Source organism: Dermacentor andersoni, chromosome 2, assembly GCF_023375885.2.
Source record: "Dermacentor andersoni chromosome 2, qqDerAnde1_hic_scaffold, whole genome shotgun sequence".
Taxonomy (NCBI): domain Eukaryota; kingdom Metazoa; phylum Arthropoda; class Arachnida; order Ixodida; family Ixodidae; genus Dermacentor; species Dermacentor andersoni.
The window spans coordinates 142,671,261-143,154,825 of record NC_092815.1 but is presented as its reverse complement, the minus strand read 5'-3'; the positions used below and the strand labels follow the sequence as shown (position 1 = coordinate 143,154,825).

Sequence of the window (483,565 nt, the reverse complement as noted above, 5' to 3'; positions counted from 1 at the left end):
GCCACGTGTCTTCAAGTGTGCGTGTGTGTGTGTGTGCATGTTGGTGCCCACGCTTGTCAAAGCGCGGCAGCCGGGGAGAGGCGCTCCCCAAGTGTGAAGCGAGGAGGTCTGACCGGCGCCGGCCTGGCGGATGCGTCACTACACTCGTCCCAACGTGTCTCTCAGCCTGTCCGTGCCGCGCGTCACGTGCGCCTCTATCAGGCGTTCCCTCTTGCCCTCGACTCCGAGACTATAAAAGCAGCTGCCCCCGGACGCCAAGAGAGAGGCTCCTATTTCTTCCGTTGAGTTACGTGCTCTCCCGTCTCCACTTCGGTCGACCTGACCTCCCGCTCTTTTGCGATGCTAGAATAAACAAGTTGTTCTGTTACCAGTCGACTCATGCTTTGCCGGGACCTTCGGATGCTTGTTGTGCCCCAGGCCGCCAGGCCAACGCTACCCTTGGGGCTTGCGACCCATTTGCAACAACGGGTGTCAGCGCTGAGATTCCAACAACGGCTGGGGTGTTGCGCCACTAAGCACGAAGTTTCGGGATCAAACCCGGGCCGCGGCGGCCGCATTTCGATAGGGGCGAAATGCAAAAACGCCCGTGTCACGTGCATTGGGGGCACGTTCAAGATCCGCTGGTGGTAAAAATTAATCCGGAGTACCACACTGTGGCGTGCCTGATAATCAAATCGTGGATTTGCCGCGTAGGTGCCGGAATTCAATTGGATCTCTCAGAAGCAGCTTGTTTCTGACTGCAATGGAAAATATGCTGAAATAAAGTTTGTTTGCTTGATGGTTGCTACAACATCCGCCCTGGGCACGGCAAGCCCTTTGCTACGCTGACTCACTGACCCGAAGTTAGCTGACGTTACTTAACGGCGTGCAGCGTGAGACGGATCAGCTAATAGACATGGGCACGCAGATTGGATACTATAGAAATAATTCAGGTAAAGCGCTGCCTTTGTCGTAGACTACTACCTTGAGCTGAAAAGTTGTACAATAAGATCCTCCTCTGTGTTGCAGTGGATGCTGCTTTGCTGCAACCTGCCAGCAAATTAATATTTCGAACGAACGGAGAAGTAAGCATTTGTTACTATAGCGGATCGATGTTCTCGTACTACATTTTGGGTAACGATGAAAGCGAGAGTAACTGAATGAACAGTTAGCCATAAATTAGTCCCTCAAGGGACTAACTGCAAGAATGTGCGTGCCATGTGCAAATTTTGGAGGGTAAGTGTACTGGCCGGAAAGAGAACAACGGGAGGATGAATGGCAGCAATTATACTCCGCTGTTTTTTCTCGTGTCATTGAGTCGGATGGCGGTAACGGCATTGTCTGTATAAATACAAGGAACGTAAATAATTTCAGCCTGTCTTTTCAACTACATGCACTTTACCTCTTCTTGAAGAAAAAAAAAACGCGTAATATTTTAAACGTGGAATATGACGAGCGATACACTTTATGCGCACACTATAAGTGAACGATACTCATTAAACGCGTAAGTCATGGATGGACTGGCAAAAGTCCTTGGTCAATGGTACCTAACTTGCCTCCGTTCCAAGGAGATTGCAACCGCTCAAATGGAACACACTAAACGACAGAAAGTTTGTTTTCTCTGTCACTTAAATAGACAAGACTAACTTCACTATAGAACGACAATGACAGAACGACAATCTTCTCTGTGGTTCCGCGTGCCCCGTTTGCCCTGCACGTACTTCAATTAATACGCCTCAGATTTCGCGCTAACAATAATCGGGTAGCTTTCTTTTTGCAGTCGCATAAGGTTGTAATCACACGCAACGCTGGACTCTCCCCGCATAGAACACAGAAAGTGCCGGGTCTCTGTTGCATTGCCGCACCTGCGTTGAGATGTTTGACATACTCCCAGTATTATGTCTCGTCAACAGACCATAGGTAACTGTTTCATAGACTGTAAACATGCTAAATAGGTGGGGGGGGGGGGGGGGGGGGCATCCCACAACGGATTCTTAGAAAAGATATTCACATCACGCCATACTCAATTAGGTTTTTACCGTTTAAAAGATACTGGCGGCGCGTCGTAGGACAGGGTTATAGTACTGGGTCTATCCAGCATACGGAGATGTGCACTGTGAGACGTCCATGCTGAAAGCTCGCGATCTGCATGATTTTTCTTTCAGGAAAATTCAGCTTATGTGAGAATTGTGTGCGCTGCGCAAGCTGTGCCAACAAACTTGATGCCCTTCACGGACGCATATGTGTATTTACCGGAGTTTTGAATTTGTAATGATGTTTGCTCTGTAGTATATTTTCAGTTTTGTTTTCCGTACGTAATAAAGAAAAAAAAGAAAAGCACTTTCGTGAAGTAGCGGTTAGAGTACTTGACTCGTGAAGCTGAAGACATGACTGCCAATCATACTGCTTTCTTTTCTTCACTTCATATCAATATTTATTTATCATTGTATAAACGGCTAATCTCGTTAACTGCTTCTTCGAGCGGCATTGGAAAGAATGACCATTGCTGCCTTGAGAAGCATCGGAAAGGCGCAATAATTATTGTTTGAAGGAGTAAACGCATGGGGAGTAACATTTCATTCCCCCGCAGTGACATTCTTTAAAAAGTATGCGCTCTTTGGGCCTTATTTTGTCCCACAACAATAATCGCCATCTATATTGCCCCCATTTCCTCTCTTTAACGCGGCGAGCCCCGTACTTCCCGGTCACGAATGGTGAAGAACACGGACGATACACGGAGGTGGCTGGGACAAGACAACGTTTATTGCTCTGATGGCGTGTTAATATAGGCTTTGGGCAAGACGGTTAGAGAGTTAGGCGTGACCTCATACAGATATAGCAAATGACATGCGCATTATCACCGTGACATAGCATTCTCGGCCGGAAGGTAGCGAGACCAGAGATTTCAAGAAAGGAAATGCAAGGCTGCTGACGATTACTATTGTGGGTTAGACAGGATAGATAAACTTTAGAGAATAATCAGAACAGTGGCTATTGGTCGGGGTCCTTAGTCCAGGGCTCCGCTGGCCCTTGCCATCTTCTCAGCTCTCTGGATCAGCTTGAGCTGGTCGTCGAGAGCCGACCTGGACAGCAGTGCCTTCCATTGCGCCCTCGTCATGTTCATGCCGGGGTGTTCTATGTTGTGTAGCGTGCACTCCCGTGTAATGCGGCATATAATTGGTGTGGCCCCGCACCGCGGGCATTTTCCCTTGTAGTCTGCGGGGTGTATGCGATGTAATATGCGTAGGTTCGTGTGACTGTCTGGAGCCTATGCCAGGCAGCGGCATCCTCTGTCTTTAGATTTCGATGGGGTGGTGGATATCGAAAGCGACTTCCTCTGTGGTAGTTATCGATGGCTGAATACTCGAGGACGACGGGGTCCGGGTATTCTGCAGCCGGCGTGATGAGTGCTCGGTTATGCGCGAATCCTCGAGCTGCTCTGTCGTCGTGCAGGTTGCCCGTGATGCCAGTGTGGCCCGGTATCTAGATGATGCTTGGGTGGTGATTGAGTGTCGAAAGCTCAATCACCACCCATCAAATATAGCTGTTAGACGCTCAAGGTGAGTGTCGAACGTGGGCGAGAAGACGATGACGTCGTCGAGGTAGCTGGGGCATGAGGACCATTTGAAACCTTGGAGGAAGGAGTCCATCATACGCCCAAAGGTGGCAGGGGCGCTGCATAATCTAAACAGCATTACTTTAAATTGGTATATAGGCCATCAGGTGTGATGAACGCGGTTTTTTCGCTGTCCATATAGTCAACAGCAATCTGCCAGTGTCCAGAGCGAAGATCAATAGAAGAGAAATAGCTGGAACCGTGGAGGCAGTCAAGGGCATCGTCTATACGTGGGAGCGGGTAGACATCCTTCTTAGTAATGTTGTTCAGATGACGGTAGCCTATACAGAAGCGCCATGTGCCGTCCTTCTCCTTAACCAACACCACAGGTGACGCCCTGGGACTCCAAGAAGGCTCAATGATGTTTTTATCTAGTATTTCGTTCACTTCACGTTGAATTACTCGGCGTTCCGACGCAGAAACTCGATACGGTCGTCGGTGAATAGTCGTAGCATCGCCAGTAAGAATCCGGTGCTTGACCGCGAGCGTCCGGCCTAAAGGGCGATCGTCGAAGCCGAAAATATCTCCGTAGGACGATAATACTTGGCAAAGGTCTTCAGCCTGCGCAGAGGACAGGTCCGTCGCAACCATTTTCTTTATGTTGCTATCGGCGCCCGAGGCTGGCGCGGGGGGCCTGTGTAGCTCGCAAGAAGCATCGGTTGATAATGCTGCCACATGCTGGTCGCCGAGACAGTCAACGTTGGCAAGGCAAACACCTTGCAGTAGAATTTGCTTTGCATATCCAAAGTTAAAGATAGGGAGGTGCGGTTCGCAGTAATAGTAAGTATAGTGTGAGGCATGATAACGTCATAATGTAGTGGAATGTCGGGCAGAGGAGTGACGAGGTACCTGCCATCAGGAACTGGTGGGGAAGACGACAGTTCAATATAGGCTGTTGACTTTGGTGGCAGGCGAAGACAGCCGGTGGGGCGTATAAGCGGCACTGGGGTGCGTCAGAAGGTTTTGCGGGAATCGGCAACTCAACGCGAAGGGTACTGGCAGAGCAGTCAATAAGGGCAGAATGCGCGGAGAGAAAGTCGAGGCCGAGAATTAGGTCGTGGGGGCAATGGGCAATCACGGTGAAGAGGACAGGAGTGTGGCGGCCGGCGATGCTGACACGTGCCGTACACATGCCGATGATAGGCACAGTACCGCCATCCGCAACGCGGACGGCGCGTGCCGACGCTAGGGTGAGGAGCTCTTTGAGTCGTCGTCGGAAAGCAGGACTCATAATAGAAAGATGTGCGCCTGTATCGATGAGTGCAGTGAAAGGATAGCCGTCAACGTCAACGTCAAGAAGGTTTTGGTTCGTAGGTAGCGTGAGCAGAGGATTTGAGGGCAGGGTCTACAGTGCAGCTTCACCTCCCGAAGCTGCAGTGCCTAATTTTCCGGCTATTTCCGAGAGGCGATAGGCGGCGAAGAGAAGCGGTGGGGTTGGGGCGAACGAGACTGATGGCGTCGAGGTGACAGCGAGCGGCTGTAGCGAAGGTTCGGAGCAGGAGCATCAGTGGCAGTGGGTTAATGGCGGGTGGCATAGGGAACAGAAGGTCCAAAGGTGCCGGAATAAGTGGCGGCGTATGTCCGACGAGGTGGTGGCCATCGGTTACGGAAGTGACGAGCGACGTGGCCGATGCGACAGCAGTGGAAGCAGATCGGTCTGTCATCAGGGGTACGCCGTTCGGACGGGTTGCAGCGAGATGTGGCAGAAAAGTACTGCCGGGGACGAGGAGTGCTGCTAGAGAACTGGGGAACCGTGGGTGGAGACGTTGAACACACGGAGTTAAGCCCCATGTTCTCAAATTCATGTCTGACGACGGCCTGAATCATTGCAATCGTGGTTGCTGGCGGATCGGGAGGCGTCGCGGAGAAAGCTGGCGAACAGGCAGCTTCGAGCTCGCGGTATGCAATACGGGTGACGTCGTCACAGGTGGTCGCCTGACGCGGTCGACCCTTACATGTCGACGTAGCAGCAGTGTTGGGTAGCCGCGTGATGTGGTGTGTGGCATGGCGGCTCTTATCTTGTTCAAGGCGACGGCATTCTTTAATGATGGCGTCGATTGTCGAGACGTTGTCGAAAACAAGCAAATTGAAAGTGTCGTCGGCGAAGCCTTTTAGAACATGTGACACTTTATCGGCTTCAGACATAGCATCATCAGGTTCGCGGCATAGAGCCAAGACGTCGAGGATGTACGAAACGTACGGCTCTCTAGATGTCTGAACACGAGACACAAGAGCCTTTCTCGCGGCAACCTTGCGGCCGATGGGGTCACCGAGCAGTTCCCGTAGCTTTTCTTTGAAACTCTCCCAACTGGTTATCTCGTCGTCATGCGTCTGGTGCCACACGCGTGGGGTGCCGCCGAGATAAAAGATGACATTGGCGAGCATAATTGTTAGGTCCCACCTGTTATTAGCAGTGGCATGTTCATAGAGCTTGATCCAGTCGTCAACGTCCTGTCCCTCCAGGCCAGAGAACACACCAGGGTCGCGATGTTGGGCAACCGTGACGATTGGAGCAGTTGGACAAGCCGAAGCCGTTGCAGAGGTGGTCTCGTCACCGGGAGGCATGGTGACAAGCTCGATGTACCGACCACTCGATGTACCGACCACTTTGGAGTTCCGTGGTGAGGACGGGGATCGCTAACCTCCACCAGAATGTTACGTGTAGAAAGACACAGACGAAAGAGGATATTTACAGGCAATTTACACCGGAACCAGACAGCCAGGCCGACACTCGCCCGCGCCAAGGCACAGACCAAGTTCGTCATTCTCGCGGCGTCTCGTCTCTTGAGTATCTCCCGATAATATCGTAATACTATATATATATATATACAGAGAGAGAGAGAGAGAGAGAGAGATGGCTCGCCTCCGCCCTCGAAAATAGTAGGTACGCCACTGCCTGTGCGTTATTTCGCTCAGGAACTGGTGCGCCTCTGCATAACAGCCGCGACTCACCAGCAACAAAATCATTCGAAACAGTCCGCACTTGCATCGGACATGCCCTTCTTGACTATTCAAAGTGCTATTATGCGTTTAATTCGAGCAGAAATGGCTATTCTATCATATCTAATAGTGAATTGCGGAATCGCATACGATCTGAATAGCAAATAGCCTTCCATGAGACTTGTATGCTTCTACTTCATTTCAGATGCTGGCACATTGAAAAAGAGTGCCAGACCAGTGATGGAGATTACCATGGTCTTTGCTTCCCAGTCGCCTCGATTCAGCCGAAGTATAAGTAACAGAGTGGACAACTGGGCTAGCTGGTTTACTGGCATCTTGAAACCGTGAAAGCGCTCAAAGACGAGATCAAAAAGAGAAGACAGGACGAGGCGCTCACTCACATCGGGAAAAAATTATTGAAAGGAAACAAACACATGCACACAAAAAACGGAGTAGGCAGGTTGCGCATGCGTGTCAAGGATCACGGGTTAAATATTTCGAAGGCAACGTTATAAATTCAAAAAGCTCGAACTATCAAGAAAGTTAAATTCGTCGTGATGTAGCAAGACCGGGAGGTGGCTGACGCAGTTTCTAGATACTTTTCTCACAGTTACACTTTCTTCAATCTATAACGTCGGCTTTGAAAGCTTTAACCCGTGGTCCTTGACACGCATGCACAACCTTCCCGCCCCGTTTTTTTGCTTGCATATATTTGTTTCTTTTAACCGGCAGGTAGACAAAGATAGATAGATAGATAGATAGATAGATAGATAGATAGATAGATAGATAGATAGATAGATAGATAGACAGATAGACAGATAGATAGATAGATAGATAGATAGATAGATAGATAGATAGATAGATAGATAGATAGATAGATAGATAGATAGATAGGCTCAAAACAGCTGAGGTATGAAAAAATGCTATTCGCATTAAAAAGCATTCAAAGGTAGTAAGCGAACATACTATGGTAAGATCACCTTCATACACCTAAAGAAAGCGAGAAATACGCATTGCATGAAGGTTTCTTTCCAGGCGTTCAAGAAATGCTGCAAAACACAAACGTTTGTTTCAGGCTTGGAAAAAACCTTTACGTAGCGTGCGTATAATGCAGCAGGAAGATAGGTCGGAAGATTTTCATGGTGGCCTACAAATTTCTGATTTACAATTTTGGTCGTATCGTAGTATCTGAGAGGTTAATTAATAAATAGTAACTAATAATGTGATCAGGCGAAAAAGAAAAAAAAATATTATCTGACTTGCTTGACACGAAGGCAAACAAATTACCTTGGTGGTGTTCAGCTACGTGGCACTCAAATATATATTTTTTAACTTTTGGCAGAAGTTACTTAGGATACCGCGTATTTTCCACGTTGCCTCGATGTCAGCGCCACCTCCCGCTGTACCATAGCGTTCTCAGCCTACGTGCGCTTCCGTTTCTACCGAGTCGCCGAAGGCCACATGCCCCCGTCAAGCCGCTTCACACGCTGTTCACCTGCGTCCTCACCATCCCTATATTGCTGTGAAGAACGATGGTGTCGGGCTCTCTGGCGGTGGTGGAAAGGAATTTGTATTTGTACGCAGCCTGCCGGCGGCGTGTTGTTTGTTGTTTGTGCGGCGCGTTTGACGTGTTCCTTGTACCCCAAATTCAGAGAGCACACACACACGTACCGCCTTCTCCGCTCCCAGTCAGCGCTGTCGTCGAAAATAAACGAGCGAGTCGTTTTTCACATCTGCATGCGGCCCCTGTTGTCTGCACGGTTTGGGGTCTCCCTGATGAGCGTATTCTCGGCATACGATTGCTTTGCTAATTTGAGGCGCCTACAGGGCTCAACCATTTCCGTCGGATTAGCGCAACGACGCACCGTCGCTGACCAAGGTCAAGCGAGTGGGTACAATTATTGCCGACTAGAGGGGTCGCCAGCAAACCTTTCTCGGTGCGCGCGCGTTTTTTTCTATAGCTACCCCCACACCTACCCGACTGTCCTCCGGTCGGGCCCTTTCACCACGGATTCCGCAAATCGGACTCGACGGCTTTGGCTTTGTCCAGTTTCCGACGCGCACACTCCGTGTTTTAGTCGTCTTGGTGTGCCGTCCTTTCTGCCTCTTCGCCGGCACCACTGAGGTTGTGTAGAATAAAGGATAGCAATGGCCGCAAGGTGACACAAGGCATGTCAATGGAGATGCTGGTTTTTGTACTCGTGACAGCGGATCAGAGAGCGTGATTGTAAAGAGGAAGAGGCACGAAGAACTTCTCGGAGCATTCAGAGAGAGAGAGAGAGAGAGCTCTCCTTCCGAAAGCAGAGTGATTAGCCGACCTATGCACCTACGTATGCTACTCTGTAGTAAATGGGACGGAGGTGAAGAAAGGCTCTAGCCTAGAAGAAGAGCAGCAGAAAGACAGACAGAAAGAAATAAAAAGAAAAAAAAAGGCGCAGGTATAGGTATTTTATCGGAAACGGCCGAGTATGCGTCCTGGGCGATGAAGGAAGATATAATCTTTTATCTCGATGACTCCTGCTTTCTCCGACTCGCCCAACTTTCCGTCTCACTGCAGTTCGATCACTATCGCGGTGTCAATAATTTTCAACTGTTTGGTGAGTTTTGTCAAGTTTACAGAATGTGGACTCCATGCGAAAACTGACACGGCAACATAAAATACGAGAACATAAACTATTTCATCTTTTGAAAAGCTTGAAAGGCATTTATCCAACCACTTGAAAACAATGAAAGAAGGGAACTCGCTACATGCAACATGCCGACACCAAGTAACGACACCGAACCGTCTACCTTCCCAATATTTTTTCTGAAACATTCTGCATGTTATTAAAAATTTCAGCACAATTCCAATCATAGGTGCTCCAAGATGTATGCGACACACATTATATACCGTTACTTTCATCAGTGCTGTTGATGCACTATCTTGCTGTACACAATTGTGTAGACAGCGTCTGAAAGGGTTAAAGTTAGAAATAACAGAAGAGAAGTATTTTAACATTTCCAAGACATATATATTTGTGCGATGGATGGATGGATGCAAAACTTTAATGAAGGTCCTGAGGTACGCGACTCAGCGCACTGCGGGCCGCTCTCACGTTGGGATAGTCAGGCCATGCCCGACCGCCGCATCGTGGGCCCTCTGGACAGCCCTTAGTTGCGCCCCGCCATCGGGGCTCTTGATAGCGGAGATCCACTTGTCCTCATTGATTTGTTCTGTGCCTCGTAACGAGGGGCAGCGCCAGAGCATATGGTCTAGGCTAGCGAAGTCTTTGCAGTGCCTGCAAGAACTAGTGGCCTAGGTGTCGGGATAAACCTTGTGGGATAAAGCCGGGCTGGGATACGATCCTGTTTGCAATAATCTGAGGGTCAATGCCGGCGCTCTATTTAACTTCTTGTGAGGAAGGGGAAAGTCTCTCCTGCCGAGATAAAAGTGCTGCGTAATTTCATTGTATATGTTCGGTTGATCTTTGTTCACCACAACTGCGGGTAGGCAGTGGAGTTCTCCATGGTCGCGGAAAGCGAGACCTCGCGCCTTGAGTGGGCCAGCTCGTTGAGGTTTGTCGATCCTACCATGATGGATCCCATGTGAGCGGGGAACCACGTGAGAGTGTCGGTGACGATGCTTTTGCCATCGAGGATGCGACAGGCTTCCTTACACGCGGCGCCAACGCTGAGGCCGTGGATGGCTGCCCTGAAGTCGCTGAGATATTGGCATGTTTGTCATCCAGGAGGGCCAAGGCAATGGCCACTTGCTCGGCCGCACGCGACGACGTGCTTCGTACCGAAGTGGCGTTAACGGTCGAAGCCCTGTGGTTGATCGATACTACCGTGAAATTGTTGATGTTGCCATACTGGGCCGCGTCAACGAAGCAGCTGTCGTAAAGAAATAATGACGGGGGTTAGATGAGTTTTGACCTTCTCTTTATTGTGATGTACGGAACTTCCTTTCTGTATGGCATAGCAATGCATGTTGAGAAATTAGACATGCGAACATGGACGGACTTTAGCACCCTAAGGCAATCCCGGTGCCACTGGCACTTGCGGAGAGGCCGGACGTGTGCGTGCATGCGCGAGAAAGAGCGGGTGCAAGAGAAGAAATGTGGGGACTTTTGCTCCTTGAATATATGACTCTGCCCAGGCACTACGGAGGAGTTTCTTAGCGCGTGTTGTACGCTTTTGTCCCTAGGCGTGCCGGCAGAAGTCGCGGGTCTTGGAGGCTGGACGTAATTATATTTGTTCAATCGTGTTTTTTTACTAATTGAAATAACGTGTCAATATTTCGCACTATTGGCGGCGCCTCCAAGACACCAAAGCGGTTACGGGGACACCAAAGCTAGAACCCAGACTGGTCCCTGGGTTGGGGCTTGCCGATGCCTGCACGTTCTGGAGGTGTTTGAGATCGGATGGTAAGACAGCCAATTTTTTATGCGACCACCCCAAGCATGCTTCGGCCCCAGCGGCCCCTACCCACCGGCCACCCTGCTTCTTTCTAGCTTTGATACTCCAGCTACCCCTTGGGTGCCCTGGAGATCCTGCGCCGCCTGCTTTATTATAACCTCAGGTGCTCTCCTGAGGCCTCCGTTTGCCCCTTACATGTGCCCTACTGGGGCAGTGCTTGTAAAGAATGCAACCTATCGTCGCGACGAAGAAAGCGACCCGCGACTTATACAACACCAGTCAGAATCTTGCCCCTTCAGACACAGCGATCACGTAATGCGGCGTCCGTGCCCACTGACTCACCACGCGGGCAACCAGCCGCGGAGCGTATTCAAACTCGACCGCACTCAGCAATGCCGGCATGTCTAGGGGACAAACGCATACAACACGTGCTAAGAAACCTACTCCGTAGTGCTAGGCAGAGTCACATATTCAAGGAGCAAAGGCCCCCAGATTTTCTCTATTGCACCCACTCTTACTCACGCCTGCGTAGAAACGTCGAGCGCCGCTAGAAACACCCCGTCCCGCTGTGCCTCCTAGCAATTGTAAAAATGCCTCTACACGCATATTCTTTTTGTTAAACTTCCTTGCTTTGTAGGACCTTTTGTTCGCAGCTTTTCGGCCTAAGGCCAGCGGTAATATGTATTTTTTTGTGTGTAGTTCGCGGCAGTTTAACATTTTCCTAGTTAAATATATTTGATTCAGATAATTCAGTGCACCAAGATTACTTTTGTTTGTTTTTTTGTGAAACTCACATTTTGCTGTTTTCCATCGTTCACTAGGACAACATCCAAGCACCTACCTGCCCGACGTGACTGCAGCGTGGCCCACATATACGAAGCATCATCAGACCACTTTTCAATTAAGCTTTTTTTGTGTGTGTGAATCACCACTTAGGACGCATGTGAGAAGGAAGTCGATAGGTCGGGCTTCATACACTTAAGGTTCGATTACTCACTTTGGCGATCCGGCTGGGGACCTACAAATAGTCTCAGAAGTCAAAACTTCTACTACGAGTCATGTCGCCAGCGAAATGATGTAGTGTCACCTACGAGATTTCAGTCGCTTTCATTTTCTCTGTGCGCTTCTTGTACTACTCTATAGGGCACTTGGCGGCACCTGCGAATAGCGTGAGCTGCAGTGCAAACTATACGTGACGCTGGCACTGCAGCGTCACTGTTGACATTGACGTTCTCCAGGCTCTCGACATTGTTTTGCGCGAAAAAAAAAATGCTTATTCTCGGCCTACCCTCCATTGTGAGCGCGTGCCATGTTTCAGGCTTATCATCACCATTGTGACGAACGCCTCCTTTGTGCTGCTGACGCTGTTTTCAGAAGCTTGACAACTAATAATCGCACTCAAGCGCACTGTTATCTTTTCAAGAAGAATTTCTACTCGACGCACGTTATGCAAATGCACTACAGTGTTGTTGGTTCAGGCCTCCAAAATAAATGCGCAGACGTCACTGCTCTCAGAGCCTAGGTGGACCGCAACACCATGCCCTAATTTCCCAGTTCCATTGTTGCTCGAATATTTTTAATGAGTTTTGAATTAGAGGATTTACCGCAGTCGCTTCGCAAAAAAGAAACATAGTGATAATACCTCAAAGTACTGGCAAAGAAAAACTACGTTCTCTTGTGGGTTATAACCGTAACCCACAAGACCATAACCATTACATTGTCCAACGTTAACTACACAAAATTGCACAAAATTGTGCAAAAATTTTGGCATATTATTTGCAAGCAGCGATTTCGATTCTCATTGGTCCTCATCAAACATGCGGTATAAAAGGCCATCCCATGGAAACTATCATACACCTCACCCGTAAAGTTCTTGAGTACTGTTCCACTTCTTATGAGCAAGTTGCAATGCTTCAGGTTGACCTCGCAGAAGGATTTGTTCGGGTCCGGCATTCCTTTTTCTTTTCTCTTCTAGAACTCGCCAATGATGGTTCCACAGTAGTTAATGGCGTTTGACTTTGTTATAGTCATTGCGCAACTTACTTCGCTGTCAACGGTAGCCTCTCAAACTCCGTCCACATCCGTTCTTCTGCGAACCAAGGATGTCGTAGGCCCCCCTCCTCTTCGCCCTGTACTTAGAACCACTGTGTTTGAGCATTTTGAACTGCCGCAATGTCCATGGTTTTAATTTTCTGAGTAATGATGCCGAAGTGTTTGCATATGCTGATAGTATCGCATTCTTCTGCAATGACAAGCCCAGCATCCATAAACCTTTTTCTGTAGTAGATGAGCTTGGCACCATCACCGGTGCATAAATGAATAACGGTAAGAGCTCCAGGTTGTGGTTTGGACCTTCGGCCATTACACCATCACATTATGCCGGATTGAATGGTCTTGTGTGCCACCTACATATTTAAGAGTTCCACTGAATGCTTACAACTTAAGTGCGCACTACTGGAGAGACTGCGTTCCAGCCCTCCAGGGCAACACAGGTACCTTTGTCTCGCATCGCTGTTCAACGTATAAAAAGAGCAGAAGCCTGAAACATGTTTACAGCAACCAAAGTTTTCTATGCCTTTCAAGTTCTTCACTGCGCAAGGTTTAACATTAAATGTTTTTACATACTTTTTTTCCAACATTTATACGGTCTTTCAGTTTTGAACTTATGAGCCATGATAACATATTAACGCGATAGCGTTAAGGATCTCGCGTCGGAGAAAATCCGGCGTTGGCGTAGGGTTCCTCCGACCGGCGTCGGACGTCGTTTCGGCAAAAATATTTTCGAACCACACATACCCAGGTCCTCCATGTGACGCAAGGAATTTATTGAACTCAATTTTTGAAGCCAATATACGTGGAAAAATCGTAAACTACAACTCGCACGCAACCTACAAACATGATAGCTGTCGGGTTGTAATTTGACTATACGAGAAAACATAATTTTGTTACGCGAAAACTCAAACAAACCCCTTTACCAGCATTTCTCCAATTCACAGACGTTCCGTGGTGCCCGCCATTTGCGCGCGCTGGCGCGCGGGTGCCTTGGGAGCCACGGAGTGGCGCGCCTGGTTCCTTGCAATACCTCCAGCTGGCGATCGCCTCCGCCGCATCGCGGCCCACGCAAGAGGCCGCGTTTCTACCACAAAGCCCGCCTTCGTGCACAGCGTTCGCGGCCAGCGTATCCCAGTAAACATTACGGTTACATACGCTCCAGTTGGCGGGAAGCGTGAGAAGCACTCAGGAATCGCTGAATGCTATCGCTTTCCACTCTTAAGAGGAAGCTTTAGCTCGGGCCCAACTCCGACGCGGCCTATTCAAATACATGTGAAACGCAGAAACGCTTTTCTGAGATAACCCTTGGACCGATTTTAATGAAATTTGTGACATTTGTGAGAGGAAGTAAAATTGTTGTAACTGTTTGAGGGGAATTTTGATTTAGGGCTTGAATGTTAAAAAAGTTTTAGAATTTTGGCAGTTCGCAAGAATTGAAGCACCAAGTTTACTAATTAGTAGCTCTGCAACAAGAACAGATATCGCTGTTCTGTAAACGGCAACCATTAGATCACTCAAAGTGGAGAAATTCGATATGTCAGTATGTATCTTACGTGAATTTGTTACGTTGTGTATAAAGGTTCTGCAAAAGTAGTATATTCATGTTAGTAAATTTCTTGAGATTCATGAATAACATATTACTTTTGTCCGCTTTAGATTTACTATAAGGTGCAATTCACATACTCGTGATATCATTTTTCATTGCTGAGTTACAGAGTTATAAACATTTATAGTTTTATTTTTAAATATTTGCTAACTTGCCAATTAAAAAATATTCTGAGCCTAAATCTACAATTTGAAACCAACAGCCACCAGATTTTAGGTTTTTCTTCTAAATGCAAGTAACCTCGTCAAATTTCGTTCAGTGGTTGTCGAGAAAAACGCAAACGCATTCTCCTTTTACATGTATTTAGATAGGAACACCCGCGCTAAAGCTTCCTCTTAAAGGCGAAGCTCAAGCGTCCTCCAAATTTTTTCGACCAGTGGGTGCTGGACGGTAAGGGTTGGTGCATTTTTATGCGTGGCACTCACTCAAAATGGACAAATTCGATGTGTCAATATATATCTTACGTGAATGTGTTACGCTGTGTATAAAGGTTCTGCAAAAGCAGTATATTCATGCTACTAAATTACTTGAGATTTAGGAATAACATATTACTTTTGTTCGCTTTAGATGTACTATATTGTGCAATTCACATAAATAGACTTGCGGTTAGTCGCTCGCGATAGCTCGCATCCGATATTACGAGCCTTCTCGTAGGTTAACATCGTCGATTTCGTGGTGTCTTCTAATTTCCTTTCTAGACCTTCTTTATGGGGGTTTATGCATGAGGTTTATCTTTCTGTTGCTTTTCTGACTGTTCGTTTTCTAGCGATTATTTGTTCACTGTGTCACGGAAGAAATCTTTGCCAAAATTTAATATCGATGCTGTTCGATCTTATCGATCAATATACAACAGATAACCAGGACATGATGTACTTGCAATAGTACACAAAATTCCAGTTCCAAGCGCATTTCTGCCGTCCGCGTCGTCATGAGGTTCCGTATAAGAAAGTCCAAGGGCAGTAAAATCGTCGCCGTGCGTCGCATACTGTATGTGCGAGTGAAAGCGTGCGAGGCTTAGCTGGCGATCGTGGCACGCCGTCTTCCGTCACGAGAGGCTCCGGAGGGAGTGTATGGAGGAGGAGGAGGAGGGGGCGCAGTTCTACTTCTGGCGGACCGGGCTGCCATGCGCGTAGGCCCGGGCCGCTGTATCTTGAAAGTCATCTGCGACGGGGACAGTCCGCCACGCGCTGTGTTTCCGCCGCTTAGTTGGCGTTGATGCGAGAGGCAGCTAGCACAAAGGTTAATTTGCTCGCTGCTGCTGCCGCACTTCCTCGTTCGAGCGTTTTGACGTTGGTGAGATGTCGGTCATCGAGTGAGATGTGTCCATGTTTCATGTTCATGTTCAAGCCTGTGTGCGCATGACACCAAGCTTCTTAATTTAGTTAGTATGCCTATGTTTACAAGTTTATATGACCGATAAAACTACTATCCTTACATCGTATAGCTGTCCAGTAATTTGCTATCGCAATCGATGCTTTGCCCCTCGGGCGAACTGCGACGTTTCTTTTTTTACAAATTACACACTGAAACCTTGCCAGTTAGAACATGGCTTCAGGAAAAGAACGTTTTAATTTCATCAATTAACAGTCGCCTTTGTAACGTACCCGAAACTATAGCACAGTATTTCATTGATGGTAAAGGTGCCATTTTATTCTGGGATGCTCTCCATAGAAATTTGCAGAGATATATTGATCTAGATTCTCACAGTATCCGATGTCTTGTTGTTCCGTGTGATGGCGTACCGTTCGATATGTTTTTCTGATAGGCCAGCACAGCCTATGGAAAGCTCGTACGCAAGACCGAAATGCAGAAAGAACAATTTGCTCAAGACCACATTTCTCTCAAATGATACGCACTTGCAGATCAAAATGAATGTCAGCCAGATTAATATACACTTTTGTTTAGGTGTTTAACTTCTCCTTTCAAGTTTTTGTTCTCCTGAAAAGTGTTGCTTTGTGTGAGGTTTTCTTTGTATGTATTGCTCGTTGTCCTGTCATTTGTTATGACCACCTCTTCCTCATTAAAGCAAAAAACTCAGTGCCCTACCGCTCTGTGAAGAAAGATGACCAGCGAAGTTGTGTATGTGGGCCCCTTAATGGCGAATTGAACCTCCACCTCGGGTCGGCCCGGCATTGGACTATCTTTGGTATCGGCGCAAGTATGGGAAGTGCTTAACGCCTGCTTCACCTCCGCCGCGGGGCCGGCCCGGTACTGCACCATCTTCAGAATCGGCCCATGTTTTGTGTGTACACACGGACACGATTCTGGGGGAAGTGGCGCTGTAACAGCGAAGCTGTAATATTGTAAATAGTTCCTGTACATACATCATTTCATTACTTGTAAGAATATCACGTAGACAAAAAAGAACAGATCCCTTATTAGCGTACACGACTCTCAAATTCCCTTTGCTTCAATGACGTGGCTTCAGATCCCTGTGGAGGTGGTTGTGGAGAAGTTTTATTTTTGTTCGTGCTCTTACAATGGCGAAGCCGGATACTACAAGGTCATAGAGACGAGGTGGCCTTACGAAAAAATACAAAAACATACATCGTTCTGCTTCGTCGTCAGCGTAAAAGAATGGACGGACACGACGGGCAAGGCAAACCAAGTTTCGAGTCCAATAACTGCTGCCGCAGTAAAGTGCAGTTTCGCCCGAAGGGCGAGGCATTGACATATGCGAGGTTTAGTGCTCGCGCTTGGACTCCTTGGAGAGCGTTCTAACCATACGCGGATTTGACATGCTGGCTCGGCGCAGCATGAACAGCGGGCGCTACCAGGCGTCTCACAACGCTGGAGTAATGAGCGCCGCCAGTGGGGTTGCAGGCGCGTCGCGAACCAATGGTTCATGGGTTGCATATAGTTTCTAAATAAATCTATGATTGGATGAGACCGACGGAGAAACCATCAGCATTATTAATTAACGTCCAGTGAAATATTCGCTAATGTTAGTTCGACGTTTACTGCTCAGACCGGAGCAAATACGCAGCAGCTCAGATCGAAGGCTCGTACGCTTAAAGTCTGCATGCGCACAATGATCATGGCTCGGCCCATTACCGCTACTCTATTACACTATACAGTGCCCGGCCCTTGCACCGCTACTACAACAGTTCAGTGTGGCGTTGACGCTGCATCCATTTGGCTTTGTCGTATTTGAAGCAAAACGCACTCCGCGTCTTCGGAGACCCCCCCCCCCCCCCCGCCCCCTCCCCTCGACCCAACGCGAGCGAGTGGCGCATGCAGCGTCAGCGGGACATAGAGACAAGAGCGTCAGTTTACCTTCATGATCGCAATGAAAAGAAAACACACGTTGACAAAAGGGACACGTGAACATAGTTAATTCTACAATTAAGGCTCGATTAAGGCCTGTGGCGCATAATGTCCACGTAGAGTTTGGAATAGGTGCACCACAGGAAGTTTAGCGTTTGCGTCGGTGACGCTATTCCACGGAAACAAAGCTCCGACCCTAACTAGAAGCAAAAGCATATCGTCAACGAACCTGGCGCCATCCATTGAAACGAAGGTTCTCTCCTTGTGCCACATTCGGCTCCATTCCTCATTAAATGTAATCCATCAAAAACAATGAACGATGTCGTATGCTTTCGCTTTCACTCATTTCATGGCAAAAAAAAAAAAAAAAGAAATCCAAGGATGAAACAAGGGGTAAAGGGACACTAAAGGCAAATACTAAGTCGACGTGGACTGTTTAAATACCGTTGCAGAAACCCCGCAACCTTGTTTCGTGCAATGAAAAGACTAAGCTTGAGCGAAAATTGTATATGAAGGGTCCGAATACCTTTATAGCAATTAAAATCCCCACCACGCAACCGAGGGAGTGGTGACGTTGCATACGCCATCGCCGCCCTGTGCTGCCGTCGGTGAGTAAAACGGCGCCCGACAGACGCCGGCACCGAGCCAGTACAGAGCGGCGTATTCGCCCACTGTAGATTCTTTTTGGTCAAGTGCCGTAGACCATTCGGGCATCCTGCGGCATCATATGGAAGTTGAATTCTCTGCCACTTGCAGTTGGTGCGAGTTTCGCGAGCCAGCAAGACCGGTACAGCACTACGCGATCAGGAAAGTACTCAAACGCGAAAGCGTGGGCGGCGCATAGTCGAGTGAAAACGAAACATTTCGACCGCTCGCGTCATTGTCAACGGTAATTTCAACGAGCTCTTTTTTCTAACCATGAAATGGAAGTGGACAAGTAGCATTATATTTCATCTTATAATACAATATGAGGATGTATTTTGCAACGAGTAGTCGAGTACTATTGACAGAATTTATCTGAGGAGTGCTTTCGTCATCGGGCAAGTGCTTAAATGTCCCGGGGAACTCTCTAATCATGTCCTGCATTTACCTAGATTTCTCAATTATTGAGGCCCCGTTCGCGATAATATTGACGCTTTAGAGATTCTCGAGCACTAATCTATCACTTCAGGTTGACTTAGTATTTCCCTTTAGTGTCGCTTTAAGCAAGCAAGCAAGCATTATTATTTCGTAAATCGTTAGCCAAAGTTGAAAGCCGCCAGGCATAACACAAACACATCTCGTTGCTACGAGAGATCCCTCTCGTTGGTACAGGTCGGTTGAGGTTGAATTCAGAGTTTAATAGGGCAAAATTTATTACGACCGCTGCACATTAGTACTCAGACGCTGCTATTGATGAAAGACGTGTCGAAAGAACAATTATTTTGCTGGGTTTTAGGTTACGTTTTGTTATTTGAAGCTTCATTTTCGCCCGTCGAAGGCCGTATGGCATGGTATGAAGAACTTTATTTAGGTCCTGAGGTATCAGTCTAGGACTGATGCGGGCCACTCCCCCGTCGCTACAGAGAGGCCGAGCCCCTCTGCCGTCACACGGGCCCTCTGGACAGCCCTGAGTTGGTCCGCTCGCACTTCACTGTGCAGCATCCGCTGCCACCACTGTTCACCTCGAGAACTATCAGCGGCCAACGCCAAGCAGCGCCAAAGCATGCGTTCGAAATCGAGCAAACCCCCACGCTTACTACAATAGACTGAAACCCCGCAGTCTGGAATAATTTTATTCATGATGATCGGGTTAGGGTACGTTCGTGTCTGCAGAAGCAATAATGTAACCGCCTGTGGCCTATTTAATTTACAATGTGGCAGGGGGAATGTCCTGCGCCCTAAGTAATAGTGCTTGGTGATTTCGTTGTAGGTTAACAGTTGGTCACTGTACTCATGAGCGGGAGATCCAGCCCCTTCAGAGAGTACACGGCACACTAATCCTCGTGCCTCCCTGTGCGCCACCTCCTTGAGCTTACGCGGGGCTCCCTCCACTGTCCCCATGTGCACCGTGAACCAAGTAACTGTGTGCGAAGTGATATCCCTACCCTGCAGCAGTCTGTCAGCCGGTTCCGCAACAAGACCTCGAGAAGCCTTTAATCGCAGATCGCGAGTCACTAAACACCAAAACTCTTCTTGAATCAATTAGTGCTAGAGCAATAGCCACCTGGTCGGCAACCCCCGGATCTTTGGTATAAATGGAAGCGTCATTTCTAACGCTCCCTTTGCCATCTACCACCACCACCGAATAAGCATTTTTACCATTAATCCATGCGGCGTCAACAAACGCAGACTCCTCCTCCTGATCCTTTGCCTCTCGCAACAAAGCCGCAGCTCTCGCGACCTGCCTCCCTACATTGTGCACGGGGTGCACATTCTGCGGAAACGGACGAACCATGATATTTGCCCTAAGGTTCACGTTCAACTCGTGTAGGGGCGCCCTATCGTGCGACACAGCCACCGATTCTTCAATTGACTCTAAAATATACCTACCCGCTGGTATACCTAGGAACCGCTCCCTCTGTGCAGTGCGCTGAGCCTCGGCAATTTCATCTAAAGTATTATGCAAACCCAGTGGTAACAACATATAGTTTGACGTATTCATAGGCAGACCAAGCGCAGCCTTTACGGCTGTTCTGATTATTGCTTCCAATTTATTTTTCTCCCCCCTATTCCAATTTAGCATAGCTGCCACATACGAGAAATGACACATAATAAATGCGTGAACTAAGCGCATCGCACCTTCTTCTCCTAAACCCCTACGCCTATTAGAGATCCTTCTTATAAATCTTATGGCCTCCTCCGACTTCTTGGTAGTACGTTGAATGGTTCTAATGTTCGATCCATTCGCGTCAAGTACAACACCCAGGACCCTGATTGCTTGAACTTTCGGTATCAACGATCCTTCACTAGTATGGATTCTAATGCAAGGCTCAACTTCCGGTACCAAACCCTTCGGCCTACGACCTAGCTTCTGAGACTTGAATATCAACAACTCCGACTTTTTAGTGGAGCACTTGAGCCCTATAAGACCCAAATATTTTTCCGTAAGCGTTACCACCTTCTGCAGCCTAGCCTCAAGCTCTCCATCACTACCATCGACACTCCATATAGTAATGTCATCCGCATAGATAGAATAGCCAATATTCTGGACAGTGTCCAGTGTATTAGCCAACTTTGACATCGCCAGATTGAATAACATAGGCGAGAGTACGGATCCCTGCGGAGTACCACAGCAACTCAATTTAAAGACTTGCGACTTTATCTTCCCAAATTTGAGACATGCCCTTCTATCCATAAGGAAAGCTTTGACAAACTGGAAAAGCCGCTGACCCATATTGAAGTCCGATAACACCCGTAGAATGAAAGAATGTCGGATTTTATCGAAAGCTTTTTCCACATCAAGTCCAATTAGTGCCTTAGTATCCCTTGTCCGCCGATCAAGGAGCTGATGCTTAATCCTGATCATAGCATCCTGAGTCGAGAGGCCGGGCCGAAATCCTATCGTCGAGCGCGAAAAGACCCCATTGCCCTCAACATAATGCGTTAGCCTATTTAAAATGACATGCTCAACGACTTTCCCCAAACACGATGTCAAGGAAATGGGTCTGAAATGTTCAAGCCCTATGGCCTTCTCTGGTTTGGGTATCAGATCAGAAGTTGCAAGTTTGCACTCTTCCTGGAAAGAGCCTTCCTTCCATCGGCAATTGATCTCCCGCGTAAGGAATTCAATTGACCCGTCGTCTAAATTCCGTAACATTTTATTCGTAATGTCATCCGGCCCTGATGCCGTTCGACCATTAAGATTCTGCAGCGCCATCCTTACATCACTTTAAGTAAATTCCTCATCCATAGCTGCATTTTCGTCCCCACTATATTCCAAAATCACGTCAGGTGTATCGTGCTAGGTCTTTAACGGAAGGTATCTCTCAGCCAAATCTTTCAGCAACTCCTGCTCCGTGGAATCCCGACACGCCTGATAGACCAGCTTACCTATCACAGTCCTCTGATTAGATTTAGTGCTTGTCTCATCTAGTAAATGTCTGAGCAAACTCCAGGCGCCTCCCCTCTTAATGCGACCATCAATAGAATTGCATACTTCATCCCATTGCTGCTTGCACAGTACCCGACAATGGTCTTCAACTTCCTGATAAATCACTGCTATACGCTTTCTAAGCCTTCTATTCAATCTCTGACCCTTCCATCTCGCTAACATCGACTGCTTCGCTTCCAACAAATGCGCCAGGCGACTATCCATGTGTTCCGTGTCAATATCAGTCTGAACCTCTTTAGTGGACTCCTCAACGTCACTTTTAAGCTGACTAGTCCACTGTTCCAAGGTCAACTCATTTCCCTCATCTTCGATTCTCTGCGCTCTTCGTTTCCTAAAGGCACCCCAGTCAACTATCCTGAATGTGCGCTCCTTTTTATTAGCCACTACCAAAGTAATCATAAGTATGTAATGATCACTACCAAAATCTGTATTAGAATTGGACCAGGACGAATCCACCACCCCCCGAACAAAAGTGAGATCAGGTGTCGAATCTCTACATGTCGACGTGCCACATCTGGTGGGATATGAAGGGTCTGTAATCAGAGTTTAATTCAAGTCTAGCACCTGCTGCCATAGTCTCTCCCCCTTAATAGTGCTATAAACATACTTCCACACATGATATGGTGCATTAAAGGCCCCTCCAATAAGCAACGGTGCATGCTTAGCCAGACTGGTTGCCTTGGTCAAGAGAGATTTGAAACTCTGCTTCGTGTCCCGGGGGCTTGAGGTTTCACATAACTTAACTGAGGTTTCACACCATGCGTTCTAAGAAACTGCTGCAGAGACGCCTTCTTATGATTGAACCCCCTACAATTCCACTGCCAAATACTAAATGAACTATTTAATAGAGCCATCTTGACCACGGAAATTTGGTGAACTAGTTTTGAGCTCAAGTCCACTCGGCGACTTACCCTGCTGGGCTAGCGGCCGAGTGCACTCCCGCTCCATAACAGGGACCACCGTCTCGTTTAGATATATTTCTATTTTGCCTAATCTCTGATCCGTGATATTTTCCCGTTCTTCTATCCGCTCCAGTCTACTAATGATCTGATTTACACTTTCTTGCAATGTCGCCATCATTGCTTTAAGCTCAGAACCGACTTTGCCCTGAATCCGCACGGTCGAGGATAGGGCCCTCTTTTTCGGAGCAGGCGTCTCCTCGTCCGCCATGTTCTCTTCTGCGACCTCCAGACCTTGGTACCTCAACCGAGTCATCATGTTTCCTAGCCTGTCCTAAGCTATCGCTGTTACCGGAAGGTAAACCGGTCGAAGTCCGTGTGCGGAAAGATATTTAATGCAGCAAAGCGAAGCGACGGCCATTCGAAAACTCTCAAATAACGCTTTTATCGCACGCAAAGGTAAAACAGCGTTCTCTCAAAGGTTCGAGAACACCTCGAAGTTCAAGGCGCGCGTGTCAGCGGATGTTCAACGGGCACCGAAATCCTCCACACCAGCCGGTGACAAAAATTGCTGACTGAACGCAAGATGGCTTCCCTGGAAGGATCGTCTCTCAGTGTTGCGCACGAGCGTGGAAGCCCGCTATCTGCGAAATGGCCGTGAGATCTGGGAGGTTTCCAATTGCAGCAGCGTGCTCCGACCGCCAAGATATCTCCCACGAAAGGACGAATCACTCCCGCGACAGACAGCTATACGCTCTGTCCCGCTTAAGTTGCATGCACTGTAGTCGAGGGTACAGACATATATACTTAGTTCAGCGCAAAAAAGCACGAAAGAATAGTAGCGCAGTGCAACTGATATGTCCACACTATGCCAATTTTCTGAGCACTGACCGATGTACGTCATACCAAACATGCTTCGGGAGAGCTGCGGGAATTAACTAGCCAACATGCCCACCTGCGTAGTACCATGTCCTTGACGAGCAATTATTTACCTCTTTATTTATTATCCGACAAGCGCTCACACCCCTGCCCTTCTAAAACGCAAACGCAGGCAGACATATGTGTTATGCAGGGTGACGTTCTATACTCTTGCGAACAATACTGTGACTCCGAGAGCGCCCACACTGTGGACGACAGTTCATCAGTTTCAGTGAGTCCCGTAATAGCGATCTCATAGCGGCAATTTGTGTCGTAATTTGCCTAACATATCCAAATGTTATCAGAAATCATTCTTGACGACAAGGTAGAGTTCGATAAAAGTCAAATTACGAGTTCGGTTATTACCTCAATCTGATGATTCTGATCAGACGCTGACAGGAAGCCTATTTCCTGCCCTACACGGTGTCGAGAGCAGGCAATCATCACAAGTTTATTTTCTTTCCTCGCTGCACGCAAGGGCAATCCTCGCCATCTTGCGCGTTCGCATCGGTAACGTTGCACGCAACTAAATGGAGGGACGGGACCCTCCTCCATCCGGAGGCACACGCGCAGAAGACCCTCCGCGATTCTCCGACGCACACGCGGAGACGGCCACGGGAGCAAGGGAGTGCGTTCTGTGAGCGGCGAGCCAATTGCACAGAACCGCGCGTAGTGAACGAGGACCACACAGCTGGACTACATCGAGAACGTGAGTTCCAGCTTTTGTACACTTTCTTCGCGCTGACTCCGTTTACGACTTCGGGCACGCCGGTGTCACAGTCCAAATTCGGGGCAGTTGCCTTTCGAGAAACGCAGTTTGTCGCCTCGGGCGCTAGCTTGGTTCGCACTATGCGCAGCTCACGCCACAGAAAGGCCTCATTGTACCGTCGCGAGCACCGTGACGAACGGCCACTCTCGAGAAAGGGCGAGTTAAGCCCGAGAAAAGCGCGCGGACGGCACCGCTAATTACTCCCGCGTTCTTAATGACACTCTCTCGGTGATGCTGTACACACCGCGCGCGAAATGACAAATGGAGGTTCAGAACACCCCGCCCTTTGCGCACGCCGACCTTTCGAGGTCACATCTCTCAGCGCGAAGGCAACGAAGGCAAGGCTCCGAATTCCGGCCTTGAATGGGCCTGCGACGATAACACCCGTGTCACCCAATGAAAAGATTCGTATTCGATTTTACACTTTCGAAACTTGAATGTTTGTGTACGCTTCGACGCATCGGCTGCATGGCCGAGTGTTAGAGCCGGAGTGCGCGGTTGTCCGAGTGCCTTCTGACGGCATTCACGGGCGGGAAGTCGACGAAGTTATTCCCCTCAGCCGCGTCGGGCTGAATGGCCTCTAGCCTCACCACGATGTTGTGCGCGGATACAGAGAATAAATACCGATTCGTACATTTAATTCGGTATTCTTCTAATTAACCTTCATTACGCGGCGCATTCTTTAGCACTCTCCCATAAAATGCAGGTGCCACGCTTTCCCAGGTCATCACCTCCATCAACATGGTGAGGCCCATAGCCTCTAATGGTCATATCCGAGGTTAAGGTGGTGTGCACAAGATGTCTTAGCAGTGTGAACAAAGGTGTTTCAGCGCAAAACGGCCGTTTTAATTTTGTTTTCGTCCTATTTGCGCTGAAATACCATGGTTATTGATGAACCGATCAGCATATACTCCAAGATTCTACCGCGAGAAGAAAACCTAAATAGTAATGAAAATACGCGTGAGTGACCAGTAACTAGCTAGCCCAATGGGCTTTTTACTTCTTTTATATTTTATATTCTTTTCCTCTTAAATTGTTACAACATTATAGTCACCGCCAACGCACATTGGTCACCTGCATGGTTTGAATTTATCTCGTAGCAGCTGCACCCACGAGAAGCACTGCCACGGTCGAGCATCACTTCCAGAGTATTTTGGAGAAAAGCGCACCACTGTTCTAACTTGTGTTCTATTCGAGTGCAGAGGGAAAAGGAGCAGATAAAAGGCAGAAAAAGAACAGATATATGTCCAGTGAAGCACTATAGTGAACTGCACAGTTAGCAATTTTAGCTTTATATAAATGTGGCAATATAAGCTCAACGAAGCACAGAGTAAGCCCGTCAGTTGCTTCGCCATAGGCGAGCATGGATTAATTTGTGTTTATAAATTTAGATATTACGAATTCAATATAGAAAGAAAAATAGTGGGGCGCTGGTTTTATCGATGTGACAAAATGCACCCGTAGCGCACGTGTGCCTGCACGAAATTATCTGCGTGTCGATTCGATCTCGTGAAAGCGCGTCCCAGTGCAGTGCGGGTGCTTATAGAAAGTAACGTCTCGCATTAGGGCTACAGTTAGCATTAATATTTTCAATTATTATCATACAGACGCAAACTCAAACGCAAGAGAATGTCACTTCCGAATGTGGACCCGACCACGAGCTGCACGGGATACGCGTGTCGCTGCTCCTTACGCGGTGTCGAATCCGTATGCGTACGACGAAGCGAATGGCGTGCGCGTCAATGCGCGTGGCACAATGCGGCTAGATCACCGTCGGCGGAACCTTTGGTCTCTGTTCGAGGAACGCTTACTCGGAACTTCATTGCGCTACTTTTTTTATATTTTGCTTATCAGTGTGATATGTACTATAGTGTTTTCAAACTGAGAGATGCAAGGTTTGTATGCACACATTCTAATAACCGAAACCAACTTGTTTCAGCATTCATGCCGGCCACGTGATATTGCCGCACAATTTGCAACTTCCGGCGCGTACACTCCATGGGCTCTATTCTCGACACGCGTGGCTGCTGCACGAGCGCCATTATCCGCCATGTTGACTCTCTGATTGGCTGTCGAGAGGTCACGTGTTTAAAACTTGTGCCACATGACGAAATGACGAAATGAGACGTGAACTGCAAGTCGCATCGACAAATTTTTTTTCTGGTGCTTGGCAGCCATACTGCAACGTTAGCGCTTCAGAAAGAAAGTGAACGGTATCATGCAGACTCCCGTGCAATGCACTTGCGATTTCGCGAATATGTGGTGGCAGTCCAAGATAACCGCCATGTCAGCTGATACTCCGAAGGCGTATACTGTGAAGAGCGTCACAGGAAGCGCCGTTTCGTAAAGGTCAATTCGACGTTCCGTGATCTTGCGCTGGGCCGCCATTGCAGATATTTTCCGCCATAATTTATGGTAATGAGCGGTCATATGCAATGGCAGCCGACAGGCATGCGTATCGCCTCATTTTTTCCTTCGTTTGGGGCCATAAAGATATATTGTTCATGAGGAGCGCTCACAGAATTTGCACCAGTCTCGGGTGGTGTGGGGAATTGTGTTTTAGTCCATCACATTTAACAAAAACAAAGCGTTCATTCGAAATAATATTGGTTTAGCAAGAAATGTACGCAAGGTGGCCCCTTGAAGTTTCCTCACGCAGTGTGAATAAGCAGCGAAATGAACAAGATATGGCCGATATGGCAGCGCCGGCGCTTGATTCGCTAAAGCGGCTACCTGTGGCGCGCTCAACGCTATATCGGGGATATTCGGCCGCTTCTCAGCCAGTTGCGTCTGGGCGAGTCACTTGCGTCTCACGAGATAGCGATAACGTGGCCAAGAACGCTCATCATCACTGGTTGGACGCGTATACGCTGTCTCAAGGCAGAAAACAGGCGCGCTGGCGCTAATACACGCCGACTCATTCTGGCTAAGGAAGCACACAACGGCGTGCACACAGCAGACAAGGGAAGCGCTTTCGGCGGAATAATCGTTCACTATGCGCCAGCTGCTTAATTTTTAGTGCGGAAGAAAACTGTTTTGCTTTATCAAGAGCGCTAGGTCTAGCGCCGCCATTTCAGTTTCTTAGGCAAAATGCCAAGTTTGCGTCCCGTTACAAAAGCAAAAAACGGGGTCATCAACGCCATTTTGTATGCATCGCGCCTACGTCGTGCCTCGAAGAAAATGGCGGGATGTCCAGATAGAGTCATATCTGGCACGGGCCACCCGCGCGTCTTTCCTCGCTATAGGCGCGTTAGCGCAGCGCAGGCGCATACGGCCTCGCAGACGCGTAGCAAAGCGTTTACGATGAGCCCCTCATGGCAAACCTTTAAATGGATCCTGAAACAAATTTCACGATTTCGTACAAACGTAACGAGTCGTTAGGGTAGGTCCTTCTGGTCATTAAATGACAGATTTAAGCGCTCCGTGTAAAGCTTAATTTATTAAAATGAGTTTTTTAAATATGCACCACTACTGATCACAGCGGCACCGCTCCGCTCAGTTTTCAGCCGCCTCGTTACAATCTACGTAGTTGGCGTTTATAGGTTATGCCCCATAGGCGACCTACCAGATTTTGTATACCCAGGTAGCGTGATTGGTAATTTTTGCGACTCTACGGAGAACGAATATTGTTAGTTATATTTGGAATGTTGGTTAACTTGTTTTTACAAAAAAAATAACAGAAAGAGCATACGCAACGACAATTTATTTCTACACTGAAGCATTTCCGGCAGAGCAAGTGTCGTCTGCTTGTGTAACAACATGCTCCGTGTTGACGCAAGCTGCACAGTCTGTGTCAGTCTCGAGCTTTCTTTTCGCGAGGACCACGAGTCGCACTTGTTGTGTTGTGGGCTGGAAACGTAGTGATTGGCGACATGTCAAGCTGCGACACCGTGTCCCTCCCCAAGGCAACATGCGAGCGGAGGGGCTTGGGGCACATCGGGCACTCAGTATTATATCGGCGCCAGGACCTGCGCGCTTGCCGACGTCACTCCACGTCAGAAGAATAGTGTTGTCGTAATACTCCGGCGTGAAGCGACGCCCGCAAATGCGTAGATCGTGGTGCCGATCGGATACCGGTAGCCCGATGCGCTTAGCTGCAGCGATTTTTTTCCCTTGTTATTGCGCATAGCTGAAAATATGACGCAAGGAGGACATCAGGCCAGATTTGTTTATCCAGCATTTATTTACGCATCACTTATTTACACGCAACCTTACTGAACAGCATGGAAAACGAAAAACGAACGTAATTCTGAACGTCGAACTAGACAAAAATATATCTTGTGAAATGCGTGATCACGAGGAGCACACCGCGTATTTGAGAATCATGCAACTGCCTTATTGTTGAGAGCTTCTTTTTTTGTTACTTAGATTTGTTGTCAGCGTCAAAGGCTGTCATTCGCGCTATAAGGAAAGTTGTTTACCGATATGTTCCCGCTGCGCCATATTACATGCCTCGTCACGGCTTCGCTTGTGTTTCCGTCTTCACGTACATGCGTAGAAATCGCAAAACTCTTCGGCGGCAAGCTGTTATGAGCTTAGGTTCGTCGCAAGTTGCCACTGATTTCATACTTTGAATAATATCTGCGTCTCGGACACCTGCTGCACAGCAGTTCAGCAGTCGTTCACAGTATCTACGAAACACATCACGGGAAACACAAGACCACTCGCTCGAGTTCTTTTACAAGCTCGTGGTGTTGCTGCGCGACAGAAACATTCACCTGCTTATCCAGTGTCAGCAGCGCCCTACATTTGGTGCAGTTCAGTTGTTTTAATATTGCATAGGTTGCATAGCCGACTACGTATACAAGAACGGGAATAATTTCTTTATTTTTTGACATTTTTGCGGCAGTAAATACTCTATTCCAGTCTTGATGACTCTGATTGATTCCGAAGGTACTCCCGTCTCTCATCCCTTGCACTGCCATTGCCTCAGCTGCAAGCTGTTGGGATCACGGGCAAATTACTCTGCAGCCTCAATTTATTTTGAAAATCGTAAGCCTAAAAGAAGCGTTTGAAATTCTGTAAGTAAAACAGCGAGTTGCAAAACGGCGCCTTAAATTTTTACCATACGTTTTCTTAAGACATTACTTAGATATATGTCGAAAAAGTTTTATTCATCATAAATTTCATAAATTCACCAAATTATCTTCGATAATTCCAGCGCGCACGCAAACACGCACACATGGACAAGAACACACCCAGGAGGCGCGCAGCAATCACGACTTTTGTTGCACGCATAGCACAAATTACTAGCGCAATATCAACGCTTGTAAGCGCCCGCACAAAAAGGAGCAAGTGAAGGCTTTCACAAGCGTCAGATGTCCGAGCAATGCACATAGCGTGGCGTAGCGGCGGTCACATCCGCGTGGCGTAGTGATGACGTCGCTGCGGAGCACTCAGGCCTTCCCTAAGGGCCCAACCACTGGCACGCGCGGGCACGCGCCTACGCGTCAAATGCGTCAGAAACGTCAGTCGCGAGCAGGCTGACGCGTCGAGACGCGATTTTGTCTGCTACAGATGCCAAAATATTGTTCGAAGCGTCGCCGGCGTCCACCAGTCAGAGGCCGCGACACTTCGGCTGTTGCTTCCTGCTGCTATACTTCATGGCCGCCGATGCGAAAACGCCGACACCAACGACCGTCCGAGTTCCTCGGACGCACGACACGCGCGACAGTGTTTCTGAAAGACGGTGTTGTGGTACTAGGCCGGCAACGACACGACCGACGACCGTGGGTAGTGGCAGTGCGACGAGAATTCGTAACTGGCGAGCGAACGAGCCCAGCTGAGGAACTCTGTTGAAGGAAATTAATTTCCAATTGGTTTGCGATGCAGCGATTAGAAATATGGCACTCCTGACTTCGTTTGGTGTGTGGTGTGATGAACCGTGTGGAACTTTCTGTGGTGTACCGCGGCGTGCTCCGTGTGTGATTTATGAGGTCTCAGGTGACTCACGCTTGACGGGTTACCTCTGCGCTGTTTTCAGCTGCAAAAATAAGTTTCGAAAGCGAAATACACAAGTAGCCGAACAATAGGAAGTACATCTTCAACCATGCCGTCTGTTTAAGCTTACAGTGTGTTTTTCAACTCGACATGTGAAACCCAGTTCAGTACAAGTTCACAGTACTCCTTGATTCAATTCTTTCAATTGCAGGCGTCTTATGGACTAGTTGGTGATAAATCACAGGGGTAGCACTGAAGAACACTGACGCACTGAAGGAAACATGACGCAGCACGTTCATGTTTGAGTTTGTGTGTCCTAGTACTTAGGCGCTGAAAAAAAAACATTTGTTTGCAATATGTGTACCATGTCAAACACATAGGAAGACCTGCATCCCACCAGACATATATGCATGCAGCTACGTGTACCAGAATTGCGTCGATGCCTGTGTGAATAGCAGCACATACTGAATCAATGAAACTGTTTTTGGCCTTTCATCTCTTTTTTCTTTCGTTTATTGAAAGAGCGGATGGTGTGAGTGCATGTGCAGGGAAAGAAACATGTGTCATGAGTACTTTAAATGCGCAGTCAGTATGTTTGAACTGTCCAAGGCTCCTCAGCTTCAACTAAAATGTTTCTCTCTGTGACATGTATATAAACTACAGTCAAGGAAAAGATCAAGTCAAAATCAAGTTGATAATGCATTTTCGCAGATTGCATGTGTTTAATTATTGAGTTAACACTTCCACTGTAACATTTTGATGATATACAGCATAGACGCTTGAAATAAATATGTTGTGTAAACGGTGAAGTGCACACGGCTGCAAAGTCAGTGAGAAAGGAAAAGAGGGCTGCGAGGCCGAAGTAAAGCAAGCATCCGGAGGAATGGCCACTTGTCTGCTTCTCTCTCTTACGATGGTGAAGTAAACAGGATACGCAAGGAGACATGCCCTGTTCCGTCGGAGCCACATCCTCGCAGTTCAGTGCAGTCGTTGGCCGAATGCGCAGACATTCACCCTCTACTGAGTGACGTCTCACTGAATGCAACAAATGCGAGCAACGTGGCTAATGTAAATATTATCAGCGACCTGCCCACGCAGCCCAAGTTTTCCTATAATACGCGCAAAATATGACGGGCTTCTTCAGTGCAAATGCAAACTTCCCCCTGCTTAGAGCAAGGAAAATATCACGCCAGCTTATCACCAGTCTGTGGGCATGTAGTCCCTGATTGACGTCCTAGCTTCTGCTCCACATTTGGACATTGATGGCTTAGCAGCTCGCGACATTTTGTCGAGCTCGGGTGGCTTGAACGTGACAAATAGCAGTTGTTTGTCCGCGGAAATGTTGCGAAGATGCATGCAGCGGCTGAGAAGACTGTTTGCATGGCACGTGAGTTCTGCCTGCCAATGTTCAGTGCCCAGGATCTTCTGCACTGCTGTTCCAACTGCGAACAGAGTGCAACACTCAGTGGCGACCAGCAGAGAAGCTATCTGTGCGCCATATGCCTCACCGGCGACAACCCGACTTCTATGGATTGTTCGAGCATGGTTTATATCCCCAATTATTTTACTGAAGTTGTGGCCAAGTTGTTGCGCATCAAGTTTCAAGCCGTGCCCAAAACTTGCTGCGTGGCCGAATGTAAAGGATGTAAATGCAGCGCGGGCAATGATAAGAGAAGATAGGAAGACGAGGCAGAAGGAAAGCAAGCATCTTTATGTTCACCTCTTACTGCAAATAGTGGCTCGCATATTTCACGTACATTTTATTGTCTAGAATTCCCTCACTTAACACTAATTAGATTGGTATGGGTACCTGGTCACAGAGGATTAGTTACAAATGAATTAGCAGACACCTTGGCGAGAGCTGCCCTTAGTGGTCCAATTGTCCAGATCATTCCTGTATCAGCTTTCATAACTGCTACTAGGTTCAGGAGACGGGTAGTCATGTGAGACTCTCGGAGCCTATCATTAACAAATTTAACTGATCACCGACACCTCCTACTCTCCTGGAGTAGAAATTTCTGCCGCAATACAAAAGTTGAAGTCCGGTTTACCAAATTCGGATGTCGAATACTTGTGTTAAACTATAATTTGCGTCGATCTGGTGTGGCGCCCTACCTCTGTGTGCTCATACTGTGGTGAGGACGAAACAATAGAACACTTCTTCCTGTCATATCGCCGTTTTTGATCATTAGGAAAACATACTTTAGAAGGAAAATTTCATGGCACCCGAGTGAATATAACGATTCCCAATATTCTATATTTCGGAGCCTCTTCTCTGGGACATTATTATAGAGATCTTGGTGCAGTTGTCATGAGATATATAATTGAATCAGGACGATTTCCTTGCTAAATTCTTATATTTTATCTAAATGTATTCTTTGCAGTTATCCAAAATTTCTTTATGGTGCTTATATTAAGATTATTTATAATCATTTCTCACAAATCACCCAGTTTTCGGCCAATCCACCATAGTGGGTATGGCCCACTCTCGAAGGCAAGCGATCAAGCAATCGGCGGAATGGCCTCTTGTCTGGTGGTGGTAACAACTTTATTGAGACTCTGCTCAGTTATGATCTGGCAGGCCCGAGTCCTAGAATGGCCCCTCCTGCTTCTCTTTCTTACGGCTGAAACATAAGTGCTAATACAGAAAAAATAATTTTTCTTGTCATGGAGCTAAACACATTGCACGTTTCCCAGCAGTCCCCGTATCAAACTCGCTTCGCTGACGAACTCGAGAATGCTCAGCGCCGGTCAGCACGCATTCTCTACTCCTGGCTTTACGGTGGCTGCTACCTCGTGCCAACCTAGGCGGATCGCCTCAGCGCCCTCAAGTGGAACACCATGCAACACTGGCGTGATGTTGTACGAGTCAGTGTACTCTGCAGGGTGCCTGACGGCTCTCTGGACAGCACTAATCTTTCTTCTTTAGTCTGTCTGAACAAGCTGTCAGGACCGCCTTAGTCCCGTCACGTCAGCACTGCCCGACAGAGAAACGCCATGCTTATATCTGGCATACAGAACTTTCTCCCCCCACCCCCCCCCCCCCCAACTCGGGGCCATTCGGACTCCATCCGACCAGACTGAACTGGCGCTCCTAGCGCGCGCCATCTCACGCCCTGGGAACACTAAATCAGCGCACTGTGCGGCCGTCGACTGCCCCGTTCTTGCCTTGTATGTCTGTGTAACGTGCTACGCGAGTGGGCAAGTGTGTGTGTGTGTGCGCGCGCATGTGCGTGCGTGCGTGCGTGCGTGCGTGCGCGCGCGCGCGTGTGTGTGTCTTGCACTTTGCAAACTTTTGCTCTATATCGCTGGCTATCAGACTCTAGCATACTGGTGTCAGCCGTCTCGTTTAGCCTAGCGAGCTGTCTAAAGGGACAAGTTCTCACTATTATTATTATTATTATTATTATTATTATTATTATTATTATTATTATTATCGCAGAGGAATTTCAATAAATGAACAAAAACTCTCATATCTGTTGTGTGTGCCGCCCTTCTCTGATCCTTTCTCTGTTTCAGCACTTTTGTTTTGTATTCTTTTCGTGTACACATATTATGCTCTGTTAAAATCGGTATTCGCGAAACTTACTTAAAGTGGTGTACAAACAATACCCTACGATTAAATGCTTCCAAAATTAGAGTATTAAGTTATACGCGGCAAATACACCATGTGCAATTTTCACACACCCTTCGAGATGCTCCACTGCGCAGGGTCAATAAAATGAAAGAAAGATCTTGGTGCATACTTCGACAAAACGCTAAGCATCTTTTTCCGCTATTAATATACGCAAAAACGTGTCCTTCACGCTCTTGGAATCGTTTGTCGTATATTACAGGACTTCCAATCGCTTGTTCCTTCTCTGAATTTGGGTTCTGCTGTGTGCGTTTCCCGACTAAAGTATGCCTCAGAAGTTTGGGGTGCAACGTGCAGATATAACTTCGACCTCTTCGAGTGCGTCCAGAATAAATTGATATTTATTTTCAAGCCCCATTTTTCCCGTTCTGGCGATCACCGTCCAACCCTCTGCAGTATACTTCAACTCCCACATCTAAAATGAAGACTGATTAAGTCATGCCTTTTGTTCCTCTATAAGGTGGTCTATGGCATTATACAGTGCTCAAAGCTTAAGTCTCGATTATGTGCGATTTTTCGTGCCGCAAAAGTAAAGCTAGCAACATTCCACAAGCTCCGCCTGACCTTGTTGCATTAAAGACTGTCCTACACACGGCTCGACTCCCAAAACATGTAATACGTATTTTACCTGTACTTACGTAACTCATGGTTAATTTCCTGTGTTTTACTTATATGTAGATAATAATGTTGTACGATCAACTCTATTTTACGCTTCCTTGTTTTCTGTTTCCCCATTTGTTCCTCTATCTCACATAGTTTTGCCTACCATATTTGTCTTCTCTGCACATTCTTTCCGCGCATGTTACTCTTCAAGTCCACCTGGGCACTATAATAAACATTTTATTGAATTATTATTATTATTATTATTATTATTATTATTATTATTAATATTATTATTATTATTATTATTGCAATGGAGTTTTTTCAATATGGGTAATTGTATATTTTTATGGTACAGTAGCTTTCGAGCAACATTGTTATTACGTGAAAATGTTCTAAAGCATAAATTAATAAAGTGCAATAAAACGCTATGTGATTAATAGTATGCATTGTGGTATTATATTTTTCTGAGGTTTTATAAAGGTTGGCTACCATCTCCCGTGCTGTGCAATCAAGTTATATGGCAGATCAATTATTCCGTACCTCGAAGAACAAATTGAATGTCTTCCTCAATCAAAACATCATAGTAGGCTAAAAACAATGAACAAAGTGGCATTTTTTATTATATGTTTTTATGTGTGTGGTGACTTCAAATGAGTGAATTCGGAAAATAACCGGTTTATATTTGTTTTTGATATTATGCAAACGAGCTGCCCTTTACATTTGAACAAGTGATTCAATAGTACGACTTGGCAAAGGGCAACCAATTATTATTAAAACCCTCGGATTCACAAGGTTGCAGTATTTTTGTAGTACAAAAAGTTACAATAGAACATGGCTTTCACAAAGTAAAAACTTGTCTAGCCATACACCAGCTGCTCAAAGTGAAGGCCTCCCGATTCAGTGCTCATGCGTCAAAGCAACCTGTAGGTGCCCCATAGGCGAGGTTACACACACACACACACACACACACACACACACACACACACACACACACACACGCACGCACACGCACACGCACACACGCGCACGCACGCACGCACGCACGCACGCACACGCACGCACGCACGCACGCACACGCACACACGCGCGCACGCGCACGCGCACACGCGCACGCGCACACGCACACGCGCACACGCACACGCGCACACGCACACGCGCACACGCGCACACGCACACACGCGCACACGCACACGCGCACACGCGCACACGCGCACGCGCACACGCACACACGCGCACACGCGCACACGCACACGCGCACACGCGCACACGCGCACACGCACACGCGCACACGCGCACACGCGCACGCGCACACGCACACGCGCACACGCACACACGCGCACACGCACACGCGCACACGCGCACACGCACACACGCGCACACGCACACGCGCACACGCGCACACGCACACGCGCACACGCGCACACGCACACACGCGCACACGCACACGCGCACACGCTCACACGCGCACGCGCACACGCACACGCGCACACGCACACGCGCACACGCGTACACGCACACACGCGCACACGCGCACGCGCACACGCGCACGCGCACACGCGCACGCGCACACGCACACGCGCACACGCACACGCGCACACGCACACACGCGCACCACGCACACGCGCACACACGCGCACACGCGCACACGCACACACACGCGCACGCACACACACACACACACACACACACACACGCGCGCACGTGCACGCACACACACACACACGCACATGCACACGCGCACACGCACGCACACGCGCACACGCACACGCACGCACACGCGCACACGCGCACACGCACACAAAAGAAAGGAATTAGGAAGGTACAAGCTATGATTGTAGTAACGTTTAGCTGTTCTAGACGTTTTTTGTGCGCCACAGGCGTCTCAATTTCTTTGCCTGATTTTCAGAGAGCCTACTTTTTCGCGTGTCGTTTCTATACCAACAAGTATAATTATATTTCGAACAAAGATTTTTCAATTGCACTTTGCACACTTAATTTTTGCATAGTTGGTTGCGCAATGATCCACCAAAGATGAAATGATACGACAGCTTTTGATAAGGCATGACACGGTCGTGCAGGTGTAGCAAAGCGATCTTGTGGACAGACGACGACGCGGGCACCGAATGCAAGCACGAGCGCTGATGTCGATATCTGGTGCACCAGTGTTACATCAAAGGCAAAAAAAAAATACTGTTACGGCAGGCTTACATTCATTAGTCAAACATGCCTTCTATATCTAAAAGAGCACAGAGATCACTAACCTATTGCTTCCAGCCCAGTCTACAGTAGGCTGTTTTTGACCGGACTTGGATGGTTGAATACAAAATGGTCAAAGAACACTGCGCCCCCGCCGAGGATCCAGCGTCGGCGCACGTCTGAGCTTGTGTCCTGTGTACGGTGTAATACATTCTCTACATATTGTTCTTACACCCTGGTCATATAGTTGCGTGCCCTTTCCTCCAACTGACGCGAAGCGACGCATTGGCTTCGCGTCGCATGCCAGTCTATAAAAAGTGCTGTTGGCTCCTGGCCCGAATACCCCTCCCCTCTCCCCGCTTCCGCCCCTCCGCTTGAAAGAACGCCCCCTTTTCCTTAGCTGGTTTCTTCGCCTTCCCTCTCCCAAGTTCGACCTGAAAATATAAACGCAAGATTGGTTCTGCTGGAGCATGTTATTGGAGGGACGGAAGACTTTTTTTCTACATTTCGCAGAAAACAGACAGACATGAGGAGACAATATGGAAGAAGTCTGCATTAGTCACTGTTTAGCTGACGGATTTTATTTTATGCGCTCGCTTTGTTACGCCTATTTCCAAAAAGGGAAGCCCAAGGCCCTAAAACGTAAAACTATTCCAATATGTTTTTATTCCAATCTCCTGACGTCAAATTTGCGTAACCGCCGACGCAAGCATCAGGCGGTCACCTGCAGGGTTGTCTGAACAGACCAATCAAACGCTCTCCTCGTTCATTGGAGTTCACTTTTGTTTGCTTGAAAAACGAATAACATTTCCTGCACCGAGCCGCTTGCCTTATCCAACAGGCTTACAAGAGGCGAAGAGCACGCTCAAGTGGAGAGGGATTCGATAGGGCCGAGCCACAGCACTGAAAGTTCATAACCGGATGAAAAGGGTGGTGCCGGCATCTGCGGTTGGTCCACTTTCCCTTACTTAGTTTGCGGTGGCTCGTCGACAATCGCGGCAGCATGCAACGGAAGCTTAAGAATGACGCTAAAACGAATCCTCAGCAAATAAGAGTTGGCAGAACGAGGTCGTAAACGTGCCGAAAGTGCTCGAAAACATTACACGGCCACGCAAAATGTTTTATTACACGCAAATAAACCCATGCTCTCCGGCAGGTTCGAGTAGCCGGCGCCTGATCGATCGGCGGCAGCCATCATTTATTCCTTTCAGAACGGGGCAGCGTGCGGTTATTCAGATGAAAATTCAGTTTTGTTCGGCATATTAATGCATCTTTATCACGTACACGTCAGTTTGACGCGGTGAGTTTTTGCGGTTTTGTGACGTCGCGTGAGAGGCTAGTGAAGTGGGCGCAGCCCTAAAACTTTTGACCAATAGCCGAGGGCTAATGACGAAGAGGCGTCGAATCAGAAATAACTATTTTTCTTTTGCGCGCTCAAATCATGAATGATCCGTGCGAACACATTATATCAGATGGGGAGCTATCGCGGTTTTCGTTACGTCGCGTGACGGATAGGTGAAGTGGGGGTGGTCCAAAAAAGTTTTTGACCAATCGCGGAGGGCTGATTGCAGAATTGGAATAGAAAAGTTTGGAATAGTTTTACGTTATCATCAGCCTTGTTAGGCCCACTGCAGGGCAAAGGCCTCTCCCATACTTCTCCAACTACCCCGGTCATGTACTAATTGTGGCCACGTCGTCCCTGTAAACTTCTTAATCTCATCCGCCCACCGAACTTTCTGCCGGCCCCTGCTACGCTTCCCTTCCCTTGGAATCCAGTCCGTACGTAACCCTTAATGACCATCGGTTATCTTCCCTCCTCATTACATGTCCTGCCCATGCCCATTTCTTTTTCTTGATTTCAACTAAGATACCATTAACTCGGGTTTGTTCCCTCAGCCAATCTGCTCTTTTCTTATCCCTTAACGTTACACCCATCATTCTTCTTTCCATAACTCATTGCATCATCAATTTAAGTAGGACACTTTTCGTAAGCCTCCAGGTTTCTGCCCCGTACGTGAGTTCTGGTAAGACACAGCTGTTATACACTTTTCTCTTGAGGGATAATGGCAACCTGCTGTTTATGATCTGAGAATGTCTGCCAAACGCACCCCAGCCCAATCTTATTCTTCTGATTATTTGTCTCATGATCCGGATCCGCGGTCACCACCTGCCATAAGTAGATGTATTACCTTACCACTTCCAGTGCCTCGCTACCTATCGTAAACTGCTGTTCTCTACCGAGACTGTTAAACATTACTTTAGTTTTCTGCAGATTAATTTTTAGACCCACCCTTCTGCTTTGCCTCTCCAGATCAGTGAGCATGCATTGCAATTGGTCCCCTGAGTTATAAAGCAAGGCAATATCATCAGCGAATCGCAAGTTACTAAGGTATTCTCCATTAACTCTTATCCCCAATTCTTCCCAATCCAGGTCTCTGAATACTTCCTGTAAACACGTTATACGTTACACGTTTACACGTTTACGTTACAGCACCCCTAAATTCCTGCCCGCGTTATCACGAACCATATGCTTCGAAACTAGCAATGAATAGAATTAGGATGACTCCACAAAACAAGGGTGCAAACAGCAGCTGTGCGCGCATATAGCTACGCTGTAGAGGGAGTAGTTTCGTTTTCTCCTGCCTTAGACGGGATGGCGTATGACACTTTTCTGTAAGTCGATAGATGGTGCTCGACAATTCAAATATTCCTTACTGCTATATTATTACGCCATCGATAATATCGTAAGGACACGTCTGCATACACGACGAAGAAGACAGCAAACGATAATAACTATTTATACAGTGCAAGCAGGTTAGCGGTGCAAAACTTCAAGAGACCAGCGTCTTGCTGATCAGGCGCGGTCCCAGAACAGCACACAGCGGAAGCCCAATGGCGGCGAATGTCCAGTCGCAAGAAAACGTGGGTTGGCTTCGCTAAATTGTTGATCCGGTTGATGTACTAATCCCATTGTCCTAGTCGCAGACTCTGTCAGGACCCTCCTCCTGCATCCGTTGTGCTTTCTTACACTTCCCTCAGCATTTGTTATCCGAGCTGTAAGCCATCTAGGTGCAGTACTGTAGCGCTTTCCTTTTCCATCAGCGCTGTCTACTGTGGTCTCAGGATGTGTCCGCGCCTGTAGCTTTTTCTTGCCGCGGCTGATGGGTGTGCTTGTGCACAGGTAACGTTGCATGTTCAAGTGTCGCTTGCCGACGAGCAGGCTGCCATGTGACTCGATCCCCACTAAGTAGACGCGTAGCGAACGACGCTTGCTTCGTGTCTTTTCACAGCCCCCCTTCCTCTTGTTGCCGCTTTCATTGGCACTGGCCCGGGGTGTAGACTGGCGGCAACTTCCTGTCTGGTTCCAGAAGGCGTTCGACTCATTGCGAGAGGACGTAATGGTCGGTGATTGGCAGCTCGTGGACCTGTGCTTGCGGCCGCCGAATTTGTCGTAGGAATTTCTTCCCTTTATTCCCATGACCTTCTTATTATCGCCGTCACTTCTGAACAAGGACTCACAAATCGCTCGACGTCGCTTTCTGGGATTTCGCCATCTCACTGTGCCTGATGAATTGCGACGAAGAGCCCTTGCGTTGGCCTCACTTTTGGACGCGGTTAGTACGTCCCCTGTCGGTGAACCGCCGGTCCTCCTGGCTCGGGGCATCCGAACGCTAGGCCCGTTCGGTGACGCTAGCCTGGCGGTCACATTCAGGTTGAGCTGCCTCGAAGCGAATCTTTTTGCCTGACTCCGAATGAGCATACGCGAGGTAGACGGCACGCTCACCTGCGTCGGCGTCTTGAGTCGTCTCGGCGGCATCTTCCCGATTCACTTTGCGGGTAGCGTCTTGACGGCCTTCTACACCTGGATGCCGACGGACGACCTCCGCAACAGTTCTACCCAGGCTACGCGACAGGGTCCACGCTGTGCTTTCTTCAACCACGGGGATGTCGTGCTGGTCTCCGATGAATACTGGGCGTACGCTCGTCCGTGAATGTGGGGCCGTTCGAGCAGCGTCCGCCAGCGCCCGTGCCAAAAGTGTTGCGAGGTGGGAGGCGCTCGTTTAAAAGTCTCGGCTTTAATTCACTGGACCAGGTGAGGCCGCCGGACCAGGAAGCGAAGTCCTACTCTTCTTCTTCTTCTTTCTCCGCTTCTTCTCCCTTTCTTCGTGTGTAGAGAAGCGCCGTTACAATATTAAACGTCAGGTATCATCATTGTTGCCCACTGAGAAAGTATGCCGAAATTTCTCGTGCTACGCTTCTTTAATATAATTATTAGTGTTGTACGCTTGATATTTGAAGATTTCAGTTTGTTTGGCCTTCAAGAGTGCGGAAAATGCCGGCGCTGTCGCTTAGAGCACCTCCTCGAACAAGTGAAGCTATTTTTAGCCCTGGAGGTCGTTCATAGCATATAGTAGAAAAATGAAGTTGATTGTTTGATTGCTCGAGAAGATCGCATCTCAAAACAATCGAAAGGCTTATTGATGTTCACAAGCACACACACAAAAAAACACACCAATGGACGTCACACGAACCCATGAATAAGTACGATCGGCCTGTTTCACAGCTAGATAAGACTGTTCGAAGTTCTGAATACACGATCGTCACGAACACACCTCGTCATTACCGCATTCGGCTCTGCCACATCTTGCGGAAAGTTGTTCAGGCATGCCGTATGCTGTATCAGTGACGCATTTGTTGTCGCAGTTATTGTGCGGTGCGTTACAACAGTAAAATGTGCCTATTCGACCTGCTGTCTGGCATCATTTTATTGCTCATAGATGAATGTTTTACGAGTAACTACATGGCATCGAATAAATGCGTTTAAATGCAGCATAAACGTACGATTGCATTGTTATCATTATTTGTAATAGACCATGATGTGAATCTACTCGCGCGTAACAAGGTCGAGATAGTGCGACGATTTAGTTCATATGCTATTCCTTTTGGGGATTCATCAGCGTTCCTAGACGCGCTCCGACGAAGTTATCACCGCGTTAAGCCAGTCGGGAATGACAAGAAAGGAAGAGAATCGAAAAAAAAAAACGAATCGTTACAGTACACCGGCCGAGATTTATCCTCTCGTTTAACGTCATGTTGCAAAAGCAAATATCTGAAGCATATTGGATGCAGTAGGAGGGGTAATTAGGCAGTGCTTTAGTATAGTACTGTCTAATTAACCAGACGAAGCCATACCACTGTTGTTACACTAATAAATTTCGCAGATGTCTTCTAGTGCAAGCCTCGAATCTACAAAACTTTTTTGTTATATGATGAACACATCAAGTGAAGCTGTGCATTTGATCCAATCATCTATCAAGAACAATAAGAAAGCAAGAATTTGGCTGATTAGGTTCCGGTAGAAAATACCTCGGGTGCAGTCGAACAAGAATTCTGTAGTTTGAGGCTTGCTATTACGGCTCGACCACGCAACTAACATTCATTCCAGAAAAAAAAAAAAAAAAATTGCGCGAACAAGTCCGCGGTAATCACAGCATAGCTAAAGAACCGTATATTTAATGTTCTCGCCGCCCCAAATACCTTTACATATGCATAACAGCCGTTAACATAGCAGGAAAGCTGGTGCAGCCCATCCTGACGCGAGAAAGCACTTAGTTTCCCCCTACATGTGCAGGTTTGAACTGCGAACTTCATTACTTATGTTTGTAACCGAAGGGTCACTCGCACAATAGAGCCTTATCTAATTTTTTTATATAAATTACCGTTGCCTCTTTCGTGACACTTCGTACATAGCACAAAGGAGAATAACAGCAGCAAATAGCACTAATCAGGCGGCGTCTGTAGTGCTGAACACGAGCAACCCTTTCTATGCGTTGAATAAAAATTTTCAATGGACTTCTAATTTGAAATTATTTGATTGTGCAAATGTGTTAACTTAGGCAGCACCTCGAATATGTCTGTGTAATACATGAAGGTTTCACGGTCCTATCCGTCTTGCAGCCTGGCATGTTATGTAATACTATGTAATCAGAAGCTTATACTCTTTACACGGTCTAAGTAACGTCAGGAGTTTCTAGTTGTAGGACGTTGGCTTACAGTACCTTCCATAGCACAGACATTGATGGAATGCCAGAACACTGGCGCGGACATTTGCTCCCAACGCCTCGCCAATCCCCATTCTGCGCAACTATGCATTTTGGTCCACAGCTGGTGACCGTTTTAAAGTGAAGCTTTGCTTCCCTACCCTTCCCCATTTTAGCGTGACTGCTACTGCTGTGCCATCGTTATCTCAGACTGAGGGAGGGCTTTTTTACGCACGTCGCAGCAAACAAACAGACACATCGGGACGGGATGGAAAACGTATGCGTTAATCACTGTTTCCCAGGCGGATTTCATTTGATGCGCAGATTTTGTTTACCTTATATTCCCCTCCCCTTGAAAAATCCACCGAAGTTGACGATACTCCCTGATGCGATCATTTCGGGATATATTGGCTCTGGCGTGGAGAACCTGCCTCGTGCGTTACCGTGCAAACGGACCGATGTGTGGCGTGACTGCTTCGCTTATGAGGATATCGCGGTAGGGGGCGCGTGGGTGATGCGTCGGTTAGTGTTCCTGTATATGCTCCCGCAGGGAGCAGAGTTGCGCATACCTTTTCCGGCGCCGCTCGCACCGCTATTGGCCGAGCGCGAAAAATGACGTCAAATGATCCGCGCCGCTGCGAAGCCAACTTTACGGGCGCATCGCCGACTCATGCGAACTCGTCGTTTCCGTCAGTACCATCGCCATTGCAATCAGTGGACCGTCGATCGTGCGTTCAGAGGAGCAGCTAGAAGCTCTTGCATCTTGAATCTCTTTCTATTTGCAGATTTGCTGCTACTAAATATTAAGCACTACTAAATAGTAAGTACTACTAAATAGTAAGAGTAAATAAAAGTAAGCTTTGCTTAAAATGTGCACATGTCAACATTTGAAATGCGCTTAAATCTGTGTCTGCACCGCATGTATCGAAAACGTGCAGATGTTGTGAACGATGGTTAGTGATAAATGGCGCTCTGTTAACGGTCACTGACATAACTGCAGGCACGATAGCTCTCTTGGCGACGGTCATTAATCGGCTGGTTTCGGCAGCCAAAATGCTCTAAGTGTCCTCTTTAAAACATTTCTTGCTTTCTAGCCATGAAAAGACAACTTCATATGCATGCTGAAAATCATTGCACCGCTGTTTGTGGCAACGTACTGCGCGTTTGCGAGCGAACTTTGGAGCTGTTCGAGCCACGGGAGTATATTATTTTGGGGAATCGAAGGCGGTCCCACCCCATATTTGTACGTTCGTGTGTGTGTTTGTTATGCGTGTTTACATAGGTACATACAAAGTTTCGGTTGGTTGGAAGCCCACCCCCTCCGGCTGCACGAATGACTCGTTCGAGCGTAGCCTGTATTAACAAATGCCCTTTGCTAAGCGCCTGCGAACAATTAGCGCTTGTAGCTCGCGACCACCAGAGAAAAAGGCGGAACACCGCGCAGCATTTGGCTCCTGCGCGCGCGAGGAGTGGCTTCGCTGCAGAGCTGGATCACGGCGGCGGAACTATGCGCAACTCTGCTCCCTGCGGGAGCATATACAGGAACACTACGCAATATGACTGCACCCATGAAAAAACGATCTATGCTTTTGTAGCATGGAAAATTGCACATGATAAAGAAGCTTTATGCAATCTAAAATGTCATGGATCAACTTATCGAGGAACAATGCATGTTATTTAGTACGTCTTGATATTAGAGGTGTGAGTTGTATATTTGCGAGGGCTGGGCTATGGTCGATAGAATGGCAAAAGCGGTGCTGGAATATAAATAACTTATTTTGGGCTCGTTCATCAGCTCAGAATTATATTTGCACATTCTGCCCCAACCTGCAGACGCACACTCTAGTAGGGGGAAGCACACAGCAGAATGCAATTTCAGAAAGACAACAGGTGCCTTACTTGGGTCAAAGTAAAAAACGCCTAATTATCCTCTACTATGTACAACGTTGGAAGCATGCGTAATAATAATTATAATTATAATTATAATATTTATTGTTGCCTTCTTACAATCTTCGCACATCAGAATGCAGGCCCGTCAAAGACAACGATGTGGCTTGCGGGTCTTGGCCCGGAATGTCGGCGAACATAAACAAAATGACATCTATAGCAATGAAAAGCTGGTGAAGTCCATCACAAGAAAATGAAGTTTAAATAACACAGAAACTCAGCTGAAATCAGTGACAACATAACGAAATGCGAAAACACCCGTGTACTTAGATTTAGGTGCACGTTAAAGAACCCCAGGTGGTCGAAATTTCCGAAGTCCCCCACTACGGCGTGCCTCATAATCAGAAAGTGGTTTTGGCACGTAAAACCCTATAATTAAAAAAAAAGTGACAACACAAAGGCAAGAAAGAATAAAACGAGAAAAAAAGACAGCAGTATTTAGTGTTACACATAGCTTATAGTGCCTTCAGCAATTTTTTCAAGTTTCGTTTCGTGGTTGTAGTAAAAATATGATCAGGTTATGTCATTGAATATTCTTGGGACATAAGCACAGCTACCTGCTTTACCAACTCTTGTGTTGGAGTGGAGTACTATAGAACGAAATGTTTTCCCTAGGGTAGATGGAGCAATATATTCCTGTTTGAAATCGGGGTTCCAAAAATGTCTTGCTACAACCGTTTGAGTGAACAATGTTTTAAATGAGGGAAGGCCCAGACGTATAAAGAAGTTCACATTGCCAGCCGAGGAAGATGTATTACGCAATTGACTTCAACATACTTTTTCACAATTCTGTAAATTCAGGACTGCCATCGAGAAGAGCAAAAACCGAAAAATATGATGCCATGATGTAAGACACTATGCTAAGGCGTGCCTGACAGCGATTTTTACAGGTATGGGAACAATGTATTTAATGTGCGCCTCAAAAAAGACAAGAGTGCGTTTCACTCACGTCTTGATGACGCAGAAGATCGATCTCGAAGAAACAATCTGATCTTTTATGGAATACCGGACACCGCAGGCGAAACTTCATCAGAATCAGAAAACAAGATACTAAACCTGCTGACTAATACATTGAAGGTTGACATCACAGGTTCTGACATATGCCGGGCGCATAGAATTGGTCGCTTTGATTGAGCGAAAACTCGACCACTAATAACTAAATTTGAAACCGATAAAACCAGGGAGCTCGTCTCTTCAAAGCGAGGTTTGTTAAAAAACACGGACACAGCAATGAGTGAAGATTTCTGCCAAGCAACTCGTAACATAAGGAAAAAAATTAATAGAATATGGCAAATGGAAAAGCACGTTTTTCAAACTACGATATAAAAAACTAATGTTGGATGGGAAATTCTACGCATATGACGAAGCCAATGACAGTATTTATGAAATGCGCCGAACGCATACACGCCGGACAACTCTTCGTTCTCGCCGTACGTTACCGCCAAGTTATGGCCATCCGAGGGGAGGTGCCTTAAAAGATTGCGGGTGTTCAGTTATTTTTACTAACATTCGTAGTTTTTTTTCCTAAGGAAGATGAATTATGTGCTATTGTTAACGACGGTAATGCTGACATTATTGTACTCACAGAAACATAGTTAAATAGCAAAATAACAAACCCCGAACTCTTTGAGTGTGAGAACCAATATGTTGTTTACCGAAGTGACCGAACAGGTAGAACTGGTGGTGGCGTTCTGCTCGCCATTAAAGAATGTATTAATTGTTTTTGTGTGACCATTGATACAAATTTAGAGCTAATTTCGTGTTGTGCAACTATTAGTTTAAAAAAATAATACTAGGTGTGTGCTACCCATCCCCATCAAGCGACTCATCCTTTTGCAATGACTTATATGATTGTTTAAATAAGATTACCATACGTTTCCTTGGAACTGAAATTATACTCTTAGGCGATCTTAATTTTCCCAACATTATTTGGTCAGATGCCAATCCCTCTTCTAATCCTATGTCGGCCGAGGCCAATCGGTTCACTTCCATTTACTCCGATTTCGGCTTATCGCAGATCGTCAGACTTCCAACACGTGTAGCTCAAAACACATCATCCCTCCTGGACCTCATTCTAACGTCGTCGCCCGATAACTTTTCTGCGGTGACGCACATGCCCGGACTAAGTGATCATGATATCTTTCATTTTACACTTACAACACAACAAAAAACATACCTACAGCGGAAAAAGTTCCGAGATTATAAAAAATCTAAGTATCAAGCCATCGACAGAGAACTGTGCACATTTCTAGACACTTTCCTACCACTTCATCTGCAACGCTCCGTAGAAATTAACTGGTCTATTTTCAAAAATAATATCAGTGAGCTAATCACCAAACACGTTCCCCTTCGATATAAAACACCATGGTATAGCACATATCTGAATCGGTTATCGAACAAGAAAAAATTTTTTATTCCGTACAGCGAAACATTCCTCAAAACAGACACATTTGCTAGCATATAAAAACGCAGCAATTTCATTTCTTAGGACCCCAAGGTCAGCCAAATTCTCATTCTTTAATTGTACACTTCCAAATTTATTGAAGACTAATCCAGAGCGCTTCTGGGAAACCATACGAGGAAACAGCTATACAACTGGAATATCAGTGCTGACAAGTTCTGGGGACCCAGTACCTGGCCTATTGTGTTCTCTGTGATTAACAATACCTTCAGTCAGTCATTCTCATCACCTCAGATCCCTGATCCGATGCCTGAGATATATTCAACTAACTACCACTTCATGGATCCCATCGTTTTCGACTCAGCCGGTATCAAAGCCATAATACAGAAATTAAAACCTAAAGCATCATGTTGGGTAGACGAAATAAATACTAAATTCTTACAAAACACAGTTTAATACTGTTCAATCATGCTAGAATGTATTTACTTGCAATCTTGCAACTCTGACACCTTACCGTATGATTGGAAAATTGGCAAAGTAATCCCCGTCCACAAAACTCGACCAACCCATGATCCACAGAACTATAGACCTATTTCACTTACATCTGTACCATGTAACGTTATGGAGCATATATTATACACGCATCTAGTTAATTTTCTTGAAAATAGCAACTTCTTCACAGTTATGCAGCATGGATTCCGTAAAAACAACACTCCTGTGACACTCAGCGTATCCTCCTCACTAATGGCCTACATGCCAACTTATATACTGGTTTTTTAACAGACTGTATATTTCCTGAGTTTTCTAAAGCGTTTAACAAAGTGAACCATGTATTGCTTCTTCATAAATTAAACGTTCTAAACATAGACCCTTCCGTAATTGATTGGATTCGCGCGTTTCTGACATCACGTGTTCAATTTGTAGCCAATAATGACGCTAGCTCACCTTTAGCTCCAGTTCACTCCGGTGTCCCGCAAGGGTCCGTGCTCGGTGCTTTATTATCCCTAATTTATATTAATGACTTGCCCACTCACGTTTCCTCGAGCATTTGTCTATTTGCGGATGACTGCGCCTTGTATCGTAAAGTAACTAATTCCTCAGATATTCTAGCAATTCAGGGGGATCTCTATAACATAAATGAGTGGTGTCGTACGTGGCGCATGGAATTAAGCATTAAAAAGTGTAAGACTATGAGGATTTCTTGTACTAACGTGATCTGCCCCACCTATACGCTAAATAACATCCAACTAGAATACGTAACGTCATACGGATACTTGTGAGTTCACATTGCCCGCAATCTATCCTGGAAAACTCATATTGATCACATAACCTATAAGGCCACTGGTACACTGGGATACTTTCATCGGAAATTTTCTCTAGCACCATCATCGCTATAACTCTTATTGTACACAACTTACATTCGTCCATAGCTTGAGTACGGATCATCAGTATAGGACCCTGTTCATGACACCATCATACAGTCTCTAGAGGCAATACGGAATCGCTCAGCCTGTTTGATTGTCACCAACTACCAAAGAACTGCGAGTGTCACTAACATGAAAGCTCCCCTACACCTCCCGCTTTTATCAATCCACAGAAAACTACCTCCGCTTATGTCTTTGTCATAAAATCTACTACCACAACGCATATTTACGCTCTATCTTTGTTCAACCTTCACCATACATTTCATCTCGCGTTGACCACCGCCAAAAGGTAAACATTCCGCACTGCAACACCGTCGGCTTTTCGTATTCATTTCTTCCCCAAACGAGCAAAGATTGGAATAACTTACGCGCATTACTTACAAGCACGACTGACAGCAATAACTTTATTACCACACTTCAAAGTTTCATGTCATAAATTAATATTGCGTTTGCTTGTTCTGCATAATCACTGCTCTTATGCGAGAATTTTAAGTTATGGCTTGTATTTTTATGTAGTATGTTCCTTTTTTTTTCCTTTCTTTTTTTCATGCTATGTATTTTTGCCACGCTTTCCAAGTTTCTATTTACTATTCTTATTATTTTGTATACCATGTTTCGCAGTGTTTTTGCCATGTTGTTGCCTTCCTTCCTTATCTTTCCTTATTTTTTTATTAATTATTGAATTCCACGTATCTACCTTTGACGCTTTCTTCGAAAGTTCTTGCTTCTTTGTACTTGTAATCTTTTTTTCTATAATCAACTATTGTGGGATTTTCCTCTGTATTTACCTAATAAATAAATAAATAAATACATCAATAAATAAAAAATGTTAGAAAGTAGCGATGAAACACTTCTGAACCTGCCGCAAATATATGTCATCTGATTACTCCATGAGAGGTCACTGTCAAAGAAAATACCTAGGTATTTAATAGAGTTTACATGTTCTACGGGAGCACACTGACGTGATGGGCAATTAGGACAGTGCAGAAACTGATAAATTGATAACAGTTCTTTTAAGTGGATTTCTAAAATAAAAATTTTGTGTATTGACAAACAGTTCTTAGCAAACCAGGTTATTGCATCGTATACACTCTCTCTTGAAGTAATGCAACTGTTCTTGAGTAACAGACATGTTTTGTTAAAAGGACAGTATCATCTGCATACTGAAATATCAACCACTTCGATACAGTTGACGAAAAGCCGTTTATAAGTAGGTGAATGTGAAATATCTGAAACTAGTTATTCATTATTAATGAATAACTAGTTATCTGAAGCTATCACCTGCGAGCGGCCATACAAATATTCTTTTAGGAACGGGTAAAATGTCCCCCTGAAACTGAGCAGGTATTGTTTCTCAAGCATGAGTTCATGGTTCACAGTACCGAATGCTTTAGAAGTATCGAGAAACAATGCACATGCAAACATGTTTTGTTCTAAAGCTGTGTTTAATTCGTCTGAATATTCTTCGAACAGAGCAATGGGTCCCCTTCCCGTGACGAAAGCAAACTGACGGCTTGATGTGATTGACGCTTATCTAGAAATGAAGTCATGGTTTCTAAGAAACTTTTTTTCTATTATTTCTGGCATGATAGGCAAGATAGAAACAGGCCGGCGGTCTCCACACTACGTTTCTTTCCTCCTTTAAATAATGGCGTAACCATGGCCGTTTTTAATTTCGCCGGCAGTGTAGCTGTCTCTAGGAGTCCATTAAGTTTGACAAGAATACCGGATAGCGCGTCGAAGTTTCGTTGGAGCCAAGATACCGATACATCCTCCTTAACAGTTGGCGTATGTTGTCTAAACCCAGCAACTATTCTAGTGAGTACGTCAAACGTTATCGTCTGTAAAAACGCAGGACCTGATATCATTCTTACTTTTTCAGAGAGGCCAGATGGCGCCGTTGAGGTTGCTCCCGAAACGCCTCTGAAATGTTGATTGAAGACTGCGGCTTTATGCGCAAGATCAAATCAAAAAGCGCCGGCTAGCTTTGCATTGGCGGTGTCTTTAACGCGTAGGTGGTCTATCAGTGACCATGTTTTCGCCGTATTTCGAACAGACAATCGAAACTGACGTCGAAAGTAGCGTCGTTTTGCGCATCGGATAAGGGCGACACTTTATTCCTTGCGATTCTGTAGCAAGCGGGAGGCTCAGCATTGCTTTGGAGTTAAACCGTTTCTACTGCAAATCTCGGTAGGCGATTGCATTGATGATTCCCCCATTCAGCCAGTTGGAATTTCTTCTTTGTTTAGTTATAACAATTCGAGCACGGGCTTCATGAAAACTGCGTATTTGCGAACATTGTTCGTAAATCAACACGGGCGCCCCGGAAACAATCAGTGAAGACCAATCGAACTTGTCAATCATCTCGTCCAATTTGCATTGATCAACAAAGGCAACTGACTTATTTGACATATTTACTTTACAACCGCGAGGTGTGCTAAATGGGCCTCTCAAGCTAGAACGACACAGTGAAGCAGTGGTCTGGTAACGACTGCGTAATCACGCATGAATATAGGTCGTGGTTAGACGCCCATACAGCGTTCTGGTGTAAGCACGAATCCGTTGTTCGGCCATTCACAATTTGACGTGTGAAGGTGGATGACCGCGCTTCCTCGGCCAAAAGCAAAGAGGGCAGATAAGTAACATAATGCTTAAATTTTGCCTGGTCATAATATGTCAATATTTAGATCGCCAGTGAGGCAAAACACCTCATCATGAGTCAAACGCTTCGAAACAGTTTCCAATTCTAACATGAAGCGACTGACACTGTTTGCAGGAGGCCGGTAGATCGATAACAAAGTATGAGTAGTCTGAAAAAAGCATATCTTTAAACACAGGCATTCCGCATGAGTCAAATCTACATCAGCGCATGATACTATGTATTTTTCGATTACAATATCTGAAATTCCACCCCTTCGACGGTCCGAACGAGCCACAAATTTCGCACCGCAACCTTTTATTACAAATAACTATGCGCTTAATTCGGTAATATTTATTTCGGTAAGAACAAGTACATCTACAAAATTCTCATCCCAGTATTTGCACAGACTGTGTATGTTTATATTGACCACAATAAAGCTTAATTCAGAATTCGGACCAAAGCTGTCTTTAAAAGCTCGAAAAATCAAGTAAAATGGACGCATTCATATTCAGTCCATTTTTTCAACATGCGCTTCATCCCTAATACCAATGAGAGGAGAGTGTTCGTCCGTCTTAGCGAAGGTTTTGCCTCCTCTCACCCAAGCTAATTTGTACTTGTGTTGCTTGCCCGCGGCCCTGGCAAGCCAGAGCAGATGCCGATTTGCCTTGGTTATATTGTCATTGAAGTAGACCTTCGGGAGCAGTTTGGACTCGCAAAGCTGTCAAACTTTTCCACGAGCTTTGATCCAGTATCCCTACATGCTTATCGTTGCGAAACGAACCAAGACCGTCGCGATAGTATCTGTCTTCCCAGAAAGGTGCTTGAGAGCAACGACGTCATCATCAAGAGAAAATTCAGGTAAATCAATGTTCGCAGCAGGGTCCTTTAGTATTTTTTTTTTCAAATCTTCCTTATTCGCAACCGGCAAACCATCGATTTCCAAATTTGCCCTTCTGCTGTACTGTTCATTTTGCTCACGCTTCAATCGTTGCAATATATCAGCCTGAGCACGTGCAGTCTCATTTAGTTTCTGAATTTCTTTGTCTGTGGCCCTTGCGGCATCTTCAGACAACTTGAGGTGTTCGCGTGTGGCCTCGTACTGTTTTGACAAGAAAGTGACGGTGTCTTCAAGGTCAGAAACGGTACTCGTCAGGTTCAAGAAGTCTGCTTTCAGCAGCAACAGCGAGTCAAGTTTAACATGCAGTGCCGGTGGTACTTCTGAGCTTTTTCTTTTGCATTCTTGATTTCTGCAACAAGAGCTAAAATAGAGTCATTATTGCCTGCCGCCTGCGCTGAATCCTAAAGGAATGAAGAAGCGGGTTTTTAGTTAGCTCTGCGGGTCTTGCAGACCCAACCGTAATGTTTCGCCTGTCCCATTGTATTAAATGCGTTAGGAGCAATACCCGAGCAATTCTGTCCTAGATGATATGAATATTTGCATTCGCAACACGTCATTATCCGCCCATCACTAGGTAGACCTTTTTTGACAGGCGGTACAAAAGCTGTCTTCCGACATCTCGACAGGTTATGAAACCAACGCTTTGCAGTCGGCAGAACTTGACATACAATCAGAACTAGAAGATTGCAAGGGAAAATATATCTCTAAATGTACAGGCGATTAGTCTAACAGGCCAATGTATCACTGCCGACTGACGACTGCGAAGCGGTCCGGGTTGAGTGGGCGTTTTACGCCCAAGCGCCGGGCCAGCATTGCCAGAAGAGCAAGATCCAGGCAACAAAATTAGCCTAGCAGTGTCGGCAGGCGTCGAAGAGCGCAGTTCTGAAAATCCAGCGGGAGAAGCCTTCAGCAACCCAGGGGATCTGTGAATGTACATGCGATCAGTTTAACAGGCCAATGTATCACTGCCGAGTGCGAAGCGGTCCGGGTTGAGTGGGCGTTTTATGCGGAAGCGCCGCGCCAGCATTGCAAGAAGAGCAGGATCCAGGCAACAAAATCAGCCTGGCAGTGTCGGCATGCGTCGAAGAGCGCAGTTCTTAAAATCCAACCAGAACAGCCTTCAGCAACCCAGGGGATCTGTGAACGTACATGCGATCAGTTTAACAGGCCAATGTATCACTGCCGAGTGCGAAGTGGTCTGGGTTGAGCGGGCGTTTTATGCGGAAGCGCCGGGACAGCATTGCCAGAAGAGCAGGATCCAGGCAACAAAATCAGCCTAGCAGTGTCGGCATGCGTCGAAGAGCGCAGTTCTGAAAATCCAACCGGAACAGCCTTCAGCAACCCAGGGTATCTGTGAACGTACATGCGATCAGTTTAACAGGCCAATGTATCACTGCCGAGCGTGAAGTGGTCTGGGTTGAGCGGGCGTTTTATGCGGAAGCGCCGGGACAGCATTGCCAGAAGAGCAGGATCCAGGCAACAAAATCAGCCTGGCAGTGTCGGCATGCGTCGAAGAGCGCAGTTCTGAAAATCCAACCGGAACAGCCTTCAGCAACCCAGGGTATCTGTGAACGTACATGCGATCAGTTTAACAGGCCAATGTATCACTGCCGAGTGCGAAGCGGTCCGGGTTGAGTGGGCGTTTTATGCGGAAGCGCCGCGCCAGCATTGCAAGAAGAGCAGGATCCAGGCAACAAAATCAGCCTGGCAGTGTCGGCATGCGTCGAAGAGCGCAGTTCTTAAAATCCAACCAGAACAGCCTTCAGCAACCCAGGGGATCTGTGAACGTACATGCGATCAGTTTAACAGGCCAATGTATCACTGCCGAGTGCGAAGCGGTCCGGGTTGAGTGGGCGTTTTATGCGGAAGCGCCGGGCCAGCGTTGCCAGAAGAGTAAGATCCAGACGACGAAATCTGGTCAGGTATTCTGTAATAGTCCACCTAGTGTACATGTCCATTTAGTCCGCTCCTGAAATGCTGATTTTGTGACGCCTCGCTGCTGCGGGCGCGTGGCCCAGCCCAGCCAATCAGAAGAGCAGATGAAATGATCATGTACGCTAGGTGGACTCTTACACAATACCTTCCCAGCCTAGCAGTGTAGGCAGGCGTCAAAGAGCGCAGTTCTGCCAATCCAGCGGGAAAAGCTTTCAGCAGCCTAAGGGGTCTGGCAAAGTACAGGCGATCACTTTAACAGGCCAAGGTATCGCTGCTTACTGCATTTTGCAGATGCCAAGGAATCCTTGAATAATAATAGCAGTAACAACAACAACAATAATAATAATAATAATAATAATAATAATGATAAAACCTCCCGAGCACTCCGTCCAGATGGTTAACCAGTGAAGCTGAAACGTACGGCCTCGGTGTTTATCACTGCGTTAATGCCGACGGGGCGTTAAAATCTTCTTTAATTATTGGTTACGTGTTTGTGCGTCTTAATGAGGTTACACGCACGTTCGGCTGCGACGGAGAGATCGACGTTAGTGATGGCATGCCCGCAGTCCGCCGTTGTCGCTTGCGTTCGATGTGTCGAGCTTGATCGGCGACGTGGTTACCAGCATCCACCCGCGTTTGAAACTTGCGATTCTTCAAAATGAAATTGCTTCAAAATTATATCTGTCCCTTACGTAAGACAATCAATGGCTGATACCCCCTTAAGCAGGCATACTCCCGTAGACGCGGCCTTAAGCAGCATACTCCCGTAGACGCGGCCTCCCCGTTATGACGACAGAAGGGAATGTCGCGGCTATGGGGGCGTTAGGGCAAGGAATCCATCAAGCCCATCGACTGCTACGTCAGGTTGCAGAAAATGAAGGAAAAGGATTTATTAGCTTAGTTACACGGCTCCAGTATGAAAGCCCACTCCATGCAGCCGCACGTTAAACGTCCGAGTTCCTATCAGGAGCTTTTGTCCCCTGCCCGAAAAGTCTCAGCTATTATTATGCCGTCGTCTTGCCTAGGCGAGTCGACTAGGGAATTTGAATACTGTCCAGCAGCAAATAACACTCTTCGATTCCGTTGCGATACCACTCCCATGCTTGCAACAACCCGCAGTTGTCGCGGGTTGTTGCGAAGAGACCAAAGAGACTGGTTTGGAATACGTGGCAAGAAAGCAACCTGCGACCCCCAGGTCGTCGACGTTGTTCCCCTCCTTTTCATCCTTCGCTCAGGCCAGGGTGGGGTGAGGGTATTTTGTGGGACCCGTTAAGAGTCGGGTTTCCACGTGGCGTTGACGTCTGGATAGACACTGATGGATTGGTTGTGGTTTGAGTCGTTGTAAACGGCCAATTAACGCCTTTGTTGTGTTGAGACGTAACGAGAAGTGAAATTCAAGGCTTGAATGATGAGCGGGAACGGAGCTAGCTGTGGAAGAAGACGACACGCTCAAGCCATTGCTGATGATGACAGTGTTTGGTATACAGGCTCGGACAGATGCATTTTCGTTTGGCCTAGCCATATAAAGCTTGGCTTTATATGGCTAGGCCTAAAGACATAAAAATACATAAACGGAAATGCAGCACGATCATTTTCGACATACGACATTGCGAAACCATAGTAATACCTGACGTGCAATATTGTGACAGCGCCTCTGTACACTCGAAGAAAAGGAGAAGCTGAGGAAGAAACGAGCTACGAGAATTTTAATTTGATCCGGCGGCATCGCCCCATCCAAAGCTTTAACGTCGAGCCTTTTAGATAACTGCCTTCCTTCTTGTAGGATTTTTTGCAAACGCCCTATTGGAAGCTGCACAAAAGGCCACGCATCCATGGACGAGCGGACGCCCAGCGTTCTTCGGAGACCAGCCAGATAGGCCCGTCGGTTGACGAAAGCACAGTGTGTAGCCTCTCTCGTAGCCTGGATGGAACAGTTGCAGAGGTCATCCATCGGCAACTAGCAGTGGAATGCCTTCAAGGCGTTAACCGCAAAGCGAATCGAGATGATGCGGCCAAGATCACTGAAGACGCCAACGCAGGTGAGCGTGCCAACCACATCACGTGAGCTCACTCTGAGTGAGGCGAAGAGAATCGCGTCGAGTGAGCCCAGTTTGAGTGTAACCGCCAAGCTAACGTCCCCGAGCAGGCCTAGCGTTCGAATGCTCCGAGTCAGGAGGACCGGCGGTTCTTCTACACGAGACACTCACCGCGTCCAAGATTGATGCCAGCATAAGGGTACTTCGCCGCAATTTGTCAAGCACGGAGAAGGGAGCAAAATCCCAGAAAGCAGCATCAATCCATTCCTGAGACCTCGGCTAGTAGTGACGACGTAACTAAGAAGGTTACGGATATAAAGGAACGAAAATCCAACTAGAACTTCGGTGGGCGCGAACGTAGGTCCATGAGTTACAAGTAGCCGACCATTGCGAACTGCCGGCAGAAGACCGATGGGTTTTGGGCACAGAGGGAGCGCAACCACCCAGGCCACGGCGTACGAAAGTGGCAGCAGAAAAGAAGGCTATCAAAGGTCTGAATGCAAGTGTTGTTCACTACGCGCCGACCTGGTTGGGATCGAGTCACATGGCAGCCTATTGTTTGGCAAGCGAAACTCGAACGTGCGACATTTCTTGTGCACAAGCATAAGCATCAGCCATAACGAGGAAATGCCACAGGGCCGGACACATCGCGATATCCCAGTGGACAGCACAGGTGTAAAAGAAAAGCACGATAATCCTGCATCTGGATGGGCTACCACGTCGCGTACAAGAGCAGCGACAACAGGAAGAAAGCACAAAAGATGCAGGAGGAGGATCCTAACAGAGCCTACGACTAACTAATACCATGAAATTAGTACAACAACCAATTCCACAGATTCCGAAGCCAATCCATCTTCTGCTATGACTGGACATTCGCATTCTTCGACCTCCCGCAGTGTGTAGTTGAAGGACCGTTCACAAATAGCGCGACACTTGTTTTCGCAAGTTTTGCTGCGAAAATTATCAACCTTGTGAATAAACTCATGACTGATTCTTCTCCTTCGTGCGTACAGACGCGTCGTTACAATATTATACATGCCGTAATAATACAACAATAACGAATATTCTAATGCGACGCGTCCTCTGTGTATACTTGCTGCGAAGCGCCATCGTGTCTAAGGCATGGGAAAACGACTGCTCGCTCGACAGCCTAGCAACACGCATAGATGCTGCCTTCACCCTTGTTCGAGGTGTCCGCCCAATGCTGTTCGCTGCTATATGCGAAACAGGGGGCACACAACAATTCAGGCTTAAGGCTGTTTCACATGCTGCGAGTGGAACGATAAAAATCGGTGCAGTCGCACGCGTCGCAATGCGATTTTTAGAGGTCCCATTTCACATGATTGCGATTTGAACAATACAACTGGCGCGACGCCCACGGCTGCTTACTGCCAAGTTTCGTGACACACGCTGCACAATTCCTTTAATGTAATGAGTAACACATTTGCTTTATAATATTGTTGGCTTTTCTTTATGGGGAGCAAATAATATGCGTGTTTTGTTATTTAAAAACATGTTGAAGTTAAGATTTGTTTGGGAGTGCGCAACAGCGGTTTTTGTAGTTCAGTGCGATGAGACACAGCGCACGTAAACAGCTGTTCACAGCTGGTTGTTCAAGGCTGTGTGTTATCTCATCTGCCTTCTATGACCGTGTTGTTCAGCCTGCGCTACAATAATCTACGAGATTACCTATCAACAAGTTCATATAGATACCCTCACCGCACGTGCAGTATTCGAAATTCGGCTGCCACGAAGTCGTGTCAGCCGAACGAAGTCCTCGCGCTACCCGTGCGTCAGCTCCTGGAGAAATGATTTGTGTATATTGCTCGTGATTGCGAATATGCGGTGCATGCTCCTAGCCATATTCGTGCACCGAACGCAACAACAAGCACCAACCCGAAAGCCCGCGTGTGCCTTGTGAACGAAGCCGCAAATGACCCGTGTGATTACTGAACGTGGAATGGAAATTCTGTTGTGAAATTCGACCTTAGCGCTAGCCTGGTTCGTCCATCGCGGTGCGTGTGCTGTGAACATATATATATATATATATATATATATATATATATATATATATATATATATACATATATATATATATATATATATATATATATATATATATATATATATATATATATATATATATATATATAAATATATATATATATATATATATATATATATATATATATATATATATATGGGAGTCCTCCCTGAATATTTCAAAAGGCGCAAACGCCGACGCCTCAAATTTTTTTTATTTTTTAGCAGTTACCGTCACTTTTGTACACACATGTGCGTTGTACCCCAGCATTCTAAAACACAGACACACTTCTCGTACACCTTGTTGCCCTGTGTCTCGCGCTGGTAGTATACCCTGAACTTTTGACATTATATCAATACGCGCTATCCATAATGCAGAAACGTAGGCCCACGGCAGGCGTACTTGCCGTAGTGTTCCTCACCTTTCTACTCAGCCTCGCACGCCACTCACTGTCAGCCTATATTGTGGAAATAAATATCACTAATAATGTTATTATATATTGTAGTTCCTTCATTGTAATTTATAGCAATCATCCAGATTTCTTAAGCTAGTCATACATTTAATCTGTATTAGATCAACATCGTTACATGTTTATAGGAGCCATTTCAAGCTATAGATTGCTCAGCCAGAGAAAGTATGAATGAAAGCATCAACGTTTATTCCTATCTGGTATTTCTAAACAGATTATATTTGCAGAATTTTATGCCTGCTTGCATTTCCTGCAATTCAGTGCTCAAAGCTGGAAAAACTGATTCCTTTCCTTGCTGTCGAAAGGCTGCTTCAATGTCGATAGCAAGCTATAATTATTCATTTCGAAAGTGTTAAGTAATGACTATACCTCTAAGCTTATCAATGCGATTTGTTCCACGACCACAATTAAGTTTTCTTTCTCCCTCTCATTAACAGCCATGGAATGAAATTGTTCACTTTCAAAAGTATCAGGATGCAAACATTCTGGAGTTTCTCCTGAGCATTTGTTCGCATCCGATAGTGTGCGTGTTTGTATCATGTTCTGGTGTTGCAGTCGCAGTTATGTACGCATTTTTTTAAATAGGTGCAAGAAATTAATTTATTGAACTTTGTTTTTAAAGCTACAAGATGTGGCCATGCAGTAACGACCACATTAATAAGCAAAAAAAGCTGCAGATTCAGTGCACGTGTTGGAATCTTTCCGAAGTGAAGTTTTTGTCAGAAGGTCAATTGAATGCTGTTAAAATAACTGCGATATATACAACTAGTCTTATCTTCAACAATCCAACATGTCGTCTTTTGCAAGGTTTGTTTATGCACCGCATAGGTCACATCCTTAATGTCATGTAACGTTTATGCACTACACTGTTCACAAACTATACCAAAATGCAAACAGCAGTTAATGTAGATGCACACTGCGAGACATCAACACAGAGACGTTTGCTGAGGAAGGAATGGTGCGAGGTGTATGCAGATGAATGAATGACATGTGCTTATGTGCTTATTTATTGATATACCACGCATGCTGCATGGTTGGAGTATTAGGTGAGGGGGAATAAAAAGTAGTTACAAAAGGAAGAAGGGCACAACATTAAGAAAAAACCAGCACATAAACGCACCAACGCACCAACTAGCCCAACGTGTTTTATTGGCACAACATAATACAATACTTAACAATAACATAAAAAATACCACCCATGTGCCCTGTACAGATGGTAAACCAGCGAAGCTGAAAGGTGCGGCCCCGGTGTTTATCACTGGGTTAATTCCGACGGTTTATTAAGGTCTTTCTGAATTATTGGTTATGTCTGTGTTTCTTAATGAGGTTACGCACACGTCTGGCTTGTGTTTATCACAGTGTTTATTTGAAATGCCACACGTCGAGCTTCGAACATCACCATCACGGAGGATGCAATGTGTAAGTGGTTCATTGTGTTAATCCAGCGGGTCTATCAAAGTATTTCTGAATTATGTTATGTATTTGTGTTTCATAATGCGTTAATCATAATATTTACGACTCGGTTACGCGCTGCAGTTACCTAGTGAAAGACGGGGTCTGCAAATTTCATTGAATTAAATGCAGGGACGCATTTTTGAACCTATTGCGAAGTCGGAGAGACTGCTGCACACGCGCTCTGCTGCGAGAGAGAAACGACCTTACTATCGGCGTAGTCAATGGCCCGCCACACCTTTGCTGTAAGATAATTATGTAATCATGATTTTGTCTTAGCCCCGTCCTGCTCTGTGTCCCTTCCCTGCAATAATACGCAGATAAATCCCTATGTTTTAAAAGCATAAGCATTTCTATGCCTACCCAACCAGAAATTTGTCCGTCCGTCGCGTAAGATGAATGCAATGGCTCATACCCCCCTAAACAATGGCTCATATCCCTGCAGTAAGGTTTCTGTGGTCGGACCACGAGCGTTTTGCCTAGGCATATGCAGTTTCACTGTAAAAAGAATGAACACCCTTCTGCTGGACACCAAGGCAATCATAAGGCACACTAACAAATGAAAGTTTATTGAACATGCCGTGTAAATGCTGGTTTCCAAGGAATAAATCGAAGTTACACAAAAAGGAGAAGCAAGAACTGATATGTGTCCATACAGATCCCAACAAGAAACGCATCCTTCTCTGAAAGTGTAAGAGACCATGCTCACATAAGATTCTCCCAGTGTCTTTGCATCAAATACCTTCCGTAATTTCTCTAGCCAGCCGGTCTCCACAAAATGCTAGCTTCTTCCTCTACAATGCACTCTTGACATCTGAGCGTGCATTATAGAGGAAGAATCAAGCATTCTGTGGAGATTGGCTGCCTAGAGAAATTATGGAAGCTATGGATCTAAAAACGCAGGGAGAATCTTGACAGCATGGCCTCCGTTAGAAATGGATACAGTTCCTGTCAGGAAACACACATTAATTTTTTGTGTATCCTTTCTGTATTCTCGGTTTATTGTTTGTCAGCCAGCATTTACTCAGCGTATACATTAAACTTCTGGTTGTTAGATTATTTCAACTTTCTTGCTCGTCCTATGTGTTCTCTTGTGCCGTTTGCAGCCAGGCTATTTTTTATTTTTTGACACTGCAACAAGTCGCTTTAACGGCCCTTATGATACTTCTGTGTACCTTATATAATTTATTATTTGGGCAATGTTGCAAAGCGTACAGTGTGAAGCAGTAAGAACAGGGTACGCTAACTTTCAATTAAAAGGTTTATTGTGAAAATGCAGTGATTTATAAAGGTTACTAGAAAGTAGTACAGCAAGAAAGCCTGATAAACACTAGTACTTGATGAAACCATACGTAATCAAAAACAGGAAAGAGAGAGAAAATACAAATAAATACACAAGTCCATGGAAAAGAAACATTGTGATCACCAAGTGCACATGCGGCTACCTTCTAGAAAACGCTTTTGTTTTTTCCCAGTGGCATGAAACTGGAAGAGTGCTTGCATAAGGAAGCTGTCAGTCTGTCTATCGGAATAAGAAAAGTGTTTCTGGAAAGGTGCTGGCGTGCACGATTGGCTATTGTAATTATTTTTTTCTTCTACTTGGAATTTTTCTTTCTGTAGCATTTTTTATTTGTTTGGTTGCATCAAGCGCCAATTTTTATCTACCCTTCAAAGCTGTCTTTCTTTTCTGGTAAACTGTATAAATCGCCACATTATTGCAACGAACCTTAGTTCGAAGTAAGCCCTCATCTGTCTCTAGTGTCATCCAGTTTATACTGCTTCATGCTATGCACCTTGCAACATATATGTATGTGTATGTGTGTGCATGCACACACATAGATTTGTATGTGAAATCGGGGACTTGGGCGGGGGTATTATTCTTCTCCTGTGCAGCCTCATGAATTCATTAACTATTGTGCAACAGCAATACAATGGACAAGAACGAAGTCAAGACAAAGAGCGCTTCGTTCTTGACCATTGTCTATTTGTTGCGCTTTAGTTAATAATGAATACACACCAACTCATCCAGTCTTCAGTTCCTGTGTCGTGCTCATAAGCCTGCTTGTGTCCTGGAATATCTGCATGGCTATGTATCCTGTAATTTAATTTTTGGCCATGTGCTTGCAAGTCGCATGTCAATATCCTGATTTTCCTGACAATCTTGTGTGATGTGCAGGCTCAGACAGTTTCTGGTGAATCCATGCAGGCGTGCAGGATGTTGTAGTCTCCAAATTTGCACTGAAAGTGCTGCTTTGATTGCTTTCAGTTTAGCTTTTCTAGGTGTAGGATAACCTGGAATGGTACTCACTTGTATGGGGTTTAATTTTATGTAGTGTCCTACTACTGTTACACTGTAATTGCCACATTAGTGTACGATATGTGCCTGGTGTTTGCTTGCACCTTCATCATTAGCAACCTCCTCTGTATATTTGGCAGTCGCATATAGTCTCCTGGCCTAATATTTGCCCCATATTGCATGGTATGGGCCTGTTGTGTTTCAAGTTCAGGTGCTGCTGAGGTTGTTTCTGAAGAGAGGGGTAGTCATCTTTGCATCTCATATGCTAGCTGGCATAGTATCTTGGGACCAGGTTCTGCGCTCTTGAGGCAAAGAATTTGTGCTGCAGGCGGAAACTCTACTCTGTCTAGGTGCTTGTTCGTTTGCTCTTTCTCATAGAGGTCTTCAAGCATGGTAAAGTTGTAAAAACCTGTCATTATCCGATGCTTGTATTCGATGAGTTGCCTTTTTTGGGAGCTGCTGGTAATTCATACCGTACAATACCTTGCACACAACTACAGCATCTGCTATATTCTGCAGTATCCACTCGTCCACCCCCATGATTTCAAGATTATTCTTTTCACCAGGTGTAGAATAATGAATAGCTGTTATCACTCTTAATATAAAACGATCTTGACATTTCAATATTCTTAAATTTAGCAAGTTTCTGTAATTAGATAGTACGTTATGAAGCGTTGTTTACTAAAAGCACAAATGGAGCATCAGGAGAAAACCAGCAGTTTCTTACGCACATGGCTCTTCAGAGAGTGCGAGTGGTCACGGTACAGCCTGTAAAGTATGACGTAGCCACCTTCACTGCGCAACCTTTCATGTGTTCTGTCTTTATTATGCCCGCGGGGGTGAAAATTTACCATACATCTGCTCCAAATTTTATTTTTATTTGGGCACAAATCACGCTTTAAAATATTCGAAAAGTATTAGAAAAATATTCGCATTTACGAATAGTGAATGAATTAATTCTGGGGTTTTACGCGCCAAAACCACGACTTGATTATGAGGCACGCTGTTGTGGGAGACTCCAGTTCAATTTTGACCGCTAGGGGATCTTTAACGTGTCCCCAATGGGCGGGACACGGGCGTTTTTGCATTTCGCACAAATCGAAATGCGCCCGCTGCGGCCAGGTTTTTATCCCACCACCTAGTGCTTAGCGTAATAATAAATTGTTTCGTTAAATGCGTAAACGCTGACGCAAGAAAAGTCCTACTCCATTTTCAACTTCTCACTCAATGAAAATGTAGCTCGCCTATACTGTCACGTTCTAGTGATGTGAAGAACAAGGCAGTTTCAAAAAAAGGAGCCACGAGTCTAACTTATTATTAGGCGACGTTGCTCAGAAGAATAAGTAACACTCAAAGTACAGCCATGTCTGCATGCAAAGCCGCCCGTCGTCGAAATCTGATCTACAGGTCAAGGCATCGGTTCATCAGATTACAATGCTCGTACATTGCAGCGCAATTGCTGGGGCTCGCGTGGGATCGCGAATGGAACAACGGGCGGCCGTTTTCCCACGCGCTTTCTCGTTGTAGCTAATACTGAGCGCGATAGTATGCCAGCGTTCGCTTCACGCGCGCAGTCTAATTAGATAACGCTCTTTCGCTATTGAATCGGTGAAAACATTCTGCAAACTTCAAATATATGCAGGCGCATCTTAAGCCAAGCGGAACCATTAGGCGGAGAGCGGAGAAGGCGGGTATGGCAACAGCGGGAGAAGAAAAGAGTAGTGCAGCGCTCTGCTGAGAAGATGGCTACGACATGTCGCCAGAGTAGCGCGCATCGTCTGTATGGAAAAAAAGCGCTGCATGAGCAAGTTTAGAAAATTATCCACAGCAGCCGTCTGCGGCGGCTGCTGTGGATCGCACCGACGCTAGTGTTCCTGTATATGCTCCCGCAGGGAGCAGAGTTGCGCATAGTTCCGCCGCCGTGATCCAGCTCTGCAGCGAAGCCACTCCTCGCGCGCGCAGGAGCCAAATGCCGCGCGGTGTTCCGCCTTTTTCTCTGGTGGTCGCGAGCTACAAGCGCTAATTGTTCGCAGGCGCTTAGCAAAGGGCATTTGTTAATACAGGCTACGCTCGAACGAGTCATTCGTGCAGCCGGAGGGGGTGGGCTTCCAACCAACCGAAACTTTGTATGTACCTATGTAAACACGCATAACAAACACACACACGAACGTACAAATATGGGGTGGGACCGCCTTCGATTCCCCAAAATAATATACTCCCGTGGCTCGAACAGCTCCAAAGTTCGCTCGCAAACGCGCAGTACGTTGCCACAAACAGCGGTGCAATGATTTTCAGCATGCATATGAAGTTGTCTTTTCATGGCTAGAAAGCAAGAAATGTTTTAAAGAGTGTTTAAAACTTCACACACGTAAGGTGGACACTTAGAGCATTTTGGCTGCCGAAACCAGCCGATTAATGACCGTCGCCAAGAGAGCTATCGTGCCTGCAGTTATGTCAGTGACCGTTAACAGAGCGCCATTTATCACTAACCATCGTTCACAACATCTGCACGTTTTCGATACATGCGGTGCAGACACAGATTTAAGCGCATTTCAAATGTTGACATGTGCACATTTTAAGCAAAGCTTACTTTTATTTACTCTTACTATTTAGTAGTACTTACTATTTAGTAGTGCTTAATATTTAGTAGCAGCAAATCTGCAAATAGAAAGAGATTCAAGATGCAAGAGCTTCTAGCTGCTCCTCTGAACGCACGATCGACGGTCCACTGATTGCAATGGCGATGGTACTGACGGAAACGACGAGTTCGCATGAGTCGGCGATGCGCCCGTAAAGTTGGCTTCGCAGCGGCGCGGATCATTTGACGTCATTTTTCGCGCTCGGCCAATAGCGGTGCGAGCGGCGCCGGAAAAGGTATGCGCAACTCTGCTCCCTGCGGGAGCATATACAGGAACACTAATATTGCGTAGGCAGTGGCGCCATCTATGGCCAGTCGGCATGCTGGCTTGGGCGAGCGCTCCGTGTCGTATGCTATGGTATACGCTCGGCGCCACTTTCTTGTGTGTTTTTTTAGTGGCAAGAGCACCGAGTGACATTCTTGTTTCTTGCGCAACACTTCTCGCTCACCTCTTAAGACGACCGGGGATGAAATTCAAAAACAACAAGAAAACATAGAAAAAAATAGTACAGTACAATATTCATGGTTTTCATTATAGATACGGCATCGAGCATAAGATTAGTTATGAGTTACTGAAGTGTCTGGAATAATTAGAATTAATTAGAAGTCACTGAATGGCGCAAACCAAAGCACAGAATCGTAGACGTCCGGAACTCGGAGTCGCTCGCTTGCTCCTGCGAGTTCGCTTCGTGCGCTGGGTTCGCCTAAATTTAACTTAAAGAACACCAACGCCGAGGTGCGAATGCCACTAGGAGACAACTAAGTCAAAGATTAAGGTCGCCTGCAATTTTTCTTTGTCGTGTCGCGCGGTCTACTAGCATGAAATGGCGTCTTCTACTTCGTAAACAGTTCTACAAAACGTTAAGTCGGCAGGGCCGGAGTTTCTGCTGGCGTTGAGGCTGGCGTCCACCGCGAAGTGTGCTGGTTGCTTGATGTGTTTCATAGGGGGGGGGGGGGGGGGGGGGGTGTGTGATGCGTTTAAGCCTACAATCAGCCTCCGAGATCGGTTAAGTGTTTCTGAAAAGTTACTACACGAACGTATCCTTACTACACACTGTAGTAGTAAGCTGTGCTTTATCATTTAATGAGTAATTACAAAACACATGACAATTGTAGCAGCGTGTTCACCATTCTGCTGCTGAATAGGCTGTGCTGCTTACCTTACGCGTGTTAAAGTTGTTATACGTAGATACATTGCGTGACTACCTTGTTTGCTTGGCGAGATTTCCGCCCACAAATGAAATACTTTCGGTTACTAATAACCGTAATAATAACGCACAGTGTGCGTGACACATGTCGAGTGGTCGAGCGACCGGCCGCAGATTGCGCGAGAGTCCCAGCCAGTGGTAGATGCTGTCCAAGATCGTGCCTGACCATGCGAGGCCTTATTGGGGTGTTAGTCAGTGTTAAAATATTCATCTTAAGAGAAAGTTTCACCCACAGCAAGGTTAGAACCCCGGTCCCCGTAATCACGAGCCTGACGCTTTTCCTCAGCGCCATCAAACCAAACTTAAAGTTGGGCTTTTATACAGGTTCTGCATCGGCGGCGGTTACCCGCTTATATTGTGTTATGGCTGTAGTGGAGGCCCCCCTCACTGTAATCAGTTACAAGATGGAATTATTGGGCCATAAAGTTCACTACTATTACTAGAGGGAGCCCTTGTGCGGCGATCGTTCTGTCACCATGGGGATGATGGGGAGTATACATAGATTAATCTGATCGTCATGCTTGGGGCTTCAGACGTACTTGTGGCTTCGTTCATTACGCTTTATCTGCACCTAAACTGGCCAAATTCCAAAGCAATTTAGTCTTCTTTTTTAATGCAGAAGGTAACAGGACTCTGCAAACCCGCATAATTGCAGCTAATTGCAGTGGTTCCGCTTCTCCGTGCGTCCATGGTGGAATGGTTTCAATATCGAGCTTCTGTGCTAGAGGTCCTGTGTTGGAATCCCGCCATAGGAGAATTTTAATAATGCTTATTTAATTATTTATACCGCAGTACGTTGCTTAAAATGATCAGTTTGCAAAGTCGCGAACGCATGCAAAGCCCGAAGGTTGAACTTTGGCAAATGTATGTACTACCCATTATTCACATTCTGGTTGGACCACCGTACTAGCAGCTCCCGTAAAGATCAGCCCCGTATTTGCCTCTGGTAATTACATTAAGCTCATTGGGCTAGGCGCGGGTCTTTATTACGCGACAAGGATATGGGCTGCTGTGTCAATAATGTAAAGCTTCAGAGGGAAAACCCCACTGATTTCGAGGGCGGTCATACACAAAGTGTTAGTACACTTTGTATATACACAAATTCATATTAACGCATCCCGGAGCAGTGGAAGAGGTCCAAGGCTATCCTCATACCCAAGCAAGGAAAGCCATTGAGTTTGAAGAACCTACGCCCAATCTCTCTCACGTCGTGCGTGGGTAAGGTCTTGGAATACGCCTTCCTGAACCACATCAACAGCCATCTAGAAGAGACGGAAGCCTACCCCCACACCATGATAGGCTTCCGATCCCGCCTGTCCACGCAGGACGTCATGTTACAACTAAAGAACCAGATCCTTGACGACAAGACAAGAAACACCAGAGCCATCCTAGGACTAGACCTGGAGAAAGCATTCGACAACGTCGCTCACGAGTCGATCCTTAAACAAGTGTCTAATCTGAACCTGGGGGAAAAGGCCTATAACTACGTGAGGGACTTTCTGAACGATCGCAAAGCCACCCTGACGGTTGGCGACCTCGAGTCCGAAGTACGAACCCAGGGAAGTGCAGGTACCCCCCAGGGCTCAGTTATATCTCCGCTCCTTTTCAACTTAGCCATGCTGGGTCTCCCCAGCAAACTACGGGAAATCGAAGGAATCCACCACGCTATATACGTAGACGATATAACGATTTGAGCGGACCACTGCAGTGACGATCAAATTGAACACGCACTACGAACGGCCGTTCACAAAGTCGAAGAGTAACTCCAAGGAACGGGCCTCAAATGCTCCCTGAGCAAGTCCGAACAATTCCTTTACCAGCCCACGCGCAGAGGCATGCCAACAAAGAGCTACACAGGACCCCGGGAGTACGAGGAAATCGGCCTGTACACCCAAGACGGAAACGCAATCCCCAAAGTAAACAAGATCAAAATCCTCGGAATGATCATTGAGGCCAACGGAGCTCACGGCGAAACCGTGAGGAAGACCGAGGGCAAAGTCACCAGCGCCAGGAGACTCATAAAGATAATAACCAATAGCTACGCGGGCATGAAGGAAGAAAACGTCATTCGACTGATCCACTCATTCGTTGTCAGCCACATCGCCTAACGTAGCCGCCTACCACGACTGGTACGTCGCGGAAAAGAACAAGATCAACACGCTCCTAAGGAAAACGTACAAGATAGCCGTGGGCCTCCCGGAATCGACGAGCACCGAGCTCCTGGCTCATCTGGGCATATACAACACCCTGGAAGAAATAGCCGAAGCACAACGCATCTCGCAGCTCGAACGCCTGTCGACCACCACGACGTGCAGGTACATTATGAAGACGCTCGGCATAACGTATCAGAACCAGCACGGCCAAAAAATGCAAATCCCCAACAAAATCAGAGACACCATTACGGTGGCAAACATCCCAAGAAACGTGCACCTCGATTACAACCGAGGTAGAAGAAAGGCAAGAGCCGAGACTCTCCTTCGTTCATTCGGCAGGGAGAGAAACGCGCGCTTTGTCGACGCAGCCGAATATCCGAACGGCCAAAAATACACCGCCGTAGTGATGGATGCAGAGTCCAAAATCAGAACCGCATGCAGTGTACGTATCAAACACTCGGAAAAGCAGAGGAAGTAGCGATTGCACTGGCCCTCACAGAACAGGAATGCGAAGTCCTACTAAGTGACTCGCAAACGGCAGTAAAGAATAACGCCAAAGGTCGAATTTCCAAGGAAGCCCTGTCCATTCTGGCTAAAGCGGGCAGACCCCTAACCGCGAGCTCGAGGATCATATGGTTCCCCGCGCACGTCACCACGGAAGGCGATGCGCTCTCGAACCTAAACGAGACGGCGCACCGGACGGCGCGAGACATGACCCGCCGCGCCGAACAGGGAAACACCTCTCCCACGATAGCGAACGCTTCTCGAGCAGAACGGGACAGGCTCACCAGATACAACAACATAACCAGTGCATATTTGAACGCCAGAAGGATATACCAACCGCCAAGTCCCAAATTGAACAGGATGCAGGCCGTCGCCTGGAAACAACTCCAGACGAACACCTTCCCTAATCCATTCCGTCTGAAACGTATCTTCCCAGATAAGCATCAGGACGACACGTGCAAATTGTGCCAGGAAGGACCAGCAACACTGAACCACATGCTGTGGGATTGCAATGTAGTTATAGGAGGGATAGCAGTTACTCCGGAGACCCTGTCGTCGAGGTGGGCCGCCGCTCTGCGCAGCTCAGACCTCGGAATTCAGACGTGGGCAGTCCAGCAAGCCCGTGAGGCGGCGTTGAGGCAGGGCCTTGACGTTCCCCCGTGGGACACCTGAGCCCGCGTCGCGTTACACCTTGCCGAACGTACAAGAAAGTTGTATCCATCCATCCATCTAATCGAATAACAATATATAACAATTTATTGCACTGTAAGAGAAAGCTTTGAACAATGAAATGAAACGATTTTTGAATGCCATAACTTACGGTACTGCATTGCAATTAGCAGATACAGAAGAAAAATGCGTTATCATTATTATTTATTTTTATTATTATTTATGTAGGGTAGAAATGTTTAAAACATAATTTTATTTATCTGCGCAGTTGCTTCTTAAAACTGTGTGCAGACACCGACAAGACTGATTACTGGACGCGACGGCAGTCTCGGATGAAATGCATCAATGCCCCACTCCGTTCCCCGTGACTCCGTTTGTTTGCACAAGGAGGCGCCATTTTCCAACACGGGATAGCTAAAAAAGAAGTAATAAATTATTCTATTACGCAAGGAAAAGCAAGCAGACGCACATAAAATACAATTTCACACAACACAATATTGTATGCAAGTAAAATGGCACAACCTGCACGGATTTTCGGTTACCTGACGTAATACGAATTCGTTTTACTGTTTCACCGTCAAGCAATGCCACACGTCATTTTTGCACCACTATCAGAGCCAAATTAAAGATAAATTACACGCAGAATTTCCCCGTGGGAGTTCTCTAGGTCATGCGCAAGCGTTTGCTAATAATCACCTGCTGTTTCGTCGTCTTATGCTCCTGCATTTGCTGCAATTGCGAGAAACACGGCGGAAGAATAGTGAAACGGAGAACCGCAGTTGCAACACCGAAGTGTCAACTGAGACTAGCATTAGACGGCAAAGAAGAGTAGTATAAATGTTCACTCATGTAATACATGTGTGATGGTGCCTTTGGATAATAGCGCTGATTCGTGGAAAATGAGCACTTGGCGATGCGTGCTGTAGTACGTCAGGTAATTGAAGCGTGTCATGCTTGGTAGACCTCGTACATAAACGTGGCCGATGACGCTGCCTCCTCTCGACGTGAACCATTATCGACCGTACTCCGGTGGCAGCTGCGTATGGCGCGGCTGCGTGGGCTCTATCTTGAAAGCGATCTGTGATGGGGACAGAGTGCGCCGAGTGATGATAGCTCCGTGTGCGCTGTGTTCTCCCCGAGTAGCTTGCGTTCAAGCGAGAGGCAGCACGAAGGTCGATTCACTCGCTGCTGCGGGCCTTTTCACGAAAGCGATGGTTTTCCCTGACGGATAGATGGAAGGATGGACGGACGGACAGGTTTCCTCATTGGGTAGGCAGAGAAATGCTTATGCATTTAAAATATAATTTTGTGTTTAAAGGGCCCCTGAAACTGTTCGGACAAATTATGTATACGCGTAGGGTACATCTAAAGTTAATGGTTCGCATCACAATTTGTGTGAAACGTCTCATATTAAGAGAGCTACGGAGGATTACAAGATGCCCTCCTTCATAGTCATGCATTTTCTCCTCAACTCGTTCGCCGAGTGGTCGGGGCTAAGCTCGGCCTTCACTGGCTCTGCGTCATGATGGCACGTCGTGTCGTCGACTTCCGGTTCTCTAGGAGCGAGCGCGCGAAACCTATGCAAACTGTCCGCCAGCTGCTTGTCAGTCGACCTTAAGCGGAAGCTATCGAAGCAGCCTGCGTTACGAGCATTCTGCCAAATCTACGAACGTGTCTGGTATTGCGGTAACCACAGGCGAGCTGGGGGTTTCGACGAAACGGTGGAGGCATAAATACAAGCTGATGAATGAACTTTAGCGTAGGCGTACGTGAGCTGCCTGATCGGTCTCCACGGTCCAGCCACCCGTTGGCGCAGAGCTTAACCAGCCAAACAAAAAGCTAATATTGCTCTAACCAAGTGTAAAGCATTTTCAACATTTACAAAAACAACGTGTTAACGATTACACTCCTGCGAAAAATTTACACCAGCATTAAAGAATAATACATTTCTTTACTGATGCTGTGCATGTGTGAGCTCTGTGCCACCAGGTGGCTGCACCGTGCAGACCATTCACATTTGCGCTCCTGTTCATCCCGTAAAACGACACAGTCAAACGGCCAGGCCCTGTCCCCTTGCGCTTGCGTTTACCCTAATACCGGACTCTCGAAGCGCTTATGCGTTAGTAGTCTTCCGGTGTAAAGTGACGGCCGCAAACGCGCAAATATTGACGCCGATCGGATAGTGGCAGTCCGATGCGCTGCAGCCAGTCCGCTCGTTTGATGCCTTACAGAGGGACACGACGTCGCAGCTTGACATATTGCGAGTCGCTACGTTTGGAGTCAACAACGCAACAAAGTCGAAGCATAGTGCTCGCGAAAAGATTGAAACCGACTCTGACCGCGGAGCTTTCGTCAAATTGGAGCACGTTGTAACACAAGCAGACGACGCTTGCTGTGTGCCGGAAATGCTTAACTGAAGTGAGAAATTGTTCTTGTGCATTCTTTTTCTGTTACTTTCTTTTTATAGAAACAAATGACCTAACATTCCAACTATTACGAACATCATTCGTTCACCATAAAGAAGAAAAAAATTATCGATGACGCAATCGGATAGCTCGCTCTACTGACGTCAATTGGGTGATTTACGTCATATGGGTAGGGGCGGCTGAAAATTCCGCCGAGGAGTGTGCTCTGATCGGCAGAGATCTACATTTTTAAAACCTTATAATAAATTAGACGCTTTACGCGGAGCACTGAGATCCGTCAGTTAATGATCAGAAGTACCTACTCTAACGACTCAATACGTTTGTACAAAATCGTCAAAATCGCTTTAGGGTTCCTTTAAGGAATACCGACGTGCTCGTGACGGTGTAGAATAAGACACGGTCAAAAGCTTGACTTCAAAACGGTAAATCTTTATTGTGCGAACATGTGCCCAGATAAACAAGTAGTTCACAAAGCACAACAGCGGCGGGTACAGTCAGCGATTGTCTAAATGTTCTCTACGGGTCAGACATGGCGGCTATTTATGAATGACTCGTTGGCGGTTCCAGCGTAATCGCTGGTGCTCGCGTACTTCCCAGAAAGTAAAACACTATGCGTGTCGCACATGCTCATTGCGCAAGGTTCGGTGACAACATAGACAACGGATAGAATCCGCTTCAAAAATCGAGAATGTTCTTAGACATGCAGGCGCGTCTTGCACCGGGTGATAACTGTTAACGTTTGTTAGCCGGAAAACCATAAAAATGAACGCGTTTCAATGCGACACACAATATTCTCATTCCCACCACAATCCGAGGCATGTTGCGAGCGGTAGGCTTTCCCTTTCAATTAAGAGAGAAGTACTTTGGGACGTATGGCTCGCTGTAGGCTTCCTGGGTTACTGGGTTTTGATAGGGTAAAGTTAAGGGCATTTATTTTAAAATGACAACGAAGAACCACGCGACGTAATATTATAGCTGCTCCATAAGTAGAACTACTGACTATGAATGACTATGCATTGCGTAGAACGTATTAGAGAGAATGTACCGAACTAATTGTGGTGTTCAGCAATTGCATTATGGAATGTTCACTGTGCAGTGCCCGTCCTTATATTACCTGCACAGCAGAATGTTATAAATTATTATTCAGTTTAATGTGTGCCATGGTCTCATTCAATGAAAGCTGAATTTGTTCCTTTGCATATGTTTTCATTATATTCTCCTGTTCTTAATGCATTTAGTTTAAGTGATTTACTATCACATCAAGAATGTCATTGTGGTGTAGTCGCGCTGCACTTGTATTTTCTTCCACAGGATTTTGTATTCCCACGCGCACTGCTTCTTATGGCAAACAGTGTTCATGCACAACCTGATGCATACGTTCGCAAAACTGCAACTTCGAATGACACGCATGCATATTTGGTTACCATTTATTGTCTCCCAAAGTCACTGCTGCTGTTACAACATACTAAAGAGGGCCTTAATCTATTGGCTACTTTCTCATTTACTTCAGGATTGTAGACAATGCGCTTGCGTGTGAATGCAGTGCGACAGATGCCAGGTAAATTCAGCCTATTATTTTCACTCGAGTGCGCAGAAGAGATTCCTTTGTTCGACCACTGCTGACCACCACACAGCGGCCTATAGTAGACCATGATGCTAACAGCGCGTGCATTCCACGCCGAGTGTGGGGAACGCATACCAGTGCAACTTCTATGGCTTTTGACCTTGAAGTCGCGGCTCCGTGCAAAGCGTTCGGCTAGCGAAGAAGCCGCCGGGTTAACGAGGGACTGTTGGCTTGCATAGGTGAGCACTGATTTGGTCAAGCGCACTCGAACATCGAAGTAGCGCTTGGGCATTTCGCCACAAGGGTAAACTGTATGAGCTGCGGGAAGCTGAAGCAGGGACGGCAGCGAACTTCGTGGGGTACGTCGATTTGGGTGCGCATAGAGAACCCCAAGGCAGTCGAAAGTATTCCGCAGTCACTCACTGCAGCGTGCCGCATAATGATATCGTGGCTCTCGCTCGTGAAACACCATACCCAATTTTTCTTTAAAGTTTGGTGTCGAATTTCTTGGGGCCTCTGGTGAAATACTGAATGCCACCATATTGTTGTTGAATTAAGGCGAAACAGCACTTCAGCCGATAAATAGAAAAAAAGCAAGAAAAAAGGAAACTGGCCGACGGACCGATCAAATGCCTGCGCCCTGTTTGGCGGGCCGAAGCGCGTGCATAGCTATTCAAACATTCCAGAAGCTGTAATGATGGCGGTCTTTGAAATGTCCCAATGTTGCACTGATGATCGGGTTTCACTGCGCCTATTTGCTGAAGACTATGCAGCCGTTAAAACGATCAATTCTTTGTGTGCGGTAACGGACAGCAGACCGGTGTCGTGACCTTGTTGAGAGCAGGGCGATCTTCTCAAAACTTCATTGTTTGTTGGCTTTGGAACCATGGGAAGAGGCGACGACTAAGAACCAGATCCTAGCTCCAGCAAGTTCTCGAATTCCTGCCGTGTAAATTGTATCGGCCAGCCGGAAGACACTTAGAACGAGCAACAACGGAACGAGCGACAATCGTATCAGCGTGTGCGCATGACTTTGTGACACATCGTTTTTAAGAAGCTCGGCGAATTCCTCGGGATAGACGACCACGGAGCCGAAGCTTTGATGTGAACCCGGAGGAGACGCAGCGGTGGCAAGGTCCATGTCCCGCCTTCATCTGTTAAGTGAGTCTCCCACTTCATGAGATCGACAAGCTTGGAGCGCCAGATGTCTTCACCGGTGACGGACCCTCCTCATCGGCAATTAAGAAAAGCCAGCGAAAAAGAGAGACGATTTTAGCCATGACATCGAGTCCGCATGCTGCTTATTATGACCAGCGCTGTGTTCACTATTGCGAAAAGATATTAACCAGGAGAGACACAGAGAACAGGCAGTGACAGTACAAACCTGGGGCACTGTTTTTTAAAAATGCAAATAATTTCTTATCCTTTCCATATTACCTGTCGCGTAGAGCAGCCGATTTCCTCTTAAAGGTTGGGCGGCGGCGTCTGGGGGAATCACGAACTGCAAGAATGCGAAAAGAAATCCAAGGCTGCGAAATACGGTCAAAGCTTTTTTTTCAGGAGCAGCGTGTTTACAGCTGTTTAGGACTTTCCAGTACAAATAGCACGGCCCAAGATAGATGTAATTTATGCCGTGACGGCAGTGAAGTCTCTGATGCTCGTTTTCTTGCGAAGCGATTAATTCATGCCGTACATGTCCTCGACCGAAAGCAGGGTCAAACGAAGATATCACATTTAGATATTGCACTCTATTGCAGAAATGGAGTTGCCATGCTCATGTTACGATAACGATCCAGACGCAAGGCCATAGCCACTTCGCACGCGTCTGCTCTACAGTTGTAATAAATGAAAGCAGCCCGATAACGGGGCCAGCGACCCGAAGTTTCAATGCAAAGTGCCGCTGGGGTGCTCACACATGGTTTCACGGTGCACGCACGAGGCAATGGAAAAGGGGCGACACAATCTATGGAAATGAACCATGCAACTGCACCTAGTCATCCCGTTTTGATTCATGTGAGAACGGCGCTGCGGGCCCCTTCCAATCCGTCGAGAGATAAGGGACTTATGCAACAGTTCTATGTGAAACTTGCGTGCTGTCAAGAAAGAAGATACTCACTAGAAACCAACAGGGGAAGATCTTTGTTGCGTCATATAGCTCTTTTGATAAGGATAGGGCTTGTTTCTTCATAACGACTGCAGAAAAATCACCACCCAAACACTCCGTACAGATGGTTAACCAGCAAAGCAGAAACTTGCGGCCCCGGTGTTTATTACTGAGTTATTCCCGACGGTTCATAAACGACGGCTTATTAGGCGGTCGGATCCTCGGTACGCAGTTGCTGCATGCGCTCGGCTGCAAGAGGCTGTTCTTGTGTCCGGGCTGCAGCATCGGCACGGCGTAGCTCGCGGCGTTGCTGATAGAGACTTGCCGGCTCCTCAGGAGCACTTATGACACGTGGTCTACGCATTTCAGAGCTGGAGAGAAACTGCTGCACGCGCGCTCCGTTGCAACGACGTCAATACTAACGCAGCTTATTCACTACTACCAAGATAGCACAAGGCCTTTTCACTCCGGTCCATGACGTCATGTTACCTGGGCCGACTACCACAAAATCTAATGCGGATGCGCCCGAGTAGGCAGCAGTGATTCTGACGTCACCGCTCTCATCACGCCAGCCTTGTCATTGAAAATATTGAGCCAGGTAGCGTGACGTAATAGATTGGAGTAAACAGGCCTTGTTCTACCTAGGTGGCGTTGGCTAATCGTGCGCCCTTCTCTCTCTTTTTCGCGTGCGCGCATGGGATTGCGCCGGAGGAGTATTCGGCACACAGGTGACCGACAGAAGGACGGACGGATGAATCGGCGAGGCATATGCAGCTTCGCTGTAAAAAATGTATTCGAATCGAGAAGGTTCTTCTCTCATGATGTGCGCTCGTTCGAAACGCGTATAGTCTGAGAACCTTCGCAGCTTTTTCGCAATGCGTGCTGCTGTGAGCTATGTGCGACTTTCTCTTTCTGGTTGTGTAATTAAGGGTACGCGACTGCGGTTAAGTGGGAGGTAGTTGTTCCTATTGACACACGTAAATTGCTTATCTTTCGCCCATAACGATTACAGTCATTTGTCAGTAGGGGCAGGAGGCATGTTCACGACTGGTCGGATTAATGCGCAGGCGTATAATGAGCAGAAAAGTAATCCAAAAGCTATGTTTGGGATGTGAGGGACGCAGCAGTGGAGAGTGGGGGATTAATTTCTACCGTCTCATATTCTTTAATCCTTCTACTGGCAAAAAATATCTGATGGTCTGCAAATTATTACTTAATTGGTTAGGATTCCTTGCTTCACTTGTCTCGAATAGAGAGAGAGAGAGAAATGGAGAGGGAAAGGTAGAGAGGTTAACCAGGGACGTGCCCGGTTGGCTACCCTACACTTGGAGAAGGGGAAAAGGGAAGAACAGATAAGGACAAAAAATAGTAGTCAGTAATTCACAGGAATCTTCCCTATCACAAGCGTTCATGCAGTCCAGTGTCTCAAGAAACGCAGAACGGCTTTTGTGGTCTTTCGCATACACGAACGCATATATGCCATGGCCCAAGGATCTTTTCTTCTGAGGACGTTCTGTTCTCTAGCAGGTTGAGTTTCGCTTGTAAACTACGTCGTTGAGTGTCAAAGGATGTGCAGCGACACAGAAGGTGCTCTAGAGTCTCATCGCACCCGCACAAATTGCACGCCGCACTGTTCGCCATTCCTATTACGAATGAATAGGAATTTGTAAATGCGATGCCCGACCATATGCAACACAGTAAAGTTGTTTGTCTCGAATGGATATTAACAAAGCGAAGGCTGAAATCATTTACAAGCAGAACTAGAAAAACGCAGAAGGTCGACAATTCTGCGGTTAGAGCAAGGTTTAAGGAAGAGAAATTTGAGAGCAGGCTTCCGATACATAGATGTGGTTACAGGCACAGGTTTCGCCGACCACAAAGGAATATGCGAGTTACGCGAAGGAGACTTTCCAATCAAACATCTTTCCCTCCAAGACGCGGCTAATGTGGAAAATGACGAAAGAAACACAAAGACCACTAATTCTTAGGGCAGCACAATCGTCCAGCACATTACCAAAGAAATTCAAGCGGCTAAAATTCAAACAAAATTACGTGATTATATTTCACTGTGTTTAAAGCTATACCTCTTTTTTCGTTTCCCCATAACCTGCTTTTAGTTTTTCTAATGCCTGCGTTGCGATGCATAGCGCTGCTTTTTACAAAGTGTCTTGTTATCTTGTTGCAGTGTTTATTTAGAAAAATTAAGATCTCTGCCTGTGTGCTGTACTACCAAGTTGATAAAGGGGGCAGGACCTTTTTCAAGCTTCCGAGCTTTTAGTCTCGTCTCCTTCTCTGTCTAAGAGAAAATAAAGACTGAATTGAATTGGATCCCATGTCTAAGAGAAAATAATATTCAGCCACACGGGGGCACTACTTCATCTATTCATGTTTGTGAGGTGCTCCGAGGTATGTGGAAATGTGTAATGGTTCCAGGACCTACTTTTGGGAATGCGGTTGTTTGCTTTAAATCAGGGGTACAATCAGGACTCGATGAGAACCAAAGGTCAGTGGGTCGCCTCGCATTTGGCGCTCACGGGAAGACTACACATGAAGCTGCGCAGGGTGATATGGGCTGGACCAGTTTTGAAGTGAGGGACGCTCGCAGTAAAATTGAGTATGAAGGACGACTGAGAAATTTGGAAGAAAGTAAATGGAATGAGAGTGTTGAGGTATCTGTACAGGAAAAACATTGATTTACAGTGGAGCAAAGGAACCAGCAAGCTTACCAGCAAGTATTCGGCCTGTAGGGTGGGCAACACAGCAACATAAAACGTCAAGCGGAAAGTCAGAGAGGCTTAAATAATCTCATGGGTGGCGGCAATGGAAAAGAAACCTGTCATGAGTCTGCTTAAGAGGAAAAAAAAACGAAATCAAGAAAGAAACAATTTGTGATAACTCAAAGGGAAGCTCACTACTTTGCGAAGCGATATCAGGATGCCTTAGAACACGCACTTATAAAGTGAAATATAACAGGGAAGAAGAAGCATGTGTTTGCTGCGGTAAAGCTAGGGAAACGATGGATCATGTTTTAATAGAATGTGAACACATCTGCCTAGCGGTCGATTTAGGAATCACTGGCCTCCTTGAGGCCCTTGGGTCCAGCAGGAAAGAGCAGGAGAAAAGTAAACGCCCGCAATAGAGATTAGTAAGAGGCGATTGGAAGAATAGTGGAAGAAAAGTAGGAAAACGACAAAAAACGGAGACGTACAAAAGCACAGTTCGCAATAGGGGATCCGAAAATTTGGTTGTGGGAGTTCATAGTGTTTTTTTTTTTCTTGTTTAACCTAGGTGGGACATTGGTCAGTATTGAAGCAAGAGCTTGGTGGCGCAACCCACCGCCCGGTTCAAAAGGGGACGCTCATAACAACCATCCATCCATCCATGTTAAGGAATTTATGCCGCAACATTTTCGAGGGTCTAAGAAATGTAGAAGCGTCAGTTAAAGGATATCATAATTAACCCAGATTTGTTGGCTTGACTTGTGTAATAATGGTTAATGAAAAAGAAAAACAATTGCATTGTGTTCCTTGAGATGCATTACATGCGCGGCTGACTTGAATTGTTTACAACAGCAAGTGATTGCCGCGGTATGTATGAAGTACCGACTCTTTTTCGGTCACTTACTTCCGCATTATCTTTCTCGCTTTCCTCGTTCGCTCTTAATGGTATTATTTACACTTGAGAAGCGAGTCCTACGTAGGTACTCGTTTACACTGCCAGTGTAGTACACAGCGCAATTACACTTGCACATGGTACTTCGTTATGCATCGTATGAGCTGATTTCCGTAGGAGTTATTAAGGATATTTTTATTTCAAATGATTATTTCATAAGGACAAGTGCCTTCTTTCATTGACTGAAGCTTGCGGAATTTCTCTGCGAAGTGTGCCATTGGCATGCCGAGCCCCTCCGAGAACCCGGGCCTTGTGGCCGGGCCATGTGGCAGGTCTGCCTGCGCCAAAGTGACCACCTCACGCACCTAGTATATAAGAAAGCGTCGGATACTTTCAAAGCCAAGTCTTCTATAAGGTATAACAAAGGTCAGGTTAACGACAAGAAAACAGACAAGAACATCTACGATGCCATGATTTTCACCAGCAATGATGTTTCACTAACTAGCCTCCGTCGCCGAATTACTAGTTGGCTCCTTTAGGTTCATTAATTTTCTTGTAATAGTAGTCACTGCTTGCACCAGTGAAGGAAGACGTCCTATGCTATAGTCTACGCAAATTTGATTGCAGAGTTAAGCTGAGCCCTTCATTCAAGGACCATATGTTGAGGTAACCTGCTATCCTGCGGGACTGCAAGAGGTTATTAATTTTTTTGTCATGACTTAAGGTGTGAGCATTAAATATCATTATATAGCCGCAGTTTGGCTACTTTTTTGGCTACATTTATGGAGCATGGTGCAACTTCGATACATTTCTGGCCACTTTTTGAGAGTTCGTGGCTACTTCCTACCGGCAACCCTGTGCCTGCCAGAGGCCACCAAGCTCAATTGTTGCTCGACCATGGCATAGTAAATGCGCAGCCCTTCGCTGCTCTGTTTGCATTCTATCTCTTGGAGCCCCGTGTGGCTGGCTGGATCGAAATCCATGGCCTTGAGTCCACATACTGGGGCACGACGTAGGGCTTGAACCTTAAGAGTTTCATGCTCTACGGACTGCTTCAGTAACGTTATGAAAACTCCGCCACAGCGCTCAGGCACAGTTCTTTTCACGCCTGCAGCGACTTTCAAACAGCTGCGCATATTATTTTTATCAGGGATCTACCAATGCTTAGATGTCCGAGCTCTCGAGATTTATTTCCTCTGTCTTGAAACACTGATACGCAGCTTCCGGGGTGTAATACCGCTTGCTGCAATCAGTGCGGCATAATAAAACGGTTCGTTTGTTATCGAAGCAGCACACTTACATTAAATTTGAAACCTTATTTCGCATTTTCTTTTTTACACCAAAAGAAAATGCAAGGGTAGGAACAAAAAACTGCACAATCGCAGCTTGACGGGGTTCCTGTCCCCTGTCTTTGACGAACAGTTGCAGCATATTCACAAAGAGAATCTGTTACATATGTACAAAACAATTTCATATTATACAGACATTGATATTCACATCAGAACATTTATAACATCTATATACATATATTCACATGCGTATCTACACCAACCCAGCATCTATACATATTTGCATCTGTACATGTAGGCATACATCTGTATCCAGAAAAAGTGGAGGAAGAAAGATAATGTACAAATAATAAGCAACACCTGGAAAAATACACTTTAAAGATACCAACAATTCTACTCAGAATGTAACGGCAATGTTCAGCGGAACAAAAAAAAAAAAGAAATGCCGAACGATGGAAAACAGAGATTTGAAACATGTTAACAAATAACATGAATCAAGAAATAAATAAATAGAAAAGAAATTTCAGATGTTATCTTTTATAAAGTTTGACCATAATTAATTTAATTTAATTTCAGTGCCTTTCTCGTAGTAGCATTTAGTTCGGTATGGGAAGCATGTATCTCGTTTAATATTCTGAGCACCTGGTACTGCAATCGGTTAAAACCATAATTAGTTCTTGTGAAAGGTAACACCCACTGGCTCTGTTTTCTGAATTGATATAACGCTTCCCTTGATTTGACTAAGTTGCACAAGTTTATGAAAACGTTGTTACAGCGAAAATATTTTTTTAATTTTTAAGACTAGGTTATAATAATAAAAATATTCAATAGGAAGCATATTAAGAGCACGAAATATCTCGAGTGTATGTGCATCAAACGGTGCGTTGACAACATGTCGGACAGTTTTCTTCGGTAATGTTTTTAAGCTTCGTATGTTTGCTTGCGATGTCGTACCCCACACTAGATTACAATAGCTAACATGTGAAAGGAAGAGACTGTTATATCATATCAGTTTTACCTTAGAGGGCAGTATATATCGTAATCGACAGATTACTCCACATGCTCTCGCCAAAGTGGACATAATGCGCTCAATGAGTGTATCCCAAAATATATGTTTGTTAAAAATTATGCCTAACGTTTTGACATTATCAACTAATTTTATCCTTTCTGTGCCGAGGTAAACAACAGTATTGCACTTTACTTGTTTTTGTGGTGGCGTAAACAACACAGCCTTAGTTTTATTCGCATTAATTGCTAATGAGTTTAGATTACTCCACTTTTGCAATAAGTTTAAAGCTTTATTTGCCATATTTGTAACGCGCAATATCAAGTGATCTGAAAAAAAAGGCTAGTATCATCGGCATAGACTATGAAATGTGCATGTTCACTAATATTTGTTATGTCATTAATATAAGTGTTAAATAAAATGGGTCCGATTACACTTCCTTGTGGAACGCCTTGTGTTAGTTCTCTTGCTGATGAAAGTTTTGATGCAATTGCGACGCACTGCCTTCTGTGCTCAATATATGATTTCAAAAGTTTAAGGGGGATCCCGCGAAAGCCATAATGGTTTAATTTTGAAGATAGGGTTTCATAGCTAACCGAATAGAAAGCCTTGGAAAAGTCAACGAATACACCTAGAGTTAACATTTGTTCTCGAAGTTATTTAAAATTATTTCTTTTTGCGTCAGCAAGGCAAGCTCTGTAGACATTTCCTGCAGGAAACCAAACTGCATATCTGTTAGGATGCTATGCTTATCAAAAAATGACTTAATTCTCGCGCAAATGATCTTTTCGAGACCTTTGGAAATTACAGGAAGTATAGATATTGGCCTATAATTTGTTAACTCGTTTTTGTTTCCGGACTTAAATATAACAATCACTTTCGCATGTTGCATTTTCTCAGGGAAGACGCCGTTTAATAAGCAAATGTTAAAAATATGAGTAAGCACATGTAACAAAACATCAAGCGCAAATTTAATGGGTTTAATCTGTAATCCATCTATATCGTGCGATGTGCTGTTTTTTAAGGACACAAATGCCGAGTATACTTCTTCTGGTGTAACAGGTTAAAAAAAACGCAGTGTAAGCATTGGGAGTACCCAGAAAGGAAGTCGCATTTATGTTATGCGTGCTTGGGGTTAAAGACGTAAAGTGCTTGTTAAATGTGTCAGCTAATTCTTCACCACTAACTGCTTTGTTATCATTTGGCAGCTCTAATTTCTGCTTATTATGAGGTTCCGGAAGTAGAAGTTTATTTACTTCACGCCAAATGACATCGCTCCTAGTTCCCGCTCTATTAAATATGTTTTCAAAATGTCTGTTCTTGGCATTACACATCTTACACATCTTACACGTACGCGTACACACAGAAAGGACATACATATCGTGGCTCACCAATTAGCCCATCAGTATCGTTTAAGATTTGTTTGTTTCACAAATAATAAGTGCACATACCGGGGTTGCTCTCGTGTACTACATTGTAAAAAGACAATTGCAGCAAAACAAAGGAGGGAAGAACCGGACAAATGTCTATGAATCACAGGCATGTGCAGAAGCACGAGTAAAAGAAAAAAAATGCCGACAGAAAGACAAAGCTGATGTGAGCATTACGAAGAAAGGAGATCATTATAAAGAAAAACCTAAAACAAAGCACGCACACTGAAGAATCCACGAGCAGACGGCCAGAACGGCTAGGCCCGCATTTCATGCAAGCACAAATTGAGTAGGATGTGATTTGTGCCGCGCATGTGTAGACAACAGCGCACTTGGTGCTGAGTGGTGTTGCGAGTCCGCAGAGGAGCCGCAGTGCGCCGTTCCTATACAAGCCCTATATATGCGGCGTGCCGGAATTTCTCATAGAGATTTGTAGGATGCTGCGAATCTTACTCCATATACGCACCACCTGCCAGATGACGCAGCTCCCAGCAAGAGCGACCGTTTATTTTGGAAGAATGGAGCCACGTCAGGCTCTTAAGTTAAAAAGAATAAAAAAATCCGAGTCGCGGTCAGTTAAACGGCATATTTTGCCAGCGCAGCCTATGGAGGAAAAACGCACGGCGAGCCGGATAATGATGATAAGAGACGCAAAAAAGCACCAGCACATGTAGCGGGAGGCATAATGAAGTCGAAATGGCTACAGGGGGCCAGCAGGGATATACATCGGTGCAGTTTGCAGGGAATGGGAGATTGCGCAAGGGAGCGACAAACGACCAAGCATGAGGCATTGCACAGGCGAAGGCCTACTTTTAATGTACATGTACTCGTCAACGAAAGGAAAGCTTGCATTGGAATAGACGCGCACACAAATTGCGTCACATGCGATGCGTAATAACGAGTCGCCCGCCGGAAGGTATGCTATAATAGGTACAGGTCCGAGCGAAACAAAAGGAAATACAGATGAGAGACCCTCGAATGTACGCATCGCTTTGCCAATTAGCTCGTCACGGTGGTGGCAGGAAGACTACCGGTGAACGTTGCGCAATTCAAAAGCCCCACCTCCGCGCTTCGCTGGCTTTCTTAGCGTCATCGTCAACTTTATTTTTTTTCTTCGCAACAGCGCGCCGCGAACTCACGTAGTGGAGAATTCACTTATGACGCATTGCGACACACCCTTTGTTCTCTTCGTGGCGCGTTCGTGCCACGCACATTGAGCTGGACCCGTTTGTGCGTCATTTGCCTCGATCCAAGCGCTCGCGCGTCTGCACAAAGTCTGCACACGGTCCCGGCTGGGGTGGGGCACGCAGGAGCTCGTGCACATCGCTGGAGGTTCTATTCTTCTCGAGCCATTCGACGTGGGATCGCTCATTGTCACGACGGTGAGTCTTCCTGGTCTGAATGAATGTGTGCACGGATGGATGATTTGCATATAACGACGACTCGTCGCGGCTTGTCGGTAGCGCCACGGCCTTTAACGTCCCTTCCACTTCTTGGCAGACGCCAAAAGTACACATTAGCGGCCGAACACCGTATGCGTGGATTGAAATGTCGCTCAAACGATGACGTAACCGTGGCGTTTCGTCGCAGATATCGCGGCACCAAGTCGCGCTCCAATACAGGTGCTTGATACGGGTACTTGATGCCGAAATATAAAATTTGTTTCTGACTAAATAAGTGTTTGCCTTGCGGAACACTCGAGACGAGACGCGAAAGCTTATATGAAATGGCGCCCGCATTTCATACGGCGCACGGCCAGTGTCGTGTGAACTTTCTCAAGCTGTCTGCTGAGGCTGCACTGGAAATATCTTTGCAACCAGCAGTGTACCCCCCCCCCCCTCTTCCTTCCAGAGGTCGGCTGACCTCTGCAGAGAGGAGGGTTACAGCCTCCAAACCATCGCTCCTTGTCGGCACGCCGTTAGCGGCGCTGTATTTTCGCAACTAAAACGGAACAAGTGCGACATTATTCTATACACAAGCGTACTTCCTTCAACTCTTGGGGCACAGGTCGCTTGTTTCCGGAAGGACTCTGCACCAGAATGCCTCAGTCGCAGTGCCACATTAGCGCTGAGCAGTGCAATTACGCACGCAGATGGACGAGTTTGTTCTCGTTTATTGTCAACCGTATTATTCGGTGCACACTACGGTGACTAAACGAGTATAGCAAGCTCTAGCCTGGCGTTACCACCGCATGGCGTTGTGTCCTCGTTCTTCACCCGTCTTGAGCTCTGAGTTATTTCTTGCTAATGCCTTACGCATTCTTCAAATGCACATTGATAACAAATCTAGCCATAACTCTGCCAGAAACGTTCGTCACTGCCGTTATATTTTACACTTATGCTCACTACCAATACAGCCGCTTTGACAAATAAAGTCCGACAGATACTTTTTTGATACACTGAGTTTTCATATCATAACATTGTTATTTAGAAGTAACCTAACGTAAAGACTACAGGAATGTACATGATACGATGGAGCAAAATTTATCTTGAGGATAGTTCAGAAAAACAACGAATAAATAAATGTTTTATGCTAATTATTGTCTGCTGTCGAAAACAATGTATTGCTTTTTTTTTTGCTACGAACGTGCACTCCATGGCCGGAAACAAAGATCATCATCATCAACAACAGCAGCATCATCATCAACGTCGTCGTCGTCGTTGTCGTCATCCCCATCTTATTTTTATGCCTATTTTAACAAGGTGTAACAATTTTCCTTGATGTATAGAACGGTGCTCGGGATTCTGTGGAGTCGAAGCGCTTTTGGTGTATTGCGCGCGTGAGGACTTTGCATTGTCGATGACACGTGCCCCTCTAACGCATTAATTTTTATTTCTTCTTGTTTTTTCATACGTCGCTGGTAAAAAAAATCTGTCAGCCGTTTTATAATCAAAGATGCTCACCCGAAGGAAACGAAACGAAAAGTCAAAACAGATATTGATGCGCAGGCTATTTCATATGACTCGCCGTAAAGGGTCTAGTTCCAATTCAGGTAAAGCTTGCAATAAAGAGAGTTGCACGAAGACAGTATCGAAGTCGAGGACCATGCAGACGACCTGGCTGTTCAAATAGGCTGTTCAAACTGGCCACTTAAATAATATAAAAGAATATGGGGTTTTAAGGGGCAATGCCACGATTTAGCTATGAGTCACTTCGTAGTTAATTTTGATTATCTGAGGGTTCTCCAAGCGCACGTCATGAATGGTACACGCGCGTTTCTGCATTTCGCCCACAATAAACTTTGACCACCGAGGCTCGCGATTGAACCCGGGGCCTCATGCATGGCAGCGCAACGCCATGTTCACTAATCCACCACGGCTTTCCTTTTACTTCTTTTCTTTATTAGACTAAGCCACCACGGCGAGTCGTGAACTGGCCATGACTGCTCTTCAACTTCATTTTTATTTCGCTTCTGTTTTTTGCAAACTATCGATACTTGCAGAGCTATATGCTTTTTTTATATCGCACAACGCGCCTACTTGAACTTTCTGCGAAGAGTTCATGAAGGCTATTCTACTGGTATTGTCATGTTATTGCTCTTTGTTGGTCTCTTTGAGCGGGTTCAATTTTTATATGTGCTGTTTGACTGAGCGAGAAGTCACCGGCATCACGCATGATGTCAAATTCTTCAGCGCGTTTATATATAACACGATGTCACGTCCTCACGCTTTTTTATGCACCTAAAGAAAGCCATGTTGTGTTTTTCACAGACTGTCACGCGCAATGTGGTGACATTTTGCCTTAATATTTGTTTTTCATAGTTTTATTTTGCGGACGCGGCTGCACATGGTGCGTCCGCGCCCTTCCTATCTTGGAGACAACTTGTGCTGGGTTCGAAGGTTAGCCGGTGAGGGAAAGCTCATCGCTTCGTGTGCACCGCGTTCTCGAGCGCCTGGTTGGCCTTGAAGCGAAGGGCAGCACGAAGGGCAATTCGCTCGCGGCTGCTGCCTCTCGTCATCCCGCCAGCGTTCTGACAGCTCACCGAGTAAGATCATTTCATGTCTGCCTGTGCGCGCGACACGGTGCTTGTTAATTTAGTTTGTAAGCGAATGTTTGCAGCAGATTATGCAGCTAACAAAACTACTAACCTTACGGCTCATAGCTGTCTGATAATTTGCTGTCGCAGTCAATGCTTCGCGTCTCGGGCGAAACTGCGACATTTTTATGTTAGCAACGCCCATAGGGTATTTCCTTCTAATAGCACATACGTTTTCGATACTTGGCGCTTAATGCTTCGTTATAGCAGTCTTTTGTCAGGACTGAAACATTCGTGTAACGCAGCAAGAAGTGCCGACGTAAATGCGTATGTTAGCAGAAGAAAGTATCCTAGCGACGTTGGTAAAGCCCAGCCAATCTTTTGAAATGCAAGTTTTAGAAAATGTTTACCACTGAATTATGCTGGTGCACTGCGGTGAAGTTGAACAGATTGCCGAAGAGACAATGTCCAAATTTCCTGGACGTGTGACCACTATACTTATTCACGCACTCCATCTTCGGAATTAGCACTTTTGATAACATTGCAGCTTTTGTAAGCCACAATTAATTTGTTCACAAACTGAAGCGTCGGCATTTTTTAGAACGCGCATATTTTTATCCGTTACAATTTTTATCTCCAAGGTTCTACACATTTGAACAAATAGGATGACGGCCTGAGGTGTTGTGGTGAATAAATTAAAGAAAGGAAAATACCATGTCAATAAACACAGCAGTAAATTTCTGTTGTCAATTCAGAAATGTCTGCTGTACACAAGAGCGCACTCATAACGCCGCATGACAATGTGAAGGGATGTGAAGGGGCTGCATTCTGTTGGTGACCACCGACAGAATGCAGACGGTAAGCTCAGCAGCATTGGGCTCGGTCAGTACTAGGGAGGGAGGACGCAGATGTCAGAGCGGCCAGTTTGTGCATGCTGAAATAAAGATGAACGCCGTAAAGACGATGGAATTTATTTAGTTCGATTTATTGCGCACAATCATGTACAGTATGGCCCACTTGTAAAGGGTACACGTACGAATGGAAACAGACCCTGTCAACCTTTAACAGCTGAACTCTGTCGAGTGAGGCTAGCTTACCAGGACTCTTTGAGGAACTATCAGACGTTGTTTGGGATATGGTCGGCCTTGCTAAATAACGGCCATGTCCTCTGCTGTAGAGGTCTCCCTGATAAGAAGCAATACGGGGTAGGATTCCTAATTCATAAGGATATAGCGGGCAACATTGACGAATTCTACAGCATTAATGAGAGGGTAGCAGTAGTCGTAATCAAACTTAATAAGAGGTATAGATGAAAGGCAGTAAAAACCTACGCTCCAACATCTAGTCACGACGAGGTAGAAGTAGATCAGTTTTATGAAGATGTTAAATTAGCCATGAGGAAAGTGCAAACTCGGTATACAGTATTATTGAGTGACTTCAATGCAAAAGTGGGAAAAAAGCAGGCGGATGAACAGGCAATTGGCAACTAAGGCGTCGATTCTAGAAACGCTAGAGGAGAGATGCTGGTAGAATTCGCAGAAAGGAATAAGCTGAGAATAATGAACACCTTTTTCAGGAAACGTAGCAAAGGAAAGTGGACCAAGAAAAGCCCTAATGGTGAAACAAGAAATGAAATTGATTTCATACTTTCTGCCGATCCCAGCATAGTACAGCATGTAGAAGTGATAGGTAGGGTAAAGTGCAGAGATCATAGGTTAGTGAGGGCTAGAACTCACCTCAATTTGTACAGAGAAAAAGTAAAATTGGTCAAGAAGAAACAGGTCCAGTTAGAGGCAGTACGGATAAAAGCATACAAATTTAGCCTGGTACTTGCTAACAAATATGAAGCCGCAGAACAGAGAGATGATGATGATTACGTAGAGGTAATGAATGAAACCGTAACGAGGCTGGCTTCATAGGCAGCAACTGAAGTGGGAGGCAAGGCTCCAGGACAACCAATAGGCAATCTGTCCCAGTAACAAAGGACCTAATAAAGAAACGACAAAGAATGAAAGTGTCATACTCAAGAGATAAGACGAAATTCTCGGAACTGTCAGAACTAATCATCAAGGCGAAAATAAGTGATATTCGAAATTATAATGCGAGAAAGACTGAAGAAGCCGTATGAAAATGAACGCAGCCTGAAATCAGTTAGAAGGAAACTTGGCATAGGACAAACCAAAATGTATGCACTGAAAGATAGGCAGGGTAATATAGTATCGTAATGATATCATCAGCAATCTCGAAGGTATAATAAAAGCATCGGAAAAATTCTATACTGACCTGTACAGTAGCAAGAAGACTCAGGAGTACTCCATTCGAAACAATAATGAACAGGATACACAAACTCCTCCTATACCTAGAGATGAGGTCAGAAGGGCCTTGCAAGACATGAAACGGGGAAAAGCGGCAGGACAAGATAGAATAACAGTCGATTTAGTCAAAGATGGAGGAGAGATAATGCTAGAAAAACTGGCGGCTCTCTATACAAAGTATCTATCGACTGCAAGGGTCCCAGGAAACTGAAAGAATGCAAACATGATACTATTCCACAAAAAGGGAGACGTTAAAGAACTGAAACATTATAGGCCCATTAGCTTACTTCCAGTATTATATTAAATATTTACCAAAATAATCTCCAATATAATAAGGGCCACACTGGACTCTAGTAAACAAAAGTAACAGGCTGTCTTCAGGAATGGATACTCTACAATGGATTACATCCATGTCATGGATAAGGTTATCGAGAAATCCGCAGAATGCAGTAAGCCTCTCTATATGGCTTTCATAGATTACGAAAAAGCAGTTGGTTCAGTAGAGATACCAGCAGTCATAGAGGCATTGCGTAATAAAGGAGTACACACCGCTTACGTAAATACCCTGGAAGATATCTACAGAGATTCCACAGCCACACTAATTCTACACAAGAAAAGTAGTAATATACCTGTAAAGAAAGGCGTCAGAAGGAGACACAATCTCTCCAATGCTATTCATTGCGTGGTTGGAAGAAGTATTCAAGCTATTAAAGTGGGAAGGTTTAGGAGTAAGGATCGACGGCGAATACCCCAGCATCCTTCGGTTTGCCGATGACATTGTTCTATTCAGCAACACAGCAGACGAGCTGCAACAACTGATTGGGGACCTTAACAGAGAGTGTAAGAGTGGGGTTGAATATTAATATGCAGAAGACAAAGATAATGATGAATAACCGGGCAAGAGAACCAGTTTTCAAGATCGCCAGTCAGCCTCTAGAGTTTGTGATGGAGTATGTTTGCCTAGGAGAATTGATCACAGGGAACCCTGATCATGAGAAGGAGATTCACAGAAGAATACGAATAGGTTGGATCACATACGGCTGGCATCATGAGCTCCTGACCGGAAGCTTACCATTATCATTGAAAAGGAAGGTATACAATCAGTGCATTTTACCTGTGCTGACTTATGAGGCAAAGCCTTGGAGACTGACAAAGAAGCTTGAGGACAAGTTAAGGACCGCGCAAAGAGCTATAGATCGAAAAATGCTAGGCATAACTTTAAGAGAAAGAAAGAGAGCGGTTTGGATCAGAGCGCAAACGGGTATAGACGATATTCTAATTTACATTAAGAGAAAAAAATGGCACTGGGAAGGTCATATAATGCGCAGATTAGATAACCGTTGGACCATTAGGGTGACAGAATGGGTAACAAGAGAAGGGAAGCGCAGTAGAGGACGGCAGAAGACTAGGTGGTGCAACAAAATTAGGACATTTGCGGGTGCTAGTTGGAATCGGTTGGCGCAGGACAGGGGTAATTGGAGATCGCAGGGAGAGGCCTTCGTCCTGCAGTGGACATAAAATAGGTTGTCGTTGATGACGATGATGATGAAACAGTATTTACTTCCACGTAATTGGAAAGTTTGTTAGCTTTTAAAGCGAAGCTTTCTTTGCTTCTTCCTTCGACTTTCCCACTCCCAGTGCTGCTGCGGCTGACTGGCCCACCTCGTCGGGGGGTGGTTCAAAGCGTGTGTATGCATTACAGTAGGCCGACAGAGCTGAAAGGCGATGCGACAAACTCGTTTGGACCTGTGCACTCCGTCGGATGTGCGCAATGGCCTCTGGAGCTACTTGGGCGTCGAAATATTACCTTATTGACAGCTGCAATTATCTGTGTTCCCCGCAAATGCGTTGCAGAAACTGCAGCGCTTACCTCTCTGCAAACCCGCAAGTCCAGAGGAAAGCTAGATATAATGGAAGAAAGGAGAGAGGAGAGGTGACAGAGAATGGGTAGAACCGATGGAGTCGCGAAATGAGTTAATAACATCCTTGCCACTGTTCGCTCGGAGTTCCCATACAAGGGGTGGTGGTGAGGGTGACGCTAGAAGGCAAGGAACGCCACTCCTATAGACACGACAGCCATGACGGGGAGACAGGATAAATTTAGGTTCAAGGTACGGGACGGCACGTTTCTGATATTTCTGAAAAGTAAACGCCATGCAAATTTGTCAAACGGACAACTTACGCAGGGCGTGCAGATGCAGAGCCGCATTAAAGCATTAAAGGGTCCAGGCGACACTACGGAAGCGGTCGCACGCCATATGAACATCTCTGTGCCAGCCGCGGTAGCTTTGCGGCTGTGGCATTGATCGAGGTAACGGGTTTGATCCCGCCCGCGGCAGCTGCATTTCGACGGAGGCGATAAAAAAGAAAACGCTCATGCACTTAGATTTAGGGAATAAGGGTAGGTACAGCGCAACAATCTTAAGAGAAGGAAATGGAGAGACAGGAAAAAGCACTGACCTTCAACTAAGCTTTTTGAAGAAATTCCGACAGCTGTTTATTAATTAAGTAATTAATTAGTTAACTAATATATAATTAATTAATTATTTAGGTCATTAAGTAATTAATAATCAATTCGTTCATTAATTTTGGCGCACGCTTAAGTACATTTAGAAGGGTGATGGTTTGGGCTAGTTGGTTTTCCATTTTAGATTTTAGAGTCCTCCTTTTCTTGCGTCCCTCCTCCATGATTCGCGCTGTACCACACAAGGTAATGTACACCACAGTGTCAAAATTAATCCGGAGTCCGCCACTACGGCGTGCCTCATTATCCGACTGTGGTTTTGGCACGTACAACCCCAAAATTCAATTAAAGTATAATACTCCTGCCGCTGCCGCGATGCGATGTGCCATGTGAGGCAACGAATGTGCCCAACCCTCTCAGAGGTTATGAATGGCGCACAACAATGCCTCAAACAAACACTTGCCCTCTGTGTTCTGTGTATGTCTCTTAAGAAGCGAACCATGTTGTAAAAATAGTTGGACCTCTTGAATATATGTTTATTTTTATATGATGTTCAGGTGCAGCAGAGCTATTGGGCTATAGCAGAAGTGGGGAGACAAACAAACATTGAAAACTTTTTTGAGGCAGAATATACCTGAACCAAATCAGACAATGAGAAACAAGGCATCTGTATAGGTTCCTGTGTGGCCCCTGTGTTATGCAAGATATTTCTGTCTAAGTTTGACACAAGGCTAATGGAGATCACAGTTAACGACGAGAGTGCTTCGCCCGTTACGATAGGTCGACGATTCTTTGATCATTTTAAAGTTGGTGCCCTGGGAATGTTTGAATGATGTGGCCGAAGAAATTTTAGCGCATTTCAAAAGTTCTTCTGACACTTTGAATTTTGCCATTGCACTCTTTAAGGAAAAAAAATTATTATTTTTTTAGATATAACACTAACTTATCCAGGCGAGCCACATTTGCAGGATTTACTCACCTAGAACCGAGAAGGCTTTGCTTCCGTTTGAATCAAGCCATTCTAAGTTGGTAAAAAGAAGTATAGCCACTTTATGTTTCCGGTGTGCGCTACAGAAAGACTGTTGTCACGCCTTCCAGAAAGCCTTGACCGTCAAGTTCAAGGGCTAACTACAGCGGGTTTTCCTGCATAAGTGGCTAAGGCGGGTAGCCGAGAGCCTACGTGTAAAGCTTAAAAGACAAGACAAAAGTGGCCAGAAATACGACAAAACAAAGAAAAAAGAAACGTTCATGTGGTGCCTTATATTAATAAAGTGTCGCACAACATCAAGGGAGTCGCGGGAACACGCGGTGTACACGCAATTAGTGGTTTCCGCTCCTTGTAAGCTGTCAGGACTGTGCACGCGCATTGAAAATGCTGGAAAGAAAAAAAAGTAGCCGGCAAAACGAAGCATGGGAACAAATATTTTAAGTGCGCGGCGCATGTTGTCTACAAAATTCTGTTGGAGTGTGGTAATGTCTATATTAACAAAGCAGCTGGTCTCAAGGAGCAGGTCACCTGGCATTTCACTGTCGTCACTGTCGTCAGTGCGGCTGGGCACCACTGTTTCACATTGTGACTGTTCATGGCAGGCGCAGGACAATAACCGAAGCAGAAACACTTGAGGCGTTTTATGTCAGTGTACAAGAGGAAGGAAAATGCATCAGTGCTCCTCTTATCTCTCTGAGCGATAATGACATAACTTTTCTAAAAGGCTGAGCTTTAAAGATAAGGAAGTAGAAAGTAGAAATAGACAAAGCAAAATGGTGCGCTCATCAACTTAAATAATATTGTACCTTGCTAAGAGCACTGCGCATGCGTCGGCGATTTGATGTTCGAGGGTTGGTGCGTTATATTTTTTTTTTTTTCAGATACATGTCAGTTGGTAGACAGTTTGTGGGGTCTCTTCTTTCCATCGTGTTTGCGTCTCAGTTTTTTCGGTGGTTTTCTCAAGTTTGAGAATGAAAACGCATTATTATTTGTATGTATTATTTGTATTATTATGTATTATTTGTATTAATGTATTATTTGATACATTGCTTTTATAAGGTGTATACCTTATAAAAGCAATGTATCAAATAGTACAGCTATTCCTAAAATCCAACGCAAACGAAAGACGGGAAGCGTCAAAGGCGTTAATAATCGCTAATTTTTTTTCAATAAAGTTGAGCAATGGCAAGGAAGGTGTGGAACTAGATAATGACTTTAAAAAAATTGTGAGGACGTTTGGGCTTCCCCTATAAGAGTGGAATGTGATAGCATTCCAAGATTTCTGACTGCTTCTCACGCTTCCAGGCAACTGCAGTTTATGTAACCGTAATCTTTACTGGCAAAGGCGGGCGGCGGACGCTGCGCACGAAGTCGAGCTTTCTATAGTCGGATACAACTTAAATCTGCAGTGAAGCCCCGCTCACGCGCTCATAACCGCCAGCCACTGTTCGCCGCGAGGCTGTAAATAGTTCGTACTTCAAGCTTTTCGTGTTACCTAAATAAGGCGGTAACCACAAAAATAAAATTATAAGCGCGTAATTTTATATGTTTTCACTCGTCTATTCCTGTGAAACGGCGAAAGCCCATTTCTTTTTTGAACTGAAATGAAACGCTAGCTTTGCTGCAATTATGTCAAGTTTCACTTCAGTAGGCAGTGAGGTTTCACGAGTAAAACGGGCTCAGCAATGAAATGAAATGTACCGAGGACTTTTGAAGAGTGAAAGGCTCAGAATCCATACACTTTGTCAATGTCCGTTGCACACCTCGTCGCTTCCACCGATGAAAAGACATCTCGAGAACAGCAGACGCTGCGGCGGTATTGAGTACGACGCCATTTTGAAAACGTCGCATGACGACGACTTTGTTTGCTTCTGTGATTGGCTAGCGCCGTAGCACCACGCCGCGCTGTCCGTGTGCTTGGTTGCCAACTGCTGCTTTTTTTAAAGCTGCATACTATAGTAGAAACACTGCCTCTCGGGTGGGCCGCAGCGGATGGATCGATGGATGTTATGAGCGTCCCCTTTGGAACGGGGCGGTGGGTTGCGACACCAAGTTCTTGCTATTTTACTGCTCAATGTCCTACCTGGGTTAAAAAGAAAAAAAAAAAAGAAAACAGCCTCACGATGAATTCCCATAACGAAAAAGCGATGGATGGATGGATGGGTGGATTGATGTTATGAGCGTCTCCTTTGGAACGGGGTGGTGGGTGGCGCCACCTAGTTCTTGCTATTATACTGCCTAATGTCCTACCTAAATTAAAAAACAGAAAAAAAAACAAGGTGAACTCCCACAACCAAATTTTCTGACCCCTATTGCGAACTTTGCTTTTGTAAGTCTCCGTTTTTTGTCGTTTACCTACTTTTCTTCCACCAGTCTTCCAATCGCATCTTACTAATCTCTATTGCAGACATGTTTACTTTTCCCGTGCTCTCGCTGAACCCAAGGGTTTCAAGGAGGCCAGTGGTACCTATACCGACCGCTGGGCAGCGATGCGGTGGAGACGAGCGCCATCTACAGGTGTTTGCAAGGAACAGGACGCCCCGCTTTATGGCCTCTGAGATTTGCGGGCGTCGGCGCGCGCAAATCTCGGTGGCCATGGCTGCTCTATGAATGGCAGAAATGCTGGAAAAGGGGTTCGCATTTGTGTTTCCGCGTAACAGTATTCAAATTCTTCAAATTATAATACGACGCTATCCTGTCTGTAAGTTGTGTTTAGGTTGTATTTTACGATTTTTCTGACGCATGTTACTTTGAGGAATCGAGTTAGTTCAGTAACGTCTCAGCGCCACGCGGACGGCCTGGGTAGTTGTGGTGAGGAATGACTTTTTACCAAGGGAAGTCCGACGCCGACATAGGATTTTTTTGCGACGCGGGGCCCTTAACGCTATCGCGTTAATATTATCGGAGGAAAAAAAACTATTTGAAGATATTCATCATCATCATCATCATCATCATCATCATCAGCCTAGTTACGCCCACTGCAGGGCAAAGCCCTCTCCCATACTTCTCCAACTACCCCGGTCATGTACTAATTGTGGCCATGTTGTCCCTGCAAACGTCTTAATGTCATCCGCCCACCTAACTTTCTGCCGCCCCCTACTACGCTTCCCTTCCCTTGGAATCCAGTCCGTAACCCTTAATGACCATCGGTTATCTTCCCTCCTCATTACATGTCCGGAGGAGCGCTGTTAAGGTCGTGATTGCGACGAGTAGATTAATTGTTTGCAATACTGATGAGAGGGGAAGCTTTATTAATAATTGAATGTAATAATTCTAAAGAGTTGACATGCCGGCGGAAGGAAAGCGGTCCAGAGTTTACAGATTCGAGAACTGAGGTTCGCGAAAAATTGCGGTCTTACCAAGGGAAGACGAAATGAATTGCTTTTTTTGTATACCTTCTATCATATTGATTTCAAGGTCCTTATAAAGGTTCCAAACCATCGGGCCATATTCTAAAATCGGGCGGACTAACGATTTATAAATCGCAGTTTAGTTTCTTTAGGTGTGGAAAATAATTGGCAATTTTTTAGAGCTGTAGAGCAAACCTGGCCTATGTGTTTGCGCCACGAAATGTTAGATGTGAAGAAGACACCTACGTACTTTAATTTTGATAAACTATATGTACAACCGTCAATACAGAAATAAAGAATACATGATGGAGTTAGTTTGGCGGCGAATGATATTAAAACTTGCTAGGGTTTGTATTCATCTTCCATGTGCCACACCATGTACAGGAATGAGCCATGCAAATGAGTGGGGAAAGAGCCATTGAGACGGCGATCACCCGTTGTACTTCTAATTACGTTACAAAAAACGCACTCACCGGCGTATAACCGGTGTTGGATATCGCACCGCTGGCACGAGTTGTTGGAACCTCAGTGCTGACGCCCGTTATTGCAAATGGGTTGCAAGCCCCGAGGGTAGCGTTGGCCTGGCGGCCTGGGGCACTGGAAGCATCCGAAGGTCCCGGCAAAGCATGAGTCAACTGGTAACAGAACAACTTGTTTATTCTAACATCGCAAAAGAGCGGCCGGTCAGGTCGACCGAAGTGGAGAGACGGGAGTGCACGTTGCTCAACAGAAGAAATCGGAGCCTCTCTCTCGGCGTCCGGGGGCAGCTGCTCTTATACTCTCGGAGTTGAGGGCAAGAAGGAACGTCTCGGGATGAGACCACGTGACTCTGGGCCCGGACAGGCTGAGAGACATGTTGAGACGAGTGTAGTGACGCATCGCCGAGCCGGCGCCAATCAGACCTCCTCGATTCACACTTGGGGAGCTCCTCTCCCCGGCTGCCGCGCTTTGACAAGCGTGGGCACACACACACACACGCACACACGAAGACACGTGGCACTGAAACACGCCTGGACGCGCTTGGCGGGGAGGCTTTGCGGCAGCTCCGAACGGGCCAAAATGTCCGCCGCTTTGAACGAAGCCCCGGCGTCCGTTGCATCCGCGCCGGCTATACGCGCGCCGTAGGCGAAACGTAACAGACCGCCCCGCCGGGGTAAGGAGATCCCGATGGTCAGGGGACTGCATCCGCTGTCCGGAGGGATGTGGCTTGATGATGCTCATAACCGAAGTCGGTCGTCCTTCGGCGTTTCTTGAGCGCAGCGCACAGAGAAGGCCTCGTTCTCTCGTTCAGGCTCACACAGGACACTGCAAAGTGACTTCGGGAGAGTTGACATTTTTGTTCTCGTTCCCGGCAAGCGTTAGAACTACGCCGAAGCTCAACCGCTCAGTCAGCAAGCACGGCACAACCCTCACTAAGCCCTGCCAGGCTCTTTCCCCTTTTATACTACTGCCTAGTTCCTTACAGTAGTTTAGCAGCACTCAGAACGCGTCCACAAATCGGAAAATTGCACTAGAAAGCACATCATCACTTTGAAACACTACACAAAAGCAATATGTTAAAAATCCTGCCTCAGGAAGAAAAACATCAGTAACAAATAACTTTGAGGCTGATTCCTACGTTAGGGCTTCGACATAAGCCATCGGCGTTACCGTTGAGACTCCCCTTTTTGTAACGCACCTCAAAGGAATGTTGTTGCAAAGCGAGGCTCCAGCGCAGGAGGCGGCCATTTGTGGAAGAGATAGTCTGCAGCCATTGGAGAGGGCAGTGATCCGTCTCGAAGCATGCGAAGCGGAGATCGCAGCGAGCGACCGGACACTAGCTCAGCTGGCGAAAACCCCGTAGCCGCATGCGGCGCGGTCTTTAATGCCAACGTCACCCCAGGCAGACACAGCTCCCAGTCAGTTTGTTGTTCAAACCACAATGCTCTCAACACGCGCTTCATGACGGAGTGGAGCTTCTCAACGGAATTCGACTGGGGGTGGTGCACTGAGCTGTGTAACAGCTTTACCCCGCACCTTTCGAGAAAGGCTGTCGTCAAAGCGCTAGTAAACACTGTGCCCTGATCTGATTGGATTTCCGCAGGAAAACCAACTCGCGCAAATATGGACAGTAGTGCATTGACTATCTCAACTGAGCTGAGTTCCTTAAGCGGTACTGCTTCAGGGAACTTTGTCGCTGGGCAGATCACAGTCAAAATGTGTCTGTACCCCGTGGTTGTTACCGGCAGAGGTCCCACTGTATCAATAACGAGCCGTCTAAAAGGCTCCGTAATGATAGGTACCAACTTCAACGGCGCCCTCGATTTGTCCCCTGGTTTGCCCACCCGCTGACAGGTGTCACATGTCTTCACAAAGTGGTCTGCGTCCCGAAAACACCCTGGCCAATAGTACTCTTGCAAGAGACGGTCCTTAGTTTTCTTAACTCCTAGGTGTCCGGACCACGAACCCCCATGCGACAAGCGCAACAGATCCTGACGGTAGCACTGAGGCACGATCAGCTGATCGAACTCCACTCCCCTGCGGTCTAGATACTTCCGGTACAGGACCCCACCTCTTTCCACAAAGCGAGCATTTTTCTTGGCGATACCTTCCTTGACAATGCAGCGGATGTTTTCTAGGCTGCCATCCTTCTTTTGCTCGGCTATCAAAGCCGACCGGCTGACTTTTAGCAACCTATTAAGTCCATCTGACGTAGGCGCGATGAGCAAATCTGCAGATAGCTCTTCTAACTTTCCCGTGTCGGGCATTTCCTCTCCAGTATCTGGTGCCTTTAACGCTACAGGCTCAATTTTATTCAGTTCGGGCGTGCTCTGAATATCAGCTTGCTGCGCCTCTGACCCTTTCTCATTGTTCGACAACGTCGGCCCCGCAACTACCGCCTTTGCAGCGAGCTCCCGAACCTTCGATCTGGTTAAGGCCTGAACGCTAGCCTCACCAAACAAAAGCCCCTTCTCGCGCAGGAGGTGATCGGACCTGTTCGAGAATAGGTACGGGTACTGGGGGGGCAGCATAGATGACACTGCCGCCTCCGTCTCAAGTGCTCCGAAAGGTCCTTCAATAAGCACTTTTGCTACGGGCAGACACACGCTATGAGCTTCCACGGCTTGCTTGATCCATGCGCACTCGCCCGTGAACATATCGGGTTCTACGTAGGAGGGGTGAACTACATCCATCGTAGCTGCGGAATTGCGAAGCACTCGGCACTCTTTCCCGTTCACGAGGAGGTCTCGCATGTAAGGCTCGAGAAGCTTCATGTTCTCGTCAGTGCTGCATAAAGACAAAAACACGACTTTTTTTTTTGTTTCTGGACACTGCGCCGAAAAGTGACCCGGCTTCTGACACGTATAACACACGCGCACTTGCCTCGTCTCGAACCGCTTTCTGCGTTCGGCTTCGGCTGCCGCCGTCTCCTTACGTTCGGTCGGACACTGCGCCGAAAAGTGACCCGGCTTCTGGCACGTATAACACACGCGCGCTTGCCTCGTCTCGAACCGCTTTCTCATGGGCGTGAACTTCGGCCTCTCAAACTTCGAGCCAAATTCACCCTTTTGACCGTCCTTAGCTCCGCGAGCCCGACGCGTCACAAACTCCTCGGCTAGCTCGGCGGCTCTAGCCACCGTACTAACGTCTGGCCTATCCAAGACCCAGTACCGCACGTTCTCAGGTAACCGACTATAAAACTGTTCCAGCCCGAAGCACTGCAGAACTTTCTCGTGGTCACCAAACGCTTTCTCTTCTTTGAGCCACTCCTGCATGTTTGACATAAGCCTGTACGCAAACTCTGTATATGACTCACTTCTGCCTTTCTCGTTTTCCCGAAACTTCCGACGGAAAGCCTCCGCTGACAGCCTGTACTTTTTTAGCAGACTCGATTTCACTTGGTCGAAATCCTCTGCCTCCTCTCTCTTCAAGCGAGCGACTACGTCGGCCGCCTCGCCGGGTAACAAAGTGAGCAAGCGCTGTGGCCACGTTTCCCGAGAGAACCCCTGCTTCTCGCACGTTCGCTCAAAGTTAACCAGGAACAAACCAATGTCCTCTCCAAGCTTAAACGGCCGCATCAGGTTAGTCATTTTGAACAATACTCGTTCTCCTGCACCGTGTGCCTGACTTCCATTACGAGCGCGTTCCATCTCTACCTCGAGACGCTTCATTTCCAAAGCGTGGTCGCGCTCTTCTTTTTCTTTCTGCTCTTTTCGTTCACGCTCCTGTCTCTCTTTTTGCTCTTTAAGTTCGCGCTCCTGTTTCTCTTTTTGCTCTTTAAGTTCGCGCTCCTGTCTTTTTGCCCGCTCCTCAATGGTCTCAAGGCATTCCGACAGCTCGTCATCCTCAGCTTCTAACTCAAGAATAGCCCTTAGCAGTTCTGGTTTTCTGAGTTTGTCTGAGACATCCAGACCCAACTCTCTTGCAAGCTCCAGCAATTTCGGTTTGCGCAACGACTTCAAATCCATGGCTGCTCTGAACGCTGCTTTCTCTACTGCCTACTATTGTCTTGCCGCAAACTAACCCGGCAGCAACGACAACCACAATTACCAGCTCTGTTTCTGACACTAACAAAAGCCTGGCAAAGCTCAGAAGAAGAAAGTCCCGCACTCACCAAACCTCGCAGCCAAGAATTCAGCGCAGTCGTTCCGCTGCAGGCAACCAGTCATCACACAGGGCTCGTTGCACTGCTCCCGGATGGTCGTTGTGCTGCTCAGCATACAGTCAACCGCATATCTTCGCTGCTGGCCTCCGTTGTCGCGATCTCACCGCTGGCAACCAGCTGTTGTATATCGCACCGCTGGCACGAGTTGTTGGAACCTCAGTGCTGACGCCCGTTATTGCAAATGGGTTGCAAGCCCCGAGGGTAGCGTTGGCCTGGCGGCCTGGGGCACTGGAAGCATCCGAAGGTCCCGGCAAAGCATGAGTCAACTGGTAACAGAACAACTTGTTTATTCTAACATCGCAAAAGAGCGGCCGGTCAGGTCGACCGAAGTGGAGAGACGGGAGTGCACGTTGCTCAACAGAAGAAATCGGAGCCTCTCTCTCGGCGTCCGGGGGCAGCTGCTCTTATACTCTCGGAGTTGAGGGCAAGAAGGAACGTCTCGGGATGAGACCACGTGACTCTGGGCCCGGACAGGCTGAGAGACATGTTGAGACGAGTGTAGTGACGCATCGCCGAGCCGGCGCCGATCAGACCTCCTCGCTTCACACTTGGGGAGCTCCTCTCCCCGGCTGCCGCGCTTTGACAAGCGTGGGCACACACACACACACGCACACACGAAGACACGTGGCACTGAAACACGCCTGGACGCGCTTGGCGGGGAGGCTTTGCGGCAGCTCCGAACGGGCCAAAATGTCCGCCGCTTTGAACGAAGCCCCGGCGTCCGTTGCATCCGCGCCGGCTATACCGCGCGCCGTAGGCGAAACGTAACACCGGATATTCGACGTGATATTCTGTGGGTGGTCGTAATCATCAATTAAAGAAACGCAGCAGCCCGAACGGGTTGTAATCTACGTACAGCAAAGCTGTGTGTGAACGTATGAAGAGTCGAAACACGAGTTTGTGTTTATTGAATGTCTGCACAAAGCGACAAGGAAGGCATTGTAGAGAGGCTAATGCCACGCCGCCGCCACTTCCGCGGACGCGCGGAGTCAAGCGCCTACTGGAGGGGCTGCGAGGAACCCTTCGACGTACTCCGCTGTGATTGGTTTGGCTATTCGGCAAATGAACAGCCAGGCCGTAGCACTCGCGGTCACGAGACTGAGCGAGGTTCGCAAAGAAAAGCTTTGATTTTAATAGTACCTTCTGCTATTGGCAGAAAAGTGCCACGAACTTAGCATCTGCGGCCCCTCAAAATGAAGTATAAAGAAAAGAAGCATCAAGTAACGAATGAATGAGGACGCGCGCTTTTCGGTGACAATATAAGTTCTTTGGCGACAAGTATAGGTTGTGTATTCAAAGGCGATGGCGCCTGGAACGACTCCATGCTTTTTAACGTCGTTCCTTGCTGATCGCAGGGATCCAATATGTGGAGCCTGTCGGTCATCGTTCTATGCTGCGTCTGCGTGGCTGCAACTGCTCAAAGTAAGTCTGATTCCACTATGTGCTCCTTTATATACTCAATATTCTTAAATGTAGCAAGAACATTATGAACTTGAGGCAGAGCACATGGCGCTCTCGCATCGGGCGTCATGTGGCACAGGGACAAGCGTTTGGGCCAATCATTGGACTGATCGCGTGCTCTATAGACTCTCCGACGATGGGTGTAACAGCGTACCCACCAGGACCTTAAATGACGGTAGGCAGGGTTTCCCGCATATCTCGCTTACCCGAACTATGAAGGCAACGTTCCCACCAGTAACAGCACTAGTACAAGCCGACATATGTGTTGCGAAAGCTTGGGCGGTATGAGGAAAGGAGTGCGACCTGATTGGTAACATTTTAATTACGATTCCATGCCGAGGGCTGCCATTTTGGGTTGGTGAAGTAAGGTTTGTTGAAAGCGCACATGCTTATTTGTTTTCTCTTTTTCTTTTTTTGCTTTTTTGTTTCTTTCTTTAAATAATTCAAGCTATAGTTCTGGCCGTTTCATTGCACACGACAGCACCAAAACGGAGGCAAAAAATAATGAAGCTAACTTGGCTTGTACATTCATTCTCGACTTTTGTCATCCGATATGACCGACAAAAAACGATACGTATAATAAAATAAAAAGTCGTAACTAAAGCCGGAACTCCAAACTTCGAGTCTGAACTGGAGTACCTCTGCCGTCACCAGCACGATCAGTGTAGTCACCATGGCGCCAAGGAACAAAATTTTAAAAGAATATAAAAGACAGCAAGTACCACCGACTCAAACACGGATCTTGGCGTCCCAGCGGGCCCCACATGTACTTCGTCATTACGCCTGTGATGGTAGACGAAGAAAAAAAAAACATAGGCAGAAGTACGCTGAAATGAATGGGTCCTGTCTACCCTGATGTTGTTGTCACGTAAAACTGAGGTAGCTTGGGCTGGCTGGTAATCAGATGCGACAGATATCGTCGCACGGTATGTGCTTCACGCTATATACCTCCCCAACAACTGCTTCAATTCTTTTATTTTATTGGGCTTAGCAACAACAAAATAAAGCATTAGTGTGCTCTGTCCGTGCCCATGTGCGTGTCTGCGTGTGTATGCACCCTAAAGTCCCCCTAGCATAATTGTGAATATTCGTGCACCCATACTAAACAGCAAATTATGGCCATTTACGGACAGATTAAAGGTGGCGCAGTTAACAATAAAGCGATTGCGTGCGAAGGCCTAAGACGCCATTCATAAGCAGTGAATTTGGTTCCTCCCACACGACCTGCACGACCCAAGAGTGGCTGGTGGTCAAGTTCAGCAGCCCAGTCCACCCTTATCGCGGCGTCCCAGTTCTACATGTTTAAACCTGGTACACTGCTACTTATGGGAAGCATCACTGAGAGGGAGACTAACAGCCACACAATGCTAAGAACTCCCCAAAGCAAGCTAGTGCTGAAGCACTGGTTAACATCAACAAGGGCAATCTGATTTGAGCACATAGCAGTTATCGAAGACGAATACCATTATTCATAGTGACGGTAGTTTTGTTTAATAACATCTAAAAACAGCGGTAAGAGAAAGATCGTAAATACGGTGAGTAAATACGTCTCACGTTTGCCTAAGATTTGACATATTCATTGCTATTCCCGGATTTGTCACCACGTTTTCACATTCCTCGCGGATATCTGCGGCTGAAATTGTGCGGCGCGTTTCAGGCAGCCTCTACCCGTCTCTGGAAGGCGTGACCGAGGCGACCCCTGCGCCGGGACTGTACGCCGCCGTGGTCAACTACCTGTTCGACCAGGTGCTCAAGGCCATCAGCCAGTCAGGCGCCATCGACCCGCTGACGGTGCCCAACACCACGCGGAGCTTCGAGACCAAGTTCATCGTCAAGGTGCAGGCCGAGGCGGGACTCTACTCGGGACGCCTCACCGGCCTATCCACCATGCACAGGTGGGGCGGCACGTGCAGTGTTACATTGCTTGCTCCATTGACGCAAGAAAGCAGAATACTTTAAGGAGATTTATAAAAAAAAATAAAGAGGGCTCGTTTTCAGTGCGACATAGTCAGCGCGTCACCGAGTTGCTGGTTATGCACGCGGAGCATTCTGGGTAACTCATGCGTTGGAGTGTGGCGCGAGATAGAACATGCTCTACCGCGACGTCGGCGCCACCGGCGCCCTCTAACGTACGGCCTTTTACGACAGCCACGATGACGTTCACCTCTCCCCAGCGTAACGCAGCGTCGTGGACGTCACGCAGAACTATGAAGTAGTATTTAGTGCGCAGCCTTCCGTCACAGCTCTCTAGAGCGCTGAATACTCGCGCTGCGGTGCATACATTTGCATCGTACAGTGGTGAAATCCCGGATTTGAGACAGAGTGCTCATGGTGTTTCTGAGTGTGCCCTAGGGAAGTATAGACCCTCTGCGCTGCCACAAAGGTTGTGTTCGCCATTGCCACGGCAGCAAAACGAACGTGGCATTTTATCTTAGAATAGTTATCCGTACAAGCCGCCGCCACTGCGAGGCAAGAGCCGCAACTGTCAATGGCTTGTCTATTTGGCAGCGGTGATAGAAAAAAAAGCACTTGTCAACTTGATGACACCTGATGACGCAGGCTAACACTTATGTACACAGCTTCCGCGCTCTGAACCACCATGAAGGGGGCGTGGCGTCAGCGAACAGGTCAAGCTGATGGAGTACTGGCTCAAAAGGCTCGCAGAAGAAGAAAAACGCAGCTAACAGGCAACGTCCTCGCCGTGCTGTCCTTTTAGCGCAAGTATTATTTTGGCTATCATGCAGAAAATAGTCAACCAAGTTCTTATTACCACCATTCAGTAGGGAGCAAGCTCAAGGTGTCGCACCGTTAAGCATTATGTCCTCTCGGGCGAATACAAGTAGCCGGTATCAACACGCTGCAATTGACAAGGCGCCATTCTGAGAATCAAGCGGGCTAATATTTCAACCTCTGATTTGTCAGTTGAAAGTTGAAATGTAATTACCGAATTAGACTTAGTCTCTCTACATGAAATTATGACAGCTGCTACTTTGCTGTCATGTGTATGAAATGAATAATAATAATAATAATAATAATAATAATAATAATAATAATAATAATAATAATAATAATAATAAAGCCGCAGTATCGCGCGAGAGGCGTAGCGTTGTTCGCGATAGCAAATTAATAAACAGCAATACGAAGTAGGGATAGTTTTATCAGCTGTATATACTTGTACGCATTCGCTCACTAACTAAATTAACAAGCAAGGTGTCACACGCGCTCAAGCAAACGTCAACACGTCCCACTCGATGATAGCGGAAACTCGCTGTCAAAACGCTAGAGTAAGGAAGCGCAACAGCAGCAGCGACCGAACTGACCTTCGTGCTGCATCTCGCTTCAACGCGAACTAAGCGGCGTAAACACAGCGCATAGAAAGCTATCAACACTCGGCGCACTCTGTACCCATCGCAGATCGCTTTCACGATAAGTTCCGCGCACCCACGCCATACATCGCAGCTGCCGGAGTAGCACGCCTTTTTCTTTCCCCTCCCGCCGGTGCCTTGCGCGCGACGTAAGACGGCTCACTTCCTCCCCGCTTTCCTGCCTTGCGCGCGTGAGACTGAGCCGCCATCGTCGGCTTACCCTCGCACGTTTTCACTCGTACTTACAAGATACAGCACGCGGCAACGATGTTATTGCTCTTCGACTTTATACGGAAATTCACGGCGACGCGACGCCAACAACGACGGCAGAAATGCGCTTGGAGTGTCCATATAATTGTTATAGCAATGATAATAGCAATAATAACACGAAGAACAAGAAGTAGTAGAAGAAGAAATTCATACATGAGCACACAAAGCTTTGAAACCCTGGCGTGACTTTTCATTCATTCATTCATTCATTCATTCATTCATTCATTTGAACGACGTTTATGCTTGTCTTGGTAATTTCTGCGTCTTTTTGAACTCAAGTCAACAAGCACAATGAACACGCGGTCACCTGCCAAACGAAGAGAACGCATAAAGATGGCTTCTCCTCACAAGAAGTGTTGTTCCAGAGAAGCCAGTAATTGGTAGGCGGGCGTTTTATTTCTTGCGGGTGACTGCTTTCGCCGAAATATCACTGAATATCATTGAATATCACTGAATATCACGAAATATCATTGAATAGCTTACGAGCAAGACGCGCGAATGATTGGTTCATAACTTCGCGAGCATTGTTATCATTTCTGTAGCGTAAAAGTTCTGGCAGTACTTATGCAAATGCCCCCTTCCACTCGCACTTGCACAGCATACCTACTTTATTCAACTTTTATCATCGTCATCAGCCTGATTACGTCCACTGCAGGGCAAAGGCCTCTCCCATACTTCTCCAACTACCCCGGTCATGTACTAATTGTGGCCATGTTGACCCTCCAAACTTCCTAATCTCATCTGCCCACCTAACTTTCTGTCGCCCCCTGCTACGCTTCCCTTGCCTCGGAATCAAGTTCGTAACCCTTAATGACCATCGGTTATCTTCCCTCCTCATTACATTTCCTGCCCATGCCCATTTCTTTTTCTTGATTTCAACTAAGATGTCATTAATGCGCGTTTGTTCCCTCACCCAATCTGCTCTTTTCTTATCCCTTAACGTTACACCTATCATTCTTCTTTTTATAGCTCGTTGCGTCGTCCTCAATTTAAGTAGAACCCTTTTCGTTAGCCTCCAGGTTTCTGACTCGTACGTGAGTACCGGTAAGACACAGCTGTTATACACTTTTCTCTTGAGGGATAATGGCAACCTGCTGTTCATGATCTGCGAATGCCTGCCAAACGCACCCCAGCCCATTCTTATTCTTCTGATTATTTCACTCTCATGATCCGGATCAGCAGTCACTACCTGTCCTAAGTAGATGTATTCTCTTACCACTTCCAGTGCCTCGCTACCTATCGTAAACTGTTGTTCCTTTCCTAGACTGTTAAACATTACTTTAGTTTTCTGCAGATTAATTTTTAGTCCCACCCTTCTGCTATGCCTCTCCAGATCAGTGAGCATGCATTGCAGTTCGTCCCCTGAGTTACTAAGCAAGGCAATATCATCAGCGAAGCGCAAGTTACTAAGGTATTCTCCATTTACTCTTATCCCCAATTCTTCCCAATCCAGGTCTCTGAATACCTCCTGTAAACACGCTGTGAATAGCATTGGAGAGATCGTATCTCCCTGCCTGACGCCTTTCTTTATTGGGATTTTGTTGCTTTCTTTATGGAGGACTACAGTGGCTGTGGAGCCGCGATAGATATCTTTCAGTATTTTTACATACGGCTCGTCTACACCCTGATTCCGCAATGCCTCTATGACCGCTAAGGTTTCGACTGAATCAAACGCTTTCTCGTAATCAATGAAAGCTATATATAATGGTTGGTTATATTCCGCACATTTCTCTATCACCTGATTGATAGTGTGAATATGATCTATTGTTGAGTAGCCTTTCCGGAATCCTGCCTGGTCCTTTGGTTGATGGAAGTCTAAGGTGTTCCGGATTCTATTTGCAATTACCTTAGTAAATACTTTGTAGGCAACGGACAGTAAGCTGATCGGTCTATAATTTTTCAAGTCTTTGGCGTCGCCTTTCTTATGGATTAGGATTATGTTAGCGTTCTTCCAAGATTCCGGTACGCTTGAGGTCTTGAGGCATTGAGTATACAAGGTGGCTAGTTTTTCTAGAACAATCTGCCCACCATCCTTCAACAAATCTGCTGTTACCTGATCCTCCCCAGCTGCCTTCCCCCCTTGCATAGCTCCCAAGGCTTTCTTTACTTCTTCCGGTGTTACTGGTGGGATATCGAGTTCCTCTAGACAATTCTCTCTTCCATTATCATCGTGGGTGCCACTCGTACTGTATAAATCTCTATAGAACTCCTCAGCCACTTGAACTATCTCATCCATGTTAGTAATGATATTGCCGGCTTTGTCTCTTAACGCATACATCTGATTATTGCCAATTCCTAGTTTCTTCTTCACTGCTTTTAGGCTTCCTCCGTTCCTGAGAGCTTGTTCAATTCTATCCATATTATACTTCCTTGTGTCAGCTGTCTTACGCTTGTTGATTAACTTCGAAAGTTCTGCCAGTTCTATTCTAGCTGTAGGGTTAGAGGCTTTCATACATTGGCGTTTCTTGATCAAATCTTTCGTCTCCTGCGATAGCTTGCTGGTATCCTGTCTAACGGAGTTACCACCGACTTCTATTGCACACTCCTTAATGATGCCCACAAGATTGTCGTTCATTGTTTCAACACTAAGGTCCTCTTCGTGACTTAAAGCCGAATACCTGTTCTCTAGCTTGATTTGGAATTCCTCTATTTTCCCTCTTACCGCTAACTCATTGATCGGCTTCTTATGTACCAGTTTCTTCCGTCCCCTCCTCAGGTCTAGGCTAATTGGAGTTCTTAGCATCCTGTGGTCACTGCAGCGCACCTTACCGAGCACGTCCACATCTTGTATGATGCCAGGGTTAGCGCAGAGTATGAAGTCTATTTCATTTCTAGTCTCGCCGTTCGGGCTCCTCCATGTCCACTTTCGGCTATTCCGCTTGCGGAAGAAGGTATTCATTATCCGTATATTATTCTGTTCCGCAAACTCTACTAATAACTCTCCCCTGCTATTCCTAGTGCCTATGCCATATTCCCCCACTGCCTTGTCTCCAGCCTGCTTTTTGCCTACCTTGGCAATGAAATCGCCCATCAGTATAGTGTATTTTGTTTTCACTGTACCCATTGCCAATTCGACGTCTTCATAGAAGCTTTCGACTTCCTGGTCATCATGACTGGATGTAGGGGCGTAGATGGATGTAGGATGTAGGGGCGTTATTCAACTTTAATTACAGCCAATTGAACGGAGCGCGATAGTGCGTCCGTTTGGCTTCATCGCTTTTGCAGCTAAGCTCAGAACGAGTTTCTGGAGACCTAATGCATTCTAACCTTCTAAGAAGAGGCTCTCACATTTAAGATAACAGTGTTCGCTTTTGCGTCGGCACCATTTTTCCTTCTTGGAATAAAGCGTCATCTCGACCGCGGTATTTCAAGCGGTATAGGCGCTTTAAGACCCCTTCGACCTCAATCCGCTTCAATATCTCGCCTGGAGTAACGTTCGGAACGCCGCTGGCGCCAAGAGGCCGCCATGTCTAAAGACCAGCCCGCAGCGTCCACCAGCTCGGTTCAAGTGCCGGCCACCCCCACTCCTAGCCTTGCCAACAACCGGTATCGCGATCCTGAAATCTTCTCTGGCTTGCCTGGTGAGGACATTGAAGACTGGCTCGACAACTACGATTGTGTCACCGAGTACAACAACTGGAACGAGACATCGATGTTAAACAACGTACCATTTTACGTCTCTAAAGTAGCCAAGACATGATTCCTGAATCACGAGAGAGACTTCCGTGTTTGGTCGTCTTTCAGGGAGCAGCTACGGCGGACTTTTGGCACACCCATGGTTCCTTCGGAAGTTGCGAAAAAGAGGCTGTCTTAGCGCGTCCAGCATTATGGCGAGTCGTATACCTCGTACATTGAGGACATCCTCGCGCTTTGCCACCGTGTGGACAGTGCCATGCCAGAAACTGACCGCTTGCCACACCTTCTTAAGTGTATAGAATCTACTGCCTTCAGCTCAATCGCCGCTCAAGACCTTTTCGACGGTGTTGGACGTCGTCTCCGTCTGTCAGCGTTTCAACGCCCTGCAATCAATTCGCTTGCAACCGGACTTTTCCGACAACCCCCTGGCAAACATTATTGAGCTCCGCTGTATCATTCGAGCCATAATTCGTGAGGAAATGCAAGCGTATGGCTCACCCTCTTGCAGCAACGCTCACGTCCAACCTGTTTCTACTGACCTGCGCCGCATTATTAAAGAGGAATTGGCTTCCCTGTAGAACGCCCACCATGTCAACGCTTGCCCATTCATTTGCGACCAGTTTGTGTCTCGTCTTGCGCAATGTCGTCGTCGCGCCCGTATGAACACTGAAGCAAGCCAAGACTATCGCAAACATCAGTACAATGCCTGTCACCGCGTCATTTTCTACCGCCCTGGCGACGATGAGCTCCTATGGACACCTGCACGAACACCCGGTTTATGTGAGAAGCTTGAGTCTCGATATATTGGCCCCTACAAAGTCATAGAGCAGATCTCACCGGTGAACTATCGCGTTACACTTGTTGATGCCCCAACTGACAGACGCTGCCGCGGAACAGTGATCGTGCACGTTTCCCGCCTGAAGCCCTTTCATCTCCGTTCCACTGTCTAATGTGCGGCCAGGCTGGCCGCTTCCGTCCACGGGGAAATTAGTATAAGCATTTATGCGGACTTCATCGTCATCTCTACAAATATATATATATATATATATATCTGCCTGCAAAAGCGACAAAGCCAAGTGGACGCAACGGGATGCTCCGCGCGATCGCCTCGTTGGCGGAGCCAGGGCACCGTTCTGCTTTCCGCTGCTGGCATGAGCGTTGTGCGCGCATGCACTATCGTTCCTATTGAGCCGACCCGCCGTGATGGCGTAGAGGGTTTGGCGCTGCCCTGCTAAGCGCGAGATCATATCGCGGCCATGGCGGCTGCATTTCGATGGGCGCGAAATGCAAAAAAAAAAAAAAAAGAACTTGGGGGCGACTTAGCAATGCTTATGCTGTGTAAATGTGAGAGCATTAGTTGTTGCTGAGTCAGCCTAAGTGTGTAGCTGAGTTATGTCGCTGAGAGTAGTGTTGCGGCAAAATGTGCAGAGTTTAGCCGCTGCAGCTGACCGTGCTCGCTCCGCAGCCGCTCTCTCTACCTTTCGCGTTGTCGGGGATTCGGGTGGTGAACGTTGTTCACTGCAACAGCTGGCTTCGCACGTTTTGCTGCGTTGCGATGGTCTTGTACTTCGTCGGCAGTGAACTGGTGCCTCCTGCCACACTTTACTGTCTCGCCTGGTGATGTAGACGCGAGCGACTCAACTTCGGACGATGAAGACTCCATAGCTCCGACATTAGATGATGATGGTGGTTATTGGTTTGATCCTCTTTGAAACGGCGCGGTGGTTTGTGCCACCACACTGTAGTCTACCGTTGAAGTGCTTATGCTGTTTCAATGTCAAATGTTTCTCATTACTACGTTTTTATGTATATAACTGTTCTATTCTGCGGTTACATACATATTCTTATTCCACGACCCTCTCTCTACTTTTGCGCCACCAATCCTCCAATCATCTCTTACTTACCTTTACCGCGCCATTGTTTATCTCTTCGGTACCGCCTTTTAACCCCAAAGCTTCCTGAAGATTGACTCCATTTCCATTTAATAGCGGACGTACACCCTGGAATACCAAAAAACATATGTGTAATGGTCTCTAACTTTTTCCGCATGCCACTCACAAGTCATTTTCTTGGGTAAATCTCCTGTCATAACTTCGCCTTTTCAGACAGCCACAATCCAGCCTCAAAAAGAAGTGCATTCCCTCTCGAGTTATCATAGCAGATTTCCTTCCTGGTCTATTTATTCCCTAGTCTACAGTAGGCCATTGATTTATTTTTCTCCATCTTCTCTTACCAATGCTCGCACTCCACCTATATAGGTTTAAGTTTTATATTCTTTCCTTTTGTCTCCCAAATTCTGTGGCCTATATACTTTACCGCCAGCTTCCTGTTTTTTTTTTACGCCACTGGGAGTTCACATTTTGTCTACAGAAGTACTTAAATACTCTATTTGCCTATGTACTGTCCTCCACGTGTCTCAGTCTATCCTCGCAAGATAAAAAAAAAAAGCGCCCGTGTATCGTGCGCTAGGTGCACGATACTAGTGCACAAAACTAGTCCGGAGTTCCTATACGGCGCGCCTGATAATCGTATCGTCATTCTGGCAAGCAAAACCCCAGAATTTATTTTAATTCTATTTTTTCTTCTGGTGACAAGTCATGTGCCTACTTGGCTGACGTTCTCGCGTGCCTCTGCAGGACCGGCGACTGTCACGTGAAGGTGGGCAGCGGCGGCGTCGAGATGCGCGTGGACCTTGGCGCCGGGCCCGTTCGCGCCACCTACCGGGGAGCGATTAAGGTCATGGCGTTCAGCCAGGACGTCACCATCGAGTGCGACGTCAACAACATGCAGATCATCGTCGAAGCCATACAGTGAGGGCACCCTGTCTACGCTTTCACGATCAGAAGTGATAAATTTATCCAGCAAGTTCGTGATTACAATCGAGCCCGAATATAAGGAACCCGGTTATAGCAAATTATGCTCTACATCGAACGTACGAAATTTACTGACCGATGTTCGTGTAAAATGATTTCCTTCTAATGAACTGTACATTGGAGATGTCGAACTCAGGGTGTCCGCTCCGCTACCTGGGGCATCGACCAACACATTTTTGCGGTTACTGTGATGCGCCGGTAGTGTGCAGACATTGAGCGAAGTAGGCTGGAGCTGGTGTACGCTATCTCCCACATCGAGAATGCCATTCTCAGTGATGCTGAGAAAGATTTCGAGGCGCAGACAAATTCTACTGCCTATACTACGTGTAGTTCCGTTTTAAATTAATGGATTATTTCTTTGCTCCTTTCCGCCATTGTAGATAACAAATTCGTACATGACAACCGCATCACAAAAGTAATTTCAGGTCCGTTATAAATTATAGGCGAGTTTGGCATACACCTAATATACCGAAGCATTTCTTGTGCGCAAGCCTGTTCGTTATAACCGGGTTTGACTGTATTGAAAATGGCACAAAAGAGCGGAAAATGACCGGACTACCTGAATGCGAAATAACCCAGTGCCTGGTGACTCCTGTTTTGTTTTCTTTTTGAACGTGCTCGAAGTGAGCGTGTTCCTGTGTACCACAAAGCTCACTTTACCCATTGCGAAGTGCGTTCTGCTCCGATCAGCTAAGGTGCGCGAAGTGTCTGTTAGGACTGCTGAGAGACGGCTGTCCGATGGTGGTGGTACAGGAGCGAAAGAGTATGTATACGGTCTCGTTACTAAGGGATAAAACTCGGCATATCTCGCAAAACTGCGTAGGCCACTTCCCTCATAGCGACGTCATTTGTAAGGTAGCCCAACCGGGCGCGTTCTTGGTTAACCTCCCTACCTTTCCCACTTTGTTTCTCTCTCTCTTTCAGTACACGTAGAGCGGAACAAGGCGTGCTTTTGTAAAGTTTGTCGCTCCGAAGCCCTTGCAGAGGAGGATCAGTGTTATTTTTCACTACGCAGATGAAAAGTGAAAAGCGTAACTTCATGTGATCCTCTTGTTGAAGGACTAGCCGATAACACCGCTACGAAATTAGTTTTTACAAACAAATGTAAAGCATTCTCAAGTCCTGCTTTTGTAAGCACCGGGTGTGGTCCACTTCTGTAGCCCGCACCCGCCCTCTCCCGCTTCACCATCTTTGCCAGTCTCACAGCCGACGGCTTCTTCGCAGGGCGCCCAACGCCAAGCCCGAGCTGAAGCGGTTCTCGGTGCAAAAGCTGCAAGGGGTGCGCGTCGCGATCCAGGGCCTCGGGGCGCTGAGCGGCGTGGCCAACGCGCTCTCCGTGGTGCTCACCAGCGTCTTCGAGGAGGAGATCCGGCGCGCCGTCGAGGACAGCGTGCGGAAACTCTTCTCCGAGAAGCTGGCCGAATTGGGGGGCACCATACCCGCCGCACTCGTCGCACTCGGATAACCATCCCCTTTCTGGTGACGCTGCACACGGGCGCTGGCGACGTTTAAAAAACTGCGCGCGGCGCGTATAGCGGTGACACGCTGAATACTCATCGAAAAGCCGTTCAAATCTTTTGTATAAGCGAACCCGATATAAGTCAAACGAAGCCTACCGTTCCTGGAGTGGTTTAGGGTGACAGCGCAGATCACACTGCGCACCTGGAATAAAACACGTGCTTCCATCCGCTGCATTTGTCTCCTTTCTCGTGTGTTTGAAATCGGGCGCCAGCGTCTTCGTATCATCGTTCAAGTCACCTCCTCGTGACCCATTGCGACGGCGTCAATCTAGAAAGATAATAAAGGAGCTGAAAAATGTTCCAGGTACAGTGAGTATGCGTACTGCCTCAGAATGAGGTACAAAGACAAGTGAAGAAGAGGCATGGGCTCCTACGGGCAAGAAGGGAACGGACAAAGAAGCTCTATAGCCAATGAAGAAGGGTAGCGAAAAGCTAAACGCACTGCTAGGGGAGATACAACATGTGGTGCTTGCCAGGCTTGTGAGCTTAACAAAACAGGATTTCAGGAGGCTGCTGTCGTTGTGAAAATAGAAAAAAAGGAAAGAAGCAAATAATTTTAAAAGTTCAGACAGATACGTCAGATGCGTAAACGCAAGCGTGTGACCCGGTGAATCGTCATTGAAACCCTCTAGAAACCACACTCTAACAAAAGTGCCGGGAAAAACGGGAGTAACTGCACAGTTACCCTTAAGAAGGGTTCTTTCGTTCATGGAAGCGACTAACTGCCGGAGTGTGCGTACCATGCGGAAATTTGGGAGAGTAAATGCTTAGTCCCTGGTCGGGAAGAGAGCAACGGGAAGATGGACGGCAGTTACTCCCCATGCAGTACGGCGCTTTCCCGCCGTGTAGTCGAGCGATGCGACGGAAACGGTATTGTCTACAAATCGCAAAGAATTTGAAGCTCGTGCATTGTCTATTAAACTACACGCAGGGCATATCCTTGCTTCTTCGAGAAAAAATGCGTGAAATATGAAAGGTGAAATGTGAAGAGCCATGCACTTCATGTGTACAATATAAGCTATTAATACACATCAAACACGCAAGCTATTGATGGACGTTCTTGGTCAATGGTACCATTAAAGTTGCTTCCGTTCCAAGGAGACTAAAACAACTCAAATGGGACACACTAAGGGACAGAGAAGTTGTTCTTTCTTTGCACTTGCGCTACACGTACTTCACTTAATGTGTCTCAGGTTAACTCATCCTAAGAATAATCGGGCATCTTTCTTTTTGCAGTGGCATGTGGTTGTAAACACATGAAACGCTGGACTTTCCCCGCATAGCATGCAGAAAGGGCCGGATATCCTTTCAGCGTTACGATTCTTAACCTGCTCTCAGTTATTTTACCTTGCTAACCTAGCTGCGGTGATGTATTGGGCTGAAACTACCAGGTTGGGTAAAGCACTGACTAAATCAAGTTGTATGAATGATCATAATATTGAGTGTGAAACAACACGAAAAAAAAAGGATAAGAAATATTCTGAGTGTCCTTGTTTGTAGGGTTTTATGCATGAAGCATACTTCGCTTCGAATTCCTCTTGGTTCAGTTTTCGACTGAATATTTCTACACAGTGTCCAGAAGCCTCCCCCCCCCCCCCCCCCCACCGACTGTATAAATATTTAATATTAACGATTTTCACCACCTGCCTTTTACCGCTCTAAATTCTCCTGTCTGCAAGCGCATGACGTACTTCGGCAAATCCGCTAGATGCTGTTATACCCATGTACAGAACATTTGCTTTAATTTACACAGTGAAACGCTACATATGAAAACTTAGCTGAAAAGAAAATGAATTTTTGTATCTGCTGTGAATTGTCGCCTTTGCAATGGACCCGAAACTATACAGCATTGCTTCATTGTTTGTAAAGCTGCAATATTATTTTGGGATGTGTTTAAAAACCCTTAAGAAATACTTCATTTTGAATCGGAACAGCATCCGATTCTTGATTGCAGCCCACAAACTTGTGCCATTTGGTATGCTTTTCTTAATAAATGAACTAAATAACTTATGGAAAATACGAATGTTGGACCGAAGCGCTGAAGCCATTGTTTCGTCAAAATTTCTGTATGTTCAAATGATTCCCCACATGAAGGACGTGTGACCTAACAGAGTTTCAACCGCACTAGTACAACATCTTGATAAGTTGCCTCTCGTTGCCACTTTTTAAAATGAAAACTACTTGTAGTTTTTCGGTAGTGCACGTTTCAGACACCGTGCTTTATAGGCAGTTTTTAGGCCTTCGTTATATGATTTGTTGGCTAGTACTTGTACGTTTCTCACATACTCCGGTAGTACTGCACAGGACGCAATAAAAACCATGTAAAACATACTGCCGTGATGTACAGGCTAGAAATGCTGACTCGTGAATATAAAAATACGAGTTCCAATCCTGCTTTGAGACACTTTTTGTAGCTGAACATTCCTATACCAGCGTATGAATGGCTATGCTAATTTGAGTGGCATAGGAAAGATTGACGTTTACTCCCTTGAGGAGCATCGGACTATAACAACTGCTATTCCTTGAAGGAGTAACCACATAGGGAGTAACCGTTCCACTCATCGCAGTTACACCTCAAAAGAACGAATGGTTGTGACAGCTCAGTTACTCCCCCAAAAGGAGTAACCTCGATAGCCCATTTCCTACTTTCTTTTTAGGGTATACCTTCGTCTACGTCTTTCGTTAATTTCCGTGGCTGACAGTCTGCATGATTATGCGTATAAGCATTGCTAAATATATCCGACATATATGACATCTTTATTGACAGAGAACCCCGTCCTTTAGGCCCCGTTCGCTTCGTGGCGTTGCCTAGCCACAATGTTTATTTTCTTTTTGGTAAGTAGATCATCTGGGCCACTTAAGACAAGATTCCTTGATGGCATTGTGATCTTTGTTCTGTTAAAATCGGCAAGTGTTACCGCTGCACCGTTCAGACAATTTGTTGGTTCTAGATACTCTATTCTTACAAGGTGGTTCACAAATGCCACTGTGCATTACAAGGTGCTTGTGGGTGCAGTGTAACGTAACGTAGACATGTGAAAATGCGCAAAAACAACCTATATGAACCTCCTACATAATAACATCAGCGCACTAAATTCATGCGGAAGTTCATGCAAGCTTCCGCAAGAATGTAATTTAACAGTCATGCAGAAGTTCGCATGAATTTTGTTAATCTATACCCTTTTGTCCTTGTTTTCATGCATTCACTCCTACCATGACTGCCAAAAGATATAGTCAAGATAGTACCTTTCAGAAAGAATCAATTACGCGACTTCGTACAGCCCTTGGTCACTTAATGAGTGGACGTAGTACATGCGCCCAGTCGGGTTCAAAATAAATAAATTCATGCATCGTAGTCATGATGAATATAATCATAGCAGTACTGCGGTAGTCAGACGCATTGCCCTCCCCCCCCCCCCTCCTCCCTTCTCGACATCAAAACGACTGGTGGCATAAACGTCCTTTGGAGTAAGCCCTTGCATCTTGCCCTCATGCTGATTTATTTGCACAGATAGTTTTGCCTGCGCCAGCTTTCCAACCACAATGACCTATGGGCCCCTTCAGTCGACTCGAAAGTTCTGCTTTATGACTCTAATACAGTTGGACACCGATCTCACGAAGCTTGGAAACACATTAAATCACGTGCATGCCTTGCAAGCCATGATGGCGAGTCCTCGCCACTTTTCTGTTAAGCTTTGTGTCCAGTACAAATGAACAAAGCGCTTAGCCTGAACTCGGTAATGCAAATTTGAAGCTGTTACAAATATTGGGAATCCACAAATATTTTGCATCTACAAAGGGGGTCACAAGATCTAATTACCATTAATAGGACTTCCGATTCAAGTAGAGTACAGATCATAAAACAGCAAAAGGAAGACAGGTTAGGTTACAAAATTGTTGCAAGTGAATTATTTTGGCAGTGTCTATTAATGCGATTAGCCTTCTTTACCTACTTAGGCATATTGAACATAGAATCGATTCAGTCCCTTACGACGACCCAGTTACCCAAGTTGTCTACCAACTCGGGACATTGGATATTTGCTCGTGGAGGTGATGCTGTCGTGGTCGTTCCATGCTGTCATTCCAGCGCCTGGTCTGACTCTCGCCATGGCGTCGTCATCCCGCCTCCTACAGCGACCCAAGTTGTCTAATAGTATGGACAAGTAGGTACGTGCACAAGGTCATGATGCAAACGTGGTCGTTGCATGGTCGTCGTTCCACTTTTGTCATCCGACTCATATCATGCCGTCGTCATCACGCCCTTGTGGTACAGTCGTCGGGCATTCGTTGTCATACCATCTTGGGGATGCCATCGCGATCTTTCTCTGACTGTCACTGCAGCTTTGTCATCCGATTCTCTTCGTGCCGTTGTCGTCATACAGCCTTCGTGATACAGTAGAATCCTCGTACACTTGCTGTCACCCGATTGTATTCATACCATTGTCTCGTGATCGTCGTCATACAGTACTCGTCATGCATTCTTATACCGTTGTCATGATGCCGTCGTGGTCATTCCATCAACGTCATTCTGAATTCGTCATTTCACTTTCGTCATGCCGTCGTCGTTGCCACACATTCGTCGTCAAATCACTGTCATCATGTCATTGTTGTCAGCCTGCAGTCGTTTCACCATCTTATTCACATCGAAACGTAATCCCATTGTCGCTATGCCGTCGTCGTTACCCTGCCATAGTCCTTAAATCGACGTCAATCCTTCTCCGTCATTCCAGCCTCATCATGCTGTCGTCATTCAATTGTGATCATACCGCCGTTGTCATGCCATCGTCGTCACTGCGTCATTGTCAGAAAGTCACTGTCACGCATGCGTTGTCATACCGTCGTCGCCATGCTGTCATGGCTGCCTTTGTCGTCATGCAGTCATCAAGCATTCCTAGTGATGCCGTCTTGACCGTTCTATCACTATCGTTTCAGTTTCCTCATTCGACTATTGTCATGTCATCGTCGTCACACCGTCCACGGCATGCCATTGTCGTCATACTGTCTTCGTGGTTTTGTGGTAGTCACACTATCGTATCATACATTCGTAGTCATCCCGTTGTTCTAATACCGACGTCATGGCGTCGTCGTCCAGCATTCATTCTAACACATTGTCGTTCCATGTTCATCTTAACTTCGTCATCCTACATTCGTCATGCCGTCGTCATCATACTTTGTATTCAGGCCATCGTCATCAAGCATTTTCAGCACACTTCAAAAACGTTATCCCATTGTCATCCTGCCGTCGTCGTCATACGGCCTTCGTCGTTGCAGTGACGTCATTCCTTCTCCGTCAATCTAACGCGATCATACTGTTGTCATTCAATCTTGATTATGCCGTCGTTATCATGCGGTCGCCGTCATAGCGTTGTCGTCAGTCAGTCGCTTCATGCATCCGCTGTCAAGTCGTCGCAGTCGTCACGGCGTCGTGGCCGCATCATCATCTTAATTTCAGCTTTCTCATCTGGTTGTCCCCATACAAGCGTCGCCACCCCACTGTCAAACCGTCGGTGTCACGCTGTCGTCGTTATATCATCTTCATCATTTTACGATATTCACCTCAATTTCTTCGTACAGACTTTGTGGTACCGCCTTTGTCGTTCCATCGACACCATTTCTTGCTCATTTCATCATTATCACTGCGTCGTCATCATACTGTCGTCATCGTGTCTTCATGCTCATAAGCGAACTTGACAAGCAAGTGCAACACCAAATTTGGCCGATACCGAAAAAATGTCTATGTTGCATTTACATCCGAAGCAACGGAGGTCTTATAATGACCACTACAGATTTTCAGTAAACGTGACTTCAGCGATATGGTGTGTCGCTACAGTGCTTTAATGCTAATCGCGTTACCGTCGAAAGTCGTTGTGAGATTGGTTTTGCCGTAATTTTTTGTTTGATACGTCGGAAGGCATGAGAAAAAAAACGAGAAGACGAATAAATCCTCCGATACCATTGCCCGAGTAAAGAGAACAAAATTAACAGAAAAAAATCCCAGATGTGCCCCCAGTTCGCGGAAAAAAAATCACATTCCTTCGATCCCTAGATCCATGAAAGCAGAAACGCCAATCCAAGAAATCAGGACGCTGTCGGGTACCTTGTCATTAAAGCCTGAGATTGTCATCTCCGCAACGAGGTGTTGCCGGTTTCTGTGAAGGTTATTTCGCAGCTCTTGCTCGCACTCGGCGGCGTCTACGCGCACAACGCCGAGCACCAGATGACTCGGTGGCGTTAAACGCGCGGCGACTTTCAACTACGACCTCGAATGAACACTCTTGGACTTAATAAGGCACCATAACCGATTTACTCAGGGTGTTGAACGTCTCTAAAGACGTACGCAAAGCTTCAAATAGGCATTGCAAAGGCGTTCGTTGACAAGTATAATTTATTTTTCCGATCGAGGGAGCGCTAGAAGATCTTCGAAGGCACTGTCGAAACTCCTCAGTTTTCCCCAACAGCTGTAACGTCGATATTTTTCTAGCACGGCTCTCGGTACACACGCATGATTGCTATGAAGCAGAAAAAGTTGATCCATTTGGTACATTCGCAAATAGTAAATCTTTCAGTCACCCGATAAGAATACAGAAGAAGCACACTAAACACGAATGCGATAGTTTCTTGCATTGAGCCTGAAGCACCCAAAATGGTAACATTTCTGTAACAAGCTTCCTGCAAGATAAACAAGCTTTATCTTGATTCGTCATGCGCTCTTCAAACGACGAATTGTTGATATCATTACGAACATGGAGGAGTAATCAACATAGCTTTGGTAATTTCTGACGACACCAGGACATGCATGTCGTTGCCCACATACTGTCCTCGATTTATGCCCGCACCAAAGGAACTCGGTTACTGTTGCACAACATCTGGAGGGGACGTTTTTCACCTTATTAAGCCGCAAATAAGCATGACTCTAATAAAAAAGAAGGAAAAGGCCTATTAACCCTGCATAACATCTTATTAAGACTGCTGAGCGTTATACTTGCTCAAGAAGAAACCGGTGTTTATTTAGAACAGCCATATCCCGGTCAGCACTCTATAGGCTGATCTATTGGGTGGTCTAACGTGGTCACCACAAGTCCCGCGCAACTCCCCAAAAAGAAAAAAAAACAACAACAAAAGAAATGAAGAAAGAAAGGCGAATCCGCGTCGAGAGTCTCTGGTATTGCTATAAGGCATCGGAATATTCTTCCCTTCAGGGCCTCTGCATCTATTTAGCTGCAGGTACGTCTTGATTGCGATTTGTAAATACTTGTGTGAAACAAGAACATAGTGCCAATTTCCTGAGGTAGTATTATACTTAAAGGAAACTGCCAGTATTACATTAAATTATTGGAATACCTCAAAATTTGCTCTTTTTAATGGTAAATCATGTTTTCCTTTAAAAAAAATTTTGTGTCTGTATCAAATTAGCCTGCTTCAATAGTATTTTGTGCGTGTCACGTTATCACGTCTCAATTCCTATTTTAAGTTTTCTCTCACCCATCTCCCTTTAACCGCCGGCTTCTTGGCTAATCCCTCGTAGTGGATAAGCTATGGGATGAGAAGCAAGCAAGCAGGCAAGGAAACGGTGAAGAAGAAGCCTTGTTTTTTTTTCTGCACTGCCGTCGTTCTCTAAAAGCAGCCCTTGTTATTAAACGAAGCTTTCTCATCGAACGTGTAAAGAAATTTCCTGGCCGCGACTTGCCAAATAGTCTTGTCTTTCGTGCCTTGCCAAATAGACGCGTGGCTCACGTCATGTGACACGTGCGCGAGGGACCGCGTTCACGCGAGAAAATGGGCGCGCGCGCGCCGCTTTCCATTAGGCCATGGAGGCAGGCATACAACCGGAAGAATGATAATCAGATTTACCCCTGCCTACTGCGTCGTTACTCTCTCAGCATACATCTGTTCTCAACGTTCTGATGTAAGAACTAGATCTGCGCGTTGCCCTCCCATCTACGGAAGCCTACTCTAGTAGTGGAAGGCACACAGAACAATACAATTTCAGAAACAGAACAGGTGAGTGGAAATCACGCAATATACCACACACAGTTCCAACAGCGTCAAGGGCACATACTTAACGTCTGAAGACAAGCTTAACGTTTCGTAAAAGTAGATATTATGATCATTCATTTCATGGACAGGGGCAGGGGAGCATCCCGAAGTGTGTCAAAATTGTACATGGTGTGTTTTCAGCCTAAAACACATTGCCATAGTTTTGGAAGCACTTAAGAGTACATTATTGTTTCTGCACCAGCTTGAGTGAAAAAAAATTCTTTTTGGGGTCAATTCAGCCCTGAGCACTGTTGACAGTCTTAAATAGCTCTAAATCGTCGGCATAGAAAGCCATGCTCTTCATATATTAAAATGTTCTTAGCACTAACAGAAAGCAGGGAATGCAATATCCATTCAAACACTTAATGTAGCGCAGAGGATAGATAGGCCGGCAGTTGTAGGCAGGATAGGTCGGCAGTAAGTAACTGCATGTCTAGTACCCGATTTGTGCAAGGGCAATATCCGTAACCTTCCAAGTGCTAGAAAACGCACTAGACTTTAGGGAACTATTGAAGATGGTTGTGAGAACAAGGACAAGTATACTTTCATACGTCTTAACCCTTTCAGATGCCACTGAATCCCTTTGATTGAAAACTTGGTTACACCACATTTCTTGCCCCTTCATATCATAGAATGTAGAGCTGCAGAAAAGATGAAGTTTCAATCGCTTGGCAATAATTTGAACTCCACGCAAAAACTAACTACAGGGACATCATATCTGATAAGCTAAACTATTTTATATTTAGAAAAGTTTGAAAAGCACTTATCTAGCCACTTGAAAGGTATGCCTCGTGCATGACCTTGCGAAAAACAATGAAAGAAGTGAACCAGCTACATACAACATACTGACACCGAGTAAAGACACCCTACCGTCTACCTTCCGCCTTCCGCTTATTTTGCATAAATCATTCCGCACGTTATTTAATATTGCAGCACAATTCCAATCATAAGTGTAGATTTAGGTGCACGATAACGAACCCCAGGTGGTAGAAATATCCGGAGTCATCCACTTCAACGTTCCTCATAATCAGATCGTTGTTTTGGCACGTGAAACCTCATTATTTAAAAAAATTATCATTTCTTTTAACATATATGCAACACATCCTAAATATCGTTACTTTTATAAGAGGTATTGCTGTTGATGCACTATCTTGCTGTACACAATTGTGTACCACCAGAACCACAAGAAAGGGAAGTTTTGAGGCAGTACATACGCTTTAAAACAGGTCTTCATTGACTCATAGCATACACAACATGCCTGACTGAGAAAGGTTATTTGAAGCATCTTTTACACAATATACGGTACAGAAATTACAGAAGTACAGAAGGCATCAGAAGTGTTCGAGACAACACCACCATTTTCATCAAGAAGACATACATGTTCGGCACTCTCTTTAGAAGAGTGAGAGCGCACGAAGCTCCATAATTATTTTCAATTATGTACCATGGTGGCTTCAACACAGTAAATGTCGTCGTAGTGATCATTCTAATAAATATAATCACAATCTTGGCCGAAACCTGGCACTCTAGAGAGCTCGCAAGGCTAAAGAAATGGCTGTAACTCGTAGAGAGCGTTTATACACAGCCGTATAGAGCAGGAGTTTCCAGGGTGCAGAAGACATCCACACCAGTGTTACATACAAAATGAGACGGGCCCGATCAGTATTCATAGGGGTGCTTCCGACGAAGAAGGTTGCACACGCAGCAGTTTTGTTGCGGCTGATGCGCATGGCAGCACTTTTTCCAGTGCCAATGCAAAGTTTGTTATTTGCAGGCCCAGTCGTTCCCCTTTCCAGAACGTATTTATTTCAAGCGCATATGCTGCATATCGGCATAATGTTTCAGTGGAAGTGTTAACTTGCTAATCGGATACGTTCTGCCAAGATGCATTAGGAACTTCGTTTTTAATCAACCTTCCTCCTGGCTATGGCTCGTAGCATCGACGCGAGAAACATTTTAGTGGAAGCTTGATGAAGACATTTGGGCAGCTTAAGAATACCAACTGCACAAAGCCCTGATGACACCTTCTCCCCTTCCCCGAAATGCACTCACACCGTCTGCTCTGTTAAAAAAAAATATAGATCAAAATAAATGACAGTTGCGTCGACTCAGTAGGCACTGCTTCTCAGGCAGGCATCAAAGCAATTCTGGTATACGCGGCTGCATGCACAGGTCTTGTATAATGTGGGTCCTCCTATGCATTCCAAGCAGATCATTTCGTTTTGCACTGCTCGAGTATGGGGACACAAAAACTAAAACATGAGCGTCGTGTCAACTTTCCTTCAGTGCGTCAGCCTACTTCAGTGGCGCACGGCCGATTTGTCCCCAACTAACCAATACGACGCCTGCACTTGAAAAAAGTGAGCGACTACACATTTGATCTTAGCCAAAAAGCTGAGAACCGAAGTGAGCGAAGGAGTACTGTGAGCTTGTACTGATTTCACATGTCGGACAGAAAAGCGCTTTGTCAACTGAAATGGATGGCATGGCTGATTGACACAGTTTCAATTAGTGGTATTTATTAAACCGCTATTTTGCAAGTCACCGTGCAGCCCTGGAGCCCCTTCGAACAGGAACACGGGTGTTGCAAGTCACATTGCGGGTGACTGTACATCCCATTCTTCGGCTCGCAGTGTCTTTCGCTTTCGAACGTTATCTTTGCTGCTGGAAACAGCGTAAATCTCATCCGTTAAACTTCAGTCATCTGAGGCCAGATAATTCACACACGAAACACGCCGCGGTTCACTACCCGAAGTTCCACACGATTCATGCACCCCATCACAAACCACACGATATCAGGAGTGCCATATTTTAATTGGCTGCAAGGCCAAATGGACCTGAAAATGAATTTCTTTCGACAGAGTTTCTCATCTGGGCTCGTTCAGTCGGTGGATGCGCTAGGCCTACGCGTAAGGTAAACAACATCGGCGGCCGGCGACTGCTGACTTTCCAGACTTCGCAGTTGGAAGCATGTTTCCATTCGTTTCGAGCACAAGAAAAGGCGAACGGGGAGCAGTCACAAGCATTCAGCAAAGGAGAGCAACCACGAGCGCGTGCCGGTGGCGATCCTGCTGACGCACAGGCTACTCTTCTTCGTTACAATACACACACAAAGCACAGACATTGCGCTATCGTGATTCCGTTGGATGTTTCAGCAGACAATCGCATTGCAACCGGCGGAACCCAGTCGGCAGGTTGGATTTCTCGGCGTGGTTCAAACTTGGCTCGGATCCACGTCGCACTGCCACATCCCACGGTCGTCGGTCGTGTAGTTGTCAGCCTAGTGCCACAACACTGTCTTTCGGGAACACTGTCGCGCGCGTCATGGGTCCAAAGATCTCGGACGATCGTTGATGGCCGCGTTTTCGCATCGGCACCCGTTATAGGCATAGCAACCGCAGGCCTATCAGCCTCTGAGTGGTGGGCGCTGGCGACGAGTCCGGCCTCTGATTCGTGCACGCCCGCACTGCGTCGCCACGCGTCGCCGATCTTCTAGCATCGGTAGTCAGCAAAATCTCTGTCTATCACCACGCATCACCTTGTTCGCGACCGACGCTTCTGACACATTTGACGTATTGGCGCTTGCCGAAGCGTACCGACGCATGTCAGTCGTTGGTGCTTTGAGGCCCAACCACCAGGATGCGTCGGCACGCTTCGGCACGCGCCGACAAGCGAACACGTTGCTTCGCGTCGCTTGGAAGTAAGGGATGATGATGGCGATCTAAAGAAAGGAAAGACGCTTGATTCTGCAGAAGAAAAAGGCACGCAGCCATTGGAAGCAAGCTCTGACGCGCGCCCACGCTCGCCCTAGAGCTCAGCTGCGGCACACAGTTGCTTGACCACTTTGTCTTCAACCGTCCAAGCCCGGTCTAAAACAGCCTGTGTAAACTGATCTCGAAACAATAAGTTAGTGATCCGTATGCTCTCTTAAGTAATAAGCATTGTAACGGTGCGTCTGTGCGCACGAGGAAAAGAAGAACCAATCATAAGTTTATTCGGAAAGTGCGATAATTTTCGCAGCAAAACTTGAGAAAATAAATGTTGCGCTGTTCGTGAACTGTCCTTCAACAACACAAAGCGGGAGGTCGAAGGCTGGGAATGTCCAATCGCAGCAGAAGATGGATCGGCTTCGCAAACTGTGTAATTTGTTGTTGTGCCAATGTCGTGGTGTCGCTCCTTCCTGTTGTCGCTCCTCTTATACTCGACATGGTAGCCCATCCTGATGTAGTATTATCGCACTTTTGTTTTACACCTGTGCTGGCAACTGTGATATCGCGATGTGTCCTGACCTGTGGTGTTTCCTCGTTATGACTGATGGGTATGCTTGTGCACAAGAAACGTCGCATGTTCACGTTTCGCTTCCCAAAGAATAGGATGCCATGCGACTCGATCCCTACTAGGTCGGTGCATAGTGAACGACACTTGCATTCAGCCTTTTCATTGCATTCTGTCCTGTTCCCGCTTCCAGATGCCGGAGCCTGAGCTGTCGACTGCCGATGGCGCCCTCTCTCTGCCTAGAACACATCGGTCTCGTGCCAGGAGGTCGTACTGCTCAGCGATTTGGCGCGCGTGGACCTACATTTGCGCCCACAGAATTTGTAGTAGGGGTTTCTTCCCTTTGTATCTGTAATCTTAGTTACGGCGTCGATGGTGGCCGAGGACTCACGAATGGATTGATGTCGCTTTCTGGGATTTTGCCCCCTCTCTTTGCTTGACCAATTGCGATGAGCTGCCCTTGTGTTGACCTGAATCTTGGACGGTGTAAGTGCATCCCGTGTAGAAGAACCGCCGGTCTTCCTGACTCGGGGCATCCGAACGCTACGCCTGCTCGGGGACGTGGCGGTAACACTCAAGCTGGGATCTCTCGAGTAGATTCTCTTTGCTTGACTCAGTGTGGGCAGACACGAGGCGGGCGGCAAGCACACCTGCCATGCAGTCTTCAGTTGTCTCGGCGGCATCATCTCGATTCGCTTTGCGGGTATGGCCTTGTAGACGTTCCACTCGTAGATGCCGAAGGACAACCTCTGAAACTGTCCCACCCAGGCTACGTAACACGGAACACGCTGTGCTTGGCCGTTTGTGCAGCTTCTACTATCGCCTATGCCGGAAATCCTACAAGGGATCGAGGCGTTTATCTAAGACTCGACGCCAAAACTATGGATGAAGCGGTGCCAATAGACGAAATATAACATCTAGATGTATATGTAGACCCTTATGATCCTGGTAACTCTTTTCTTCTTCAGCTTCTTCTCCTTTTCTTTCAGTGCACAGACGCGTTGTCACAACATTGGACATCAGCTATTACCATAGTTGCGCAATGTCGTAGGTCGAAAATTCTCTAGCTGCACTTCCATTTAATTTATTATTATTATTATTAATATTATTAAAGATCACCGTCCAAGCACGTCTTATACATGGTTAGCCAGCGAAGCTAAAACGTGCGGCCCCGGTGTTTATCACTGGGTTATTCCCGATGGTTCTTTAAACGACGGCTTGGTAGGCTGCCGGATCCTCGTTATCCATTCGCTGCTTGCGTTCGCCTGCACGAGCCTGTTGTTGTGCGCGGGCAGCAGCATCGGCACGGCGTAGACGAGCTCGTTCCCGGTTCTGCTCGCGGCGTTGCTGATCGAAAGCTGCCTGCTGCTCAGGAGTACGTATGACGCGTGTCCTACCTATTTCAGAGCTGGAGAGAAACTGCTGCGCGCGCGCTCTGCGGCGTCGGAGAGCAACTACATCAATATTTGCGCAAATAATCCAACACCACCTAGATAACAGAAGGCCTTTTCACTCCGGTTCGTGATGTCATGTTGCCTAGCCCGACTGCCATAGAATTCAATGGGGATGCTCCCGAGTAGGTAACCGTGATTTTGACGTCACCACTTTCATCACGCCAGCCTTGTCAATGGATATTTCGGGCCAGCTAGCGTGACGTCATGGATCGGAGTAAACAGGCCTTGTGCTATCTAGGTGGCGTTGTCAAATATCGCGCCTCTCCTTCTCGCTCTTTCTTTCGCGCATGCGCATGGAGTTGCGCCAGAAGAGTTTTCGTAACAATAGTGTAAAAATATGGACATCAGCACCTGCGCTCGCGTCGCCGTCTCTCTACAAGACCGTTTTGCGAACACCTGAACTACCACGCCATATCATATCAAAAGGTGGCGTATGATTTTAGTTTTGGTAGCTCATTGCAGAGCCAACTATGTAAGAATTAGGTGTGCACGATATCAATGAAAATCTGTATTTGAAGTATTGTCGCATAGTAGTGACGGCGAAGAGTGTTGGGTCAAAACGGGGAGTTACAAATTTAACTCTTTATTGGGCGAACTTTGTGCCCAATAACAGGAACAAGTAACACTAAATCGCAACGAAAGCGGGGAGCAAAGTGTGCGATCGTCAAAAATCTGACCTGCGGGTCGACAGCGACGGCTTTTAAACATCACTAGTCGGAAATTCCAGCGTATTGCGTGCTACCCGCGCTCCTACCTGAAACTACTACACAATTCGTGTCGCGTAGGCAATCAAATTGTACAGGGCTCGTCGACAACAGACAATGGATAGAACAATCGATACCATTCGCGGAGCTTCCGATACATGCAGGCGCGTCCAGCGCTGAGCAGTAACGTTGAACATTTGTTAGCCAGTGAAATACGGTCACAGGATACAGACACTATGCGTGTCACTATAATTATGCTCGTTGGTGTATGAAAGAAACACAATAAAGGGGGTGCTTTGAAAATCAGCGTAACAATTAAAACGCCTGTAGCACTCACAAAAAAAAAAAGTGTAGAGCAGCTGAAATTTACCTAACTCGTAGCTTGTTTTCTCCCGACTCTTGTTTCTGTCAAATCTTGTCCACGGAGCACATAACTTAATTTTCTAGCTTGGTTTGAAACATCAACACCACATTGGGAGAGCTTCACATTGAGCGACATTGAGCGTATTGCTTGAAAAGTGTAAAGACAATCTACGATTGCAACTGGTTTCAGCATGTTAAGTCTGTCTTTCTCGACATTCATGAAAGGACATACAATGCGGCACTACAAACTTGAGAATCGGAGGGTTATAGTAGGTGTCTTTCTTTGCCCTTTGCCAAGTCGTACTGCTGGAGCACTTATTCAAATGTATGGGGCAGCTCATTTGTATATTGTAAGAAATATGTATGTATATAAACAGGTTATTTTCACAATTTATACACTTCAAGTCAGCAGAAAAAAATACCACTTTGTGTACTGTTTTCAGCCTACTATGACGTTTTGACTGAGAAAGACATTCAACTTGTTCTGCGAAGCACGAAATAATTGCTGTGGCATAATATTTTCTTTTTCGCGCGGCACTGGATGCGCTAGCCAACCGTTATTAAACCTCAGAAGAGATTAATAGCACAATGCATGTGATAAAAAATAGTGTTTTATTTGAAATTCTTAATTCATGCATATTCTTTTTAAAACTTGTCACACAATAACAACATTGCAGAAAAGCTACTGCACTTATATAATGTGTTAGTATATATTAAATAAATACGATGTATACTACAATATACAATCAATAAATCAATTAATCAAATATTAACTATAGTGCCCTGGAACAGCTAGAGAGCCTTCGCGCCAGTGCACTTAAAAAGCAATGTGCAAGTCAATATGCACAGGAAGCACAAATGCGGTAGATAAAACAGTGCGATATAAACAAATACAGAAAAAGAAAACCAGGAAGCGTAAAAGGGAGTTAATCTCACAACATGAATATCTACACATATACAAAACACAGGAAATGAGCTCTGAAATACTTCAATACACGCACAATTCCTATTACATCTTTTTTTGGAGTTGATCTATATATGGGACAGTGTTTTATAAAACAAGGCCAGACAGAGAATGCGGAATGCTGCTTGGTTCAATGTAGCAGCAAGAAAGATTGCATATGATCAAGAAGCTCTGGGGAATGTATAATGCCATGGATCACCATATACAGGAACAAAAATTCTGATTAATAAATTCTTGAGTGTAAAGGTGCGAGTTGAATCCTATTTGAGAGGTCTGGATTATGGTCACCAGAATGGCAGGAGTGGTGCTTGAACATGGATATCAATTTATTCTGGACGCGTCCAATGAGGTCATAATTTGACTTGTACTTTGCACCCCCACCTAAAGAGGCATACTTTGGTAGTGGAAGGCACACAGCAGAATACAATTTCATGAACAGAACAGGTGAGTGGAAATCATGCAGTATACAACATGCAATTCCAAGAGTGTGGAGGGCACATTGGGCAGCTTTAGCGTGTGAAGAGGTGCTTGGCGTTTTGTCAAAGTACACACCCAGATCTATCTTTTCATTAGCCTTGGGCAGTGGAGCATCACGAATGGTGTATGAGAATTGCACATGGTGTGTTTTGCACGTATAAGTTAATGCCGTATTTTTGGAAGCATTTAAGCGTACCTTATTGTTTCTGCACCAATTTGAGAGTGAAAATAGTGTCTTTTTTGAGGTCAGTGCAGCGGTTACCACTGATGACTGTCTTAAATAGCTTTAAGCCGTAGGCATACAAAGCCATGGTCTTGGTTTCTTTAAATGTTCACAGCACTAAGAGAAAGCAAGGAATGTAATACCGATTAAAACACTTTTGATACAGCGTAGAGGATAGATATAATCCGGCAGTCAGTAACTGCACGTCTAGCATCCGATTGGTGCACGGTCAATATCCATACTACCTTTCCAGGTGATAGTAAACGTACTAGACATTAGGGAACTAGTGAAGATGTGAGACAAGGGACAAGTATGCTTCCACACGTCTGAAGCAGTGCAAGAGGAGAACTATCAGCCCCACAAGAAAGGGAAGGTTTGAGGCAGTTCACACCCTTTAAAACAAGGTCTTCATTGACTCATAGCATACACAACATGCCTGAGCGAGAAATGTTATTTGAAGCATCTTTACGCCACATACAGAACAGACATCTTCTACAAAGGCGTCAGCAGTGTTCAAGACAACATCACCAATTTCATCAAGAAGACATGCATCGGCAGCGCTCTCTTTAGAAGAGTGAGAGCGCACGAAGCTCGAGAAATGTTTTGAATTACGTGTCATCCCGGCTTCGACACGTTCTATGTGGTCGTCGTGATCCTTCTAATAATATTATTATTGATATTAATAATAATGATAATAATAATCTTAGCGGTAGCATGTCGCTCTAGACAGCTTGCAAAGCAAAATAGGCCGAGGCCCGTACGCTAGAGCGTGATGGAGTGATGGCCGTGATGTGCGTGATGGGGCTCAGGCGTAGCGACGGCGTGAGATGAGTGCTGTCCAGGGAGCCGGCAAGCACTCTGCAGAGTAGACAGGATAGTGAAATCTTGCGCTGGTATTGCAGGGTCTGCCACTTGTGGGCTTTCAGGCGATCCTCGTAGGCTGGCATGAGCTAACGATGACCGTAGAGACAGGAGTAGAGGGTGCGTGTTGCCTGGCACTGAACAAGCTGAAGTTTGTCCCCGAGGTGAGTTTGGTAAGGGGAGTATACTGATGAGCAGTAGTCAAGTCGTGGAAAAATGATAGAAGGGCAGAGTGCCCTGAAAACCTTAGGTCCCCAGGGAAGGGAGACACAGGACACAAACCCAAGAATGTGACGAGCCTTAGATACAGTGATGGTGACATCTGCGGAAAAGTAGAGAGTAGGCCTGAATGTTACACCCAGAATGGAAAGGGCCCGAACACCGAGCAGTCGTCATAGGGGCGCCTCCGAGGAAGTAGGCTGGACACACAGCAGTGCTGTTGTTGCTGATACGCATGGCAACACTTTTTTCAGTACTAGTGCAAAGTTTCTCATTTGCAGACGCGGTCATTGACCTTTACAGAAGGTGTTTATTTCAGGAGCATCTGCTGCATATCGGCAAAATGTTGCAGTGGAAGTATTAACTTGTTAAACGAACACGCTCTGCAAAGCTGCATTAGGAACTTGGTTTTGAATTATTCTTTTTCCTGGCTACAGTTTATGGTATCGCAGCGAGAAGCATTTTAGTAGGAGCTGAAGGGACTTGGGCAGTTTAAGCATACCGACTGCACAAAGCACTGATGACACCTTTTCCTCTTCCCCGCAATGCACTCCCACCATCTGCTGTTTCCATAAACACAAAGGAGGTCAAAATAAATTACAGTTTCATTGACTCAGTACGTGCTGGTTCTCAAGCACGCATCGAAGCAATCCTTCTATACGCGGCTGCATGTATGATGCAAGATGCGGTCTTGTATGATGCAGGGCCTCTTATGCATTGCACACGGTGCGCATATTGCAAACAGATAATTTCTTTTTGCAGTGCTTAAATATAATGACACAGAGACTCAAACATGAAAGCGTTGTGTCATGTTTGCTTCAGTGCGTCAGCGTTCTCGAGTTCTGCACGAGCGATTTATCCACAACTAGCCCATAAGAAGCCTGCACCTGAAAGAAGTGGGTGAAGGAGCACTGTGAACTTATACTTAACTGTATTGAGGTGCCGTATACAAGAGCGCACTGCCAGCTTCAATGGTCGGCATGTCTGCAGCCGTACGTACTTCACATTGTTCAGCTGCTAGTGTTTTTCGCTTTCGAAACTCATATTTGCCACTGGAAATAGCGCAGAGCTCACCCGTTAAACTTCAGTCGCCTGAGACACACTAAACACGCCACGGTTCACCACCCGAAGTTCCACACGGTTCCTTCACCCCACCACAAACCGCACGAAGTCAGCAGTGCCATATTTTAAATCACTGCAGCGCCAAACGGAACTCAAAATTTATTTCCTTCGTCAGAGTTTCGCAGCTGGCCTCGTTCACTCGCCAGTTACGAACTCGACGGACGCGCTAGGCCTACGCGTAGCGTAAACAACATCAGCGGTAGGCGAGTGCTGATTATGCTGACTTCGTAATTCGGAAGCACTTTTCCATTCCTTTGGAGCACAACAAAATACACATACAACAAGCACAGACGTTACAGCAATCGTGATTCATTTGGATGTTTTAGCAGACGATCGCATTGAAACCGGCGAAACCCAGTGGGCAGGTTGGATTTGTTGGCAAGGTTCGAACTTGGCTCGGATCCACGTCGCGCTGCCACAAGCCACGCTCATCGGTCGTGTCGTTGTGACAGCATTACAACACTGTCTTTTGGGAACACTGTCGCGTGCTATGTGCGTCCAAAGAACTCCGACGATCGTTGGTGTCCGTGTATTCGCATCGGTGGCCATCATAGGAAAACAGGGTGCCTACCAAGTTGACATTTCGAAATTCCCTGAGCTTTCCAGGTTTTCCCTAAGTGCCTTTCCAATATTCCCTGACTGACACAGAACATTGTTGTATGTCAAGACGGGCTGACACCATGTCGCCCAACGCTGTCACACTCTAGTAGGCATGTTAAAAAAGAAAAAAAAAACCTAATCCCGTTTGAATGGTAAGGCGTAGTGTTTGTTTTATTAAAAAAAAAAAAAGAAGGGACCGGTTCGTAAAATGCACGAGTAAAATATATTGAAAGAAATGGTACAACCTATTACATACAGAGTCGAACATTCTCAAACACGGATAAAAAGGAGATGTCTACAGAATCAAATGTTTTCGAATATGAGCTAGTTCTATCAACTCATAGCAAGCACGTTGGTGCGAGGGGCGAACTCTGTCACAAGTAAGGTTCTGCCTCGAGGGCTTGTAAGTCAACCTCAACTGTCCTGACATACTCTAAGCCCTCACAAGACGCCCCAGTGTTGCGTATGCCTGTTTTAAAACATCATTTTGGTTTGAATGAGGGACACATGCATCTGGGCGTCAGCTAACAACTTTTTTTTTTGAGCTCAAGCTCCTTTAAAGAAGCGGCGCTACGCTTCCTTTCCCGTTCATTTCTCAATGCGTAGGTCCTTTGTTAATCTTGTCCTTCTGTCGCGCGTTCCCCCTAAGGGCCATTAGAACCATCCTCTTGGTCAGTTGTACAGTCAACGTCCTATTTTTTGGACTCCCAGGGGCCACAAGAACGTCCGAAAAATCGGGTAGTTCGAAAGAATAAATGCATGCATTTTACTTCCGTGAAGGGCTCAAATTACCGCAGGCACATTCGAAAAATTTCTAAAGGCATGGTACACCTATTAGGCATATCAGTTCTCTATGCTGCGACAGGAAATGGCTGGTGCACGCGCCTATGATTAACGAATATATGCTGTGTCCGGTAACAGTTGCCTCTTCCCACGCTTGTTACACTTGACTGCAATACTTTCGCGTATGCTTCACCGCGTATCGCGCCTGTAAAAAAGCGAAGCTAACTTTTGGGGACCGGCATTATGCAATGCGTCGTGATTTTCAAGCTTCGAAGACAATCACGAGGACCACGAAGGCGGAGTTGGTGCCATTGCTCACAGCTGCGAATTCTTTCAATGAAAAATACGGCACAGAAGAGCAGGAAGGTTAATAGATAATGTCGAAGCAGCAAGGCCCAGCGTTGCCGCGGTGGTGGCGGCTGCCAGCGGATCTGCGGTCGAGAGCGCCGGTTCGAAGGGGTGAGTTAATCGAAATGACGGCGGTGGTAGCTTTGATTAATGCCATTTTCGATCTGCGGTCAGGGCGAGAAATCCGGATATCAAATGGCAAAGGGTTAGTGCGTCTGAAATTTCTACGTTCTTACAAGTTGACTCTATAGGGTGCATGGCGGTGCCACGGAGCCGTCCAAATTATTGGGCGGCCGTAAGGTCGGTCATTCACGGTACAATGGCAACTCCTCCAGTCCTTTCTGTTACTCTCTGTTTCGCGATGCAGCATTACCGCGACTTTCGTTCCTTTCAATAAAATTAGAGCGAATTTTCCCTGACAGAAGCACAAGTTCCCCGAGTTTTCCCGGGGTATTTCCAGACTAGTAAAAATTCATTGAGAGTTCCCGGTTTTCACAGTTGGTCGACATCCTGTGCATAGCAACCAGAGGCCCCATAACCTCTGATTGGTAGGCGCCGGCGACGCGTCCAGCCTGTGATTGGTGCACGTCGGTGGTGCGTCGCCACCTGTCGCGGATCTTCTTGCATCGGTAGTCGGCAAAATCTCTGCGCGTAACCACGCGTCACCCTGCTCACGACCGACGCTTCTGAAACATTTGACGTATTGGTGCGTGCCGGAGCGGGCCGACGCATGCCAGTCGTTGGGGATTTAAGGCGCATCCACTGGCATGCGTCATCACACTTCGGCAGGTGCCGACAAGCGAACGCGTCGGTTGGATCAAATAAAGGGCACATAACTACTGGACACAAACTCTGACGCGCGCCGCTGCTTGCATCTCGGCTTGGGCGCATGGTTGCTTGACCATTTTTTCGACTGTCCACGTCCGGCATAACACAGTCTGCTGGAAACTGAGCTCGAAAAAATAAGTTTGCGAAACAATCCGTATGCTCTCCTAGAAATTAAATATTGTAGCGACGCGTCTGTACGCACGAACAAAAGAACCAAGCACGTTTATTCTCAAGGTGCGATAATCTTCGCAGCAATATATGGGAAAACAAATGTAGCGCTGTTCGTAACCAGTCCAACAACGCACAGCGGGATGTCGAAGGCTGCGAATAGCCACTCACAGCAGAAAATGGATCGGCGTCAGAAGCTGTGGAATGGGTTGTTGTACTAATGTTATGGCCTTAGTTAGGCGTAGGCTCTGACAGGATTCTCCTCCTGCATCCTTTGTGCTTCCTTCCTGTTGTCGCTGCACTTGTACTCGACGTGGTAGCCCATCCAGATGCAGTATTATCGTGTTTTTCGTTTACATCTGTGCTGTAGACTGTGATATCGCGATGTGTTCTGGCCTGTGGCGTTTCCTCGTTATGACTGATGGGTGTGCTTGTGCACAGGAAACGTCGCATGTTCGAGTTTCGCTTGCCAAAGAATAGGCTGCCATGTGACTCGATCTCTACCAGGTCGGCGCATAGTGAACGACACTTGCATTCAGCCTTTTCATGGCCTTCCTTCCTGTTGCCGCTTTCATAGGCCGGTGCCTGGCCTGTAGATTGGCGATGGCGTCCTCTCTGTGCCCAGAACACATCGATCTCGTGCCTAGAGGTCGTAATAGTCAGCGACTTGAAGCTCATCTGCGCCACGTCTGCGCCCACAGAAGTTGTAGTAGGAGTTTCTTTCGTTTATATTGGTAATCTTCCTAGTGACGTCGTCACTGCTGGCCACGAATGGATTGATTTCACTATCTGGAGTTTTGCCCCCTCTCTGTACTTTATGAATATCGACGAAGTGCTTTTGTGTTGAACTCGATCTTAGACGGGGTAAGTGCGTCTCGTGTAGAAGAACCACCGGTCGTCCTGATTCGGGGCATCCACCGGCTTTCCGCCGCCCGTTTCCGCCCGTTTCCGCCGGCCACCCGTTTCCGCCGGCCGGCGCCGAGGAACCGCCGCCAGAGTCCGAGACTTTGCCTGCCTCGCGCTAGGACGAGGACGACGCACCGCTCTTGTTCTTGTCTTCGCCACCCGACGAGCGGTTCTTCCGAGCCGTTTTCTTCGACAGCTTGTCATTGCGTGCCTTGACGGCTCCCTTACCGTCAACTGTCCAGTCGTCGCTCTTCGACGTCACCGAGTCACTGGACGCAGCCGCGCCGCGGGGTTTCGAGACACACGTGGTCTGCGTGCATCGACAACCTGTCGCGTTGATGTAGTACTGCACCGCGTTGATGCAGTAGCCAAGCTTGGCGGTCCCTTCTCCAACGGTGGCGCTGGGAGCTACAGCAGCGCGTAGGAGACAGCTCTGCCTCCGTGTCCCATGCCAGACCCGATGACGGTGACAAAGGAGGAGCCTGCGGAAACGCTCTTCAGCGAAAGCCAGAGCTGCAGCTCGCACTGCGGAGATGGTCACGCAGAAGGCCAGGCAGGCGTCGTTACTGGCTGTGGAACGGGCGCCGCCCGCCTTCCCCGCGATCATGGTCCGTCCCGTAAAGCAGCCGGAGCCCCACGTGACTGGCGCCAGTGCGGAGCGGCGCGGTCCCTCAGTCCACGCCAGCATGCCCCAGTACTGGCCGGTCGCGTACAAGAGCGCCCAGCCGAGCCTTGAACCACTGCTCGCGCTCACGAGACACTTCGTCCTCCCCTTCTTCGACTGCTGATTCCGATGCCGGAGTTCCGATGATGACCTTGACTCTGATGGTGATGATGGCGGAGTTCCAATAATGTAGATGTACATCTTTGTGATCCTGGTAACACTTCTTCAACTTCTCCTTTTCTTTGAGTGTACATACGCGTTGTCACAATATTGGACATGAAGTATGACCATGGTTGCGCATGTCATATCTCGAAAACTCTCTTGCTGCATTTCCATTTTATTTATTATGAACAATAATGTTATTATTATTATGAAAAACTCGCAGTGCCGCTCGAAAGGCGAAGCACCGATTGTTATAGCAAATTAGAAGACAGCTGTACGAAGTAAGGATAGCAGTTTTATCGGCCATATAAACTTGTAAACATTCGCTTACTAACTACATTAACAATGATACAATGTGTAAGCGTGACTCGACGAAGACGTAGAAAGAAACTGACACACAGACACAGTACTGTGTTTGTGTGTGTGCGCCTTTCACGTCCTCGTTCAGTCGCGTTTACGCATTCTATCACGGATTCAAACCAGTTAGCCCGTCAATGTGTTCTAAATTACCCAGCACGGTGTCACGCGCGCCCACGTAAACATGAACACATCTCGCTCGATGAGCGCGGACACTCGCTGTCGAAATGCTGGAGTGAGGAATCGCGGCAGCAGCAAGCAAATTGACCTTCATGCATGTCTCGCTTCAGCGTGAACGAAACGTCGAAAGCGCAGCGCATATGAAGCTACCGGCACTACGCGCACTCTACAACCGATATCGATTTGAAGATGAGGCCTGCGCAGGTACGCACTTTATCCGCGTCGCAGATCGCTTTCAAGACGAGCGGCGTTGACGCGTGCCTACGGCGTCCGTGATTACTACTACGGCTTCCTACTAAGGCGTCCTACTACGGCGTCCGTGATTCGCGCGGCTAACGCCGTAGCAGACGCCCCGGATGTCCACTATTACGGGGCGGCGGGCCAGGAGGACAACGAGGCACCGTAGCAACCGTCGGAGAACAATGCCCCTCGTTCCTCGCCTCAGGCCCATGCCTCGCGCGCCACGTGGAGAGGGCACGCATCCTGGCCGCTTTCCTCACTCACGCACGCGAGATTAAACCGCGTTCGCCGGCTCAACTTCCCACGCTTTCACTCATGCGGAGCCTCAAGGCGAGGGGAACGGAAGAAATGCGCCAGGAGTATCCATAATATTGCTGTCGCAATAAAGATAGCCAGCAAAGCTGAAATGTGCGGCACCGGTGTTTAACACTTGGTTAATCTCGACCGTTCATTAAACGACGGCTTGGTGGACTGCCAGATCCTCGGTACCCATTTGCTGCTTGCGCTCGGCTGCAGAAGCCTGTTTTTGTGTCCGTGCTGCAGCATCCGCACGGTGTAGACGAGCTCATTCCCGGTTGTGCTCTGCGGCGTTGCTGATCTAAAGCTGCCTGCTGCTCAGGAGTACGTATGACACGTGGCCTACCCATTTTGGAGCTGGAGAGTGTTGCAGTCTCACCGCTGGCGCCAGTTGTTGCATCTGGGTAGCAAGCCCCAAGGGTAGCGTTGGCCTGGCGGCCTGGGGCACAACTGGAAGCATCCGCAGGTCCCGGCAAAGCATGAGTCGACTGCTAACAGAACAACTTGTTTATTCTAGCATCGCAAAAGAGCGGGCGGTCAGGTCGACCGAAGTGGAGAGACGGGAGAGCACGTTACTCGACAGAAGAAATCGGAGCCTCTCTCCTGGCGTCTGGGGGCAGCTGCTTTTATACTCTCGGAGTCGCGGACAAGAAGGAACGTCTCTGGATGAGGCCACGTGACGGCGGCGCTCGGGCACGTTGAGACTAGAAGGTGACGCATCCGCCGGGCCGGCGCCGGTCAGACCTCCTCGCTTCACACTTGGGGAGCTCCTCTCCCCGGCTGCCGCGCCTTGACATGCGTGGGCACCAACATGCACACACACACACACGAATACACATGGCATTGAAACATGCCTGGACGCGCTTGGCGGGGAGGCGTTGCGGCAGCGCTGAACGGGCCAAAATGTCCGCCGCTTTGAACGAAGCCCCGGCGTCCGTTGCATCCGCGCCGGCTATACCGCGCGTCGTAGGCGAAACGTAACAAGAGGAACTGCTGCGCGTGCACACGGCTGCGACGGAGAGCAACGGCTTCAATAGTGGCGCAGCTAATCGAACACCACTTAGATAACAGAAGGCCTTTTCACTCCGACCTGTGACGTCATGTCACATAGCCCGACTGCCACCGAATCTAATGGGTAGCGCAATAACCCTTGTACTACAAGACGAACTTCCACCAACTAGCCCAACTAACCATTCTAATGCTCCCGAGTAGGCAACATTGATTTTCACGTCACCACTTTCATCAAGCCAGGCTTGTCACTGGAAATTTCGAGCTGGCGTGACGTCATGTATCGCAGTAAACAGGCCTTACGCTACGTTGGTGGTGTCCATTAATCGTGCGCCTCTCTTTCTATTTCTATGTTCCGCCCATGCGCATGAGGTTGGGCCGGAGGAGTTTTCAGCATACAGGAGACCGACAGATGGACGGACCGACGGATGAATTGGCTAGCCATATACAGCTTCGTTGTAAAATTAGTTTCTTTATTGAATGTACGCTTGCCGCAACAGTTTACCTTTGGAGTAACAATAGTGCACAAAATATCGACATTAGCGCTTGCGCTCACGTCGTCGTCTGTCTACAAGATCACTTTGCAAACACCTGGACTACCACGCCATATCATATCAAAAGGTGTCGATTGATTTCAGTTTTGGTAGCTCATTGCACCGCCAACTATGTAAGAATTAGGCACTCAAAGTATCACGGAAAAATCTGTATGTGAAATATTGTCACGTAGTAGCGATGATGAAGAATGTTGGCTGAAAACTGAGACTTTAAAATTTAACTCTTCATTGGGCGAACTTTATGCCCAGAGGAACAAGTAACACTAAATAGCAACGAAAGCAGCGAGGAGAAGAACTTAAACACGTATAGCACTCGAAAAAAACCCATCTAGAACAGCTAAAATTTACTTAATTCGTAGCTTGTCTCCTCCCGATTCTTGTTTCCGTCGAATATTGGCCATGGAGCGCCTAATTCAATTTTGAAGCTTGCTGACCATGCGGTGTTGAAGAATCAACACCGCATCGGGAAGTCTTCACATTCAGTGATATTGAGTGTATTGCTAGAAAAGTTTAAAGGGAATCTACTATTGCAACTGGTTTGAGCAGGTCAATTCTGTCTTTCTCGAGATTGATGAAAGGACATACCGTGGGCCACTACAAACTTGATAATCGGAGGGTTAAATAGGTGTTTTTCTTTGCCCTTTGCAAAGTCGTACTATTTCAGCACTTATACATATGTATATCGGCCGCTCATTTGCATATTACATATATATATATATATATATATTATGCACTTCAATTATGCACTTCAATTTATGCTCTTCATGTCACCAGAAGCCGCTATGTGTACTGTTTTCAGCCCACTATGGCGGTTGGACTCAGAAACACACTCAGTTTGTTCTGCGATGCACATGATAATTGCTGTGGCATATTATTTGTTTGCACAGCCCTGGATACGCTAGCCAACCGTTATTAAACGTCACAAGAAATTAATAGCACAATGCATGTGATCAGATACGTAGTGTTTTATTGCATTTTGTGAATTCTTGTATGTTAAAGAAAAACAAGTTGTTAGACTATACCAATGTTACACAATATCTACTACTCGAAAATAATATACTAGTACATAGTTAGAAAATCACGAATTTATACCACAATAATAATAGATCAATCAATTAAATGTTTACTATAGTGCCCAGGAACCGCTAGAGAGCCTTCGCACCGGTGCACTTAAAAGCAATATGCAAGCCAGAATGTACAAGGACGACAAATGTGGTAGACAAAACGATAGGCTGTAGAGAAACAAATGGGGAAACAGGAAGAAATGAAATGTAAAAGGGAGTTAATCATACAGACTATCTAGATATATACAAAACACAGGAAATGAACGTCGCAGCTCGACCTCCTGCTCACAGAATTTGTTGAGGGATCGAATACATGAATAATAAATGCATTGCCAAAGATGCTGCAAACGAATTTTTGAGTGCTACGCACTGTCAAGACGCGTAAAATATGCATTCTTTTTCTTAAAAGAATATACTCATATATCCGAAAAATTGTGACCAAAATAGCTGATGTCAATGCTTCCATGTTTTTTGTCTTGTAGTGCGAAATACGGGCGCCAGCAGAAGACGAAGATGAAGAAGACTGTCGTTGGTGGTGGTGCTCGCGCTCGCCCCGTTCGGCCGTTGTCTCTTTCTGTGCATTCATTTCGACCGCCGAGCGCATATAACCTTAAACGCGTGCTATCAGTCTGTTTCATAAGCAAAGAAAATATGACATGAACTTCAGAACTCGATGAGTTCGAAACTAGCAAAGTAGTGCATGTAAAAACGTAAAGACTATGAAATGAACAAATTGAGGACAAATAGGTTAATGAAACTTTGTCACTAAAGAACCTTTTATTTTACATTTTTGTACATATGCAACGGCCAGTTAAAAATCTCAATGACGCTGTCATTTGTTCCAATGTACTACGCAGGAGCAGCTGTCACCAGTCGTGTATTGTGAGTACTTGCACCGAAATTATAGCCGCATCAGAGAGAACGTATAAAAATCAGGAGTTCTGCAAAATATACAAGGGCGAGTCAAATGAAAGTGAGCCAACGCGAATTTATGACAAACGGGGTACTTTATTTAAGAATAGTCTCCATGAGCATTTAGACATTTGTTCCACTGACTAACTAGTCGCGTGATTCCTGTCTGATAAAACTCCTTGAGTTGCTGCTTCTAAAAGTATGTAACTGACTTTTTCACGTCATCGTCCGACACGAATCTGGTTCCCAGCTTTTTTAAGTGCTCCAAAAGGAGGAAGTCACAAGGCGACCGTTCTGGGCTCTATGGCGGATGTTGAAGCGTTTCCCACTTGAACTTTGCCAGTTTTGTATTACCCACATCAGCTACGTCGGGACGGGCATTGTCGTGGATCAAGATGACCCCATTCGTCAATTTTCCACGTCGTTTGTTCTTGATTACGACACGCAGACGATCCGGCGTTTCACAATATCGGAAGCAATTCATAGTCTCCAGAAATTTAGAAAATTCGATCCGCAATGGCTCCTGACGATCGAAAAAAAAGTCAACAGCATCTTTCCGGCGGGAATGAAGGTCATTGCTTTCTTTGGGGTGGTGAATTTGAATGTTTCCACTGTAAGCTTTGCCTTCGTATTTCAGGCTCGTAGTAGTGGCACCATGATTCCTGCCCGGTCACAATTGCCGACAAGATGTTGTCATTCTCATTGTGATACCGGATCAGATGAGTCAAGGCAGCGCCGAGCCTCTCCGTCTTCTGGCAGTGGTTCAAAATCTTGGGCACCCATTGCGCACACAAGAGCCGATAACCGAGATGTTCATGAATTATGGCGTGAACCAAACCGTGACTGATGTTCACATGCTCTGCCAGTTCATCGAAGCTTATCCTCCCTTCTTGTCTAATCAGCTCATCAACCTTTGCAGTTGTGTTGGGGGTGATTGCACGGTGGCTTTGGCCCGGTCTTGGATCATCTGCAACTTTCACGTTCTTCTTTCAACCTTTTGCTCCAACACTTCACAGTGGCCGATGAAATGCAATGTTCAACGTACACGGCAGCCACATGGCGACTTTTTGAGAAACACCTTCAGCTGTGGAAAAACCTCACGACACCACGCTGTTCAACTTTTGAAGCATTCATTATGTCACGCAACCATGTTCAACCCAATGTATGAGAGCAATAAAGAACATCTATCCAGACACTTGCTTGTCACTCTTGCAAAAGAGAGATGCCTGTGCGCTGCGCGCATGCCTCGCAGATAACTAACGGAACCATCATTGCGCGGGGTTCGTTGACTCACTTTCATTTGACTCGTCCTCGTACACTAGGAAGGCGAAGATACAATGGAATATACAAATGCGAAGATACAGCTTCACAAAGGGCAAAAAAGTGTCCCTGGAAACAAAGTTCCCTGCACGTATACACAAGACCTCGCCACAGCATATTTAAATATACGTATAAGTATCCAATAAGTCTACATATCTATCAAAAGGTCACTGCATATAATGAGTCAAACAAGGCAAATAAACATGTTGCGCAATCACATACTCACAGGTCACAGAATTCTAGAGCCCGTCCTTCATTCCATCCACTTCCCCCGATGTTTCGCGCACGACGGAAGGCGGCGCGCTTCCTCCCCGCTTTTCTCTTTTGCGCACACAAAACTGAGCCACCATTGTCGGCTAATCGATGCCACCGACCCCTCCCCCCCCCCCCCCCCTCACCACGCTTTCACTCACACATACAGCATGCGACGCGCGGTCACGATGTTATCGCCCTTGGACTTTATACGGAACATGAGGGTGACGGCAGGAATGCGCATTGGGTGTCCATATAAGTGCTATCGCAATAATATATTACGGGTATCCGGCAAATGAAGCGTACCGTGACCCATGACTTTTCGCAAAAGAAGTAACAAAATCGAACTTTCACCATGCGACAATTCGCAGCGCCACAACAATGTCTTCTTTTTTTCTGTTGTGGGGAGGGGACACCGAAATGAAAAAAAAAAAAAACGCGAAGGAGAGCATGTTGGCCCCGATCGAATGCCTAGCCTAATTTGGGCGCCTTATGCGGCTACCGAAGTAATATCGAAGAAAACGTAAGACGCTTGGTCCACAGAGAACCATACGCACACTGCTCGGTGTCCTACAGCAGCGAGACAAGACTTCCCGGAGAGGTTGCGCTCGAACGAACGCGTCACAATCCGTCGAGTCCGCACAGGGATGGCGGCGAGCGACCATTGTTTCTTATTCTTGTCTGCAAGCAAGGAAGTGTCCAAAACTCTGCCAGGAAAAATTCACTCGGCAAGAGAAAACCGAAGGCGCACCCAAGTGCGCCGCGCGGTGGTCGGGGTAACATGAGAAAAACGCATGAGCTCTGGCTGGTTCCGGCAGCGCGCGAGTAGGTTAGCGAAAAAGAACGAAAAAATAGGCTCAACGTGTCCTGCGAGTAAAAGTTAAAGCAGAAAAATAAATAAGAACGTAGTTAGCTTTGCTGGCTTTGTGTCTTGACATGGATGCGTTAGCGCAGGGTTAAAATGATATTCGTTTTGTGACATGACGGCACAAATGATCCACCACAACGCTTCGTCTCAACGGACCTCGCTGCGTGCTTCGTCAACTTGTTTGATAGTGTGTTGATTAGGCTTGTCTCGTATGTTGCGATGTACGACTTTAGAAAAGTCAATGCACCTTTGGCGTCAAATGTTTATTACATCAAACCCACCAAGTTCCGGAATTGAAAATCTAAAGCACAACTTTGGAAATGTCAATGCACCTTTCCCATCAAAAGTTTATGATAACTTTATAGCCATAAAGTTTCGAAATTGACATCCATGCACTCCGTAGATTCCGTAGATCCGTAGAATGATGTCACAACGAGCCTGTTCGCCATCGAAACGCTTTGACGCTTTGCGCTCCGATGGGGCTCCCCGTTATATGACTCCTGGTGCATGGGCGTTGCCGCGAAATCCAGCCCGAGTTCGTAATGTTCGCGGTGAAATGTCTTTGCGAGCGTGAAAAAGACATTCTAGACAAAATCCATAATGATTGGTGGCGCCGGAGATTGCTTTGGGCGGCGGTGCATAGACAGCACGAAAACATTTCGGGAGGGGGGCAGGGCTGAAGCCACATAAGCCTCCCCCCCCCCTCCCGTGGCTACGCCCCTGAGACAGGCAGTTGGGAACTGCATGTCTGTCTAGCACCTGATTTGTGCACGGGCAATGTCCATACTGCTTTCCCAAGTGCTACAAAACGTACTAAACTTTAGGGAACTAGTGAATTGCTTGTGACAACAGGGAGGAGTATACTTGTATACGTCATAAACGTTTAAGATGTATGCGACACATTTTAAATATCATTAATTTCATCAGTGCTTTTGGCTGTCGATGCACTATCCTGCTGCACACAGCGTCTGGTAGGGTTAAGCACTGCAGGAGGAATAGCACGCGCAGCACAAGAAGGGGAACGTTTGAGGCGCTTCATACACATGAAAACAAGGTCTTAATTGACTGATAGCATACACACCATGTCAGGTTGCGAAGGAAGGTTATTTGAAACTTATTCTGCACTATATACAGAACAGAAATGGTCTGCAAAGGCGTCAGGAGTGTTCGAGAGAAGATCACGAATTCTACATACATACACCTTCAGCACTCTGTTTGGAAGAATTAGAGCGCAAGAAGACGCAGCAATATTCTGAATTGCGTGTCACAAATTCAGTGTGGTCGTAGTGATCATTCTGAACACAACAACAACAACAGCAACAACAAGAACAACAACAACAATAACAACAACAACAACAACATAATAATAATAATAATAATAATAATAATAATAATAATAATAATAATAATAATAATAATAATCTTAGCAGCAGCATGACCCTCTAGACAGCCTGCAGAGCTGAACAATAGGCTGATGCCCCTAAGGTAGCAAGCCATCCAGAGCAGGAATTTTCGAGTGCAGGACACACACACAGGGCAAGAACTGGGCAGTCGACGGGCGCACAACGCGCAGGAGCGCCGATTCAGTCCGGTTGCAAGGAAGGGGAGTCCGAATGGTCAGGCGGATGGAGAGAAAGCTCTGTATGCCAGAAATAAGCATGGAGTTGCGGTGTCGGACCGTACAGGCGTGATGGGGCGAAGGCGTACTGAAGAGGAAAGATGAGTGTTGTCCAGAGAGCTGTCAAACACCCTGCAGAATAGACAGAATAGTGCAATCTTGCACTGGTATTGCAGGATGTACCACTTGTGGGCTTTGAGGCGATCCTCTTAAGTTGGCACGAGCTTGCGACGACCGAAGGTACAGAAGTAGAGGGTGCGTGTTTCCTGGTACTGAGCAAGCTGAACTTTGACAGCGAGGTGACTTTGGTATGGGGACTGTACTGATGAGCAGTACTCAAGTCATGGCACAATTACAGAAGTGTAGAGTGCTCTGGAAACCTCAGGTCCACAGGAAAGTGAGACGCGGTACACAAGCCCAAGAATGTGACGAGCCTTAAATACAGTGCTGTTGACATATACGGAAAAGTCGAGAGAAGGCCTGAATGTTACACTCAGGATGGGAAGGGCCCCAACAGCGTTTATAGGGGTGCCTCCGAGGCAATAGGTTGGACATGCAGCAGTTTTGTTTTGGCTGATACGCAAGGCAGCACATTCTTCAGTGCTACTGCAAAGTTTGTTGTTTGCAGGCCCAGTCGTACTCCTTTACAGGAAGTATTTATTTCAAGCGCGTATGGGGCAAATCTGCATTATTCTGCTGTGGAAGTGTTAACTTTCTAATGAAACATATTCTGCGAAGATGCGTTAGGAACTTGGTTTTGAGTTAACGCTTTCCCTGATACAGTTATAGTATTGCAGCAAGAAACATTTTAGTGGAAGTTGAGTAGATTTGGGCAGGTAAGCACACCGATTGCGCAAAGCACTGATGACACCTTTTCCCCTTCCCCACAGCGCGCTTACACCATCTGCTTTTTCCATAGGCAAAAAAAAAGAGATCAAGGGCCAATTACAGCTTCATATAGTGAGTACGTGCTGCTTCTGAGGCAGGCGTCAAGCCTGGTATACGGGGCTGCATGCATAGGTCTTTTATGATGCAGGTCCTAATATACGTTGCACCAGCTGCACATATTGCAAACAGATCACTTTGCAATGCTTAAGTATAAGGACACACAGACGCAAACATGATAACGCTGTGTAAGGTTTCCTTCAATGCGTCACAGTTCTTGAGTGGTGCACGAGTGATTTATCCCCATCTAGCTGACAGGACGCCTGCAGTTGAAAGAAGTTAGTAATGAAATGTCGAGAACTTCTACTAATCTGAATTCACATGCCGAATAGAAGAGCGCACTGTTAGCTGAAACAGACGGCATGGCTGATGATGCACTTGCCATTGTTGCGCTTCTAGCGTCTTTCACTTTTGAAAGTTGTCGTTGCCGCTGGAAGCAGCGCAGAGCTCGGCCGTCAAACTTCAGTCAGCTGAGACCACATATTTCATACACGAAACACGCCGCGGTTCCCCACCCCAAGTTTCACACGGTTCATTCACCACATCACATACCACACGAAGCCAGGACTGCCATATTTTAAAACGACGCAGCGTCAAACGGAACTTAACATTCATTTCCTTCGACAGAGTTTCTCAGATGGCTTCGTTCACTTGCCAGTTACGAACTCGAAGGGCGCGCTAGGCCTACGCGTAATGCGCACAACAGGAAAGTGGTGATTATCCACACTTCGTAGTTCGGAAGCTTGTTTCCATTCGTTTCGAGCACAACAATATATACGCACACCAAGCACAGACGTTGCGGCAATCTTGATTCCATTTGATGTGTTAACAGACAAACGCATTGAGACCGGCTGAACCCAGCGGCAGCTTGGATTTGTCGGAGTCGTTCGAACTTTGCTCGGGTCCACGTCGCACTGCCAGAGCCCACTGTCGTCGGTCGTGTAGTTGTCGGCCTAGTTTCACAAGACTGTCTTTCGGGAACACTGTCGCACGTGTCACGAAGCTAAAGAACTCGGACGATCGTTGGTGTCTGCGTCATCGCATCGGTGGCAATCACAGATAGGCATAGGAACCGGAGGCCTCGCAGCCTCTGATTGGTGGACGCCGGTGACGCGTCTAGCCTTTGATTGGTGCACGCCGGCGTTACGTCGCCACGCATCGCCGACTTTCTAGCCTCGGTAGTCAGAAAAATCTTGGCGCGTCGCGACTGTCACCCTGTTCGCGACCGACGCTTATGACACATTTACGTATTGGCGCGTGCTGAAGTGTGCCGACCACGGAGGAAGGAAAAAGATAGGAGGAATCCTTAGGTCACGTAGCCAGCCTTGGTAAGCGAACGCTCCGTGAAGCGGCAGTGTTGGCGCAATACATGACCTCTTGCGTCGAAATCACGCAGCAAATCGATATTTGCCGAGAGGTTTGGTTACCGGTAATATTTATTCGGTGCGCGCTCGGCCGGCAGCTGCTAGCTGCTCACATGGAGGTCTCCATGGCTGCTCAGATCTCTGGTCACATTTTCCTCTGAATGCTTGTCCCCGCTTCGGTCATTTCCTGCAAAGCACGTGTTCCGCACTTTGGGCAAGTTTCGAGAAGTTTACAATCCAACGTCAGCGCACTTAGGCTACAGTCAGTCAGTGGCATACTTCTGCAATGTGTACAGGGCGAAGTCGTGATAGCGAAAGCCACCTCAGGTTGCATACACGATGTCTGTGGGTGTACAAAAACGCTTTCTGCTAAAGTCGGGCTGGGCAGGACGCATTTGTCGGTCAGGTAAGAACTCAGCTGCCAACAAACATTGTCACTGCTGAAAGACACATACACATAAAGAAGTGTTGTGCATGTGACAATCTCGCCTGCTCTTTCTTCGCTCGGTAAACCTCTTGTATGTAACTCGTTTCACCGTATTCAAGTCAATTGAGTCATCATAGTCTTTGTCTACTTTAACTCTTCTGCCTTCACACACCATATATATCAGCCTTGCGATGAGCACACGTATGTTGAATGAGCTCTTTCTCGGGTAGCAAGTGGGGCAACTTGTCAGGATATCGCTTGAATAATATGCTTATGTTTATTTACACAATAACTCAACGTAACGGAGCAATAAGGTTGCAGTGCACACTTAAGCAGTAGAACACCATGTATGCAGAAATAAAAAGAATACATACAGCATACAGAACACCAGGAAGCCGCGTGTTTTATTCTTGCAAGGGGGCGAAAATATAGCTATCAAAATAAAATAAAAATAAAATAGAAAATAAAGCTATCACATATTTCGTAAAACATTATTAAACACTAAGATAGAATGATGCTTTGATAAACCAAATTACAAACATTATAACATACCAGACAGTAACAACCATTGTTAGCTTCTATAAGAGGGCCCAAAGACACAATTTAGTGTCCAGGTATATTACTGGGCACCAAGTGATGTAAGCATGCCTGATTATATCGCAATGTAATTTGTCAACCAATCTGTTGACTAGATCAATTGGAACTTTGTCATATTCAAGGTTGTTTTCTAGGCTGTTCTTTGCAAACGCCAATAATAACGGATAGCAAAGTTCATCAATATATACATAAACAAACGTTGGGCCAGTGTGTCACTGCTCTGGGTGTAAAAATAGCAAAATTGTTGCACACTTGACAAGCATAGGTAAGGTGACTTCGAAAAACTTACAATATATCGGTGTGAGGCTATAGTTACAGATAGTTGTTATACACATGTTACACGCATAATTATACACAGTCACTGACCTTTGAATTGTTGTGAGTTTAGTATGCTTTTGCCGCACCCTTTCTTGGTGAAGACGGTCTGTTGTCGACCTGGCCGTGCCCCGGACATAGAGGTCAAAGTGCAGCTCTCGCCATCTAGTAGCAATGGAAAGTACGCTGCCCGAGAAAATTCGTCGATGCACGCGAGTTGCACCAGCGTCCCAAACGCGATTACTTCTCAGTTGGAATTCGTTTTTCCAAGTTATCGGCTGCCAAGTTGCAAGAGCGGCCCAAATGCAGGTGCAGGCCTTTATTCGAGATTATATCGCATGTCCCATACAAATTATATTGTCGCTAACTTACAGAAAATTCCGTATCGCGACCGTTGTTTTGCTTTCCCATTTAATATATGGTTAGCATTTTTGGTATACTTCATATACTTTCTGATTTTATTTGTGTCTGTGTTCTAACCGTTTTCCCGCAAACATGGGACACTTGTAAGTCTACGGTCTAAAGGGTGGAGCGTCGGCCTGCTGTGCTGAGGGAACCACGTTCGATACCAGCCATTGGACCAACTTTCGTCAGTGAGTATATGACAGTGGCTATGTGCAACTCTTCACTGAGTCTCTTTCACCTCATGTTGGCGACTGGGTATGTACCATTGGTTATGTGCCATCCTTTAACGCACAAAGAGAAATCCATTAAAATTTATCGGGTGCTGGTGGAATCGAACCTGCGTCCTATATTCCGTCAATATCGTCTTAATATATTGAAACCTTTGGCAGCGATCCAATTGCCGCTGCCATGTTTGATCACGTGGTGACGCGTCCATTGTTTGCCTCAACTGCCTCCGTTTTCTCCGCGTTTACAATGGGTGTGTACGATGCCGATGCGGCTTAGCAAAACTCTGTTTCGGGAGATATATATCATAGACGGTGACTGGGTAGACGATACGTAGCTTTGGCCACAGCTTCAGAGAACACATGCAAAAGCGCTTCAGAAGCTGATTAAGCTGTGTCCAAGCGGCGCGAGCAGCTTATATGGTGCTTGTTTTAAAAGCGAGGCTAATTATGTATTCCAGGCTTTCCACACTTTTTGTTTATGAATCGAATCAGGATTAGAGCGTATTACTCTTCATTCTTTATTTGGCAAATACTTTGAATCAGCGGCTTGGAACGTTTCTGACTCAGTAAAGTTCATTGGTGCTTTCACTATCTGGTTATTTTTGCCTAATCGCTCGCGGGTGCACCCAGTTCCGATAGATTTGTTCTTGCTGCGCGCAAGGCTTGAAACGTAGCTGTTTTGTATATAGTAATATCTTGTAACAAAGATGTATTATCACTAGTACCTCACTTACCCTAGTGGAGCGTCACGAAACATTCAGCTTCAGCCGTTCGTGCGCTATCGGTGTAACCCGTCATTTATTGTGCGCACATGGTGTGCATATATTCAAGTGTGCGCCCATTCACTTACTGATACGTTGGCGATAAAGTGAGTGTAGGATTCTGTGCCACTTTGGGCAGATGTGTGCAGATACTGCACGCGAGACATACAATGACCGGAAACAGCGCTGCTTCTTTTGTTGTTGCTTAACGAGCTGTACTCACTCTTGCCGGCGTTCCGGGGCTGAAGCACTTTTTTTTTATTGACGGTTAGCGATACAACGCCAGCGGATGAGAAAATTTCTGTATCCTCGAAGAAAGTCGTACATCTCGAACTGCCGGTAACACGTACGGACTGTCGCAGCAACGGTCCATGAACTTGGCTACACAGATTCATTGCATTCCCTAATATGCTAGTCACTATTTTTGCAGCCAACTACTTGACACGTCTTCAATCCACATGATTGGATCCGGCATGATTGGAGCACAGTGCGTCAGCGAAAACTCAGTTGCATTTTCAACACCTAATCGCACAGAAGCAAGGTGGAAGCGCTAATGGTTTCGTATTCGTGCGATGTCGCCGAGGCGACGTGCGGTGCGTCGCCGAAAGCGTCATCTTGTTTCTCTAGAACAAACTGTTCCGCGAAAAGCGTCAATATGCAGACATGCGCCACTCGCGGACTCCGCATGCCATTGCAAGATGGCGCAGCGTGTCCATAGGGAACTTCTACAGAAAAGGGCGGCTGCCGTACACGCCTCATACATGTGTTTCGGCCGAGGCAATGCGGTGTGCCACTAGGTTGCTCGATTGCTCTTAATGCGATTGCATTAAGTCGACATTCATCATGAGCTTGCTTGGTTCAGCAGGAATTCCTCTTTATTTTCATCACCTCCAGCATGCCCAAACTAATAGAGGGTATGAGCCATGATTGCAGGCCACAACAAGAACAGCAACCCGTCCAGGATCCAGCAGGAGCTCGACGCTTTTCCGAGGCAAGGATTTCTTTGTCTAACCTCGAGCACGTCCCCTGTAACTGAATTTCTTGCGCCGTTTGGGACATTTCTTAGAAGATGAAAACAACCGCAGCGTGACGGTTGCTAGCGAAAGTCGTCTGACATAACTGCTGCAAAATGGCAGCCAGATAAAGCGTGGTTCTGCTACTCGCGTTCTGTGCGTTCACTTCGGCTTCATCGTGTCGTTCTGGCAGCCTTTCCAGCAAGATATCGCTACCCTCGTTTTGAGGGAACGGTTATTTATAACTAGATCTCTCTGCGTCGTACAGTAATAAAGGGATTACTGATCCAACCGTGCTGCACAACGTCCCAGCAGATTTTCTCATCACCGCCTGCACTTGTTTACCCCACGTGGTCCTGTCTAAATATACGGGAACGCAGAAACCGTTTTTTTCTGTATCCATTGCACCAATTTAAATGTGGGTCATGGCGTTAACATTAATAATAGAATCTACCAACTATTGCCATCACTTGTTCACAAGGACATTCCGAGGGCCTAGTTGATGGATATTTGGCGTAATTAAAGAGTGCGAAAAAAGATTCCTCAAGAACACTTCAGACTGCTTACGTGTGCGAATGCGAAAGCGTTACAGTAGGTTTGGTTAAATCTTCTGAATTAAGCAAGTGACGTACGGGAAGTAGCACGCAAATTTTACACACTCGGGAATTGGGGCCACCTCCCCATAGGCTGCGCCGTCACGTGCCCGATTACGCGTGCACTAGGCCACACCTTTAGTCAGCCAGATGGAGCTACGTGACGTGTGGAATGACGCAAGCACTAGGCACAACTTTAGTAAGCCGCAACCGTGGAGTTACCGTGGCGTCTGGGAAGCGTGCTCGTCCTCGCAGGCCCAGGTACAACTGCCACGCAGACCACAACTTAAGAATCTTTCTTTTCCAAGCCGTAAATTTACTTTCTTTACAGGAACCTCGCTGACAAATTCGACGTATATCCGAGCACTTATGACGTGTTTTTTACTCTTGCGCCGTCGGATATTTTGCTACCGTTGCTCGGTCACGCCGACGACGACGGGAGATTTTCGCGTAGTAGAGCGTGTAATGATTTTGCATTAAAAACAGGCAATACACAGTGCTTGTCCCATTTTTACCCTTTCGTTTTGTGGTACGTCTGTATCTGCGCTCTTTATTTACCACGTTTGTTTTTCTTAACGCGGTGATAATTTTTTTACAACAAAATTCGGAAATTGCGAAATTTAGGAAAACGTCAAGGGTGGAGTCGACAACTTTGTAACTCAGCAATAAAAGACGCTATCATGATTCCGTATGTTGCAACTATGACACATCTAAAGTGAATAAAAGTGGGGAGACGCTTAATCTTCCTCTTTAAGAATGGAACACAATAGCAGTGAAGGGTCCCTACCTGCTCCTCACGCTTCCTGGCAACTGTAGCCTATGCAACCGTAATCTTTACTGGGAAACGCTTAGACCGAAAGCTGTGCACGAAGGCGAGCTTTCTGGTTCTTTTATCTTCACCCGCACGGTCAGCGCTGCCGCTGCCACCGATGCGCGGAGGTGAACGCCATCTGGTAGTGCTGTAAGGAACCGAGCGGAGCACGGGGCGCGAGCCGCGCTGTGACTGGCGGAAAATTTCCGCTCACGGACAGCGCACGGCCAACGCCGGCGACGCCGTGTTTTCTGCGTGACTGGCCCCTGAGGCTATCGCTTTAAAATTGCTGTATTATTCTCCTCTCCGAAACATACCATAAGTCTATAAGTAGAGCTTTTGCAGAATCCTTCTAAGCATTGCAAAAAATCACGTTATCTGTAAATTTAATAGAAAAATTGACCGCTTTACATGTTCCATCAGACGCAGTTAACAAAACTGCAATATATGTATTTGGTGCACAGCTGCCGATTTGTGTAGTTTGTGCTTGTGCTATGTTCAACCCACCGATTAGCTGCCACGCGCAGTGGCTGAGCGGTTATGGCGGTGAGGCTACTAAGCTCGAGGTCACGGGTTCGATCCTGACTGCCATAGCCACATTTTTCGTAGCACAGCAATGCAAAAAAAAAAAAAAAAGCCCTCGTCTGCTTAGATTTAAACAGACGTTAGAAAAAAAAAAAAAAACAGGCAGTCAAACTTCATCCGGTGTCCCCTACTGCAACGCACCTCATAATCATGTCGTGGTTCTGGCACATACAGCCATATAATATTATTTAGATATTAAACAGCGATTTTCGGTGACTTCTAAAATAAAAAAAAAACGTTTTGCGGCTGAAACTGCAATTCCTCTTGCTAAAGTCAATGGAAATCTGATCTATCTCTTGAATGCAACAAATTGAATTAAAGTCGGTTAAGCAATTGTCGAATAAGAGCATTTCTGCGGTTTACGTATATTTGAATGCGTGGAATCGGAGTTGGCCATAAGGTAGAGATTTCTCTCAAAAACTTATGTAAGTTCCATGTTAACGGCTTGCACGCTTCCACGGAAAGTGTTTAATTTTCTGTTTCTTGCTGAAATTACCACAATAGGATCACAAAGTAAAGCCTCTGATAAAATCATTCAAGAACCAAACCGACGACGATCGGCAAAAAAAGAGAGGCCAAGAAGCAGTTTAATTGCATAACGACATAAGTGAGTCAGTTAGCCTCTATGTTTTATAGCTATGCTAAATATATAGAAAAGCTATATTCCTTGCTAGAGAACAGCAAAATTCATATATTCGGGCTTGAGTGAATTCGTTTTCTTGCCATTTCAGGAGCCTTAGACCGCCATGAATGTCCCACAGGAGCCACCGACCAAGGAGAGCAGTGAAAAGAAGGAATTGACTGGACAGAAGGCCTCGAGCGAGACCCTTAGCCTGCCTCCGCCTCCAAGGTTAGAGCGCATATGGCCCTCCTCACTACTCTTCGATCTGCAGTGTCTGTGAATTGCCCTTATTTCTTAATTGATGCGAAATCGCAAAACGGCCCATTGGGGAAAAAGGCCGGCGTCTGTAGTCTGTGGCCATTAAACGACAGCTAAAGTCCCATTAGCTGCGACGCCGCGTCAGGTGCACGTTTCGACAGCGCAGAGGGATGAAAAGGGAACAACTGCTGCAGCAATAGCGCGCCAGGTATTGCGTCAGGGGAGAGGGCATCGCCGCGTCGCCATGCCACCCTCGCTCTCACTCTCGCTAGCCTGCGTTGCCCACGCGGTCCCAGTCCGCGCAAGCCCTCGCCCGCGTTCGAACTGCAGCTCGGTAAGGCCAAATCAAAACGCGCCAAGCGCCTCAACGCGCTCGCTTTCCCGCGAAGAGTTCATATCTAGAAGGACCACTCAGCGGGGTTCAATAGGACATTAATGTTTTCGCATTCACAACTCATCAAAAGTGCTTAGGTGTCCTCGGATTTATTTATTTGTTTAATTATTTATTTATTTACATTTATTTCCGTAAGTTTCAAAGACAATATGAAGTTGCAGAAAGGAGCAGGCATTGCATAATTGATATGTGTTAACACGTATGGCACAGAGTTGCCTGAGAAACTGCAAAGAATATTTAGCACACACGAAAAGCAAGGACTGCATCACAAACCATAAGAAAAAGCACCTTGCACACATAAAAAGCAATACAACCGCGTGCGAATGTTAATACATAGAGCTGCTTCTTCAGGTGGTTTATTTCAGGGTATTAAGATGGTTCTTGAATAAAGTAGTTCCTCCTAAATAAAATAAAATAAAAGTAAGTTTGACATTGTAAGAATGTAAGCGTTTCTGTCGTTCCATTTCTTGCCGTAAAGTGGAATGAAGGAATTAGAGAGAGAGTGAACTTTAATGAGCACCAGCAATTCAGTCGGCTGGGCCTAGGCCTCCGACGATGGGACGTCGAGGTCTTGCCTCTTCGCAGCTTCGTAGGCCTGCTGGGTCGCCCAGAGTTGCTCGTCGAGATGGGAGCTGCGCAGGGTGGCGTGCCATCTCGACGAGAGGGTCACGGGATTAAGGTCTGGGTATTGATGTTTGCACTCCCATAGCATGTGGGGGACTGTTGCTGATTCAGTTTTACAGACCTTACACGTCTGGCTCGGGTAGATGTCGGGGTATATGGTGTGATAGCGTGGGAGGGAGGGGTATGTATTCGTCTGTAACAGGCGAAGGGTGGTTGCCTGTGCTCTGTTTAACTTGCGGTGAGGGGCGGGGAACGTTCTCCTTGCGAGGTAAAATGACTTCACAAGGTCGTTGTATCTTGTAAGGCGGTCGCGTCCTGCGGGTGAACCTGCACCGTCTCCGGCACGGTTGACTAGTCCTCGTGCTACGGAGTGTGTAGCCTCGTTGAGGTTGGTGAGGTGCGGCTGGACAACGCCGGCGTGTGCTGTGCTGATGCGGGGCTTGTTGTAAGATACGGAGTGATTGCTGAGAAATACGACCCTTGATGTAGTTGTTGATTGCTGCGCGAGAATCGCTCAGTATGGTGTGTCAGGCTGGGTCAAGAGTGGCCAGGGACATGGCCACTTCCTCGGCCGTCTCGGCATGTTGGGTAACGATGCTGGCAGCATGTCGGAGCAAGCCGCCTGCTGTGGTAACCACCGCAAAGCGCCGTCCATCTTGGTACTCAGCTGCGTCGACGAAGGTGACGCCCACGGTGTTGGCATAAGCTTTGGGGAGGTAGCTCGTACCTTCCTGCGTTCTTTGTTGTGGTCTGGGTGCATGTTTTTCGGAATAGGGTCGGCGTGTATCCATTGCTGAATGTCGCGTGGTATTGGGTGTTTGTCTCGATGTTGACGGTGGTAGGTGATATTAAGCTTGGTTAGAATGCTGCGGCCCGTATCCGTGAGGGTAAGCAGCTCTAGTTGAGATCGACGTTGGGCTTTGATTAACTCGTCTAGCGTGTTGTGGATACCTAATTATAGTAGAAGTTCCGTGCTGGTGTGGTAGGGTAGTCCTAAGGCTTGCTTATAGGCTCCTCTGTTGATGATGTCCAGTTTTGTCTTTTCTACTTTGTACCAGTTGAGAAAGGGCGCAAGGTAAGTAATGTGACAGATGATAAAAGATTGGACAAGGCGAATGAGGCTTTCTTCCTTCATACCCCCTCGTCGGTTGGTCACTCGTTTCAGCAGTCTGGGTGTATGAGCGGTCTGTCGAAGGATCTTGGAGACAGCCATAGAGTTAGCTACGTTGGCTTCTATGGTCATACCAAGAACGCGGATGCTAGGGACCACGGGTATGGCTCTGCCATCCCTCAGGTTGAGCTCTATTTCCTCGTATTGGCGTTTATTCGTGGAGCGCCGTGGGTGGCGTCCACGGAGTGTGGGGTGGTATAGGAGAAGCTCCAACTTTTCAGGGGAGCAGCGGAGTTCCGTGCCTTCAAGATAATTTTCTACGACGTCAATGGCGTTTCGTAGGGCAGTTTCGATTTGGCCGTCACCGCCCTTTGCAGCCAAGATTGTAATGTCGTCGGCGTATATGGTGTGTTCAATGCCGTCGAGTTTTTGTAGTTCTTGGGCTAATCCGAGCATAACCAGATTAAACAGTATTGGGGAAATGACAGAGCCTTGCGGTGTGCCCGTGCTGCTGAGGGAGAGTTCCTCCGATCGTATGTATCCGACCGACAGGAAGGCCTTCCGATTGGATAGAAAGTCTCTTACGTAGTTGTAAGTGCGTTCTCCAAGGTTGAGCAAGGAGATGCGTTCGAGGATGGTGCAGTGCCTTGTGCTATCGAAGGCACGCTCAAGGTCGAGGCCGAAGATCGCCTTCGTGTGACGGAATTTGCCATCTAGGATTTGATGCTGAAGTTGGAGCATAGCGTCGTGGGTGGAAAGATGCTGTCTAAAGCCAATTATCGAGTCGGGGTAAGCACATGTGTCTTCGAGGTGAGTGTTTACACGGGTTAGGAGTGCGTGCTCCATGACCTTGCCTACACATGAAGTTAGCGATATGGGCCGGAGATTGGCGAGGCTAGATGGCTTACTGGGTTTGGGGATGAGAATTACTTTGGCCGTTTTCCATGTCGGAGGAATGGATCCCTGGCGCCAGCAGTTGTTGATGTTTTCGGTGAGTTGTTGCACCGAGGGGTCATCTAGATTTCTTAGTGTTTTATTCGTAACACCATCTGGGCCTGACGCCGAACGGCTGTTCAGCTTGTGCAGGGCAGCATGAATCTCTGCCACGCTGAAATTTTCATCAAGGGCAGGGTTGGAGGTCCCTGTGTATGGCCCGTGAGGTTGAGTGGGCCCAGATGGGATGTACTTTTGACATAAGCTATTCTTAACGTGGTCCTGGCCATGCGTCTTGCTTTCTGTGAATAAAAGCTTGGTGAGGCGATCTTGTTGATATGAGCGGGTGGTGGTGCTATCAATCAAATGTTTGAGGATTTTCCACGAGCGGGCGTGGTGGAGTTGCCCGTCAAGGGAGTGACAGAGCTCTGTCCATTGCTGTTGACTTAGAACGTGGCAGTGTGCTTCAATGACCTTGTTGAGAAGTGCGACGTTCCGTCTGAGTCTTCTATTGAGCCGTTGTCCCTTCCATCTAGAGAGGATGAATGATTTGGCCTCGATAAGGTGGGCGAGTCTACTGTCCATGCGCTCAGTCGGGGCATCTGTTGTGATAATGCGGGTGGCCGATTTAGTATCAGACTTTAGATCGCATGACCATGATTCTATGTCGGTAATGGAAGTGTCCGTCGTTGCTGTTACACGGCGTTTAGGGAAAACATCCCAGTCCGTCCAAGTAAAGTCCCTTGTTCTTCTCATACCGGCTGTTAGGTGTGGGAGAGTAATTTCGATGATAGAGTGATCACTCCCGAGGTCGTGTTGGGTGTTGCGCCAATGGGCGTTGTTTGCTTTTTTGGTGAAAGTGAAGTCTGGTGTCGTGGCTCGTTCAGTAGAAGTGCCGAGGCGAGTGGGGAAAGCTGGGTCAGTAATGAGTGTAAGCCCAAGATAATGGGATTCTTGCCATAAGTTACGACCTGCAGCAGAGCTGTGTCTGTAACCCCATCCTGTGTGCGGGTGATTGAAGTCACCTCCGATGATAAGGGGGCTGCTGCCTGCGATGTTAAGGACCTTTTTGAAGAGGGTTAGAAATCGGCTATGGCGTTGAGATGGAGTATTGTACATATTCAGCATAAATATTCCTTCCTTTCGTTTTCTGTGCGGGATGAGCTCAATGAAGAGGTGTTCGATGCGCCGACCGTTGAGATCGTGTTCGATTGCGGTAATTCTTCTGAACTGATTTGTTTTCCTCAAAGGAGCATGAACTTGGTCGCGATGATCAGTACACAATGCAGGACGGCTCAGAGGAAACGTTAGATGATGAATATTCACTGTTAGGGTGAACTTTATGGACAGACTAAAACAGCGTGCCTCCGAATTTAAGATTTTCTGACAACTGTATTATAAGCGCCGGACTGGGGATTAAACACATGCGTCAAGCTCCTTGGTGGGTACTGGGGACGAAAAATTAGTGACACAGTGCTTGTATATAGTTACCTAAATTGTAGAACTGGCACGTACCCGGGATTCTTTTTCGGGGGGGGGGTAACCCAATGTAACTTTTCTATGCAAGTGAGGGGGGGTACCTTTACTAGTACAAATGTGAATAATGCCCACCATTCACTGTAAAGACACGTAAACCCGCAAAAGAGAATTGTACGCCTGTGAGATACACCTCTCCTTTACTTCGCAAACAAGGAACCACATAAAATGGACTCGCACATGGGAGAAGCGCAGGAAGAACACTGTCAAAAACAAGTAAGCAAGCAAAAGTGAATAAATAAAGATTTCTAGTAGCATTTCTTTTATAAGCCCTGGAAGAACTATACAGCAATATATATATGAGAACGCGTCGCAGTTCTTGGAATGCGTCGTCGCACGCCGAGGACCAGGCTGATAGGTCAGAACTGCCGGTGAGAAGCTTCGTCAAGGGGGCAATGATAGAGGCAAAGTTACGGATGAAGCGTCGGAAATATGAGCACAGGCCGATGAAGCTGCGAAGCTCTTTCATGATGGTTGGTTTAGGGAACTCGGATACGGCGCTAAGTTTTGTGGGGTCCGGAAGGATACCGTCTTTTGACACTACATGGCCGAGAATAGTAAGCGTACGAGCGCCGAAGTGGCATTTCTTCAAGTTTAGTTGCAGTCCTGCAGTGGAGAGGCACGCAAGTACTTGCTCGAGGCGGTTGAGGTGCGACGCAAAGTCGGTGGAAAAAACCACAATGTCATCCAAATAGCAGAGGCACGTTTTCCACTTCAGCCCTCGAAGAATGGCGTCCATCATTCGCTCGAAAGTGGCAGGCGCGTTGCAGAGGCCGAACGGCATGACAGTAAATTCATATAGCCCATCAGGCGTTACGAAGGCTGTCTTTTGACGATCGGCCTCTGCCATTGGCACTTGCCAGTACCCGGAGCGCAAATCCAGCGAGGAAATGAATTCTGCTCCCTGCAGACAGTCCAAGGCATCGTCGATGCGCGGCAGAGGATAGACATCTTTGCGCGTTATTCGGTTAAGGCGGCGATAGTCGACGCAGAACCGAATGGAGCCATCTTTATTTTTAACGAGGACAACCGGAGATGCCCAGGGACTGTTAGAGGGCTGGATGATGCCACGCTCCAACATGTCGTCAACGTGCTGGTCGATGATACGGCGTTCAGCAGCCGACACACGATACGGACGCTGGCGCAATGGTGTTTGTAGACCGGTGTCGATACGGTGAACGACTGCGGACGCTCGGCCCAAGGATGGTTGGTCAATGTGAAATGAGGAACGAAAGCGTTGGAGGAGCTTGATAATTTCTGTGTGCTGCGCAGGTGTGAGTTCTGCGTCGACGGCACGAGCGAAGACGTCTACAGGGGCATCAGTCGCGGCGGGAGGATTGACGGAACAAATCGGAAGTGATGCCGTATCACCAAACGTGGTGGCCAGGAGAACGCTATCGAAAGCTTCAGCGGTACCCAGGCACTCGCCGCGGAGTAGGGATGATGGGCAGGCGGACGGATTGCACACGTAAAGGGCAGCAGAACCGTCGCAAAAAGTGACGACAGCAAACGGAAGCAGAAAGTTACGGCGGCGCGCACAAGTGGCCGACGGTGTAAACAGAACAGATGAGTTTGCAGCAGAGTTACATGACACAGGAACCAGAGCGGCGGAGAAAGGTGCGATATCGATGTCAGAGGCGGCAACAACTTTAGGAGAAGAATGGTCGTCAGGGTCGAAGCACGGCACTGATAATGTAAGTTCGGCACGAGCGCAGTCGATAAGTGCTTGATTGACAGATAGGAAATTCCATCCAAGAATAACGTCGTGTGACGAACGAGATAGGACGACAAATTCTATAACATACATAACGTTTTGAATGACAACTCGGGCTGTGCACGACGCTGAAGGCTGAATGCGATGCGAGGTAGCCGTACGCAGAGAAAGAGAGGTAAGGGGAATGGTCACTTTGTTCAAATTGCGGCAAAGCTTCTCACTAATAATAGAAACGGCGGCTCCGGTGTCGATAAGTGCGTGTACGGTGACGCCGTCTACGGACAGTTCAATTTCGTTCGCCGGGTTAGAATGAGGCCTTGAAATGTTCGAAGTCAACGCAGTTCTTGCCTCTGGAACTGCGACTGTTAGTTTTCCTCTCGGGCTGGGCTGGGTCGGCGAACCATCGGGGAAATGGATCGGTGACGTGGGGAAGGTGACCGACGGGCATCGAAAGGGAGGCGACTGTAAGATGAGTCCGGAGGAAGGCTAGATGGGTCCTGACGCGGAAGTCGAGCAGGCCTGTAGCTTGAGGCGCCCCCACTCTCAGGTAAACGGGGGCTGCGATGGCGGCAGAATCGTGCTACGTGGCCCGGAAGATGGCAGAAATAGCATATTGGCCGGTTGTCAGATGTACGCCACGGGTTGACGACAGGGGCTCCAGCGGCCGAGTAAGGGACGACCATCGGGCGTGAAGGTGGCGGCGGCACATGGAAGGTACCAGTGGCCCGGTAGGCATCAGCAGCCGGAGGAGCGTAAGGCCGGGCGACAACGTCAGCGTACGTTAGCGGCCCAGCTGCAGGCTGCGGAGGAGGGGCAGATGGCAGCGCCGCGGCAACTTGGGTCTGAATGACGTGGCAAAGTGAAGGAGCCAAGGTTGTCGACGGCTCGGGTGCGCTGTTCGCCAGAGAGAGTTGGCGGGCAACTTCCTGACGGATAAACTGCTTTATCTCCGGCATTAAAGCAGAGATGTCGGCAGCGTCGCGGCCGAAATCCAACGGAGATAGATCCGTGGTGTCCTGCTGAGCAGCGCGTGTTGATGCACGCTGCTTGCGCAGCTCGTCGTACTGCTGACATAGCTGTATGACTTCGGCAATCGTCCGCGGACTCTTCGCGACGAGCATCTGGAAGGCATGGTCATCGATGCCTTTCATGACGTGCTTGATCTTGTCAGCTTCGTCCATAGATGAGTTCACGCGCTTGCATAGCGAGAGGACGTCTTCAATATAACTGGTGAAGGTGTCGTCCTGGCGTTGAGCTCGACCACGCAAGCGCTGCTCAGCGCGAAGCCGGCGAACGGCGAGACGGCCGAAGACCTCTGCCAAAGTCGCCGTGAAAGCCGACCAGGTGGTAAAATCGGCTTCATGATTGCGGAACCATAGGTTTGCCACGTCAGTCAAGTAAAAGATGACATTTGTGAGCTTGGCGCGCTCGTCCCACTTATTATAGGCGCTTACACGGTCATATTCGGCGAGCCAGTCTTCCACGTCGTGGTCGTCTGTGCCGCTAAATATAGCCGGATCGCGCTGCCGGATCAGGCCAGAACAGACGATGGTGGGGGGCACGGGAGCAGCAGCCTGGGACGGTCCTGGTTCATCCATTGCAACAGCTGGTGGTAGCGTTCGGCTGCGGAGTTCCAGGATGTAGAAGAGAAACCCAGCACCTCCACCAAATGCAACGGGGGTGTTTACCTAGCAGAAGGGTCACTAGTTATAGGTTGTAGCGCTAGGCATAAAACAGGTCGGCGCTATATCGTAACAGGGAAGCAAGCACTTCTCGTCGTCTTCTTCTTTTGCCCAAGCTTACCAGCACCATGCCCACTGCCCAGTGCCTTCAGTACAATATATATATATATATATATATATATATATATATATACATATATATATATATATATATATATATATATATATATATATATATATATATATATATATATATATGATATTATTGGGTGCAGGATCACTCCAGAAGGAGGCAGAAGCAGCGCGCAGAAGCACAAACACACATCAGACTTGTATTCACGCACGTAACATAGAAAACGGCACACACATGCGACAGTTCCCCAAAACACCTCAGACGACCTACAGCTATACATATGTATCGGTCAATTATAATAGGCCTACAGTTCAGGCGGAAGCGCGTGTCGCCGTGTCGGAGACCTCGTGGAAGCGATGTCGGCCAGCGGGGTCGGACAGCAGTGTCGGCCAGCAGGATCGGACAGCCGTGTCGGACGGCCGGGTCGGACAGCAGGGTCGGACAGCAGGGTCGGACAGCAGGGTCAGACAATAGGGTCGGACAACAGGGTCGGACAGCAGGGTCGGACCGCCTCGCGGAGCTCAGGTGGCCCTGCGCATAGGCCGATATACTGGAGCCTTCGCGTGCCCGGTTTCCCTCCGGCGGGGTTTGCGCTCGGGATCCCACGGCCGCAGCCACGGGGTCACGTCCAGAGCTGGCCGGTAGTCCTGTGGCCGCTCACCCGCACGCTCGATCACCCCGGTTCAGGACCGCCAGCCCTCCTGCACCAGCTGCCCAGCGAATGAGCGGGGCGAGGTAGCCTCTCAGCCGGCGACGCGTTGATTCGGGTGCGGCGTACTGACGCGGGCGGCGATAGCTCCTATGGGCCGGACGCCCAGCGAGGAAGCTCTTTTCCCTCGAACGCCCAATCTCACCACGCTCCACACTCTCTCGCGCCACGCTTTTTGAGACGCCACTGCCGACGCACCCAAATCGGTGTCGATGATGATGATGGTCCTCTTCGCCACTGCACGGCGCACTGTCTTCATATGTTTAGGCTTCCAAGTCCCGCGTACCATATATTATCACTGTATATATATATATATATATATATATATATATATATATATATATATATATATATTTATTTATTTGCGGGACCATCACAGTTCTTTTGAATCCCTAGATTACTGCTCTAACAATTTAAGTGCCAAAACCGACTCGTGTTTCATACCGGAAGTTACGTAATGATGCATGGTCACCAGTTCCGTACACGTTCATTTATTACGCATACTTTGTTGAAAATGGCAGGCTTATGAAGCCGTTTGAGGCCACACGGACGAAAGTTTAGGCAAATCCATGTACTACCCATCATTACCATGCTGGCTGAACCGTCCAGCTTGCCGCTTCCACAGCTCCAAAGTTCCGTCAAGTCATAAACTAGAGTTAAGGTATAGGCTCCCTTTCGGGAGCACGAGTTGCGCCACTGCTGTCCGAGAGCCGCTAGCACCACCTCCACGATTCTAGCGCCGCTATGCGCTGAACGCCATCACGTGGTCACAACTGGCTCCACCGCGCTGCAGAGACGCCAACAAACCACAAGTGAGGTCAACACTCCGCAGGAACCCGGCCGACCAAACCCAATTGACATCGGCACTCTTATTATTCTTGCTGCTTGTTCCTCGGTGCTTCTGGTCGGAAGATACATGTTCGCAGGTGTTATCTGGTTAAAATTTTGAAATCAATGCCACACGACGTGCTGTCAGCTCTTGCAGTATGACGAGGTGTGCAAAAACAACAACAGAAACACATTCTTCTTTCTTTAAATCCAAACACGGCGCTGCAGGAATTTCACATTTAGGTGTACCCACGTGAAATTAACTCTTATAACAAACACGTAACGCATGCAGTCTTAGTTAGCGCGTGTGTCTGCTACATATGAGTCCCGTAACACGGCTAAACTTGTCTTTGACGTAAAACGACGTAAAACGACATGTAAAAGACGACGAGGATATGGTGTCATTGTTAGAATCAACATAGTATTGCAGGGGTGAGTGCAAAAAATGTACGAGTGCATGCAATTCCTCGCGTAATTCAGCTGAATCGCATTTAGCTGCTCTACACACAAGGAATATTGGACGTGACAGCGCCTTTTTTTTTTAATAGGCGCATTCACACCTTTCAGCTGTCGTGGGGCGTGGTCGACATGCATGCCTGATAAGAATTATAACATCTTTATATCCGATTGTTTGCATAGAAATTGGAAAGGCTCAGAGACGTTGCCACCAAGCGCATTAGGTAATAAGGCGCTTCGCAATATCCATGCTCCTAATGATGAGGTGATAGATCGACTTGCCCTAGAAAAATAAAGTTCAAGGGTGATTACCCTACTCCCTAACGCGAAATTCGACTGCAAATCCACACGTGTTTTCGATTCGCGATATATTGAGCAAATAATTTGAAAGAGACACGCCGCCGAGTCCGCGATCGTCAGAAACCTTAGGGCGCTTCTAAAGCTTTTACTGAAGTACTCTGCCTCCGCTTTGTCGTTATTTGCGCAGTCGCCACCATGGCAAATCAGTTGTGCTGAATCATGCAAGGTTATGGGAGGTTCGTGAAAGAGAGAAATGGTCATCCACCCGGCTGTAGCACTATCACCACAAAGGGAACCCGTGCGGATTTCCCTGAAAGAAAGCTTCAAAGATGAAAAAAAAAAAAGTGGTCCGGGTTCGGGTAGCGGACCCGGGACCAACTCTTTTCCGGAGCAGTCGTGCTATCATCTGAGCTAACCAGCAGACTAGCACATTGCTGCGTTTGTTTCGTGTTTTCGATCCATTCGGCCTCGCGCTATAATCTGCCAGCCTCATGATTAGCTCAGATATTACCGGGAATTTCAGCGAACACTTTCCAGAAAAATTTTTTTTTCATTTAATGTGACAGACAGCACAATTCCAGTCCATGAGATGTTCTGCTTGGAGAGGCAGACTTTACTTGCACAAAGAATTGAAATGCGTAAACGACTACATAAGAAAACTTTAATTATGTATTTTTTGTTATTTAGACGACTATACATTTCAATTGTTTGTGCAATAATATCTGGCTCTTCGAGTAGTCCAGCTCACGGGCTAGAATTGTGCTTGACTAGGCAATTAAAAAAAAAAAATTGAAAGTGTTCGCTGAAACACCCTTGATATAGAGCGACCACGCCAGGAAGCGGTTGGTCTCGAGGGTTTGATCCGGGGACCGGGACGCATTTTTTTTTTTAAACTACGAGTTTTTCTTGATGAGAAACCCATATAAGTAAGTGTCTTTTACTCTCGAGTGTCTGACAATTTTTCTGTTCCACATCCTCACCATGCGCAAGTGACTGGCCTGAGCACAGTGTGCAGGCGTTGCCTGCATGCCCGATCCTTGACGTTCTCCGTATCTTGCCTCCCACAGCAAACACGGGACCGTAATATGCCTGCTAGGTCTCGCTGCGGTGACTACCTTGTGCGCGGTTGGCGCGGTCCTTGTGATCGCATTGAACAAGGGTAGCGACGACGTGGCGATCATCGACTACAAGCCGTCAGTTTCGAAGCTGGGCAATTACAGCCATTGGGCGGCAGTCACCGACGCAAATGCTTGTGTAAATGCTTCCAGGTGAGGGCGAGTTGTCGTTGTTTTGCACATCATCTTCAGAAACAAGACGTTAAAAGTGCCTCGAACAATTTTTTTATAGATGTCGAGAAAATGCACTTCAAGTTAAAATAGATTATTTCAGAAATACTTTCTGACAAAAAGTACTTCACTGTGTTCAGCAGAAGCGGATAGTTTAGGAATAAAAGGTCACCTGTGATTCCCTTCGTGGTGATCCCGCTCCTTCTTAAATGCCTTGCACTGCAAAAGGCTATGGCGGACCGGGGCGTGCCCACAACGCTCCGTCTATAGTGTACGTTATGGGGACCCACAGTTCAAATTTGATTTTGTATGTTCGGGTATATGCCGCTATTTACTATGTTGGCTAGGGAGCCTACATGCAGGGCTCGCTAATGTTGGCGCCTACGACGCCCCAGACGTGGTTGTCATCAGCGAGCCGCAGTGGCGTAGATACCCCGACGGCCGCTGTGTCTACGCTCATAGCACATGGCCTCCGAGTTCAGATGGCACCTGATCTCGAAAACCATGCATAACAGACCGCAGCTACGTGGAAATGTAGCGCGCATGCAAAGCGTTTGCTTTGCATACGACAGGTCATGAGGGCGCGCTCGCGCTCATATGCTCCTCTACGGCCATGCTCCTCGGTGCGGACTGGCTTTGTCCAGCACCAGCTTGAGCGACGGATAGTAGCTACATCCAAATTTCGCATTTTGAAGCCCTGTCAATAGCTCAATATGAAGCGAAGTCTTCCTAGGCATCTAACCGGGAGCGCAGGGGCGTAGCCAGGGGAGGGGGGCGCTTATGGGGCTTCAGCCCCCCCCCCCCCCCAAAAAAAATTTTTTCGTGCTGTCCATGCACCTTCCATCCAAGCAATCCCCGGTGCCGGAAATCATTATGAATTTTCTCTATAATACCGTTTTCACGCTCGGAAAGACATTTCAGCGCGAACGTTGCCAACTCGGGCTGGATTTCGCGGCAGCGCCCATGCACCGGGAGTCACGTAACGCCAAGCAGCCCCATCCGAGCACAAAGTTTCAAGGGCGTTTTGATGGCGAACGGGCTCGCCACGGAATCTTGCGTAGGCCGCTGAATCTACACAGCGCATGGATGTCCATTCCGAAATTTATGGGTATAAAGTTCTCATGAAGTTTTGATGTGAAAGGTGCATTGACAATCCCAAAGTTGTGCTTTACATTTTCGATTGCGGAACTTTGTGGGTTTGATGTTACTGTAAATATTGGACGCCAAAGGTGCATTGACGTTTCTAATGTCTTGCATCGGACAATACAACGAGACAATCCAAATATACACACTATCAGACAAGTTGACAAAGCCAGCAGCGAGGTCGGATGAGATGAAGCGTTGTGGTGGTTCATTCGTGCCGTCATGACACATAAAAAATACCAACATTTCTTTTTCGCCTACGCCAAAGCATCCATGTCAAACTCTATAAAGTGAGCCAAGGTAACTACGCTGTTATTTATTTTTTCTACTTCGACTTTTATTCGCGAGGACACATTGAGCCTCTTCAATTTTTTTGTCCTCGCTACCCTATCCGCGGGCTGCCAGATGCAGCCAGAGCGCATGAGTTTTTCTGGTGTTACCACAGAACACCTATACAAACTGGTGTTACCCCGACCACCGCGCGGAGCACTTCGGTGCGCGTTCGCTTTTCTCTGGCCGAGTGGATTTTCGCCTGGCAGAGTTTTGGGCACTTTCTGGCTAGCAGACGAGAAAAAGAAACTGTCGTCGCTCACCGCCATCACTGTGTGGACTCGACGCACCGCGTTCGCTTGAGCGCAACCTCTCCGGAAAGTCTTGTCTCGGCAGTGTAGGATACCAAGCAGTACGCGTATGGTTCTCGGTGGACCGAGCGTCTCACGTTTTCTTCGATATTCTTTTGGTAGCTACATTAAGTGCCCAAAGTAGGCATTTGATTGTGGCCAACATACTTTGCGCTTTATTCATTTCGGTGCCCCGGCCCCACAAAAGAAAAAAAAAAGACATTGTTGTAGCGCAGCGAATTGTCGTACGGTGAAAGTTCGATATTGTTACTTCTTCTTTTGCGGACAGTAATGGGCCACGGGACGCTTCAGTTGCCGGATGGTCTTATTATGTAGTATTGCGATAGCAATTATATGGACACTCCAGGCGCATTCCTGCCGTCACTGTCGCCCTCATGTTTCGTATAAAGTCCAAGGACGATAACATCGTGACCGCGTGCCGCATGCTGTATGTGCGAGTGAAAGCGTAGGGAGGGGCATGGAGGCTCAGCCTTGTGTGCGCAAAATAGCAAAGCGGGGAGCAAGCGCGCCGCCTTCCGTCGCGCCCGATACACTAGGGGAGTGGATGGAATGGGGGTGGGATCTAGGGTTCTGCGAATCTCTGATTGCGCAGCATGTTTATTTGCCTTGTTTGACGCATTGTATACAGTGAGTTTTTTTACATACGTAGATTTATTGGAGACTTAGACGTATATTTATATATCTTGTTGCGGGGTTTTGTGTATACGTGCAGTGAACTTTGTTTCCAGTGAAACGTTTTTCCCTTTTATCAAGCTGTATCTTCGCATTTGTATATTCCATTCTATCTTCGCATTTCTAATGTACGAAGGCGAGTAACATGAAAGGGACCCAACCCACCCCGCGCAATAATTGTTCGGTCCATTAGCTGCGAGGCATGCACGTTACACAGAGGCATCTCTCTATTACAAAAGTGACACGCAGGTGTGAGTATCAAGGTTGTTTAATGCACTCATGCACTAGGTTGAACATGGTTGCGTGACATAATGGACGCTCTAGAAGTTGAGCGGCGTGGCGCCCTGAGGTTTTTAAGAGCTTAAGGTATTTCCCCAAAAGAAATTAGTCGCCGTACGGCTGCCGTGTAAGTTGAACATTGCATTAATTGGCCACTGTGAAGCGTTCGAACAAACGATTCAAAGAAGGATGTGAAAGTTGCAATGACGATCCAAGACCGGGCCAAAGCCATCGTGCAATCACACCTAACAAAGCTGCAAAGGTTGATGAGCTGATGAGACAAGAACGGAAGATAAGCATTGATGAAATGGCAGAGCGTGTGAACATCAGTCACGGTTCGGTTCACGCCATAATTCATGAACATCTCGGTTTTCCGCTCTTGTGTGCGCAATGGTTGCCCAAGATATTGATCTACGGCCAGAAGACGGAGAAGTTCCGCGCTGCCTTGACTCATCTGATCCGGTATCACAATAAGGGGGACGACTTCTTGTTTTCAGTGGTGATCGGGGACGAACCATGGTGCCACTTCTACGAACCCTAAACACGACAGCAAAACTTACAGTGGAAACATTCGAATTCCCCACCTCCAAGAAAGGAAAGGCCGTCATTTCCGCCGGAAAGGTGTTCTTCCCCTTTTTTTTCATCAGGGGCCATTACTGATAGAATTTGCTAAATCTTGAGAGACTATCAATTTGTTTCGTTATTGTAAAATGCCAGACCGGCTGCGTGTCACAATCAAGAACAAGCTACGTGGAAAGCTGACGAATGGGGTCATCTTGTTCCACGACAATGCCGTCCCCACGTCGCTTATGTGATTAATACAAAACTGTCAATGTTCAAGTGGGAAACGCTGCAACATCCGCCATACAGTTCAGACCTGTCGCCTTGCGACATCCACTTTTTGGAGCAATTGAAAAAACAGCTCAAGCAAACCAGATTCGTGTCGGATGACGACGCGAAACAGTCAGTTGCAGAATTTTTGAAGCAGCAACCCAAGAAGTTTAATGAGAGGGGAATCACGCGACTCCTTAGTCAATGGGACAAATGTCTAAATGCTCATGGAGACTACTTTTAAATGAAGTACCCCGTTTGTCATATATTCGCATTGGTTCTCTTTCATTTGACTCACCCTCGTTTATATTGCAGAACTCCTGCTTTTTATATGTGCTCTCTGTTGTGGGTATAATCTCGGTGCAATTACTCACGCTACGCGACCGGTGACAGCTGCTCCTGCGTAATACATTGGAACAAATGATAGCATCATTGAGATTTTTCCCTGGCCGTTGCATATGTACAAGAATCTAAACAAGGTTCTTGAATGACAAAGGTTCATTACAATATTTCTCCTCAGCTTGTTAATTTCATGGCCTTTACATTTTTCATATCAGCGGCATGCACTGCCTTGCTGGTTTCGCACTGATATAGTTCTAAAGTTCATGTGATATTTTATTTACTTATTAAATAGAGAGAAAACATGGAAGCATTGATATCGTTTATTTTGGGCACAATTTTTGGCACACACAAGTATATTCTTTTATGAAAAAATACATATTGTACTTGTTTTGACAGTGCGTAGCGTTCAAGAATTCGTTTGCAGCATCTTTAGCAATGACAATGCAGTTATTATTCATGTATTTGATCCCCAGACAAATTGTTCAAGCGGAAGCTTCAGCTCGCGCCCAACTCCGACGCGGCTTATTCAAATACATGTAAAACGCAGAAACGCTTTTCTGTGATAACCCCCGGATCGATTTTAATGAAATTTGCTGCATTTGAGAGAGAAGGTAAATTCTAGTGTCTGTTGAAAGTGGAATTTCGATTTAGGGCCTGAACATTGTTTAAATATATTGAAAACTCGAAAGTTCCCCCCCCCCCCCCGCCAAGATAGAAGCACGACGTTTATACATCCTAATAGCTCTGCATCAAGCTCACATATCGCGCTGTTCAGGAAACGGCATCTATTATAACAGTCAAAGGGGACAAATTTGGTGTGTCAATTCGTATCCTACGTGAATTGGTTACGTTGTGTACAAGGATTCTGCGAAAGCCGTATTTCCATAATGCGAAATTTCTTGAGATTCACGTGTAACATAGAAATTTTGTCCGCATTAGATGCACTATTAGGTGCAATTCACAGAACTGCGATACCATTTTTCATTGCTGAGTTACATAGTACAAAACTTGATAGTCTAGATTTCTGAAAATTTGTTGTTTTGGTGAATTTTTAATAAAGATTTGACAATGTAAATGAAAAATTCGAAACCAACAGTCACTAGAATTATGTTTTTCTCTTAAATGCAACAAACCTCGTCAAATTTGGTGCATTGGTTGCCGAGAAAAACAAGTTCTCCATTTCCATGTATTTAGATACGAGCACCCGAGCTAAAGCTTCCTCTTAAGGAGGAGACCGAGCTGCAATGTGAGCCCCCCCCGAACGAAATTTCTGGCTACGCCACAGCGGGAGCGGCCAGGAGTGAACGCGCGGCGGCAAGCGTACGTGTGGTCTGACCTTAAAGTTTCGCAAGCTTAGAGACTATTTGAGTGTTCAAAACTAATCAAACTTAGCATGACTCGGCGTCTACGATACCAATAAGCAGTCTGGGCAAAGTTCAGTTCCGTTGAGGAGCGTGGGCAGATGATAATCGGCTTCTTCTGGAAGTACGTGATCCAAACAAAAATTTGGGAGGGGGGGAGGAAGCAGATCTTCGCTTACCACTGCCTATTTATTAACTGCGTTAATTGATATACACGGTAGCAGTATGAAGAAGCGCACTGGCCCAAACACTCTTCTTGATTGAAATGAGCTGTTGACTAATAGCAGCCGCGTATGGAAATATGCTTCATTACGAAGTGCAGCGTTCAGATAAGAATGAGGAGCAGGCTTCTGTTGAAAAGAGAGCGTTCAGAAAGAGGTAACTTCGCGCTCCGCTTGCGAGCTCCACGCGCCGCGCACGACAAATGCCACCGTTGCACGCAGTTCCAATTTCAATTTGAATCTTAACGTCGACGCCACGACTTCACCTTTCGCGCTAACGGCGCGCTAAACATGAGCCAAACGCGGCGCGTGCGTCTATTTGCCGTACAAAAATCCCTCACGTGACCTGATCCTAGGTGCCTAGGGACAGCATCATTTAGGGATTTTTTAAAAGGCGCGATGCTGGCGCCGAGCGACGCCGTGGCGAGTTCGTCCTTGGCGTGATCGTTCTCTGGACCGCGCGTTGTTCAACATTGCTCATGTAATTTCTTTATTCTATGATGTAATCGTGCATGCGTTGCTTGTGTGTGGGTTGTAGGTTCTGTGTTACTTGGCGGAAAGCCGTGAGTAGTGGCGGTGCGGCAGTGCGGCTTTGGCCTCGATGAGTTCTGGCACTACAGAATCTACATTGTGTGACCCGTGCTTTCTTGAGAACCCGGCGGTGGTGACAATTGAAATATCGAAGTGGCCTAGCGCCTGGGCAGCGAAGTTCTGCGAACCGCGATGTGGCGTCGCCGTGTCCGACTTTGCTTAACGGACATCGAGGTATGTGCTGCTCGCTGCAAGTCATGTAAATGCAACTGCGTCGACCGCCCACTGTTCAGCGCTGAATGTGTGAAAATTCCTAAATGATGCTGTCCCTAGGCACCTAGGATCAGGTCACGTGAGGGATTTTTGTACGACAAATAGACGCACGCAAACGCGGCTGGCCTCAGCGAGACGCAGTGCGCTTAGCCAGTGGACTCGTGGCGGCACCTCGCGGCGGCCGCGTTATCTACGCCATGTAGCCGACCGCAGCTTGATGTCAGCTATCGACCAATTGCGTGCGTCTATTTGTCGTACAAAAATCCCTCACGTGACCTGATCCTAGGTGCCTAGGGACAGCATCATTTAGGGATTTTTGAGAAGGCGCGATGCTGGAGCCGAGCGACGCCGTGGCGTGTTCGTCCTCGGCGTGATCGTTCTCTGGACCGCGCGTTGTTCAACATTGCTCATGTAATCGTGCGTGCGTTGCTTGTGTGTTGATTGTAGGTTCTGTGTTACTTGGCGGAAAGCCGTGAGTAGTGGCGGTCCGGCAATGCGGCTTTGGCCTCGATGAGCTCTGGCACTACAGAATCTGCGTTGTGTGACCCGTGCTTTCTTGAGAACCCGGCGGTGGTGACAATTGAAATATCGAAGTTATCTAGCCACCATATCGAAGTGGCCTAGCGCCTCGGCAGCGAAGTTCTGCGAACCGCGATGTGGCGTCGCCGTGTCCGACTTTGCTTAACGGACATCGAGGCATGTGCTGCTCGCTGCAAGTCATGTAAATGCAACTGCGTCGACCGCCCACTGCTCAGCGCTGAATGTGTGTTTGGTGTGCTGTGCATGAAACGATTGATGCAGCCGTGCAGCGGGGGTGGCGGAGGAGCAGAGTGGCTTAGGGTTTGCGCGTTCACAGACATGTGCTCCCGTCTTGGTCTCATTAGTGGCTGTCGCGGGATTGTGGTGTGCTAGCTCCTTGCCTAGTATGAAGTTTACGACGCTAACACACAGCATGTTCACGTTTTTCCGCGCTATATGTCATTTGCATGACGGCCGAGTTGAACACGAGACATATAATGTTCTTTGCGTTTGTGTGTTGTAAATTACTTTCTATTGTGGAAGTTCTGGGAGTCTTATTACGCAAGGAGTGCGAACGTAAACATAAACACATATGTGTGTCTGAAATTTTGAATTACCCATAATTCCCTTTACGACTGATAAGTGGGCTACACGGCCTGTGTGAATCAGCTACCGTATGTTGCGACGCTCTTTCGTGTGGTAGAGTGATGCATCGTGCGCGTTTATTTCTGTACTGTTGTAAAAACCATTTGTTTATTCACTCAATACAAGTGTACGGCCTCTTCGCCGCAGTACAGCTTAGTTGTGCGGCGAAGCATACTAAAAGTATGAGGGGGCCGCTATCAGCCAGCATAGTATGTCCACTTAGGCGACCTCAGAGGCGGCGGGTGCGCGAGTGTATAATTTAAGAAGTCTTATTATGTCCAGTGACAGTGGAGATCATTAACTGTAGCACCAAAGTAGTGGACCACTACCAGAACAAAGGCATGTAGTATGCCCATCTCAATTCCTGTGCTTATGCCAGTCTTCTTTTTTACAGCAATAGCTGCTATGGGCTAACTCCCCTGGTTGTTCCGATGTCTACTGGTGTTGTCACTGGAATTCCCGAATTTCTTGCTAGAATATTGCAAATAAAGTTCTCATGGTGCTGCGAGGATTCAAACATACGATCAAAAGAGTGGCACTCCACAATTCTACATTTCAGCCACTCTGCTGAAGGTACAATCGTGGTGAATACTGATACCGGAGAGCGTGATATAGCCAACAGGTGCCTAGATTGGCTAACACCTGCTCAATGTCTGCGTACTGTATATAGAGCTGGCATCCACACCTTCAAGTTCTTACACATGACCTTCCCACTTGTGAAGGCAGTCCTATGTTAAGTTTTCTTCTTGCATGTGATGACAATGATTGAGTGCATCTGCTTCATTAATCTTCTTCTAGTGCTTGGCTTCTCAGATTTACTGGATGGAGCTGTTGGTGTCTTGTTTTCCTCAAGCAAAGTGAGAGGCCTAGCAATGGGTAGCCGAAATATAGATTTGAGAAAACCAAAACGAATTCAGCAGTAAGAAGCTAAAGGGTTGTTTTGGTGTGGATCAGTGGCTAAGTCCGGATATGAAAGAGGAGGAAGAAAAGCCAAGTATTTCCACTTCAACACTGAGGCACAACTCCCACAAATAAATACGACTCTTACTTATTTTACTTTTTTAAGGAGATTACCGACTTGCATTGGCAAGTGTTCACTTCAACAAACACTGCATGAAGTAAGCTTCCTGCGCATATTTCACCAGCTGCTGCATCATTTTTTCACATTATGAGTGAAACTGCAATTTTCTTTATGCCACAACTTGCCCAATTTTGTGTTTTGCAGTAGGATGTTAGCAGTGCTATTAAGACATTTAAATACTCATGAATAGTAGTACAGAGAGAATAAATTAAGAAAGCAGTGGCTTTTTGTGCGTAGACTATGCATACACCTGGTGTTCTTATGGTCATTTCTTCCCTATCCGCTAAACCATTCTAAACAAGAAAAGTTTATACACAATTAGTTTATACACAGACCACAACTAAACCACGGGTATCGTTGGTAAGCAAAGTATATTTATTCGGTGACATTTTCTGCAGCCCTGCTATTGGGCTTTCCTTCCTTCCTTTTCAGCTGTGCAGGTTCATTAAGAAGTGATGATACAGTTTGACAATTTTAATCGTTGAAAGACTTAGCGAAACCTTTTTCGGGTTGTTTTTTCTTGGTTTCAGACTCTTCACATTGCATTTTAAGGCGTGCTTTCTGTTTGTTGCTTTTTCTTTACGGGTAGGGCATGTCAACATATTTTACACCATTTCAAGTATGTGGTACCATAGACTGTTCTTAGATGGAGTCTTGCCCTTTCATTGTGTACAATATGATGTCGGTTTTTTGTGTCCAAGGCCGTTTTACAGCGTGATTGTAGCATTTTGCTAAGTTTTGCCTCTGTCATCCAAGCTTGAAAGATTGCTACCCACTGGTGGTGGCATGACACATGTCGCGTTTCTTCTTCAATAAAAGGAAGTCTATCACTTATCTTGTGCACTGGTTGTCTTTTCTGTCTTTGAATTGCAATTTGTTGCCTATATTTGCACTTTTGTTGCATTTCAGATTAGGAATGGCTATCATAATTGACATTTAACCATAGTGCACACAATGTGGATATGTAATTGCAATATATGGCCACCATAAATATAATAGAAGTTAATAATTCAAGAATAGTGCCTTTGCATGGTGGTGCAGCCATGAATCGTGGCTATAAGGTACCAGCGCTGCAGATAGCACTGCTTGTGCAGAATGTAGTTCAACTCTACTACTTTCAAACATCATTGTTTTTATCTGCATTTGTATAGCTCCAGTTTCTGTGAACAACACACATCTGGTGGAAGAGTGGCTTGCACCTGCAGTTGGGTCCAATAAATAGCCAAATTTCTGCCTGTTTTCATGTTATTAGCATATTAGTAAAGGCAGTCGTTTTTATAGTAGCCTGTTTGCCCAGTGTAGAAGCCGCTGCAGGGTGTCAGGATCTCATACACATCTTCAGCTTTGCAGGGGACACAGCATCTGGCACATAGTTTGTCACAGGCCATGTATTCGGGGCAAGTTGAGTTCACTCACTAGCAAAGGGAGAACCAAGCTTCTCGGATATGAAGTAAACCGCCTGTATACTCAGTGGCCTTCATTTCGTGTGACATATGTGGTTATAGCAACCCTTGTTTTAAGCACTTCTTGTCCAGCAGCGGTCGTTTGCTTTTGAAACACTCAGGATAGCTTTCAGCAAGCTGGACAGGAATAACACTGAAAAACCAGCAGATGTTAATTGTCGCACTTATCATGCGAAGCTTCCTACAGTATGATGAGGGCGTAAATAAATGAGGGTGTTCCTCAAGGCCTTGTAGCACATGTCACGAGTTTGGAGCAACATGATGTATAGCACTTTTTTGATCGCATGCTATAGGTTTAGCCGGTGTGGCCATGGTTGAAGTGCAGTGCAAGGTCAAGAAACCAGATATCTATGAGCAGCACCCTGGTAAAGGAGACTCTGGGAAAACTAGTGGGAAGCCTGTTGAACATCTGGTTGACCCACTTGCTGGCTCCATCAGGCAAAGTATGCTAAAGAAAAGGGAGTCATCAACACATCAGAAGGTTTTTACATATAAACACTGCTAAGGTCATAACATGCCAACAAGTCTTAGTGCGCAGGCTATGCACGACCAACTACATATGCCTTCTGTTCGGACATTGCTCATTGTAACTAACAAGGATGGAGTGGACAAAAAAAAAACAGCAGCTCCATTAATTTGGTTTCACTGGTATCAACAGTTTTTTGTAAGTGTACATTGCCATACTCCCCAATGCCTTCTTGGGTGACATCAGCAAGGACCAGCTTGAGGCAAGGGGTTAATAGACGTCTTTACAAGCTAAAAATGCATGCATGCATGGAGAGCACATTGTGTCCAAAAAGTAGGCACTTCACAGGGGCACTGGAGAAGGAACAGGTTATTAACAGTGGGCAAAGACAAGCTACTAAACACCCAACACTGTTGCCATGTAACAACCTCTGAAACAATCCCTCTTAAAGAGGAAATCATCTTTGTGTATCCATAAAGAGGGCAGATGGGCAAAGCCCCTTCAGTAATGCTACCAGCTTCAAAAGCCGATTTTGCACATCCTGAATGCTTCCTTCTTAAGACTTTGCTGGGTGCAAGCATTCTACTGTCCAAAAGCTCTCATTGAGAGCACTGTTGGTTTGGTGGCAATAAAGTTCAGAAGCAATTGCAACAAACCTCCCTTCTTAGTTGGCCTGGATGCTCACGGTGCTTATGAAGCAGCACCATGAGGCAAGCAAGGTGAACCGATGCCTCCAAGCCCTTGTTCGTTTATCACACTGTTCTGTTAGTAACAACCATGAGACTTTAAACCAACAAGCTCAAGCTCAGCACTCGCATGGTTACTGCGGAGGATCCATAAAAAGCACAAAAACAGAAAGGAAACTCAAGGGAAAGGATAAAGCACCATTTAACACTTAGTATTGCTACAGCCCACCCCCATTTATTTTGTCTGGTCGTGCTATATCTTTTTACTATATTTAGGCATGAACTTAGGTGATATTCCCAATCAGTGTCCAATTTTTATATACACTATGTGCTGGTTCAAAGAGGTTCGAAACACTACAATGGAAGCTTCAAGTAGAAAAGGTGCCTGGAAGAAAAAAAAAAAGCTGTGCTGCAACCATCTCGGCAACATCTTGTCCCTTTAATAAAAATTGTGCTTCCATATTAACTTGAGCCCTCCAGTTTAGAGTAAAGTACCAGTGCACTTATGAACAATGAATCAATTCTCAATGAGCATGTGCAGTCCAGCCAAAAGCAGGGGCAAGAATCCGCATTGTGCTCCTGCATTGAAGGTGAATAACACGTACCGTAATGGCGAATGTGCTTTAGTAAGCTTCCCTGCAATATGAATTTGTGATGTACAAAGAATTGTCAATGAAGCTTACCACGAGCACAGATGCACTTGCAAATTAGGTCACAATTGAAAATAATGAGCACAGTGTAAACCTATGTGCCCTTTCCACTCTTAGTATGCTTTACTGCATGACGCTAATTTTCACCCCTGTATTGCGGTGTAGCAAGCTACAATAGAAATTTTGCATAATTAGGCTTTTTAGGATTATCTTTCTCGCAATACACTAATATTTCGCGGTGAAGCCTAAGCAATGTACGGTGAAGCATACTAAAAGTGAAAAGGGGCCACTGTCACTGGACATAATAAGAGTTCTTTAATCATACGCTCGCTAACCCGCCGCCTCTCAGGTCGCCTAAGTGGACATACTATGCTGGCTGATAGTGGCCCCTCCCACTTTTAGTATGCTTCACCGCGTAACTAAAATGTACTGCGGCGAAGAAGCCGTACATTTGTATTGAGTGAATAAACAAATGGTTTTTACAACAGTACAGAAAAAAACGCGCACCATGCATCAGTCTACCAGACGGAAGAGTGTCGCAACATACGGTAGCTGATTCACACAGGCCGTGTAGCCCACTTATCAGTCGTAAAGGGTACTATAGGTAATTCAAAATTTTAGACACACATATATGTGTTTATGTTTACGTTCGCACTCCTTGCGTAATAAGACTTCCAGAACTTCCACAATAGAAAGTAATTTTATATGTCTCGTTTTCAACTCGGCCGTCATGCAAATGACATATAGCGCGGAAAAACGTGAACATGCTGTGTGTTAGCGTCGTAAACTTCATACTAGGCAAGGAGCTAGCACACGACAGTCCCGCAACAGGCGCTAATGAGACCAAGACGCGACATGTCTGTGAACGCGCAAACAGAGCCCCTAAGCCACTCTGCTCCTCTGCCACCCCCGCTGCACGGCTGCACCACTCGTTTCAAGCACAGCACACCAAACACACATTCAGCGCTGAACAGTGGGCGGTCGACGCAGTTGCATTTACATGACTTGCAGCGAGCAGCACATCCCTCGATGTCCGTTAAGCAAAGTCGGACACGGCGACGCCACATCGCGGTTCGCAGGACTTCGCTGCCGAGGCGCTAGGCCACTTCGATATTTCAATTGTCACCACCGCCGGGTTCTCAAGAAAGCACGGGTCACCCAACGTAGATTCTGTAGTGCCAGAGCTCATCGAGGCCAAAGCCGCACTGCCGCACCGCCACTACTCACGGCTTTCCGCCAAGTAACACAGAACCTACAACCAACACACAAGCAACGCATGCACGATTACATGAGCAATGTTGAACAACGCGCGGTCCAGAGAACGATCACGCCGAGGACGAACTCGCCACGGCGTCGCTCGGCGCCAGCATCGCGCCTTCTCAAAAATCCCTAAATGATGCTATCCCTAGGCACCTAGGATCAGGTCACGTGAGGGATTTTTGTACGACAAATAGACGCACGCCGACCAATTGCAGCTGTCTAAGGGGAAAACGAGATAGTGCGTCTAGAAGAGAGTGAGGACCGGGCCTTCCGTTGAAAGGAGAGCGTTTGAGAGAAAGGTGACTTCCCGATCCGCTTGTGAGCTCCATGCAGCGCGTACGACTGCAATACATGGCTGAGATGTTCACAGCAGCGTATTCTATCTGTGGACTGTGTTTCTTCACCAAACCTAATGGGTGGTACACGACCCCTTTAAGAAGAAGCTTTAGGTTCCTCTTAATATATTGTATATCAAGTAGCAACGGTTGAACCAACGCTTTATTTTAAAAGCATGAGCTAACGCGCGGAAGATGAAGATGCGACGGAATTGTCATGACGTCAAGGTGAGGTAAATTACGTCCGTAATATAAAACTTCACACTAATCGCCCCCGTAGATGGAAGCGGTCAGCCTGGCCGCAAATTATGCTAGCGTGGAATGGCGATGGAATGGTTTGAGGCGGGAAACATGCATGATCTCTTCCCCGCGGCAGCGTCGGTCAGTCGGTGGATCAAAAGGTATAACGCGGTAGTTCGCTGGGGAGGTCTGTTCTATTACATTGTAAGGGCCGATCTACCGAGACTGAAGCTTTTCACGTAAACCAGGCATTCGCACAAATGTCAAAAACAGTACATGGTCGCCAGAGTGGTAGACAACGACACCGTGAGTGGCATCGTAATGATTTATACGACCTTCTTGGCTCACCTCAGTGTTTATGCGAGCATATTGGGGATATTGATCAATACGGGACGCAAACTGGTCAGAAATTTATTTACTTTATTTATTTATTTATTTCCTCAAAGGTCTCTTGTTCAGACATTACACGAGGGAGATGAAGATAGGACGCGATGGTTAAGCTTTTACAAAACCGGAAATAGAAGGAAAGGTCGAGGGCAGAGGTTGGACGTCGGCCGTGGACGAGAAAAAATAGAAAATAGCCTGTGGTTCACTGGACAGTGGTGTTGTAGGCAAATGGTAGGGAGCGGAGAATGGCATCCCAGTTACGGTGGTCAAGTTGGATATACATAGACAGCATATCACTGAGCCTGCGATGAATTATCTCTGCCAGTCAATTGGTTATGAGGTGATAGCCTGCGGTTGTCTTGAGCACGGTGTTGCAGGCTCGGAGAACTTCATGAAGCGTTTTCGAGAGAAATGTCTTGCCGCGGTTACTGAAAAGGACGCAAGGCGCTCTAAGGTGTAAGTAGACAGCTTGAAGAAAAAGACAGCCACTTCAGAAGCAGTCCTTGTGCTGACAGAGGAAGTTTCCACGTACCGCGTCAAGTGATTCATCAGTGACTATTCGTCGGTGGCCGTCAGCATTCCCGGGAGAGGGCCTCAAAGGTCAGTGCCGGCGACAGTGAATGAAGACACTACATGCTGGCACATGTAGTGGCTGCAGAATCCCGGTGGGTGGAGTGCTAGGTCGCGTGCGGCATTGTCAAAGAGTGCATGAGGCGATGTGTGGAGCTATGCTGTTTGAAAGACCTGAACGGAAGGATCGGCTGCGTATTCGCACACGGGTTTTGTGCTAACTCAAGTGGCCACACGTCAGGTTGTCGTGAGAAGCCTAAAATACTTCAGCATGGAGAGAGCTCGGAACCAGGGGAATCCATCGATGGCCCTACGGGTGAAAAATGTTGCGGTAGAGAAGAACGTGCTCTAACTTGAACAGCTTTAGCTGTCTTTGAAGCCCGGTGTTAGGTCAGATTGAAACAAAGCTGAGGCGATCCATGATGCGGTGGCAATAAGGATCAGTGTGTAAGTGACCGGAAAACACAGAAGGGCGGTTGGATGGCAACTGAATCATGGAAGCATTAGGTAAAGCTGAGGACGCGACATTCGCGGGGTCAAGTTGACAAGGTGACGTAACGTGTTCGAAAGATGGCGGCAGCGGGCAAGAGGGAAATTGCTTCGGAGTCTTGATGCTTCCTTCTGGACTTATACACGACATCAAAATCATATACTTGTAATCAGAGGATCCAGCGACCAAGGCGTCCTGGCAAGTTTTTCACCGTTGATAACCACCATCAGGCACGATGATCGGTAACAACAACGAAATGCCGACCGTGTAGGTATGGGTGAAATTTCGACCCGGACCATACAACAGCCAGGCACTCTTGTTAGGTGACTGTGTACTTCTTTACCGTGGAAGTAAAAATGGGGTTGCCTATGCAACGACTTTCTCGCGAGAAGTGCAGTCACGCTGCAGCACCACGGCGTCCATTCCTTGGCCTCTAACGTCAGTAAGCAGTAGAGGAGGGAGGGGGGATTAAGCTCATGAAAGGCGCGCTTAAGTTCATGAAAAGCGACTTCGCACCCATCGCACCACTGGGAGGAACTGGCACATGGAAGAAGTCCATAGAGGGGCGCGGCAATAGTGGCGAAGTCCCGGATAAAGCATTGGAAGAATGGCGCGAGACCGACAACATTACGCAGTTCTTTTGCACGAAGTGGGCGTGGAAGGTTGATCACTGCGGAAATCTTATCCGGATCAGGTTTAATGCCACATTTGTTCACAAGATGGCCCAGAACGTTGATCGTTGCGCTAGCGAAGCGGCCCTTCTTGGTATTTAGTTGAAGACCATCATTTGGAAGGCACGTGAGCACTTCGCCAAGACGCTTCAAATGCTCAGGGCATTGTATTGGCATTGTATTGAACTCGTAAAGACCGACAGGAGTAGCAAAGACGATATTTGCTTTATCAGCTTCATGCATTAAAATCTGCGAATATCCCGAACGAAGATCTATGCTGGAGAAGTATTTCGCCCCTTGCACAGAATCAAGCGCGTGATAAATACGCGACAGTACTGATCCATTTTTCTTCTGTACAGAAACGACAGGCGATGACCAAGAACTGGCAGAGGGACGCATGGTGTTCTTTTTAAACATGTCAGCGACGTTCTCCTCGATTATTTGGTGCTCGGCTAGTAGACGGTTGGCCCTACATATGGATGCGGTATTTACGTCCAACTTGATACGGCGAATATCATGGCGCCTCATAGGGGCCGGAACCAATACAGGCCCCCAGCTTATTCTGGATACGCTGGTGTCCTGTGCCACCTACGAAGCGCTTGCGCACAGACTGACGAAACAACGCGTCCAGAAGCTGGGGGTCCTGTACAACCAGACTCCGCGTTGTCACCGGCGTTATGATCGACCTGTCAAGTATGAGAGACATTCAGGCGTGCTTCCCATAACAAGCTGATTTGCCTCGTCCGAGAAAAAGCTGTTACGATAAGCCTGGACATCGACCTGTCAAGTGTGAGAAGCGTTCAAGTGGGCGTCCCCATGTCGACATAAATGCCCTCTTCTCCGAAACAGCGCCTCCTCTTTTATTCCCTGAGCTGACTCAAAGGGAAGGACGAAGGAAAGAAAACTCAAAGGGCAGGTGCTCGCCGACAGCAGAACCTAATAAAAGCCCTAATACTTCCGCAGACTCCCCAAGAAGACAGCGACGACCACCAGACCGTAAGGGGTTATTTAAGGCCGTCCTGGCTCCCGTGTTAATCAGAACTGCTCGAGACTCGGATGAGTCACTACCCTCTACCAATGAAGTGAATACAATCTTTTCAACTTTTTTTCATCATCGCGATGCCCAGCTTTGCCATCGTTTCCTGATTCTTGCGGTGAAGACCCACCTCACCCTTCAAGATGATATCACCGGGCTGCCGTGCCACGCACGACTGGATGATCTGCGACGCTATGCGCAGTTGCCGCCACTACAACACATTACAAAACATCGACGCTATGTAGACCAGCTCCGACACCACTCAACTCACCAGGGCTGCTCTCTTGGCGAAGCCCTGGACTCGAAGTTGGAGCCCGCACCACGCCACCGTGGGACACACATTCGCAACTAGTCTACTCGCGACCTCTGTCGAAGCGCATGGACCCGCGCCGCCACCTAGAGACAGGAGGTGCTACACAAATCGGTATATGGAGAGCCCAGTCAGCTCTTGTGCCACTCCCTTTTACGTGGACGCTGCCTTCCGCATGACGCCCGACGGCATGCGAGCCGCAGTTGGAAAACACCGCTTCGATGCTGGAACCACGGGTGTCCACGAGTACTATCTTTAACGCGACAACGTTAAGGACCCCGTGTCGCAAAAAATCCGGCGTCCGCGACGGCGTCCGCGGCAGAGAAAATAATCCCGAACCACGCATCCCGAGCTACGCAGGCCCTCCGTGAGGCGCTAGGCGTTGTTGAATTAATTAATTTCTCAAAGTAAGATACGTCAGAAAATTTGTAAAGTATGACTTACACAGAAGCTACAGACGTGATAGCGTCGGATGTTAGTTGAATATACGAGAAAACAGAATTCTGTTACGCGGAATCTCGAACACAAACCTCTTTTCCAGCTGCCGTTTGAAGTCTGTTTTAGGAGCGGCGTGACCATCCCAGTTCCTTGCAACACCACAAAAAAAAGGGAAGGGGGGGAGCTCGCTTTCGTGCATAACGTTTGCCACCAGCGTTTCAGGAAGCACATTACAGTTACATAAGCTGCAGTCGCTGGGAAGAGTCAAAAGCAGTTAGGGATATTTGTGTGCTATCGCGTTCCACTATTAAAGGTGAAGCGCAAGCGTCCTCCCACATTTTTTTTTGCTAATCAAGAACCACCAGACGTACACACCATCGAACTTGGCTGTCCGGGACGCGCTGCACGAAACCCTTGAAGAATCTCCAGGTACCTCACAAATGACAATACATAGCGACAGTCAGTCAGGCGGCGGCGCGCGTATTACGCGCCCACTTACATCGAGTCCATCGCAAGGAAGATAGCACACGCAAGCAGGAGGCTGCCACGGTGCGCACAGTTGAAACGGGTGTGGTGGGTTCCCGGCCACTGCGACGTACCAGGGGACGAAGCAGCTCACGCAGCTGTCAGCGTGACACTACGAGAACTCCGTCAACACTGACAACATACGCCGAAGGAGATCCACTGCCTGCAGGCTTATCGCGAGTGTGTTAAGTACTCATGCACAAGACCACACTTAACTTGCGCCGGATGCACTTGCACGCTAGCGTGCACACAAGGACAGAAGACATCTTCCTGACAACACGGTGGAAGAGCTACCACCCACACAAAGAGGTTGCGCAGCATGCGAGACGGCAGCTGTGCCAAATATGAGGCACTTGTTGCCGGAGTGCCCAAAGTATGCAGCGCTCCGGCGAAACCGCCGGGGGCAAGTGACCACCTTCGAGGAGTGGATCCGTCCCTCAGCGAAGGCCGAAAGTCTCCAGCGAGCACTGTTCGCCTTTGCTACGGGATGGGGCATTCTCCGAGTGGTGTAACCGTCCGGGGAAGCATTACTCGGTTGCTGGCCCTGTCCTCTTCTCTCAATTCCCCGACTTCATTACCCTTATCACGCGGATGAGCCATCCCCCTTTTAATAAATCTTTATCATCATCATCATCATTCCAGCAACATGAGCTATCGCGCCGATGATGAAGACGCGAAGTGATGATAATGGTTATGTACAGATGAGAAAGACGACGTCCGTAATATAGATGCTCACAATATATACGACCATACGGCATATCTATATCACAATTTCAACCACAGCTAAAATTAGCTCTAGTATTTTCCTAGGCGTCATTGCCTGTTGGCTTTATGTGGTCGCGATTAACCCAAAAAATCTGCCTCCATTCTACCCTGTGAAAGTTGACGTTAGACGCTGTGAAAGGTGCGGACGTTAGACAAGCACGACTGATGTTAGACGACGTTACACAAGCACCACCACCACAGACGACGTACGTCATGCACACACGCAGGTGCGCGGGAGTACAGCATACATCCCGATTCTTCTAAGTCCTCAGAATTTCCTTATTGAACAATATTAACGTTTAAAAGTAAATTGCATCAGAGAATGCGAAAAGTACAACTTACACACAAGCCGCAGACATCATAGCTTCGGACTGTAGTACCAATACGCAAGAAGACATGATTCTGTTACGCGGAAACTCATAAAGCCCTTTTCCAGCTACCTGTCAAGGTATGCCTGAGTGGCCGCGGCCCGTAGGTGGCGGTCTTGTTGTTGGACAGTGTTTGCGATATTACCGATTACGGTCGGAGCACACTCTTTGCGACAGATGCAACGGGCAGAGCGCCCAGGCATCAAGGACAGATGCATGGTGTCCACACGTTCGTCACGCGCGAACGCACGCGCGCGGAAGTACTTCCATCGTTTCTTTGAGTTGTCTTCAACTTATTCTCAGGTTTCATTGTTAACCTCGAAGTTTCTGCCCCATATGGTAAAACAGTATGGAATGTTTGTAGACTATCTATTTCAATATCCGCGGTGAGCTCTCAGTCGTGATATGGAAATGTCGGCCGTATGCGTTCCGACGCATTTTCATTCTTCTGTAACTTTCATTCTCATGATCAAGGCACCCTGTTAGTAAGTGACCCAGATAAACTTAATTCTGCACACCCTCTTGAGGACTGCGATAAGAATTTCTTGTTCGCTTGACAGATTATTCAACATGATCTTTGTCTTCTGCAGAGTAATCTACTTTCTCAGTTAAGGTCCTCAATCGCTTGTTACAATGTGTCCTCGGTGTTGTTCAACAGGACAAATGTCATCGGCAAGCTGAAGGTTGTTGAAATATTCGCCATTGAATGCTGCTCCTAATCCTTCCCACTGTGACATGAATATTTCTTCTCACCATGCAGTTAATATCATTGCTGAGATTGTGTCTCCTTGCCTGACCGCTTCCTCGATAAGTAATTTTCCACTTGCGTATAATTAAAACATGTGGAGCCGCAACTATCACTGAGGGAGAGTAGAAGCCTGAGTATTGCGGATATGTGTGCTGTGGCTGAACGTAAGTATGGAGCTTACGCATAAATAATATAATTTTCTTGCGATAGGAACTACATGAGCACTCCAGGTGCATTTCTGTCGTCGGCGTCGCCGTCGCCGTGAGGTGCCGTGTCAAGTCCAACGGCAATAACATCGTCGCCGCGCGCCGTATGCTGTATGTGCGAGTGAAAGCGTGCGAGGGTGAACCGGCGAACGCGCTTCAACCTCGCGTGTGCGAGCGAGGAAGGCGCGCCGCTAGCGCACCCTCTCCTCTCGCGCGCGAGGCACGGGGGTAAGTCGAGTGAGGGGGGGGGGGGGGGGAGTGGCATTGTTCTTCGGCGGCTGCTTCTTACGGCGCGGCTGCGGGTGCAGTATCATAAAGAACGTCAGCAAGAGCAGCCACTCCCACAGAGCCCAGCGGCCGAATTGACTGTGCCGCTCCAAGGTGCCGGTATTAATACCTGAACCACTTCCTGTTTTGGTTTTGGGCGCGCGTGCTTTCAACACTAGCTCGAATATGGTACGCCGGCTGCGCTGATCGGCGCATTTTTTTTTTACGGAACTGCGTTACACGCTTGAGCTGTTTCTTCGTTAATTGCGTCACAACGCCTATCCTATGACCGCATTATGCTTCAAAAGTACCCAAAGAAAGAATGAAATTAGTTACAATAATGTTGGCGGTCAGAGAAAGAGCCAGAATTTGTCCCAGTAATTCAGTACACGTGAAACTAACTGCGTCACACGGCCGAACTTCTTTTCGCTTACTGTGTAACAGCGCCAGGCGCGGCGAGCGGGCCCAAATACTACCGAAATTAGTTACAATAATGTGAGACCCAGGGAAAGCGTCGCAGACATCTTCCAGTACGACTCGTTAACTCAGATTAACTGCGCCGGTTTGGCTGAGCTGTTTATCACTAACTATGTCACAAGTCTAGGTTCCGTGCCGTAATCCTAATCAATTGCTTGAAATGCGTCGCAGACGGTCAAGCAAAATTTCTCACCTTGCCGTAGTCTAAAAGTGCAGTGGTGCTGTGTCGAAGTGCAGAAGGAACTCAAGAATAAGCCGGGAACCCAACAAACCAGCTACATCAAAAATACACAAACAGGTCACCGAACAGGCAACCGCTCACATGCGCAATCGTTTCGGTGGCATACGTGTCTGGCGCATGACGCATGCATCTGGCGCGTCTGGCGTGCTGTTACCTTGTTGGTAGGTAACGCAAAGAAAATAATTCGGAAAATATAAGTTCATTCATATGCAAAACATCTTAGTTTTAGCAGGAAAGAATAGAAAATAATAAAACAATGTCTTAACTCCATTTCGCATTCTTATTTTCTGATGCTCGCGGCAGCTAACGGACGGCATCTATACTAGCGTGACGTATTTCCTGTTGCCAATTTTCGCCGAGTGTCCCCTCTTGTTGAATTTCTTTTTCTATTGCCTGAACTTAAAAGCGATCTGCGATCTGCCGAAGTGCGCATCTGCATGGGCTTCATCTTCGCAGCAATCTGCGATCTGTGTGCGTAGTACCGGTACGTGGAAGTTCGTTCGCGTTGAAAGGAGAGATGCACGAAGGTCAATTCCATCGCTCCTGCTGCTGTGATTCCTCACTCCAGCATTTTGACAGCGAATTTCCGCGCTCATCTAGCGAGGTGTGTTCATGTGTACCTGTGTGCGCGTGACACCGTGTTTGTTAATTTAGTTAAAACACTTTGGTGGGCTAGATGGTTTGAATCCATCATAAAACGTGTAAGCGTGACTGAACGAGGACGTACAAAGAAACAGACACACAGAGATAGTGCTGTCTCTGTATGTCTGTTTCTTTCTGCGTCCTCGTTCAGTCGCGCTTACACATTATATCATTTTTATTTTACACTCTAAGAAAAATCCCGGGGAAAAGGGGAGTAACGAGGCCGTTAGTCCTAAAAGGGCGCTTTCGTCCCTCAGACTACTAACTGCATGAACGTGCGTGCCGTGTGCAAATTTCGGAGAGTAATTGTTTAGTCCCTGGTCAGTAAGAAAGCAACGGGAGGAGGAACGGCAACAGTTACTCCGCATGCACTTCGCTGTTTTCGTCCCTGTCATGGATCGATGCGGAGAAAACGGTATTGTCGATAAATCGTGAATATTTCGAAGTTTGTTCACTGTCACCGGAACTACATGCAAAGCAGAACCTTACCTCTTCGTGAGAAAATTGCGTGAAACTTAAAAGATGGAATGTGTCGAGCCGTGCTATTCGTGCGCACATAAGGGCACTTATGGTGTGCGCACCATAGCGATGTGTAGCTCAAACGGGACACGCTAAGCGACAGAGAAATTGGCCTTCTCTGTCGTCATGGGTGCCCCGTTTGAGCTCGCTATATACACGTATACATGGCGTAGTGCCTCAGTTTAAATCACCCTAAGAATACTCGGGCTGATTTCTTTTCGCAGTCGCTTATCATTGCAAGTACACTCAACGTTAGACTCTCACTGCATAGCATGCACATAATGCCAAGTCACTTTTATATTGCTGCACTTGCATTCCTATGCTTAACCTTGTCTCAATATTCGGCCTGTCAACCGACCACCGTGGTGAAGTGGTTAGAGTATTCCTTCGTCGGCTCTCCTGCGCGTCGGACGCTTGGATCACGTGCTCTTTCCGAGCAGTGTCAGCGGCCGCGGGCCGTGGTTCTATTGTATACGCTGAGGACTACAAGGTTATTCTGCGCCAACTGCCAACTGGAAACGCTTCCCTGAACGCTGTTTTTCTTTATATGTCTGCCAGGCCATACCAAATCAACGATTTCGAAGAAGAAATTGAGCGCCTACAAGTATAGTCAAGGATGTAGCGTCGATTGGTGCCTACCAGATATCTGGGCGCTAAGGACGTATTCCATGGCCGCAAAGCAAGTGCTCGTAGAAACAAAGGAACTGCGCATCAAAGGTAAAAGATGCCTTGTCATCGATCCCAGCGACAGTCAGGTGAGAGTCAAACTTCATTGGCTTTTTTACCATATCAGTGACTACGCCGTACGAAAAGCGTTGGAACCATATTGGAAAATTGAAGAAATGAGTAGGGAAACATGGCTGACCGGAAAACTTAAGGGAGCGCAAACCTCATCTAGGTCAGTGATTCAGAGACGGAAGCACGGATTTACTGTCGAATCGCTCCCGCATCAAATTCGTATTCAGGGCAGCAACACTTTTGTAATTGTGCCTGGACGACCACCCCTGCGCCTGAGATGTAAAAAATCGGGCCATATAAGAAAGGACTGTCGTAACCCACAGTGTTGTGCATGCTGCAAATTTGGTCACGAAGCTGACGACTGCAGGAAAACTTACGCTACCATGACACGGGAAGATGGCGAGAACGACGACACAGATGCGCTCATGGACGAGGATGAAGCTGTAGAAACATTGCAGCCTCGTAACATTAATCTTTCCTCGTGGGTGCCAGAGCCTGAAGCACCAACCACGCAAAAAAAAAAAAAAAAAAAAAAAATAAGGAGGCCGACTCTCCAGTGAAGGCTGTGGTAGATATATCGCGTGTTGTCTCTGAAACAACGGATGAAATCTCGGGGGAGCCGGAAGACGATTGCACTGTAGTGTTTCAGGTCTCGTTCCCTTCAGTGCTGGTGGAGTCGCCGACGACGTCTGAAGTGATCTACCCAGGAGAACTAGAACGCCCGGAGACGCCCGTGGCGTCTGACGACGCAACCTCTGCGATGGAAGCAGAAGTTGTAGACTTAGGAGCGGACCGTCCCAAGACGCCAGCGGCGTCTGAAGCCCCGAACCTTCTGATGGAAGCGGAGACGCCAGAGGCGTACCATTCCCTGGACACTGAGCCGGAGGACGGAAGCAATAGGGTTACAAGGATGCTTGGGCTTAGTTCGGACGAGGATGAAGGCACGTCAGGGAGCGTTATAGAGATGAGAAGCACGGTGCAAAAAGTAAAATCGAAAGCGGCCATGAAGAGGAGCCGTGGTGGAGAAACGTCACAAGCGTTCCTTGTGACCTGTAAAGATAACGCCTCAAAGGTATGCATCATTGGCCGGAGTAACGGCAGTTTTATCACTGTGGCTTACTTAAAGCTAGCAGCCTTTAACTGCGTGAGCTTGATACGAACTCTCAAAAATCTAATCGAAGCCGAAAACTGTCACCCGGGTACCCTCACAGAAGATATCAAAGAGTGCAAAGGCCAGCTGCTGTCAATCTTGGAGACGGAATATAAAGGCGCTATGATCCGATCTAGGACGGAATCACAGCAGAGAGATGAGGAACCACTCAAGATTTTCAAGACAAAAGAACGGCAGCGTGGCAGGAAAAACAGAATAGAAGCAATACAGAGCGCGGACATCATCCTCAAATCACAAAACGACATCGAGGCTGCTTTTACTCAAGTATACAATGATCTCTTCGAATACGGAAGTAACACATGCGACCGTGAACTCTTGCAAAAGTATGCTTCAACGTTAAACTGCATTGATGATGAAACAAAACAGCAAACGGATGAGTGAATATGAGAGAGCGAAATAGAATGGGCCATACAGAAGCTAAAACCTAGAAAGTCGCCAGGAGTAGATGTAGTCAGCACTGTCTTTTACAAGTTTCACTGTAATTAGTCCCAATATTACGCGACGTGTACGATGCCACTTTGAAACGAGGATTGCTGCCGCCATCTATGCGACGAGGTCTTACTGTCTTACTGCCAAAGAAGCAATCAAGGCAAGTGCCGACAGTGAGTGATTTCCGCCCCATTAGTCTTTTAACGACCGATTACAAAATTTTTGCTAAAATTATAGCTAGACGGCTAGACTTTGCCCTCGGATCAGTTATAGGGAACCATCAATGTTATGGCATCAAAGGACGTCGCATCAGAGATAACCTGCATGCCATGAGGATACTGTGCGAAGCTACCTCCGTTGATGGATCCAGGGCAGCGGTTTTGCAAGTGGATCTGAGCTAGGCTTTCGATGGAGTAACACATGACTTTCTCTTCAAGTTGCTTAAGGCCTGCAACATTGGGGACCGGGTTCTAAAATATTGTTACGGGAAGGAAGAAGCGTGCGTCTATTTACAGGTGGCTTTTAATGGCTGAGCCAATAATCGTAGAGCAGCGATAATAATACACGCTTCTTCGTCGTCTCCAAGGCCACCAACATCGTCCTCTTCTTCACACATTACCGTCTGTGACATCACCCCCGTCGGAAAAAGCACCTTAATGGCGCGGGTCATCGGTATGAGAAAGGTAAGGTTTGAGACGGCTGACGTGGATGATGTCACAGAGAGGTGAAGGCACCGTGGCATCCAGCGGAGACACTTCACATGTGACAGGGGTCACCTGGCGAAGGATGCGGTAAGGGCCATAGTATCGCGAGAGGAATTTCTCCGAAAGACCAACACGCCGAGTTGCATACCACACTAGCACAAGAGCACCGGGTTCGTAGTGCACGTCGTGATGGCGCTGGTCGTAACGGCACTTCTGGCGTGTCTGTGAAGCAGAAAGACGAATGCGGGCAATCTGGCCTGCTTGGGTCGCTGCGGCTATGACATCTCGAGTGTACTCTGTCGGCAAGCCGAGTGTGGTCGAAAGGAGTCTCGAAAGGCAAAGTCGGCTCACGGCCAAAGAGGAGATGGAAGGGTGAATAGCCAGCGGTGTCGTGGCGCGAGAAATTGTAGGCGAACGTGACAAATGGTAGAGCAATGTCCCAATCGGGATGATCGGAGGAAACATACTTGCTAGCATGCCAGTTAATCTGCGGTTGAGGCGTTCGGTAAGACTGTTAGTTTGAGGGTGGTAAGCGGTAGTAAGTTTGTGTTTAGTAGCACATGATCGAAGTGGGTCGTCTATGACTTTGGCAAGAAAGTATCTGCCGCGATCGGTGAGAAGTTGACGAGGTGCACCGTGGTGCAAGATAACGTCGTGAAGCCAGAAATCAGCGACGTCTGTAGCGCAGCTGGTTGGTAGGGCTCTAGTAATGGCATATCGAGTTGTATAGTCCGTAGCGACGGCAATACAGCTATTTCCATCATTTGATATAGGGAAAGGTCCGAGAAGGTCAACGCCAACGCCAAAAAAAGGGTCGGCTTGTATATCCAAAGGCTGCAGCAGTCCGGCAGGAGGCACAGCTGGTCTTTTCCGGCGTTGACACGACCTACACGCGGCAACATAGCGCCGGACGGAGCGGGTGAGACGGGGCCAGGAAAACCGTTGCCGCATTCGGTCATAGGTCCGCGTGACGCCAAGGTGTCCAGCGGTGGGAACGTCGTGCAGTTGCTGCAGTACAATCTGTCGCAGATGAGACGGAATGACGGTTAGCAGCTCGGGCCCGCAGGGGTGCATGTTGCGGTGATACAGGATGTCATTTTGTAGTACGAACGTGTGAAGGGATGGGTCAGACGGATCAGAGAGCAGGCGTTCGATAATGGGGCGTAACGACTCATCGCGTCGTTGTTCAGCGCCAATGTCTTGCAAAGCAGAGAGCGAAAGAACGCAGATCGGTGCGACATCCACTAAGCCGTCCGGTACATCGACGGGATGACGAGACAGGCAGTCGGCGTCCTGATGTAGGCGACCCGACTTGTAGACCACAGTGTATGAGTACTCCTGCAGCCGTAGGGCCCAGCGACCGAGGCGTTCGGCGGGACTCTTGAGGGAGGAAAGCCAACAAAGGGCGTGGTGGTCGGTTGTAACTGTAAATGGTCGACCATATGTGTAGGGTCGGAACTTGCCCACCACCCAAATGTGGGCGAGACACTCGCGCCCAGTAATTGAGTAATTGCGCTCTGCGGGAGAGAGGAGGCGGCTGGCGTAAGCGATGACGCGGTCGTGACAACCTTGGCGTTGAGCTAAAACTGCGCCGATGCCGTAGCCACTGGCGTCAGTGCGGATTTCTGTCGGAGCGTAGGCGTCAAAATGGGCAAGAACAGGAGGTGTGTTGAGCAGCGTGATGAGCTGCGAGAATGCAGACGCTTGTTCAGGGCCCCAACAGACAGGAACGTCTTTCTTCAGGAGGTCAGTCAGGGAACGGGCAACATGGGCGAAATTTTCCACAAACCTGCGGAATCTGCGAACATCTTTGGCACAAGTTGGTACAGGGAAATTCTGCACAGCATGAACTTTAGCGGGGTCGGGGTGAATGCCTGACTAATCGACGAGGTGTCCGAGCATGGTTATTTGTCTGGGACCGAAGTGGCACTTGGATGAGCTGATCTGTAAGCCAGCAGTGCGAAACACAGAAAGAACAGATGAAAGTCTTTCAAGATGAGTCGCAAAAGTTGAAGAGAATACGATGGCGTCATCCAAGTAGCACAAACAGACGGACCATTTCAAACCACGCAAGAGCATGTCCATCATCCGTTTAAAGGTCGCCGGGGCATTGCACAAGCGAAAAGGCATTACCCGGAACTGACATAGGCCGTCTGGTGTGACGAATACGGTCTTTTCACGGTCCATTTCATCCACGACAATTTGCCAATATCGAGAGCGAAGGTCTATAGAAGAAAAAGAAGTGGCACCGTGGAGACAATCCAGAGCATCGTCAATGCGGGGAAGTGGATATACATCTTTCTTGGTGATCATGTTTAGATGACGATAGTCAACGCAGAATCGCGAGCTGTTATCCTTCTTTTTGAAGAGAACAACAGGGGACGCCCACGGGCTGGAAGAGTTCAATAATCCCTTTCGCAAGCATCTTATCAACCTCGCTCTGGATAACTTGTCGCTCAGAGGGCGACACCCGGTATGGGCGTCGGCGAACAAGTGCTGCATCACCGCTATTTATACGATGCTTCACGACCGTAGTTTGCCACAAAGGGCGATCGTTCAGGTCGAAAATGTGGGAGTAGGACTCGAGGAGGCCACGGAGCTTCGCGGCTTGTTGGGTTGAGAGGTCCGGTGCAATCATCTTTGTAAAGTCGTCGGTCGGGGCTGATGCAGAAGGCGCGGAATGAGCATTGGTCGAAGACGGCGCGTCAGATAGAGCGGAAATGTGGCACTCGTACGTCGATGACAATGTAGCAAGAGACATGCCTCGAGGAAGTACTTGTGGGCACTGTCCGAAATTTAGGATGGGAAGGCATGTCTGATTGTCCGCAACAGAAACGATGGTGTGCGGGAAGGAGACATGGTGAGAAAGCAGGTCTGAAATCGCGGGAGTAAGGACATAGTCTCCGTCAGGTACAGGTGGGCAGGCTAAGACAGGGATGCAGGTTGCTGCATGAGATGGAAGGCGTATAAAATCCGCGGAATAAAGTTGAGTTGGAGATTGAGCAGGAAGGACAACGGGGACAAGTAGGGGTAGGTCGAGTTGCACAACACCGGCGGAACAATCATTCAGAGCAGAATGGGCGGCTAGAAAGTTGAGTCAGACGATCACATTGTGAGGGCAACGTTCGAGCACACTAAACAAAACGGACGTGTGGCGACCGGCGACACTGACACGAGCAGTACACATTCCAAGCACAGCCGGAGTTCCACCGTCGGCGACCTGGAGCAGTCGAGTCGGAGCGGGAGTAAGTACTTCCTTCAAGCGCGTTCGAAGCTCAGCACTCATGATGGAAATTTGGGCTCCAGTGTCGATGAGTGCTGTAATGGGCAAACCATCCATTTTCACCTTCAGAAGGTTCCGATTAGTAGGCGGGGTCAGCAGAGGAATTTCAGGCCGGGGTTCTAGAGCAGCGTCACATCCAGGAGCTGCCCCAGTTAGTTTCCCGTCGGAGAGCGGCGACGGTAAGCTGGGGATGGAGAGCGACGCAGCTGGGGCGAACGGGAGCGGCGACTATGTGGTGATGGCGAGCGGCTGGTCGCGGTGGCTGGAGCGTTGTCAGGAGTGTCTTCAACCTCGGTGGAGAGTGATGGCGGGCGAGGATTCAGTGGGGAACGGCGGTAGGCGGGTAAGCTTCGTCGTGAGTGGGCTGGCCAGGAACTTCGACAGTGGCGAGAGATGTGGCCCACACGTCCACAGCAAAAGCAGATGGGTCTATCATCATGGGTGCGCCATTCGGCCTTGTTGCGATAGCTCGGATATGGACCGTATTGGCTCCGGTGAACAGGGGCAGAGGCAGCAGACGAAGCAAAGTCAGGACGGCTGGTGGAGCAGAGGGATGGAAGACCTACATTGGCAAGTTATTTGCGAATGATCGACTGAATGAGTAACACAAGCGGCCGGGAATCGTCACAGCACTGCGTCACAGGCGTGGCAGGAGACGCTGCTTCGATTTCTCGCCGAACGATACGTACGACGTTCTCGGAGGAGGTGCGCTCACGCGGTGGACAAATGTCTTCGCACGTCGATGAAGCTGCGGTATTAGGTAGACGCGTAAACTGTCGAACTATGCGGCGACTCTTCGCGTCTTCAAAGCGGCGACATTCGTTAATGATCTCATTGACCATTGTTATGTTCTTGTAAACAAGCAGGTTCAACGCGTCGTCCACGATGCCTTTTAAAACGTGGCTGACCTTGTCTGCCTCTGCCATATTGTTATCCACTTTGCGGCAAAGGGCGAGGACGTCCTGGATATACGCAACGTTAGATTCAGTGGACATCTGTACACGGGTCCTAAGGTCCTTCTTCGCAGCACGTTGGCGGCCGACGGGCTTGCCGAACAAATATCTAAGCTTCTGTTTGCACTGGTCCCAACTCGTAATCTCTTCTTCGTGTGTTTCAAACCAGACCCGTGCTGTTTTCTTGAGGTAGAATATTATATTGGCCAACATAAGCGTGTTATCCCACCTGTTGTGTGCACTGACCCGTTCGTAATTCTGCAACCAGTCATCGACGTCAACGTTGTCGATCCCGGAAAACATGCCAGGGTCGCGAGGCTGGGCCAGGATGACCGTCGGTGGCCACGACGGGGCCGTGGTTGAACTCTCTCCTTCGGATGACATGGCGGTCAGGCTACGTCCGCTGCGGAGCTCCGTCTTGCGCAAGTGATTACCTCGCACGTCCGCCAATGATGTTACGGGAAGGAAGAAGCGTGCGTCTATTTACAGGTGGCTTTTAATGTGAGCCAACAAGCGTAGAGCAGCGATAATAATACACTCTTCTTCGTCGTCTCCAAGGCCACCATCATCGTCCTCTTCTTCCCACATTACCGTCTGTGACAATATATAGGTGTCTGCTACAGACAAGTGACGACGCGACTGGTAATCAACGGGCAAACAAATCCGTCAATAGAGCTCAACAGGTCCGTTAGGCAACAATGCCCCATGTCACCAGTTCTTTTTGCTCTGTACTTGGAACCCCTGTGCCGAACAATTCTGGACGACAGCGACATAACATGCTTCAATTTCGCAGGTACTCCTCTGAAAGTGCTCGCCATGCCGACGACCTTACGCTTGTAGGTGCCTCTAGAGAGGAAATCCGCCAAGGAGTGCATCATGTAATGGACTTCTGTAAAGTCTCTGGTGCTAAAGTGAATCGAGAAAAGTGCGCGGGTGTATAACTAGGTGCATCGGACTTAAAACTAACCACCTTCCTAGACGTGAAGTAGACGTCTGAAATCAGCAGCTACCTCGTTGTGTGTTTTGATACTGCCAACCTACAGAATGCAGAAAGTACAATTAGAAGTGCTACTCTCGCGTCAAAAAGTGCTACAGTGGCACGGGAGAACGGTCCCGCTTATGAACAGAGCCTTTGTGTGTAACACTGTGTTTTTTCCAGCCATATGGTACTCAGCGCAGGTGATGCCCTGTTTGCCGGCTCAGGTCAATCGAGTACATCGATTTTGTGCAACATATATTTGGGAGCCACGGTTTTAGCGCATGAGGCGCAGTAATTTACTTTTAGGTAACGCAAAAGGAAGCCTAGGGCTGGTAAACGTAGAGGTAAAACTCAAAGTTCACCGGTACCTTTTATTCAAATACCAAACCCATCATATTATACGTCATTCTTTCAAACAATTAGGAGGGGGTACCTAGGCGAGTGGATCGATGGTGCCCAGGGAGTCCCACGAGCCCGCACCCTAAGATTCTACAGGGAGGTGGAGCAGGCAGTTCGCTTCTTCGTGCAGCGTTTTTTTCAAGAGTACCTAAAAAATGTAAAACGGAAGAGCCTCTACTGGATCACTATAAATATGCTTTTCCCACTATATCGGTCTCGAGCTGGAAGCCAGCTGGAGTCTGACGTTTTCAAGCGTCTAACAAAATATCCTGTAAAAACAGCGATTAAGGATTTCTTTGTTAGGTTTCATCTCGAAGTTTTACCTGTAAATAATGGCTACGTAACAAGGGTTTTTTCGTGCCGTGGTCAACGAACTGGCCCCTTCGCCCCTATCCTGAATCGTTGCCGCGCGTATTTTTGTTTTGTACAAACGCAGTACACTTTTGGCACAACATACGAATTGTGTTTGACGTGCAGATATACCCAAAGTGGGACAACGTAAAATTTCTGACACTGGAAGATGACAAAAATAACAGTGTTGAAACCCTGGAATTGCTAGGTTTGTATGCAATTTGTAGATCACGAACTGACTACGTCCTAGCTCTAGAAAACGCGATACCTGCGTGGATGCACTTTTGTGATTCTTTTGCGTATACAAGCTCGCTGCTGGGCGGCGAAGATGAGCTTAGCAAGAGATGGCAGGTGTGCCAGAAGCGCCTGCAGCAAGGACGAGTACTTATATAGATGTGTGATTCTCTGTGTGTGTGTGCGTGACTGCGTGCGTGTGCGTGCGTGCGTGCGTGTGCGTGCGTGCGTGCGTGTGCGTGCGTGCGTGCGTGTGTGCGTGCGTACGTGTGTGCGTGCGTACGTGTGTGCGTGCGTGCGTGCGTGTGTGCGTGCGTGCGTGCGTGCGTGCGTGTGCGTGTGCGTGTGCGTGCGTGTGCGTGCGTGTGCGTGCGTGTGTGCGTGCGTGCGTGCGCGTGCGTGCGTGTACGTGTGTGTGTGTGTGTGTTATAAAAGCTGTAAAAGAAGAACGCTTCAGTGCATGGTACCTGCTATGTTTTAAAAAGAGAAAGGAAAAAAGGAAGTCGCAGAATAAAAAAAAAGGCAAAAAGGTGAAGTGGTTAGAGTACCTGACTTGTGAGTGAGAGGACGTGAGTTCGAATCCTACTTTCGGGCACGTTTTTTTTTTTCAGCTCAGTAATGTTTTATTAGGGTATAAAGGTCATATTTCATTAATTCCACCTTTGCAGAGCATCGGAAAGAATTACGGTTACTCCCTTAAGGAGCATCGGAAAAGGGCAACTATTAGTCCTAGAAGGAGTAAGCGCATGGGGAGTAACAGTTCATCACAGGTCAGTTAGTCCCCAGAAGGACTAATGGCTGTGGCACATCAGTTAGTCCCGAAAAGGACTAACCTCCCTACCCCTCTTAGTCCTTTTTTTCTTAAAGTGATATTAAGCGAATGTTTACAAGTTTACGCGGCCTATAAAACTACTACCCTTACTTCGCATAGCTATCTAATAATTTACTATCGCAATCGGTGCTTCGCCTTTCGGCCGAAACCGCGCCTTATTTTTTTAAGTTTTCAGCCGAATGCTGTAATTACCAGGCCCTTGATTTGAAGTTCGTTGAGTCCTACAGTACAATCCATGCGATATGCACTTGCACCGCGAATTACGCGCAAATGTAGCTTCGTCCAAGGGTGCTGAACGAAGTGATCGAACTGTGCGCCGCCGGCAGTGCAGACAAGGCAGCATAATATTATGTTGAATTCCAATGGTGGAGTCGGAGCAAGTTTTCCTGCTCGTTTCGGAGCAAGTTTGTTCCAATGGCAGAGTGAGGGCGGGAGTAAGGTATTCCAATGAGAGAGTCGGGGTGGATTCAGAGTGAGAGTCCGTGGAGCAGAAAAAGATGCTCCGCCAAAATCGGCGGAGTGGACCGGAACTCTGCGTGCCGTATTTCCTATACCACGTTTGTCTGCTGGGAGGCGCCACCGGTCACGACTCGCGAGGAAGCAAAAGCTGCTGCACGCTTGGCGAGATATCCATTCCGTAATGCAAAAGGATAGACAGTTGGGCGAGTTGGTACGGTAACATGATGATTGGAAGTATTAAGCTGGATTAAGGTGGATGAAGGAGAATTAAGGTGGATTAGGCTGGACTAAGGTGCATTAGAGTTCATTGAAAATTAAGACCGATTAGTCCACCATCATTAATCCACATTAAGCACGTTAATCCACAGAATCCGCTTTCGTCGACCATAATCCTCCTTCATTCACTTTAATCCACCATTATCCACGAAAGTCCTCCTTAATGCACCCAGTCCACCTTCATCGACCTTAATCTACTTTAACCCTCCTTAATGCACTTTAATCCTCCTTAATCAACCCCAATCCTTCCTCATTCACTTTAATCTACCTAATCTACTATAATCGTCCGTAATTCACCCTAATCCACCCGAATCCACATTCATCTACCTTAGTCCACCCTAATCCTCGTTAATCCACCCTAAGACTCCTTCATTCACTTTAATTCACCCTAGCCCACCACAATCCTCCTTAATGCACCTTCGTCCTTCTTAATCCACCCTTATCCTTCTTCATGCACTTTAATCCACCTTAATCCACTATAATCGCCCTTAATGCACATCAACGCACCTTCATCCACCATAATTCACCTTCATCGACATTAATCCAACCTAGTCCTCCTTTATGAACCTTCATTCACCCTAATACACTTTTATCGACCTTAATCCGCCTTAATCCTCATTAATACACCCGAATTCATCTTAATCCAATCACTAATCAATCATTACTCTGCTAATCATTAATCGTCTCTTATACGCGGCTCCACATGCTTTAGTTCGCTTCCCGCCTTCCTTCGGTCCCGTGATATTTTTGGAAGCTCACAACGGGACCTTGAAACAGAGGTCTAAGGCTTTCGCTTATTAAGCCACACACAAAAGGATATGTCACAAGCAATACTAGATCAGACGCACGAAGTAAAGCATCTGATCATGTGGAAGAAAAATTGTCTGGAGTATAGAACTTGCCTCAAAGCTCCCTTTATATCGGTATGCCCCGTTCATATGGCTTTCAGAAAAAAACAACCTCCCCACAAACGTTGCCTCCGGCATTATCAACGCTGTTATTAGTATTTCTCAAAATTTTCAACCCCACTGGGGCGCGCAACTGGCCCAAAATAATACGCCTCCATAGAATCCTGTGGCCCGTTCGCGGGAGCCCAGGAGGAAAAGCGGGCCGTTCGCAGCCAGCGGGCGAGGAGAATCGAGGAGGAAAGCGCCGTGAGGAGAAGAGTGTCGCTACTTTCAAATTATCAAGGGGTTTTAGGTTGAAAAGGCAACGAGCGCCGCCTCACGGAATTTATGTTGAACTAAGGGAACCGCCGCTACAATGGGAAAGCGTGCAACGCGGCGGGCATCGAGTAAAGGAGGCATTGCCGCATCTTCACCTTCACACACTTTAACTTTCATCGCAAGGACCCATGATGCAGTCGTTCGGCGACGAACGTGTCCGTAACTCGGTTTCGGAAGAGCACGCACGCTTTTTTTTTTTTTGTATCGCAAATTCACCAGGCGACCGCCAACGACGAACACCAACAAAAGAGGCAAACAAAGCTATTCGCTCTAAAGAAGGCTATCAAGGCAGACAGTCGCTTTCCTAGGATGAGTTTTCACGCTCGAGCGTGAAATTTTCTCAAAGGGACTGGGCTGTATCTTAACATTTTCGCAATCAGGATTTTGTACGCTGCGCCTCTCGTGCTTAAATGCTGTGGGACGGCGATGCCATCTAGGACATAGAGAAAGTCTAGGAGCGATGGCTCGCAGAACTTCGCCCACAGCAGATGAACGTAGAGCGGGGAATTGGGGCTGCGCATGCGGGTCGTTGGTCGCTTGTACAAAGGGCGCGAAGGAGAACCGCGATGAGACGAGACAGAGGGCACTGGAGGAGACGGCCTAGTTGCACGAGCTGCGCATGCGTTGTCCCACCTGGCAACTGCATGGAAAAGCCGCATCTGCGCCTCCAAGGAGATTTCGGTACCCCGAAGAAATGGCCCAGAAAGGTGTGCTCCTACTTCATCGTCAAGACACCAACGTGACCACCACGAACACATGTGATGAAACGTTTACAGTACGTATATCGTTTCGTTCACAAGACATTGTGTATTTGCTCTATAAGACACCTGAATAAAGCGATAAGTTTCACTTTCCACTCACACTAAATAAACTCAAACACGTTTCAGTACTCCTTTCGCATATATGGAAAACTTCGCTGTATATAGATTCCAGCAGAGCACGTTGGATCTGTTGCATTTTTCTTGTTTTGCCGAATGTCTTACCTATATTACATCCTTAGCATGCAGAACGCTGCCAGCGCAGCCAAGCGCAAGTCATCAGCTGCAATACCATGTGATTGTCCGCTTGCCAGACAATAAATTCGCCCGTCCTCTACCCTCGTGTGTTCCCTTAAACAGCGAGCTATATACACCTTACTTACGTACAGAGCCATTCGCACGTACTGAGTTACAGGAGCATTCAGCGAAATTGCACCGCCTTTCACAACGCAGATGGATGTACCACAAAGGCGGCAATGCGATCGACGCAGCTGTGGCGACGCTGCTCTGCCACACAGTAGCTTTGCCCGTCTCAAACGGCATCGGCGGAGGCTTCGTGGCGACTATCTACTGGGCGTAAGTAGTTGCGCTCCCTTGTGGAACGCTTCAGCTTTATGGTGCAAAATGCAATTGTAGACATTTTGTAGGCGTAAGCCAACCACGACCTGAACGTTTGTGAACTTTCATGCATTTTGATGTCCTGTAGCTGACCTCATATGTGAACGAACGAGTTGAGCAAGTACTTGTGTAACTGGATCGGCGGACTGTAGGGAGGACTATGTCTTCACCGTGTGGCTATGTGGGATCTCTAATGGTCTCATGAGTATATAGCTTAGGCAGAGTTCGGGCAAAACCAGATGTTAGGTCTTTGCGGGCATTTTCTTCTTTATCCTTGTAACCTGTGGAGTCGTGGAGGCAATTTCACTCTCAAAGGTAATTTTGTAAGAAAGTGATGGTGTAAAATGACCATATTATACAGGAATGCACACCTGATACTTCCGACTCATTTTCTTGCGTTAAATTATGACACTGTATCACGAAACTCATAAAAATATACTGACAATTATGTCACCGTCCTAAATAATTTGCCGCTGTCAGCTCAGGTTTCGTATCCCGGAAAGCGTATGTGTCATGATGTCGTGACGCAGAGGTGGTGACGTGAGAGCAGAATTCTACGCGAAGGTATCGCATGCAAAGGAGCACATCACCACCATAAAACACGAGACATCCGAGCCTCACTAGTCTTCTACAAAACCGATTGAATTTTCCAGCCGCAACCAAGACTTCTAATGGTAACTCTGTTTATTCATTTGTGAGCATAGAGCATTCCTTTCCGATAAAACACCACACAGAGGTCCGCCAGATGCAGTAAAGAAACAGCAAGATCGCGCACATTGTACGTGCGCACCGGAAGTAGAGGAAGGAAAACGTTAACATGTTTTCTCCACATTGCATGCCTGTTTCCGTTACGAATATCGAAGTGTGGATTTACAACCTTATGGATTAGGCGACATATTTTCAACCACAAATTTGTTGCATGCGTGTATTCGCTACTTCAGTGCTTAGTAAAACAGAATCGTGACTACGTTCCTGAGGCTCATCAAGACACCACCGCGGCAGTCGTAAAGGGTTTGAAAAGCCTGTTGATGCTGATAGGACTTGACACGGAGCATCTACCACGCATTGCAGTTGACAGCGCTTCGATGGACGCCGAAATCAACAACGGTGTCTTCAAAGCGATGAAGCAGGATAGGCAGTTCCCGAAGTTGCTTAACATCAGCGGTGTCACGCTAATCAGGGAACCTTCCCTGGTAATGTGGACTCTTGGCGGGCGAAGTCAACGTACACTTTGCTCATTCAACGAAGCGCAAGTATATTTGAGCCTTTGCAATGGGGAAGACTCACAACCTATTCAGAGAATATGCCATATGAGATGAACTTCTTTCATGCTGGTGGTCGTCTGTCTTGAACCGATGGGTGCTGTTGCTCAAACGCTTTGAACAGGTAATTTCTAAATAAAGATGCTACAGTGGAAAACTTTCATATAATACATGCTTTCATGCAATAAAAATAGATCTACTTCTTCTACCTTCGGCCCGTCTTGCGAGAATTTGGGCGCAAAAGCAATGCCTGCACGAAGAACGATGCGGATTACGCTAATCTTTTTGGAGACATTGCGCTTCCCATCTAAGCTGCATGATGTAACTTGGCGAATATTGACGCGCTTCACCGCCACGTAGATGGTCACTTACATGTGAAGCTGTACCTCGAATACAAGTTTCAGAAGCTCACGAACACAACGCCCTCTGCTCTAGAACTCGACATTGTACGCCATTGCTGCAGCTGCACGGCAGTGCCGTGACGCTATTCAAGTTCGCCTTGCCGGCGTCTGCTTTGTTATTTGAAGTGCTTGCACGAATGTTACTGGGCACGAGCCCAGCAAATATTCGATGAAATCATCGTGGTGTTGCTTGAACTTCCTGGTACCCATAAAAAATTGATTTCGCAGATGTCCAGTAGAAGGAGCTATCCCTAGTTAGCTTACCGATGTGCTGACCTTGCTGCACTAGACGTCCTTCGAGGAAAGAGTATTTAGCCAACTCGGCGCCGTAAAGACAGAGCGCAGCAATCGTCTGAGCAGCGCGAGCAACAACCACCTAAGTCCTACAGCTAAGTTCCCCGTCATGGGAAATTGCTTCTACTATGGCCTTCTTGTCACCGTGGCAAAAAAACGTGCTGGAAGCCTACAGGCATTCTCTGCAGCATTCGCTCCTGCATGCGGTCAAAGTAAGTGCGCAGGAAGAGCAACGCAATATCTGAGGATGCGATGCAGCGCTCTGCCTTGAGTTTTACGATGACGCGACCTTGTGAGCCACACTTCCTTGTGCACTTCGGGGTCTTGCATGAATATTGATAGTGTCCTATAAAAGGATCACACGTTCTATTGTCATTTCTTATGATTGACCAAGTTTCTTGTGTCGCTCCTTTTTCATTTCATCGTGTTCACGCTGTCATCATTAAACTGTGATTATGGCGCTGTTGTAATGCTACCGTCGTCATGGGTCATCGTTGTGCATTCGTTGTCGTACTATTTTTGGGGTCTCGTGGTCATTCCATCGTCGTTATTCCAGGTCGTGCCGTTGTTGTCACACCATCGTCGTTACGCACCCGTCGTCATGCCATTGTCATCATTTCGTCGTCGTCACGCTATCGTCAATTTACGATACTCAGAATTTCGGAATCGTCGTCCCATTGCCGTGATGCCGTCGTCGTTATCCCGCTTTCGCCTGCGCCAGAGTACGCCTAGAAAGCCGGCCAGCGCTCGAGAATCGGCTAGGGGCGTGGTAATTTAAGCGAGAACTCTGTAAAATATATTTTGCACTGAAATATCATAAAAAACGGATAGCGTTATGACCCTCAAGTGATTTGGCAAGCTCGAGAGCAAAAATTTCTGGCTCTCCCGTAATCGAGAGTACGTACTGTAAGCATGAAATGGCAATCGGCAAAGGAGATTGGTTGGATATGATACTAGCCAATATTTTGAAATGGCTGCACATGTAGTGAACGTCGGCAACGGCACACTCCGCCACACCACACCGCACCATGCCAGACTGCGCACTGGTCCACATGGACGCGGCCCAGCTAGAAGAAAATCGGCTGAAGGCCACACGACAGGCAGCGAAAGACGCCAGGGAGGCAGAGTGCACTACCTAGGTAGAATAAGAATGAACTGAATTGTGTTGTTTTACGTGCCATAACCACAATTTGATATTGAGGCACACCGTAGTGGCAGACTGCGGATTAATTTTGACCCCCAGGGGATCTTTAACGTGCCCCCAATGCACGGGACACGGGCATTTTTACATTTTGCCTACATGTAAATGCGGCCGGCGCGGCCGGGCTTTGATCCCGTGGCATCGTACTTAGCAGAGCAATACCATAACGCTAAGGTAACGCGGCAGGGGAAGCGCATGAAGGAGGCGCCACGAAGCGTGGCGCCATCTCTCGAGATGACACAAAACCCACGCCGCGGAACTCGCGGACAGTTGGCGTTAAGCGCTCGACGCCAAAAGATGACAACCAAGTGTATAGTGCCCTGTATCTGCTTTTTGAATGTCGCTATTGGAAATGACAAATAAAACTGCAGTGTTCAGAAGTTACAGCTTGAGTGATATATGGAACAAACATTATGAATAACTCGGAAGCAATATTTTTGTAACTTGTTGGGGCAGTAACTAGCCTATGTAATACGGTTCTGTACAAAGAGTTGAGACCCTGACACCGCATTTTTCTAAGTTTTCACTGGCTGCCCGGATGATCTCGTTTTGTCCTCGCGAGCTTGTCCGGATGTTCTCATTTGAGTGCCCGGATAACGGCTCTGGCTCTTTGTCAAGGTGACTGGAAGGTGGCCGACACAGGCAGCTAAAATAATTTGATGTTTAAAAACGTCTAGTCCACACTACTCCTGCAGCTCAAACACTCACGTCACACATTAACTGTCCTGTGAGTTGTTATCGGGTTTCCAAGAAAGCGCGGAGTCTTTTAAAACCCAACGGACTACGATTGTTGTATCTGTTATGGCGGTTTATCATGTAGACAACAACATGCGTGGTGCACTGTCAACAGTGCCATTGGTTCCTCGCTGTATTTAGAAAAATGAGAAAGCGCGAGCTCACTGCCAGAATTTTTGTGCTTACGTTGGTATTTTACACAAGTTGAGGAATTCAGCGCGGTACTGACACAAACAACAGGAAGGATGAAGTACGCATAGACGCACAACCATCGTCATTTGCATGCAGCGTCATATATACGTAAAAAATGGGTAAAACATCTTTTAGCGAAGATCAAAAATATTTTTGAAGGCTTTGTTTGTGCTGCCATTGCCACGCTTTCAGCCTTGCAACGTTCTAGCCAAGCAGAGAATGTCCCATTTCTGCATTCCCGTGGTGTTATTAAGAGACTCGTGTAGACAGAGGTAGATTCTCATGTAAGTAACAGTGCTACATAAACCAACGTTTCTAAACCAAGGAGTTGAAGATGCGCATGCGTCGGAGGTTATGTGCGGCAATGTGGATTTCAATAAATTATAGTTGAAAGTCCAGCGCCCGTCGGTGTCTAACGCATTTTCCTTGATCAAAAATGAGGTACAGCGCGAAGGAGAAGCACTGAGAGAGACGACATACACAGCGCTCTGTATGTCGTCTCTCGCAGTCCTTGTCCTTCGCGCTGTACGTTATTTTTGATCATGAATTACCAACTAGCCCAAGAAACCACCCTAGCCTCTTCCTTGTGTGTGCGTCCCCCACCCCCCTTTGTGGTTCGCTGGTGCCCCTTTTTTCAAGTTCATCATGCACCAACTGGCCCAAGAGCTTGCGCTAATAAACCAATACTTTTCCATGGCTTGTGTGGACACAAAGTGACACATACATTTGCTATTTTTCCGACCTTAGGAAAGAGCAGAAAGTGTACACACTTATCGCACGGGAAACTGCTCCTGCTGCGGCTACGCAAGACATGTTTGTTAACAAACCGGGAGCTTCTCTGAGAGGTGAGTGTTCCGGAATGCGTTTGCGGCGTTAAAGCACGAACGTACAAGTCAACGGCTTAACTTAATTGTGGACAAGCTTCTTCGTCTAATCATATCGAGAGAAGTTAAAGACGAGAACGTGGATAATGAAAAAACTCAGTGCCCTTCCACTCTGTGAACAAGGATGAGAAGCAGTGCATGTGAGCCCCTTAATGGCGAACTTCACCTCCGCCGCGGGTCAGCCCGGCATAGGACATGGCATGATGTAGGTTGTGAAAGATAAACAGGTATGCAGTGAAAGATGCCCCACGTTGACAAAGTGTCGTATCGCCTAAAAAAGTTCTTGAGAAAGCCCGTATCAAACATGCATTTACGGTAGGGAAAAAGCTAGGGTCCCTATGTAAGCCCGTAAACTAAGATTTCACTTCAAGCTCGGGCTGTAAGAAGAAACAATCACGAAAGTGTGTGTAGTTTACTATGGGAATTGTCTGCCGCATTAATTTACTGTGTAGTCACTGCGTTGGTTAGAGAAGGCGATCTATTAACGACCGCCTGAGAGAGTGCCCCAACCTGATGCGTGGGTTTACAGGCGCCCATGCATCTGGCAAGTTATATCTCTGTCACACGGGAAGACTTAATGTCATTCGAATCGAATGCCATTCGCATATAATCCCATTAATCGGGATTTACACGGGAAAATGTAATGTCAGTCGAATGGAATGACATTTGCCATCGAATGAGTTAGGGAAACTCAATCGCATTCGATTTCGAATCGTATGTATAATCTTGACCTCAGATAGACAACAGCGCCACGCAACGCGAAAAAATAATGCGTGCATCAGCAAAGTCTGAAGATATTTTTTTAGACTTATAATAAGGAATACTTATTTTCGCCGCGATGATATTTTCATCACGGGCTGTGATCAAGCGCTATTGCTCTTCCATCAGGAGTCTGTTGCAGCGGTCAGACATATTGGATGTGCTGGTCGAAGTGCTTTTAGTTGTGGACAATTGGCGTCAAAACGTTTTCGTACGTTTTAAAAGTACTCGCAAAAGTTCTTAAACGCGTTTAATAGGCACAAACTTTCTTTGATTTTCACAAATATTGTTCCTCATCGTCATTGCTATCATTTGCGAAGTTCATTATATTTTCTGTCTAGCACCGCAAGAGACCGAATGATATTAAATCTTCCAGTGTGACAGGGGTATTGTTCTCCCAATTGCAAGTACACCCCCAGTTTTGACGATTGCTAAGTTGTGGCCAATTACAGTGACAAAAAGGCGCATGAAATTTATGACGCCTTTCTCATTCGCAGTGCAGGTGAAAAGAAATCTGTGAGTGCGCCTTCTATTAACGTAATAGATAATTAATCTGAGTATCTTTTCAAATGATGCGTGTTTTTGCACATGTGCCTAGGCAGTTCATTCACACCCTCCTATTCCTCCCCCGCCCTCTCCGTTTCTACTTATAGTTCCGCCATCTGTATAATAAATTTGGTTGTTGATGCGCGCTCTATCCCCCTGTCGCCTTCTTCCATCCTTCCTTCCTTCTGCGTTTTGCGCGCTAAAAAGGAATTTTCCTTGTATGCCCTAGGGCAGAGTTTCTCAGGATCATGTAAATAAAGTTCTCTGTCTGTCTTTTGTATGAAGAACGTCAGATACAAGCTTCTTCGCCAATGTTTTTCTTTTATTTTGCAATTTGCATGACATGGTATGAAACTTTGTATGAAACTGTTCCACAGAAAGAGAGCCATAAGTACTACTTCAGATGTATAACAGCCAAATCCAATCTTAAAGCTTGATATATTACAAAAATATCCATAGTATTTATTTCTGACTCTGTAGTAGCTTTGTTTACTTGTATCATTATTGACTCACGAAATATACTGAATACAGCTAGGAGAGAGGCTTACTGCAAACTTGTTTTTTTTTTTATTGAAATCTGCTTGGATGGATTTGGCTTACATTGGCAAAAAGTCATCGACGACTACGATACTCCTTAATGCGAAATTTGAGCGCAGTTATATACGCGGTTTCGCTTCGCGATATATGGGGTGGCGCGAACAATCTGTCTCGTGCGGCACGTTGCAAACGGAGCGAAGTGTGGCGCGACTGTCTCGCTAATCGGGAGATCACGAGAGGCGGCGCGCGGGTGACACGTGTGCACTATTCACAGAAGCCGCCGCAGACAGACCTCCACTAAAGCAGCGCTTTGTTTCCGTACAGATGACGGGCGCTACTCCGGCGCCATCTCGTAGCCATCGTCTCCGCAAAGCCGGTCTTGCGCGGCACTACACTTTTTTTTTCTCATGCTTTCGCCATATCCTCCTCCTCCGCTTTCTGCCTCATGGTTTCGCTGCACCTTCCTTCTCCGCTTTCCTCGCGTTGTCTTCGCTATCACCGGCTTTCATGTTCCGCGGCGCTCCGCGTTACCTTTCATCCTTCGCTGTGTTCGTTCGCTCGGTTACGAGGGACCCGCCTACCCTCACTGCAGGAACGGGCGCCTAAGAGCTACGATCTAAAGGACATCTTCACGTACTAATAAATACACCCCTCCAGATAGCGACCGGTAGCCAACGGCCTATAGCAGCTATGACAAACCCGCACATGTAGGCAAAGCAAGCTTCGCTTTACAAAAGAAATATGCGGATCCAACGCCTATGTTGCAGTTTACGTGTAGCGAAAATATTGTGACGCGGTTAAAGAAATGATGAAGAACTAATGCCCATATATAGAATTATCTTTGTTTTCATCCGTGCAACGTGAAACGTGCAATCTGTTGCAATGATCGTTTATGCGTTGCAAATGCCACAACTTCTATATCGCATTTGCCATATGTGTAAATGCGTAAAAGGCTTCTATATCCCTTTTGTCACAGTGGCCATAATTATGGAGCAATAAATAAACCATACACCAAGAGGCATATTCCGCATGGCTAAATCATAGAAAATCAAGCAAATTAATGTAGCCACTGAATAAAATGCGCTATTTTCTTAATAGGTCGGTGTGATTTAAAGGTACCTGTGAGCGGACATTATATCTTCCGGTTTCATGTAAGATTTGCGCAACAAAGGTGTAAGTTATGGGACCAAGGTGCGCTTACGCGCACTACGTCGGCCATTCATGTGAAGGTTTATATATATCAGCCTTTAAATCCGGGGCCGAGGCAAGGACGTTTTGTTTTAGAAGCAAGTAATAATAAGAACTTCTAAATGGTTTCTTGTGCGATTTCTATATTAAGTCTTGTGCTTTTACTCCTCAACAGGTATATACCATCACGCTATGTTAGGAGGCCCATTTTTTTTTCAGAAGGAATAGCGGCACATAATAAGCATAAAAGTGTTGTCACTTCTTAAGCTAAGAACGTCTTCAAGGTTTAAAAAAGCTTCCGCCAAGAACTTGTCGATTATTAACAACCATGCCGAGAATCAGATCTAACGGAACACATTCACTGAAATCTCGCTTGAATTAATTAAATTGTGTCGTTTTACGTGCCAAAACCACGATCTGATAATGAAGAACTCCGCAGCGAGAGGCTCTGGACGACATGGGGTTCTCAACTCTGCAGCTATGTCTGAACACACAGGTGTTATCGATTTCGCGCCCACCGAAACGCGGACGCCGTGGCCGGGATTCGATACCGGGACCTCGTGCTTAGCAGCCCAACACCACAGCCACTAAGCAACTACTTCGAGACGAAACTGGTTGCAAAAACTTTGTTCCACAGACTACGGGTGCAGTCGACGGTTTAGCATCTATACAACTGGCCGTCAAGGTTTGCGATAAAGGAAACGCCGGCCCTATTTCAGCACCCCACTGTTAATCATTCATCGCCTCGTTGATAAGTTGAGTTACTGTTGGAATATAGATCTGCGGGGGCACTTTTTGTATCTTTATTGCATTTAGTACTCTTTGGAAACTTCACCCGGTTTGCGGTATGTCTGCATATTTGTGCCTATCTAACCTCTTTAATGCCAACTTAGGTTGATGGGTAGTCCATGGTTGAATCGGTATTGCATTGGGTGCCGTGGTGAGGGAACCGGGTTCCAAACCAGCCGCTGGACCAACTTGGATCCCCGGGTAAGTGCCGCTTTTTATGAACCTCTTTGATACCACATTGTCCACGGTAACACAGGTTATGCAAAACACGGTAACCCAGATGATAGAGACTGGGTTCCAATCTCTCAAGAGCGAAATGGAGAACCAGATTCAGGCCCTACAGAAAAAAATCACAAAATCGGGAGAAAACTTCAGTCAACGCATCCACATGCTAGAAGAAAGAGATCATACTCCCAAGAAGCCTAAGTACCCTGCGAGAGAAGCCAAGATCATGAAGACCCTAAGCGAACAAGATGGCGAGGCTAACTGAAGAGAAAGATGACTACAAGCAACACCCACGGCTCAAAATTTGGCAATGGAACTGTCATTCTATCCGAAGTAAGAGAAACAACCTTGTACAATTCTGCACGCAGTTTGACCCAGATATTATAGCCTTACAAGAAACCGAAGCTGAATACTTCAAGGTCAGTGGGTACCTCGCTCACGTCACCGACGGTAAGACGAGGACAGCAAGCCTGACCAAAAAGGCCATCAACGCTCAACGACACGACATCCAACACCGCATCGAACACACCCTCGTCGAAATTGTACACGAGAAAAAACAGCAGCAGAACCTCTTTGTGTTAAACGTGTACAGCCCGCCAAAGGACCACCTAAAGGATCTAGACAAGCTAATGCGAGAAGTGAAGAAGCTGAGCAAGGGTAACGGTCTGATAGTCGTTGGTGATTTTAATGCTCCCCATGCGGTCTGGGGATGTGCGACCTCAAAGAAAAAAGGAGAAGATGTGCACAACGTAGCCCAACAACACCTCCTCACGCTACTCAACGACCCGCACCTACCCACGCGCATCGGCAACAGTGTATCTAGAAACGCCAGCCCAGACCTCGCATTCGTACATGGACTCGAACAGTATGAGTGGAGCTGCATGGACGAGAATCTGGGTAGCGACCCTTATATAGTGCAAACGATCATCCCGCACCACAAAGCGACGATGAAGATTGGAAAAGCCAAGATCACAGACTGGCAGGCCTTTCGCACAGACGACAGCGTTATTAATGCGACGATAGACAACATAGGAATATGAATAAGAGGAGTCATGGAAAGAGCCGAGAGGCATACGAGGACAATCCAACTGTAGCAAGACACCGCCGTGGTCGACCCCCACTTACTCCACCTGTGGGAGGCGCGGAGGGGACTCACGAAAAGCTGGCAGCGTAACAAGTGCAACCGGAAACTCCAAATTTGAATCTCCAAGCTGATCAAGGAAACGCAAGAGTACTCTGAACAACTTGGAAGAAAGAACTGGCGCGAAACATGTAACAAGCTTCAAGAGACTCTAAACAGCAAGCGCACTTGGGCGGTACTCAAGACTCTCCTATCAAAGAGGGAGAGCAAGAACGCCGCGAAACAGAAAGTGCAGAGACTCGTACACAACCACCCGGGGAAAGAGGAAGACATTATCAAAGAAGTGAAGGAGAAGTTGCTCGGTACGGAGCGGAACATAACTGTATATCGGCACTTCGACGAGTATCGAGGCAAACCAAATATAAAACTGGATCGGCTCTTCACAGAAGTAGAAATCGAAAGGGCCTTGAGCAAGCTCTTCCGCAACATGGCGCCGGGGTACGACAGAATAAACGACAAGACACTTCGGAACCTTGACGGACCCTGTGTAGACGTGCCCTTAAAACACATCAATGAGTGCTGGGAACGCGGTAAGGTACCACCTGAATGTAAACATGCCGAGGTGACCACGATACCTAAACCCAACAAACCCATGAGCGTGCAGAACATTCGACCTATATTCCTCACCTCGTGTGCTGGAAAACTCTATGAGCACATGGTGCACAACCGCATGGTCGAACATCTCGAAGACAACGGACACGTCCCAAACACCATGTTTGGATTTAGAGCTCACCTGTCCAAGCAGGACGTGTAACTGCAGATCAAAGAAAAAGTCATAGACAAACTGGACACGCACAGCAAGAGAGCCATCCTCGCATTTGACGTGAGAGGGGCTTTCGACAACGTGCCTCACGAAGCCATATTCCAACATCTCAACGTATATAACTGCGGAAAATATATATATAATTACATCAGATCTTTTCTGAAAGAACGGACAGCCACAGTGGGGATAGGCAACTTACGCTCTGAGAAATTCGACATACCGCGAAAGGGAATGCCACAAGGCTCCGTCATTTCGCCGATGCTATTCAATCTGGCGATGAGCTCGCTACCCAAACAACTGAAGCAAATAGAAGGGATTGGTCACAAATATAAGATGACGACCTCACCATCTGGACTACGGGAGGGTCGACAGGTAGACAGCAAGACGAAAGACGCTCTGCAAGAAGCGGTTGACACAACGTAGACGTACCTGGAAGCATGTGAACTGACGTGCGCACCAGAAAAGTCAGAGCTCTTGGTGCTAAGAAAGCGCACAAGAGGCCGACAACCGCAGCAGATACCAGACCCGGAAGTAAAGGTGGGAGGCATCATGATTCCGCAGGTAACGATGCTCCGCATCCTCGGACTCCTGATTCAATAGGATGGGGCGGGGTAGCAGAGTTGGAAAAAATTCAGAGAACAGTACAACAAATAACACACCTTATCAAAAGAGTGTCGAGCAAAAGGCACGGACTTAAGGAGGAAGACTGCACGAGAATAATACAAGCGCTGCTCACGAGCATCGTCACCTAAGGGACCCCATACCTTGTCATGAATAACAGTCAACGAGACAAAGTAAACGCCCTCATCAGCAAATCCTACAAAATTGCGTTGGGCCTGTCCCCCTCCACGTCCACAGTGAAACTATTCAAAATGGGAGTTCACAACACGTGGGAAGAGCTCGTGGAAGCGCACAACGTCAACCAAGTGGAGAGACTAAAGCTAACAAAAACGGGAAGAGCCCTGCTCTAAGATCTGGGCTACCAAGTCGAGGATGAGACGCACCTACCTCAGCGTATCCTACACGAGATCAGAGACAAGCTACACATAAGTACCTTTCCCAGAAACATGCATCCCGAGTACGACAAGGAAAGGAGACAGGCGAGAATACAGGCAAGGTTAATAACAACGCACTCGAGACAAGGACAACAGAAGGAATAAAACTACGACACGGCGCTATTTCCTTCTGTTGTCCTTGTCTTGGGTGCGCTGTTGCAAACCTTACCAAGAATCCCAACCAACTGGCCGAACTCGCCGTTCTGATGAGAATACAGGCGCTCAAGCACATAGTGGAATGCACCAACAGCAAAGAAGAGAATGTGAGATGCACGGACGCAGCTGCGTACAGAACAAACGACCGATTTTGCAATCAACGTGGTCGACGAGAAGGGCTAAGAACATACGTGCCAAGGGCGCGAGCACAGCGGAAGATCTGGGCATAGCCCTGGCCATCGCAACGTGCAAGAAGACACTGGTTACCGTGGTGACGTACTCGCAAGAAGCATGCAGAAGGTATGTGAACGGAAGGATCGGAAAGGCAGCACTTCAGGTCTTGACCGACACCGAGATAGAAACAGCAGTAATCCTCTGAACGCCGGGACACTAATCTCTCGCGGGGAACTAGGCGGCGCACGCCGCGGCTCGACATCATGCACGCCGAGCCATCTCCGACGCGCAGAGAACACAGACCAATGACTGTGACGGGGATGATGAACGGATATTCAAGAAGTACTCGGATATCCTGGCGCACTACAGGAAGCGGAGGCGTCGCTAGCCGCCCATGCATAAGACGATGAGTAGGGAACAAGCGGTAACCTGGAGAGGACTACAGGCTGGAACCTGGTATCTGCATGGAACACTGCTGCACGCCATGTATCCGGGCACCTACGGGCGAGACTGCAAGTTCTGCCCGCCGGACACGCCCAACACCTTGCGCCATATGGTGTTGGAGTGCAGGAATAACCGCGAAGTACCACCGTCATCATCACTACCAGGCGATAACATGTGTGGGATTCTCATCCGTGCTAATGGGGCAAAGGAACGACAACACAGTAGTGCAAATAATCACAAGGGCTTTTATTGCACCTTTCATAGATCAATGCCTGCTAGCCGAGTTGCTATCCACAAAACATGCCGATGGGCGCGCGTGAAATCTAAGTCCGACTCACCGAGACCGGATAACGAGCGAATATGTTCGCCCCATGCTGGATCCCAATGCCTTGTTGTTCGCACGTACGGTCACGAGAATGGTGGCGTGTTCCGCCTCACGAGGCGGTCTCGCAGAAGCATGCATCGGCGCACTCGCGGAACGTCCGAGCAGCTTGCCGATTCCGAACGAAAGTGGAAGCGCCTTCTCCTTTCCGCGCCCAAGTAACCCCGCCGTGAGGCAGCGTTAGCAGCGCAACACTCGCCCCATCTCTCGTACTGCGCTCAACCACAACGACAATGCGGGCCCCAGGCAACGCGGCGAAGCCGGATTACAGGGGACGAGAGGTATGCTGGAAAACAACGCATCAGGGAACGCGTGAGAGTCGCGCATCCCCACATCCCCCTAACCTTAAATCACTATATATTCCGGCAAAGCATGTCACACGGTATAACATCAACGTGTGCTTCGCGAACAAGGTAGTACATGCAACAGTGGCCGCGCCGATGAAATGTCCCCACGCTGTCCATAACATGCGAGCCGACATTGTCCTTGGGGTACACCGCTGGCGTCCACTGGTCACAGCAGCAGCTCTGCAGACTCGACGGCACGATTCCAGGCCAAGACTCCGGAAACGGCGACGCAGTAGTCGGCACGAGCAAGCGTCACTCGAGCGTTGGCGAGAGCCGCAGTAGCTGTTGGTGACCGCCGGCTCTTTTCTCCGCCGCTGAGGGTTGCGAGCAGTATACAGGCGGCCACCGAAGTCCCTGCGCCGAACCGGCCACAGCATCACCATTGCCCGGGGTGGCTCGATCGTAGTCCGGGGCAGCAGCGCAGACGATGTGCAGGTGACGGCAAAGCAGGGGTGACTCCGCTCACGCTGCGTACACTCAACACACTCGGCAAACACTAAAGTAGTGCAAGGGAGAGGAATTCTGCATGCGCATCGCCCACGTGGTACGATGTTCAACTCGGCTGGCAAAAGGTCGGGCGGCTACTCAGATGCTAAGTTCACGTGAACGAAGCTCACTTCCTTGATTCGAACAAGTAATTTCAATTCGTGCGAGCCTATCTAGAATGAGGGAAGAAAAGTGCAACACCTCAACGCCACGGTCCACCAGGTTGTGTACCTCCACGTGCGACAGGCAGCTTCGTAAAGCCTTAGGACTGAAGCGTCGCTACCCTAGCAACCGGCATCAAAAAAAAAAAAAAAAACACCCAGAATGGGCGCAGAACAGGCAGCCGCGAGGAGAGGTCAGCTCTTTTAGGTGGTCCTACCCCGCTTAGCCGCTTAGCCTGCGTTTACGCGACGGTAATCTACGTAAGGACGCGGACCGCTCTCACAACGCTCGATCACTTCTGGAGTGAACCTTTTTTCTACCTCCGCATTCATGATCTCATGTTGGTGCGGCGACACTCAATGGTGCTAGTGGTGCTTTTGTTTAAAATTTTTATTTAGGTCGTCAATTGTTTTATTAAAAATTGGCAGAATTCGAAAATTTCATAATACGAAACTATCAAGTTTACAACTCTAACTCCGCAAGAAAAATGCTATCAATTCTGCGAACTGCATATAATAGTACACAAATTCACGTAAGATATGAAATGACATATCAAATTTGTCCGTTTTCAGTTACCTAATGTATGCCGCTGACAGAACCACGATATCTGCTCTTGATGCAGAACTATTAATTTCTAAACTTCGTGCTTCAATTTTGTTTCAAACTTTCGAATTGTTGAAAATCTTTTTATCAAAATTCAGGCTCTAAATGGAAATTCCGCTTGTATCAGTCACTAAAATTGAACTTTCTCTTTCAGATGCAACAAGTTTCATTAAAATCGGTCCAAGGGTTATCTCAGAAAAGCGTTCTTGCGTTTTACACGTATTTGAATAGGCGCGTCGGACTTGGGCCCGAGCTAAAGCTTCCTCTTAATGCAGCCACGAGTTACGAGCTGGCACCATTTGTTAAACAGACGGGGTTTAGGTGACCTTCAACAGCGTCTGCTCGGAGTTCGAGCCAAAATTAATTAAATGTGGGGTTTTACGTGCCAAAACCACTTTCTGATTATGAGGCACGCCGTAGTGGAGGACTCCGGAAATTTCGACCACCTGGGGTTCTTTAACGTGCACCTAAATCTAAGCCCACGGGTGTTTTCGCATTTCGCCCCCATCGAAATGCGGCCGCCGTGGCCGGGATTCGATCCCGCGACCTCGTGCTCAGCAGCCCAACACCATAGCCACTGAGCAACCACGGCGGGTGAGTTCGAGCCAGATTGACCGTCGGAGAGGGTGTGGCAGAGAAGACGAGGTGATGTAAAAACAATTACAGAAGTTTAAAGGGGTAGAGACGTGAAAATTTTCGTTCACACGTCCTTCAATTCAAGCATTGAGCACTGCTTCAGGAAGCACGATACACACCGTGGGATTCATATATACCCGATAAATAATTTAATAAAACATTATTATACCCAGCGATTTCGGTTTCGCTTTCTGGGCTCCGGGTGATGCTATGACGTCGTAGGAGAGGAAACGCAACACGGCTTGGTCACGTTGGCCACAAGAATAGCGACGTAAAACTATGCTGCGTCGTCTGTTCGCGCATACGCGTGCTCTGACAGCAGAGGTAAACAACTGGCGGGCCGAAGTGCATGTCACGATTGTTATAATTACTGTGAAGAGCGACAACAATGATAAGAAAATATTGCGGCTTGTGAGAGTCGGTGATTCATTCCGAAGCGCCGTAAGCTTTAGCTTTGGAGTGAACCGTCAAAGGCCTAGCGTCGATATCGACGCCACCGAACGATCAGCGGCGGTGAGGCTGCCGTCGGTGCCAGAGCGACCACTCCTCGCTCGCTGATTGGCCGCTTCGCCGTACGGCTGCCGCACAAATGGGTCCCGGGCCCATCCTCTCTACGGCAAGGAAATCTCGCCGTTCGCGAGCAAAACCGCCGTAGCACGAGGGCCTGCGAACGGCAAACGGCATGCGGCGAGTTTCCGTGCCGGTAACTGGACGGGCCTTTACACATTGAGAAACGGCAAGCGAACGAGATACCGGTCCGAGCTGCCGATATGTATACGTTAACTGCTCTCCGCGACAGCACTGTGCATGTCTCGGTTAGCCAGGGTCCAGGGTTAGCTCGGTTACAGTGTTCTAGAAGCCTGTAGCATAGAGGAAGGATGTTTAGAATGACAGGAAACTGAGCTAGTTGGTAAGGATTCGTAATGCAAAGTAGGGGCAAGGCGTTCAGACACGAACACAAGAACAGAGAAGTGGGCAACACGAACGCCGCATATCTTGGTCCCTTTCGGAGCCGGCAGGCTAGTGTTACACTCAACATGTAAAGGCCAGTCCACGTTAGCGGCACGTCAACTCGCCACACGCAGTTTGCCGTTCGCGGGCCGCCGTGCAGCGTTCATGTTGTCCACTTCTTTCATCTTGTGTCTGTGTCTGCACGCCTTACCCCATCTTTGCATTAAGAAAGGATTTCTATATGCCTGTAGCTCGGTCAGAGTAGAGGCTATGTCGGTCGCTCGGCTCAGCAGGCTCCGTAAACGGCATTTCATCGCTACTCATCATACGTCACGTTTTTGTGCTAGTGTGCTATGACGTCAATATTTTCGTTCCTCCACTGTGACGTCATAACTGCCGCGCTAGCGATGGGTCTCGACCACAAGGAGCTTTCAATGACTTTTTGGAGCTGAATTAAAATTATTTTGAAATGTTTGCAGTGTCCAATACCTCGTTGTGGGTGTCCTCGCATACGGAAGCAGCCTACAACATGCTTTTATAGCCTCAAAATTTGGTGTCGCAACCCCTTTAACACATCATTAAGGGTGAGCAGTGCGCTTCAAAGCAAAAAGTACAGAAACGCTCGGCGCGCCTGCTCCGGCCCGCAAGGTAGAGAAGATTAATCTGTGACGTCTCGCTGGCCTTGCTAGACGCTACACCATCCGGGACACCTCATTCTCTCTTGCTCCCTTGTCAGAACACTGATAAGCCAACACAGAAAAATACAGAGAAAAACCACCCCACGGCGTGTGTTAAAAATTTAGCGTGTGTGTCTGGGGGGGGGGGGGGGGGGGGGCACGTAGGGAAAAGTAGGATTTGCACTGGTGCACAATGCCACCGCACACACGCGATGGACAAGTCTTTTCATGTTGACCAGCGTGACGACTAGGCACGTCGAGTCTCAGGCGCTTGGCATACCTCCATCGCCGCACACAGTGAACCGTAACAAGGGCGGGTGTTTCGTCGTACTTTTCTCACCAAAACAGTCTCCTAACTCCAGCAATGGTAACGTTGTGTTTTGTTGTCAACTTATTTTCATTCTTTCACGGTAGTTCGCTTCGCTCGTCCTATTAGTTTCTGCGTGTATTACAATCTTGTCTACTCTCAAGAACACATGGACAGGAAGGTCAGTTGGCTTTCCATTTGCAACAAAGAGTAGTATTTATCTTAGACCATTTGTGTTCGAGATGTGATGAGCTACCACTACTTTAACGCAGCACTTCCATCACTCGTGGAAATCTTGGGTACATGTTGATGTATTACTTCAGGTCCTGAATAGTTTATTCCACCAATGTATTAGTTGCTGGATGGTACGGGGCAGTGAACCTGAGTGTTAGACCACGTCGTTCTGCCCACTTCTCTTGTTTATGGCCTCGAAAGGCTGAACAATTAATGGATACCACGACTTTCACATTTTCAAGAATTCTGCGGCAGAGTAGCAAGATCGCGCCCTTGGCGTCCTCTCTTCCTGGCCTGATCTGCCACCATTCTTGTGCATTCCTCCAGGCATTCAAGGAAAGCTTGCATTTTTTCGACACCTACAGACATCTTTGTGAGCTCATCTTGACTGCAGTCAAGATGAAGCGGCCAACTTCAAATGGTCTCCATGAGTGTTTTGACAATATCATTCGTTGTCTTTTTCATTTTTCAATTTCACCTTATTCAGGTGATGTTTGTGGCTTGACTGCACGTGCATTTTTCGTGTCCTTTCATATAGGGGTCATGTAAAGGCTTCATCAGCTTTATATATGTTTTTCAAAATCCGTTGTTTTCCTTGGAATTAGGGATGTTATGGTAGAGGTCCAAGATTTTCGATACCATGGTCGGAGGCACCGTAACTTTCCACTCCACCGTGGCTTGAGTGTTTCAGTTCCTCCTCAAAGTTTAACGCTACTTATCCTTACTTTGTGAACTACAACAGGCGTGACCGCCAACCTCGACATACCGTCTGCATCTTTAATTGAAGCCACTGGGCGATGGCTGCCTTCACAGGGATATTGCTGAAGCTCGTTCACCCAGTGTGCTATATTTCCATTAGGTTTCGCCAAGGTCAAAAGGTGTGTGAGTGCTTTGTAATCAGTTAAAACTTGAATTTCGTTCTAAGTATGAGCGGAAGACCCGAACGGCCTTTAGGACTGCCAAAGCGGCTTTCTCAGTTGTTGTATAGTTAGCTTCCGCCCCCTTAAAAGAAAGAGAGAGGAAGCTCTTTATTGAAAATGCAGAGTGTTTACCCAGTGTATTTTAGCCTACATTCTGCTCTGCAGTGAATGGGACGAAGAAGAACTGCCCTGAAAGGAAGTGGGCGGAAGAAAAGTAAAAAAAAAATGCAGATCGTGTGACGTTACCAATAGTAGGGTAAGTGTCCGATGCAACGAATGTAGGAGGTAAATGTAAAATAAAATAAAATCACACTCTTGATGAGACCACATGCGCAAGTCATAGTTTAGACAGCAAACGAATTGACTCAATGTAGAGGATGCCCCACGTCATTTGAGCCAAACATTATCGATATGCAAATGCCACGTAGCTGGAAAGAACCATGGTAACGTTGTTTGCCGTCGCTTGGAGATACTCAAATTAATTGTTTCATTACGCCGAATTAGATAATCAGTCTGAATTAATTAATCAACTTCCCAAATATTTTAACTATATAAAAAATGTCAATAAGAAAATTGTAGAGCAATATGAAAAACTCCCGATACAGTGACAGTGGCAAGAACTTTATTAGAACTTTACTTTTTATCCTGAGGAACCCGATTGCTTGGAATAGCTTTCCGTTTGCTCAACACATGCTCCGCAAGAACGCTTTTCCGAGCGTGAAAGAAGCCCACAAATGCAATCAAAATGGCTGCGCGACTGGACGCTCGAGGCATCTGCCTGTTATACCGCAATTTCTTGAAGGTACTGAAATGCTATCATATATCCACCGTTAGATCCCAAGTCGTGTAGGTATACTACATCCTGGATAAAAATGTAATTGCTTGATATAGTGCTTTTCGTGCAAAGGCTTTGCAATGGTGCTTGTGAATCTGTGAAGATGGTACATTGTTGTTGAAGTTGTATGTATTTTAGCGCCTGTTACATCGGCTACAGCTCAGACAATGTTGATGACGTTACTCGCTCTAAACGCCATGGAACTGTCTAGTCTGTGAAAGGATCAAGAATACTACAGTATGTTCAGTAAACAACTACTGTGAAGCGTGTTGGTTGGGTGTTCGGGTGAAGTCTCGCTCATAGAGGACCACTCCCGTTCCATAATGGCACACATCCCTGTTAAATTCAAACGGAAGGAAATATCTAGAAGACAAAGGAAAGGGTAATCACGTACAGCTCAGAAAACGTTGATGACGTTACACGCTCAAAACGCCATGGAACTGTCTGGTCTGTGCAAGGATCGAAAATATCACAGTATGTCCAGTAAACAACCGCTGCGAAGCGTGTTGGTTGGGTGTCCGGGTGAAGTCTCGCTCATACAGAACCACTCCCGTTCCATAATGAGACACATCTTCGTTGAGTTCAAACGGAAGAGAAAAATTCAAAAGGAAAGGGTCAGAAAAAATATGCACCAGCTCCTCGTACGCGTTATCGCATTCCTGAGTCCACCTGAACGGTGCGTCTGTTTTAGGCAGTCTTGTTAAGTGCAGTGTCTTCATAGCGTAGTCTCGAATAAACGCTCTAAAATATCCAGCTAGTCCAAAACACACGCGAAGCGGGTTGGCGTTAGGTGATATTACAAGCTTAGTTATGCGCACCAAGGACTCTTTTTGGTATTCTTCGCGGTACCATCTAATATTCGACCCCAAAAAATTGGTTTATTTTTAAAAAGCTCATTATTTTTTAATCTTATCTTGAGCATCGATTCAAATAGGGCAGCGAGAATATACACAAGATGTTTTTTTATGCTTTTTCTCTCCTACAGTGCACGATGATGTCGCCTGCATACGCATAGCAGAAGCGACCATGAAATGGGTTCAGAACAGTATTCGTGAGCTTCTGAAGCCAGTTCTCATCAGTGAAGACGATTCTCATAATTGTCAAATGGTGTGAAAAGGACGGTGTATTGCTCGGTTTCTTGGAGTGGCATTTCCCAGATGCACTTTGGACAGATCTATTCTCGAAAACCAGGTGCATTCAACCGTCTTCTGAATGATGGTGTCTGTTCGAGGCGGATGGGATCAGCTGCGTCTGGCTCTTAATCGTCCTGTAGTCTGCACATTCTTAGGCTGCCGTCTTCTTTTGCAGTATTGGTGATTGGTGATGCCAAAAGCAACACAGATCTGCGAATGATACCTGCGTCTAACTTGTGCTGCAGCTAGTCTTTCAGCCGTGTCGTTTCTTTCGATAGATTCTAGGGCTTTTCCCGTACTTCAGCAGTACCGTGTAATTCAAAGTATACTTCGAATTCGGTGATACCAGGAGGATAGCCTCCCATGCAAAACAATTCTGAATAGATTGCCTACTGTGTCTCTTTTTGGGCAAACGAGTAAGTTTTGCAACAGCCACATATTTGTAGTTATCTTCATCGGAACTTACAGACACAGCGTCGTCCCACTTAATGTTTATTCTCAACGATTTCATATCTGGGGCTAGTGAGAAGAAAGCCATATTGGACGCCTTCTACCACCAAGGCAAGAACTTCCACGCACTGCAACTAGTATATTAGACTTAAGCTCAGCAATTCATAGTGCCTCTTTTTCACGTCCATCGTAGGGTCGTTCAAGAACTAGTCTGCCTGAGCATATTTCTTCTCTATTTGCTTTGCCTCTCTTTAGTATTGATATTGACGTTGATCTTGAGCTAGCAGCGCCTGTTCATTCAGTTCGCCTTCTATGGGGAGTAAACATGAAGAAATGAGTAGCATGACCTCGTTTCCACTCTGAGGTAGACATTGGGATTCCAGTTGTATTTGTGTCTCTGCCTTGTTGAGCAATGCCGGTGATTGCAAGGCATCATCGGGTTCTCAGTCTGTCACTCAAAGTCTAGTAGTTACACTTTCTGTTAGTTGGAGTGTCATTACGCCCGGGTTTCTGGAGTGAGAATGTGACTATCCCTGAAGGTCTTGACAAGACTTGCAGGTTCGTTCAGACTACTAGTGAGGAAAGGCTTATAGCAGCTCTAGTAGTGCTTTGAGACGTTTGGGCCCTTTTATTTGGGCATCTAGTTGCAAACTTCCAGGCAGGAAAATACGAGCGCTAAGACTGATCCTAATAGCAACTCTGATTGAGCAAGGCTAATAAGTCGTTGCTTCTCAGGGAAGCATTAAATTGGAGAACCAGACCGAAAACGTTAGAATAGCGCCTGGTCCCTTCGTTCGACATAATTTCTCCTGAGTGTAGACAGGAAGATGAATTTCCACGTACACTAGGTTCGCAAACACGCCTTAGTAAGTGCAATTCACGCCATTTTCTTCCCTACACTATTGAGAATTCGTGCCATTTTTACCACACCTTCATGGTGGGATAGCTATCCATTCTATTTTTCTGCTTCTTCATGTAAAGTGACCAATTCTTCTGGCTCATCAGAAGACCCGTCAAACGTTTCTGGTCATAAAATTTCAATTGGGCGCCTCCTCCTAGGATGGAAGGCAGAAAGGAGCTTGCGTCATTGTGTTCTATTCCGAAAGTTGTTGCTGTGTTTCGTCGCAATTGATGACCTGAAGAATTGTCGATCTCTCGCCATACGGCGCTGCACGTTCGAACAGTCGTTTGAGTACCAGCTGGCAGCAGCTTGAGTACGAGCATAAGGCTACTGGGTCATTTATTTTCTCAGAACTTCGTTTAACAAGTTCCGCGGAAGACACGACAGCCTGATCTAGAACAAGATCCAGGACGCCCCCATTGTCGTGTCCACAAGGAGGTCAACTGAAGAATCATGTTGAACTTGATAGCTCTTGCATACCACTTGGACGTTGCAAATTTGCACAAAAAATGTTACCCATATTCGTTCACTTGTCAGCTTTGCCAAATTATGCAATTAGCCCGCAGACATATAATCAATGAAGCAATGGTCATGTCACCACTGCAATTTTTTATTCTTCACTTTTATACTGCTCTTCCTTCTCTCCCCACTCCAGCTGGCGTTCTTTAGGTGACCTTCTTCTTCTTCAGCTTTCGCTTCATTCAGGTGGTAGGCATCTATTTCAGTCACCGGAGGGGGGCAGTTTTGGACATGTTCCACTAAGTGGAAATTGTAGCCAGTTCTAAGAACAGGTGACCGCTGGTGTAAGGGATACCGTCAACCAGAAGCGTCCTAAGCACAACTTCCTTCATCCTAGGAAGGTAGCTGGAGACGTAGCCAATATATGTTGGAACGAAAGCGCGTGTATTCAGCCGGGGACAATTTTCGCGGACGCCACGCACAGTTCGTGCCGTGCTGTTTGTATCATCGCGGGGAATTTCGGATAGTGCACCTAAGTTTAGGAGTGAAGAATAACTAGGTGCTGGGCATGACAGCTGAGCGATAAGACCAATTAGATGACAGGAATTTCGTAGGCACGTTATCATAGAAGTAGGCCTATTTTCACTGTTCTGCGATACTGCGCTAAAATCGTTACTTTTAATTTTGTGCATGGTGTGCAGGTGGACTGTCAGTAGGTGTCCCGGGAGAACTTCGCGGTTATGAGGCTCTCATCACGAATTTCAGCACAAAGACGCTCAAGGAACATTTTAATTACTCTATAAAGCTTGCCAGGGAAGGCATAAAAGTTACAAATTATTTAGCCAAGGCCATACAACTTGAGTACAAGCACCTCAAGGACACTCCAGCCTTAAAGTAAGTATCTCAGGTATTCTAATTTGTTTTAGCTCAGATTCGCTGATGGGAAGTCGTGAATGCTTGACAGGTGGGGAAAGAGACGCTGCAAGTTTCCTGCCTTCTTTGTAGATAGATGAATAAATTTCGGGAGCACTAAGACTGAGAAAGACATGATTTCGCAAATTAAAAAGAATTATGTGAAGGTATTTCGAATCACAGCGTAAAGAAGTAAATACGCGTTCCCCCTGAGCCCAAACGTGAACAAAACGTTACTGTTAAACCAGTCAAATTCTAGGTAAATTTATTTATAGAATAACATTTTTGCTGCTTCTGAATAGCGTCAGAAATGGCCATTTCTATTTTAAGGATTACTGACCTAATATTTTCGACCTTTTGTTTTTAGCTTTAAATAAGCTTCTACGACCCCTAAACTCTTAAAAAAAAATCTGAAAAACGTCAGAACGTCCTAAATAATTTGCTCTAACAGCCGTCATACAACCAGTCTAGATTTCCTTTATCGGGAGGTGTCGGGACAGCATGGCACACTGGATGCTCACGTGGTCACAAGCAGCGCTTTTTCACTCGCTCCAGCTCCTCGGTCGTCCTGTGTGCAACTGCTGCGCAGCGAGCAGCAGCATACATACACACAGCGAGACACAGTGGGTGACACAGCATCCGGATGTTCTGCTCGCACGGGACCACCTTCTGTGTCACATAGAGTTTCCTGCAACTATGTGCTGTGTCGTGTCCCCTACAGAGAAAGGAAACACGAAGATGGTTGTAGAAAAACCATTTGAGTGGATGATTTAGGGTTTGACAGAAGTTTATCCAATGTTCCGGAGCTGTTGTGTATTCAGTGCCACTTTCACGCAGCCGAATGCACATCGGACGAAGCGGGAGATTCTTGAAGGGCACGGTAACACAACATGCTCATAAAGTTTTGAGAGCTGTGAACGGACAGCTTGCATTCATTACAGACTTTTGGTGGAGCGTAAGACGCTTGCGTTAGCGTTAGCGTGCGACGCAACACTAACGCTAAGGAAGGCTGCACTGCGTGGCGCAAGCTAGTCTTGGAATAGCGGAAAAGAGCAAAACGCTGACGCAAACATATACGGCGCCATCTAGACCTAAAAACACCAAGTATGCTGGAAAGCAATATCCCTACGAAATGTCGAGCTAATCCAATGCCGAATCGCCAAGTGCCTCACTAAGTCAGGCGAATGAACGAAAGACAGGCTTTGGCGCCGTCTCGACGCGGTTACAGAAAGCGTCAGCAAACTCTCTCTCGTTAAGCCTACTGCACCGCTACTTGAGAACGTATCTCGGAAGCAACGCCCATTTGATTCCAGTATAGACCGCTGTCTAAGCATCATCACACAAATTTAAAGCAAATTTAAAGCATTAGTGGGGGACGAGTGAGCCGAACAGTGCAGGTCGACATCTCGACAGATCCGAAGCGGGCAGCTCTCGCTTCGACTTGCGCCGCCATGTTGCCGTACGTAAGGGTCACCCCTTGCGTGCGTTAGCGTTCAACGCTAGATCCTGAAAACAGCTTACGTACGTAAGAGCCCCAGCTTCGTTTACGTACAGCGCATGCGCAGTGTGGGACACTCAACGCTAACGCTAACTCACTGCGTTTGCAGCTGCACGATGTGCTGAAGCTGCATATTTTCGTGATTTCGGTTGCCGGTCACTGTTTGAAAAATGTACTATCGTCAGCAAAGAGCGCAGGCCGAATCATGCGTCAGATAATAGAAACCTCCAAAATTGCGCACGTGAGCAGCATGTGTCTAAGAATGCCTTAGGTTTTCTTGACGCAGAAATAAATTCATTTCCTCACGTTCTGATGAAGTTTATGCAGTCTTGTCCTGTCGGCCTTTCTGCTGTACCATGTGGTGCCAGGGGTTCACGTGATATGACACGCTATAGGCGGTGATGGGCAATCTGGCTTTTCTTCACGGTCTGTGCTTGCTATTCCCATATTAAATAAAAAAATTATGGGTTTTTACGTGCCAAAACCACTTTCTCATTATGACGTCCGCCGTAGTGGAGGACTCCGGAAATTTCGTCCGCCTGGGGTTCTTTAACGTGCACTTAAGTCTAAGTACACGGGTGTTTTCGCATTTCGCCCCCATTGTAATGCGGCCGCCATGGCCGGGATTCGATCCCGCAACCTCGTGCTTAGAAGCCTCTATTCCCATATTCCACGGGTCTTCTTTGTTTTAAACCTTAGAGCGCTTCCCAGAACGTTCTCCTTCCGAGCGTTCTCCACTTTTGATGAGACCACCATGGCCTAATAATTGTTATTCGTTTGAGTAAAATCAATTTTCTTTCTGTTCATCTCAGGGACATGTACTCCAAAAGGGGCACTGACAATCCTCTCACCGAAGGAGACACGCTGATAAATCCTGACCTTGCAAAGACTTACAAGGAACTAATGGACAAGGGTGTTGACTACTTTTATAAAGGAGCTTTGGCAGACAAGATCGTAGACGCGGTCCGTAAATCACGTGAGTGGACTCTGCATCGTGATTGCCGCAGCGCTCTGTGGCAATATTTTACTTATTGCACTGCTTTGTTAAGGAAACATTCGAACTTCACATTTATGAAGATTGGAAAAATGTCGAATATATATATAAAAAAAGCAAGTAGTCATTTCATTAGTATTGCTAGCTGGGCGTCACTGGCTGAAGATAAATCTTATTGCTGAGAAGAAACGAAAAAAGAAGAGTCTAGTCCTACGAATCTACGGGGGAAACCCGCGGTAACATGACCAATCTCATAAAAAGATGCACAAATGCTTAGTTTCTCTGTCAAATTAATGTTTGATCAAATATCACAGAGTTACCTATATCCTAGTGATCCAAATAGTCGTCTGCACTAACCATCGTTTGGGATTGATAGCACGCAGGTACTCAACCGAACCACATGGCAGTCGGCTGAAAAGGCTTTAGTGAAGATATTATTTTCTGAAGCAGCTAGTTACTTCCTATGAGTTGTGAACACGAAAGCACTAACGTCCAATTGAACGCCACCGAGCGATTCTTCTAGTTTTGCGCTGCGAGTAATGTTTGCGTTTATGTTCGTTCCGGCCGCCATGAATAAGAATAGCGATGTGGGCGAGTTGGTTTAAGTCCATGGTGCAAAATTTTGCAGCCTGAAGCACTGAAGTGCAGAAAACAACGTCAAGAGGGCAGTCGTACGTCCTTTTTGACCTTTCTTTCCGCACTTACGTGCCGCGCGCTGCAAAAATTTAACATTGTTCGCCCGTCATGCATTGGGAGAGCTGGCAACGAAGGTGGATTTTGCTGCCTGCCTCTTCGCTTGTTTTACTGCGTGCTCCCGCTCCCTTGTTTCGTCTGCGGTGTACCGGCGTGGACGGTCACGTTGCACTACTGCCAAGGTTGCGGCCGCCGGCGACGTAGATGCTCCACACTACATGGATAGCGGTACGTGTTGCCTGGGCCCGCAAGTTCGAGCCAGCGTCACTAGCGCACGCTTCCGAATTCCGAACCATGCAAACCCAGCCACGAAAACCTTCTCTATAGCGCAAAGAAGTTACTGAACTGATTTCTCTAAGTAATATACTTCAGAAAAATTGTAAAGTACAGTTGACATACAACCTACAGACATGATGGCTTTGGATTGTGATTTGAAGATACGACAAAACATAATTCTGTTACGCGGAGACTGAAAACACAAAACCTTTTTCCAACGAGGGTAGCGATGTATGCTTGTTGGTTGGTCATCATTGAAAGGTATCTGTACAGCAACAAAATGACACTGACACAAGAAGAAACCAAAACGAAGAGAAGCGCTAACTATCAACAACGAAAATTTTACTTCCGAGATCGGTCATACTTAAACCCCCAAACAACCACGTGCACACTATATCAACCATGAGGATACACATACGTACATGACGGCATGAAAACAACCTAAAACCAACAGAACGGGAAAGCACAAGACAATCTAAATGACATATGGAAAATTCAGTTCAGCCTTTATGCCATGCGTAAATATTCCAACTCTCCCGCGAACAATGACAGGGAAGGTTTGGTGATGCACTGGTCAGCAGTCGAGAGGATCTGCTCCGTTCCTATTATTAGTCTTATGCGTTCGCCCTTATCCCCATTTATAATAGTGGTATCTTCTAGAAGTGGGCGACATGGACACGTTTTACAATGGAAAGCAAGAAAACCGTTGCCTGATACACTGTGACACTTATTTCTCTGCTCTCTTAAGCGCTCGTTGTTGCATCTTCTGGTTTAGCCTAGTAACATTTAGCACATGACAGCGGAATGCGATAGATCACCCCCACCGCGCTTCCTACGAGCGGCTCTTGGTGATTCTTATCATACACCGGCCTTTTCGTCCTCATTGGGTTCGTGGTTTTGCACAAGGTATCCAGCTTATTTGGAGCTGAAAGAACTACCCGTACGTTGGCACAAGTTCTAATTTTAACGCGACAGCGTTAAGGAACTCGTGTCGCAGAAAAGCCGGTGTCGTCGGCGTCGGCAGCGTTGGCTGTGAGTGAAAATGGCAGAAAGACATTCATAAATAAAAACAACTTGCAAGATCGGCTGGTTGGGAATCGAACCAGGGTCTCCGGAGTGTGAGACGGAGATGCTACCACTCAGCCATGAGTTCGATGTTTCAAAGCGGGACAAAAGCGCCTCTAGTGAATGCGGTGTTGCCTTAGGAAATAGCCACAGAAAGTTACACTGTAGTGTATATCTGTAATTACGAGCATGCAAATTGCAGAAGTCGCAGTTAGACGAGTAGCGGAGTACGTTTCCGCTTGATTTCTTCTGCGCTTGGCGCACACGCAGAGCCGTCTTGTGGCAAACACAGAAGACCCCCCTCCTCGCAATGTACGGCGCTGCCCCGATAGGTGGCGCGCCACTCGCCGGCGTCTCCCCTTCTTCGCGTTTGAGCGCATTGGGGCCGTGCGGGGACTGATGCGAGGATGCCCCAATAGCCTTGCGTTTAATAAGTTTTCTCACTCTCTCCCCTTCAACTTCCAGCGTGCGTCACTCGAACCTTGGTGTTTAGGCGACGCCACTCTTCTTTCCGCTCACAGCGCGATTCCTAGGTGCAGCGTCCGATGCGGGACGCCTCTAACGTGATCACTGCGCCGTAGCGCGTCTGGTGGAAAGCGTCCCCTGCGATGTGTGCCGTGCTGCTGGCGAGGAGTCATGCGTCTGCGTGGTGCTCCCAAGCGAGATACAGGACGATCCGATCTAATTGGCAGCCCCATGATCGCGTCCGCCTTGATGGCGCGTCGCGGCCCGCCTCTCCGTGCCGATCACGACGTTTGGCTCGCGTAGATCATTTCTCCCTCTGAGACACCGAGTTTATTGGTTCGTTCCGCTTGCTCAGGCGCACCTTTCGTCTTTGTGTGACTCAAGAGCATGCCGAGCGAATGAGTGGGCGGTGTGAACAGGGTGCGATAATGCTATCACGTTCCACTCTTGAAGGCGAAGCTTAAGCTTCCTCTAATTTTTTTCTGGCCATGTGATACGTGGTGTACGTACGAAATGGCAGCGGTTTTCACCTGCTCACGACTGCTAGCTCTGGCATTCTCACAGGGGCAATCTCTCGAGTGTTCCTGTTTTAGCAACCTCTCCGCCACCGACACCAACACATGGTTAGGATAACGTGCCTCCTTAAGACGCGCAGACTACTGCTGGAGACTGGATTTGCTAATGCTAAGATGCACAAGGCAGATGTTCCTTTTCGAGTTATGATTTCCGAAAGGGTAACCTGGCAGAAGCAAGCTGTCATGTACCTGCTTTCAAAGCTGAACGTTCTCGGGATTGATGACCCGTTTCTCGTGAAAGGGTCTGACGAAGTCCTTGATTTTCTTAGGTGTCACGCGGAAAAAGGCTTCAAGGCCTTCTCCGCTGACCGTTAAATATTATATTACTCTATCCCGCACAATGAGCTTATTCAATATGTCGAGGACTGCATTGACAAATATGGCGCCACCAGGTTTTCACAGGGAGCACGTGTTTCAGTAGAAAGGTTTTAGAATTTTTACATTTGTACCTGTCGGCAACTTCTGTACAGTGGAACAATAGGTCACATCTGCAGAAGGAAGGCATTTGTATAGGGTCGTGTCTAGCTCCCGTCCTTAGCAACCTCTCTTAGCACATATAGATAGGCACATGTATGTACGCCTCACAGGGCTACCAGGTTTTCAGGGAGCTTTTAGATTTGTCGACGATATTTTAGTGCTCTTAAATTGCCCTGGTAAATGTTTCCAAGAAAAATGTGCCAATGCCTTCACGATTTTTCGCGAGTGTTTGTGACCTCTTGACGTGACTTTTGAAGTGCCTGTCAACAGACAATAAGCTTCGGTTTCTTCACGTTCAATTAACCTTTACTTATAGTAAGACCTGCTCGGCTTATAGCCCACGAGCTAAAAAACCTGTTCTCCAATTTCATTCAGACCATTCGAAGTTGAAGTGGGATATAACTAACATGTGTTTCAAAAACTCCCTTATATAATTATGCCTACGTCTAAAAAAAAAAGAACAGTCTCCAGCAGCAGTCTACGCGTCTTAAGGAGGCTGGTTATCCTAGCCATGTGTTGGTGTCGGTGGATGAGAGGTTGCTAAAACAGGAACGTTCGAGAGATTGCCCCGGTGGGAATTCCAGAGCTAGCAGTCGTGAGCAGGTGAAAATCGCTGTGATTCCGTACGTACACCAGGTATCACGTAGCCAGAAAAAAAATTTGAAGTCGCGCTAACGTACGGGTTGATTCTTCAGCTCCAAATAAGCTGGGTACCTTGTGCAAAACCACGAACCCAATGAGGACGAAAAGGCTGGTGTGTGATAAGAATCACAAAGATCCATTCGTAGGATGCGCGGTGGGGGTGATCCATCGCATTCCGCTGTCATGTGGCTAATGCTACACAGGCCAAACTGGAGTATGCATCAGTAAGCGCTTAAGAGAGCACGGAAATAAGAGTCACAGTGTATCAGGCGATGGTTTTCTTGCTTTTCATTGTAAAACGTGACCATGCCGGCCATCCGACATGGTCATAGAAGATACCACAATTATAGATAGGGATAAGCGCGAACGCGAAAGACTAATAATAGAAACGGAGCAGATCCTCTCGGCCGCTGACCAATGCATCAGCAAATCGTCTCTGTCATAGTCCGCGAGAAAGTTTGATTATTTGCGCCCTGCATAAAGGCAGAACTTAATTTTCCATATGTCATTTAGATTTTCTTGTATTTTCCTGTTGTATCGGTTTCAGACTGTTTTCATACCGTCATGTACGTAAGTGCATTCGGATGGTTGATATCATAGTGTGCACGTGGTTGTTTGGGGGTATAAGTATGACCGATCCTGGAAGTAACTTTCCTTGTTGATAGTTACCGCTTGTCTTCGTCTTCGTTTCTTCTTGTGTTCTTGTTTTGTTGCACTATACAGTCACCTTTTCCAACGTTTGTACCATTCATACTAAGGCCATGGCCTCCGAGATTTCCGCGTGCCGGCGCGCGCAAATCTCAAAGCGCGCGCAAATCTTAAAGGCCATAAAGCTGTGCGCCCGGTTCCTTGCAACACCTACATATGGCGCTCGCCTCCGCCACATCGCGGTCCATGCAAGAGGCCGTTTTTCTACCAGAAAGCTCGCTTTTGTGTATAGCATTCGCCGCCAGCGCTTCCCGGTAAACATTACGGTTACATAAGCTGCAGTTGCCGGGAAGCGTGAGAAGCAGTCAGAGACCTTTGAATGCTATCGCGTTCCACTCTTAAAGGCGAAGCTTAAGGATCCTCCAAATTCTCGCTCAATAGGCCATTTGACGACTTCACATCAAAAGTTTCCCAAAACTTCAGTCTCCAAATCATATGCCTCCGTGAGAAGTTTCTCTTATTTCTTAAGTGATTGAACGACACAATGTGAGTATAGAAATTAGGCTGTGAGTTTCTGCTTTCATATCAACGACATTCGGTTTTGAAGCACGAAGCCTCAATTCAAATTTCTTAAGTAGCCATCCCGCTACCTCATACGGCTTGCCCTTCGAAAAAACACGCCTTGGTTACTTAGTGGCTGCGGTGTTGAACTGCTAAGCATGAGGTCGCGGTATCGAACCCCGGCCACGACGGCCGCATTTCGATGGGGGCGAAATGCGAAAACATCCGTGTACTTAGATTTAGGTGCATGTTAATAAATCCCAGCTGGTCAAAATTTTCCGGAGTCCGCCACTACGGCATGCCTTGTGGTTATATCGGGGTTCTGGCACATAGAACCCCATAATTTCTTGCCTTTTGAAATAACAACAATTACTTTTTCTATTAAGTCGGCTCACTCGGCACATGAAGGGTGCGTGAACATCAAGAAGCAATACGCAAAAACAAGAGAGAACCGGCAAGATCATTTACAAAGAAAGAAAAGCTTTCGAAGAGGTATTAAACAAAACAGTGAGCTGCAGGTGTAAAATGGCATATAAGTCCGTGTTCTGCTAGCTGCAAATGCTGCTGCTAAATGAAAGCCGGAGCCGAGCTTGCGTTCCTCAATACGAAAAAGAGACCTACCCCCCCCCCCCCCCCCCCCACCTGCGAAAAAAGACAAACAAAAGAGAAAAATATTTCTGTCATTTAGGACAAAAAGTACTTAGCTGCTGTCAAAGTAATGCAGTTGCCCAACCCTTTCTCCCAATGTTTGAAAGAACTATGGAGCCATTCAAGCTTAATGCTGTCAATTGAGTGGTCCCTGCTGTGCTCACCTCGTGCACAGTGATAAATCTCCTTACTTTATTAAATCTTATTGTTTGAACATAAAGTACAATATCACACGGAGCTCGATCTGATGGATATTGTTATGTCTGGAACGCCGGTTCGTCTCCGAGAGGATATAAATACCATGACATAGTGAAAGCAGGGTGAGTTGCGGTGCTGTCATGATGTAGAAACCAAAAACCCGCCTTCCACTTTTCTACGTGCTTTCCTTGCACGTTCTATTTCAATCGCCTTATATGTCCAAGTAAAATTGCTAATTGACAGTTTCTTTAGGAAGAAGCAGTTCCCAGTGCACATTCCCATAAAAGCCAAAGAAGGAAAATATACATGACCACCGTCTTCACACAAGCGCACTTGTCACGTTTCTTTCGGTTTTTATGAAGAAAGCGGCCACAATTAGCTCGAAACTTGCTTGGTTTCGGGGTCTCATGGCCATAGCACGAATTTTAGGCACCCGGGATGATCTTCGATAAGAGGTAAAGGTGACTTTCGATGTTTTTTTTTTAATCCTTGCACAAAATGAAGAAAGTAATTAATAAAGGGAAAATCAGACATGCACCCGTTCGTAGCAATTGCTATGAACGGGTGAAGCTCTTGCCTTTGCTTCGTACTGTCGACAAATTCGACTTCGCCCTGCCATCAGCTAGCCGCCTGGTTAGCTCAGATGGTAGAGCGGCTTGCCCGAAAAGGCGGTGGTCCCAGGTTCGAGTCCTGGACAAGGACGCCTTTTTCTTCAACTGTAAGGCTTTTCTTTCGAGGAACCGGTATGGGTTCCCTTTGTAGCAAATGCTGCGAACGAGTGGATGTCTGATTTTCCCTTTATTAATTACTTCTCTCCACCTTGCGAGTTTCCGCAGAACTATTACGTCTAAATGAAGCAAGTGTTCTTTGTTTTGCTTTTTGTCCTGGGTGAGAAGGCGGGGAACAAACATCGTGGCACCGCGTCAGGCGCCTACTTTTCCACATCTGCACTCGCTCAGAAGCGCTCCAACTCATGCCATCAGCCTCTGAAATTTTGTCGATTGTGTACCAGCGGCTGTCGTTGGTTCCTTCTGTTGAATGTTTTCGACAATCACATAAGAACGACTGGTTGAAGGCCGGCCGAAAATAGCCGTTAACGCTCATTTCTCCTCTTCAGATTAACCCAAACTACTCAAAACCTCGTGCACGCCTCAACGCCTCCTATATAAGCGTCTCTTGGATCATTTCAAGTGTCAATTGGTCGCTTTTTTTTTTTTTTTTTCAAAGACGAATAAGAACCTCAAGGAGATTTGCTGTACGCGTGAAGAACAAACGCCGTGATTTCGCAAGAGTAGCGCGGCAACGGTTGGGAAAACTGTCCGCACAACCCTATAAGACATTCTTGAGTGATCTAGGCTTGGTTACTGACGTGTGAAGTGTCCGCGTCCACCGGCCTAGCGGGAAAACACCGAAGTGCCATTACAAAGTGCTCCATGAAGCCAGACGGTTCCCTATCCTTCTCTATTTTTTTAGGGGGGGGGGGGTCCTCTTGCATGTTTTAGCTGTCCGGAAGTGGCAGGGTGATATGACTAAGAGATCAGACGCGACAATGTCAGCGCAAGCTTGGAGTTCAAAAGGGTACTACTGATACTTGTCAGCTTGGAAGGGAAATTTCGCCCAGCTGATGCTATCAGTGTGGGCAAACCACTAGGTTCGTTCTGTAAACTATTGACAAAGCTGAGTGAGTTGCCATCATTGCTAGTGATGAAGCAATTTCTGTAAAACAGGTGAGCACATGACCACACAAGCAGAAGAGGACGAGAGCAAGCTATGAAGAAAAATGGTGGTGAAGGCGGCAATAGCTGCGCGAGTACGCACTAAGGAAATTTTCACTCCCAAAGGGCTCCTCGCCAGGCCGCATAGCAAGTTTGGTTATACGCTGAACGTTAATACGTACCCTATAGGGAGCGTTCTACCGCAAGAATTGTTCAAATTGGTTCATTAACAGCCGAGGTAGAAATATTTCAGTGCCACGAACCTATGAATTCAAGAGGCGAGCGTCACGTCAAAATGGACACTCTCTCTACTTACCCCCGTGAAGTCTCCACAAGCGAAATTACTTCCCTGCGTTCTCCATACCGGAGATGAAGGATCGCGTGAAGCGTACGTCGCGGGCCTCTCCCTTTCTTTCTTCCTCTCGCTTTTCTCAGCGCGGCGAATTCCCGCTGATGGCGTCGCGCGCGAGCTGGTGCGTTTGTCGCGTTTCGCGCAGCGCACAATTGTGCGCGCGCTGTGCACGAAAACACCTGACTAGCGGTAATAAGTCAGTGCTACACGAACACTGAGGCAGACGCAAGCGGATCACAGAACGTGATCGCGCGCTGGAACACGGTAGAAAATGGCATAGTTTCGCTCTCCGCGCGCGCGATTGCACGACAGGGGAACAAGCAGACGAAACGGGAGTACATCTCTCTTGTTACGGTACGAAGTAAAACAAAGACACGTAGACATTCGGTTTGTAGGTTAGATTATTTCTGTAAACTTTAACTCGTCTATTGAAGCAACAGATCAAACAAATAACTGCTGTTGCCATGCATCATTCTCAAAGGGCCCATTGGGAATGACGTAGAGTACGGCGAACTAGGTAGGCGCACTTGCACGATTGACGTCGATTCTCTATTTGGGAGCGTGGCGTCCGCAATGAAAAGGTTGCAGGGCGTTTGGTTTGGAATTTCAGCTCTTTTCGCGGCGATCGGCGGTGTAATAATTTGCAGGCGCAATCGTTAGTGCGCGTTGTATGCACTGTACTTGTCAGTTCGAAATGGCCAAACCTGTTGAGGGATCCTTTCTTGTGTCTATATTTCAGCCCCTTACATATATAGGAAAGGGTGTTCAACTAGCACACCCATAAGAAAAAATCTGCGGATCCCACGCACTGTGACAATCCATCTAAGTGAAGCTTCGTATGCTATTTGCTTTGATTGGCAATAATTAGCGGTATTGATGGCGGTGAATGTGCAATCCCTTCAGCGTTTATTTCAATAGCAGGGTGGTGAATTGATGTTAAACATTGCCTTGCGTGCATCACTGCTGTTTGTCTGCGTAGTCCACAGAACACACAGGGAAACTTGTTTGAGGCGTTGTTGCGCATCGTTGTTCATAATCTCTGAGAGGGTTGAACATTATCATTGCCTCACATGGCATATCCCATCGTGGCAGAAGTGTTTTTATTCAATTGAGTTATGATGCTGTAAGTAGCTCAATTAATCATAATTTTATGTATACATCTTATACATACATTCGCGTTCTGCACCCCGTTTCGCAGCGTAGCGAACTTATGTTAAAAAGAAAAAAAAAGTAAAGCAAAAAAAAAACGCCATGAATTCTCATAATCAAAGTTTCTGAACCCCTATTCTCAACTTTGTTTTTATACGCCTCCGTTTGTCGATTCCCTACTTTTCATTCACCAATCTTCCAATCGCCTCTTACTAACCTCTATTGTGGACGTGCTTATTTTCCTCCTGCTCTCGCTGGGCCTGAGGGGCTCAAGGAGGTCAGTGATTGCTAAATCGACTGCTGGGCAGATACCTTCACATCCTATTCAACATGCTCCATAGTTTTCCTAGCTTTATTTCGCTTTATAAGTGCGTGTTCTAAGGCATCCTGACCTCGCTTCGAAAAGCAACTTCCCTTTGAGTTATCATAAATTGTTTCTTCCTTGATTTCGTCGTTTTTCTCTTAAGCAGTTACTCATGGCAGGGTTATTTTCCGTTGCCGCCACCCAAGAGATATATCAGCCTCTCTGACTTTCTGCTTGACGTTATTTGTTGCTTTGTGTCTCACAATACAGGCCGCATACTTGCTAGTAAGTTTCCTAGTTCTTCTCTTCCACAGTGAATCAATGTTATTCCTGTACAAATACCTGAACACCCTCCCAGCCCATTTACTTTCTTACACATTCCTCATTCGTTCTTCATAATATTACCGTACGCTTCCCTCACTTCAAAACTAGTCCAGCCCATATCACCCTGCACAGCTTCATTTGTAGTCTTCCCCAGAGCCTCCAATGCGAGGCCACCCACTGACCTTTGGTTCCCGTCGAGTCCTGATTGGACCCCTGATTTAAAGCAAACAACCGCATTTCCAAAAGTAAGTCCTGGAACCATTACACCTTTCCACATACCTCGGAGGTCCTTGTACCTATTGTATCTCCATAGCGCGCTGTCCTTCACTATGGATGCATTTCTCTTCCCCTTTACTGTTATGGTTTTTTCCTGTGTTTCCATATATCGTTTGGCTTCGTTTATCCATATACCAAGGTATTTATATTCTGTTAACCGAGGTATTTCTTCGCCCTGTATCTCCACTGTCTGCTCGCTGTTTTCATTGAATACCATAACACCTGATTTTCTAACACTAATTTTCAACCCTAAATTGTCCTTCCTGTCCACAGATATTAGCCAGACGTTGCAAATCACTTTGCTTGTTAGTTAGCAACACAATGTCGTCCGCATAACATAAACCTGGGAATTGCTGCTCTATTACTGTACCCGCCCGTTCGTATGAGAGATTAAACTCGATATTACTTCCTTCTAGCGCCATCTCCATCCTCACCATGCGCGTCATAAGCAGCAGCGGGGATAAAGGGCACCCCTACCTCAGTCCCTTGTTGATATGAACTTTCTCCTCGCTCCTCATCCCTTCCCATTCAACGCAAACGGTATTTTCTAGGTAAATCTCTCTCAAAAGCTGTAGACAATCGTTACCTAAGCCTTCCCCTTCCAGAATATCCCACAAAATGTTACGGTCTACGTTGTCGTAGGCTCCTGCAATGTCTAAAAAGCCACATACAACGGTCTGCTTTTTTTCAATACATGAGTAAGAACAAACAAGTTATCATCCAAACGCCTATTTATTCTGAAGCTATGTAGAAGCTCTCCCAAAATGCCATTATTCTCTGCCCATGCTTGAAGCTTTAATTTGACTGCCTGCATTGCTAGCCTGTATAGTACCGATGTAATAGTCAACGGTATATACGAGTGAATTCCGTCTTTCTCCCCCTTACCCTTATAAATTAAATTCATTCTGCTTTATCGCCAACTGTCAGGTATTCGTCTATCTTTTAAAGTTTCTCCCACTGCTTTCACCAGAGCTTCCTTACTTTTTGGTTCTAGTTAATTTATCAGCCTAACGGGAACCTCGTCTAGCCCTGTGGCTGTGCGCTTAGGAATTTTCTCTTCCGCTTTCTTCCAGTTTCAATTTGTCAGCAACAGCTCCTTTTCCACTTGGGTCTTTTTCATGCTCTCTTTTTCTTCAAATACAACCTCGTCATTGCCTTGGAAAGATTCGGTTGTTACATTTAGGATGTAATTTATTGCCGCTTCTTCTTCCAGTCTGTTTTCTTCTTCGTCTAGGATATGTTGTATTGTTGTTGACTTCCTGCCTAATAATTTTATGTGGTTCCAAAATATTCTAGGTGCGGCCTTCTTTTTCTCAAGTATTTCTGACGCGCAACGTTCACTTTCACCTTTTAATTTTGCTTGCACCAGTATTTGAACCATAGACTTTTTCTCCCGGTACATTTCCCATTTACTGGTTACTTCATCCCGCGGCAACTCCGCCTTCTTTGCCTGCCTGTGCTCTCGAGATGCTTTCTGTCGTTCGGCGATCGCTTCTCGTATCTCCTTGTTCCACCAGCTTTTCGGTTTCTTTTTTCCTTTCCAACGAACATGTTGTTTCTCTTTCCGTATTTCTGTCGTTATTACACTTAGAAGCTCACCATATTCCCACTCTTTACTTGGCCATTTGCCAAGTTATTCCTCAACTCTAGTGACTATATTTGCTATTTGTTCAGCGTTCAAATTTGGGTTGGCCATTTTGCTCTCCTTGCTCTCTTTCCCAACTACATATCCCATATTCAAGATGATGCGTTTATGGTCACCCCCTATGCTGCTAAACCCTTCCTCATCGATGACCATTTCTGTCAACTTTTCATGAATTCCTTCTGTCATCAGACAGTAATCAATGGTCGATTGCCGGTCCCCCACTTCCCACGTGATCTGCACTTCACACTTAGGCCCTGTATTCACGATAACGAGGTCACGTTGCTCACAAAGGTTTAGCATTGACTTCCCGTTATTGTCGGTGTAGCCATCTAAATCCTGTATGTGGGCATTCATGTCACCTGATAGGACAATTTCAGTACCATTCCCGAAACCCTTAATATCAGCGCTTATGCATTCCACTAGCTCTTTATTCTTCTCTGTGCAATTTTTTCCGGTCCACAAATACGTAACGCCCAGCCAAGTTTCTTTCCAGCTCATTGTACCTGATAACCAAAGATGCTCTTGACATTGTGAATTTACTCTTTTCCATTTGGCTCCCTGATGGATGAACATTCCAACTCCCCCTCCCTTTCTTTCCGACTTAGCTCTGTTGCACCCTTCCCAAACATAATTCTCAATAACTGGCGGCTCTTCTGTGTCTCTAAGGTGCGTTTCTGTAACCGCATACCCCCTATTTGTTCTCTATGTAACTGCTCCTCAATCTCTGCCCACTTTTCTTTTCTTCTGCCGCCCTGTATGTTTATGTAGCCTATTGCATGGCGAGCTCTTTTTCTTGCTTTCCTCATTTTTCTATTATCGACGGCGATGCTCTTCTCATGTTCCCCTAGGGGACCTTCTTCATTACTATCTACTCTGACATCCTGAGCGCCCGCGGGCCCTCTAAAAAAGCAACAGCGCGACCACCAAGTCGCCAGCCCACTTCTCGTGCCAGCTAGTAATTGAAGTGGATCCCATCTCGTTTAAAATCACCACAACTTCTCACTTCCCTGTTTACTTCGACAACCTTGAAGCCTTTCTCTCGGCTCATTTTCCATATTGCCTCATTAGCAGCCACTACGGCTCTTTGAACGTGACTGTCTCGTACAGGCACCTCCGGCACCGTGCGCACCACGATCGGCACCTGAGGGGATAGCTCGCGCAAGTCGTCCACCCCCTTCGCCAAGCGCTGGGCTAGTCCTGGCCCTTTCCTGTTTAGGGCGTCATTTATCCCACCTGCTATTATGACAAGGTTGCGCACGTGGGCATTTCCCGCAAGCTTTCCTTTTGCTCGCTCCATGACAGAACCCAGTGTCCGCCCTGGAAATGTCCTTACCGCCACTCTTCTGTCACCTTTCACCCTCTCCACAATTGCTTTTGAGCACCCAGCCAGGTTTGAGTCGCCAGCGATAATCACCCTTTCACTCTCTCCTACCTCACCCTGCTTCCCTTTGCCCTTTTCTGCGTGATTCGTACTCGCCAAGGGGCATTGTCCCCTGGGCTCGTGCTTTTTCCGCGTGGCGGCCTCAAGGTAGGTGCTGCTCTTTCCAGCTAACCCTTCATCACCTTGCATGCATTCCACGTATTTCGCTGACCCTCCCTCGCCTGTTGTGTCGGGGGTCTGCCTTCCGTTGTCACGCACATTCTCGTTCACAATGGCAGCCCTGTTCAGCTTTTCCTCGGCTGATTGAAGTCTCTTTTCAACTACCTTCCGTGCATCACGCTCCCTGTTTAGCTCATTTTCGCGCTCTTGCCCCTGTTTGAGAAGCTCTTCGTGGAAAGCCTCCATTTTCTGCAGCCTAGTATTGACATCACATTGTGTGCCGGTTGATTGGATGCCCTCTCTGTTCGCATCCGTCTCCTCATCTGCCTTGAAGGCCCCCCCGCGCAATGCTTGCTTTGCCGTCTTTCTCGCCATGTATTCCACGGCTTTTTGCAAGTACTACAATACTATAATAATGCTACTATTCATGCAAATACTATAATACTATAATACGATATCAATGCAGAGCGCGTGCCTTTCAGCAAAGACCGATACGCACAGGATCCAAGTCCTCAAAATGTCGCATAGCAACTCTCACCACTGTTTCAAAAACAATACCGCGGAGACCGAAGGTATGACATGTTTTCGCACGCGCTCAACCACGCGGCCACGCTCTCCTTTCCTACCAAAACCCGCACAGTAAAACCACTAATAGCTATTTGTCTTGCCACTTCCAAGCTTCCATTTAAAGACTGCAAACACTCAACGTCCCACTTGGCTGCATGTGTTGAAGCACGTGGCACGAAAGGGCGCTTTAACCATCCTGCAAAACAGTGTACACGAAGCACACCCGCGCACCCGAAATACGCAACCCAAGCGCTTCAAGGAGGCTAGTGGTGCCTAAATCGACCGCTGGGTAGACGTCTGGCTAGACGTCAAAGGATGCGCGGAAGCCAGCGCCATCTGGTGGCGTTTCAAGAAACCCAGCGGCGCGCGCAAGCAACACCACAACAGCAGCAGCAGCGCCCGGAAAGTCTGGAGGAGAGGCAAAGAAAGATGCGCTTTAAAAATGATTATTTCTAATTTTCCCCGTTCTCACGATAGGTGTTTCGCCAAAATCCACGCTACGTTTTCTGTTTGCAGTGAAATCTTTTATATTCTATCACTACGCTAATATTTCTAACGTCTGCCGAAGTAATACCGAAATGCTCTCCGATTTCTTAATGCAGAAATAAAGCGAAGAAAATTAAACGCCACGCACCGCTCCTCCTGGATTCGAAATGTGAACCTGCAGATTGCCAGTCGGAAGCTTTACCTCTCCGCCGACACTACCACAAGGAATGATGCCACGCTTAAAGAGAGCGGTGGAGCCTCTAGCTACCACGATGGGCTGACGCCCCGCCATATAGTGTGTCGATAAACCAGCACCGAGGTGAAACAATTCAGGCGAAGCTAACACTGCGATCTGAAATGAAGGAAGGAGAGAGGCGAACAAAACAAATCGTCTCCCTTCTTTTTCACCCGAGAGCGCCCCCTCCGCAATAAATGCTTCGATTTCATCGGTAGTAAACTGCTCCTCTTGCTGCTGCGAATCTTTATTCCAACTAATAATGTGCAAAACAGTGCAAGTCTGACTGTGCATAATATTGCACCGGCGCCGATGCTACATTAGAAAGAACATGCTCCTGAAGAAATACGATTGGCTGACGAGCTAGGATTCACTGATGCAAGGCAGCTGTTATATATAAATAAACACTGAGCTGAAATAACTTAAACAAGGCCAGTGGTAAAAAAAAAAAAAAACGTAAACATCCTTGGTGTGTAGCCGTAATTAAATTCCTTAAAAAAATTACACCCTTTGGGGCTTATCTTATCCTGCAACAATAACCTTCATCTGTCTTGCCCGCATTTCCTTTCTTCAACGCTGCGAGCCCGGTACTTCAAAATCATGAACGTCATGCGCGTTATCACCTTGATATAGCATTCTCGACAGGAAAGCCGCGAGCGCTGAGTTTTCAAGAAAGAAAACGCAAACAATGAAGATGACAATTATAGCTGCGGAGAAAAAGTTACACCCAAAAAGAGTTACACCCCAAAGCTTTTAATTTTGTAGCATTACTGTATGTATTTCTTTTTTAGTAGCGTATACAGTAACTCTAGCCTTCATAACACCCCCCATAGACGCATTGAGATGAACCGGCAAAGAATGGCAAACCAGAGTGAGTGACTCGAAGGATGCAAGGAATGTCGATACCTAAAGCACTTTTTTTAGCATCATTCCCGCAATTTAGTGTCCGTCTTATTTCCGAACTTCTATCGACTGCGCAGGTGCACTCTGACGTCATATGTGTTCTTATATCGGCTTATATAGTGACTAATTCAGACCACATCTCCTGGATCCTTAATTTTCATAGATGTCTGATCATTCCCAGTCGACTGTGGCATTTTGACTAAAGGTTGTGCACTACATGGTTTCCTTGTTCACCACGTCATTTATGACACATGCGCATAGTAGGAAATCAAAAGCGTTGAAATGGTCAGCACGGGGTCTTTCAGCAGTATCAAGATCAGATGCGTTTCGGAAATAACCGGTAGAAGTTATTCTCAACTACTAACAAATCAAAAGCGGTGGCTGACGTCATCAGCCTTAGACAAAACAGGCTTAAGAAGATTCTCTCTCTCATCTCTGAATGGCGCTCCCTAGGACGATCCACACGGCTGTGGAACAACAAGAAACGTCCAAGACGTTAAACATGTTGTAATGAGAAAAATGAAGAGATGTGTGCACGGTACATACCATACGTCAGTGTTTCAGTGAACCGTTCTCCAAAACCAAGAAAGCTTCGCTACATGGGCAGCGATATGTCATATATCAGCGATATGTTACATACCAGCTATATGTTCTGCCTAATGTTTTCTAGAGCGCAACTCTTAGGCGCGCGTTCTTGCGGCGAGCGTCGGCGGCGTAACCGAGGGAACGAGGACAGCGAAAGATGCAAAAGCGAACGCGCAGCGGGAGATGAAAAACGCGAGCCGTGAATGGTGGAGAGCAACCCCCCGCCCCTCAGTGACGTACACGCGAGAAACTTGTGTGATGTGAGCCCGCCCCGCCGCTCGATGCGTACTCTTATGTGGCCTCAGCAGGACCGCTCGTTTCGTAATATCGTCTGCTCTCCTCAGCTTTCGCTCGCGCTTGTTTGGTTTACTTGGTTTGGTCTCGTTCGCGCTTATTTCAATTGTCCTGGCTTGCGATTGTTTTGTAATCTGATTGTATGGACAACAAGAACTGTGTAGTACTTTCTGGAAACCACGCAGCACCAACGATTACACTGGAATGTTCGACGAGTTATGTATAAAAGCCGACGCGCTTGACCCACAGATCAAATTTTCGACGATCACCAGCTCTGCTGCAACTCTCTCTCCAATTTTTTGCCTCAATATATCGCGAAATGAAAGCACGTATAGAGCTGGCCTCAAATATTGCATTAGGCAGTATCGTATTTCTAGGTGAATCTTTTTTTATACATCTGCAATCCTATTTACTGTTAGGAATCACGGAAAAAAAACTGCGCATACGTACGGGGCGTCGTCACACTAAGGCGGATACACAACCGTTCCTGTCAGAGCAGACAGATTCGATAACCTACGGCTTTTGCAGAAAGCATATATTGGCATGTCGAAAATTATACCTCGTCCACGGAATTAAGACAAAAGTAATTTGATTGGTGTCATAGTATTCAGTCGCAGCGAGCGGCTCGCATGGAGGTCACTAAAGGGTATTAGTTCCTACTTGTCATTACGAATGCGTTTCAGCTTGTTAACACCTTACACAACCTCGGGCATTTAGCACGTAACAAGCATGACGCTTGTCACTCCACAGTTGCCGGCGTGCTTCACGTCGAAAATCAAGTTAGCAGATTTGAAATGGTCTGTCATCTTTGCTCACCGAAATGCATTGCAGGGGGGAATCAGTGCATGTATCTCCTTTACCTCGTTATCCAATTTAGCACATTTATTGAATACGTCTAATCTTGCGTTCATGAGCCAATACTGTCGCGCAGAGATTTTGGCGCGCTTCACGCAGTCGAATTGCAGTGGCCACTAGCAAGTGATGGGCCGCGCTGACAGGCTCTGTCATAGCACTCAAACTGCGCATATCTGGAATACCCGTAGACGGGAAGTCACATTGTAGCCAACGTTTAGACAATGGGGAACGTGTATTTATTGCCAGCAAGAACTCCTTTCCTTTGCAGCTTTTATATAGCTCATTCGCCACTCCCGCCCGCCCACCAAAAGCCTAGGTATTTGTTATGCATTGTAGTATAGTAATAACCAGAAACAAAAACTTTGATTTAACCGAAGTTGCTCTTGGCCTAGTTTCTTGTTGCGGGATGACATGATTGCCGCAAAACTCACAGACACAAATGTCATACAAACAAAACACATACAACAGGTGGCTTTAATCATTGCTTAAAAACTGCGTCGTCTAAATACAAAACGGATATTTAAAACAGGCAATGACATTGACTCGTTGTTTTCAGATGGCGTATTAACGAAGCAAGACCTTGCGGATTACAAGGTCCGCTGGGAGAAGCCAGTCGAGAGGAAGTTCAGAGATGGCCGCACAATGTACTCAGTCCGACCACCGGCTAGCGGTCCGGTACTTGCCTACATTTTGGGCATTGTGGATGAGATAAGGGAAGGACCAGATGACGCCCTCAACGATGACTCTCTGAACTACCACAGGTTTGTTGAACACCGCAGATTCTGAACACCTGCATCAGTCACCTCGCATTAACGAGCCCATTTCACGGCATCGCTTTCTGCTTCATAAAATAAACGCTATTCATCCATGGTCACAAATTATCACGGTTAGCAGGAGTCACAATTTAGAAGAGCCTCATGAATTATGCAAAGCTTGCTCCGATTCAAATTTCCTGAAATTATAAATATAGCAATCCATGAAAAAACGTTTGCCTTTTTCCTCTATAAACACCGCTTACCCCACAAACTACATCCTAATTAGTTGCCATTGAATATCGCATGTCATGCTGTACTTATTATTCAATAATTTCTGGAGTCTTACTTGTACGAATGTTTGTCGAACAAAACATTATTGTTTAAAATACCCGGTGCCAGAAAGTGAATAACTGTATATGCACTGTTTAAGCACGTTCACAATAAACGTCGAGCTTCAACTCAGCCTATACGCATAGCCAATGGCACACGTGGATATGAATTACTTGGAAAGGAACAGGCAGGTAACTGCCACGTAAATAAATTGGGGAAGGAACATCAGTGTAACAGATACTCCAGAACCATACGTCGTCCTAAAGTGGCAAACGTCCAAATTCGGTGCAGATACTCAAGCATCGAAAAATTCACCCCTGGTTAAAAAACACAGTTGCTTCGCTTTCTTCTTATGTCCGCAAGCTTCAGTTAACCGTACAGCACCCCTGTTTGTTCTGATGTCTCTAAATATGCTTTTTGAAGAGGGTCTTTAGGGTGATTTAGAATAAATAATAACCGTACTAAGTTACAATACACAGTGTTTTTGCTCATTAGCACTGTTTTAAAATTCTGCTGAAAGTGTTACCGCTCTCTGTCCTGTAGCAAGCCACAGAATTAATTATAGCTACCGCAAACAGATCAAGTGCTGCGATCGCAAAACACTGGAACACTTCTAAAAAACTAAGTGTATCAGTATCTCGCTGATAAAATAATACAGTTTCTGATTTGCAGGTTCATTGAGGCTCTTAAGTTCGCGTACGCTAAGAGAGCGCTTCTTGGAGATGAAACAAAGGAACCAAGCGTCGCAGCGGTAGGTCTGGGGGGTATCACTGGGATACCTTTCTTTTTTTTTTATTGCAGCGTGGTTGAGTGCATTCGTTATCTTCCCGGCTCCATTTTTTTGGGTGAGTTCTGTTTTATCCTTCCCTTTAACTGACAGCGCTATAAAGACATTCCGGAACTAGGTCGAAGCGTCCTACGGCATGGGCCTATACCTTCATGGCTCCGTTTTGCTTCGGTTGACCTTGCCAGAGCTAAACGATATTCAGAAGTTCTGCATGCCAAAACCGCGATCTGATTATGAGGCTCACAGTAGGGGGGGGGGGGGGGGGGGCGACTACTGGTTAATTTTGACGGTATGGATTTCTATAACGTCCACCAAATGTACGTGTACGAGCGCTTTTTTTTTTTTTTTTTGCATTGCACGCCGAGGAAACGCGGCCGCCGTGGTTGTAATCACACTCGCAACACTTCCAGCTCAGCAGCGCAACATCGTAGCCACTGGTCTTGAGAACGCCCCTTGCCGTAGATTTGCCCCCCGTGCTAACTATTCCGTTCATAACTCGCTTTGTGTGCGGATGCCGTTACTTAATCTGATTTGAGAGTTATTCTCCTATATAGCGGCGCTTCTGCAATGATTCCTCAAAACGTCCATCGCAGTGTTAATCGAAGAAAGGGCTTAATCTAAAAATTTTGGCGGATCCCCACTGTCCCTCTGGCACTTCTGTAGCACCGCCGAAGCTGATAAAATCCGAGCACTAGCTCTGGCGAGGTTATTTATCATTCCGTGATGTTAGGCGCTTGCGCATAAACTAGAGCACGAAGACGGGAGACTTGACAAACACAAGTGAGAACTTTCAACTGAAATTCATCGATGAAAAGGGCGCACTTTCATGCGTTGACGATGTATGACGTGCATTCGGTTAGGAAAAGCGCAGAAACTAGAAAGCAAAAAGGGATCATCAAACAAACGTGGACGGTATGAAAGCGGTGATACGTGCGGTACGCGCGGGTTGCGCCATTTTTTCAGGTGCGACGCGTTCCTATAAATACAACGTTTTAAGCTCTAGATTTTGCCATAGATAGTTACTTTCATGACAACCCTATCGAAGCTGCACGGAGGTAAAGAGTCCATCAAGCAATTAATCTCTCTCACTTCAATAATTTTTCTTGTCATCTAGTTTGGGTGCTTGGCGATCAATGTACGGCCTTTGAAAACCGGCTTACAATCGCAATCCTGGCAATGCACCCCTAATAGTCCTTGCACTTATATATGTACATTGTTGTCGTGTTCGCAAAGGTTATCGTTTAGGCACCTATCTATTTAATCTATGTACTTAGTGGGGCATGGGCGCGGGATCGCATACATAACCTTTTCCGCGCATGCCACATACACGTTTTTTTGTTTTCTTTTGAGCATGTCAGATGCATTTTTTTACCGTTCATGCGTACCTAGCATAGTGACATCAGCCTATGGGGCGCAGGGATCAAGCTGGTTTTTTTTCTTCGGCGCCCTACACCATAAACTGATATCTGTCAAAATTTGTCGCTCCAAAGATTGTTTACTTCTTCTTCTTCTACTTCTTTTTTTCGTATATTGTAAGCTGTCAGGTTCTATCGCACACCTTTACGTTTGCGTATGCACCTTCTGCGTCTTGAAAGTGTTTGAACTTTCCTACACCGTAAAATTTGAGGTCTTCAGGTCTGTAGGTTATCCTTAACCATATCTTTTTGTGATCTACTGAGCAATACGAACCGATTGACCCAGCGACATGTAATTCTGCATTACATTTCTTCTATAAGAACTTTTTTAAGAACTTTGACAAATCCGGTTCAAATCTCGACACCCTAATAACCCGCATTGCTGCCCTTGTCTCCTTCCGTCCTTCCTTGCTTGCGCTAAGCGACCATAACCCTCAGGAAGCGCGTTGCCAAGATCATCACGCAGGCCGAAGAATATGCCGAACACTTCGGAAGGCGAAATTGGAGCCAATTCCGCCCCAATTGTCTCCAAGCTACTCTCACTTCACGTAAAACTTGGAACATTGTCAAGTCTTCCTTCGACACCACACAGTCCAAATACAAATGTGGCAAGAACCTTGCTAGAATAATACATACCTACGATGGAACGGAGCAAGAAGAAGCCATGATTGAGATTAAGCAGAAATTCACCGACAGCACTTCGTCAACCCCACACCAAACCAGCCTCCCTGGATACTTAGGAAGTCCAGACCAGCCTTTCACGCAGGGGGAACAACAAGTGGCCCTGAGAAAACTGGCCCGGGGCACCACTCCCGGCAAGGAGCAAAAAGAACAATATATTACGCGAACTAAACTAACAGGCGACGATGTACCTCCTCGAGCATGTAATTGATTTCAGATTTCAGATTTATTGGTTCCAAAAAAAAGAAGTAATTACAACATGATAAATATACAAACGAGGGTCCCAAAGTGAAGGAACTGTAGAGGGACCCTCGGTTAAATATAACAACATTAATGGTGATATCAATAGTCAGCAAATTAGCGTTATTATAAACAACATCTACAGATCAAATATATCATTAGACATGTCATTTACAATCAAACACGAAAAAGCACATTATAAAGGAAAGTCGGAAAAAAGCATGTACGAAATACAAGAAATGACATGTGAGAGAAAAGTCAAAGGTACACCGCCAGATCGTAGATAAGTTATCGCAGGAAATGATGCTTAAGGTGATTTTTAAAGATTTCAAGAGAAGTACATGATTTTATAATTGATGGTAATTCATTCCAAAGAGAAATTGCAGCGAAGGAAGATGTTTTTTTGCCGTAATTGGTATGAACCATGGGTAACAAGAAATTGTTGGCCGCAAATCTATTTATAATTTTATTCTGCAAGAGGTCAACTGCAAGGAACGGAAACGTAAGTTTATTATAAAGCAACTTGTGGAGTGAGACGAGTATGTTAAACTGGAACAAATTATTAATGGGCAAGATATTATACGTGCGAAGTAACAAAGAGACATTGGATTGCATGGAGCTAGAAGTGATAATGAGTATTGACTGATTTTGGACATGCTGAATTGACGATAAGTGACACGCGTATGTGTTGCCCCATGAAACAATGCCATAATTAATGTGACTATGAATGAACGCATAATACAACGCTATCAGAGCCTGACGAGAAAAAATGGGGCGAACTGCACGTATACCAAATGCAGCCTTGCGCTTGAGATGTTGCAAGTCAGAGCGAAATGTGAGGTTACGGTCAAGATGTATACCAAGAAAAGTGACATCATTGCTAACGGGAATTGAATGAATTCCAAGCTTTACTTCAGGAATAGAAGTTAAAGCCCTTTCAGCACTTTCGAATAATATTAATTTAGTTTTAGAGGATTACGAACTAAGTAATTGTTGCTACGCCATTTTATAATGTAACTTAGTGCAATATTTAACTTAGAAATAAGAGTAGCAACAGATTTCTGAGATGAAGATATGGTTGCCATCTGCGTATAAAATGCAATGAACGCAGTTGGTGGAGTTAGGAGAATCCGGAAGATCATTATTATATAGAAGGAAAAGCAAAGGGCCCCGAACTGATCCCTGTGGTACACCTTGGTTAATACATTTTGTTACTGAGAAAGTATTTGCTGCATGTACTGTGTACGTGCGGTCAAGTAAGTAATTCTTTAAGAATGTTAGCGCAGGACCGGTTATACCATAAGAGTCAAGTTTATAAACAGGACTTAATGGCTAACCGTGTCATAAGCTTTACTGAAGTCTAAAAATGCAGATCCGACTAAGTTTTCCGAATCAATACATTTTTTTATGCAGTCAGAGATAGAACAGCTAGACTCGTGGAACTTCCAGGGCGGAAGTTGTAGGATTTACCAGAACTGTGGAAACACGCCGAGATGTTCATGATTCTCAAGCCCAACAAACCGCCAGGACTCGGGAACCTGGGCCCGCTATCCCTCACCTCATGCGCCGAGAATGTCTACGTGCACATGGTACTGCACCGTCCCACGAACAACTTGGAAGATTAAAGTGCCCCTGAAACGGTTCGGACAAATTTTGTAGACGCGTAGGGTACAGCTAAAGTTAATCATTAGCACCACAATTTGCGTGAAGCGTCTCATATTAAGAGAGCTATGGACCATTACAAGTTACCTTCATCCATAGTCATGCACTTTCTCCTTAACTCGTTCGCCGAGTGCAACGTTTTTAGATTAGCTTGCCGGGTGATCGGGGTTAAGTTTCCCTTCACTGGATATGCGTCATGATGGCACGTCGTGTCGTCGACTTTCGGTTGTCTAGGAGCGAGCGCGCGAAGCCTCTCTAAACACTCTGCCACCTGCTCCGCAGTCGACCCCAAGCGAGAGGTATCGAAGCAGCGTGCGTTGCAGGCATTCTGTCGCAGCGCCGAACGTGTCTGGTATTTCAGTAACCACAGACGAGCTGGGCATTTCGACGGATGCGTGGAGGCATAAACGCAAGTTGATGAAGGAACTTTAGCGTAGACGTACGTGAGCGGCCTAATGGGTCGGCACGGTCTAGCCACCTGTTGGCGGAGAGCTTAACCAGCCAAACAAAGCGCTAATATTGCTCCAATAAAGTATGAAGCATTTTAAACGTTTACAAAAACAACGTGTTAACGATTACACCCCTGTGAAAAATTTACACCAGCAGCAAAGAAGAATACGTTTCATTACTGCTACTCTGTGTTAAGGGCACATCCGCAGTACGCTCTACTGCTGCCGACAACACCTCTCCACTCAAGACATCTTTCTCCAATTCAAAGAAGGCCCAATGACTACTTTGACAAACACATCAAGAGCGCCATCCTCGCAACTGATCTTAAAGGGGCCCTGAACAACTCTTTCTCGAAGTGGAGAGTGGCATTTGAAATGAAATTAGGTTATTTTAAAAATGATTTGCCGAGAAAAAGTACTTGAATGCATTCAGCAGAAGCGGAGTTATTGGCGATCAAACACGCCGTCCGCTGTGCTCAAGCTTCTTTTTCAATGCCTTGCACTGCGAAAGCTACGGCCCTGGGGGTGTGCCTATAACGTTCCGCCTTCTGAATCTCACCGTGGCGCACAGTTAAATTTTCATCTTGGATGTTAACGTAGGCGCCACGACTTCCGCCTTTGGTTCCTACGACGTGCTCAACACAAGCCATAGCTGGTTGTCCGCAGCGAGCCACAGTGCACTTAGCCAGTGGACTCGTGGCGGCACCCCGTGGCGGCCGTGGTATCTACGCCATGTAGCCAACTGCACTTTGATGTCAGTTATCGGCCAATAGCAGCCGTCCAAGGGAATGACTAAATAAAGTATCCAATGACGAAATAAAGCGTCCAAAAGAGAGTGAGGACAAGACTTTCTGTTGAAAAGAGAGCGTCTGAGAGAAAGGTGACTTCGCTATCCGCTTGCGAGCTCCATGCACCGCGTACGACAGAAAACCTTGGCTGAGATGTTTACAGCAGCGTATGCTACCCACAGCTTATGTTATTTCACCGAGCCCCAGGGGTGGTTTAGGGGCCCTTTAAGGGGGCATTTGACAATGTCTCACACGCTGAAATTCTCTGGAGCCTACAGTACACAGATTGTGAGGAACGAACATACAAGTAAGTCCAAGCGTTATTGAGGAACCGCATGGCCACCATCAGCTTGCGAAACCTCAAGACAAAATTTCTGGCAGAGGAAGAAGGCACCCGCAAGGCTCAATTATATCGCTTCTCTTCCTGGGCCGAAAGGCTTAATATCACTATGGTGAAACTCTCGTAGGTTTTTGATAAAATCCACAGCATGCCGTACTTTCCCTTTGCCGGCGATATAACAGTCTGGATTCGAAGCGATTCCCCATGACATCAACAAGACGCCCTCCAGGAAGCCGTAGACTTCACCATCACTTACATAGTTCAAAAAGTGCGGACTCCTCTCCGCACCAGAAGAATGTGAACTCCTGGTGGTTAGAGCCCAAACTCGAGGAACACCCCCAATAGTTGAAATTGCAGATATGGAAAACTGTCTTAGCGGTGTCCCTATCCCTCAATTCGATTTCTTCGCCATTCTTGACCGAAGACGACTCATCCCGAAAGGCGACTCAGGGGCCACAACACTACCGAAACTTTTGTGACTCAAGTGGTATACCTGATACGCCGCGTAGCCAACACACGGTAAACCAAATGGAACGCTTAAGACTTACGGAAACACGGCGTGCAACCCTCAAAAAGCTGGGATATAGAGAGAACGCTTAGGACCAACAGATATCAAGGAATGAATCCCGGAAGACCTCCGCGAATATATCATCGTGACCCCCATCCTATGAAATGTTCACTCTATCTACCACAAAGACCGGCGGCTAGCAAGAGTCCGGGCCCTAAGCAAGGCGCACGGAGCAAACCCGCACATCAGATGCATCGATGCAGTGAGGTACCCGGGAAGACAAGCCCACTCTATCGGCGTCATGGATACTACCTTTTCTGAATATACCTGCGCAACTATTTCAACAAATGTTATTGACACGGCAGAAAAGGCTGCAATCGATTTAGCCCTCTGGACGTACAAAAAAGGGGCCATTATCGTCACTGACTCCTAATGCAAATGCAGGAACAACCAAAAGTGTAGAATTTCTGCTCAAACACTTCAATTCCTCCACCGTAGCGCAGCACGCCACCTTCCAGGCGCCTACATCATCTGGACTCCGGGACACACCCACCTGGCAGGAAACGAGGCCGCCAACGCCTCAGCCCGAGGATACGCTAACCGGGCACTACTGCCAGAGTGATCTCTGGGAAGCCAGCATGCACTCAAGAAAAACATTGACATCCTCCTGCATTACAGACTAGATGGAAGAACACGCCACCCCACCCGAAACTAACAAACTGAGAAGCAGACAACCTCCGAACAATCCAAAGCAACAGTCACGTCCATGCAACCTTGCTACACAGGTTCTCGCCCACCAATTTCAGCTACGAATGCACATTCTGCAATGTGCCAGACACTCTACCACACATGGTGTGGGGATGCAAAGGATCGCAGGGAACCATTAGCACCGAAAGCCTAACCGAAGAGCAGTGGCAGGCTCAGTTTTCACGCCCCAGCCTGGATGACCAGGGTAATATGATCGGCCGGACTCGGGACATGGCTCCTGGCCACGGCTTACCGGAGTGAGGAAGCTGCCTTCGCAGGGCAAAGACTTTTCGCCTGTTCTAAACAAAAGCTTATATTCCTCTCTCTCCTCTCATTCTGCCATTTATGCAAGAACGCTTAGCTGGGTAGTTGATATGATTACCACAATGCGATCATTAAATCATTTGACCCTTCAGCTGGGAACAGTTATAGTTGTCAACAGCCTTATTATGCAAATAAGTTGAAATTTTGCGTGCCGAATACCGAACTTTATGCACCTAGATACTCCGTAGCCGTTTTTCCTAAGTGCAATACGTTTACTTTCAAATCTTCCCCAATTTCAGGTGACAGAAGAGCTTTTATCGAAAGAAGCGGCCGAAAACTCCAAAGCCAAGATTAACGACTCCAAAACTCATGATGATGTCAGTTTCTATGGAATGGCCAACGCAAATCGAAGGGATAGCGGAACTTCTCATTCTTGCTACTGGGACAAGGACAACAACGTGGTGGCCATATCAAGCACGGTGAACTACCTGTACGAAATCGAAGCATTATGCCCTTGAAACGGCGCGCGCTAACACCGGCTATTCGAATCAACAGAAGAGCGTTTTAGCTTGTCCGTGCGCGTAAATTCCGTTCATGGAATGCTGGCTTAACAGGAACATAAATGTGGCCAGTCAGGTTGGCGGCGTTATCTTGTGACGCAGAGTTTAACCAGAGAGTACACTTACTGATTATTCAGTAACTAGCCATATTATACTTATCTGCTGGTGGCAGTATTGCCAGCGATGCAATCAAAAGCGTCAACTCGAAGTGGGAAAGGCCAGCAGCAGGAGCGGTACGATGTATAAACATTGTCCTTTCCGCAATTTTTTTTAATTGCTTACAGTTATTTGTTCTTAAAGCGAATGGTCGGAATAGTGTCTGGATTCAGCGGACTAAACGAGCAAAGGAAGCGCAGGTGTGACAGCATCGTCATGCCATGTTCGTCATGCTGTTGCGATTCCATTGTGGTCATGCCATCTTCGTCATGCTACCGTCGTCGTGACACCTTCATCATCTCCACTTTCATTATTCCATTTTCGTCCCACCGTCGTCGTCATCATAGCGCTGTCATGCCGCTTGCGTAAGTACGCTGACGATCATTTGTTACGCCATCATCAAACACCGTTATCGACGTCAGCGGCAGATTGAGTAAGTGTCGTTAGTTTAACCCTGGCATTCCTACTGTCCGCATAAGCTGTTCGCTTACTTTGGCGATCATGTTCCATGGTTTGTGCTACCATCTGAATTCGAATAGCTTTCATTGTTTTTTTTTTTCCACGTTTTTGTGCTGGTCCGACTTTCATCGCAAACACAACGGCGCCGATGCAATGACCACGTTCTCTCGGGCAACCAAGTTGCGAGGCGTGTTCTTTGCCGGACGCGGACTATTGTAGCTCCTTGAGAGGCACTTGCTGCGTTGCGAGACCTTTGGGGCGTCTGAAGCTTTGCATGCTGAAGGGCGAGTTCCTCGTCTCCCGCCTTCGACCATGATGACCTTCCCTTTCTCCTTCCCTCTCTATGTTCCCCATGCTTTCCCCAAGGCGCTGAGACGTGCTCTCTGAAGGGCCGAAAAAAAAGCACATTTTCCTTTGCACAATCTATCTTTCCCTATCCACTGCAGACAACGCACATATGACAAACCGACTTATACGTATAGCCGCCTGTACTTCCCTTTCAAATATTGCAGTTCATGGCTTTGTTCTATGTGAATTACGTAATGAAAGAACAAACGCTACCTAAATATCGTCCCTTCAACAAATACATGCCTGCAAGCCCATTATTCATTTAATTACAATTTAATAAGTATTTGGCTATTCAGTTACATTGGAAATCATGGCCAATGGTTTGTGCGCAAACTATTATTCGCTTTCGCCGTCCAAAGCCAGGACATGACGCCAACGCTAGAAGTATGGTTGAAGTGTCCGTACCATTGCTAGATGAAGTTAGGATTGCAGAGAGGAAGAGGCGCTATTTTCGGCGGGCATTAAAGAGCACGTTTCTGCTATACTCGCAGGCAACTTTCTGCGGCAATGAAGGGAACGCTACGGGGGCAACGCGGGCACTAGAAAGAGCGCTTCTGAGAACAAAGTCTTGCCCTTTCGTCTCTGTTAGTTTAGCCCTTGAATGCGCCAGTTCACAACGGTTTTCACAACGCATTACTAATAACTGATACTACAAAAAGTTCTGGAGCTGACGGAGTGCCAAACAAATTTTTACAGTGATACTCTCAATGGAACGCCCGGTACTTTACAGTTATATTTAACAAATCCCTCTAGACATCGACCATTCCTCGGATTTGGAAACAAGCTAACATCTTTCCTGTCTTCACATCTGGCAACTAATAGCTAATCACTAACTACAGACCTATATCGTTGCTGCCCACGTGTTGGAAACATCTCGAGCACATCATCCATAAGCACATCATTCAGTATTTATCGTCAAATAACGTCCTGTCCCTACAGCAGCATGGTTTTCGAGCAGGATTTTTCGAAACAACGCAATTTTTTGAATTCTCGCATGACATAGCCAGAGCACTACATAACCATGGTCAGCTTGATGCCATCTTTATTGACTACTCAAAAGCATTTAACACGGTAAGCCATAAAAACTACTACTAAAACTTGCTGCAGTCTTACCTGGCAATAAACTAATTGACTGGATATCCGATTACCTCCACCTTCGATTCCAATCCGTCGCTTTTAATTGCGAAACCTCGTCTATAGCTCAGGTCATATCAGGGGTATCGCAGGGCTCAGTTCTCAGGACACTCTTATTTATCATATATGTTAATGACATTATTGAAGTAGCCAGAAACACACAAGTGTAAATGCGCCTCTACGCAGATGATTGCGCGATCTAATCCAACATTCGTGCTCTTCGTGATCAAGAACACCTTAACAACGTATTTTCATCGTTTTCAGGCTGGAGTAACACATGGCAGATGAGAATTAACTTCAGCAAACCTATGGCAATGACATTTAGTAACAAGAAACAGCCTCTAAAATTCACGTATAGCACTCAAGGTAGCAGTATTAATGAACCTAACGAGTTCAAATACCTGGGAGTTCAAATGCCTTTCACAACTAACCTTAGTTGGCCTAATCATATCAATATAATCTTCTCTAAAGCGCTGCGAAAGCTAGGGTGCCTAAAACGAACTTTAAAACATGGCACAAAAGAGTGCAAGCTTATCGCCAAGAAATCACTAATTAGAGCTCTTTTAGAGTATGCTTCTGTAGTGTGGTCGCCTCATCACATAAAGGATATTTCCAAATTAGGATTCGTTCAGAAAAAAGCTGTTAGATTTATCTATGGCCGTTACGACCGTATGTCGTCACCGTCATTCCACGCACACGCTTTATCATTGGACTCATTGTCGTTTCGTCGCACGTGTGACCGTCTAATCCTGCTGCACAATATCGTACACGGATCGACTAACGCATATTTAACTAACGACTAATGATCTATTGACTAACTATCTCGCTAATCACACCTGCTGCGCAAGTAGCCCGATGTACTGACCCATTAAACATAGATCCTTTCGTTCCAATAATCGATTGTTTTAAGTTAACTCTTTTTCCACACACTGTTGAATTATGGAATAACTTACATGGTTTTCTACGTTGATTGCCGACTAATCAATTTCAGAAAGAACTGCCTAACCATATTAGTTGACATTCTTGTGTTCATAAGTTATGTAAACCATCTCGGCTGTCTCTAAAATGAGACAGCAATATTTGTAAATAAATAAATAAGTAAATTAATTACCGAACTCTGTTTTCAAAATTAATTTGATGTCATTCCTTGGATCTCCATGATCACAAGGACCGTACAGATGCCGAGTAGAAAAATAATTTTCGATACCGCAGTGAGTTTTGTCACGTTTGCAGATGTGAACTTCGTTTGAAAACTCCGTCAGATATGAGAAAATAAATTATCTCCTGTCTAGCAGGCTTGAAAAGCACCAATCCAGACGCTTGAAACTTATGCCTGGTGGGACACATTCTAATAAAGAATGAAAGGAGTGAATGCACTGCATACGACGACATACTCACGCCGAGCAAACATACGCGGCCGTCTAGCCTCCGACTCGTTTCGCTAAAACATTTTGATCATTTTATTCAAGCTTACCGCACGATTCTGATCGGGAGTGTTTCAATATGCATGCGACACATTGTAAATATTATTTTATCATTACTTTCATCGGTATCTTTGCTGTTGATGGGCCTAAACTGTTAAGCAATTGAAAACAGGACCACGTTATCTAGAAATAAGTAAGGCAAAGCATACCACTTAGCTTATTTTGTGGTTTTTCCCTTCTGCTTCTGGCCAAACTCAAAGCCGTCGATCGTGCGTGGAAGCTGCGTCGTTTCCCTCAGCGTCTTGTCCGCGATATCAAGAGCGCTGCCAAAATGCTGCAGGACTGCTCGGCGTGGTAGCACATGTAACACAAGCATTTGTAACGCCAGCACCGCCCCTACCTTTCCCTTTATTGCCACAGAAGGTTGTCCAAGAGCGGAACTGTTTATGACGCACGAATGGCTGGCGGTGACTGTTTCGTTCTCGTGTGCAACGAACAGACTGGACAGCTGGGTTGTCAAGAAGCAAAATCACCCACGCCTTTATTCTGCATCGTTATTTATAGTCGAAGGTGGAAAGGGTTAGTAACAATGAGGAGCAGATATATGCACGTGGCAATCGTGCATGTAGATAGCACATGCGCTTTCGTCAGATACGATAGGTCCTCTTTCGAAACAGTAATTACATGACGAAATTAATGCCGCTGGCTCGTCTGCTGGTCATAACCCAGCCGCTCTGGCTGCCGCGTCTGTCGTTGGCTGCGTCACAACGGTTGAGGCGACGGCTGTTTAGCTACCACGGCCGAGGCTGCAGTAGTAGTTTACGCCACACTTTGAAATGGGGTCTGGTTGTCGGTCATATCTTCGTCGTCTGATGAGCCCTCATATGATTCCGTCGCCACAAGATGCCGATGGTTGCGTCTCAGCACAGTATTGTTCTCTGTGCGCACATAGAAGGATCGTGGGCCGGCCGATCCGACCACCTTGGCTTTAATGGCCCATAATGTTTCATTCAAGCGTACCACGTCATCGTTGCTGAGGCTTGGTAAGGTGCGCTCATGACGACTTATCTGCCGGTATTTCTTGACGAGAGTCGCCAACATTGGATTGAAGTCCGGCAATGGTGTGCGCAGCCGCCTTCCTTGCAGCAGTTCCCCAGGAGACCGGTCATCTTCAACAGGACTCGCCCTATAATTTAACAAGCCCAGCCAAATACACTCTCCTGCAGCTTTTGTTTTCTTTAGAATACGTTTCACCACCTGTATACCCTTCTCTGGGAGCCCGTTTGATTGAGGATACTGCGGGCTTGATGTCACATGTTGGAAGTCGTAACGGTTAGCAAAAATAATAAACTCTTGGGTGCTAAACTGTGGGCCGTTGTCTGTACAAACCTCGACTGGGATGCCGTACCTCGAAAATATTTCACTCAGCCTATCGATAACAGCACTGGCTTTTGTCTCGGGTAGTAGCGCTACCTCAGGGAAATTGGACATCGAGTCGTATGCGCACAAATAATCCCTTTCTGAGTACTGAAAAAGATCGACGCCGATACGGTGCCATGGCTGCGTAGGCGTAGGTTGCATGATTAAAGGCTCCGATGGCTGCTTATAAGCATATGTCTTGCAGGTTGGACATCTTCCAATCAAGGACTGAATGTCCGAGTTTAGGTTCGGCCAATACACCATTTGCCTTGCTCTAGCTTTGCACTTTACCTGGCCCAGATGGCCTGCGTGGATCCGTTTCAATATGTCACCGCGCATGCTTGTCGGTATGACTACTTTCGTCCCTTTCAATAATATGCCATTTACTACGGACAGTTCGGCGGCCACTGGTTTCAGGGGGCCATCGATAGGTTCTCCCTTCGCAAGCTTTCTTAACACAGTGCCAAGATGTGGATCGAGAGCCGTTTCCTGTGCAAGTTTTCTAGCTGTCGTTTCACTTACGCGTGCTGATACGACCGTGATGGCATGGATCTCGATGTCACTCGTGTCTGAAGCTGCCTTGAGTCCTGGAACAGGTGATCGGGACAGCATATCAGCAAGGGCCATTTGTTTGCCAGGAATAAATACTAGCGTGTAGTCATATTTCATCAATCTCAAGAAAAATCGTTGCACTTCGTATACGCGCTCTTTCTCGCTGCAACAACATGCGAAGTGATTTCGCCCATTACAGGAGTAACAGACTTTGCCGTAAGCTGGGCAGCGTCTCATGGCATGCCTTCGGTTGCAGCGGTTGCATTTTATGTCGTGCCTGGACCCTCTAGAAGTGCTCTTGCTGGCTGTGGCAGCGTTCATATCGAGTTATTCCTTTGTTTTCTGCCAGAATTCGTTTTGGCGTGTTGATGTTTCAGCCGCCTTGCATAGGATGACAACCTTTTCCAAGGAGAGGTTTTTGTCCCTGAGCATCTTTTCTCGAAGCCTTGGCGAGTTTGTTCCAAAGACAATTTGGTCTCGTACCATATCATCTGCCACGGTCCCAAAGTTGCAGTGCTGCGCTTTGTTTCAACTCGCGTAGAGCCTGCTCAAAAGGCTCCGCCTCACCTTGACTACGAGAACGGAAAACGTATCGCTCGAGGATTTCATTCTGTTGCTCCCTGCCGTATTCTTCGAACTTGGCAATCCCGGTTTGGTAGTTTTCCTTGTTCTCTTCTCCGCTGAACACAAAATTGTTGAAAACGTCCAAGGCTTCCTCCCCCGCCACGCTCAGGAGCAGGGTCGTCTTCGCCGCTTCAGACCTTGGATTGGCTTTGCATACCACCGCTTGCGGAAAAAACTCGAACTGCTGACGAAACCGCTTCCAGTTCCTTCCGCCATCCGCTGTCAGGCATAGCGGTTCAGGTTGCCTCAGGTGCTCCATCTCGTTACTTCTCACGTTCACCAATCCCAGGTACCATTCGCTTGAGCTGGAACCCTTGCATCCTACTTCTGACACCATGTTTCGTTCACGTGTGCAACGAACAGAGTGGACAGCTGGATTCTCAAGAAGCAAAATCACCCATGCCTTTATTCTGTATCGTTATTCATAGTCGAAGGTGGAAAGGGTTAGTAATAGCGAGGGGCATGTATATGCACGTGGCAATCGTGCATGTATATAGTGACGCCAGCGGTGCGGGTGTTGGCGCGGTGCTTGTTCAACTCTGCGATGGCCGTGAGCATGTAATTGCCTACGCTAGTCGGACACTTACAAAAGCGGAGACAAACTACACCGTTACTGAACTCGAGTGCCTAGCAGTCGTATTCGCCATTCAGAAGTTCCGTCCGTATCTACATGGCCGCGCATTCACGATAGTGACTGACCATCATTCACTCTGTTGGCTGGTTGGGCTGCGTGACCCGTCTGGTCGGTTGGCCCGCTGGGCTTTGCGCCTCCAAGAGTACAGCTTTTCCGTTAACTACAAGAGCGGGCGCTGTCACACGGATGCTGATTGCCTATCCCGTCCCCCTTCGCCTCACACTAAAGCTGAGGATGATGACTTCGATGACTACCTAGTTTCCATCTCTTCCGACTTTCCAGACCTGCGTACCTTCGAGAGCGAGCAACGTTACGACCCTACCTTGAAATCCCTACGGGCAGCTGCACGTGAGCCAGCAGGAACAACACCGTTTACTTTTCGTAATGGTTTGCTGTACAAAAAAAATTACTCGGCGGATGGTCACCCATTGCTTCTAGTTGTGCCCGAAAATCTGCGCCCTGCTGTCCTTCGTTCCATGCATGACGATATCACGTCCGGGCACCATGGATTTGCACGCACACTACACCGACTTAGACAGAGATTTTTCTGGCCCAAGCTCTGGAAGACAACGAAACAGTATGTCGCCAGCTGTACTGTTTGCCAGCGCCACAAGCAAACGACGACGGCCCCAGCAGGCTGTTTACAACCAGTTAGGCCACCGACGCTACCCTTTGAAAAAGTCGGCATCGACTTGCTTGGCCCGCTGCCAAAGACGTCAGCTGGCTACCGCTGGATTATTGTATGCGTAGACTATCTTACTCGCTACACGGAAACGGCGGCACTTCCATCCGCCACTGCAGCAGATGTCTCTTCATTTTTGTTGCACCACGTCATACTCCGTCACGGCGCTCCCCGGGTTGTCATCAGTGACCGTGGACGGCAATTCACCGCCGACGTCGTTGAAGAACTTTTACGGCTTTGTGGTTCAGCATATCGGCATTCCACTCCTTACCACCTGCTAACCAATGGCCTCTCGGAGCGGACGAATCTAACCCTTACCAACATGTTATCAATGTATGTCGCTGCTGACCACAAGAATTGGGACGCCGTCTTACCTTTTGTAACGTACGCGTACAATAGTGCCAAGCACAAAGTTACTGGATATGCGCCGTTCTTTTTGCTGTACGCACGCGCTCCCCAGAGCTTTCTGGACACTATTCTACCTTTATCGTGCCAAGACCTTTCCATCGCCCAAACTCTGTGTCGTGCTGAGGAAGCACGTCGACTGGCGCATCTTAGGACGTTGTCCTCACAAGGCAACAGCAAGATTCGCTATGATGCGCGGCATATCCCCGTCAGCTTTACTTCCGGTCATTATGTTTGGTTGTGGACACCTGTTCGCAAAAAGGGATTGTACCGCAAGTTTCTCGCCACTTACACGGGACCATTCGTTATACTCAGCCGCTTGAGTGATGTGAACTATGTCGTCGCCAAAGTGACGGCGAGTAATCGGCGTTCACGTGCGACGCAAGTTGTTCACGTGGCCAGACTCAAGCAGTACAATCACAGGTCCCTTTACCTCGCTCAGCGAGCTTCGTCTGCCCCCGGGGAAAATGCCGCAGCAATGCGCGACTGAGGCAGAGAAAGAAGAAGTAGGATGTGCGCGCGTGATCTCGGGGTAAGCTGCGCCGGCTGGACCTAGCCTGTAGTTTCCATCTCGGATCTCGTTTCACCCTGTAAATAAACATCATTCGTAACAATAGCACATGCGCTTTCATCCGATACGATACAGTGACCATTTATGGAGTCAGAAGATCAGCTACTTACACGGTTTATCCCCTTTCATGCCATCACCGGAGTCGTTCTGGCCTCTGTAGTCGCTTATCGCGAATAATTTTTTCTCGCCAGTTTCTAAAGTTTACTGGGACTTAAGCCCAACCATGATGAACTTTGCCTCCAGCTTAGGCCTTTTATACTGAAATTCTTCTTACGCAACACCTTGCTGTACAGAACTTGTGGTAGGCATTTTTCGTGCACAGCTTTGATATGAGTGATCATGGGCGCACCAGATGAACAAGCGTTGCGCATTGGTGGCCCACGGAAACCTTTTAAACCGGTGCTCTTCTTCCGAACCCTCCCAGACTTTCTGGCGATGGACGCGCTGCTGTCTCGGCGACTAGCTCACGCGCAGGGCAGCACTAGCATCTTTAGTACTCTTAAGATGTGTCCAGGCTGCTTTGCCTTGTTTTCTACAGAATTACGCAGGGATAAAATAAATGATATCTAAATGTTTTCATTGCAGCAATTACACATCACGAAGAACAGGACTGATTGCCTTAAGCATACTTTTCTGTGCCTGCTTTCTTAGGGTCCTGGGCATCCGCTTGCTTGTCTTTCGCCGAGTACACTCCTAAGCGAAATCAGGCCCTTTGGATCATACCTTGCCATGCAACAATGATCGTCATCTCTCTTGTCCATATTTCCTTTCTTTAACGCTGCGAATCCGGTACTTCCAAGTCATGAACGGCATGCGCGTTATCAGCAAGAGAGAGCATTCTCGACAATATAGTAGCAAGCACCGCGTTTTCAAGAAAGAAAACGCAACCAAGACAGATGAAGATTATTGTTGTGTGGCAAGATACGACCCAAAGGTTGCACATTTGTTTAACAGGGTAAAATGCAGTTTATATTATCTCCATAATGAGCCCACTCTAGTCGGCGCTACAACCCTGGATACTGTGCCGTAGCAAAAGGGGCCGATCCCAGAGACAGCATGACGCGCAGTCACGTGGGTCACGTGGCAGGAGCTTCCGTGCTTGCCGTGTTCATTGGAAGCTAGCGAAAAATCCGCTCCTCAGATTCCAACGTGACGGTTATATCTTGATATAAGTTTTCTGAGTGTGAAGTATAGGAGAGACGGGATGGGGTATGGGCGTGGTTGTGAATATATATATATATATATATATATATATATATATATTCAACCTCGCTCTAACGAAACCCGAGTTTACGAAGTTCCCGATATAACGAATAAATTTCCATTCCCCGGCAAGTACGGATCAGTGTTGTCATCAACCTGAATCAACAATACTAGCTTGCATTAAACCCGATTTAACGAAGCTTTTCCACAAATAAATGGGTAAAAAAAAGCTGTGATTTCTTTATATTTTGAAGTAGGCGGGCTTCTCTTCGAGCGTTCGCTCTAACGCTACCGCGTTAAAACATCTAGGCGCTCTAATCACGGCCCCAGCTTTATTTTGACGAAACTGCACGCCGCGCCCAGGCAGGGATTTTCCAGACGTTTTACACGCGCAGGCGTGGGTTAGCGACAAATATAATGCTGCCGTACCTTTTCGTTGTCGCTACGTTAACAGTTTTAGACGTTGAAGTGTGCGTGCGTGCGTGCGTGCGTGCGCGCGTGTGTGTGTGTGTGTGTGTGTGTGTGTGTGTGTGTGTGTGTGTGTGTGTGTGCGTTGTGTGTGTGTGTGTGTGAAGAAATCTACGTTGCAAAACACCACAAATGCACTTTCTACGTTTCGGTCGGGGAAAAGGCCGTTTCGCGCGCTCTGAGAGCCGAAATTAGTCGCTCCACAGTCCCGCGCGTAATCACATTTTTCAAGATACAAAAGATGATATGGTTTGTACAGAGAACTCGCTTCTATTTGCAAATTGTGATGAGCCCACTGAAATTACGTGTTCAAAAGTTATTTATTGCGTGAAGAAATCTACGTTGCAAAACGCCACAAATGCACTTTCTACGTTTCGGTCGGGGAAAAGGCCGTTTCGCGCGCTCTGAGAGCCGAAATTAGTCGCTCCACAGTCCCGCGCGTAATCACATTTTTCAAGATACAAAAGATGATATGGTTTGTACAGAGAACTCGCTTCTATTTGCAAATTGTGATGAGCCCACTGAAATTACGTGTTCAAAAGTTATTTATTGCGTGAAGAAATCTACGTTGCAAAACGCCACAAATGCACTTTCTACGTTTCGGTCGGGGAAAAGGCCGTTTCGCGCGCTCTCAGAGCCGAAATTAGTCGCTCCATAATACCGCGCGTAATCACATTTTTCAAGATACAAAAGATGATATGGTTTGTATAGAGAACTCGCTTCTATTTGCAAATTGTGATGAGCCCACTGAAATTACATGTTCGAAAGTTATATATTGCGTTTTTGTTAATTAGCGACAAATTAGTGCCTATTGCCCACTGGTCGCCACTCCTGACGGCATGCCTCCGAACGAACCGTACTTTTATTTCAAAACGGTTATTTTTTTCAAATGCTCCCTAAAGGGTTCATAGATATAATTCAGCAGATTCATAAGGCTGCCTACACGTGGGAATGGGAAAGCATTATACCGTTTTTAGACCTACGAGCGTCGTGAACGCGCTCATGAACGCACGCACTAGGCACAGGTTTAGTCATCCAGAACCGTAGAGCCGCCCGGGGCACCGGCAAAGCGTGCTCGACTCACACCACGGACACCCGGGCTCGATTACCACCCAGGCTGAAATGTACAAATTTTCTCTTCAGACACATTGGGTTACTTTGTTTACCGGGACCTCCCTGAGAAGTTTGGCATCAGTCTGAGGATTATTTACGTGTTCTTACTCTTCGGGCCACCAGCCATTTTCGGCACCATCATTTGGTCACGTCGACGAATTTTCGCGTAATGGGGCAAATAATGATTGCCCACTAAAGCTACCTATATAAGACTGCAGCTGACGGGGCGGTCTGTTCCCGATCTTCGTCAGCTGATCCTCGTAGAGGCAGGATGCGCGTCGAGTAAGGTCCTGAACAACACTTTGCAATTCTGACGTAATGGTTCTGCGGAAACTCGCAAGGTGGAGAGAGGTAATTAATAATGGGAAAATCAGACATCCACCCGTTAGCAGCAAGTGGTACAAAGGGAACCCATGCGGGTTCCTTAGCACTTCTTTGATTTTCCCGTTAATAATTGAGACTTTGCAATTTGGCGAACACGGTTAAAATCATAGATCGGAGGCCTCAAAGACGTGCGACGAAATACAAACACATCGCTCGCATTTACCTCTAAATCGCCACTGAATTTTTTTGCTGTTGGCTTCGGGCTACACTTCAGACATTCGTGTTCAGCTCCCGAACGGAAGGTACAGTCGTTCGAACCAGTTTAAACCGGTTCACAGAGTTCATAGCGCTTCGCTAAAGAACCATCGCAGACGTATGCCAATCTGAGCAACTGGCGCATCAGAGACATGTAAGCTGTATAAGCGAGACTGCGCGTCCATCGTAGGAAGTTCTAGAGATCTGTTTGCCGGGTCTTCTTGGTGATCATTCATCACCAATGCCCTGGTGGCTATAGTGTTAGTCTGCTGAGCACGAGGTCGCGGGATCGAATCCCGGCCACGGCGGCCGCATTTCAATGGGGGCGAAATGCGAAAACACCCGTGTACTTAGATTTAGGTGCCTGTTAATGAACCCCAGGTGGTCAAAATTTGCGGAGTCCTCCACTACGGCATACCTCATAACCAGAAAGTGGTTTTGGCACGTAAAACCCCATAATTTAGTAATCACCGATGCCCTGGTCATACGGCCGCTTCGAGGCTTCCACGCAAGCTGTGTTGCAGGATAACGCCATGAGCTTTTCACCGGCGCAGCGGTACAAACTCTGAGCATGTAAAAACGTGACATGGCAAAAAAAGTTACGGACTACCTGGCTACAGAAAAAGCGCATGAAGTTGTCTGTTCGTGTGAGTTATCCGCAAGGTAACTTTTGTAATAACTGATATTGCATTTCAAAGCAAAATTTCAGGAATATGACGCAGGTTGCTTCGCTGGCTGTTCACTGACATTTGGTACCAATCACGTCACGACACAGGGTCGTTGCAAGAAAAAAGTTTGCGTAAGTTCGTTTAACAGTTTCGGAGTAAAATAATATGAACAGTCCTCCGCAGGAATGCGTAGGTTATTTGAACACGCTCAGAGCTGAGGTTGTGTATGTTAGTGAGACAGAATTGGTAAAGGACTTCAAGACTTTGGACGTAATCTACACAGCTTATGTATCGTGGCACAGTAATATGAACGTCTATGAATAACTGGACTATTTTATTAACAGAAATATTGTTTCGCCAAAAGTAGCTTAATGCTGACGAGAGCTTCTTGGGCTTGTTGCTACATTGCGACAGAGCAAAAGCACGAGAACTAGACACGGACGGACGGAGGAGGCAAGACACACAAGCGCTAAGTTTCAACAAATGTCTATTTGAAGCAGGACAGAAAATATATGCGTATTAATTCACAGGAATTGCGCATATGAAACAGCCATGGCTTTAAAAGTTGTCTAATATGAGACCAAAGAAAGGAAAGTTTTTTCCCAATCATCTCACAGATGACGAGCTGACGCATGCTGTGCCCAGTTGTTCAGTTCTGTCTGCTGACGTGCATGATGGTTTTTTTTTTTTACCGGAACGCATTTCTAGACTTCGCGCATTTACTATCAGCATAAATGCAAACGCAAACAATTCTGACACCACCAATAACACGTATAATGTATACAATACAATACAATACAATACAATACAATACAATACAATACAATACAATGCAATCTTTATTGTGCATAAAGAAAACGAGGTACATATAGCAGGCCTACCAAAGCCTCAGAGGGCTTGACTGGCAGTGCCTGACAGTCAGGTCACAGAAAATTGCGCAGGGTTAATAGCGGAGTTAGCTATTAGTGGGTCGGAGCAAAATGTTGAACATTTATACAAAATGTTACATTAAACATTGACAATTCTAAGTAGTTCTTAATCCCACGTCTTGTGTTTGCTTCTAGCACAGGCGTTGGCAATTTAATAAATATGGCTGGAACATAGTATTGCCGCGTTCTCCTTCCGTACTTTGTCGCAGTCCTGGGGATGACGTAGGGTTCCTTCGGTCTTAAGGAGCGGACAGGCGTATATCGTGTTTTAAAATAATTATTTCAGAAGTGTTTAATTACAACACTTTCGACATTCAGGGAAGTGAAGCTTGGCAAATTCAACAACCTAAAGACATCTGCATCTTGCTTTGGACACAAATCGTAAGTCACTGTTGACAGCAGTGAACGTAAAGTTGAATTAATTCTTGATCTCCACCTAAGAGCACAATGGCCATGTACAAGTCAAGCCATAACGTAGCACACTGTAGACTAAAGCATGAACAATAATTTTTCGAACGGAGATTGGCATAAGACATCGTATATTGTGTAATACACAGGAGACCGCGCGCAGCCTTTTACAGACGTGGGATAATTGCGAGTTCCATAAAAGATCACTGTCCAAAAGCAATCCAAGATACTTAACAGAACATGCATTTTTAACAGGTTGACATGTACATTCATAACAGTCCGATGTGTGTAAGAATGATGTCGTAGGCAGGATTTTTTTCATAGGGTTATGGAAGCAGACAAGTCGCGTTTTAGAAGGGTTGATGCTTATTAAATTAGCCGCAAACCAGTCCATAGCTTCAGTTGCCTCATTCTGTAAGGAGCTGATTGCATCAGAGTAATTAGTTGTCCTGGATACAAGAACAGTATCATCGGCGTATTACTTACTACACTGGACAAATCATTGACATAAACGTCAAAAAGCAGGGGGCTTAATATTGAGCCCTGAGGGACTCCAGAATGAATACTGGTAAAAACACTTGAACTATTTCCCACCTTTACACATTGTCGTCTATCCTGCAGACAGTTAGTTAATAAATTCAAGAATGATCCACGAAGGCCTAGAAGAGACAGTTTCTGTAACAAAATGTCACGACAAACACTGTCAAATGCTTTAGAGGCATCCATAAAGAGGGCACATGCTACCCGGTTACGGTCTAGTGTTAAGTTTAAAAGATCAGAGAAAGCTTCTAACAGTGTTTGTCAACCCTTCCCCTGTACAAATCCATACTGATGTGATGATAATACACTATGCTTATCTAGAAACTGTGTAACCGTAAGAGCCACATGTATTTCTAATATTTCAGCTATACAGGGAATTATCGAAATAGGTCTGTAATTTTCAATACTATTACGTGCACCATGCTTATGAAGCGGAATTACAATTGCGGTTTTCATATGAACTGGAATCACACCACCATCCAAAACAAAGTTTAAAAGAGATAGCAATACACGTTTAATGGCGTCAAAATTTCTCTGGAGTTCACTGACAGAGATTTTGTTGAAGCCAGGTGATTTGTTCGTTTTAGGATTGAAGACAATGGACCTTAATTCTTCAAGCGATAGTAAAGGAAGATATGCGGAATCTAGCAAGCTATCTGTTAAAGTACACATCGATGGTCACCGTGTTCTCGATCCAGAGACACTTGAAAAGAACTGATTAAATAAGATTGCCAAAGTTTCGTCGTCTGCAGAAAAATAAGATGAACGGCGCTGTTTAGGCGTTGAAATGTTGCCGCCTCTAAGATTATAGATTAGGGACCATGATTACTTTATGTCAGATCGAGCTTCTTGAAGTTTTTTTCTAAAATAAACGCGCTTCGCAAGTCTGATCATTGCATCACCTTGTTTCTGGCACATATATATATTAAGCACGTGTCATTGCAGTTCGACGACCGCTTGGCCTTAGTCCACAACAAGTCTCTTTCCTTTATAGCTGCTAGGATTTCGCCTGTCATTCATTTCTGGCTCAGGTTACGTTGCCTGATTTTGACAACGCGTGTTGCCGCCTGCCTAAAAGCATCAAACGCAGCTACAAATTCGCAGTAATTTTCTTCCGGTGAAACAAACATAAAACACAAGCCTGGCCTCATCATGAGTCTTAAGGCCTACAAGTGCATAATTTATCAGCGGAAATTTCACGCTTGCACGATTGTGGTTCTCCCGCGGTCGGCACGAAGGTCAGCAGAAAAGAAGAAAAAAAAAAGATGCCGATTTGCGCTCGCCCCCTCTGACCACAAGTGGCCCTTTACAAATAGACATTGCACCATCGGACGCTCAACAGCTGTATGATACTTTAAATATGTAACCTTTCTAATGCGTGAACAGAGTTCACACGCTTTATTTTAATATCGTTGTATAGTGGTAAGAAGGCGTTACTCAATCATTCATGTACCGCGCACATAGATCGCGGCGTTGTAGCGCAACGATTGACCCAATGGGAGCTAAGTTCAGTCTTGCGCGCAGCCTTCAGAAAGGCGCAGCTCAGCACTGCGTTTGTTCATCCAAGCAGGAGTGGTCTCATTTGAGGAAGCTCACTGTGCCATAATAGGAATAATTCGTCAAACTCGAAGCGTTGTTTATCAAGAGTTGTAAGGCTTTCAAATGAGCAATCCGTCACAATCCGTCGCAGTGAAATTCACGCTTGCAAGGCTATGTTCCGGGATACACTCACATGATATATTCTTTCTGTGCAAAAAAAAAAAAAAAAAGAAAAACGACTATCATGGTTGTATTTAAAAGCGTCCTTTTCTTGTTGTATTGTCTTTACTTCTTTCTCCGGCAGTTTCGGTAGCCAAGTGGTGCCCGCCGGCGCTGGCTTCGTCCTGAACGACCAGATGGACGACTTCTCAACACCGGGGCTAATCAACGCTTACGGCATAAGCCCTTCGCGCGTGAACTTCATCGCGCCAAAAAAAATTCCTCAGTCCTCGATGGTGCCCACCATCATCCTCGACAAGGACAGAAATCCAGAAATGTGCGTCGGTGGCTCCGGAGGGTCCCGCATCACCAGCGGCGTGGGCTTGGTAAGCAGCCAAGTATAATACTACATGTGTGTAATCTAACTAGATGATGATGATGAGATGAAATGTAAATCGTCCTGGCTGGCTATAAGAATGCTCTTTGTGAGTACACTGAGCGAAGGAAAGAGAGATGACCTTGCGTCCACCCTTTCCCGGAAAGTATGTCTAAGAGCGCACCGGTACCACATCCACTCACAGCATTCGTACATATTTTGCGCATTTTTGGGCAGCTGGAGCTGCAGCTGTGCGGCCGATATCCACGCAGGGTGCAGTTAACGTACCAGTATATTCCACGATAACCCTGGCTTTCCAAGGGGACTGTGGTCGCGCAAAACGATCACTTCACTTCTTCGCTTCGTTCAGCATTTATATTGATCACGTAGATGCGACAAAAAAATTTTTATCGTGAGCAGGAAAAGGTGCTAAGCAACAGCTTTACAGGATGCTTGCCTCGAGTAAGTAGGCAGTGCAATAAGCAACCGCACAATGACTAAAACAATTCCAGACGATCACAGACCTTAGACTGCACATGACAAAATGTTAATATACACATCGAGCGATCCTGGACAAGATCGCGCCGCCCATACTTTTCCCGTGTAAACCTCGATGAACAATGTTCCAAGCTTTGTGCACCTCTGCTCACACTTCCGAAGGTTAGAGCGCAATTTTGAGGACGTTGCACGGCCTCTCACCCAGCTTCATAAGAAAAAAAAGCGCTGCTTTTTTTTCTTTTTGAACTCTCGTTAAGCTACTGCGTTATCGGAGCTTACTGTGTGGTTTACTTGGCCACCCCTTCTTGTCGACTCTGATGTGTCCGCTCCAATGGAAGTTCACAACGATGCCAATGGCTTTGGAATCGGTCCTATTCCAGCTGTGTGCCAGGACGGATGCGACCGCGTTATTGCGTACGCTAGCCGTCTTCTTTTACCTTTGAAGCGGAATTACTCCGCTACCGAACGCAAAAGCTTTGATTTCGCTTGGGCAGTGTATTCGTCCATTCACAGTTTGGTTCGGCCATTCACATTCATCACTGACGACCACGCCTGCTGCTGGCTGTCTTCCCTAAAATATAATAGTGGGTGACTCCGTCAGTGGGTTCTGTGCTTGTGAGGGTGCTCTTACACAGTCGTGTACTAGACCGGCCGGTTACATGAAGACAACTGCTTGTTGCGCCATTCAGCGCCCTTTCACAGAGCGGCGAGCGTATTTCTGTCATCTCGCTCAGAGAATAGATTGTAGAACTTACTAGCAAAACCTCAGCCTCACTTCTTGGACATCTCACCATTTTCTGAGTACGTTTGTGCTCAAGAATGGTGTTTTCTACGGTTACAACATGCATCCTGGCGGGCTTAACCAGTTCCTGGTCACTCCCGCTCACCTGCGCGGTAGTGCCCACGTACAGATACGTGAGGTTCCTATCGTTGGCCATCTTCGCCTCTTTCCGACCTGCAACATTGATCCACATGAGTTACTTCGGCCACGGTCCTTATTGTCTCGTTTGCCATTGAGCTGCTACCTTTAACTCCCTGCCAGTGTCGCAAATAGAGAAAACTACCAGTACTCTCAGCAGGCTGCCGTCAACTCCTGAGGTACTTATAATCCGAGTCATTCCTTAGGCATTGTCTTTATCTCCTTGGCAATTTCCCTGAGTCGGCGGATTGCAATGAATGGGTACTACGCGATCACAGATGCTCTTCCTAACAGCTCTACAATGGAAGTCGTCCTCGACGAAGAATTTGCTACTCTTCTGTCGGCAATGCTATGTCATGCCGATAACGCGCATGCCGTTCGTTACTGGGAAGTACCGGGCTCGCAGTGTTAAAGAAGGGAAATGCGGACAAGACAGATGGCGTTTATTGTTGTGCGGCAAGATACGACTCAAAGGGTGCAAATTTTTCTTAGCGTGTAGAGTGTGGGCTTGTAGATAACAAAATATGTCTCTCCTCAGCCCGTCAAAATATTTCCAGGGCTGTTACGTGCTCTTCGAACGAATTGTAGTATCTTAGATCTACGCTCATGCTGATTTGTATCGCTTCGACATGTCGTAATTTCTTGATCATTAAGTATTGTCGTCACCCATTATTTGGTCATGCTTGTCGTACTTTTCTTGCGCGCTCGGGGTAACCATTGAATTAGTTGTTTGAGCTTCCTTTAAGCAGTAATTCATTTACTGTGTTATTATTGGTCCGCGTGAAGGTCTTATTTGAACAGCTTTACTGTGATACATTTAGAGATACGGAATATATCCATCAGAAAACCTCAAATGAGACATACATACCTATGTAATTATGATATAGGAACACAGATGCTTCCTATGTGTTTCAAGATAAGCTTCATTTCTATGCTTAATAGGTTGCAATGCGCACACTCTGGCAAGGGAAGAACATCAAGCAAGCCATCGATGAGCCAAGAGTTCACCACCAATTGCTGCCAGCCGACCTGGAGGTGGAAGAAGCGTTTCCTCAGGTAGGCGCACCATTCAAATATATATATATATATATATATATATATATATATATATATATATATATATATATATATATATATATATATATATATATATAATGTGTGTCATATCAAGCACATTATCGCGGCTGATCTATAAAGAGAGGAGGGAACCTGGACCAGGTGGCGCTACCTTGGCTTCGGGGACATTTGCATGTCACTCAAAAATAAAGCAAGCACTGTGACCGCACGTAGATGCCACGGTGGTTTTGTCTTGACGCCCTTTTGTGAGCTCGCACATTTGAACAGAACATAAAGTGACACGACGATGATGCTGCTGATGATGATGATAGAATGGTATTGGCGCAAGGGCCAGTTATGGACAAAGAGTGTCAAGGTCATGGTAATGGGTTGTCAATGTGACATGGATTGTAGGTATGATATGGCTGTAAAACTGCGGAAAATAAACATTTATGCAAGATATGACCACAGATACAGTGAGGTAGGTAGTGATCATAAAATATTCTGCGAAGTGATGACAACAGGGTGTGGATTTGGGTGAGTTAAAGAAGTGATGTCTAGTTACAGAAAACTAAATCTTGCTGCGTTCGCGACAGAGCATTGAAAGATAAGTCCAGGAGGGAAACTGTATACTTGGCACATGCAGTGTCGTGCTTGCAGGCTCGACACTACTTGTAGATTCGATACTCTGAGAAAAAAGGTTAGTTTCGCCACGGTCGGAAAGTTTGTTAACCCCTAGCATAACGGACAGGAAATTGAGCTGCTGTACCGGAGGAACCATATTCCAAACAAACTGGTGTACTAATTTGAGTCACTGAGCATGTGAAGCTGGGTATGTGTCGCTTTTCAATGGGCCTCTTTAACGCCAATGTGTCACGGGGTATGTGCTGCTTTCCAATCAGTCTCTTTAACGCCAGTTTGGCCCACCGTGGTTCCTTAGTAGCTATGGTATTGGGCTGCTAAGCAAGAGGTCGCGGCATCAAATCCCGGCCACGGCAGCCGCATTTCGACGTGGGCGAAATGCAAAAACATCCATGTACTTAGGTTTAGGCGCACGTTAAAGAATCCCTGGTGGTCCAAATTATTCCGGAGTCCCCCACTACTGCGTGGTTCTCGCACGTAAAACCCCATGTTTTTTTTTCTTAATCGAGCCAACGCGTGGCGCACACCAGAGAACAGGCTTATTTGCTTCACCTGTGAAATTGCTGGTCACGTTATACATTTCTTCGTCGTAACATGTCGGCTAACCATGGCGTCTTCGACCGGTTTCGCTACGCGCCGCAACATGCCGCCGAGATTCGTGGCCGAGATGCCGCCGACTCGTCGCCGAGACCCTTCAAACTCGACCGCCACTCAGACAATCGCCGTTCTCCTTCTCGACGTGGACAGTCGCTGTCACCTATGCGCAGTCGGCCACCTACTGCGGAGGGAAACTGGTCAGCGCAGTTTCCGAGGCAAGAACCGCAAGTTCATCCAACTGCCTAAGACCTCAGTTCTCACCGCGGAATGTCACTGGCATCCAGGTTGAGAAAGCAACTGCACAAGCTCTTGTCGGTACCGGGGCCACCGTTTCCGTCAGCCACGAAAATCTTTTTCGTAAGCTGAAAAAATTCACTACCTCCCTCTCTGGCATTGCACTCTGCACTGCTAGCGCGCAGCGCATTATTTTTACAGCTGTATGCACCGGCCGTGTAGTCAATCAAAATGTTTCGTACATCATCGAGCTTTTTGTGTTGCCTTCCTGTTCTCAAGGTTTCACCCCCTCGGATGGTGCTTCCTGTCACCTCACAGTGCCACTGTTGATTGCTCTCGCGCGCAACTGGCCTTTTCGCCGCTATGTGACTCACCATCGCTCGGTGCCGACCTCAGTGTTCACAAAGTCTTCGTTGATGCTGATACTGATCTACCTCCGGAGGCGTTTGTGCTTGCGACCCCGTCGTGTGCTGCTGTGCCAAACTGTGGCGTTTACGCCATCTGTCATGATTGCTCACGGCAAGGGCCTATTTCTCCCGTCCGCCGTCCTCACAGTTACGTCTGAAGCCCCTTTGATGCCCATATGTAATCCGTACCGGTATCCATTGACCATACTGCGTGGTGAAACCTTAAGATTTATACAAGCTGCCACGTGTATTGAACGTGTTGACATTTACGATGGCACCATCAGTTTTCATTTTGACGCCCTAACTTCTATCTTTCACAAACTGCCTTAAGCTGTCTTCGACTGTGCCATCGACGGAAACCTAACGCCCCCTCATCGCATCCAAATTCTTATACTCCGTAACAAGTTCGTTTCTTCGTTAGACTGCAACGAAGCATCCTTGTGCCACACGACCGGTGTGTCCCATACCGTTGACGCCGGTTCCCATGCCCCCTTGCGTCAGCGTGCGTAACGCGTTGCGGCACAAGAGCGCCGAGTTGTCACGAAACAAGTGGACGACATGCTGCGGCACGTCGTCATTCAGCCTTCTCAAAGTCCTTGGTCTTCACCTGTCGTTCTCACGCGATTCCATGCAGTGGGTGTGGAAATCGATGGATTAGTGTAGGTGTCGATCACCTGACGCGTTACGCCGAGACCGCGACCCTTCTCGCCTCGTTGCGATGTTCAGTCTTCCTAACTTCGTCCTTCGCCACGGTCCTACTCGAGAACTACTCAGCGATAGTGTTCGTGTCTTCTTGTCAGAAGCAATACAATCCCTTCTTCGCGCGTGCAACATTATTCACCGGAAATCGACCGGTTAAGTCTCACGGAGCGGTTCAACCGAATCCTCGTCGACATATTGAGGATGTACGGCTCGTTCGACCACACCAGTTGGGGCACCGTACTCCCGTCCGTTACCCGCCGTGGTTGCTTAGTGTATATGGTGTTGGGCTGCTAGGCACGAGGTCGCGGGATCGCATCTCGACCTCGGCAGCCTCATTTCGATACGGGCGAAATGCAGAAACACTCGTGAACATAAACTTAAGTGTACGTTAAAGAACCCCAGGTGGTCCAAATTTACGAAGTCCTCCACTATGACGTGCCTCATAATCGGATCGTGGTTTTGGCACGTCAAACCCCATAATTTAATTTTTCACTACCGTTCCTGACGTTCACATATGACACTGCGACGGAAGTAGTCAGCGGTTTTTCACCTTCTTTTTTTTCTTGTACGGACGTGAGTCTTCGTGTCCACTGGATACTATCCTGCCCTACCGACCTCACACATCTGAGTGCACTACAATTTCAGGAGTCGGCCATACGCTGGAGAATCTCGCCAGCTGGCTCGTTCGCTGACTATCGAGGAACGGGACCGTCAGAAAACACGACGTGACAGTCATCAGGTCACGCCCACCTTCCCTGCCGGTTCTCTCATTTGGACATGAATACCGCCTCACACCCGCGAACTTTATTGTAAACTATTTGCGCGGTACCACGGTCTGCACCCTAGCATCGACTCCACCTCACCTGTGACCTATATGGTGAAGGTCGTCGCACCATCGCCGGACTTTCGTTGTCGGGGTCGCGAGATAGGGCACATTAGCCACCTCAAGCCATATTACAACTCTCGCATCGTGTCTGCTCCCTGAGTCGCCAGGATGGCTCCGTTTCGCAACCGGGGGCACTATAATGAAGCAGACGCGCCTCGTATTTTTGGCGGCAGCTAGAAGACGACGACGACCCGTGTGGTGATTGCAAAATAGTTCCTGCTGTTCGCTGCTGCTAGACTAATTATCACTTGCAGTTAACCTCATTACAAGGCGTTCGATTGCAGTCGGTATTGAGGGCAACGGGATGGCCATGCTACATGACGACGGAATGAACACGTTGGTGCAACGACGGCCTGACAACCACGCCATGACGACTACGGAGTGAGCACAGTTGCATGACCATGATGGCATGCCGACTACTGCATGATTACGAAACTGTAAAGTGCATCGCATCGAAAGCACTAGACAAATGCGCCAGCTAAGTTGATAGTTTAATTAAACTTGTTGCTGTGTTTATCAGGGTTTAGCAAAAGCTGGACTCACAAATTTAGTGGCGTATTTCAGACCGATGCTAAATGCCTGAATTTCGGCCGCTTTAGATACAGTTTACAAAGTTGTGGTATTGTGTTTTATTTGCAAGCTACAGAGTCGTAAGCATGATTTTTTTTATTTTTAGATGTGTACACTATTCAATAACATTTGCAAAAATAAACGATGGCCTAAAATCAATGTGTATGCTATACAGTCGGCATTGATTCGTTTTATTTTAATGCAACAAACCCGTTCAAGATTGCTAGAGTGGTCGCCGATAAAAAAAATTTTCATCTTATGACGTATTTAGGTAGAAACTCCTTAATAAACCTTCTTCTTAAATGCTTATTTCTATTTCGAAGTCTTTTTTGCGAATACATCACTAAAGCAAGGACTTCGTTTTACTACTATATTCCGAATCCTGACTAATTTTATTGCCAAACGTTCAAGATTCTTGCAGTGGAGGGGTAAACCTCTATAGCGCCGGCGGAGACACATGGAGGCAAGAAAAAAAACTAAAAGGGAGTGCCTCACGACAATATTGAAGCCTAGTCATCAAAAAATACGGAAGAGATGTGGGCCGTCGTCACGTGATAAGGAAGCAGTAGCTTATCCTCACCTCGCTTTGGTTGTGTCTGCTGCGGTTTTATCATCTTGCCCATGGAAGGTAAGAAGGCGGAGGGATGAAAGTTTGCAAGAAAAAAACTGCGCAGGTCCAATGCCTGTGCCGCAAACAGCGAGAACGCGAATCTTTCGAGATGTTTGCGTCGACGTCTTTGCCTGACACTGGTGCATGACATTATTTACTGCACAGCGCTAACGTTTTCTTTTGGCTTTCCGCTTCTTCGCTTCTTCGGGCGACACTCGGTGCTCTCGTTTCACCAGGATTCGGATTTGTATATTGCAATATTGCCCGTAAACAGTAAACACTGCCATGGGGGCACATTGCATGGCGTGACTGATGCGTTCATGCTCAAGAATATTTTTTTTTTTTGCGATAGAAATTATATGGACACGTTAGGCGCATTTCAGCCGTCGTTGTCGACGTCGCCATGGTCTTTAGTATAAAATACAAGAGCGATAATATCGTGCCGGCGCTCCGTATGATGTGGGCACGAGTGAAAGCCCGCGGGAGCGAGTCGAAGATGGTAGCTCGGTCTCGTTCGCGCAAGGGAGGGAGCGTGGAGGAAGCGCGTGGTATTCCACAGAGCGCAAGGCACCGGGGGGCTTCCACTCCGGCGGAGCCTGCGTATGTAGCAGCTGAGCGCGGCCGCGCGGACCCTATTTTGAAAGTGATCTGCGATGGGTACAGAGTCATGGTGCGCCGACTTCTGATAGCTTCGTGTGTGCTGTGTTCTGGCTGCTCAGTTCATGTTGAAGCGGGAAGCACGAAGATAGTTGGCTCGCTGATACTGCCGCTCCTACTCACGCTATAGCGTTTCGACACCGAGTGTGCACGGTGATCGAGTGAGATGTGTTCATGTTTGCTTGGGCGCGCGTGGCACTATGTTTGTTAATCTACTTAGTAAGCAAATGTTTAGAAGTTGATACCGCCCTTAAAATTACTATCGTTACTTCGTATAGCTGTCTACAAATTTTCTATCGGAAAGGATACTTCGCCTTTCGGGCGAAACTGCGGCCTTTTATTTATTTGTTCTGTTTATTGTGTGCACACGGCGCCAAGAGGCATTACAGGGGGGGTCGGGGGGGGGGGGGGGGTATCTTAGGTAAAAGCACATCACTCTGATACAGCGAACATTACCAAACTTCCCAGCACAACACTGTTCTACAGAACGAAAAATAATGTAAGCTATAGAACCATCGCACAGATTACACATCTCACGATGAATTTCAACGGCAATGCGTTTAGCATCGAATCAATGTAGCGTAACATCGCATTGCCGCCGCCGAAACGATTTATGTGTGAGGCGTGTACAGCAGCTGTACTCCTCTTTTACGCTTCCTTAAGAACACCAGGCGCCATCTAGCGCCACCGCCGCGGCGAGCGTACGCGCGGCATCAGAAATGCATGGCACATCGGTGCGTGCGAACGCTGAGAAACACGTCATGTGACAACCGGGCTCGTCTCTCGCGCTTATGCGTGAAATGCATGAAATGTCGATTGCCCAACTATCCCAGCTGTCCACTCTAAGGTCTGCTCTCGCACTTCGTGTTGGACACGCTTCGCCAACTAGTGGCATTGCCGATAAGCCCGCGCGTGGCCTTCAAGACGAGAAGCGTGGTGAGCTCGTGCGTGCGGACGCTGAGGATTGTTCTCTCGCTTGCCGCACACTCAGTGGCACATACTCAGTGGCCCAAGCTGGCGAGAAGATCATTGAAGAGCGGCAGTGCATACCTAGTGCCTTTGTGGCGCAGCCTGCTGAAGCGTCGGGTTGATGTCCTTCAGGATCCCTTGTGACATGGATTCGATTCCGCTCAGCATCGGATAAATTTAAGGGATCGTTTTCAGCATTGTAGAGTGGCCCATTCCCTGTGGTATATACCTAGCTACTGAAGTTGACGTCAAAGACGTTTATTTAAAAGCGGCACTCACCGAATGTCACATGCTCTACGACACAAGTTGGCATCAAAGAGGTTCACTGAAGACGAGCACAGAGTGGCGCATGCCCAGTGTTACAAGTCGGCGTCAAAGAGTTTCTTGATAATGATATGCGGTTTTTTAATGGCGCAAGGGCCCGTTATGAAAGAGTTTCTTCGAAAAGCAGTACCTAACCAGTTCCTCATCTACAGTGACCTATGTCGGCGTGGAAGAGGTCTGTTGAAACCCGGCACATACGCGCACATCACCACATACTCAGTGACCCATCTTTGTCCGACGGTTGGTTTTTCGACCACGGGCTACCCAGTGACCCAGCCAGGCGGGAAACTGTTGGATACAAACGTAGATAGATAGCCTTCGGATAGTGCGTGAAGTATCCTAATAATGCTAACGCATTAATACAGATAAGCAAATCAGTTTATTACCTCAGAAAGAAAATCATCATTACAAGAAATCAATAGATTAGAAGGATGAAACCGATTCCACTCGCAAATCGTTTTTGGAAAGAAGGACATGCCAAATAATTATGTTTTACAGGATTATTAGCGTACTTTGCTGAGATTGGTTGCATGGTTCCCTCTAATACTTTTCCCTCTAGATGCCAACAGTAGAATAGTAAATGATGTGGAAAAATTTCAGGCGAAGTTCCCGACGACGATGGTCCAAACTGTCGTATTTCCTAACATTTTTTTGTACGGGTAACTTTGAAGTTTCTGTCATACTGTCAGCAGATAAAACGAGCTGCTGAATTCTGCGCCTTTCCTACTTTAGCGTTGTCTCGCATAATTGCTGGGTTCAAGACAAGGCACGTATAGTCAAGGACAAATCTCATCATCATCATCATCAACATCATCATATCATCGCCCACTGCAGGGCAAAGGCCTCTCCCATACTTCTCCAACAACCTCGGTCATGTACTAATTGTGGCCGTGTCGTCCCTGCAAACTTCTTAATCTCAACCGCCCACCTAACTTCCTGCCGCACCCTGCTACGTTGCCCTTCCCTTGGAATCCAGTCCGTAACCCTTAATGACCATCGGTTATCTTCCGTCCTCATTACATGTCCTGCCCATGGCCATTTATTTTTCTTTATTTCAACTAAGATGTGATTATCTCGCGTTTGTTCCCTCAACCAATCTGCTCTTTTCATATCCCTTAACGGTACACCCATCATTCTTCTTTCCATAGCTCGTTGCGTGGTCATCAATTTATGTGGAAATCTTTTCGTAAGCCTTCAGGTTTCTGCCCCGTAGGTGAGTACTGGTAAGACACAGCTATTATACACTTTTCTCTTGAGGGATAATGGCAACCTGCTGTTCATGATCTGAGAATGCCTGCCAAACGCACCCCAGCCCATTCTTATTCTTCTGATCATTTCCATCTCATGATTCGGATCCGCCGTCACTACCTGCCCTGAGCAGATGTATTCCCTTATCACTTCCAGGGCCTCGCTACCTATTGCTGTTCTCTTCCGAGACTGTTAAACATTACTTTAGTTTTCTGCAGAATAATTTTTAGCCCCACTCTTCTGCTTTGCCTCTCCAGGTCAGTGAGCATGCATTGCAATTGGTCCCCTGAGTTACTAAGCAAGGGAATATCATCAGCGAATCGCAAGTTACTAAGGTATTCTCCATTAACCTTTATCCCCGATTCTTCCCAATCCAGGTCTCTGAATACGTCCTGTAAACACGCTGTGAAGAGCATTGGAGGGATCGTATCTCCCTGCCTGACGCCTTTCAGGACAAATATCACGTGTGTCTAATAAAGCAGCTCGCTGGAAGTGTTGCACTTCGGCTAAAGAAACTGAGTATCTGGCCCGCTTTACTTAAAGCGTAGTCAACATGACTCTGCCAATGCAATTGTGCGTAAATTTCTAGGCATTTATACTCTAATACCTTATGCGTTGCAATATCATTAGTGGTGTGACAAGTCTGAGGAGCCAGCTCTTCTCCAGTTCATTCCACGAAATCTGTGTTATTTAGGTTCGACTGCATGCGCCATCGCGTGCAGCAGTCATTACTTTTGTTAATATCTCCTTGCATACAAATTTCGTCCTGAGCAATAGTGATTTTCCTATACAATACGCTGTCATCTGCGAAAATTCTCTTTTGATAATGTAAGTTTATTATTAACGCACAATAAAAGCAACAGTGGCCACAAAACAGAGCCTTGGAAAAGTCTGAATTTACTTCTTTTGAACTGGACGGGACACAAATAAAAACAACGAACTGGCGACACGATGCGACGTAATCAGCAACCCATAAGGTCACCTGAGGAACTATGTTATATGCGGTACGTTTTCCCAGAAGTAAGGCTAGCGTTACCATATGCAATGTCTTCTTGAAATCTTAGAATTCGCAAACCACCAAATTTTTATTGCCTAATGCACACGATATATCATGCTCAAATCCGGTTACTCAAGCCTTCGCGAAAGCCTTGCCATCGAGGCGTGAGCAGTGAATACTGATTCATATGCTGTATAATACTGATATATATGTTTTAGAATTTCGCGTACAACACAAGTACGATATATTGGCCTGAATTTAAACACTTCGCACGGAGGGCCTGATTTAAGAATCGGTATGACTACTCAAGTAAGAAAGGCGCAAACGCCCAGGGGTGAGATAGAAAACAAGGACGAGTGCAGACTGGCAACAATGATTTACATTGAAAAACAAGCAAGTTATATACCCTGGCATAAACACGTCATCATCATCATCATCAGCCTAGTTACGCCCACTGCAGGGCAAAGGCCTCTCCCATACTTCTCCAACTACCCCGGTCATGTACTAATTGTGGCCATGTTGTCCCTGCAAACGTCTTAATGTCATCCGCCCTCCTAACTTTCTGCCGCCCCCTACTACGCTTCCCTTCCCTTGGAATCCAGTCCGTAACCCTTAATGACCATCGGTTATCTTTCCTCCTCATTACATGTCCGGCCCATGCCCATTTCTTTTTCTTGATTTCAACTAAGATGCCATTTACTCGCGTTTGTTCCCTCACCCAATCTGCTCATTTCTTATCCCTTAACGTTACACCTATCATTCTTCTTTCCATGGCTCGTTGCGTCGTCCTCAATTTCAGCAGAACCCTTTTCGTAAGCCTCCAGGTTTCTGCCCCGTAGGTGAGTACTGGTAAGACACAGCTGTTATACACTTTCCTCTTGAGGGATAGTGGCAACCTGCTGTTCATGATTTGAGAATGCCTGCCAAACGCACCCCAGCCCATTCTTATTCTTCTGGTTATTTCAGTCTCATGATCCGGATCCGTGGTCACTACCTGCCCTAAGTAGATGTATTCCCTTACCACTTCCAGTGCCTCGCTACCTATCGTAAACTGCTGTTCTCTTCCGAGACTGTTAAACATTACTTTAGTTTTCTGTAGATTAATTTTGTAGCAGCTTAAATATTAGTGGGTAAATAATCAATTTCTAGTTCGCGCAGACTCGCCGGTTGGCCTCGAAAACGCACATGTCACCGGACTTACGAATAAAGAATGCTTCGGCAATCTCCCTCGCTATCCTATCTTTGAGTCTTGACAGCATCTGGTTTCTTTTAGCAACGGTTTGCACTTACATTCCTTGCAACGCAGGCACCGATTAGACGATTGCGGCCCTTTGAAAGAAGCTCTTTGTTCCACTAAAGGATTGTTCAAACACCGTCCTGTTTGTCCAATGTACCACTTCCCGCAGGACAGCAACTGCGTCGCCGTCATGCAATCGTCATCGTGCCGTCGTCGCAATGCCGTCGTGGATGTTCCCTCGTCGTCATTCCAGCTTCGTCATCCTATTCCCTTCATACCGTCTTCGTCACGCCGACGTCATCTAGCCACAGTCGTCACACGCTCGTCACCACCCCATTGTCCTCCTGCCATCGTTGGGACGCTGTCGTCGTTATACCGTCCTCATCATTTCAGTATCGTCATCCCGTTGGCGTCATTCCGTCGTCGTCATAGCACATTCGTCGTTCCATTGACGTCACAGTGTCGTCGTCGGGTTGTCATGATTAGAACCGACCCTGGCGAGCATGTGTCATAGCAAATTGGGCCGACCCCGCACGTAGCTGAACCAATGGAAATCTGAAAATCACCCCTATAGAATCTAAATAAAGGTGTCTTCATGAATAGTTTTTGACGCTACATTGCGAGAATGCTAATCACATTAACGCGATAGTCGTCATGATGGGTAGGGTCGAATCTCTGTTTACCCCATCACTGTGTAACCAACTAGCAGAAAAGTCTGATCTGTATAGCATTATCTTTCAACATTATGTTTTTGAAAAAGCACCCTGGAACTTTTCTATGGTGAGTAAGGCAGCGATTAAAAAAATCGGCACCTGAGTGTTTAAAGAGCTTTGATCAGACAAGTCTGCAAGTAAATTACGCGCTTAATTTTCTTTCATTCTGCAGTTACATTATTGGGCTCGTGATCTAAGCTACAAGACGTTTAGTTTATAGCTATTTCTTCTCTTTTCTTTTTCAGAGATACGTGAGCGATTTGAAGAAAAAAGGACACAAGATAAAATTCAAGAAAACCATGCTTAACGTTTTCAGCGGCATCCACAAGCGAGATGGCCGACTCTACGCCAACACCGATTTCAGGAAGGGTAGCACTGTCGACGGGGACTGATGCATAGCAAGCCGTGCTTAACCAGTGAAGATCCTCGGAAAATAAAGATTGTCCCACAGTGAGTTCTCTGGCGTTCCAGTTATTGCATTATCGCCAAGCAAATAAAGTTAATCGGAGCAGGAGGAGGTGAGATTAAGCATTTATCTTATAAGCTCCCTGTATTTTATTTATTTATGGTCGTGTCCGTTAATGGTGCGCCTCTCTTTCTATTTTTCGCCCATGCGATTGAGGTTGGGCCGGAGGAGTTTTCTGCATACAGGAGACTGAAATATGGACGGACCGACGGATGAATTGGCTAGCCATATACAGCTTCGTTGTAAAATTAGTTTCTTTATTGAATGTACGCTTGCCGCAAGAGTTTACCTTTCTAGTAACAATAGTGCACTAAATATCGACATCAACGCTGGCGCTCACGTCGTCGCCTGTCTACAAGATCCCTTTGCAAACACCTGGACTACCACACCATATCATATCAAAAGGTGTCGAACGATTTCATTTTTGGTAGCTAATTGCACCGCCAACTATGTAAGAATTGGGCGCTCAAAGTATCACGGAAAAATCCGTATTTGAAATATTGCCACGTAGTTGTGATCATGAAGAATGTTGGGTGAAAACTGAGACTTTGAAATTTAACTCTTCATTGGGCGAAGTTTATGCCCAGAGGAACAAGTAACACTAAATAGCAACGAAAGCAGCGAGGAGAAGAATTTAAACATGTGTAGCACTCGCAAGAAAACCCACCTAGAACAGCTAAAATTTACGTAATTCGTTGCTTGTCTCCTCCCGATTCTTGTTTCTGTCAAATATTGGCCACGGAGCGCCTAATTCAATTTTCAAGCTTGTTGACCATGCGGTGTTGAAGCATCAACACCGCATCGGGAGGCCTTCACATTCAATTGCATTGAGTGTACTGCTAGAAAAGTTTAAAGGGAATTTACTATTGCAACTGGTTTCACCAGGTTAATTCTATCTTTCTCGACATTGGTGAAAGGACATAGCGTGGGACACTACAAACTTGATAATCGGAGGGTTAAGTAGGTGTTTTTCTTTGCCCTTTGCAAAGTCGTACTATTTAAGCACTTATACATATGCATATCGGCCGCTCATTTGCAGTACATATATATATATATATATATATATGATTAAATATAATTATATATATATATAGATTTGGGCCGTGAAACATATCGACTGCGCAAAGCACTCATGAAACCTTTTCACCTTCCCCACAGCGCACTTACACCATTTGCTCTTTCCATAAGAAAAAAAAAAGAGATCAAGAACCAATTGCAGCTTCATTGACTCAGTACGTGCTGCTTCTCAGGCAGACATCAATCCTGGTATACGGGGCTGCATGCATATGTCTTGTATGATGCAGGTCCTAATATACGTTGCACCAGCTGCACATACTGCAAACAGATCCCTTTGAAATGCTCTAGCATAAGGACACACAGACTCAAACATGATAACGCTGTGTCATGTTTACTTCAGTGCGTCAGCGTTCTTTAGTGCTGCACGAGTGATTTATCCCTATCTAGACGATAGGACGCCTGCACTTGAAAGAAGTTAGTAAAGAAGTGTCGAGAACTTCTATTAATCTGAATTCCCATGCCGAATAGAAGAGCGCACTGTCAGCTGAAACGGAAAGCACGGCTGATGATGTACTTCCCATCGTTGCGCTACTAGTGTTTTTCGCTCATGAAAGTTGTCTTTGCCGCTGGAAGCAGCGCATAGCTCGGCCGGTAAACTTCAGTCATCTGAGACCACATATTTCACACACGAAACACGCCGCGCATCCCCACCCCAAATTCTACACGGTTCATTCACCACATCACATACCACACGAAGCCAAGACTGCCATATTTTAAAACGACGCAGCATCAAACGGAACTTAAAATTCATTTCCTTCAATAGAGTTTTTCAGCTGGCTTCGTTCACTCGCCAGTTACGAACTCGAAGGGCGCTCTAGGCCTACGCGTAATGCACACAACAGGCAAGTGGTGATTATCCACAATTCGGAGTTCGGAAGCTTGTTTCCATTCGTTTCTAGCGCAACAATATATACACACACCAAGCACAGACGTTGAGGCGATCTTGATTCCATTCGATGTGTTAACAGAAAAACGCATTGAGACCGGCTGAACTCAGTGGGCAGCATGGATTTGTCGGAGTCGTTCGAACTTGGTCCGGGTCCACGTCGCACTTCCAAAGCCCACTGTCGTCGGTCGTGTAGTTGTCGGCCTAGCTTCACAAGACTGTCTTTCGGGAACATTGTCGCACGTGTCATGAAGCCAAAGAACTTGGACGATCGTTGGTATCCGTGTCTTCGCATCGGTGGCAATCATAGATAGGTATAGGAACCGGAGGCCTCGCAGCCTCTGATTGTTGGACGCCGGTGACGCGTCTAGCCTTTGATTGGTGCACGCCGGCGTTACGTCGCCACGCATCGCCGACTTTCTAACCTCGGTAGTCAGAAAAATCTTTGCGCGTCGCGACGCGTCACCCTGTTCGCGACCGACGCTTCTGACGCATTTGACGTATTGGCGCGGGACGAAGTGTGCTGACCACGGAGGAAGGAAAAAGACAGGAGGGATCCTTAGGTCACGTAGCCAGCCTTGGCACGCGAACGCTCCGTGAAGCGAGAGTGTTGGCGCAACACATGATCTGTTGCGTCTACATCACGCAGCAAAATCGAGATTTGCCGAGAGGTTCGGTTACCGGTAGTATTTATTCGGCGCTCGCTCGCCTGGTAGCTGCTAGCTGCTCACATGGAGGTCTCCATGGCTGCTCAGATCTCTGGTCACATTTTCCTCTGAATGCTTGTCCCGCTTCGGTCGTTTCCTGCAAAGCATGTGTTCCGCGCTTCGGGCAAGTTTCGAGAAGTTTACAATCCAACGTCAGCGCACTTAGGCTACAGTCAGTCAGTGGCATACTTCTGCAATGTGTGCAGTGCGAAGTCGTGATAGGGAAAGCCGCCTCAGGCTGCATACACGATGTCTGTCGTTGTATAAAAACACTTTCTGCTAAAGTCGTGCTAGGAGGACGCATTTGTCGGTCAGGTAAAGACTCAGCTGCCAACAAACATGTTCACTGCTGAGAGACACATGCACATAAAGAAGTGTTGTCCATGTGACAATCTTGCCTGCTCTTTCTTCGCTCGGTAAACCTCTTGTGTGTAACTCGTTTCACCGTATTCAAGTCAATTGAGTCATCATAGTCTTTGTCTGTTTACTTTAACTCTTCTGCCTTTACAGTCCATATATTTCAGCCTTGCAGTGAGCACATGTACGTTGAATGAACTCTTTCTCAGGTAGCAAGTGGGGGAGCTTGTCATAATATCGTTTGAATACCATGCTTATCTTTAATTACACAATAACTCAACGTAACAGAGAAATAAGGTTGCAGTGCACACTTAAGCAATAGAACACCATGTAGACAAATAAAAAGAATACATACAGCACACAGAACACCAGGAAGCCGAATATTTTATTTTTGCAATGGGGCGAAAATATTATGCCAAACAAAAGCAAATAAAGGGATCACATACTTGGTAAAACATTATTAAACACTAAGATTGAACGATGCTTTGATCAACTCAATTACAAAAATTATAACATAGCAGACAGTAACAACCACTGTTAGCTTCTATGAGAGGACCCAAAGACACAATTTCGTGTCCAGGTAAATTGCTGGGCACGAAATGATGTAAGCATGCCTGATTATATCGCAATGTAATTTGTCAACCAGTCTGTTGACTACATGAAGTGGAACTTTGTCATATTCAGTGTTGTTTTCTAGGCTGTTCTGTGCAAACGCCAATAATAACGGATAACGAAGTTCACCAATATATACATAAACAAACGTTGGGCCAGTGTGTCACTGCTCTGTGTGTAAAAATAGCAAAATTGTTGCACACTTGACAAGCGCAGGTAAGATGACATCGAAGAAGTTACAAGATATCGGTGTGAGGCTATAGTTACAGACTGTTACGCGCATAATTATACACAGTCACTGACCTTTGAATTGGGTCAGCTTAGTATGCTTTTGCCTCACCCTTTCTTGGTGAACACGGCTTGTTGTCGACCTGGCCGTGCCCCGGACTTCAGAGGTCAAAGTGCAGCTCTCGCCATCTAGTAGCATTGGAAAGTACGATTCGCGCGAAAATTTGTCGATGGGCGCGAGTGGCACCAGCGCCCCAAACGCGAATACTTCTCAGTTGGGATTCGTTTTTCCAAATTATCGGCTGCCAAGTTGCAAGTGCGGCCCAAATGCAGGTGCAGGCCTTTATTCGAGATTATATCGCATGTCCCATAAAAATTATGTTGTCCCTAAGTTGTGAAAAATTCCGCATCGTGATCGTTGTTTGGCTTTCCCATTTAAAATGTGCTTACCATTTTTGGGATACTTCATATACTTTGTGATTTTGTTTGTGTCGTTGTTCTAACCGTTTTCCCGCAAGCATGGGTCACTGGTTAGTCTATGGTCTAAAGGGTAGAGCGTCGGTCCGCTGTGCTGAGGGAACCACGTTCGAAACCAGCCGTTGGACCAACTTCCGTCAATGAGTATATGACAGTGGCTATGTGCCACTCTTCACTGAGTCTCTTTCACCTCAACTTGGCTACTGGGTATGTACCATTGGTTATGTGCCATCCTTTAACGCACAAAGAGAAATACATTAAAGGTTATCGGTGATGATGATGATGATATGTGGGGTTTTATGGCGCAAGGATTAAAGGTTATCGGGTGCTGGTGGAATCGAACCTGCGTCCTATATATTCAGTCAATATAGTCTTAATATATGGACTCCTTTGGCAGCGATCCAACTGCCGCTGCCATGTTTGATCCCGTGGTGACGCGTCCATTGTTTGCCTCAACTGCCTCCGGTGCCCCCGCGTTTACAACGGGTGTGTACGACGCCGATGCGGCTTAGCAAAACTCTGTTTCGGGAGATTTATATCATAGACGGTGACTGGGTCGACGATACGCAGCTTTGGCCATAGCTTCAGAGAACATGCAAAAGCGCTTCAGAAGCTGATTAGGCTGTGTCCAAAGGGCGCGAGCCGCTAATATGGTGCTTGTTTTAAAAGCGAGGCTAATTATGTATGCCAGGCTATCCAGACTCTTCGTTTATGAATCGAATCAGGATTAGAGCGTTTTGCTCTTCGTTTTTTATTTGGTAAATATTTTGAGTCAGCGGCTTGGAACGTTTCTGACTCAGTAAAGTTCATTGGTGAGTTCACTATCTGGGTATTTCTGCCTAATCACTCGCGGGTGTGCCCAATTCCGATAGATTTGTTCTTGCTGCGCCCAAGGCTTGAAACGTAGCTGTTTTGAAAATAGGAATATCTTGTAGCAAAGATGTATTATCACTTGTACCTCACTTACCCTAGTGGAGCGTCACGAAACATTCAGCTTCGGCCGTTCGTGTAATCCGTTGTTTATTGTGCGTACATGGTGTACATATATTCAAGTGTGCGCTCATTCACTTATTGACACGTTGGTGATAGAGTGAGTGTAAGATTCTGTGCCAGTTTTGTAGATGTGTGGAGATACTGCGCGCGAAACATGCAATGACCGGAAGCAGCGCTGCTTCTATTGTTGTTGTTTAACGATCTGCACTCACTCTTGCCGACGTTCCGGGGCTGAAGCACTTTTATTTTTTTGACGGTTAGCGATACAACGCTAGCGGATGAGGAAATTTCTGTAGCCTCGAAGAAAGTCGTACATCTCGAACTGCCGGTAACGCGTACGGAACATCGCAGAAACTGTCCGTGAACTTGGCTACACAGATTCATTGCATTCTCTAATATGCCAGTCACTATTTTTGCAGCCAACTACTGCACACGTCTTCAATCCACATGATTGGACCCGGCATGATTGGGGCACAGTGCGTCAGACTCAGTTGCATTTCCAACCGCTGCTCGCGCACAAGCAAGATGGAAGCGCTAACGGTTTCGTATTCGTGCACTGTCGCCGAGGCGACGTGTGGTGAATCGCCGAAAGCGTCATCTTGTTTCTCTAGAACATACTGTTCCGCGAATAGCGTCAATATGCAGACACGTGCCACTCGCGGACTCCGCATGCCATTGCAAGATGGCGCAGCGTGTCCATAAGGAACTTCTATAGAAAAGGCCGGCGGCCGTACACGCTTCGTACATGTGTTTCGGCCGAGGCAATGCGGTGTGCCACTAGGTTGCTCGATTGCTCTTAATGCGATTGCATTAAAAGTCGACAGTCATCATGAGCTTGGTTCAGCAGGAATTGCTTTTTATTTTCATCACCTCCAGCTTGCCCAAACTAATAGAGGGTATGAGCCATGATTTCAGGCCACAACAAGAACAGCAACCCGTCCAGGATCCAGCAGGAGCTCGGCGCTTTTCCGAGGCAAGGATTTCTTTGTCTAACCTCGAGCACGTCCCCTGTAACTGTATTTCTTGCGCCGTTTGGGACATTTCTTAGAAAATGAAAACAACGGCAGCGTGACTGTTGCTAGCGAAAGTCGTCTGACATAATTGCTGCAAAATGGCAGCCAGATAGAGCGTGGTTCTGCTACTCCCGTTCTGTGCGTTCACTTCGGCTTCTTCGTGTCGTTCTGGCAGCCTTTCCAGCAAGATATCGCTACCCTCGTTTTGAGGGAACGGTTATTTATAACTAGATCTCTCTGCGTCGTACAGCAATAAAGGGATTACTGATCCATCCGTGCTGCACAACGTCCCAGCAGATTTTCTCATCACCGCCTGCACTTGTTTACCTCACGTGCTCCTGTCTAAATATACGGGAACGCAGAAACCGTTTTTCTCTGTATCCATTGCACCAATTTAAATGTGGCTCATGGCATTAACATTAGTATTAAAATCTACCAACTATTGCCATCACTTGTTCACAAGGACATTCCGAGGGCCTAGTTAATGGATATTTGGCGTAATTAAAGAGTGCGGAAAAAAATTCCGAAGGTCACTTATGACTGCTTACGTGTGGCAATGCGAAAGTATTACAGTAGATTTGGTGAAATCTTTTGAATTGAGGAAGTGACGTACGGGAAGTAGCGCGCAAATTTTACACACTCGTGACGTGGGGCCACCTCCCCATAGGCTCCGCCGTCACGTGCCGGACTACGCGTGCACTAGGCCACACCTCTAGTCAGCCAGATGGAGCTACGTGACGTGCGGAATCACGCAAGCACTAGGCAGAACTTTAGTAAGCCGCAACCGTGGAGTTACCGCGGCGGCTGGGAAGCGTGCTCGTCCCGCAGGCCCAAGTTCAACTGCCACGCAGACCGCAACGTAACAATCTTTTTTTTTTCCGAGCCATCAATTTACTTTCTATACAGGAACCTCGCTGACAAATTCGACGTCTATCCGAGCACTTTTTACGTGTTTTTTTTACTTTTGCGCAGTGGGATACTTTTGTTACCGTCGCTCGGACACGCCGCCGACGACGGGAGATTTTCGCGTAGTAGAGCGTGTAATGCTTTTGCATTAAAAACAGGCGAGACACAGTGCTTGTCCCGTTACTACCCTTTTGTATTGTGCCACGTCTGTATTTGCGCTCTTTATTTACCACATTTTTTTTCTTAATGCGGCGATAATTTTTTTTACAACAAAATTCAAAAATTGCGAAATTTAAGAAAACGTCAAGGGTGAAGTCGACAACTTTGTAGCTCAGCAATAAAAGACGCTATCACGATTCTGTATGTTGGAACTATGACACATCTAAAGTGAAGAAAAATTGGGAGGCGCTTAATCTTCGTCTTTAGGAATGGAACACAATAGCACTAAAGGGTCCCTAACTGCTACTCACGCTTCCTGGCAACTGTAGCTTATGCAACCGTAATCGGTACTGGGAAACGCTTACACCGAAAGCTGAGCACGAAGACGAGCTTTCTGGTTCTTTTTTCTTCACTCGCACGGTCAGCGCTGCCGCTGCCGCCAATGCGCGGAGGCGAACGCCATCTGGTAGTGCTGCAAGGAACCGAGCGGAGCACGGGGCGCGAGCCGCACTGTGACTGGCGGAAAATTTCCGCTCACGGAGAGCGCACGGCCAACGCCGGCGACTCCGTGCTTTCTGAGTGACGGGGCCCTTGAGGCTATCGCTTTGAAATTGACGTATTATTCTCCTCTCCGAAACATAGCATTAATTTATAAGTAGAGCTTTTGCTGAATCCTTGTAAGCGTCGCAAAAAAAAAATCACGTTATCTGTAAATTTAATACAGAAATTGACCGCTTTACATGCTCTAGCAGGCGCAGTTAACAAAACTCCACTTTGTGCTTGTATTATGTTAAATCCACCGATTAGCTGCCACGCGCGGGGGCTGAGCGGTTATGGCGGTGAGGCGACTAAGCTCGAGGTCGCGGGTTTGATCCCAGCTGCCATAGCCACATTTTCGTAGCACAGCAATGCCATAAAACGCTCGTTTGCTTAGATTTAGACCGACGTCAAAAAAGAAACCCTGGTAGTCAAATTTTGTCCGGTGTCCCCTGCCACGACGTGCCTCATAATCATGTCGTGGTTCTGGCACGTACAGCCATACAATATTATTTCGATTTTACACAGTGATTTGCGGTGACTTCTAAAATAAATTTAAAAAATGCTTTGCGACTGAAACTGCAATTCCTCTTGCTAAAGTCAATGTAAATCTGATCTATCTTTTGAATGCAACAAATTGCAATAAAGTCGGTTCAGCAATTGTCGAATAAGAGCATTTCTGCGCTTTACGCATATTTGAATACGTTGAATCGGAGTTGGCCATAAGGTAGCGTTTTCTCTCAAAAACTGATGCAAGTTGCATGTTAACGGAATGCACGCTTCCACTGAAAGTGTGAATTTTCTGTTTCTTCCTGAAATTACCACAGCCGAATCACAAAGTAAAGCCTCTGATAAACCATTAAAGAACCAAACCGACGACGATAGGCGGAAAAAAAGAGAGGCCAAGAAGCAGTTTCGTTGCATAACGACATACGTGAGTCAGTTAGCCACTACGTTTTATAACTATGCTAAATATATAGAAAAGCTATATTCCTTGCTAGAAAACAGCAAAATTCATATATTGGGACTTGAGTAAATTCGTTTTCTCGCCATTTCAGGAGCCTTAGACCGCCATGAATGTCCCACAGGAGCCACCGACCAAGGAGAGCAGTGAAAAGAAGGAATTGACTGGACAGAAGGCCTCGAGCGAGACCCCTGGCCTGCCTCCGCCTCCAAGGTTAGAGCGCAGATGGCACTCCTGACTACTCTTCGATGTGCAGCGTCTGTGAATTGCCCTTATTTCTTGATTGATGCGAAATCGCAAAACGGCCCATTGGGGAAAAAGGCCGGGGTCTGTAGTCTGTGGCCATTAAACGACAGCTAAAGTCCCATTAGCTGCGACGCCGCGTCACGTGCACGTTTCGACAACGCAGAGGGAGCAAAAGGGAACAACTGCTGCAGCAATAGCGCGCCAGGTATTGCGTCAAGGGAGAGGGCATCGCCGCGCCGCCATGCCACCCTCGCTCTCGCTCTCTCTAGCCTGCGTTGCCCACGCGTTCCCAGTCCGCGCAAGCCCTCGCCCGCGTTCGAACTGCAGCTCGGTAAGGCCAAATCAAAACGCGGCAAGCGCCTCGACGCACTCCCTTGCCTGCGAAGAGTTCACATCTAGAAGGACCACTCAGCGGTGTTCAATAGGACATTAATGTTTTCGCATTCACAACTCATCAAAAGTGCTTAGGTGTGCTCAGATTTATTTATTTATCTGTTTATTTATTTACATTTATTTCCGTAAGATTCAAAGACAATACGAAGTTGCAGAAAGGAGCAGACATTGTATAAATTCACATGTGTTAACACGTATGGCACAGAGTTGCCTTAGAAACTGCAAAGAATATTTAGGACACACGAAAAGCAAGGACTGCATCACAACCATAAGAAAAAGCACCTTGCACACATAAAAAGCAATACAACCACGTGCGAATGTTAATACATAGAGCTGCTTCTTCAGGTGGTTTATTTCAGTGTATTAAGATGGTTCTTGAGTAAAGTATTTCCTCCTAAAGAAAATAAAAACAGGCAAGTAAGTTTGATATTGTAAGAATGGAAGCGTTTCTGCCGTTCCATTTCTTGCCGTAAAGTGGAATGAAGGAATTAGAGAACTGATTTGTTTTCCTCAAAGGAGCATGAACTTGGTAGCGATGATCAATACACGATGCAGGACGGCTCAGAGGAAACGTTAGATCATGAATATTCACTGTTAGGGTGAACTTTATGGACAGACAAAAACAGCGTGCCTCCGAATTTAAGCTTTTTCGACAACTGTATTATAAGCGCCCGACTGGGGATTAAACACATGCGTCAAGCGCCTTGGTGGATACTGGGGCCGAAAAATTAGTGACACAGTGCTTCTATATAGTTACCTAAATTTTAGAACAGGCACGTACCCAGGATATTTCTTTTCGGGGGGGGGGGGGGGGGGCAACCCAATGTAACTTTTCTATGCAAATGAGGGGGGGGGCGCTACCTTTACTAGTAGAAATGTGAATAATGCCCACCATTCACCGTAAAGACGCGTAAACCTGCAAAAGAGAATTGCACGCCTGTGATATACACCTCTCCGTTACTTGGCAAACAAGGAACCACATAAAATGGACTCGCACATGCCAGAAGCGCAGGAAGAACACTGTCAAAAACAAGTAAGCAAACAAAAGTGTAAAATAAAGATTTCAAGTAGCGCTTTTTTATTAGCCCTGGAAGACTTATACAGAAAAAAATATACATATTGCGATTATTGCGAAAGCGGAGTATACTCTGTAGCGTCAGGTTGGTACGGCAGTATGGTGTCCAAAGGGCATGATGGCTCACGGCCATACACAAGGAAAAAAGGGGAAAAGCCGGTGGCCGCTTGCGTCGCGGTGTTGTACGCGAACGTAACAAAGGGAAGTACGGTGTCCCAGTTGGAGTGGTCGGATGAAATATACATCCGCAACATGTCGCCAAGTGTGCGATTGAAGCGCTCGGTCAGACCGTTGGTCTGGGGATGGTACGCGGTCGATTTTCGATGAATTATCCTGCACTCAGCGAGAAGGGCTTGGATACCCTCCGACAGGAAGACACGGCCCCTATCAATCAGTAATTCTCGGGGAGCACCGTGGCGAAGAACAAAATTGCGAAGAATGAAAAAACCAATGTCACGGGCGGTCGCTGCTGGAAGAGCTGCAGTCTCAGCGTAGCGAGTAAGGTGATCTACGCCGACAATAATCCACCGATTTCCACGCCCGCTGCATGGAAACGGGCCGTAGATGTCGATGCCGACGCGGTCGAACGGACGAGACGGGCAATGTAGCGGCTGCAACGGTCCTGTGAAACGCGAGGTGGGTGTCTTGCCTTGTTGGCATGTAGTGCAAGACTGAATGAACTTTTGCACAAAGTTGTACATGCATCTCCACTAATAACGCTGACGCAACCTTGTGTAAGTTTTGAGGACGCCGGCATGGGCGCTTAGGGGATCAGAGTGAAAAGACGTGCAGACGTCAGAGCGCATATGACGAGGTATAGCGAGGAGCCATTTGCGTCCGTCGGGCATGTAGTTGCGACGATATAGAATGTTGTCCCGCACGGGAAAGTGGGTTGCTTGGCGACGCAGTGCTCGTGTCGAAGGGACGTCAGACGGAGCGGCAAGGTAGTCAAGTAACTTTGCGAGGGTTGGGTCCTTGCGCTGCTCTGTGAGCATGTCAGTGATGGTGAACGGTGACGGGTTGGACGAGGAAGCTGACAAAGACGCCAAATCACGCGTCAGTGAAGAGCGAGAGAGCGCATCAGCGTCGGAGTGCTTGCGACCGGAGCGGTACATGACGCGGATGTCGTACTCTTGCAAGCGAAGCGCCCAACGTCCCAAGCGTCCAGTCGGGTCTTTCAAGAAAGAAAGCCAACAAAGGGCATGGTGGTCAGTAACAACGGCGAAAAAAATGCCGTAAAGGTATGGGCGAAACTTGCTTAGTGCCCAGATGATCGCTAGGCACTCCTTTTCTGTGACGGAGTAATTTAATTCTGCTTTCTTTATAGTACGGCTCGCAGAAGTGATGACGTATTCGTCATAGCCAGCTTTCCGTTGCGCTATGACAGCGCCAAGGCCAACTCCGCTGGCGTCAGTATGGACTTTCGTGGGAGCATCAGGGTCGCAGTGGCGAAGAATCGGTGGTGAGGTCAGCAAGTGGCGTAACTGCCGAAACGCTGCATCACATTCAGGTGACCACGCTGCTATGCCGTTACTGGCGGAAAGTAAACTTGTCAAAGGTGCCATGATGGATGCGAAATTGCGTACGAAGCGACGAAAATAGGAACATAATCCAATAAAACTTCTGAGGGTTTTGATAGACGCGGGCGTTGGAAAGTCGGCAACGGCGCGGAGCTTGTCTGGGTCCGGGAGGACGCCGTCGTTTGAGATAACGTGACCCAATATGGTTAGTTTTCTTGCAGCAAAACGGCACTTCTTGAGGTTAAGCTGTAGGCCGGCAGATGCGAGACAGGTCAGAATGTCATGCAGGCGAGCGAGGTGTGTCGGAAAATCGGTTGAGAAAACGACGATGTCGTCTAGGTAACATAAACAGGTCTTCCATTTGTGACCGCGAAGGATGGTGTCGATCATACGCTCAAAAGTAGCAGGCGCGTTGCACAACCCGAAGGGCATGACGTTAAACTCGCAGAGGCCATCGGGTGTAACGAATGCGGTTTTCGGACGGTCAGGCTCGGCCATTGGAACTTGCCAGTACCCGGAGCGCAGATTCAAGGAACTGAAGTATTCTGCGCCTTGTAAGCAATCGAGAGCGTCATCGATTCGAGGCAGTGGATAAACGTCTTTTCTCGTTATCTTGTTTAGGCGTCTGTAGTCGACACAAAAGCGAATGGAGCCATCTTTTTTTCTCACCAATACGACAGGTGAAGACCAAGGACTTTGAGAGGGATGGAGGACTCTACGTTTGAGCATGTCGTCCACTTGCTCCGTGATGAGTCGGCGCTCTCCGGTGGAGACACGATACGGGCGCTGTCGCAAGTGGGAGTGGGAACCGGTTTCGATGGTGTGAGAAACACCGGTGGCACGGCCCAGTGACGTCTGATTACAGTCGAAGGAGTTGACAAACTGGTGAAGGAGAGCGAGAAGTTGGCGGCGATGAGGTGGGGAAAGAGCAGGGTCGATGGCGTTGTCAAAAACCACTGAAGATGACGAGCCGGACACCGAAGCGATGGCGTCAACATGACGGAGGGAGTCGGTAGGAACATCGAGGTTGTCGACGTAGTCGACCACCTGGAAGTATCGTACGGTCTCTCCACGCAGTAGGCTGATTGGGTACTGGTAGTAGTTGGTGACCAGCATCACAGTTGACCCAGATGTTAAAGTAAGCACGGCAAACGGAAGAACAATGCCCTTGCGTTGAGCAAACACACCGGACGGCGTGAACACCACAGTGACATCAGATGTGGCATCAGACGACAAGACAACAGCCACCGACGACTCAGGAGGTATGGTTGTGTCGGCATAAACAGTGAGTTTGTCGGCAAAGTGAGGAGAGATGGTCGGCAGTGATTCACATAGTGGTAAAAGCGACACTTCTGCACGCGAACAGTCAATGACAGCATGATGACGTTACAGGAAATCCCAACCAAGGATGAGGTCGTGAGAGCAAGATGATAGCACGAAACACTCGATAATGTACAGAACGTCGTTGATGACGACACGAGCCGTGCATACAGCTGAAGGGTGAATTCGCTGCGCGCTCGCAGTGGCGAGCACCAGGCCAGAGCGAACTGTAGTCACTTTTCGTAGCTTGGCTGCAAGGGCTGTCCGTAGCACGGGGGCTCGCTCGCGATCACGGCACGGCCCTTCGTCTTCCTCTTCAGACGGCACATACGCAGGGGTGCGTCTGCTTCATTACAATATGTTATGTCATTGGGTGCAGGATCACTCCAGAAAGAGGCAGAAGCAGCGCGCAGAAGCACAAGGACACACCCGACTTGTACTGACGCACGTAACATACAGAAAACGGCACACACATACGAAAGTTCCCCAAAATACCTCAGACGACCTGCAGCTATATATATGTATCGGCCAAATATAATCAGCCTACAGTTCAGGCGGAAGCGCGTGTCGCCGTGTCGGAGACCTCGTGGAAGCGATGTCGGCCAGCGGGGTCGGACAGCAGTGTCGGCCAGCAGTGTCGGCCAGCAGGGTCCGACAGCCGTGCCGGACGGCCGGGTCGGACAGCCGGGTCGGGCAGCCGGGTCGGACAGCAGGGTCGGACAACAGGGTCGGACAACAGGGTCGGACAGCAGGGTCCGACGGCCTCGCGGAGCTCAGGTGGCCCTGCGCATAGGTCGATATACTGGAGCCTCCGCGTGCCCGGTTTCCCTCTGGCGGGGTTTGCGCTCGGGATCCCACGGCCGCAGTCACGGGGTCACGTCCACAGCTGGCAAGGTAGTCAGTCCTGTGGCCACTCACCCGAACGCTCGATCACCTCGTTTCAGGAGCGCCAGCCCTCCTGGACCAGCTGCCCAGCGAATGAGCGGGGCGAGGTAGCCTCTCAGCCGGCGACGCGTTGATTCGGGTGCGGCGTAATGACGCGGGCGGCGACAGCTCCTATGGGCCGGACGCCCAGCGAGGCAGCTCTTTTCCCTCGAACGCCGAACCTCGCGCACTGCTATATATATATATATATATATATATATATATATATATATATATATATATATATATATATATATATATATATATATATATATATATTGTTACGGTGAAGGAAAGGACGAAGTTGGATTGGACTAGAGAAAGACGAAATCTGGCAGTTGTCTGAAAGGCCATTAACCTCAGTTGTAAATATACATTATTTCACACTCGTGGGCCTGCTTTCTTCCTGCAGCATTTTGTTGGAGGTGCGGGGTACAATCCCTGCCGCCACAACGGCAAATCAACCGACACAAGCGACAGTGCCTCAGCATCCGGTGCCAACGGTCATCCTCACTCATCTGCGGGACCCAGGGGCATATTGTGGCACGAACAACGCCGACGTCGAGGACTGGCTTACGATGTACGAGCGAGTGTGCGACAACAACAGGTGGGATCCAACAATAATGCTAGCAAACGTGATATTTTATCTAAAAGAAACTGCGAAGCAATGGTACGACACACACGAAGCTGACCTAACGAGCTGGGATGTCTGCAAAGAAAAAAATGCGAGACCTGTTTGGCAGACCTGTCGGTCGTCAGCTGGCAGCAAAAAAAACTTGCGTGCCACGCTCAGACGTCCACAGAATCCTATGTCATGTACATACAGGATGTGCTGGCCCTCTGTCGCTAGGCTGATAACAACATGACCTAGGCAGACAAGATTGGCCACATACTGAAAAAGGTATTGCAGACGATGCCTTCAATCTCCTGATGTGTAAGGATTGTGCCACTGTGGATGCAATTGTAAAGGAGTGCTGGCGCTTCGAACAAGCGAAGGGCCACCGCGTCGCTCAAACTTTCGACCGATTGCCCAATACCGCCGCGACATGTTTTGAAGACCCGCCGCGGTTCGTTCACCCTGCAGGACCGGAAGATATCACGCGCATCGTTCGCCGTGAGCTTGAGGCCATGGCTCCGGCTCCAGTTCGTCCAGACTGGCGGGAAAGCGTGCCCGCTATCTTCCTTATACAAGCGGTGGTACGGGAGGAAATAGCAAGTTTGGGCATTCCATCTCTCTGCTCGGTCCGCCATAAAAACACCTACCAGATTTCTCCAGCCGCTCGCTCCCAGACGCAAAGCTTTCCACCACTCCATCGCAACCCAGCTGAATGGCGCACAGTGGATGACAAACCCATCTGCTTTAATTGTTCCGGTATTGGACACATCGCCCGTCATTGCCGCAACCACTGGTCGTTGCCTCCTCGCTGGTCGTCTCCGAGTCACTACCGTCAAGTACCGGACAATCGTACTTTCTCGCTCTATACGCCGACTAGGAACATCAACGCCGACAGTGCTCCACCAGGATCCAGCCGCTCCCCGTCTCCTCAAGGTCGTAGGTCCCGTTCGCCTCTCGTTCACCGCTCTTCGTCCCCTTCTGCAACCATTCAGCTCCCGGAGGTGAAGCTGCAACTCCGACCCGGCCTTCAAGTCCTCTCTTGACCCTGCCTACATGTGGAAACCTACTGGACATTGAAGTTGATGGCGTTCCTATTAGATCTCGGTGATACAGGAGCGCAGCTTACAGTTATGAGCGCTGCTCTACGCCGAAGGCTGAAAAAGGTTCTGACACCCGCCATACCGGGCACTGTGCGAGTCGCCGATGGGAGTACTTTAGCTGTCCTTGGAATGTGCACAGCACGTGTGACCATTGGGGGCCATTAAAGCGTTGTTCGATTCATCGTCCTTGAAGACTGTCCGCACGACCTAATTCTCGGCCTAGACTTCCTTTCGAAACACTCTGCCCAAATTGACTGCTCCGCAGGTCTTGTACAGTTGGATCTGCCGCTTCCTGCCGACGCAGAAACTTGTGCTTCACACCGCTTATGTCCTGCTGAGTTTGCAAGGCTGTCTCTACAGGCGGCTACAAATGTCCTCCTGACGCCCTGTCCTCCCGTACCGGATGGCGAGTATGTCGTGTCGCCACTTACTGACGTGGTTTTGTCGCGCAATATTGCCCTGCCGGGCACCTTAATCCGGATCCGCGAAAACTGCACTCGCGTGCAAATCCTCAATTTTGAATTTATGTCGCATGTGCTGCCACATGGTGTCGCCAAAGCACATGTCACTCCTTTGGAAGAAATTGAGGTTTCTTCTTTGACCTCTCAGTCCTTCCTCAGTACCAACGGACCTTTGTCACCCACTCCTCCATACTCGACGCCTGCGGACGATGTTTCTAAGATGATCGCCCCTGACCTTCCTTCCGAGCAAACAGCAGCTCTTCGTCACCTGCTGTCATCTTATCGGCACATCTTTGATTTGGACTACCATCCACTTTGCCAGACATCTGTTGTCACGCATCGCATCAACACCGGTGACGCCAGCCCCATCCACAGGCGGCCATATCATGTCTCCGTGACAGAAAGGGCCATCATACAGAAAAATGTAGACAGGATGATGGACAAGGACATCACTGAACGTTCTAGTAGCCTGTGGGCATCACCGGTTGTCTTAGTAAAGAAAAAAGACAACTGGTGGCGCTTCTGCGTTGACTTCCGTCACCTCAACAGGATAACAAAGTAGGATGTTTATCCCCTGTCTCGCATTGATGACGCTCTTGACTGCCTTCACGGATCCCAATACTTTTCATCAATTGACCTCCGCTCCGGCTATTGGCAGATTAGCGTCGATGAGATGGACCGCGAGAAAACCACCTTCTTCACACCGGATTGTCTGTACCTATTTAAAGTCATGCCCTTTGGATTATGGAATGCGCCAGCTACATTCCAGCGCATGATGGACTCTCTCCTGCGCGGCTTGAAGTGCTCTACATGCCTCTGTTACCTCGACGATGGGATTGTGTTTTCGCCGAATTTTGAGAGTCATCTGCGGCGCCTCACAACCGTATCCTCCGCGTTTCGCAGGGCTGGCCTTCAGCTAAACTCCTCCAAGTGCCATTTCGGTCGCCGTGAAATTAACATGCTCGGCCATCTCGCAAACGCCGCCGGAATCCAACCTGATCCACAGAAAGTTCACACCGTGCGAAATTTTCCTGTACCATGTTCAACAAACGATGTCCGTAGTTTTCTGGGCTTATGCTCCTATTTCCGGTGATTTGTGAAAAATTTTGCTGACATCGCTGACTCTCTCACTGACCTTCTTAAGAAAGACGTCTCTTTCTCTTGGGGACCACTGCAGGAGAAAGCCTTTTCTACCCTGATTGAGCGGCTTACAACTTCCCCAATTCTGTCACACTTTGACCCTTCTGCGCCCACTGAAGTACGAACTGACGCGAGTGGTCATGGCATCGGCGCTGTCCTCGCTCAGCGTCAACGGTGCCAAGACCGTGTCATCGTTTACGCTAGCCCCCTTCTTTCCACGCCCGAGCGAAATTACTCCATTACTGAGAGAGAATGTCTCGAGCTCGTATTGGCGGTCGTGAAATTTCGGCCGTACCTTTTCGGTCGAAGCTTCTGCGTCGTAACCGATCATCACACCCTCTGCTGGCTCACCTCTTTGAAGGACCCAACTGGACGACTTGCACGTTGGGCATTGTGTCTACAAGAATATACATCTTCTATTATGTATAAGTCAGGGCGCCTGCATAAAGACGCTGACTGCCTGTCCCGCAATCCCGTGGATCAACCGGACGATACCGATGCAGACTAGGACATCAGTGTTCTATCCCTCTCCTGCTTCCTCCATATTGGCGACGAGCAGCGCAAAGATCCTGTTCTTCGAACACTTATGGAACGCCTAAGCTCCTCGCCCAATGACCCGTCCCTCCGGATGTTCACATTGCGCGATGGAACTTTATACCGTCGTAGCGTTCATCCTGACGACCCGGAGCTCGTCCTAGTCGTTCCCAAGCACCTTCGACTCACCGTGCTCCAGCAACTTCACGACGCTCCTACTGCTGGACATCTGGGCATTAGTCGTACATACGACCGCCTGCGGCGCCGCTTCTTCTGGCCCGGCATTTATCGCTCTGTGCGCCGTTATGTCGCTTCTTGCCACCTATGTCAGAGCCGGAAGACGCCTGCTATGCCTCCCGCTGGTTTGCTGCAACCAATTGATGTCGCTACAGAGCCCATCTTCCGTGTGGGCCTATACCTCCTTGGCCCGTTTCCAATTTCCATTAAAGGAAACAAATGGATTGCTGTAGCAACCGATTATGCCACGAGATATGCCATCGCGCGAGCGCTACCAACCAGCTGCGCTACAGATGTCGCCGACTTCTTACTATACGACGTCATCCTCCACCGCGGTGCCCCTCGCCAGTTGCTGACGGATCGCGGCTTCTACTTTCTATCGAAGGTCGTCGATGATCTGCTCCGCTCCTGTTCTACAGAACACCAGATTGCTACCGCGTACCACCCTCAAACGAACGGCCTCACCGAGCGACTCAACCTTACGCTAACTGAAATGCTGGCCATGTACGTTTCCGGCGATCACCGCGACTGGGACGTCGCTTTACCATACATTACTTTCGCATACAATTCGTCCCGTCACGACACTACCGGATTTTCACCATTTTACCTTTTGTATGGCCGCGACCCCACCTTGCCCTTCGACACGTTGCTACCTTCCGCAGTACAATCACCCAGCACTAGTTACGCTCGCGATCCTATCGACTTAGCCGCCCAGGCCCGAGAAGCCGCCCGTCATCGCCTCACAGTCTCGCAAGCTTCTCAAAAGCGACGCTACGACCTTCGGCACCGAGACTCCTATTTTTCACCTGGTTCCCTTGTCCTTCTCTGGACGCCTTCATGTCGCGTCGGCTTGTCGGAAAAACTATTTTCCCGTTATTCTGGTCCGTACCAGATCTTACGCCAACTGTCCGACGTGACATACGAGATCGCCCTAGTTGATCAGCCTTCAGTGCCTCCCAACGTCACCAGCGATGTTGTTCACGTCGCCAGGCTGAAGCCCTATGTCACCCCATTAAGTGAGGCTCTATAACTTGCACCGGGACGGAATTACTCCGCCGGGAGGGTGATGTTACGGTGAAGGAAAGGAAGAAGTTGGATTGGACTAGAGGAAGATGAAGTCTGGCAGTTGTCTGCACGCCATTAACCTCAGTTGTAAATATACATTATTTTACACTCGTGGGCCTGCTTTCTTCCTGCAATAATATATATATATATATATATATATATATATATATATATATATTTGCGGAACAATCACAGTTCTTTTGGATCCCTAGTTTACTGCTCTACCAATTTAAGAACCGGCTCGTGTTGTCGTACCGGAAGCTGCGTAACGAAGCATGGTCACCAGTCCCGTACAACTGTGTAGAGCGCAGGACGCTGCGCTTCTAGACGTACTGCGCCCATCGCGGCCGGTTAGAAAAACATCCACATAAGCACAGCAGAGTAGTGACTACGTGAGGCGGCTCGTGTGAAAGCTGTAGAAGCGTAATTCAAGACACAAGGAATCCTTCTCCACTTCCGGCCGCCTTTGCTCTGCTCACTTTTTAAATAAAGAGATGTTGATCCAAAAATATTTTCACAAACAACAGTTAAATTTATTGCATTTCGTTTTTACTTTCCGTTTGGCTGTTTCCTTGGCTCTTTCTCTTAGTAGATCGCTTAATTTCTCAACTTCTTGCGACGCTTGTTTCCAGTTGCCAATTTTGAGGGAAAATTGCTGTGCTGTACAGTTAGGGAAAAGTCACATGAGCTAACGGGTGACAGTCATATTTCTCATGGGTTTAACGGTTACAGCGGGGTCTGATGAAAGACGCTGTTTCGCATTATTTTGTTTTCCACCTTATGTAACCCATATCGCGGGTATATGGTTCCGAAGATATGCCAGCGTCGCGGCGAGCCGTCACTCGAGGTAATAATGACGCAAAAGGAAAAGTTAAACGCAACTGGCGTTTTCTCCGGCCGAAACTCGTCGAGCATATAGACCAGCTGACTGCGAACCAAATCCCTTTCCTGGTTCCTGGATCAGTCTAAACAAAGAAGGCTGAACTAACGAAGCAACAGCGATGCGCGTGATCGTTGAATAGATGGTGACTACTGAACTGATCTCAGGTTAATCGCACCTTCATCGAATCGACCAGAAAACTGGCTTTGACACCCCAGGAGATGCCGATAAGTACCGCCATCCAAAAAGAGGGAAATAAAAATGACAATGATTCCATTCTGTGAACATGCAATGGCAGCGACAGCTGACGACAGTCAAATGTCTCAAACGAAAAGCTAAATGCTTCACCTCCGCCGCGGGTCGGCCCGAAGGTAGTGCAATGCCGGGCCGACCTACGGCAGAGGTGAGGCAGGCGTTAAGCACTCCCCATACGTGGGCCGTTCCCAACGGTAGTGCAACTCCTGGCCGAACCGCGGCTGAGGTGAAGCAGGTGTTAAAGGGCCCATGAAGCGGTCAGACAAATTTTGCAGACGGGTAGGGTACAGCTAATGTTAATCATTCGCACCACAATTTGTGTGAACCGTCTCATATTAAGAGAACTACGGACGATTACAAGTTACCCTCCTCCATAGCCATGCATTTTCTCCTCAACTCGTTCGCCCAGTGATCGGGGCGAAGCTCCGCCTTCACTGGCTCTGCGTCACTATGGCACGTCGTGTCATCTACTTCCGGTTCTCTAGGAGCGAGCGCGCGAAGCCTCTCCAACCTCGCCGGCAGCTGCTTGGCAGTCGACCGCAAGCGAGAGCTATCGAAGCAGCATGCGTTGCGAACATTCTGTCGCAGCGCCGAACGTGTCTGGTATTCCAGTAAGCACAGGCGAGCTGGGCATTTCGGCGGAACGGTGGAGGCATAAACTCGAGCTGATGAAGCAACTTTAGCGTAGACTTACGTGAGCGGCCTGATCGGTCTGCACGGTCCATCCACCTGTTCGCGCAGAGCTTAACCAGCCAAACAAAGGGCTAATATCGCTCTAACCAAGTGTAAAACATTTCAATAATTTACAAAAAACAGCATGTTAACGATTACGCTCCTGCGAAATATATACACCAGCAGCAAAGAAGAATGCACTTCGTTACTGCTACTGCGTTTCGTTGAGCTCTGTGCAACCAGGTGGCTGTACCGTGCAGATAATTCACGTTTGAGCTTCTGCTCATCCCGTGAAACGGCAAGGTCAAGCGGCCAGGCGGTTACCCGAATACCAGACCAGCGAAACGAAATTGCGGTAGTAATCCTCCGTTGTAAAGGGACGGCTGCGAACGGGCAAATTCTGGTGCCGATCGGATAGCGACGGTCAGATGCCCTGCAGCCACTCCGCTCGTGTGCTGCTTTGCAGAGGGACACGATGTCGCAGCTTGAAATATTGCCAGTCACTACGCTTGCAACCCACAACGCAACAAAGGCGATTCACGAGCTCACGAAAGGACAGGTCGACACTAACCGCGAAGCTCTCGTCAATAAGGAGCACGCAACAGAAGCAAGTGACACTTGCTGTGCGTAGGAAGCGCTTACGTGTAGTGAGAAATTGTTCTTGTGCATTCTCTTTCTGTTATTTTCTTTTTATAGAAACAAATTAACTAACATTCCAACTATTACGAACATCATTTGTTCACCATAAAGGTGGAAAAATTATCAATGACGTGCCCTGGGAAGCCAATCGGATAGCTCGCCCTACTGACGTCAATTGGGTGATTTACGTCATATGGGTAGGGGCGGCTGAAATTTCCGCCGAGCAGTGTGCTGCGATCTGCAGACATGTACATTTTTATAACCTTATAATAAATTACACGCTTTACGCGGAGCATTTAGATGCGTCAATTATTGATCAGAAGGATCTACTCTAACGACTCAATACGTTTGTACAAGATCGTCACAATCGTTTCAGGGCCCCTTTAAGCACTCCCCATACGTGGGAATATCCCGAAGTTTTTGAAGGGCGCGTTACAAGTTCCCGAGCCCACAGGGGTATGTGCCATTGAGCTTGGACCCTTTACGCACTACCACGACGATCGGCCCACGTGATGATTTTTTTCTTTTGACGGACGCCGAGGAAACTACGGGAGGTTAGTCATATACAGCGTTCGCTGTAAAAGGCAGGAAAATGTGGACCGACGAATAGATTGATAGATTGATAGAGGAATGTGTGTGCGGTGTGGTGGCGTGGGCGGGGATGGGAGGGGTATGCCTCTTAAATTTGGGGGGAGGGGGGGGCGCCGGGCCCCGCCTAGGTACGTGCCTGTTGTATAATAACTAGAGATTTTCCGTTTACTGATCATTCATTTGCTTAAAACTTGAAAACAGTCATACCTATAGCACCATGTCGTTTTGTTCCGGGGCTGAATTCACATAGCTTTTCGTTCGTAAGTGTTCTTGGCCATTGGCTGGTTCGCTTCTCTAATAATATGGTAAGCATCATGATTGACTGGAATTCACTCTTACATAATATCCTCGATAAGGGCTTTCTTGAATGCGGTACCTATTCTTCGACGAAGTCATCTTCACCGTCAGTTTATTTTAGGACCACTGCTGAGCAAACTTCTCTTCTAGCAGCCTGCTGTTACCCATTATTTCTTGCGCTAGCTACATTCTATTGCTGTAAATTTTCTAACCTTCTGACACCATCTACAATTCTCTGAGATCCAGAACTGCGTTTCTCATGCCTTCGTGCTCGGTCTCCTATAGCCTAATACACCTAATGTTTATCTGCTCCACGCATTACGTCCAAGGTAGCCATTCCCAATTGTTCTCGTTCCGTAAGGCTAATTTTGGACTCCTAGGCAACAACATCGGTGCAATGACTATCACTATTGTGATGCCAATCGTCGCTTATTGCGTGCCACTTTCAAAGCAGGGCTGAGCTGACAGCAACTTCGTCGTCACTCCCTTCCGGGAGAACGAGGTCACCACTACGCGACGCGCCGTGGAAAGCATGAGTACAAGCCACATTTAGCGTTACTTACTCAGCACTCATTGAAAATCTACCATTGAAGGCATTATGCACAGGGCTCAATCGGGAAATCGGGAAGCTTAGGATATAAACAATCGAAGTTAGCACATTGGAGAATGCTGTATTGAGTATTATAAGACACTCGTCGAACAATCAATGGATTTCATCGACCGCTGGTTGCTCTGCGTGCGTTCCTTTGCTGTATTAGTTGCGACAGCTTTACGTTCCTTTTATGGGCCGTTGGCAAAGTCACGCCTACGTTTAACTTCTTTGCCAGCGACTGTTGTTCACCCTCTTACCATTGCTACAAAATTAACGCTCGGCACAAAACGAGCCCAACACATATGCACAGTAGCACACTTTACTATACTACATACTACAGCACACTCTATTCAAAATTTCCCTATAGCTGTCGCCGGCTGCATAGCGAAAGACTTCGGTTCTAATCAGATTACACGCGCGACGCGAATCGTGTTCCGCATTCTGGAAAATTCACGAGCGCCAGCGATCACGCTGGAAAATATGACGAGTCACGTATAACTAGCCGAAATACTTGACTCGTAGATCAGTACCGATATTCACAGAAATCTCTTACGCTAAAATTGTTCGAAAAAGCACATTCCAGTCCATGCTGATGCTAGACATATTAGGTAAGGTGGCCGACTAACGTCTACGAACATACGACCGAAAAACTGTGACTTCGACCCAAGATTTTGACGACCAACCACTGTGCTCTCCGCTGAAATTGTCGCTTGACTTTCTTTCAGGGTACAAGTTCACCCTATATAAGCCTGCAAGTGCCAAAGAAAAATCCCCTAAAAGCGTTCATAAATTGACATTTTATTTAATTGCACGTCTGGGCAGCTGATGTTTTGCATGTATGAAATATGCATAACATGGACGCAGTAAGTGTAACACAAATGTAAATCGAGGAGGCGCCGGCGGACGGTTCCGTCCATCTTATTTCGTACAGTGCAGCGCTGTATCAAAATTATTGTCATAGTCGGGGACGTCATAGTCCCTGTATCAGAACACTGAAACACTCTATAATCACTGTTAACGCAATCATGCAGAAGCAAATAATCTTCGGCGCTTGACGACTAAATAAAATGAGAGCCGCGCTTTCGCTATAGGCGTGGCAAAATGCGAAAGGTAAACGCAGTTTTATAGACGAAGCATTTCCTAGCGAGTCACCACCACCACTCTTTCGTTTCGGGTATGTCTTTAGCCCCTTACTGTGGGCCGATCCCGGAGACTGAGCAGTCTGAAAATCTGCGCCGCTATATTACTGGAAGCACTGGCCGCTCAGATGTTACTAGTATAATGGTATATATGTGGTACATCTCTACATTATGTTTAATAAATAAGCGTAAATAAAATTGTCCGGAGGTACGATTCGAACCGAGGAACCCTAGCACAGCAGTCCGATGTCTAACAATTTGACTGCGGACGCAATTTTTGTTTCTTTATTGTATTGAAATATAAGTAGTGTTTACTGAAAGTTTTCTTTTACATTGCATTTAGACGCACACACGAAAAACAAGGGGACACATGATAGACGACGCAATGAAAGTTTTAAAAGTCCGTCGAACGAAGACAAGCGCCTAGATGCGAAATCCACTTATCAGGCGGAATAGAATGTAGTAGGCATTTCCCGCGCGCAAGCCAGCGTGTAGAGACATTTCTCGCGTTTTATTGCAATATCTATTACAGGGTATATTGCGTATTTCGCTTAGCGCATTCAAGAAGAGAAAAAAAAACAGGTTTTACGCTTATCGCTGTACTGCTCTTGCTGAAAATTTGCAGAAGGATAGCATTTTGGAGTCCACGTCGTTCAGTGTAAACCTTGGCACATTTATTTGCTTGGTCTTTAACAAATCAGTCTAAATTTGTCTTCGCGTATTGGCATGCGAGCTGCTGTCGCGTTATCGCAAGCATAAACTTCTTTCGCCGTCTACCGGCCGCTGCAGAAAGCAGCGTTTCAGTAAGGGCTGCCGCACGTCGCAGGATTGGTCAACAAGCGGCAACACTCCCGGACCAGTGGCTTTCTGCAGTGGCCAACATGTGGCGAAACAAGTTTATGCTTGCATATCTTTGCACGTTTATTTAATACGCATACTTTGTTGAAAACGACAGGCTTACGAAGCCGTTTGAGGCCACACGGACGAAATTTTATGCAAATCCATGTACTACCGCTCATTACCATGCTGGCTGAAACGTCCACCTTGCCGCTTCCACAGCGCCAAAGTTCCGTCAACTCATAAACTAGAGTTAAGGTATAGGCTTCCTTTCGGGAGCACGAGTTGCGCCACTGCTGTGGCTCCACCACGCTGCCGAGAAGCCAACAAACCACAAGTCAGGCCAACACTCCGCAGGAACCCGGCCGACCAAACGCAATTGACATCGGCACTCTATTATTCTTGCTGCTTGTTCCTCGATGCTGCTGATAGGAAGATACATGTTCGCGGGTGTTATCAGGCTTAAATTTTGAAATCAATGCCACACGACGCGCTGACAGCTCTTGCAGTATGACGAGGTGTGCAAAAACAACAACAAAAGAAACACATTCTTTTTTTCTTTAAATCCAAACACGGCGCTGCAGAAGTCTCACATTTAGATCCGGCCGCGAAGCTCTCCACATCTCTGTAAGCTGCCTTGTGGATGTCTCGTGCTGACGATGCCCTCTCGGTGAGCGCATATTTCCCCCCCTCATCTTTTAAGAGGTTCAATACATACAAGCATTTGTCTCGCAAACCAGATTTTTTTTTTCAAGGGAATTTTCCACGTCTCAGTAATTTCTCTCGTCGTATTCGAGTGCTGATTGCCGTGTTATAGTTTGTTAACGAAGCTTTCCCTCAAGTCTAAATATTTTAAGGCAGTTTTCCTAGCCTCTAAAGCCGCTCGAGTTCGCTCTTCTCCTCGAGCGGCCATTTTTCCTAGAAAGTATGCCTTCCAACCACTCGGAATAGACCATACGTACGGACGATGCCCTCTCGGTGAGCGCAAATTTCCCCTCATCTTTTAAGAGGTTCAATACTTAGAAGCATTTGTCTCACAAACCTTATTTATTTCAAGGGAGTTTTCCACGTCTCAATAATTTCTCTCGTCGTATTCGAGTGCTGATTGCCGTGTTATAGTTTGTTAACGAAGCTTTCCCTCAAGTCTAAAATTTTTAAGGCAGTTTGTCGGGTTCGTACCATGGCCACGTACGCTTATATAGCCTTCCGTTTCTCTACCACGTGTGCGCTTTAAAACCACGGCGCTGCAATTTTGCTTCAGAGACCTTCTTTTCCTTCCTTCTTCGCCTCCCTTAAACTGGCTCTCTCAACTACTACACGCAGAGACAAAGCAACAGCGCGCGCATTAGATCCCATAGATGAGATGAATATTTACAATTAGTATTAGGGTTATAATTATATTCGAGTGCTGATTGCTGTGCTATCGTTTGTTACCGAAGCTTTCCCTCAAGTCTAAATATTTTAAGGCAGTTTGTCGTGTGCGTATCATGGCTACGCACGCTTATATCGCATTCCGTTTCTCTACCACGGGTGCGCTTTAAAACGACGGCGCTGCAGTTTTTGCTTTTCTTTTCTTTCTTCTTCTCCTCCCTTAAACTGGCTCCCTTAACTATACTACACGCAGAGACAAAGCAACAGCGCGCGCATGCGATCCCATAGATGAGATGAATATATATATATATATATATATATATATATATATATATATATATATATATATATATATATATATAGAAAACTATCAGTCATAGCTCTCGTAGTATAGCCCTCTGGGCCGTTTCCTTTTTTTTTCGAAAGTAGTCCTATTAGGGTTATTATAATTACACAAAGGTATTTCGCCCTCGTCAGCAGCAGTCCTTGGTATAGTTATTCTGGCGGCTAGCTTCCCACGCTATGCGTGCCGCCATCGCACCTGGTTAAGCTTTTCCTAGACGCTAGAGTTATGCTTTGTCCGCGCAACCTTGAGCGATCGGAAAGCGCGTTTCCCCCTCTTGGCCGGCGGAGAGGGGAGGCTTCGTTCCGGCGGCGAAGCTCTCCACATTTCTGTAAGCTGCCTTGTGGATGTCTCGTGCTGACGATGCCCTCTCGGTGAGCGCATATTTCCCCCCTCATCTTTTAAGAGGTTCAATACATACAAGCATTTGTCTCGCAAACCAGATTTTTTTTTCAAGGGAATTTTCCACGTCTCAGTAATTTCTCTCGTCGTATTCGAGTGCTGATTGCCGTGTTATAGTTTGTTAACGAAGCTTTCCCTCAAGTCTAAATATTTTAAGGCAGTTTTCATAGCCTCTAAAGCCGCTCGAGTTCGCTCTTCTCCTCGAGCGGCCATTTTTCCTAGAAAGTATGCCTTCCAACCACTCGGAATAGACCATACGTACAGACGATGCCCTCTCGATGAGCGCAAATTTCCCCTCATCTTTTAAGAGGTTCAATACTCAGAAGAATTTGTCTCACAAACCTTATTTATTTCAAGGGAGTTTTCCACGTCTCAATAATTTCTCTCGTCGTATACGAGTGCTGATTGCCGTGTTATAGTTTGTTAACGAAGCTTTCCCTCAAGTCTAAATATTTTAAGGCAGTTTGTCGGGTTCGTACCATGGCCACGTACGCTTATATAGCCTTCCGTTTCTCTACCACGTGTGCGCTTTAAAACCACGGCGCTGCAATTTTGCTTCAGAGACCTTCTTTTCCTTCCTTCTTCGCCTGCCTTAAACTGGCTCTCTCAACTACAACCGACAATCGCGGACAACATGAGTCTCTTTCCACGTAAGTGTGAGGCTCGGAGCAGGAGCTGTGGCGCTTAAAAGTAGCCTGGGGCCTGACGAACCAACCGACTGAGCTATCTTTCCGGGCAACATCGAAGGGTCACGAGTTCAAATTACCTGTTATGTTCCTTTTTTTTTTCGCCCCTTTTTCTTTCTTTTTTTTCTTTCTTTTAATGTCTTTTCCTTTATTTTATCACTGTACGGGAACCCTCCTAAAAAAAAAAAAAAGAAAGCAACATATATATCTTCAAATATGTATGACCTCACACTCACATGTGCAGGTCATAAATACCAGGTTCTCTAGCCGAGTGCCATCCATGCGGTATAACCGAGCTCAGATTGGTCCACCTTGACTGACCAAATAGGGCACCACTGTAGGTTAAATGAGGCGTACAACTCCTGCGCGACCCGCCGTGGTTGCTCAGTGGTTATGGTGTTAGACTGCTGAGCACGAGGTCGCGGGATCGGACCCCGACCACGGCGGCCGCATTTCGATGGGGGCGAAATGCGAAAACACCCGTGTACTTAGAATTAGGTGCACGTTAAAGAACCCCAGGTGGTCGAAATTTTCGGAGTCCTCCACTACGGCGTGCATAATCAGAAAGTGGTTTTGTCACGTAAAACCCCATAAATTAATTTTTAATTTAACTCCTACGGGGACGGTAGAGTATCCGTCTCCAGTGCAAGAGGACCGTGATCCAAATCCCGGTGCCGCGCTATTCTCCACCGGAAAATACAAAAAAAAAGAACCGTGTGTTGAGAAATATGCACAAACAGGCCTGGAGTGCGGCCTGATCCCGGTGACTTGAACCGGCAACGCACTCTCTCACCAGAGCAGGATTGGCCACCCTGGTGCAGTACTTGGCCACAACCTCCTATATGAATACAACAATCGAACCCCGGCCCTCAGTCCCCAGCAGCCGCGAAGCAACTGACCACGGCGGCGGTCAGATCTGTGACGCTGCAGAGGGTGCTAAGAATACCTGGCTCCGGACAGGCCGCCATTGGAATCTGAACCTGGCAACGTTTAACGTTAGAACGCTATCTAGTGAGGCGAGTCTAGCAGTGTTATTGGAGGAATTAGAGGGTAGTAAATGGGATATAATAGGGCTCAGTGAGGTTAGGAGGACAAAAGAAGCATATACAGTGCTAAAAAGCGGGTATGTACTGTGTTACCGGGGCTTAGCGGAGAGACGAGAACTGGGAGTCGGATTCCTGATTAATAAGGAAATAGCTGGTAACATACAGGAATTCTATAGCATTAACGAGAGGGTGGCATGTCTTGTTGTGAAACTTAATAAGAGGTACAAAATGAAGGTTGTACAGGTCTACGCTCCTACATCTAGTCATGATGACCAGGAAGTCGAAAGCTTTTATGAAGACGTAGAATCGGCGATGGGTAAAGTCAAGACAAAATACACTATACTGACGGGCGACTTCAATGCCAGGGTAGGCAAGAAGCAGGCTGGAGACAAGTCAGTGGGGGAATATGGCATAGGCTCTAGGAATAGCAGAGGAGAATTATTAGTAGAGTTTGCAGAACAGAATAATATGCGTATAATGAATACCTTTTTCCGCAAGCGGGTTAGCCGAAAGTGGACGTGGAGGAGCCCGAATGGTGAGACTAGAAATGAAATCGACTTCATACTCTGCGCGAACCCTGGCATCATTCAAGATGTAGACGTGCTCGGCAAGGTACGCTGCAGTGACCACAGGATGGTAAGAACTCGAATTAGCCTAGACTTGAGGAGGGAACGAAAGAAACTGGTACACAAGAAGCCAATCAATGAGTTAGCGGTAAGAGGGAAACTAGAGGAATTCCGGATCAAACTACAGAACAGGTATTCGGCTTTAACTCAGGAAGAGGACCTTAGTGTTGAAGCAATGAACGACAATCTCATGGGCATCATTAAGGAGTGCGCAATAGAAGTCGGTGGTAACGCCGTTAGACATGAAACCAGTAAGCTATCGCAGGAGACGAAAGATCTGATCAAGAAACGCCAATGTATGAAAGCCTCTAATCCTACAGCTAGAATAGAACTGGCAGAACTTTCTAAGTTAATCAACAAGCGTAAGACAGCGGACATCAGGAACTATAATATGGATAGAATTGAACAGGCTCTCAGGAACGGAGGAAGCCTTAAAACAGTGAAGAAGAAACTAGGAATAGGCAAGAATCAGATGTGTGCGTTAAGAGACAAAGCCGTCAATATCGTTACTAATATGGATGAGATAGTTCAAGTGGCTGAGGAGTTCTATAGAGATTTATACAGTACCAGTGGCACCCACGACGATAGTGGAAGAGAGAATAGCCTAGAGGAATTCGAAATCCCACAGGTAACGCCCGAAGAAGTAAAGAAAGCCTTAGGAGCTATGCAAAGGGGGAAGGCAGCTGGGGAGGATCAGGTAACAGCAGTTTTGTTGAAGGACGGTGGTCAGATTGTTCTAGAGAAACTGGCCACCCTGTATACGCAATGCCTCATAACCTCGAGCGTACCGGAATCTTGGAAGAACGCTAAAATAATCCTAATCCATAAGAAAGGGGACGCCAAAGACTTGAAAAATTATAGACCGATCAGCTTACTGTCCGTTGCCTACAAAGTATTTACTAAGGTAATCGCAAATAGAATCAGGAACACCTTAGACTTCTGTCAACCAAAGGACCAGGCAGGATTCCGTAAAGGCTACTCAACAATAGACCATATTCACACTATCAATCAAGTGATAGAGAAATGTGCAGAATATAACCAACCCTTATATATAGCTTTCATTGATTACGAGAAAGCGTTTGATTCAGTCGAAACCTCAGCAGTCATGGAGGCATTACGGAATCAGGGTGTAGATGAGCCATATGTAAAAATACTGGAAGATATCTATAGCGGCTCCACAGCCACCGTAGTCCTCCACAAAGAAAGCAACAAAATCCATATAAAGAAAGGCGTCAGACAGGGAGATACGATATCTCCAATGCTATTCACAGCATGTTTACAGGAGGTATTCAGAGGCCTGGAGTGGGAAGAATTGGGGATAAAAGTTGATGGAGAATACCTTAGCAACTTGCGATTCGCTGATGATATTGCCTTGCTTAGTAACTCAGGAGACCAATTGCAATACATGCTCACTGACCTGGAGAGGCAAAGCAGAAGGGTGGGTCTGAAAATTAATCTGCAGAAAACTAAAGTACTGTTTAACAGTCTCGGAAGAGAACAGCAGTTTACGATAGGTAGCGAAACACTGGAAGTGGTAAGGGAATACATCTACTTAGGGCAGGTAGTGACCACGGATCCGGATCATGAGACTGAAATAACCAGAAGAATAAGAATGGGTTGGGGTGCGTTTGGCAGGCATTCTCAAATCATGAACAGTAGGTTGCCACTATCCCTCAAAAGGAAAGTGTACAACAGCTGTGTGTTACCAGTACTCACATATGGGGCAGAAACCTGGAGGCTTACGAAAAGGGTTCTGCTGAAATTGAGGACGACGCAACGAGCTATGGAAAGAAGAATGATGGGTGTAACGTTAAGGGATAAGAAAAGAGCAGATTGGGTGAGGCAACAAACGCGGGTAAACGACATCTTAGTTGAAATCAAGAAAAAGAAATGGGCATGGGCCGGACATGTAATGAGGAGGGAAGATAACCGATGGTCACTAAGAGCTACGGACTGGATTCCAAGGGAAGGGAAGCGTAGCAGGGGGCGGCAGAAAGTTAGGTGGGCAGATGACATTAAGACGTTTGCAGGGACAACATGGCCACAATTAGTACATGACCGGGGTAGTTGGAGAAGTATGGGAGAGGCCTTTGCCCTGCAGTGGGCGTAACTAGGCTGATGATGATGATGATGACGTGAAATTTACTCTTATAACAAACAGGTAACGCATGCAGTCTTAGTCAGCGCGTGTGTCTGCTACATATGAGTCCCGTAAAACGGCTAAACTTGTCTTTGAGGTAAAACGACATGTAAAAGACGACGAGCATATGGTGTCATCATTAGAATCAACATAGTATTGCAAGGGTGAGTGCAAAAAATGTATGAGCGCATGCAATTCCTCGCGTAATTAAGCTGAATCGCATTTAGCTGATTTACACACAAGAAATATTGAACGCGACAGCGCCTTTTTTTTTAATAAGCGCATTCACACCTTTCAGCTATCGTGGGCCGTGGTCAACATGCATGCCTAATAAGAATTATAACATCTTTATATCCGATTCCTTGCATAGAAATTGGAAAGGCTCAGAGACGCGTCCACCAAGGACATTAGGTAATAAGACGCTTCGCAAAATCCATGCTCCTTATGATGAGGTGACAGATCGACTTGCCCTAGAAAAATAAAGTTCACTGGGGATTACGTTACTCCATAACGCGAAATTTGACTGCAAATCCACACGTGTTTCCAATTCGCGATATATTGAGGCAAATAATTTGAAAGAGACAGGCAGCCGAGTCGGCGATCGTCAGAAATCTTAGGGCGCTTCTAAAATTTTTACTGAAGTACTCTGCCTCCACTTTTTCGTTATTTGCGCAGTCGCCACCATGGCAAATCAGTTATGCTGAATCATGCAAGGTTATGGGAGGTTGGTGAAAGAGAGAAATGGTCATCCACCCGGCTGTAGCACCATTCCCACAAATGAAACCCGTGCGTATTTCCCTGAAAGAAAGCTTCAAAGTTGAAAAAAAAAAGTGGTGCGGGTTCGGGTATCGGACCCGGGACCAACTCTTTTCCGGGGCAGTCGTACTATCATCTGAGCTAACCAGAAGACTAGCACATTGCTGCGTTTGCTTCGAGTTTTCGATCCATTCGGCCTCGCACTATAATCTGCCAGCCTCCTGATTAGCTCAGATAGTACCGGGAATTTCAGCGAACTCTTTCAAAAAAAAAAATTTTCTTTAATTCAATGTGACAGGCAACACAATTCTAGTCCATGAGCTGTTCTCCTTGGAGAGGCGGACATTACTTGCACAAAGAATTGAAATGCGTAAACGACTACTTAAGAAAACTTTAATTATGTATTTTTTGTTATTTAGACGACTATGCATTTCAATTGTTTGTGCAATAATGTTTGCCTCTTCGAGTAGTCCAGCTCACGGACTATAATTGTGCTTGACTAGGCAATTAAAAAATAAATTTAAAGTGTTCGCTGAAACACCCTTTATATAGAACGACCACGCCAGAAAGCGGTTGGTCTCGAGGGGTTTGATCCGGGGACCGGGACGCATTTTTTTTTTCATGCTACGAATCTTTCTTGATGAGAAACCCGTATAATTAAGTGTCTTTTGTAGTTTAGGATTACTCTCGAGTGTCTGACAATTTTTCTCTTTCACATCCCCACCATGCGCAAGTGACTCGCCTGAGCACAGTAGAGAGATTTAGAATAGGGGCCCCAAACGTTTAACGTTTTGGGGCACCAAAGAAATACCTCGAAGCCACTGCGCATGCGCGAGACGCAAACTGCGTTTGGGCTTTGCGTTGGGAACGCTATTTCACCGATTTAGCGGGAGCCCTAATAGCGGCCCCAGAAGCTTTGCGTCAACAAACATGGCGGCACCCATCGAAGCGACGGCTCTAACCTAGCACCAAACTGGGTTTGATTCGCGGGAACGCGTGAAGTACGCAAGCTAGGAGAAGTGACTGCGGTTATCGCTTTCTCTCAACTAGCGTGTGTTATGAAGATTGATTCATTAGATGCCGCTGATTCCGAATTTGATTGTTGATTTTACGGCTCGTAGACCTAACACGGCTAAGCTTGGCTGGTGAAGGCACGTAAAGTTGGTTTTGTTGCTCAATACTAAGCGCTACTAATTGTTTGCTGCTTGAAGAATAACCTCTAAATTGTAATTAAACGCCAATACACTCAAGTCAAAATTAATATTCCTATCATAAAACGGTAATATTATTTAATTATTTTAATAGTTTTTCTTTGACGCCGTAGTGGCGCTGTCAGCGCAAGACGCTATCCGCAAACGCAAAACCCTATTCTAAAACTCTTCTCTCCTGCGTGCCCCAACGCTAACACCCGCAAAGTTCTTTGGGGCCCCAAAATATTGGGGCCCATATTTTAAAACTCTAGTGTGCAGGCGTTACCTGCATGCCCGATCATTGACGTTCCCCGTATCTTGCATCCGACAGCGATCGCAGGACGGTGCTGTGCCTGCTAGGTCTCGCTGCGGTGACTACCTTGTGCGTGGTTGGCGCGGTCCTTGTGATCGCATTCATCGAGGACAGCGACGACGGGGTGATCGACTACAAGCCGTCAGTTTCGAAGCTGGGCAATTACAGCAAGTGGGCGGCAGCCACCGACGCAAAGCCGTGTATAAATGCTTCCAGGTGAGGGCGAGTTGTCGCTGTTTTGCACATCATCTTCAGAGACAAGACGTTAAAAGGGCCTCGAACAATTTTTTTATCGATGTCGAGAAAATGCACTTCAAGTTAAATTAGATTATTTCAGAAATACTTTCTGACAAAAAGTACTTCGCTGCGTTCAGCATACGCGGATAGTTTAGCAATAAAAGGCCACCTGTGATCCCCTTCGTGGTGATCCCGCTCCTTCGTAAATGCCTTGCACTGCAAAGGCTACGCCGGACCGGGGCGTGCCCACAACGCTCCGTCTATAATGTACGTTAAGGTGACCCGCAGTTCAAATTTGATTTTGTATGTTCGGGTATATGCCGCTATTTACTATGTTGGCTACGGAGCCTACATGCAGGGCTCCCAAATGTTGGCGCCTACGACGCCCCAGACGCGGTTGTCATTAGTGAGCCGCAGTAGCGTAGATACCCCGACGGCCGGTGTGTCTGCGCTCATAGCACATGGCCTCCGAGTTCAGATGGCGACTGATCTCGAGGACCATGCATAACAGAGCGCAGCTACAGGAAAATGTAGCGCGCATGCGAAGCGTTTGCTTTGCGTACGACAGGTCATGAGGGCGGGCTCGCGCTCATGTGCTCCCCTACGGCCATGCTACTCGGTGCGTACTGGCTTTGTCCAGCACCAGCTTGAGCGACGGATAGTAGCTACATCCAACTTTCGCATTTTGAAGCCCTGTCAATAGCTCAATATGTAGCGAAGCCTTCCTAGGCGTCTAGCCGGGAGCGGCCAGGAGTCAACGCGCGGTGGCAAGCGTACGTGTGGTCTGACCTTAATGTTTCGCAAGCTTCGAGACTATTTGAGTGTTCAAAACTAATCAAAGTTAGCAAGACTCGGCGGATACGACACCAATAAGCAGTCTGGGCAAAGTTCAGTCCCGCTGCGGAGCGTGAGCAGATGATAATCAGCTTCTTCGCTTACCACTGCCTGTTTATTACCTGCGTCAATTGATATACACGTTAGCAGTATGAAGAAGCGCACTGGTCCAAACACTCTTCTTGATTGAAATCAGCTGTTGACCAATAGCAGCCGGGTATGGGAATATGCTTCATTACGAAGTAAAGCGTTCAGATAAGACTGAGGAGCATGCGGGCTTCTGTAACTTCGGTAACTTCGCGCTCCGCTTGCGAGCTCCACGCGCCGTGCACGAGAAATGCCACCGTGGCGCGCAGTTGCAATTTCATTTTGAATCTTAAACGTAGACGCCACGACTTATTTAGTGCCTACGGCGCGCTAAACAGAAGCGAAACGCGGTTGACCTCAGCGAGACGCAGTGCGCTCAGCCAGTGGACTCGTGGCGGCACCTCGCGGCGGTAGCGGCATCTACGCCATGTAGCCGACCACAGCTTGATGTCAGCTATCGGCCAATAGCAGCTGTCTACGGGAATGGCGAGATATTGCGTGTAGAAGAGAGTGAGGACCGGGCCTTCTGTTGAAAGGAGAGCGTTTGAGAGAAAGGTGACTTCGCGATCCGCTTGTGAGCTCCACGCAGCGCGTACGACTGCAATAACATGGCTGAGATCTTCAGAGCAGCGTATTCTATCTGTGTACTGCGTTTTTTCACCAAACCTAATGGGTGGTTCAGGACCCCTTTAAGAAGAAGCTTTAGATTCCTCTTGATATGTTTGTATATCAAGCAGCAACGGTTGAACCGACGCTTCATTTTGAAACCATGACCTAACGCGCGGAAGATGAAGATGCGACGCGATGGTCATAACGTCCAAGTGAGGAAAATGGCGTCCGTAGTATAAATCTTCACGCAAATCGGCCCCTTAGACGGAAGCGGTCAGCCTGGCCGCAAATTAAGCCAACGTGGAATGCCGATGGAATGGCTTGAGGAGGGAAACATGCTTGATCTCTTCCCCGCGGCAGCGTCGGTCAGTCGGTGGAAGAACAGGTGTAACGCGGTAGTTCGCTGGGGAGGTCTGGCCTATTACATTGTAAGGGCCGATGTACCGAGACTGAAGCTTTTCACGTAAACCAGGCATTCACACAAAGGTCAAAAGCAGTACATGGTCGCCAGAGTGGTAGAAAACGACACCGTGAGTGGCATCATAATGATTTATACGACCTTCTTGGCTCACCTCAGTGTTTATGCGAGCATATTGGCGATATTGATCAATACGGGACACAAACTGGTCAAAAATGTATTTATTTATTTATTTATTTCCTCAAAGATCACTTCTTGAGACATTACATGAGGGAGATGAAGATGCGACGCCATGGTTAAGCTTTTACAAGACCGGAAATAGAAAGAAAAGTCGACTGTAGAGGTTGCACGTCGGCCGTGGACCATGAAATACAAAAAGTAGCCTGTGGTTCACTGGACAGCGGTGTTGCAGGCAAATGTTAGGAAGCGGAGAATGGTATGCCAGTTACAGTGGTCAAGTTGGATATACATGGGTACCATATCACTGAGCCTGCGATGAAATGTCTCTGTCAGTCAATTGGTTATTGGGTGGTAGCTGTGTGAGAAGTTTGAGAAGCGTTCAAGCGGGCGTCCCCATGTCGACATAATTGTTCTCCTCTCCGAAACAGCGTCGCCCCTGTTATTGCCCGAGCTGACACAAAGGGAAAGACGAAGGAAAGAAAATTCGAAGCGCAGGAGCTCGCCGACAGCAGAACCTAATAAAAGCCCTAATACTTCCACAGACTCCCCAAGAAGACAGCGACGACCACCAGACCGTAAGGGGTTATTTAAGGCCGTCCTGGCTCCCGTGTTAATCAGAACTGCTCGAGACTCGGATGAGTCACTACCCTCTACCAATGAAGTGAATACAACCTTTTCTACTTTTTTTCATCATCGCGATGCCCAGCTTTGCCATCGTTTCCTGATTCTTGCGGTGAAGACCCACCTCACCCGTCAAGATGATATCACCGGGCTGCCGTGCCACGCACTACTGGATGATCAGCGACGCTATGCGCAGTTGCAGCCTCTACAACACATTACAAAACATCGACGCTATGTAGACCAGCTCCGACACCACTCAACTCACCAGGGCTGCTCTCTTGGCGAAGCCCCGGACTCGGAGTTGGAGCCCGCACCACGCCACCGTGGGAGACACATTCGCAACTAGTCTACTCGCGACCTCTGTCGAAGCGCATGGACCCGCGCCGCCACCTAGAGACAGGAGGTGCTACACAAATCGGCATATGGAGAGCCCAGTCAGCTCTTGTGCCACTCCCTTTTACGTGGACGCTGCCTTCCGCATGACGCGCGATGGCATGCGAGCCGCAGTTGGAAAACACCGCTTCGATGCTGGAACCACGTGTGTCCACGAGTAGTATCTTTAACGCGACAACGTTAAGGACCCCGTGTCGCAAAAAATCCGGCGTCCGCGTCGGCGTCCGCGGCCGAGAAAATAATCCCGTACCACACATCCCGAACTACGCAGGCCCTCCGCGCTAGGCGTTGTTGAATTAATTATTTTATTAAAGTAAGACGCGTCAGGTAATTCGTAAAATACGACTTATACAGAAACTACAGATGTGATAGTGTCGGATTGTTAGTTTAATATACGAGAAAATAGAATTCTGTTACGCGGAAACTCGAACACAAACCCCATTTCCAGCTGCCGTTTAAGGTCTGTTTTAGGAGCGGCGTGACCACTCGGTTCCTGCAGCACCATCAAAAAAGAAGAACCGGGAAGCTCGCTGTAAGGTCGCTGTGATTGTTCGTGTTCTGAAGTGTCACGAATCGGCCACGTGCTGTGTGTATAGAGAGGGGGTTCACTCCCCCCCCCCACCCATGTCAGCGGGGCAACCGTTTCTGTATTATGTGGGGTCACGGACCACGCGGTGTTGGGTGACGCGTCGCGGCAGGCGCCAGGAGGGCGAGTGCCGATTCCGGGAGGTCGGTATTGTGCGCAGGGTGTTGGCAGTCCGCCGACGGTCACACAAGTCCACACAGACCAGCCTTGAAAGGGACCGCTGTATACGTTATTGTGGCTCTGGCGCCCGAGTACCTGACTAGTTGGAGGCGCCGCCGAGGTTAAGAAGGGCTTAGCAACCTTGACCCCATGCCGCGCGTCCGGAACGCAATCGCCAGCCTTGTTGTTGGGTGCGACTGCCTGTGTGGTGTCGAAGGCCAGCTTACAGCAGTGCACGCTGTAGGGATGCGGTGCACACGTGAAGAGTGCATTCGGACGGCGGCGTCTTGTAAACGCGCACTCGGAGAACTTTGTCTTGTAGACAATAACTTTGAAGGACAAGGAGGGCCATCCGTCTCCCACCAAACTTTGAGTACAGCGGCACTACGTGGTGTCGATGCCCCTGCTTCCGAGACATTTGCGGCCTAGACGCCGTTGGGATTTGAGGCGGTCTAGCGATAACTTGTTCGGGCTTGGCGTGTTTTGCTGAGCCCGTCACTAACTACGTAGAAACGAGAGGGCAACGGAGTTTTGGAGAAGAAGGAAAAGAGCTTTGTTTTTCAATATGTTTATTTTTAAGAGTAAGCCCATCCCTGTGGGTTGTGGCTTAACAAACGGTTGACTCTGATTGGCAACTGAACCTGTAGGACGGGCCAACGGCCCTACCGCGTTTTTTTTCTTTGTACATTTGGGCTATAAAAATCGGGACGACATGCTGTCCCTCAGACTTGGCTGAAATCAGGATTGCTGATAGATCAGTGAGGCTCCGTACTATGTACGTTAAAACAAGTCTGGGCTCTAACAGTCATTGAGACAGTCGAAGAGTGAGACTTTGTTTCTCAATTGTTCAAGTTTGTAATGTATTTGTTTTACCTGCCATGTATATAGAAAGGTTCAACTATAAATATTTCTTGTACATCTGACCTCATCGCTTCCCGCCTGCGTTTGATCAACTGCCGATCATCGTCCGAGAAGCTTCAAGTTCCAACGGTGAAGCGAGGACAGAGAACGAACGAAACTTTACTCTCGCCTTCGTGCATAGCGTTCGCCACCAGCGTTTACAGGAAGCACATTAGGGTTAAATAAGCTGGAATTGCTGGGAAGCGTGAGAAGCAGTGAGGGATCTTTGAATGCTATCGCGTTCCACTCTTAAAGGTGAAGCGCAAGCATCATCCCAAATTGTTTGGCAATCAGGAACCACCACACGTACTCACCATCGAACTTGGCTGTCCGTGGCGCGCTGCATGAAGCCCTCGAAAAATCCCCAGGTGCCTCAGAAATGACAATATATACCGACAGCCAGTCAGGCGGCGGCGCGCGTATTACGCGCCCACCCACACTGACTCCATCGCAAGAAAGCTGGCACAGGCAAGCAGGAGGCTGCCATGGCTGCCATCGAAACTCGGGTGGGGTGGGTCCTCGGCCTCTGCGGCGTAACAGGGAACGAAGCGGCTCACGCAGCTGTGGGCGTGACACTACGAGAACTCCGTCAACACTGGCAACATACGCCGAAGGAGATCCGCTGCTTGCAGGCTTATCGCGCGCTTGTTAAGTACTCGTGCACAAGACCCGTACTGACATTGCGCTTACGCCGGATGCACTTGCACGCTGGCGTGCACAAGACGTCTTCCTGACAACACGGTGGAAGAGCTACCACCCACACAAACAGGTTGCGCAGCATGCGAGACGGCAGCTGCGCCAACTATGAGGCACTTGTTGCAGGAGTGCCCAAATTATTCAGAGATCCCGCGAAAATACCAGGGGCACGTGACCACCTTCGAGGATTGGATCCGTCCCTCAGCGAAGGCCGAAAACGTTCAGCGAGCACTGTTCGCCTTTGCTGCGAGATGGGGCATTCTCCGATTGGTGTAACCATTCGGGGAAGCATTCCTCGGTTGCTGGCCCTGTCTTCATCTCCCCATTCCCTGACTTCATTACACTTATCACGCCGATAAGCCCTCCCTCTTTTAATAAAACTGTATCGTCATCATCATTCTAACAACATGAGCTATCGTGCCGAAGATGAATACCCGAAGCGATGATGATGCTTATGTACAGATGAGAAAGGCGACGTCCGTAATATAAATGCTCACAATATATACGACCACATAACATATCTATATTACAATTTCAACCACAGCTAATTAACCCTATGTTTTCCTCGACATCATGGCCTCTTGGATTTTTGTGGTCGCAACTAACTAAAAAAAATCCGTCTCCATTCTACCCTTCGAACGTTGATGCATAGCGAAGCTGGTGTGGACGTTAGACAAGCACAACCGATGTTAGACGACGGTACACAAGCACCGCCACCACAGGCGACGTACGTCCCGCAAGCACGCACGCACGGTGCGGAAGTACAGCATACATCCTGATTCTTCTAGGTCCTCAGCCAAGCGCTATTGCCTTATTGAACTAAATTAAAGTTTAAAAGTAAGTTGCATCAGAAAATGCGTAAAGTACGACTTACACACAAGCCGCAGACATCATAGCTTCGGACTTGTAGTACGAATACTCGAGAAGACATGATTGTGTTGCGCGGAAATTCATAGACAGAGCACTTTTACAGCTACCTCTCGACGTCTACCTGAGTGACCGTGGCACCTAGGTGGTGGTCTTGTTGTTGAACAGTGTTTGCGATATTAACGATTACGGTCGGAGCACACGCTCTGCGACAGGTGCAACGGGCAGAGCGCCCCAGCGTCAAGGACAGATACGTCGTGTCCACGCGTTAGTCACGCGCAAGCGTGCGCAAGTGCAGTACTCCGTACTCGTTCCATCGCTTCTTTGAGTTGTCCTCAACTTATTCTCAAATGTCATTGTTAACCTCCAAGTTTCTGCCCCGTATGATAGTACTTGAACAATATAGAATGATTGTAGACTATCTATTTCAACATCCGCGATGAGCTCTCAGTAATGATTTGGAAATGCCGGCCGTATGCGCTCCGACCCATTTTCATTCTTCTGTAAGTTTCCTTCTCATTATCAAGACTCCCTCTGGGTAAGCGCCCAGATAAACTTAATTCTGCACAACCTCTAGAGGCTCACTGCCGATAAGAATTTCTTGTTCGCTTGACAGATTATTCAATATTATCTTTGTCTTTTGCAAAGTAATCTTCAAACTACTCTTGCACTTTGTCAGTTAAGGTCCTCAATCGCTTGTTACAATGTGTGCTCAGCGTTGTTGAACAGGACAAATGACATCGGCAAGCTGAAGGTTGTTGAAATATTCGCCATTGAAGGTTGCTCCTAATCCATCCCACTGTGACAACTTCAATATTTCTTCTGAGCATGCAGTTAATATCATTGGAGAGACTGTGTCTCCTTGCCTGACCACTTTCTCGATAAGTAATTTTGCACTTCCGCATAATTAAAACATGTGAAGCCTCAACTATCACTGAAGGAGAGTCGAAGACTCAGAGTTGCAGATATGTGCGCTGTGGCTGAACGTAAATATGGAAGTCACGCATAAATAAAATAATTTTATTGCGATAGAAAGCGCATGGACATTCAAGGTGCGTTTGAGCATCGGCGTCGCCGTCGGCGTGAGGTTCCGCATCAAATCCAAGGACGATAAAATCGCCGCTGCGCGCCGTATGCTGTATGTGCGAGTGAAAGCGTGCGAGGGTGAACCGGCGAACGCTAAAACCCCTAAACTTCGTAATGTAGCGGCACGCTTTGAAGAATGCCGCCTCCTCCTAGCGCGCACTGGCCGAGGCCGACGCCGTGTCGCTATTGGCCTAATAGCATCACGCGGGCCCTCGCACCGTGCTTCAGCGCAATTTTCGCTCGAGAAGCGTCTACGGAGTGGCGAGGAGCGCATGCTAACGTCGTTGCTACGCTCGAGCGGTGTAGGCGGCGCCATGGTCGAAGAGGGAGCGTGAAAGAGAGGAGAAACGAGGAGGAGTGAAGGTAGATGATGAGAGTGTCGCTACTTCACGAAGTTTAAGGGATTTTAGAGAACGCAGCTCAACCTCGCGTGTGCGAGCGAGGAAGGCGCGCCGGTAGCGCGCCTTCTCCTGTCGCGCGCGAGGCACGGGGGCGATGCGAGGGAGGAGGGGGGCATTCTTCTCCGGCGGCTGCTTTTTACGGCACAGCCGTGCGGATGCCGTAGCATGAAGAAAGTCTACAAGAGCGGACACTGCCACAGAGCCCAGCGGCCGAATCGACTTTAGTGCTCCAAGCCGCCGGCAGTAATAGCTGAACCACGCTTCCTGTTGTGGTTTTGGGCGCGCGCGTTTAGAACGCTAGCTGGAACATGTTATGCCGGCTGCGCTTATCAGCGCATTTTTTTTTACGGAACCGCGTCACACGGTTGAGCTGTTTCTTCGCTAATTGCGTTACAACGCCGGACGCGACCATTACGCTACAGTGTACTAGAATACTTTCCAGTGGCACGACCGCGCCTCTCCACCTGACGCGCGCGGTGTCTCCTGCAGTGGCGGCACTGCCATCGACCACTCTTGAGAGCTCGTTTCTGCAGCGTACGCGGCACACCAGAATGGAAGGCTTGTTTGGTTACATACCAACGCTGTTTCCACGTAATTCAACTGTTGGCTTGCCATTTATTTAAATTCTTTTTTCAGACAAACTTATCAGCGTCGACTTTTATTGAACTGACCCTACGATTTTGGACTTCTCATTGTAAACAAAACTCGAAGCAGACGAAAGCCAGTCGATTATTTTTCGCGACCTCAACATTTCGTTAACACGGGTAAGAATATTTCAAGAGTACGAAATTTCGCGAAGCAGAGGTTCATTGTGGGTCCAAATCTGCGATTTTCGAGAAGAATAGATTATAGTGTTTGCCATTTGAAACAGATGCAAAAGAATTGGTTGATTTAATTTGCACGTTATTTCATACGCGCGAAAGCACGGTAATTTTTTAGTACTCGCGGTAAGCAAGATTTAAAATGCGACGCCAACAAGAAAAAGAAAGTGCGGAACCGCGCCCAGTGCTTGACAAATTATATTCCACATGCTTTTCATCATATTCAGAATAACACAAGGAGAGCACGTGCTTGCAATACATGGCTGCAAGGGCTGCACAAATGTAGCTAATTAAGCCAGCTCAGCTTGAGGTGTTCCGCTGCCTTTCGCTTTGACAGCATATTGGACTTGTTCAAGCCCTTGACAAAAAATGCAGCCGTGTGGTTACATTAAAGCTGACTACGCGAGGAGTCAAACTTTCTGCATGCACTCTGCATCCCACCTTCAAGGGAGCAGCGCAATGTATCATGTGCAAGATGTCCGTCACACTTTCACGGTGCATTTTTCGGGCACTGAAACAACTTGTGAAAATGTCCTCTAGCTTCGGTATAAAACGAAACAGTTCAAGCGAGGGGTAGAGCAAGCCTCCTTGATCACTGTGCTGCACAAGTGCTGCAGCTTGCAAGCGGCGCCCTTGTTCCGCTGGAAGTAATGGGCTGTCGATACAAACAGAGCACTTGCTTGGAAGCACACATTATTTTGCCACGTAGCCAGAGATATAATAAATTATACTAGAGTCACTTCGCTGCACAGGGTAATCATGTTCCACTGCTTCAGCACTGTCACATGATCCCGAAGGTCCCGCTTTCTCTTCTGTGCAAAGCTTCACTGTGTCAATCACCTGTTGCTTTGCGGTTTCCTCCTTGTCCCTAGTGTCAAGAAGAGAACTGATGACATCGCTGTCCGCATTCCCACCTGCAACACTGCGAGCCAAGTTATGAAAAGACAGACAGAGAACGGTGAGCACGAACTGTTGCGGCGTCGGGTGAGAGTTGCAGCCAGATGATAGCCTAACAATCCCGAAGCAGTTCTCCACTTTATCCTGACTAAGAGCCGGGACGTCAACAAGTAGCTATAGCCAACTTGTTCGTGAAAATAGCGAAGGAGCTCAAGAGTACTTGTCAGGGTAACTCTTAAGCCCTCCGCTGTTGACTCACTGAGGAAATGCTTCTTATGAGCATGCTGCTCCCAGATGTCCAAGAAACTAAGCATCTCCTCTATTTTCTCAACACCTGCAGAGGTATGTCTCAGTTCTTCTGCTGCGTACCTTGCAGTCATTACACCAATCAGGGACTTCATTCTCATGAAGAACTTTTCCGTGGCTTCAGTATTACCGCAGCTGCTCTCCAGCTGAGTCCGGTACAGAAGGAATGCTCGCAAATGACCATGGCCAAACAGTTGGAAAGCATAACTTGTCCGCATTTTTTCAAAATGGTTGCGGCTGATATGCACGCTTGTTATTCCTGGCATTGCCTTCATTATGACAGCATTACTGTCGAGCTTGAAAGCCTCTCGAGCAAACTGCATGGAAACGGAACCCTCAGGGGTGTCAAAATTTGTGACGAGGAGCCGGTTTCGGACATTTTTGACCAGGTGTGGAAAAGCGAAAAAAAAAAAAATGCAAAAAACATCCGCTGTCGACAGGATGTCTCTTCTTACAGACCATTTCTCTCGATGTTTCTCGAATGTTGAACATGCGCCATATTTTCCTGTTCAGAATGCTGCGTCGCACGTCATGTAGTCCACAAAGACACCCGCTCTTTTTGTCAGAACTGTGAACTCGGGCACAATTTTGGCCAACAGGTTACCTTTCACATTCTGATTGCTCCCAAAAACACCAATAACTTGAGACCAGTTGCCAATAAGTGGCACGAACATTACAACGAGGCCATGATTTCAAGGTAATCTTTTTTTCTTTTTCTGGTGTATATGGTCCCAAGTCAGCATAGCCTTCAACCTTTCCACCTGTTGTCACTGACAGATGTTCAGCCAGCTTCATCTCATCTATGATTATTCCACCGTGTCGGTGGAACACGTCCAGTTGAGCAACTTTCTTTTTCAAAACATCCAGCATCTTTTCATTAAACCCGTAGCCGCTCCTGTACTGGGCAGTGTACTTGCGTAGGGTTGTTTCACTTGCCAGAGCCAGGATTTTCTGCCGCCACAGATATTGATAGAACTTCGGGCTTCTCATTTTGAGAAGAATGCATTCCAGCATCCAGTCTTTGTCATATTTGATGCCCCGTGGACTCTTCCTTCTGGCTGCCTCAAAACACTGCCTGGCAGCGAGCTGCTGCTTTGGAGCCAAAGAGCTTATTTTTTTCAGCGAGTACTTCCTCAGCTGTTCCAGCACACTCACGTTTCATTTTTTTCAGGTTCAGCTCGAGCTTCTGAAGCTTTGATACAAGTCGCTGGTTTTTTCGTGCACTTGCTTGCAGCTTCCTCGTAACGCTGCCGCGGTTACCGTTACTATTCTTCGTTCCTTCACGCCTTTTGAGACGTGATTGGCACGTAACTAAGGCTGTTCGCAAATATTTGCAAACGACGCAAGCCATTCCCTCTTTCACTGCATTTCCTTGGCAGTTAGTGCTATTGGCTGTTCCCGACTTGCGCGCAATTTGGCTTTTCAAGTGTACTGTAAGGCTGATCAGCAGAAAGCTTTCATTCTGCAACGCTGCGCCTTTGCAGATATGCATTTCATGTGCTTCCTTCAGGATGTTAACGGCATCTTGAATTGTTGCCACTGGTGCGCTAGCCACCTGCTTACCCAGCACGAACGTCTTCGACTGCAAAGCGCCAGCGCTGTCTGCAGTCATGAACACGGCCTTTTCCACTGTCACTACACCTGAAGTCGAGTCGAGGGTACATGAAGTGAAACATACTTCGTATGCGTCATAAAGTTCATGTAGCGTCCAATGCTTCCCAGGCACCTTCATATCCATCAGCGCGGCGACATTCGCGGAGCCAGACGCTCCAACTTTGTCACCAACCGCAGGTTCGTCAACCTCTGTCTCCTCTGCAACCTGCCTTCGTGCCTTTTTCTGAGGCGCCACTTCGTCACTGCCCTTAATTTTCCTTGAATTTCTTTTGGAGTGGGCTTTTTGCTTAGGTAAGCTGGCAGGTTCGGCAGAATTGTTGGGACTGCGTCCGGTGCAAGTGTAGGCGTCCCTCGTGGAATGCGAACTTCTTCGCCATTTATGCGGTGCACATAGTCTCTGATAATGAGGTGTTGCTCAAAATGCAGTTCACATACCGCGCAGTCTTCGGTTAGCGGCTTGTCGGTTCTGTGTAGGTGCCTTTCTCACGTGGAGCTCCGCTCAGGATCAGCAGGCGCCTTGAACAGCGGCAGCTTTGCAGTTTTTGTTCGAGCGTATCCTCTGCTACACCCTGGGGCGTAGCTGTGCCTGAGGCGTTGCTTTTCACTAAGCGATGCATTGAGTGCGCGCATTCGCATGAGAAGAGTACGCGAAACACAACCGCACTGAACAAAAAAGCACACCCGAAACACAGCACTGCAATGCCCTGGCCGTGCATGCCGAGACCAGTCGCCTTCAGGAGTGGTCGACGAGAGCGCCACCGCTTCGGGCTACACTTCCGGTGATGCGGTAGCAAGGCGGTCCTCCTTCCGTTCGTTCCACTGCCCTCTTCCAGTTCACAGTAATTATGCTTCAAAAGTAACAAAGGGAACAAAATTAGTTATAATAATGTTGGGGGTCAGAGGAAGCGCCAAAACTTGTCCCAGTAAGATGCAGTACACGCTAAGCGAACTGTGTCACACGGCCGAGCTGCTTTTCGCTAACTGCGTCACAACGCCGGGTGCGACCATTATGCTTGAAAAGTACCAAAAAAAGAATGAAATTAGTTACAATGATGTTGATGGTCAGAGAAAGCGCCAATACTTGTCCCGGTAACCTTGAGTACTCGTGAAACTAACTGCATCACGCAGCCGACGAAATTAGTTACAATAATGTGAGACCGAGGGAAAGCGTCGCAGACATCTTCCAGTACGACTCGTTAACTCAGATTAACTGCGCCAGGATGGCGGAGCTGTTTTTCACTAACTGTGTCGCGAGTCTAGGTTCCGTGCCGTAATCCTAATCGATTGCTTGAAATGCGTCGCAGACGGTCAAACATGATTTCTCACCTTGCCGTAGTCCAATAGTGCAGTGGTGCTATGTCGAAGTGCCAGGAGAAACTCAAGAATAAGCCGGGTACCCAACAACCAGCTACATTGGGAAAAGACACAAACAGGTCACCGAAGAAGCAACCGCTTACATGCGCATCGCTCGTTTCGGTGGCGTACGTGTCTGGCGCAGGTCGCATGCATCTGGCGCCTCTGGCGTGCATGATGCGTGCGTTTCCTTGCGTTACCTAGGTTGTTGCTAGGTGACGCAAAGAAAATAATTCCGAAACTATAAGTTCATTCACATGGAATTTTTTGTTAGTTTTGGCAGGAAATAATTAAAAAAAATAAACCGATGTCTGTTAGTTCCATTTCACATTCTTATTTTCCGATGCTTGCAGCAGCTAACGAACGGCATCAATACTAGCGTGACGTATTTCCTGTTGCCAGTTTTCACCAAGTTTCCCCTCTTGTTGAATTGCTTTTCCTATGGCCGTATCTTGAAAGCGATCTGCAATGTGGCCAAAGTACGCATCCAGCTGGGCCTCACCTTCACAGCAATCTGCGATGTTTGCACAGTGTGCGTAGTACTGGCAGCTTCGTATGCGCTCTGCTTTGGACGTTTCGTTCGGAAGGTCAAGTCCATCGCTCCTGCTGCCTTCAGCATTCTGACAGCGAATTTCCGTGCTAATCTAGCGAGCTGTGTTCATGTTTACCTGTGTGCTCGTGACACCGTGTTTGTTAATTTAGTTACGACGCATTGACGGGCTAGTTGGTTTGAATCCATCCCAGAACGTGTAAGCGCGACTGAACGACGACGTAGAAAGAAAGAGACACACAGAGCTAGCGCTGTCTCTGGGTCTCTATTTCTACGTCCTCGTTCCGTCGCGCTTGCACATTATATCACTGTTAATTTAGTTAGTAAGCGAATGTTTACAAGTTTATACGGCTGATAAAACTACTGTCCTTCCTTTCTACAGCTATCTCATAGTTTACTATCGCAATCGGTGCTTCGCCTTTCGGCTGAAACCGCGACTTCTTTTTTTAGTTGTCAGCCGAATGCTGCAATTACCACTCCCTTGATTTCAAGTTCGTTGAGTCCTACAGTACAATCCAAGCGATTTGCACTTGCACCGCGAAGTACACGCAAATGTCGCTTCCTCCAAGGGTGCTGAACAAAGTGATCGAACTGTGCGCCGCCGGGAGTGCAGGCAAGGTGGCATAATACGAGCCACGCAAATGCTGACCTTGTTGATACGACGCGGTTTAGTCGCCGCGCTTATCGTGATGCATGCTTCACATTGTTCACTTCGCGATACTATGTCACCAAGTCACAGCTTTTTCATGCGTCATGTTGACCTGACTAGTGCGCAGAGGGCGCAGATCATCGTAAGACCGCCACCAGCTGGAAGAACATTCTTGCGCTGAATTCACAAACGCCTATTGAGGCTTCGTAAGTGAACGAGGAAAGTATCGAAAGGACACCGCATGAAACGAATGAAAGACGTGAGTGACGTCATTTCGACCAGGAGAGAGAGAGAGAGAGTGCGTGCGTGTGTGGGTGTGTGTGTGTGTGTGTGAATCCACCGTACGCATTCGTTCGCTCACACCGTACGTCACAGGATGAGCAAAATCATGCGCACAGACGCGCTACATCACTTCGACCAAGGCTAAATTGAAACTGTTAGTGATATAACAGAAGGCTGAAGGTGACAGCACGGAATAAGACAGGGAATTGTAAAACAGTAACAAGTTTGGATAATTAAACAAGTTTAGGCGTTTTCTTGTTAGTTGTTTCATTGTGCAAGGAGAATCACAGCCTCGAAAGCGTCGGTAAAAATAACCGTCCGCACCCCAATGAGCGTGAGAAAGCTCAAAAAAGAAAAATAGGAGCGCTAAAGAACATCAATGACGAACCTGACTGTTGTCGTGGATGGACGTCATATTTTTCCTTGCTACCACCCAATAGGATTTCATGATGAGTATGAAAGTAGAGAGGCAAGTTGGGCTCGTTGGTGGAACTTCATCTTGTAGTACGGTTGTTACTTCGCTATAAACACACGGTGCAACAACGGCGCGCGTCCTGTCCACTTCTACTTCTGTAGTCCGTGTGTTTATAGTGCAGTAACCCCCGTATTACAAGACGAGTATGAAAACTCAGGCTATTGCGCGCGTTAAGATACACAGCCTACCAGACATTAAGCAGAAGATCGCAGCGCAGCAGTTACTGCCTTCCACAGTAGTACACGCCAAATACAATTATGCATTAAAACTGTTCAATGCATTCTGAGATGACAAATCAGAGCACGCCACAGAAATATAAGCACGTGCCATCAGCGGTTATCAGTAGTGGCCTCTGGCCAATCGGCCGCTACAGCGTGTTCCAACGCCTACCCGCGTCAGCTGGAGCGGCGTAGATAGATATAATTAGGTTCGTAAGGCTGCTTCACGCCTATTGTAGAAATGTCTTATGTCGGCAGCTGCGGCGGCTGTTTAGGTTCTGTGAATCGACTTACGCTTACGAGCATTAAACAGCGCTAAACAACAGGACAAAGAGAGAGACAGCGGATGAGACGGGACAGAGGGCACTGGAGATGGCCTTGTTACACTAGCTGCGCATGCGTTGCGCCGCGCCGCAACAACGTGCAAAGCCGCATCTGCGCCTCCACGGAGATTTCGTGTACCCCGAAGAAATGGCGCAGAAAGGTGTGCGCCTACTTCTGCGTCAAGACACCAATGTGACCGCCACGAACACATGTGATTAAACGTTTATAGTACGTATATGTTTTCGTTTACAAGACATTGTATTGCTTCTATAAGACGCCTGAATAAAGCGATCAGTTTCACTTTCCACTCACATTGAATAAACGCAAACACGTTTCAGCACTCCTTTCGCATTTATGGAAAGCTTCACTGTATATAGATTCCTGCAGAGCACATTGGATCTGCTGAATTTTTCCTTTTTTGGCCGGATGTCTCACCTATATTACATTTTTAACATGTAGAAAGGTACCAGGGCAACCACGCGCAAGTCATCGGCTGCAATGCCATGTGATTGAACGCTTGCCAGACAATAAATTCGCCCGTCCTCTACCCTCGTGTGTTGCCTTAAACGGCGAGCTATATCCACCTTACTTACGTGCAGAGCGATTCGGACGTACTCAGTTACAGGAGCATTGAGCGAAATTGCACCACCTTTCACAACGCAGATGGATGTATCAGAAAGGCGGCAATGCGATCGACGCAGCTGTGGCGACGCTGCTCTGCCACACACTCGCTTTACCCGTCTCAAACGGCATCGGCGGAGGCTTCGTGGCGACTATCTACTTGGCGTAAGTAGCTGCGTTTTCTTGTGGAACGCTTGAGCTTTATTGTGGAAAAAGTGATTGTAGGCATTTTATAGGGGTAACCCAACCACTACCTTAATGGTTGTCAACTTTCCTGCATTTTGGTGTCCTGTAGCTGACCTCATATGTAAACGATCGAGTTGAGCTCTCAAGTACAGGCGTAACTGGATCGGCGGGCTGTATGGAGGACTAGGTCTTCACCGTGTGGATATGTGGTATCTCTAATGGTCTCATGAGTATACAGCTTAGACTGAGTTCGGGAAAACCACATGTTAGATCTTTGCGGGCATTCTCGTCTTTATCCTTATAACCTATGGAGTCGTCGACGCCATTTCACTCTCGAAGGGAATATTGCAAGAAAGTGATAGTGTAATATAACCAAGTCTGATACTTCTCATACATCTGATACTTCTGACTCATTTTCTTGTGTTATATGATGGTACTGCACTACGAAACTTCTAAAAAAATACCGACGATTCTGTCACCGTCCTAATTAATTTACTGCTGTCAGTTCATCTTTCGTATCCCGGAAGGTGCATTTGTAATGATGTCGTGACGCATAGGTGGTCACGCGTGAGCATAATTCTACGCGAAGGTACCGCATGCAAAGGAGCACGTCGCCACCATAAAACAGTAGAAATCAGAGCCTTACTAGTCATCTTCAAAACCGATTGAATTTTGCAGCCGCAACGAAGACTTCTAGTGGTATCTCTGTTTATTCATTTGTGAGCATAGAGCATTCCTTTCCGATAAAATAACACACAGAGTTCCGCCAGATGCAATAAAGAAACAGCAAGATCGCGCACATTGTACGTATGCACCGGAAATAGATGAAGTAAAACATAAACATATTTTCTGCACATTGCATGCCTGTTTTGGTTACGAATATGGGGGTTGGAATTACAACCTCATTGATTAGGCGACATATCTTCAACCACAAATTTGTTGCGTGCGTGGATTCGCTACTTCAGTGCTTAGTAAAACAGAATCGTGACTACGTTCCTGAGGCTCATCCAAGTGAAGGAAGACGCCACCGCGGCAGTCGTAAAGGCTTTGGAAAACCTGTTGATGCTCATAGGACTTGACACGGAGCATCCAGCACACATTGCAGTTCATAGCGCTTCGATGAACGCTGGAGTCAACTACGGTGTCTTCAAAGCGATGAAGCAGGATAGCTCAAGTAAAACTCTTGCTTGGGCTAGTTGGTTCATGCTTGAAGTAGTAAAGGCAAGGCGCAGAATACCAGGACTCAGGAAGAAGAACACAAACGACAGGACCGGCGCCACTCGAGACTGGCAAGCTGAGACGGCGATCAGGTTGACGCACAAAATGGCAGGATCGGTGCGAAAGCTTTGTTGAAAGAAAGGGTCCAATGTAGAAGAAATATGCTCAAGTAAAACTCTTGCTTGGGCTAGTTGGTTCATGCTTGAAGTAGTAAAGGCAAGGCGCAGAATACCAGGACTCAGGAAGAAGAACACAAATAGGTACTTCTCGAACTTGCTTAGGATGAGCTGTGTCACGCTAATCAGGGAACCCTCCCTGGTAAAGTGGACTCTTGGTGCGTGAAGTCAACATGCAGTTTGCTCATTCAACGAAGCGCGTCTATTTGAGCCTTTGCCATTTGGAAGACTCACAAGCGATTCAGAGAATATGGCATATGAGATGAACTTCTTTGATGCCGGTGGTCCTCTGTCTTGAACCGATTGATGTTGTTGCTCAAACGCTTTTAAGAGGTAATTTCTAATTAAGGATACTATAGTGCAGAACTTTCATATAATACATAATTTTACGCAATAAAAATAGATCTACCTTTTCTACCTTCGGCCTGTCCTGCGAGAATTTTGGCGCAAAAGCAGTGCCTGCCAGAAGAACAATGCGGATGGCGCTAATCTTTTTGAGGACATTGAGCTTCGCATCTGAGCTGCATGATGCAATTTGGTGAATATTGACGCGCTTCGCCATTACATCGATGGTCACATACATTCCAAGCTGTACCTCGAACACGAGATTGAGAAGCTCACGAACACAACGCCCGCTGCTCCGGAAGTCGACATTGTACGTCACTGCTCTAGCTGCATGGCAGTTCCGTGACTCTATTCAAATTGGCCTTGCCAACGTCTGCTCTATGATTTGTAGTGCTTGTACGACTTTTAGTGGGCACGAGCCCAGCGAATATTCGAGGAAATCATCGTGGCGTCGGTGGAACTTCCTGGCACCCATACAAAACTGATTTCGCATATGACCAGTGGATGAGGCTATCCCTGGTTAGCTTATCGATGTGCTGTCCTTGCTGCACTAGACGTCCGCCGAAGAAAGAGTATTTAGCCAACTCGGCGTCGTAAAGACAGAGCGCAGCAATCGTCTGAGCACCGCGAGCAACAAACACCTAATGCCTCACAGCTAAGTTCCGCGTCATGGAAAATTGCTTATACTATGACCTTCTTGACACCATGGCAAAAAAAAAAAAATCGTGCTGGAAGCTTACAGGCATTCTCTGCAGCATTCGCTCCTGGATGCGGTCAAAGTAAGTGCGCAGGAAGAGCAACGCAATATCTTAGGATGCGATGCAGCTCTCCGCCTTGAGTTTTAGGATGACGCGACATTGTGAGTCACGCTTCCTTGTGCACTTCGGGGTCTTGCATGAATATTGACAGCGTCCCATAAAAGGGTCACAAGTTTCATTATCATTTCTTATGATTGACCAAGTTTCTTGTGTCTCTCCTTTTTTCATTTCGTCGTGTTCACGCTGTCATCATTAAACTGTGATTAAGGCGCTGTTGTAATGCTACCGTCGTCATAAATCGTCGTCGTGCATTCGTTGTCGTACCATCGTCGTGATCTCGTGGTCATTCCATTGTCGTTATTCCAAGTTCCAGGTAATGCAGTTGTCGTCACACCATCGTCGTCACGCACCCGTCGTCACGCACCCGTCGTCACGCACGCGTCGCCATGCCATTGTCATCATTTCATCGTCACGCTGTCGTTGGTTTACGATACTCATAATTTCGGAATCGTCATCCCATTGCTGTGATGCCGTGGTCGTTATACCGCCTTCGGCTGCACCAGAGTATGCCTAGAAAGTCGGATAGCGCTCGAGGATCGGCTAGGAGCGTGGTAATTTAAACGAGAACGCTGTGAAATATATTTTGCACTGAGATGTCATAAAAAACGGAGAGCCTTCAGACCCCCAAGTGATTTGGCCAGCTCGAGAGCAAACATTGCTGGCTCTCCCGTAATCGAGAGTAGATGTAAGCATGAAATGGCAATCGGCAAAGGAGATTGGTTGGAGGTGATACTAGCCAATATCTTGAAATGGATGCAGTGAATGTTGGCAAAGGCTCACCCCATGTCACCACACCGAGCGAGGCCATACTGTGCACTGGTCCATAAGGAAGTTGCCCAGCTAGATGAAAACCGGCTGAAGGCCGCACGACAGGCCGCGCAAAACGCCAGGAAGGCAGAGCGTACTGTCCAGCTAGAAAAAAGAATGAATTGAATTGTGTGGTTTTACGGACTACGGACTACGATTGTTATATTTGTTATGGCGGTTTGTCATGTAGACAACAGCATGCGTGGTGTACTGCCAACAGTGCCATTGGTTCCTCGCTGTACTTGGAAAAATGAGACAGCGCCAGCTTACTGTCCAGCCTTTCTTTAGCTTACGTTGGTATTGTGCACATGTTCAGAAATTTAGCGTGGTACTGACGCGAACAAGAGGAATGATGAAGTACGCATAGACGCACAGCCATCGTCATTTGCCTGCAGTGTCATATATACGTAAAAAACGGGTAAAAAAAATCTTTTAGCGAAGATCAAAAATATTTCATGAAGGTTTTGTTTGTGCTGCCATGGCCACGCTTTCAGCCTTGCCACGTTTTAGCCAAGCAGAGAATTTCACATTTCTGCATTTCCGCGTTGTCATTAAGAGACTCGGATAGACAACAGAGCCAGATTCTCATGCAAGCAGAGAATGTCACATTTCTGCATTTCCGCGGTGTTATTAAGAGACTCGGATAGACAACAGAGCCAGATTCTCATGCAAGCAGAGAATGTAACATTTCTGCATTTCCGCGTTGTCATTAAGACACTCGGATAGACAACAGTGCCAGATTCTCATGCAAGCAGAGAATGCCACATTTCTGCATTTACGCGTTGTCATTAAGAGACTCGGATAAACAACAGAGCCAGATTCTCATGCAAGCAGAGAATGTCACATTTCTGCATTTCCGCGTTGTCATTAAGAGACTCGGATAGACAACAGAGCCAGATTCTCATGCCAGCAGAGAATGTCACATTTCTGCATTTCCGCGGTGTTACTAAGAGACTCGGATAGACAACAGAGCCAGATTCTCATGCAAGCAGAGAATGTCACATTTCTGCATTTCCGCGGTGTTATTAAGAGACTCGGATAGACAACGGAGCCAGATTCTCATGCAAGCAGAGAATGTCACATTTCTGCATTTCCGCGGTGTTATTAAGAGACTCGGATAGACAACAGAGCCAGATTCTCATGCAAGCAGAGAATGTCACATTTCTGCATTTCCGCGGTGTTATTAAGAGACTCGGATAGACAACAGAGCCAGATTCTCATGCAAGCAGAGAATGTCACATTTCTGCATTTCCGCGGTGTTATTAAGAGACTCGGATAGACAACAGAGCCAGATTCTCATGCAAGCAGAGAATGTCACATTTCTGCATTTCCGCGGTGTTATTAAGAGACTCGGATAGACAACAGAGCCAGATTCTCATGCAAGCAGAGAATGTCACATTTCTGCATTTCCGCGTTGTCATTAAGACACTCGGATAGACAACAGAGCCAGATTCTCATGCAAGCAGAGAATGTCACATTTCTGCATTTCCGCGGTGTTATTAAGAGACTCGGATAGACAACAGAGCCAGATTCTCATGCAAGCAGAGAATGTCACATTTCTGCATTTCCGTGGTGTTATTAAGAGACTCGGATAGACAACAGAGCCAGATTCTCATGCAAGCAGAGAATGTCACATTTCTGCATTTCCGCGGTGTTATTAAGAGACTCGGATAGACAACAGAGCCAGATTCTCATGCCAGCAGAGAATGTCACATTTCTGCATTTCCGCGGTGTTATTAAGAGACTCGGATAGACAACAGAGCCAGATTCTCATGCAAGCAGAGAATGTCACATTTCTGCATTTCCGCGGTGTTATTAAGAGACTCGGATAGACAACAGAGCCAGATTCTCATGCAAGCAGAGAATGTCACATTTCTGCATTTCCGCGGTGTTATTAAGAGACTCGGATAGACAACAGAGCCAGATTCTCATGCAAGCAGAGAATGTCACATTTCTGCATTTCCGCGGTGTTATTAAGAGACTCGGATAGACAACAGAGCCAGATTCTCATGCAATCAGAGAATGTCACATTTCTGCATTTCCGCGGTGTTATTTAGAGACTCGGGTAGACAACAGAGCCAGATTCTCATGCAAGCAGAGAATGTCACATTTCTGCATTTCCGCGGTGTTATTAAGAGACCCGGATAGACAACAGAGCCAGATTCTCATGCAAGCAGAGAATGTCACATTTCTGCATTTCCGCGGTGTTATTAAGAGACTCGGATAGACAACAGAGCCAGATTCTCATGCAAACAGAGAATGTCACATTTCTGCATTTCCGCGGTGTTATTAAGAGACTCGGATAGACAACAGAGCCAGATTCTCATGCAAGCAGAGAATGTCACATTTCTGCATTTCCGCGGTGTTATTAAGAGACTCGGATAGACAACAGAGCCAGATTCTCATGCAAGCAGAGAATGTCACATTTCTGCATTTCCGCGGTGTCATTAAGAGACTCGGATAGACAACAGAGCCAGATTCTCATGCAAGCAGAGAATGTCACATTTCTGCATTTCCGCGGTGTTATTAAGAGACTCGGATAGACAACAGAGCCAGATTCTCATGCAAGCAGAGAATGTCACATTTCTGCATTTCCGCGGTGTCATTAAGAGACTCGGATAGACAACAGAGCCAGATTCTCATGCAAGCAGAGAATGTCACATTTCTGCATTTCCGCGGTGTTATTAAGAGACTCGGATAGACAACAGAGCCAGATTCTCATGCAAGCAGAGAATGTCACATTTCTGCATTTCCGCGGTGTTATTAAGAGACTCGGATAGACAACAGAGCCAGATTCTCATGCAAGCAGAGAATGTCACATTTCTGCATTTCCGCGGTGTTATTAAGAGACTCGGATAGACAACAGAGCCAGATTCTCATGCAAGCAGAGAATGTCACATTTCTGCATTTCCGCGGTGTTATTAAGAGACTCGGATAGACAACAGAGCAAGATTCTCATGCAAGCAGAGAATGTCACATTTCTGCATTTCCGCGGTGTCATTAAGAGACTCGGATAGACAACAGAGCCAGATTCTCATGCAAGCAGAGAATGTCACATTTCTGCATTTCCGCGGTGTTATTAAGAGACTCGGATAGACAACAGAGCCAGATTCTCATGCAAGCAGAGAATGTCACATTTCTGCATTTCCGCTGTGTTATTAAGAGACTCGGATAGACAACAGAGCCAGATTCTCATGCAAGCAGAGAATGTCACATTTCTGCATTTCCGCGGTGTCATTAAGAGACTCGGATAGACAACAGAGCCAGATTCTCATGCAAGCAGAGAATGTCACATTTCTGCATTTCCGCGGTGTCATTAAGAGACTCGGATAGACAACAGAGCCAGATTCTCATGCAAGCAGAGAATGTCACATTTCTGCATTTCCGCGGTGTTATTAAGAGACTCGGATAGACAACAGAGCCAGATTCGCATGCAAGCAGAGAATGTCACATTTCTGCATTTCCGCTGTGTTATTAAGAGACTCGGATAGACAACAGAGCCAGATTCTCATGCAAGCAGAGAATGTCACATTTCTGCATTTCCGCGGTGTCATTAAGAGACTCGGATAGACAACAGAGCCAGATTCTCATGCAAGCAGAGAATGTCACATTTCTGCATTTCCGCGGTGTTATTAAGAGACTCGGATAGACAACAGAGCCAGATTCTCATGCAAGCAGAGAATGTCACATTTCTGCATTTCCGCGGTGTCATTAAGAGACTCGGATAGACAACAGAGCCAGATTCTCATGCAAGCAGAGAATGTCACATTTCTGCATTTCCGCGGTGTTATTAAGAGACTCGGATAGACGACAGAGCCAGATTCTCATGCAAGCAGAGAATGTCACATTTCTGCATTTCCGCGGTGTTATTAAGAGACTCGGATAGACAACAGAGCCAGATTCTCATGCAAGCAGAGAATGTCACATTTCTGCATTTCCGCGGTGTTTTTAAGAGACTCGGATAGACAACAGAGCCAGATTCTCATGCAAGCAGAGAATGTCACATTTCTGCATTTCCGCGGTGTCATTAAGAGACTCGGATAGACAACAGAGCCAGATTCTCATGCAAGCAGAGAATGTCACATTTCTGCATTTCCGCGGTGTTATTAAGAGACTCGGATAGACAACAGAGCCAGATTCTCATGCAAGCAGAGAATGTCACATTTCTGCATTTCCGCGGTGTTATCAAGAGACTCGGATAGACAACAGAGCCAGATTCTCATGCAAGCAGAGAATGTCACATTTCTGCATTTCCGCGGTGTTATTAAGAGACTCGGATAGACAACAGAGCCAGATTCTCATGCAAGCAGAGAATGTCACATTTCTGCATTTCCGCGGTGTTATTAAGAGACTCGGATAGACAACAGAGCCAGATTCGCATGCAAGCAGAGAATGTCACATTTCTGCATTTCCGCGGTGTTATTAAGAGACTCGTGTGGGCAACAGAGCTAGATTCTCAGGTAAGTAACATTGCTACATTAACCAATGTTTCTAAACCAAGGAGTTGAAGATGCGCATGCGTGGAAGGTTATGTGCGGCAATGTGAATTTCAATAAATTACAGTTGAAAGTGCAGCGTCCGTCCGTGTCTAACGCCTTTTCCTTGTGTGCGCGTCCCCCCCCCCCTTTGTGTTTCGCCGGTACCCCTTTCTTCAAGTTCATCATGCCCCAACTGGCCTAATAGCTTGCGCTAATGAACCAATACTTTTCCATGGCTTGTGTGGACACAAAGTGGCACATACATTTGCTATTTTTCCAACCTTAGGAAACTAGACCGAGTGGAAACACTTATCGCACGGGAAACTGCTCCTGCGGCGGCTACGAAAGACATGTTTGTTAACAAACCTGGAGCTTCTCTGAGAGGTGAGTGTTCCGGAATGTGTTAGCGGCGTTAAAGCATGGACGGCCAAGTAAGTCAAAGGCTTAACTTAATTGTGGTCAAGCTTCTTCGTCTAATAATATCGAGAGAAATTCAAGACGAGGACGTTTGATAATGAAAAAAAAAACTCAGTGCCCTTCCATTCTGTGAACAAGGATGACCAGCAAAGCTGTGCATGTGGGCCCTTTAAGAGGAAGCTTTAGCTCGGGCACAACTCCGACGCGGCCTATTCAAATACATGTAAAAACGCAAAAACGTTTTTATGAGATAACCCCTGGACCGATTTTGATGAAATTTGTTGCATTTGAAAGAGAAAGCTAAATTCTAGTGTCTGTTGCAAGCGGAATTTCGATTTAGGGCTTGAATTTTCTTTAACCGATTTTCAAATATTTGACCATTTGAAAAAAATAGAAGCACGAAGTTTACAAATTCATAGCTCTGCATCAAGAACTGATATCGCGGTTCTGTGAACGGCATCCATTAGATCATTCAAAGCGGACAAATTCCATATGTCATTTTACATCTTACGTGAATTTGTTGCATTGGTTACAACGGTTTTGCAAAAGTTGTATTTCCCTATGATTAAATTTTTTTATATTCATGTGTAACATATCAATTTTGTCCGGTTTAGATGTACTATTAGATGCAATTCACAGAATTGTATTATCATTTTTAGTGGTTGAGTTACAGAGTTGTAAACTTGACAGTTTCGTTTTCTGAAAATTTTTAATTTTTGTCAATTTTTAATAAAAAATTGACAACCTAACTCAAAAATTAGAAACCAGCAGTCACTAGATTTTAAGTTTTTGTTTTAAATGCAGCAAACCCCGTCAAATTTGGTGCAGTGGTTGCCGAGAAAAACGAATTCTCCTTTTACATGTATTTAGATAGGAGCACCCGAGCTAAAGCTTCCTCTTAATGGCGAACTGCACCTCCGTAGCGGGCATTGCACTATCTTCGGGATTTTTTTGTACACGCCGGACACGATGGTGGGGAAGGTAGCCCTTAACATATTCACTATAAGAAGAAAAGTGCAGGCACAAAATGTTGCAATCTATGTGAAGCGAAGCGAAAGTAAAGTGGTTAAACAAATGGTTTACAAGTAATGGCGATGCGTATAATTTTGTTTGCTTTCATTCTATGCAAACTGTAAATTTATATAATCATTCATATATCTCGTCCGCAAAGGTCTCAACTTTGTCTTCATGCAAATTTTGCTATATGGGCAGCATTGTTCACAAGGTAGGCCGAAATACTAAGTCCACATCAGGTGGATTCGCAGCGTCAGACGTGTGCGAGCGATGTGGACGGGAGCGATTCACGATACTTGTTGAGGGAAAAATGGTGATGATAGTTGCATGCGCAGCGAAATACGACATGTATCAAACAACGCTTACGGATTCTATGCCCCTTGCGTAACAGTCGGATAACCTATTCAGAAGGATTGGCCAAGAACAGGCACACTCCTAGTGGCACATACCGAATGGCTAAATGAAATGGAGTAAATAAAAAAAAAATCTATGAAACATAACTCACCATTCTATTACGAGATCGGTCTGCTTTAGATATATCTGTAAACCAATGTTACATGTTTAGGTTTATGTAGGAATCCTGTAGTCGGACATGTCCATTTTGTAGGATTAGCCAAGAACGGGCACACATCCAGTGGCAAATACTGAGGGGCAAAATATTTTTTATTTATTTATTAGAGAAAAATAAGAGAAAATAAACTAAATAACGAGCATTAATTGTGCTGTTCAGCATTGTCCTTTTCGCTTTTAGAGCGCAGCTCTTAGGCGCCCGTTCTTGCGGCGAGCGTCAGCGTCGGCGTAACCGAGCGAACGAGCACAGCGAAAGATGAAAGCGAACGCTAAGCGCGGGGGGAGGGGGGCGGAAAGACGCGAGGAGGAAAGCGGGGAGGATGGTGCAGTAGGTGGAAAGCGGAGGAGGGCATGGCGAAGAGGGTGAGAAGGAAAATGGATTGCCGGCACTACCAGACATGCGGCCAGCCTAAAAAGAAAGTGCTGGCATGGGCTTACTCACTGCGCATGCGCTACTTCGCCTGCGGCGTCGTCGATGCTAAAGCATGCGTTCAGCGCGAGGCACGCGCGCACGAAACGGTAATAGTTGTCCAGACGCAAAAGTTGAGAAGGGAATTGCCGACTTTCGCGCGCAGGAGCCGGTAGTGCACTAGTCAGCGCCGCCGTATGCCCGCTTCTGAAAATTTGTAGCCAATATTAGCCGCCACGAAGTCAAGCCACAAGCCCGAGTCATATCTTCGACCGGAGCAATATCGAAAAGATGCGCTCTCGCGGGCATGCGAGAACACGCGAGGACGTCCCGCAAAGGCAGCACAGCCCGCAGCGGGCGCTTCAAGATACCGTGCGTGCTGCTGCGTACTGCGCATGCGCAGCGTCGCCTCCGCGGGTTTCCTGCGTACGCAGAGCTGTTGTGGACGCCCAACTAAAGCTGCCTACTATATCGCGGATTCAAAACACTTAACAGCGGCAATCGAAATTCGCATTAGGGAGTATGGTAATCGTCGATGACATTTTTTTCGCACTTTTAATTTGATTATAAACCATGAACCTACTAGCACAGCAGCAAACCTTGTAGAGTAAATCAATGATGTTCAAAAAAATCAAAGTTGCTCAAGAAAAAAAGATTTAAAATATTTGATGGAAAATACACTTGTAAAACCTAAGGTATTTGGTTGTCAGAGGTCTGATGACAGAACAACATAGGTCTTATGAACGGACCTTGTACCGTGTATTCTAGTTTTCTTTTCTGTTCTCTTTTTTTTTGTGCTTGAACAGCTTGGCTAACGTTAGCTGGAACACCTTGTATATAAACGTTACACCCGTACTACACGGGCACAGAAGGCGACATTTGTTGCTAGTGCCTTAAATTTTAATGCCATTCGCGGGGTACCACACGGACATGCTTAGTGGCATTAAGACTTAATGCCAATCGCGTCGTAGCGCGTACTCCTAACTCGCTAGGCCGTCAAATGCGCTTTCTCGTTCCCAGTGTCTCCACATTCTGACAATACTAAACCCTTTTGTCGGGAAAGACGCTTAACATATCCTTCGCTTTGCTTTAAAAGGAGCTCGTTTTTCGAGCCGTAGTGCATTCCTATAACCATCACAACTGACTTGGCCATCGAATGCATTGAAAGCTTCGGCTTCCAACAGTTTGCAGGTGGGTGCAAAATTACATTCCTGAAGCAAACTACATAAGACACGCCCGTTAATGTTTTCCCGCCATTTCTGAAGCGTTTCCTGCCTAAATAACTTTTTAAAGCTTTATAATGATTGGCAAGCAATATTCACCATTTCACTGCAGCTATCGCCTTCGCGACGATTAATGTCGTTAAGTATGCGCGTAAAGCAGCGAACGAAATGTAACGGCATTAAGAAACATAAAGCTATTCATTTTTAATGGCACTAACCTCGCCCGTGTGGTACCCGCAATGCGACCTCTACAACCCTTGTATGCTGATCAATTATGCTACCTTCTGTTCTGCGCACCAAAAGAATAACTTGATGTGCAAATCTCTTTTTCTTCGCTGAACAGCTTGGCTAACTACATTCAAACGGAAAGAGATATCCAGACGGCAAAGGAAAGGGTTGTCGCATACAGCTCAGACAATGTTGTTGACGTTACTCGCTCTAAACGCCATGGAACTGTCTGGTCTGTGGAAGGATCGAAAATACCACAGTATGTCCAGTAAACAACTATTGGGTGCTCGAGTGAAGTCTCGTCATACAGAACCACTCCCGTTCCATAATGAGACACATCTCCGTTAAGTTCAAACGAAAGGGAAAAATCCAAACGGAAAGGGTCAGAAGAAATCTGCACCAGCTCTTCGTACGCGTTATCGCATTCTTGTGTCCATCTGAATGGTACATCTGTTCGAGCCAGTCTTGTTAAGTGCAGTGTCTTCATAGCGTAGTGTCGGATAAACGCTCTAAAATGTCCCGCTAGTCCAAAACAAAAACAAACACGCGAAGCAGGTTTGCTTTAGGTGGCGTTACAAGCTCAGCTATGTGCGCCACGGACTCTTCTTGGTATTTTTCGCGGTACCATCTAATATTCGACCCAAAACATTTTCTTTATTTTTGAAACGCTCGTTATTCTAGAAACTTATCTTGAGCATCGCTTCAAATAAGACAGCGAGAACATGCACAAGGTGTTTTTTATGCTTTTTCTCTCCTACAGTACACAATGATGTCGCCTGCATAAGCATAGCAGAAGCGTCCAAGAAAAGGGTTCAGAACAGCATCGGTGAGCTTCTGAAGCTACTTTTCATAGGTGAACACAATTCTTCTAATTGTCAAATGGCGTCAAAAAGGCGGTGTATTTCTTGGTTTCTTCTTGGAGTGACATTTCCCAGATGCACTTTGCACAGATCTATTCTCGAAAACCAGGTGCATTAAGATGTCTCCGCAATGACGATGTCTGTTCGAGGCATTGAGGATCGGATCAGTGGCGTATGGCTCTTAATCGTCCTGTAGTCTGCACATTCCGAGGCTGCCGTCTTCTTTTGGAGTATTGGTGATTGGTGATGCCAAAAGCAACACAGATGTGCGAATTATACCTGCGTCTAATTTGCGCTGCAGCTACTCTTTCAGCCGTGTCTTTTCTCTCGATGGATTCTAGGACTTTTTCCGTACTTTAGTAGTATTGTGTAATTCAAAGTATACTTCGAACTTGGTGGTTCCAGGAGGATAGCCTCCCATGCAAAACAATTCTAGATAGATTGCCTACTGGGTCTCTTTTTGGGCTAGCGAGTAAATTTTGCAACAGCCACATACTTTTAGTTATCTTCATCAGAGCTTACAGACACAGCGCCGTCCCACTGAATGTTTAGTCTCAACGATTTTATATTTGGACGAGTGAGAAGAAAGTCATATTGGACGCCTTCTACCACCAAGGCAACAACTTCCACGCACTGCGACTAGTATTTTAGCCTTAAGCTCGTCCATTTATAATGCCCCGTTTTCACGACCACCATATCCTCGTTCAAGGACTGGTATGCCTGAGCATATTTCTTCTCTATTTGCTTTGTTTCTCTTTAGTATTGATATTGGCGTTGATGTTGAGCTCGCAGCGCCTCTTCATTCAGTTCGCATTCTATGGGGAGTAAACGTGAAGACATTAGTAGCGTGGCCACCTTTACACTCTGATGTAGACATTGGGATTCCGGTTGTGTTTGTGTCTCTGTCTTGTTCAACAATGCCGCTGATTGCAAGGCATCATCGGGTTCTGAGTCGGTCATTCGAAGTCTAGTAGTTACACATTCGGTTAGTTGGGGTGGCATTACGTCCGGGTTTCTGGAGTGAGAATGTGACTATCCCTGAAGCTGTCGACAAGTCTTGCAGGTTCGCTCAGACTACTAGTGAGGAAAGGTTTATAGCAGCTCTAGTAGTGCTTCGAGAGTTTCGAGCCCTTCTATTTGGCATGTAGTTGCAAATTTCTAGGCAGGAAAATACGAGCACTAAGACTGATCCTAACAGGAACTCTGATTGAGCAAGTCGAATAAGTCGTTGCTTCTCAGGAAACTATTAAATTGGAGAACCAGACCGAAAACGTTAGAACAGCGCCTGGTCCCTTCGTTCGAGATAATTTCTCCTGAGTGTAGACAGGAAGATGAATTTCCACGTACACTAGGTTCGCAAACACGCCTTAGTAAGTGCAATTCACGCCATTTTCTTCCCTACACTATTGAGAATTCGTGCCATTTTTGCTACACCTTCATGGTCGGTTAGCCATCCATTCTATTTTGCTGCTCCTTCATGTAAAGTGACCAATTCTTCTGGGTCATCAGAAGACCAGTCAAACGTTTCTGGTCGTAAAATTTCGATTGGGTGCTTCCTCCTAGGTTGGAAGGCAGAAAGGAGCTTGCGTCATTGTGTTCTATTCGAATAGTTGTTGCTGTGTTTCGTCGCAATTGATGGCCTGAAGAATTGTCGATCTCTCGCCATACGGCGCTGCACGTTCGAACAGTCGTTAGAGTACCAGCTGGCAGCAGCTTGAGTACGAGCATAAGGCTACTGGGTCATTTATTTTCTCAGAACTTCGTTTAACAAGTTCCGCGGAAGACACGACAGCCTGATCCAGAAGAAGATCCAGGACGCCCCCATTGTCGTGTCCACAAGGAGGTCGACTGAAGAATCATGTTGAACTTGATAGCGCTTGCATACCACTTGGATGTTGCAACTATGCACAAAAAATTTTACCCATATTCGTTCACTTGTCAGCTTTGCCAAATTATGCAATTAGCCCGCAGACATATAATAAATGAAGCAATGGTCATGTCACCACTGCAATTTTTTATTCTTCTCTTTTATACTGCTCTTCCTTCTCTCCCCACTCCAGCTGGCGTTCTTTAGGTGACCTGCTTCTTCTTCAGCTTTGGCTTGATTCAAGTGGTAGGATTCAAATTCAGTCACCGGAAAGGGGCAGTATTGGACATGTTACACCCAGTGGAAATCGCAGCCTGTTCTAAGAACAGGTGACCGCTGGTGTAAGGGATACCCTCAACCCGAAGCCTGCTAAGCATAACTTCCTTCATGCTAGGAAGGTAGCTGGAGACGGAGCCAATATACGCGGGAATGAAAGCACGTGAATCCAGCCGGGGTGAATTTCTACGGACACCGAGCACAGTTCTTGCCGTGCTGTTTGTATCATCGCGGGGCAATTTCGGATAGTGCACCTAAGTTTAGGAGTGAAGAATAACTAGGTGCTGGGCATGATAGCTGAGCGATAAGAACAAATTAGATGACAGGAATTTCTTAGGCACGTTATCATAGATGTACGCCTATTTTCACTGTTCTGCGATACTGTGCTAAAATCATTACTTTTCATTTGTGCGTGGTGCGCAGGTGGACTGTCGGTGGCTGTCCCGGGAGAACTTCGCGGTTATGAGGAACTCGTCAGGAATTACGGCAACAAGACGTTCGGGGAACATTTTGAATACTCTATAAAGCTTGCCAGGGAAGGCATAAAAGTTACAAATTATTTAGCCAAGGCCATACAATATGAGTACGAGCACCTCAAGGAAACTCCAGCCTTAAAGTAAGTATCTCCGGTATTCTAATTTCTGTTTTAGCTCAGATTCGCTGATGGGAAATCGTGAATGCTTGAAAGGAGGGGAAGAAATAGCTGCCAATTCCGCGCCTTCTTTGTAGATAGATGAATAAATTTCGGGAGCACTAAGACTGAGAGAGACATAATTTCGCAAATTAAAAAGAAATACGTGAGAGTATTTGGAATCACAGCGTAAAGAAGTAAATACGCGTTACCCCTGAGCCCAAACGTGAACAAAACGTTACTGTTAAACCAGTCAAATTCCAGGTAAATTTATTAATGGAATAAAATTTTTGCTGCTTCTGAATAGCGTCAGAAATGGCCATTTCATTTTCAAGGATTACTGACCTAATATTTTCGACCTTTTATCTTTAGCTTTAAATAAATTTCTACGACCCCTAAACTCTAAAAAAAAAATCTGGAAAACCTCAGAACGTCCTGAATAATTTGCTCTAACAGCCGTCATGCAATCAGTCTAGATTTCCTTTATCGGGAGGTGTCGGGACAGCATGGCACACTGGATGCTCACGTGGTCACAAGCAGTGCTTTTTCACTCGCTCCAGCTCCTCGGTCGTCCTGTGTGCAACTGCTGCGCAGCGAGCAGCAGCATGCATATACAGGGCGAGACACAGCGGGTGACACAGCATCCGGATGTTCTGCTCGCACGTGTCCACCTTCTGTGTCACATAGAGTTTCCTATGTGCTGTGTCGCGTCCCCTACAGAGGAAGGAAACATGAAGATGGTTGTAGAAAAACCATTTGAGTGGATGATTTAGGTTTTGACAGAAGTTTATCTAATGTTACAGGGCTGTTGTGCATTCAGTACCACTTTCATGTAGCCGAATGCACATCGGACAAAGCGGGAGATGCTTGAAGGGCAAGGTAACAAAACATGCTCATAAAGTTTTGAGAGCTGTGAACGGACAGCTTGCATTCATTACGTACTTTTGGTGCAGTGTAAGACGCTTGCGTCAGCGTGAGCGCGCGACGCAACACTAACGCTAAGGGAGGCTGCACTGCGTGTCGCAAGCTAGTCTTAGAATAGCGAAGAGCAGCAAAACGCTAACGCAAACTTATACGGCGCCATCTAGACCTAAAAACACGAAGTATGCTGGCAAACCACATCCCTACGAAAGGTCGAGCTAATCCAATGCCGAATGGTCAAGTGCATCACTAAGTCAGGCGAATGAGTGAAAGACAGGCTTTGGCGCCGTCTGGACGCGGTTACAGGAAGCGTCAGCAAACTCTCTCTCGTTAAGCCTATACTGCACCGCTACTCGAGAAAGTATATATCTCGGAAGAAATGCCCATTTGTTACCAGTAGGCCGCAGTCGAAGCATCATCATCACAAATTTCAACCAAATTTAAAGCATTAGTGGGGAACGAATGAGCCGAACAGTGCAGGCAGACATTTCAACAGATGCGAAACGGGCAGCTCTGGCTTCGACTTGCGCCGCCATGTTGTCGTATAGGTAATGCTCACCCCTTGCGTGCCCGTTAGCGTTCACCGCTAAATCCCGAAAACAGCTTACGTACGTAAGAGCCCCAGCATCGTTTACGTACAGCGCATGCGCAGTGTGGGACACTCAACGCTAACGCTAACTCACCGCGTTTGCAGCTATACGATGTACTGAAGCTGCATATTGTCGCGATTGCGGTTGCCGTTCACTGTTTGAAAAATTTATTATCGTCAGCAAAGAGCGCAGGCCGAATCATGCGTCAGATAATAGAAGCCTCCAAATTGCGCACGTGAGCAGCATGTGTCTAAGATTGGCTTAGGTTTCCTTGAAGCAGAAATAAATTTATTTCCTCACGTCCTGATGAAGTTTATACAGCCTTGTCCTGTCGGTCTTTCTGCTGTACCATGCGGCGCCAGGGGATCACGTGATATGACACGGTATAGGCGGTGATGGGCAATCGGGCTTTTCTTCACGGTCTGTGCTTGCTGTTCCCGTATTAAATAAAAGATTATGGGTTTTTACGTGCCAAAACTACTTTCTGATTATGACGTCCGCCGTAGTGGTGGACTCCGGAAATTTCGACCGCCTGGGGTTTTTTTAACGTGCACCTAAGTCTAAGTACACGGGTGTTTTCGCATTTCGCCCCCATTGTAATGCGGCCGCCTAGGCCGGGATTCGATCCCGCAACCTCGTGCTTAGAAGCCTCTATTCCCGTATTCCACGGGCTTTCTTTTTTTTCTTTTTCGTTCTCCTTCCCGTGTTGGCACTTTTGATGAGACCACCACGGCCTAATAATTGTTGTTCGTTTGAGTAAAATCAATTTTCTTTCTTTTCAACTCAGGGACTTGTACTCCAAAAGGGGCACTGACAATCCTCTCACCGAAGGAGACACGCTGAGAAATCCTGACCTTGCAAAGACTTACCAGGAACTAATGGACAAGGGTGTCGACTACTTTTATAAAGAAGCTTTGGCAGACAAGATCGTACAAGCGGTCCGTAATTCAAGTGAGTGGACGCTGCATCGTGATTACCGAAGTGCTCTGTGGCGATATTTTACTTATTGCACTGTTTTGTCTCCTATATGAACACAACAGTTAAGGAAACATTCGAACAGTACTTTTCCCCAAGATTGGAAAATTGTCGAATATATAAAAAAGCAAGTAGTCATTTCATTAGTATTGCTAGCTGGGCGACACTGGCTGAAGATAAATCTTGTTGCTGAGAAGAAACGAAAAAAGAAGAGCCTAGTCCTACTAATCTACGGAGGAAACCCGCGGTAACGTGAGCAATCTCATAAAAAGATGCACCAATGCTTTGTTTCTCTGTCAAAGCAATGTTTTATAAATATCTCAGAGTTACCTTTATCCTAGTGATATAAATAGTCGTCTGCACTAACCATCATTTGGGATTGATAGCACGCAGCTACTCAACCGAACCACATGGCAGTCGGCTGAAAAGGCTTTAGTGAAGATATTATTTTCTGAAGCACCTAGTTACTCCTTCTGAGTTGTGAGCACGAAAGCACTAACGTCCAATTGAACGCCCCTGAGCGATTCTTCTAGTTTTGCGCTGCGAGTAATGTTTGCGTTTATGTTCGTTCCGGCCGCCATGAGTAAGAATAGCAATGTGGGCGAGTTAGTTTAAGTCCATGGTGCAAAATTTTGGAGCATGAAGCACTGAAGTGCCGAAAACAACGTCAAGATGGCAATCCTTCGTCCTTTCTGACCTTTCCTTCCGCGCTTACGTGCCGCGCTCTGCAAAAATTTAACATTTTTCGCCCGTCAAGTATTGGGAGAGTTGGCAACGGTGGTGGATTTTGCTGCTTGCCTCTTCGGTCGTTTTGCTGCGTTCTCCCGCTCCCTTGTTTCGTCTGCGGTGCACCGGCGTGGGTGGTCACGTTGCACTACTGCCAAGGTTGCGGCCGCCGGCGACGTAGATGCCTCAGACCACATGGATAGCGGTACGCGTTGCCTGAGCCCGCAAGCTCGAGCCAGCGTCACGAGTGCGCGCTTCCGAATTTCGAACCATGCAAACCCAGCCACGAAGACCTTGTGTATAGCTCAAAGAAGTTACTGGCTTAACTCAATTTCTCAAAGTAAGATACTTCAGAATAATCGAACAGTAAGACTTACGCACAACCTACGGACATGATGGCGTTGGTTTGTGATATGAAAATACGAGAAAACATAATTCTGCTACGCGGAGATGGAAAGCACAAAACCTTTTTCCAACGAGGGTGGCGATGTGTGCTTGTTGGTCGGTCATCATTGAAAGGTACCTGTATAGCGCAACAAAATAAGGACACGAGAAGAAACCAAGAGGAAGACAAACGCTATCAACAACAAAAATTTTACTTTCGGGATCGGTCATACTTATATCCCCAAGCAACCACGTGCACACTATGATATCAGCCATGAGGATGCACTGACGTACATGACGGTATTAAAAATTAAATTATTGGGTTTCACGTGCCAAAACCACTCTCTGATTATGAGGCACGCCGTAGTGGAAGGCTCCGGAAATTTTGACCACCTGGTGCTCTTTAACGTGCACCTCAATCTAAGTACACGTGTGTTTTCGCCCCCATCGAAATGCGGCCGCCGTGGCCGGGATTCGATCCCGCGACCTCGTGCTCACCAGCCCAACACTATAGCCACTGAGCAACCACGGCGGGTACGTGACGGTATGAAAACAGTCTAAAACCGATACAACAACAAAACGCAAGAAAATCTAAATGACATATGGAAAATGCAGTTCAACCTTTATACCATGCGCAAATAATCCAACTCTCTTGCGAACAATGACAGGAACGGTTTGGTGATGCATTGGTCAGCGGCCGAAAGGATCTCCTCCGTTTCTATTATTAGTCTTACGCGTTCGCGCTTATCCCTGTTTATAATAGTGGTATATTCTAGAAGTGGACGACATGGCCGACATGGACACGCTTTACAATGGAAAGCAAGAAAACCGTCGCCGGATACACTGTGACACTTCCCGCGTATTCACAAACGCACCTCGACTCTACCCTCCACTCGAAATGCTCCTTGAGTGCGGTTTCTCGCTTCACAAATTGCCCTCCGCTCGAAACGCGCCTTGAGTGAAGGAAACCTCAATCGTTTTACTCGAGAATGTCGAGGTAGCCTCGCAGCTATACTTTGAATCGCTCCTTGAGTGAAGTTAGTGCGTAAACATGGCGGCCTTGCTATCTGTCGCTCGCCTTGTCCGCCTTTTCGGATGAACGCCAGCTGCCTCGGTAGCTTTTCTTTAGTTAACGATGCTCCTTATTTCCAAAGGCTTCGTTTTTGGGACCGCTGCAGTCTGCTGGAGCGCTTCGGCAACGGAAAAATTCCACTGCGGTGCCGAGACAGATCGGCCGTCCTGTCAAGAAGACTGCGAGATAGTGCAGTGACCGTCGTATTACTACTGGCATTAGCCAGTTGTTTACCTGCATACAGGTATTCTTCGTGCAAGTGCTCCAAAACTATTATTGGCACCAGAGCATTTACGTGTTTCTCGCGGCTAATCGTACAAGGCCGCAGCAGTTGAAGCACGGCGCGATACACAGCTGCGGCAGACTTCAACCCTATGAAAATAAAAGAACGGCGACGATTCCTGCGATTAGTGCGTGTATTGCCTGTGTGCGTGTACTGCTTGTGTAAGCGCCGGTAGTCGCCCGCGTTCGCGGGGTTTCTACTCGGGTACATCGTCACTGCCTACGCTAATCCAAGGACGGCGAAGCACACCGCTGCAAGGCGATCATCTCTATAAACGAGCAGGTGCGTTCACTTTAATTTTTAAAATTTTTCTTTAATTCTATGCAGCTAGTTGCGCTAAGGGAAACAAAATAATGTACTGTAATTTTGCGTCGATCGTGTGCACTTGGTGGAATGTAAAGTCGTAACGTGAGCCTTGCTTCAAAATATTCCGTTTAATTAGCTTATCATGCGTATGACCATTCAAGCCCAACTAGGAAGTGGCCAGTTATGAAACGCATTGAGAATTATACCTGCATGTATGGACAAGAACGGCACCGAGAGCGGCGCCGCTGCGCCGGCGTTGAGAGCGCCGCATGCGAAGCAAAATTCTGTTAGCGGGTGGTACCCCTATCCCATATCTCGTGCGCACCGCCTTGATTGCCTCCTGCACTGCGCGTGTTTGGCACGTTTCGTGCCACGCGCGGTGTGTGCCTAAGTGTGTGTGCGTGGACATTTCATTCGAAGGGTGATGTACAGTCTGTTTCACATTTAGCGGAAAACTGGGAGCGCATTGCATCGCGATGCGGCGAGCGCTTGAGTCAGGCGGCGGCAGCAGCTCGCGCAGCTGCTGCTGCGCGAGCTGCTGCGTCGTCTGCTACGGGGGCGCGCGCTGGCCGCATTGTCGGGAAACGTTCTACTGTAAGTTGCAGGGCGGCGATCTCATCGTTACTGCGTGAAATGAGCCTGTATTCTTTACTAAGCGTTGTGCCTCGAATGTCAGTCATAGGGCAGGGCAGTCATAGACGACGTACTGATTCCATACATTCTCGACAGCCCGTTTCTGGAAGGCGACTACATATTCTAACGCGATAGGTCGCCGATCCACACTGCTCGTGTTGTGCAAGAACTGCTGGAAGAGCGCGCAGTCACTCTCTTGGAGTTGCAGCCTCAATCCCCGGGCGCCAACATCATTTAAAATGTCTGGGGCTCGTTGAAAGTATCGCTGGCGCACCATCCCCTCTATCAGTCGCCCGAGGATAGGCTTCGATCTACCATCGTCAGCGACTGAGACGTGCTGCGAATGAACACATCCCTGATCAAGTCATTCTACACTTCACTGCTTTCCAGGATGAGCGCTGTCATCGCTTCCGCTGGGGGCATGACGAGATACTAACTGAAGTTCCGAGCATGACGTGTCCAATTCCCCGCCGGCGGGCAGGGTCTGTCTGGTGTAGTGAATGATTGTCGAGAAAAATCACTTCCAGGTCATCGGCTTAACCTAAAACATTCCTGTAAGGTCGCTCTGATTGTTCGTGTTCTTAAGTGTCACGAATCGGCCACGTGCTGTGTGTATAAAGAGGGGGTGCACTTCCCCCCCCCCATGTCAGCGGGGGCAACCGTTTCTGTGTTGTGTGGGGTCACGGACCGCGCGGTGTTGGGTGACGCGTCGCGGCAGGCGCCAGGAGGGCGAGTGCCGATTGCGGGAAGTCGGTATTGTGCGCAGGGTGTTGGCAGTCCGCCGACGGTCACACAAGTCCACACAGACCAGCCTTGAAAGGGACCGCTGTATACGTTATTGTGGCTCTGGCGCCCGAGTACCTGACTAGTTGGAGGCGCCGCCGAGGTTAAGAAGGGCTTAGCAACCTTGACCCCATGCCGCGCGTCCGGAACGCAATCGCCAGCCTTCTTGTTGGGTGCCTGTGTGGTGTCGAAGGCCAGCTTACAGTGCACGCTGTAGGGATGCGGTGCACACGTGAAGAGTGCATTCGGACGGCGGCGTTTTGTAAACGCGCACTCGGAGAACTTTGTCTTGTAGACAATAAGTTTGAAGGACAAGGAGGGCCATCCGTCTCCCACACGGCCAAACTTTGAGTACAGCGGCACTACGTGGTGTCGATGCCCCTGCTTCCGAGACATTTGCGGCCTAGACGCCGTTGGGATTTGAGGCGGTCTAGCGATAACTTGTTCGGGCCTGGCGTGTTTTGCTGAGCCTGTCACTAACTACGTAGAAACGAGAGGGCAACGGAGTTTTGGGGAAGAAGGAAAAGAGCTTTGTTTTTCAATATGTTTATTTTTAAGAGTAAGCCCATCCCTGTGGGTTGTGGCTTAACAAACGGTTGACTCTGATTGGCAACTGAACCTGTGGGACGGGCCAACGGCCCTACCGCCTTTTTTTTTTCTTTGTATATTTGGGCTATAAAAATCGGGACGACATGCTGTCCCTCAGACTTGGCTGAAATCAGGATTGCTGATAGATCAGTGAGCCTCCGTACTATGTACGTTAATACGAGTCTGGGCTCTAACAGTCATTGAGACAGTCGAAGAGTGAGACTTTGTTTCTCAATTGTTCAAGTTTGTAATGTATTTGTTTTACCTGCCATGTATATAGAAAAGTTTACCTATAAATATTACTTGTACATCTGACCTCATCGCTTCCTGCCTGCGTTTGATCAACTGCCGATCATCGTCCGAGAAGCTTCAAGTTCCAACGGCGAAGCGAGGACAGAGAACGAACGAAACTTTACTATTCCTTTAATCGTATCCGTTTGTTTCATAGTGTTCGACCCCCATAGTTATCATTGTTGAGTGCTTTGTTTTCCTTTCGAATCAAACAAAGACTGAGCACGTTGCGCGCACATCTTGGTGCGTCTTGTCGCTGCTTATTACGGTAGCACACACAGTGAAAAAATATACGTGCACGCGCTCAGTGCCCCGGCCTTTCGAAAGAACAAACGAAGCATGCTGTCAAAAGAAGTTTCTGGAACTCCATTATCGCCAATGAGGGCTCAGAGTTTCGCGACGCACAACGTTTAGTAAACAATATCAGCTCAGTTCCCGCAGTACCGATGAAATCGGTGCACTGCCCCTGACAGTAGGACGCTTCCCGACAATGCGGCCAGCGCGCGCCGCCGTAGCGGACGACGCAGATCACGACTCCGCCCCTCGAGCGTCTGCGCCTGCTCGAGCTGCTGCTGCCGCACGACTCCATTGCTTGCCGCATCGCGATGCAATACGTTCCGAGTTTTCCCTTAAGTGTGAAAAAGACTGTACACGCTTCTATTTGCCTCTAAGAAGATCGGTACGCTTGACGATTATTTTTATGGCTGCAATGCAGTGAAAGGGCAGCGTCTGCTTAACCATGCATGTAAGTGACGCTGAGCAGGTAATTGGAAACGACATCGTATGTGCCGCCGGAAAAATCGCCAGCACATACGATGCGGCACATACATACGGCCCATACGAGCTAAAGTCATTTTTGCATTTTCTCACAATACGTTTGCTACAAATCCATGTTGTCTCTGATGGCGACAACAGACTTCCATCGACACTGTGCGGAAACAAACAAAATCTATCGCTCCATAGCGCAAGTGCGACATGCGCACACAACTTTAACTAGTACGTCTCCTACAATATGGAATAGAGGCAGCAATGTAGACAGCTTGGCCATTTTTTAACAGTGCTCAATAGCCGGAAGTTGAAAGTATTAGTAATCATTCCTGCTTCAGCAATGCCGGCGCGACCAAGACGCGGGCGTGTATCGTCCAGTAACTCGATCAATCGGTGCAGTGGTGAAGCGGGAATGAACTCCGGACATGTTCAATGCATTGTGCACATATTTAATTTCTCGGCACGCGTGAACTTCGGCCACTGCTAGTGCATACAACAGAAGTGGTTTCCATTCTTGGGCAGCGCACATACAAACGAAACACGAGAAAGAAGACAGGATGGGCGCTCGTCGAACAACTTAAAGTTTTTATACGGATAACAGGATTATATACCGAGTAATTATTAAATTCATGTTGTAATTCATGTAGTAATTCATTAATAATGAATGAATTATAAAATTCATTCATTAAATTCAACTACTGACAAGTGCATTTTCAGAAGCTTAAAACATTGCGTAGCCTGTACGTGAAGCTAGGAAGCACTGCAATTGCAGGCACCAGTGCTGGTTCATTCACTATGTGTGCTACAATTTGAACAAACAGACTAACCACCATTGTTTCTAATATAAAGTACAAGACTCAAAGACGCTTTTCTTCAACCTGCCGGTGCTATGCACACAACCATATGCATTCTGCCACCTGTATACTATAATGGCTACTCCTCAATACTGAAAGATTTCATACGCGATACTGGAATGATCCTTGAACATAGGCGCTGGTAGGTACATTCTGCATTTTTGTTTAACAAAGCGGAACCAATAATCGACTTTTTAAAATTTTTTTTTAATTATGGGCTTTTACGTGCCGAAACCACTTTCTGATTATGAGGCACGCCGTAGTGGAGGACTCCGGAAATTTTGACCACCTGGGGTTCTTTAACGTGCACCTAAATCTAAGTACACGGGTGTTTTCGCATTTCGATGGGTGTCATGCCGAATCTCCCACGAGCTCCGATTAGTAAAAAAAAAAATGTTTTGCGCAAGCTTATGCTACTTCAAATATGCTTCAGGTGATAATGCACTTAACATGAACAAGTGATGCTTGAGCACATGGGAAACGTTTTATCGACAGCGCCGTAGCAACCTAGCTAAAACCGCATGAACATAATGTGCTTCTATGCAAAAATGGTTCACTCACCCGTATTTTCTGTCCTCTTCTTGCTTTCACCAAACTTTCAGCACCAATCGTTGTTCAATCTTGAAGGTAAACAAACCTGCCCATCGGCCGTTCCATCTGTGGCCTCCTTGGGAGTCAATCTGTCTCGGTCACCATACACACACGGACAAAAAATCACCCATGATAACCGCGATTAACAACCGCAACGTGAACCATCAATGAAGCACTAGGAAAGAAAGAGCAGCAGACAAATGCCAGCGCAAAATTTTATTGGTTTTAGGCCACGCGCCATGCTCTCAGGAGTTGGGGCGCGATTGTTGCCAGACCTCAAACACAGGTCCCGCTTGATCTATCAGCCGAATGCTCACACTGGCAGCGTTGCCGAGCTAAAGTTGTGCATTGCGCCATGTAGTCGTTTCATTAGCAAGACGAATTAACGGAAACGCATATTTGTCTTAAATAATTGTAGTTTTGATAAACACATTTAGGAATAGTCTCGAGATCAGACGCTTTTCTCGGTCGGTGCACTTCACTTGAGTCGAGGGCGCGTTTTCAAGGCGTTCTTCGGTGGAGGAAAGGTGGAGTAGTGTTCATGAAACGCAACGGCACCTTGAGTGAAGGAAGCCCCGTTGCCTCGACTTGACTGAGTCGAGAAGAAGCTTCAAGTGAAGGTGTGTTTAAGAATACGGGGGTTATTTCTCTGCTCTCTTAAGCGCTCGTTGATGCATCTTCCCGTTTGGCCTGTGTAGCATTTACCACATGACAGTGGAATGCGATAGATCACCCCCGCCGCGCATCCTACGAACGGATCTTTGTGATTCTTATCACACACCAGCCTTTTTCACCTCATTGGGTTCGTGGTTTTGCACAAGGTGCCCAGCTTATTTGGAGCTGAAAAAACAACCTGTGCGATGGCGCTACTACCTATTTTTTTCACGCTATCTGATACCTGGTGTACGTACGGAATCACAGCGATTTTCACCTGCTCACGACTGCTAGCTCTGGCATTCTCACCGGGGCAATCTCTGGAGTGTCCCTGTTTCAGCAACCTCTCCGCCACCGACACCAACACATGGCTAGGATAACCAGCCTCCTTAAGACGCGCAGACCGCAGCTGGAGACTGGGTTTGCTAATGCTAAGATGCACACGGCAGATGTTCTTTTTCGAGTTATAATTTCTGAAAGGGGCACCAGGTAGAAGCAAGCTGTTATGTACCTGCTTTCAAAGCTGAACGTTCTCGAGATTGGTGACCCGTTTCTCGTGAAAGGTTCTGACGAAGTCCTTGATTTTGTTAGGTGTCATGCGGAAAAAGGGTTCAAGGCCTTCTCCGCTGACAGTGAATAGTTATATTTCTCCATCCCGCACAATGGGCTTATTCCATGTGTCGAGGATAGACTCCATTGACAAATACGGCGCCATCAGCACGTGTTTCAGTAGAAAGGGTTTTAGAATTTTTGCATTTGTACCTGTCGTCAACTTTCGTAGTGTGGAACAATAGGCTGCATCTGCAGAAGGAAGGCATTTGTATAGAGTCGTGGCTAGCTCCCGTCCTTAGCAACCTCTACTTAGCATATTTATACAGGCACATGTATGTACGCCTCACAGGGCTACCTGGTTTTCAAGGAGCCTTTAGATTTGTGGACGAACTATTAGCGCTGTTAGATTGCCCTAGTTCGTGTTCCCAAGAAAAATGTGCCAATGACTTTACGATTTTTCGCGAGTGTTTGAGACCTCTTCACGTGACCTTTGAAGTGCCTGTCGACAGACAATAAACTTCGGTTTCTTGACGTTCAGTTCATCTTTACTGATAGTAAGGCCTGCTCGGCTTATATCCCATGAGCTAAAAAACCTGTTCTCCAATTTCATTCAGACCATTCGAAGTTGGTGAAGAGGGGCACAACTAACATATGTTTCAAAAACTCCCTTAGAAAATCATGCCTACACCTAATAAAAACCAGTCTCCTGTGGAGGAGAGGTTGCTAAAACAGGAACGCTCGAGAGGTTGCCCCGGTGGGAATGCCAGAGCTAGCAATTGTTAGCAGGTGAAAATCGCTGTGATTCCTTACGTACACCAGGCATCACATAGCCTGAAAAAAAATTGGAAGTCGCGCCAACGTACGGGTAGTTTTTTCAGCTCCAAATAAGCTGGGTACCTTGTGCAAAACCACGAAACCAATGTGGACAAAAAGGCCGGTGTGTGATAAGAATCACAAAGATCCGTTCGTAGGATGCGCGGTGGGGCTATCTATCGCATTCCGCTGTCACTTGGTAAATGCCACACAGGCCAAACGGGACGATGCATCAACGAGCACTTGAGAGAGCACATAAAGTGTCACACCCCCGTATTCACAAACGCACCTCGACTCGACCCTCCACTCGAAATGCGCCTTGAGGGCGGTTTTTCGTTTCACAAATCGCCCTCCACTCGAAACGCGCCTTGAGTAAAGGAAAGCTCTAGCGTTTTACTCAAGAATGTCAAGGTAGCCTCGCAGCTACCTTGAATCGCTCCTTGAATGAAGTTAGTGCGTAAACATGGCGGCCTTGTTATCTGTCGCTCAACTCGTCAGCTTTTTCGGATGGACGCCAGTTGCATCCGTACCTTTTCTTTAGTTAACGATGCTCCGCATTTTCAAAGGCTTCGTTTTTGGGACCGGTGCAATCCTCTGGCGCGCTTTGGCAACGGAATTATTCCACTGCGGCGCCAAGACAGATCCGCCGTCCTGTCAAGAAGACTGCGAGCTAGTGCAGTGACTGTCGTATTACTCCTGGCATGAGCCAGTTGACTGCATACAGGTATTGTTCGCGCGAGTGCTCCAAAACTGCTATTGGCGCCACAGCAATTACGTGTTTCTCGGGGCTGATCGTACACAGCCGCATCAGTTCAAGCACGGCGCGATACATAACTGCGGCGGACTTCAAACGTATGAAAAGAAAACAACGACGAAGATTCCTGCGATTAGTGAGTGTATTGCCTGTGTGCGTGTATTGCATGTGCAAGCGCCGGCAGTCGCCCACATTCGCGCTATTTGCACTAGGGTAGATAGTCACTGTCTGCGCTAATCCAAGGACGGTGAAGCCCACCGCACCAAGGCGATCATCTCTATAAACGAGCAGGTGCGTTCACTTTAATTTTACAATTTTCTTTAATTCCATGCAGCTAGTTGCGCTTGGGAAAACAAAATAATATAGCGTAATTTTGCGTGGACCGTGTGCAGTTGGTGGAATTTAAAATCGTAACCGTTAAATACGTAAGCCTTGCTTCAAAATATTCAGCTTAATTAGCCCATCGTGCCTATGAACATCCGAGCCCAACGAGGAAGTGACTAGTTATGAAACGGCATTCACAAATATACATGCATGTATACACATGTGAATGGAATGTTTTATTTGAGTAAAAAACACAATAACAGAACAACAGAGTATACTTTTTGCACATCACACTATTTTGTATTGTGATAAAAAATGTTGTAGCAGTGCAGTGACAGCTCCTAGTACAGACATTGCTAGCAAGTGGTAGCAGATGTATCTCACATATCTTTGTCATGAACATTCCAGCTCTCTAGACGGTTAATTATGTAAGTGTTAGATCGCTGTATGTCGGTCTGGCTGCGGAAGCGCCAAACCAGCTGAAAAATGTTTCTTTGCAAACATAAATAAACAGAGTATGAGCTTATTCAAGTAAAAAAAATCGCACTCTAAAACATAAAAGTCTTGAACGAATTCATTTAGTACGAAAAGTGAGATAAAGAAAACGAATACAGTACCTAAGCTTCTGTTCATGCGCCTTAGCATCATTGTATATTTATCACCAACCCCTTGTCTTACGCAGGAACCAGGCTGCCAACACAAGCACGCAGACAGAGCAACTGCCTCTCCAAGTGTGCTGTGTGTGTGATGCGCTTGCATTGGTGTGCAAGTGAAGAGCTCCAGTTAATGTGTCCTGCTGCACTACAATAGTTGTCGCAATATTCTGGCTAAGATGTCTATCCTACCGCATCTGACATCCTATCAGCTCAAACATCACCACTAAAAGCAGTCTGACTGCATGCATTTGCCTTCATAGACACGTTGTAGCTGAAGTGATAGTATTTTTCATCCAGGTTCTCTTTCTTCAGCCATATTTATTAAAATAGTATCTACTCATTATTAATTTCTGGTCAATCCAAGTGGCATTAATTTTTTCTAAAAGAACTTCACATTATGCTCGTCTTTTTGCACTTTGATAGTATGCAAATACAGCATGAACTCTGATCTTGCAAACAGAAGCAGTAGTATTGCTTACGAATATATTGTCACGTGGTGGTGACGTTAAGAACACAGTAGCAATACTGTGAAAGGCAAAACTAGATTTTATTGGGCGAACCTGTGCCCACAAAACAGGTTACACTTATAGCACAACGAAAGCGGCGAACACAGTCGGCGATCGTCGGAAATCTGATCAGCGAGGCAAGCGCGTCGGCTTTTATACAGCAGTCGTCGAATGTTCCAGACTAATCGTTCGGACCGGCGTGCCTTCCACAATGTTCTACACCATTCGCGTCACGCGATGAAATCAGATAACACAACGTTCGGCGACAACAGACAGCCGGGTAGAAGCATCGATAACTTTCCAGAAACTTCGGATACATGCAGGCGCGTCACGCGCTGTGCGATTACATTTGTTAGGTGGCGAAACGTGGTCGCCCGATAAAGATAAGTACACGTGTCAATACCCCCCTCTTAAAAAGCATCGACCCGATGCTGCATACAAACGAAAGTAATAAAGAAAAACACCCGTAGCAAAGAAAACAACAAAATAAGGAAGTTCGTCAGCGTCCGTAAAAGGGTTTCAGGCGCACCACGTGGACCACTTCAGATCGTGCGCGGCGCCGCTGTGAATGCGAAATTCCGTCTGGCACGACCTCATAGTCCAGTGCGCCAATACGTCGGATGATCTTGTACGGTCCGAAATAGCGACGCAAAAGCTTCTCGCTCAGTCCTCGTCGGCGTATAGGGATCCAAACCCAAACATGGTCACCGGGCTGGTACTCGACGAAGCGTCGTCGGAGGTTGTAGTGTCGGCTGTCGGTCCTCTGCTGGCTCTTGATCCGTAGGCGGGCGAGCTGTCGGGCTTCTTCGGCGCGCTGCAGATAGCTAGCGACGTCAACATTCTCTCAGTCAGTGACGTGGGGCAGCATGGCGTCGAGCGTCGTTGTCGAGTTCCTGCCGTAAACCAGCTTAAACGGCGTGATCTGTGTTGTTTCTTGCACTGCCGTGTTGTAACCGAAGGTTACATACGGCAGGACCGCGTCCCACGTCTTGTGCTCGACGTCGACGTACATTGCTAGCATGTCGGCGAGGGTCTTGTTTAGGCGCTCCGTGAGACCATTCGTCTGCGGATGGTAGGCAGATGTCCTCCTGTGGCTTGTCTGGCTATACTGCAGAATGGCCTGGGTGAGCTCTGCTGTAAAAGCCGTTCCTCTGTCGGTGATGAGGACTTCTGGAGCACCATGTCGCTGCAGGACGTTCTCGACGAAAAATTTCGCCACTTCGGCTGCGCTGCCTTTTGGTAGAGCTTTAGTTTCGGCAAAGCGGGTGAGATAGTCCGTCGCCACGACGATCCACTTATTCTCGGATGCTGACATCAGAAACGGCCCCAACAAATCCATCCCAATCTGCTGGAATGGTCAGCGAGGAGGTTCGATCGGCTGCAGTAATCCTGCTGGCCTTGTCGGTGGTGTCTTGCGTCGTTGACAGTCTCGGCATGTCTTGACGTAACGGGCGACGTCGGCGGTCAGACGCGGCCAGTAATACCTTTCCTGTATTCTCGACAGCGTCCGGGAGAACCCCAGGTGCCCAGCGGGTGGATCGTCGTGTAGGGCGTGCAGTATTTCTGGACGCAGCGCTGAGGGTACAACAAGAAGGTAGCTGGCGCGGACTGGTGAGAAGTTCTTTTTCACGAGCAGATGGTTTTGTAGCGTGAACGAAGACAAACCGCGCTTAAATGCCCTAGGGACAACGTCGGTGTTCCCTTCCAAATACTCGACGACGCCTTTTAGCTCCGGGTCTGCTCGTTGCTGTTTAGTGAAGTCTTCCGCGCTTATTATCCCAAGGAAGGCGTCGTCGTCCTCGTCGTCTTGCGGCGGGGGATCGATGGGGGCGCGTGATAAGCAGTCGGCGTCGGAGTGTTTTCTTCCGGACTTGTATATTACCGTGACGTCATATTCTTGTAGTCTGAGGCTCCACCGCGCCAGCCGTCCTGAAGGGTCCTTTAAGTTAGCTAGCCAACACAACGCGTGGTGGTCGCTGACGACTTTGAATGGCCTGCCATAGAGGTAAGGGCGGAATTTAGCTATAGCTCAAATGATGGCGAGGCATTCCTTTTCAGTCGTAGAATAATTGCTTTCCGCTTTTGACAGCGACCGGCTAGCATACGATATCACCCGTTCAAGTCCTTCTTTCCTCTGAACTAGGACGGCACCGAGGCCTAGGCTACTGGCGTCAGTGTGGATTTCGGTATCGGCGTCCTCGTCGAAGTGTGCAAGTACCGGCGGCGACTGCATGCGTCGTTTGAGTTCTTGAAATGCCTTAGCCTGCGGCGTTTCCCACTTGAACTCGACGTCACATTTGGTTAGATGTGTTAGCGGCTCCGCGATGCGTGAAAAGTCGGCACACATGCCAAGGAATCTGCGCACTGCCTTCTTGTCGGTTGGCTGCGGGAACTTTGCGATGGCAGCTGTCTTCTGTGGGTCGGGGCGTACTCCTGATTTGCTGATGACGTGGCCTAGAAACAAAAGCTCATCGTAAGCGAATCGGCACTTTTCCGGCTTCAGAGTGAGCCCTGATGACTTGATGGCCTCTAGTACTGTCGCAAGCCGCCTCAGGTGATCGTCGAACTTTCCGGCGAAGACGACGACGTCATCCAAGTAAACGAGACAGGTCTGCCACTTCAATCCTGCTAAAACCGTGTCCATCACGCGCTGGAACGTTGCAGGCGCCGAGCACAGTCCGAATGGCATAACCTTGAACTCGTAGAGGCCGTCTGGGGTGATGAAGGCCGTCTTTTCGCGATCTCTTTCGTCGGCTTCTATTTGCCAATAGCCAGACTTGAGGTCCATTGACGAGAAGTATTTAGCGTTCCAGAGCCGATCCAGTGCGTCGTCTATCCGTGGGAGGGGGTATACGTCCTTCTTCGTGATCTTGTTCAGAGGACGATAATCGACGCAGAAACGCAGGGTTCCGTCCTTTTTTTTCACCAAGACTACAGGAGATGCCCACGGGCTTTTGGACGGCTGGATGATGTCGCGCACCATTTCGTCGACTGGGTGCCTTATAGCTTAGCGTTCTCGCGTCGAAACTCGGTATGGGCTCTGGCGGAGAGGTCGAGTGCCCTCTTCGGTTATTATGCGATGCTTTGCGACTGGGGTTCGTCGAATCCTTGATGACGTCGAAAAGCACTCTTTGTATCGTCGAAGTAGACTTCTGAGCTGTTGTTGCTTAATCGCGGGGAGACTTGGATTTATGTCGAAGTCTGGCTCGGGAACTAAGGTAGTCGGCCCGGGGTAGATGCGGCGGAATCCGAGAGGACAAACGCATTGCTGTTTTCCAGAATTTCCTCGATGTATGCGATCGTCGTGCTCTTGTTGATGTGTTTGAACTCCTGGCTGAAGTTTGTCAGCAACACTTTCGTGTTTCCTCCGTGCAGTCGAGCGATCCCTCTTGCGACGCAAATTTGACGCTCTAGCAGTAGACGTTGGTCACCTTCGATGACGCCTTCTACGTCAGCGGGTGTTTCGGTGCCGACCGAAACAACAATGCTGGAGCGAGGCGGGATGCTCACTTGATGTTCGAGCACACTCAAGGCGTGGTGACTACGAGGGCTCTCCGGCGGTATCGCATGATCTTCCGACAGCGTTATTGACTTCGACTTCAGGTCGATGACTGCGCCGTGTTGGTTGAGGAAGTCCATGCCGAGAATGACGTCTCGTGAACACTGTTGGAGGATAACGAAGGTGACAGGGTAAGTCCGGTCGTGAATGGTAATTCTTGCCGTGCACATTCCTGTCGGCGTAATCAGGTGTCCTCCAGCGGTCCGAATTTGAGGGCCTTCCCATGCAGTCTTAACCTTCTTCAACTGGACGGCGATGTGTCCACTCATGACTGAGTAATCGGCGCCTGTGTCGACTAAGGCGGTGACTGCGTGGCCGTCTAGAAGCACGTCGAGGTCGGTGGTTCTTTGTCTTGCGTTGCAGTTGGGTCTTGGCGTCGGATCACGGCTGCGTCGTGTTGAACTGAAGCTGGTACGTCGCGTCGTCAAGTCGTCTTTCGTCGGTGTAGTCTTGGCTTCCTGACTTCCTCGGGACGGCGGCGTGTCGTTATTATGTCGTCGAGATGGTTTCTTCGGCGTCTTCGTCTGCGGCGGAGGATCTTCGTCCGTTCGACGAACAGGAACCGCACCTCCATCGGTTGCTGCCTTCAGTTTTCCGGATATGGGCTCGCTGACCGGCCCCGGGCTGGGCCAGTGTATGGTCGGCGCTGCGGCGACAGGTAGCGGCCTGGTGATGGCGAACGCGACGGTCGTGGAGAGCTCCATTGAGTAGCAGCGAGGTAGTCGGCGATATCCCGGGGGCGTTCACCTTGGTGCGGGCGCGTAGCGTTCACGGCGAAACCTCGCAGTCCCATCTCCCGGTATGGACATCGTCGGTAGACGTGACCCGCTTCTCCGCAGTGGTAGCAGAGCGGGCGGTGGTTAGGAGCGCGCCAAATGTCCGTCTTCCTCGCGTAGGTGCGCTGGACGACGGGTGGTCGTACTGGCTGCGGCGGCGGCGAACGACGGAACTGCGGCGTGACAGGGCCCTGGCGCGGTCGCGGAGGGGCACCTTGACGGCGCGCGACGGCGGCGTAGGTCATCGCTTGCGGCTCAGGCTGCGGCGATTCAGGGGCTACTCCAAGTTGTTGTTGGAGCTCCTCACGCACGGCGTCAGCAATCGAAGCCACTTGAGGCTGTGATGATGAGAACAGCTTTTGTAGCTCCTCCCGCACGACAGCTCGGATAGTCTCGCGTAGGTCGTCGGTGGCCAGTGATTGAACCCCGGCGTAGTTTGTATAGTTCGTGCGGCGATCGAATTGTCGGTTCCGGATCTCGAGTGTCTTCTCAATGTTCGTCGCCTCACGAAGAAATTCTTCGACGGTCTTCGGTGGGCTTCTTACCAACCCGGCGAAAAGTTCCTCCTTTACACCACGCATCAGTAAGCGGACTTTCTTCTCCTCTGCCATATCCGGGTCGGCGTGGCGGAACAAACGGCTCATTTCTTTCGTAAAGATGGCGACGTTCTCGTTTGGCAGCTGCACTCGGGCGTCCAGCATAGCTTCAGCCCTTTCCTTGCGCACGACGCTTGTAAAGGTGCGTAGGAAGCCGGTACGGAACAGGTCCCACGTTGTCAAGGTCGATTCCCTGTTCTCAAACCAAGTTCTGGCGGTGTCTTCTAAGGCGAAGTAGACATGCCGCAGCTTCTCGTCGGAGTCCCAGTTGTTGAATGTTGCGATTCGTTCGTAGGTCTCCAGCCATGATTCCGGGTCTTCAGTCGCTGCTCCATGGAAGGTTGGTGGGTCCCGAGGTTGTTGTAGGATAACGGGGAACGCTGGGGCAGCCATTGGGGTTGTCTTGACCTCGATCTTCTTTGTCGACTCAGGTAGAAGTCCGTGCTCTGGGGGCAGTCCTTGCAGTCTGCGGCTAGCACGCTGGTCTTGGGCGATGTTAGTTTTGTCCTCGGGCTTCGGGCTTGGATCGCGGCTTTGCGGGGGCGTTCGGTACATGAACGCACTAGCACCTCCACCAGATGTCACGTGGTGGTGACGTTAAGAACACAGTAGCAATACTGTGAAAGGCAAAACTAGATTTTATTGGGCGAACCTGTGCCCACAAAACAGGCTACACTTATAGCACAACGAAAGCGGTGAACACAGTCGGCGATCGTCGGAAATCTGATCAGCGAGGCAAGCGCGTCGGCTTTTATACAGCAGTCGTCGAATGTTCCAGACTAATCGTTCGGACCCGCGTGCCTTCCACAATGTTCTACACCATTCGCGTCACGCGATGAAATCAGATAACACAACGTACGGCGACAACAGACAGCCGGGTAGAAGCATCGATAACTTTCCAGAAACTTCGGATACATGCAGGCGCGTCCCGCGCTGTGCGATTACATTTGTTAGGTGGCGAAACGTGGTCGCCCGATAAAGATAAGTACACGTGTCAATATTCTAGAATAAAACTCCACCTGTATTCTAGACAGTAGCCTGTCGGGTGCAGGCACCCAATCGTGTGTAATGGTAAACCCTTGCAGAGTATGTGCTGTTTCTGCTCTGGTTCTAGCGTCAGCTTAGGATGAATTATGAGAGTCGCAACAATGGATTTCTTCCATTGGATAGGGATGACAGCTGGTTTCCATGGGGCTTGCCGAACTTCACCAGTTGACCGAGGAACAAAACGCAGGGTAGCAGCGTGTCTTGTAGGATCCCAAATTAGGCCAAATGATGATGCAGACTGTCACAATGATGATCCTGAAAAATACAGTATAGATTGCATCACTACCGTTACTTCAGACAAGCTGCGATTAACCATAAAATTATGAAATATTTCTTAATGTAAACTAGCTCATGCTAAAGTAGCTTCAGCATACGAAAGTGCTGGCTACAAATGCTACGAAACTGCTGCAGTAAAAAAGCTCACATCGCAATTGCTACGCATCATGGGCAACTGATAACTTCGCACATCATAATCATGAATATATGGTCTCCAAAACAAGTTTATATGACAGTTGAACAGGAATAAAGTATGCATTTCATTTCATTATGGTATGGCTGTTTCATGTTTGTGGTTCGATATAACAGTGTCTATTTCGCCATTTTGATCAATGTATGGAGACGTAACATCAATATTATTACAACGTTGATGAAAATAAGCACAGACTAGTTACCAGGTAGGTTAGTCAAGTACTTCTTGAGCACCTAGGTTCTTTCAGGGAAGCGGGCTGGTACAATTCCAACGGGGCAGGCACCATACCTATCGATGCTTTCAGACCTGCCACAAGCCTTACTGTGCAGCACAGACATTGATTTTTTCATCAACTGGTCCTTCCAAAGCCCACATCCTGCATCGGAACGCCAAAAATTTTATGTATACACTGGGCGTTCACGCGCCAAGTAAAATCAGTGCGCCTAAGCAACGGAAATGAAAATACATAGCACAACTAAAAATGTGGCCACAGCGTGAACTTAAAGCACAGTTAATGGAACATCCATCAGATGCTACCACACAGCACATTGAAAAAGGTACGGAGAAAAAACACTAATGCTGGTGATGAAGTACTCACAAGTGAATTTTCAGAAGATTAAAACATGGCGTAGCGTGTATGTGAAGTAAGGAAGCACTGAAAATGCAGGCACCAGTGCTGGTTCATTGACTATGTGTGCTACAATTTGAACAAACCAGCTAACCGCCATGGTTTCTAAAACAAAGTACAGGACTCAAAAACGCTTTTCTTCAACCTGCTGGTGCTACGCACACAACCATATGCATTCTGCCGCATGTATACTATAATGGCTTCTCCTCAATACTGAAAGCTTTCATACGCGATACTGCAATGATCGTTGGACATACGCGCCGATAGGTACATTCTGCGTTTTTGTTTAAAAAAAAGCGGAAACAATAGCAGACTGTCGTGCCAAATATTCCACAAGAACCGATTACTAAATAAATGGTTTTGCGCAAGCTTATGCTGCCTCAAATATGCTTCATGTGCTAATGCCCGTAACATGAACAACAGTCATGCTTGAGCTCATGGGAAACGTTTTATCGATAGCGCCGCAGCAACATCGCGAAAACCGAATCAACCTAATGTGCTTCTATGCAAACATGGTTCACTCACCCGTATTTTTTGTCCTCTTGTTGCTTTCAGCAAACTTTCAGCATCAGTTGGTCTTGAATCTTGAAGGTAAACAAAGCTGCCCATCGGCCGTTCCATCAGTGGCCTCCTTCGAATTCAATCCGGCTGGGTCAGCATACACACACGGACAAAATCACACATTATAACCGCGATTAACAACTGCAACGTGAACCACCAATGAAGCACTAGGAAACAAAGAGCAGCGGACAAATGCCGATACAAATTTTATTGGTTTTGAGCCATGCGCCATGCTCTCAGCTGTTGGGGTGCGATTGTTGCCAGACCTCAAACACAGCTCCCGCTTGATCAATCAGCTGAGTGCTCACAGTGGCAGCGTTACCGAGCTAAAGTTGTGGATTGCGCCATGTAGTCATTTGATTATGTAGACGAATTAACGGAAACACATACTTCTCTTAAATAATTGTAGTTTTGATAAACACATTTAGGAATAGTCTCGATATCAGACGCTTTTCTCGGTCGGTGCACTTCACTCGAGTCAAGGGCGCATTTTCAAGGCGTTCCTTGGCGGAGGAAAGGTCGAGTAGCGTTCATGAAACGCAACGGCGCCTTGAGTGAAGGAAGCCCCGTCGCTTCGACTTGGCTGTGTCGAGAAGCTCAAAGTGAAGGCGTGTTTAAGAGTACAGGGGACAGTGTATCAGGCGACGGTTTTCTTGCTTTTCATTGTAAAGCGTGTCCATGTCGGCCATGTCACCCACTTCTAGAATGTACCATTATTATAAACAGGGATAAGCGCGAACGCGTAAGACTAATAATAGAAACGGAGCAGATCCTTTCGGCCGCTGACCAATGCATCACCAAACCGTCCCTGCCATTGTTCGCGAGAGAGTTGGATTATTTGCGCATGGTATAAAGGTTGAACTGCATTTTCCATATGTCATTTAGATTTTCTTGTGTTTTGCTGTTGTATCGGTTTTAGATAGTTTTCATACCGTCATGTACGTAATTGCATCCTCATGGTTGATATCATAGTGTGCACGTGGTTGTTTGGGGGTATAAGTATGACCGATCCTGGAAGTAACTTTCATTCTTGATAGTTCGCGCCTGTCTTCGTCTTCGTTTCTTCTTGTGTCCTTGTTTTGTTGCACTATACAGATACCTTTTCCAACGTTTCTACCATTCACACAACGGCCATGGCCTCCGAGATTTTCGCGTGCCGGCGCGCGCAAATCTCCAACGCCATAAAGCTGTGAGCCCGGTTCCTTGTGTTAAGAATGGCGAGCTGCAATGTAGGATTGCCACCCAATTACGACTGGGGGACAAGACGCGCATCCCCCACTCTCCGTCGCTGCAGCTAGGCTGCGTTCGAAGAAGCGGGCTTTGTGCTGAAAACCGCCTCCATCCACCAGCCCCATCGCCGTTGTGACCAAACGGGTTCGACGGACGAACTATTGTGCCCGAGGTCCCCAGCGCGGACCTGATTTGCTACGCGTGAGCAAGCTGCCGCGGGAAAGCCGTTTTATGTCGCTTCCCATGCGCCGGCCGGCACGCAGGACAACGAGCTACCCAGAATGTCTCCGAGGTACCCGGAACGACTCCCCTCTGACGTCGGCTCCAGACCTCGGAATGTGTGTGCCTTTGTGTGCGTAAACTGTTCTTCGGGGCGGCGGCGAATTTACAATGAGTAAACGAACGCTCGCGTCACCTTGTTTCGCGGGAGGCGGCTAGTTTTGCGATGACGAAACGAACCTTTGCCGCCATGTATCGCCGGCGGACCGAGTGTTTAAAAACGGCTGTTGTGCGGATGCTCGACACGCTTTCTCTTGAGCAGTCATGTTGGACTGACACTCTTTTTCTTAAGCAGTCATGTTAGACTGATATAAATATTGTAAATAAACCCATTTTCCTCGTTCTCGTTGAGAAGCAGTTCTTCCCTTCATCAACGTCCTCAGCGTGGATAAGTTGGACGACGGCATGGGCCAGCTACCTTCGGATTCATGCCGGACTCCAATCTTGGCAACGGATCTCGAGCGATGGGATTGAGCCCCCAATCCTGACACTTGCAACACCTACACAAGGCGCTCGCCTGCACTGCATCGCGGCCCATGCAAGACGACATGTTTCTACCAGGAAGCTCGCTTTTGTTTATAGCGTTCACCGCCAGCGTTTCCCACTAAACATTACGTTTACATAAATTGCAGTTTCCGGGAAGCGTGAGAAGCAGTCGGAGATATTAGAATGCTATCGCCTTCCACTCTTAAAGGCGAAGCTTAAGGATCCTCCAAATTTTCCCTCAATGAGCCATTTGACGACTTTGCATCAAAAGTTTCCTGAAACTTCAGTCTCCAAATTATATGCCCCCATGAGAAGTTTCTCTTATTTTTTAAGCGATTGAACGACACGACGTGAGTATACAAATTAGGCTGTCAGTTTGTGCTTTCATAGCAACGACATTTGGTTTTGAAGCACGAAGCCTCAATCGAAATTTATTAGGTAGCCGTCCCGCTACCTCATACGGCTTGCTCTTTGAAAAAAACACGCCGTTGTTACTTGTGTTGACCTGCTAAGCACGAGGTCGCGGGATCGAACCGCGGCCACAGCGGCCGCATATCGATGGGGGCGAAATGCGAAAGCATCCGTCTACTTAGATTCAGGTGCACGTTGAAGAATCCCATGTAGTCAAAAGTTCCCTAGACCCCCACTTCGAATTCATGCCGGACTCCAATCTTGGCAACGGATCTCGAGCGATGGGATTGAGCCCCCAATCCTGACAACTGGCTGAAAGCGGTGAGATGGACATTGCGACATGGTGCTGTATCTGCGGTGAGTGCTTGATTCTTCCTTTGACTCTCTAGGCTTCATTTTGTGGTTGTTCTGTTTAGAACAGTAGGGAAGCTAGATTGTTGTGTGTTAGCTAGGTTGTGTTTTCCTAGCTAGATTTAGAGAGCAGAATCAAGGCAGTAAAGCAGCAATCATGGAGTTAAGGACACTGCTGAGAGACGAATTGTTGATTGTGGTTGAGGAACTTGGCCAGATGTGCGCGAGGAAATGCTAAAATCGGAATTATTGGAGCTAATTTCCAATCAGGCCAGTGAGGAAGATATTGAAATGGGATTGGAACTTCTCAAAAAGAGAGAGAAACGGGAAAGAGAAAGAGAAGAACGGGAAAGAGAAGAACGCAACAGAGAGAGAGAGGAACGCGATAAAGATCGCGAGTTAAGAAAAATGCAACTTGAACTTGAAAGCAAACGTTTGGAGTTGTCTCAAGGAAGTGAAGGCGCTCTGGGACGATCAAGTGAGGCAGAATCGTACCGTATGGACAGGCTATTAAAGCCATTTGAGGTCGGGACCGACATAGGCTTGTTCCTAAGCAATTTTGAAAGGACTTGCGAAAAGATGAACTTCGGCCCTAGTACATGGCCACAGCGGTTGCTGTCTATGTTGCCGTGTGAGGCGGCGGAAGTAATCGCCAGATTGAGTGCACATGATGCATATGATTATGCAAAAGTTAAGGCTAGTCTCCTGAAGAAATACCGACTTTCAGCCGAAGCTTTTCGGCAAAGGTTTAGGAGCACAGGCAAGAAAGATAGCGAGGGATATCCAGAGTTTGCATATAGCTTAAAGGTCAACCTAGTCGAGTGGCTTAAAAGCGCGGAAGCGTACGACAGCAGAGACATGATCATTGAATGCATGTGTCTAGAGCAGTTTTACAAAACCATCCCCCAAGCTGTGAAACTGTGGGTTCAAGACAGAGGTAATGTAAACACTGTGGAAAGGGCGGCTGAATTAGCCGAAGAGTACGCAACCCGTAGAAAGTTGAACGCCGAGGAGGGAAACTGGGACGGTCGAAATGGACCGCGGAAACCATTTCCGTTCAAAAAGGGTGCGCAGACTAGACGATCGGAGCCTGTAGACATGGCGGAAAAGCCCGCAGAAAAGAGCGAGGACAAACTTAACGGAGAAACCGCACAAAAAGAACAGAAAAGAAAATTCGAATCGTTTAGACCAATTCGCTGTTACAAATGCCACAAACTGGGACATATAGCTGTAAACTGCGAGAAGCCTAGCGTAGTTTTCTCCTACGTGGAGGAAAAAGATGAGAATATGGAACTTTTAAGTCCATATCTTCACGACCTGCAAGTTAATGGAGAACCATGCCGAGTGCTAAGAGACAGTGCCGCCACGATGGACATTGTCCATCCGTCTTACGTGACGGTAGAAGACTTCACCAGAGAAGTAGCATGGATAAAACAGGTTGTAGAAGAACACAGCGTGTGTCTGCCCATGGCCAAAGTCAAAATCAATGGACCATTCGGGGAGCTAGAGACTGAGGCTGCAGTTTCCAAATTTTTGTCACTGCAGTATCCTTACATCTTTTCGAATCGTTCGAATCAGTTACTGCGTGACAAAGGGCTCAAACTGGGAGAGGGCGTAGTACACGCGTTGACCCGAGGACAAGCTCGTAAGATCGCGGCGCTTTCGGCTGAAAATGCACAAGCTCCTCGAGCGGAAGCAGAAAAGCGGATAACTTCAATACCCGAATCCGAGCTAGGCCCGAGGGACAAAAGAACAGTTGAGGAGAGCCTGCCAGCTGACCAGCTTAATGAGAGCGTTGCACTAGAGTGTCAAAGTTCTAGCCTGCAGGAAGAGCAAGCTGACGCACTCACAAGCGAGACAGGGTCGTTATTATCACCGGCCTCAAAGAACTTTGATCAGCTCTTACGTGTGGATAAAGAGTCACTGGCAGCTGAGCAAAAGAATGATGAGAGCTTAGCTAAATTACATGACACAGCTAAAGAAGGCATTGCAAGGCGCAACGTGACGATACATGAGAGAGGAGGTTTGTTGTATCGGCACTACAGAGATTGAAAGGGTAGGATTTTAGATCAGTTAGTCGTACCTACTAAGTATAGGGAGGACCTTTTGTGTCTCTGTCACGGAAATGGGTGGTCCGGCCACCTAGGCATAAACAAATCAAAGGAAAGATTGCTTATGGAATACTACTGGCCTGGCTGTTTCAAAGACGTAGAAAACTTTGTAAGATCATGCGACGCCTGCCAGCGCTCTGGTAAACCAGGAGAGACATGGAAAGCTCCACTAAAGGTAGTGCCCTTAATAACAGAACCTTTCAGACGACTTGTAATAGACACGGTAGGGCCTCTTCCAAAAACAAAATCGGGCTACAGGTACTTGTTTACCATGCTGTGTCCGGCTACCAAATTTCCAGAAGCAATCCCTTTGAAAGAGCTCACTTCCACCGAAGTAGTAGACGCGCTTTTGACAGTGTTTGCACGAGTTGGGTTTCCAGCCGAAATTCAGGCAGATCAAGGGTCAGTATTCACGAGCGCACTGACTTCCACCTTCTTGCAAAAGTGCGGGTTAAAGTTAATGCACAGTTCTGTCTATCACCCTCAGTCAAACAGTGTAGAGAGGTGGCATTCGGTGCTTAAGCGAGTTTTGCGTGCGCTCTGTTACGAGCATAAGGAGGACTGGGAGAACTGTCTGCCGGCAACTTTGTTTGCTTTGCGAACGGTTCCACATGAAGCGACAGGGTTCTCACCAGCAGAACTAGTGTATGGGAGGACACTCCGTGCTCCACTGAGAATGTTAAGAGAGATGTGGGAGGAAAGAGGGGAGAGTCCAACAGTGGTTGAATACGTGCTAAATTTACTGGAACGGCTAAGCGCAACCCAAGAACTAGTCGGAAAGAACATGGGAGTAGCTCAAAAGAACGCCAAATTCTATTACGACAAGAATGCGAGGCTTCGTACCTTTAACGCCGGAGACCAGGTAATGATCCTCAAACCTTCAGGAAAGAACAAGCTTGAAGTTCACTGGGACGGGCCCGTTAAAGTGTTGCACAAACTTTCAGATACTAACTATGCTCTGAAAATGCCCGGTCGCAGGAAGGTGGTGAGGATATATCACTGCAATTTGATGAAGCCGTATATAGAGCGGAGCGGAGTCGTTAACTATACCATCAAAGAGCAGGATGGCATTAGTACAAAGTTTAAGGAGTATAGGGCGACCTCCAACTCTGAAATCGGCCTAGAAGAAGTAGTCGAGCACTCGGTAAGCTCGCACGCTCTAAGACCCGAGCAGCTAGATGAGCTAAAAGAGGTGTTAGGGGAATATCTCGACAGACTCAGCGATCGGCCGGGTAGAAGCGAACTGATAACGCATGAAATTGAGCTGACATCATCCGAACCAGTAAGATCAAAGCCTTACAGGGTGTCTCCAAGACAGAGAGAGATTATGGAGGCAGAGATACAGCGCATGCTAGAGTTGGGAGTTATTGAGCCCGCTGAGAGTGACTACACGTCACCGCTAATACTGGTAGAAACCCCTAACAAGGACCCTCGTCCGTGTGTTGACCACAGGAAGTTAAATGCCATCACTAGGGATCAGCTCTACCCGATACCCAACATTGAGGAACGAATTGAAAAAGTTAGCGCTGCTAAATACATTTCAACTATAGATCTCGTGCGGGGGTACTGGCAAGTTCCCCTTTCAGAAAGTGCCAGCCGCTATGCCGCATTCATCTCGCCTGTAGGCACTTTTCGCCCTCTCGCACTCAGCTTCGGGCTGAAGAACGCGCCGTTTAACTTCTCTAAGTTAATGGATATTGTCCTAAAAGACTTGCAGGAGTTCGCCTTGCGCTATCTTGATGATGTGGCAATTTTTTCGGACAGCTGGGAACAACACGTATCGCACCTCACACGGGTGTTCTCACGGTTGAGGGAAGCCGGCTTAACGATGAAAGCGGAAAAGTGTAGGCTTGGTTGTTCGCAGGTTACTTATCTGGGCCATGTTGTCGGTCAGGGCATGAGATGGCCGGCTGAGCTGAAAATAGCTACGATTGGAGGATTTTCTCAGCCGCGCACGAAAACGGACCTTCGTTCATTTTTGGGACTTGTGGGGTACTATCAACGGTACATTCCGACTTACTCGCAAATGACAAGTCCATTAACAGACGCCCTCCGAAAGGGAGCACCGAGTAACGTACACTGGGATAAGGACAGAGAGAACGCTTTCCAAAGTTTGAAAACGCTATTGGTTTCTCGCCCTGTGCTTCGCGCGCCAGACTACACAAATGAAATCATAGTTCAAAGCGACGCAAGCGACAGAGGTATGGGCGTGGTACTTAGTCAGGTCGGCGACGATAACGAGGAGCATCCTATCCTCTATGCCAGCCGTAAACTAAATGTAAGAGAGGAAGCCTACAGCGCTTCAGAGAAAGAATGTGCTTGTTTGGTTTGGGCCGCACAGAAGTTGTCGTGTTACTTGTACGGAGCGAAGTTCATCTTCGAGACCGACCACTGTCCTCTGACGTGGCTCAATCAAATGTCACACAAAAATGGCCGCTTGCTCCGATGGAGCCTCACTCTCCAAGAGTACAACTTCTCCGTTAGATATAAGAAGGGAAAGTTGCATAGAAATGCGGATGGATTAAGCAGGCTATTTTGAATTCTGCGTTTGAGGGTCCCGCCTAAATTTTAGGGTTACTAGTGTTAATTTTTTTTTAAGCGAAGAAGAACCCCTCTCGTTTAGCAGGATTCCCTCCATGATTGCTGAATTTGTCAGCAGGAATTTGCTTCAGAAATTGGCATAGCGAAATGCAGCATTTTTTTGTTTGTTTCTGCACTTATGTTGTCTTTTTTTTTTTTTTTTTTTGAAGCCTAGCGGGTCTAAAGTGAGAGCCAATGCACGTCATCTCGGTGCAGAGCCGTGTTGTAGGGTTCATTTTGCAGTTGCCTGTCCTTGTTGGATGTTTTGGGGCGGTGACATCAATACACAAGTGGTCGCTGCGAGCCAAGACATCAATCCCCCCCCTGACCACCTGCCGTTCTCTTCCTGCCTAGCGGTTGTCAGCGCTAGACAGTCGAGATTTTTCGGGCCATGGAGGCGCTGTTAAGAATGGCGAGCTGCAATGTAGGATTGCCACCCAATTACGTCTGGGGAACAAGACGCGCATCCCCCACTCTCCGTCGCTGCAGCTAGGCTGCGTTCGAAGGAGCGGGCTTTGTGCTGAAAACCGCCTCCATCCACCAGCCCCATCGCCGTTGTGACGAAACGGGTTCGACGGACGAACTATTGTGCCCGAGGTCCCCAGCGCGGACCTGATTTGCTACGCGTGAGCAAGCTGCCGCGGGAAAGCCGTTTTATGTCGCTTCCCATGCGCCGGCCGGCACGCAGGACAACGAGCTACCCAGAATGTCTCCGAGGTACCCGGAACGACTCCCCTCTGACGTCGGCTCCAGACCTCGGAATGTGTGTGCCTTTGTGTGCGCAAACTGTTCTTCGGGGCGGCGGCGAATTTACAATGAGTAAACGAACGCTCGCGTCACCTTGTTTCGCGGGAGGCGGCTAGTTTTGCGATGACGAAACGAACCTTTGCCGCCATGTATCGCCGGCGGACCGAGTGTTTAAAAACGGCTGTTGTGCGGATGCTCGACACACTTTCTCTTGAGCAGTCATGTTGGACTGACACTCTTTTTCTTAAGCAGTCATGTTAGACTGATATAAATATTGTAAATAAATCCATTTTCCTCGTTCTCGTTGAGAAGCAGTTCTTCCCTTCATCAACGTCATCAGCGTGGATAAGTTGGACGACGGCATGGGCCAGCTACCTTCGAATTCATGCCGGACTCCAATCTTGGCAACGGATCTCGAGCGATGGGATTGAGCCCCCAATCCTGACACTTGCAACACCTACACAAGGCGCTCGCCTCCACTGCATCGCGGCCCATGCAAGCCGCCATGTTTCTACCAGGAAGCTCGCTTTTGTTTATAGCGTTCACCGCCAGCGTTTCCCACTAAACATTACGCTTACATAAATTGCAGTTTCCGGGAAGCGTGAGAAGCAGTCGGAGATATTAGAATGCTATCGCCTTCCACTCTTAAAGGCGAAGCTTAAGGATCCTCCAAATTTTCCCTCAATGAGCCATTTGACGACTTTGCATCAAAGGTTTCCTGAAACTTCAGTCTCCAAATTATATGCCCCCATGAGAAGTTTCTCTTATTTTTTAAGCGATTGAACGACACGACGTGAGTATACAAATTAGGCTGTCAGTTTGTGCTTTCATAGCAACGACATTTGGTTTTGAAGCACGAAGCCTCAATCGAAATTTATTAGGTAGCCGTCCCGCTACCTCATACGGCTTGCTCTTTGAAAAAAACACGCCGTTGTTACTTGTGTTGAGCTGCTAAGCACGAGGTCGCGGGATCGAACCGCGGCCACGGCGGCCGCATATCGATGGGGGCGAAATGCGAAAGCATCCGTCTACTTAGATTTAGGTGCACGTTGAAGAATCCCATGTAGTCAAAAGTTCCCTAGACCCCCACTTCGTGGTGCCTTGTGTTTATATGGGGGTTTGGTACAGAGAACCCCATAATTTTTTGCCCTTTAAAACAACAGAAATTTTTTTTCTAGTATATCGGCCAACTCTGCACATATAGGCCACGGGGACATGAAGAAGCAATAGGCAAAAAAATTAAAGAGAACCGGCAAGATCAGTTGCAAAGAAAGAAAAGCTTTCGAAGAGGTAATAAACAAAACAGCGAGGTGCAGGTGTAAAAGGGCATGCAAATCCGTGTCTTGCTAGCTGCAAATGCTGCTGCTAAATAAAAGCCGGAGACGAGCTTGCGTTCCTGAATACGAAAAAGAGAAGCCTCCCCCCCCCCCCTACGAAAAAAAAGACAAGGAAAAGAGTATAGTATTACTGTCATTTAGGACAAAAAGTACTTAGTTGCCGTCAAAGTAATGCAGTTGCCCAAACTTTTATCCCAATGGTCGAAAGAAGTATGGAGCTTCTGAAGCTCAATGCTGTTGAGTGGCCTCTGCTGTGCTCACCTCATGCACAGTGGTAAATCTCCTTACCTTACTAAATTTTATTCTTCAAACATAAATAACAATATCACACGGAGCTCGATCTGATGGATATCGTACGTGTGGAACGCCGGTTCATCTCGGAGAGGCCGAATACCATGACATAGTGAAAGCCGGGTGGGCTGCGGTGCAGTCGTGATGGAGCAACCAAAAACCCGCATTCCACTATTATGCGCACTTTCCTTGCCCGTTATACTTCAGTCGCCTTATACGTCCAAGTAAAACTGCTAATTGACAGTCTCTTTAGAAAGAAGTAGTTCCCGTTGCACATTTACACTAAAGCCCGAGAAGGAAAAAATACATGACCGTCGTCTTCACACGAGCGCACTTGTCGCGTTTCTTTCGGTCTTTATTAAGAAAGCGGCCACAGTTGGCTCGAGACCTGCTTGGTTTCGGGGACTCATGACCATAGCACGAATTTTCGGCTCCCGTGATGACCTTCAATAAAAGGTGTAGGTGACTTACAATGTGATTTTTTTTTTTTTTATTCCTTGCGCAAAATGAAGCAAGTGCTCCTTGTATTGCTTTTTGTCCTGGGTGAGAAGGCGGGGAACAAACATCATGGCACCGCGCCAGGCGCCTACTTTTCCACATCTGCACTCGCTTAGAAGCGCTCGAACTCATGCCATCAGCCTCTGAAACTTTGTCGATTTTGTACCAGCGGCTGTCGTTGGTTTGTTCTGTTGAATGTTTTCGACAATCACGTAAGAATGACTGCATGAAGGTGGCTATAAGCGTCGTTTGAATCATTCCAGGTGCTTCTTTGGTCGTGCTTTTTCAAGGAGGAATAAAAATCTCAAGGAGATTTGCTGTCCACGTGATGAATAAACGTCGTGATTTCGCAAGAGTAGCGCGACAACGGTTGGGAAAAGTGTCCGCACAACCCTATAAGACATTTTACGGTGATCTAGGCTTGGTTACGGACATGCGAAGTGTCCACCTACACCGACCTAGCGGGAAAACACCGATGTACCATTACAAAGATCTCCATGAAGCCAGACGGTTCCTTTTTAGTTTCTGTTTTTTTTTTGGGGGGGGGGGACGCTGCTTTTGCATGTTTTAGTTGTCCAGAACTGGCAGGGTGACAGGACCAAAGCATCAGACGCGGCGATCTGTCAGCGCGAGCTTGGAGTTCAAGACGGTACTACTGACACTTGTCAGCTTGGAAGCGAAACTTGGCCCATTTGATGCTATCAGTGTGGGCAAACCACTAGGTTCGTTCTGTAAACTATTCACAAAGCTGTGCGAGTTGCGACCAATGATAGCGGTGAAGCAAGTTCTGTAAAACAGATGAACACGTAGCCACACAAGCACAAGAGCACGATAGCAAGCTATGAAGAAAAATGGTGGTGAAGGCGGCAATAGCTGCGCGAGTACGCACTAAGGATATTTTCACTCCCAAAGGGCTCCTCGCCAGGCCACATAGCAAGTTTAGTTATAGGCTGAAAGTTGTTACGTACCCTATAGGGAGCGTTCTACTGCAAGAATTGTTCAAATTTGTTCATTAATAGCCGAGGTAGAAATATTTCAGTGCCACGAACCTATGAATTCAAGAGGTGAGCGTCACGTCAAAATGGACCCTCTCTCTACTTGCCCCCGTGTAGCCTCCGCAAGCGAAATTCCTTCCCTGCGTTCTCCCATACCGTAGATGGAGGGCCACGTGACGCATATGTCGCGGGCCCCGCCCTTTGTTTTTTTTTTTCGCTTTTTTTGCTGAGCGCCGCACTTCCGCTGATGGTCTCGGGCGCGAGCTGGTGCGTTTGTCGTGCTTCGCACAGCGCACAATTGTGCGCGCTGCGCACGAAAGCACCTGCTTAGCGGTATATAAGTCACTACTACACGAACACTGTGGCAGACGCAAGCGGATCACAGAGCATGATCGCATCGCTATACCGCGGTAGAAAATGACATAGTTTCACTGTCTGCGTGCGCGATTGCACGACAGGGGAACAAGCAGACGAAGCGGGAGTACATCTCTCTTGCTACGCTACCAAGTAAAAAAAGACACGGAGATATTCGGTTTGTAAGTTCTATTATTTCTGCAAACTTTAACTCGTCTACTGAAGCAACTGATAAAACAAATAACTGCTGTTACCATGAATCATTCTCAAAGCACCCATTGGGCGCGACCACCAAGTCGCCAGCCCACTTCTCGTGCTAGCCTGTAATTGAAGTGGATCCCGTGTCGTTTAAAACCACCACAACTTCTCACTTCCCTGTTTACTTCGACAACCTCGAAGCCTTTCTCTCGGCTCATTTTCCAGATTGCCTCATTAGCAGCCACTACGGCTCTTTGTACGTGAGTGTCACGCACAGGCACCTCCGGTACCGTGCACACCCCGATCCGCACCTGAGGGGATAGCTCACGCAAGTCGTCCACCCCCTTCGCCAAGCGCGGGGCTAGTCCTGGCCCTTTCCTGTTTAGGACGTCATTTAGCCCACCTGCTACTATGACGAGGTTGCGCACGTGGGCATTTTCCGCGAGCTTTTCTTTTGCTCGCTCCATGATAAAACCAAGTGTGCGCCCTGGAAATGTCCCTACCGCCACTCTTCTGTCGCCTTTCACCCTCTCCACAATTGCTTTTGAGCACCCATCCAGGTTTGAATCGACAGCGGTAATGACCATTTCACTTTCTCCTACCTCTCCCTGCTTCCCTTTGTCATTTTCCGCGTGATTCGGACTCGACAAGGGGGATTGTCCCCTGGGCTCCTGCTTTTTCCACATAGCGGCCTCAAGGTAGGTGCTGCTCTTTCCAGCTAACCCTTCATCACCCTGCCTGCGTTCGACGTATTTCTCTGACCCTCCCTCGCGTGTCGCGTCGGGGGTCTGCGTTCCATTGTCACGCACATTGTCGTTCACAATTGCGGCCCTGTTCAGCTTTTCCTCGGCTGCTTCAAGCCTTTTTTCATCTACCTTCCGTGCCTCACGCTCACTGTTTAGCTCATTTTTGAGCTCGTGCACCTGTTTGAGAAGCTCTTCCTGGAAAGCCTCCATTTTCTGCAGCCTAGTATCGACATCACATTGTGTGCCGGTTGTTTCGACGCCCTCTCCATTCTCACTCGTCTCCTCATCTGCCTTGAGGGACCCGACCCCCCCGTACTGCCTGCTTTACCGGCTTTCTCGCCATGTATTGCACGGCTTTTTGCAAATACTATAATACTATATCAATGCAGAGCACGTGCCTTTTAGAAAAAAACGATACGCACAGGATCCAAATCCTCAAAATACCGCAAATCAACTGTCACCACTGTTTCAAAAATAAACAATGTCGCGGAGACCGAAGGTATGACACGCTCTCGCACGCGCTTAACCACGCGGCCACGCTCTCACTTTTCTACCAAACACGCACAGTAAAACCGCTAATAGCTATTTGTCTTGCCACTTCCAAGCTACTAGTTAAAGACTACAAACACTCAACGTCCCACCCGGCTGCACGTGTTGGAACACGTGGCACGAAAGGACGCTCTAATCATCCTGCAAAACAAATTTACACGAAGCACACCCGCGCACCCGAAATACGAGAGACAAAAAAGGGAAAGAAAAGGAAAACCCCCCAATTACTATTTAAATGCAAAAAACCAGCAAATAAAAAACAGAAGCAAGCTCAAAGCATGCACAAAAACTTATGATTTCGTCGTCGCCACGGAGCCCCGAAAAGCACGTCTATCCGCCACAAAATCCAAACTGGAGTATCCAAACTGGAGATGCGTAGTGTTCCTGTATATGCTCCCGCAGAAAGCAGAGTTGCGCATACCTTTTCCGGCGCCGCTCGCACCGCTATTGGCCGAGCGCGAAAACTGACGTCAAATGATCCGCGCCGCTGCGAAGCCAACTTTACGGGCACATCGCCGACTCATGCGAACTCGTCGTTTCCGTCAGTACCATCGCCATTGCAATCAGTGGACCGTCGATCGTACGTTCAGAGGAGCAGCTAGAAGCTCTTGCATCTTGAATCTTTTTTTACTTGCACACTTGCATTTGCTGCTACTAAATAGTAAGCACTACGAAAACTAAGTATTACTAAATAGTACTAGTAAATAAAAGTAAGCTTTGCTTAAAATGTGCGCATGTCAACATTTGAAATGCGCTTAAATCTGTGTCTGCACCGCACGCATGGAAAACGTGCAGCTGTTGTGAACGATGGTTAGTGATAAATGGCGCTCTGTTAACGGTCACTGACATAACTGCAGGCACGATAGCTCTCTTGGCGACGGTCATTAACTGGCTGGTTTCGGCAGCCAAAATGCCCTAAGTGTCCACCTTACGTGTGTGAAGTTTTAAACACTCTTTAAAACATTTCTTGCTTTCTGACCATGATAACACAACTTCATATGCATGATGAAAATCATTGCGCCGCTTTTTGTGGCAACGTACTGCGCATTTGCGAGCGAACTTTGGAGCTGTTCGAGTCACGGGAGTATCTTATTTTGGGGAATCGAAGGCGGTCCTACCTCCTATTTGTACGTTCGTGTGTGTGTTTGTATATGCGTGTTTACATAGGTATACATACAAAGTTTCGGTTGGTTTGAAGCCCACCCCCTCCGGCTGCACGAATGACTCGTTCGAGCGTAGCCTGTATTAAGAAGTGCCCTTTGCTAAACGCCTGCGAACAATTGGCGCTTGTAGCTCGCGACCGCTAGAGAAAAAGGCGGAACACCGCGCGGCATTTGGCTCCTGCGCGCGCGAGGGGTGGCTTCGCTGCAGAGCTGGATCACGGCGGCGGACCTATGCGCAACTCTGCTCCCTGCGGGAGCATATACAGAAACACTAGAGATGCGCGGAAGCCAGCGCCATCTGGTGATGTTTCAAGAAACTCAGTGGCGCGCGCTAGCAACACCACAACGGCAGCAGCAACGCACGGAAAGTCCGGAGGAGAGGCGAAGAAAGCTGCGCTTTAAAAATGATTATTTAGAATTTTACCCGTTCTCTCGAGAGGTGTTTAGCCAAAATACACGCTACGCTTTCTGTTTGTAGTGATATCTTTTATATTCGATCACTACGCTAGTATTTTTAACGTCTGCCGAAGTAATAACGAAATGCGCTCCGATTTCTTGATGCAGAAATAAAGCGAAGAAAATGAAACGCCACGCACCGCTCCTCCTGAATTCGAAATGTAAACCTACAGATTGGCAGTCGGAAGGGGCTTTACCTCTCCGCCGACATTACCACAAGGAATAATACCACAGTTGAAGAGAGAGGTGAAGCTTCCAGCTACCACGATAGGCTGGCGCCCCGCCATATAGTTTATTGATGAACCAGCACCGAGGTGAAACAATTCAGGTGAAGCTAACAGTGTGATCTAAATATTCAGGAAGGAGAGAGGTAGACAAAACAGTTGTCTCCCTCCTTTTTCACCCGAGAGCGCCACCTCCGCAATAAATGCTTCGATTTCATCGGTAGTAAACTGCTCCTCGTGCTGCTGCGAATGTTTATTCCGACTAATAATGTGCAAAACAGTGCAAGTCTGACTGTGCATAATATTGCACCGGCGCCGACGCTACATTAGAAAGAACATGCTCCTGAAGAACAACGATTGGCTGACGGGCTAGGATTCGCTGATGCTAGGCAGCTGATATATATATAAAAAAAAAACACTGAGCTGAAATAACTTAAACAAGGCCAGTGGTTAAGAAAACGTAAACACCTTTGGTGTGTACACTTAATAAAAGTCTTTAAAAAATTTACACCCTTTGGGGCCTATGTTGTCCCGCAACAATAATCGTCATCTGTCACCCGCATTTCCTTTTTTAACGCTGCGAGCCCGGTACTTCAAAGTCATGAACGGCATGCGTGTTATAAGCGTGACATAGCGTGACATAGCATTTTCGACATGAAAGCAGTGAGCGCTCCGAGTTTTCAAGAAAAGAAATGCGAACAAAGCAGATGACGATTATAGTTGCGAGACAAATATACACTCCAAAAGGTGCAATTCTTCGAATTGTGTAGCATTACTGTATATATTTCCTTTTTTTTTGGTAGCGTATAAAGTAACTCTAGCCTTCATAACACCCCCCCATAGAAGCATTGAGACTAACCGGCAAAGAATGACAAATCGCAGCAAGTGACTCAAAGGATGCAATAAATGTCGATACTTAAAGCGAACTAATTTTTACAATTGCTCCCGCACTTTAGCGTCCGTTTCTTTTCCGAACTTCTATCGACTGCGCAAGTGCACACTGACGTCATATGTCTTCCTATATCGGCTTATACAGTGATTATATCAGGCGACATATCCTGCATCGTTAATTTTCATTGATATATCTGATCATTCCCAGTCGACTGTGGCATTTTGAATAAAGGTTTTGCACTACTTGTGTTCCTTGTTCACACGTCATTTACGACGCATGCGCATAGTAGGAAATCAAAAGCGTTGAAGTGGTCAGAACGGTATCTCTCAGCAGTAGCAAGATCAACTGCGTTTTGGAAATCACCGGTGAAAGGCATTCTCAACTACTAACAAATCAAAAAAAGGTGACTGATGTCATCAGACAGATAAAACGGGCTTTAGAAGATTCTCTCTCTCATTTCTGAATTGCGCCCCCTAGGATGATCCACACGGCTGTGAAATGCGTCAGTGTTTCAGTGGACCGTTCTCCAAAACCATGAAAGCTTCGCTACATGGGCAAACATCAGCGATATGTTCTGCCTTATTTTTTCTAGAACGCAACTCTTAGTCGCGCGTTCTTGCGGTGAGCGTCGGCGGCGTAACGAGGACAGCGAAAGATGAAAGAGCGAACGCGGAGCGGGAGATGGAAAACGCGAACCGTGAACGGTGGAGACCAGTGAGAGGGAACACGCCCCCCCCCCCCCCCTTTCCACCCCCACCCCCCTCTGTGACGTGCGCGCGAAAAGCTGGTGTCATGTGAGCCCGCCCGTCCGCTCGATGCGTACTCTTTGCGGCCTCAGTCAGGCCGCTCGTTTCGTAATATCGTCTGCTCGCGTCACCTTTCGCTCGCACTTGTTTGGTTTGCTTGGTTTGGTCTCGTTCGCGCTTATTTCGATTGTCATAGCTTGCGATTGTTTTGTAATCTGATTCTATAGGCAGCGCGAACTGTGTAGTACTTTCTGGAAACCACGCGGTACTAACGACTACACTGGAACGTGCGACGAGTTATGTATAAAAGCTGACGCGCTTGACCCACAGATCAAATTTTCGACCGATTGTCCACTCTGCTGCATCTCTCTCTCCAATTCTCTGCCTTAATATATCGCGAAATGAAAACGCGTATAGAGCTGCCCTCAAATTTTGCATTAGAGAGTATCCTATTTCTCGGTGAATTTTTTTTTTACATCTGCAATCCTATCCACAGTTAGGAGTCGGGAAAAAATCTGCCCATGCGTACGCGGCGTCGTCAAACTAAGGCGGACACACAGCCGTTCCTGTCAGAGCAGACAGATTCGATAACCTACGGCTTTTGCAGAAAGCACATATTGGCATGTCGAAAATTATACATTGTCCACGGAATTAAGACGAAAGTAATTTGATTGGTGTCGTAGTATTCAGTCGCAGCGAGCGGCTCGCATGCAGGTCACTAAAGGGTATTAGTTCCTACTTGTCATTACGAATGCGTTTCAGCCTGTTAACGCCATACACAACCTCGGGCATTTAGCACGCAAGAAGCATGACACTTGTCACTCCAAGGTTGTCGGCGTGCTTTAGGTCGAACACCAAGTTCGCAGATTTGAAATGGTCTGTCATCTTTGCTCACCGAAATGCATTGCAGGGGCAAATCATTGCATGTATCACCTTTACCTCGTGATCTAATTTAGTACATTTATTGAATACGTCTAATCTTACCCTCAGATTCTGGCGCGCTTAACGCAGGTGAATTGCAATGACCACTAGCAAGTGATGGGCCACGCGTAAGGGCTCTGTCATAGAACTCAAACTGCGAAGAATATATCTGGAGTAACCGTTCAAGGGAAGTCACATTGTAGCCAACGTTTTGACAATTGGGAACGTGTCTTTACTGCCAGCAAGAACTCCTTTCCTTTGCAGCTTTTATATAGCTCACTCGCCACCCCCACCCACCCTCCAAAAGCCGCGGTATTTATTATGCATAGTACTATAGTCATAACCACAAACGAAAGCTTTGATTTAACAGACGTTGCTCTTGTCCTAGTTTCTTGTTGCGGGATGACATGATTGCCGCGAAACTCACAGACACAAATGTCAAACGAACAAAACACACACAACAGGTGGCTTTAATCATTGCTTAAAAACTGCGTCGTCTAAATACAAAACGGATATTTAAAACAGGCAATGACATTGACTCGTTGCTTTCAGATGGCATATTAACAAAGGAAGACCTTGCGGTATACAGCGTCCGCTGGGAGAGGCCAACCGAGAGGAAGTTCAGAGATGGCCGCACAATGTACTCGGTCGAACCCCCGGCTAGCGGTCCGGTACTTGCCTACATGTTGGGCATTGTGGATGAGATCAGAGAAGGACCAGATGACGCCCTCAACGATGACTCTCTGAACTACCACAGGTTTGTTGAACACCCCAAATTCTGAACACCTGCATCAGTGACCTCGTATTAACGAGCACATTTCACGGCATCGCTTCCCGCTTCATAGAATAAACGCTAATCGTGCATGGTCACAAAACATCACGGTTAGCAGGAGTTACAATTTTGAAGAGCCTCATGAATTATGCAAAGCTTGCTCCGATTCAAATTCCTTGAAATTATAGATATGGCAATCCATGAAAGAACGTTTGCCTTTTTTGTCTATAAACATTGCATACCCCACAAACTACATCCTAATTAGTTACCATTGACTATCGCATGTCATGCTGTACCTATATTCAATAATTTCCGGTGTCTTTCTTGTACGAATGTTTGTCGAACAAAACATTATTGTTTCAAATACTCGGTGCCAGAAATCGAGCTTCAACCCAGCCAATGGCACACATTTATATGAATTATTTTTAAAGGAACAGGCAGGTAAGTGCCACGTAAATGAATTGGGGAAGGAACATCAGTGTAACAGATACTCCAGATCCATACATCGTCCTAAAGTGGCAAACATCCTAATTCCAAGCACATACTCAAGCACCGAGAAATTCACCCCTGGTTAAAAAAAGTTGCTTCGCTTTCTTCTTATGTCCGAACTGAACTGAATGTCTCTGAATACGCTCTTTTGAGAGGGTCTTTAGGGCTATATAGAATAAATAATAACTCCCGGCCACGGCGGCCACATCTCGATGGGGGCGAAATGCGAAAACAACCGTGTACTTAGATTTAGGTGAACGTTAAAGAACCGCAGGTGGTCGAAATTTCCGGAGTCCTCCACTACAGCGTGCCTCATAATCAGAAAGTGGTTTTGGCACGTAAAACCTCATAATTTAATTTAATAAATAATAACTGCACTAAGTTACAAAACACAGTGTTTTTGCTAAATAGCACTGTTTTAAAATTGGGCTGAAAGCGTTACCGCTCTCTGTCCTGTAGCGAGCCATAGAATTAATTATAGCTAACCGCAAGCAGATTAAGTGCTGCGATCGTAAAACACTGGAACACTTCTAAAAAACTAAGTGCATCGGTAGCTCGCAGATAAAATAATAAAGTTTCTGATCCGCAGGTTCATCGAGGCTCTTAAGTTCGCATACGCAAAGACAGCGCTTCTTGGAGATGAAAGAATGGAACCAAGCGTCGCAGAGGTAGGTCTGGGGAGTATCACTGAGATATTCTTTTTATTTTATGGCAGCGTGGTTCAGCGCATTCGTTAACTTCCCGGCTCCATTTTTGGGGTCAGTTCTGTTTTATCCTTCCCTTTAACTGACAGCGCTATAAAGACATTCTGGGACTAGGTCGAAGCGTCCTATACCTGCAAGGCTCCGTTTTGCTTCGGTTGACCTTGACAGAGCTCAAAGAAATTCAGAATTTCTGCGTGCCAAAACCACGATCTGATCATGAGGCTCGCAGTAAGGGGGGGGAAACTACCGATTAATTTTGACAATATGGATTTCTATAACGTCCACCTAAATCTAATTGTATAATTGCTTTTTTTTTTGCATTCCACGCCGGCGAAACGCGGCCGCCGTGGGTGTAATCACACTCGGAACACTTCGTGCTCAGCAGCGCAACATCGTAGCCACTGGTCTTGACAAAGCCCTTTGCCGTAGATTTGCCCCCCGTGCTAACTATTCCGTTCATAACTCGCTTTATGTGCAGATGCCGTTACTCAATCTTATTTGAAAGTTATTCTCCTTTATAGCGGCGCTTCTGCAATGATTCTTCAAACCGTCCTTCGCAGTGTTAATCGAAGAAAGGGCTTAGTCTAAAAATTTTGGGGGATCCCCACTGTCCTTCTGGCACTTCTGTAGCACCGCGGAAGCTGATAAAATCCGTGTACTAGCTCTGGCGAGGTTTTTTAGCATTCCGTGATGTTAGGGATTTGCGCATAAACTAGACAACGAAGACGGGAGACTTGACAAACACATCACCCGCCGTGGTTGCTCAGTGGCTATGGTGTTAGGCTGCTGAGCACGAGGTCGCGGGATCGAATCCCGGCCCCGGCGGCCGCATTTCGTTGGGGGCGAAATGCGAAAACACCCAAACACCCATGTACTTAGATTTAGGTGCACGTTAAAGAACCCCAGGTGGTCGAAATTTCCGGAGTTCTCCACTACGGCGTGCCTTATAATCAGAAAGTGGTTTTGGCACGTAAAACCCCATAATTTAATTTAATTTTAAATTTGACAAACACAAGTGCGAACTTTTAACTGAAATCCATCGATGAAAAGGGCGCGCTTTCATGCGTTGACGCTGTATGACGTGCATTCGGTTGGGAAAAGCGCAGAAACAAGAAAGCAAAAAGGAATCATCAAACAATCGTGGACGGTATGAAAGCGGTGATACGTGCGGTACGCGCGAGTTGCGCCATTTTTTCATGTGCAACGCGTGCCTATAAATACAACTTTTTTAGCTCTAGATTTTGCCATGGATAATTAATTTCGTGACAACCCTATCGAAGCTGTACGGAGGCAAAGAATCCATCAAGCGATTAATCTCTGTCACTTCAATAATTTCTCTTGTCATCTAGTTTGATTGCTTGGCGATCAATGTGCGGCCTTTGAAAACCGGCTTACAATCGCAATCCTGGCAATGCACCCCTAGTAGTCCTTGCACTCTTCTATGTAAATTGTTGTTGTGTTCGCGAAGATTATCGTTCAGGCAGCTATCTATTTTATCTATGTACTTAGTGCGGCATGGGCGCGGGATCGCATACATAACCTTTTCCGCGTATGCCACGTACAGTTTTTTTATGTTTTCTTTTGCGCATGTCAGATGCATTTTTTTTCACTGTTCGTGCGTACCTTGCATAGAGACACCAGCCTATGGGGCGTAGGGATCAAGCTGGTTTTTTCTTCGGCGCCCTACACCATATTCTGGTATCTGTCAAAATGTGTCGCTCTAAAGATTGTTTACTTCCTCTTCTTCTTCTTCTTCTTTCATATATTGTAAGCTGTTAGGTTCATTCGCACACATTTACCTTTGGGTATGCAACTTCTGAGTCTTTAAAGTGTTTGAACTTTTCTACATCGTAAAATTTGAGGTCTTCAGGTCACTACGTTATTCTTAACCATAATGTTTTATGATCTACTGAGCACCACGAACCGGTTGACCAAGCAACATGTAATTCTGCATTACATTTCTTCTATAAGAACTTTTTTTAAGAACTTTGACAAATCCCGTTCAAATCTCGACACTCTAATAAGCCGCATTGTCTGCCCTTGTCTCCTTCCGTCCTTCCTTGCTTGCGCTAAGCGACCATAACCCTCAGGAAGCGCGTTGCCAAGATCATCACGCAGGCCGAAGAATATGCCGAACACTGCGGAAGGCAAAATTGGAGCCAATTCTGCCCCCAAACGTCTCCAAGCTACTCTCACATCACGTAAAACTTGGAACATTGTCAAGTCTTTCTTCGACACCACACAGTCCAAATTCAAATGTGGCAAGAACCTTGCTAGAATAATATATACCTACGATGGAACGGAGCAAGGAGAAGCCATGATTGAGATTAAGCAGAAATTCACCGACAGCACTTCGTCAACCTCACACCATACTAGCCTCCCTGGATACTTAGGAAGTCCAGACCAGCCTTTCACGCAGGCGGAACAAGTGGCCCTGGGAAAACTGGCCCGGGACACCACTCCCGGCAAGGAGCAAAAACAAAAACTCTTACGCAAACTAAACTAACAGGCGACGACGTACCTTCTCGAGCATATAAACTACACCTGGGGGGAGACAGAGGACTTCAGATTTCAGATTTATTGATTCCAAAAAAAGAAGTAATTACAAGATGACAAATATACAAAACGAGGGTCCCAAAGTGAAAGAACTGTGGTGGGACCATCGTTTAATAATAGCAACACTGATGGTAATATCAATAGTCAGCAAATTAGGGTTATTATAAACAACATCTGCAGATCAAGTACATCATTAGACATGTCATTTACAATCAAACACGAAAAAGCACGCTATAAATGAAAGTCGAAAAAAAAGCATGGATGAAATACAAGAAATGACATGTGAGAATAATGTCAAAGGTAAGCCGCCAGATCGTAGTTAGCTTATCGAAGGAAATGATGCCTAAGGTGATTTTTAAAGATTTCAAGAGAAGTACAGGATTTTATAGTTGATGGTAATTCATTCCAAAGAGAAATTGCAGCGAAGAAAGATGTTTTTTTGCCGTAATTGGTATTAACCATAGGTAACAAGAAATTGTTGTTAGCCGCAAATCTGGTTATATTTTTATTCTGCAAAAGGTCAACCGCAATGAGCGGAAACGCAAGGTTATTATGAAGCAACTTGGGGAGTAAGACGAGTATGTTAAACTGGAACAAATTATTAATAGGCAAGAGATTATACGCGCGAAGTAACAAACAGACGTTGGATTGCATGGAGCTAGAAGTGATAATGCGTATTGACTGATTTTGGATATGTTGAATTGAGGATAAGAGACAAGCGTACGTGTTGCCCCATGAAACAAGGCCGTAATTAATGGGACTATGAATGAACGCATAATACAACGCTAGCAGAGCCTCACGAGAAAGAAAAAAAAGGGCGAGCTTTGATTAAAGCACTTAGAATGCAATGAACGTAGTCGGTGGAGTTAAGAGAATCCGGAAGATCACTAATATATAGAAGGAAAAGCAAAGGGCCCAGAATTTATCCCTGTGGTACACCTTGGCTAATACATTGTGTTACTGAGAAAGTATTTCCTGCATGTACTATGTATGGCCGGTCAAGTAAATCATTTTTTAAGAATGTCAGCGCAGGACCGGTTATACCATAAGACTCAAGTCTAATAAACAAGACTTAATTGTTGACCGTGTTATAAGCTTGACTGAAGTGTAAAAATACAGATCCGACTGTTTCCCGAATCAATACATTTTTTTATGTAGTCAGTTAGAGATAGAACATTTAGATTCGTGGAACTTCCAAGGCGGAAGTTGCAGGATGTACCAGAACTGTGGAAACACGCCGAGGTGTTCAGGATTCTCAAGCGCAACAAACTGCCAGGACTCGGGAACGTGGGTCCTCTATCCCTCACCTCATGCGCAGGGGATGTCTGCGTGCACATGGTACTGCACCGTCCCGCGAACCACTTGGAAGCTTAAAGTGCCCCTTAAACGGTTCGGACAAATTTTGTAGACGCGTAGGGTACAGGTAAAGTTAATCATTCGCACCACAATTTGTGGGAAGCATCTCATATAAAGAGAGCTATGGACGATTACAAGTTACCCTCATCCATAGTCATGCACTTTCTCCTTATCTCGTTCGCCGAGTGCAACGTTTTTAGATTAGCTTGCCGGGTGATCGGGGTTAAGTTCCCCTGCACTGGCTCTGCGTCATGATCCCACGTCGTGTCGTCGACTTTTGGTTCTCTAGGTGCGAGCGCGTGAAGCCTCTCCAAGCTCTCCGTCAGCTGCTCGGCAGTCGAGCCCGAGCGAGAGCTATCGAAGCAGCGTGCGTTGAAAGCATTCTGTCCCAGCGCCGAACGTGTCTGGTATTCCGGTAACCACAGGCAAGCTGGACATTTCGAGGGATGCGTGGAGGCATAAACTCAAGCTGATGAAGGAACATTAGCGCAGACGTACATGAGCGGCCTGATGGTTCTGCACGGCCCAGCCACCTGCTGGCGCAGAGCATAACCAGCCAGACAAAGCGCTAATATTGCCCTAACCAATTGTTAAGCATTTTAAACATTTACAAAAAAAAACGTGTTGACCGTTACACGCCTGTGAAAAACTTACACCAGCAGGGAAGAAGAATACGTTTGGTTACTGCTAACCTGTGTTAAGCGCACATCCGCAGTACACATCACTGCTGCCGACACGGAGGAAGGAAACTAAGGAGAGGCCCTACCCCCTCCGCGCGCTAGGAGAAAAGTGTGGCTGAAATGACGTAGCAGGTTCTCATTTTTTGCTGCTTTTTTATTTTTTTTTTTGTTGTATGGCCACGCCTTTTGGGCCACAATGGCGGCGTTGTTATGGTTTTGAGCGCTCACACGTGTTGCTCTGGTAGGTTTCGGGCCGTGGCAAAGGCGCTGAGTGGGCGGGTTTGCGTTAGTCACCGTGTCTTGTTGCGCTGTGTTACCTGCACCGTGCTCTGCCAGATGTTGCGCGAGCGCGCGCGCTCCGCGCGCGACACCACGCGCAGCGCGGCGTGGTTTCGCGAAAGATGTAAACAAGAGAGGAGGGTGGCCCAAAAGGCGGAGCATCGCCATGAGCAACGCCAAATTCCGGCTTCACTTTTGCTTCACAAAGAGTGACGTCAGGGCCTCTCCTCAGTTTCCTTCCTCCGTGGCTGCCGACAACACCTGTCCACTCAAGACATCTTCCTCCAACTCAAAGAAGGCCCATTGACTACTTTGACAGACACAGCAAGAGCGCCATCCTTGCAACTGATGTTAAAGGGGCCCTGAACCAGTCTTTATCGAAGTGGAGAGCGTGGCATTTGAAATGAAATTAGGCTATTTTAGAAATGATTTGCCGCAAAAAGTACTTAAATGCATTCAGCAGAAGCGGAGCTATTGGCGATCAAACACGACATCCGCTGTGCTCAAGCTGCTGCTTCAATGCCTTGCACTGTGAAGGCTAGGGCCCAGGGGGCGTGCCTATAACGTTCCGCCTTCTAAATCTCACCGTGGCGCAGAGTTCAAATTTCATTTTTGATGTTAACGTAGACGCTACGACTTCCGCCTTTGGTTCCTACGACGCGCTCAACATAAGCCATAGCTGGCTGTCCGCAGTGAGCCGCAGTGCGCTTAGCCAGTGGACTCGTGGCGGCATCCCGTGGCGGCCGTGGTATCTACGCCATGTAGCCAACTGCACTTTGATGTCAGTTATCGGCCAATAGCAGCCGTCCAAGGGAATGACTAAATAAAGTATCCAATGACGAAAGAGAGAGAGAGAATAACTTTATTGAACTGGGGAAATGGGGATAGGGGATTAGGAGCTTGATGGGTGGTGCCCCAAGTCCAGGGCTCCACTGGCTTCTGCCGCTAGCCGAACGTGACCAAGAAGAGCCTTCTGCACCTTCGGGTCTGAGCTGGCGAGTTGTGCCTCCCATTGCTCCAGTGTGTTGGTTAGATTATACCTAACTAAGTAGGCATTTAAATTCGGTGGTCTATTTTGGCATCCCCATGAGATGTGGTACAAAGACGGTGGTGAGTCGCTACACCACGGACAGGCACGCCCGTACATCGTTGGGAAAATTTTGCTCAATCTTAACAAATTTGGGTAGACCCCCGTTTGAATCCTGCGGAGATCTATTGCGTCTTCCCCTTGCAAAGATGTGTGGGGGGCGCCGTATTTTTGCCGCATGCCGCGCTGGTGAGCAAGAATATCGCGTGGTGCCATACGTGCCAGATCGTTATTCTCCTCCTCGCGACGGCTTCCCTGTGAAGCGGCGGGTTGTGAATGGGAGTGCGATGGTTGCTCCGCTCGGTTCGTGAGCTCTCGAGCTAGAGCGTCAGCCCTCTCATTCCCCTCCAGGCCTGCGTGTCCTGGACACCAGACCAGCCTGTATGTATTCTTGAGTTCCTTTCCCAGGAGGTGGCTAACATTGAAAGGGAGACGGCCGTTCATAAAGAAGCGGCACGCCTCCTGAGAGTCCGAAATGATGGTGTTGTACGACGGCCCCGTCCGTTCCCGGTCCTTGATTGCCAAGGCGATGGCGAAGCATTCTGCCTTGGAAATAGAGGACGTGATCAGGGAGGCGCTTGAGATTAGGCTAGTCTTGTCATTGCCTATGACAGTAACTACTGCACGCTTCCAGTTGTACTGAGAGGCGTCAACATAAACAGTGTTCTCATTATTTCTGACTAGTTTGCCTAGCCATTTCACTCTCTCTTCTCTTCGCTTTTTGTTTCTGTCTTTGTGCATATTTCTCGGGACAGGAGCGACCGAGATCCTGCTTCGGACGGGACCGGGAATATCCACCAGTAACTCGTCCAAGTTTTGGGGGTGTGGTGGAATACCCACCCGAACCAGGATCTCTCTGCCCGATCTCGTCTGGCTAAGTCGGCTTCTTTGTGAAATTAAAGTTGCCGCCTTGAGCTCGGAGTATGTGTTGTATACCCCAAGGCCAAGGAGCTTGTCTGTCGGGGTGCCTACCGGTAAGCGCAAGGCCACCTTGTAGGCGCCTCTGATAATAGTGTCAACCAGCTCCTCCTCACTCTTGTTGAGTGTGTGAAAAGGGAGGCTGTATGTTAGTTTGCTGATAACGAGCGCCTGTACTAAACGGACAGTGTCGCTTTCCCTCATGCCTTGTTTGTGGAAGGTGATTCTTTGAATCATCCTTGCCACTTGTTTTGTTGCCGACTTTAGTAAATTGATGGTGTGGCTGGCCCTGCCGTTGCTCTGAACCCAGAATCCCAAGATCCTAGCAACAGTGACCTCTTTGATTTGCTGATTTTCGATTTCAATTTCTATGTTCCCATTACTTTTATATCGTTTCCCGTGGATGCGTATTAACCCCGATTTTTCGGGAGCACAGCTGAGACCGCTGGCCCTGGCAAAGTTTTCAACTGCAGTGGCCGCCTCTTGGAGGGTCTGCTCCTTCTCTGCTAGAGACCCGCGCGTAGCCCAAAGAGTGATGTCGTCCGCGTAAATAGTATAACCCAGTAGCGGGACACCGTCTAGGGTCCGCGCAAGTCTACACATGGCGATGTTAAAAAGTAGAGGAGACATGATCGCTCCTTGAGGCGTACCTTTGTTGGGCATTTGAAATGGATCGGATTTCACAAGCGATATTCCTATCGTAGCCTTCCTCCCCGTGAGGAATGCTCTAATGTAATTGAAAACATTTTCTCCGCAGCCAATTATATTAAGCTCGGAAAGTATAGATTCATGTGATATATTGTCAAAGGCGCCCTTCAGGTCAAGAGCTAACAATAGGTGCTCCCCACCCTTGGGTACGCCTTTAAGTACCTCTTCCTGTAACAAGAGAAACGCGTCTTGTGTCGAGAGGCCGTTGCGGAAGCCCAACATGGTGGCCGGGAACAAACCCCTGTCTTCAATGAAATTTTGAAGCCTAGTGTGTATGACCCGTTCGAAGAGCTTTCCCATGCAAGACGTCAGTGAAATGGGTCTGAGCGCCTGCAGGGATGGCTTCTTTCCGGGTTTTGGTATTGTAATAATTGTTGCAGTTTTCCACTCTTCGGGGATCTCCCCCTTAAGCCAATAGTTTTCATTAAATTGCCTAGTGATAGCTTCTATGACTTTATCGTTAAGGTTTCTAATCATAGCGCTGGTAATCTGATCGGCGCCAGGGGCTGTATTCCTTTTGGCCGCCTGGGCTGCTGCAAAAACCTCTTCCGTGGATATTGGGGCGTCTAGCTTTGCATTTTCGATGCCCGTATAGTTAATTTGGCCCGTTGATTGTATCGCGCTCCCTCCGACATATCTTTCCTTGAGAGCGTCTATTAATGCCTCATTCGTGCCTGGAAATTCCTCCGCGATCCTTTGCAATGTTCTGCTCGTCGCGGATTTGGACTTTTCAGGGTCTAGGATATTCCTCAGGATGGCCCAGGTTTTTGCAGTGCTCAGTGTGTCTTGTAGCGAACTGCAAAACTGGATCCAGCCCTCAGTTGCCAATTTACTGGCATATTGATTTGCTTCCTCTGCCAGAGCTGCGATCCTGCGCAGAAGGTTTCTGTTCAGGCGTTGTGTTCGCCACCTTTTTAGCAGCTTACGCCTGCTTTCCCACAAGCTTAGGAGGTGGCTGTCTACCGCCGGTATATCCACCGTCCGTGTAATCTTTTTAGATGCCCTCCCGTGTGCTGCTTTAATGAAATGGGACCATTCCCCCATGGAGTCCGGTTCAGCATTGGGTGGAGGTTTGTGTAGTCGGAATTTTGTCCAGTTTGTCAGAGTCGTTTCCCCCGCCACCCGGCGTAGTTTGGGAGTTGATAGGGAAATGCTGATGAGGAAGTGATCACTTCCTAGATTTTCATCTAGGTTGGTCCAGGTAGCGTCCCTGATGTTGCGTGTGAAAGTGAGGTCCGGGAACGTGTCTCTACTGACGCTGTTGCCGATCCTAGTGGGCATGGTGGGGAGTGTGATCAGGCTCAGCCCCAGCCTGGATGCAGCGTGTTCGAGACGCGTTCCCTTGGGTGTGTCTTTTGGGTAGCCCCATGCGGTGTTGGGAGCGTTGAAATCTCCCAGCACCACGAGGCGGTCCTTGGTACCCGAGATTTTAAGAGCTTCCGCGAGGAGTTTGCTAAAATCTTCATTCCTGTTTTTGGGGGGACTGTACAAATTTAGTATTACAGTTCTTGCCTTGCCTCTTTTTAGAGGGAATAAGCTTATTATCTGATGATTGATCTGAAGATTTTCTATCTGCTCGGCTTTGGCCGCGATAGTCCTGCTCACCAAGGTGGCAACGCGGGGACAATTTGAATTTTGTAGGGTGTAATATCCTTGCAGCTTGACCACTTTGGGGCCAATTTCCTGCAGGCATATTACATCTGGTCGGATTGGTGCACCGTTTATATAATTTTGGAGTGCGGCTGCGCGCTTGTGAAAAGTGCGGCAATTCCATTGCCAAATCTCTAATTGTTCCGCACTTTTCGATTTAGTTTGAGCCATGATGTACGAGAGCCTCCGCGTCGTCCCGACCCGCCTTTGATGGTTTATGGGTGATTGGGGTAGCAAGAGGACGCTTATTAATTGCTCTCTGCAAGCTCCCCACCGTCTCGTTTACATATTGTTTCTGGATTCTTAATTCCTCGCCGATGAGTGATTTTATGTCTGACATGAAATTTGTTAAAAGGTCGTGGAGATTCGCAATGCTACTCCTATTTTCTTGGACTTGGTTCTGGATTTGCTTTATAATGTTGTTCGTGTGCGTGGGGATGCCAAGAAGCTCATCACCTCTTCCCCCGCCTACTTCCATTTTGTTTTCTTGGGTGGGATGTATTTGTGACTCGTGCCCGTTAGGGTTGACCGCCGAGCCAGAGGCCTGCAGCGTTTTAACTGTGTTTTCGAACTTCTTTTGCAATGAGGAGATTGCCAATTGGAATTCTTGGCGCTCTGCCTCCATTTGGATCTTAAGCTGTTTAATTTCTTGCGTTAGTTTTTTGTTTTCATCAATGATTTTTCTGTATTGCTGATTGTCTGTTATCGGAGCACTGGGAGACACGACCCCCGCCAAGCTCACCTGATTGTTTGGTCGGTTTGCAGCTGCAGCTTCTGCTCCGGTTCCGGTCTGGGGGGATGTCTTCCTGTCGTTTTTGTTGGTCGAAGTATTCTTGAGGTTTGTTTTCCAAGGGGTGTCCTCGGGTTTGTCGGCTTTGGTTTGGCGTGCCCTCGATGTTGGTCTTGATCCTGATCGTGATCTTGATCGGAATTTCCTTCGACTCATTGATTCCTCCCTTTCCGAGCTGAACCATCGAGGGTGCCTTTGTTGCTCGAGTTCGGGGAAGTCCTTTTTCGAATTAACCCACTCCGATTTCCGTCGAGGCTGCTCGATTCTAGACCTTCGGGGGGCGATGTTCTTTAGCTTCTTTCGGCATGAACTGTCGCCCGTCGCGTGTTCGTCGCCACAGATGGCACACTTTGGTGAGCACTCGTGCCCCTGATTAGGTTCTGTCGCCCCACATTTGGAACACATGAGGATATCTGGTGTTGGGCACACATCGGTGCGATGACCCGTTGAACGGCATATTTTGCAAACCTGTATTGTCGGTTTGTATGTGTAGCAGATCGCTTCCGCTCCCATAAAGTACACACACCTTGGAAGCACCTTTCCGGTGAAAGTCACTATCTCCGATTTGGACGAGCCCAGCATGCGGGCTCTTTCAATCTTCACACCTTGAGTGCGGATCCGCAGGTTCTCCATTAGTTCCGCCTGAGGTGTTCCGGGTGGTAAGCCGTGAACAATTCCTCGCAGAACATCTTCTGGGTCTGCCACATATGCATTGAAGGAGTGAAGCTGCCCCCTGATTCTTAGTTGTCTGATTTCGCGCAGCCGTCCCGCCACTTGTTCGTTTGGTGTAGATAATATGACAATATTGGATCCCGGATTAATCCGCAGCAAAAAACTGCTGCCTCCAAAGGTATTCTGGCAGGCCTCTATCACTGCCATAGCGAGCTCCGATCCAAGCAGATCTTTAACCATGAGGCCCTTGTGTGGCCTCAAAATGACCTTGATGTCATCTTTCGGGAGAGGCGGAGGTCCACGGCGTTTCCTACGTCGGAAGTCGCTGTTAGCCTGGCTCTCTCTATGTTTTTTCGAGTCACCCTCGGATTTCTTGATATTCCTTCCGGTTCCCTCTTCGGGTTCCTTTTCGCTTTTCTTACAGTTCTTTTTCTTGCGACGTGATAGAACGGTCTGCCACCCGTCCTCCGTCCATGTTTGAGACGCTGAGATATCCTCGGCGTTCTCGAGAGACGCGTCGCTATTTCCACGCGCCTCATTATCTGATGTTACATGTTGCAGGATGTCCCCCGCTTCATTTGGTTGAAGGTCTGACGCCCGAGAGGGGCCCGGAATCGGCTCATCTACGTCCATATGGCCTTGAGAATTGCTAAGCCCTGTCCGGCATGCTCGGTGACCAAAGGAAAAGGATCGACCGCGGCCGTCCGCAGCAGTAAACCTAATCTTAGGCTTGGGCTTTTCCGTCAAAACGTGAGTCTTTTCCCACTCAAAAGTCTGAAAAGAGGGGGGAACGGCTCACCTTCGACTTTCTTGGCGTTAGGAAAGGTCCGTAGAGGCCGTAAAATGTTGATTCTAGTCCTGCGAGCACACACAAGCACCACATCCGGCACGGGTGAGAGTCTTCCCGCGCCGCGTCGCCGGCCAATGTCGACGTTAGCGCTAGTACTCCCACATGTGCGTCGAATCTTCTGGTGACGATAGTTCTTCGTGAAGTCGTCGTAGGTCCAAGAATTCGGTATCCTCGGAAACCTTGTGACTTTACGAACACGATGATATAATATATTGGTAGTGTTCAGCAAGATTTCCGCACGATAACATTTTAAAAACGGAGCGTGATGCGATCTGGTACTCACTGCTCTCAGACGCTTGGAGCGTCTCCCAATGACGAAATAAAGCGTCCAGAAGAGAGTGAGGACAAGACTTTCTGTTGAAAAGAAAGCGTCTGAGAGAAAGGTGACTTCGCTATCCGCTTGCGAGCTCCATGCACCACGTACGACAGAAAACCTTGGCTGAGATGTTTACAGCAGCGTATGCTACCCACAGCTTATGTTATTTCACCGAGCCCCAGGGGTGGTTTAGGGGCCCTTTAAGGGGGCATTTGACAATGTCTCACACGCTGCAATTCTCTGGAACCTACAGTACACAGATTGTGAGGAACGAACATACAAGTAAGTCCAAGCGTTATTGAGGAACCGCATGGCCACCATCAGCTTGCGAAACCTCAAGACAACATTTCTGGCAGAGGAAGAAGGCACCCGCAAGGCTCAATTATATCGCTTCTCTTCCTGGGCCGAAAGGCTTAATATCACTATGGTGAAACTCTCGTAGGTTTTTGATAAAATCCACAGCATGCCATACTTTCCCTTTGCCGGCGATATAACAGTCTCGATTCGAAGCGATTCCCCATGACATCAACAAGACGCCCTCCAGGAAGCCGTAGACTTCACCATCACTTACATAGTTCAAAAAGTGCGGACTCCTCTCCGCACCAGAAGAATGTGAACTCCTGGTGGTTAGAGCCCAAACTCGAGGAACACCCCCAATAGTTGAAATTGCAGATATGGAAAACTGTCTTAGCGGTGTCCCTATCCCTCAATTCGATTTCTTCGCCATTCTTGACCGAAGACGACTCATCCCGAAAGGCGACTCAGGGGCCACAACACTACCGAAACTTTTGTGACTCAAGTGGTATACCTGATACGCCGCGTAGCCAACACACGGTAAACCAAATGGAACGCTTAAGACTTACGGAAACACGGCGTGCAACCCTCAAAAAGCTGGGATATAGAGAGAACGCTTAGGACCAACAGATATCAAGGAGAGAATCCCGGAAGACCTCCGCGAATATATCATCGTGACCCCCATCCTATGAAATGTTCACTCTATCTACCACAAAGACCGGCGGCTAGCAAGAGTCCGGGCCCTAAGCAAGGCGCACGGAGCAAACCCGCACATCAGATGCATCGATGCAGTGAGGTACCCGGGAAGACAAGCCCACTCTATCGGCGTCATGGATACTACCTTTTCTGAATATACCTGCGCAACTATTTCAACAAATGTTATTGACACGGCAGAAAAGGCTGCAATCGATTTAGCCCTCTGGACGTACAAAAAAAGGGGCCATTATCGTCACTGACTCCTAATGCAAATGCAGGAACAACCAAAAGGGTAGAATTTCTGCTCAAACACTTCAATTCCTCCACCGTAGCGCAGCACGCCACCTTCCAGGCGCCTACATCATCTGGACTCCGGGACACACCCACCTGGCAGGAAACGAGGCCGCCAACGCCTCAGCCCGAGGATACGCTAACCGGGCACTACTGCCAGAGTGATCTCTGGGAATCCAGCATGCACTCAAGAAAAACATTGACATCCTCCTGCATTACAGACTAGATAGAAGAACACGCCACCCCACCCGAAACTAACAAACTGAGAAGCAGACAACCTCCGAACAATCCAAAACAACAGTCACGTCCATGCAACCTTGCTACACAGGTTCTCGCCCACCAATTTCAGCTACGAATGCGCATTCTGCAAAGTGCCAGACACTCTACCACACATGGTGTGGGGATGCAAAGGATCGCAGGGAACCATTAGCACCGAAAGCCTAACCGAAGAGCAGTGGGAGGCTCAGTTTTCACGCCCCAGCCTGGATGACCAGGGTAATATGATCGGCCGGACTCGGGACATGGCTCCTGGCCACGGCTTACCGGACTGAGGAAGCTGCCTTCGCAGGGCAAAGACTTTTCGCCTGTTCTAAACAAAAGCTTATATTCCTCTCTCTCCTCTCATTCTGCCATTTATGCAAGAACGCTTAGCTGGGTAGTTGATATGATTACCACAATGCGATCATTAAATCATTCGACCCTTCAGCTGGGAACAGTTATAGTTGTCAACACCCTTATTATGCAAATAAGTTGAAATTTTGCGTGCCGAATACCGAACTTTATGCACCTAGATACTCCGTAGCCGTTTTTCCTAAGTGCAATACGTTTACTTTCAAATCTTCCCCAATTTCAGGTGACAGAAGAGCTTTTATCGAAAGAAGCGGCCGAAAACTCCAAAGCCAAGATTAACGACTCCAAAACTCATGATGATGTCAGTTTCTATGGAATGGCCAACGCAAATCGAAGGGATAGCGGAACTTCTCATTCTTGCTACTGGGACAAGGACAACAACGTGGTGGCCATATCAAGCACGGTGAACTACCTGTACGAAATCGAAGCATTATGCTCTTGAAACGGCGCGCGCTAACACCGGCTATTCGAATCAACAGTAGAGCGTTTTAGCTTGTCCGTGCGCGTAAATTCCGTTCATGGAATGCTGGCTTAACAGGAACATAAATGTGGCCAGTCAGGTTGGCGGCGTTATCTTGTGACGCAGAGTTTAACCAGAGAGTACACTTATTGATTATTCAGTAACTAGCCATATTATACTTATCTGCTGGTGGCAGTATTGCCAGCGATGCAATCAAAAGCGTCAACTCGAAGTGGGAAAGGCCAGCAGCAGGAGCGGTACGATGTATAACCATTGTCCTTTCCGCAATTTTTTTTAATTGCTTACAGTTATTTGTTCTTAAAGCGAATGGTCGGAATAGTGTCTGGATTCAGCGGACTAAACGAGCAAAGGAAGCGCAGGTGTGACAGCATCGTCACGCCATGTTCGTCATGCTGTTGTGATTCGATTGTGGTCATGCCATCTTTGTCATGCTACCGTCGTCGTGACACCTTGATCAACTCCACTTTCATTATTTCATTTTCGTCCCACCGTCGTCGTCATCGTAGCGCTGTCATGCCGCCTGCGTAAGCACGCTGACGATCATTCGTTACGCCATCATCAAACACCGTTATCGACGTCAGCGGCAGATTGTGTAAGTGTCGTTAGTTTATCCCTGCCATTCCTACTGTCCGCATAAGCTGTTCGCTTACTTTGGCAATCATGTTCCATGGTTTGTGCTACCATCCGAATTCGAATAGCTTTCATTGGCTTTTCGTCGTTTCGTCATTGGCTTTTCGGCAGTTCCTCGTCTCCCGCCTTCGACCACGACGACCTTCCCTTTCTTCTTCCCTCTCTATGTTCCCCATCCTTTCCCCCAGGCGCTGAGACGTGCTCTCTAAAGGGCCGGAAAAAAATAGCACATTTTCCTTTGCACAATCTCTCTCTCCCTTTCCACTGGAGACAACGCACATATGACAAACCGATTTATACATATAGCTGCCTGTACTTCCCTTTCAAATATTCCAGTTCATGGCTTTGTTCTATGTGAATTACGTAATGAAAGCACAAACGCTACCTAAATATCTTCCCTGCAACAAATACACGCCTTCAAGCCCATTATTAATTTAATTAACTTTTAATAAGCATTTGGCTATTCCGTTACATTGGAAATCATCGCCAATGGTTTGTGCGCAACCTATTATTCGCTTTCGCCGTCCAAAGCCGGAAATGGTCCCAATGCTATAAGTGCGGTTGAAGTGTCCGCACCATTGCGAGATGAACATAATGATTGCCGACAGGAAGTTGCGCTATTTTCGGCAGGCATTAAAGAACATGTTTCTGCTATACTCGCAGGCAACTTTCTGCGGCAATGAAGGAAACGCTATGAACTTAACGAGTTCAAATACCTCGCAGTTACTTTCACAACTAACCTTAGTTCTCATAATCATATCAATATAATCTTCTCTATAGCGCTGCGAAAACTAGGGTGCCTAAAACGAACTTTAAAACACGGCACTCACGAGTGCACTAATTAGAGCTGTTTTAGAGTATGGTTCTGTAGTGTGGTCGCCTCAACACATAAAGGATATTTCCAAATTAGGATTCATTCAGAAAAAAGCTGTTAGATTTATCTATGGCCGTTACGAACGTATGTTTTCACCTTCGTTCCACGCACATGCATTATCATTGGACTCATATTCGTTTCGCCGCACGTGTGACCGTCTAATCCTGCTGCACAATAGCGTACACGGATCGACTAACGCATATCTAACTAACGACTAATGATCTATTGACTAACTATCTCGCTAATCACACCTGCTGCGCAAGTAGCCCGGTGTACTCACCCATTAAACACAGATCCTTTCGTTCCAATAATAGATTGTTTTGTGTTAACTCTTTTTCCACACACAGTTCAATTATGGAATAACTTAGATGGTTTTCTGCGTTCATTGCCGACTAGTCAATTTCAGGAAGGACTGCCTAACCGTATTAGTTGACATTTTTGTGTTCATAAGTTATGTAACACATCTCGGCTGTCTCTAAAATGAGACAGCAATATTTGTAAATAAATAAATAATAAATTAATTAATTATTGAACTCGGTTGTTTTCAAAATTAATTTGACCTCATTCCTTGCATCTTCATGATCACAAGGAGAGTACAGATACAGAGTAGAAAAATAATTTTCGATTCCGCAGTCAGTTTTGTCACGTTTGCAGATGTGAACTTCGTGCGAAAAGTCCGTCAGGTGTGACAACATAAATTATTTCATGTCTAGCAGGCTTGAGCACCAATCCAGACACTTGAAACTTATGTTTCGTGGGACACATTGTAATAAACAATGAAAGGAGTGAATGTACTGCATATGACGACATACTCACACCGAGCAAACATACGCGGCCGTCTAGCCTCCGACTCGTTTCACTAAAACATTTTGCTCGTTTTATTGGAGCTTGCCGCACAATTTCGATCGGAAGTGTTTCAAGATGTACGCGACACATTTTAAATATCATTACTTTCATCGGTACCTTTGCTGTTGATGGGCCTAAACTGTTAAGCAAGAGAAAACAGGACCACGTTATTTAGAACTAAGTCAAAACATACCACTTAGCTTATTTTGTGGTTTTTCCCTTCTGCGTCTGGCCAAAGTCAAAGCCGTCGTGTGTGGAAGCTGCGTCGATTCCCCCAGCGTCTTGTCCGCGACATCAAGAGCGCTGCCAAAATGCTGCCGGACTGCTTGGCGTGGTAACACATGTAACATAAGCCAGTGTAGTACAAGCACCGCCTCGTACCTTTCCCTTTATTGCCACAGAAGGTTGTCCACGAGCGGAACAGTTTATCACACACGAATGGCAGGCGGCGACTGTTTCTGGAGTCAAAAGATCAGCTAGTTCCGCGGTTTATCCCCTTTCATGCCATCACCGGAGTCGTTCTGGCATCTGTAGTCGCTTATCGGGAATAATTTTTTTTCGCCAGTTTGTGAAATTTACTGGGACCTAAGTTCAACCATGATGAACTTTGCCTCCAGCTTAGGCCTTTTAAACTGAAATTCTTCTTACGCAAAACCTTGCTGTACAGAACTTATAGTAGGCATTTATTGTGCACAGCTTTGATTTGAGTGATCATGGGCGGACCAGATGAACAAGTGTTGCGCACTGGTGGCCCACGGAAAACTTTTAAAGCGGTGCTTTTCTTCCGAACCCTCCCAGACGTTCTGGCGATGGACGCGCTGCTGTCTCGGCGACTAGCTCACGCTCAGGGCAGCACTAGCATCTTTAGTACCCTTAAGATGTGTTCAGGCTGCTTTGTCTTGTTTCCTACAGAATTACGCAGGGATCAAACAAATGATATCGAAATGTTTTCATTGCAGCAATTACACATCACGAAGGACAGAACTGATTGCCTCAAGCATACTTTTCTGTACCTGCTTTCTTAGGGTCCGGAGCATCCGCTTGCCGGTCTTTCGCCGAGTACACTCCTAAGCGAAATTTCCCCCTTTGGGTCGTACCTTGCCACACAACAACGATCGTCATCTCTCTTGTCCGTATTTCCTTTCTTCAACGCTGCGAACCCGGTACTTCCAAGCCATGAACGGCATAGAGTTTCTCACTACATTACCTAGAGGGAAATCTCGCGCTGCTGCGCTGTGATATGCATATGAATGCCGGTATATTGTGGATTCGGATTGGTACGTTCTCGTAGAGACAGGACACCTTGAAGACGCGCTTGGTAAGTACCGTTCCGTCTGCCACAATGATTCATTTTCTACTAGAACAACACGTGAAAAGCTGTTTTAGCTTTATTATTACGCGACAAGATGTTTTGTTTAACTATGAGAACTTGTTAGTGTGTGTACGACTACATGTTACGTAAAGAGTATCAGCGGGCCGCTAAAGTTGGAGGACAGACGACAAGGCTCACGCTCGCTTTGAAACAGTTGGTCGTCTGTTCTTGCTTTTCTTCGCTTGGTCATGCATTGTTGGTGAGTAAAGATGTAATATGCGTGCATGGAAACATTTTATGAATATTTTACTTTGAGAACGCATTATTTGCGTAGCCATATCCACGTTTTAGACGAAGCCTCTTACAACACCAGCCAACACGAGCCTCGCAGACACATATACCGTCATTCCCATGACGGCACGGTGGCCCCTTAAGAAACTCCCATAGACGGTGGCGCCAGATTACCCTCTAGGTGTTATAGTGAGAAACTGTATGATGAACGGCATGCGCGTTATCAGCAAGACAGAGCATTCTCGACAATAAAGTAGCGAGCGCAGCGTTTTCAAGAAAGAAAACGCAAGCAAGACAGATGACGATTATTGTTGTGTGGCAAGGTACGACACAAATGGTGCACATTTGCTTTAGAGTGCAAAGTGCAGTTTACATTATCTTCATAATGAGCCGGCTCTAGTCGGCGCGACAACTCTGGATACTGTGCCATAGCAAAAGGGGCCTATCCTAGAGACAGTATCACGCGCAGTCACGTGGGTCACGTGGCAGGTGCTTCCGTGTTTACCGTCTTCACTGGAAGCTAGCGAAAAACCCACTTCTCAGATTCCAACGTGTCGGTTATATCTTGATATAAGTTTGATGACCGTGAAGTATGGGAGAGACGGGATGGGGTATGGGCTTGGTGTGAATATATATATATTCTAGATCTGACGGAACCCGATTTTACGAAGTTCCCCATACAACGAAGGAATTTCCATTCCCCGGCAAGTAAGGATGAATGTTGTAATCAACGTGAATTAACGAAACTAGCTCGCATTAAAGCCAATTTAACGAAGCCTTTCCAGAAATAATTAAGTAAAAAAAGTTGTGATTTATTTATATTTTGAAGCAGGCGCGCTTGTCTTCGAACGTACGCTCTAACGCCATCACGTTAAACCATGTAGGCGCTCTAATCACGGCCCCAGCTTTATTTTGACGAAGCCGCACGCCGCGCACAGGCACGGAGTTCGCAGACTTTTGACACGCGCAGGCATGCGTTAGCGACAAATACAATGCCGCCGTACCTTTTCGTTTTCGCTACGTTACAGTTTTAGATTTTGAAGTGTGTGTGTGTGCGTGTGTGTGTGTGCGTGCGTGCGTGTGTGTGTGCGCGCGCGCGCGCGCCACAAGTGCATTTTCTACTTTTCGGTCGGCGAAAAGGCCGTTTCGCGCACTCTGATAGCCGCACTCTGAAATCTACGTTGCAAAACACCACAAATGCACTTTCTACGTTTCGGTCGGCAAAAAGGCCGTTTCGCGCACTCTGATAGCCGAAATTAGTCGTTCCATAGTCCCGCGCGTAATCACATTTTTCCGGATACAAAAGGTGATATGGTTTGTACGGAGAACTCGCTTCTATTTGCAAATATTGATGAGCCCGTTGAAATTACATATTCAAAAGTTACTTATTGCGTTTTTGATAATTAGGGGCAAATTAGTACCTGTTGCCCAGTGGTCGCCACTCCTGATGGCATGCCTCCGAACCAACCGTACTTTTATTTCAAAACGGCTATTTTTCTCAAATGCTCCCTAAAGTATTAATAGATATAATTCAGCACAGGTACTTGAGGCTGCCTACACGTGGAAATGCGAAAGTATTATACCGTTTGTAGACCTACGAACTTCGTGAACGTGCTCATGAACGTACGCACTAGCCACAGGTTTAGTCAGCCAGAACCGTGGAGCCGCCGGGGCGCCGGGGAAGCATGCTCGACTCACACCACGAACGCCCGGGCTGGATCTCCACCCAATACAGAAATGTACCAAACCTTCTCTTCAGAGACATTGGGTTACTTTGTTTACCGGGACCTTCCTGAGAAGTTTGGCATAAGTCTGAGGATATTTTACGCGTTCTTACTCTTCGAGCCGTCAGCCATTTTCGGCACCATCCTTCGGTCACGCCGACGGATTTTCGCGTAATGGTGCAAATAATGATTGCGCACTAAAACTATCTATATAAGAGTGCAGCTGACGGGGCGGTCTGTTCCCGATCTTCGTCAGCTGATCCTCGTAGAGGCAGGATGCGCGTCGAGTAAGGTCCTGAACAACACTTTGCAATTTTGACGTAATGGTTCTGCGGAAACCCGAAAGATGGAGATAGGTAATTAATAAGGGAAAATCAGACATCCACCCGTTAGCAGCAAGTGCTACAAAGGGAACCCATGCGGGTTCCTTAGCACTTCTTTGATTTTCCCGTTAATAATTGAGACTTTGCAATGTGGCGAACACGGTTAAAATCATAGATCGGAGGCCTCAAAGACGTGCGACGAAATACAAACACATGTCTTGCATTTACCTCTAAATCGCCACTGAATTTTTTTGCTGCTCGCTTCGGGCTACACTTCAGACATGTGTTCAGCTCCCGAACGGAACGTACAGTCGTTCGAACCAGTTTAAACCGGTTGACAGACTTCATAGCGCTTCGCTAAAGAACCATCGCAGACGTATGCCAATCTGAGCAACTGGCGCATCAAAGACATCTAAGCTGTATAAGCGAGACGGCGCGTCCCTCGTCGGAAGCGCTAGAGATCTGTTTGTCGGCTCTTCTTGGGGATCATTCATCACCGCTGCCCTCGTCATACGGCCGCTTCGAGGCTTCCACGCAAGCTGTGATGCAGGATAACGCCGTCAGCCTTTCACCGACGCAGCGGTACAAACTCTGAGCATGTAAAAACGCGACATGGCAAACAAAAGTTACGGGCTACCTGGCTACAAAAACACCGCATGAAGTTGTCTATTCGAGTGAGTTATCCGCAAGGTAACTTTTGTAATAACTGATATTGTATTTCAAAGCAAAATTTCAGGAATATGACGCAGGTTGCTTCGCTGGCTGTTCACTGACATTTCGTACCAATCACGTCACGACACACGGTCGTTGCAAGAAAAAAGTTTGCGTAAGTTCGTTTAACAGTTTCGGAGTAAAATAATATGAACAGTCCTCCGCAGGAATGCGTAGGTTATTTGAACACGCTCAGAGCTGAGGTTGTGTATGTTAGTGAGACAGAATTGGTAAAGGACTTCAAGACTTTGGACGTAATCTACACAGCTTATGTATCGTGGCACAGTAATATGAACGTCGATGAATAACTGGACTATTTTACTCGCACAAATATTGTCTTCCCTAAAGTAGCTTAATGCTGACAAGAGCTTCTTGGGCTTGTTGCTACATTGCGACAGAGCAAAAGCACGAGAACTAGACACGGACGGACGGAGGAGGCAAGACACACAAGCGCTAAGTTTCAACAGATGTCTATTTGAAGCAGGACAGAAAATATATGCGTATTAATTTCGCAGGAATCGCGCATGGGAAACAGCCATGGCGATAAAAGCTGTCTAATATGGGCCCAAGGGAAGGCAAGTTTTTTCCCGATCATCCGACAGGTGGCGAGGTGACACATGCTGTGCCCAGTTGTTCAGATCTGTCTGCTGGCGTACATGATGCTTCCTTTTTTACAAGAATGAATTTCTAGACTTTGCGCTTTTACTATCAGCATAAATTCAAACGCAAACAATTCAGACACCACCACCAGCCTGGACTCATCATGAGTCTTAAGACCTACAACTGTATAATTTATCTGCAGAAATTTCGCGCTTGCTCGATTGTGGCTGCTCCGTGGTCGGCACGCAGAGTCCAGAAGAGATTCGGTCAGCAGAAAAGAAAAAAAAAGATGCCAATTCGCGCTCGCCCTTTCTGACCACAACTGGCTCTTTACAAATGGACATTGCACCATAGGATGCCCAACAGCTGTATAATACTTTAAATATGTAACCTTTCTAATGAGTAAACAGACTTCACACGCTTTATTTTGATATCGTTGTGTAGTGGTAAGAAGGCGTTACTCAATCGTTCATGTACCGCGCACATAGATCGCGGCGTTGTAGCGCAACGATTGATCCAATGGGAGCTAAGTTTAGTCTTGCGCGCAGCCTTCAGAAAGGCGTAGCTCAAAAGTGCGTTTGTTCATCCGAGCAGGAGTGGTCTCATTTGAGGAATCTCACTGTGCCATAATAGGAATAATTCGTCAAACTCAAAGTCTTGTTCATCAAGAGTTGTACGGCCTTCAATGAGCAATCTGTCACAATCCGTCGCAGTGAAACTCACGCTTGCAAGGCTATGTTCCGGGACACACTCACATGATATATTCTTCTTGTGCAAAAAAAAAAAAGAATCTGCTATCTTGGTTCTATGTAAAAGCGTCGCTTTCTTGTATTATTTTTACTTCTTTCTACGGCAAGTTTCGGTAGCCAAGTGGTGCCCACTGGCACTGGCTTCGTCCTGAACGACCAGATGCACGACTTCTCAACGCCGGGGCAAATCAACGCTCACGGCGTTGGCCCTTCGCCCGTGAACTTCATCGCGCCAAACAAACGTCCTCAGTCCTCGATGGTGCCCACCATAATCCTGGACAAGGACAGAAATCCGGTAATGTGCGTCGGTGGTTCCGGAGGGTACCGCATCACCAGCGGCGTGGGCTTGGTAAGCAGCGAAGTATAATAATACACGTTAGTTATCTGGCTACATGATGGTGACGAGATGAAATGTAAATCGTCCTGACTGGCTATAAGAACGCTTTTTGTGAGCGCACTGAGCGAAGAAAAGAGTGATGACCTAGCGGCCACCTTTTTCCGGAAAGTACGTCTGAGCGCGCACCGGTACCACTTCCACTCACAGCATTCATACATATTTCGCGCATTTTTGGGCAGCTCGAGCTGCAGCTGTGCGGCCGATATCCACGCAGGGTGCAGTTAACGTACCAGTATATTCCACGATAAGCCAGGCTTTCCAAGGTGACTGTGGTCGCGCAAAACGATCACTTCCCTTCTTCGCTTCGTTCAGCATTTATATTGATCATATAGATGAGACAAAAAATGTTATCGTGAGCACAAGAAGCTGCTGAGCAACAGCTTTACAGGATGCTTGCCTCGAGTAACTAGGCAGTGCAATAAGCAACCGCAAAATGAATAAAACAATTCGAGACGATCGCAGACTTTAGACTGCACATGACAAACTTTAACATACACATCGAACATAAGAAAAAAGTACGAAGTATTGAAAAAGAAAAATTCTATGCATCTGAACGTAGCGCATACATACAAAGGAAACTCTTATGGGTTTCTCGGAAAGAAAGCTTCACAGTTGAGGGAAAAATTGTCCTGGTCGAGGATTCCAACCTGGGACCGCCGCCTTTCCAGGGAGGAGAGGTGGTGTTCTACCATCTGAGCTTGCATACCTAAATTACAAACGTGACTCTTATACGCGATGAAACACAGAAACGGACATAATGCAAGCTATTCCCAAGTCGTGCTGCAGGAGGCTACGACAATCATGCTCCTTTAGAACACGGCCTTGTTATTCTATAGATATGAATGCCATCACAGGCACATTCGATCACAGTACCATTTTTAAGACGCACTTGTGGCTGCCTGCTGCGTCTAGGCATCTCAGCGAAGGTTGGTTTCGGTCTTCGACGCTACCGCATTTATTACCTGTTAAGCCGGGGTCACGCATCATTCTTCCGTCCTAACGAATCTCTGTCACACATAGCCAGGGCGCCTAAGACGGCTCAGCTCCGCATTTGGAAAGGCAGCAGCGGCAGAAATGTAGTTCACTGCCAATTGAATGACTGGCCTCTAGAATGGTCTTTGTGGCTCTACTGCTGCCATGGAGACTAAGGACAGGGCCTAGGATAACGACACAAACTGCATGGTTCGCGCAGACTCACCCCACTATCTTGTATATCACTGAGCTATTGTAAATAACCTGCAGATTTATTTTATAACTCTCTTCTTCCTGTAACTTGTTGGTGATGGTGTTGGCCTTTCTCCAAGACGAAGTTACGCAGTGGTCCCTCTTTGGCTGCCACTGCAAAGCGCATTGAAAGTGAGAACGCTTCAAACACTTTATTCGCCGCGCCTGCCGTCACCCTGGCGCAATGGTGAGATACAGACACCTTTTCCAGCGCCGGAAGCGCTGGTGTTAAAAACTGGCTTCAGATGAACGAACGCGTAAACTTGCACTACAGTTTGGGCCTGGCTCCTATATGCTAGTTAACCTGGTCTTCTGCCTCAAGGATACGGGACGGTTCTGGTTGGAGAGCTCCCAGGAAGTGCGCACCAGCTAGGCCCTGTAGAAAGGGAAGCTAGAGCCGTAGTTCGGCAAGCCTGTTGGCTGCCAGCGTACAGCGCAGAAAGACCTCACAGTGCGCGTTGAGATTTGCACCGAGTCGTACCTGTCGTGCATCCAGGAAGTGCCCGCTCTTTGCTGCAAAACTGATGAACAGATACCGAACGGGAAAGGTCGCACAGGTCCTTATTCCAATGGCTAACCGCGCATTTAACCCGTGCGCTTGTAAGCATTTATCGGCAGTGCATAATGTCATATCTGAATTGCGCCGCCTCGAATAAGTGACGAGATACTTCACTCTAATTCACTTTTAAAAAAGTTTACACGCTTTGACGGCTTATCTTGGCCCAAAAAATTAATCATCATCGGCCTTGCTTGCATTTCTTTCTCGAAAACTAAGCGCCCTCTACCTTCCTGTCAACACGCAAGTCGTTCTTGACTTGGAAGTACTGGGCTCGCAACATTCAAGAAAGGAAATGCGGGCAATACAGATGACAGTTATCGTTGTGGTACAAGCTACGGCCCAAAGGGTGTAAACGTTTTTAAAGAGTTTTGCGCCTTTGAGAACAGTTGTACTTCGCTTGTGTCAATTACACACGACAGTCTTTTTAAAGGGAAGCTGAAAGGTTTTCCAGAAAAAATGAGTGAAGAGCAGTACGCCGTGGTTTTCAACCCTTTGAATTCGAATATCGCATCGAAATTGAGTGAAAGAAAGCACAAACATATTTTATTTCGACGAAAAGTGCAGCAGCAGACACGCCCAGCTCGCGCGCCTTGTTTCCGCCTGTGATTGGTCAGGCGCCTCGTGACGTCAACAATGGGGTTCGTCCGGACCGACTGCTGCCGCTACACACGAAGCACGGTGCAAAGTAGTTTATTGGTGTTTTGCTGAGACGGTCATGGAAATTTTCGAGAGCTTGCGTTTCCTTGAGGAGTTCGGCGTTAAGTCCAAACTCTACGAGAGCGATTTTGCGCGCGACGGTGACGGGCGACGGCTTCGAGCGACAAAACGGGCCGTCGCTTGAACAAATCGCTCCGTGTTGTCGCTCGATCGCTCGTTTCTAGAAATCTAGAACTCGTCGCTCGTCGCCCCGAAATGCTATGAGCGACTACCCAATTGTGCGAAGCCGAAACTGGATGTACATAACTCAAATACTGCTGTTTGTCGCATGGAACAAGCAAACTATTGAATTTTACACCTGCAAGAATAAGAACCTAGTGCAAGACCTTCAGAAATACTTTATGCTCCTTCTTCAGTAATATACATCAACTTAAATTGATAAAGCATGCGTCACGCTAGTTTCGGCGCGTATATTGCTGCCCTCATTCCGGGAAGTCGTCGCTCAAAGCCGTCGCTCGCGTGGAGTTCGGCTTGCAGACGACGAGTGAACGCGACAGCCATCGCCTCGCTTGTAGCGCTGTCGCGCTCGCGTGCAAGATCACTTGTAAGGGGTTTATACTTGTACATACTACACGTACCTACATACTTGTACATACTACATGTACGAGCCGATTGCGAAGAGCCGGCCTCTCCAAGAAGCAAAAAATGCTGGTGCAAGCGCTGCTTTCCACGCGAACGACGGCGAAGTGTTAGCATCTCCTTGTGTTGGAAATGTTCTTTGGCGAGTATGTTTTTTGCTAAGCTGCATTCAGCGTTCCAGTGAGTACGTTTCCGGGCAAACAAATGTAGTGTTATGTTCCTGCATGCCTCCTCGTAGAACGTAAGCGGTGATGCGATCTTCAGCATTTGTGCGCTGCCCCAAAGCTGTCGACAATCCACACAGACAGTTTAAACGCGGGAAAAGTTTACCGGCTGTTGTAGCACGCGTAGTATAGAACCTTCATCAGCGCGCCATCTGCACGCTACTCGTAACCGGCGAATTCCGTCGGCTACGCGAGATGGTCGGTTTCGTATGTGTGCGAAAGAAGGGGGAGTGCAGCGTCTTGGCGTGAGCAGGCTTTCCAACACATGCAAACTTTGCTTGCACTGCGTTATGGTAGCTGCATGCAGGCTGTTTCACAACACACGTGCGAATAGAAAATTCGCGGCGCTTGGCGATGAAACCTGCGTCAAGGGTGGGCGATAAACATGCACCTTCCGTTCAGCGTGCTAACTATTTTTTTAGGAGAACCCAAAGCACGCATTATTGATAAACTCCAGTAGTAATCGTCACGGAAGTGGTTAGAGCACCAACACTTGATCTTGAGCGCTTGAAGTTGTTTCGCTTCACAGCAGCCTCTAACTTAGCTGAAAGCTTCTTGTCTTGCAGGAACTAATGGAACATCGGAACATCGTCGCGGCCGCTGGTGTTCGTGCAAGCGTAGGCTGCACAGAACGCCAGCATGATCGGCCTACAAGTTCAATTGATGCTGCGCACGTCAACTACCACTCCTATATACACATAAATAAAGGAATGTAGGGTCGCGCGAAGCAGATTAGGACGGCACGCACGCAGAAATAAGCCCGGTCAGGCACGGTCGCGGAGGCTGCGAAGGAGCGGAACACCAGTGTTGACGTCACTACGCCGCCGTTTCCGGTCTCCGCTCGCATCGTCAGCGTCAGCAGCAGCGCGCGGCACTCGACGGAGGGCGGAGATACAGTGCAATTTTAACCGACGATTGCGTCGCTCCTAAGTGAAATATCCCCCCCCAAAATTTTACCTTCATGGTTTATAAGGTTCCCGCATCCGTATATGAGCGTCTTATTGAATTCGACAGAATCTTCAGCTTCCCTTTAAGCATCGTTAACTGGGAGATCGAAGGGTGCATCTTCAGCTTCTCCATAGGTCAATGGCGTAGATGATTTCCAAGGTAGAATTTCATTAATCCAGATGGGTGTCAGTCAGGCATTGGCCAAGGTCAGACTTCATTCAAATTATTTCGTCAACAGACCTTACTAACGACCTGACGGCCTGCATGCTCGAACTCAAAGCCTGTACTTTCATTCTCGCTAACACAACCCGGAATACTAATGACGCCCCCTCGATGATGGGCCTATACCAAGTTTTTTATGTGAAGGCCTTGAATATTCTTTTCCTTTTATGTAATTTTATGTAATTCTTGTGTAATGTTCTATGTAATTTACTCTTCAAGAGCCGTGCTCCACCATGCGGGCTTCCGCAGAACTGATTGGCCATATTGAGTGTCTCTGTGCTTGAAGTTTTCAATTAATTCGTCCTCGCGCGATGATCTGCTACAGTCCCCTGGTTAGTTCAGGCAGTAGAGCGGCGTCACCGAAAAGGCGTTCGTCCCGGGTTCAAGTCCAACTAGGTCGGACGACAACTTTTGCCTTTCATGAGCGCTGTTCCACCTTGCGTGCTTCCGCAGAACTGATTTGCCATATCCAACTAATATTATGTGGGCTGCTTGGGTCACTGTTGCTTGACACCGTACTCCTGTTTTGTTTCGTTCCTTGGAGCACTGAACCTGTGAAAGAAATTTGGGCCTTGATTTCTTGTCCGCACACTTGGCCCTCATTGTCCGTTCTGCTGGAGTCGTGCAACGTTCCCTGCGATATTCCCATATTACAAGAAGCGCCGCGCGATCACATTGTAACAATGATTACGCGGGGAAAAATGGTCCTCAGAAAAAGATAATGTACGAGTGAAAATCTAACGCTTACGCTCTGGATCCTGCGCTGAGTCGACTGTGTTCAACTGGTTAAGCTCGCCTGCCTTTCCACGCCGTGGCTTATATTGCCCTTTTGCCCGAACCACCTATCGCGCACGGCGACTACATTTGAAGTCCTAACGCTACCGTCCTGCTTTCGCACGTTGCATTCCCGCCCATCATCCTAACTATCAAATAAAATGCAACCAATCTTGATGTGGTTAAATTGAACTATGCTCGCAAATACTTTTTCCTGTGTGTCAGAAGAGGCCTACGAACAAGGACAACAAGGACAACACAGGGGAAATTACTTGCACCTAATAATTGAAATAAAGAAATGCTATATTATTGGAAGTGAAAGTGGATGAAAAAGCAACTTGCCGCAGGTGGGGAACGTTGCCACGTCTTCGCATTACGCATGCGATGCTCTACCAATTCTATTGGATAGAACATCGCACGCGTAATGCGAAGACGTGGGATCCTCCCCCACCTGCGGCAAGTTGTTTTACAGCGAAGGATGGATGGATGAACCTTTATTGCATCTTTTGAATGTGGTTGGGCTCGTAGACGTCCGGGAGCGCCCTGGCCGACATCTCTAGGCAAGCACGGTCCACCAGCCAGAGCTGGTCATCCGAGCAAGTGGCCCGAAGAGCGGCCTCCCACGAGGAAAAGGAAGGGTTGGGAATAGGCTTTACCGCCATGGGCGTGGGGCAGGTCCACAGACAGTGGAAAAGATCTGCCCGGGGCGTTTGGCAGGTGGTACATTGTGGATTATGGAGACCAGGGTGAAATAAATGTGCCAGATAGGGAGAAATAAATGCTTTGGTCTGGATCTGGCGCCAGATTGAACTCTGGTGGGCAGTAAGGGAATGGTGAGGGGGAGGTAAGTCTCGTCTGCCATCCATGTAATACGTGGTAATCTGGTGGTAGGTGCAGATCCCCTCTCCTGGCTTTTCCATGGGGTTTGGTGAGTGGTCGTCCAGGGTCCGGAGGGAAAGACCTCGGACATGCGCATTAACGCACTCGTTTCCGGGGACACACTCATGCCCAGGTACCCACGTGATAGTCGCCTGGTGGTGAAGCGAAGGAATATTTTGCAAAATGTGTGTGACTGTCTTAGGTGCTACGCCTTGAAGGAAGTAACGGTATGCACTTTGGGAATCGGTGCAGATTTCTGTAATGGTAGAATCCGCAGCCGCATGCGCCACTGCTAGGGCTAATGCGACCCCCTCAGCCACATCGGTGCGCGCTGTTTTAATCGAGGCAGAGATGGTAATGCGTCCGTCCTCCGTCATGGCAGCGGCCGTGACCGTTCCTTTGAGTGGACCGACCGCGGCGTCGACATAAAGGACGTCTTCGCGATCTTGGTAGCGTCGGGTGTAGTAATGAGCCCGCGCCTTACGTCGACCCGGATAGAGGTGCGAATTCATGTTTCGTGGCAACGGTTTGAGTTGCATGTTAGCTGCGAGTCTTACAGGAATGGGGAACCACGGCTCTTCTATCGGGATCGTGCCGCTTGGCTCACACCCCAGAGTTCGCAGTAGGTGTCGCCCAGTGGGTGTTCGGGTGAGGCGTAGAAGCTGATTACTCCTCTGTGCCTCCATGATTTCCTGGATGGTATTATAGAGACCAGTCTGTAGGAGGTGGGTAGTGCTAGCGCGCATCGGCAGCCTCAGTGCGGTCTTAACCGCCCGCCTGATTAGACGATTAGCCTGATCCATTTGTTTTTGAGTGAGGTGGTGATACGGGAGGTGGTAGGCAAGGCGACTGACCACTAAAGCTTCAATCATTTGCATGGTGTCCTTTTCAGACAGGCCGTGATTGCGTGACGCAATCCGGCGAACCAGTCCTGAGATTTGTTTTATTTGTTTATCGAGGAGGTTCAGTGTAAAACCTGCATCTAGGTTAGATTGTATGTGCAGACCAAGGATCCTGATTCTATGTACCTGAGGCACTTGTTGACCGTGTATGAACAGGTGTATGCCTGGGTCGCCTTTGTGGGGTTTAATATTGAGCAATTCGGACTTTTCTGGCGAGCAGAAGAGCCCCATTATGCGAACATGCCGTTCGATAAAGTTGATAGCTGTTTGTAGGACATCTTGGGCCTCCCCAATGGAGCCTTGTGACACCCATAGAGTCATATCATCAGCATAGAAAGCGTGGTGCACTTTAGTGATACCTGCGAGCTCTCTGGCGAGTGGGGCCATGGCTACGTTAAATAATAGTGGTTATAGGACTGCTCCCTGGGGTGTGCCCCTGTTTGGGAGGGCAAAGGCGGCCGATGTGAGTGGACCTAATCTAACCTCAGTGGTACGATTTTCCAAAAAGCTTTGACATAATGCCAGATCCTACGGCCGCAACCTGTGGTGGCAAGGGTCCTGAGGATGTGGTCGTGTCCTACGTTGTCAAAGGCCTTTTGTATGTCTAATGCTAGGATGGCTCTGGTGCGGGCTGTCCGTTGTTTGGGATTTAATAAGGTCTCTTTAATATGCAAGAGGACATCCTGCGCCAATAGGTTGGGGCGGAAGCCAGACTTAGTGTTGAGGAAGAAATGCTTAGCTTCTAAGTGCGGTTGTAGTCGCCGGACAATCAAGTGCTCAAAACGTTTGCCTACATAACTCGTGAGCGAGATAGGTCGTAAATTCTGAAGCAGTAAGGATTTATTCTGTTTCGGTATTAGATTAATCTGGGCGTGTTTCCAATCGCCAGGTAGTGTACCCTTTCGCCAGTATTTGTTAAAGAGATCCGTGAGCTCCTGCTAAGATATGTCATCTAAATTTCGGAGGACTTTGTACATTATCCGGTCGGGCCCTGGTGCAGTGTCCCGGTAATATAGCCAAGGGCCTGTTTCACCTCCGGCAGTGTGACATCTGCATCCAGGTTTTCGTCTGGATCAGGGGGTGTTAAAGGGGCTGCGTTCGGATGCGTAGGTATGGGCTGTGGAATATACAGATCTTTGATGTGTGCCATAATATCCGTGCCCTTTTGCTCCTCTAAGTAAATCAGCTTTTGAGTAGTAGTGTCCGCGTGGGTTTGGTGGAAGTGGGATCGAGAACAGCCCTCAGGAGGCTCCAAGTGCGTTTTGTGCCCAGCGTTTCTTTCAGTGTGCCGCAAAAGTTGGCCCAGTTTGTTTGAGCAAGCTGGGTGGCATATTGTGCAGCCTCCACCGTGACTGCAGCGATATGAAGGCGAAGTTTGCGGTTTAATCTCTGGCGCTTGCATCGTTTGGAGAGGCTTCGACGAGCCTCCCACAGATGCAGGAGGTGGGGGTCTACTTGGGGGGCATTCTTGGTGTTCTTAATTTTTCTTCCAGCTCTGTCGAGGGCATGTTGTATCTTTTGAGTCCAAGACTCCAAGGTCTGCGGTGTGGTATCCTCCATGGCGATGTACGAGCAGAGTTTATCCGTGAACGAGGGTCTGAATTTCGGGGCGAAAAATTTTGGAATTTTGCGTTAGGATTGTTTGTATGACGTGGTGATCGCTGCCTAATGTGTCCGGCAAGGCCTCGTGTGCTTTCACTATCACATGTGTGCTTGTCATCGTGAGGTCTGGCGTGGTGTCTCTTGCCGTACTGGTGCCCATTCTCGTTGATATAGTGGGATCTGTGATTAAAGTAAGTGCGTGGTGCATCATAGAGTTATGTATAAGGTTGCCCTTCGGCGTGTTATTTATATAACCCCATGCCGTATGGCGGGCGTTAAAGTCGCCCACTATGATTCGATGTGTATAGCGTGTTTGAGCAAAAATTTCCGGTATCCTTGTGCCCTTATCTTTAGCGGGACTGTATATGTTGACAACCTACAGTCCTTTTCCCGATGTGGGGTTGGACGGGATAATCTCGAGAGTGGTGTACTCGGTTCCTCCTTTTTAAGGACCCCCGGTAGGGGTTAGGTCTATGAAGGGGAGGGTTTTATTAATAAGAATAGCGGTACGCGATGTTACGGATGCCACGTGATATCCCTGCAAGGATAGAGACGTGGACCCTGTTTCCTGCAGGGCCAGTATATCTGGCGGCTTCGGAAAAAGTTGAATGTATGCGGCCAATTGGGCGAGTTTCTTTTTGACGCTTCTACAATTCCATTGCCATAAAATTAGGTCAGATAAAGTTTGGTTTCCGGGTGTAGGAGTTAAGCCCGCTCTACCCGAATTCTGTCGCTTATTGGAGTTGGCCATGTTGAGTCGTTACGGGGTCGAAACCCTCAACTGTGGGCTGGTCACCTCCTCCGTGGGCTGAAGGGAGTGAGCGGCGGTGGTAGGTTTGGGCTGTTTATGCTTACGGGTGGGTGATGATTGGGCATGCAAATCGAAGAGGTGATTAATTGCAGATTCTATTTTGTCGATGCGTTGAATAAACGCGGTCTCCACTCTTTGTAGGGCCTGCTCTTGTTCCTTAACCATTTGTGTTTTGACAGCCCCGAGGCTGTCGCTTACAAATTTTAGAACTCGTTGCGTGAGGCCTTGTGTGAATTCTGGAGTTTGGAAATATTGTGCACAGGTCTGTTGTGAGAGGACTAGTGCATGGGGCGACGCTGGATGGGGAGGTATTGGGGAGGCCTGCTCAACGAGAGACTTACCAGCGTCGGCCAAGGGGTCCTGCCGTTGCTGCAGCTGTGGGCCTGGATCCAGGCGTCCCCCGGTTGCCAAACCAGATGAAATCTTCAGACCCCCTCTTGCCGCCGAGCCAGGCGCATAGGTGGGCTCTCGTTGCGGGTGTGCCGGCCACGTGGCGCCGCTTCTCGTGCCGCACTGCACAGGGGTGCGTGGCGGGTGGTTCGTGAGTGGTGTCGCAGGTGTCCGTATGGCAGGAGGTACTGGGGGTTGAACATGTGCTTGTTTGGTTTTCTTTTCGGGGTATGATATTTTCGGTTCCTTGGGTCGGGCGGTGCTGTGAGGTGCTTGGCTGCAGGCATTCTTAGGAATGTCGTCAGGTTGTTGGTTTGTCGTTGATATCTCGGTACTCCGCCTCGGTGGAGTCATATCGGGTCATTTTGGGCGCTGGCGCCGCTCTTTCACCGCTCCGGGCCCGAGTCTCCTCTGACGAGCCGGGCAACTCAGGTCGATGGTGGGATGGTCATCGGATCCGCAAGTAAGACAGCGTGGAAGGTAGGCTTCGTCGTGTTCATCTGGGTTAAGCAAGCCACAGTTCCCGCACCGCCGTTCTTGTGGGTATGGGCAGATGTCATGCCGATGTCCGGTTCGGAGGCAGCAGTGGCACACTTGGGTGACTGGGCGGAAAGGTCTGCATCGAAATTATACGCCTTGAAAGTACACGTAGCTGGGAACTCGCCTGCCCTCGAAGGTGTAGAGGCATGCTCCGTTTGTTTCGAACTGTCTGGCTTGGATTATGTTGATATCATGGGGGTAGGTGACCGTATCGTTCATGATGGCTTCCTCGGTAGGTATAGGTAGGGCACCTGTGATTATCCCCTTGCAGGAGTTGTCCGGGGAAGCCACATACGCAGAGACTTGATACGATTTATTGCCGAGAAGGAGCGTCTGAATGTGGCAAAGCTGTTCCGCCAGGTCAGGGTCCGGGGTGCTGACCAGTGCGATGTTCTGTTCCTTGCGTACTCGTATGCGCGCCGTCGGAGGCAGCGGGGCTCGGAGTGCGGTTTGTATCGCGTCTCGCAGCGGTAAGACCGCTTCTTGTTGTAGTGATATACCTCCTCTTATTCGGAGAACCACCTTGTGGCCCCCTGCGGGGAGGCGCGGCAATCGAGGCCAGCCGGGTCCGTGTCGACGTTCGCGTGAGTCGAATGAGGCGGGTGGAGTCTTGAAGGACTCCTCGGCGACAACCCTCCGTCGGCGAGCGTCGACCACCCGGTACCATGGAGTGTGAGGCACGGGTGGCTGAGGATGTGTATCATTGGGCATGTCGGCTGCTCCGCTCCAGTCGGGTAGTCGCAGTACTCGATGTCGCGCTCGGGCTCCAAGTCGTCTGCATCCATGCAGTCCAGTTGGCCTGCCGGGTCGGAATTGCTGGCGGACATCTCCGCGGCTCGGGCCCCTACCCTGGGAGCCGCATTCCAGGGCGCGTCGGATACCGACGCGGCGTCCGCGTCCGCCGTGCCGCTGTCGCGGTGGCGCATTTAGGCTTAACGTGGTGACCGCCGCTTAGGGATTTCAAACGGCCGTGTCGGGCTAAGAAAAGAGTCGAGCCCGGAAATATTCGTGTCAAGTAAAAGCTGATGATTTGCCCGTGACGATGGTTGTACGATTTCGTGCCGATGGTGGAAGATTCCGGGTGGTTGAGGGTGGATTAGCAGAGCCTTCTGCGACGCGATGTGCATCCTCCGTTGCCCAGGTAGCGTCTCTCCTTTACAGCGAAGCTGCATACCTCTACCGTCCAAGGAACTTTTCGTGTCGTCAGCAAGAATCTCCCCATACGTGAGCCGATCCCGGAGACAGTGCAATGCCGGGCCGACCCGCGGCGGAGGTGAAGCAGGCGTTTTTTCATCCACTTTCACTTCCATTAATTCATCATTTCTTTAATTCAATTATTCATTACAAGTAATTTCCCCTGTGTTGTCCTTGGTGTCTGCTTGTTGGCCTCTTATGATATTATTTAAGAAATTGGGCCCCTCGGTTAACCCCTTCCTTCTCGTTTTTCCTGGGTTTGTCACTTGAGACCTTCGAGCCGGCCAGCGACTACCATATTTGGGCGTTTAACTGGTGAAACTTTATTGCCTGTCATAAATTTTACGGGTTCAAAACGTCAAGCATCAGATCTCTATACGGCAAAGACCGCTCCCGACCTTCCACCCCAGCTTTGTATCGTAGGGGCCAGGCGGTATGAACGGAACACTTCTGAGGTTTAAATTTTTATTGCAACAGCAATCAGATGGACACTCCAGACGCATTCTTTTCGTCGGCGTCGCCATGATGTTCGGCATAAAGTCCAAAGGCAACAACACCATCACCGTGCATCGTGTGTGTATGTGCGAATGAAAGCATGCGAGGGAAGCCCACGAACGCGGCTTAATCTGGCGCGCGCGAAGGAAGAAAGCGTGGAACAAACGCGACGTCTTCCGTCGCGCGAAAGTCCGTGGGGGCCTGGGAGAAAGGGCGGGGGAGGCAGAGGACGGGCGTTGTGCTCCGGCAGCAACTGTGCATTTCGCGACCGGGCGCAAGGGCAACTGACGATCGCCGCTCAATGTCGCGCACCAAATATGGAGGAAAGCCGGGAGGTAGCATGGAAGAGAGGGGTGGGGAGGGGCGGTCTTGATTCCGCCAACAAGTGCCTACTTTGCACCGCCGCGCGAGGTCGCGCGCGCCGTATCTTGAAAGGCATCTGCAGGCGGGTCATTCCTAAAGCCCCTTAAAATTATCAAGGGATTTTAGTCATTCCTTTGTGCGCGCTGTGTTCTCACCGCTTTTGTGTTGAAGTGATAGACCACACGAAGCTCACTTCGCTTCAGCAGAACTGCTAATTGGGCGAGTTGGTACTTCGCTTGCTGCTGCTGCCGCACTTGCTCACACCAGCGTTTCGACAGCGAGTGTCTTCGCTCGTCGATTGTGATTTGTTCATGCTTGCTTGTGCGCGCTGACACCATGCTTGTTAATTCAGTTAGCGAATGTTTTCAAGTCTATGTGGCCGATAAAACTACAATGTCCTTGCTTCGTATAGCTGTCTCCTTTATTGCTATCGCAATCGATGCTTCGCCTTTCAGGTGAAACTGAGACTTTTTGCCCTATAACATTCATACGAGTTTAGCTGTTCTAAATGTAAGTCAGAAAGTTGGCTACGATAACACACATTTCCTTAAAGTACGTTTGAGAAACATTGAAAAGTGCAATTTACAATCAACAAGATGTGCTGACTGCACCCTTATTTTTGGTAGGAGTGGGACGTAACGTTGGAGGAATAAGACACATGATACAAGGCTGTGACTATTTGTCTACTTAATGGTGTACTTGGGTAGGTCGGTGATGAAAGCAACAGAAGGACCTCTATCTTAGATCCCCCTGACACCTGTAGCCCTAGCCAGCTCTGACATAATTTTAATAAAAACTCGGCGCGACAGAGACAAGGACAAGAAGAAACACAAAGCTACATCACAAGCGCTGACCAATAACTGCACAACTAACAATTTGCACTAAGACTCGTCTTTTAACCGCGCAGATCACACCACCAGGTAACAAAGATGGCCGCTGCTGAGCACGAGGTCGCGGGATCAAATCACGGCCACCGCAGCCGCATTTCGAAGGGGGGAAATGCAAGAACACCCGTGGACTTAGATCTACGTGCACATTAAAAAACTCCAGGTGGTCAAAATTATTCCGTAGTGCCCCACAACCGTGTGCCTCATAATCATATGTTGGTTTTGGCACGTAAAACCCGATAATTTAATTAAGGTGGTCAGACATGTTCGAAATATATCCAAATACCGTCCTTGCACGGGTGTATCAGTCTAAATTACCACCAACAACAACGAAGAAACACGTTCATCAAATTTTTTTATTGTTACTATCGTCTTTCGAGAAATATACCACTTATTTGGGTGGCTGTGCAGTAACACAAACAACCAAAGAACAAACGAGCAACGCTCAAAAGAAAACCATACCATTCGTCATTGACCTTAAATAAATTTCTAGGTTTTAAATTGGTTGCAGTGAGTGCAACATGATATATCGTGTCATGTTATCATTGAGCACTGTGATTGGCACTAAGATCGTTGCTTCTTGTGTCTCCTGGTATGTCCATATAGCTTTTCGTGATTGCTGGGTGACTTAGATAGTTGCAAAAAATAAACTTTGATTACTCACCAATACAGCGATGGTGTATTTGACAATAATCCTCGATGGTTTCTGTCACAATTTTTTTTATATACATTAGTAGTAAACTTGAACAGCACAGTTTCAGGCTTATATAGCTGCCTTTCATTTGGAGATGTTAGCTTAATTGACGTGTAGGAAGCTTGAAGACATTAGCTATATCTTTGTCATGTGTTGCCAATAATGCTAATAAGATATGCAGACAAAATCAACTGACCATTCAGAGCAATCACGGATGCCTTCCAAGATAGCGTATATGCTAGCTGTGCCTTTATAAAATTAGGCTCATGCACAGTGTTCTAACATGCGGGGTTCTGTATATACACCTGCAACGTTGTTCTACGCTTGGAAAATTTGCTTCGAAAGGTAATGATTTTAAACATTACCTTGCGTATATCTTAGTCAAATAGACAACAGCTTGTATGCATGGTATATTTAAGTGTTAATGTGTAATTTTTTTACAATGTCCGACCCGATCCTGGACAAGTTCGCGCCGCCAATAATTTTCGCGTGCAGACCAGGGGGGCTATTCTGTAAGAGTCCACCTAGTGGACTGTCCATTTCGGCCGTTGCTGATTGGATGCAGCAGTACGAGAGAGGAGAAGAGGAGCGGCCCTAGCCAATCAGCAGTGGCCGAAATGGACAGTCCACTAGGTGGATTCTTACAGAATACCCCCGCTGGATGAACAATGTTCCAAGCTTTCTGCACCTCTGCTCACACTTCCGAAGGTTATTGCGCAATTTTGAGGACGTTGCACGGCCTCTCACCCAGCTTCATAAGAAAAAAAAGCGCCGCTCTGTTTTTTTTTTTTTTTTGAACTCTCGTCAAGCTACTGCGCTCTCGGAGCTTACTGTGCGGTTTACTTGGCCACCCCTTCTCGCCGACTTTGATCTGTCCGCTCGAATGGAAGTTCACACCGATGCCAATGGATTTGGAATCGGTGCTGTTCTGGCTGAGCGCCAGGACGGACGCGACCACGTTATTGCGTACGCTAGCCGTCTTCTTTTACGTTTGAAGCGCAATTACTCCGCTACCAAACGCGAAAGCTTTGATTTCGCTTGGGCAGTGGATTCGTCCATTCAGAGTTTCGTCCGGCCATTCACATTCATCACTGACGACCCCGCCTTCTACTGGCTGTCTTCCTTAAAATATAATAGTGGGTGACTCCCTCTGTGGGTTCTGCGCTTCTGAGGGTGCTCCTACACAGTCGTGTACTAGACCGGCCGGTTACATGAAGAGAACTGCTTGTTGCGCCATTCAGCGACCTTTCAGAGAGCGGCGAGCGTATTTGCGTGATCTCGCTCAGAGAATAGCTTGTAGAACTTACTAGCAGAACCTCAGCCTCACTTCTTGGACATCTCGCGATTTTCTGAGTACGTTTGTGCTCAAGAATGGTGTTTTCTACGGTTACAACATGCATCCTGGCGGCTTAACCAGTTCCTGGTCACTCCCGCTCACCTGCGCGGTAGTGTCCACGTACAGATACGTGAGGTTCCTATCGTTGGTCATCTTCGCCTCTTTCCGACCTGCAACATTGATCCACATCAGTTACTTCGGCCGCGGTCCTTATTGTCCCGTTTGCCATTGAGCTGCTACCTTTGACTCCCTGCCAGTGTCGCAAATAAAAAAAAAAACTACCAGTACTCCCAGCAGGCTGCCGTCAACTTCTGAGGTACTTATAATCCGAGTCATTCCTTAGGCATTGTCTTTATCTCCTTGGCAATTTCCCTGAGTCGGCGGATTGCAATGAATGGGAACTACCCGATCACAGATTCTCTTCCGAACAGCTGTACAATCGAAGTCTTCCGCGACGAAGACTTTGCCACTTTCCTGTCGGCAATGCTTTGTCATGCCGATAACGCGCATGCCGTTCCTTACTGGGAAGTACCGGGCTCGCAGCGTTAAAGAAACGAAATGCGGACAAGACAGATGGCGTTTATTGTTGTGCGGCAAGACACGACTCAAAGGGTGCAAATTTTTCTTAGGGTGTAGAGTGTGTGCTTGTAGATAAGATAATACGTCTCTCCTCAGCCCGTCAAAATATTTTCAGCGCTCTTACGCGCTCTTCCAACGAATTGTAGTATCTAAGATCTACGCTCATGCTGGTTTGTATCGCTTCGACATGTCGTAATTCCTTTATCATTAAGTATTGTCGTCACCCATTATTTGGTCATGCTTGTCGTAATTTCCATGCGCGCTCGGGGAAACCATTGAATTAGTTGTTTGAGCTTCCTTTTAGCAGTAATTCATTTACTGTGTTATTATTGGTCCGCGCGAAGGTCTTATTTGAACAGCTTTATTGTGATACATTTAGAGATACGGAATATATTCATCAGAAAACCTCAAATGAGACATACATACCTATGTATTTATGATATATGAAAACACATGCTTCCTATGTGTTTCAAAATAAGCTTCATTTCTATGCTTAATAGGTTGCAATGCGCACACTCTGGCAAGGGAAGAACATCAAGCAAGCCATCGATGAGCCAAGAGTTCACCACCAATTGCTGCCAGCCGACCTGGAGGTGGAAGAATCGTTACCTCAGGTAGGCGCACCACTCAAATATATATATATATATATATATATATATATATATATATATATATATATATATATATATATATAATGTGTGTCATATAAAGCGCATTATCGCGGCTGATCTATAAAGAGAGGAATGTACCTGGACCAGGTGGCGCTACCTTGGCTTCGGGGACATTTGCATGTCACTCAAAAATAAAGCAAGCACTGTGACCGCACGTAGATGCCATGGTGGTTTTGTCTTGACGCACTTTTGTGAGCTCGCACATTTGAACAGAACATAAAGTGACATGATGATGATGATGATGATGATAGAATGGTATTGGCGCAAGGGCCAGTTATATGGACACAGAGTGTCAAGGTCATGGTAATGGGTTGTCAATGTGACATGGATTGTAGGTATGATATGGCTGTAAAACTGCAGAAAATAAACATTTATGCAAGATATGACCACAGATACAGTGAGGTAGGTAGTGATCATAAGATATTCTGCGAAGTGATGACAACAGAGTGTGAACCTGGGTGAGTTAAAAAAGTGATGTATAGTTACAGAAAACTAAATCTTGCTGCGTTTGTGACTGAGCATCGAAGGATAACTCCAGGCGGGAAACTGTATACTTGGCACATGCATTGTCGTGCTTGCAGGCTCGACACTACTTGCAGGTTCGGTACTCTGAGAAAACAGGTTAGTTTCGCCACGGCCGGAAAGATTGGGAACCCCTAGTATAACGGAGAGGAAATTGAGCTGCTGTACCGGGGGAACCATATTCCAAACAAACTGGTGTACCAATTTGAGTCACTGAGCATGTGAAGCTGGGTATGTGTCGCTTTTCAATGGGCCTCTTTAACGCCAATGTGTCACGGGGTATGTGCTGCTCTGCAATCAGTCTCTTTAACGCCAGTTTGGCCCACCGTGGTTCCTTAGTAGCTATGGTATTGGGCTGCTAAGCAAGAGGTCGCGGGATCAAATCCCGGCCACGGCAGCCGCATTTCGACGTGGGGGAAATGCAAAAACACCCGTGTACTTAGGTTTAGGCGCACGGTAAAGAATCCCTGGTGGTCCAAATTATTCCGGGGTCCCCCACTACCGCGTGGTTCTCGCACGTAAAATGCCATGTTTTTTTTTTTTCTTAATCGAGCCAACGCGTGGTGCACACCAGACAACAGGCTTATTTGCTTCACCTGTGACATTGCTGGTCACGTTATACATTTCTGTCGTCGTAACATGTCGGCTAACCATGGCGTCTTCGACCAGTTTCGCTACGCGCCACAACATGCCGCCGAGATTCGTGGCCGAGATGCCACCGACTCGTCGCCGAGACCCTTCAAACTCGACCGCCGCTCAGACAGTCGCCGTTCTCCTTCTCGACGTCGACAGTCGCTGCCACCTATGCGCAGTCGGCCGCCTGCTGCCGAGGGAAACTGGTCAGCGCAGTTTCCGAGGCAAGAACCGCAAGTTCATCCAACTGCCTAAGTCCTCAGTTCTCACCGCGGAATGTCACTGGCATCCAGGTTGAGAAAGCAACTGCACAAGCTCTTGTCGGTACCGGGCCGCCGTTTCCGTCAGCCGCGAAAATCTTTTTCGTAAGCTGAAAAAATTCACTACCTCCCTCTCTGGCATTGCACTCTGCACTGCTAGCGCGCAGCGCATTGTTTTTACAGCTGTATGCACCGGCCGTGTAGTCAATCAAAACGTTTCGTACATCATCGAGCTTTTTGTGTTGCCCTCCTATTCTCAAGGTTTCACCCCCTCGTATGGTGCTTCCTGTCACGTCACAATTCCACTGTTGATTGCTCTCGCGCGCAACTGACCTTTTTGCCGCTATGTGACTCACCATCGGTCGGTGCCGACCGCAGTGTTCGCAGAGTCTTCGTTGATGCTGATACTGATCTACTTCCGGAGACGTTGGTGCTTGCGACCCTGTCGTGTGCTGCTGTGCCAGACTCCCCTGTGGCGTTTGCGCCATCTGTCATGATTGCTCACGGCAAGGACCTATTTCTCCCGTCCGCCGTCCTCACAGTTACGTCTGAACCCCCTTTGATGCCCATATGTAATCCGTACCCGTATCCATTCACCATAATGCGTCGTGAAACCTTAAGATTTATACAAGTTGCCACGTGTATTGAACGTGTTGACATTTACGATGGCACCACCTGTTTTCATTTTGACGCCGTAACTTCTATCTCTCCAACACTGCCTTAAGCTGTTTTCGACTGTGCCATCGATGGAAACCTTGCGCCCCCTCATCGCATCCAAATTCTTATACTCCGTAACAAGTTCGTTTCTTCGTGAGACTGCAACGAAGCAGCCTTGGGCCGCATGACGGGTGTGTCCCATACCGTTGACGCTGGTTCCCATGCCCCCTTGCGACAGCGTGCGTAACGCGTTGCGGCACAAGAGCGCCGAGTTGTCACCAAAGAAGTCGACAACATGCTGCGGCACGTCGTCATTCAGCCTTGCCAAAGTCCTTGGTCTTCACCTGTCGTTCTCGCGCGACTCCATGCAGTGGATGTGGAAACCGATGGATTAGTGTAGGCGTCGATCACCTGACGCGCTACGCCGAGACCGCTCGCCTCGTTGCGATGTTCATTCTGCGTAACTTCGTCATTCGCCATGGTGCTCCTCGAGAAATACTCAGCGGTAGTGGTCACGTCTTCTTGTCAGAATCAATACAATCCCTTCTTCGCGCGTGCAACATTAGTCACCGGAAATCGACTGGTTTGGTCTCACGAAACGTTTCAACCGAATCCTCGTCGACATATTGAGGACGTACGTCTCGTTCGACCACACCAGTTGGGGCACCGTACTCCCGTCCGTTACCCGCCGTGGTTGCTTAGTGTCTATGGTGTTGGGCTGCTAGGCACGAGGTCGCGGGATCGCATCCCGGCCTCGGCAGCCTCATTTCGATACGCGCGAAATGCAGAAACACTCGTGAAGACAAACTTAAGTGCACGTTAAAGAACCCCAGGTGGTCCAAATTTCCAATGTCCCCCACTATGGCGCGCCTCATAATCGGATCGTGGTTTTGGCACGTCAAACCCCATAATTTAATTTTTTAACTCCCGTTCGTTACGTTCACACATGACACTGCGACGCAAGTAACCAGCGATTTTTCACCTTCTTTTTTGTCTTATACGGACGTGAGTCTTCGTGTCCACTGCATACTATCCTGCCCACCGACCTGACGCATCTGAGTGCACTACAATTTCAGGAGTCGGCCATACGCTGGAGAATCTCGCCAGCTGGCTCGTTCGTTGACTATCGAGGAACGGGACCGTCAGAAAACACGACGTGACAGTCATCAGGTCACGCCCACTTTCCCTGCTGGTTCTCTCATTTGGACATGAATACCGCCTCACACCCGCGGCCTTTATTGTAAACTATTTGCGCGGTACCACGGTCTGCACCCTAGCATCGACTCCACCTCACCTGTGACCTATATCGTTAAGGTCGTCGCACCATCGCCGGACTTTCGTTGTCGGGGTCGCGAGATAGTGCACATTAGCCGCCTCAAGCCATATTACAACTCTCGCATCGTGTCTGCTCCCTGAGTCGCCAGGATGGCTCCGTTTCGCAACCGGGGGCAGTATAATGAAGCAGGCGCGCCTCGTATTTTTGGCGGCAGCTAGAAGACGACGACGACCCGTGTGGTGATCGCAAAATAGTTCCTGCTGTTCGCTGCTGCTAGACTAATTATCACTTGCAGTTAACCTCATTACAAGGCGTTCGATAGCAGTCGGTATTGAGGGCAACGGGATGGCCATGCTACAATGACGACGGAATGAACACGATGGTGCCACGACGGCCTGACAACCGCGCCATGACGACTACGAAGTGAGCACAGTTGCATGACGATGACGGCATGCCGACTACTGCATGATTACGAAACTGTAAAGTGCATCGCATCGAAAGCACTAGACAAGTGCGCCAGCTAAGTTGATAGTTTAATTAAAATTGTTGCTGTGCTTATCAGGGTTTAGTAAACACCGGACTCACAAATTTAGTGGCGTATTTCAGACCGACGCTAAATGCCTGAATTTTGGCCGCTTTAGATAGTTTACAAATTTGTGGTATTGTGTTTTATTTGCAAGCATGATATTTTATTTTTAGATGTTTACACCATTAAATAACATTTGCAAAAATAAACGATGGCCTAAAATCAATGTGTATGCTATACAGTCGGCATTGATTCGTTTTATTTTAATGCAACAAACCCGTTCAAGATTGCTGCAGTGGTCGCCGATGAAAAATAATTTCATCATCTGGCTAGGGCGCGCCCTAAAGGACCCTAATAAAGTATTTCATCCATCCATCCATCCATCATATGACGTATTTAGGTAGAAACTCCTTAATAAACCTTCTTCTTAAATGCTTATTTATATTTCGAAGTCTTTTTTGCGAATACATTACTAAAGCAAATACTTCGTTTTACTACTATATTCCGACTCCTGACTAATTTTATTGGCAAACGTTCAAGATTCTTCCAGTGGAGGGGTAAACTACTATGGCGCCCGCGGAGACACATGGAGGGAAGAAAAAAAGAGTAGAAGGGAGTGCCTCATGACGGTATTGAAGCCTAGTCATCAAAAAATATGGATGTGGGCCATCGTCACGTGATAAGGAAGCAGTAGCTTATCCTCACCTCGCTTTGGTTGTGTCTGCTGCGGTTTTATCATCTTGCCCATGGAAGGTAAGAAGGCGGAGGGATGATAGTTTGCAAGAACAAATTGCGCAGGCCCGATGCCTGTGCCGCAAACAGCGAGAACGCGAATATTTCGAGGCGTTTGCGTCGACGTCTTTGCCTGACACTGGTGCATGACATTATTTACTGCACAGCGCTAACGTTTTCTTTTGGCTTTCCGCTTCTTCGCTTCTTCGGGCGACACTCGGTGCTCTCGTTTCACCAGGATTCGGATTTGTATATTGCAATATTGCCCGTAAACACTGCCATGGGGGCACGTTGCTTGGCGTGACTGATGCGTTCATGCTCGAGAATTTTTTTTTTTTTTGCGATAGAAATTATATGGACACGTTAGGCGCATTTCCGCCGTCGTTGTCGACGTCGCCATTATCTTTAGTTCAAAATACAAGAGCGATAATATTGTGGCGGCGCTCCGTATGATGTGGGCACGAGTGAAAGCCCGCGGGAGCGAGCCGAAGATGGTAGCTCGGTCTCGTTCGCGCAAGGGAGGGAGCGTGGAGGAAGCGCGCGGTATTCCACAGAGCGCAAGGCACCTTCCACTCCGGCGGAGCCTGCGTATGTGGCAACTGAGCGCGGCCGCGCGGACTCTATTTTGAAAGTGATCTGCGATGGGTACAGAGTCATGGTGCGCCGACTTCTGATAGCTTCGTGTGTGCTGTGTTCTGGCCGCTCTGTTCACGTTGAAGCGGGAAGCACGAAGATCAGTTGGCTCGCTGATGCTGCTGCTCCTACTCGCGCTATAGCGTTTCGACACCGAGTGTGCGCGGTCATCGAGTGAGATGTGTTCATGTTTGCTTGGGCGCGCGTGGCACTGTTTGTTAATCTACTTAGTAAGCGAATGTTTAGAAGTTGATACGGCCCTTAAAATTACTATCGTTACTTCCTATAGCTGTCTACTAATTTTCTATCGGAACGGATACCTCGCCTTTCGGGCGAAACTGCTGCCTTTCATTTATTTGTTCTGTTTATTGTGTGCACATGGCGCCAAAAGGCATTACAGTGGGGGTCGGGGGGAGGTATCTTAGGTAAAAGCACATCACTCTGATACAGCGAACATTACCAAACTAGGCAGCACAACAGTGTTCTACAGAAGAAAAAATAATGTAAGCTACAGAACCGTCGCACAGATTACACATCTCACGATGACTTTCAACGGCAATGCGTTTAGCATCGAATCAATGTTGCGTAACATCGCATTGCAGCCGCCGAAACGATTTATGTGTGAGGCGTATACAGCAGCTGTACTCCTCTTCACGCTTCCCTAAGAACACCAGGCGTCATCTAGCGCCACCGCCGCGGCGAGGCTACACGCGCGGCATCGGAAATGCATTGCACATCCGTGCGTGCGAACGCTAAGAAACACGTCATGTGACAACCGGGCTCGTCTCTCGCGCTTATGCGTGAAATGCATGAAATGTCGATTTCCCAACTATCCCAGCTGTCCACTCTAAGGTGTGCTCTCGCACGTCGTGTTGGACACGCTTCGCCACCTAGTTGCATTGCCGATAAGCCCGCGCGTGGCCTTCGAGACGAGAAGCGTGGTGAGCTGGTGCGTGCGGACGCTGAGGATTGTTCTCTCGTTTGCCGCACACTCAGTGGCAGATACTCAGTGGCCCAAGCTGGCGAGAAGATCATTGAAGAGCGGCAGTGCATACCTAGTGCCTTTGTGGCGCAGCCAGCTGAAGCGTCGGGTTGATGTCCTTCAGGAACCCTTGTGACATGGATTCGATTCCGCTCAGCATCGGATAAATTTAAGGGATCGTTTTCAGCATTGTAGAGTGGCCCATTCCCTGTGGTATATACCTAGCTACTCAAGTTGACGTCAAAGACGTTTATTCAAAAGCGGCACTCACCGAATGTCACATGCTCTACGACACAAGTTGGCATCAAAGAGGTTCACTGACGACGAGCACAGAGTGGCGCATGCCCAGGGTTACAAGTCGGCGTCAAAGAGTTTCTTGATGATGATATGTGGTTCTTTATTGGCGCAAGGGCCAGTTATGAAAGATTTTCTTCGATAAGCAGTACCTAACCAGTTCCTCATCTACAGTGACGTATGTCGGCGTGGAAGAGGTCTGTTGAAACCCGGCACATACGCGCACATCACCACATACTCAGTGACCCATCTTTGTCCGACGGTTGTTTTTCGACCACGGGCTCCCCAGTGACCCAGGCAGGCGGGAAACTGTTGGATACAAACGTAGATAGATAGCCTTCGGATAGTGCGTGAAGTATCCTAATAATGCTATTCAGATATACAGATAATACAGATAAGCAAATCAGTTAATTAACTCAGAAAGAAAATTATCATTACAAGAAATCAATAGATTAGAAGGATGCCTCTCGCAAATCGTTTTCGCAAAGAAGGACGTGCCAAATAATTATGTTTTACAGAATTATTAGCGTACTTTAAACGTGTGGTCAAACCGCTGAGACTGGTTGTATAATTCCCTCAAATACTTTTCCCTCTAGATGCCAACAGTAGAATCGTAAATGATGTGGAAAAATTTCAGGCGAAGTTCACGACGACGACGGTCCAAACTGTCGTATTTCCTAACATCTCTTTGTACGGGTAACTTTGAAGTTTCTGTCATGCTGTCAGCAGATAAAACGAGCTGCTTATTTCTGCGACCTTCCTACTTTAGCGTTGTCTCGCCCAATTTCTGCGTTCCAGACAAGGCACGTATAGTCAAAGACAAATCTCATCATCATCATCACCATCAGCCTCGTTACGCCCACTGCAGGGCAGAGGCCTCTCCCATACTTCTCCAACAACCCCGGTCATGTACTATTGTGACCATGTCGTCCCTGCAAGCTTCTCAATCTCATCCGCCCACCTAACTTTCTGCCGCCCCCTGCTACGTTTCCCTTTCCTTGGAATCCAGTACGTAACCCTTAATGACCATCGGTTATCTTCCCTCCTCATTACATGTTCTGCCCATGTCCATTTCTTATTCTTGATTTCAACTAAGATGTCATTATCTCGCGTTTGTTCCCTCACCCAATCTGCTCTTTTCTTATCCCTTAACGGTACACCCATCATTCTTCTTTCCATAGCTCATTGCGCCGTCGTCAATTTATGTGGAAATCTTTTCGTAGGCCTCCAGGTTTCTGCCCCGTAGGTGAGTACTGGTAAGACACAGCTATTATGCACTTTTCTCTTGAGGGATAATGGCAACCTGCTCTTCATGATCTGAGAATTCCTGCCAAACGCACCCCAGCCCATTCTTATTCTTCTGATTATTTCCATCTCATGATCCGGATCCGCCGTCACTACCTGCCCTAAGTAGATGTATTCCCTTACCACTTCCAGTGCCTCGCTACCTATTGTAAATTGCTGTTTTTTCCGAGACTGTTAAACATTACTTTAGTTTTCTGCAGATTAATTTTTAGCCCCACTCTTATGCTTTGCCTCTCCAGGTCAGTGAGCATGCATTGCAATTGGTCCCCTGAGTTACTAAGCAAGGCAATATCATCAGGGAATCGCAAGTTGCTAAGGTATTCTCCATTAACCTTTATCCCCAATTCTTCCCAATCCAGGTCTCTGAATACCTCCTGTAAACACGCTGTGAATAGCATTGGAGGGATCGTATATCCCTGCCTGACGCCTTTCAGGACAAATATCACGTGTGTCTAATAAAGGAGCTCGCTGGAAGTCTTTGCAAATGTCTGTACTTCGGCGAAAAAAGCTGAGTATCTGGCCCGCTTTACCTAATGCGTAGTCAACATGACGCTGCCAATGAAATTAGGCGAAAATTTTTAGGTATTTATACTCTAATACCTTATGTGTTGCAATATCATTAGTGGTGTGACAAGTCTGAGGAGCCAGCTCTTCTCTAGTTCATTCCACGAAATCTGTGTTATTTAGTTTCGACTGCATGCGCCATCGCGTGCAGCAGTCATTACTTTTGTGAATATCTCTTTGCATACAAATTTCGTCCTGAGCAATAGTGATTTTCTTGTACAATACGCTGTCATCTGCGCAAATTCGCTTTCTATAGTGTAAGTTATATTATTACCGCACAATAAAAGCAACAGTGGCCACAAAACAAAGCCTTGGAAAAGTCTGAATTTACTTCTGTTGAACTGGACAGGACAGAATCAAAAACAACGAACTGGCGACACGGTGCGACGTAATCAGCAGCCCATAAGATCACCTGAGGAAGTATATTATATGCGGTACTTTTGCCCAGAAGTAAGGCTAGCGTTACCATATGAAATGCCTTCTTGAAACCTTAGAATTCGCAATCGACCCAATTTTTATTGCCTAATGCACACGATATATCATGCTCAAATCCGGGCAGTAAAGCCTTCGCGAAAGCCTTGCTATCGAGGCCTGAGCAGTGAATACTGATTCATATGCTGTATAATAATGTTATATATGTTTAGAATTTCGCGTACAACACAAGTACGATATATTGGCCTGATGTTAAACACTTCGCACGGAGGGCCTGATTTAAGGATCGGTTTGACTACTCAAGTGAGAATGGCGCAAACGCCCAGGGTCAGGTGAGATAGAAAACCAGGACGAGTGCAGACTGGCAACAATGATTTACTTTGAAAAACACGCGATTTATTTACCCTTGCATAAACACGTGTAGCAGCTTAAATACTAGTGGGTAAATAATCAATTTCTAGTTCGTTCAGACACGCCGGTTGGCCTCGGAAACGCAGATGTCACCGGACATACGAATAAAGAATGCTTCGGCAATCTCCCTCGCTATACCATCTTTGTGTCTTGACAGCATCTGGTTTCTTTTAGCAACGGTTTGCACTTACATTCCTTGCAACGTAGGCACCGATTAGACGATTGCGGCCCTTTAAAAGAAGCTCTTTGTTCCACTAAAGGATTGTTCAAACACCGTCCTGTTTGTCCAATGTATAACTTCCCGCAGGACAGCAACTGTGTCGCCGTCATGCAATCGTCATCGTGCCGTCATCGCGATGCCGTCGTGGATGTTCCCTCGTCGTTATTCCAGCTTCGTCATCCTATTCCCTTCATACCGTATTCGTCACGCCGACGTCATCTAGCCACAGTCGTCACACGCTCGTCACCACCCCATTGGCCTCCTGCCATCGTTGGCACGCTGTCGTCGTTATACCATCGTCATCATTTCAGAATTGTCATCCCGTTGTCGTCATTCCGTCGTCGTCATAGCACATTCGTCGTTCCATTGACATCACAGTGTCGCCCTCGGGTCGTCATGATTAGAACCGACCCTGGCGAGCGTGTGTCATAGCAAATTGGGCCGACCCCGCACGTAGCTGAACCAATGGAAATCTTAAAATCACCCCTATAGAATCTAAATAAAGGTGTCTTCATGAATAGTTTTTGACGCTACATTGCGAGAATGCTAATCACATTAATGCGATAGTCGTCATGATGGGTAGGGTCGAATCTATTTTTACCCCATCACTGTGTAACCAACTAGCAGAAAAGTCTGATCTATATAACATTATCTTGCAACATTTTGTTTTTGAAAGAGCGCCCTGGAACATTTGGATGGTGAGTAAGACAGCGATTAAGAAAATCGTCACCTGAGTGTTTAAAGAGCTTTGATCAGACAATTCTGCAAGAAAATTACGCGCTTAATTTTTTTTCTTTTTCCACTTACATTATTGGGTTCGTGATCTAAGCTGTAAGACGTTTAGTCTATAGCTATTTCAGCTCTTTTCTTTTTCAGAGATACGTGAGAGATTTGAAGAAAAAAGGACACAAGATAAAATTAAAGGAGAGCATGCTCAACGTTATCAACGGCATCCACAAGCGAGATGGCCGACTCTACGCCAACACCGATTTCAGGAAGGGTAGCACTGTCGACGGGGAGTGATGCATAGCAAGCCATGCTGAACCAGAGCAGATCCACGGAAAATAAAGATTGTCCCACAATGAGCTCTTTGGTGTTCCAGTTATTGCATTAGCTCCAAGCAATTAAAGTTCATCGGAGCAGGAGGAGGCTAGATTAAGCATTTATCTTATAAGCTCGCTGTATTTTATTTATTTATGAATTAGGTGCCTGTTGCATGGGGTCCTAATTTTAATGAAGAAATTTCCATTGGTAAGAGTCTTTTTCCAGGAGGATTTTTTTCGGACACTTCATCACCAATTTAGTGCTTGCACTTTTCCTTGGCAGTTTGCGATGAGAATGGATGCGCAGCTTTCTTTCGCGTTCACCGAATAAGGTGCGTTTTTTTTATTCCACGCCAGAGCCAGAGTCTAAATTTGGCGACCATAACACCGACAGTGTCAGTCTGAGCCAGCCGTACCCAAAATTTATTTTATGGAGGGGTTTCGCGGCGACAGCGGTGGCTATTAGGAAATATTTGTTCTCACGTCTGAGTCAAGCGCATTGCTGAGATATGATAGCACAAACAAATAATAGATATATTTTGACCCCATGAACATAACGTATTCAAGTTGCTCTGAGCAGTAGATTGCCACGGCTATAATCTCGCTGGGCGCCAGGACTCCCTAACCGTCCCCTTGATTGCGGGCCTGGCGTCAGATGAACCGTAGTTAAAAGACATATTCTTCTCCACATGGACCACATTCTAAGAAATTAAAATCTGCTATTCCTTGTTTGTTGCCCTAATTAAAAGAATACTTGAGTCAAGCGTTTGGCAACAGCTCGTGTGAGGAGTTAAGCCTGAGCTAGAAGTATATACATATATATACACATTACTACCACAACGTAATCGTTAATTTCATTGTTGAAGTCAGTCAGTCAAGTTGAGACACAGTGCAGCGGTCGGTTTCAAAATTCACAGGACGTTAGCTATCTCTTTGGCACTGAACTCATGTACTATGACAGCAGCAGGCCAACACAATTAGCGTGTTCCGACGGACGGCTCTGCAGTGATGACAACGTCGTACTTCCCTGTCCGCTGCACTATTATCTGCACTGGCCTCCGATATTCGTCCACAGAATGCCCAATACGCAGTCTGTGCGGGGCGCAACAGCTTGCACAAGTTAGCAAGCGCAGGTGTGCGACGGCGCATTAGTTAACGCGTCCTCCACTGAAGTGCACATTCAGGTAGCGACACGAGTTGAGATGACGAATTAGGCTCTCTTTCTCTCTCTTAATATATATATATATATATATGTATATATATATATATATATATATATATTCAAATACCATGGTCGAGACGACGCTTTATTCCAAAAAGGAAAAAATGGCGTCGATGCAAAAACGAACACGAGCCGATGATTGATGATGACTCTGTACAGATGAAGATGAAGTCCGCATAAATGCTTACGCTAATTTCCCCCGTGGACGGAAGCGGCCAGCCTGGCCGCACATTAGACAGTGGAACGGAGATGAAAGGGCTTCAGGCGAGAAACGTGCACGATCTCCCTTCCGCGGCAGCGTCGGTCAGTTGGGGCCTCAACAGGTGTAACGGGATAGTTCACCGGCGAGGTCTGCTCTACGACTTTGTAGGGGCCAATATATTGCGACTCAAGCTTCTCACATAAACAGGGTGTTCGTGCAGGTGTCCATAGGAGCACATCGTCACCAGGGCGGTAGGAAACGACGCGATGAGAGGCATCGTACCGATGTTTGCGATCGTCTTGGCTGGCTATAGTGTTCATACGGGCCCGACGACGACATTGGGCAAGACGAGACACAAACTGGTAGCAAATGATTGGTGAAGCGTTGACGGGGCCAGAGAAGAAAGAAACGTAGAGTGATGAGGTTGGGTGGCGGCCGTATACTAAGAAAAACGGAGAGTATCCGGTGGTCCGTTGAACAGACATGTTGTACGCAAATGTTACAAATGGGAGAATCGCATCCCAGTTACGATGATCAGGTTGAATATACATGGATAGCATGTCACACAGCGTGCGATGAAATCGCTCTGTTAGGCCGTTGGTTTGAGGGTGGTAGCTAGACGTTGTCTTGTGCACGGTGTTGGACGCTTGCAGAACTTGATTAAGAGTGCTTGAAAGAAATGCCTTGCCTCGGTCGCTCAAAAGAACCTGAGGCGCCCCGTGACGTAAGTAGACAGCCTGCAAGAAGAAGGCCACTACTTCTGAGGCAGCTCCTGAGCGTATTGAGGCTGTTTCAGCGTACCGGGTCAAATGGTCAACAGCAGTGACGATCCATCTGTTGCCGTCTAGAGTAGGTGGGAGAGGCCCGAAAAGGTCAATGCCGACGACAGAGAAGGGTTGTGCTGGACAAGGAAGTGGTTGTAGGGTCCCGACCGGAGCAGTAGTAGGTCGCTTACGGTGTTGGCAAAGCGTGCACGAGGCAACATATCTAGCTATGCTCGTGGAAAGGCCTGGCCAATAGAATCGGCTGCGTATGCGCTCGTGTGTTTTGTGGTAACCCAAGTGGCCTGACGTAGGGTCATCGTGTGAGGCCTGCAGAACTGCAGCGCGAAGAGAGCGCGGTAGAACGGGAACCCATCGATGGCCTTCCGGGTGAAAAATGTACCGGTAGAGCACGTCGTCTTCAAACTTGAACAGTTTGAGCTGTTTCCGTAGCCTGGCATTGGGTGGAGACGAAACACCGCTAAGGCGATTGATGATACCATGGCAATAGGAATCGGCGCGCTGGTGAGTGGAAAGCACTGAAGGGCGGTTTGATAGAGTCAAGGAAGAAATCGGTGTAATAGACGAAGCGTCCTCCGTGCGGCCGATTTGACACGGTGATGTGATGTGCTCCGATGATGGTGGTAATGGGCATCGTGAAAGAGCATCGGCATCTCGGTGCTTCCGTCCGGACTTATATATGACATCGAAATCATATGCTTGTAATCGGAGTATCCAGCGGCCAAGGCGCCCAGACAAGTTTTTGATCGTCGACAACCAACATAGGGCATGGTGGTCGGTCACAACCGTGAAATGTCGACCGTGGAGATATGAACGAAATTTCTGAATTGACCAGGCAACAGCCAAACACTCTTGTTCGGTTATCGAGTACTTCATTTCCGCGGAAGTGAGAGTGCGGCTTGCATATGCAACAACCTTTTCGCAAAATTCGTGGTCGCGCTGCAGCAGTACCGCACCAATTCCGTGACCGCTGGCGTCAGTATGAAGTAATGTGGGCGCCTTGTCATCAAAATGACAAAGAACAGGCGGGGATGTTAGTGCGCGCTTGAATTCTTGGAACGCGGCTTTACACTGACCGTTCCAATCGAAGGAACTGGAACTAGCAAAGAGCTTGTGGAGGGGCGAGGCAATGCTGGCAAAGTTCCGAATAAAACGTCGAAAGTATGAGGCGAGTCCAATGAAGCTGCGCAGTTCTTTTGCACGAAGTGGGCGTGGAAAGTTGAGCACCGCGGCAATTTTATCCGGATCGGGCTGGATGCCGTCTTTGCTAACTAGATGACCCAGAACTTTAATCGTTGTGCTAGCGAAACGGCACTTCTTCGTGTTTAGTTGAAGTCCGGCCTTAGAAAGGCATGTGAGCACTTCATCTAAGCGTTGCAGATGGTCAGTGAAAGTCGAGGAAAACACGACGATGTCGTCGAGGTAACATAGATAAGTTTTCTACTTGAGGCCGCGAAGAACAGTGTCGATCATTCTTTCAAATGTGGCGGGAGCATTGCATAGACCGAAAGGCATTACATTAAACTCAAAGACCATCCGCAGTAGAAAAGGCGGTCTTTTCTTTGTCCGCTTCGTGCATTGGAATTTGCCAATATCCGGAGCGAATATCAAGGCTGGAAAAGTATTGCGCGCCTTGCAACGAATCAAGGGCGTCATCGATACGGGGCATCGAATATACATCCTTACGGGTGATTTTGTTAAGCGCACGGTAGTCAACACAAAATCGTACCGATCCATCCTTCTTCTGCACTAAAACGACGGGTGATGACCAAGCACTGGCGGAGGGACGTATGACGTTTCGTTTCAGCATATCGGCGACGTTCTCCTCGATGATTTTGCGTTCGGCCAAAGAGACTCGGTGGGGACGACGGCGTACAATAGTCTGGCCATCGGTGTCGATACGATGGAAGGCAACGGATGTCTGTCCGAGTGACGAAGTATCGATGTCAAAGGAGGCCTGGTGCTTCGTAAGCAATTTTAGCAACGCTTCATGTTGAGCAGCAGTAAGGTCAGGACTGATCACGGAAGCAAGGGCAGATGAAGCAGATTTCTCCTGTTGAGGAAGAGCTTGCGAGGCGGCAAGAGGAAGCAGGGAGACTGGTTGAGTATCCACATAACAGGTCACTGCGGAGCCTTGAGGTAGGAGGATTGTCTCAGTGGTCGCGTTTAAAGCGATGATTAACGCAGAGCTTTCTTTGAACCGCACCAGGCAGGAAGCGAAGACAATCCCACGGCCAAGACAGCGACCGTAAGGAGTGATGAACACGTCGCCATTGGTGATGTCTGTAGAAAAGAGACTTATGACTTGCTCGTGGCCGGGAGGCAGTACAGAATCGACAGCAATGAGAAAACGCAGTCGTGGCTCATCGGCACTTCCGCTGCAATGAACTGTCTCGGTCATATGGACTACACGTTGACGGCAAGAGATTAAAGCGGACGCTGACGAGAGAAAGTCTCAACCTAAAATTAATTCATGAGCGCACGGGAATAAAATCGCGAATTTAATGTGATGACGGATACCATCAATGAAGACGCGTGCTGTACATTGGGCTGATAGTCGAATGATTGCTCCATTAGCCCCAATCAGGGATGATCCAATATAAGGCGTCTTCACTTTTCGCAGACGAGAGCACAGGTCCGCACGCATAACAGATTTAGTAGCTCCCGTGTCAATCAGAGCTAACAAAGGCACACCCTCCACAGACACTAATAACATGTTAGAAGGATGTTCAGGAGGACTTGGAGCACCTCGCGGCGATGCAGTTTTCCCTCCAAAAACTGCACTGGTTAGTTTTCCGGTCGCTGGATATGGAGTTGGGAGACAGGTCGAAGTGGCGAAACAGAACGTCGGAGCGGCGATGGGGAGCGGCGTCTTGAGGCACGTGTGTTGAGTGCGGTGTTGGAGAAGTCGGCCGGAGATGGAGATCGGCGAACGGGGGGATTATCGTCATAAGTGCGGTAAACGCGAGAAGGTGGCTCATCGCGTTCAAAGGCCGCTTAACCACGACGTTCGTCTTGTTGGCGGCGTCGGCAAAACCGGGAGATATGTCCTCGAAAGCCGCAGTAGTAGCAGATAGGTCGCGACGAACGCCAGGCAGAGTAGTAAGGCGGGTTCGGAGCTCGGGTGACTAAAGGTGCCAGGTGATCGTGAACAGGCGCAGATGGTGCGATTGGAGATGGCGCGGCTGGCATTGCAGCAATCTGGGCGTAAGAAGCTGGTTGTGGGCAAGGAGAAGCGTTGGTATGCTGGGCGTTCTGCAGGGAGGCCAATTCTTCCTTAATAATACCGCGCAGGTCAGTAGAAGAAGATTGGACGTGAGCGCTGCTGCAAGGGGGTGAGCCATGCGCTTGCAATTCCTCACGAATTATTGCTCGAATGATAGACCGGAGCTCAATACTGTTTGCCAGGGGGTTGTCGGAAAAGTCCGGTTGCAAGCGGATTGATTGCAGGGCGTCGAGGCGCTGACAGACGGAGACGACGTCCGACACCGTCGAAGGGTTTTGAGCGGCGAGTGCGTTGAAGGCAGTAGATCCGATACCCTTAAGAAGGTGTCGCACGCGATCAGGTTCTGGCATGGCACTGTCGACACGGCGGCAAAGCGCGAGGATGTCCTCAATGTACGAGGTATACGACTCGCCATAATGCTGGACGCGCTCAGACAGCCTCTTTTTCGCAACTTCCGAACGAACCGTGGGTGTGCCGAAAATCCGCCGTAGCTGCTCCCTGAAAGACGACCAATCACGGAAGTCTCTCTCATGATTCAGGAACCATGTCTTGGATACTTGAGAGACGTAAAATGGCACGTTGTTTAACCTCGATGTCTCGTTCCAGTTGTTGTATTCGCTGACACGATCGTAGTTGTCGAGCCAGTCTTCAACGTCCTCACCAGGCAAGCCAGAGAAGATTTCAGGATCGCGACACCGGTTGTTGGCAGGGCTCGGAGTGGGGGTGGTTGGCACTTGAACAGAGATGGTGGACGCTGCGGTCTTGTCTTGCGACATCGCGGCTTCTTGGCGTAAGCGGCGTCCCGAACGTAGCTCCAGGAGAGATCTTGAAGTAGATTCAGGTCGAAGGGATCTTAAAGCGCCTCCACCACTTGAAATACCACGATCGAGACGACGCTTTATTCCAAAAAGGAAAAAATGGCGCCGATGCAAAAACGAACATGAGCCGATGATTGATGATGGCTTTGTACAGATGAAGATGAAGTACGCATAAATGCTTACAATATATATATATATATATATATATATATATATATATATATATATATATATATATATATATATATATATATCTATATATATATATATATATATATATATATATATATATATAAATAGAGAGAGAGAGAGAGAGAGATACTAAGCGAGCCGTTTCGTCGTCTCAACTCGTGTCGCTACCTGAATGTGCACTTCAGTGTTCAGTGCCTGCCCCGCCCTACCGATTCAGCTCGCACTGACGGACAGGGGCCAGGAGCTGCTGGGAACATATGGGTCCCGTAACTAGGGAACCACCCCGTCTGGTGCCTGCGTGCACCACCGATTTATTTCGGGCCCAGTAAATGTTGCTTCATCATCATCATCAGTGTTTAGTGGAGGACTTAAAGATGTGTACACACACACACACGCATATATATATATCTATATATATATATATATATATATATATATATATATATATAAATATGCTTGCGTCTGCTTGCGGGGAAATGTAACAGGTACGAAAGGCACGGATAAGAAGAAAAGAAATAGAAGACGAAGAGAACGAGGAGTTTGAGAGGCCGGGCTGCGCTGCGATCACGCTACGGCCATCGTGTAAATAAAACCATTTCTTCGCAACTCCTCGTAACAGTTGTGGTGGAAGGTGCGGGGTAATCGACACGCGAAGGCGGAGGCTGAACCACTAGTTCTTCGAGGAGCCGTCGCCTTGCTGGACTTCCACCGAATCCACCGGTGTTGAATATGTCCCACGACGCAGGCGAACAACGGCCCATTCCAACTGCTGCGCCGACCAGTTCCGTTCTGCTTCTGAGAGATGCGCGTCCCTTCGCCGGAAGATCGGACGAAGACGTCGAGGAATGGCTCATCCATTATAGCCGGGTAAGTGCCGCCAGCAAGTGGAACAGCGCTTCTCAGCTTTCGAACGTCGTGTTCTTTCTAACGGATACTGCGTTGTTGTGGTTCGATAATCACGAGTAAACGTTCACAACATGGGGAAGATTTGTTTCTGAAATCAAAGAGCGATTCGGGGACTCCGCGACGAAAAAGAAAATAGCAGAAGAGACGCTACTGCAACGTGCGCAAATGCCAGGTGCAACCTGCGCTACCTACATTGAGGCAGTAATAAAACTGTGTAGGATGGTGTACTCTGGAATGTCCGAGGAAGACAAAGTCGGGCACATCCTAAAAGGAATTGCCGAGGATGTTTATAACTTCCTCATCGCAAAAGACAACCTGGCTTCCGTCGCTCACATCATTCGGCACTGTCGTACTTTCGAGCAACTGAAGACAAGGCGCATCACGCCGAAGTTTGGCAGGCTAGCCAATGTGACGACAGTTGCAAGCGTGGACAGCAACCAGGCCCTCGATCTGGCATCAACGATCCGACAAATAGTTCAGGAAGAGCCCAGCCTGCAGCGCGGAAGTGACACATCCAGGCACTCATAACTTCCGCCTATCACCAGATTTCGAGCCAAACGTGGCATCCTTCTCCCCGTATCCTACGGCAAGGGGCACTGAGAATTATGAACTCGCGCCCCGACAGCAGCCACGTCTCTACGACAGAGGCCCTACAATTATGACGCTCGGCCACAGCGAGAGCAGCCGCGTTTTTACCCCCGAGGCCCTGTGACTTCTGTCAGGCCGCGACAAGAACAGCACCGACCCTACTACCACGACGCGGCTAATGAACGATATAACGGATTTCAGCAAGCAGCAGAGACATGTTATCCACATGAAAACGAACTTTCTCGCCGACCGCAGCCGCCTACCATTCGTTGCGAGGAAGACGCTGTGAACCGCGAACCTCCCGTGTGCTACTACTGCGGTTCCACAGGCCATATTAGCTCGGTATTGTCGCCAAGGCCGTCAATCACGTTGGGCACCACCGATGTTCTCGCCACCCAGAACCCCTACTTCATATTAACGCGACAGCGTTAAGGAGCTCGTGTCGCAGAAAAGCCGGTGTCGTCGGCGTTGGTGTCGGCATCGGCGGCGTTGGCCGTGAGCGATAAATCCCAGCAGGCACTTCATGAATAAAAAACAACTTGCAAGATGGGCTGGGTGGGAATCGAACCAGGGTCTCCGGAGTGTGAGACGGAGACGTTACCACTGAGCCACGAGTTTTTTTTCTTTATTTGCTTCAAAGCGGTACAAAAGCGCCTCTAGTGAACGCGGTGTTGCCTTAGAAACGAGCTGTTTCTAAGGCTCAGGCGTGCGTCGCTTGCTCAGGCGCACATTTCGTTGTCGTGCCGAACGCTGCGTTGCTCGACGCTCACCGCGTCCGATGCGGGGCGCGTAGTCGCTGCGCCGTAGCGCGTCTTACACCCCTTGGCGGGTCGACGGGAACGCTGTCGCGTTCCACTCTTGAAGGCGAAGCTTAAGCGTCCTCCAATTTTTACTTGCGGACGACCGATTTGCTTCCAATGAACCACTTCTCACACGAGACCAGACGCAGCGATTCGCCAGCATCTGAGCGGAGTTTGACGCCACCAAATAACCGTCCCCGTCGCTCTCCGTCTCCTCGGCGCCGTTCTTCCTCACCGCCGCCGGGAAACTAACATCCGCGGCCAATGGAGGTGTGGTCGCCGGACGGTCTTTGCAAGAAATACATCTGCCTGTTGTGATGTTCCAAAACAAAGTGAATGTCTCGATTGACGGAATACCGACCATGGCGTTAGTTGATACTGGGGCGACTTTGTATGTGATGAGCCTCGCTTTCAAAAACCGGCTAGGCCACAAAGTTATATTTTCTTGGAACGACGGTATGACCTTTCGTGGAGTAGGCGGCGAGTGGCTTCATCCCTTTGGTGTTTGTGCTGTGAGTGTTTTGTGGGCTGGGAAAGTTTCTGTGTCGGAATTCCTTGTTCTTTCTCGTTGTTCGCACGATGTTATTTTTGGTATCGATTTTCTTGAACAATGCGACGCTTCCGTGGACTGTGGTTGTGGCGAAATATCATTGAACAAGTTAATTATATCAGCACATTCCGAACAAAGCTCGCGTGGCGAAGACAGACACACAGACACACTCAGTGTTCTTGATGAAGTGATTGCACCATCGTGGTGCCTGACGCCCGTTCGTGTTTCTTCAACTACTGTTGACGCTGATTGTGTTGACCTTGTAGTTAGGCCTCTCCGCATAAACTGTGCAAAGAAAGCTATACTTGTGCCCTGCTCTGTCGTGTGCATGACGAAAGGAGTCGCCCCGTTGTGGGCGCTGAGCTGTTCCGCCACGCCGGTTGTCCTTCCTCGCGGTATGAAAATCGCGCTCTTCGATGAAGCCGCATGTAGCTCAATAGCGGCACTAACTGCGGACGTCTCTACAGCTTTCTCCCCTTGCGATAATCACCACTCTGACTCTCTGTAAAACGGAACGGCAAGAATTGGTGCAGGTCCTTGCCAGGCATGAGGCTGCATTCGACTTCAAGCATGGAGATGCACCCCTTCATTTACCGTCGTCCCGCGCTCGTCACAAAATAGGTACCGGCTCAGCCCACCCCATCCGCCAGAAGCCCTACCGAGTGTCATCGTCCGAGGGCAAAGTTATTGCAGAGCAAGTCGAGGAGATGATGAACAAAGGTGTCGTTCAAGAGTCGTCTAGCCCATGGGCAGCCCCAGTAATCCTGGTCCGAAAAAAAGATGGCTCCTGGAGATTCTGCGTGGACTACAGACATGTAAACACAGTGACGAAGAAGGATGTCTATCCACTACCGTGAATCGATGACGTCACTGATTGCTTACACGCTGCTTCATACTTCTCAACACTTGATTTGCGATCGGGGTTTCGGCAAATACCTATGGACCCTGCCGACAAGGAAAAGACTGCTTTCGTTACTCCAGATGGCCTATTCGAATTTAATGCTATGCCTTTTGACTTTTGCAATGCTCCTGCCACCTTCGAAAGATTCGTGGACACAGTACTACGTGGTCTAAAGTGGGAGATATGCATGTGTTACCTCAATGATGTTGTAATCTTTGGTCACACGTTTGAAGAACATAACGAGCGCCTCAGTCTCGTTCTCGACTGAATTGAGTAAGCTGGACTGGTTCTAAACTCAAAAAAGTGTCTGTTCGGCGAACGTCAAACACTGGTCCTGGGAACCTTAGTCCACAAGGATGGCGTCAGACCCGATCCTCGTAAGATTGAAGCACTGAGCTCCTTCAAGCCACCACAGTCAGCAAGAGAACTCTGCTCATTCAGTGGCCTATGTTCGTATTTTCGTCGTTTTGTTCCCCGGTTTGCCGGCATCGTTTACCCGTTGACAAGTATTTCGCGACAAAATGCATCCTTCGATTCGACACGAGAGTGACGCATCATTCTCTCAACTGAAGTTTATACTAACGTCAACACCCCTCTTGCGTCACTTCGATCCATCTTGCCCGACTGAAGTTCACACTGATGCTAGTGGAATCGGGATAGGAGCGGTGCTTGTACAACGTCACAGTGGTGCAGAACATGTCGCATATGCCGGCCGTTGCCTGAGCAAATCTGAACGCAATTATACGGTTACGGAACAGGAATGCCTGGCAGCCGTTTTCGCCATACGAAAGTTTCGGTGTTATCTTTACGGTAAACCCTTCAAGATTATCACCGATCATCATTCTTTATGCTGGCTGGTCGGTTTGCGTGATCCCTCTGGTCGCCTCGCACGTTGGGCGCTGCGGCTCTAGGAATATGACTTTGTGGTATCGTGCAAGAGTGGCCGTCGTCACGCTGACGCAGACTGCCTCTCTCGGATTCCTCTTGCGACTACCGACTGCAATACTGAGAATTTTGACGGCTGTCTCGCTGCTGTTACTTCTACCTTCCCTGACGCGGCAGACTTTCAGCGAGAACAACGGAATGATGTTACCCTCGATCCGCAATTTGTCGCCGCCCGTACTTCTAGAGGCAGCGGTCGCTTTACTGTCCCTGATAAATTGCCCTTCAAAACTAATTACACCGGGCATGGAACGCGTTTTCTGCTTGTTGTCCCCGAGAGTCTCCGCTCCGACGTTCTACGCGCCATGCATGACGATGTGACATCCGGCCATTTCGGCTTCGTACGAACGCTGCACCGCACGCAGGAGCGCTTTAACTGGCCCAAGATGTACGAAACAACCAAGCGCTATGTCGCTAGTTGTGAAACGTGCCGATGTCACAAGCGACCGACCACCGTAGCCCCCGGTCCCCTTCGGCCATTGACACCCGCCCAGTACGCCGTTCGAGCAAGTAGGCTTTAACCTTTTGGGTCCATTCCCGTTATCTAACAACAAGAACCGTTGGATAATTGTTTGCGTAGACCATCTTACACGGTATGCAGAAACTGCAGCCATACCGTTTTCCACCGCCGCTTGTGTAGCGGTCTTCTTGCTGCGTTTCGTGGTCCTTCGTCATGGCCCACCACGCGTCATCATCAGCGACCGTGGTCGCCAGTTCACGGCTGACGCCATTGAAGAGTTACTTCGTTTGTGCACTTCACAGCTCCGTCATTTCACGCCGTATCACTCACAGACCAATGGCCTCGATGAAAGGACAAATACAACGTTGACCAACATGCTTGCCATGTACGTCTCTTCCAATCATAAGAACTGGGACGGCGTGCTGCCCTTCATCACTTACGCATACAACACGGCGAAACACGAAACCACGAACTATAGCCCATTTTATCTGCTGTATGCAAGGTTACCGCGAAGCCCTCTGGACACTTTCTTACCCTTCGCTCTGCACAGTGACGATTCTGTATCGAAGACTTTGTGTCTCGCCGAAGAGGCCATCGAATAGATCGTCTTCGTACTCTGGCCTCGCAAAGTCGTTCGAAAGAGCGACACGACGATCGTCACGTACAAGTATCGGTGAAAATGGTGACTTGGTACTTCTTTGGGCAGCGCAACGCAAGCGTGGATTGTGCCAAAAGTTCGTGTCACAATATTCAGGCCCATTTGTAGTTGTGGGCCGCCTGAGCGAACTCACGTCATAGCTCGCCTACTGTGCAATGGTCGTCGATCAAGCAGAACTCAGCTGACTCATATTGCTCGCCTGCAGCCTTTCTACCCTGCTTGTGCATCCTGACTCGCCCCAAGGGCTTCGTCTGCTTGCGGGGAAATGTAACAGGTACGAAAGGCACGAACAACAAGAAAGAAGAGAAGACGAAGAGAACGAGGAGTTGAGAGGCCAGGTTGTGTTGCGATCACGCTACGACCATCGTGTAAATACAACTATTTCTTCGGCCGTCCAGCGTGCCCGCGATCGGGCCGGCAGACTAGATCTGTCAGTCCCGTCGTGGTATTGCCGGGTGCGCGTTTTATCGCGCTTTGCTGGACCAAATAAAAGTTTATTCACTCACTCACTTCGCAACTCCTCGCAACAATACACACACATATATATATATATATATATATATATAAGGAAAGCTAAAATCTTCAGGCTACCTTTCAAACGTACAGAACTGGAGCGATTCCACAAGGTAAACAGAACGAGTATATTATTTCAATAGTTTCGACCGGTGGACCGATCTTCATCAGGGTTTAAAAAAAATGCCATTTCAGCACTATTGCGAAAACAGCAGATCGCGAGCCCGGTCGTTCTCAAGTACATCAAACCAAAAGGCACAGTGGTGAAAGTGATTGATACTTTCTAGGCGCTTTGGCAGATTTACAGCAGCCTTATTGGCAACCATGCAGGGCAAGAGGAAGGCTGAGTCCCATTTCTGCAGGGCGAGAAGGCCAGTGAGAGAAAAGTAACAAAAAAACGAGGTAGACATAAGTGGCGGAAGGGCAGACGGGCGAAGAGGAGCGGTAGCTAGGTTCACGTTGACATGAGGCAGGGAGGGAGAAAACAGTCGGTGCGCAGCACCAGTGCGCGTGTCGCTTACGCTGTGACTGTGGTGCGTGTACCGTGCAGGCCTCTGACATATTTCTTTGTTTTTGAGACAACCGCCTCCCCCCCCCCTCTCCAATTCCCTTACACTAAAGACCACAATCTTATTCTTCTTGCTTGCCTAGTTTTACAGCGAAGCCCTATATGACTAATTTCCAGATCAAAGGCTAATTTCCAGACCATGTCCGTAGACCAAAAACTTGGGCCGATCGCGAAGATATTGCAATACCGTGTTGAACTGCGGCGTAGGTGGAGCAGGCTTCATGCATTCCGTCATCTTGAGAAAATAAGTTTAATATATTGTGTCGATACGCAACCCCTACCGGATATTAGGCTAATAAGAACAGATACTACACTTTCATGTGCGGCGGCCATGTCTACGTTCGTACCGTCCTCTCTGTCTGCATTCCAGGCGCTTCCGTATCTCCTTTCCTTTCCTTCCGCTCTCCCGTGGTGGCGCTCCCGTAAGCGTGATGCTCGCCAAGACCGCGAGGCGGAAAGAAATACTAACCGTCCATGTGGCCTCGATCCCGCAAACATAGAACGCTTCACCAGAGAAACGGCCAGGTTTCTGAAGGATTTTGTGGGGAACCAATTTTGTGTGCCCTGTGTTCTGTGCGACTGCTTGTGCTTTGCGAGTGACCTCACAACCATTACTGCCCTACGGTACGTCGACCAACGCACCATCGTCTTGGCTACGGTGAAGAAGAGGGTGTCCTCGAAGTGCGCTGAAGTGTGTGTCTATTCTGCGTGCCGATGTTCGTTAGTAAAAGGTGTCGTGCCGCGTTTCTTAACAATACATGGGTATCTATACTCCCCCCTGTGCCTCATCATCTTCCGAGGCACAACACCATGGAGGAGTGAATAGTCACCCCTCGCCTTCCACTTATGTGCCCACGGTGTTTGACGCACGGCAATGGACAGTTTGGGGGCCCACATACACAGCTTCGTTGGTCATCGACCTTGTGGAAAGGCCACGAATTTTCTCTTATCAGGTGTATACAGTGCGGTCATCGAAGTCACCGTATCGTAGTACATCCGTCATAGTGAAAGGCTGCGCGTTATCTAGATCCGATTATCTCTACAGCACAGTGTGATCTGCAAATATGACTACAAAATAGCATACGCCAGGCAATATAAATACACCCTATAACACTGCGTTTAGAGAATCATTGCCCTTCTGCGGGTTCTAACAGTTGTGCTCTGCGCTTTGAATCATCATGAGACTTCTTCTTTTTGAGTTCATTCTGTTACGGTGCATACAGTTGCATTGTTTTGTGATTGATGTTTAAGAACCACACTAAATCAGCGTAACCAAAATTGACGGGCGAAACGAGCGCCCGCTTGTACGAGAGCTGACTCGTGGTGCGCCTGGTGATCCCGCGGAGCAAAGGATGCTTCACCGGCGGACACGCAGCTGTCCCGGGTGCTGTTCACGCCTCCTCATTCTCATCAACAAAAAAGAACATCGCCCTCCCACTACCGCGAAGGCCGCTCTCCCGATCCTTAAAGAGGAGGCCACTAATTGATGATATGGTCATTGTTAAGGTTTCCCGGGGAAAGGACGTCAACAGCAGGTTCACAGTGTTCCACGTGGTTCCACGTAGTGGGCAACGGTGGGTCGTTGAGAGCGGGGAACAGTGGGACGATAGAGACGGGAGGCGGTGAACGATTCGGCGTTTTCTGATTGGTAAAGGACTTCCCTCGATGAGGGACCGAAGAAAATAAACGCGATAAAAAGTGGATCTGAAGTGCGATGAGGGTGTGCTACCATTCGGACGTGTGCTCCGACGCATACATGTGCTCCTGATCATGATCGTACACGCAACCTCTCAAATTGTGAAAATGCAAATAAACCCTTTTCTGATTCTTTGGAGATCGCCCCGAAACTCTCGATCGCCCGGCACCTGGCGCATCACCAACCACGACAAAATAATGATCGCTCGGACACTCGAAACCCAACAAATGCTTGGCCAGGTTGGGCCACGTTACCCTGAGTCCCAAAAAGAACCAGCTTACTCTCCATTGTCGCATTTCACTGTTGAGTCTACTACAGGAAAACATTGGCGAGAAACGTCATGCGTCGCACAAGACAACCAGGGAAAACGAGGCCAAAGCAGGCGGCGAGCAAGGCTTCTTCTGAACACGCAATAAAAGAGAAAGACGTGCTCGATCAAGGCAACGCGGGAACTCCTAACATGGTTTAAGACCTGCTAAATTATTAAAATAAATATGCTTGAATCCTATTGTAATGGAAGCTTGCCACAGCAATATTAATGCCTAAGAAACAAGAATGAAGGTATGTATTGGAGAATATTAGGCCCCTTGCACTTACATCAAACGTAGTAAAATTCACTGAGAGACCTCTTCACCTTTGTAACATGAAAATGATTAATGATAATTCCACGCTTAGTCCCTGTCAGATTAGCTTCAGGGCCGGTTGCTTCATCTGGCACGCCCACGTCGACTTAGAAAGCCGAATACTAGTCGTTCGACGTCATAAGCAGTACGTTGCCTTAATGACGCTCGATATCGCTAAAGCATATGACACTGTGGAGCCCACTGCACTGAAAAGTCCGTTAACATCCTGTTGTGTTTCAGTATATATAGTAGCCTGGATTCAGTCATTTTCAGGTCAAAGAGGATTCTATTGCTACAAAAGCGGCCTTTCTTCTTCTAATTACAAACAAGCGAGAGGCGTACCGCAAGGCTCAGTCCTCTCCCGGGTGCTTTTTAATATTTTCATGACTACACTGACTTGCAATCAAGAAGTAACTACTTATGTTTATGCAGACGATATTACGATTTTCGCATCTGCATACGACATCCACGCGCTATACCAACGACCGCAGACTTACCTTTGTCCTCTGCAGAGGTGGTTAGATGTTAATCAGTTTATACTCAATGCCAGCAAATATGCTATTCTCGTTTTTACGATACATGACACAGTGCAAATCTCCTTGTCTTACCACCTTCAAGACATACAACAGGTAGAGTCTGTTAAATACTTTGCAATTATAACGCCTCTCTCAACTGGCGCCCACACGTAGATCATGTGACTGGAAAGGACACCCGTGCAATTGGCATAATGCGTAGGCTGAGTAGTCGTCGAATAGGATTGAGAAGAGATACACTCCTAACGATATTTCGTATGTACGTTCGCCCTGTATTAGAATTTGGTTGCGTGCTGCTCTCTGGAGCTCCAGCCTACATATCCCGTTCTCTAATCCTCTTAGAAAGAGAAGGATTACGTTTGTGTTTAGGTCTTCCTAAATTTTTTGCAATTGCTATTATTTATTAATTTATGTAGAATCCCGTGTTCCTCCTGTTTCCTACAGGTTCCGGCTTTTGACACTGCCGGCGTTTGGCAGTGTCAAAGGATTTGTTCTTAAGGATTTATGAATCACCGCTGCCGACATTCCCAAACAGCCTTTATTTGACAACCTGCGTTTTTTTCGGTGTCAACTGGCCGCGATTGCATATTCCGCAAATTACATTCGTGCAAAAAACTTGACTCTTTGGGCGTGCGCATAAGCGATGTATTTTCTATTCCCGACAAAGCTGATACCATGGATATTCAATTCGTTGACATTTTTCCTAATAATGCAAGATTACTTCCACATCGTGTTCTAGACGTTATATTGAAAGATCATCTGAAGAACCTTCAAACAAACATCGTAATTGCGACAGATGCTTCCCAATCTGAAGAAAAGTCAGATGTACGAATATTTTCTCCGATTCAAGATTGACCATTTTCTCTTCAGCTGCCAGATTTCATACCGATCTTTTCAGTTGAATGCATGGCAATGGTGCTGGCATTCCACAAATTAGGACCATCAATTACGTTAGCCATGGTAATCACTGATTCGTTATCATTGTGCTCATCCCTTACTGCTTCTCGTGATTCTCGCGTGATGAGAACGTTTCATTCATTGATAGCTGGCTGCTTGAAAAGCGTGCGTTTGATTTGGGCGCCTGGCCATAAAGAAATAATTATAAATGAAACTGTAGACTCACTAGCCAAGGCATGAAGTGGCCCTATTCTCCCTTATTTCGATTTGACTGCTCATGTTACTGCTGCTGTATTTCGCAGGAGTGTCATTATGCAGGCAGTGTCAGGCTCTGCAATTACCAACTCTGTGGATTACCGAGACTTTGCCAAACACGAAAAATTGAAGTGTCTATTACGAGGCTGCGCTGCCGTATACCTGCGTTGAACTTCTATCTACAAAGGTCTGGTCTGGTCCCCTCACTATTATCGCCATTCTGTGGCGAAACTGAGACAGTAGACCATTTCTTGTTGTCTTGCAGGCGTTTGCCTATTAAAAAAATGACTAGTCGAAATCTCGCTACGGAATATTGGCTTAAATTTATCAGTGCCTTTGATCCTACTTTTGGAGCTTCCTTTATTGGGTTCAGTCACCGAAATGTATGCTGGGCAATCCAAAATGACCTAATTGAAACCAGTCGATTACCATGTTATACTGATCATTCTCCTTCCCCTCCATAGCTCTTATTTCTTATCTATTATTAGAATTTTTAAATACACGGTTTCCTTCTGATTATTCCTTTTCTCCACACACAACGCGTTTACTTTTTAAGCTCCAACGTTCAAATTGTTAACTCCCTTCGGTTTTTATACACCTAATTTAACCACCCCATTCATGGCCAATCCCCCACTGTGGTTATGTGCCATAGCCACTCGGGACAAATACAACAACAACGCGGGTGTCGGTCTCTCTGTCGCGGCACCACTATGCAGTTTCTCCCTCTAGCAATTGAAGTTTAACACCCTCTCTCCTGCCGCACATGTAGACGCATCTACATAACATTTACTAGCCAATTTCGTGACACACCTGCACATTTGCTACACTGTGAGAGGTTAGTAACGTTTTCCTACATTACCGCGATAACTTTCTTTTCCCATTTCAGCCATACGCACAAACAATAGTGCCCAGTAGCGAATGACCCAAGTTATCTATTAGATTGGGCCACATAAGCATGTAGGTGCTGGTTCCGATCTCGCCGTGCAAACAACGTGGGCCACTGGGTATCTGTCCAAAAAGCAAACTTGCTGCTGGCTGCTGTCTGTCTGCTGTCTGGCTCACTGACAGGGTGTGGGCATGTGCCACTAAATGCATGCCCGAAGAGACAACTTAGGCATTGGGTATGTTATAATGGTTTGTGCCCATTGTTGGCAATCCATCAGAATGGGCATGCCAAGGCGACACGAGGGGCAGTGTTTGCCTACTTTAGTCGCTTTCAGCCTATCTATCTAGTTATCTACACCCGTCTTGGGCTACTAGGTATGTGCTCCTGGTCAAGGTGAGTGCAATGATCGTTCCATTGCTGTCATTCCATATTCGTGTCATCTTGCTCTGGTCATTCCGTGAGTGAGTGAGTGAGTGAGTGAGTGAGTGCGTGAAGAAATATTACTGCAGGTCTGGCGAGGACGCGAACTCTTCGCGCACCCGGCTACTCCCACGTCGGGACCGCCAGGTCTAGCCCACTGGCCCAATGGCGGGCACGCCAGACAGCCAGGATTTTCTTGTCTAGAGCGAGGCTACGCAGAAGCGAGTCCCACTCCTCTTTGATGAACTTGGGCTATGTCGACCCGCATTCCCAGAGCACGTGCGCTAGAGTGGAGGTCTGCCCACAGGACGGGCAGGCGTCGTCGCGATATACGTCGGGGTAAGCCTCGTGGAGAACGGATAGACACGGATATGTGCTGGTCTGTAGAAGTTTAAGCGAAACAGCTTGCGCCATATTCAACTTGAGGTGAGGGGGGTAAAGACCCTTCTAGACATGTAGAAGGATTTAGTGACGTCGTTGTGAGTAGCGGGAGCGTCCCTGTGGCCTGAGGGAGGAGGGGAGGGGGTGCTCCTTACAGAGGAAGCGCGGTCGTTGAGGTCACGCGCAGCCTCGTGAGCAGACTCATTGAAGTTCAGGGGAGCACCCTCGACCAACGCTACATGAGCGGGAAACCAGAGAATAGAATGATGCGTGAGAGCATACGAATTCAAGCCGCTAAGAAGATGAGCAGCTCGCTTAGCGATGCAACCCTTCTGAAAAGCCGGAACTGCCGTTTTGGAATCGCTATAGATCTCGGACCCACAACCGTCTAGCAGAGCGAGGGTGGCTTGCTCGGCGACTCTGGGACCTTAAGTGCGAATCGAGGCGCTATTGGAAACCTTGCCGGTGAAGTCGACCACAACGACGGCAAAGGTCTTCCCATCGCTGTACTCCGCGGCGTCGACGAAGCTTGCTCTGTCTTCTTACTTCATCTGTTTGAGGATGGCTGCTGCTCTGGCCTTGCGTCTGCCCTCGCTGTGGACGGGATGGACATTTCGGGGCACAAGGGCCACTTCGAACTTGTCTAGAATGCGCCTAGTGATCGGGGTACTGACCATCGGGAATCCAGCAGTGTGGTAACCCAGCTCTTCGAGTATGCGTTTACCTGCCGCTGTGGTGATCAGGCGAGTGAGGTGCTAGCGTTCTTGGGCTTCGGCAATCTCCTCGACGGTGTTATGTACGCCCAGCTTGAGGAAATCCTCGGTATGGGTCCTTATGGGTAGCCCAAGAGCCCTGTTGACTACTCTGCTGATGAGAGCGTTGAGCTTGTCTCGCTCCTTTCTGAGCCAGTTGAGGATAAAACTTGTGTACGCGAAGTGGCATAGTACGAAGACATTGATCAGCCTGATGCCTCGGTGCCGGTTGGCAATCCTGCGAACGAGGTGGAAAGCGTTGTCCGTCTTTGCGATGATCTTGCGGAGAGCCGTTCCGTTCCCGCCATTAAATTCGACAAACATGCCCAGGACCCGAATAACGTCGACTTTGAGCATCACCCCCCTCCCCCCTCACCGTCAAGAGTGCGAAGACTGATGCTGCTTTCGGAGAATGGCTTCTAAGTTTTGGGTCCACCTCCCTTCTCTTTTGTGTAAAGCAGAAGCGCCGACATGGCGGTGGAGCATCGAAGAACAGTGGGGCGGAGATACTGCTTGATCACATCGATCACCTCTTGCACGGCTTCTTCGACTCTGCCTTCACAGCCGCCGGAGCACCATATGGTGATGTCGTCAGCGTAGATGGTGTGCTTGACGTTCTCGGCGCGTGCCAACCACTCGGAAAGACCAATCATACAGATGTTAAGAAGTGTGGGGGGGATGACGGCGCCCTGAGGAGTACCCCGCCTCCTAGGAGCACATCTTCTGAGCGGAAGCCTCCAATGCGAAGCTTGGCTTTCCTGTCCGTTAGAAAAGAACTGACGTAGCTGTGGAATCTGTTACGGAGACACAGGTATGAAATGGTCTTGACGATGAAGGTGTGGAGCACGTTGTCGAAAGCCTTCTCGAGGTCCAGATCGAGCAGAGCCTTGACGTCTCTGGAACGGCCATCCACAATCTGATGCTTCATTAGTTTCATGGCATCCTGCGTCGAGAGTCCGGCGCGGAAGCCGGTCATGTTGTGCGTGTAAACCTCGTTGTCTTCGAGGTACCCGTTGAGCCTGTTGAGGATGACGCGCTCCATGACCTTGCCGACGCACGAGGTTAGAGAAATTGGCCTGAGATTCTCGATGTTGGGGGCCTTGCCGTGCTTGGGAATGAGTACCGTGCAAGCCGTTTCCATTCTGCAGGAACGACACCGCTCTTCCAGGACTCGTCGATCTTGTCGTTCAGAAAGACGATCGAAGTGTCGTCGAGGTTTCTCAACATTCTATTGGTGACTCCATCCGGACCCGGAGCAGGCTTGCGGTTGAGTGTGAAGATGGCCTATCTGACCTCGGCATCGGAGAAGTCATCGTCCATGTCGGGGCGAGGAGAGCCTCGCTAGTCCGGGAGTTGGGTCGCTGGATCACCATCGTGACGGACGGGCAAGTACTTCTGTACGAGTTTTGAGACGAGTCCATCGACCGTGTGAGACCTGGTGGCTTCGTGAAGAGTCCGGGCCAACGTACGCCTCTGATGTGACTTCGAGCCGCTTTCGTCGAGAAGGTGCTTCAGGATAACCCAGGATTTTCTGTTGCTCATCTGTCCATCGATGGATTCGCAGAGCTCGTCCCACTACTGCTGGCACAGTGCCTGACAGTGGTCATCAATGACCTTGTTGAGTTCTGAGATCTTCTTTTGGAGTCTGCGATTGAGTCTTTGACCCTTCAATCGGCGGAGGAGGGCGTTTTTGGCCTCGATCAGGTGGACGAATCTGCTGTCCATCCGCTCGCCGTCGAGATCGCGGTTTCCAATTTCTTGGTGGCCGCGGAAGCGTCGTTCCGGATGCCTTCGCACCATTCTTCGAGAGTGGCAGGTGCCCTGGCTCTCCCGCATTCTTCGAGAATCTTTCGAAAATGGTCCCAATCGATGAACGTGAATTCCCTGACACTACTCTGAGACACCTTGAAGTTGGTCTCGAGAATGTAGTGGTCGCCATCCAACTCCATGGCGGTGTTCTCCCAGCCCACGTCCTCGACGTTCCTGACGAAGACGAGGTCGGATGTCGAGTCCCGGGTGACGGAGTTGCCGATGCGCGTAGGAAGATCCTTGTCAGTGACCAGAGTGAGGCCCATCTCGTTAGCATCTTGCCGCAGATTGCACCCCTTGGTAGTGTCGTAGACGTAACCCAGCGCCAGTGTGTGTCGTGTCTTCCTCTTGTGGTTCGTCTTAGGTGTTTGCGCTGCAAGTTTAAGTGCAGAATTATGTACCAACTAGACTCGAATGTAGTTTTACTGAAACCCTAGATGCCGTACGGTGCGTTGAAGTCGCTGACGACGACCAAGGGTCGAGGGCTGGCCAAGTCGGTCGCTTTCTTAAGGATGGTCTTGAACTGTTTGCGCGATCCAGTCCCTGGTGTTGCTATCGATATTGAGGACGAACACGCTGTTTCTGCGCTGATTCGGCTGCGGTACGTGGAGCAGGATCTCAACCATGACATATTCGATTCTACCACTCGCCAGCTTGAGGTCGGGGTTGAGATGAGTCGGGCTTTTATCGATCAAGGTGCAAATTCCTCACCCCCCGGACTGGCCCGACACGGCCCTGGAGCGAGGCGGCGGAGGCTAATGTTTCCTGGAGAGCAATGACCTAAGATTTGACAGCGAAAGATCTGAAAAACTGCTGCAGAGGGGCTGTCTTGTTAGAATACTCCCTGCAATTTATTGCCAAAGCTCTCTTTGGATTTATCCATTATGGCTGACCAGACGGACTACCACCTAACGGGGCAGTTAGGGCTGAGCAATGACTGGGACCGCCTGTCGCCGCGCTGGTGGGATACTGAAGTCAAGCTTCCTTTAGCATGGCGGCAACGGTTAACGGTTGTACGACCGTATATTACGCATGCGTTCTCGGGAAGAGCCAATGGAACATTCCAGGCGGGAGCACGTCATCGACCGGCATCGAGCATATCAGGCACAACCCGTATCTCACCGCCTTCAGTGGGAGCGGCGGCACCACAACGACAATGTCGTTTAGACACGTTTGGATTGCCTCACAGGTTCGTTACTACTCCTATGTTTCGCAGTTACGATGCAACTGTTTGTGCCTTGTGCTGCCGCTCCCTGTGAAGTGCCATGATGTTTTGCATGCACTATGGTCGTACCTAGAACTCCTTTTGGCCGGGGACATAGAAAGCAACCCGGGCGCTCCTATTGAAGAAATGCTTGAAAAAAAATTTGGAAAAACAAACGCTACTAGAAGCACGGCTGACGCATATTGAAGGGAAGCTTTATTTATTTGCGGAACAAGGTGCAAAGTTGGCTACTATCGAGGCTACTGTTAAAAATCTCGATAGCACTGTTCAGCGTCAACAACAAAAAATACGAGATATTGAAGACAGAGCCCGGCGTAACAATCTGATTGTGTTTGGTGTAAAGGAAAGTGTTAACGAGACGCGAGAAGATTTAAAAGATAAGGTCTAAGGAGCGTCTAAAACGTGTTTTTTCGCTACAATACTGACTAATTACCTTAAAACATCACCTCAAAATTTTTGGCGATACGTTGCCCGATCAACGCCTACAATCAATGGAATAGTTGTAAATGATACCGTGTGCAACAATCCCCAAATTATTGCCCAAGAATTCAACACTTTTTTTGGTTCTGTATTCAGGTTAAGAGATGAGAGTGCTGCAATAGATTTAGAATGTGAGGACTATACTAATGATAGCATTTTTATCTCTAAAGAAGGTATAGTCGACATGTTGCTAAAATTAGACGTAAAAAGTGTACTGGTCCTAACAAAATACCGAATGAGTATTTAAAGCGATACTGTGAATGGATTGCATGCTTCTTGGTTAAAATATTTTCTCTGTCATTAATAAATTGTGCATTACCAAGTCAATGGTTATTAGCGAGGATTGTGCCTGTTTATAAGGCGGGAGACAGGCTAGACATTGGGAAGTACCGTCCGATATCCATAACTTGTACGGCTTGCAAAATCTTAGAGCATATAATTAGTAAACAGTTAGCAGAATATATTGAAAGCAATAACATTTTTTACAACGAACAACGTGGTTTTCGAAGGCGTCTGTCAACTGTCACGCAATTATTTGAAACAATACACAGTTTGTGCAGAAGCCCTAAATTGTCGCGAACAAGTTGATGTCATCGCTCTGCATTTATCAAAGGCATTTGATAGGGTTAGCCATAGCAAGCTAATTGAAAAGCTTTATGGGTATAGTGTCAATTCAAAAACTATTAAGTGGATTCAGGCTTACTTATACAACAGACAACAGTTTGTTGAAATAGATGGCGAGTGCTCCTCTTTCTTTCCTGTATCATCACGTGTACCTCAGGGGTTGGTTTTGGGTCCAATTTTGTTCCTACTGTATATTAATGCATATCGCAACTGATGTACATCCTATGATTGAAGTGCGGTTGTTTGCCGATGACTGCCTCTTGTTTTGCCGCGTGAAGACTGTTTCTGATCAAGAACGACTAAATGATGCATTATGTCGAATTTATAACTGGTGTGAAAAATGGCATATGCAAATCAATTTTGATAAATCTGTTTGCATGACAGTTACGAATAAGATAACTCCATTGATGTTTTCGTACGCTGTAAATAATAATGTAATTAAGCGTTCCACAAAGCTCAAATATCTTGCGGTAAGAATCACTAGTAACCTCAACTGGAATGAACACGTCGAAAACATATGTGGATCAGCGCAGCGCAAGGTTGGCTTGTTACGGCGTAAACTGAGAGATGCTGCACCAGATGTTAAACCTAAGGCATACACTACCATGGTTAGACCAAATTTAGAGTATGCTTGTATAATTTGGGACCCTCATCAACAATACATAACAGATAAATTAGAGCGCATTCAGCGAATGGCGGTTAGGTTTATTTTTTTTCTGATTACGACAAAACTCACTCGGTAACCTCCATACTCGTCAGGGCTGGTTTACTACGGTGGCTCTGCGCAGGAAAATCGCACGCTTTAAGTTTTTATATCAATTCTATAACAATAAGCTGAACCTGAATTCCAGTTTGTATTTGAAGCCTCCTGGAAGGGTTTCACCACGAACTAATCACAATTACGCTATAATGCCTTATGTGCCAAAATTTTATGTCTTTAAGTACTCTTTCATTGTCAAGACAATTGTTGAGTGAAATAAATTGAAATCTTGTGTTTTTCCGAGCAATAGCATGGTTGACTCTTTTGAAGAAAACGTGACTGCGTTCTTTGCGTGAACTTTGTGCACTGTATTCCCACCCTGTAACAGCCCGGCAGGGCTCACAGTATTGGAAATAAATAAATAAATAAATAAATAAATAAATAAATAAATAAATAAATAAATAAATGAGTCATTCGCGCCTTAATGGCGTCGATGCGATCTGCGAGAGCTCCGAGGCCCCTGTTGAGGTCCCCGAGCGCAATATGAATTACCGAACGCTATCGGTGAGGAAACTGACGCTAGCGGTGACCTGTTTGAGGCCGTCTGCCAGCCCAACGAGAGTTTTCTTAATCTCGCTGACCTCTGCGGGCAACGCTACCTATTCACATGTTTGTTTGACTACTGCCCTGCGTTTGGAGGACGTCGCAGTACCGTCTACAGGAGCTGGGAATGGAGTATCGGTGGCCCTGACTGACGCACCGTAACCCGACACATTGGAAACGAGTTTCCTGATCTCTGCCATTTCGTTAACTAGACTCTTGAACGTGGCCGTGAGGTCATCGTTCTGTTTGTTTAAGGGAATGACTTCGGTGTCCCTAGCTTGCTTTGGGGGTGGGTAGTTACGAGGGGCCGGAGCAGCCTCAGTATTGGTGCCAGGCTTGGGACGTGCCAGATCGGCCCAAACGAGGGTCGGCTGCTTCCCGCAACATGTGGAGGCGGGCTGTGGTCTGGATGCTGGCTGGGTTCTGGAACCCGGGCGGCCCCTGAAACCGTATCTAGATCACGATCGGACCCGGGATCTTGGCCTCGACCTAGCCCTGGAGACGGAGCAGCTCCTGGTGCGACCGCTGGAGTGGTCACGAGACCTGGATCTCACCCTGGACCGGGAGCGGCTGCAACCGTACAAGCGTGGAGGCGATGCTTGCCGGGCTTGTTTCGCGCCCTCCTTATGGGCGGGAAATGTGCGGCATTGAGGGCGCGGGACCGTTCGCCCCGTTTGCGCCTGACGAGAAACGGCGTCTGAAATCTTCTCTTGCACTCCTTGGCGGCGATAAGGGTAAAGGTAAGCTTCGTCACCTCCCTGTCGTCACGCTGTCGTCGTCACAACATTTACTACAACCCTAGGGTCCGTGTTGTCTAATACCGTAAGCCCATATGTAAGTATGTGTTTGGGGTCGTGATGCCGTCGTGGTCGATACATCATCGTCATTCCAACTTTGTAATCCGTCTCTGGACATACCGTCGTCATCATGCCATGGTCGTGACACAGTCATCGTCACGCCGTCGTCGTCACGCTGTGATTTTATCACTGTCATCACTTCTGTAACGCCATCTAATTGTCACACCGTCATCGTCATACCGCCTTCGTTGTTCCACAGACGTCAATCTTTCTTCACTTCATTTTAATCATACTGTCGTCATTCAGTCGTGATTATGTCACCCTTGTCATGTCGTTATCGTCAGACAGTCGCCATTGTGCCTTTATTGTCACACCATCGTGGTAATGCTGTCACGGTCGTGCCAACATCGTCGTTATCAGACTCCCGTCACGCCATCCTCGTCACCACGCCATCGTCATTATACAGGCTTTATGATACAATCATCTTCACGCGATTGTCCCTATACACTCGTCGTCATCCATTTGTCCTCATGCCGTTGTCCTGCCATTGTTATTCCTACATCATCGTCATGTAGTCGTTGCCATACCATCGTATGGATCTCATCCCGGTCCGTCCATCGTCATCATTGTTGCTTCCACGTCCGACTTTCACCATGCCGCCATCGTCATACTATTTCCCTGATGGCATCGCCCTCATGGTGTCGTTTAACTATAGTCACCACTTCGGCATCGTCATCTGATTGTCGCCCTGCCATCGTCGTCAAGCTACCTTCTATGATTCATCGGAGTCATTACTTGTTCGTCATTGGATTGTAATCATGTTATCGCCATTCAATCTCGATAATGCTGCCGTTGTCATGGCATCGTCGTTATATAGGCAATGCCATGTATCCTTTGTCATACTGTCACCGTCATGCCGTATTGGTCATGCCATCACCTAATTCCAGTCTGGCTATCATCATCACTTCAGCTTCTTCGTATGGTTCTCCTCATGCCGTCGTTGTCGTCATGCAGGTTTCGGGCCACAGTCATCGGCACGCCATTATGATCATAGATTCATCGTCATTAAACTGTCCTCATGCAGTCGTCATGCTTTCGTTGTCATACCGCCCCCATGATGCCGTCGCGGCCCGCCGTAATCACGGTGACTTCGACATCCGACTCTCATCATACCACTGTCATCGTGCTATCGTCGTCACGCTGTCGTTTCACCATAGTAATCACTGCAGCATCGTCATTCCATTGTCGTCATACAACTTTTGTCAATCTATCGACGTCATTCCCAGTTCGTCATTTTATCGTAGCTATCGCCATTCAATCGAGATTATACCGCCGTTGTCATGCTATCGTCGTCATTTCCTCATCGTCACATATACGCTATCATGCATCCTTTGTCATTTCGTCGTAGTCATACCGTCTTGGCCGTGTCGTTACCGTCATTCCCGCTCCTTCATACCGCCGTCGTCACGTCATCGTCGCCATACGGTATCTCACTGTCTTTACGTCGTCATCGTCACGTGGTCGCTATTTCGTCACTATAATTTAAGAATGTGCATCTCAGTGCCGTCACGCCGTCGTCGTTATACGCCTTTGTCGTTCAATCAATATCATTCCTTCGTCATTCCATCGTTACTGCGTCGGCGTCATACAGTCTTCGTCATAGATCCATGCTGATGGGCCACCTTGGCATGTGAGTGCCATAGCAGAGTGGGACGATGTCGCAGTATGTGGCATGTAGCCGAATCAACGAAACTATATTTTCCATTGCACGTGTTAAATAAACGTCACTTCAGGAATATGGTCTGTCGCTACGTCTCTCTACTGCTATTCACACTACGCTCAACAGTCTTCGCGAGATGAGTTATGCCGTAATGTTCTAAAATTATTTTTGTTGAAAGAAAAAATGGACACATATTATGCTTTATATAATTTATTTTTTTGAAAATTCATCAGATGTTTCGCTCAGATTATTATTAGTTGCCGTGCATCTCTCGCACTGTAGTGCGTGTATTTAGCCTACACGGCTACTGCAGCTTATTGCGCTATAATAGCTCATGTAAGCACTAATTATGTGCGCGCTACATCTGGCAATCTTAGAAAATGTGCACACACAAAAAAATAAACAAGAAACACCTGGAGCTGAATTTTCAGCGAATATTTATTATTCTTCAGATTTGATATTTTTATTCCCAGAAGTATTCATGCTGCAATTTCTCTTTGAAAGCACGTGCAAACAAAACCTACATGATTAGAATATAGCATAAAACTGAAACAATGCACTAGCACCTGTATTATTTCCATCTATTTACTCTCAGCTGCAGATTCAGTGCGTGTATTCACTGCAATTCTGCGTGTATTCGCGAGATTCTTTCACGCTTCGGAAAAAATGTTTTTATGCAGCACGTACTGAGCAACAGAAAGCTGTTTCTGGAGTTTTTCGTTTTGCTCTTCAATTTTCTCATTGTCACTTTTCATCCAATTAGAACATTTGACATGTTGATTATTGATTTAAGACTTATTATGTAATTAGGCGGAATGCGAAAAATCCGAGTATTTCCAAACAACTTGGTTCTGTCCAGCTGCGTGATATTTGCATATTTTTAAATCTTGGCGCATGATAGTTGGAACACCCTGTATATAGGAAGTGTATGTCTCGCGTGACGAACGATAAATGTTTGAACTGCCTAGTTTAATTTAATCCTTTATAGAAAATTGATTATTCAAGCAACCCAGACTGTCATGTCGCTGTTATCTGCAATGTTTCTCAGTATCTTGAAATGATTATACAAGGTACCGAGTTCAGATTTGGGGAAAAGGAGGGGAGGGGGCATGCTAAGTCTAATAGGTGGCAAAACATTCGCGTTCATGCCATAATTAGGAGGGTTGCCAATAATTACTGAACCCTCGTTTTTCCTTGCTATTTTCATGCGTTATGCAAGGTTCATAGTTGGTTTTCTTGGTGTCCTAGATGAATTAAACAAGGCTTCTGTTCTATAGTTGGTGAAGGACCACGTTATGGGGAATACGTATGTAAAATTCAAACTGTGTGAGTTAAATACGACCTTTGCGCATGGAAGTAGCTCCGGAGCGTGCGTTATCAGTGTTTTACTAGTAACGCAAGATTTGGCCCGTTGTCTTAGCAAAACTACGTTTTTACTACCGAGGTCAAACTTACTAATATGGGGAAACGCTATGGCAAATTCATGTCCAGTGGATCAAATATAGCATTTGTAAAAAATGGTTTAGCAAACCTTTCAAAGCGTTTATACGCTATGTTTACCTGTGTACCATGGAACATTAGGTTACAAACAGTTTTATAACTGCGCAAACAAACTATCACAGAGAGAGAGCACGCAAGGACAGGCGCAGATTCCAACTAATCTTTATTCCACAATGACCACATATGAGTACGTCTCAGAAATACACCACTGCGCGTGCGCGGAGAAACCATAATCACCCAAAAACTTTGTTCAGAACTTTGTTCAAGTAAATAAATAAATAAATAAATAAATAAAATGGTTCAGTAACTATTTGCGACGCTCCTCATTAGGCCAGCAGCGTGAAAGTTTCGTCACCCTTTACTTATAAAGTGCCCCATATTTTCGCTAAACGTAAACTTGCAACGTAATTAACATAATTTACGGCCAAGACGCACAAGGAGGATATCCCCTTTCGGTCTATCGTGAGTGAAAGAGGAATTGGCAGAAAGATGTAAGCAGGTTTTTGCAGAAGTGTTCGTCGCACCTAGAAGTGATCGACCCGTTTGAAACAAAAAACTCTGAAGCTCTTACTAAGTTTATACCGCCGAACGACGACATTGGCCATGCTTTTTCTATTGACACAAGATTGGTTTTATTCGGCACCTCAAGTTTCATTGCTTCAGGCTGTTCAAAAATATATTGACGTTAATGGCGAAGTGTCTTTTCATTATTCTGCTGGATTGAGTGTTGATAGGTTTTTAGCGTTGCTTGAGTTTTACCTCATCTCTATCTTCGTCCAGTTCGAAGAATTTTATGTGCAGAAACAGGGCATATGCATAGGTTCCTATCTTGCTCCTATCTTGTGCAATATTTTTTATCGGAATTACACCGGAAGAAGCCGAAGGCTGGTCGGCCTCCGGCAAGCGCATCAAGCAAATCATGGCCGGCAAGGAAAACGGTGAGTCCGCCGCCATTACTCGCCAGTCGAGACCCAGGACTAGGGCCAGCTTTGCTAAGAGAGTTGCAGCCTCGTAAAGAAAGCGGCGAGGTTGCCGACAGACATGCCGAAAGAAGACACCAAGATAGTCATTAGAACACGTGGAGGTCTCAACGTAGCGAGAACTGAGGTTTCAATAATTATGTCGGCCGTCATGACGGCGGCTCGAGTAGCGAAGGAAGAAGCCAAAGCATACACCATCTGCACGAACGCGCAGCAAAACATCATCGTGGTCAGCACCCCGGACGAGAGGCGTGCCAGGCTATACTCTAAGGTCAAAGCTCTTAACATAGGAGGCAGGACATATGAAGTCAGCGCCTACCGAACGGCGCCGGACGGAATGGTCAAGAGAGTCATCCGAGGCATAGCCGTAGACGACACCCCGGAGGAGATAGCCGAAAACATCCTGAACCCGTGCAACCCCCTAGCGGTGGAGGCGTACAGAATCGGCAATACAACCACGGTGAAAGTACTCTTCGCAGGACAGAAAGTACCGAACTTCGTCAAGTATGGCTCGATATTAGTCAGGTGCGTGCTTTACCGCAAGCACTTTGACGTGTGCAGGCAATGCGGCAAGGTCGGCCATAGAAGAGACGTATGCCCGAATCCCAACACCAGAGTGTGCTTCGGCTGCGGAATCGTGAACCCCAGCGAAGATCACAAACGCGAATGCAAGCGCAAGTGCAAGCTCTGCGGGGGAGAGCATCCAACGGGCGAGAGGCAATGCAAGAACAAGTACAAGATGCCGTACGTGGTCAAAAAAGGGCAATGGGAACGCAAGATGGAAGCCATGCAGCAACAACCGGATCCGGAAAGCTTTCCGCCGCTGCGAGCGCCGTCTGCCGAGAGACCTCGCGGGGAATCGAGGCAGCGCGACAGCAGCCGCAAGAGGGACAATAGCAAGGGAGGCAGGAGCACCAGCCGCCACAGACCCTCGCAGTCGAGGGAGAGGGTCGCCTGGGCCGACGCAGTCAAGGCAAACATGGCAGAGAAGAGACAACCACCAGTGCAAAATGCCGCGAAGAAGATCCAAGAAGAGAACGGGGTGGTAAAAGCTCTGAGAGACGAGATGAGATGCTAAAGCGGAGAATCGCCGAACAGGACGCAACCATCAAGGAAATCAACGAGAAGCTAGCGACATTACTTGTCTTCAAGCAACAGCAGCAGCTGCTGCCGAAGCCCGCACAAGAGAGGAAACAAGAAGAGATAACCGAGGGCGAACCACAGGTCGAGGTGGACCCGAGAGCCACGAAAGAGGCGGGACCGGCTCCCAAGAGGAGAGCCATAGAGGGTGCCAAGGAACGAAAGATAATGGAGAGAATCGAAAAACAGGACGACAGACTCGACCGTCTTGAGGCGACCAGCAAGGTAACCAACGAACGCCTCACTGCGCTCGCGCAAACAGTTCAGCAGATGACAACGAACATACAGAGCACGATCCAGAACATGATGGCGCAGATGCAAGCACAGCTGCAGACGCAGGTACAGGCACAAATACAAGGTATGGAAGCACAGATCATCGCCAAACTGCAGCAATTATGGACGGGACAGCACGTACAGCAGCATCCACACCGCCAGTGAGAGACCTCTTGGTCTGGCACTGGAACTTCAGCGGCTTTACCGGTGTTGTAATCGCACCGCTGGCACGAGTTGTTGGAACCTCAATGCTGACACCCGTTGTTGCAATCGGGTCGCAAGCCCCAAGGGTAGCGTTGGCCTGGCGGCCTGGGGCACTGGAAGCATCCGAAGGTCTCGGCAAAGCATGAGTCGACTGGTAACAGAACAACTGGTTTATTCTAACATCGCAAAAGAGCGGGCGGTCAGGTCGACCGAAGTGAGAGACGGGAGAGCACGTAACTCGACAGAAGAAATCGGAGCCTCTCTCTCGGCGTCCGGGGGCAGCTGCTCTTATAGTCTCGGAGTTGAGGGCGAGAAGGAACGCCTCGTCACTGGCGCACGTGACGGCGCCACGGACGCGCTGAGAGACAGGTTGAGACGAGTGTAGTGACGCATCGCCAACCCGGCGCCGATCAGACCTCCTCGCTTCACACTTGGGGAGCTCCTCTCCCCGGCTGCCGCGCTTTGACAAGCGTGGGCACACACACACACCCGCGCACACGAAGACACGTGGCACTGAAACACGCCTGGACGCGCTTGGCGGGGAGACTGCGGGAGCTCCGAACGGGCCAAAATGTCCGCCGCTTTGAACGAAGCTCCGGCGTCCGTTGCATCCGCGCCGGCTATACCGCGCGTTGTAGGCGAAACGTAACAGACCGCCCCGCCGGGGGAAGGAGATCCCGATGGTCAGGGGACTGCATCCGCTGTCCGGAGGGATGTCGCTTGATGATGCTCATAACCGAAGTCGGTCGTCCTTCGGCGTTTCTTGAGCGCAGCGCACGGAGAAGGCCTCGTTCTCTCGTTCAGGTTCACACAGGACACTGCAAAGTGACTTCGGGAGAGTTGACATTTTTGTTCTCGTTCCCGGCAAGCGTTAGAACCACGCCGAAAGTCAACCGCTCAGTCAGCAAACACGGCACAACCCTCACTAAGCCCTGCCAGGCTCTTTCCCCTTTTATACTACTGCCTAGTTCCTTACAGTAGTTTAGCAGCACTCAGAACGCGTCCACAAATCGGAAAATTGCACTAGAAAGCACGTCATCACTTTGAAACACTACACAAAAGCAATATGTTAAAAATCCTGCCTCAGGAAGAAAAACATCAGTAACAAACAATTTTGAGGCTGATTCCCACGTTAGGGGCTTCGACTTAAGCCATCGGCGTTACCGTTGAGACTCCCCTTTTTGTAACGCACCTCAAAGGAATATTGTTGCAAAGCGAGGCTCCAGCGCAGGAGGCGGCCATTTGTGGAAGAGATGGTCTGCAGCCATTGGAGAGGGCAGTGATCCGTCTCGAAGCATGCGAAGCGGAGAACGCAGCGAGCGACCGTACACCAGCTCAGCTGGCGAAAACCCCGTAGCCGCATGCGGCGCGGTCCGTAATGCAAACATTACCCCAGGCAGACACAGCTCCCAGTCAGTTTGATGTTCAAAACACAATGCTCTCAACACGCGCTTCATGACGGAGTGGAGCTTCTCAACGGAATTCGACTGGGGATGGTGCACTGAGCTGTGTAACAGCTTTACCCCGCACCTTTCGAGAAAGGCTGTCGTCAAAGCGCTAGTAAATACTGTGCCCTGATCTGATTGGATTTCCGCAGGAAAACCAACTCGCGCAAATATGGACAGTAGTGCATTGACTATCTCAACTGAGCTTAGTTCTTTAAGCGGCACTGCTTCAGGGAACTTTGTCGCTGGGCAGATCACAGTCAAAATGTGTCTGTACCCCGTGGCTGTTACCGGCAGAGGTCCCACTGTATCAATAACGAGCCGTCTGAAAGGCTCCGTAATGATAGGTACCAACTTCAACGGCGCCCTCGATTTGTCCCCTGGTTTGCCCACCCGCTGACAAGTGTCGCATGTCTTCACAAAGTGGTCTGCGTCCCGAAAACACCCTGGCCAATAGTACTCTTGCAAGAGACGGTCCTTAGTTTTCTTAACTCCTAGGTGTCCGGACCACGAACCCCCATGCGACAAGCGCAACAGATCCTGACGATAGCATTGAGGCACGATCAGCTGATCGAACTCCACTCCCCTGCGGTCTAGATACTTCCGGTACAGGACGCCACCTCTTTCCACAAAGCGAGCATTTTTCTTGGCGATACCTTCCTTGACAATGCAGCGTATGTTTTCTAGGCTGCCATCCTTCTTTTGCTCGGCTATCAAAGCCGCCCGGCTGACTTTTAGCAACCTATTAAGTCCGTCTGACGTAGGCGCGATGAGCAAATCTGCAGATAGCTCTTCTAACTTTCCCGTGTCGGGCATTTCCTCTCCAGTATCTGGTGCCTTTAACGCTACAGGCTCAATCTTATTCAGTTCGGGCGTGCTCTGAATATCAGCTTGCTGCGCCTCTGACCCTTTCTCATCGTTCGACAACGTCGGTCCCGCAACTACCGCCTTTGCAGCGAGCTCCCGAACCTTTGATCTGGTTAAGGCCTGAACGCTAGCCTCACCAAACAAAAGCCCCTTCTCGCGCAGGAGGTGATCGGACCTGTTCGAAAATAGGTACGGGTACTGGGGGGGGCAGCATAGATGACACTGCGGCCTCCGTCTCAAGCGCTCCGAAAGGTCCTTCAATAAGCACTTTTGCTACGGGCAGACACACGCTATGAGCTTCCACGGCTTGCTTGATCCATGCGCACTCGCCCGTGAACATATCGGGTTCTACGTAAGAGGGGTGAACTACATCCATCGTAGCTGCGGAATCGCGAAGCACTCGGCACTCTTTCCCGTTTACGAGGAGGTCTCGCATGTAAGGCTCGAGAAGCTTCATGTTCTCATCAGTGCTGCATAATGACAAAAACACGACTTTTGTTTTTGTTTCTGGACACTGCGCCGAAAAGTGACCCGGCTTCTGACACTTATAACACACGCGCACTTGCCTCGTCTTGAACCGCTTTCTGCGTTCGGCTTCGGTTGCCGCCGTCTCCTTACGTTCGGTCGGACTGCTTTCACTCGCATCCGCACTACGTGTGTCCCCCTTTGCTCTCATGGGCGTGAACTTTGGCCTCTCAAACTTGGAGCCAAATTCACCCTTTTGACCGTCCTTAGCTCCGCGAGCCCGACGCGTCACAAACTCCTCGGCTAGCTCAGCGGCTCGAGCCACCGTACTAACGTCTGGCCTATCCAAGACCCAGTACCGCACGTTCTCAGGTAACCGACTATAAAACTGTTCCAGCCCGAAACACTGCAGAACTTTCTCGTGGTCACCAAACGCTTTCTCTTCTTTGAGCCACTCCTGCATGTTTGACATTAGCCTGTAGGCAAACTCTGTATATGACTCACTTTTGCCTTTCTCATTTTCCCGAAACTTCCGACGGAACGCCTCCGCTGACAGCCTGTACTTTTTTAGCAGACTCGATTTCACTTTGTCGAAATCCTCTGCCTCTTCTCTATTCAAGCGAGCGACTACGTCGGCCGCCTCGCCGGGTAGCAAAGTGAACAAGCGCTGTGGCCACGTTTCCCGAGAGAACCCCTGCTTCTCGCACGTTCGCTCAAAGTTAACCAGGAACAAACCAATGTCCTCTCCAAGCTTAAACGGCCGCATCAGGTCAGTCATTTTGAACAATACTCGTTCTCCTGCACCGTGTGCCTGACTTCCATTACGAGCGCGTTCCATCTCTACCTCGAGACGCTTCATTTCCAAAGCGTGTTGACGGTCGCGCTCTTTTTCTTGTTGCTCTCGCTCTATCTGTTCTTTACGTTCACGCTCTTCTTTTTCTTTCTGTTCTTTTCGTTCGCGCTCATCTTTCTCTTTCTGTTCTTTAAGTTCGCGCTCCTGTCTTTTTACCGTCTCCCTCTCCTCAATGGTCTCAAGGCATTCCGACAGCTCGTCATCCTCAGCTTCTAACTCAAGAATAGCCCTTAGCAGTTCTGGTTTTCTGAGTTTGTCTGAGACATCCAGACCCAACTCTCTTGCAAGCTCCAGCAATTTCGGTTTGCGCAACGACTTCAAATCCATGGCTGCTCTGAATGCTGCTTTCTCTACTGCCTAGTCTTGCCGCAAACTAACCCGGCAGCAACGACAACCACAATTACCAGCTCTGTTTCTGACACTAACAAAAGCCTGGCAAAACTCAGAAGAAGAAAGTCCCGCACTCACCAAACCTCGCAGCCAAGAATTAAGCGCAGTCGTTCCGCTGCAGGCAACCAGTCATCACACAGGGCTCGTTGCACTGCTCCCGGATGGTCGTTGTGCTGCTCAGCATACAGTCAACCGCATATCTTCGCTGCTGGCCTCCGTTGTCGCGATCTCACCGCTGGCAACCAGCTGTTGTAATCGCACCGCTGGCACGAGTTGTTGGAACCTCAATGCTGACACCCGTTGTTGCAATCGGGTCGCAAGCCCCAAGGGTAGCGTTGGCCTGGCGGCCTGGGGCACTGGAAGCATCCGAAGGTCTCGGCAAAGCATGAGTCGACTGGTAACAGAACAACTGGTTTATTCTAACATCGCAAAAGAGCGGGCGGTCAGGTCGACCGAAGTGAGAGACGGGAGAGCACGTAACTCGACAGAAGAAATCGGAGCCTCTCTCTCGGCGTCCGGGGGCAGCTGCTCTTATAGTCTCGGAGTTGAGGGCGAGAAGGAACGCCTCGTCACTGGCGCACGTGACGGCGCCACGGACACGCTGAGAGACAGGTTGAGACGAGTGTAGTGACGCATCGCCAACCCGGCGCCGATCAGACCTCCTCGCTTCACACTTGGGGAGCTCCTCTCCCCGGCTGCCGCGCTTTGACAAGCGTGGGCACACACACACACCCGCACACACGAAGACACGTGGCACTGAAACACGCCTGGACGCGCTTGGCGGGGAGACTGCGGGAGCTCCGAACGGGCCAAAATGTCCGCCGCTTTGAACGAAGCTCCGGCGTCCGTTGCATCCGCGCCGGCTATACCGCGCGTTGTAGGCGAAACGTAACACCGGCAAGAGAGCGGTGCTGCAGCAACACTTGCAGCAACTAACGAGGAAACCAGATGTTATAATGATTCAAGAAACACACAGCGAAGAGGCGCCGAGACTACAGGGCTACCGGTCGCACGACAGCCCGCCGAGCAAAAGGGACACGTCCAAGTGCAAGGGCAGAGGGGTCTGCACCTTCGTTAGGAAAGGGATCACCTTCATGGAACACGAAATGATCGGCAGAAGCGCCATCGAACACTGCACGGTGGAAGTAATCACGGGCAAGAGAAGGAAGGAGAGCACTTTCCTGGTGAATGTCTACAGCAATCCGTCCCACGGACAACAGAAATTCAAGGAGCTATTCCACAAGGCGAGTTCAGTCGCGGGGAGCAATAGGCTCGTAGTGTGCGGAGACTTTAACGCTCCGAGCCAAGACTGGGGCTACCACAGAACGACAGTCAAGGGAGAGAGCTGATGAAAGACGCCACCGACGTGGGACTGAACCTAATCACGGATCCGGCCTTTCCCACCAGGATCGGCACATCGGTTACGAGAGACACCACTCCGGACCTTACCTTCGTCAAAACCGACGGAGGATCGAGAGAAGCAAAATGGAGAAACACGGGCCAAGAGCTGGGCAGCGATCACTACATCGTGGAGGTCGTCGTACCGCTCGAAGGCCAAGGCGACAGCGGCATAAGGAAGCATCGCATTGCGTACTGAGACGCCTTTCGAAAGGCGCTACCCGCGGTGCAACTTGGCATTACGGACATCGAGCAATGGGTGGCCAACATCGTTGAGACGACGGAAGCAGCCACCAAAGAGCTGGAGACGGACGAACGGATAGACAAGATGGACAGTCGGCTGGCCCATCTGATAGAAGCCAAGCAGTCCATAAAGGCGAGGTGGCAGAAGCGACGAACCAACCGAAGTCTAAGGAAGAAGATTGCCGAGCTCAACAGGCAGATCGAGGTCCACTGCAGGGTGCTATGCACCCAACAGTGGAACGAGGCCTGCAACAAAGCCGACGGACAGATGCACAAGGGCAAGACGTGGAACATGCTGCGGCACCTCCTTGACGAAACCAAGACCAAGGGCCACCAACACAACAACCTGGCCAGGATCCTACACAAGGCAATCTGCGAACATGGGGAAGACGAGGTCAAGGGGCGCTTGGACGCTAAGTACCTACCGACCACCCCCACGGAAAGACACCCGGATTACCAAGGCAACAAGAACGAGACGCTAGATAGAGACATCCAGACGTGGGAAGTCAGAGTTGCCCTGCAGGATCTCAATGGCAGGTTCGCCGCGGGTCCCGATCGAGTGACCAACGGAGCGCTCAAGAACCTCAACGAAGTGGCCATCAAAACGCTCACGAACTTCTACAACAAGTGCTGGCAAGAAGAAAAGCTGCCCAAGCAATGGAAAGCAGCCAATACGATCCTCATCCCCAAGCCTGGCAACCCACCCAACATAGAAAACCTCAGGCCGATCTCGCTCACTTCGTGCGTAGGAAAGGACCTCGAGCGCGTTCTCATGAACAGGTGGCAGCGTTACTTTGAAGAATCGGAGCTTTACCCAAATTCCATCATCGGGTTTCGGAAGAAGCTCGGGACGCAAGATGCCATGATCTTACTGAAGAACGAGATTATCGACGATACGACGGGCACCGAGGACAACAGGGCCATACTCGGGCTGGACTTGCAGAGCGCCTTCGATAAAGTGAGGCACTCGGCTATCCTGGCCCAAGTATCCAGGCTAAACATGGGCAGAAGGACATACCAGTACATCAAAGACTTCCTGACGGAACGGACCACCGAAATCTGCGCGGGAGACCTGCAGCTCGAAGAGAAGCAGCTGGGCAGCGTCGGAACTCCGCAGGGCTCGGTGATCTCCCCGCTACTCTTCAACCTCATGATGGTCTGGGTGGCCAACCGGCTAGAAAGAGTAGTGGGAGTCCGGCACACCATCTACGCCGACGACCTTACGCTATGGGTACCGGGCGGAAGCGGCGGACACATCGAGACAACGCTGCAAGAAGCGGTCAACGCCATCGAGGAGCAGCTGGGCGGGTCTGGACTCGTTTGCTCTCCGGCCAAGTCAGAACTGCTGGTGATTCCACAGACAGGAGCGGGCAGGAAAAGAAAGAATATGGAAGTCAAGTACGAGCGCGCAAGATCACGGTCAAGACAGCGGGAGGACAAGTAATACCGGAGGTCGAGAAGATACGAGTGCTCTGGCTGCTCATCCAGCGAAACCGAGTCAACGGTGAAACGGTCAACAAGCTCGCGGGCGAAGTGATCGCGGCAATGAGACTCTTCAAGAGGATGTCCAACAGAAGAGCGGGGATGAAGGAGGAGAGCCTGACTAGGCTCGTTCAATCCTTCGCAGTTAGCCACATAACGTACGTGGCCGCCTTCCACAACTAAAGGCCGAGCGAACGTAACAAGATAGACGCCACCATACCCAAGGCGTATAAGGCGGCACTCGGTCTCCTCGGGAGCACGAGCACCGGAAAATTCATGGCGCTGGGAGTCCACAACACGCTGGACGAAATAGCCGAAGCACAGAGAACGGCGCAACTCGAGCGTCTCTCTGAAACGAGAACCGGAAGACAGATACTGCGGGACCTTGCCCTAGAGCCCAGGGAAGGCAAGCAGCAGAAAGACGTACCTATACCGGATAGCGTCAACAGAAAGCTCAGGTTCTGCCTGATCCCGAGGAATGTGAACCCGGAGCACAACAAGGAGCGGAGGTTGGCGAGGGCCAGGGCTCTCGTGGACCTCCACGCCAGAGAAGAAGGTGCCATCTACGTGGACGCGGCGGAGTATCGAGGGAGCAGCGACGCATACGCGGTGGTGGCTGTCGGGGCATCGACGGGTGCAACGAAGACCGCGGCGAGCGTCCGGACTCGAGAGGCGCACCGGGCGGAGGAGGTGGCCATCGCCTAGGCCGTCTCCGACCCCGGATGCGCTACAATATTGTGTGACTCCAGAACGGCAGTGAAGAACTGCGCCAAGGGTAGGGTATGTAGTGAGGCCGCGCGCATACTGCTCAAGGCCGAAGACATCGCACGCAAAAGTGCTGTGGTGATCAAGTGGTTTCCGGCCCACATGGGCAGTGACGTGTCGAAACGCGGGAACGTAATCCGCAACGAAACGGCCAACTCGGCCGCGCGAGGACTAACCAACCGCGCAGCTGCAAGCACGGCCGACTCGGAGTGTTGGTGGCGGTGCAGTGCCAAGGACAAGATGACCGCCTTCAACGAAATAGTGAAGTGGTACAGACTTAACAGACAGACTATGCCGTCACCTCACCCGGGGCTTACCCGGAAGGAGGCAGTGTTATACAGGCAATTACAGACGGGGTCCCTACTCACCCCGGTGCTAGCTAAGCACGTGTGTCCGAGCGTGTACGCGAGTGACGTGTGTAGACTGTGCGCGAAGGAGAGAGCCACCGCAGCTCACATCCTTTGGGACAGTAGCATAAACCCGCGAGAAGCCAGCGAGAAGACGACGATCCCGCCGCAGCTAGAGGCTGCAACGAGGAGCTATGACAAAGACACAATTCAAGGCCGTCCAGCAGGTCTCGGCAGCTCTAGAGAGGCAGCAACCGCGCGAAACCGAGGAGAAGGGAGGCAACACCCCCAGGAAGGGGGCGGCGGCGCTCTCGGACCCGCGGAAGTAGCGAGGAACCAAGACCTCGAGGAGCACAATGCACGAGACTGACGTAGTGGCCCGTCGCGGTAAAAGCTTGTCCTGCCTGCGTGAAGGGAGACTAACCGACTCTGCAGGCATTTTCACTAAAGTTGTTCTCTCTCTCTCTCTCATTTGAAACAGCGATGAATGAAGGGATCGACCGTCTCCAGGTTTTTACTATGTTTCGTTATGTTGACGATTTTCTTGTACTTTTAGAAAGGCGAAGCAGCTCCAGGATTGACGATGCCATCGCAGATGGGCTACACATCTTTCAGTGCCTTGGCAAACGGTTGACTTTTACTCATGCACTAAAAAAGGATAATAATATTCAGTTTTTAGACAACACTATAACCTTCTATGACAACCATGTGTGCTGGGAATATAACACAAGCTCCCAAAAGAAATTGCCCTACGATTCAGCTCATTCGAAAACAGTAGAGTGGGCTTTAGTCAGCCAGTGCATCAAGTCAGCCTTAATGAAGTCTTGCACACATAAAATTCAGGAAAGCTTCGGCAAACAGATCGTAAGGTAATCCGTTATTTTAGCAGTAGCAGAGGCAGTGCTTCAGAAGAATAAAACGGAAAAGAATATTAGTGAAGCTGCAAGGGAACGCAAAAACAAAAACGTAAAGTTGTGCCTTATGTTCACAAGACTTCCCACAATTTAAAAAAAAGGTTGTGAAATGATATTGAGTTGAGGTGGTGTTTTCGGTTCCTGGATAGCTTGCTGGATTATGCTCTCGCATAGGAAGAAGCACGAATAGGTCCCAGGGGTGCGGAGTAAAGCACACCAATTTCTACGTAGATTGCAGTATTGGGGTAGTCTATGAAACGACAGCGTGACGACGATACCACGATGACAGTGGTGTGATGAGAGTCGGATGTCGAAGTCACAGTGATTACGGCGGACCGCGATGGCATCACGTCGACGGTATTATAACGAACGCGTGACGATTGCATGAAGACAGTGGAATGACGACGAATCTATGATCATAATGGCGTGCCGATGACTGTGGCCCGAAACCTGTATGACAAACCATACGAAGAAGCTGAAGTGATGATGATAGCCAGATCACGACGGTATGACGAAACCGGATGGAGAAGCTGGAATTATGGTGATGGCATGACCAAGACGGCATGACGGTGATAGTATGACAAAGGACACATGACATTGCCTATATAACGACGATGCCATGACAACGGCAGCACGATCGAGATTGAATGGCGATAACATGATTACAATCCAATG

The 483,565-nt window shown here is 47.5% G+C and overlaps 3 protein-coding genes and 3 pseudogenes across 5 annotated transcripts; 4 read left to right on the top strand and 2 right to left on the bottom strand.

Moving 5' to 3' along the window:
* Window positions 1–24,363: 24,363 nt before the first annotated feature.
* Window positions 24,364–114,134, top strand: LOC126540648 (mite allergen Lep d 7-like). Of its 3 annotated transcripts, none has more exons than XM_055076194.2 (5): window positions 24,364–24,477; window positions 102,191–102,257; window positions 103,954–104,191; window positions 112,204–112,377; window positions 113,665–114,134. In XM_055076194.2, exons 2-5 carry the CDS (start codon window positions 102,200–102,202, stop codon window positions 113,903–113,905), a joined length of 711 nt encoding a protein of 236 aa, XP_054932169.1. In that variant the 5' UTR covers window positions 24,364–24,477; window positions 102,191–102,199; the 3' UTR covers window positions 113,906–114,134. The 3 variants fall into 3 exon arrangements, with proteins under 3 accessions (XP_054932169.1, XP_072142662.1, XP_050043444.1); XM_072286561.1 differs by having other exon boundaries at window positions 102,191–102,261; window positions 103,958–104,191; XM_050187487.3 differs by lacking the exon at window positions 24,364–24,477 and adding an exon at window positions 84,370–84,479.
* A 31,516-nt stretch (window positions 114,135–145,650) lies between these two features.
* LOC140215851 (uncharacterized) lies at window positions 145,651–148,224 on the bottom strand (annotated as a pseudogene).
* Window positions 148,225–189,837: 41,613 nt separating this feature from the next.
* LOC129387515 (scoloptoxin SSD14-like) lies at window positions 189,838–284,858 on the top strand. The gene is made up of 12 exons (XM_055076486.1): window positions 189,838–189,916; window positions 190,120–190,399; window positions 201,962–202,084; window positions 206,959–207,056; window positions 225,057–225,249; window positions 227,578–227,741; window positions 245,794–245,998; window positions 246,995–247,073; window positions 254,503–254,693; window positions 270,923–271,163; window positions 273,513–273,626; window positions 284,665–284,858. Exons 1-12 carry the CDS (start codon window positions 189,838–189,840, stop codon window positions 284,809–284,811), a joined length of 1,914 nt encoding a protein of 637 aa, XP_054932461.1. The 3' UTR covers window positions 284,812–284,858.
* A 14,092-nt stretch (window positions 284,859–298,950) lies between these two features.
* Window positions 298,951–441,924, top strand: LOC126540967 (scoloptoxin SSD14-like). Its single transcript, XM_072286171.1, has 12 exons — window positions 298,951–299,132; window positions 319,226–319,423; window positions 335,434–335,556; window positions 343,706–343,803; window positions 350,707–350,899; window positions 353,213–353,451; window positions 390,692–390,896; window positions 391,990–392,068; window positions 406,101–406,304; window positions 414,486–414,767; window positions 431,235–431,348; window positions 441,729–441,924. The coding sequence occupies exons 1-12, from the start codon at window positions 298,951–298,953 to the stop codon at window positions 441,873–441,875; spliced, it is 2,064 nt and encodes a 687-aa protein (XP_072142272.1). The 3' UTR covers window positions 441,876–441,924.
* Window positions 441,925–455,376: 13,452 nt separating this feature from the next.
* On the bottom strand, window positions 455,377–455,558 carry LOC126541077 (U2 spliceosomal RNA; annotated as a pseudogene).
* Window positions 455,559–462,945: 7,387 nt separating this feature from the next.
* On the top strand, window positions 462,946–473,682 carry LOC126540968 (uncharacterized; annotated as a pseudogene).
* Window positions 473,683–483,565: the final 9,883 nt, after the last annotated feature.

Excerpts from the sequence above, each read along its gene's own strand:
- LOC126540648 (XM_055076194.2), top strand. The coding sequence starts at position 102,200 with ATGTGGAGCCTGTCGGTCATCGTTCTATGCTGCGTCTGCGTGGCTGCA. Across the intron at positions 104,192-112,203 it reads GGCCTATCCACCATGCACAG|GACCGGCGACTGTCACGTGA; the intron begins GTGGGGCGGCAC and ends GTGCCTCTGCAG. Across the intron at positions 112,378-113,664 it reads ATCATCGTCGAAGCCATACA|GGCGCCCAACGCCAAGCCCG; the intron begins GTGAGGGCACCC and ends GCTTCTTCGCAG.
- LOC126540967 (XM_072286171.1), top strand. The coding sequence starts at position 298,951 with ATGTCGGCCAGCGGGGTCGGACAGCAGTGTCGGCCAGCAGTGTCGGCC. Across the intron at positions 335,557-343,705 it reads GTGGCGACTATCTACTTGGC|GAAACTAGACCGAGTGGAAA; the intron begins GTAAGTAGCTGC and ends TTCCAACCTTAG. Across the intron at positions 353,452-390,691 it reads TTGCACTGTTTTGTCTCCTA|ATGGCATATTAACAAAGGAA; the intron begins TATGAACACAAC and ends CGTTGCTTTCAG.
- LOC129387515 (XM_055076486.1), top strand. The coding sequence starts at position 189,838 with ATGACACGGGAAGATGGCGAGAACGACGACACAGATGCGCTCATGGAC. Across the intron at positions 227,742-245,793 it reads AGACGCGGTCCGTAAATCAC|ATGGCGTATTAACGAAGCAA; the intron begins GTGAGTGGACTC and ends CGTTGTTTTCAG. Across the intron at positions 247,074-254,502 it reads AGGAACCAAGCGTCGCAGCG|GTGACAGAAGAGCTTTTATC; the intron begins GTAGGTCTGGGG and ends CCCCAATTTCAG.